This window comes from Cyprinus carpio, chromosome B15, assembly GCF_018340385.1.
Source record: "Cyprinus carpio isolate SPL01 chromosome B15, ASM1834038v1, whole genome shotgun sequence".
Taxonomy (NCBI): domain Eukaryota; kingdom Metazoa; phylum Chordata; class Actinopteri; order Cypriniformes; family Cyprinidae; genus Cyprinus; species Cyprinus carpio.
The window spans coordinates 27,653,603-28,196,102 of NC_056611.1; the positions used below are offsets into that span (position 1 = coordinate 27,653,603).

General features: G+C 35.5%; 24 protein-coding genes, 3 long non-coding RNA genes and 1 pseudogene across 47 annotated transcripts in view; 13 read left to right on the plus strand and 15 right to left on the minus strand.

The window, feature by feature from the left end:
* LOC109053863 (calpain-9-like) overlaps window positions 1-12,368 on the minus strand; it is a 15,406-nt gene extending 3,038 nt beyond the window's left edge. Inside the window, 16 exon segments of the mRNA XM_042740207.1 lie at window positions 520-584; window positions 822-882; window positions 982-1,056; window positions 1,157-1,199; window positions 2,280-2,482; window positions 3,478-3,620; window positions 3,714-3,850; window positions 3,957-4,031; window positions 4,770-4,858; window positions 6,298-6,369; window positions 7,445-7,583; window positions 7,585-7,614; window positions 8,633-8,766; window positions 8,837-8,955; window positions 10,882-10,951; window positions 12,077-12,368. Of these exon segments, the coding sequence (XP_042596141.1) occupies window positions 520-584; window positions 822-882; window positions 982-1,056; window positions 1,157-1,199; window positions 2,280-2,482; window positions 3,478-3,620; window positions 3,714-3,850; window positions 3,957-4,031; window positions 4,770-4,858; window positions 6,298-6,369; window positions 7,445-7,583; window positions 7,585-7,614; window positions 8,633-8,766; window positions 8,837-8,955; window positions 10,882-10,951; window positions 12,077-12,265 (1,644 nt within the window). The 5' untranslated portion in view covers window positions 12,266-12,368.
* Window positions 12,369-37,044: 24,676 nt separating this feature from the next.
* Window positions 37,045-61,903, plus strand: LOC109053853 (glia-derived nexin-like). 2 transcript variants are annotated; one of them, XM_042740228.1, is made up of 10 exons: window positions 37,097-37,171; window positions 40,912-41,192; window positions 41,312-41,539; window positions 42,702-42,899; window positions 43,421-43,619; window positions 45,049-45,146; window positions 47,007-47,093; window positions 47,222-47,305; window positions 47,413-47,489; window positions 61,885-61,903. In XM_042740228.1, the coding sequence occupies exons 2-9, from the start codon at window positions 40,937-40,939 to the stop codon at window positions 47,448-47,450; spliced, it is 1,188 nt and encodes a 395-aa protein (XP_042596162.1). In that variant the 5' UTR covers window positions 37,097-37,171; window positions 40,912-40,936; the 3' UTR covers window positions 47,451-47,489; window positions 61,885-61,903. The 2 variants fall into 2 exon arrangements, with proteins under 2 accessions (XP_018926698.2, XP_042596162.1); XM_019071153.2 differs by lacking the exon at window positions 61,885-61,903 and having other exon boundaries at window positions 37,045-37,171; window positions 47,413-47,859.
* On the plus strand, window positions 52,984-65,106 carry LOC109053852 (WD repeat and FYVE domain-containing protein 1-like). The gene is made up of 12 exons (XM_042740227.1): window positions 52,984-53,184; window positions 55,023-55,090; window positions 56,195-56,268; window positions 57,230-57,284; window positions 58,961-59,111; window positions 59,465-59,577; window positions 60,580-60,706; window positions 61,711-61,816; window positions 62,101-62,202; window positions 62,887-63,017; window positions 63,107-63,215; window positions 64,291-65,106. The coding sequence occupies exons 1-12, from the start codon at window positions 53,048-53,050 to the stop codon at window positions 64,348-64,350; spliced, it is 1,233 nt and encodes a 410-aa protein (XP_042596161.1). The 5' UTR covers window positions 52,984-53,047; the 3' UTR covers window positions 64,351-65,106.
* A 3,455-nt stretch (window positions 65,107-68,561) lies between these two features.
* LOC109080664 (dehydrogenase/reductase SDR family member 12-like) lies at window positions 68,562-76,157 on the minus strand. Its single transcript, XM_042740231.1, has 10 exons — window positions 76,009-76,157; window positions 74,014-74,147; window positions 73,715-73,797; window positions 73,333-73,428; window positions 72,907-72,988; window positions 72,749-72,810; window positions 72,575-72,679; window positions 71,759-71,849; window positions 71,309-71,446; window positions 68,562-68,884 (listed from the first exon to the last, which is right to left on the minus strand). The coding sequence occupies exons 1-10, from the start codon at window positions 76,062-76,064 to the stop codon at window positions 68,769-68,771; spliced, it is 963 nt and encodes a 320-aa protein (XP_042596165.1). The 5' UTR covers window positions 76,065-76,157; the 3' UTR covers window positions 68,562-68,768.
* A 932-nt stretch (window positions 76,158-77,089) lies between these two features.
* LOC109080652 (AP-1 complex subunit sigma-3-like) lies at window positions 77,090-81,064 on the plus strand. 3 transcript variants are annotated; one of them, XM_042740239.1, is made up of 5 exons: window positions 77,090-77,254; window positions 78,867-79,045; window positions 79,688-79,796; window positions 80,550-80,687; window positions 80,927-81,064. In XM_042740239.1, exons 1-5 carry the CDS (start codon window positions 77,252-77,254, stop codon window positions 80,960-80,962), a joined length of 465 nt encoding a protein of 154 aa, XP_042596173.1. In that variant the 5' UTR covers window positions 77,090-77,251; the 3' UTR covers window positions 80,963-81,064. The 3 variants fall into 3 exon arrangements, with proteins under 3 accessions (XP_042596173.1, XP_042596175.1, XP_042596174.1); XM_042740241.1 differs by lacking the exon at window positions 77,090-77,254 and adding an exon at window positions 77,582-77,604; XM_042740240.1 differs by lacking the exon at window positions 77,090-77,254 and adding an exon at window positions 78,353-78,778.
* An 891-nt stretch (window positions 81,065-81,955) lies between these two features.
* LOC109080662 (secretogranin-2-like) lies at window positions 81,956-85,717 on the minus strand. Its single transcript, XM_042740208.1, is given in 2 exon segments — window positions 81,956-84,149; window positions 85,568-85,717. A coding segment is annotated over 1 exon segment (1,836 nt). The 5' UTR covers window positions 84,143-84,149; window positions 85,568-85,717; the 3' UTR covers window positions 81,956-82,306.
* Window positions 85,718-95,850: 10,133 nt separating this feature from the next.
* Window positions 95,851-97,530, plus strand: LOC122139898. The gene is made up of 2 exons (XR_006156633.1): window positions 95,851-96,506; window positions 97,255-97,530. It is a non-coding gene; the product is annotated as an uncharacterized LOC122139898 (long non-coding RNA).
* A 3,433-nt stretch (window positions 97,531-100,963) lies between these two features.
* Window positions 100,964-103,091, minus strand: LOC109087520 (potassium voltage-gated channel subfamily E member 4-like). Its single transcript, XM_019101713.2, has 2 exons — window positions 102,767-103,091; window positions 100,964-102,160 (listed from the first exon to the last, which is right to left on the minus strand). The coding sequence occupies exon 2, from the start codon at window positions 102,137-102,139 to the stop codon at window positions 101,675-101,677; it is 465 nt and encodes a 154-aa protein (XP_018957258.1). The 5' UTR covers window positions 102,140-102,160; window positions 102,767-103,091; the 3' UTR covers window positions 100,964-101,674.
* A 1,967-nt stretch (window positions 103,092-105,058) lies between these two features.
* LOC109087519 (long-chain-fatty-acid--CoA ligase 3-like) lies at window positions 105,059-137,870 on the minus strand. 4 transcript variants are annotated; one of them, XM_042740204.1, is made up of 16 exons: window positions 137,654-137,870; window positions 135,020-135,377; window positions 132,780-132,957; window positions 125,496-125,605; window positions 124,339-124,477; window positions 122,476-122,626; window positions 121,297-121,420; window positions 119,471-119,542; window positions 118,127-118,257; window positions 117,461-117,633; window positions 116,205-116,279; window positions 116,039-116,116; window positions 113,524-113,715; window positions 113,127-113,241; window positions 108,841-108,998; window positions 105,059-107,811 (listed from the first exon to the last, which is right to left on the minus strand). In XM_042740204.1, the coding sequence occupies exons 2-16, from the start codon at window positions 135,374-135,376 to the stop codon at window positions 107,654-107,656; spliced, it is 2,211 nt and encodes a 736-aa protein (XP_042596138.1). In that variant the 5' UTR covers window position 135,377; window positions 137,654-137,870; the 3' UTR covers window positions 105,059-107,653. The 4 variants fall into 4 exon arrangements, with proteins under 4 accessions (XP_042596138.1, XP_042596136.1, XP_042596139.1 ...); XM_042740202.1 differs by having other exon boundaries at window positions 118,118-118,257; window positions 137,654-137,869; XM_042740205.1 differs by lacking the exon at window positions 116,039-116,116 and having other exon boundaries at window positions 118,118-118,257; window positions 137,654-137,868.
* A 3,375-nt stretch (window positions 137,871-141,245) lies between these two features.
* On the minus strand, window positions 141,246-228,382 carry LOC109103415 (sodium/calcium exchanger 2-like). 2 transcript variants are annotated; one of them, XM_042740187.1, is made up of 13 exons: window positions 228,177-228,382; window positions 167,337-167,797; window positions 161,835-161,972; window positions 158,357-158,584; window positions 157,388-157,732; window positions 155,969-156,424; window positions 154,117-154,493; window positions 151,116-151,219; window positions 149,625-149,642; window positions 148,991-149,115; window positions 147,105-147,204; window positions 145,482-145,760; window positions 141,246-144,540 (listed from the first exon to the last, which is right to left on the minus strand). In XM_042740187.1, exons 2-13 carry the CDS (start codon window positions 167,703-167,705, stop codon window positions 144,164-144,166), a joined length of 2,916 nt encoding a protein of 971 aa, XP_042596121.1. In that variant the 5' UTR covers window positions 167,706-167,797; window positions 228,177-228,382; the 3' UTR covers window positions 141,246-144,163. The 2 variants fall into 2 exon arrangements, with proteins under 2 accessions (XP_042596121.1, XP_042596122.1); XM_042740188.1 differs by lacking the exon at window positions 149,625-149,642.
* Window positions 228,383-232,214: 3,832 nt separating this feature from the next.
* Window positions 232,215-245,379, plus strand: LOC109103426 (NLR family CARD domain-containing protein 3-like). Of its 4 annotated transcripts, XM_042740197.1 has the most exons (9): window positions 232,215-232,331; window positions 232,694-232,807; window positions 233,124-233,237; window positions 236,045-236,158; window positions 236,285-238,042; window positions 238,463-238,636; window positions 239,219-239,397; window positions 239,664-239,691; window positions 245,086-245,379. In XM_042740197.1, coding segments are annotated over exons 1-8 (2,487 nt in total). In that variant the 5' UTR covers window positions 232,215-232,299; the 3' UTR covers window positions 239,666-239,691; window positions 245,086-245,379. The 4 variants fall into 4 exon arrangements, with proteins under 4 accessions (XP_042596131.1, XP_042596130.1, XP_042596132.1 ...); XM_042740196.1 differs by lacking the exon at window positions 245,086-245,379 and having other exon boundaries at window positions 239,664-240,937; XM_042740198.1 differs by lacking the exons at window positions 233,124-233,237; window positions 245,086-245,379 and having other exon boundaries at window positions 239,664-240,937.
* Window positions 245,380-248,456: 3,077 nt separating this feature from the next.
* Window positions 248,457-281,746, minus strand: LOC109058625 (annotated as a pseudogene).
* A 485-nt stretch (window positions 281,747-282,231) lies between these two features.
* Window positions 282,232-284,737, minus strand: cldn8.3 (claudin 8.3). Its single transcript, XM_042740229.1, has 2 exons — window positions 284,353-284,737; window positions 282,232-283,369 (listed from the first exon to the last, which is right to left on the minus strand). Exon 2 carries the CDS (start codon window positions 283,322-283,324, stop codon window positions 282,299-282,301), a length of 1,026 nt encoding a protein of 341 aa, XP_042596163.1. The 5' UTR covers window positions 283,325-283,369; window positions 284,353-284,737; the 3' UTR covers window positions 282,232-282,298.
* A 1,663-nt stretch (window positions 284,738-286,400) lies between these two features.
* On the minus strand, window positions 286,401-289,501 carry LOC109058626 (claudin-8-like). Its single transcript, XM_019075826.2, has one exon. The coding sequence runs from the start codon at window positions 288,030-288,032 to the stop codon at window positions 287,220-287,222; it is 813 nt and encodes a 270-aa protein (XP_018931371.1). The 5' UTR covers window positions 288,033-289,501; the 3' UTR covers window positions 286,401-287,219.
* A 125-nt stretch (window positions 289,502-289,626) lies between these two features.
* Window positions 289,627-291,322, minus strand: LOC109058627 (claudin-4-like). The gene has a single exon (XM_042740233.1). The coding sequence runs from the start codon at window positions 291,222-291,224 to the stop codon at window positions 290,349-290,351; it is 876 nt and encodes a 291-aa protein (XP_042596167.1). The 5' UTR covers window positions 291,225-291,322; the 3' UTR covers window positions 289,627-290,348.
* Window positions 291,323-293,425: 2,103 nt separating this feature from the next.
* LOC109058614 (claudin-8-like) lies at window positions 293,426-294,857 on the minus strand. The gene has a single exon (XM_019075813.2). It carries the CDS (start codon window positions 294,552-294,554, stop codon window positions 293,871-293,873), a length of 684 nt encoding a protein of 227 aa, XP_018931358.2. The 5' UTR covers window positions 294,555-294,857; the 3' UTR covers window positions 293,426-293,870.
* Window positions 294,858-299,389: 4,532 nt separating this feature from the next.
* Window positions 299,390-382,755, minus strand: LOC109052842 (rho guanine nucleotide exchange factor TIAM1-like). 7 transcript variants are annotated; one of them, XM_042740181.1, is made up of 30 exons: window positions 362,781-362,976; window positions 346,163-346,263; window positions 344,186-345,056; window positions 341,556-341,765; window positions 339,865-340,138; window positions 338,197-338,369; window positions 337,126-337,350; window positions 335,651-335,836; window positions 330,811-330,957; window positions 330,526-330,600; window positions 329,051-329,221; window positions 328,571-328,675; window positions 328,024-328,105; window positions 326,799-326,885; window positions 325,058-325,270; window positions 324,642-324,742; window positions 323,053-323,057; window positions 315,389-315,428; window positions 310,457-310,651; window positions 308,574-308,642; window positions 307,198-307,323; window positions 306,913-307,021; window positions 306,374-306,553; window positions 304,657-304,775; window positions 303,950-304,058; window positions 303,790-303,848; window positions 303,446-303,551; window positions 303,252-303,339; window positions 300,929-301,101; window positions 299,390-300,558 (listed from the first exon to the last, which is right to left on the minus strand). In XM_042740181.1, exons 3-30 carry the CDS (start codon window positions 345,044-345,046, stop codon window positions 300,041-300,043), a joined length of 4,806 nt encoding a protein of 1,601 aa, XP_042596115.1. In that variant the 5' UTR covers window positions 345,047-345,056; window positions 346,163-346,263; window positions 362,781-362,976; the 3' UTR covers window positions 299,390-300,040. The 7 variants fall into 7 exon arrangements, with proteins under 7 accessions (XP_042596115.1, XP_042596111.1, XP_042596110.1 ...); XM_042740177.1 differs by lacking the exons at window positions 315,389-315,428; window positions 323,053-323,057 and adding an exon at window positions 346,376-346,579 and having other exon boundaries at window positions 362,781-362,975; XM_042740176.1 differs by lacking the exons at window positions 315,389-315,428; window positions 323,053-323,057; window positions 362,781-362,976 and adding an exon at window positions 382,615-382,755.
* A 1,301-nt stretch (window positions 382,756-384,056) lies between these two features.
* LOC109103309 (SR-related and CTD-associated factor 4-like) lies at window positions 384,057-417,942 on the minus strand. Its single transcript, XM_042740200.1, has 19 exons — window positions 417,737-417,942; window positions 416,981-417,064; window positions 416,057-416,101; window positions 415,809-415,970; window positions 415,592-415,721; window positions 406,576-406,733; window positions 405,775-405,870; window positions 405,488-405,573; window positions 405,336-405,399; window positions 405,071-405,226; window positions 404,175-404,245; window positions 403,880-404,094; window positions 403,642-403,742; window positions 402,755-402,868; window positions 402,036-402,192; window positions 401,810-401,904; window positions 386,006-386,150; window positions 385,499-385,561; window positions 384,057-385,099 (listed from the first exon to the last, which is right to left on the minus strand). The coding sequence occupies exons 1-19, from the start codon at window positions 417,770-417,772 to the stop codon at window positions 384,639-384,641; spliced, it is 2,439 nt and encodes an 812-aa protein (XP_042596134.1). The 5' UTR covers window positions 417,773-417,942; the 3' UTR covers window positions 384,057-384,638.
* Window positions 417,943-418,252: 310 nt separating this feature from the next.
* On the plus strand, window positions 418,253-426,866 carry LOC109104456 (phenylalanine--tRNA ligase beta subunit-like). Its single transcript, XM_042740209.1, has 17 exons — window positions 418,253-418,395; window positions 418,926-418,981; window positions 419,907-420,061; window positions 420,140-420,215; window positions 420,382-420,497; window positions 420,577-420,727; window positions 421,629-421,737; window positions 421,917-421,987; window positions 422,922-422,983; window positions 423,071-423,122; window positions 423,548-423,609; window positions 423,721-423,928; window positions 424,025-424,105; window positions 425,039-425,131; window positions 425,256-425,373; window positions 425,448-425,600; window positions 426,436-426,866. The coding sequence occupies exons 1-17, from the start codon at window positions 418,338-418,340 to the stop codon at window positions 426,585-426,587; spliced, it is 1,773 nt and encodes a 590-aa protein (XP_042596143.1). The 5' UTR covers window positions 418,253-418,337; the 3' UTR covers window positions 426,588-426,866.
* Window positions 426,867-429,051: 2,185 nt separating this feature from the next.
* LOC109104165 (sphingosine-1-phosphate phosphatase 2-like) lies at window positions 429,052-436,022 on the minus strand. 2 transcript variants are annotated; one of them, XM_019117523.2, is made up of 5 exons: window positions 435,483-436,015; window positions 434,656-434,817; window positions 433,209-433,388; window positions 431,287-431,376; window positions 429,052-430,149 (listed from the first exon to the last, which is right to left on the minus strand). In XM_019117523.2, exons 1-5 carry the CDS (start codon window positions 435,735-435,737, stop codon window positions 429,586-429,588), a joined length of 1,251 nt encoding a protein of 416 aa, XP_018973068.2. In that variant the 5' UTR covers window positions 435,738-436,015; the 3' UTR covers window positions 429,052-429,585. The 2 variants fall into 2 exon arrangements, with proteins under 2 accessions (XP_018973068.2, XP_042596160.1); XM_042740226.1 differs by lacking the exon at window positions 433,209-433,388 and having other exon boundaries at window positions 435,483-436,022.
* Window positions 436,023-436,902: 880 nt separating this feature from the next.
* LOC109104526 (E3 ubiquitin-protein ligase RNF182-like) lies at window positions 436,903-438,403 on the plus strand. Its single transcript, XM_019117811.2, has one exon. The coding sequence runs from the start codon at window positions 437,425-437,427 to the stop codon at window positions 438,190-438,192; it is 768 nt and encodes a 255-aa protein (XP_018973356.1). The 5' UTR covers window positions 436,903-437,424; the 3' UTR covers window positions 438,193-438,403.
* Window positions 438,404-446,204: 7,801 nt separating this feature from the next.
* On the plus strand, window positions 446,205-461,915 carry pax3b (paired box 3b). 2 transcript variants are annotated; one of them, XM_042740221.1, is made up of 9 exons: window positions 446,205-446,654; window positions 447,468-447,703; window positions 447,830-447,956; window positions 448,422-448,571; window positions 455,873-456,072; window positions 456,158-456,323; window positions 456,405-456,595; window positions 459,630-459,875; window positions 461,591-461,915. In XM_042740221.1, the coding sequence occupies exons 1-9, from the start codon at window positions 446,570-446,572 to the stop codon at window positions 461,606-461,608; spliced, it is 1,419 nt and encodes a 472-aa protein (XP_042596155.1). In that variant the 5' UTR covers window positions 446,205-446,569; the 3' UTR covers window positions 461,609-461,915. The 2 variants fall into 2 exon arrangements, with proteins under 2 accessions (XP_042596155.1, XP_042596154.1); XM_042740220.1 differs by having other exon boundaries at window positions 446,206-446,654; window positions 459,630-459,870.
* A 2,893-nt stretch (window positions 461,916-464,808) lies between these two features.
* LOC109068208 lies at window positions 464,809-466,429 on the plus strand. The gene is made up of 3 exons (XM_042740234.1): window positions 464,809-464,870; window positions 464,979-465,100; window positions 465,289-466,429. Exons 2-3 carry the CDS (start codon window positions 464,985-464,987, stop codon window positions 465,896-465,898), a joined length of 726 nt encoding a protein of 241 aa, XP_042596168.1. The 5' UTR covers window positions 464,809-464,870; window positions 464,979-464,984; the 3' UTR covers window positions 465,899-466,429.
* A 25,298-nt stretch (window positions 466,430-491,727) lies between these two features.
* LOC109107063 lies at window positions 491,728-494,006 on the plus strand. The gene is made up of 3 exons (XM_042740236.1): window positions 491,728-491,908; window positions 492,113-492,234; window positions 492,571-494,006. The coding sequence occupies exons 1-3, from the start codon at window positions 491,906-491,908 to the stop codon at window positions 493,124-493,126; spliced, it is 681 nt and encodes a 226-aa protein (XP_042596170.1). The 5' UTR covers window positions 491,728-491,905; the 3' UTR covers window positions 493,127-494,006.
* An 826-nt stretch (window positions 494,007-494,832) lies between these two features.
* On the plus strand, window positions 494,833-496,394 carry LOC109107064. Its single transcript, XR_002020684.2, has 3 exons — window positions 494,833-494,895; window positions 495,229-495,347; window positions 495,609-496,394. It is a non-coding gene; the product is annotated as an uncharacterized LOC109107064 (long non-coding RNA).
* Window positions 496,395-497,003: 609 nt separating this feature from the next.
* LOC109108637 lies at window positions 497,004-498,500 on the minus strand. The gene is made up of 2 exons (XR_006156631.1): window positions 497,868-498,500; window positions 497,004-497,446 (listed from the first exon to the last, which is right to left on the minus strand). It is a non-coding gene; the product is annotated as an uncharacterized LOC109108637 (long non-coding RNA).
* A 9,611-nt stretch (window positions 498,501-508,111) lies between these two features.
* LOC109107769 lies at window positions 508,112-510,719 on the plus strand. Its single transcript, XM_019120977.2, has 3 exons — window positions 508,112-508,196; window positions 509,663-509,775; window positions 509,947-510,719. Exons 1-3 carry the CDS (start codon window positions 508,194-508,196, stop codon window positions 510,539-510,541), a joined length of 711 nt encoding a protein of 236 aa, XP_018976522.2. The 5' UTR covers window positions 508,112-508,193; the 3' UTR covers window positions 510,542-510,719.
* Window positions 510,720-515,746: 5,027 nt separating this feature from the next.
* Window positions 515,747-542,500, plus strand: part of epha4l (eph receptor A4, like) — a 37,235-nt gene continuing 10,481 nt past the window's right edge. The window contains exons 1-8 of one of the 3 annotated variants that reach the window (XM_042740185.1): window positions 515,777-515,990; window positions 516,841-516,908; window positions 520,735-521,398; window positions 534,397-534,552; window positions 536,471-536,806; window positions 541,532-541,656; window positions 541,902-542,061; window positions 542,480-542,500. The exon at window positions 542,480-542,500 is cut by the window's right edge and continues 94 nt beyond it. In XM_042740185.1, coding sequence (XP_042596119.1) covers window positions 515,777-515,990; window positions 516,841-516,908; window positions 520,735-521,398; window positions 534,397-534,552; window positions 536,471-536,806; window positions 541,532-541,656; window positions 541,902-542,061; window positions 542,480-542,500 — 1,744 coding nt within the window. Of the gene's footprint in view, window positions 515,991-516,840; window positions 516,909-520,734; window positions 521,399-524,286; window positions 524,556-534,396; window positions 534,553-536,470; window positions 536,807-541,531; window positions 541,657-541,901; window positions 542,062-542,479 lie in introns of those variants that run through there. The other 2 variants (XM_042740184.1, XM_042740186.1) reach the window with 2 other exon arrangements.

Sequence of the window (542,500 nt, forward strand, 5' to 3'; positions counted from 1 at the left end):
AGACTGGAGTAATGATGCTGAAAATTCAGCTTTTATCACAGGAATAAATTACATTTTACACTATATTACAATTGACAACAATAATAATAACATAATATAAATAATAATGTAATAATATTTCACCATTTTACTGTATTTCTGATCAGATAAATGCAGTATTGATGAGCAGATTTCAATCAAATCAAAATGAATCAAAACTGAAATCAATGCTGGAAGATTAATCACACTAGAAATTCTAGAGATTCTAGAGTTTACCACACTAGTTTTATATTGCACAATATATGTCATCTGCAAGCGGAAAATCTGCATTCTGTGCTAAGAATTCATACTGCATACAGCAGAAATTGTAAGTGAAAGTATGCAAGCATGCTATTAAAGCATAGCCATGCATTCTTAAAGATTTAGTCATTTAAATTCAATGTTTAGCAGTTTATCTAGTTCTCTTCTGGGTCCATGCACACTAACCAGTGCGTTTGTTAGGACAGTGTATATCAGAAGTGCACTAGCTATGCAGGATACATCCATGAGCACCACGAAGCTCTTGCATTGCTCCAAATTCAGCTGCTTCTCGCTACCTGCAAAGACTGACCGACCAGAAAACAGGAAACAGAAACAATATAATCCATCTCACTTCCTTACTGGTTACCACATCACTTCCTGCATGGTTTTCAACTATGCTAGCAGAACTAATGAAAAGAATTGCATTAGCATGACACAGTGATCACGACTTCTCCTGCAAACCGCTTTTACCATTAAAATGCAAATGTAGAAAAAAAGAAGTGAACAGATGAAAAACAGCTTGTGAATAAACATATTCTCACCTCCTTTGGCAATGGCTCCAGTCAGCATGTTATACAGATCCAGAGAGGTACAATAAGATTCCTATAGACAACACGTACAACACTGTTAACAGTCACACGCATATGACATTAGAGCTACATATTAGCTCTACAAATACATGCAAGTAATGTGTGTTTTTACCTTGCCACAGTGTTTCACAAAGAGCTCTCTCGCTTCATTTAAAGACGGCAGACCTACGAGACGTGGAGACATTGGCTACACACACAAACAGACAGGCAGAAACAATTAAAACCCAACAGTTAAATGGACCCAGAGCTAACAAATGATCAAAGCTACATCAACTTCTCCATTTTACCGGTGTAATCGAGTTTCCATCTACTGTTGGTGTCACGACAGCTCTGCAAACACACAAAAACAACATACGTATTGACATATGTAGCAGTTTATGATGTTAAAACAAAGAAGAAGCAACAATCCCACCAAGTTATAAAAACATAATTTCTGAATTTTCGCTGAACGTTCAAACAGTCCATGTTTTAAAACACTGAGGAAACTTTACCTTTGAATGTTCTCTGAAACAAGTAGTAACATTAAAAAATTTAAAAAGCATTTCATGATTAATATAGCCAACAAATGTTTTGTGCTGACATATGACCAATTAACTTTAACATTCTGTTAATGGTAATGGAAGAATGTTTGTTCGTAACTTTGAATGAACCTTGCCAGAACATTCTGTGTTAGCTGAGATTTGACCTCCAAAAATAAAGACAACTTTTTGAAGTTCTCAGTTTTGTTTCATTTTTTTTCCCCTAGAACTCATTATGGGGATTAAAAAGAGACACAAAGTACTTGTCATATAGTAAGAGCACAGAGGTGTAGCATTAACGTGAATAGTAGCTCAGCAGTGGTGTTACTGCTAACTAAAACTAAAAATCACTTTTGTTAATGGAAATGAAGATGACATAAAAATCAAAAAAAAAAAAAAAAAAAAAAAAAACCTTACATAACTTATACAAATATTAGAAATGCTGCATTGGCAACTAACTAAAATATAATTTGTTTATGTTGAATCACTTAAACTGAAAAAAATAAATAAATAATAATAATAATAATAATTGAAATATTAAATTTAAGAAATAATAAAGCACATAACACAATTATTAAAACTTAAAATAAAATGAAAAATGGAAATACAAAAATAAAAGCTAATTCAAAATACTAATTTTGAATAATAATAATTTTTAAAATGAATTAAATTAAAATAAAATTGAAACGACTAAATGTTATGTTAATATTCAAATATTTTAGTAACACTTAAGTAATACTAAAATAACACTGCAGCAGAAAATATTGGAAAATACTGAGAAAATATTAGTTATGTGTATTTGATTACTGGGTCTGTTTCTCAGAATAAACACCAGGAGATGTTATAGAGATCTCGTTTGTGATTTTCTAGCATGTTGGTGAGCATCACTTACATGGTTTTGTTTGCTTTCTCGGTCAGGACTCTCAGAAGGAATTCTTCCTCCCTGTTGGTATTTATGTAGGGAATGATGATGTAATGACCGAGTGGCAGGCGACCGCGATACACATGCTCCCGCCGCGGCTCACTAATGTCGCGGCGCACCGGCCTCAACTGTTCCAAGTCTTGAGAGGAGAGGAATTCATACTCGGATCGGACCTGATCCCACACGCGCACACACACACACACACACACACACACACACACACACACACACACACACACACACACACACACACACACACACACATACACACACACACACACACACACACACACACACACATCAGACAGAGACACTAACATGCTCAAATCTTCACATCATGAGCTCAGAAATTGTTCTTTTTATTTCATTTTTCCTTTTCGCATGATATATGAAATATATTTTTATTTTCTATACTGCTTCCTTCAAGCAGAACAATATATAATATAATACAGTGACTAGTTTTTCCTTTGAATCAGTATACTATATACATATATAAATATAATACATAATGAATCATATATTCTATAATACAGTTCTTTTTCTAAGCAGGGCAGTTACCTAAAACTAAAACCATAACAAAATGATGTTATTTCAAATGACAAAAATGTTAACTGAAATAAAATATAGTAAACTTATTTCTATAAATAATATTTTATTTATATATTCATATATTTTATTTAAATAATATTACATAAATATTATATACATATATACTATAGTTCTTTTTTCTAACCAGTACAATACATAGTATATAATAAATAATATATAATATGTTACAAAATACAGTGTCTAGTTCATCCTCTGAAGCAGGGTAGTTATAATTAACTTAAACTAAAACCTTAAAACATCCCTTTACTTCAAAAAAAAAAAAAGAAAAAAGAAAAGAAAAGAAAAAAATAAAAGGCCACATTCCTCATTTTCATTTAGTTTAACTTTTTTTTTTACTAAACTAACTGAAATAAAAAAATACAAATAAATAGATAAAACAACACAATAACTAAATTAAAATATTGAAACAAAAATGAATAGAAAAACTATCTCAACGATACTAAGACATCATTTCTTTGAAGTGTTCATTGTAGCCGTCTGAGAACCTGTAAACATCCAACCAATCAGATTGCAGCTTGCATATCCAATAATACACACTTAGAAAACAGAAGTGTGAAACCTTGTATATGCGCAGCTCGGTGTTGGACAGTACCCCTGTCTTATGAGTGTGTTTCTGCATGAGCGCCAGCAGGAATGAGCACATTTGTTCAGGGTCACTGGGGTCGTCCTCCTCCAGCAGGGTCAGACTGTACTGAGGAAGCCCTACAAACACATGTGAGCATAATACAGTGACAAGCTCTTCTGTTGAAGTGGTATGATATTTGTGTATGAGTGTGAACAGTGCTGCTCACGTACCTCGCTGAGGAATCCAGTGTCCGTGATGCAAAGTACATTTCCAGGGCTTTTTGACTTTGCTCTCACTCAGCGCATCTCCGCTCAGGTGACAAACCTCTACCATGTCAAAGTTCTGGCAGAAATCTTCCGGAGACATCCTGATGGGCAGAGAGAAGACGATGAAGAGGCATCGGCCATCTAAACCAATCAGAGAAGATCCTGAATATGAATCAGCCAATCAGAATAGAGAGAAACCCGTCTCACCAGAATTCCCCGTCTTCTTGCTGGATTCTTTCCACACGCTGCTGCTCTTCAGCGCTCACATTATCCCACTCGCTTCTAAACTCATCATTAAACAACAAACACACTCCTGGCTAAACATTTTCTCGGCATCTGGATCTTAACAGAGAAATGTCACAGACTTATTTTGTTTTATATTTAACAAATGTCTTTTTGCACTTTATCTAAATATAATATTTACATCATTTATGAATTTTGTAAAGGTCTGAGGACAGGTTTGTCCCCAAAATATAGTTAAATAAACCCATACATATATGTTTAATCAGCAAGGACGTGTTCAATTGATCAAAAATGAGAGTAAAGACATTTTTAATATTACAAATGGTTTCTGTTTCAAGTAAATTCTTGTGAACTTACTATGCATCAAAGAACCCTGAACAGATTACGGTTTTCACTAAAATATTCAGCAGCACGGCTGTTTTCAACATTGATCATAATCAGAAACGTTTCTTGAGTCACAAATTGGCATTATTTAAAATTGTGAAATATATGATATTCTAAATGACCAGAATGATTTCTGAAGGATCATGTGACACTGAAGACTAGAGTAATGATGCTGAAAATTCAGCTTTGATCACAGGAATAAATTCTATTTGACAAAATAGTCAAATAGAAAAGTTATCTTAAAAGGTAAAAATCTTTCAAAATATTACTGCTTTTACTGCACTTTTAATCAAATCAGGGTAGCCTTGATGAGCATAAAAGACATTATTTAAAAAAAAAAACATGTTTGTTACTTTCACTTTCACTTTCATATTTAAATAATGTGTTTTGTACCCTCCATCACTCCAAGGCCCATTCCACTCAGTGTTACCCCAAGGGTTCCTGATCCGCACCAGCTGAACCGGACTGCCCTTAGTCTTGATCTGAAACACACATAAAGCAAACTCAGTCTGAAGAACAGTGATGTTTGCAGGACTTGCTGTGTTTCTCTTTCTTCATAAGAGACTGTATTCTGGCCTTTAGACAAAAACATTTCAGCTACTTGGCTATTTATGATAACTACAGCAGCGTGTGGGACAACTCATATTTTCTTGAAAAGAAGTATGTGAAACCAAATCCAAATGCTAAATTCGAGCAACTTTGAATGATGTTCAACATAAGGGGTTTAAAAGATAATTCATCAATTTAACTGGACTGACATGTATAGTACTGACTGAGAATAAAATCTGAACTGAATAATGTGGCACTATCATCTACTGGATCTGCTTTACAGCTCAAATTGAATTTGCTTCAGAATTGATGAACTTTACAAAATGAGCATTAAATCTGCATCGTATAAAGCACTATATAAAGAATGATTATAAATAAAACAACAAAGACTCACAAACAAGTCTTTGTTGTTCATGGAACATTTATTTTCTGGAACATCTTTAAATGTTGCTACTTGTTTCAGATGATTCAGAGAACATTCAAAAGTAACATTCCCGTAATGTTTAAAAAATTATAAAATGGAACGTTCCCTTAAAATTCAAAAATTGCAAGTTTTGGAACTTTGGCTAACGTTCTGGCAAGGTTCTCTCAAAGTTATCAACCAACATTCTTCCAGTAACATTGACAGAATATTTGTTAAAAGATATCTGGTCATTTATGTTAGCATGAAAACATTTATCATATAGAAACTTTTTTCTGAAAATGTTACTACTCGGGTAACAAATTTAGAATCAAAAAACTTATTCTGAAGTTTTTCCTAAAATGCTAAATTCTTACAACATTCTACTAAATTTATTTTACCCTAAATATTTATATGAACGTTTACTTTTAATATTCTAAGAACGTTAAAATGTTTCACAAAACGTAAGTACAAATCACTTAATGAAGACGCTCAGAGAATGCTGTTCTGAGAACAAAAGAACGTAAATCAAATATTAATAAAGTTATAAGAACTTTTCATAAACACTGCTTTAAGAATATTTTGTCCTAATATTTATATGTACTGTTTAATCATTTATAACTTTAAAAAACCTCTTCATAACATTCAAAAGTAACATTCCTATAACGTTTGCAAAATTATCAAATGAAATGTTCCTCTAACTTTTACATATGCAAGAAAAAAAAACATGATAAATCTTAAAAAATCAAAAACATTAAGAAATATTTCTTACTATTTCTAATCTTGCGTACTATTTCAGTTTGAAGTATGTGAATTGGGACTCTAATACGCTACATATTCTGTTGTTATTTAAGCAGATGGTGCCCTCTGGTGGAACACGCTAATGAAACACAGATCAAGAGCTGGTTTAACAGACAAATAATAAAAAAAGCGAGTGAAAAAAACCACCCAAGGTAAAATTTCCCCTCTCACCGTCTCCAAGCCAGTCACAGAGTAGGCATGCCAGTACACTATCCCAAAATCATTTTTCTTCCCGAAGGGACCCTTCACAAAGACAGAGAGTCAAGACAATAGATTACTTTCACAAAATAACATCTGTCAAAATAAAAAACACTTTCCTGGAACTCAAGAAAAATAATTTTACCTAGAAGAACACAAACAAAGAAGAAAGAACCCTATCACCAGTAATTCTCACAACAATTTCATTTATAACATTATGGAATGTTATATTCTGGCGGTTAAAGGTCTGCGCTGCTGAATGAAAGTTTTGATCAGTGAGCTGTAACTTATATGTACCCTCTTACTGAAACCTGTAATTTAATATGCTGCTGTCACAGACACAAATTCCAGATTTCTTTTTATTAAAGAAATGAATACTTGTATCCAGCAAGGATGCATTAAATGCATCAAAGGTGACAATAAACATTTATAATGTTACAAAATATTTCTATTTCGAATAAATGCGGTTCTTTTGAAATTTCGATTCATCAAAGAATCCAGGAAAAACAGACATCACAGTTTCCACAAAAATGTATATCGATAATAATCAGAAATGTTTCCTGAGCAGCAAATCAGCATATTAGAATGATTTCTGAAGATCATGTGACACTGAAGACTGGAGGAATGATGCTGAAAATTCAGCTAGTAATAAATTACAGTTTCAAATATTTTCTAATAGAAAACAGTTATTTTAAACTGTAGTAATACTTCAAAAAATTACTGTTTAATGTATCTTTGATCAAATAAATGCAGCTTTGGTGAGCAGAAGAGATTTTTTTCAGAAACATATAAAAAAAATCTTTTGAATGGTAGTGTACATTTTGACAAGCAGTGTGGGGATTTTACATGATTAAAAACTGCACATACACTGCTTCAGAAGACTTGAAATACTACTTCGATGACACTTTATTAGAGCTTAAACATCTACAGAATTTAGAGCTTTCTATTCACTGTCACTGTATGAAAAAGAGCAGCATGAACATTCTACTAAACATCTTTATTTGTGTTCCACAGAAGTCATCATACAGGTTTGAAATGATGTGAGGGAGACTAAATGATGAGAGAATTGGAATTTTGGGGAGAATTATTCCTTTTAATAAGGCATGTGAAGAGAGCGTACCGTTGTGTTAGCACAGTTGATTAGAGCTCCTTTCTGCAGCAGCGGCTGCAGTTCATAGCCCAGTTTTCGAGGGTCAGACGGCACCCTTAGTCCCCCTGTAATCCCTGTTGTGTTTTCTGTCGTCGCATGATGGTGGTAACATGTCCAGTGCAGAATAACCACCCTTCAGCCTAAAAAAGAGATGGAGAGGATAATCTGAACAACAAGCAGTTTATGTGCATGCAGAGCACACCCTCAGACCTTCCAAGATGATTGTTTCGTGATATATGGACGAGTATGTGATTTAAGTGACGTGACATACAGCCGTATTTAACCCATCCAAAGTGCACACACACAGCAGTGAACACACACACACACTGTGAACACACACCTGGAGCAGTGGGCAGCCATTTATGCTGCAGCGCCCGGGGAGCACCACAGTTGTGGTATTGCCGGCCCGAGACTCGAACCCACAACCTTAGGGTTAGGAGTCAAACTCTCTAACCACTAGGCCACGACTTCCCCATGTAGGCAGAACAGATTTGTAGAAATATAGCATTACATCAGTCACCAATGGATGCTCTGCAGTGAATGGGTGCCACCAGAATGAAAGTCCAAACAGCTGATAAAAACATTGTGAAGCCAAAAGCTGCATGTTTGTAAGAAACTTTAAAATGTATAACTTTAAATCTTCACTTCTGGGCAAAACACGACTCCTTTATATTTAATTAGTCTTTCTCCTGTGAAAAATTGCATCCCCTATGGTCTCTCACATCAAAATCCACCAAATTGTTTGTTTAGAACTTTTTTGAACTGCTTGTGCTTGATCTGTTTTCAGCCTGAAGCTATGGTTTGCAGTTAAAAATGCCTTGATGCATTTGTTTCGTACAAACACGCAGCCTTTCATTTCACAAGATTATGCATTTTTTTCGTACAAACAGTGGATTACCGTACAAACATGCAGCCTTTCATTTCACAAGATTTCACAATGTGGATTATTGTGATGTTTTAATCAGCTGTTTGGACTCATGGACGTCATTCTGACGGCGAAATGCTACATTTCTCTAAATCTGATCTGATCTGACAAACTCATCTACATCTCGGATGGCCTGAGGGTGAGTAAATGTTCAGCAAATTTTCATTTTTGTGTTAACTGTTCCTTTAAATATGATATCCAGGCATTTTTATGCATCAAAATATTCCACTAACTTGGCATAAGCTTTCTCCAGTAGGGCGCTCCAGAATTCATCCTTGTTTGAGGAGCGCATATAGACCAATTTATCTCTTTTTGTCGGCAAGCGGTCATCAATTTGCACATCAGTCCACACACCATTCTGCCAAAACTACAGACAGAGAGACACCGTTAAAACCAACAGAACTGCTTCATTCTGTATGGTAACACACAGTACTAACCCGAAAACGAAAGCAGCCGTTGTATCCCCCCTGAAAGCCTTGGCCTGGGGGAACGACCTGATGCAGAAGAAAAGGGTTGAGAGAGAGAGACGCCACCGCAGACAAGAACCAGCAGTCATCTGAGAGAGAGAGTTCAAGCACATTAAGCCTGTTAAAACATGTTTTACGTCTAATTTGTGTTTATTAGTTATTTGATTGTTTTTATTAATGTAGGTCAAAATGTGAATTAATTATCAGCCTGTTTGTCTATAAAAGCTCAGATTGTCTTCGGGAACACAATTTAAGATATTTTGGATGAAAACCGGGAGGCTTGTGACTTACACTGTCAAGGTCCAGAAAAAGTATGAAAGACATCGTCAGAATATTCCATCTGCCATCAGTGATTCAACCGTAATGTTACGAAGTGATGAGAATACTTTTTGTACACAAAGAAAAAAAAAAAGGTGCTATGGTGATGTGGGGAGAGACAGAGGAGAGGAATTGTTGAATAAAGTTATTTTAGTTTTGTTCGCTTACAAAAAGTATTCTTGTCGCTTCATAAAGTTACGGTTGAATCACTTCTGGCAGATGGATTTTTCTGACGATGCTTTTCATACCTTTCCTGGACCTTGACACTGTTATTTATTTGGCAGTCTATGGGACAGTCTCAAGCCTGTTTGTTTTCATCCAAAATATCTTAAGTTGTGTTCCGAAGACGAACAAAGCTTTTACGGGTTTGGAACGACACGAGGGTAAGTAAAAATGACAAAAGTTTCATTTTGGGGTGGAGTATCCCTTTTAAAAAGATGATTCTAATAGACCCTTTTACTGTTTGTACACAATGATGACGTAGCAACGTATGCGAGCGCATTTTGGCAACGGAAGTATGTGAGAATCAGCAGCATGTCAAGCTACACGAGTGGATTAAGCAACACAGACAGAGAAAGTTATTAAATCGCCTGCAGCCACAGGCGCCGCCGGCTCTTCTGAAACAGTCGTGGATTGTCAGAAAATCCTATAAAACTTTAGCCCATTGGTGGAATATAATATCGATTAGTGCAACCATAAACGCAACAACCAGACATTTTGATGCTGGGAAACCGTTTTGATAATCTTTCTGAGTTGCTAACACGTTAGAACCACTGGGGAAAAACACCACTTCCGTTGCCAAAATGCTCGCGCAACTATTTGATCACGTGGGCTGTAAAATGTCTATATGTTATGTGGTGAAATAAGTTTATTCTGCTACATTGCTTGTTATTTGGTTTTACTTTAGGGTTTTCAACATTTAATATTAAATGGAGACCCAACACAAAAAATCATGAAAATCAAACATTTTAACTGCGTATTAACAGAAAATGGTCAAAAGTTTGCAATAATTATGATTTTTAATGCTTTGAACATTAAAGTCTCTTCTGCTAAACAAGGTAGCATTTATTTGATGAAAAATCCAGTAAATCCAGTGATATTGTGAAATATGATCAGTTTAAAAGGGCTGTTTTCTTTTTTAGTATTTATTTATTTTTTACTGTCGCATAATAAAAGTTTTTCTTTCTTTCTATTTTAAAATCTAACCCCAAACTTTTGTATGGTATTGTGTCACAGTTACCACAAAATGTTAGCAAAAACTGTTTTCAAAATTGATAATAGTCAGAAATGTTTTTCTGAGAAGCAAATCAGCATATTGGACTGATTTCTGAAGGATCACGTGATACTGAAGACACTGAAGAGTCATGATGCGGACAATTCAGCTATGATCACTGGAATAAATTACATTTCCAAATACATTAAAATAAAAAAACAAATATAATATAAAAATATAATAACATTTCACAATTTTTTACTGTATTTTAAACAAATATACCCAGTTTTGGTGAGCATTAGAGACTTTCTGTCATTTTTAACAGACTCTGGGTCATAATCTTGTGTAGTTTTATTTGTGTTTTTGAGGATAAGGGTATCATTCTCTAATTGATGAGCTTCTACCAAGTGACAGACCAATGTGCACCAAAATTTATGTTAATGTGAATTCTTATTGTTTAAATGATTCAAAATCAAATGCTCACTCAGTTCTCCCTGGCAGACATCCATACGTGTGGCTCCATCTGTAATAAACTGAGGAGACTTACAGATCTCCTGGAAAAGAGAGGAGAAAGTACAAAAGGTCACTTTAGGGTCAATGGATATTTAGGAATAGGAATAATAGGTCATCATTTTATCAAAAAAAAAAACAACAACAACAACAAAAAAATGTTTTATTATAATCACTGATTTAAAGGATCTATTCTGACTTAAGAACTTTGAATAGTTGAAAAAGCAACTATTGCTTTAAACCTTAAAGCAATAAGAGATGCAATAAAACAAATGCTAAATGCCATCAGAATAATGTTGCATAATGTTGTAAATGATGTTGTGAATAATGTTGTTGTGTGTTTTGTTGTTTAATTATGTTGTAATGTGTTTATTTTAACATTCCAAGCTATATTTTCTTACTTTTGGACATACAAATATTAGCATCTGCTCCATTTTCAGACTGTTATTGCATTAAATAAACAGCACATGCTTTGCTAATTTGCGTGCACTGCGATGGCATTCAAACAGTTTAAGCGTGATTATAAGTGGTGAAATACTTTTTTATTAGTGCATAACTTTAAAATACAACAAAGCATTATGTTCAAATACAATGTATAGTACTGGTCACACCCCCAAATCAACCCAGCTAACACAAAACGTTCCCACGTATTTCACTAATGTTTTAATAAGTTATACAGAAATGTTACGACAAAACGTTCTTAAAGTAATGTTTATGTAACATTATGCCTGTTTGATATGCGTTCTCATAATGTTGAGAGAAAATTTTCTCAGAACAACATTTTCAACGTCCTTATGTTATTTGTTCTTGATGAACATTCTAAGAAACGTTTTTATAACATTCTTTAAATAACATTCTAAGCACGAAAAGAAAACTGGGTATGTTCTTAGAATATTAAAAACAGACGTTCCACTAACGCTAGCCTATATTTTGTGTGGAAACAAACGTACTAGAAAGTTGTAAGAAACGTTTTTGTAACCTTGGTTTAAGGTTATAATCATGGACATTTCAATGTTAAAACATTTCAAAACAAAACGCTCCCACGTGGTTTTTAGAACCTACATTTGTTGCCCGGGAAAGAACAGCTCAGGTACAGTATGTGCATGTATGCATGTACAGTATGTGCCCTCTGGAGGTGTGTGCTGCCCTGGGCTGTCACTTTGGCTCACCTGTGGTCGTTTCCAAACAAACTCTTCCCGAATCGGCATGTGCTGCTTCGGGAAGGTGGCGTCCTCGTAAAGCCCGTCCGGCAGAGGAAACCCGGAGGTGGGAGACCTCAGCAGCGTCGGGCTGCCCAGACTCTCCCAGGGGGTCGAACCGGACGAGTCTCTGCTCAGTTGTGTCCTTATTTCGAACATACTGGAGTGCTTCTATCTTTCTGAATCTGTCAGCGTGTTTGGGAACGAGTGTATCTGAATGCACACACAGACGATTATATTTATCCCTACTGTCAAAAACGTCAACGAATCGAATATTGGTCTGCGGTATAGTGGGCGTAAACTTCAGCAGCTTACCTTTAAACAGTTCCTCCCTCCACCTGTGCGCTAACTAACACTGTCAAAACCAAACCTTTGTCATCATACACGACAACCTTAACCACAGAGGAACACATAATCTTGCAAAAAGACCTTTGCGTTGACATTTTGCAACAAAGGCAAACAATAGATGTAAACAATTGCCACGATGAAGCACAAAAGCACTGATAGAGAATACACACATTAAAGAGATGCGGAAGGTTTGGAGGTTTGCAGGTTTGGCTCTTATACTCTTTGGAATCTGATTCAATTACTGATCTATTACTGTGATAACTGAACTGTAATGTGCATGTTAGCCTGGTCTGTCTGTCTTTGGATGCCTTAAACTACAAAACACAATGTCCAGACCCATGCAGTGATAAAAAAAAGAAAAAGAAAAATAATGAACTTGGAGTAGTTGTTGTGATCAATAATATGCTGATTTGCTGCTAAAGAAACATTTTTGATTATTATCACTGTTGAAAACAGTTGAACTGCTGCATTATGTGGAAAAAGTAATACATTTTATTTTTTAGAATTCTTTGATGAATAAAAAAAGTTAAAAATGTTATTTGAAGTAGAAATCTTTTTATTTTATAATTATACTATAAATGTCACCTCTGATTAAATGAATGCATCCTTAATAAACAGAAGTATTAATTTCTTTAAAACAAATCTATTGACCTCAAAGATTTAAACAGTGGTTTGTTTATTGCATTAGGGAATAATACACTACAAAACAGTTTTATTTTGTGCAAAATATATAATAACATGTATAAGATTATGGCATGGCCAGAACATTTAAAGTTGATTAAATTTGAAATTGAATCAGCTTTTTTTCTTCCCAGATGAATTTGATGAGATGAGAAAGACTGTTATAATCAGGTAACAAAGATTTGTTTATCCAAAAAAAACTTGCAAATGAGGTAGAAAAAGCAGTTCACCCTTAGGCAACAGTAACATGAGAAGAAATACAGTACTGTTTGTAGAGAAGTGAGGCGTACAGAGACGTGGGTGTGAGTCACAGTGTATACACTGTATATAGGGTTTAGTACAGATTTAATTAGTTTGCTCAATGAGATATGTTTTTTTTTATTGCATAGTTTATGTATTGTTTTCTTTGTTTTGTTAGCCTTATATTATGTATTGTCATTCTAGTAGTTGTTTAGTGGTGGGGATTAAAACATTTCTGCGAGATCAGATGAGAAAGTATTTTGATGGTATTAAGTGTAATAATGGCATCTGCAGTGATATTTAAATGAATAAGTACAAGCTGACAAATTAGTTACCTATGGAATAAAAATAACTGATTAATGCAAACTAATTCTTTGAAATGTTACCTTTAGGTAACACTTTATATTACAACATCCTTGTTACACGTTACATGTACTTACTATTATAATAACACTTAATTATGCATAATTACATGCAAGTAAACCTAAGCTAAACCCTAGTCCTAAAAGCTAAGCATATAGTAAGTACATGTAGTTAATTTTAATTACACTGTAACATGGACACCTTAAAATAAAGTTTAAACTAAAAGGCAGTGTAGAGAAAAGAAGATCTCTGATAGCCGAGGCACTCCGTAATTAAAATGTCTTTATTGCAAAAATGACATGTCCTAAATGGACAACTTTAACATTTTAAAGTTGTCCATTTAGGACATGTCATTTTTGCAATAAAGACATTTTAATTACGGAGTGGCTCGGCTATCAGAGATCTTCTTTTCTCTACACTGCCTTTTAAGATGTTCTACCTTGGACCGAAGAGCACCCAAATCAAACTTAAAAGGGATTGAGCACGCCATTCATCTTGAATCTAAAAAGAGTTAATTTTAATTACAATGTAACATGGACACCTTAAAATAAAGTTTAAACTAACTTTAATTAGGAACACATATGTTCATATTTACCACTCACTTTCTATGTTTTAATTGTTCTGCATATTTGCATAATGGACATGGAACACTTTAGAAATGCCCCAGGAAAGATCAGAATCTGAGAAAACATTCCTGCGTCTCCTGGATAGATATCAACATCATGTCAAAACAGAAGCAAGTCCTCACATATACCGCTGGCTGTTTTGCATATAAACCAGTCCGGTGAACAAATGCAAACACATATTTTGAGCTCACAGGTTTTTGGACAAGTATACTATAATGAAGATAAAATAAGATCTTTTAAACAACACTGGTTGGAAGTTACAGCACTGTTTACCTTATCTTTTTTTAAGGGCAATAGTTTATTGTTTATTTGGATCCCCATTAGCTTCCACAAAGTGGTTGCTAGTGTTCCTGGGGTCCAGAAATCGATCCAAGATAAACAGTCTTACAAATAAATAAAAACGAACAAGAACACAATTTCACTTTTCAATTTCATCTCAGCAATTGCAGCACTTAAAATGTACATCTACAAAACTATACATCTCAGCAGTAGCAGCAGTCAAAATATACATTTACATATTTATAAGCAAATTTTTCACATTTTCTTCTAAATACATATGTACAGTTCATCTTTCGTATATTTATAGGAACCATATTTCAGGCGACAGAACCTCGATAAAGTACAGTCTTTTTCATCAGATTTGTTTGTGGACAGTAAAAAAAAGTTGAACCTTACTCACTTGATGTGTTTTATAATCATGTCTAAGTCCCAAATAAACAAGCTTTTCCAAGAAAAAACAAGGAGTTTGATACTTGATTACTTTATGAAAATATACCAACAATCGTAAATGTAATTTAACCTTCACCAGCAACAATGATAACTTTATGCATATCACTAACATTAGCCCAAAATGGATAATGAAGCACTCGTCTGGATGCTCTATTCTGAACCATCTGAAGTTATTTAGGTGTTTCTCAGATGCACTTGACCATACCATAGGGCAATACTCAAGATTCAATAAAACTAATGACTGTACCATATCTTTTAAAACTAAAGATGGGATAAATTCGGAACATTGTTTGGCCACTGCTATAACTTTTCCCATAATCTGTATGTTTGGAGCAGGACAATGTGTTGTCAAGTATCACACCCAACAACTTAACATTTGTTACTTGTTCCACTGGTTTTCTATATTTTTTGATTATGAAATTGTTTCAAATCAGCAACCTTAGTCATATTATTTTTAAAACTAAAAACAATACATTTAGTTTTTTCTATGTTTAAAATTAGTTTATTAATTTAAATCCACTTCGTAATTGTTAACAGCCCATCACTTAAATTTTCCTGAAGCTCAGTTAATGTATGTGCACTGTGCAGCAGAAAACATTGTGGAATCATCAGCATACATAACTATATTTGCCTTATCAATTCTCACACTGCTTTTCTAATGAATGAGAATCCCCAAATGCCATGTTTCTACATGTTGCCGAAGATCCATAAGAATTTAGAACAACCTGAGGGTAGACCCATTATCTCAGGCAATGGATCTTTGACTGAGCCCTGCTCCCAATTTGTGGACTTTTTTATAAAACCTCTAGTGCGGGATCTCCCTTCTTTCATTGAAGACACTACTGATGTGTTATGTAAACTTATGAATATTGCAAATGTCAAAAATTGTTATTTGGTGACTCTAGATGTAGCCTCCCTATATACCAATATTGACCACCAGGAAGGCCTATTAGCCTTATGCATTTTAAAGTTGTCCATTTAGGACATGTCATTTTTGCAATAAAGACATTTTAATTACGGAGTGCCTCGGCTATCAGAGATCTTCTTTTCTCTACACTCTTTGTTTTCTATTAGAAAGATAACTTCCAATCCAGTCAAGAGCTGTGAGTGAAAAACCATAACATTTAAGTTTAGCAATAAGAATATCATGGTCAATAACATCAAAAGCATGTTGTATAGTCTATTAAAACAGCACCAACCAATGTCTCATCATCTAGACATGCTAATCATTCATCTGTCCCGTGTCTAAGAGCGGTACTTGTGGAGTGTCCTGGTCTGTAAGCATGTTGTGCATTAGTAAGTAATCCATTATTTCTAAAATATTGTAAAATTTGCTTAAAAATAATCTTCTTCAAGAGCTTGCTCAGAATAGGAGGTAAAGTAACTGGCCTACAGTTAGGACCTGAAAAATCTGTTTTTTTCTTTATTAGTAATGGTATAATTTTAGATTCTTTCCAAAGAATTGGATATACACCACTAAGCAAACATCTATTAAATATATGAAAATTTGGTTGAGAGAGCTGATTAGCTACTATTTTCAGAAATGTACCATCCAAAAAAAATCAGCTCCACAAGATTTGTCATCTAGAATTGAAAACAACATTCAATTCAATTCAAGTTTATTTGTATAGCACTTTTTATGTTACAAATCATTGCAAAGCAACTTTACAGACAATTAAGTTTCTACATTATTTAGTAGTAGCTTATCAGTTATGACTGTCAGTTTATGTGCATACGGCAGATTTTTTCGGAAAACTCAATTAAAGACGTAAACAAACAGACGATGAACACTATTAACAGCAATTATTATATGATGCAATCAAACTTATAGCAAAATGTGGTATTTCTGTATGCTGTTTCAGGGTTAGCATCATCTGAGGTCCTCTGAGGGGTTGGCATCATCTCTTCTCAGGTGTTCTGGATCCAGACTGGAGCTTGTGTAAATCCCGTGGCAAAACAGAGAAACAAATAGAGACATCATTAGTGTAGCTGCTGTTCCAGCCAAGTAAATTAATTAGTTTAACCCAAGCTAAAGAATAATAATGCGCATTTGATCAGATGTAACTGCAGTCCAAAATTATGAGATGCATCATTTGAATGCTTGGCCAAAGAGGTGTGTTTTTAATCTAGATTTAAACAGAGGAAGTGTGTCTGAGCCCCGAACATTATCAGGAAGGCTATTCCAGAGTTTGGGAGCCAAATGTGAAAAAGCTCTACCTCCTTTAGTGGACTTTGCTATCCTAGGTACTATCAAAAGTCCAGCGTTTTGTGACATTAGGGAGCGTGATGGGTTGTAGCGTGGTAGAAGACTAGTTAGGTACGCAGGAGCTAAACCATTAAGGGCCTTATAAGTAAGTAATAATATTTTGTAACTGATACGGAACTTAATAGGTAGCCAGTGCAGAGACTGTAAAATTGGGGTAATAGGATCATGTTCTACTGTATTTTGATCAGTGGGACTAAAATTAAAACAACACATTTTATCTTTCATCATTTTAACAATAGGATTACACACTAATTGTAAATAGTTTTCCACACACCCTTGAAAATTATTTGTCTTCCTACACATTATTTCATTTAGTGTTTTCCACATTTTCTTACTATCACCAGCTGCACATCTTATTTTTTGCTTATAATATTCCCTCTTTTTGATATGATTTAATTTTGTAACCCTATTTCTTAACTTCCGACAAAATTGTTTGTTGCAATCATTTCCAAATTTCTGTGCAGCCTCCTTTGCCTTGTCCCTTTGAAGCATTAATGACCTCAATTCATCATCGAGCCAGGGCACATTTTTAGCTTTTACTGATCTTTTTCTAAGTGGAGCATATTTATCAATTATCTTATTCATTATATCCATAAAGGTATTCAAAGCTATGTTGACACCTTTTTCGTGCCTAGTGCATATTTGCATTTTATGCATCACCTGTCTTGTGTAGACAGAACTAAATGGTACATTTTTTTAGAGAAAATTTGTGCTTGCAGATGCAAATCCCACAACCACAATGCTGGAATCGTTTCGTGTGAAAGCTATACATGCAGTTGTATACATCATCTTGCACGTACATGTTTAAGTCTGACAAGTCAAATCCTGTGTTCAATAGATAGTTTGGACTAGATTGAAGTTTTCAACTCATGTGACACTGATTTTACATAACACATATTAAATACCCATTAAGTTCATGGTCTTTTCCAGGAATATCGTACATAACAGGACTTAACTCTTAAATCTTTTAAAAAATAGGCTTTTTACACAAATTTCAGTGAAATAAGGGGCTTCGTCTTCAGATGAGGTTCTTCATATTTTCTATTTATTTAATAGGATGTTTTCATTTTTTGCAACACTATTACCAAAATTTGGGACATGCAAATACATAAGATGATGAGATGTTTATAAGAATAAATATTAAACTTCAGGATTAAACAGACAACATTTATAAAATAAATACAGGTTATGGTACACAGTAAAAAATCTAAAGTTGCAAACAGCTTCAAAAGATTTTGTGTGTTTCTAAACTTGTTTGTTGTAGGAGATTTTTGAGAAAACTGGGTCACAGGGAGCACATGGGGAGCAAAACACAACAACACAGGAACACAGGGTTGACATTACCTCCTCCCGGAAGGCATGTCTACACGCCTCATAACTTCCAGCGGGCAGTTCAGGGGGCCTTGACGGAGCAGGCAGACTAGGGAGCCATGGCGGATCAGTCAGCTCGGGAATCCATGGCGGAGCAGGCAGTTTAGGGGGCCACGGTCGACGGCCTCCATGGCCTTAGCCTCTGCGTTCAGCCCAGCCTCTATGGCCTATAGCCCCCCTAGAAAAATTCCTTGGGGGAAATTTAGGGTTTTGAGGCCCTCCGTGAGCCAGGCATAGGAGCAGAGGCCCTCTCAGGGCAGGACTTGGAGCCTTCTCTGGGCTGGACATGGGAACAGGAGCCCATTCTGGGCTGAACTTGGGAACTGGAGCCCTCTCTGTGCTGAATGTGGGAACAGCAGCTCTCTCTCGACTCTGGTCAGGGGCTAGAGCTGACACTGGGATGGACTTGAGGGCTGGAGCCAACAGTATTTTTCTCCTCATATTCCTCGTTTGGTTTGAGGTTAAAGGCACAATATGTAAGGTTTCACTGCTAGAGGGTGCGTTTTCAAAACAAACAAAGAAAAAATAAGGCGTAGTTTGATGATGCCGTGACTGAGTGTGGAATCATGGGAGTTGTCGTCTTCATCCCCACAGTCGATGCAATCCGACAGGACTCGGGCAGAAATCATTTTCATGGATGAGCTAATGTTTTATTAATGTAGTAGAATGAAGTGAGGCTGAAAGCCGTCGAAGTGAAACGAGGCCACTGAACGAGAGTGACACACAGCTCGAAAGCAGCGGAGCTTTTATTATGCCACAGTCAAACCCCTTCCGCTCCTTCCAGTCATGAATATGGGGTTAATGTGTGGTGTTTTTGTTTTATCATACTAGATACTAGGGGTGGAATGGTTCAACTTACTCACGGTTGTATCACGGTTTCGGTATGGTTCAGTATGAAAATAAACAGTGATTTTCAGTTTTTTAGGTAAGTCTAACATTAGTTTTCAGGTACAGAAATTGAATAAAGTAATGAAATGTAAAACAGCATTGCATATTTGACTGAATACATTAATGATTAATCTTTATTAAATTTACAAAAGCTATTCAATCAAGAGCAGTGAGTGATTTCTTTGTTGTTGCTGTTTGAATAATATTAAGAAAGTGCTGTCACTTTAAGAGAATGCACTGATCCAGTGCTCTGATACAGATTAGCCGTCTGTGTCTGCTATAGGATACTTACCAAGACGGGAATTTTGACATAATTTTTGTGTGAATTTGTCCATCTAAACAAAATACTTCAGAGAAACCTTAATATTTGGAAGCCAGAATGTGCATCCATCAACAGAAACATATATTAGCCGAACCCTGTTTGTTTTACGTGTTATTTATAGCAAACCATATTACAGATGCGTTGTCAGATTTAAGTTAAACCGTGGTCCTAGTGCATGACGAACCGTGTGTGGAGAACTGTACGGTTTGATTTTTTTTCTGTGAACCGTTCCACCCCTACTAAAATACATTTGAAAGTTATGTTATCATAATTCTCTGTGCGGGCGTCACCTGTCTAATAAAATGCATAACATTAAAGCATCTTTGGTGTTTCCATGTTTTCTACAAAACAAAACCGGAAATTGAGGGTGTATGACGTCATTAAACATTCTTCGAAACATTTGGGATAATGTAAGTACACAAGTCAGCACTGTTCTAGTGGTTTTTGGATATTTTAATAAAAAACATTTACATATTGTGCCTTTAAGGAGCGGGCTGCTGTCATAATAGGCATTGGGTTTGAATTGGCCAAGGACTTGACCAAGGAGTGGCTAGCGGGTTTGAGACAGGAGCGGTTCTGGAATGGAGCTGGACGCTCTCCAGACCCCAGAGGATCCCTTCCCTCCAGCACAGTCCAGTGGTGTCTGGGAGGTCGATGGGGTGATGGTAGTTGGCCCCAATCCAGAACAGAGATTTCAGTGTGGCATCATCAAATCCTGTCAAAACAGCGTGCCCACTCAATTCCCAAGCGAACTCCAACAATGGGATGACCTTTTGGGCTAGGGCAGTGAAACTTGCGACGGTTTCCATTACCACGGGGAAAAAAAAACTTTCAGAAAACGGAAACCAAAATGTGGAGAAGGGGCTTTGCTTACTGTATGCTTGGTCAGGTGTTCTAACACAATGTCTACTGTGTCGGAACGAGGGACGAGGAGAACATAGGAGAATTACAACAATAACAGTCTTTATTCTTGCAAACCACTTGGAACACAGGACAGGTGAGAACTAGGGATGGCTGATGCGAAACTGACATTTCGACATGGTGTCGAGATCCCGAAGTGCAGATGTTTTGAAACACTGCTCCGAAGTGTGATTAGAAACACCCATGTCATGTGACTAAGGTGCATCAAAGCATCAGGGCGTTTCACAAGTGTTTCAAGACCTGAATCTGCTTTGATCAACAGGGTCTGGAAAAAACCACACAAACGCACATCTGTCTTAACCTAACTCCCGCAAAGTATAAAAGAGGAGTTAATGCAGCAGAACAATTAATATATTTAAATAAAATCTTTATATGTAAAAAAAAAAAAAATGCCAGGTGTTGTGGCTTGATGTCTTTTAATTAATGACCAAAATAACAGTCACAAAGAGTTCACTCAGTTGTCAACATTACAAGAACAGAACAATAAAAACACAACTTTCAAATATTTATTATGCATCATTGTTACGACGTGCATTCTTGTATTTGCTATGCGTTTGCTTGCTTGCTTCTCCCTCTCTCCGTTTTCTAATAGGTTGTCGATGGGGTGTACACTCATAATTGTCGGTTCAGACGAGGTGTGTTCATTATAAGGATGCTGCCAGCATTCAACATGGAGCTCTTTGTTGGTTCGGTCACATTTGGGTTGAGAGCTCCTGGATCCCTCCTCCAGCCGATGATCAAATTTGTTACTTTCAAGTGAACTGTAAAAATTGTTCAAAAGATTGTGCAACCTGTTGATCATGTTCAATCATTCGTGAAGTTATGTTCTAAGAATGTGGAGCATAGGGGTGTCCTGCCTGTTTATTTTGTTAACTTGGTTTGTGCTTTGTTATTTGTTAGGGAGTTAGGGAAGTTAAATGTATTGTATTTTGATATTTACTTAATCCCTTTCTCTTTTCCTTTCTAGATTTGTTTTGTTTGTTATTTTGGCTTTTGGACACCCTGAAGAGATGCTTCATGGTGTGTGTGTGTTCACTGCTGTGTGTGTGCACTTTGGATGGGTTAAATGCAGAGCATGAATTCTGAGTATGGCTTACCATACTTGGCTGTATATCACATCACTGTTATTATACCCTGTTTGGAGTTTTTCCGATTTCCCCTAGGCGGGGGGGGGGGGGGGGGGGGGGGATAATAATCATCTTGCACATACATGTTTAAGTCTGACAAGTCAAATCATGTGTTCAGTAGATAGTTTGAACTGTGTGACACTGATTTTACATAACACATATTAAATACCCATTAAGTTCATGGTCTTTTCCAGGAATATTGTACATAACAGGACTTAACCCTTAAATCTTTTAAAAATGAGGCTTTTTACACAAATATTCAGTGAAATGAGGAGCTTCGTCTTCAGATGAGGTTCTTCATATTTTCTGTTTACTTAATAGGATATTTTTATTTTTTTGCAACACTATTACCAAAATTTGGGACATGCAAATATGTATGATGATGTGATGTTGTTTATAAGAATAAACATTACACTTCAGGATTAAACAGACAACATTTATCCAATAAATATGCGTCACGGTACACTGTAAAAAATCAAAAGTTGAGAACACTTAAAAGTTTAAAGCAACCAACTTCAGGAGATTTTTGTGTTTTCTAAACTCTTTGCTGTATAAACCAAATACAAGAAGGGCAGAGCTAGTGACGTGAGGGCTACACACTGGGGGCAAAACTGAAGCTGATGCATTGACCAGTGCTGACGCAAGCCATGGGGAGTACACTACCCTTAAAAGTTGAAAAGGATATTACCACAACACTACTCAACATTAGGACATTGCAAACTTTTTTTATTTTTATGAATATGACTTAACCTGATGGAGGAGGCACTCAGTCATTCAGGCAGTCTCTCTCTCTCTCTCTCTCAAGATTCAAGATTCAAGTAGCTTTATTGGCATGGTAAAAAGTATCTTTACACTGCCAAAGCATAGAAACATTTTAAAAGACATTTAACACAAATATACTAATAGAAGTAGCATTTAGAGTCTATATATCTGCATTCAGTGAAACGTAAGTACTAATAAAAATTCCAAAAAAGAGACAGGAGAAGGACTGGATCCTGTCATGTCAGTTTATGTGTGTTGAACAGTCTTTTCATTCGGCTGTGACTTGTGGTTCTGTTCTACTGCTTTTCCTTTTATTATGGCAGGACTTGACGTACCTTGCAGGCAGGTTAGAGCTGGTTGAGATTTCTCCCAGAATGTACGGCCGTTTCTCCTTTTGTTGTATCTGGTTGAAGTCTTTGTACTGGTTTGTGAATTGGGGCAAGAATGTTTCCCTAATTTGTGTATAATTAGGGCATGTTGTTAAAAAGTGCAGTTCTGTTTCCACTTAATGTTGTGTGCAGTGTGGACACAATCTGTCTTCTTTTGGTCTCTCTCTCTCTCATGCAAACGCATGGGCTGTTAGGCATGTTAAGTGCCATTGATTGTCCTCGTCGTCATCTTCCTCAAGAAATGAAACATTTCTTCATGCTAGGGTGTCGCCGGTGTATCCAGTGGAGAGAAATCCCCTCACAACTAACTGCATTCAGATCTGCCTCCATTTTGTTAGCAACGCTCCAACTTCCAACTATCCAATCAATTCCCGAAGGACAAAATCAAGTCCCACCCTCTCATTTCAAATGGCATTTCACTTGGATAGAAAACAGAGTGTCAAGGGGTAGGGGTGAAAATATTCCCCTAAGAATTGGGACACCACTACTTTACCATTACATGTCATCACTAGTGCTGTCAAATGATTAATCACGATTAATCACATCCAAAATAAAAGTTTTTGTTTACATAATATATGCGTGTATGCTGTGTATATTTATTATGTATATATAATTACAAACACATGCATGTATACATTTAAGAAAAATATGTTATGTTTATATATTAAATATATTTATATATAATATAAAATATAAGAATATAAATATATAAATGTATATACATGTGTATGTATTTATATATACATAATAAATATACACAGTACACATACATATAGTATGTAAACAAAAACTTTTATTTTGGATGCGATTAATCGCGATTAATCATTTGACAGCACTAGTCATCACACATCGTCTAGCTCCTACAATAAACACACCTATACTAGTGTGCATTAGAGCCTTAACGTTCTATATTAATGTGCTGCTTACCTAAACACTCACACATATCAGAGATTGTGCAGCTCACACAGCAAAGAAACTTGTCAACGCTGCCCCACGACTTTTATTAATAACAGTTTAAATACTGAATAGCTACATTATATTTTTCAGCAACAAGATGATAAAATCAATTTTTTTTAAAGTAAACTCAGGCTACGTCCACATGAAGCCAGAGCTTTCCCTATCCAATCTTTTTTTTTTTTTCTTGTCTCAAGAAATATCTGCGTCCACACAAAATCACAGAACTGACACAAAGCGATGTAGTATACATGCCAGACCAGTATGTGGCGCTGTAATTCTACCACAGAGATACACTAAAAACAGAGAAGAAGACTTGGACTATGCCATAAACCTTGCAAGCGGTATACAAATGAACATGGAACAATACATTTGTTAATCTGTGTTAATGTTAGTTAATAAAAAGACAATCGTTCAGTGTTTGTTCATGTTTTTGTTGCTGTTAAGTGATGTAGCGGTGTCTGACTAGGGGCGAGACATGGGCTGATGATGTCATCGTTTCAGAAAATATACGGATTCGCTGTCCACACGAAAATGCAAGGGCCGTCTTTTCAAATTTATCCACTCTGGAACCCGGTTTAAAAAAATATTGGTTTCACTATATGTTCAGTTTCAACACTGTAAATAAATCAGCATCTTAGAATGATTTCTGAAGATCATGTGACACTGAAGACTGGAGTAATGATGCTGAATATTCAGCTGCGCATCACAGAAATAAATTACATTTTAAACTATATTAAAATAGGAAACCAATATTTAATATTTCACAGTATTAATGTTTTTTTCTGTATTTTTGATCAAATAAATACAGCCTTGATGAGCATTAGAGACTCCAGTAAAAATCATTAAAAAAGCGAACTGATTTTTAACGGCGGTGCATAAAAAGCTATATTAATGCGGCACTTGACACACACCACACACACACACACAAATCAGAGCAGAGAAACTTGTGTATGGCCTGCTGCCCTGCAACTTTTGCTTTTGATTTGGGATCGCTACATTATATAACTCAACAACACGGAGGTAAAATCGCTGTTTTTAACTAACTTAACTCATAGCTTCATTTTTGTAGAAAGATACACAAATGCAGGTAATTCACAAATGCAACTTTCATCTCTCTCTCTCTCTCTCTCTCTCTCTCTCTCAAAATGTCCATATTTTTATATATATAAAGAGTGAACTAATATTAAATGATTTGGAACTTCGACGTCTTACCTCGATGTATTGTTTCACTGTTAAACTCAGGCTTTGCACTAGAAATCGCGCTTCTGTGAATGTTAAAACCCGCCTACTTTGATTTGATTGGCCATCTCAGTTATTGTGACATTGACGAGCGCTGTTAGACCGCAGAGGCAGAGCAGGATGAAGATATAACTTTTAAAGGTTTTTGTCATCCTAACAAGAGTGCTGCGTAATGGAGTGCAGCAGATCAATGCAAGAATTACAAATACTGGGGGGGACAGTTTGGCCACTTTTAATTTTTTGGGGGGGGGGGGGGGGGCAGTTTGGCCACTTTTTAATTTCTATGGTGGTTACGGCCCTGGGATTCACTACAGGGGGCCTTTATTCACTCCCCGGAGCCGTGTCAGGCACGTTTTATGATGGATGCGCGCACTTTATTTGATGACTTGTGGACTGTTCATGATAGAGCTTCGAATAGCCAGGACAATTTTTAGTATAACTCCACTGGATTCGTCTGAAAGAATAAGGTGCCTGGAGGGTGAGTAAAACACAAGGTAATTTTTATATTTAATATCATTTTTGGGTGAACTAACCCTTTAATGACAAAATTTTCAATTTGTGTTGGAATAACCCTTTAACTGTAACTAAAATAAAAATAATTATAATAAAAATATTTAAAATATTAACACAAACTAAAAGACACACAACAAAATTACTAAAAGTCAAACTTAACTAAACAAACAAAAATAAATAAATAAATAAATAACATAAAAACAGAAAATATAAAGATAATTCAAAATATGAACAAAAATTTGTATAGTATCTCAATGGTAAAATAACCCTGATATACACTGCATATGTAATATACACAATTTCCAATTTACTATATTTATTTATTTATTGTTAAGTTTTTGAGCAAAGTCTCTAATGCTCACTAATGCACCAAGGCTGCATTTATTTGATCAAAAATAAATTAAATATATAATATATATCTTTTTTTTCACAGTCCATATTACACTAAAGGTTCAACAGCCTGTTTCTCCTTTAGAGATATTTCCGGCAAACCCTGCCTGGATACAGTACAGAACCTGGCTGCTTTAGGCACAGAAACTGGGTGCCTTGTGCTTGTTACTGGAGAACAGATTCTAGGAGAAGAGTCACTGATCGAGTGAGTGAAAGAGCACTTAACAGAACACTATATGGCACTACAAGCCAGTCACTGCCTTTCTGTTCTTTTCACATAGAGGAATCTATCTATCTATCTATCTATCTATCTATCTATCTATCTATCTATCTATCTATCTATCTATCTATCTATCTATCTATCTATCTATCTATCTATCTATCTATCTATCTATCTTAGCTCAATATATTAATTCTGTCTGAAGAACCCACACCTGGTGCAGGCCTCTGTAGCGACCAGTGCACCTGTTCATGCCACTGTCAACTTCCCAGGTGTGTCTCTTTATCAGAGTTTATCAGAAATTACAGTCGTTTAAGATGGTTAAAGACAACATGACATCATAATTGACTTGATTTACTTTCTGAGTACCGTACATGCTCCTGAGTGATTCATTATTTTTCTTTGCACTATAAGTGTAAAAAAAAGTTTGTTTTATATCTTGCTCCAGCTTCTGAAACCTTTTTCCTTTCTGGTTTTCCAACCAACCTTCAACTAGAGAAGTTTTTTTTTACCATTCAGTCAATTCTTGATGGAAAAATATCCACTCTACAGTATTGCTGGTTAAATGTTCTTTTTTTATTAAAAAAATGCATCAAATTCTGCAATTAAAATGAATCTCACACACTGTCATTTTTGTTATTTTGACTTGACTACTATTTTAGGCTTTTAACCATGAAAAACACACTGCCTTGGTTTATAAAATGGCAGAAATATGAAAAAAAATTTCACGTATGTTCAATAAGATTTTTTAATGTTTTTCACAGAAGTCTCTTCTGCTCACTAGGCTGCATTTATTTATTACACTAATATTGTGAAACATTATTAGAATTTAAAATAACTGTTTTCTATATTAATATGTTAAATGTATTTGAAAATGTATAAATGTAATTTATTTCTGTGATCAAAGCTGAATTTTCAGCATCATTACTCCAGTCTTCAATGTCACATGATCTTCAGAAATCATTCTAATATTCTGATTTGCTGCTCGAGAAACATTTCTGATTATTATCAATGTTGAAAACAGTTGTGCTGCCCAATATTTTTGAGGAAACCGTGATGCATTTTATTTTTCAGGATGCTTTGATGAATAGAAAGTTCCAAAGAACAACATTTACTTGAATTAGAAATCTTATGTAACAGAAGAAATGTCTTTATTGTCACTTTTGATCAAAATCATCACTACTTAAAAATAATCTAAACTTAGTTACAACTTACTGCTTTTTACTAAATGAACACAAAAGGAACATTAAAAATCATATTTACTAAAAAGTACCATATAAAAACATGAAATATGAAAAAAAGAAGCATTATATAAAAAGCGCAATCTTCCCACAAAAAGTTGTTGTTGTTGCAACAACAAAGAAACACATTAGATCAAGAAGAAGTGGCAGTTCTAAAGAACAGAATTAATTTAAAATATTTTGTAACATTAGAAATATCATTAGTTATTATCAAGTATATGCATCCTTGATAAATAAAAGTATTCATTTCTTTAAAAAATCTTACTGACCCCAGACTTTTGAATGATAATGTAAATATAACAAAAACATTAAGTAGTATAAATGTAGTTTTTTCTTGTCTCTGAGGTTTCTTATTTCTTGTTTCCAGTCTGCTTTTCTTGTCTTGTTTGCTCTTTCTCTGTTCCTCAACCCCCCGTCTCTCATCACAGCTGGATGTCACCATGACATCCGAACCACTTTTAAGCAAGACCTTTCTCTGACCTACAACTACACACACACACACACACACACACACACACACATTAATCACCAGTCATCGTGACCACGGTCTGCCGAAGGTGTATATTATGTCTGTTGGGTCATATTTAAAACAACGCCCCCGTACAGACATTAAAATTTAAAATAAATCGAGGGTTAATTATGGCAATGAGCAACTGTCTCTGCAGTGGAGACACAAGATACATGTGTTTTGCCGTCTCTCTCCATCTGTGTGGTTGGGTGACGGCGAATGACTCCATGTCTGTCAGTTCAGACGTCAAACTCCATGACTGTGGTCTGTTCCTGCAGTGATGTCTTGTAGCATCGCTCCTCATAGTGATGTTGCACTGACCACTTTCACAGAGCTTTTTGTTGTGAGCAGCTCTTAGATCACTGCAGTGCTAGGACAATGCAAGGCATTGTTTAGCGTGTGCTGTTTGTCCAGTCTGTTGCCTGAAACGATGCAGGATCTTCTCGGTTTCTGTGAGATGTGCATGATTATGTTTACAGCTGTTTCTGCTCTCATTTGTCATCCAACATTCATGACAGTTACATCATATGTGGGCTGCTGTTTTCATCCAGTCATCTGAGGCTTTGATAATAAGGTTTTTGGTTTGCAACATTACTATTACTTTTAGATCATGTTTAACATTAAACTTCAGATTAAACTATGATTCCTTAAAGGAATAGTTCACCCAAAAATGAAAATTTGCTGAAAATGTGCTCACCCTTATACCATCCAATATGTACATGAGTTTGTTTCTTCATCAGATGTGGAGAAATGCAGCATTCCATCACTTGCTCAGCAGTGGATACTCTGTAGTGAATGGGTGCCGTCAGAATGAGAGTCCAAACAGCTGATAAAAACATCACAATAATCCACAAGCAATCCACACCACTCCAGTCCATCAGTTAACCTCCTGTGAAGTGAAAATATGCTTGTTTGTAATGAAAAAAATCCATAATTTTAACATTTTTTTAACTTTAAAACGTTGCTTCTGGCTTAAAATATATGTCTATAATCCATACTAATGCTTACTACAGTGACAAAGTGGTCTGGACTGAATCAGGAGAGAAATATGCACAGATCAATCCCCCTTTATAAACAAAAACAGTTCTAAACAAATATGATTTTAATGTGAAAAACAGTAGTAATGTGTAAAAGATAGTAGATGGACTTTTTCTCAGGATGAAGCATTATTATGGATTATGGACTATATTTTAGGCCAAAGTGACGGTTTGAAGTTGAAAACGCCTTAATGATGGATTTGTTTCTTACAAACACGCAAATTTTGTCTTCTCCTGATGTTAACCGATGGACTGGAGTGGTCTGGATTACTTGTGGATTATTGTGATGTTTTTATCAGCTGTTTGGACTCTCATTCTGACGGCACCCATTCACTGCTGCATTGTTGTTGGCTCTTTGACGAATGCTTTAAGTCGCTGTGTGTCTGCTAAATGCATAAGTGTAATTTTGTTGTGTATTGATTCTTGTTTAATTTTTTTCTGTGGTTGCAGAATATTCAGAGGTTGTGGCAATCACTGTCGGCGGAAAACCCAGAGTGCCCTCTAGTGGTGAAGAAAGCGTCTGATAGGTTGGTAGAACGACTCAGTGACCCGAAAATCTATGACAGCATCAGAATGGACTTCAGGTAACTCATGCACACACTGGTTTTAAGAAATTAATATATTTATTCACCAAGGATGCATTAAATTGATTAAAAGACATTTATAATTCTATTTCAAATAAATGCTTTTCTTTTGATCTTTCTATTTATCAGATAATCCTGAAAAAATAAATGCCTTTATTTATTAATTTAAAATTAATTTAACAGGCAAAAAAGGCCATGGTATTCATAACCCATTTAACTTACTTAAAGTGACATTTCAAAGTAAAACAGTATTCAGCTGTTTGACAGAGCTTTATTTCATCAATCTGTTTTTCTCAGAAAGAGAAAAACATTCATCTTTGAGATGGCAATTTATTTTATGTAATTTTAATAGGTTAGAGCAATAAATTGGGTCATTTTTTAATTAATGTTGACTTTATCACTTTTGCAATGATGCATTTATTTAAACTACTTGAACTGGGGATTGTATAGGTTTTTAATGTCACAGGAACATGAGACGATGTATAATACATGTGTTTTGCAAGGACTGAAAAGGCCTTTCTGTTGCAGTTGCAGCCGCTGGACTGTGACTATCCTGGTTTCAGTGTCCTTCTTAGTTCCGTTTGACTTGGGATGTGTGTGTGTGTGTGTGTGTGTGTGTGTGTGTGTGTGTGTGTGTGTGTGTGTGTGTGTGTGTGATTCTGAGATCCTGGAATGCAGTCTGTGCTCTGTAGCTCAGTTATGGAGCAGGGTCAGTCGTCTCAGCACGACCTGCAGAAAGAAAACACTCAATCTAAAACATCCTTTCTCTTCCTTCCGGCCCACAGACATGCTGTCATGCCTCTGGCTGTGTTTGGAATGGACTACAAGGAGCTGCATACTATTTTTGTTCACTAGAATGGTACAAATAAGCAAGAAATCAGATTTTTTATGGTGCAGAGACTTTTAGAGAGAACTTAAATAAAAAGTTTTAGGAGAACTATAGCACTTTTGGCCAATATTTTATTGTATTTTTTTTTTGGGACATTTTTAATAATAATTACATGTTTCCTCCCAAAATTCTTCATTCTAATGTGATTATGTGAAAAATAAAAAATCAGAACTGTTATAAATATTAAATCTGTTTATATTTATTTATTTTGCTAAATCTGTTTTAGGAAAATAAAAGTCTTTGACCAATATTTTATCATGTATTATTTTTATAAGTTTTTCATTATAATCAAGCATTTTTTTCCCCAAAAATTCTCACTTTCATCACTGTAATGTGATTAAAAACTGAAATATAAAATATTAAATTTATAAAATCTTTTTTATATTAATTTCTCCCTCCCTCTCTCTCTCTCTCTATATACTGTATATATATATATGTATATATATATATATATATATATATACAGTGTATATATATATATATATATATATATATATATATATATATGAAGAGTTCATTTGCAAAAACAGATAACTCCATTTTTAAAAATTCTCAGAAAACATGTTTTGTCATTGTGAGAAAAAAACATGATAACATAATAAAAAACATGATTTAAAAAAGGTTATCTATTTTTGCAAATATACTCTTCATATATATATATATATTAATATAAAAAATATATTTTTATGTGCATAAATGTTTTTGTGTAAACCATGTTTTTTTTTTTTTGTCAGGATTCCTTGATTTTTAGAAAATTGAAAGGCACAGAAATTAATAGAAAGTTGAAAAGCTATTTATTTGAAATATAAATCTGTCACTTTTTATAAATTTAAAGTGTCCTTGCTGAATAAAAGTATTAAATACGATAATATATGATAATTATGATAATGATAATTTTGGGGGGAAATGTGGTTAGTGGTCCTAAAATGCCAATGTCACAATGTTAAACCGCTTCATGGTCCTAAAATAAGTATAATTTTCTTTATTTTGGGGTTGAAATGTGAGCTGAACGAGTTTTCCTGTGATTCACCCACACAATGACCTAATGCTTTCCCATTTATACAAACTGTTCCCTGTTCTGCTCGCTCGTGCGGGATGCCAGATTTGATGATGTCACTGAGTGTGTGGGCGGAGTCTCATGGTCGAGTGTTTAAAGTGGACAAGAGTGTGTGTTCCTCCACAAACTATCTGGTGTCAAAATGACGCATTTGTGTTTGAATAGTCAGCATAAGCTGTGAAATCATTTCTCTGTCTCTCAGGTGGATTCTGCGTTTCTTTTGGAGTCCTTGGCTGGGAATTTTAATGGATGTCGTGTAGTACAGCAAGGACAGCTGAGCATTTGAGGTGTGTGAGGTCACTGTGTGTGTGTTAGAGACGCACGTGTTGACCACAAGCACGGAAATTACATGATCAGAATGAAACGGTTGCAGTTCATGAAGCCTCTGTCAGTCAGGTCAGAATTAAAGTCAATGAGTCAGCAAAGCTCAAGTCAAAAACCAGATTGGTAATTTGTTGAGTGTGTGTGTGAGACAGATAAGAGACTGGATATTGTCAGGACCTCTTGGGTCAGATTACCAATAAACCGTTGCACTTCAGAACAGCAGGAGCTTTTAGAGCGGCAGGATTGAGTTACAGAGAGAGAGGAACTGAGTGAATGAGAGGAAAAAACACTCCTGGAGACAACATAACATTCATAATGGGACATTTTTGGAACAATCTAGGAAAATAAATCTTAAAGAAACAGTTCACCCAAAAATGAACATTTGTTCAAAATATACACAACCTCGGGCCATTTAAGATCTAGATTTGTAGAAATGAAGCATTACATCAGTGTTTTAGCAATGGATGCTCTGCAGTGAATGGGTGCCGTCAGAATGAGAGTCCAAACAGCTGATAAAAACATCACAATCATCCACAAGTAATCCACAGCACTCCAGTCCATCAGTTAATGTCTTGTAAAGTGAATATCTGTGTGTTTGTAAGAAAGAAATCTATTAAGAAAGATTAAGAAAGAATTAGAAAGGATTATGGACTTTTAGCCAGTAGCAACAGTTTGAAGATAAAAACATTTAAATGATGGGTTTGTTTCTTGCAAACATGCAGCTTTTGTCTTCTCAAGACATTAGTTGATGGACTGGAGTGTTGTGGATTATTTGTGGATTATTATGATGTTATTATCAGCTGTTTGGACTCTCATTCTGATGGCACCCATTCACTGCAGAGCATCCATTGCTGAGCAATGATCTGATGAAGAAACAAACTCATCTCCATCTTGGATGGCCTGACAGTGAGTAAATTTATAGTAAATTTTTATTTTTAGGTGAACTATTGCTTTAAAGCAGATGTGGTTTGTGAACACAAGCCAAGGAGCTCTCTCTCTCTCTCTCACACACACACACACACACACACAGATCTCCTGGCGTGATCCAAGCATTGATTGAGTGTGTAAGTGGAATTTGGATTAAGAGGTGTGTCTCTGTAATCAGAGTCCAATCTCAGAATGTTCTCGGAATTTTGGTTCTGGTTCTGATAGATTACGGCTCACATCCTGATTACGAGTGGCTCCGAGACTTTTGTCCTGAAATGCCTTTTCTGAATTTTTCTGAGGCTTTTAACTACAAATTCTGACAAAACTGTTTCAAGTTTTTTTTTTTTTTATATGCAATTGTTTTTTTTAACCCCCCCCCCCCCCAAAAAAAACTGCAAAAAGTTTTATTTTTTAATGTTTTTATTAAAGTGTAACAATGAGAAAGCAAACATCAACAGCAAAACAAAACAACGAAACGCAAAACAAAATCCATCATAACATTGACAAAAAATATATACATAAAAAAACAATAGATACAAAATATATTTTTCATTTTCCATAATTAAACAGATAAATATTATACACAATACAAATAATAACCAAAAAGTATGCATTAAGATAATAATTTTTAAAATTATTAAAATTAAAATTAAAATTAAAATTTGAAAGTTATGTAATTAATGAATCATTTATTCAATAAATGTATTTATTTCAGTAAAAAAAAAAAAATAACAACAAAATTTAATCAATCTAAAAACAAAAAAACAATTCCACACATTTCTTTTGAAACAAAGTTTGGGTAAGTAATAAAAATTTGCTTAATATTCTAAATATATGTATGTGTCTGTGTGTATGTGTGTGTGTGTGTGTGTGTGTGTGTGTGTGTGTGTGTGTGTGTGTGTGTGTGTGTGTGTGTGTGTCCTCTTTTATAGCAAAGTAAATGTGTGTGTTTCCAGCTGGGCGCTGTGTTGTGCTGCGTAATGCTGGACCCTTCTCTAGGTGAGCCGTACGTTCGATACGTCGCTGTGGTTTGACTGATGCAGAGCACATTCTCTCAGTCCTGTACATCCAGCAACATGAGCTGGAGCGACCCTGGGGCCAGAGGAGGTGCGTGTGTGTGTTCATGCATGCTGATTTGTGTGTGCTGTGTTTGTCACACTGATGAGTGTGTTTACATGTCTATGTGATGTTCCTCACTTGTTTTCCAGCTTGCTGCTTTATATTACAGGAAGTCTGGGCCTCTCATTCATCCTTGTCTTTATGTGCTTTTCCTCTCTGTCCTTCTGTAATTTACATCCCTGAATGAGAACCAGTATTTTGTGATTTCAACACGAAATATCCTAGAAATTAGATTTAATTTATTCTTGTGTTTTGTTGATTATTGCCGTGCAAAGAAGGGTTTTCATGTTTTATGAATCCAAATAATTTTTATGTTTATTAAAATATGTATGAATGTTTTTTTTCTTGATGTCCAAAATATCGTCTATAACATGAAAAAATGAAGTCTAATGAATTTATTTTAGTTGTATTTATTTGTTTTGCATTTATTTCATTTATTTAGTTAGTTTTATATATTTTTGTAATTTTATTTTATTTAGATATTTGATTTTATTGTATTGATTCATATTTTTTAGTTAATGGTTTTGTTTTATGTTTTATTTTATTTATTTCATTTTTTTTTGAGGATGCAATTTTATTTTATTTGTTTTGTGTTTTAGTTTTTGTTGCATATTTATTTCAGTTTATTTAGATTTGCTTTGGTTTATTTATTTATTTTTCATTTTATTTTATATTTTTGGGGATGTAATATCTTATTTAATTTATTTGTTGTATTTATTTCTGTATTGTTTATATTTTAGTTATTTACTAATTTGTTTTATTTACTGATTTGTATTTAATAATGTTTTGCTTTATTTATATTGTGTGTGTGTGTGTGTGTTTGGGGGGGCTATCAAATATTTTTTATTTATTTGCTTTGTACCTATTTTATTTAATTTTATTCATAAATTTATTTATTTATTGGATAAAATACTGCATCAGAGACTTCGCAAGATTTACCGTGCATCTTCTGATTCATGAAATATTTCATTATTCCATAATGAAGCTGGAAATGAAGCTGACTTTAGTTTTTGTGTTTAGGTCGGCAGTGGGACCTGCACTGAATTTGGTTTTTATCAGACACAGATTTACCGAACCAGACCTTCAGTGGATTTCCCTTACCGTAAGTGTTTGTTCTAGAGTCGTTCTTGTGTCTATCTGTTGTCCTGAAGTTTGTTTGTTTGCAGGTGCATTAAGGGTCTTGAGATCTTCATCCTGCTCCAGTAGTGGCTGGCCGAGTGACTGACAGGAGCAGCAGCCAATTAGGTGCACTGACGTGTGTAATGGCCAATCACGGTGTTTAATGGTACTATTGCAATGCAAAGAAGGAAATCTTGCTTTAGAAATCCATTTTGACAGTGTTTTTATAACAATCTTCTATTCTGAATCAGTTTTGTATGTAATATGTTTATGAAAGTACGAACGAATGAACGAATGAATTTTCGTGATGTAAATCACTTGTGTGTATTTTGCAGCAGAGGTTTCTCAATAAAATATTTTTTATAATGTCGAAAACCTGTATGATTGAAATGACTTTGATTTCATGTTGCATTTAGGTGTGTGTTTGAGGGGCAACTGTGTGTTTTTACTGGAAAATAAAAAAAGGTAAATGTGACTTGCAACTTTTTATCAACAATTTAGACTTTTTTCTCGCAATTCTGAGTTTATATCTTACAATTATGAACTTAAATCTCACAATTATGAATTCATTGCAATTCTATTTTTTTCTAAACTATGGTGTATAAACTTGCAATTCTGATTTTTTTTCTCACAATTCTGTTTTTTCCCCCACAACAGAATAAAATTTGAAAACAAAATAAAATATGAAAAAAATAAACATTTCTAACAATTCTGACTTTTCTTCTAAAAATTTTTAGTAGCTTGCAATTCTGAGTTTATATCGATTCTGAATTTATATCTTGCAATTTTAACTTTTTTTCTCAGAATTGCGGGGGAAAAAATCAGAATTGCGACATTTTCTTGCAATTTTGAGTTTACATCTCGCACTTCTGTTTTTCCCCGACACAGAATAAAAAAAAGAAAAGGCAATTGTGACTTTTTATTTAACAATTCTGACTTTTTCTCAAACAAGTACAAATCTCACATTTCTGATTTTATATCTTGCAATTCTAATTTCTCAGAATTGTGAGAAAATAAGCCATAATTGTAAGATAAGTAAAAAACTACTTTTACCACCACAGTATAAAAAAATCATCCATAGTTCTGTTTCCTTTATAAGAGAAATCAAAGTTGAATACAGCTGGTGTGATATGAAAGACATGCATGATACAACATCAAACAGATTGACTTAGCAACATATATGTCTTGTTTGTAAAATAAAAGGCCAGGATGAGGTTTTAAAAGAGATCAGCACAGTTTTCATAGAAAATCAACTATACACGCACCTCACAAAACACACTGTGAAGGTACCATGGTGCCATATGCACTGTATATGAGAATACTAATATATCATGTGAAAACCCTCTAAAATAACCAATACTCATTCAACATGGTATTCTGGTGGCACCCATAGATACTGCCAAGTTAATGATCGCGTGTCTCTGGTACTCTGTTAGTCACGTTTTCAGATTACAGCTGCACAACAGTTGCGTTGTGTCCTAATGCCCATGTGTTATTGTTTTGTAAAAGCATACAATTATCCGCCGCACTAATCATTATATTCTTCCGCGTGTGTCATTTCCTGTTTACATGAAGTAGAGGTTAATCAAAGTGTCGCCGAAGGTTTTTTTTTTTTTTGGCTCCCCTTCCCCGAATTCTACTACAGCGAAGGCTTGGCTCATGAATATTAATTACGTAACGGAACGTTCGGCGACCGTTAGTGTTTCATGGTTGGACGTCATCCAAACGACGTCAGACTTGCGTAATTAATATTTATAGCGTCTTTCGTATATTTATGAGGAGGCGGAGTCCGGCGCTCCGGACAGAAAGAAATAAACGGAGGCGCGGCGGCGTGAAGAAGAACACAGACGCTCGCGGAAGACACGCGTCTCTACCTGCGTATCAGAAGAATTAGAGCGGCTTGTCCAGGTTAGTGACGCATACTTCACCTCATAGACTGTCCAGGTTGGTTTACACTAAAATCAGGCATCTACTACTGCTGTTATAAAGTTAATTCCTGGATGTTATTATTGATTTATGGATAGTATAGGCTATTACTACTAACATATGAGGGATGTGGAGGTTGACTTGTTTTTGAGTTGTTGATTTCAGTTCCAGACCCCCGCCCCATTTGTGTTCAGAGTTTTAGAGCCTATAATTAAACACAGTTGCTGAAGCTGCTATAAAAAGTTCACTGCGGTCACCTGAAGACAACGCTTCACTCACACAGTTCACAGAAAACATTAGACCAGTGTATACCAGACCAGATCAGTTCAGCTGTAGAAATAGATAAGAAATAGATGACTGACTTTAAGGCTAGTCTAAGCAGTTTATGCAACTGGCACCTGTTTAACAGTGAACTGAAGTTATATTAAAGGGGTCATTGGATGCAAAATTCACTTTTGTTGCTGTTTGAACATAAATGTGTGTTGGACATGTGTGTACACATCCACCCTATAATGATAAAAATCCACCCAGTGGTTTTTTTAAAATCCCCTTTCTCAAATCAGGCTGTTCTGAGATTCCTGTCAGAATGGCATAGTTCTGCACAGGCCCCTCCCACGAGAGTTGATTGACAAGGCCGTCTTACCTCAGACCCACCCTGAGTGAGCTGAGAGTTGTCCGCTATTGTGTCTGGTGCAGGGGAAGACCAGAATGACTCCTAAGCGATTGAGATGTTTTGTTGTTGGATGTAATAATGAACATAGCAGTCGTCATTTACTCCCGACATCTGAGTCGCTGAAGACGCAGAGGATTAAGGTTTTTTTTTTTAAGGAAATGCGCTGATCTGCCTAAATGCGTTTAAGTTTGTGCGAATCATTCGTGATCCAGCTTCATCTACTGAAGAAGTGAGTATGAGGGTTTTTATGAATCTTTGCAAATCGCCTTTCCTTATATATTCTAGTTAGCAAGTTTTGCAGCTGAAGTTTACAGTCTGCTCGTCACCCTACGGAAGTGATGGGCGGGGTCAGCAGAGTTTTTAAGTATATTTGTTTTTTTATTTTTCTTTGCAAATCACCTTTCCTAATAGATTTTGACAGGGTAAAAAAGGTGTTTTTTTAGACTACCATTGAGAAATTTTAACCAATGTATGTTATAGACATTTCATTAAGAGCCTGAAGAATTATATCAACTTGTGGAAAATGTGAATGTGATGACCCCTTTAATGTAAACCTCAGTGTTTGTTCAAAGTCATTTTTGTGTCTTAATAATATTCTTAAAACATTGGGGAAGAAAACTACTTATAAAGTGTTCATGGAATGAGATATTTTAGCTAGACATTCGAATAACGTTTTTTAAATGTTACTACTTGTTTGGAATGTTTAGAGAACATTTAAAAGTAACATTCCCATAATGTTTGAAAATGATAAAATGGAATGTTTACATAACCAACCAACCAAACAACAACATTTCTTTTAAAACATTAAAAAAAAAACTGGGTGGTTTGAATGTTCAGAGAACATTCAGAAATAATGTTTTCATAACATAATGAGAATGTTAGCAAATTCTTTTGTAACTGTTTCAAGACAAACATCAGACTAAATCAGTTCTGTTTTGAAGGTTTATAAAGGGTTGTATGCTTAATATGTTTTAACGTGCTGTAAATGGTCATTATATTTGACAGGAATGATAGTTATGCTAAACACTCATAGCTGTGAAATGCACTAGTGAATGATCGATCACAACAGTCTGTTGACAGTATGTCAGTAGAATGATAGGATATTATGGCAGTCACATTTTCTGTTCCTTTCTTAATTGCATCATTAAATAATCACTGGAGATATTTTCTGCAATACTGACTGTGCTCCTCATTCACACACACACACACACACACACACACACACACACACACACACACACACACACACACACACACACACACACACACACACACACACACTGACGTTTACTTAGATATCAAAATGTGGACACTGCATTGGCTACTATAACCTAGCCAAGTCCATTTCCACCATGGAATAAAAAGGTAATTGCAACTTTTCATCTCAAAATTAAGACTTTTTATCTCACATTTCTGAGTTTATATCTTACAATTCTGACTTTTTTCTCCTTGCAGTTCTGAGAAAAGTCTAAATTGTGAAATACAAACTCAGAAATCTGAGGAAAAAAGTCAGAATTGTAAGAACAAAAAGAATAAATTAAAAATAATAGAATAAATTAAAAAGTTACAATAAGAATAAAAACAATAAAAAGTTACAATTTCCTTTTTAAATTTTATTTCATGGCGGAAGCAAAAAACAGGATTACGAGATGTAAACTCAGAATTCTGAGATTTTTTTTTTTGATGAAAATTTGAATGAAAAAAAAAACAGAGTTATGAATTTATATCTCGCAAATTAGACTTTTTTCTTTCTTTCTCAGAATTGTAATTCTAAGAAAAGGTTTTGGTAGATTTGATAAGGTTTTTATACTTCTGGGTACAAATTTGTCCCCAAAATATGGTTAAGTAGACACACACACACACACACACACACACACACACACACACACACACACACACTATCCTTAATCAAATAAATTCCTGAGCCGCAGGGCTGTGTGACGGGAAACAGAATAGCTCAGGAGTGTGTGAGTGTGTGTGCACAGATCCAATAGACCTGAGGATTGTGGAAATGTGTGTTGCTTGGAGCCGTTCTTTACTCAAGAAACTCTTGTGCAAAAAAAATAAAAAGAGTCTGTGTCCCGGAAAATCGCTGTGCTTTGGAGAATACTGATTAGATCGAGAAAATCAGAGATCTCAGAGAGTAGCAGGTATTTGTGTTGTGCTTTGTGTAAATGTTGTAAGTTATCATGTAAGAATGAGCCAGACGTCTGGACCGGTTTGAAGTGAACCTGGAATACCTTGAGACATTTTACTATGATTCCCATTGAAGGACTTCTTCGGGTCAGGAAAGACATTAAACTTAAAATCAGAGACAGAATGTGTGTTGATTATCATTTGAAGTGTGCATTTTATAGGCGTAATATTTTTTTCTTATCTTAAATATGACACCCTTTAAAGAAAACAAAGTAACCAATTGAGTAACTGTTTGCATGATGATTTTATCTATATACAGTACTGTAGTGTATATAGTGTTTTATAATCATTTTTATAATTAAAATATACAGAAATTAGTTTTTTGTTTTATAAATTATAAAAAAATACACAAATGTATTTTATTTCTTAAATATTATAAATTATAAAAATATCTCTATATTTTGTATATATAAATTTATAATATTATAAATGATAAAAATCTATATTTTTATATATATACATTTTTATACAAAAAAGTATTAAAAATATCTATCTAGACACATTTTTATGTATGTGTACAAGTAATTTCAGAGGTGAAGCACGTATGATTTTTTTTTACAATTCTTTTTTTTATTATTAAAAATGATAAGGCAAAATATTTTTCTTTGGAATAACATGCTCTGTTGAATTGTCAACAATAAGACATGTATGTATCGGAAAATAAATATACCATTTTGATTTCATTTTACTTTTAGTTCTTGAAGCAGCACACATCTTTTGTTTGTAATCCTGTTTGTAATCCATAAGCAATGAAATGCATAAAAATAGTGAAACATGTATTCATAAAAAGAATAAAAACAGTTCTTGTGAGCATTATTTTTACTTCATGACCCCGTCTCTCTCTGTTCTTCAGGTGAGCTGCCTGTGTGTCCCTCACTATGTTTGTGGCATTGCAGCTGTGTGTGTTGGTGGCGGTTTGTTCTCTGAGTGCTTCAGTGTCTCAGTCCTCGTCTTACGGAGAGCGAGGCTCTGAAATCGGCCTGCAGGTGTTTTTGCGTGTGGTCCAGGACAAACAGCAGGAGAATGTGGTCCTGTCTCCTCACGGCGTGGCCTCTGTCCTCGGCATGCTGCTCCCCGGGGCCCACGGGGACACTCGCCGCCAGCTTCTCACAGGCCTCAAATACAGGAAGACAGGTGTGTGTTTGCTCCTGTTTCATTTGCAGTACTTGTGCATTGAAATGCTCAAAAAATAGGAATCTCAAGTCTGTAAAAGACATCTACAGACTGATTTTGTGTGTTGATACTGCTCTCAGGTCCATATAAAATGTTGCGGAAGTTGCATAAGGCCTTGACGACCAAATCCAACGCTGATATTGTGACGATTGCCAATGCGCTGTTCCCCAACGAGGGTTTCAGCATGAAGGAAGACTTCCTGACAGCCAACAGGGAGAACTTCATGTGTGAGACTCAAACCATAGACTACAGTGACCCAGAGAAGGCTGCAGAAACCATCAATGAATGGGTGAAGAACAGCACCAAAGGTACAGCTGACCCCTGCATCTGATACCCTTACCTCTAACCTGCATTTAATAAACAGGATTTTCACAATACAGTATCTCATGAAATGTCATATTTATCCCTAAATAAGCTCTTAGACCTGAGAGCTTTAATTTTTTATGTTATATATATAACTTGTAGAATATTTATATAAATAGTATAATAATGTTATAGGCACTTTCCATGAATAGTCTACAAACTGGGTTACCATTATTATTTTTAAAGCATTAGAAGCACAAATCTGTTGAAATGATAATCAAATATTTGAAATCTTACATTTTTGGAATTATTAATCTTTAAAAAATTCCAATTTATTATAAGACAAAAAAATCTTCAATTTATAGTATGTTTAACAGTAACTTAAAAAACAACATTTGGCTAAAATATACAAACATTAGTTATTTGTTTTTATTTGTTTAGTTTATTAATTATTAACTTTTAATTATTAATCTTAAAAGGTTGTAAGAAAAACTATATTTTTTGTAATTATAGGCGGTAGAAGTTTTTCAGTAAAAAAGCTGTTTGTTTGTTTTATATTGATTTATTTATGAATTAATTATTAAATTAATTGTTAATCTTAAAATCATTTTCCACATTATTACAAGAAAAAATAAACTTTATTTTATTTATAAAAATTAGAGGTTTATCAATAACTAAAACAACATTTTGTTCCAGTATACAAATGTAATTTGTTTATTTATTTATTTATTTATAAAATATTTGTAATATATTTAAAATGTAATATTTTTAATATGAAAGTTATATAAGAAAACATGAATAATGTTCTTGCATTTCTTGGAAGTTTGTCAATAAATAAAAAAAAAATGACATTTGACCTATTTTAAAATGACTTATTATACAAACGATTTATTTAATTTATTATTTTATTTATTTATTGCAAAATCAATCAAATCAGGATTATAAACTGTATTCACTTTTTTTTAATGGCAAAATCTCATACAAAATGATCACAAAACAAAACGGATGATATTTATATTTAGTTTGACCTCTTGATAATGTTTTTTCATTGACAATTTGTTGGAAAAAGTGTGTTTTTTAGGCCTAATTTAGGACTCTATTTGTGTGAAGTGGCAGCTACTTATAATATTTATTTATTTATTTATTTATTTATTTTTTCTTTATCAGGCCAAATTCCCAGTCTTGTCAAGGCAGATATGTTTGATCCGGCTATGACTCGGTTGGTGGCTGTAAATTCCATTTACTTCAAAGGCCTTTGGAAGTCCCGCTTCCAAGCCCAGAACACCAAACCCAGAAGCTTTACTGCAGGAGACGGGAAGACATACAAAGTTCCCATGATGTCCCAGCTCTCTGTCTTTAGCATAGGTGAGATTTTCTCGCAGGTTGCATCAGATATTACACTCACTCACATTCAGAACTGTTGAGTAATACAAGATTTTCCCACCACGTGATTCATGACGTTGTCTGGATATATGTGGAACTGTTTTTCAGAGACGGCGATGTAATTAAAACATGGCTACTTTTTAAATAGCTGGGAACGCTGGAGTATTTTAACTTTACAATGCCTCATAACCCAGCAGATGGGAATAAAATAGTGTAAAATGTGAATTAATTGAATTCTAATGCAAACGCCAAGAGTGAAAATGCAATAAACTGCTGTTTTACTAGTTGTGATATAAGCACTTTATGAGCAGAATAAAGTGTTTTATAGACCGTACGAAAGGACTGCATTTCTAAAGTTCACAGAGGTGACTGGGATATGACCCACATACGCGTGTGTTGGTTTTTGAGGAAAATTCATGCATGATGAAATTTAGGTTAATAAAACGAATATTTAATAGTTAAGTGTACTATTTGACTCTTTATTGTTTTCGTTCTCTCTGCAGGTCAAGCAAGCACTCCAGAAGGTTTGAAGTATACAGTGATCGAGTTGCCATATCACGGCAATAGCATGAGCATGTTTATTGCGTTGCCGTCAGAAGAGACCACACCTCTGTCAGCTATTTTGCCGCACATCTCCACAGCGACCGTCCAAAGCTGGACCAAACTGCTGGTCCAGAGGAGGATGCGCCTCCTGATGCCAAAGTGAGATTCCTGTCCTTAGCGTTATCCTTTAATATTCACTTTCTTTTTTTCCCTCTAAATCAGTCTGCATCTTCTAGGTGATGCAGTGTTATTTTAGAATTAATATATAGAATGAATTAATATAGAATTATTAATAATTATTAGTATATTTAGTCAATATTAAATATTAATATTGACTAATACTAATTGTAATATGTCTATGTGTTTAGTTGAATATTAAGTCCATTATGTCAAAATTTAAAGTCAAAATGATGTAAAAATTATAAGATGCTAAGTCTTTATTACAATTATCACATTTTGTCATAAATATGACTTTTTATCTAATTTTGGTCATAACTGATTTTTATCTCATCTCATTTGACTAATTATAATTATGACTTAATTTGTGATCATTTTGACTGTCACAATTGTAACTTTTTTTCTCATAATTATAATATAGTATGTTATTATATTTGTTCTATCTTATAATTATGTATTATTATTTAATCATTTTCACTTTATGTAATAATGACTTTTGTATCGCATAATTATGACACAGTATGTCATAACTGTGGCTTTTTTATCTCATAATTATGATTTAGTATGTTATAATTATAACTGTTCTGACTTAGAATATCATCATTTGGAATTTTTATGTCATAATAACTTTATCTCATAATTATTACTTTATATCTTAGGACTTTTTAATATGACTCAGTATGTCATAATTTTGACTTTTTATGTCAGTCGCATTTGTATCTAGTAATTATGACTTTTTTGTGATAATTATGAGATAATCTTACAATTATGACTCAGTATGCCATAATTTTGACTTTGTCAGTCACATTTGTATCTCATAATTTTGACTTTTTGTGAAAATTATGAGAATCTTATAATTATGACTCAGTCTGTCATAATTTTGACTGTCATAATGACATTTGTATTGATAATTATGACTTAGTATCATAATTTTGACTTGTCAATTGTGAGATAATCTTATAATTATGACTCATGTCATAATTTTGACTTTGTATCTCATAATTATGATTTAGTATGTCATAATTAACTTTTCTGACTTAAAATATCAACATTTGAAATTTTTATTTTATAATGACTTTTGTATCTCATAATTATGACTTAGTATCTCATAATTTTATTTTTTGTCAAAATTATGAGACAATCTTATAATTATCTCAGTATGACTCAGTATGTTGTAGTTTTGACTTGTTAATCTCATTATGACGTTTAATCTAATATTTATGTTTTATTTAATTTCAGTTGTATTTCAATTACCAAAAAAATGTTTTAGGAATTTTAATAGTTTTAGTTTTAGTTTCAGTTAACAATAATGCAGTTAGTTAACAATACCACACTGCTCTGATCTCTAGTGAGTCTCATATGGATGAATTTCTCTGGTTTCTCATGGTTTCTCCTCCTCTTCTCCGAGTAGATTCACAGCAGAGGAAGAGGTGGATTTGGAGGGTCCTCTCACAGCGATGGGAATCAAAGACATCTTCAGTAAGACCAAAGCTGATTTCAGACACCTGAGTGAGTGACAGCTGTCAGTCATGCACAGCATTTTCTTCATAAGTTCATTTTATGTGCATATGTTTGTGTTTGACTGAATGATTTCGTTGGCTGTTGGCTGTGGACTGTGAACTTCAGCGTGAATTACGTCTCTCAGTGAAGTGTGAAAATGAGTCAGAGTGACTCTGTTAGTGCTCTGGTCACCATCCAGAGACACTCCCAGCTCTGCACAGCTCCACATGATCTCGAAAGAGATAATTCTCCTCAAAGCCTGTGCTTTAGTACCATAATTCATGCTGTTAAGCCACAAACTTTAACCTAAATTGCGGTAAGCAGTGAATCACTGTGCCATTTTCACTTTAAACTATAAAGAAGCTTCACAGTTCACCCAGAAATGAAATCTATCATCATTTACTCAGCCGCATGTTGTTATCTATTCAGTGGAACACAAAAAGATAATTTTTTTCTATACAAAGACTGTCTGTCAGGCTCCAAATAGGATCAAAAAGTATCATAAAAGCTCTTTTTGGAGCTTGACAGGCATGTTCAGTATGAAATGTCATTGTACAGAAAACGGAAGAAAGTCATTGGGGTTTGGAATGACAGCAGGATGAGTAAATGATGGCAGAATGTTTATTTTTTGGTGAACGATCACCTTTACAAGATTTAAAGCGCTTCACATTCTTAAATCTTTCATTCTTTCTTTCAAGAATCTCTTAAACTCTAAAAGCTGAATTCGTTTCGTAAAGGCAGAAGTGCTCTGTTATGGAAGCCCATGTCTGCCACATAAGAGAAAAAATTATGGTTTGATAAATCGTAATTATGACATAAAGTCGACATTATGAGATATGAAGTCATAATTATGTATTAGAAATATTTATTTTTTACACAGTTTTGACTGTTGTAATTAGGACATTTTAGCATAATTTTAGCATAACTTTTTTCATAATTTTGACTTTTTAATAATTATAATGTATAATTATTATAATAATTTTGACTTTGTATCATAGTCTACCTTTATCTACCTCATTATTTTGACTTCTTATGCCATAATTAGTTTTTTCTCATAATTATGGCTTTTTATAATTATACTTTTCTATCTTATAAAGTATGACTTGGTATGCTGTAAATATCATATTTATGACTTAGTATTTCATAATTACAGCTTTTTTTCGACATAATTGTGCCGTTTTATCTCATAATTATCACCTAGGTTCACAATTGTGACAAAATCAGAACTTTCATACTGTCTTATCTCATAATTTGTTTTGACTTCTGTTAATTTTAAATCTCATAACTAATGACTTGTGTATTGTAATTTAGATTTTTATCTCATAACTACGATTTAATATTTCATAATTATGACTTGGTCATTATTTTGATTTTTAGCTCATAATTATGACTTAGGACATCATTTTGATTGTCATAATTGTGACTTTTTGATATTATGATTATGATTTACCAGAGCTTTTTTTTTTCTTTTCTTATGTTCTGGGAACGAGCTTCCATACAATGTTGAGAGAATAAACCTGGAAAATCAGAAACTGCCAAAAGAATCTATCCTAGGAAAAATATGAGAAGGGCAAATATAAAGACATACCAGAGTATAGAGGGAAAATGAAAATATAAATGAAGATTCATATTAACTAGAGGAAGGAAGGAAGAGGTTTTGCAAGCAATGTAGGCCATAGCGTATGAGAAAAACCATCAGAAACCAGACCTGCGGCTCTGGAAGTCTGAAGTGTGTTGTTCTGTTTCCCTCGTGTGGCAGTCTGATGTAATGACATGCGTTTAGTGTATGAATGAAGCCCACTTTGTATACTTCTGTGTGCTAAAGCTACATTCTGTGAGTAAAGACGTGTGTGTTTGTGTGTGTAACAGGTTTAGAGTCCATCTATGTGTCCAAAGCCCTTCAGAAAGCCAAGATCGAGGTCAATGAGGATGGAACCAGAGCCTCTGCCGCCACCAGTATGTTACTGTGTCCCATGATTCCTCTGTTTTGACGTTATTAGTAACCCTCAGTCATTGGATGTCCAGCAAGACCCTTCATCTGTGCTCATGATCCGAATATGCTTGTTCTCTCTCTCTCATTTCAGCTGCGATCTTGCACGCCCGATCTTCTCCTCCGTGGATGACTGTGGACAGACCGTTCCTGTTTCTCATCAGACACAATCCCACAGGTGCACACACGTCCAGTCTATGGGCTTTTTATTGGTTTATAAAACTGTAATATTAAAATGTTTCTGATATGAAATGCATCTCAAATCAGATCTCGTTCTCTTCTCAGGAACTATTTTGTTTGCTGGCCAGATCAACAAACCTTGAGCCAGAGATCGGAGGAGATTCGATCAGCTGTCCACACACACAGACAGATAAATGTGTTAAACTTTTGTCTTGGACTGCGTGTTCTTTACACACTCTTATTTCTCAAGTGTCTTTTTACCTTCGTTTTGAAGTTCTCTTGATTATCTTTTTATTCTTGAAGAACATTTTATAAGATTTTATAAATGGTTTATAATCTGTCTAAAGCAAATCTTTCTCACAAAATGTGTGCAACTTAAAACTTTTGTTTAACTTTTATGTCTTTAATAAAATGTCGGTTTATTTGTCACATTAATGATGTATTTTCCTGCATCAAGTCTTATTTTATTAAATAAGGTACTTAAACTGGTTCACTTTGTTTTTTTCTAACTCTAAGAAAACAGTTGTTGTTTATTTAATAAAATATATTCAAGTTAGTTGCTTTGGTTATTTTCATTTTTTATGTTTGATTAATGTTATATTACATTAAGATCAATAAGACAAGAAGAAAAATGATTTAATATTAAGTGTTTCTTAAAAAAACACTGATATAGACAATTTACTTATATAGCACATTTCATTCAGTTATTAAAAAGTGATAAAAAGGTTCATAACAAATAAATACACACACACACACACACACACACACATGCTTAGCAAGTGACACACACTACCACTAATGTAGCATGTCCGCGTAGGTTATTTATTATGGCGCTACATGTTAGGTTACAATTATCCATTATTTAGAATGATCTAAGAATAAGAAAAATAATTAATCAAATATGCAATAGATGTAGTTAGGCCTACATATTGTTATGAATACATGTGATCTTAACAGGCCCATCCTTTAAATCCAATTGATTAATTATTAAAAAGTATTCAAATATAGAATGCAAAAAAGTTCATGTATTTATTTTTTATATTTTTATAATGTTCATATATATATTTTTTGTATTTTTGTATACTATAATATATATATTTTAATTTATACTACAGTATATTGTTTTTATAATTTTTTTATCATATAATGTAAATAATTTAACTTAATTTAACAATCAGTATGAAGAGCTGGGCTTCACTTTAAATGCTCTAGGAGGAGATAGAGTTGCTAATTTTTAGAATAATAATCTACAGAAGATAATAAAAATATCAGTTAGTTTTTTCAGCCCATATAATGTAAATAATTTAACTTAATTTGTGAAATTTAGATTATTTGTAAATTTTCATAGTATATTACTTTTTTTTATTTTGTTTTTGGAATTTTGTGAGCTCTTGGTGCATAAAGAAGTGGCATTTAACTGTATGTTAAACATGCCCCCATGTAAATATAACTTAATGGTCACTGCGTGGGAAGATTGCATAACACCGCCCAAAAAAGGGAAGGAGTAACTTTTTCGCATATGTAACTTCACGCCCCCATATGTCTACGTCACTGCGTGGGAAGATTTGCATAACACTGCCCGAAAGAAGGAGTAACTTTCTCGCTGTAGTATTGTTGCCGCTGCCGCTATGTAATGGAGACGCTATGTGTTTCGATGCAAAAGAAAAAGCACTTTGTTTGGCCTCCCAAAAGAGTACACAACAAGAAATATGTGGCTAAGTTTTATTTACAACACGGTTCCAGAGCAGAACAACACAAATATTCCAGTTTGTACTGCGCACTTTACGGAGGATTGTTTTCTGAACCTGGGAGAGTTCAAGACCAGCTGTGCACAAAGGCTTTTACTCAAAAGTGGGGCAACTCCAACTTTACAAGGACAGCCTGGCGCTTCTGACTCACAGCCTGTAAGTATGTTTTCATATTTAAAGAATTTGCTATTGACTATTCATACCCGAGTTTTGAGCAGTGTAGAATAGCACTTGTTTGTGGTTTCTACGATCACAATGCAGACATGGCTTTATGTTTACATAATATAGCTTTTCGAGAAGAAGGGCAGAAGCACGCGCCCATTGTCCATATGTTCAGGTGTCTGTCACCTCCTGTCCTGTGATTAATTATAGTAACATACTCAGCTGTGATTCCACCTTGTTCCTCTCTCAAAACTGTTTTGGGTATTTCTCAGCAAGCCCTAGGTTCAGAACAATTATCCACTTCATCCCAAAGTCATAACGTTTCATGTCAAATGGACAGTATAGAAACACTGCCTGCTGGATCTCCAAAAACGCGATCTATTGGCACACAGTTGTCTTTCTGTACACTAAAGGACACTCACGCACGGAACAAAGGTATTTTACACGCAGTAGCAGTGTTTATGTATTCAATTATGAATGCATTAATTATAGTTGAATGTAAGATTGTAGAAAATCCAGTGTACTTAAGTGTTGCATGTTAAACGTTAGATATTACGTTTTAGGACTTTCTTCTCAAGGTTTCTTAGGCACTGAAACTATTCTCATTTTCCCCTTAGTAGCACAGTCTTCAAATCCCATCAAAGCTCCATTCACACCACACAAAAGGCCTCGTCTTGAGTTGGATGAAGAGGACGATGACACAGACATTTCTAAAAGCATAGCTGAACCACACAACCCTGCTGCTACAGTGGAGTCTGGATTATGGTAGGTTTAGACCTCTTTATAGTCTGATCAGTTTGTTTGCAATTTGTAAAAAAGTGACTTGAAAGAGTCAAATTTCTTGTTTGTCATTTTGGGGAACAGACCTCACACAATGTGTCAAAATACATTGTTTTTGATAGCTGCCTCCGGGAGCTATTTGAAACATGTCCACTGTGCGAAACAAAGTGTGATGTCCAGTGTAAACGAATGGGCAGCTATGTGTCATTCACCCAGCACTGTCCAAAGTGCAGTTATCACAGGAAGTGGGAGAGTCAGCCAGTCGTTGGAAGTACACCTGTTGGAAACCTACTGGTGTCTGCAGCTACTTACTTCTGTGGTGCATCCTTCATTCAATTTGAAAAGGTCAACTTACTTCTGTGGTGCATTTTTCATTCAATTTGAAAATGTGGTTTTATGATGATATTATTTTTTTTTTTTTTTTGTTTAATGGTGCAGCTATACCTTGATGCACCCGGACAGCAACACTATCCTTGACATGCAGCTTGTTCAGGTAAAAGCTACACCTTGATGCACCTGGACAGCAACACTATTGTTGAGATGCAGCTTGTTCAGGTAAACTTATTTTATATCATAAACTTATTATATTGTTACATTGGGAAATATTCAATTGTAGTTTTATTACTTTTTAATTTGGTTTTTAAAGAGAGTTGTGTGGTTGAATTTTTATTTTATCTGTATGTCATTGTATTATTTCGTAGCTTACAGATTGTGATGGAGGGATTGAGAAGTTTCTCAGAGAGCGCAACATCGTACAGTTCTACGATGTGTGGCACTTCGAAAAAGGTGACTATTAAGCTTTGTGTATTTTGATCGCATTTTTTTGTATACAGTGATGTGCTTTTATGACTGGTTTATGACATCAATGAATGGTACTCATACACTACATTCAGACTTTTTTTTACAGGTTTATCTAAAAATTTGGACAAACTTTCACAAAAAAGGGGTGTGAAATACTGAAGAAGTGGTTGCGCAGCATCAAGAATCATGTATACTGGAGTGCTACATCATCTGCTTCTGGTCCCGAGAAGGTGGCCAAATGGACTTCCCTGCTCAACCACATCCAAAATAAACACATCCACGAGAACCCTGAATTCCCGAAATGTGCACATCCAGAGAAAGTGTCCAGAGATCCCAAAAAATGGTTCCAACCAGGTATGCATCAGATTTTTCGATTATTTTATAATGTGACAAAGTACAGACATAGCTTACTACTAGTAATTTATAATTTTACAATATTATGTTTCTTTTTGTCATTAGGCTCAATGCCTCTGTACAAAGTGGAAAAGATCCTGAACAATAAGCGAGTCCTGAAGGACGTGGAAAAGCTCAGTCACCATCACAAGACATGTTCGCTAGAGGCCTTTCACAGGGTGATCCTGCGTTTTGCCCCCAAGAATGTCGTTTTTTCTTTCATTGGAATGTTGTGCAGGTTTTATATATTATGACATTAAATATAGTATTTTTAAATATGTATATGCAAGATTTGCTGGAAGTGTGTAATGTTTTAACTTATATGTCACTCTTGTACTGCAGGTTGTACCTTGCAGCAATGCAATGAAAATAGCAGAAAGTGGGAAGGTGAGGAGGAATTGAGGACTTCATGTGAAGATGGTTTTTTTACATGGTTAAAGTAGAGAACGTGAGAAGGCAACGACAACTTAACGCCCCTTCATATGGTATGTTACAAAATGTTTTATTTTCATACACTTACAAATACACATAGTGATGCATTTGATATGTTACTAAGACAGTAATGTACATAATAAAATGTCCTTCTGTACCCTATATTTACAGACTATGTAGCTGACTTGATGAAGCTGGTCTTTGAAGAGGTGTTGGCAGACCCCACACCATTTGTAGAGGAGCTAAAACAAATCCCCATTCCTTCATTCTACAGACTATGTAGCTGACTTGATGAAGCTGGGAGGAACAATGTTGATTTGATTCTGAAGCACAACTGACATTCCTGTCCTAAGTAGCACCAGCTTACAAAGACTTCGATAGTCATCGCGAGAGATATATCGGTATGTAATGTATGATGTGTGATGTGGTATCTTTTTTTTTTTGATTTGAGTTGAGATGTTTATATATTTGTTGTTTTTTTATTGTCTTTTGTTTTTTTTTACAGCAAATAAATATTTTGAAGAAAAACCTTCAAGGTTTTATTTTTGTTGCTTTTCGTGTCTTGGAAAACAATATTTTATTTGTTTTGATTTACAAATGATAGAAATAAGATACAATAAAAAAAAAATACTCTTTCTTCTGTTCTTTTGCTTTGCCTTTGGGTCCCAAAATCAGACTCTTTAAATGTTCTAAGGGGTGTGTATGTTTGTTGTGTGTATTATGTATATGTATTATGTATGTGTGTGTGTATATGCAAGTTGTATGGAAGTGTGTTATATATATATCTATATGTTATTATGTCTATATATATATGTATGCATGTACTGTATGTGTGTGCCTTATACTAGCAGATATTGTATTATATATACATAGCAGAAAAGAAAAACTTGCAGAAGCATACATAACGACAAAGTTCAGGACATACCAAAAAATACCTGGTGTATTTCAAGCAGCATTCAACTTCACTAGGCATGGTGATCTAAAACAACAAAAAACTTAAGAACACACACAGTATGCCTTTTAAACTTGTCACCTACCAATATTGCTTTGGGAGCTGATATTCCACATTCCATATTCCACATTGCATTTCACCAAATACACAAAATAATGTTCTTTTTAGCAACGTCATATAACCCCTTTAATAAAATATGCAATAGACCTTGATATATTAATAGGAATATTTAATCATGATTACAATTAAATTATATATATTAAAATATTTATGCATAATTAATCATTTATTGTACACAATCATACAGCATATTTTGGTTGCAGGAGGAAACCGCGGGTCTTTACGCAATGTTTATGTTTGTGTTTTCTGACGCGCGCGTTTTCTCGCAGCGTTACGGTATCTCGCGCGGTTGCGGTTGAACTCCCGAGCGCTCAGCTGACTCGAGAGGAGGAATCGTCGCACACGGGGAATCATGGCGGCGGAGATCCACTCGAGGCCCCAGAGCTCCAGACTCGTTCTCCTCAACAAGATCGAGGGCCACAGCGACGGCGTGAACGCGGCGGTGCTGATCCCGAAGGAGGATGGCGTCATCACGGTCAGCGAGGACAGGTAACGTTACACCCGCGCCGGTGCAAACATGAACACATCACCACAATTAACGCTCTCTCAACACTTGGGCGATCAGTTAATCCGGCTGTTTATTTCTTAAGGAACGTACATGTTTATTCTCTTTCAATGGCGGTAACACGATAATATCATATTACAGTGTTAAAAGTAACGTTAGGCTACTATAGTAACGTACTAAAAGATTAGCATGTTTCTATATGGTTACGTTACTTCTATAGCACAAGTCCGAAACATCATGGTGCTGCTTGTTTTTTAATGTTTTGAACATTTTGAACGGAAGCACTTGAACTTGACCCACTTATTGTTGCTTAAAACTTTGTTTTGGTTTCAGATTTGAACTACTGAATTGAATTATTATGAATTAGCATGCTAATCATAGTAGTCTGGTAGAAAACACATGCAGTTATTGTTATCACAGCTAAACTGTGGCTGGTATTCGTCACAAGTGTCACAATATGACCACAAATCAAAATCAGACTGATTCTTACAACTTTCCACAGTTTGAATGAGATCTTGTGTTAATCTAGATCTTGATTTTACATTAACAGTAATTATAAAAGGCTATCTATGGTGGTTTGTCTCAGACTTTGGACTGTTATATCAGTTTACAGGCCAAAATACTGTATATTATTTATTACAGCTAGGGGATTATTGTAGTTATTGTTGTGAAAGCTTGATATTAAGTTAACATCAAAAATAATATTACACTATTTGAAGGAGATTCCAATGACCAATTATCATTTATTACAGAAGTTGTAGTAACTGTGGTATTTTTTTGGCCTAAAAGGTGGTTAATTGGAGATGTTTTCTTGATGTGTTTTCACAATATAATGGATATTGTGTTATTGATGATATTTGGAGCAGTTCTTTGTTGCTTGCATGGTTTTTATGTGAAAAAAACTGCTTGGGAGTGCATCTTAAACCAATCTGAGGAGGTTGAATGGTCTTTTTCATGGTTTTAGAGGGTTTTGGCTATTCATCAGCTGGTCTGGTTGAAGCAGGGGTGTTGCTTGAGTTCCTCCTCTCGGGGTGAACACATAAAGTGTTTGCTCTGTTTCTGAAATCACGTCTGATGTCGCCATGCATTTCAACGGACTCGTCTCAGTGTTTCAAAAGAATGACTTTCATTCAAGATTGGATTTAAACATCTTTTTAAATGCTAGACGGGAGAATCGAACTCAGACGGCCATTAAGTGCAGCTTAAAGATGAGCAAGAGTTCAGTTAGTTTGAGAAGCAGATATTTTGGTAAAGAGAGAGTTTGTTTTCAGAGCGGTTTATAGATCAGATCTTGTTTGTGCTGTCAGAATCATTCATATTGTAGTTGGAGTGTATGTAAATGAACAGGCTTTGCTTCGAAGGATGGGATTCTTTGGTATCTAAATGTTGTTTACATTGTGGTTTTTGCTGACTGCTGAGGCGTTTTTAACAGCTGAACTGTTTTAGTGGAGACGTATGTGTGGTGGTGTGCTGATTACCTACATGTTGGCACATGAGAGCAGATGCACGAACTTTGCAAAACATGATACGCTTGAGATTTTAGAAGGAACTGAAACTGAAGGAATTGAGATTTCGGCTGCTCTCGGACATGTGTGTTTCTGTGCATGACCATCACACCTCAGAGGGTTATTTTTGTTAGTTTTTTATATTTATTATTATTTAATTGTATTTTTATGTAACATTATTTTTATATTTTTTGTATATTTTATTAGATTATTATTTATTATATTATATTATATTAAATTCTATGTATATAAAATAAAAAATATTATATATTGATTTGCATGTTTTATGTTTTATTTTTTATTTTTTTTTCTTTCAGGACGATTCGAGTTTGGCTGAAGCGGGACAGTGGACAGTACTGGCCCAGCATCTACCACACTGTGTCCTGTGAGTATCATTTCCCCGGAAAAATTAAAATCGCATAATTTTTCATCTCAAATATAGCGAGAGCAGGTTTGACGTGAATGACTTAGTGAACGTCTCCAGTTTCAAGTAAATTACCCAAAATAAAAATAATTTATTCTTGCCACCCAGTGTTCACGTGCAGATGTATGGTCGCTATGGTAACTCTCTATATAACTCTGTTACCATAGCAACCATATCACCTCTTCCTACCTCACATATATTCCCAGGTGTCATCAGTAAGTGTGTACATTTTTAATATGCCATTGCTCTTTTTGTTTGAGTAGCTTGTCATGTGAAATTCCAACTGGAGCTGTGTTTGAGAGGAATAAATTTAGAACGTTAGGAGTGTTGGGGGAAAAATAGCTCTGAAACTGTTATTTATACAATGTAATTTGTATATATAATTTGTTTTTGTTTTTTTATTCATTTTTGTTGTAGTATTTTCAGTTATAATTTAAGTTTTAGACTTTATTTTAATTAGTTGTAATAATTAATTAGTATTAGATGCTTTTTTTAAACTTATTTTTATTTCAGCTTTAGTCATTGTAGTAATTCAATTTCAACTTATTTATTTCTGTTAGTTGTGTGGGCAACATTTCATTTTTTTCCCCAAGTTTTTAAATCTAATAATTTTTCATCTAATATTTATTATTTTATGTTAACTTTATTTCAACTAAAGAAAGATAATAGAAAAAGAAAAATATTTTTAAATATTAGTTTTTAAAACTAAAAGGGATTTTTTCCAAATGTTTAATTTTTAGTGAATTTTATTTTAGTACTATTTCAATTAAAGAAAAAAAAAAAGTTGCCGTTTTTAGTTTTTAAAAATAAAAAGGCAACAATTCTAATTTAAAAATTTTTTTAATCTAATTTAAAAAAATATATATTTTTAATCATTTAGTTTTCCAACTAAAATGAAAACAATCTGTATTTTTAATCATTTAAATGTTAATCATTTAGTAGTAGTTTTATTTTTCAGACACAGATGTTGTTTTTGCTGCCGTCAGTAGCACACATTGACACACTTCACCTTTGCGCAGCAGAAATCTGTGATGAAGTAGGTCAAGTGTTTGTGTTTGTGTCCAGCTCCGTGCTCCTGTATGTCATATCACCACGAGAGCAGGCGGATCTTCATAGGACAGGACAATGGAGCTGTTGTGGTAAGTGCCACTGTATCACCCCCCTGAGGGCCAGAATGCTTCCAAATCTTCAATGATTTGTCTCTGTCTCTTGCCTCTTCATACACTATATATTAAATAGTTCACTCAAAAATGAACATTTTCACATAATTGACTTGCCTTCATGTGATTCCCAACCTTGTTTTTTTTCTGTGAATTCCAAAATGAGATGTTTAGCAGAATGTTCATGCAGAAGTCTTTTTTTGCTCACCAAGGCCACATTTATAAGATCAAAAATACAGAAAAAACTGGAATATTGTGAAATATTATTACAATTTAATAGGAACTGTTTTCTATTGTAATAAATTGTAAAATGTAATTTATTCCTGTGATGTAAAGCTGAATTTTCAGCATCATTACTCCAGTCTTCAGTGTCACATGATCCTTCAGAAATCATTCTAATGTGCAGATTTGCTGCTCAAGAAACATTTCTGATTATTATCATGTTATTATTATTATCATGTTATCATTATTATGTTGAAAACAGTTGTGCTGCTTCATATTTTTGTGGAAACCGTGATACTGTACATTTCATAGGATTCTTTGATGAATAGAAGGTTCAAAAGAACAGCATTTATTTGAAATAGAAATCTTGTCACATTATGAATGTATTTACTGTGACTTTTGATTAATTTAATGCATCCTTGAAGAAAAAAATAGTTAATTTCTTTATTTAAAAAAATCATATTGACCCTAAACTTTTAAACAGTATTTTATTTACAGTAGAAACACAATAGAAGGTGAAATATGGTGCATAAATAGTACTTTTTTTTTTCGTGACGTGAGCACCTGATCAGTGTATAGAAAAATAGCACTGTGTGTCATTTTGTGTTTCGCAAAAGGATGAAAGTCATCTGAGTTTGTGACCACATGAGGGTGCGTAAGTGGATAAACTCAGCCATTGTGTCATTTTTCTGTAATGTTCTTTGTTTCTGTCTTTCAGGAGTTCCTCATCTCAGAAGACTTCAACAAAATGAATCATGTCAAAACATACCCAGGTAAAACCAGAGGCTTCCATTAGTGTACTAACACAGCAGGGCTGAAGTGTGTTTGCAAGACACATGTGCTCTCTGTCCCCTGGGTGTGTGTGTGTTTGTTTCCTTGAGAGAGAAACACACACACAGACACACACTCTACTTACTTTGGCCCCACCCGAACACTTGAGGATAATTTGCTCTTTCCCAGCATGCTCTGGGGCTCAGAGTCCCATGTGAGCTCTCACTGGACACACACACACAAGTTGATTACGAGTGGATGAGTCAGAGCGGCTCTGGAGAAAACAGGACAATGCCAGGAAAGTGTGTGTGAGAGAGACCGTATTCCCACCAATAACTGTAAAATATTGCATGAATTAGTGTAGTGTATGTATGTGTATGAATTAGTTTGCATTTTGAATTGCATGTGGTATTGTTTCTTTCTGATATAATGCAGTTCTATTGTTAGCCGCCCTGTTGGCACACACCATGACATCATCAGATAATGACATCGTCCCACAAACATCTCTGCCTGAGGACGTGAAGCAGATCACAAAAGCGTGTTTGTGTGCTGGATCTTAATGATGTGCAGAACAACAGAGCGCGCTCGTGTAATACTGTATCCCACAATGCAATGTGCTCGCCTGCATCTTCTATTTCCAGTGTAGCAAATCAGAAGGAAGAATTAAAAAAAAAAAAAAAAAACTATACTATATATATATATATATATATATATATATACATATACATATATATATATATATATATATATATATATATATATATATATATATATATATATATATATATATATATATATATATATAAGAAAAATATAAAGAAATATATATTCGGACTGCTGAAGGTTTAGATATTTGAGAATTAATTAAAATGCTGAATTATTTTTTTACAGTTAAGCATGCATGCAAATCATTGCTATTTTAGTATTTTTATTAATATTTCCAATTAGCTTTTATTTTTAGGGTTCTTTTAATTTTTGTTCAGTTTTTGGCCATTTTTGTTTGGTTTTGTGCTGTTTTTTAGTAACACTTTGGAATAAGTATACATTAGTTAACATGAACTAAATACTTCATACTTATAAAAATGTTTTAATCTTAGTTAATATTCATTTTAATATTTACTAATAATTATTAAAATAAAATAAAAAAAATATTGGACCTGATCTAACATGAAATTATTTTTGTTGTTGTGGTTTTGTTAACTAATATTATTGAGAATTAATAAATACTGTAACTGATGTATTTTGTCATTGTTAGTTAATGTTAATGTTAATTCTCTAATTGTTAACTAATGGGACCTTATTGTAAATGTTGTAATTTTTTTATATTGCTATTTAGTTTTGATTTATTTATATTTCAGTTTAAATTTTAGTTCAGTTTCATTTTAATTTCAGCAATTTTGGTGCTTTAATTTTATTTCAGTAAGTTGCCAAGGCTGCAATTTCTGTTTAGTTTGTTTGTTTGTTTGTTTATTATATAAAAAAATATTTTATTTTATATCAGCTTCAATTCAATTAAGTTTTTTTTTTAAATAGTTTTAATTAATGACAGTTACCCTTGTGCAAATGAGGTCATGTGACAATGTAGCACGCTTCTGTTTATAATGCATACATGCAGTATATACTTTTTTTATACATTTGAAAGTTGATCTTCAGCGTGTGTGTGTGTGTGTGTGTGCAGCTCATCAGAACCGTGTGTCGGACCTCATCTTCTCTCTGGAGAGTCAGTGGGTGATCAGCACAGGTCATGATAAAAGCATCAGCTGGATGAGCACTCAGAGCGGCTCTATGCTGGGACGACACAGCTTCGGCTCTTGGGCTTCCTGTTTACAGTATCCTTCACTTCAGTCTCTCCCTGAGAAACATTTGAAAGCATTTTTACATTTTATTTATGCTTCTGTTGCTTTGTGCAGTGTTGGAGGTAACATGCCAGTCAAATGTAATGTCTTTGCTTAATAGAAGTATTATTTCTTTCAAACTTTTGAAAGGTAGTGTAACTCTGAATATACAGTTCAGCTCATGAATATCTACTGTAGTTCTTAAACGTCTTTCAAACATTTGATACCAATAATCTTGTGAAATCTGATTAAATAGCAGATTCATTATGCATTTTATTGGACTGGCAAATAATTTAGTGTTCTAAACTGTCTTAAGGTTTTTGTTATTATTTCTTGACTACACATAGATATGATAAGGATACCCAGCATGCCTTTGTGGGAGATCATTCAGGTCAGATCACTCTTCTGAAACTGGACGAACAGACATGTTCGGTCATTACTACACTAAAGGGACATGAAGGTAAGACCGCATACACATTTACTATTTATCTGTGCTATCGTACCATTCACATTACTCTATGTACTGTACATAAAGCCTCATTGGAATGCTGAAATTGTTTTAATATACTGACATAATCTTTTTTTATTATTTTGTAAAATAGTAAAAATAACAAATAAATATAAAATTTTATAGTATTAAAGTTGAATTTCTGTAAAGCTATTTATGTATATATACATATATGTGTGTGTACGTGTAACTTTAACACATTGTTTACTTTATTTCTGAGTGATTTATAACTTTGAGGACATCCCGAAAGCTCAGGTTAATTTTATTTTTATGGCTCTTCTTACTATACACGTTGTTTTATAGCAGCTTCACAGAAATACATAATGTTAATGTTTATAATACCTTAATGCCTTATAGTCAGATTTAGCTCACTTTTGACCACTGTTTTATCTCTAAACTAGAGCTTGCTTTTATTCAACATGTACACGAATCTATATGACCCTGGAGCACAAAACCAGTCTTAAGTGTCAATTTTTCAAAATTGAGATTTATACATCATGCTGAATAAATAAGCTTTCCATTGATGAATGGTTTATTAGGATCGGACAATATTTGTCTGAGATACAACTATTTGAAAATCTGGAATCTGAGGATGCAAAAAAATCTAAATACTGAGAAAATCACCTTTAAAGTTGTTCAAATGAAGTTCTTAGCAATGCATATTACTAATCAAAAATGAAGTTTTAATATATTTACGGTAGGAAATTTACAAAAGATCTTCATGGAACATGATCTTTACTTAATATCCTAATGATTTTTGGCATAAAAGAAAAATCTGTAATTTTGGCCCATGCAATGTTTTTTTTTTTTTTGGCTATTGCTACAAATATACTCCAGTGACTTCAGACTTGTTTTGTGGTCCAGGGTCACAAATCTGAGTGTGTTTTGTGATGGTCTTTATAGTTTTATGAAAGAAAAGCAACTGATTTTGCGTCTGTCTCTGTCTGTCTGTAGGTAGTGTTGGTGTGTTATACTGGGATCCGGTTCAGAGGTGGCTGTTCTCCGGAGCGTCTGATCACAGTGTGATCATGTGGGACATTGGTGGCAGACAGGGACGCACATTACTACTGCAGGGACACCAGTGAGAACACACACACACTGCCACATGTGCTACCAGGCTGTAAATGGAATAGAAACCTAAGACAGAGAACTATTTGTCTATTTTCAGTTCCAACTCTTTTCTTTAGAAAAGTGAATGATTTTCATGACATTGTTTGATTACTGGCTGTTGAGCATGTGTGTTGTTCCAAAATATACCGGTTCTGACATGTCTCAGCCCACACAATCGATGCAATGTAAGAGATAGCACACACTCAACCAGTCCTTATCGCAAAATAAAATCACTTGATGCAAGAGATTTTGATACAAGACCCTCATGGGGTTCATTTTGCAATAATGACTGTTTAACTGCACAATTATCTTCTTATTTCATAGATGCTTACCAAATAAGTAAATAATTGAACATGAAGGATTGATTTGAGTTTGAATTATTCTATTATTTGAGATTAAAGAGACTGCAGAGTGACGTAAATGTCTGGGGTCATTTAATAATTAATACTTTCATTCAGCCAAGATGCATTCATTTGATCAAACATGACAGTAAAGATATTTCTAATGTTACAAAAGATTTCCATTTCAAATAAATGCTGTTCTTTTGAACCTTCTATTCATAAAAGAATTCTAAAAAATAAAATGCATGTCATTTTCCACAAAAATATGAAGCAGCACAACTGTTTTCAACATTGATAATAATCAGAAATGTTTCTTTAGCAGCATGTTAGAATGATTTCTGAAGATCATGTGACACTGAAGAGTGCAGTGATGATGCTGAAAATTCAGCTGTGCCTCACAGAAATAAATTATATTTTACAATATATTCAAATAAAAAAACAACTATTTAAAACGGTAATAATATTTAGCAATTTTTCTGTTTTTACTGTATTTTTTGATCAAATAAATACAGCATCAGTGAGCATAAGAGACTTCATTTAAAAACATTAAACATCTTTCGACCCCAAACTTTTGCGTATATAGGGTGTCAGTTGTCTGGGACAGTCAGTCATTCTCTCTCTGTTTGTGTCTCAGTGAGAAGGTCCAGGCGCTGCGGTATCTGCCGTTGACCCGTCAGCTGGTGTCCTGCTCTGCCGATGGAGGAATAACAGTGTGGAACATGGAGACAACACGAGAAGAGGTGCTAAATAATTCTAAATACTAATGTAGTACAAGCTCAGATAGACTTGCTGGTCAAAGAGGAAGTTGTCTCTCACACACACACACTCCGATATTAAAGTGTATGATTGAACGAGTCCATGGCCAAATTGTCTAATCATGAAGCAGTGACGAACTTTCATGCCGTCGTCATGGCAACCTCTGCGTCAGTCATCAAAGTCACATCCGTCTCTATGGTGACCAGAAAGCGACTCAAAATGTCATGGAGGCGTACGTTATCTCTCTCTCTGTATCTCTTTCTTCCAGGCTCCGCAGTGGCAGGAAAGTGATTCCTGTCAGAAATGCGAACAGCCCTTTTTTTGGAATATAAAGCAGATGTGGGACTCGAAGACCTTGGGGCTCCGACAGGTACTGAGTGCAAAAGTACAGTTAAAAATATAAAGATCTGAATCGGTTGCTCCCCCTCTGACATCATGTCTTCATAAACATTTTGATAATATTTTGGTCTTATTTTAGCCTGTTACACATCTGCACTTTTCAGTTGTCTTAAAGGAATAGTCCACCCAAAAATGAAAATTTGCTGAAAATGAACTCACCATCAAGTCATCCAAGATGTAGATTAGTTTTGTTTCTTCCTCAACATGTGTCGAGAAATGTAGCATTGCATCATTGTCTCTAAAGGTGTGTTTTTTGCAGTGAATGGGTGCCGTCAGAATGAGAGATTCGTTCTACTTTTTCACTGGAGAAAGCATTATTATGAATAGAGGACTCGTGTTAAATTAAGTTTAAGTTTGCAGTTAAAAATGTTGTCACGGTGGATTTGTTTCTTGCATGGACTGGTGTTTTGTGTTTTATTGTTATGTTTTTATCAGCTGTTTGGACTCTCATTCTGACGGCACCCATTCACTGCAGAGCATCCATTGCTGAGCAAGTGATGTGATGCTGCATTTCTCCTCATCTGATCTGATAAAGAAACAAATGCATTTACATCTAGGATGAGTACAAATTCAAAAGGTTTTTGGGTGAAATATTCTTTTAAGGAAGCATCTCAGTGCCTCATGATGTACTGCCCATGTCATTTCCTGTCCTCAGCATCACTGCAGGAAGTGTGGCAAGGCGATCTGTGGGAAGTGTAGTTCTAAACGCTCCACGTACCCCATCATGGGCTTTGAGTTCCAGGTGCGCATGTGTGACGACTGCTACGACACAATCAAAGAGGAAGAGTGAGTTCTTTTGCCTCTTCTGTTTGGTTCTGTGTTGATACATCAGATGGTTTTTCTTATTCTTGTCTATTTGCATTTGCGCGTTGCAGTCGGACTCCTCTGGCTACGTTTCATGAAGGGAAACACAACATCGGTCACATGGACATGGACCCGAGCCGAGGACTGATGGTCACCTGTGGGAGTGATCGAGTTGTTAAGGTCTTGATATCTTATATTAAGTGACTATAAATAGCATATCATCATACAGTTTGGGTTATTTCTGAGGTATGGAGTGTCTGTACTGACACAGTATGTGCAGTGTTATATGCATGGATTATTTAGATTACTTACTACGTTTTTCACACTGTTTAGTATATGAACAGATCACACTGCATGGAACATCATATCCTACATTTTGTACAATGAAACAGAAATAATATCAGCCATGATTTTTGACATCTCTCCTCCCCGACTTGATTAATTAAACAAATTTGTGACACAATTCCATTAAAAAAAATAAAAATAAAAATAATAATAAATAAAACAAGCTTTTTATTTCTAATGTGATTATAATAAAAAAAAAACATTATCGTTTTCAGTAAAAATGTGCATTCATTTTCATAAAATTCAACTCAAATTAAAAATTTTGCCATAGCAACTAACTGAAAAAAATCTCAGTTTAACTTTACTGAAATTGCTTAAAGTAAAATTGAGATATTGATTAATTTAAGGATATATATGGACGTATTTAAAAAATGACAAAAGCACAGCACAGTTAGACTAAAATGTAATTGTAAACTGAAAATTAAAAAAAATCTAATTCAAAATATTAATAAATACTATAATATATGAATAGTACTAAAATAACACTACTTGTAAGACATTATTGTGAAATATTAATATTAGACAGAAAAAGAAATTAAAATTAGAAACGTTGCCATGGCAGCCAACTGAAATAAGTTCAAGCTGAAGTACTAAAACTGAAATGAAACTGAATAAAGCTGTTTAGAAGTATTTAAAAAAATAATAATAAATATGTAATAATAAAAATGACAAAAGCACATAATAAAATTACTAAATTTATTCAAAATCGTATTAAATACTATAATCGAGTATGAATAATACTTCTAGTGTGTCATAAAGGGATACTGCCATATTCTGTAAGCTGTTCATATTACCTTTAGCATGAAACATATGCAACTCAAAATGAATTAATTTATTCATGATTTCACCTGTTCTGATTGTGATGAATGAAGTCTTCTCCCTGCTGATGGTCTGATTGGTCTGTGTGCAGATCTGGGACATGACGCAGGTGGTGGGCAGCAGTGTAGCGGCGGGATTCTCTCCTCGCTGATTGGCTGTTTCTGAAGGCACCGCCCACACTCCGCCAACAGAGATCATGGAAACGCTCACCTACCTGTCTTAACTCTCTCGTCCTTCAGCTGTGGAGTCTGTGCAAAACGGACACTTCAGCACGGTGTCTGTGAATATGTGTGTGGTTGGGATGCTCCTTGATTTTATGAATCAGTCGTTCAAGTCTCGTATGAGGTATGATGACCTGGATTTGAGTAAACATGAACTCAAGGTACTTCTGAAAACACAATATTTGTGCTCTTTCTGTGTGTGTGTGTGTGTTTGTGTGTGTATGTGGCGCTTTGTCACAGACTGAAGGTTTCTGGCATTTTGTATTTCCTCTATCCAGAAGTACCACTCGAACACAGGAAGTATTCCTTCATCACATCCTGTTTCTTCTTCAGCCATCTTTCTTGTTTATCCATTTTACTTTTTAGAATTTGAATGCTACTACTGGTCATAGTAACCAGCACTCATGTTACCATGGAAATTAGTGTTCCATAGTAACGATGGAACATTCCCGTACAAACTCTAAAATGTGACTGGAAGCCCAACAGTGAAGTGAAGATAGAGTTCAAACTAAGAGACGGACAGGTTCAGGTCAGATAGGTGAGGGACATTAAGTGTAGCATAAAATCCATGGAGCATAGTTAATACCGTAGTGTTCAATTGTAAAACACTATTTATAGCACTAATTATCGGTTCTCTGTGATTTAAGGACAAATTATAGTATGGAGGCTTGTTTCTGCCATGAGATTTTAAAAAAAGAAGTTGTTGCTTTTTTTTTATCTATTGTTTCTTTTTTTTTTCTTTTGTTTGTCTGTGTATTATTTTTTTTAATTATTGACCCAACATAAAAAATGGTAATTGTAACATTTTATCTCACAGTTCTGAATTTTTTTTCATGCAAATTCCAAGGTTTAAACATGTAATTGTTTAAAAAAAAAAAAAAAGTCAAAAAATTCTGAGTTTGCATTAATTCTAGCTTTTTTTCTGAATTCTAAATTTACATCTCATAATTCTGTTTCCCCCCCACTGAATACAAATGTTAATTGCGACTTTTTAATCTCACAATTATGTGTGTGTGTGTATATATATGTGTGTGTGTGTGTATAAATATAAGAAGAATTGCAAGAAAAAAGTCAGAGTTGTGAGAATTAAACTCAGAATTGTGCAAAAAAAAAAAAAAAAAAGTCAGAATTTGTGAGATAAAAAGTTGCAATTACCTTTTTTTATCCCATGGTTGAAACAAACTTTCATATTAGAGTGATATTTATCCCAACAATTGTCAGCATTTACAACATTTACTCATATCTTTCCAAAACTCAGATCACTTGCTTACTTCTGTGGAACAGAAAATTAGATGTTTACCAGAATGTAGATGCTGCTCTTTCCATACACTGGAAGTGAATGAGGACTGAGGCTCCAACAGAGCGTCCTAAAATTAGTCCATACAGCTTGTGTACTATATATCAACTCTTCTGAATCCATATAATAGCTTCTACAAACCAGAATTGACAAAAAATGAAGAATAAAAATAGTCTTTAAGACCTGTGTGTGATATTAATTGTGCTATATTCCAACAAATAGTTTCTTCTCATTAGCATAATCTTAACGTGCCAGTTTGCAATATGTTTTGATGATGTCAAACCTGACAAATAGACATTAGTCTGGGTAGTGCCGTATCTAATTTTCATTTTTGAGAAATGAAAATAAAGCCGTGGTTGTCCAGTGGAAGAAAGGTCTTTCCGAGAACAAAACTTTCTGAAGAAAAAACTCCATAAGCCAGTTTTTGAAAGTTGTGAAAATTACGATCTAAGAGTTTTATACAGTGCGTAAGTCTGTCCCTCACAGCCTTATTTCATTCAATATAGCACCTAAACTGACTAGGTCGGTATATGCAAATTGAAATTGACGCACTAATGTCACTTTGGCCAATGAGAAGAGAGAATTCTAACCTGTTTACAAACATTATAACTGACCAGCGCTGTTTGTTTTACTTCAGTTCTTTCTTTTCATCTTTCAGGACTTTCTCTCAGTCGTTCTCCCTCGTTCATTGTCTTTCAGAGTTCTCTGTTCCTTGCACTGAGTTGCACAGACTGTGTGTGTTCATGATCTGACATCTGTGCAAGTGTTTGCATTAAAAGGCTGGTTTGTGTCTGTGTTAAACGCTTGCTCGTTTCCATATACGTCCCATTCTGAGCTTTGTAAATAATTTACTTCCCATTCATGAGATTTTGCAGCTGATTTTCCTCATTTAATGTAAAAAATCAAACCGGGCATGAATGTAAGAAGAGCTGTTGAATGCAGTGATGTCACAGAAAGTAGGTTTTCTATGATGTCGTTGTTGTGTGACATCATTTTTGTGTCATTTAACTGGAAAGATACTGACTACAATTGTAATTTCTCATCAGGGAACTGAGGGAGTTCTGTTTTCTCTGTTTTTGTTCGTTCTTTTTCCTTCATTTACCTTAAAAACGTGCTGCGAGTCAAGGGTGAATCTCGCGAAATTTGACAAGAATATTGTGAGATTCATCCCAATTTTGTTGCGAGTTATTGCTCTTATGTGTCTTAACATCTGTTTTACTGAAACTGACACTTCAGGGAGGCCGATATCGAGGTTCAGTTTAACCTCCATGTAAAATCACACAAACTGTTCTCTTTATCTTCAGGCTTTAAAAAATTGTAAGGTTCAACACGCTTCTAATGATCAAACCCTAAAACTGTAAATAACTCTAAATGACTTGTTTTTCTATGTGCTTTTTTTCTAAAACTTACTTTACTTCAGTAGCTCAGTAATGAATTATTATTCTCTCTATGTATACAAAGTTGAGTTCAGACATCTGTATTTTTCATATAAAACTCTTCTGCCGCTAATATGAAAACTGATGACTGTAGTTTCAGTCAGATTGAACGAAATATTACAATAAAGATCTAAGCTGTATCTCATGTGAGAGATATAGTTCTTCTGGTCATTTAAATTGCATGCTGAAGTTGTTTTTTCTTTATTTTATTTTTTTTTACACTTATGGTGAATTCTAAGGGAAATGGTGATGGAAAATTGGAAGAAAACATTATATTGCAGTGCTTTTGCATTCGCTCACATATAAGTATTGCATGAGCTCGCAAAACTGATGATGGAAAACTGGTAAATATTATGAGATGGGAGGTAAAATGTGAGTTTTTGTGAGTGAATACAAAATTTCTTGGGGGAGTATAAGTTTTGCAAATGAATGCAAAAGCACACAATATAGTTTTACAGTAAGAATTAAAAGTTTTAGTAATTGCCATAAAAATATAACAATGCAAATCTTAATATATGTATATATTGTGTGTGTGTGTGTGTGTGTGTGTGTGTGTGTGTGTGTGTGTGTGTGTGTGTGTGTGTGTTTTTGCGCCACACACACACCAGTGCTATTTTAGGATGTTTGAGCTATTATTATAGTTTTATTACAATTTAGAAATTGTATTTATTTATTTATTTTGCTTTAAAGTTTTAATAATTTATTTCTGTGATTTTGCCTTTTTTTCTATATGTCTGTAGTTTTTATTTAATTTTCACTTAAAATTAAGTGAAAATTAGAAATGATTTCTTGGAAACATGGAATATGCTTTTTAAAATACTTTTTTTATTTTATTTCAGTTAATGTTTATTATATTTTCAAGTCACTATTTTTTCAAGTAAGATTTTTGTTAAATATAATAACCCTGATGTACACCAACACACCTTCAAAGACATTTATTAAAGTGACGAAGTACAGTCATAATTAATAATTAATAACCCAGTCTATATTTGTAGAAATGTTATCAAATGTTACTATCAGAACAAATACAGATTAAAAAAAAAAAAACTCCATATCACTTCCTCATTTTCTGGAACATCAGGTGACCCTATCAAATCAAAGAAACGTCCAATCACAGGCCTCCAAGAACAGGAAGTGTCCTTTTCACTCAGATTCCTGTGCTGCACCAGGTGATTGGCTGTGAGTGAGTGATTGACAGCTGGGGTGACTCCGGTCAGAACGGGTTCCCACCTGATTGACCTGATTCGCTGGAGTCACCGGCACAGTGAGAGTGAGGACGCACTGTGATTGGCTGAGATTGATCACATGGTGTCAGAACGAACTGTTGGAAAAGAGCGTTTCCTGCGTTTGATTTGACCAATGACAGGAGAGAACTGAAATGTACAAGGAAGAAGCAGGAAGTAGTCACTGAGGTAAAAGACTTAAACATATTTAAGCATTTATTGAGCATAACAGTCATTCACACCTTTCAGATTAATCTACAGCTAAAAGTCTGTTGTGAGACACTGTGAGTGAGCACATTCACACGGCTTTATGGGTGAGACTAATGTGTCTAAACTGTTCAAATATCTTGTGTATTAGTTAGTGTTCTCCATCTATTTGTGATGCCCTTTCTTTAGTGAGGCTGGAAGCTTTTGGCCAGATCCTCCATGACGCTCATGAATTTCTGATCTTCTAGCTGTGAACTGTGCGTCCAGGCCAAGGGAAGATGAGCCGACACCATCTGCCGATCTAATGCATGTAAAACACAAAGACAACAGGATGTTTAACACATGAAATCATCTGGAGTAATGATTCCTATTGCCTGAAGAATCAATAGAGAGCAGGTTGTTAATTGATGAAATATGCCTCTGTAGAAGCCATGTGTCTGATTTCCACTGCACTACCCATCATCCCCCAGCAAGACCACCAATCAGAGAGGTCACTGTTACCATGGAAATGACAATCAAGATCACAACAGTGAGTGTTTGCACTGGCCAAGTAACTTTTCATGTCTAGGTATCAGAAATCAGAACTGTACTGGTGCACAAATAGGGGTTTTGCAACAATTTATTTTTAAGTTAGTAGTTTAGTTTTGGTCTACCAGTTCTGAAAACATGGCTACATATGTGCATGAGATATTTATGTAAAATATATATAGATTATTATTATTTTGATATTAATTTGAGAAGAAAGAGAGCTTAAGGCAAGACACCACTGTTCTTTTTTCTTTTCTTTTTTCTACAGGAATTGGTTAATTTTGAGATTTTGCCTTGAATGAGTTTTCTCTTAGACTAGTAGGGGAGAAACATAAAAAAAAACTAATTTAAGTGTATTTTATTAATTTGCATCTGTAGAGCTCACCTACAATGCATATCTTTAAAGGCTATTTCCTAAAAAAAAAAATTATTTACTTCGATAGTATTTGCATACGCCAAAATATATATACTGAAGGTTTTTACAGAGGGTTTTGTTCATATAAATCATATAATTCACCTGATAACAATTTATGCCTAAAATATGATTTTTATTTTACTGCTGTTAACAGTATTTTCTAAATTAATGAGAGCTTAAGATAAATTCAAAATCCTCTGTAAAAAGCAAAAAAAAAAAAAAAAAAACTTGCTTTATTCGATGTTCATATTTCTATTCTTGAAATATATGCAAATTAGTGCATATTTAATTATCTGATTTCTCATTAGCATATTTTAATTTAAGAAAACATGAACTGTGATCCATCAGCTTGGTAAAAGTATGGTAATATCTTATTCACCAGTAGTCTAGCCTTAAAGTCAGAGTAGTGACTGTTTGGTCTGTTTGTTTTTCCTGGCCCTAGAAGGTCATAAGGTCGCTGTGAGTTCACTCCAGCCGTGTCTGGTACAGAAGCTCCCTTTCTCGATCTTTCTCGCTCTTTCCTTCTCCTTTCATCCTCCTCTTGCTATGCTCCGTTCCTCTCTTTCATCACTCATTGTATTCTCCTCATCTTCTCTCTACTGCTCATGCTTTTCATCAGCATCTTTCACCCATGGTACAGGAACACCAACTCACAATTGATTCATTTAGACTTTTGCATGTTGCTATGCTAATTCAGAAACTATGGACGCTTATTTCTGTCATAAACGAAAAATATTTTAAAAAGGTAATTGCAAATTTATATCTCACAATTCAGACTTTACATGTTATTATCTTGCATTTGCAAGTTATATTTTCATAATTGCAAGTTTACATTTTGCAAATCTGACTTTTTTTTTTTTTTTTTAGAAGTCTGAGTTTACATATTTTTTAAGAATTCTGTTTTTACATCTCTCAGTTCTTACTTTTTTTGCCTCAGAATTATGTGGACATTTTGTAATTCTGACTTTTTAATCAGACTTTTTCTGATATTTTTTATTTTTTTTTGGAATTCAAATTTTCTGTCTCACAATTCTGGCTTTTTTCTCAGAATTCAAAATTACACAATTCTGAATTTTCAGCTCAAGGGGTTGGGTCAGGAGTCTGAATTTTTTTTTTGGGGGGGGGTAGGATTTACTGAGAAAAAAGGTAAAACTGCAAGATGTAAATTCAGAATATCAGTTTAGAAATTGCAATTCCAAGAAGAAAAACAGTCTGAATTTAGATAGGTCGCAATTACATTTATATTTTTCTTCCATAGCGAAAATAAGCTTCCATAGCATACTTTAAGATACATAACATGCACAAATATTGTGTAAAATAATAATTTCTAATTACACAGATGTTTCATTCATAATTTTCAGTACTAAAAGTATATTTATATCAGAATCTTTCCAAGCAATCTTGGATTAATTGTTTCACCCAAATTATTGCAATGCATTCTGAGATTGCTGTCTTTAAGAAAGGTGCAATGCTGCCTTAATATTTAACAAAAAAGTGAACAATTTAATACCTAAAACAAATATTCAAATGTTGCTTAATCTAATATTAAAAATGCAATATTTGTGCATCATGTACTTTTATGCAAATTAGAGTAGTACTTTAGCAACATGTTAATGCAGCTCTGTTGTGGCTCCCATGTGCTTCAACATTTTTGTGGTACATGCAGTTGCTTTCTGTCACTGATGAGATTTCATTTGCCGCCTATGTGGACAGCAAGGCGGCTCACTAGGTTTTGGAGCACAGCCAGTGTGTGTGCGCTTGTGTGGGTGTGTGTTTGCTCACCCTGAAAAAACCGCCCACTGGGATTCTTGACAGCCGCCTCGGACACAGCGAGCCACACGACCGTATCGGCCCCTTGCTCGGGTGTCCGCAAACGCTCCTTCATAGAGCTGTGGAAATCAGGCATTGCATTCGCAATGGCTAAAAAATGAGATTCAAGAATCAATCCATCAAGATCAGACACATGCAAATCAGTCTGAATAAATGTTAATGAAATATTTGCATTTATGCATTTAACAGACACTTTTATCCAATGCTTTCAATGTATATGTAACATTGTTGATTTGTCAAATAACATTTCCAGTGTCAAACTTGTAGGTAAATATGTCTGACGGAAACTGCATGTTTTAGGTGATGTATTTCTTTGTTTTTACAGTTTACCATGTAGCTTTTTGAAAATGCATCTATGCTCGGTTTAAATTTATGTTATAAAAACTGTGCATTTGCAGTTACTCGGCGTGTCGACCCATCCGGGGTGCATCACAGAGAAGTGGATGTTGGGGTGAGCTTTAGCAAACTGCTCCGTCATCACCACCTGCTGCCTCTGAAACACAAAGAAAGAAGTACATACAAGTTATTTCTAAAAGCACAAGAATCACTAACGTTATATACAGCAACTGAAGTCAGTCAAACAGTAAAGTCCTGTATATTTTACACTACTGTTCAAAAGTTTGGGATCAGTAGGATTTTTTGGGGACAGAAATTAGTACTTTTATTCAGCAAGGATACATTAATTTTTTCAAAAGTGACAGTAAAGACATTTCTAATTCAATTAAATTCTGTTCTTTTCATTAAGGAATCTTGACAAAAATGTATCACTGTTTCCATAAAAATATGAAGCAGCACAACTGTTTTCAACATTGATAATAATCAGAAATGTTTCTTGAGCAGCAAATCATATTAGAATGATTTCTGAAGATCATGTAACACTGAAGACTGGAGTAATGATGGTGAAAATTCAGCTGCGCATCACAGAAATAAATGATATTTTAACATATATTCACATATAGAACAGCTATTTTAGTTCAGAAATATATTTCACAATTTTTCAGTTTTTACTGAAATTGTAACCAAATAAATGCAGCCTTGAAGAGACTTTGATCGTAAGGCTGGATCATCCTAAAAATGTTCAAACTGTAGTTACAATTCACTGAACTGTAATCTAACAATGAACTCCATAACATAAATGATTAAACTAGCATATGGCATCATAAATAGTTTTTCTGTACAGTAGGTGGACACAAGCTCTCTATGTGTGTGTATATATACCTTGTTCTGTGCGTACACCATAGTGCCGTCATATCTGCCCCTCTGAGACTGCAGGTTTCCTGTCCGCAGTTTCTGCACCAGCATCCCACCGGATGATACTGTGATCTGAAAGAGAGGAGAGAGATGGTGACCATCTGACCTCCGTCTGTCGCTCTCAGTCTCTGGTTTACTCACCACTCTGGGCTCAGGACTCTTCTCCAGCAGAGGAATGAGGCTCTTGATGAGGATGTACACGGCTGAGGAACACAACAGAGACATCAGGTCAAAACAGTCTGCTAAGGCATCTAGCCCTGAGGAGCTGGTTTTGTTTGTTTGTTTGTTTGCTTGCTTACCCAGAGAGTTGCTAGCAAAGCTTTTCTCCAAACCCTCATCATTCTCCTCCCTCTTAGTCATCATACAGCCGGCGTTATTGATCTGTCACAGTCAATCCAATCAAACAACCAAATGATCATTCCTTCAGCTGGCTGCTAATGCCATTCAAAAGTATTAAAGTTACACTAACATTCACGTCTGGGGTCAGTAAGATTATTCATGTTTTTAAAAAAAAATAATAATAATTATCTCATGCTCACCAAGGAAATAAAAATAGAAATAAATCTTTTATAACAATACAAATGTATTTACTGTCATCTTTGAGCAATATTATGTTCTTGCTGAATCAATTTCGAATGAAATATAATATAATATATCTTTCTAATATAATATATCTTTCTGACCCCAAACATTTGAACAACAGTGTATACACAATAAAGCCTTACCAGGACGTTGAGAGTTTTGTACTTTTTCTTAAAAGACTCTGCAAACTCCCACACCTTCTTGGTCTCAGTAAGATCCAAAATATGCACATAGATCTCCTGCACCAGACACAGAGGCCAAAGGTCATGTATTTTACTAGACCATCTTGCATTAGAAACAGATGTTTCCAGACAGCGTGTATAAATAAACGGGTCATTTCAATGATTCAGTGGAGTTTTGCACAAATGGAAACTTGCAAACTACTACATTATTCTTCATTAAGCAGCTGTTTTCTCATTTTTACTGCAGGTTCAGTGGTGGAAGACATCTTTGTTACCACCAGCAGCTCCTTTAACTACTAAACTGCAGGCCAACAATCCCAGTCACTCCAATATTAACTCATACTTTGTTTCCAGACTCCTTGACGATCTCTGCTCTGGCTTCTTCTGCTTTGTCCTTGTTCCTGCAGACCATGTGGATGGTACCAGCGAAGAAGAGGGACAACAGAGGTTACACTGTGACCCAAAAGTGTTTGGAGACTTCAGAAAGCGTAGAAATGTTGGAATGTCATTGCTTTAGATAAATGCATAGATGCAGACAAATAAAATTAGATAAAATGCATACATTTAGATAAATGCAGAGCACAAGTAAACAACGGTCTAGCATCATCATCACCAACCACTGCTGATTTCATCAACGCGCACCTTTCTTGGCGATGGCCATGGCAGTGGCTTTCCCGATCCCGCTGTTAGCTCCAGTGATCATGAAGGATCGGCCTGCCACTGACGTCTCCAGGTCCTTCTCAACAAAGTTTTTAGACTCTGACAGATATGCCCCCCTGAGACACACACATTTAATTAGTCTCGAGATGTCACAGGGTTACCTTTGCACACACTTCTCAAAAAACTGCTAGATAGTTCAGTTAACTAATGAGTTCACTTTTTGCATGCTTTGAACTCTGACATCAAACTATTTTAAGATGAAGGATGTGGCAATGGAAGAACCCAGCTAACAAAAATATGTTCTAAAAAACTTTTTGCTAATATTCCAATTAATTTATGAAAATATTATTTCTGAATGTTCTCTAAACATTCAAAACATCAACTTTAAATGTTTTAAAAAAGGTTTTTTTTTTTATTTCTTAGCAATGTGAACATTAAAGAAACATTCCATTTGGTCATTTTACAAATATTACTTGAATGCTACTTCTGAATGTTCTCTGAACCAAGTAGCAACACTTAAAAAAAAAGTTAGATGTGCATTCAACTAAAAAGTTTTATTTTTTTATTTTTTTTTAAAAACCGGTCCATAAAAGATGTTCAGTTAATGTTTTTGTGCTAATACTTTGAGAACATTAATAAAGAAAACATGGAAATGTTTCCAGATGTTCTGAGAATATTCAAACGTAATAAGTGACGTCATTTTAAGAAAGGTTCGATTAATGATTTTCTGAATTTCTGAGAGCATTTCCTGTTAGCTGGGAATGTGTTTCAGTGTTGATTTTTGTATGATACAAGGTTCTGTATTTGTTCGCCACTTAACGTCCTGAAGCAAAACCACTCAAGATGCCCTGTCCTAATGTGCCACTTTGCGTCATCGCTTAGCTAATGAGAGCCGACTGTCAGTGCGTCCTCTGATAGCACCGCTCCTGGTATCGGCGGCGCTCGTGCCCTTGACCCGATCTCAAAGACTGGCTTTGTCCACGCGTGCCAGGCCAGGCGGAGGGATGCGAGGAGGTGCCGGGGGAATCCAGCTTTTCTCGGTAAATGCATGCACTGTTAAGGGTGATGTGTGTTGTATGATGGGACGTGAGAGGTCGAGCCGGGTGACAGTGTATTAGTAGGAAAAAACAGATGCAGATAAACAACAGACGATTTGAGTGTTTTTCTGACTTCCAAGAATTTATAAGAATGTATATGAAATTAAATTTCTTGGAAAACAGACGATTTGAGTGTTTTTCTGACTCCCAAGAATTTATAAGAATGTATTTTAAATTTTTTTTATTTGTTAACTAAACCTTTGACCCTTACCATAATTTGTTTTCATTGTGTTTATGATGCGCAACACTTTTGTAATGCATATTTTTGAAGAAAAACTAATGATTATGCTCCTGTTTTTAAGTAAAAAAAAAAAAAAAAAAATATATATATATATATATATATATATATATATATATATATATATATATATATATATATATATATACATATATAATAATTTAATAATTCTTTAATCATATCAGGGTTAGTTACTGCATTTTAATATTTCTACATGGGATTAAAAATCCAAGTAGGCCTGCAGAGAAATGCTGGACATTTTGAATATTTTGATAAATTAAAATTTAAGGTCAGAACCATTTGTTACTTGTTTTTCAGCCCCCATCACACATAATCTTTAATCAAACTCTTATAAATGAGGACTAATAAATGTATGATTAATACTTTAAATGTACAAAAATATGCTTTAAAAATGTATAAAATAAGAGAGAAACAGATGTAGTAGAATAACTGAAATCTGACCCATGCAATATTTAACATTATAATTATTTATGTTTAATATTACGTTAAATAGGCTGTAACATGATCCTTTATGCAACATATATTATATTATTCTATATTTGAATGTGCATTATTAAGGCATTATGTTTGTTAATGCTGTAATAAGGTGTTGTGATATTTCTGAAGCAGTGCAGCTCTTACTTGGTGAATTCGGTGAGTCCTTTGAGGAACCATGCTGAGTTCCGGTACAGAGACATCCTCACACCCGCGCTGTCGCTCAGGTCGCCCGCTGTGCTCGCGGATGCTCGCAGGTGCTTTTAACCGGCACCGGGGTCACATGAGTGCGCGTAGATCCACGCCACTCACCGATGGCCAACACTGTCTGCCCTCTGCCGGTAATAATAGACAAAACACGCCCCAGACTGCCAGACCTCTGATGTTTCAAAGCAGTTAGTTTGTGTGTCTGCTTTAGCTGACAGTTTGATAATAGTTAAGAATATATACGATCGTCTAGCCTATTTAATGCAGTATGCAATATAAATAATAATAATAATAGTACAACAATGTATGCTATAGGCCTATTATTAATAGTAATTACATATTATGGCCTTTTGCGTAATCAGATTCAGTATGGCGTATTTTCAGGCTTTTGCGCATGCGTTTAAATCTTGCGCGTTATTAAACTACTAGACTGTTACAGTCTACATAAAAAAAGACAATTTAAGCTAATTTACCATCAAAATATAGGCTTTATTATTTAATAACAACGGTTATATAGCCCCACCTATTGCCCGATCTCCATCAAATTTTGCATGTAGTTCGGGTCCGGGTAGTTTGCTTAAATTGGTTGTTTAATAATCTCAAATAATTTAAAGCGATTTGATTAACAGCTGGTTCTTGAGACAAAGTTGTTCAAAATGAGGAGATCTGACGTTTGATAAATCACTAGTTATACGTAAAACGCACATGGCATTTTATGCTTGTTCAAATGTTAGTATAATAAATTATTAAACGGCAGAATAAAAATCACAGGATGCATTTAACATGTGGGTAATAAAACAAATTCCTATATAAAACATTTTTAGTGTTTAATATGTTGATTATGAATATCTTTATATTGTTTTTGTATGGTTTGGTCACAAGGGATTGAGTCATAACGAATTATTAATTATGAAATTTATGAATTGTGAATTTATTGCAGCGGAAAGAATGTTCTCGCTACACCTGACCAGGTAAAGGTGTGAGGCAGATACTGACTCGCGCGGATCTCGGCCCCGCCCCCCGCTATCCGTGCGCGCCTGTGATTGGTCCACACCTGCGCGCGAGCAGAAACACAGCAACACCGGGGCGAGGTGAGACTGTCCCGGCTGAGCTCTGGACATGACCCCGCGCGGCGCTCCACGCAGAGGCTCGTTTAGGATCTGAGGGAGTCTGGAGTCTCAGGATGGTGAGCTGAGCTCGCGAGCGTGACACTGCTGCTCGTCATGCACTGTCTTCTTGTTAATGTTGCTGCCGTTTTCTCGCGTTAACATCACCAACAGGTCAAAACTATGAAGATACGAATCCGAGTGTCAGAGGGAGGTCAGATAGAGCTTTGTTTTTTGTGTCTTCTCTTCTGTAGAGCTGTTTGTCTGGGATCTGTCCTTATATTTGACCCTTTGTTGAGTTTTATTGCACACACACACACACACACACACACACACACACACACACACACACACACACACACACACACACACACTGTTCTTTTGCTGATAAGAGGGACATTTGTATTTCCTCTTGTGTCAGAAGACAAAGGTGCGTTTGTTGCTTTCATCTCTTTTCTTGGTTAAAAACATACATTTGCATTTTCATGTTCACATTTCCAGTATAAATGCATGACTGTGTCAATGTAAACTATACTTCGTTTTAGGACGTTATTACATGTAAAATGATTCATATAATAATTTTATAGTCTAAACCAGCACAGGCTTTTATTAGTTGTTAGTAGTTGTAGTGCAGTAATAGTTTTCACTGTATGCACTGGCAGATGTATTCAAGGTAAACATTTCAGAAAAACATGAGTTTCCTCAGAATTTAACTCATGACCTTGACATGCTCAAGCTTTTTTACCTGCCTTTTTTTATATTAGAATCGAGATTTAAGGTTATAAAAATGTATAAGAATATTATTTATTATGTTTATTATTATTATTTTTAAATTATAATTGGTGACTATTTTAGTCCCCCCCCCTCTTTTTTGTTGTTCATTCCAAATGGTCCTGAAGTAAAATGATTGCTTTTAAATTAAGCAATTAGAATTATGTTCATGTCACACTGCAGTATGTGTGTGTTAGAGTTATTTAATATTGATAATTTGTTGTTAAATTAATTGTAAAATATTGTTAAATTACTGCAATTATTATCAAATTAAGTATTAAGTATTTTTTTTAAATGTTCTTACTCTTGAGTTTGGTAATTGATGCTGATATAGTGTCAAATTATATATATATGCTTTGTTATTTAACAGCAATTATTTGACAAAGGAATGACAATGTAAATATTTCATGTAGTATATTTCATATTAACAAAATTGCTTTATTTAATAGCAGTAAAGCTCTATGGCATGTCCTCATTTAACTAGGTAAGCATGTGTGTGTGTGTGTGTGTGTGTGTTTGTGTTTGGTGGCAACAGTGATGCAGGCTCTTGGCAACAGGCCTAAAATATCAAACACAGATTCCCACTGGGGTCTCGTGAGTAGTCTTATGTTCATCACGGTCTCTTTGTGGTTTTAGTGTATCTGTAAGATACTGACTGTGTGCTGCTGGAAACGTATGTGTGTGTGTGTGTGTGTGTGTGAGAGAGAGCACACAGTTTCCCCATATTATTACTCCTAGTTATACTTTAACTGCGATAGTCTTGCGTTGTTTGACATTCCGACCATGACAAAGCATGTGGTATTTTACCTGTGTGTGTTTTGTGTTGTATTCAGGTCAATACTTCACATAATTTATCACATTCCCAAAAGCAGCTTAATGAAGCTTTCAGACATTTTCAGGACATTTGTGTCTCTGCCGTAGATGCGTTTCTTGCTGCTGTTCAGTCGTCAGGGGAAACTCCGGCTGCAGAAATGGTTCACGGCTCTCAGCGATCGCGACAAGAAGAAGATCATAAGAGACGTCATGCAAATGGTGCTGGTGCGACCGCCAAAGTCCTGCAACTTCCTGCAGTGGAGGGATCTTAAGATCGTCTACAGGAGGTCAGAGGTCACCTTCTTATCGCATGTGCTTTTGTCTGCATTAGAATGCTTTCTGTAACTTTCCGACTCTGTCGCTCTCTCCCATAGAATAATTTAACTCGACCTTTGACGCAAGTTAATGATCAGCCATTAAGCCCTAAAGCATTATGGTGCATTTACAGTCTCTCTGCATGCACCTTTTTAGATCTTTGCACATTAAAGTATCCTAATTTGGCATAGTCAGAAGATACGAAAACTACTAGAACATTTGCATGTTGAACTTTGACCTGCAGAGCAATTGTATTTGAACCTGATGCATCTTGTGGCATTTCTGTTCATCTGTTGTCCTAGATTAAGGGGACTTTGCATTGTAGCAGTACACACTGAAAAATAATGGCTGGCTGCAAAAGGGCTTGATAGTCCTTTAAGTTCATATGATTCATTTTCTTAAAAAAGTTCCTTAGAAAGCTCTGCTCAACTAAATATGGTTCCTTATTTGAAGACGAAAAGCTTCGGAAAAGAACCAGTGAAAAATGTATATACTGAAAAAAAGAGTATACTGATCCTGGATCAGCCTGTGGTTGTGTGTTGTATATAAAAACATTTAGTCACTCAGAGCAGCTTGAAACCCAGTGACACTGACCTCTGACCTCTGTCCTGCAGGTATGCTAGTCTGTATTTCTGTTGTGGTTTGGAGCAAGGGGACAATGAGCTGATCACACTGGAGCTTCTGCACAGATACGTCGAGCTGCTGGATCAGTACTTTGGCAATGTAAGGTTAAAAATCTAATCTGTAGTTTATTTAGAGTTTTTAAATAAATTCATACATTTAATCAGCAAGGATGCATTAAATTGATCAAAAGTGACAGTAAAGACATTTAGAATATATTTATATTTAATATATTATTATTTAATATATATAATACATTTATTTCAAATAAATACTGTGCTGTTCTATTCACCATATTATCCTGAAAAATATAATATTTCACAGTTTACACAAAAATATGAAGTAGCACATCTGTTTTAACATTGATAGTAATAAGAAATGCTTCTTAAGCAGCAAATCAGCATATTAGAATGATTTCTGAAGGATTATGTGATGCTGAAGACTGGAGTAATGATGCTGAAAATTCAGCTTTGCATCACAAAAATAAATTGCATTTTAAAATATATTCAAATAGAAAACACTTATTTTAAATTTTAATAATATCTTACAATTTGCTGTTTTTATCGTATTTTTAGTCAAATAAATGAAGCCTTATTGAGCAAAAGAGACTTCTTTTACAATTTTAACCATTCCACCCCTAATATATATATATATATATATATATATATATATATATATATATATATATATATATATATATATATATATATAAACATATGTGGCATATATAGAGTAATATTACTCATCCTCTTGGTAAGACTTTGATGTAATCAAGAGCATGTTAATGTGTTTTCTGAATGGTGTGAGTCATGTTTATATGTTTTTGGCATCTAGATCTGTTTGCATGTGTTGCAGGTGTGTGAATTAGACATTATTTTTAACTTTGAGAAGGCATACTTTATCCTGGATGAGTTTATTATTGGTGGAGAGGTGCAGGAGACATCCAAAGCATCTGTGGCCAAATCAATGGAGGAGGCAGATTCTCTTCAGGAGGTGAAACACACACACACACACACATGCAAGCTTGCTGAGGTGGTGATTCATCATTTTCTCACAGATGTGTGTGTACTATATGTACACAACCTGATCCTGTCTGCTTGACTGTTTGATTTTCAAATAAATTATTACAGAGGCATTCATGAATGTTATAACCTCATGAATATATGTATTTAATTCTTACACTGGTCAAATATAACTCAGAGACATTGTGTTTTGTCCTCATCTTTTGACAGACGATGGAGGAGTATTTAAACAAACCCACATACTGAAGGAACATGTTCAGATCATCACAGCCATCACCTCACTCCCCAAAGACACAACAACAAGAACTTCATATGCTGAATGTATTTAATTGAGCTTCCATACAAAGTCACAACACTGAAATGGCAACACTTTGTATTAGTAAGCATTTCTAACTACTTTTGAGATAGTAAGAATACTATTATTAAGTTATAGGAGTTTAATATGTAGCACATTTGGTTTTAGACAATCAACGAGAGATACACTTATGTACACTAATGGAGTCAGTATATATATTTTTTAAATAAACATATACTTTCATTAATCAAGGATGCATTAAATTGATGAAACGTGACAGTAAAGACATTCATAATTTTAAAAATATTTCAAATAAATGCAGTTCTTGATTTCTGAAGTGTCATGTTACACTGAAGACTGGAGTAATGATGCTGAAAATTCAGAAATAAATTACTTTTTAAAATATGTTCAAATAGAAAAGTTATTTTAAATTGTAATAATATTTCACAATATTATGGTTTTATGATGTTTTTGAAGAAACGTCTTTTAAAAACCAAAGTTTTAAATCTTAACAAACTTTTGAACGGTAGTGTACATGTGGGATATTTGAATACACTCTGAAATTAGCATTCTGGTTTCTGTTGATTGTGCTGTAAATTTTATTTTGATGTTATTTTTTATTTTGTGCTGACAATCAGTCAGTTATTGACCCAAATCTGGAATGTTTTTATTATTATTATTATTATTATTAAATAATAAAATGCATTTTAATAACAGTTGAGACTTTTTTGAGAATTAATGAATTGTAGCAGCACGAATGCAGCTTATTCTATACATGCATTTAAATATATAACCAAATGTCTATGCCTCAAATGTAAATGCATTTCGGGGTTGTTATGACCCTGGTCGCACATTAAACAGAAACCAATCACCAAAAACCAAACAAAAAGATTGTATGTCATGACAAGGTTGCAGAGGTTGCAGAGAAGCATTGCACAGAGGACCATGGTGTGAACAAATGCTTTATTTACCTCTGCTACATCACACATGACCTCATCACACGCACAAGATACTGACTGACTAAAAACAGAACTATCGTCGTTAAGAGGGAGAAAATCTGTGTGTGTTCATGTATTGAAGAGGTAAAGCCGGCTACTTGTTACATTGTTCTATTCACTATCTAAAAAACAAATTCATTGGGTTTACTAAAATACTCTTTTTTTCGCTATACAGAACAAGAAATGAGAAAAGCTGGAGCACTACATTGACTAAACTCAATTAGGGGATATATTTGTTTCAAAATATTTTATTATATGACAAACTTCAAACAATGAATATAATCGTTATCTACACATCTACATTTCAGGAACTGTTTTCCCCTCAGAGTCTGTTTCGTCGGCATCAACGCTCTCTGGATCCAGAAACTGCAGGATTTGCAGCATCGTGTTGTTGTCCAATCCCGCCGCTGCATTCTCGTGATTCGCGGGTCTTTTTTCTGGCGCGCTTTTGTCGAAGTAGTCGGCACGTTCGTACACGGGCTGATCCTCGTCACTTAAGGGCGTCAGACGTGCACGTCTCTGTCCATGTGCGAACATTTCCGGCGCCAGGTAATTAGCAAGTTCATCTTCCTCGCCAGCAGTGTCGTCATAATCATCCCTGCTGGTTTCCCTCTCATAATAACTTGACGTTTTCACTTGCGCTGGTCGGTTGTTTTGTTGCACCGCGTTTACCAGCTCAAGTATGTTCATGATGTCCTCGGCGACACTGTTACCCTCCGATGCCTCGAGCGGCCGTCGGTGAGGTGATGCATTGAAGGTCTTGTGAGCAATTGCGTATGGTGTACGTGACTTTGTTGGGATTCTGAATAAATCCTTCTGCTTCTCGTTCTGGAGAAGCTCAAGAACTTCCTCCGGTGGGATTTGTAGCATCTGGGAGATTTTGATGATCTGGGACAAAGTCTCCGGGAGTGTGCTGTGCACGGGCTTAATGTCCCTCTCCTCCTTGTCGTCCTCCTCTTCGTCTTCGTCTTCATCCGCATCTTTTTTCTCCACCTCTCGGTCGCTTTCTTGCTCGCTCTTGCTGGACTCTTGTCTTTTCTGCTGCTCCTGCTCTTTCTTTTCTAGGATTTTCAGAAGATAGTAGTCCACAAGCTTTGCAATGTCCTCAGGCTCCTCCTCTTTTCCTGTCTGGAACCAGTCGGGTTGATTGGATCTCTTGACATCATCGTCTTCTTCATCCTCCTCTTGCTCATCATCCTCAAGGTTGCGATTAAACCCATGCCTTCATCGTCTTCTTTCTCTCTTTTCCCTTTTCTTCTTCCCATGCCTCTCTCTTTTTTGTTCCTCCAAAGGTGCCCATTCATCAGTTCCCATGATGTCCTCCAAGACCATCTTCCTCTGCCTGTACAAGTCATTATCATTATCGTCATCGTCTTCACCATCCTCCCGTTTGCTGTTGGGCTTAGATGCGGAGATTCCACTCAGTTCCTCAAACACAGATTGAAGGGTCGCCAGCTTCTGGGGTGTGTACTGTTCTTCTGCGTTCTCGTTGGTCCGTTTGAGAGGCTGCTCCTGATCCTCCTCCTTCTCAAACATGACTGGGAACTTTCGGTGCCACCTCTGGCTGTCTGGATTGGTCCATGAGGTCCTTCCGTAATTCTCGGACGAAGTTTCCGTTTCTAGTTGTTGTTTTGGTCTTGGGAAGGGGTGGACAGCGTATCGAGTTTGAGATGGTGCGATGACCTTCTGGGAGTTTTTTTGGGGCACCATGTGTTCCTCGGTCTGTTGTAGTGTGGTAAGAACCGCTTGCAGCAACTCTTGAGTTTTATCTTTCTCGTTTTCCTCACTTTCTTCCATGCCTCTATCCATCCGAGCAGGAGCCGCCAGTTGCAGCATGGAGCGAACGCTCTCCATCTCGTCTGAAGTGTCTTGCTGGTGCTCGTCGTCAAGAGGATCAGGTGGGGTTCTCTGGCTGAGGCTTTGGATGTAACGTAGAGCTCTGAGCATCTCTGCACTCGGAGGAGGACGGATCTGGGACGCAGGTCCGTAAGAGACAGGTTCACTTCCGGTCAGGCGATGCTCTCTTAGCGTGGCCCCTTGAACTCCACAAATGAGAGAAAGGAAAAGGGGCAGAAGAAGTAGCGAGGGGAGGACGAACACCCCTGTTGCGCAGCATCTAGATGATGACAGCATGTTTTACCTGAGAGAGGGAGGGAGGGAGGGAGGGAGGGAGGGAGAGAGGATAGATGGTGATTCAGACAGTTTTTCATGAAAATTAAGTATAAAAGCTTTCACTGGGGTGGTGCTCTTTTAAAATAGGTCCTAATATGGAGATTTTTGGTACTAATATGTACCTTTTAGGGGTAAATAAGGTACAACCCCAATGACAGCTTTTGTACATTTTTGCAACACATGCACATACACAAATATGTTTGTGCTTAATACAATTTCATGTATATTGATTATTCTGTAAAAAAATAATAAAGGTATGAAAGCTTTCATTGGGGTGGTATCCTTTCAAACTTAGTACTACATGTAAGTACCTTTAAGGTACTAATGTGCACCATTTAATGTAAATTTAGTACCACTTCCAGTTACAAAGGTGATAGCTTTCTTACATTTTGCAACACATGCACACACACAGATGTGTTTGCATTACCAATTTCATGCATATTCATTGTTCTGTCATCAGTTTGTCAACTTCATCTTATTCAAAACCTGTACAATTGTTTCAGTGTTTTTGTCCATACAATGAAAGTCAATGTGGTCCAGTGTTGTTTGGACGCCATTGACTTTAAATGTAGCCTATAGGCAAAAATACCTTGTTCAAAATACCTTCTTTTGTGTTCCACTGAAGAAAGAAAGCCATGCATGTTTGGAATTACACGAGGGTGATTAAATATTGGCATAACTATTCCTTTAACTTCTTACAAAGACCTACCATTGATTACTTTGCAGTCTTGTTTACAATGCTTAATTGACCATCGAGGGTCTCGCTCTGCTTTCTCTCTCTCTTTCTGACATCTGTTGAGAGCCTGTTGATGAGTGTTTGCGGAGCACTCAGAGAGCCTGCGCTGAAAATCTCATTAGTTTCTAAATTGCTGCCGCGGCTAAATGAGTCATACCCCGTTGCTATGGGAGACCGCGCGAGGATCCGCACTGCTGTTGAACCGCAAAGTGCCGTCAAACGGAGAGGAGGAGAAAGCCCCGGAGCACGACATCCTGCTCACTTCAATCTGTTAGCTGTTTATACGTATTTTTAAGTGGAAATGTAGTAGAAAGAACTTTAACTTGGACATTTTCCGTCAGGTTTAAACCAAGTTTGTTTTCAAATGTGCGCAGCGTTCTGAATTAACGATTTGTAGAGTTTAAAATAAACACAAATGAGCTTTAAAATAACAATTGTGCGCGAAACTGAGAATTTTTCATATAATAAGCGGTCGAACTTTTATTAATCCTTTTTGCAACTTTTAAAACGCGTGCTTTTTTTGTTTCATCTACTTGTTTCAATACATAAAGCGCTCCATACGCGTTTCTAAAGAGATAAACCACATATAAGTGATGCATTTCGTCTTAAATAGCGCACAAATGAGTGTTTAAATACAAAAACCTTCTTACCTTTGCCTTCGGTCTGTTTTAAAGGGGAGTCGTGAGTGCGTTGCACATCGCTCTCGCGCACTCGGTGTGTTTATGGCTGAGCAGCACCGTGAGCACGAGCGCGGAGTCTCTCTCTCGTCAGCACCACGGACAGCTCCGCCTGTTATAAGAGACGCCACCTGATTCGTGCGTCACTGAAACAACATACGCAAAACCGGCCACACACACACATGTCCGGCCACACACACACAAAAAAATGTCTGGCAAAAAAACACACACACTCCAGGCAATTCAATGTTATTTATTTGGCATACAAACTCAAAATGGTTTTATGCATGCATAACCTTGAATTCGTCTTATTATTCAGTTTTTCACATCAAGAAGGGTGATCCAAAAAAGGAGAGAACCTCAAATGATTGTAAAGCGCTTTGGGTGTACAGCAATACACAATAAAGCGCTATATAAATGCATCATTCATTCATTCATTCATTCAAAAAATCACTAAGTGCAATTAACTCTTCACTACTAACTTTGGCTTCACTTTCATTTCAATTTAAAACCAGCAATTACATTTTAGTTAAAGTTTAGTGAGTTGGAATTTTGTAGTATATTTTGGTGGTTACCATGGTAACTTTATGTAAAGAAGCACAAGAGCACCTCTGATTAGAGGTTTCAGTGCCAAAAGGCCCTTGGTGAAGAAGAAACCCACTCATTATGACCTTCTCTTATCATGTAAAGTGGAAGCTCTCGAGTCTGATTGTGATATTATGATAATAGTCGATCACTGAAGAGCGATGGTACTTTACTTTTGATCCGCGGGCCCAGAATGCTCTTGGGAGATCTCGTTAGCTCGTCTTTTATTTGATGATGCAGCTGCTGTTGTGCCAAAAAAGCTATTTAATCCTTAATAAGCATATTGAACATGAGGTATGGGAAGCTGAAAGCATCTCTCTCCCGTGCACACTCTTATGGCTGGCTGAGGTTCTGGTCATGTTGATTTGACTTCATCTGTAAAGCGTCTGGCGAGCGATGAGTCACAGCGGAGAGGCGTGTGAGACAGGGACTGACGGAGAGGAAGACAGGAGTGTTTTGATGGGAAGTGACATGTGTGTGTCTGGGACGGGGTTTGCCGCTGTGGGCTCTGGTTTTGTGAAGTGAGTGTGTGTTTGGCAGTGTGTCAGGAGCTGGCAGGAGGGAGATCTCGTTCATTCAGAAATCCTCTGCTCTGCTGCTGTGGGTGGCCCACTCATTCACAGTCTCTTTCAGAACAACACACACTCACACACACACAGTTCAGCTGGATGATGCTGATTGGTCCACAGCTACAGTCAGGCATTTATTCTCTTCTCATCTTTTTCGTCACATCAAGTCTCGCCTATCCTGACTTGGCTCTTTTCTCTTTCTCTTCATTTCTACTCTATTCTAATCTCTTCACTTCCCCTCTTGTCTCTCTATTTGATTTCTCCTTTTTTGTTCTCATATCATATCATCTCTTCTCTTCCATTGTTTTCTTGTTTTTCTTCTCTTCTCCTCTTCTGTCATTTCATCTTTTCTGTGTTCTAGTCTTCTTTTCTCTCTTCTAATCACCTATTTATCTTCCTATCTCTTCTGTTTTCTCTTCTCATTTCATCTCTTCTTGTCTTCTGTTTTATCTTCTCTTCTCTTCTCTTCTCTTCTCTTCTCTTCTCTTCTCTTCTCTTCTCTTCTCTTCTCTTCTCTTCTCTTCTCTTCTCTTCTCTTCTCTTCTCTTCTCTTCTCTTCTCTTCTGTCTTTTAATCTCTTTTCTCACTTCTAGTCTTTTTTTCTCTCTTCTACTTGCCTATTTCTCTTCTCATCTCTTCTGCCCTCTTCCCTTTTCTCATCTTGTTTCTTCTTGCCTCTGTTATCTTTTCATCTCATCTCTACTTTCTCTTCTTTCATCACATATCTTCTGTTCTTTGCTTGTCTTTTTTCTCATCTCATGTAATCTCTTCTCATCTCTTCTCGTATTTTTCTTATCTCATCTCTTCTCATGTCATTGTTTCCTTTTTCTCATCTCATTTAATCTCTTCTCATCTTTTTAACTTCTTTTTTATCTTCTCTCCTCTTTTCGTCTTTATCTTCTCATTGCTTTTAGTCTTCGCTTTTCTCAACTAATTTCATTTCTAATTCTCTTCTTGTCTTTTTATCTTCTCATCTCTTCTCCTTTTTTGTCTTTTCTCATCTCTTCTCATTTTCCCTTGTCATTTCATTTCTTCACTTCTCATCTGTTCTCTTCTCATCTCTTCTGTTTTCTCTTCTCTCATCTCACGTCATTGCTCTGACATCAGTGTATGAGCCTAAAGCCGATCCTGTGTGTGTGTGTGTGTGTGTGTGTGTGTGTGTGTGTGTGTGCAATTTGAGCAGGTGCACCATTGTTGTTACTGCACCTTTATTTTCATCTGTGTTCTGCACATTACAGATTCAGTTAACAATCCATGTAGACATCCTGTGTGTGTGTATATGTGCTCCATTTACCTCTTTTGTTATGTTAGTGTGTTTATGGGATAAAAACAACTTGTTCTCTGGCTGATTCTTAATATGGTGTGATGGATGCATTGAATATTTCAGAGGACAAATAATATTGACAGAGGATGGAAGAGAAACACTGAACGCACACACACTGATCAGAGGGGGATGAGGCGTGTGTGACGTGCATATGTGCAGTACGAGACAGCCTCGAGCCTCGAGCTTCCTGGATGGTGGAAGTTCAGACGACATAAAAAAGCAGTGTCTATCCCAGTACATATTACAGTCTTGCAAGACAAATTACTAATTATTGTTAAATGCTGCTCTCACAACATGTTAACATGCCCCATCCAAATATTTCATGTAATGTTATGTTTCAGAGTGCATAAAGCCTTGATTATCTTTAGATGTTTTCAAGTGTTTGAAAAATGCATTGCATTAGTTTGTATAATTTGACATGCAAACATCCATAATGCAACATGCACATTACCATAAAACAAATTATTGAATATAAAAAGGCATTCAAATCAAAATCGTCATCTGAGATATTCTGATGGTGCGCAGAAAAATTAAAATGAATCTCCAGAGATGTAAATTAGGCTATTAAAGATTGAAGCATCTTGTTGATTGCTATTGATTGCCAGTTTGTAAAAACAAACAAAACTGAGTTTAATGGACATGGATGGGGCAAAGCATTGTTCTGAAATAAATGTTCAAATACACACTGTTTTCGAAGTGTATAGCCACAAGACTGATAAAAAATCAGTAAGTTCTTGAGTTGAAATTAGTGTCTGTTTGACAGAGTTTCACTTTTTAAACCCAGAGCTTTCTTTTAAGGGAACTGTCAAAGCAATGCATCACTCCAGATTGTTCCCATATGTTTATGTTTTGTCCACGTGTCCCAGCCACCTACACACTGATCCAAACTCACACTCGCTGTCTGTTGTTGTTTAATCCTGTCATTTGTTTTCTCTGAAAGATTCTTCACAGGAGATCACACACTTGTGCATGTGCAACCCTTCAGCATCGACAGATCTCAACGTGACGCGTCTTGTTGTGTTTATTTCCCTCTGCAGTGCTTGTGGTAGGAAAATAAGCACATTTAAATTGACAAACCATGAAAGATGTTTTCCCCTACAATAAATGTCAGTTATTTATGGTTTGTGTTCCCATGAAACAATGTGAGGCATCATTCATATCATTTGTACGGTGACAAACGGAGAGATTGAGAACATGATTACTGGTAAGATTTTGTTTTCTGTATATTTAAGAGAGATTATCTTTGTTTATCTGTCTAACATCACTCCTTTCTGGCAGTCAGTTTTCCCATGGCCCCCAGCACTCAATGTTCTCCTCATTTTGACTGAATCCTCAGTTGTATCTGGGCATCAAACCGTGCCTCCCACACTGAGACACATGCAAAACATTTCCGGTCTATCAGAGCGAACAGTGTTGTTAGCCTATGAATTCAAGTAGAGATGCCAAACTGGTTCTCTTGGGTAGAACTGTGGGTATTCACAGTTGTGCTCATAATTTTATGCAAATATGTGAATTGTATTTTACTTTTTTACTTAGTACTACCCTGATTATGCATTTACACTGATACGTAAATTTTCACAAATTATCCTGTTTGTACTCTAAGTTTTTTTAAAAACTGGGTGTAGGCCTATGTAAGCATTAAATAATGTATGTATGTGTATTTATTACAAGGCTTTCTGAAATACTCAATTCTGATTGGTCAATCGAAGCAAAGGTGTAGTCATTTGTTTCGCAGACATTTATTTATATTGACATTAGGATCCATCTCCCCGTGAGCCATTATGAGCTACATACGGAGATAGATTGTGAAATAAATGTTCGCGAATGTTCTTTGTCAGTCATTTATATTTACATATGGAGATGGAACAAATGTTTTCTCTAACCTGGTATGGACTACGGTTGGTCATAAATAGCCTACTGCCGATGAACGCCGCGGTTCTACCATTGGAGAAAGCGTAACGGTCAACTTGGATCACATGTGCCTTGATAACCAATCACATTATAGCCTTGACATTTTTGAATTTCTGTCAGAGTTGCACTTTTTGCGCAATTTTCTTACTGCTCTCATTCATACAAATGCAACGGGCACCATCTTGCATTATCAGTTAGTGATTTTGACTCAAAATTTCACACCCATATTTGTTTATTCAGCGAATAAACATTTATTAAACGTAGTGTAGTGATAGTGTACAGTCAGACTGTCATCATAGCAAAATAAACACCCAAATGTTGTTTATTTTGTAATAATGTCCAGTTGACTGTATCCATTATGCAGCTTTATATATATATATATATATATATATATATATATATATATATATATATATATATATTTATAAGATTGTATATTTTATTTATTTATTTTAACTAACTGATAAAAATCTTATTCTGCAAGGAATATAAACTTATGAAACGAGAGGTATGTCAACTCAATAGACGTAATTGTGTGTCAGCAATCACCTGATACTCCAGACAGTTCTTTCTGTGTTCCTTCCTCCTGTTTGTCTCTTCCTCTCTGCCTCTGCCATCTTGTGTGTGGGTGAAGGTTGTTGGTTTCAGTGTCTTGAGGAAAGTGCTGCAGCCTGTTCAGGGTCTCTAAACAGATCAACACTCATTACAATTTAATTACTTCCCCTTCACAACACACACACAACAGCAGATCATCGCATTGATCTGAGCCAACGAGTCCTGTGTGTGTCTCTCGTTCTCTCTCCTCCCCCTTCATCTCAATTATTTAACAAGTTTCATTGTTGAAATGGACTCCATATCCCATGATGCCTCCTACGCGGTCATTAAAAGCAAAGTAGTTTCCTGTTTGAGATTAAGGAGGTTTAATCAGTTCAGATAATATCAGGAAATTGCCACATCATGAAAGAAAATAAAGAGTACATTTAATGCATTTTAAGGGATAAAAATCAGATGTGTGGAAATGCAGTCCCTTTAATTTGGCTGTACTTCTTGTCTGTTTCTCTTTATTGCTGGAGAAATAGTTCTCCCAAAATGCGAAAGAAGAGAAATGTCATCTAATTTTATTGCTTCTTTCATGTCCTGTGATCAGTTCATTTATACTGATGTCAAATCTGATGCAATGTGACTTAACTTGCCATACCTGAATGTAGATTAGTGTAAATTAAATTTAAGAGCTGCAGTAGTGTTCAATGTTATGTTTTGATACCAAAGCAGGCTTGAAATAGCACATTATAAGTGCCTTTTTTTGTCCATTTTGGAGTTTAACATCCTCTTTTGTTATGGAAAAGAGCAGCTAGGACACATCTACAAAATATCTGCCTTTGTTTTCCACAGAAGAAAGAAACTCGTACACATTTGGAATGACATGAGGGTGAGTAAATGTTTTTTATTTGTGTGTAAACTATTCCTTTATTCATTTATGCAATTTGATTTTGAAGGAAAAGGTGAATTGAAAGTCGTCTTTGCTTTGAGCCACTTGCAAGCTAACGGCATCAAGTGTACAACCTGAAGGAAAATATTATTAAGGCATCATGCGTTGGAGATCTTTCAGATAGGTTCTCTTTGTTGCCTCTCATAACAAGGTCACTTTTTTATGGCACCTCAGCAGACAAGAAAAGAGAAAGGAAGCGAGACTCTGAGAGAGATAAGCAGATGTAAGAAGACCATGTGTGGCTTCAGGGAAGCCTTTAGGGATCAGAAATGGAAAGGAAACCACTCAACAAAAGGGTAAAGAGAAAAAGAGCCATTAAACTGAGCTGTGACTAAAATATCTGTTTAACGCAGACACATTGGTCACTGAAGCAGACGCTGGTGACGCACTCCTGACCTCTGAAGACCCTGTGATTGACAGGTAATCTCAGGACGCTTGGAGGAGCCCACACAGGAGAGAAGAGAAAGAGAGGACGGAAGGACAGAAGAGTGTTTTGCAGTGCTGCCGGCAATGACTCATAGGTCAGATGTGTGTGTGTGTGTGTGTGTGGCTGAATCGAAGTCAGCTTTAATGAGGAAAAAAGAAAATGTAAAGACAAAAGGTAATAGAGAAAGAGTGCAACACAAGTGTGAAGGGACAGCAACAAAACAAATTAGATTATTGAGTAACGTTTGACCGAGCAGAACTCTCTGTCATGTTGCTTGAGTGTTGTAGATGGTTGCCAGGGTGTTGTTGTGCTGTTGCTAGGATGTACTGAGATGTTGTTACAGTTATTGCTAGGTAGTTGGTACAATGATCTTAGTGTTTTTAATGCATTGTTATGGTTGCTAAAATACACTGAAAAAAATGAATGTAGGGTTTACTTTTGTCACGGTGTTGCCTACTGTGTCGGAGCGAAGGAGGCGTAGGAGAATTCAACACGAACACTCTTTATTTACCACATAGGAACTAGGAACACACACGTAGGAATGGGGATCAATGTTTAAGACTGCACGCTAGACATGGAAACACACCTGGCTTAAATCATGGGACTAATCAAGGAACAGATGAGGGGATAAATATGACACAGGTGAAACATATAGAACTAAATGGGGACAGGAACAGGATAGACCAAATATGGGCATAGAGGAACACGGGGGGAGGAAAAGGATGGACAAAGTATGGGAATTTTGGAACTTTGGGAATTTACAAGTAATTGGAGAGAGTGGGGAAGTAAAAAATTGAATTAAACATGACATTTTGAAGTAGAAAAACCGTAATAGTATTTTCTTTAAAAAACCTGCTGTGGCCACTACTAATATAGAAAAGAAAAGAAAAAAAAAACCTTTAGGGTGGTTGCAATGAGCAAAAGTGTTCTGAGTGTGTTTAAACATATTACTAGGGTGTTTTGGGTGGTGTTACCGATGTTTGTTTCAATGTGGTCATTCAGGTATTCTGCATACATTACTATTGCTATATATTATTTCTGTAGCACGAATGCTGCACGCTGAAATTTAATATGGTAACACTTTATTTTACAGCATCTTTGTTACACGTGTTACATGTACTTACCATTATAATAACAATAAATTATGCACAATTACATGCAAGTAACCCTAAGCCAAACCCTAATCCTAACCCTGCCCATATAGTAAGTACATGTAGTTAATTAATATTTCTCAGTACTTGTATGTATAATTGCACTGTAACAAGGACACCTTAATATAAAATTAAATACTTGATTTGAACAGACTAATAATAACACATCTCTCTTTCTCTCAATTATACTTTATTGGCATGGCAGGCATTTCTAACTGTTACCATGTATTTAGAACAGATGTTAAATGAACAATATGTAAAATTATAATATACACATTATAAATTAAGTAAACACAATTCTAAACTTTCTAGAGACATTCTAAAATTCTAAACTATGTGTTTGAGAATGCATCACTGATGGGTCGGCTCGTTTCTCTTTTTGTGACAGGCATTGATACCATGCTGCTAATAAGATACAATCTCTTTTTTCACATAATAAATATTTGTTGTGTGTAAGTCAGGACAAATTAATTCAAATTTGAAACCTAATTTCCTCATAGTTAGGCACTGGTGAGTCTCCACATCTCTTTGGTTACAGTATATGGTCATATCCAGGTATCTTGCATAATCTCTGTTCAGGGCCAAATAACATTCAAGTTTACTTTGATTTTGTGTTGTTTCAGTCCAACAGGTCATTTGTTTATTCATTTAGTATGCTTGCACGAGTTCATTTGGGTTGAATTGTGACTTTTTCTCTCTCAAGTTAAACTAGGGGTGGTGTTGAAGAGATAATTTCCCCAAGGGTTTTGTTCACAGCAAAGATCTGAGGAACCACACACACAATCATACAGAGACAAAACAGCTTTAATAACTCAGTAGGTGTGTATCGATTATACAAGCACCACATATCATAGAGAAACTTCCATGTTTTGATTCAAAAATCAATAACTAACACATTTTGAACAAAGGTGGGTGGTAACATCAGTGAGGGGACACAGGTGTCAGTCAGCCAAACCCCTTAGCAACACCAGCTGTCAACATCTGTATCCATAGCAACTGTGCTTGTCTTGGCAACAGTGTTTCAGTAACAAATTCCAATCAATGAGAGCAACTAATTATTCCTCATCTGATTAACATGAACAAATTGAAATTAACATGAGCAAGTTGACATTCTCATTCTCACTTGACATTACAGTGTTCATTTTATTTAAAGAGTGAATACTGAGTCATCATAATTAACTGCATTTAATGTGTAATCTATCTATCTATCTATCTATCTATCTATCTATCTATCTATCTATCTGACAGCATTTGTTATTGTTTGTGTTAGTGTGTTTGTTCATATATGCTGAGAGAAAAAAGAGTGATTAGATTTTTTTTCTGTTTTTCTGCATACTCTGGTTAAAAGCTCCTTCTCTTTGAGTGTGTGTGTGTTTGTGTGTTGATGCTATAAATACTCCCAACCGGTGAGTCATCGGCCATTGCACCAATCGGTCTTTTCAACCGTGTCCATTCTGGCACTATCTATGCCCACATACACACTCACACAAATTAAGCTTTGTCATTTAAATCCAGCTTAACAGAATTTTGCTCATATGTTTAGAAAGCTTTTGGCTCGAAGCAAATATGGAATTAATTAGAAAAGATGTTACATGAATCACTCTAAAGTTTGGAGTTGTTTCCAAGCCTCTGACCTCTAAACTGTGTCTCTCATCTCACTGCCAGCTCCATCAGGATGATTCCAGCACAGCAGTGTGTCACTGCAAGACAATCTGTGCAGCTGGAAATCAGCCTCCAGTGTTCAGAACTTGACACACTTCATTCACCCTGTGTTCTAATCAGCGCCGTGACGTCTGCAGCAAAAGTTTCCAATGTTAAGTAATTCGTCTGTCTGTGCATTCGTCTGTCTAATTTGTGACCCTGCACAACACCAGTCTTAAGTCGCTGGGTTATATTTGTAGCAATAGCCAAAAATACATTGTATGGGTCAAAATTATTATTTTTTTAATGCCAAAAATCATTAGGATATTAAGTAAAGATCATGTTCCATGAAGACATTGTGTAAATTTGCTACTGTAAATATATTAGAACTTAATTTTTGATTAGAAATATGCATTGCTTAGAACTTCATTTGGACAACTTTAAAGGTGATTTTCTCAGTATTTTGATTTTTTTGCACCCTTGGAAATCTTGGATTCCAGATTTTCAAATATTGTATCTCAGCCAAAAATTGTCCGATCCTAACAAACCATACATCAATGGAAAGCTTTTTTTTTTTTATTCAGCTTTCAGATGATGTATACAACTCAAAAATTGACCCTTATGACTGGTTTTGTGGTCCAGGGTCACATTTCATGTTTACTATACATATTGTATAGTATACCATATTTCATGTTTACTACTATAATTGAACTGGATTTTGGACCGATGAGATTTAATTATAGACTGGGCTATAATGCTGCAGCATCCACACGTACAGTGATTAAAGCAATAGTTCACCCAAAAATGAACGTTCTTTTATCATTTACTCTCCATCGTGTCATTTCAAATCTTTTTTTTCTGCTGAACACAAGATACTGTAAAATGTTTTGAAGAATGTTTGGATCCAAAAAACATTGGACCCCATTGATTTCCAAAACCTTCACTCTCTCTGCTCCTCTCCGGTGGAAAGAGAACATAGAAAAGAAAACCCTTAGATGATTTTCTAAATATATTCTTTTGTGTTCAATAGAAGAAAGAAAATAATTTTGAAATTGCATGAGGGTAAGTAAATGATGACAGAATTTTCATTTTTCACTAAAAATTTAAGCTTATTCTATGCATTTTGTTTTGCAAACCCATAAATAAACGTATTTGTGCTTAAGTGGATCTATTTGTAGAAAATGAAAAAGTCCATTTGTTGAAGCTCTCAAACATGTTTTTAGCAAAGTGCCAACCAACTAACCCCATAATTTGTTTGATTACATTTCTTTTTCTTTCAGATCTAACATGGGGTGGTAAAATCTGATCGTTAGCAGAGATTCCCCGCTGGGATTAAAGCAGACAGCATCTAATCATCTGCTTTGCAACATGCAAGATTTTAAAGCTAGTTCTGTTTTTTTATGGCACCAGGTCAACGCAAAGTTGAAAGTAGGATCAAAGATTCTCCAGCACACATGCATTCACAAAATACACAGAGACAGCAGCTCTAACAAGCATCTATTTTCATGTTCATTAGATTTAGTTGCAGAGTGAAAATGTTGCTTATTATATTGGGATTTACAGTACATATACACACAGAGTCAAGTTTTCAGATTTTCAAAGAGTCTCTTGTTTAATTTGACCATAATATCATCATCTTTTATGTTTTGCTGGTTTACTCTCATGCATAATGTTTTCCAGCAGTCGTCTTTCTGCACGTATTCATGCTCCAGGAAATGAAGAGCTTTGGGAAAATCAGCTGGGGGTCTCTTACTAGCCTCCCGAAATCATGAAGCTTATCTTGTTTTGTTTTATGATGTCAAGTTCAGCTAATCGGTGAGTTCAAACCAGCGTCCGCTCAGACCACCAGAATGAAACACTAAAACTGAGACTGATAGCAAACTCAGATCAAAATGAAGGTTCTTCATGGTTTCTTGCCCATAGCTGTGTAATTACTCTCTCACATCTCAATTTTGTGTTCTGACTACCTATAAGCCAGCCATTGTTAGTCTGATGTACTGAAGAGTGAAAAACTCTGAGGCATTCAAAGCACTGAACTGTTTATTTGAACAAGCCAATATGACAACAACTGAGTCAACCAATGACGTAAGTTTGAGGAAGATTCCTGTTAGAGATCCTGTAATTAGAGATGGAGAGACAATTACACGTAAGCCTTTCATAGGTTGACCTCTTGACCAGCCCAACAAGCCAACATTGACTGTGAATTTGGTATGAGACAATCTATTTGTCCAACCAATTTGATGTTGTTAGTGGTGCAGACGTTACACACTTCACTTTTAATGTATCAGTTATATCTGCTACACAGCGATATAATCTGGAAAGGAACTGGAGGCTTTTCAATAGGTTTCATATGTTTTTCCAAAGAAAATGACCCTAGTAATCTCATGTCTAGTTTTAGACGAGATCTCAAGAATGCTATCAAAGGTTGTACATCTCAAATGAAAACATTTCTCATTGAATACCTAGACCTAATGATCATATTAACTACTATATCGAGATTAGACAAATATAGACTAAACATTGACTCATCTGTGTCTATTTTATCTGTCCTTGGGCATTTTAGGAGGAACATCTGAAGTTGATCCTCTACTGAAGCATAATGATGAACTCCATTAAGTCTCACAACTATGAAACATCCATTAAAGAGCCACTTAGCATGTTTTCCTCTGGGTATAGGTTCAAAGAAACTTCTTATCAACAACCGTTTTTGGCTGTTTAGGTTTCTTGAGTTGCTTTTTGCATTTTAGAAGTTCTTCATATTGTTTTTCTTGGTTTTTAAGCAACAGGGCACAGATGGTTTTCTGAAGAATTATAATAAAAATACTTTATGGAACTTCAATAGTATACATCCCTTTGTAGTTTTAATTGGAACTTGAGCAGTAATCTTTTACAGCAGAAGGCTTGAGTCTGTTCTTCAAATTCTTTAAATATTCTGGGCCAGTTTGATCTTCGCCATTGAACCATTTCATGCAAAACTGCATAAACATTTAACTTTATGTGCTTGCTTGGACTTGGCTGTTTTTTACAGGAGCACCCATCCACCCACTCGCACATCAACACGCCCCTCACATGGATGTCCTTCCGCCATCCGGATATCTGACTGCCACATGTAAATTAAGCGCTCCCTTTGGAACCTGTTGCCATAGAAACTCTCATTAAGAGCCAAGAGACATGAAACATTTGCATGTATTCAGACTCCTCTGAGGATGGTTTGGGTCAGTGTGTGTATCTTATCAATATGTTCAATATTATTGGTACTCTTGATCTTCCTAATTACATCTGACTATTCAGATTGGTACCCAATATTTAAATATGAATCAGTCAAGTTGGGTTGCCATTTAAGACATGGCAAGCCTCATACATGTTCTATTAAATGGAAAGTCATAAAGGTCAGATGAGAAAGAGAGAAATTAAAAGAGGGGTAAAGAGAATGGATTTTATTTGTTTTTCTGTGTTAGGGATTTACATGGTAAATGTTAGTCACAAATGTCAGCCTAAATCAGTGAACAGAGAAAGAGAGATATTACTTATTTTACCATTTATTTTGAGCACAAGTGCACTGCCAAAACATATCTATGGCAGTATGTGAACTAATCCAGCAATTAAACCCCAAATTAAAATTATTTCTTTGTGCCTTTTCATGGACCACAAAAAAAGATATTGGACAAAATGTTTAAATTACAAACAATTTACCAAGAAATAATGACAAGAAACGTCTTTCTTTTGAGTTGTCCTCAAAAGAAAGGCTGCACCCATTTGTTTTTGAGATCGAAAGTTCTCGAGTTTGGCCGTACAATTGATTTACTAAAAACCGTTGAACAAGCAATCCCGCCGCTTTTTTAAAATAGCTAATAGCGTTTCGTTTATAGCACAGTTACAGTTGGGACCAGAGCATAGACTGTATGAAAACATGGACGTAGTGTCCATGACGTCACCCGTAGTTTTCTGAAGAGTGTTTTTGAAGCTCAAAGTGGGCAGAGCAGGCCGTCGCCAGCGTCACTCCTGGATAATTAAAAATGCTGAAGCCACGTCCACCTACAGTCGCGCGACGGCAGTCTCAGCAGTGTAAATCCACCTGTCACTCAAGTGGCCATGCCTTTAATTATGCAGAACTTTAAGGCTTAATATAATTTAAACGGATGAGTTATAAAAATCACCTCCCTTACAGTTATCATGAAAGGAAAAATTAATGCTCGTGTTCGCAAAGCATGTTTTAGAAACCATCAGACCACCTCCGAAGATGGTCATGGTTTGCTTTGAAGGGATCTGAGATCCTTTGTAGAATTGTACTGTTAACATGTGGGCTAAACATTCATGTTAAAGTCCCTCAAACGAACCACAGTAACATACATCAGGGCTATTCAACTCGGCCTGCAGAGTTTAGTTCCAACCCTAATTAAACACACCTGGCTATAATCAAAGTATTCAGGACTATTTAAAAATGCTGAACAGGTGTGCTGGATAAGGGTCGGAAGTAAACTATGCAGATCACTGGCCCTCCAGGACTGGAGATGACTAGCCCTGACATGCATGATGGGATTTGCACACTTTCAAGTGCTCTGAAATCAAACGATAGCTTTGTGCCCAAACTCAGTCCTGGAGGGCCAATGTCCTGCAGAGTTTAGCTCCAACCCACCTCAACACACCTGCCTGGAGGTTTCTAGTATGCCTAGAAAGAGCTTGATTGGCTGGTTCAGGTGTGTCTAATTGGGGATGGAGTTTTGTCAGCCCTGTTCTAGGAACACTTATGATACTTTGGTTTTCATAGATTAATCCTCCCGTCTAATTAATTTGCATTTGCATAGCTGAGTGATCGAGAACTTTTAAAAGCTGCTTGAATGTGAATTTTCAGTAGGCTAAATAATTTTTCAGTTTGTTTCACAAAGCTTTCATGAATTCAGAAGACGTGGAAATTGGAATACAGTGCTAATTAACCACTTATGCCCTTTGCTGTGATTGACAGCTTCCTTTTAGCTACTTCACTGTATGCAGAGCCAGAACATACTGTCAGAAAAAACGCTGGATGATAAAAGTCAAATGCATCATAAAAGAGCTGTTCCCGGGTCAGTTACCGCTGTCCTGTTAACAATAAACTGATTCTGAACACTCCATTCATACCATAGATGTTACAGAGCCACAGAAGAGAAGCACAAAGAGGGAGGATGTGCCTTTCATTTCCTCTGTTGGGAGTTTTCTCTTCTGACTCCCTCGTTCTGTCTTTCACGCAGTCGCAATCATTTAATCAAAATGAATCTATCTGGGAGCATAAGGTTGGGCCATAAACAGAGACAGCTGGAAGTGACCGCGCGTGCAAGCCTGCTGTTTGTATTTTGTCTTTAGATAAAACCTGATTTTCATGACATGGTTTATTATTCATGATCTTTGATAAGGCAAAAATGATTCAGTAAATTATTCACATGCAGTGTTTTGTTCGGAAGTTTTATTCATTATGTATCATTGTGTTTTATGTAACTCAAAAAAAACAAAAACAAAATGAAATGTTTTTCAAGTTCACCACAGCTACAGTTGGGTTTCACTTTTTACTCATCGTTTTAAAAAGCAGGAAGACCAACAGGTCATCTCTCTTTTGAGGTGACATCGGTGTCAAAAGTTGAATATTTTTACTTCAAAAACTTTCCTGATACTGCGTCCAACTCACATCAGATGAACTGAGGACATTTTTATTGGAAAAGAGCCACTCAGACGGAACATGCCAGAACTTTCCACTGCACTCCCTGGGGCGGAAGACGGGTCACTGACACTTGTGCATGTCAAGTCATTTCATTAGGACAACAAAGACTGTGAGGAGGATGATTATGAAGGATTCTGGTTATAATCATGCAGATCGGCATAGAAGCAAAAAATCTTGAAATATAGAAAACCCCCTTTGTCCATGAATGAATATCTAGCCTATTCTCAAGGAGAATAATAGAATGAAACATGTTTGAGGAGTAGATGCTTGAAAGATCTTTATCCCTACAATGACGCCAAGAGCCTCTCATAATCTGCAAAGGGGTTCCGGATGTCTAATTGCATCTGCTTCAGTCCTTCAGCGCCAGTGGAAAATATCTAAAATAATTTTCTTTTAAACATTGAATTGCATTTCAGAATGCTTATGTCTTAAAATGTTAAATCAGTTTTACTTACTTTCTAGGTGTATAAAGCTTCAAAAACCCTAATTTGTGAGAGAAATTCCCCGGATGAGCCCCGGTGGTCTTTGACTCCCCCAAGTGGCCATAATCGGTAAGTGCAAAAATGACAGCCACAAAACCTTCACATTCTGAAGGAACATTTTATTTAGTTTACACATAAAATAAGGTAATATTTAAATAGACATATCCATGCATGTAGAACAATATATACACATTTTTTTCAAATTATTTACACATCTGTGTGAATGACGATATAGGCCTTTAAAGTACATGGAATTTTAAAAGTTATTTTTCAAGTGACTTCCAGGTTTATCGCAATGTTTACATCGCGTTTAAGGCCTGAAACATACTCCACACAAGTACGCGAGGAAATACACCTCTAGTAACACAATTTGAATGTATTGCGTCATTGTAGCCTGTTCCAAGACATGTCCAATCCAATTTATATCACAAGATACGTGCTTGCGTAAAAATCTGTTTCTGAGTTCATACTTTCCATCATGGCAGAACTTCCATCACGTGAACCGCAGTTCCCGCCAAGTTACTACAGTTATTTACAACAGTAAAACCTGAATAAATTAACAGGATTTTCTTAAAACAGTACAAGAAGCGTTTAGAAACTTTCTTTTTTTATTGCAACGGTGGCTAGTACCAACTTAAAACAGTTTTATTTGTAGTTACTTTAACTGTGGTAGGCTAATCACTGCTTTTCGGCGGGAACTATGGTTGCCATAGTAAACGGCATAGTGACGGTTTGCAGCGGGAACCTCAGAGCGCTTCTTTGAGGTTTTCCCGGGCTGTGAGCTCACTGTTGTGCTCTGAGGCGGTTTTCTACGGATCCTCGTGTCCGCCGCTGTCCGACTCCTCTTCAATGGTGAAGCGCACATCGGCGACGGAGGAGAGGGAGCTCACGCTGCTCTGCTCCACCGAGCACAGCGCGCACGCCAGAGGCGCGAGAACCCTGCCGCCGTCCAGCGCGCGGCCCGTGGTCAGCATGAACGGCACCGGCGTGGAGTGCAGGGCGGGAAACGCGGGGATGCTGAAGCTGTGCTTCTTCTGGCTCGCGCCCCACTCGCGCTGCTCCTCCTCGTGCAGAAGCCGCGTGAAGGCGTTCGTGCGCCTCTTCTCGCGCCGTTTGGTGCGCAGGTAACCGAGAATGATCCCAGTGAGGAAGACTCCGTAGAAAGACACCACGATGACGATGTACAAATACGCGTTACTGTCGCTTCCACCGGGAAGGGTGATTCGGTTGGTCTGCTGCGGCGAAAGCGCGGAGGCGTTGCGCGCCAGCTCCATTACAACGAACGAAACGGTTTTCTGTAAAATTACACATAGAGAGCGAGAAAGTTAAAACGTAGTCCTTTCAGTGATGTAGGCTGCAAGTAGTCGTAGTAGTAGTAGTAATGTCAATAGGCTAATAATAATAATAATAATAAATAAATAACCATAATAACAATAATGAGGTGATTCAAGAATAAAAAACAGGTCTAATATAAAAATATAATAACGAAAAAATAAAAACAAACATCTGTTAAAAAAATTAAAAAATAAAATAAAATAAAAAACTGTTGAAAAGACTAAAACTGGATCAGAAACAACCTAAATGGCGAATTAAAAAAAAAAAAAAGAAAAAAAAAAGAAAAACACTTTGACAAACATTAGTTTTGGAGAATGCATCACAACCGGGTTTAACATCTTGGAAATAAACAGAGGGACTAAACTAACAAAGTAAAAAAAAAAATAATCGCTTTATAATAACTTTATTAACATAAATAGATCGCTCCAATATTTAAATAGGATTTATAAAGACGTGGGCCTGTTTATGTTTGAAAGTGCACATTTTAAGTACTAAATGTGTTTGCAATATTGTTTTTATGTCTTTTCATGACTTTATAAGAGTTTAGGTTAAAGTTAGTTACTCACCGGGATGTTTCACCCTGGAGCGCGTCGCCCGTTCCTCGCCTTTATTCGAGTCTCTCTGGCTTGTAACGGGGTTGTCAGCTGAGTCCGGTTTAAATAGCGGATCCCATGCGTGGCCACGCGCCAGCAGGATCTGAGACAGAGGTTGAGCGAGTCGAGATCCTCACAGGATTTGAGTCCCGGCCAGAGACGCTTGAGTTCAGAGCCACATTCTTTTGACGTTTAATGGAGTCCAAGTGCGCAGTGCTGCCAAACGTGCTCATCCATCATAACATAACCTGACAGGCTTGCTTCAGGAAAGCCTCTTATTAAGCAGAAATACATCATTGCGTCTTAAAAGAATTGCTTACCCGAGAACGAAAATCTTGAATTGTCTCACCTCATGTTGCTTCAAAACCTGACCTTGAATTTATCCTAAAGCTGTCTAGTTAAAAAAGACAAAAAGCTTACAAAAAGTATATTTAAAGTAGTCCATATGATGCTATCCACTTTATTTTTAACATAGGCTAATAGGTTCAGGCTAGATGGTATACAGATTTGTCTACTGGGCATGCGCACATCAATATAGCGTAATTTTGGTCACACTGTACAACAATAATTACTGTTTTTGCACTATTTTAAGGGGTAGGTTTAGGGTTGGGGTAGGTGGAAATGTTAATAAAACACAATCTAATAGTATATAATTGAATCGTTTTGCTGTATCCCTTTTAGCCACAACCAGGCCTGTCCTCCAACAAAAAACGACCATATAGGTCGTTTGTGCAAACACCTTATTACGACCTATTTTTACGTTTTAACGTTAAGCGGCCTCTAGCGGGCGTAAAAATAATGACAGTATCGCGTTGCGTCTGTCGTCATGAAATGATGTATAACGTCATTACCAATCAAAACGCACGTTTATTTAAATGCAATGTGTGGACTTTTTACACCGATCTCACAGTAATTCGTACATATTTTACTAGGAGGCTTATTCGTTCGAATGACCACACCTAACCCCACCCCCTAAACCCAACCCTCACAGAAATCATGCTAAATTATGATTTTTTGAGCATATACATTTTACGTGCACGTCCATTCTCGGGGATCGAATCCATGATAGCATGATTGCATATCAAGGTATAACGCAATAATCTACCAACTGAGCTACACGAAACGCAAATCACGGTGCAAATAAAAGAGTACAAAACATTAATATGAACACGACCTTTTGCCGATAGGGGCGCAATTGTAGTATACGCTCTGATGGGTCGTATTTCAGGGATTTGGACAAACGACCTATACGAGCGTATTAGTTGGAGGACAGGTTGAAATTTAATGTGTGAGACTTCTGGTCTCATTTGCGTCCAGTTATTTTACCTGTACAATAACAGACCATTATGCTGTTTGATCTTGGTATTTGTTGCTATATTGTACACTGGTTTATAGCGCAACTAGTTTACAGTTTACTGCACTTTATTCTTTCTTCTAGTAATTCATATAGCAGCTATTCAATCGAAAGTCTCACACAAAGAAATAACTTACTTCAGCATTACAAATAAAGGTGATAGCTTTATGTGAGTAGCAAATCAAATTGCAACAACAACAATGAAACATCATGAGGTAAGCATTTTAAAAAATATAAACTGGAAACATTTAAAATTAAAGCTAACATTATTAATCAAATGTACAGTCAGATTAATGCCATGCCATGTGTTTGAATAAGCAAAGTTAAGCTGTACCTTACAACCCCACTGACATAGTTTTCAAGGGTCTCCTGTTCTGATTTATGTCAGCAGTGAATGCATGTTAGAATCTATGCCAACCTCATCTGTCTGGCAGTGATGCATGATGGGTAGGTATGGCATGACTGTGGAAAACTGGAGCCAAAATGTGCAAACCAATGCCGGACAACGCCTGTCAATTAGGATCGAGTAACAGAGAACTGACGCAATGCACACGAGTGACACATAATTCTTCAAATCCATAGCTAATACTTACTGACGTTTGTGCTGCTGTTTGCCAAACAAAATGATATCCTTAGGGAAACTGGCTTTTCTTTGTTAAAGGCATTTCATACAAGACCAATAAAATGGAAAGCGAAAATAAAATTGATTACCAGTTAAAATATGCACAAGTGAATATGCAATTTGATTTTTAAAAGAAAAAAAAATAAACACAAAAAATGGCAACATGCATTTAAACTAAAATAATGAATCAATTACTCTGTTTACTTAATAGTGATCTTTAAAAATGGAGTTTATTCATAAGACATAGTTAGGGTTTGGGACATGTGCTTCATAGGAATAACCCACAAAGTTGAGTTTTGCACAGGGTAGCCCTTTATTCCATTATCTCAACTTCACAGGATCAATTTTAAGGCAAATGACAAAATGAATAACTTATGGCCTAATATAGCAATGTCTGATTTAATTTTAGTTCAAAACAGACTATTATCAGGGGCACCAAACAGTGTAGGACCAAAAGGACAAAGTAATAATGTTGAGAGGAGAGAGAGCGTGAGAGAAATAAACAACGAGAACAGAGAGTTTACGATTGCCGCTTCCACAGGGATCGCAGTAAGTTCATTTAACAAACAGAGGAAAGAAAAAGAGAAGGGCAGGGAGCGCTTTTATTGATCAGAGATCAGCTATGAATAAAAAAACATCATACATCTATATTCAGCTCTATTTTTACTTCATGCACACTTTATTCTGAAGCAGTATTTTTGAGCCATAAATGTCACCTGACTGATCACTATATTAGTGCTCTCTGCAGCAGGGAGAGAGAATATATTTTTCCCCCATTGTTAAAAACCTGCCAAAAAGATACAACATCTAATACAATACACAGAATTTTTTCTTGTCAGTTTATATTCAGTTTATTTCAGAATACATGGCTGTTTTTTATGGAAGCCTGTTTCATCCACTGAATAAAAATCAAGAAGGTAATTATGACTTTTTATCTCACAATTGTGTGATATAAACTTGCAATTCTGAGAAATAAAGTCAGAATTGCAAGATATAAACTTATGAGAATTGGATCAGTTGTAGGAAAATGGTCTTTTTTTTCCTCCTCAGAATTGAACTGTATATCTTACAATTCTGACTTTATAACTTGTTAAGTCTCACAAATCTGAGAAAAGTCAGAATTGCGAGTTTGTATCACACAATTCTGTAATTGTGAACAGAATTGTGAGAAAAAAAGTTGCAATTACCTTGCTTTATTAATTTTTTTATTCAGTGGCGGAAACGGCTTCCATAGATTTGGAATAGCCTTCAATTGAGAATTTTTTTTTTGCCCATTTGACCAAAAACACAGACTAGTTAGTTAAGGTAACCAGCCAAACCTTGGGCAAACCAGCAAAATCTTAAGAATTTACAACTCAATTTGCATCAAGTCTTATCTGGTCTCTTCTTTATTTCTAAATAAAACAGTTCAACTTGCTCTGAAACAATTTAAGCACATGTCAATTTGTCTATAGACAAAGAGTGGAAAACCTCCCTGAAATGAGCAAAATCATGTCAAAAAGTTAAATGGAACTGTCTGAATGGTTATATTAGTATAATTATACTAGATCTATTATCCTGTCCAGCAGTATATACAGTCACCCAACAGGAACATTCCAGTCTTAAAACATCAATCAGAATCATCCAATGAGCAGAAACGCTTTAGGGATTTCATACTCTCCAATAAGCAAGTTATCATATTTAAATAAATCTAATTATTGTCACAATAAATTAAGCTAAAATATAAAATATTTTTCTAGATCATTGGTCTCCTTCTGACAGTATTTAATGAAGGTTACGGAAAGATTGAAAAAAGCAAATAATGGCTTTAGTATTCCAGATGTGTTTGGAGAGAAAATTGCTGATGTAAACTGAGTTTCATTAAGATATTAATGAATATTAAAGGTTTCAATGAGAACGTGAGCTTAGAAAAACATCCCATAATGCAATGTGTATGGGGAAGAACAAGAACTGGGACAGTCTAGTGCGACAAAGAGAGACTGACCTGCTGTGAAACTGACTTTTGGAATCTGAGCAACATTTTGGAGATCCAAAGCATCATGGGAAATATTTAAAGCCATGATAAAGCTTTTTTGGGGAATAACATGCATAAAATGTCCTGAGAAATCACATTAAGTATGTTTACATGCACAAATGTTTTGTCAATTGGTTTGAATCCAATCCAGCACTTTCACCTGAGCTGCTGCAAGCATAATTGCAGTTTTTGCCTCGATTTCTAAAACGAAAACTGACAGATATGTAAGAACTGATTGTTTTTTTTTTTTTTTTTTTTTTTTTAGCCAATACTGAATTTAGTACATATTCTGTCTCCTCTATTGACCAGTTAATTAAATGTGACATGTGTATAAACATACTTTGAATGATGTAAAACACTTATCTGCATTGCACAAATGTGCAAGCTATTTTTGAATATGATAATCTGAATTTTTTCCGACTGAACAGATTTTTTTTTTCAATCTCATCGAAATGTCATTTGGATCAAGCTCAGTCAGCTCAATCGAGGTGTTTACAAGAAGGTTTTCAGTCCGATTGAGCCATTATTATTGGATTATTTGAATGCATGTAACAGCACTGAAACTTTTTGCTTTTCTGATTTGTTGACATTGCAGTGTTTTGGAGAGCATGTGTGTATTTGGAAGGGATTTAACAGCTTCAATTTAGCTAAGTCTGGTAGAAGTTAGCAAGGCTAACATCACTTTTGGCACCTTTAAGTACTGCTGTTGTGAGTGTTGGTCATCATGTATGAAAACATTTCCAAACGATTATGTTCACGTCTGTAACATCCATTGGAAATCTCCATCCTGATTGGAGGTTGCTATAGTGAGATAAGTAACTTTTTCTTGTCTGTCCAGTGGTTTTGTCTGGAATCAGCAGTGGTTTGACTCTATTTGGCACCATACATCCTCTCAATGTCATTCTGGTAGTGAGATTTTAGCTCCTTTCGTTTGAGTTTAAAAGCATCTGTAACCAGGCCGTTCTCTGGGGTCCAGGGCTCAACGCTCAGGCGGATCTTCCATGGGATCTCGAATCTTTCCAACTGGGCTGTTAAACACAGAAGCAGGAAATGAATCAACTAAACTCAAGAGTGATAAAACAGGAAGCACAACAAATGTGCATGATATAAACTTTCTTCCATAGGAACACAAGTAACATTTCAAGCTTAAATGATTGCTAATATCATGGCCAATATGATATTATTGGTACATTAATAGAGAAACTTTTATGTGGTGCGCAGAATACATAGTTTCTGCAGGTTTTATGAATGTAAATTTAAGACTTATTTTAAAACTTTTCTAAGACCAAGTAAAGAAAAATAAACCAAAAGGCAAACAGTATGTCAATATGTTATCTAAATGTAAATGTCTAGGGAGCAGAAAATGAGTTGTATTAGCAAAACTTCAAAGTTAAAAAATACAACTTCTAACAAATCTTTGCTACTTTTTACTTAAAAATAAGTACAGTAGATAAATGATTATCTTAAGGCTTGAATAGCTCTGCTCCCAAACACTAAGTTATGGATATAACTTTTACTGTACTTCTGATTAAACTGCAAAAAGTGCTTGTTTTCCTGTGTAAATGTCTAAAGTTTCTTAAATTAAATTTAAATTAAATTTATGCATTTAGCAGACGCTTTTATCCAAAACGACTTACAGTGCATTCAGGCTATCAACAAGAAATCTTGTTTTCTCAGAAACTGATCAAAATGAAGTGAGTTTATGATTAGAAAGAAAATATTCATGCCAATGGGCTCAGAGATATCAACTTGATTCAAAAGGAAAATGAGTTTTCTATTTGTTGTTATTAAAGCATAAATTCACTTAATTTTGTTCAATTTCTTGAGCTGCAAAATAAATACCTCATATCTTCATTTTGCATCACACGTGAATGTATCTCGAATTAAAAGTGTTTAGACATTGAAAACAAAACAAAGATTCTGAGGAAGATATTCATTTTCTGCCATACATACAAGATTTAATGCTATGACTTTATGAACTCATATGTGTTAGGGCCTGTAAGAACCCTGTAGATACAGCAGAAATAGTCAGAGTAGTATGATCCAAACTGTTTCACCTGTCAGTGCCGTTTCTGTGATGACTCTAAGCACCTCCTCCTCGATGACGGGGTTGTTACAGAGCTCCTCCCACAAACCTCTGACACGCTTCCTCTCAGCCAGCGCCAGGAGCTGCTTCTGATTGGGCACCACAAAGCCAATCACATAAGACTCATCACTGGAAAACAGGAAGAGGTGGAACTAAAATTATTATTGTGGGTGTATTCAGCAGAGTTGTAATCATAGTTCACTAGATCATAGCAGAAATTTGTTTACAGTTTTCCACCCTAATTAAAGTACTTCACAGTTATGATGTATACTGCCGTGCAAAGGCAAAAGACCGTATCTTAAATTTTTGTCGAAAATTAGTTATTGATATTTTTGGGACATTCAAGACATCCTTTATCATGTGTATAAGTATCCTGAGACAATTTCATTGGTTTTCCAAGAAAATAATGGGTTGTCTCAACCGTAACTTCGAAAAGCCCCGGAGAAACCAAGGCAGAACACCGTATAACACCAGTTACCGCTCTTTCACTTTGTTTGGAACGCTCAAATTGAGTTACGGCGTTCTGACTTTGTTTAGCCACGTGTCAATATGAAGTTAAGGTGCTGGTTTGGAGTTATATGGTGTTCTGCCTTTGTTTTACTGTCCATTAAAGTCTGCAGCATTTTAATTACAGTGTAGACAAATGAATTAGATAGATCATGATCTAACAAACAGCTCCATATAACAAAGCACTGTAAAGACTAGATACATTGGCAGCAATACGTAATCCTGAATAACCTTTAAAGATGTTTTTTTTTTTTCTTTTTGTAATGCAGATTATTCACCAGACTTAGTTGGAAGCATGTGAACTCAAATGCCGTAGCTAGCATGATCAATCATAAAATCAGTAGCCTACTAACGGTCAGTGTTGGGGAAAGTTACTTTTAAAAGTAATGCATTACAATATTGCGTTACTCCCCAAAAAAGTAACTAATTACGTTACTTAGTTACTTTTTATGGAAAGTAATGCATTACGTTACTCTTGCGTTACTTTTTAAATATGAGCAGGGCTTGATTGTTTTTAATATAAGAAGTTCTATTTATAGCAAATGTAAAAGCCCTTTCACACCAAGAAGTGTGATGAATAAACCTCAGGCTGAAGGAGAAGTAAATTCACGTCTGTACAGTAGAACACAGGAGAAGAAGGTTCAACACTCTTCAGCAATAAAAAAAAAACAATGAAGCACAATTGTTAGTTTATCTAAAGTCATTTTTGCTCATTAGTATGGTTGAACTGGATCATCAAAGACACTAGTTAATAAAATGGGATTAGATACATTTGTGTTATTTAACATTTAATTATTTGCAGGTTTGTGTCATATTCTGAGTTTGCATTTCACTGTTTTAATTCATTTTGATGAATACTAACTCTAAATTTTTTTGTGAGTAGGATGAATTAATGCACATTCACATTTAGTCTAGAACTACAGTAACATCATGTTCACACAGCGCACACAACGCCTCTGTACTCTGATTTCTCTCAGTATGGGGACAGGAGACTTGTCAGTCAATAAATGGGAATACAAAGTAACTGGCGTTACTTTTTTGAAAAAGTAACTCAGATATTTCCTTGTAAATTAAAAAGTAATGCGTTACTTTACTAGTTACTTGAAAAAAGTAATCTGATTACGTAACTCAAGTTACTTGTAATGCGTTACCCCCAACACTGCTAACGGTTTGCAATTAAATCCATATCCTACCTTTTCTTGTAACCCAATAAAATCAATCCATGACGATGAACGTCATCGGAGATGTTTAATCAACAAGCATTCTGAGCATTATTCCTGCTTGCTGGTGTTCACATCAATCCACAAGTCGTTCTTTTAGGTTATGCTGTTTCATACGAATCAATATAAAAGCAATTATGCTATGTCTAGCATTCTTTTACGTTACTGAGCATAGCAAATTAATTTGTATGCATGGTATCCACTCATGTTTAACTTTTAGTCTGCTTGTTACTGTCAAAAAAATAAATAATAATAAAAAAAACTTAATACAGTCACATTACTATATGCAATAGCCTATATGAGACAGCCCTTGATCACTAGAATTTATACAGGTGTTACTATAACGATTTTTGTAAATTGTGATCAGCAACCAAATAGGCCTATTGATAATGTGGAAGTTACTTCCTTTTGCCTTGGTGTGACTTCTCACGTTTTGCAGACAATCCAAAGGCAGAGTACATTAACTTCAAAATAGGGGTAAAAATCAAGTTTGAGCTCACTATTTTTTAATGTAGATCATCTTTATTACTAAACATCTAAGTGTTAAATTTCCAGTGTCCTACTGTACCTAAAATTAATTTGGCTGGAGAAGTAAAAAACTTTAAAGTCATTTTTCTCAGTTTCACACTCTAGCGCAGGGGTTTTCAACCTTTTAGGACATGCGCCCCCCCAAGTTTGTCTAATTTCACTCCCGCCGAACACCGAACAATTATTCTTTTGCTCTTTTTGATTAACATTATTTACATAAGAAATGCACGGATCCATTATACTGATGTAAATTTGATATTTTCTTTACTGTTTACGTTCACTTAAAACAACCGAGCGTGCTTACAAGGATACTTGTCAAGACAACCATTGGTATTCACCTGCTGTCTGAGAAAGCTACGGCTATTTGTTTGTGCACGTCACATATTTGCGCGCGCAGTGCGCATAGAAATGCTTTATTCCAGTGCGTGAGTACCGCATTGAGATGTCTTGAGCTTAAATGGCTTAAAATTACTTTAGTGTTTAAACTGACAAGACTTAAAACACGTGAGAATGAAAAACTTTCTTGAGGAAGCAGCACTGGCCTGATTGTTAAGATTTTGTTAAGTTTTTGGGGGCTAAGGTGACAGATAGCAGGGCTGAAACCCACCTAAAAAGGGTTTAGAACCACCCCTGGTATAGCGTCCGTAATTATACTGAAACATAAATATATAACCAGTTTCAGTAACCTGATTCAATGTTATGGCTGAGCGTGTTTCTGAGATAACAACATGCCAACACGGCTAACCATAAATCATTTTACACTGTCAATAAGCGTGACTGATACTTCAGCTGAATCTGCTCTAAGGGCCGTTACATAGTCAATGCGAGCAACGCGAACAAGCAACGTGAGCGACGTGCTCCCTTTCATAATCTAGACAGTGGACGCAAGCGTCCCTGGTGATGCGTGTATGCAATACACCGCTCACGCAACAGGGGGTAGTAGAGTCAGGTGATATTCAGATCAAAATGGCAAGTGAAGAGGAGTGCATTCTATTGCTGATTTAGCTGCCCCGCACCACTTCTGCACGCCACCTTCCACTTTTTGTGCGCCCTAGTGAATTTGTCACGGGCACTTTTCCAGTCCGTTTTCACCTTATCTAAGGGTTTTCCCATCGCGGTTGCAAACTCTCTCCAGGCATTTTCCAACACTATTTTATTGGAGTGTAATTGCGATGAACTATCATATAAATGTGGATGTATACGTATGCATAATGGATGTATAAGTTTGCATAATTTTTCCTCTTCACCCGCCATTGTATTTAAACCTTCTTCTTCTGTAAACATAATATACTTGAATTAATGTACAATAAACATAATATACTTCTGTAAACATAATATACTTGAATTAATGTACAATAAACATAATATACTTCTGTAAACATAATATACTTGAATTAATGTACAATACTTCTAATGTCGCCCCCACCGACAACGCATAGTATTGCATGCATCGGCGCGACGCGTATCAAAAACTAGGTGCTACGCACCAACGCATAATGGCGGCCAAAGCGTAGCGATGCGCAGCCTTGCGGACGTGTATGCGTACCGATGCGTTGACTATGTAACGGCCCTAACTGTCTACAAGCAGTGGGAGTCAGATCGCCCCCTAGCGGATGGCTAAAGATTTGCTAACTCGTATTCATAAATTCTCAAGGGAAAGTCTCTGAATTAACTGATGTTCGCGTCCCCCTTGACAGGTACCGGCGTCCCCCTGGGTCTTTACAAGGTCTTTTGCCTTTGTAGGGCAGTATAGAAGTTAGAGGGGCAACAGATTTGGTGACCCTGGTATATATTTGCAGCTGTAGACATCCGACCAAAATGCTTTCTGGGATATAGAATAAAGAGCTTTAGATATCAACCGAGTGAATTTGGGTTATATTAAAGCTGTTGTGTGTGAAATATAGAAGGGACTTTGATAACCTGTTATGCCATTTGTTAGTACTGTAACATATGTTGAGGGTCTTTTTGTTAGTGCAGTACAGGCTGTGTTGTGTGTCGGCACCTGTTGGCATAGGCACAGATGTTGTCAACAAGTGGGCAGTTTTTCAAAACGGCCTCCACTTTTCCCAGAGACACGTATTCTCCCGCTTGAAGCTTCACCAGGTCTTTCTTACGGTCTAACATGCAAACACATACACACACACATATGTAAATATGAACCATATTTCATCAGATGTGTACGTGAGTTTGTGCTACAGGAAGTTTCTCTTTCTCTCCCTTTTGGAGTGTATCCTGCTTTCTTTGAGTTCTTATCGCTGCCCTTACGGGAATAAGTTGACAGCGAGATGTTTCATTTACAGTAAGTACATGACTAACGTGTTTTATTGCAAAGGAGAGGGGACTTCCATTCGCTTGTCCTGCCAAAACGTGCTGTTTTTACAATGGCTAATCTCTCTCACCGATAATCTTCAGACAGCCGTCTCCATGAAACTCGCCGATGTCTCCAGTGCAGAACCATCGCTGGCCTTTCTCATCCATGAAGAAGTCCTCACTGTTCTTCTGTTTGTTCTTATAGTAACCCATGGTTACGTTGGGCCCTCCGACCAGAATCTCCCCTCGCGGACAGGGCCGGTCTGTGCTGCGATATCCACCTGGATACACACGGATTTCATTATGACACAAAAAGAGAGACGGGAAATGGTTTAAACTGTATAAAGCGCAACAGTAGGGTTCCGGAAACCCAGAGGTTATTAAGCCAAGTCAGTGTTATTTTGGTCTTGTATAGTCAAACCTTTGACATTTGGTCCACATTGCAGCTTCTGGCCTGGAACTGCTTATTTAGACAGAAAGAGACCATCTGATTGACATGTAACGGGGCCAATCACAGTTTTAGGGCGGTTTCCATGAACAGTTGTGGTTGAATCACTTAAAATTAGCAGAAAATTTGTATACTACTGTGAAAGGAATGTGCTTAATTGTATTGAATGTGCACTTGTAGTGTACGTCAAATCTTAAAAGAATATAGTCTACAGTATATATATATATATATATATATATATATATATATATATATATATATATATATATATATATATATACACGCACGCACGCACACACACACACACACACACACACAGGTGCATCTCAAATTAGAATGTCGTGGAAAAGTTCATTTATTTCAGTAATTTAAAATCAAATTGTGAAACTTGTGTATTAAATAAATTCAATGCACACAGACTGAAGTAGTTTAAGTCTTTGGTTCTTTTAATTGTGATGATTTTGGCTTACATGTAACAAAAACCCACCAATTCACTTTCTCAACAAATTAGAATATGGGGACATGCCAATCAGCTAATCAACTCAAAACACCTGCAAAGGTTTCCCGAGCCTTCAAAATGGTCTCTCAGTTTGGTTCACTAGGCTACACAATCATGGAGAAGACTGCTGATCTGACAGTTGTCCAGAAGACAATCACTGACACACTTCACAAGGAGGGTAAGCCACAAACATTTGTTGCCAAAGAAGCCGGCTGTTCACAGAGTGCTGTATCCAAGCATGTTAACAGAAAGTTGAGTGGAAGGAAAAGTGTGGAAGAAAAAGATTCACAACCAACCAAGAGAACCACAGCCTTATGAGGATTGTCAAGCAAAATTGATTCAGGAATTTGAGTGAACTTCACAAGGAATGGACTGAGGCTGGAGTCAAGGCATCAAGAGCCACCACACACAGACGTGTCAAGGAATCTGGCTACAGTTGTCGAATTCCTCTTGTTAAGCCACTCCTGAACCACAGACAACATCAGAGACGTCTTATCTGGGCTAAGGAGAAGAAGAACTGGACTGTTGCCCAGTGGTCCAAAGTCCTCTTTTCAGTTGAGAGCAAGCTTTGTATTTCATTTGGAAACCAAGGTCCTAGAGTCTGGAGGAAGGGTGGAGAAGCTCATAGCCCAAATTGCTTGAAGTCTAGTGTTAAGTTTCCACAGTCTGTGATGATTTGGGGTGCAATGTCATCTGCTGGTGTTGGTCCACTGTGTTTTTTGAAAACCAAAGTCACTGCACCCGTTAACCAAGAAATTTTGGAGCACTTCATGCTTCCTTCTGCTGACCAGCTTTTTGAAAATGCTGATTTCATTTTCCAGCAGGATTTGGCACCTGCCCACACTGCCAAAAGCATCAATTGTTGTTTGAATGTTTTTCTGTTATTTGTGTGGTTGGATGGATAGATATCTATAAAGATATGTACGTCTGAGAGAATCTACGGGGTATTGTCAAGAGGAAAATGAGAAACAAGAGACCAAACAATGCAGATGAGCTGAAGGCCACTGTCAAAGAAACCTGGGCTTCCATACCACCTCAGCAGTGCCACAAACTGATATATATATATATATATATATATATATATATATATATGTTTATTTATATATATATTTAAATGTAGTAAATTGCAACCTAATCATTACAGATGTTTCATTATAAATATATTTAAATACATGACATACAAGTTTCAATATATAATTCAATATTTGATAACATACAATAGTTAACATATAATAATTCAATATATAAAATGATAATAACATACAATATATAATTCAATATATAATATTTTAGATTTTAGTATATTTTAGTATACCATAAACGTTTGCCAGTGCATCCAGCAATACACTTTAACAATATATTTAAAAAATAATGTAATTATGAAATTACATATGAATATGTATTTTAGTCCTACTTAAGTCTCCACTTGCTTACATTGATGCTTTGGAGATTACGTGACACATGGTCTCTCATTCTAATGGTTTTATAATAATACCATTATATAATGTTTGGGTCTTTTCTTTGTAATGAGAGCTGTGGACAATAATTTAATGCGTTTTCAAATAGCTGTTTAGTTACTGTGTATCATGTACAAAACAAAGCCGATCTCTCCAGAAATAGTCGCTCAAAGTGTCTTCCTTACAAGGTTGCAAACTACCTTTAATGCTTTTTCCACTTCCTTCTCTTTTGTTCTGCTGATCTTTTTCTCTGCGTAGCAAACCTCCAGACATATCGCCTGATGAATAGGTAAACGTCCATGACAGTGTTTTTATAAGAGCAGATATATATGTGTGTGTGTGTGTGTGTGTGTGTATCACACTCACCCTCTATCCAGTCCTTCAGCTGAATTTCACAGCAAACCAGTGGAGCGCCAACTCGTCCTGTACTGTAATCCCAAACTACACACACACACACACACACACGCAGACAATAAGTCTATCTATTTGCAGTAAGGGCACAGTTATATAATTATTTCCATTGCAGAAAAAAATGTGTTTCTTCATATAAAAAAAAAAAAAAGTCATATTTCAGGAGTCACCATCTGTTCGGACTGATTCACTGATTCCTCTGAGAACACAAACCTCAATCATTTTACAAGGCAGCTATCCTCCACAAATGTTCTTGCTAATGTTTCTTCTGTGGTTACTGAGGATCAGGACATTGAGTTAGTGACCTAGTTACATTTGGCTGGACATTTGTTAATATAATTTGCTGATTTACAGTTATTTTAAATATGTATAATCAGTTTACATATTAAAACGGTCATATCATGATTTGGTTGGACTATCAGGTCCACAGGTTTTTCTTTGCACCAAAAACCTAATTTAGTTTGCATGATCATTTTCCACCCAGTTTTATTGATTAGAACAGAACAATATAGTTTTGCTCGCTTGCGTTGTAAAACGTGAGCTTAATATGAACAATGGCGTAGGAGAGTGTATTTTTCATGTGTATGCATTTTAATATGATTGTGTGCTTTTAACACCTGTTCTATTTACAAACTGTTCATAGAGTGAAAATGCACCAAAAACACAATTTTTTGCAACAAACTTTAATGAAGCAACACAAAATAACAAAAACTACTTTTCCATTGTTTAAAAAAGATAAATGCCTATATCAAATTATTACCTTTACTGTTCAAAAGTTTTGTTAAGAAGCCTCTTCTGCTCACCAAGGCTGAATTTATTTGAATAAAATTAATAAAAAAAAAAATATTTTAAATTGTAATAATATTTTACTGTTTTCCATTAGAATATATTGTAAAATGTAATTTATTTATCATCACTCCAGCCTTGCTGAATTGCTGCTCAAGAAACATCTGTGATTATTATCAATGTTAAAAAAGTTGTGCTGCTTCATATTTTTGTGGAAACCTTGATACATTTTCAAAGACTCTTTGATGAATAGAAAATTCAAAATAAATCTTTTGTAATATTTTAAATGTCTTTACTGTCTCTTTTGATCAGTTTAATGCAAATATTAATTTCTTCTTACTGACCCCAAACTTTTGGATGCTAGCTTAGATTATGAAAAAGTGCATAACAATGTTTGAAATGCCGAATGAGGGATAGAATCTCACGCTGGCTGATGGTCCCAGCACCGCAGGTCTCCGTGAGGCCGTAGCCTTGACCTACAGGACAGCAGAAGCAGATGTTCATGAACCGCTGGGTCACAGCAGACAGAGGTGCTCCGCCTGACAATAACACCCGCAAACGGCCTCCTAACAACGCTCGAACCTTCTGGAAGACCAGTCTGGAGAGAGAAAGAGATTGAAGAGTTGGGACTGTGAGAACCAGTCTTGAGGAGTATCTAAAATTAGCATTGCTTTTCAATGATAATTCAATAATAATCAAATGACTTGTTCCTAGAATGTCTTCGTTTCGAGTAGCAATGAGAAGACTAAATGATTTTGGCAGGTTTTTTTTTTTTTTTTTTTTTGGATATTTCAATGTACCAGTTCAAATATTTGACTCCAAGAATAGTAAAATAAATATTTAGCTACATACTGCTGATTATCTCTAATTCAATTATACAGGGAACACGTTTTTCATTATATTAGGCTTATATAAATCTAAATCCATGTGTTCAAGTTTGAAACAATAACTTTACAGTACTTAACTTATGAGCAGCTTGTAATTGGCAAAAGAAGCTTCTCTAATACTGGAGATGGAGTGTGTTTGTGTGTATTCACGTGTGCGTGTGTGCGTGTGTGTGTGTGTGTGTGTGTGAGATGCACTTGTCACACAGCGGTGTGCTGTATCCCATCGCAAGCTGCTCCATCTTATAGTTGTAGGCCAACAGAAAGAGAGTCCTCTGAAAAACACTCATTTCCTCCACTTTCAGCATCAAATTCTTGTAGATCCGATCCATTATCTCCTACAAACAGAGACAGAGAGAAATTACGTGCATATAAAAGCTCCAGACATAACTGATGACGTCACTGAAGCATGAGTAGGATTTTTTTTTTTTTTTTTTTGGTCTCTTTGACATGGCTTTTGTTTTGAGATAAATTAATTTCTTTTCAAAACATTAAAAATGCATTTCATATATAGAATGACTGGAATTATCCTGGACTGACAACCAAGCTTAAACTTCTGAATTAAAATGGCTAGCTTCCTGACATCGTGGAGTAACAAGTCTCATTGAAACACTGACGGTGTTATGTAGTGTGGCGTAACATTTTATTTCTTAAAATTCCCTCAAAGCTGAACCAATTTTAAGGCCCTGTGACGTGTTTTATTTTTTTCTCAAATTCTGTTTTATTTTTACCAAATTGTGTGTTTTTCTGGATTCCATTTTAATGGTTTAATTCAACTGTAATAATAATTACATTTTAGATCATTTTTAATCATCTCTAAATGTTTTTATATGAATTATTTTATATATATCCACCAAATCAAAGACACTGACATATAATCAACATGCATGAGGCAAACATAAAACAGGAAATGACATCACAAAAGCGACCCCTTGACTTCACGTGGGCACAGAGAAATGGCCTCTTCTCCCAGAGAGAGAAAAAAGAAAACACAAAAAAGCACCATGAATTTGGTAATCGTTCAGCACAAAGGCACATAAAGCACCGCTGCATTACCATCTGGTATCACCACAGTATTGTTTTGCAAGGGAAGTGGACGCTGATTCTAATTGAGTTACTGCTGACATTTTTCCACTTCACATTTCATCACATCTCATGTGACATGGGAGGGTGGAGAAGCACTCCCTTATGATTCGGATGTTCTCCCACTGCTCTCAGCCGCTGTGTTTATGGAAGTTTGCTGTTCTGTGTCGTTGTCATTCCACAGGGACCCTTTTGTGCAACCACACCATGACAATGTCTGTGTGTGTGTGTGTGTGTGTGTGCATTAACAGTGTCATCCGGCAAAGAAAATCTAGAAATTAAACATTATTAATTGTGTATCTACAGTGTATGAGTCACTACTCATCTGTGTGTGTGTGTCATAAGGATATCCACACCGGGGTTTCTCACGTTCTGTTTACAGCTGTAAATCATTCCAGACAATCACATTCACTGACATTCAACCCCAAAAGCCCAGAGAGAAACAGAGAGAGAGAGATTCAGCCTTACTGGTACTGCTGCCATTAAAGTGGGCCGCAGGACGCTAATGTCTCCTTTGCTTCCCTTCTTTATCTTGGTGGACTATAAAGTAAAAATAATTAAAAGAAAAGTTTTAATTCATCTCAACACAGTTGCAAAAAAATAAGAAACTCCCACAGCACTGCACATTTTTTCCATTACGTACTGCTGTGGTTTCAGCATTTTCCACTGAAAATATTTGACATTCAATGCATGATTGTGACGTCACCGTGTTGATCATGTTGTAATTACAGAGCAGTGTCTTACTGTGACATACTGAAAAAAAAAATGTTGTAGAAACTATTTTTTAAATAATTGCTTCATTTCACAAATAACTACAAAGTAACACAATGTATTAAACATCATCACAAAGTCTCAAGTCTCATTCAAAGTTTTATTATTCCTTAAAATATATATATATATTTTAAATGTATTTATATATATATATATAGAGAGAGAGAGAGAGAGAGAGACTGATTATATATATGATAAATCTATACAATATAAAATACTCAAGATATTTGTAACTAAAATTGATTATACCAAATTATTATTTTATATTATTACTTTAAACTGTTTTAATAGCTGTATTTTATGTTTATGTTTTAGTGGTTTAGGCACGATATTTTATTATTTATTGAAATATTTAAATAAAAAAAAGATAAATATTTAGTATAATAGATAATATTTTAAACTGAAATATTTATTGTTATTAGTATATACAGTATACACACACATATATCCATATCCATATATATATATATATATATATATATATATATATATATATATATATATATATATATATATATATATTCTACCGTTTATATGTTTGGGATCAGTAAGATTTTTTCTTGTGGACATCAAGGATGTATTTATCTGTATATATAACATTGTCCGTAATTTTGACAGAAAGGGTCGTCAAAATTTCTTCATAATTTATTATTACCCGTCATTTTAATTTTCAGATTTTAATTATAAGACATTTAATTGCTTATATTTATGTTCACATTAAAAAAAAAAAAAAAAAAAAAAAAAAAAAAAAAAAAAATATATATATATATATATATATATATATATCTATATATATATATATATATATATATATATGCTAGGGCGAAAAAAAAAAAAAGATTTCTCAATTTTAATAGATTCTCATTTTTATGCACCAATATTGATTCTTAAATCCCAAGCAACTCTGTTTTCAGCTGATGAATGAACCATACATATAGTGCGCCTCCCCGCTTTGCTACTTTTGATATGAAACAGTCTCAGATTTTAAATTATGTCTATTTTATTAGGAAATTCAAGCAACATTTAATAATAATAATAATAATAATATATATATATATATATACATATATACATATACATATATATATATATATATATATATATATATATATATATATATATATATATATATATATATATATATATATATATAAATTAAACAATAATACATGAATATATAATTTGCCTGTATTATTGCTTGATTGTGACATCACTGTGATTTATGTGATTATGTTATGTGATTATGTTTTGATTACAGAGCAGTGACATTTTGCACTAAAAAAAAAAAACTGTAGAAACAATTTTCATTCAGAATTTCCAAGTAAATTTCACAAATAATTACAAGAAAATGGCAAGAAGCATTTAATTAAACATGAAATTTTTCAGATTGAAAGGGTATTTTCTTATAAAACATACTCCCAACAATCTTTGTACAACTTCGTACAATCTTTTTATACAGTTTCAGCCAATGTTTTGATTTCCAGAATGTACACAGTAAATATGAACAAAACTATGTGTTGTACCTGGTTTGTGAGTGTTTGTGGTGAAGAGTAGCCGATTCTGCAGCCGTGAGCCAAACACACCATCTCAGCGCTCAACTCCAACACGTGAGCCAGTGGAAGGTAGCCAATATATGTGTCATCCTCACTGTAAAAACACATATCAACTGTCTGTCAGGTTTTACATTTAAAACCAGAACCATTCTTGAGCATCAACTCAGCATAAAGTCAGCATGACTCAGCATGAAAATTCAGCTTTGATCACAGGAATAAATTACATTTTACAATATATTCACATAGAAAACAGCTATTTTAAATTTCACAGTATTACTGTTTTTTTTTTGTTTTTTTTTTACAGATTTTTGAGCTTTGGTGAGCAAAAAAAAACACTTCAATAAGAAATTTTTTTAAGAAAACATTAAAATATATTACCAATTGCAAACTTCATTTACAGGAAGAGCATATTTACATCCAAATTGTTAATAATTTATAGCAAAGTGTATTTTTCTAAACAATAGGAAAGTAGTTTATTATATTATGTTTTATATTTTAGTTGCATTTTCACTGTATTTTCTTGCAGAGTTCACAAGATTTGCAAAAAATCATACAAATGTCATGTATAAAATATACATGACATATATAACATACAGTGCGTGGCAAAGAAACCCCACAGACCCATAATAGTCACAGGTTTTTTTTTTTTGCTTTCCGTTTATTTTAATCATTGGGAATGACTGGTTCCCCTTCAGGAACTCGAGCTGGCCTCCAAGGCCTTCTTGTCAGGTGTGTCCATGCAGGACATCTGCAATGCAGCTGGATAGTCCACGCCCCTCACATTCGTCAGATTTTATGGTTTAGATCTGCGAGCCACTCCAGGCTCTTCTGTTCTCTTGCCTTAGCTGTGCTCCCTGTATACACAATAGGCAGGGACTTGCAAGTCTGGCGGCGTCGGCATTCTCGTTCCCATAGCGTTTTTCGGATGCAGCTCGAGTTCCTGAAGGGGAACGTCCCAGGTCCCAGGCGTTCCCATAGCGTTTTTCGAACGCAGCGTCTCGTTCCCTTCGGGGGAACCATAGTTACATACATAACCTGGGACGTTTTCTAGGAAACACTGATAAACATTCAATATCCACAAACACATTAGTGAATGACGACAGATGGCAGGATGTCAGCATGTACAGTATGTGTGGATGTGTTTTATACCCGAGGCTGGGAATCCTCTCGGCCATGCCAGTGATTCCAGCAATAATATTACTGTGAGAGATCATGACTCCTTTTGGCACGCCGGTGGAGCCGCTGGTGTACATGATCACAGCCACATCAGCCGCACACGGAGGCCGTCTCTGCCTCGACGCTGTAGACAGAAGCAGGCGGAAGTTACTAGAAACTCCTAAATTACATTATATCTAGTGAATGCTTCACTTTGATCTCCTGAATACTTATGACATCATAGATAGAGCAGTGCTTTGATCTCATAGTGCAATTTTGAAATCATAGTTTCATTGTGAGATCACAGAGCTTCTTTACTTAGCTTACCGCTAAAAACTTATAGCAAAATTAAAAATACATGAATTAAGACAAAATTGTAATTTCCCTATTTTACTCAGAATGTTCTCAGTTTTTAATATATTAATACACAGCTCCCACACCCTTTGACAAATTAATTTCCCTTTTTTTTCATTTGTGATTTAAACCTCAAAATGTATTTTATAGAGATCTCAAGCCAATTAAAATAACTAGAAATATGTAAATACACAACACATTTTTAAGATGTTATTCATTTCTATGAATTTCCCAGCCTTGGAAAAATCACAATATTCAGTCAGATTTGTTTGCGTTTTGTTTTTTACTGCCACAGCTATTCTATGGCTATTTTCAAGGTGAAAACATACAAGTCATAAAAATAAAAAATTCTATTTATAAAACAAATTATGATTTTATATTTTTATGTTTTAAATATAGAAATTAAAGGTATTTAAGACAATATTTAAGAAAATATTACGACCCAATAAAATAAGCTCTGATCTGTTTTCTTAAAGGAACAGATAATTCAAAAATAAAACTTTCAATTTTCTGTGGGGAAAAAAAATATGTTTTCTGTACAATGGAAGCATATTAAATAACAACTACTTGAACTATACTTTTATGGTGGTGTTGTTATTTCTGTTCAGTGTGCAGGAAGAGCTGCATAAACTTGTATGGCTTATGGATGAACAGTGTTATTTTAGTATTTTTTACATGTATATATGATTATATATTTTAATATTTTTACAATTAGCTTTTATTATTATATTTCTATAAAAATTGTAGTTTTAGTAATTTTGCTGTGCTTTTGTCATTTTTTTTTATTTTTAACAACATTTTAGTTTTAGCTAACAATAGCAATAATGGTTTAGTACGACAATAAATGAAGACAAATGATGCTACTTTTTGGCAAAACACCCATAACATTGAAAATGAGGGGATCGGTTGTAAGCTTTAATTTATAGTTGTTTGAATTTCATTAATAAGACTATTAAAGTAAAAATATTGTGTGTATGTGTGAATGAATAAATAAGATAAGAACAAGAAGTGGGCGCCGGATGTCAGCAACAGAGTGTTTTAGCTTTGAAAACCAAAGTGCCATTTAAGCTGTTCCAAGTTTTCAGAACCATAAATGTGGAACATGGGATTTTGGAAGAGTACATTTGTGTGTTTCGAGGCACATTGTGATTTAGCATTAGCACGCTGACACAGAACAGAGCGAATGTCATGTTGAGTCGAAGGAGGAAGATCAGCTGGATGTCATGTGAAGTCTGTGGCAGTGTGAGAAAACGTGACCCATCACACACACACACACACACACTATCCAGTGTGTAAACGACTACTACTACCAGCTGTTGAAGGTCAGCCCTGCTTCACATAGAGCTATAATGGAGGAAATAAATGGTGGAGTGAAAGAGTCAGGGACACCCTCGACCCTGGCCTTAATTTGACACAGATGGAGGATTTCTTATTCACATGACCTGAAGCGACCTCAAACACACACACACACACACACACACACACACACACACACACTAGTACCATTCTCAGGATGGGCCCCCAGCCTCGTCACAGCCACCATGCTGTGGACACTGATGCCTTGCGGGTATTCAGAGCCGCTCTTGAGTTTATCGTCCACAATGATAATGTGTTGTAATCTCGGCACCTCTAGCAAAATACTCTGTGTCAAGATACAAGCAGAAAAACATTAGTACACTGATGCATTTCAAAGCAAAATATAATATTCAGTAGGAGGGGATTATAGAAAGCAGGCTGTGAAATTAATGATTAGTATGGTTTTCCATGCCCACTGGATTCAAAGGGTCAATGTTACACCATCTCTATACTTACAAGCAATACATACAGTAAATGATATATACACTACTGGCCATATTACTAAGATTTTTTAATGTTTTTGAAAGAAGTCTATTATGCTAGAATAAATTGTGAAGGATCATGTGACACTAAAGACTGGAGTAATGATGCTGAAAATTTAACATTCCATAAAAGAAATAAATTACAATTATTTACAATATATGTGACCCTGGAGCACAAAACCAGTCTTAAGTCGCTGGAGTATATTTGTAGCAACAGCCAAAAATACATTTTATGGGTCAAAATTATAGATTTTTCTTTTATGGCAAAAATCATTAGGATATTAGTAAAAATCATGTTCCATGAAGATATTTTGTACATTTCCTACTGTAAATATAGTAAAACTTAATTTTTTATTAGTAATATGCATTGCTAAGAACTTCATTTGGACAACTTTAAAGGCGATTTTCTCAGTATTTAGATTTTTTTGCACCCTCAGATATCAGATTTTCAAATAGTTGTAGACAAATATTGTCCGATCCTAATAAACCATACATCAATTGAGAGCTTATTTATTCAGCTTTCAGATGATGTATAAATCCCAATTTCAAAAAAATGACCCTTATGACAGATTTTGTGGTCCAGGGTCACATATTACAATATAAAACAACTATTTTGAATTGTAAGCAGATGAGTCTTCTTTCAAAAACACTGGGAAAAAAAAAATCTTCATTGTTCCAAACGTAACACTTTCAGACTGTGGTGTATATTTTCAGTTATATTAGATGATAGATAGGCCTAGATCTTTTGTTAGTCATATTAAATATAATGTTTTAAAACAAGTTTGATTACTACACGAGTCTGGTGTTTGAGTGTTTGATCACCTTGAGTTTGGTTTCCAGAAGTTCTTTGCTGGTGATGATGTGAGAAACTTCAGCTTCATTTAGTCCATGAGCAATAGCAGGACCACCCAGAGTAGAGTAAAGAGTGACCACTGTAAAACACACAGATACATCCATATAGGTCTTATAAAGTTGATAATCATTAGCTTGACTTCAGAGAGTATATTTATGTGTGTATATATATATATATATATATACACACACACACACACACACACACACACACACACACACACACACACACACACACAGTATATGAGTAACAAACAACACAGTATAAGTAACACTTTATACATATATACATACATACTGTACATTATTGTTTCTCCTCTATGCCCCGCCTTTTTGAAACGCGTTGTTTTTTTTACAAAGCTCATCGTTCTGAAAAGCAAAGTGTGGTCTGATTGGCCAGCTATCCACTGCTTTGTGATTGGCCGAATGCCTCAAGCGTGTGACGGAAATGTTACGCCCCTTAACATACTGTGATGCATGTCCCGGTCAGAACACCGGCGAGACAAGACAAAGACAATAAAACCCATTACAAACGAGGCATTTGTTGCATCCAGTGGGGACATATTTACGGATTATAATGACTTGTACTGTGTTTTTACGCATTGCGTTGCATCGTGCAGCGTAAACATAAAACCATGTCTGCATTTGTGATTGAAGAAACAACAAGCGCTACTCTACAACAGCGGTTCTCAATTCCAGTCCTTGTGCCCCCCTATGCTATATGCTCTGCATATTTCGCACGTCTCTCTGTTAACACCCCTTTTTACCATTCTCTGGTAATGTTCATGTCCACCCTGGCTCTTCTTCTGATGTTCTTTCTGATGTTGTTTTTCATACGGATAGTGTGGCCTTAAATAACATATGTTTTGATGATTTTTGTATCTGCAATAATCTTGGGTTTTTGCATGTAAACGCAAGAAGCATATTACCTAAACTGGACCAGCTTTAAGTATGGGTTGAGAGTTCTAACCCTGACATTTTAGTAATCACTGAGACATGGGTATTTATATGGTTACAACCTGTTTCGGCAGGATAGGTCATCTAAGGGTGGGGGGGTGGCTATTTTCACCAAAGAATATCTTCAATGTAGTATAGCCCTGGCAAGTCTGTACCCAAACAGTATGATCTTTTTATTCTTAACATGAAATTATCAAACAGCTTTTTTTTATCTATGGCTGGCTGCTATTGCCCTCCATCTGCACCAGCATGTACCCTAGAGGCCTTAAGCAATGCTCTTGCGCCTTTCACCAGGTCCGAGTTGATCATACTTGGCGATCTAAACTGGGACATGCTTAAGCCCCCTGAGAAAGTTGTACAACAATTTGACTGCCTAAACCTTCACCAAATCATAAACCTACCTACTAGATACAACCCAAAAAAGATCTTCTTACTGCTGTGATCAACAAACATGCCCCAAACAAAAAGATACGCATAAAAAACCGCAACAGCCCATGGATTAATCATGATCTAGCTGTTCTGCTTCAGCAAAAAAATACAGCCTGGCGCAAAGCACGTAAGACACATTCTGTCAAAGACAACCTTTTATTTCGCCAAATTAGGAACAAGGCCACACAAGCAGTGAGGGAGGCTAAAGCTGGCTTCTTTAAAAAACAGTTCACACTTTGTGGTGCGGATCCTAAAGCATTTTGGAATACGGTAAAAAAACTAGAAAACAAACCCCGGACCATACCATTGTCCCTAAAAGTGGATGACATAGTTGTCACTAATAAAAACTCCATGGCTGAAGCATTCAATCATCACTTCATAAATTCTGGCTTTGTTTCCAGTGCATTAAACCCTATTGCTACAGCCCCTGCAGCCTCTAATACCTGCAGCCTTTTAGCACCTCCTCACAGTTTTTCCATCCGGCCTGTTTTAGTGGGGGAAGTCCTGAAGGAATTGACAGCTCTGAACCACAATAAAGCAGCTGGGTCAGATGATCTTGCCGCTTTTTTCATTAAAATTGCTGCCCTTGTCATTGCGGCTCCTCTCACAGCCTTTATTAATCTCTACCTCCATACAGCCGAGATTCCGCCTGCTTGGAAAGAAGCAGTTGTGCTTCCCCTGTATGAGGGTGGTGATCAGGCTGACCTAAAGAATTACAGGCCAATCTCCATCTTGCCTTGTGTGTCTAAAATTCTGGAAAAACTTGTCAACAAACAACTAATCAATCATCTTAATGTGAACGGTATCATCTCCGGGGAACAGTCTGGCTTGTGATCAGGGTGTGGTTGTGTTACAGCTACCACTAAAGTGCTCAATGACATTACATCTGCGTTACATCTTTTGACTCTGTGGACCACAATACGCTCATCCACAGACTCAGCAGCATTGGTGTCACTGATCACTCACTGGTTTGGTTTTCAAATTATCTGTCTCACCAGGTTCAACGTGTAAGAGTTGAAACCCATTTCTCCCATTCTCTCCCGGTCACCAGGGGTGTCCCCCAAGGCTCCATCCTTGGCCCTACACTTTTCTCAATTTATATTAATAATATTCCCCAGGCAGTTGGTAATTCACTCATTCACTTATATGCTGATGATACAATCCTTTATGCCACAGGTTCCTCCCCTGATGCTGTTCAAGCTACCCTGCAAGATAGCTTTTACCAACTACAGCAGTCTTTTACTCAACTCAAACTCACTCTCAATACCTCCAAAACAAAAATAATGTGGTTTTACCGTAAGGGTACTACGCCTCCTCCTCCCCTTAACATCACCACCTGCAAGGGGGCTATTCTAGAACAAGTCACTGCATATAACTACTTGGAAATCTGGTTGGAAACTTCACTTTCTTTCTCTATTCACATATCAAAGCTGCAATCAAAGGTCAAAGCCAAACTTGGTTTCCTTTACAGAAACCGCTCTTCCTTCACCACCTCTGCCAAACTTACTCTCATTCAAATGACCATTCTACCCATGTTAGACTATGGAGACACTATATACAGGGTTGCTTGCAAGTCCACTCTATCAAAACTTGATGCTCTTTATCATTCCACTATCAGGTTTGCCACAAATGCACCCTTCAATACACACCACTGTGCTCTATATTCATCTGTTAACTGGCCCTCCCTTCACAATCGCCGTAAAATTCACTGGTTCACCTTCATTTATAAGACACTTCTCGGCCACTCACCTCCTTACTTAGGTCACCTGCTGCAGCCAAAACCCGTCACATATAACACTCGGTCCTCACTTCATCTTCAACTAAGCATTCCCAAAACCAATTCTGCGTTTGGTCTTACATCTTTTCAATCTGCTGCCGCTCGTGACTGGAATGCTCTGCAAAACATTCTCAAACTGGATAAACTAATTCCAATTTCATCCTTCAAAACTAGTATATCATACTTGTTCACGGACATATGCAGTTGCTTCACTACATAATTATTTTTTTATTTTTATTTTCTTAACAGCAAATAGATTGATGATGATGTTTGATGTTTTAAATTGTATTTATGTAAATGCTAACCTGTATGTATTTCTAGTGTTCTGTATTTATTTTAGCCCTATTTCCCTTTCCCTAAGTGGTTATTCCACTTGTCAGGCCGCCATTGTAAATAAGAACCTGTTCTTAATGACTTGCCTGTAAAAAAAAACAACAACTTCGGAACATTCATTCACGGATTTGCACTGTGCAATGTCTTCACACATGGACAAGTGTGAAATCATATACCTCTGTAAATAAATACAATTTAAATTTACGTCTCTCACACTTCAATGCACTTTGAATAGAACATATACATTCGCTTCGAACTGGAATCATGGTGGAATATCCTGTGATGTCCACTTCGCAGGGCACTTACGTTTGAATAGAACAAACGTCTGAAGCCGTAAGAGAAACATACAAAATGTGCAGATTAGGGGGGCGCAAGGACTGGAATTGAGAACCGCTGCTCTACACTGCTCAGAACTGGCTTTTGAATCATCAGTGGCAATTCCTTTTGGGATCCAGTGGGGGGCGTTAGAACGAGCCGTTTTAGGAGAGCATGGTTGACTCTTAACTTTTATAAAGAATATCTCTTTGGGTTTGAGACTTTAGTCTTTGCAACTTTACAGATCTTCTTTATGCACCAAGAGCTTGTAACTCTCCAAAGAGAAGGAGCACATGAAATCACATCATATGACCCCTTTAAAGCTACAGAAAGCATGGTTTTCCTGTCACAGGCATTCACATGCTCTTTCATGGTATTCCCAGTCATCCAGAAAAATGACTCACTGATTTCTATTTAACTGCCAAGAAATAAGGAACTTTACACTGTGGCTGTGACCTTTGAGTGTTTACATACACTCATGCTGATGGAGCATTTCTCTTTGCTCTCTATAGAGATCTTTCCTTTTATTTTTCAATTTAATGTCAACAGAAAAAACACTCAAGTAAGATGTATGACATATAAAAGCCTCTTTCTGCCACATAAAAAAAAAAAAAAAAAAAAAAAAAACAGAAGGTAATACACTTTTTATCCCACATTTCCTGCCTCTTCATGCAATTGCGAGTTTATCTCTCTCGTATTTGAAATTAACTTATCACAATACTGAAAAAAAAGTCTGAATTGTGAGAAATAATTGGGAATTGTGAGGGGGGAAAAAGTCTAAATTGTGAGTTATAAATTATATATATATATATATATATATATATATATATAATTATTATTTATCCTGTGAACTTCCATAATGATGTAATCTGTCTTTATTTTAAAATAAATGCTGTTTGTTTTTATATTTTGTTATGCCATGCCTGTTTAATTTAGGTTTATAAATATATATATATATATATATATATATATATATATATATATATATATATATATATATATATATATATATATATATACACACACCATTTTTTTAATAATGTTTTTAAATTTAATTGATTTAATATTAATTAATTTACAACAAATACCGTAAATATTCACAGCAATATTGTGAAATATTCTTAAAATTTAATTCGTCACATGATCCTTCAGAAATCATTCTTATATGCTGATTTGCTGCTCAGTTATTGCCAATTATTATTTGTGTTCAATTATTAATATTAGTTCTTTTTTTTTTGTTATATTATGTTGAAAACAGTCATGTTGCTTCATGTTTTTACTGTCTTTGCTGTCACTTTTGATCAGTTTAATGCATGAATAAAAGCATTGATTTATTTAAAAAATACTTTTGATTTTTGATATACATATAAATATATTCATATAATAATATAATAAATAAATAAATAAATATATTTAGGAATAAACATGGACACATACAATTCATAATAAATGTAAAGATTTTTTCAAAGACTCAATCATTTTTATTTTATGTTCATGGAGGCTGTTGTGTAACCATGTCAGTTATCTGTAGTAACAGCACACATGGCTATGAAAAGTTCAGGACGAGGGCAAACAAGCATAAGCAAGAACACACACACACACACACACACACACACACACACACACACACACACACACACACAACACACAACTATAATCATGCACACATGAATAAACATTCATATAGATATACACGCTGCACACACAGTTTTGCATATGACTGACAAACACATATGAAACAATCCATGTGCCTTCACTTTCTCGCTCATACAAACCCAAACACACACACACACGGCTGCACTGAGAACACAAGGGATCAGCAAGCTGCAGTCTGTGACATCATCAGTCTGCGTCACTGCCTGAGGGCGCGACACTTCATCCGTGAGACACAAACAGAGAGGAGAGCGCCACGGAAACATCAACACACACACACACACGATGATAAGCTTAAATGTGTATGTATGAGAGCACACGGACACACACATCTGACATAAACATTAACATAACCATGTGGAAAAACGCATGTTTGCAACACATAACATATGAACACAGTCACTCTCTCTAACACACACACATACACTTAGGCATGATGACAACGTAGTACGTGAGCATCTGATGTTGCCAAACACCAGAGTGCAGAAGTCAGCCAAAGAGACACAGACGTCTGTGTGTGTGTGTGTGTGTGTGTGTGTGTGTGTGTGTCAGTGAATTTATGTGACAGACATGAGGAGGTGAACCTCATGAAATGTCTCAAAATAAAATAAAATAAAATAAAATAAAATAAATTAAAATATAATATAAAATAAAATAAAATAAAATAAAATAAAATAAAATAACATACATGAAACAAAATGGAAAAAGGAAAATGATTTTAACAATATTCAAAAAAATCATAAAATTATTATAATTAAAAATGATTACAAATAGATTTATAGATAGATAGACAGATAAATAGATATATAGTTATTTATTTATTTATGAATAATTGTGACGTTATTTTATATATCCTATTTTATTTTTACACTTTACTATTATATTTGTTATATAAATTGTTTACTTTTATAATTTACATATAATAGTATCATTTAATAATAATATTATAATTAATAATAATCTACTATACATACATACACACACACACACACACACACACACATATACATATATATATATATATATATATATATATATATATACAAACAGATACAATATAGCCTATATCTAGTATACTTGTGTGTACAAAAACAGATACATGCATTTAAGGTCTGCTGTATCATTCAGGAAAATGGACCAAACATTTTTTACTGTTATATTGATTTTGCGCACAGGAGCCCTAAAAAAGACTTTTATTTTCTCTATGCTAATATTCTTTTGACTCTGGGGTGAAATGTGTGTGTGTGTTCAGGGAGGACCCTGAGCTGAGAAAAATCACATCCCTATCAGACACTTCAGAGGAGGATTAGTGAATAAAAGACGAGGAGAGAGAGGATGAGGGGGAGAAGGAGGAGGAGGTGATGGGGGGGGCACTTTTATATAACAGAAGTGCAATGAGGACAATCTGACCTCCATATTGAACACACACAAACCTCTGTATTAGCCCCCTGTGTGTCATAAACACACAAATTTGGAACAAATCTGGCTGCAGTTTTGCACAAGCGTGAGGGTGAGGTTTTCCCTGTGCATGTGTGTCTGTTCAGTAACAACAGTGTCAGATCTTCTCCCTTCCACGCTGCAGTTTATACAGGCCTGTAAATGTACAAGCTTGTAAATGTAAAGCTTAGAAATATTCAAATTTTCTTTAGAAAACGACAACTTGCTTTCACAATGTTAGGGTGTTATTTTGGTTGTTAGATATCCTAAGAGGATTTAAACCTATATTCCACCTAAAAATGAAAATGTGGTCATTATCTCCCCCTCATGTCATGTGTATGTGTGTGACTCACATGGGAAGTTGTACATGAAACAGGCCTGTGCCGCTATGATCCACTCCGCTCTCGTCTCACAGAAGATGGCAATGTTTTTCAGAGGTTTCTGTCCAAGAGCAACCAAACCGCTGCCGAAAGCTCTCACTTCTTTATACACCTGATCATACGACATCCAGCGATACTCTCCCAAAATCACCTACAGAGAAACACAAAGGGTCTGAAACGGTTTGTTTTCTGTTAAGCTGCTCTTCACTCACCTGTTCAGAGCTTTCTATCAACTTTTTTCCTTTCATTGAATCAGACTTTACAATTTACATCAACAGCTCCTCCTATTGGTTCATTATATAGTCACAATTCATGGACTTACAGGAATCATTTTCTGCATTTTTGAACCCTTTGAATAATGTTTTTCCATCAACCTAGTTTGAGAGCCTGTTCTAGTACACCCCCAAAACAAAATCAAGACTTTATAAAAGAGCATAATAGGAAAACATTTTTTTTTAATATACAATTATGAAAATGAAACAATTATACTGACTTTTACAATTAAACATCTGTGTGAAGTTGCTGAATATTGGATAGTTCCTCTTCTCAAAATAGTATGAAAAATTATTTTTATGATATGAGAAAGATTAATATACTATGTAGAAATAATTTAACAAATGCAAAGTATTATTATTATTATTATTATTATTACTGAAGATAGTAATATTATTATTATTACTATTTTAATATCATTTTTCTCTCCTTTATATAAAATAAAATATTTGTACAGTTTTCTATTATATATATATCAATATATACACACACACATTTGGTTTATGTAAGTTGAATATTAGATAAATATTTTATTTATTGAATAGTTCAAACGCTTTTCAAAATAGCATCCAGGATAAAAATAAAATTGTGCAGAGATATGTGCAGTGAGTTCAGATTTGTGTTTCAGACATTGTTGTGGAGTATTCAAACACAGTAGAACCAGGATCGTGTAAGAATGAAGCAGTCTCTTAAACAACGTTAGCACAAAATCAACACAGCAAGCGGAAACAAACACCCAGCAGTTTTCTGGGATGCAAAATCAAGCCCTTCTCATGTTGCACAACAGCAGCAGCGGCACATGTTTGGCAGCTTTAGTTGAATAACAGCAGCATCACAACAGAATATTACTACTATGAGCTGCTCCAGTGCTGAACAATAGGATTACCATCAGAAGTGAGCGATCATTCACATGCTGCAGGTCAGTTTGTTACAGACCGGCTGACTTAAAGGGTCATGACATGGAAAACAAGATTTTCTCTGCCCTTTTGAGTTTGATGTATTATGTAGACAAATTCCCACAAAAATGCAAAACAAAACTCCCTTACTAGTCCACTCAGGACATTTATTAAAACTAAACTGCAAAAACAAGTCATTCACAATCACATTTACAGTATTAGCTATTTAACCTTAGGTCCAAATTTCAATCATTTAATTATGATTTGTCCAATATTTAAATATATGTTCATTGTAATTTGGTCAATATTTGAATATATGTTTCTTATAATTTGTCTAATATTGGAATATATGTTTGTTATGACATGTTTGATATTTAAATACACACTACCAGCCAAATGTTTGGAATAATTAAGATTTTTTTTTATGTTTTTGCAAGAATTTTCATTTGCTCACCAGTGTCGCATTTGCTTGGATGCCTTAAATTCACCAAAAGTGACAGTAAAGACATTTATAGTTTTTCAAAAGATTGCTAATTGATAATAATTGGGCAGCACATCAGCATATTAGGATGATTTCTGAAGGAAGACTCACATCACAGGAATAAGTTATATTTTAAAATATATTTAACTAGAAAACAGTTATTTTAAATTGTAATAATATTTCACAATATTACTGTTTTACTGTACTTTCGATCAAATAAATGCAGCCTCGGTGAGCTTAAAAAAAACGTAATTATTCCAAACTTTTGTCCAGTTGTGTTTATTTATTATACTATGCCCAAATGTAGCATAGTGCACATTTAATCTTTGTGTCTAGTTGTTTCTAAATTATTTTAGAAAGGCATTTTTGCATCTCTTTATTAATCAAGTTTTCAAGCAAGTTTTCAATGACTGAAACATGTTCATGAGAACTAAACTATAACCTTTGTTAAAGCTTCAACTAACAACATAAGTGGACATCAGGGGAAAATAAATTAAAAAAGTGCTGCTAACACACCTGAGAGATTTTTTAAGGGCTTACAAGGACTTACAGAAGATACGCACCTTCTTGAAGACTCTTCCATCCTCTGAAGTTTCATCTTCCTCACTCAGCAGATCTCTGGTTCCCAGGCAGTCGAAGTGAGGAAAGCGGCATACGGACGATTCAAACACCAGGTCGAGTGTGTTCACCCCGGGCTGTAGGCATGTGGCCAGCACCCTCAGCGCTCCGATGTCCCGGTATGGTCCCGAAGGGTGTCCGCTCACAGAACGGGCCTTCACCCTCCGTGAGCACTCGGAGAACGTCTGTGAGTCGGACGATCTCAGCAACAGGTACGGCAGGTAAGAGATGAGAGAGTACAGCCAAACCACCAGCCTGAATATGACGACCACTACTGGACTCACATCCTGCTTCAGCCTCATTCTGACTCATACCAAGACAGTCAAAGAATCACCAGGGTTTGCAAATTTGCAGTAGATAAAATATTCAGCAATCATTTCAAAGATATCATGCATACATTCACACACACAAAGCTTACTGAATAAGACATCCAGAAGCTATTCCTGCAGATGTCATTTATTATTCACACTCATCAGTTTCTGTTAGGCCAAGGAAGTTCATCTTTTCAAGCCACAAATATCACTTTAACAATATGCACTTACAAATAATTAAAACTTGACATTAGTGGCATGCATTATATGCCGTTGGATCTTCAGCTTTATAGTGTCTTTTTTTTTTTTGGCAGTTTTCAGAACTTGTATCTCCACTTTCCTTGTTTAGAAACCAAAAAGAAAAAATAAAATAATATGGGATTGTAATGAAATGAAGGCGAGTTGATGTTGAGGAAGATTTTGTGGTGATGGATTATTTTTGATCTCGGTTTATTTTTCTCATTCTGTTTCTTTTTTAGTATATTTCCCCACCCGTCTTTTTCCAAGAACTGAGTGAGTCACAGCTGTCTTCTCATTGGAAATAAAGACAGAATAATTCAACCTCAATCTAAATGCTCCTAACTAACAGGGAAACATAAGTCAGCATATAAGAGCATTGCACAACAACATAAGCTGAATGCCGTGGGTCTGAAACAACGTGTTCGGTATTTATGATGATACAGTAAATCTGAAATCGCTGCCAATTATTAGGGGGAATGTGGAGAGGCTAGATTTACTTCTTCTTTCCAATGAAAGAATCTTTGTTTGACACCACCAACACTCATATAGGACAGAAGAAGGCGTATAGCGTGAGAGAAACAGAGAGAGTGAGAAAGAGAGAGAGAGAGGTAGTGTTGCCATTATGTCATGTTCTGTAAGTAACACTGAGCATGTGTCTGCTTTACTGTGCGTCTTTGTGCCCAATATGAGCATCTGCGGCTGTGTGTTTTCTGCAGTCAGTGTCTTACAGTAAGGGGGTGAAGAAATTTTATTTCGCATTAAGAAAATAAAGCCCAATCCTGACAGAACACAATATTTGTTAAAAAAAAAATGTAATGACTGTAATGAGAATTAAACATTGAATTTTAATGAAAGATGCATTACTTGGATTACTTATGGATTATTGTGATGTTTTTATCAGCTGTTTGGACTCTCATTCTGACGGCACCCATTCACTGCAGAGGAATGATTGGTGAGCAAGTGATGCAATGCTACATTTCTCCAAAACTTTTCAATTGAAGAAACAAACTAATCTAAGTCTAAGATTGCCTGAGTAAAATATTCAGCAGCAAATTTTCATTATTGGGTGAACTGTTCCTTTAAGTGAATAAAATTAAATGTCATTCTTTATGCAAAATATTTTTTTCTTTAGATTTTGGGTTAAAATATGAGCAAGACAGTTTTCATGTCATTCACTCATCATGCAACCCCTAGTTTATGCCCATACACAAACACAATCATAAGTTGAGCGATTGCAAATTGACTGACATGGTTGTTATGATTGCAAATGCTTCATTCTTCAAAACATTAGAGCTGGAAGTGTCAGCAAACCATCTGAAACCATTTCATGGATTCAAACACTGAAAACTAAAATTTTAATGCAGTAAAGCTTAAGAAACTCAATAGGCTGGGTGTTTACAGACACTACCTGCCACAGCTCGATCTTATGACCTCTTCCTCTCCCACCCAGAAGTCCAACAGAACACATCCTGCACAAAAGCACCTCTGTGTGCCATTCCTAATCATAATTTGATTCCTTATAACAGCAGTATCCCAGACTCCCTCACTCTCACCAAATGGGAGCTTCTCTCAAGTGTCTCTTAAAGATATTCCATCTTTAAGGACATTACAGAGATCAACATTGTGTTTAGTAAAACTTTAAAAGCAATCTACAAAATTAGATATCACTGAAGGCTGGTCTAATAGATTTTGTCTGTCTTGATCAGAATTGAATAACGTTACTGTAAACGCGTTCGGATGTAACCATAGCAACAGTTCGCCGCTCGAGCGATTTCAGTTACTATCAGTATCGGACGGTACATAAACAAACTTATGTACGTTACCATAATTGTTTATCATTAGGTTTACACATAAGAAATATATCACCAAAACATTTTGGGTCCGTTTTAACCCTCTTTAATATAGCTAACTGTGCAAGAAGGATGTGAGAGAAGACCCTCAACAGTTTGCGCCTCAAAAATTCATCAAACACACACACACACACACACACACACACACACACACACACACACACACACACACTCTAACCTCAGTTCGTTGCCAACCTCTTCTTCTTTGACGGTTTATGACGTTTGGAGTTCGTTCACGTTTGTAGCGGTTCGTCGCGCTCGTGGGTGTGGAGCGCGAGCTGTGATTGGACTCTCCGCGGTGGCGCGTGCCGGGGTCCGATGCGTGATGTCACGGGGCCCGTGGCTCGGGGTCACTCGCGGTCGGCTCGTAGTGTTGCTCCATCTGCAAGATTATGACGCCATAGTGAGGTTTCAGTTCTTCACTCAAGCGCGCGCCCAAAGCTGCCTTTACGCATCGCCAAAACTTTTAACTTAAATAATTACAAGAATTTATATGGATTTTAGTGGATTCATTTTTGCGGATTAGATGTAAAAGAACAAAAAGCATGTTCATGTTTACCAACTCTGCAGTCTTAGCTCTTAATTTCAGAATAAGGCTACAGATTAGGGTCAAAGAAAGTGTCCTGTACGGTATATGGCTCAGATGGGCCCTTGCTCCAAAGAAAATTACATTTCAATCATACACCTTTTCTTTTTTATTCAAAGCAACAGGGTTTAGAACTAAGGCAGTAAAAGTTAATGTTGTATACAAAGAAAGTGTTAAGTACTTAAGTGACTTAATTTTCTTTTTTTTTTTAAGAGAATAGTGAAATTGAAAAAGACTGAGGAAGGCAAGATGTGGTTCATTTTAATATTGCAATTCAAGGTGCCATTTCTGAGATAAACCCCTCCTAGAATAGTTTTAATGGTTAACGTCAGTGAGTTTCTCGATTTTTATGATTTTTGTTGAATAAGGAAAGCTCATGAACATAACGATACCTTGATAATCGAACTACAACAACTTATCTATTTCACCAAGGCCCAGCTCTCTGAACCTGACTTCTGTGATCATAGATGGACATTTTACTGTACTTTTTTTCTGGCTTCTATTTGAATGACTGGTGGAAATGAACAGTCATAGGCCTACAGCATTCTCTACATACAGAGATCAAATACTTTTTGATGCATCGTGTGTGTGTGTGTGTGTGTGTGTGTGTTTGTTTGTTAATAAAAACCACTCAAGGACAGGAAATGTTTAAAATAAATAAACTATATTCAATAAGGTCTGCTCGAGCTCTAACAGCTACATTATTTTTTTTTCTTCTTGGGACACAGTACACATCATGCCACGTTCTTCAAAACAAATCTCCTCCGCCTTTAGTTTTGTCTTGACTTATTATGCTACTTCCATAAAAATGAACAAAAACAACAAAAAACAAACAAAAATATTAAATGTTACTTTCTAGTGAATTATTACAGTATTTTATATATATTAATGTCACATCATTTTGGACATTGTCAGTCATTATTAAAGTAATTTAACAGGCAGAAGAGAATGATCACAGATAGAAGAGCACAAAAACAAGGCAGGGAGCAAGACAGACAACATACAAAACTGTGAGGACAACAAGACATAGATTCATAACATGGAAAGTAGTAACTCTTTTAAACATTTCTCTAGACAGACGTAAACTGTTTGTCAATAGGTTATTTTTCCCACTTCCAATTCTATTCTAAATTATTTTCATAATATTTCTAATGAATTGGGTGAAAAAAAATACCTACAAGTAAAAAAAAATAAAAATGCAAAATACGAAACCAAAGATGGGATATAAATGTAAACATTGACACTGATAATAGCTCATGCGTACAACAGGTGCTTCATGCATTTTGTACATTAGAGGCACATGTACAACTTCACATTTACAGTAATGAACACAGTCCAGCCGCTGGTGGACATCAGAAATGCAACATCATCACCAGAAAACATGAAGACGTGTGTTGGAAAAAGCCAAGATGGCCTTTTACTCAATGAACATGCCCTTCACACAGTCAACAGACGAGACAGTCACAACTACAGTGTATTTCACTCTGTTATCAGGAGTTAAATTCTTTAAATGTAAATAAATTCATAAATAAAAATAGCCTTTGGCCCAGTGCACAAGAAACTGTTTTACAGAGACATATTACTTGTAATTCATTAGAAAAACAAATGATAGATAGATAGATAGATAGATAGATAGATAGATAGATAGATAGATAGATAGATAGATAGATGTGAGGATGCAGCGTAGAGATGAATTTGCTGCATTAATAAACACTGCAAACCGAGTCTGAATTATCATACAACATACGTTGATTTCTTGCAACCCAAGTAAACCTACTGAGAATATCTAAACATCTTGGAAATAGTTATCAAAAACTATTACATCAATAACTACTGAGGTTCCTATCCATTTGAGTACACTTGGAAATAGAAAAATTGCCTACTGGAAATGTCACAAAGTCATATTCCAAAAAGTTTTACAAAGTTTCGACATTAACAGAGTCGTAAAAAGAGTAAACATCTGACATTCAGGGCAATGGGTGATTTCTACCGAATATCCAGACTTGATGCCGCAGAAACATAAGATCAGCGATGATAAAACAAAACATTAACTTTCAGAAAATCTCTATGACTCTTCTTGTCATTTTTCAGATTTATTGCACTTTCTCTTTGTAGTGTTAAGAAGAAAAAGAAGAAGAAAAAACCTCGAAGCAAGCGACGGGATTGGGATAGGCACCAAGTATCACTGAAGGGTTTACTGCAATGCCGGTTGCTCAGGGTAGGTTCGCATATTGCACACTTTGTCTTAATCAATTTGGTTTCTGTGGTACTCAGAGTAAACACACACACAGTAGCGTAACACAATACAGATACAATTATGAAATGTTATTAGTTAAATATTAAATAATCATTAGTCTCTTAAGGCAATAATTGGGAACCAAACAGATTTATGATTCTGCTAATCTAGGATTGGCCCCGTCCTTCAGGGCTTCAGATATCAAATATGAAAATCTCTGTTAAAGACAAGAAACATTTTCCCCAATTTTCTACTGATGTGTTTTCTACCTAGTGATTAACAGTCTGTTTAAGCCAGTTTATGTTGATGCTGATGTTGAGCATGTATAAAACACGATTTCATGCTTTATGATTAGCACAACATCTTTGTCAGAGAGCATAGTTCTCTCTACCGAACTGTAAACAAAGACGTGAACATTGTTCAGTGTGAAAAATATGAGGCAAAGCATGAGAAAATACAGATCAATGGTGCCATTTTTTTTTTTTTTTTACCTCAAGACATTCTTGTAAAGAAGACATCTTGATCTGCTCTTAAATAAATTAAATGTTGTTTATTAAAGGAACAGTTCACCCAAAACTGAAAATTTGCTGAATGTTTTCTAAGATAATCCAATATGTAGATGAGTTTGCTTGTTCATGAGAACAGATTTGGAGTAATGTAGCATCACATCACTTGCTCACCAATGAACCCTCTGCAGTGAATGGGTGCCGTCAGAATGAGAGTCCAAACAGCTGATAAAAACATTGCAATAATCCACACCACTCCAGTACAGTGGTTAACATCTTGTGAAATGAAAACCTGAGTGTTTGTAAGAAACAAATCCATTGTTTTCACCATTGCTTTAACTGATGGACTGGAGTGGTGTGGATTACTTGTGGATTATTATGATGTTTTTATCAGCTGCTTGGATTCTCATTCTGACGGCACCCATTCACTTCAGAGGATCCATTGATGAGCAAGTGATGGAATGCTACATTTCTCCAAATCTGATGAAGAAACAACTTCATCTACATCTTGGATGGCCGGAGGGTGAGCACATTTTTTTTTTTAGAAAATTTTTATTTTTTGGTGAACAATTCTTTTAAGTACTTATCTCTCACCAAAATATTATAAAAGAGATCTGACATAGGCAGCCATCATTGTTGTCCCTTTTAGTAACAAACACTGTAAACTTCAAATTCATGCATGTCTTCAGTCAAAGCATGCCGTTATAGATCTGCCAATATGTACTCCATCATGCATTTCGATTGACAAGACCACAGACAAATCCAGCCCTAAAGTATAGCAGGAGAACACAGTACACACACCATACAGCTTTACACAAACATCTACGGACCGGACAGATGAGCTGACGACATAAAAATGCTTGGAATCCCCTTAACGTACATATACACACAATCCTGAGTGCTCTACGAGTAAACAACATTTTATTGTGAATCTGTCAGGGACCAATCAGCTTTCAGCTCCACACATAATAAGTGGACTAACCAGTTAATGAGTTTATAAATAACCAATCACTGCGCAGCTCTTAACTGTTCTAGATTAAGACGCCCCAGACAGGTTAACACAATGGAGAGAGAAACTGTACAGTGACATTTTGACTTTAGTGTTTCGTTATGAGAACTTGTAAAGTCATTGGATGCATCGAATGACAGTGAACACGCTTCAGTTTTTGCACCGTAGTAAAGTTGACACCCAAATAATTTGCTCTTCTAATAAACTTGTATTAAGAGTTACTTTGATGGTACCCATTCAGTCACTGCAAGCATCGACGGAGATGTCTTTTATTCCTAGCATACTCTGAACACTACTATGTTTTGCGTACATCCCAGTGGCTTGACGCTTGACTGTTGGAGATGACGGCGAGTGTTTTCCGGTGGAATTTTTACATTGACACTTTTAAAAGAGGAGTTCCATTGTCTCTAGGGAGCGAAAGTGTACAATGAATGTGTCAAATGAAGATTCAAATAATTATGATGTCCAGTGTTCCGTTTCAGAATGAATGTAACAACTGAAGATTCAAATCATTATGATGTCCAGTGTTCCATTTTAGAAGATCCCAGTCATTGTGATAAGATGTGTTGTTGAATTAGAGGGATTGTTGAGGTGTAGAATAGGTATTCATGTGAAAATAAATGTAAGTGTCTGGATTCAGTGTGACTCAGGTGAACACTCAATTGTTAAACCCAATCAGAGGATGAAGGTTAATCTAGCAGAATATTGAGTCTCTGAAAACTTTTCTAATAGATAACGTTCTTATTCCATCTTCAAATAATCTTCTGTCCATGAGCTACTGCTGCATTCTTCTAGTCTTAAAGGGATACAGTATTTCTGTCATCATTTACTCACCCTCCAGTTGTTCCAAACCTTATCAATTACTTTCTTTTGTTGAACACAAAAGAAAATATTTTGGAGAATGTTGAGAAACAAACATTTGCTGGTAGCTTATGACTTCCATAGTATGGAAACAAATACTATTGTATACTATGGAAGTCAATAGCTACCAACAACTGTTTGGTTACCAACATACTGTACTTCAAAATATCATACAGGTTTGGAGCAAGAGTAAATGATGACAGATTTCATTTGGGTGAACTATCCCTTTAGGCCAGACTATTTTCACGACTATTTTGCTGTGATCGTAAATTATTATTCTTATTTTTATTGTAGGGCACAATTGTGTCTGAAAAAGGGAGATTATGAGAATGTATAGACATCAGCGGTAGATTTACGTACCAACAAAGCTGATAAACTAGCCAATATTTCATATTTTCAGAATAAATGTTTTGAGTATAATATAATTATTTTTTATATTATTTTGAAACCAGATGTTTACATTAAGTATAATTATTAACCATAAATAACATTTATGCAATATATTTTTGTCATTTCAGGGCACAATTGAAAGTCTTGGATTGCTTGGTGTGTCACCTGCACTAATAAATTGTCTTAATTTGACATAATTGAGGACAATATTTTTGCGAAACAAATATTTCATTATTAAGCATTCCCTTCACATTACTATTAACTTTGTGTTTGCTCATTTCTGACATCAAGCAGGTGAAAAATTGGCAACGTTAGCGAAATGGCTTGCTTGGGTTTATATGGAACTATTCGAAGTTAGGTCCAGTCACACTAGACTGCATTATTATTTATACAAATAAGAAGCCCTAGAACATGACATCATATCCTGCTGTGCATATTCATTGCAGGATCTAATGTAATTTTACATGCTTGAAGACTATGTTACACAACTTTCAGACCGTCTTGCTTTTACTCAAGAACTCATATTGTAGTCATATTGTACAAGCAACAATCATAAATGACTGCTTTAGTACAGAATGATGCACATCGCAAGCGAAACTGCTGATCAGTTAAGCAGCCCAACTGCTGGTGCATTTTCATTAGCATCTAAAATACCGTCCCTAGAGTTCTGAAGACATCTTTTATCTTAACTCTGAGTTACTGGGCCCTTGAACCATAAAAAGACCTATTACGTGACAATGTCTGCAGTGCGAGACAACAAGATAGAAGTGTGACTATTTTACAGCATCGCTCCCTCTTTATAGTACATCGCGCTCATCTTTGCCCTCTCTGTTGCTACATGCTTTGCTTCCTTTTTTTACAAACTCCTCATCTTTCATCTCTCTCCAGCATCATCCATCTCTTTTTCTCTTTCACCTCAGATTCTCTTCTAGGTCTCATCTAAGCTGAATTATTTGCATTAGTGCATTCAGCGATTCATAAGTGTTTTGTAAGTGTGTGCGCAAACTTTTGTTGATGTATGTAGTTTATCAAGCCTGTTTGTAGATATAAGTGTGTGTCGGAACAAGTGTTTGCTCCCCGTTTCTCCTTTACAGGGCCGTTCAGAAGCCCTTGATATGGCAGTAGGCCTCAAGGCTGGAGAAGAGGATGTAGAGGAACCACAGACCCAGAAAGAGGAGCGTAGTGAGCAGGCGCGGGACCCGAGGGCCGCCCAGCTCTCCGCCGATAGACGGCCGGCGGCGGAACAGCAGCACCCCCATGCAGATGAAGGCAAAAATAGTGAAGAGGGTGACAGAGAAGGCCAGCGAGCCAGGATCCACGTAAAAGCGCTTGCCCTGGACGGCCCAGTACACGGCCGCCACGGACCAGGCCACGCCGATGCCCAGAAACACATTGACTGCGTTGCTGCCCGTGACGTTTCCCACAGAGGCGTCTGCATACTGATCCTGAGTAGCGGCAACTTTACTGGCAAATGTGTCTGAAAGAGCATGAGAAAATATAGATATTGATGGTAGACGTTCATATTGACAAAGCTGGCAGAATGGCCAATATTTCATATTTTCAAATGATCAAAATCAGCCAGTAACTTTTACAAGAATTTCTGCATCGAATCAAATCAAATTTAATTTAATGTAAAATAACAAAATTATTAATAATAACACTCTAATGCAAATAAAATTTTAATGTGAATTTTAGCAGTTTTGCATACAGGTATATGTCATTTACTTTCACTAAATTAACCGGTGATATAAAACAGTATACACTACTGTTCAGAAGTTCAGGGTTAAAAATATGTTATTTATTTATTTATTTTTTAAAAAACTAGTATCTTTTATTGATCAAGTATGCATTAAGTTGATCAAAAGTTACTGTAAAGACATTTATAATGTTACAAAAGATTTATTTTAAAATAAATGCTGTTGTTTTGAACTTTTTAATCTTAAAAAAAAATACTGGAAAAATATATATGATGGTTTCCACAAAAAATATCTATCAGCACAACTGTTTTCAACATTGATAATAATCAGAAATGTTTCTTGAGCAGCAAATCAGCATATTAGGATGATTTCTGAAGATCATGTGACACTGAAGACTGGAGCAATGATGCTGAAAATTCAGCTTTGATCACAGGAATAAATTACATTTCAAAATATATTCAAATAGAAACCAGTTATTTTAAATTGTAATAACATTTGCCTTTTTTATTTTTGTATTTTAGATCAAATAAATGCAGTCTTGGTGATCAGTGGTGGCTTATTTAAAATAAGTAACTCACTTTATCACTTAAAAAATGAACAAAATTAACTGTAAATAAATAAAATGTTCCTTTCATCAAGTGAAAAGTGTGTTTTGTGCATTTTTCGTAATCAAATGCAGTGAGAAGTGTCTAAAGCCTTCATTATATGTCCTCAAGCACACCTGGGATAGAAGTGCCCAGAGCCACGAACACCACTGCGGTGACGGTGTCCCGGAGGCCCACGGTGCAACCGAAGTGTGACGCCAGGTCTCCGATGATGGCAGTGAGGAGGCCGATTACAATGATGGACACCACGAAGCAGGCCCAGCCGTTCCAGTACTCTGTGGGCGGAACGAACGCGAACAGAACCTTCCAGAACACCGTCAGGAAGTGCATGACGTAATCGTAGCAGGACGGGAGACGCTCCTCTCGACCCTCCTCTTCATCTTCATCTCCATCACCTGAGGATGCCACATAATTAATAAATTACACAAAACTCTGGCCAATTCTACATGCACGGTTATTACCATAACTAACCACCAGATGGCAGGATCACATCACTGACACAAACAAACTAGTTAGAAATATGTATATATATTCTCATGGAATTTTAATTTTAGAAGTTACAATTGTATGCGTTCAAAAAACATAAAATAAATCCAAAAATTTGGTGTAGAAACAATTTTCACTCAGAATGGCAAGTAAATCAAATAATTGGTAAGAAACATATATTTTTTATGCATGAAAATAAAAACAATTTAAGTAGTAAAAGTGATGAAATATTTTGTTGTAGTTGATTTTTTTTCTAGCTTTATTTACAACTTAAGGATCAGTGTTGTTTTAGAATCATTGAGATACTATTATAGTTTTTATTAGTATTTTGAATCATTGTGTATTTTAAATTTTCCTTTTTAATTTTCATTTCCCAGTTTTAGTCATTTTACCGTTTTGTCATTTTAGTAGTTTATCTATTTATCTATATGGGTTTTATTGATTTTTTTATTTAAATTTGAATTTTATTTAGTACTGTACATTGAGTTTTTTTTATTTTTTTTTTAGTTTTTTTTTTTTGGCACTGTTAGCAGTTTTTATATGTTTATATATATATATATATATATATATATATATATATATATATATATATATATATATATATATATATATATATATATATATATAAATATATATATTTAATATATCTCAATTTTCAATTTTAGTTTTAGTTATCTTAGTATATCAAGTTAAACTAAATTACAATGAGTTGATTTAGTTATTTAAAATGTTGCTTTGGCAAATTGTTTTATTTTATTTCAGTTAACATTAATTATATTGCAAGTGTTTTTTTATTATTGATTTTTTTATTTTTTTTTTTTTTTTTTTTTTTTTTGTAAAGTTTTATTTTTTGTGATATATTTTTACTGGTATAGACAATTTTTATGGTACTTTTAGCAACAGTTTTAGTCATTACAGAAAATGGCATGCTGGGAATTCTACACTATTTCTTTTTTGTTTTCCATGGAAGAAATAAAGTCACAAAGGTTTGGAAAGGTGCACAAATTCTTCCAGAAACGTCATTTTTAGCTGAGCTCTTGCTTTCAGACTGTGCATTGCTGAAGCTTCTGAGACGGAGCGTTAAAAGAGCAGCTTGAGAATGTAAAAGCCTCATTATGTGTTTTATTAAGTCTGAGAATTGCTGAGGGAATGAAATTTATACGGTGTGACTCATACAGTGTATTCCTATTTCAAAAGAGACCAATTAAACATCCGACACACTCATGAGGAGCACAGAGGAGTGTGAGACGGACCTGCGCTGACGGTCACGGCCTCCACGAACTGCTCTCGCCAGGAGTGAGTGCCGATCACCAGCGCCAGGTTAGTCTTCTTGATCAGTTTATCAACGGTGCTCTGAAACACAGCACAGATCACTCAAACATTCACACCATTCAGCACACAATTCTGATTTTCTGCTCAGTTTTTTTTGATCTGAGGTTGTTCACGTGATATAAACGCGGCCCATATGATCAGGGGTAACTATATCATGCAATGGACCTCTACAGTATTTGACTTTGATGTCACAGCTCAGAATAATCACTAGTCAAAAAGGCTTGGAACTGTGCTTGTTTTCGGGACCCTATCATCAATCTAATTTTCATAATATCATTTAATATAATGCACAATTATGATGATCATTGCATTAAACAAAAATAAATGAATAAATGTTATATATTTTCAGAACTGAGAATGCGTGTCATGTGAACACACAAACACTTTAATAATCTCTTTGCATCCTCTCTTCTGAAGTGCTGGCATCAAATATTACTGTCATGACAAACCTAAAGAACCTGACAACTGTTCGTTTAGCATCGCCGAATCTAATAAATAACACTCTAAAAAAAGAAATGATATGAATGTATTTTTCCGATGAGAATTTAATCAACCATCAAAATTTGCTGTCATGAACAGAGCCGACAATCATAATGCATCATTTCTCCCTGGGTAATCATTAAGCGGGAAATGATATTTTTATAAATAGTCAAACAGTTATAATTGAAAATCACCCACTGCATATGTATAAAAAAATCTAACCATCATGTGCAGGAATATATTGGGAATCTACTGGGAGTCTTAAGCTGTGGGCCAGTATGACTGAGGGATGTACATTTTTCATGCTGTATAAGACATAATCTATATATAGAGCTCTACTGTACTGTACATGAAGATCTGTTCAGCATGCATGATTTCACCGTGTGGCCTCATGTCATGTCAGAACAGATGGAGGAAGAATAGGGCTGGGAGATATAGCTGAAATATTGCATCTTTTTTTTTTTTTTTACTAAAACAAAATAATAAAATATTTAATAAATATTTTTTAAATAAAATAAAAATATATTTTCAAATGATACCTTACAGTAAAGGACTCCTTGATAAATAAATAAACAAATAAATAAATAAATAAAATACTGAGATACTATTTTCTATATTTTCAGATGTGAAACATTACAGAAAATTCACAGGTATCCTCAAATAAATAAATAAATAAATATAAAATATGGACTGACAATTTTCTTTGTTTTCAGATGTGATACCTCATATGACTCTTTGATAAATAAACTAAACTAATAAACTAAACTAAAATAAAATTAAATTAAATTAAATATGGGCTCACTAATTTCAGTGTTTTTAGATGGGATATTGGACTCCTTGAAAAAATAAAATAAAATAATAAAATAAAATATGGTCTGACCATTTTCTATTTTTTTCAGATTTGAAACCTTACAGAAAATTCATAGGACTTTTTGAAAGTAAAGTAAAGTAAAGTAAAATAAAATAAAGTATGGTCTGAATATTTTCTATTTTTTCAGATTTGCAGCCTTGCAGAAAATACATAGGACTCTTTGAAAATAAAATATTTTTAAATATTTTAAAATATTTTAAAATTAATAGGATTCTTTGAAATTAAATTAAAATAAAATAAAATAAAATATGGTCTGACAATTTTCTATTTTTTGCAGATTTGAAACCTTACAGAAAAATTAATAGGACTCTTTGAAAATAATAATATTTTGGAACACTGTAAACACAAAATAAAATAAAATAAAATAAAATAAAATAAAATAAAATAAAATAAAATAAAATAAAATAAAATAAAATAAAATACGCACTGACTACTTTCAATGTTTCCAACTGTTACCTTAAATTCATATGACTCCTCGATCACCACCTCCAGCCGGCTATGCTCCCCCAAAACAGGTTTCCCCATCTCTGCTATCTTCCTGGCCTCCTCCTCCTCCGTACTCAACTGCCCCTCCGGATCCTCTGAACGCCACAGACGATAAAAGAAAAGAGACAGACAGAACACAGAAAAGAATAGATGAGATACAACGGACAGGAAACGGATTGCACACCCCCTTCCTGTCAATCAAAAACACAACAGCTCCACCAATCGATAAGACGCCACGTATGACAGCACGACACGCACAAGAACAAAACAACACAAGCTCTGAGAGACGTTCTGAATGCATGTGTGCCAGACTGTGAATCTACCAACCACAATGCTGTTTACAACCCATTTTACTTCTGTAAAGCAGAGTAAAAATTGAGATTGATTGTCTGCAACAGCTACTATTGAGATATTTTTTGACTTTCTGTCCAGTGTTCTGAACTCTCTCTCAACAGTCAGCGTTTGATCCCTCTTTTCACAGCGTAATCACATCCCTCATGGGTTCAGGGAAGCTTTTAGCCCCTCTCTCCTCTCTGCTGAGTGTGTAACATGAGGGTTAGTGTGGACACATGTCAGATGATCAGAGGTTGATCTGAAACCTTACCTTGGTTCAGCAGCAGGGCTGCGTGATGTAAGGAGGGACAAGAGAGATGGAGTTAGTGCTGGAGATGAGTTTACTCCATTAATAAACACACATATACACACGCGCACACACACACACACACACACACACACGTATCTCATGACTGTGGCTCTGCTCCAAACCCTAGTGAGCTGCTTCTGTGAATACTAAAACCGATCTGAAACGCTCAGACAAAGAGTGCTGTTCACATCACGCATGCAAGCAACACTGCTGCTAACAGCTGAATCCATTAGTGTCAAATAGTTGACTCCAGCAGAGCAAAGACCCTTTAAGGCGAGTCAGTGCATTTGGTCACCATCTCAGAAACACCCTCAGGCTGCTGTTTTACAGTGATGCAGGAGCATCTGCTGTCTACTGAACGAGGAACGACTGGAAAACTGTTTGTCAAGATCACATTTCAATGTCAAATCAGCAATAAAGCCTAGCAGAAATTATACTTGCATGCATATTATGTTTAAGGGGTTGCTACAGTACGTTAACAAATAATATTCTAAATCATAATTTTAATTTTTTTGTTATTGTTGTTTATGATATTATTATTATTAATACTCAATATTTGTTAATGCTTTTTATAATTTAAATAATAATAATAAAAGCATAACAAATATTATGTGAAATATTTGATTTTATACTTGATAAAAACTTCAAGCGCTATGCAAACAAAATTTCAGACGCTCTATTTTCTATTGATACTTTTTAATACTCAATAAAAATAATTTAATATATAATTAAAACTATATACAAAATAGTTTTATATAGTTTAATATTCTAGTTTTATATAGTTTTAAATAGTTTAATATATTTATACATTTATAATTGAAATATGTTTATAAAAATATACTTGTATTTCACATGTACATGTATTCAAATGTAAATATAATGTGTTTTGATTTTAATACGTTGATTTTATACATTGCAAATATTATTAAAATGCCAATTTAAAAATAATATTGTATTATTTATATATATATATATATATATATATATATATATATATATATATATATATATATATATATATATATATATATATATATATATGAGATCTAGAAAAAATATTTAAAATAATACAATATTATTTAAAAAAATTTAAATTATATTTTATTTCTTTATTGTATATAATACAATGTATATAAAATAAATATGTATGTAAGTATGTAAGCCTAATATATGTGCAATGTTGCCTTATATTTTGGTTGAAAACAAGGTATCTTATAAAAATCTCATAAAGCAGCATCCTTTTGCAGCATTCCATTTGGAAAAACCTGGAACATGCACATGAAGCCTAAAAATGCTGTCTAGGAAGGCAGCTCATTATGGCTGGGAGCAAAGCCAACTGTATTGGAAACCACTTGAACCCGAATGTCAAATGTATGCCCAAAACCACTCCAAAAATGAATAGAGTTTATCTCATAGTCCTTACAACGTGACACACACATACTGTACACACACCTGAGATTCCTCTCTTCAGCCAGCGCGGTTCCTCAAGAACGATGAAGAAATTCTCATGTTTCTCGTACTCTTCATCATCAGTGATCCTCACCTGAAGGGTCTGACTGCAGGCACACACACACAAATAGACACAAGTAATCAGACATTCAGGTGGTGGCTTTGAAGTCTCACATCGATTACTGGACAAGTGACAGAAAATTGCGGCTAAATAGAAAAATGTCAGAAGGCTGCATAATGACACACACACACACACACACACACACACACACACACACACACACACACACACACACACACACACACACACACACACACACACACACACACACACACACACAGTGCCTTATAAATACTTAATGCTGTTCCTCTGGGGTCATGAACAGCAGCGCTCCACCCTGACATGAAATCACATTAAAGGAGCTGATGAATGAACAACACACAAACACACACACACACACACACACACACACACACACACACACACACACACACACACACACACACACACACACACAAATAAAGACACAAAAACATGCTCACGCAAATCAAGGAAAATGTCAGCATTTAAATCATTTCAAAAGGTTGCATGTCAATATTTAATTACATTCATACACTCACATACGTTCCCACTCACAATAATGTGTGCAAATATAAACCTTAATGCACATAAAACTAAATCCACAATGCTTTGTAAGGGCGCTAATTTACTGAGTGGTGTTGGATTTACCTCCAGCACTGACAAAAACAGGAAAATCGTAACGTTTAGTGCTCATTCATAATGTAGGACAGTGTCACGCTCATCCGGCAAAGACAGAAAAGACTCCAAACAGACGGAAGCGTTGCATCCGCTAACGATCTTACTGACTCATACTAGCAACAATTCAGAATGCCCTAGCAACTCTATAGTAACCATTCAGAACATCCTAGCACCTGCCTAGCAACACTTTAGTAACCACTCAGAACACCCTAGCAACAACCCAGAGCACCATAATAACTGCCAAACAACTCTCAAGTAACTAGTGAAGACTAGTAACTACCTAACAACTCCTTGTTAACCACCCAGAACACCCTAGCAACTTCTTAGAAACCTTAGTAACCACCCAAGCAATTGCCTAACAAGTTATTAGTAACCACCCTGAACACACTAGTAAATGCCTAGCAACTCTCTCTAGTAACCACACAGAACACCCTAGCAACTCTCCCTAGTAACCACTCAGAACACCCTAGCAACTCTCTAGTAACCACTCAGAACACCCTAGCAACAACCCAGAGCACCACAATACCTGCCAAACAACTCTCAAGTACTGTAACCAGTGAGGACACACTAGTAACTGCCTAGCAACTCCTTAGTAAGCACCTAGAACACACTAGCAACTGCCTAACAAGTTACCAGTAACCACCCCAGATACACAAGTAACTGCCTAGCAACTCTCTAGTAACCAATCAGGACACCCTAGCAACAACCCAGAGCTCCACAATAACTGCCAAACAACTCTCAAGTACTGTAACCAGTGAGGACACACTAGTAACTGCCTAGGAACTCCTTAGTAAGCACCTAGAACACACTAGCAACTCTCTAACAAGTTACCAGTAACCACCCCAGATACAAAAGTAACTGCCTAGCAAGTCTCTCTAGTAACCACCCAGAACACACTAGCTACTCTCTAGTAACCACTCTGTACACACTAGCAACTTTGTAGCAACCACTCAGAACACCCTAGCAAGTCTCTCTAGTAACCACCCAGAACACCCTAGCAACACTCTAGTAACCACTAAGAACACACTAGCTACTCTCTAGTAACCACTCTGTACACACTAGCAACTTTGTAGCAACCACTCAGAACACCCTAGCAAGTCTCTCTAGTAACTACTCAGAACACCCTAGCAAGTCTCTCTAGTAACCACCCAGAACACCCTAGCAACGCTCTAGTAACCACCCAGAACACCCTAGCAACTCTCTCTAGTAACCACACAGAACACCTTAGCAACTCTCTAGTAACCACACAGAACACCCTAGCAACGCTCTAGTAACCACCCAGAACACCCTAGCAACGCTCTAGTAACCACTCAGAACACCCTAGCAAGTCTCTCTAGTAACCACTCAGAACACCCTAGCAACTCTCTAGTAACCACTAAGAACACACTAGCTACTCTCTAGTAACCACTAAGAACACACTAGCTACTCTCTAGTAACCACTCTGTACACACTAGCAACTTTGTAGCAACCACTCAGAACACCCTAGCAAGTCTCTCTAGTAACCACCCAGAACACCCTAGCAACTCTCTAGTAACCACACAGAACATTCTAGCAACTCTCTCTAGTAACCACACAGAACACCCTAGCAACGCTCTAGTAACCACCCAGAACACCCTAGCAACTCTCTCTAGTAACCACACAGAACACCCTAGCAACGCTCTAGTAACCACCCAGAACACCCTAGCAACGCTCTAGTAACCACCCAGAACACCCTAGCAACTCTCTCTAGTAACTACACAGAACACCTTAGCAACGCTCTAGTAACCACCCAGAACACCCTAGCAACGCTCTAGTAACCACACAGAACACCTTAGCAACTCTCTAGTAACCACACAGAACACCCAAGCAACTCTCTCTAGCAACAACCCAGAGCACCATAATAACTGCCAAACAACTCTCAAGTACTGTAACCAGTGAGGACACACTAGTAACTGCCTAGCAACTCCTTAGTAACCACCCGGAACACCCTAACAACTGCCTAACAAGTTACCAGTTACCACCCCAGATACACTAGGAACTGCCTAGCAACTATCTAGCAACCCCTCACTACACCCTAGCAACTCTCTAGTGACCACACAGAACACCCTACTAACTCTCTAGTAACCACTCAGTTTCCAATTGCTTAGAAACACCCTAACAACCACATAGCAATGCCATAGACTCAGAACACCCTTGCATTGTGGAAGGGGGTTTTTCATAGACACACACTGATTTCTTCTGTCTTTTCTAGTGTTTTTCACTCACGTTGTCTGGTCGTTGGTGAATTCCAGCTCTCCGTGCGTGTCCTCGTAGTCGACCCCTCCCCCTTGGGCCGTCCCATTCTCCGTGTGGTATGGAATAATCACGGTTCCGCGAGCGCCAGAGTTCCGGACCACCGTTACCTCCATGGTTCCCACGCTCTCGCTCACTCGCACCAGGCGGTCTGTGAAAGTGAAGATCCCTGCGTGGTCATCGTCCAGGATGGTGACCGTGGCCATCAGCGGTTCCACCAGCCGGGCCTTGGGAGCCTGATCCGCTTCTTCACTCTCAAACATACCCACCGCATCACCAACACGCAGGTTCAGCAAACGCACAAAGAAATGTTCATCTTCCTCAAAGATGTCATCATCGATGATGCCCACCTAGAAACACAGACAGACTTTCAGTAAAACAGTTTTGCTTCAGTAAAACTCAGAACATGCACATAACTAGTTCTTGGACATAGTACATCAGGGAATTCATCTCACATGGATTTGTAGAGCTATGACGTCTTTTATCAATGTGTCCATCACTCTAAATCCTTTCTCAGTCTTTTTGGCAAAGAGTTACTCATTGTCACTCAACCAATGACAGACACTACAGCACTGTTGCTGTGGATTTACAGCCCTGTCCATCTCTGTGGAGTGGACGTTTTTCTTAAAGGAAATATACTACATGTATACCAAAGTTTTTTTCTTTGGAAGCTGTTGTTAAGGTACTAAAGCATTGTCCTTGGGAGTCGCCTGTTCATAAAAGATTCCTATTAATGGACGTACAAGAATCAGTACTACTGTAGATTCAACCTTTTGATTGAAGAACTTTGCTGGACCAAACTGTATGTTTTGGACATGTTCTAAGAAAACGTACATAGAAAGCAAGTTTCATGCAAAGTTGGGATGCTTAAGACCATCCCAGTTGAGACCAGATCCACTAGCATATAGTTCAACTTATTAACCAGCTAGACCAACTTAAACCAGCCAATGACCATAAATGAACCCATGTAAAACCACCTACTCTACTGCTTTCGGTTGGACCAAACTATATGCTGTGGACATGCTGTGGAAAGTAGCTGATAATACCGAAGGACCTTATATACTGTACCTGTATGGGTGCTGAGATAGGTGTCGTATTCCTATAGGCAGACGTGGATCAGCGGAGAGGTAACTGATGCATGCGTGACTCACGTGACCTGCCAGAACTTACACTATGCTTGCGGACATGTTCTTAGAAACTCATGTAGAAATGACCATAAATGAACCCATCTAAAACCACCTACTCTACTGCTTTCGGTTGGACCAGTATATTTCTTATTTTTCTTATTTTTGATACCCTCCCCTTTCAAGAACAGATCCATTAGCAAGGTAGTTCAACTTTTTAACCAGTTTAGACTAGCTTAGACAATCTAATGACCACCTACCAGTTTCATCTGGACCAAACTGTAAGTTGTGGACATGTTATGAAAAACGAAGACAGAATGTAACTTTCATGCAAAATTTGGATACTTGAAACCATCCCAGTCGATACCAGGTCCACTAGCGCAGGGGTGTCCAAACCTGTGCCTGGAGGGCCACTGGCCTGCAGAGTTTAGCTCCAACCATAATTAAACAAACCTGAAGCTTATCAAGGTCTTCAGACTCACTAGAAACTTCCAGGGAAGTGTGTTGGAGCTAAACTCTGCAGGACGTTAGCCCTCCAGGAGCAGCACTGGACACCCCTGCACTGGTGGATAATCAAGCTTGGACCAACTAATGACCATAAATGATCCATTTGAACAAAGTAGAAAGGTTTCAACTGGTAGGTTAGGTTTTCAGATGGATTTTTCAGCCCATATTTATTCTCTCCTTTCACTCCTCCTCACCTTAATTTCTTTCCTGGTTTCTCCTGGTTTGAACACCAGAGTCCCTTCACAGTACTCATAATCTGAGCCGGCATTGGCTGTGCCATCTTCCGTACAGTAGTCAACGTAGAAAGTGCTCTCTCCCAGGCCTCCTCGACACACCACGGGTATCATGATGGTGCCGCAGTTCTCCATGCACTGACTGTGTGCTCTCTCGAAGGAGATGCGGCTGCAGACGGCCAGGTCATCCTCCTCTGAAGCCTCATCGCAGCCTGCCACAACAGCACGGCGAGTGTGATCTGCTGCATGTTTCTTCAGCACATTACCGGCCCCAATCATCATGCGCGTGGCCTGGACACGGTAAAAGGCACGACTTTTCTGCTGATGGAGGAGGGCGTAGTAGTTGGCCAATTCCACCAGCTGATCCAACTCCTTATCTGGGTATTTCTGCTTCAGGTCCTTCAGGATACGGATCACCTGCCAAGACGGTCAAGGAAAGTGCTGTGCAGTGAAAGTTCTGTCATTATTTTCTCACCTTCACATTGCTCCAAAACAGAAAATCGAAGTAGCTTTTAAATCTAAAAGCTTGTGAATATTCAAACTTGATCCCTTAAGACCCAATATGCCAAGTTTGACGTCAATGACACCAAACAGCATTGGCTCTCGCAGATAATGATTCATTGACAATTGTGAATTAGATTTGAGAACTACAATAAAAGTAAATATTTTTTTGTCCAAGCAACTTGGCCTGTTCCCCACATTAAGCTATTCATTTACTTAAGAAGACTTGGAATATAGCTCTTTAGCCATATGGACTTCTTTTATGGATATTTTTTTGCAGAGCACACTTTGGGGCATGGTAATGGAAAAATATGAGATGGAAGAAAAAAAATGCATTTCAATGCTTTTGCATTCTCTCACAGAAGTATTGCGTTCCCTTGCAAAGTTATTGCATTCACTTGCATTACTCAGAGATATTTGCATTTGAATGCAAAACTTTTCGCATTGTCTCACAAAAAGTATTGCGTTCCTCAAAGAAATTCAGAATGGAACAATTTTGCAAAAGAATGCAAAAGCATTGAAATATAGTTTCTCATATTTTTATTTTTATTATTTTTTTTTTTTTTTTTTGTTTTTATTGTTTTTATTTTTTTATTTTTAGTTTTTTATTTTTTGATATTTTGCGAGTAAATGCAAAGTTTTTCGGCTTTATAGGGATAGGCAAAGTTTTTTGTGGGAACACAAAAACTTTACAAGAGAACGTAAATGCATTGAAATAATTTTACCTCCCATCACCTCACCATACTTTTTAGTACAGTATCGGTTTGTCAGGATGAGAAACATGTGGACCAAGGTGAACTTCCTTGTATTTATGACTGTGTGTGTGAGTACTGATGTATAAATGTTTATGTTTAAATGACTGTGTTTGTCTTTTCTCACTTCTTTACGGCTCTCGTCCAGGTCCTTGGCACCATCCATGTAAACGGTCGTGCTGTTGGAGTTGGGTAGAGTTGCCATGGTGCCTGTTGTGTTGCCGGTTCCATCCTGGCAATGTTCCTGTGTCCCGATCCCTATGGCTCCGCCCCTCAGTGGAAACTTGCCATCCATCAACATCTCCATACCTTTGGGGGTCATGTCCCCCTCGGTCTCCACAACAACCCCTGTCCTTTTGTCGGCACGGTAGCGCTTGGACATGTATTTGTAGAAAAGGAGGCGCCGGTCAGCGATCCAGGCCAGAATCACACAAACGGGGAAATAGCAGAGAGTGACCAGAGCTTCCCATACCTACAATACACACGTCAAAACTAAACAGATTAGGGCTTTGAAAAGTAAAGACCACAGCAAGGCAAAAAAACAACAACAACCCAAGCAAAAAGCACTTGCTACATTAAACTTTAACAGACAGAGACAAACAGCATAGTACCAGCTTGCTTCACCATGATACAGATGACTCAATGTGGTCTTGTTGTCTGAAGGACCAGTAGATAAGCAACATTTATACTCAGGTTATGTGACTTGGTAAAGTAGAAACTGTAGCTGTTTTTAATTGTTTTGTTTTAGTTTGAATTGTTTGTTGCACATTTCACTGCCAAATTCTCATAAACATAATGTGTCCAGACAGTTTCTTTTGTTTTCCGGTAATTCTCAGTGTTCTCAATGGTGATTCTCATTACATTCTCATTACTGTATATCATTATTTTTCACATTTTAGTAATGAGAAAGCTTTTTTTGGCCATTCACTAATGAGATTTGGGATTATTTTAACTGTAATGAAAATAATGTCACAATTCTAAAACAGGGTTTATTTGTTTTCACACACACATACACACACACACACACACACACACCATGCAAACACACATCACCATATATATTTATATTTACACACACACACACACACACACACACCTCCACGACTCCAGGTGAGATGATGGACAGGATCAGGTAGAGCCAGATGTAAGCAAAGATACTCCAGAAGGCGGTGATGAAGAAGACTCTCAGATGTTTGATCTTCCTCACCTCGCCGTCAGGAATCACCCACACACAGATTCCAATAATCACAAACATATTAAAAGCAGCGCTGCCAACGATGGTGCCCGGACCCAGCTCACCGGATTTAAACCCATGACCACACACCTGAAATACACACACACACAAACATGACAAACTCAGACAATCACAACATATCTGATGCTTAACGTGGAGTTTGGACCAAAGAGATTTCACTGTGGGCAGAGCTACTCCACATGACACAACAAAAAATTGAAAGCAAGTGACTGGCAAAATTGTCCTGAAGTGTTTTACATGGCAGTTGTTTAAAACAAAATTAAATTAACATAAAAGAGAAAGAATTTATTGTTTGAATTGCAAACATAAAAGCTTTCAGCTGATTAAAACCAGTGTTATTTTAGTATTATATACTGTATCCTATAATGTTACATTTACATTTAGTCATTTAGCAGATGCTTTTATCCAAAGTGATTTACAGATGAGAAAAATAGAAGCAATCAAAACAACAAAAGAGCAATAATATGTACTGTAAGTGCTGTGACAATCTTGGTTAGTCTAATGCAGTACACGTTGCAAGGGCTTTTTGTTTGATGGTTTGTTTTTTTATAATTAATAAAAAGAAAACAAGTAGATAGAATAGAAAATGAATAGAGAAATCTAGTGTTAGAGGGTCATTTTTTAAATAACGAAAAAAAAATCCACACTAGGTTTCTAGTGTTAGAAGGTTCTTTTTTTATAAATAGAAAGAAAACAATTTGAAAAGAATAGAGAATGCTAGAAAACACGTAGTAGCATAGAAATAGAATAGAGAGCAAGTGTTTAAGGGTCAAGTTATTTATTAATATTTTAAATTAGCCTATATTTTCATGTAAAAGTTTTTACTTTTACTTAAGTTTCAGCAATTTTTTTATTTTATGTACATATGTATTAGTTTTATTTGTTTAAATATTTATATTTTTTAAATCCAGATTGAGTATTGTTTTTGTAATTAACATTACTTATTTTATTACACTTAGTTACAAATGCAACATTTCTAATTCTTGTTTTTAAGAAAAACAAAATTTTTAATACATTTCTAATTTGTTATTATTTTTAACTTTGAGTTTGAGTAATTTTAGTACTTCAAGTTAAACTTCTGGTAAACACAACAATTGTAATTTTCATTTAGAGTTTTTAAGTTTTTCATCTAATATTTGTATTTTATTACAGCTTTTCAGGTTTCAAAAAACTTTTGGATGTTGTAAGTCTGATTTTGTTGTAAATGTAGTCTTTCCAAGTTGAACGTAGTACAGTATTCAGTCTATGCAAACACATCAGTGTTTAAAGGCTTGAATTAAATGAAATAACATTCAGAACAATTAAACAACTAGCGGAAAGTATTTGTTTCTTTGGTAGGTAAATTAAGTTAGGTGGGTGTTTTTTGTATTCAGTAGTATTCAATGCTCCTGCAAGATATGTCACATTCACTGAACATCCTTGAAAACAAAGTGAATGTCCTTGGGTAAGATAAAATAGACGGAATGAAATAGGAAAAAGCATGCAGGTGTTGGTTATCAGCACGTGTGACTCTATCACTGATATCTCTCTATATCAACACCAGCACAGAGCGGCGAGCCTTTGGGATCGGTCTGTGACAAACAGATAATTCACCCCGCGCTTGCTTTCCAGCTGGGCTTGCAATCAGATTTCACACTTCTGATGCCAAAAATTCACTGACTGCTTCACCCTCACTGAAGACTGCAACATCTCAAGATGAACGATGCATTGTGATCACATTGTTTAGATGCATTAGCCGTACAACAATAATCACGCTGTGTGCGTGAAACCCTTGACGGACGTCCTAACACATTAGATCTCATGATGCAGAGTGACAAACCACATGCAGAGACAAATGTGAGGCTATAAAGCTCAGCTAGACGTGCTAAATGTTGTCTGATGCAGCGGTGCATGTCTCCTGCAGGCAGACTTACACAGATCTGAGACTGAGGATGTGCCGATTCAATGCAGTGGACGACGAGGAATGAACCAGGAGAGTTCTGTCTCATTAATAAACATGATCTGGACCCTCATTAGCAGGAGCTGCGGTCTGTAGGCCAGATCTTACACAGCATGCATCATGATAACTATCTCCATCTTGAAGGGCCAAGAAGCAAACACAATTTGTTGTCCTGTTTTTACAGGCTACTGAAACAATAAGTGCCCAGCTAAAAGGTAACAAGAAAAAGAGTGAAATCCCCTCTAAAAGTAGAAAATCAGGTCAGGATCCAGACCAGAAAACCAGATTAGGACTGACAAACCAGCATAGACTGGTTTAAGACTGGTTATTTTTGTATCAGTAATGTACTAAACTGAAGAAGAAAAAAATTGAAGAATTTAACAATTTTCACTCAGAAATTGTTAGTAAATTAAATTTTACAAAAAATTACAAAGAAACAGCAAGTCTTATTTTACTATATATATATATATATATATATTATATATATATATATATATATATATATATATATATATATAATAAATTATTTATTAATTATTTTAGTTTTTTTAGATCTAGTTTATATTTTTAAATTTTCATTTTAGTTTTTTAGATCTTTAATTCTTAGTCATCAAAAATATAATAAAATTAAATAGAATATTTTATATTAAATTTTTTCAGTTAATTTTTATTTTATTTCAAGTAGCAAAAATGTTTTTTTTTTTAAATAGTTTTACTTAACTATAAAAACCCTGAAAACAGCAAGTGAATAAAACGTTTTTGTGAATTAAACTTTTTAAAGTAGAAAAACTGAAATAGTATTTTATCGCACAAAATACTCTATTGTATTACTCTATACAATCATCTTTGTTTTATTTATCACATGAAAAAATTATTTATTAATTTTTTTAACTGAAAATTAAAAATACGGTGTATTATAGTTTTCATTCAATTTTGAATTAGTTTTAATTTTTATATTTTCTGTTTTAATTTTAATTTTAAGGTTTCTGTAATTTTGTTGTGTGTGTTTTTTATGTTATTAAGCAGTTGGAGGCAGGTAGTATAAGGACTTTCTCACTTTAGAAAGTTTATTGTATTAGAAAAAAAAAGTGTCCCTGTGAGCAAGATGAATCATGTTCTCATAGCTAAAAGCCACAAAATGTATATTTTAATTACACGAGTCTATAAATTATGGATGGATCATGCTTCAATACAAACGGAATGATCAGACAAAGCACCACTTAAATTATGAGTGGTAACGCTGCTAATGAAATAGTAAAACCTCAGGCTACACTAATGAGGGTTTATCCATCTGCTGTGAATGTAATTAGTGGTTATGCAGTTAATTGTTACAAAGGGCTTCTCAACTAGCACATTTTGTCATTTTAAAATCTCACCCACCTCAATGACTGACAGGAGGATTTCAGGGGCGGATGATCCCAGTGCCATCAGGGTCAAATTTGACACGGTTTCGTTCCAGATTCTCACGGTGGCCACGGATGTTTCTCCATTTGGCATTGTGATGGTCACCTCTTTCTCCTGAGAGATCAGAGAGGAGCTAGTTATTATTGCTAAGTAAAAGCCTAACAGGTTTTAGCAGCAGGGTCATGGACCATTCAGGACTGATTTGAATTAACATAGCAAACAGGATTCAGAATTGGCATTCAAATTTGAATGCAAGCAGAAAATGGAAACATTCATGAATTGGAAATACACAATATACATATACTGCTTCTACTATGTGAATATATAAAGGGACATTTCTGATTTCAGCATTATTTGATCTTCAGACAGTCTTCTACAAATACAGTGAGTATCAACTCTATGAAAACATTTGGTTTTTTGACCATTGAAAATACATAAAATTCAACAATCTGCACGTAGAGCTGCATTTAGATTTCCATATCTGAACAATATAGGGCCTTAAAAATAAACATACTAAAAGAAAAGTTTGTTAAAAATTAGAATCTAAAATAATATTGAGATACTTTTTATACTTATTGAGTTAACGGCATGCAAACTTTTGGAAAAACAACATTTTTGGCACCTTTTTGTTTTGATTGAGGGAAACAAGATACATTTCTAGTTTCAAATTTATTTATTCTTAAGACATTCCTTTTTAAAATAAATAATTAATAGATAAATCAGCTATATGCAGAGTGATCCATATTTAGTTGTTGACCTCTGAAATTGTGCACAATTTTACAATTTACTCATGGAGCCACGTTGCGATCCCAGTAATGAACTGTTTAGGGCCTTAAAATTTTACTCATGGAGCCACGTTGCGATCCCAGTAATGAACTGTTTAGGGCCTTAAGTTTAGGGCCTTAAAAATGAACAAGTTTGTTAAGAACCAGAATGTAAATTTCTTGAGTTGCAGTTTTGAATGTAGATTGTTTTTTTTTTTATATTTCTTTTATTATTCTTAAAAACTTCAGATATTCCTATTAAGTGTATAAAGTGTATGAAATGTGTTCTGGTTTTTGTGGTTTTTGAATGCTTAAAATGCATTGAGATCCTTGTATTTATGGATAAAGATAATTAAAAAAGAAAATACCACAAGGCAAGATTGTTAACAATTAGAATCTAAATGGATATTGAGATATCTTTAATACTTCTTGAGTTATAGACATTGAAACTTTGGTGAAAAAAAAAAACACAAAAAGTGATTTTTCCCATTTTTGAACTGTTACCACTGGCATATAAAGCAACAGAGTCAAACAACCAAAAGTCAACATATTTTACTAAAAGACTAAAATAATGCTAAAATAAAATAATGATGTTGAAAAGTAATATCCCCACACCTGTAATTTGGCTTCAATTGGTCATTTGGACCCCCTTATGGATGAAAATACTGGATTACTTAGTAAATATTCATCCACGGCAATAAATATTTTGGCTTTCACCAGAAAAATATTAACAAACCTCTAAACTTTTGAAATTTGGTTGATTTGCCATCAATTTGTTCAGTCGATTGATTGCTAATGGTTGGTTGAGTCTTATCACTAGTCCTAAAGCAGTCATTTTATGGCAGAAGGCTGCAATTTTATTTCTGTGCACTATGGCAAAGTTCTTTTTGTTTTTCCAGTCTAGTAAAACAATGCCAAACTGTATCAAAACCCTCAGGCAGAGACAACCAGCACACTCACTCTCCAGAACTCAATAACGCTCCTGAAGCACCGGTTTGCTGTCAGGGCTCGTAATTCTTGCATTGTGTTTTTATTGTTAAGACTTTCATTGCACCTAGAGTCAGACAAACTGTCATGGTTCAGTTGTTTCTTTTGAGATGGAAGAGTTCAAGTGTAGTTTTTCAGCCTGGAGGCTCTAAAGTGTGTGTGGCGCAGCCTCTGATCCAGAGATGGAAATGCTTTTCCTTTAATAATTTGCAACTGGCATATTAGAAACAGTGACTGCTGCTCACAATGATGCATCTAAAGCTGTCTGTGCATGGATAGAGGAGATGACTCAAAGTAAGAAAGGACACAGAGCACTGATGCTGGATTCTTTTATTTTCTTTATGACTCAGAGTTGCACAGTGTGCATCGTCAGTGCTAATGTGCACCAATTCTGATCTTGTTTAATGGATACAGACAGCAAAAAACACTTATGATGGTAAGTTTTGGCATGCTCAATATGTGCACATCTTAACATAATAAACAGTTCAGAGATGTTTCCAAATATTATCTGTGTGCACAAGGCCTTGCGGTGTGAACGCAGCCCCTGACAGGCCATACACACTCTCTACAACACTTCTTTGTGTCCTTTCTTCACTAACATCTCCTGACTATTTTTGTTTGCCTCTGGTGCTGTTTCACACTTGCATTCACCGCGACCCTGCAGACACATCCTTATGTTTTGACAAGGGTGTTGTTTTTGATTTTGTGTAGTGGGTTTGGTTTTTTTAATGACGGAAGGGAGAAAGAGCCACTGGCTCCTCATTAAAGATTTATGTTGGCCAACCCTGGTGTGCTAGAAATCCTTTACCTTATTTGGTGTTTGTAAATCTCTAGTTATGCTATATTATCACCAAATCTTGAATTCAATCTTTTTTTTCAACTTCATTTCTTTCAGTTAGCACAGGTTTTGTATTTTGTATTACAATAAAAAATTTTTTTTAGTCTGGTCATTTTTGACCTGTTTTTTAACAATTGTGATTTTTTTGATGAAAAAATGTTTTTGTGTTATTTTTATGTTAATTTTGTTTTTTTTATTTTTTTTTGTTTTTTTTGTTTGTTTTATCTATTGTTTTAATTAATATTTTGAATATTTGAACATTTTTAATTGTATCTAATGTTTTAGTAATTTTGTTGTATAATTGTTTTTGATTTTTTTAAATACACATGTTAATTTTTAATTTAGCTTTAATTATTTTAGTACTACTTCATATTTTATTTTATTTGTTATTCCAATCAATGTTTATTTCATTTTAAACAATGATTTATTTTATTTATTAAATGTTTTTTTTTTTTATATATCATTTTTTAAATGTTTAAGTTTTAGTTTACTAGATGTTTATTTAAATACAAATACAAAAAATAGTTAAATGCAATAATGTGTCAACACTTTGAGGATTTTTGTATATTTCCCCTGGGTTTGTGTTTATCTACACTACATTTATATCTAAGATTATAAATGTGAATGTGACATTATATATTAATTCAGATGCTCCTAAAACCCAGTGTTATACAGTTCATTATGTGATAAATTATTAGCTTAATTGGTTATAAAGAACAGGCCGATGACGATGAAGCTCAAATTCATTTGGATTTAAGCATTATTATTATTATTATTACTTTATACAGGTTTATTTTTTATTTCAGATTTAGTTAACAAATAACAACACTGACAAACTATAAAGCACATGTTGGTGACTGTGTATAAAGCCAGAGATTTGGATTTTGTTATTTACTTTCTGGCTGAGAAATTACTGACAAAATAAAAGAGCTACAGGAAACTAGGCTCCTTTCTAAAAGCGTTTCGGCTGATTTTCCTCTTTCGACAGGTTTATGGCGCATGAGTCAGCGGAGGTGATAAGAGTAGGCGATCTACCCTTGACAAGTGTTGACGAGTCAGTCGGTTTAGCAGAAAGAAAGAAAAAATATCAAGCACACTGCAAGCATTTGCATCCCATTAAACATTCAGAGGCTGCTTAAACAGTCACGATTGTTTTTATTTTAATAACAGCAATTACTAACTAAATTGAGCTCTGGTGAAGTCATAAAAAACAGTCCAGAGGGGCTATCAAGCTCCAAAAACATAAAATAAACTATAAAATAAAATGTCCATATGGCTCATGCACTATATAGCCTACTAAGTCTTCTAAAGTCATATGATTGCTTTGCATGAGGATATTATTCAGTATAATTGTATAAGTTTTTACAAACACCATGACCAAATGCACCAGTTTGAACATGCGTAATGGAGCGAACTTTCAGTGAATACCAACTTAAATTTTACATTCACATTTAGACACTTCTAAGATGCTATAAAAAGCTCATTTTGCAAAAACATGACAGCATTTGGGTTTGGAAGGACATGAGAATGCATAAAAATACCACTTTATTAACAAATGATAAATTAAACAGTTATGCGCAAAATGTTCAAAAATACTGTTCGGTTAATGAACCCAACAATAAAACATCCAAAATTATGTCAAATGATTTAGTACTGGTCAATTAACTTCTAAAGTGAGGCATAAGAACCTGTTTACCTTGGAAAATTAAACATAAATCTTAATTTTCTGCCTCATAAACCCACCATGCTTGTAGATGAAAAAAAAGGTACAAAAGCTGTGACTGGGGTGGTATCCTTTCACAAGGTACTAATGAGCATCTTTAAGGTAGGGCTGGGTGATATGGACAAAAATATTACCACAATTGTTTTCCCATATCTTCCGAAATTGATATTTATCACATTGCCATTAATGAGAAAGGACATGCTTTTCAAATGTCTTAGAGCTTAAGAATGAATGCAAAAATAAACTCCACAGAGTTAATTAGGACCCCATGAAATCTATTTTAGTTTTCTCTATATTCTGTTATTTTTTCATTATATTTTTAAGGGGAATTTGTGTTTTAGGATTAAATACAAATTTGTATAAACCATTCCAAAAACATAAATACATTTAGAAGCCTTTGTTAAAACAGGATATGTTTTCAATAACAAAACTACAGCAAAAACAGCCAGACTATTTTATATAGATTTGGTAACAGGTATATAGTTATAGGTAATAAAATAATAACAAAAACAACAACAAAAAACTAGCAAAAGCACAAATAAATACAACTGAAAGTTCAGGTTGAGAAAATGAAATCAAATGTAAGATAACACTGCATAGTTCTCTTTCTATAAATAAAATATAGAGGAATCCTTATTAAAGTTCTTCAGTCAAGATCAGCGAGTGATTTTCTCTTCCCTTTGTTCTTTGATTAATATTCATAAAACAGATGGAAACAGGAATATTAGGCTGCTGTCACTTTAAGACCCAATGCACATATCCATTATGGATTTTCATTCACATAAGAAAAAAATGACTGTCTTTATGAGGATATTTGACATAATTTTGTGTGCATTTGTCCATTCAAGTGCAAGACAACCCTCAAGAGACCTCAATTCAGCATTTCCGCACTATATGAAGGTGCCAAAGTGTTCTCTTTCACATCTGTTTATGCTTGAATGGTTTAAAATCACATAAAAAATACACACCAAGAAATCAAAATGCGCATGTCTTATAGAATCCACAGTTCTTAGAAATCTGGAACTGCTTCTTGATACCCAATCCTAGTACTAAAATGCACCTTTTAGGGGTCTTACAGCTTTTGTACCTTTTTTTCTGAAAGTTTTTGTACCTTTTTGTCTGATTCTGTGAATAAAATTAGCCAATAAGTGCAAGACAAGACCCACCTGTGACGTGATGACCTCTATAGATGCCATGAACCTATCAGCGATGATTGACACTCCCAGAAACATGTACATGAGAGAGACGAAATACACGACGGCCCGGACAATCTGCTCTCCCAGACTGGGATTGATGGGCTTCCACACGGGCAAGAGGATTCCAGGATTGCATTCCACCAGTTGGTTGCACTTTTTTTTCGGTGCGGCGCCGTCGCTGTCATCGGTCAGGTTACTGTAGAGCTCTGATGGAGCTTCTGGAGCGACGGAGGGCTGGAGAGACGGTTCTTCCCACTGGGATTCAGGAGAACAGGATGGAGGCAGAGAAAGGAAGAGGATGAGAGACAGGAGGAGGATGGGAGAGGAAAACGGTGCCATGACCTGGCTCCTCAAAGGGCTTCAGAGTTCAGAGGAGGAGAAGAAATAAAGGAGGTGAAGCAAGACGGAGAGGAACCAGCCCACCAGGGGACCTGGAAAAAAAAGAGTGAAGAAAAGAGAAGAAACTATGAAAATGCATCTGTAAATATCATCATCAGAAAAACAAATCTTACGCAGCGCTCACAATCCAACATAAATATCTCCAAGGCTGCACCTCTGTACAGCTTGCTTTTATAGCCGAGTAAATCAAGTAAAAAAAAATATGTGAGATGCAGAAACAGACCTTGGTAGAATAAAAGGCTGCGTAGGCAATGCAAATGATTGCTTTCTTGAGGTGAAACATGGTTACAAGGACAACAACTTATTGCTGATGATGATGGACGTGATGTTTTTTTTAAGGGTTTAGCAACAGAACATTGAGCCTTTGAGTCAAATAACAATGAAATAAGTGTAGAAATGCTGCCAGTATGGAGGATTATGTCCTCTGCAGGTCTTGGAGAGGGACATCTGTGTATGTGAGGCTTTTATTAGCTCAAATACTCAAAAACCTTTCTGCCCTTGCACACAGTCAGGAAGACCAGACGAAACTTTAATGCACAGATGTTGCTCTTCAACAGCTTTAGAGACTTAAAATGCAAGTTGTATTTCATTGCAAACATTAACTTTGTCTCAGATTTTTCGACGCAAGAAGAGAAAAAAAAAGCAATTGAAACAATTGTGGATGAACATAAAAAGATTAGAGTTTAAAAAATAAATGTGGATAAGAAACAATTGATTGAAATTTGATTGAAACAACTGAAACTTTGTTTCAGACTCTGGTATCTTGGCAAAAACAAGCACATTACTGAGATTTCATACATGAGATTTTTTTTTCCCTAGAAGAAAATATGTAAATTTGTTCTCATTTGAATCTTATTGTTGTCTAGGGGGAATCTGATATTTTCAAGATCTCATTTGAGAATTCCCCTCAATATGAATGATTTTGATATGAATTCAAGCATTTCTTGTCACATTCTCCCAACTATTTATAGTGTACTTTTAGTATTGTTTATACAATAGTATTAATATTATATAACAATATTTATTAATATTTTGAATTTTTTATATTATGAGGTTTTTTTTTACGTTTTAGTCATTTTATGTTTAATTGATATTTTATTTTATATAGCTTTCTTTTATTATTTCAGTTTTTGTAAGTTTAATACTTATTTTTATTTATTTACAAACCTGTTTTAGTTAGTTTCCAAAACAAAATTAAGTAATTTAAGTTTTTCATCTAATATATCTATTTTATTAGCTTTATTCAGTTACCAAAAATTCTTAATAGTTTTAGTTTTAGTTAACAATAAAACACTTCTTTTAGTGAACAATAAAACAGTTCTAGCTTTTACATTTAATTTTTTATATCTAATATATATATATATATATATATATTTTATTTTAGCTTTATTTCAATTACCAAAAATTTCTACTGCTTTATACGTTTAAGTTTAATTTCTAATATTTATGTTTTTTAACAGCTTTATTTCACTTACTGAAGATGATTTTAATACAATAAAACATTTCTAGTGCTTTATACGTTTAAGTTTAATTTCTAATGTTTATGTTTATTAATAGCTTAATTTCACTTACTGAAGATGATTTTAAAAATTATTGTTTTCGTGAACAATAAAACACTTTTTATTTAGTTTATTATCTTTATTTCAATTACCAAAAATTATTTTAATAGTTACAGCTTTAGTGAACAATAAAACATTGTTTAGTACTACTAAGAAATTTCCGGAGAAACATTAGAGACAAAGTTACAAACCACACCATTAATTCTCCTGAGCTTTAAAAGAGCAAACTTTGAGAAATCTGACAGCAGACTTTGGTATTTTGACACATCTGAGTGCTATTTTGAGACTTATAGGGTTGTTTCTCTTTCCAGCAAGCACACTCTCAGTCTAATGCTGATCTATAGCACAACAGCGAGTGAGAGTGGGCACCCTCTCGCTCTCTCTTTAAATATCATTTTACAGACACTTAAATGTTTCTAAATTCAGAGCACGCTATCCATACTCACTCGTCCTTCTTTTTCCTCCTATTGTCTCTTTCTAAATGGCCTTATTCCATCACAGAGCAGCTCTGTGTCTAAAACAAAGTTTGAGCTGCTCTCTCTGCTCTTGCTCAGAATACTAAACAGACAGACAGAGCTGCTTTGTACTCGGGTTTCATGCAGTGACAGGTTGCACGAAGGTTAGTGGGTTACCCCGTCATTTCCCCTCATTACCAGAGCATCTCTCTCCTGACGTAACACCATTCGTAAGACTGCAGGCTTGTCATTTGCAGAGAATGAATCCCCCAATATAGCAGCCTGACAAAGACTTAGTCATAATATGAGCTAAAATAACCAGCATGCAGAAGCTGTGTTTGTTTCTGTGGCAAAACCGGCTCAGGGACGAAACCTGCGCGGAACTCATGTTTCTTTTAAAATGGCCCATTAAGGGAGGTACAAAACAGATGCTCTGGTGATCTCAGATAAGTGAGCTGCATATGAGAATACTGAATGATAGACACTGAGAGAGACGCTGAAAACTGAATGTGATTGAATAGGTTTGCATATAATATATGCATATGTTTTTTGCGATGTTTAGCATGCTAATAAAGCACATTAAAAGGAGAAAGAAAGAGTTGGGCATCAGTATTGGGGTCCGGCTAATAGATATTTTCCCCACAATTTGGGACGTTTCCATAGCGACCCCGCAAAGGGCTGGTGAGGGTGATCCATCACAGAGAAATGGAGCAGAAAAACAGTCAGAAAGTCAGTTAAAAAATATTTGGAAATTGCAAATATTTGGATGAAATTTAAAATGTTTTCAACTTAAAATCATTAGGAAAAAAAGAAAAGCAAGAAATTATATTATTTTTGAAATAAAATTAAGCCAACTTTTAGTACTTAAAAAAAAAAAATTAGAAATATATATAGTATATTTTTGCAGATTTGGAGAAATGTAGCATTCCATCACTTACTCACCAATGGATGCTCTGCAGTGAATGGGTGCCGTCAGAATAAGAGTCCAAAAAGCTGATAAAAACATCACAATAATCCACAAGCAATCCATACCTCTCCAGTCCAGCAGTTAACATCTTGAGAAGTGAAAAGCTGTGTGCTTGTAAAAAAACAAATACATAAGACGTTTTAACCTCAAACCATTGTTTCTAGCTTAAATACTCATCCACAATCCATAATAACTCTTCCTCCAATGAAAAAGTCCATCCCCTGTTGTCCTCTCAAATTTAAAATCCACTCACATATTTGTTTAGAACTGTTTTTGCTTATAAACGGTGCTTGATCTGTGGAGATTTCTCTCTTGGTTCATACGAGACAACTTTTTCACTGGAGAAGGCAGTATAATATGGCAAGAGGACTCATATTTATAAAAGTCTTAATGGTGGATTTTTTTTTTTTTTTTTTTTTTACAAACACGCAGCTTTTCACTTCACAAGATGTTAACTGATGGACTGGAGTGATGTGGAATACTTGTGATGTTTTTTATTATCTGTTTGGACTCTCATTTTGACGGCACCCATTCACTGCAGAGGATCCATTGGTGAACAATGATGTAATGCTAAATTTCTCCAAATCTGTTCTGATGATAAAATAAGCTCATCCACATCTTGAATGACCTAAGGGTAAGTACATTTTCAGTAAATGTTACATTTTTTTGTTGATATTTTTTTTTGTGAAAGGCTTATATTTTTATTTTAAAATTGGGACCTGGACATGTTTTCAAGAGATTAACCATAATGCATCCTCTCTCTCTCTCTCTTCTCTGTCACACATACAAACATTCCCACGTGCGCAGTGATTCATCCATTTAGCTGTTTCAGCAAGTGCACTCACATGCCAAAGCCAGTGCACACTGACCACAGCACACATATCACACACACACACACACTGATGCAGCATTTCTTTTCAGCCTATTCTCAAACAAATTGAGAAGTTCCCTCTTACATAAGCAAGTTATGTGCAACTATTCAAACTAGCACTGATAGAGCACTTAAGCCACGGCGAGGCTAAACACAATTCTTTATTTTACCAAAATGCTTTCCGGAAACACTCAGCCATGGCTCATTTCAGCCGCTGACCTTGAGTCATCTGATAAATATGTGCAGCAATGAGAAACCTGAGGCCTTTTCCTTTCACACCCCAAAACTCACTACCCAGAGTCATTACAGACTGCACATACAGTCATTATAGACTCATCTGCTATTAAATCCAGCCTGAAAACATTCCTTTTTAGAAGAGCTTTTAGTTAACCAGTTCCCATTGTCAGTCCATTTTGTAGCTTGTACATTACTGGATCTTGTTTATGCACTGACGCATCTTCTTGTTAGTCTTCTGTGTATATTTCACTCTGTGCCTTGAGGAGGCACTCTTGTTATAATGTATTATTGTTAATTTTATTATTAAGAAAACAGAAAAACAATGCATTATGCACCAGGGTTATTATAGTTAAATAATTAGTAAGACCTTCGTTCATCTTCGGAACATAAATTAAGATTTTTTTGATAAAATCTGAGAGCTCTCTGACCCTTAGACAGCAACGCAACTGAACTGTTCCCAGACCCAGAAAGGTAGCAAGGACATCTATAGTCCATGTGTCGTTTCGCAAGTGCATGGTTCGCGATACTCTCTCCACAATGGTGGCGCACCACAGCAGATGGGATGAGAAGGAGAAGAATTGTTGAATAAAGTCGTTATTTTTGTTTTCTTTGCACACAAAAAGTATTCTTGTAGCTTTGTAAAATTGCGGTTGAACCACTGATGTCACATGGAATATTTTACCAATGTCCTTGCTACGTTTCTGGACCTGGGAACATTGCAGTTGCGTTGCTGTCTATGGAGGGTCAGAAAGCTCTCGGATTTCATCCAAAATATCTTAATTTGTGTCTTACAGGTTTGTTTATAAATTAATGACAGAATTTTCATTTTTGGGTGAACTATCCCTTTAAGCTTTGTCTACAGACTGTGTGCTTTTACATAAAATATATATATATAAAAAATGTCACATGGAATAATCCAGATGTTCCTTCATGGGAAGTCGTGGCCTGATGGTTAGAGAGTCGGACTCCCAATCGAAGGGTTGTGAGTATGAGTCTCGGGCCGGCAGGAATTGTAGGTGGGGGGAGTGAATGTGCAGCGCTCTCTCCACCTTCAATACCATGACTTAGGTGCCCTTGAGCAAGGCACCGAACCCCCAACTGCTCCCCGGGCGCCGCAGCATAAAATGGCTGCCCACTGCTCCGGGTGTGTGTTCACAGTGTGTGTGTGTTCACTGCTCTGTGTGTGTGTACTTCGGATGGGTTAAATGCAGAGCACGAACTCTGAGTATGGGTCACCATACTTGGCTGAATGTCACGTCACTTTCACTTAAAAAAAAAAAAAATGCATGCATAACCAAGGATTTTAAATATGCAACTATTCTGAACTGTTTTAAAGTATAATCAATACTAAACAATACATGTTTACATAATATGCATTTAACCAGGAAATTTCCTCTGCATGCATACACTGTGACATTTTACGTAGCTGAATTGGGACTCGTAACCTAATTTGCCTGAATTTACAGCTTTTTGTTGATAAAGACAGTAGGAAATTATGTCACGTCACTTTCACTTTGACACAATATTTGTAAAATCTGTGGTGTGGAAAGAACAACAGAGGATTTTGGCTAAAAATTAAATATGAAACAACCGCTTATTTTGGTTGTTTTGCACTACCAAGTAGTTAAGAAGAATGCAAAGTTTTAAATTAAATATTAAATTACAAAAAAAAAGAGAGAAAGCTGCATGGCAGAGACACTGAAAACTGGAGAGAATGATATATTTAACAATTGTTAATTTATGCTATTTTATTATTTATTCAAAACAGAAGCCCTGGAGCATGACATCATATCCTTTCTGTCCATATTGCAGGGAAATAATTTTGCATGCTTAAAATCTGTGTGACCGGCCCTTGAGCCTGTGCACATCAAGAAATTACAGTTATTTGTTTCTCTGAACTGTTTGGCTATTCAATCATTTTATTTGGCAGCGACTGCAATGTTTACAAAACACAGAGAATATGCAGCTAATGTCACAAGCGATGGTGTCCTGGCTTTATTTCAGGTCATTTAAATGAGAAGCTGTTTCCTCTGATTCTTCCAAGGCTTCTGGGAAAACCCAGATGTTCCTTCATGAATTCTTACAAGTTGGACACATTCAAATGGAGAGTTACCTTGCCTGCTGTTTGTAACAGCCAGCCTCACTTAATATCAATATAAAAAACACACACTCAAATTCTAACTCTTTTGCACTTATTTTTTACAAGGACTTTGAAAATGTAATTTATAATACAATCCATGAACATTCTCTTTCTGAGACCTACACACACACACACACACACACACACACACACACACACACACACACACACACACACACACACACACACGAGGTAATGTGAATTGAAAAGGCCGTAGATTCCATCTTAGAAATTAAACAGTTGCTTTATTTCTTCCACCCATAAAGCTGAAACAATCTATTTGATTAGAGCTGTATCTGATGATGGCTTTACAGACAAGAGGCTGGAAAAGTGTCTGATGCTTAAAGAGAAACTCATTATGAAGAGAGTCTGATACTTGAAGAACATCTGATGATGAAGAGCATGTGATGCTTAAAAAACATCTGATGACAGAAGAGCATCTAATACTTGAAGAACACCTAATGATGAAAGAGTGTCTAATGCTTGAAAAACTAATGGCAGAGCATCTGATGCTGGAAGAGTATCAGATGCCTGAAAAAAATTCTGATGTCAGAAAGGCATCTGATGCTTAAAGAATGTCTGATAATGGAAGAGCACCAGGTGCTTGAAAATGGAAAAGCATTCGATTCTTCAAGAAACGTGTGATAACAGATGAGTGTCTAATGATGGAAGAACACCTGATACTTGACGAGTGTGGATGCTAAAAAATGGTCTGATACTGGAAGATGTCTGAAAAAATGTCTGATGATAGAAGGACGTCTGATGATAGAAGAGATTCAGATGCTTGCAAAAATCATCTGATGACATAAGAGCATCTAATTCTTGAACAATGTCTGATGATGGAAGAGAAACAGATTCTTGAAGAAAAGCCTGATAACTGAAGAACATAAGATGATAGAAAAGTAATGGATGCTTGATGAACATCTGATGCTTGAAGAGCATCGGATGCCTGAAAACATGTCTGATGATGACAGAAGAACATCTGATGCTTGAAAATGTCTGATGATGGAAGAGCATCAGATTCTTGAAGAAACATATGATAACAAATAAGCATCCGATGATGGAAGAGCATCAGATTCTAGAAGAAACATCTGATAGCAGAAAAGCATCTGATGACAATAGAATGCCTGATGCTTGACGAGCGTCTGATGCTTGAAAAGGGTCTGATGAAGGAAAAGCATCAGATTCTTGAAGAAACTATCTGATAAAAGATAAATGTCTGATGCTGAAAGAGCGTCAGATGCTTGAAAAAACATCTTATGATGGAAGACTGTCTAATGCTTGAAGAACATCTGATGACAGAAGAGCCTTTTATGCTTGGAAAATGTCTGATGCTGGAAGAAGGACGTCTGAGAGATGGACATCTGATACTTGAAGAACCTCTGATTGTAGAAGAGCATCTAATGGAAGAAGAGATTCTGATGTTTGAAGGTCTGATTCTGAGAATGTCTCATGACAGAAGAACATCTGATCATGCAATAGCGTCTGATAATGGAAGAACATCTGACTGTAGAAGAGCATCTGACAGTTGAAGAGCGTCTGACGATTAAAGAACATCTGATTCTGGAAGAGAATCTGATGAGAAAAGAACGTCTGATAACAGAAGAGTGTCTGATGAGAGAAGAAAGTCTGAGGACAGAAGAACATCTGATGTTTAAAAAATGTTTGTTGACACAAGCGTCTGATGACAGAGTGCAAGTGTTTCAGGCAACAGTGTTTTCATTAATTCATATTGAGTTCCACTTTTGACATCAAGTAATTAAGCAGATTTTCTTAAACTGCAGGATCAAAGCAACATTATGTAGCAGTTTTTTTTTTAGATTTGCTTCATGCTCAAATATAATTTCAACAGCTGAGACCGGAAACATCACATGACAGCAGTGAGAAAAGCCAAAGGCTTCACATTAACATGCTGAGCTCTAATCACCAGGAAAATAGAATAACATTTGCATATGCTAAACATAGATCATTATTAGTAAAAGAGAGAGAGGACACTGTGAACGTACTGAACTTCAAACAGAAGAGCTGCCCTAGAATTCACAGCGACGATCTTCATGTGCCCTTCTATCACAACTACAAGTGTCAGGGTCCTGCTATATTTAGGAAACGTAAATAATGCTCATTAACAGGATTAATGCAAAGGTTGAAGTCATTACACTGTACAATTCAGCAGTAAATCTTCGCAGCCACCCCACAGATGAAACAGATGAGTAATTATTGTGTCATTGAACTGATTAAAGAGAACACAGGTCCTCGATTTCATCGCATATTAATAGAGCTTTTTAATATTTAATGCTTAATGTGAATGAATGGGACTCTGTATGAGGAAGCTGCCAGCAACATGAGAGAGAAAATGACATATATATTAGGAAGTTAAAAAAGAAACATGGAGAATATGGATTAATAAGAAAAGGATGATTATTTTAACATCTACACACACCAACACTTAAAAATTAAGATTTTAGGGTGAGGTTAGTATTAACTAAGATATAATATTTCCATCATATGTGTTATTTTGAAATATGCAATACATATGAAATTAAATATAAAATAATTATTAAAATTAAATATGAATAATACAAATCAAGTTAAAAATTATAAAACACAAAATTAATCAAATATAAACCAAGAACAACTACTGTAATTATTTTATGAAATATTGCTTTTCTACTTCCTGGGAGGAAAATATTCACAAATTATCCTATTTTAAGATTTTATTTTGAATTACTTAAAATAAAATAAAAAAACACAGCATTTGTGTATTTTAATAAGCATTAATTAGACTTAAAGGAAAAACGCCCTTGTGACAGCTAGCCCCGGTCTCCCCTACAGTACATAGTTCAGTATATCTCAGGGTTTGTTCTTAACATAAACTATTATAGACCACCCAAACCCTAGCCATGAAATAAGACAGATTTTGCTTTTATGAATCATTTTCCTTGTGGCATTGTTTCTGATTTTCTTCTGGGGGCATTTTCAAGTTTCATTCTCACCATCACAGCAAATCCTGAAACACACACACACACACACACTCATGCACGCTATCATTTCTCTAGCTGTAAGCAGAATGTAATTTATCATTTTATATACAATAAAACCTGCATTGTGATTGTGAAGTTCAGGATGGGAAGAAGGAATGAACAGATTTAATGTCACTGCTAGTCTAACAAACTCACAGGATTCATTTAACTCCTGGGAAAAACTCAATTCTGCACTCCACACAATCTGATGCCAGACACACTGTGAGGCAGAGGTGAGAACTGAATTTTTCTGCATCATCTTGATTTACTGTGTTCAAAATGAGCTCCAGACCCAACATGTGTCCATTTGTGCAGATTGCAGCAAGGTGTTCGACTTCACTCGCAGGCCCTCTAAACGACGCATCATGGATTCTGCAAATGCTGATTTAGTAGTTTTATGCTCTACAGTGAACCTGGGATCATAAAAGCTGCTTAATAGACCCTGACAGTCTAACTGAGAGGAGTAGATGTTGAGGAACGACTTCCCTTCTGCAGCGATCATCATTTTAACAGACTTTGTTATATTCAGAACATCAGAAATAGTGTAGCTGTTTAGTTCAGAAAGTTAAACTAACAATGGCTTCCCAGCTGACAGAAATATGTTCTACTGTTCCATTTTATACTTTTGAAAACATAATGGGAAAGTTAGTTTTAAATGTTCTCTGAACATTCAAGACATCCGTAAAAAAAAAAAAAAAAAAATGCAAACAAGTGAACATTCCATTTCAGAACTTTGCAAATATTACAGGAATGTTACTTTGGATTGTTCTCTGAACAAGTAGTAACATTTAAAGAATGTTTAAAATGTTCTTTTAAAATGTCCAACTAAAAGATTTCATAAATTAACATTTCATGAACAATATTGAAATAAAATTTTTGTGCTTACATTTTAAGAACATTATTAAAGACCAGAGAACTCTGAACAAACCTTTCATTAACGTTACCCATTAACCTTGAACGTTCTGGCATCATTCCTTATTAGCTGGGTTAGTGTCTCTTAATATATCAACACATTTAACTGGGATAGGAGAGTATATCTGAACACTGAAAAGCTTACACACTTGACCTTTATCCATGAAATGGTTTACTACAAAATGCATTTATATTATTATTTTAATATGACCACAACATGTCCATTGAAATGTACTTTACTTCAAAATTAATTCTGTCAGACTGATCGGTTTAATTTGTAATGCTTTGAATGTCATTACCACCTACATCTGCAGCCAAGCACAGTCAAGCTGGCCAAAGCTCACAAATGTGCAATACCACCCACCAGCTTCACTCTGAACCTCAGATCAAACACACACACACACACACACACACACACACACACACACTGCAGGCTCAGGAAAAAAGAAAGACATGAAAAATCGCAGGATTTCTAAGAATAAAGGTTGCACAACCTGCCTCATTTACACCTGAAAAGGAACCAGAAATCAGTGTGTAAACAAAGTCACATTATATGTACTATAAAAAGTCTGGATTATTGCATAATGTACAGTAGTATACTATATCCCAGCTGAAACGTTTTGAAATGTTCTGAACATTGAAAACCAGTCCAGTTTTTTTCATGGTAAAGTGAACATTCCATTTTATTATTTTTCAAACATTATGGGAATATTACTGTTAAATGTTCTTTGAACATTCTGAAACAATTTAACAAATGTTACACGAATGTCCAACTAAAACATTTCAGAAAAAAAAAAAGAATATTCCATGAATGATGTAGAAACGTTTTTGTGTTGGATACATTTCAGACAGGACCACTTTGGCAAGTTACTTGAGTTTATTGAACACAATTTATCTTTGTTCCTTATGGGGGTTCTTGCTCCCAAATTAATTGAACATACAAGAGCTTAAACATTAACCCCCCCGGAACCATCAGCTTGGAAATACATGACAATTAAGACACTTAATAATGTCTTTAAAAGCGAACAGTGGTAATCGTGTAGATGTGGCAGTGGGACGTCTATCCTGTAGCTTGGTTATGAGGATGAGTGTCTCTCAGCAGTGAGGTTCATGCCAACCTGCACTTGAAAGCCTTCGTGATCTGAAACAAAGAAGATGGCAACCAGAAGGTGCACAGTAATATGCTCATGCTTATAATGGGGAGGGAGGGAGGGTTGCGAGCCGTTTGAACATACTTACCGAGCAGTGGTGCCACGTATATATGTCCCATGTCTAATAGGAGAATGGTAGTGATTGGAGCGATTTGAGGTCTGACCGCGTCAGCTGGTCGCAGCACTATGCCTCCGTGGCCTGACTGAACTAACGCTGCGCTCGATTTGGAAGACATTGTATTAACGTTGCTGAAATAACTTTAAAAGAACATACAAGAACGTTAGCCAAAGTTCTGAGAACGTTCCTTGTCAGCTTGGATATTATTTGTAAATATATAAGTTGACGGTATGCATGATGAACATTTCAAACAGTAGTATGCATATGCAATATTATCATTGCATGACTTTCTGTGCAAGTTTATTTCAGCTTAGTAGTCAATTAATTGGAAAATAAAAGGATTATTTATTTTTACTCTAATCCAATTATGTTTAACAATGTTGTACCTTGTACCTTTTGACAGTCCAATTAAATCATGAATGAGACCGAAAATCGCAGTTGATTGGAAAGAAAGGTCAAGTACAATATACTGCATTGTGTGATACAGTATGCCTTGTGCTCTGGTTGTATTGAGGTATCAGAAAAGGTGCATAATGCATAATGTAGGAGTATTATGCTATTCTAAATATAGCCAAAGTGCTGTTGGACCAGAAAAACAAAGAAAAAAGACTGCATATCAACCAAGAAGTATTATGTGTCAGTCAAAATCACATCTGACTGTAATTAACTGATTCGAATTAGGAAAACACTGATAGTCGAGCTTTGGCGAGACAAACACAAACCCCTTCAAGCCGTGAGGCCAATGATGAGAAACAGAATCAAATTACAACGCTGCCATGGATCAGGCCTGCAACATTTGACTGGCTGACTCATTTACATCACGCATCAATTTCACAATAATGCACAATGACAAAAACAGGTCAACAGGGTGCATTAGATCATAAAATGCCATAATCAGATGGAATTATGCTGGAGAAGCATGCGTGAAAAGTTGTAATCAGGGGCTCTCAGGATATCAGTGCTGAAGATATCAAGGGTTCATTAATGAATCTGTGGAAGGGATATTGTGATAAATGATACATCATTTATGCACAATTATGAAAAGATTAGAATTCTTATCTGAAATTAACCAATAGAGCGTAAAAGTGAGTGCCTCAGCTCCCAAAAGTGCTTCCCTTTCATTTTCTCCATAGGCTTTTCAACAGAATTTGCCACTAAAAAGTCAATGAATGAAACCAACCACAAAAATTGGATTTGAAAATAGCACTGTAGTGAAAAAATACAGTTATAAATAAGTTTTATCTTGAAAGAATTAGACATCTAATACTACAATTTTAACATATTTACTAGAATAAAATACCAAATAGTTGAGGTTTGTTGCAAAATATTCAAATATGTACATATATATCAGTTGTTCGAGAGTGTAAGGAGATACACAATGCATCATGGGAGTCACTCCTGAGCAGATGTTGCATTAGGATTGTGGGTAATGTAGTAAGTTGCATGCTAATCTTATTGATTTGTGACTTGAGCAGCATATTTCATCAAATCACACTCCCAGAGCTCATGGTAAATCAGTTTTGAAGGGTTCATGCATCACTGCAAGAATCTATTTCTCTGTGGAGCAAATTATTGAGATTTTTACTTTTGGAATCCAACTGTTTTTCTCTGTGCCTGAAGGAGCCCCGAAACAAGACGATTCAGAGTGGATTCCTGGAGAGAGAATGGCTGGATATTCAGTCTGTTGGTAACAGTAGTGTCATTTGAGTGAGTCCTGTAATGAAGGTGAAGCGAGGTGAAGTTTCTCCAGCTGTATGTAGAAGCTCAGTAGCGTCAGTGAGATTGTGATTTGTGCTGGAGCGGCAGTCAAGCACAGATGCATCTGTCACAGTCAGTATACGGCTCTTCTCTTCCTCTCCAGGTCTCTCTGCTCTCGTTTGTTCTCTCACCAACTCTCCCTCTTTTCTCGCTCTGTTCATTTCCTTTCCCCCCACCCACTCCTCCTCCGTCTCGTCCATCCGCCCACTCACTCATTCTCTTCCCCTCAGCACATCTCACCCTCCCTCTCAGATCTTTCTTTTCCCTTGTTTCTGTTTGGCATTCAACATGAATGCATGTTCTGTGTGTTTATACATACCGAGGAGAGGAGAGATGAGATTACATGAGATAAGAGGAGATGAGACAAAACAAGATGAGATGAGAGGAGAAGAGATGAGAAAAGGTGAAATTAGACAAGAGATGATAAACTGAAACAAGAGGAGAGAATATGAAATGAAAGGAGAGGAGAGGAGATGAGACAAGAGAACATGAAATGAGACAATTTGAGATGAGATGAGAGGAGAGAAGAGATGAAACAAGACAGATGAGATGAGACAAGATGAAATGAACTGAGACTAGAAGAAGAGATGAGAAGAGATGAAAGGAGACATGAGACCAGAGGAGAGGAACAAGATGAGATGAAACTAAAGAGTCAAGAGAAAAAGAAATGAGAGGAGACAGAAGGAGATGACATGAGATGAATATCACACAAAAGGAGAGGCGGTGAGGATGTAAGGAGAGGCAATGAGAAGTCAGTACAAGATTAGACAAGATGAAATATGAAATATTAGAGAAGATGAAATGAAACAAGACAAGAAAATAGAAGATGATGAGAGACAAAATGAGAGGAGAGGATAAGAGAATTAGATAGGATAGATTAAATAAGAGAAAATTGGCTAAAATGAGACCAGATGAGAGGAGACAAGAGCTCCTTCAAAGTCAGATGAACAGGTAAGTGACTGCGACTGATTTTCCTCCAGCTGCCTCTCTTTTGTAAGCAGCTGTTAGTAGTCTGTTAGCTGTGTGAAAGAGTCTGTTAGTGGACAAACACACACTGACACAAATACACCAGCAGCCTTAAAGGGTGTCCATTCATCAATGTTCGGGTGCACAGCCCAGAGATGCTGTTAATGAGGCGGCCCTCTAATCTCCCAGCATGCCATGCAGCCGTACAAGCCCTTTGCTTCACTGCAGACTGCTACAGAGGTGACACACAAACCTTCAAATAATGAGCTTGACACCATCTAGAAATAACATCAGACTGGACTGTGTGTGGAGATCAGGCTGAACTACTGTTAACCAGTCAGACTTATGTCAAAGTCAATTCAAAGATTAACTCATTACAACGCAATCAACAGTATATGCACACCAGACGTTCCATGGACAACATGTTCTCACTCCCAGCTCGTCACATGTTGACGCTTTGTCAGGACCCCTTGGCATCACTTTTTGACGCTCAAGGTACGCCTTAAGCATAATTTTTTTAACGCACAGGGTACCCTTTTAGGGTCCTCCACTGATTTCACTTGTTTGCCTTAATTTAATGGTTTGCATGCATTTGTAAAAATATAAATTATTTTACATAAATTATACTTTCATTGGAGAAGGCCTACCTAACCCCACCCCTTCCCTAAACCTACCCACTTCTGAACAATATAAAACACTTAACAGGCAAATAAAAGTATAGTCACAGGTTTTTATTGCAAAAATTATGGAAGCCCGTTTCCGCCACTGAATAAAAAATAAAACAAGGTAATTGTGACTTTTTATCTCATAATTCTGAGTTTTTTTCTCACAATTGCAAGTTTATATCTCGCAATTGTGACTTTTTTTTCTCAGAACTGCAAGCTATAAATTCAGAAGTGCAGATATAAACTCACAATTCTAAAAAAAGTATTGTGAGTTTATATCACACAATTCTGAGAAAAAAAGTCAGAATTGTAAGATAAAAAGTTGCCAATTTTTTTTTTTTTTTTTATTATTGGCGGAAATGGGCTTCCTTAAAAAACTGACCATAAAAGGCAATATAAAACTATTACAAACAAGTCTTTTTGCATTCCAAGTCTTCTGAAGCCGTACGATATCTTTATGCAAAGAAGAGAGTAAAACAAGGTTTTAATCGCTGAAAATGATCCCGCTCTGTTAATGCGCTGACATCTCATTCAAAAAGATAACTCTCATACCATGACGCAGTCGTCATGAGACACACAAGAGTCAAGAACATTTCACAAACAAGGCTGACGTAAGGCTTCTTCTGGCGGCATTTTTTTTAATTTTGCGCACAGACTGCAGTACACAGGATCTTGAGCTTACGGTCGATGGAGACGGTAATCACGTCTATATTACTTTCTTACATCAATCATTTTGCATCAGAAGACTTGGAATATTAATATTTTTGAATAAATTATGACTGTAGTTGTATGTGCATGATATATCTTGTGTTTATCGACAACTGGTAGGTTTAGGGGCAGGGGTTGGGTTATGTGCTCGCAAATGTGTAAATAGTGTAATATAAATAAAACTGTTGTGTATGTTTACATTGAAAAAATCACACCCCAACATATATGCAATAATGGCAATATTATTTCCCTAATATATAATTTAATCATGATAATAAAATTCCCAATGCCTTTCGCGTCGGCATAGTGATGCCAAGGGTTTCTTATTTAAAGCAATGGAGAACCCTGTGCGTCGAAAAATGATGCTAAAGATTCCTGACCAAGTGAGTTGGGAGTGAGGATGTGTTGGGAGCACATGCATTTCCTGTCCACACTCTCTTTCCCCCTCATTCTGCATATATATTTGGGTTATTTCACATGTGCATAAGAACAAACAAGTTTGGTTGTAATTAAAGTTGTGCTCAGACTGCCTGCAGGAAGGAAAAATCACAAATGAGATCTCGCTTGTTTCACCTAGACACAAATTCAATTAAATGCAGATGAAATAGGCTAGAGACGGTTGCTGCAGTCTCCTGCTTTTCACAACTTTCTCCTGAAGTCCACAGTAATCTCAAGTGTTGCTGCTAGAGTTTCAGAAGAGATGTCAAACTGTGCTCCCAAAGTCTGCGATCTAAAGTGTAAGATTTCTCATCAAATTCTCCCGATATCAAATGATTTGAGCTGTAATCCACATTCATTTTAGCTCTCTACTCTCACTATATGACAACCATTGTCCCATTTACAGTATGTCTATTATTTCACACACACAAAAATGAGACAGAATTTACTAAATGAGAATTTGAGACAAAAAGACCTTAAAATTCTGTCATGGTTTACTTAATGTCATGTTGTTCCAAACCCACATGAAATGTTAACTTCCACAAAACACAAAAATAGTTGTAGACAATTTCCCATTATTCTTTTACATGCAATTACAATAAGCTGGATTGTAGGATGTAAATGTATTTGTAGGATGCAAAAACTCCATAAAAGCATAATTAAAGTGGTCCTCACTCCTGGCACGTTCATGAGAGTTCACGAAAGAAGTAGCAATGTTTGAATGAATCAAAATATTTAAAATTATTCAGAATCAAATCTTTTAAATGATTCAGTAGATCCAGTTCACAAAACAGGATGTGTTTCTCAACAGCACTGAGATAAGTTGATCATGGAGACTATTGGTGGCAAAAGATTCTACTTCTACTTAGATCTACTTCAGCTTACGATGCCTTTGGGAAACGCAGTCAGAATATTTCTTTCATGAATCACGACATAACTTAATGAACCAGTGATTAGCCATTATCAAGAATAATGACTTTCTTTTCGGTATTTGAATCAATCATATTACTTCAGGGTATATGAATATACAGTAGCACATCATATAGATTACTTTTATGATACTTTAATTGTGATTTTGTGTTCTTTTTTAAGCTTGAAAGCTCTACTCCTGAATTATTGTAATTGCACAGAGAAGAGCAACCAGAAGAACATCTTCAGAACTGGCCTTTTTATGTTCTGTTGAAGAAAAAGTCATTTTTAATCAAATGAGGGTGAGTAAATGACAGACATTTAAATTTTGTATCGGATGAACTACCTGAACATTCCATTAAGACTCCTAAGATATGAAAGATTAAGCAAAAAGCATTAAAAAAATCCTCTGGGCAGGTTAGACACCTTTAAAATTGATTAAAGAAACATCATTACTTTCTATACTTAACATCATTAACTACAGAGAGAAGGAGAGGGAGAGATGTACGAATTACAGCTGGAATAAGTGCTTGAGCCACTCGCTGTCAAGTTCTTTTGCAAGCAGAGAAACAAAGATGCACGAGACAGAGAGGAGAGCGATTCACGAATCTGAGCGCTGGATCAGTCACAGCTCCAGCCATTTCTGCCACCGTAAATTGGCCAATTCGATTTCTGAGTGTTAATTCTGAGCCGATATTTCTCCATTTGTGAGTGTTTTGATTCTGGAGCCTCGTTTGAAGCTCAATCAATCCCAGTATGTGATTGGTGAGCGAAAGCCTCGATGAGGAAGAGCACGTCCTGACAGCTTCCATTAACAGACACACACAAATAAAGCGCATGCAGTTAGGCCTCTCTACTCTTAGCCAGGGATCAGGAGAGATCGATATATCCCTCTCTGCTCAGGTAATGACTATTGACTTATCGAGCTCCGCATCTCCAGCAAACAGAGCTTCAACCCTCGAGTCCAGAGCAGACGGAGTGGCTACATTCAGAGAAAAGAGCAACAGGAAGCCCCTACGGTCAGATCTACAGGGTCATGTGACCTTCCGCTCTTCATCTCATCTTGATTGTTTGAGTATTTAGATAACACCGCCCTGCATCGTATATGCTGAATGAAATGCAACAGTTGTTTCTGACTTATATTTGGGTGCTGATTCCAATAATAGAGGCAGTTTTGCTTGTGCATGTCACACTTTCTCACAAAATATGTGCACTTTGTAGTATTTTTGCTTTCGATGACCATTTTTAGTTCTTGTATTATCCCTTAATCAGCAGAAAAACCACCACAAAGGCTTGATTCTTTTTACTCTGAGCCAGATTACAACTATTTGTTCAGTTCTTGGCCCATTTTCACATATGAATGATTCTAAAGACATAATTTTATGCTTAATCCTGAATTCAGGGTTGGAATTATAGCCAGATGTTTTCTGCTACATCTGTGGGTGTTTTATTACATTCAAAAAAGCTTATTTATTAAAACACTTATACAATGTTTTCTTGCTTTACATTAAATACAGAATTTGAAACATTGTTTCACTCCTTTACAGATTACAAGCTAAATGATACATTTAAATGCTTTTTTTTTTTGTCATTAAAACCAAAACACAATTTTGACATTTGACTGCTTTTGTTTTGGTGCATTAAATAAGTGTGTTAAAGCTATACATGTATAATTTTTTTATTTGTATTTTTCAACTCAGCATCGTCAAATTAATAATAGGCCTTTTTTGCAGTTATGCAGAACTACAATATAATCTTCTTCTCTAAAGCAGTTTCTTTCACTCTGACCCCAGTTTTAGGACACGCCATGATGAGTATTCAGACTTAAAAACAAGTCACAAGCAATATTTCACATCTTCAAAGAGCTCAAGTTGGGCCAGAGTTACAGTACATCTACTGTCACAAAACACTGATTCAAAGGCAAGTCCATTTCCAAAGTAAGTTAAAACTACAGCACATAACATCTTATCACAATTCACGTTGTTGAGAGAAAATCAGTATGCAGTAAAAACTGGTTACAAAAGCATGTTTGTGCTCCTTGTACTAGAGTAATGTTGAAGTTTAACTCCTCTTCTGTTCATTTAACAGACTTTTAATAATTTGCCCTAGTCCTTGATGATACTAAATTAGTGAGCTAGCATTCAGAGTAAATGCATTTGCCTTGTTCCAGTTGTCTGCAGTAAATCTTTAATTTGAAACTGTGCCGTAAAGCAGCTTTCCACTGAATTTGTGAAAATAACCAATCATAATTAATCCAGTGAATAAGGGATCCATTACTCCCAGCTGCTAAATAATTCATGTCCTGCTCTCTGATCCTAGCTTTTGTAGTTTGTATTGCATAAAACTACGTTTTTACCTGGTTTTTACACTATTAAAGACACAGAGTAAACAAATAGAGCTGTTACATTAGAATAATTAACAATTATAAAATTAAAAACATACATTATAAATTGAACAATTGTCATATAAGCCATCCATCCACAGTTTTTTTTTTTCAAATAAAGTCATTTCTGTGCACTACAATTATTTATTAAAATAAAATAAAATAAAATATGAAATAAAATAATATAAATAAAAATGAATGTATTTTATTTCATTTTAATTATTTTAATATTTGTTATATTTATTATATTTTATTTTGTTTATTAAATAAATGAGATACAAATAATATAATATAAATTAAACATAAATTTGCCCTGCAAAGATAGGGAAAAGCTGACAAGCCATGCTTTTAAGAGGTTCCAAAAAGAAATGTTTACTATAATATGATTAAATATTTACTATTAGCATATTGCATGCAAAAGCATTTATTCAGAATAAACACAGATTATTTTGAATGTTCTTCAAAGCAAAGAGATGCTTCATGGCTTACATAACGTTATCACTGCTCTTTAAACTGGGAAAGGAGTAAATATTTTAACATCGAAAAATTACACACTCCATCTAAGTGGCTAACCAACTCCAACTTAAGCACTTCAGCAGTCCCTCAGCAAGCTCACATTAACTTCTACAGCCTCGATCCATCATTAGATTTACTCAAGAATTATGATTCTGTTCAGGTATGGAATGAAGTAAGTCAGGGTTCAGACAGCCGTATCATTGAAGCGCGGCACTAAACGTAATCAGTATTGAGCGGCTGAAGCTGCAGCCTTTCTCAGAGAGCCATCACTGGCCACATCAGCAGATTCCTGCAGCAAGACATCCAGAACATCACATGCAAAATGACAAATGCTGATGCATTAAGTGTGCGGTAATAACAGCTGAGAGACTAAAAGCACTCAACAAGCCTCTAAATTCATTGTAACACACTGCATGCTTAGAAGCGTATGTTAGAGTATGTGTGCACATGTTTGACTTCCAAAACTGAAAGCCTCTCACACAGTTTAACCTCTGCCTGATCTGCAAACTGGTTAGTGCTGTTAAGCATCACTATTACTAGCACTTAAACCCTTAAACATAAGCACTTAAACTCAGCAATGTTCTAAAAACCTAACAGAACGCCATAAAAAAACCACACAGCAATATCTACTAATTTATAAAGAAGACAGAAAAATAAATAAAAACAATAAAATAAATAATGAAAAAATAATACAAAAATAAATAAATAAAATACATGTAAAAAAATAGATGTGAAGAAATGGCTCGTCTGTTTGAAAAGGGTTGTGAACAACAGATGGGGAAAAGCAATGCTAATTGCAAATAATAAAATGCAACTAACCATAAAATTTTGTCAAAAACACCATATGTTTTGTTAACATGTTTATTTGTTTGATGTTACTTCAGCTCAGATTCATTCATTAATTAACCCTGTAAATCCCAACATAATAAAGTAACAGAACTTTTGGACAATACTTTTTTTTTTTAAGTTGATCCAGGCTTTTATGTCCCATATAGTATGATATAGTGAGAATATGGAGAGAGAGAAACACCTCAGTTTTATTCAAATTGCCTTGAAATATCACTGCTAATATAAAAGTTATTCTTATGTTTTCTTTATAAAAGTCAGTAAAGATGTTATTAATAATAATATTGAAGTTATTGTTTTGTTTTGTTTTTTGAAGTTGGTGATTTTTCAGTAAATGGGTTGATCCTTTAGATCCCTTAGAAATTAGTGTATCAATTAGGCAAATCAAATAGTATCAAATAACAGAAGCTCATGTGACTTTTAAGGCCCTCATCTTGCAAAAAAAATATATATATATCAACAAAGCTACACAAGGTTAAAGAAATGGCACTTCCAACATTAAAAACTTAAACATTGATTGTGTGTGTGTAAAGTCTGCCAGGTGTATGAAATAATCATAAGTCAAGTATATTGTTGGTGTAAGCAGGTCCTGGCAACAAACACAAACTGTAATGTTAATTTTTTGCAGGATGAACAGTTGAGTCTCCACTTGATGCTCAAATGTAAAATGTGTGTCCTGAAGCGAAACCAGATGAGAGCCACTGATCCAATCGGAGCCGGCTTTAACAGTCATTAAGGTTTTACTGTGTGAAAGCTGAGAAACAACTGGACAGAAGTGAATTTTTGCAGGTGTGGGAGGATGGGGCTGACACCCCTTCGATGTGCCGCACAGAAGCTTGAATTTAGTAATCCATAACTGTGCCAAGAGCATTTACTGCGTAATAAATTCAGATGAGAGCCTTTGGCTTTAGAGATTCTGCCAGCGTTTTCAATTTTCCTTCTGTACCCGCTTCAAACAGACATCCTTTCCTCTCTGTCTCATATCTGGTCTATATCTGCCCTGGTGAGAAACGGGAGATTGGTTCCGTTGTCCCACTTTAAGAATGGAGTGCTTTCACACATTAGATTGGTCTAAACATGACTCTGAAATCTCCCCGGTAACAACTCTCTCTCTCCTTCCATCTTTTCTCCGCTGGGATGAAAAAAAGGACCACTGGAAAGCTTTGTTTTAAACCTAGAGAGCTGACTTCTGTCTACATGAGCTGTCGCTTTATAAGGAAACATCCTAACCCAGCTTGAACCTAACTTGGAGTTTTCAAAAGCACTGTAGCAAATGGCACACTCATACATTATTAATAAAATCCAAAAAAAAAAAAAAAAAAAAATATGCATAGCACAGACAAATGAGTGAAATAACCTTTTTAATGAAAAGTAATATATAGCCATACATAAAAATTATATTATGTTATAATTATAGTATTATTTTAGAATATAATAGTATTTATTCATATTTTTAATTAGCTAATTAAGTTCTCATTTTAATTTTAGTTTAAGTTGTAGTAAATTTGTTCAGTGCCTGTCAATTTTATTCATTTCTGTTTTGCATTTTGAGTTTTTAATTTTTTTTTAGTGTAGTTTAGTTTTGTAATTTCATTTATTTATATTAAAACTTGGCAACTAACTGAAAATAAGTTATAATTACTATTATATTATGTAATAATATTTTTAAAAAACTTTTATCTTTTCTGTATTTTTTTAGTTAAAGTTTAATATAATTTTGTCATGTTTTGTTATTTTTATTATTTTTATTTTTTATGTCTATTAATTTTATTGCAACAGATCAATTTGAGGAGTTTTAGTACTTCAACTTGAAACCAATTTATTTCCGTTAGTTGCAAAAGTTTCTTTTAAGTTAAAGTTCTTAATTTAATATTCATATTTTATTCCATATATTTATTTCAGCTTTATTTCAAGTCACAAAAATAATTATTAATACAGGTAAATATTATTTATTAATAAAATAAAATAAAATAAATAAAATAAAATAAAATAAAATAAAATAAAATATGGATGATGGTTAGTGCTGGTTTGGTGATGGTTGTCTCGTTGCAGTGCATTCTGGGATTGTCTTCACTGAAAGTAATTCACTCAGAATTGGTCCAAAATTAGGCATCTTCAGTTTTCTATGTACCTTTTGAAACAGCTGTCGCATATGTAGCATATATATTATAGCCTATAATGTCATCTAGGTAGGCAGCTCACTAGGGTTTGGGATAGAGGTGGAGTGCTGATGGAGTGCTTAGTGTCCTCTGAAAACCTCAAATACTGCTTCCACCTCTGGAGCGACAGTCAGGGAGCCACCTTAATGAAAAATAGATCTTCTGTCACCCATCCTAATAATCATTACAGTGATGTGGCTAACGTCCGCCGATCCTTCACTACACAGATGTGTCATGAGGCAGAGCACAGAATTACTGTTTGTCAGATGACATGTTTTAATTGGTCGAACCCCTGAAGAGAGCGAAATGAGTGGCTCTTACCATCTTACCCAGAGCACAGCTTCACGTCTTTACAGGAACATCATTTTCACACCACATCTCTCACAAATACAGATTCACACGCTGTAATTTCTTCACAGGGACAGGGATGTTTTGCATGGTGTAGAAATGAACTAATTAACTAATCAACATTTCATTTATCAGAGTTGTGACATTGCTCTGTTTCTTCTGGAAATGTTCTAATGCACAAAAACTGGTATAGAAACAGACTGCAAAATCATATTAATAGGAAAAGTGACAACTTAAAATATCATATAAAATGTCACCCTATATATCAATATAAGAACTATATGTGACCCTGGACCACAAAACCAGTCTTAAGTGTCAATTTTACGAAATTGAGATTTATACATCATCTGAAAGCTGTATAAATAATCTTTCCATTGATGTATGGTTTGTTAGGAGGACAATATTTGGCCGAGATACAACTATTTGAAAATCTGGAATCTGAGGGTGCAAAAAAATCTAAATATTGAGAAAATCACCTTTAAAGTTGTCCAAATGAATTCTTAGCAATGCATATTACTAATCAATAATACATTTACAGTGGGAAATTTACAAAATATCTTCATGGAACATGATCTTTACTTAATATCCTAATGATTTTTGGCAAAAAAAGAAAAAAAAATCGATAATTTTCACCCATACAATGTTTTTTTGGCTATTGCTACAAATATACCCTCAGCTCCAGGGTCACATATGAGAATTCACAAATATATAGATACAGGGGAAACTATTATGTGTGTTATACAGTATGTGTATGTTTACTGAGACATAAATGTGGCATAATTTGTAAGAAGGCGTTTTTATCCAAAAATACCTTTCTTCATCCGTCATCCATTCTTTACTTAATTTGTAATTTAATTAAATTAAATTAAATTAAATGTATTATTTTATATTAAATGTAATTATAATAGCAAAAGAAAATGTTGATTATATTCATTTACATGTTTTTTAGGTACAGGGTTAGGGTTTAGTGTATAGTTATAAATATTAGAATGATTTCTGAAGGATCATGTGACACAAAAGATTGCAATAATGATGCTGAACATTCAGCTTTGCATCACAGGAATAAACTGCATTTTAAAAGATATTCAAACAGAATACAGTTATTTTAAATTGAAATAATATTTCACAATATTTCTGTTTTTACTGAATTTTTGACCAAATAAATGCAACCTTAGTGAGCAAAAGAGACTTAAAACAAACAAACAAACACACAAACACACAAACACACACACACACACACACACACACAAAATCATGCAATTGAATTATGGGTAATTGAGGTGTCAAGCAAGCAGTTCGAAACATGAATGTGCCATGTGAAATGCTAAAATATTGATATAATGTTCTGTTGTAACCAGTATGAGAATTATGACAGTCTGACCACCTTATTAAGGTTTAAAAGTCATTTTTTCATTCGCACACTGACCACAGAATCTCTCTTCACAACCCTGAGCCATAGCTGTTGTGCTGTAATGATAAGCCAACATATTTCTTTTGTTCGTAATAATGTTCTAAGATCAATAAAATAATATTCTATTTCACTTCTCATACAAAAGCCTCAAATATCATTATACATAATTCATTGTCTCTTCCTGGCAAGAGTGCTAATAAAGCGGGTCAGTCAGTGCTGCAGACTTCGCTCATAATGCCTCTCAACCGAACGGCTCCTCGCAGGGCTTCTTAAAATCTGGAGTCGTGACTGTAGTATTCAGATTCACTCCCCGGAGCTTGTGAGGTTTCACAGCCCAGCCGCAGTACAAGCGAAACACCTCGAAAACTAAAGCCTCTAAATGACTCACATGAGGACAGATGATACCGCCAGCAAGATCATCATACTGTAAACATGTGTGACTGAAAAAAAAAAAAAAAAATCACCATATGTTTGAGATGATAACCAGAAAATGAGGTCAAAGGAAGAGTTTTATCATTTAAGACTCTTGCATACTCCAAAGTGGTTATATTACGGGTTCATGAGAACAGATCTGGAGAAATGTAGCATTGCATCACTTGCTCAGCAATGGATGCTCTGCAGTGAATGGTTGTGTTCTGATTTGGAGTCCAAACAGCTGATAAAAACATCACAATAATCCACAAGCAATCCACACCTCTCCAGTCCATCTGTTAACATCTTGTGAAGAAAAAAAATGCGTGTTTGTAAAAAAAAAACAAAAAAAATCCATCATCAAGACATTTTTAGCTTCCATAATATTGTTTCTCCAATGTGAAAGTAGTTTTTCTGAATCAGGGGGGGAATTTTGAAAGGTTAAGGAAAAAAAGTTATAAAGTTCTAAACCAATATGGCTGGATTTTGATGCAAGAGGACAACAGGGGATGAACTTGTGTTAATATATTATTTATAATAATAATAATTATTAGTGTTATTATGGATTATGGATTCATATTTTGGCCAGAACTGACAGATTAAAGGTACAACATCTTAATGACGGATTTTTTTTTTTTTGGTACAAATTTTTTCACTTCACTTCACAAGATGTTAACTGATGGACTGGAGTGATGTGGATTATTGTGATGTTTTTATCAGCTGTTTGGACTCTCATTCTGATGGCACCCATTCACTGCAGAGGATCCATTGGTGAACAAGTGATGGAATGCTGCATTTCTCCAAATCTGATGAATAAACAAACTCATCTACAACTTGGATGACCTGAGGGTGAGCACATTTTCATTTTTGGGTGAACTATTCTCTTTTTCTCTTAATTAACGGAAATTAGAAAAGAACGTTTCTTTTGTAGTAATATTGAAGAGTCTTTATTTCTTTTTATTTCTGATTGTGAAATTGTACAGATATTTTGTAATACACAATTCATAACATTTAGGAATAATATTTTATTTAAAATTAATATAACTGAAATAATTTTTATATAATTTAAGATAAAGTGGAATACGAAACAAAGTATCTGTTATTATGAGCATGAAGTAAAAAGTATCAACAATTTTGTAAACTTTATACTGAACAGCATATTCTTTATTCGCAAAAGACTTATAGCGCTGAAAATTTTAAATACTATGAATCTGTATTTGGTGTCTTGTGAACGTCTATTTTGACGTTTGGTGTCTGTTTTTACATAATGTTGTTTACTGGTGTGTTTAAATAACGCTATTTACATGTAAATCAGGTTGGGCTCGGGCTGTCAGGCGCTGGTGAAGGTCAGCCCTGATGACTATCCAATAATAAACCTCCCCAGGGCTCTTGGGTTCCGCCTCACTGATTGATAACCAATCACAGCGTCCGTTCGGCCTCAGAGCGATGGTGTCCAGAGGCCAGACTATATATCAACTCTCTCTCACAGAGAGAAGGCAAAAGAGAGAGTGTCTAAATTATTCACACAGTCAGCTCATTCACACCAACATCTCTGCATGTAGATCTACAGTGTGTGAGACTAACACAACTGGGTATTATTGAGCGACATAAGGCTAAAAATGTAAATGACTGAAACATATTTAGCAGCACCAAATCTCACTCAGGCAAATGAATCCATTAGTGAATAACTGACATTATGACTCTCACAGGGGCCTTGGGCCAAAACTAGATTCATGAGCCATTCAATATATGCAAGTTAGCAACTATGAAACTGCACATCAAGGACTTTTGCGGTATGTAGATATTGACTGTCACTGTAACATGTTAAGTGAGTATGAGAATAATTCAAAAAATGTATGCAATTAATCAATTACCTCTGACACATTTATTATACTGTGGATTCTCGATTGCTGTGAACTGTAAAAAAAAAAAAAAAACTGAATAAGTTCAACAATATTTGCATATTTATAATATATACTTTATGTAAAGTATGAACATCATTAAATTAACTGCATACTTCATATTATATTATATATTATCAATACATACATACATATGCAGTACATTATAATAGAGCATAGTTTTAATAATAATTTAAAAAAATGCTTTTTAAGCTTTCAATTAGTCTACAGTAGTAAAAATGTGTTGTATGAGATGATAATTAGTTATACATAATATATTAGTCAGTTGGTTAGTAAGTCTTCAAAACTATGCTCTATGCCCTGAGATCCCCAGAAGCCGACAGGTGACAGGGACTGTATTATTTACATGTATCTTTGATTTAGGAGAACTACAACAAAAGGGTTTCAGGTAATTATGTCCTGTGCATTTTAATGTGTCTCTGCGGTGACATCAGAGGAGCCCATGAGCCATAAACACACTGAACCTGATCTAGCTTTATGTGTTATCCTGAAGAAAACCATATGATCGATGGCAAAATAAACTCAGAATAACCAAAATCAGTAAATGCATAGACATTCACATATACATAGAGAGAGTGAGCAGCACAATATTTATTGTCTTTTGCCTTAGTTTTATTGCAAACCGAATGGATGCTTGTGGAAAAATAAAAGACACTGCATGCCATCCTGAATGAGCATGTGGCAAATAAACTTTCAACAAAACAACATGAAATAAAATACACCCCATTTCTTAATAAATGTCTCTGGTTTTATTGTGCTCAATTCATCAGTGCTGGTTATTCAAAATAAAATAAACATCTTCATAATCTTTCATCGGTACGTTTAACGTTTCCACATCTGAAACCACTTAGCTGATGTAAACAAGGCCACATTGATGGATAAAACAATATTAACCAATTATTTTAATCGAATAGTTCACCTAAAAATGTAAATTTGCTGAAAATGTACTCCAAGATGTAGATGAGTTTGTTTCTTCATCAGATTTGGAGAAATGCAACATTGCATTATTTGCTCACCAAAGGATGCTCTGTAGTGAATGGGTGCCGTCAGAGTCAGAGTCCAAACAGCTGATAAAAACCACAGGGTTCCTCCAGTGAAAAAGTCCATCTCCTGTAGTCCTCTAACGCCAAAATCCACCCACATATTTGTTTAGAGCTATTTTGGACATTTGTTTTGACACAGTTTTCGCTCCATTCTGACGGCACCCATTCACTGCAAAGGATCCATTGGTGAGCAAGTGATGTAATGCTAAATTTATCTAATGAATGAAGAAACAAACTCATCTACATCTTGGATGGCCTGAGGGTGAATACATTTCCTGCAAACTTTCATTTTTGGGTGAACTATTCCTTAAAGGTTTATTGTTCACAAAGACGTTCTGCCTTATATCTTACTCTCTTTAATTCTAAACATTTCAGATGTTTAAAATGCTATGCAAAGTGAATTCAATGCAAATGTCCTTTGATCTTTACTGATGCACACCATGTACACAGTCTCTGTCCTTAAACATCAGTCATTATGACAGGTGACTCTGACAGGAAGGTGACTAACAAACACCTTCAGCTATGTGTTCTGTCACTATGTGTAACGCCACATCACTACGACGATGCATTCGACAGCCCATAATTCCCAGAAGGAAATGCCAAGCAGTCTGGGAACAGTCCAATCTGTGCCGCTAATTTGTTATTTCTTAAGACCTCCAGACATCTAAATGTTTCCTCTCCAGATTCTTGGTAATACAGTGTTTTAAGAGTGATGATAATTATTGAAATTCTTTAACTGAACTGCACTGCAATGGGGCGGATAATAATAAGCAAGGTAATGAATGACAAAAATAAACCAGTTCTTCTCTGCTTGTGTTTGTCAGTATGGTTATATTGGGATCCAGAGTCTTTGAGCCAATCACATCCCATTTAACAACCCACACCGTCATGCAGCGCCTGCTAAAGCAACACGATTTTCATCAGCATAAAAGAAGCAAGGCTTTACTAACACTTACAGCTATAAAAGGACTAGAATGAAGACTCATTTTATATTCATGTTTTTCATTTTATATTAAATTTTATATTTACTTTTACAAGAATCACTATAACTATATGGCTCACACTGAGAGCTTCATGTTAAACTTCATTCATTATTGTGTTACAGACATGAATGATGCATTGTGAAAACAACTTTTGCTTAGGCTTTTTTCCCCCAGAAAAAAAAGTAAGTTTATTTATTTATTTATTTATTTTTTTTGGTTTACATAGGTAGGTAAATAGGTTGTTTATTGTTGTTATTATATGTTTATATCCATATTCTGTAACAAGTTACATGAATAATATGTTCAGCAGGCATATGAAGGAAACCCAATCGCCACCTTGAATAATAAATTTTGTTAATGTAAGTAGTTACAATGGGACAGTGAGCCTGCATTTCCATACTTGTAAACAGCCTAAAAGGTTAAAACAGGCCCTGATAGCAGTTTATGACAGTAAAGGTGGAGTAAACGAGCTTCTCTGACATCAAGTGCCATTAGGAAAGGATAAAGCAGAATATCTCCTCCTCCGAGGCCAATCATTTGTTTCTTTTCAGCAAGTACAAGTGAGGAACGGAGAGCAGAAATGGAATAAGAGGAAATAAAATAATGAGTGGACCGGCAAGTACGGCAAAGCCAAAGACGGATGGAGAATTGAGGGACATTAGGATGCTAAAGCACATCTGCAGCCGCTGGAGTTTATCATCTACTGGAGAGGGTTTCTCTGGGGAGAGAGCGTGTCATTCCTCTGCACACTGGAGTCATAAATAAGAGTGGCCCAGGACGGTGTGCTGTCAGTCCAAACACATCATTTATTTACTGTACCGGTGTGAACGCAGCACTGAAATGGTCTTTGACTTCACTGTCACAGCCAGGGATCATGAGACTCCCTCAATGAACTAACAAGAACCTGAGCAAACTGAACAAAAAACACCACAAACTGCTGAAGTGGAAAGAAAACATGCAAACTTTCAGTGGAGCAAATACTTAAGCCACTTTGATACTGACCACAAACCAGCTGTAATTACTTTGCCTTCGTTCCAGCTGTCAGACAAAACTCTCTCTGGAGAACAAACGAGTCTAATATAATTAGCTCTGAAGAGTATTAGAAATCATCTTCAAAACACAACACACTTTAATGTCTGTCTAAATTATGTAAATACAATATATAATGTGTAAACACAGTTGTGTGTGTGTGTGTGTGTGTGTGTGTACCTGGTATTCATCACGTTATGGGGACCAAGTGTCCCCACAAGTATAGTAATACCAGTAAATTTTGACCTTTTAGGGACATTTTTTTGGTCCCCATGAGGAAACAAGCTTATAAATCACACAGAATGGAGTGTATTGAAAATCTGAAATAGCAGAATGTTTTCTGTAAGGGGTAGGTTTAGGTGTAGGGCCATTACGCCTATGGAGAGTCCCCAAAAAATGGAAACCAGTGTGTGTATGTGTGTGTGTGTTCATACATAATATTATGAATGACATAAAACTGAAGTCTTCATATACAGTTGTCGATGTTGTTTATTAGTGAGGTATGTTTTTCAAGAAAATACTACTTTATTGCTTCTGCATCAAAATTTTACATTTAATTCAATGTGCTACTTGCTTTCTTTGTAACAGTTGTAAAATTTACTAGTTTCTCTAATAAATTTACATTTTCTACATATTTTTTTTCTGTTTATCTGACTAGCCTATTCTTTTTAAGATGTTTGTGTATTTAGAATATACTTCCAATATACAAAAATCTAATAATAAATATATCGGCATACATAAAACTAATATAGATAGATAGATAGATTAAAATATAAGACATTTTAAAATAAATTATATATAAGATTTTATTTATTTATTTATTTTTGGTACTTTATATTGTTTAAATTGAATATTGACTTCTTTGGAACCTCAGTAACTCAAACCAAAATATCCTGATTATTCATAAATCAATGACTCAGTGTATCTTATGTTTTTTTAGACACTTAACAAATGTTTCAATCTGGAAATTTAAATTTAAATATAAGGTAGTACAACAAAAATGAACTGAAATTGAAAGAACGTCGTCTGACTGCAATTTTAAACTAAGCAATCTAAACTGTAAAAGTTCAAAAAGTAAGAAGGTTTAAAAGCTGTAGGGACTTATAAATAATGAGAGCAGTGTGACCTGGAAGCCACACACACATTTCTGTCCTCTCTCCTCTTGAGCAGGACTGATGCTCTTCTGCGGACGCTGAGACTCAAGATGAGAGGATAATTGCTTTGAAATGAAGATTAAACACTGAGAGAGAGTTGACAGTTCACTGAACTCCTGGACACCATCACAAACCATCTGCTGCATTACCACGCCAAACTCACATCAAAACCTGACTGCAAATCAGCTGGAACGGCAGCTGTAGCACTGAGGAAGAGAGAAAACCCTGAAAGCCCACGATCACCGAACCCTCAACCGGTCTGACAGAACACAACAGCACAATAGATGTGATTGGTCAAGATGTAACAGAAGTTTTTGTTATATGTTGTTCACCAAGACTGCCTTTATTTGATTAAAAGTAAAACCGTAATATTGTGAAATACTATTACAATTTAAAATAATAGTTTTCTATTTGAATATATGTTAAAAAGTAAATTATTCCTGTGAATTTTCAGCATCATTCCTCCAGTCTTCAATGTCTCATGATCCTTCAGAAATCATTTTAATATGCTGATTTGCTGCTCAGGAAACATTTCTGATTATTATCAATGTTGAAAACAGCTGTGCTGCTCAATATATTTGTGGACATACATTTACAGATACATTTGTTTCAGGATCTTTGATGAACAGAAAGATTAAAACAGCATTTATTTATCTGTCAATTTAATGTATATACTGTATGCTGAGTAAAAAATATTAATTTCATAAAAATAAATAAATTTTACTGACCCTACACTTTTAAGTGCATTGGTTTGCTGTTAAAAATCAAAACAATGCATTTCTACTGACATATTCATACCAGGCGCACAAAATTGACAAAATGTGTCATTTATTTGACAAACAATAATAACAAATAATAACCAAGATATAATCATTAGAGTACTGTGACATCAGAACAATGAATAGGCCTTGGAATAGCAAGATTTGGTTCTTGGTGGGCCAACCATTCATAAAACAACAGAAATGCTGTTGAAATGTACTTCAAACTGGTTGTAGAGTGCATTTTATAAAACATACTTAGTGTAGTTCTTTACAAGTATAGTGCACTACAATGCATCCCTGCTCATTTGCATAAAGTAGACTGAACTTCCAGTGTTGAAACACACACACACACACACACACACACACACACACACACACAACCTACTGTATGTTGTCTTCAAGGAGAAAATAAATATGACCTCTCTAATGATTTTCTCACTGGTGAGAATCTCAGAGTGACCTGTGTGTGAAGATAACAGCGTCCTCCGTCTTCAGGCAGAATCACACCGACAAATTAAGAGCACTGAATAAATGAAGGAGCCTTTATCTGTTTGTGTGACCTGCTGAGTCTGAGAATCCGAGTCTGGCGGTCAGTTATCAGATGATTGGAGCACAGCTGCGGGTGAGATGCTCTACAGGCGATTTACAAATGACATTTTTGCACCCTTAAAAAGCACAGCGGGAAATTAAAGCCGACTACTTAATTCCTATCACAAAGATTGTGAAGGGTTCAAACTGCGCTCGCTTTGAGGAGGAAATGTAGCTGTTTATGACACTCAAGACCTCAGTGTAAAATATTCCTTGTGAATTTATATTTTATATACTAGTATGGAACGTATACAACACATCATTTTAAATTAAAAATTTAAAAATTAAAAATTCCTGTTCATAGTTTTTTGCATTAAATTACCATTTTTATCAGTTTTATCTGTTTCATAGATATGTTTTAGAGATATTTATTACAAATGATTGATTCACTATGTATCTTTTGTTTGAAACACTTTCATTTCCTGAAGATTCAAACATGAGGTATGTTGCAATTCAAATTTAAACATAAGAAAGTAGAACAAAAATGAGTTGAAATTCATAGAATGTTGTATGAGGGCAATTTGCATAACAATCAAAAATAAAAATAAAAATTGCACAAAACTAAAAAAAAAATAGTATGGAACTCAAAATGCATAAAAATGGCAATTTGATGCAAAAAATGTCCCACAACAATCCATGATGAATTTTGCAGCTGCATCATTAACACATTTGGATTCAGAATAAAATGACAATGATTTGTTTCTTATAAAAAACAGTGCTGGCTTTTAGTTAAAACATGATATCATGTACTACAGAACATACCAAACATGCACACATGAGCCAGTAATGTCCTGCATCACTTACATTACAAAAGAAACTGCCCTCTAATGAGCCTTATTGTGAGCATAACAATCTCTCTATCTCTCTCTCTCACACACACACACACACACACACACACACACACACACACACACACACTAATGTAATGCTGTCATGTGATCATTCCTGATGGAGGCATCCAGGATGTGTTTTACAGAAACACCTGTGTGTGTTTATATGTGTAAATGTGTGAATGTGTTTGCTGATGGTGATACTCGCTGTTCATAACCCTTACTCAGTCTCGACACCATTTCACAACATAAAGTCAGCATCCATCATGTGACTTATTTTCAAATTACTCAGGATATATTTATATTCAACAAGAAAAATAATTTAAGGTGAGATTTTGACCATCAGGAATTCAATCAATCATAAAAAGTAGGCTATGATAGCTATGATAGCATTAAAACTCTTCTATACAGCTTTGGTTACCTAAACAGAAACATTTCAGTGTTAGAAAAAGTTATTACATTTGGAGTTTTACATTACTTATTGTGTTTATATTGTGTTCTATACTGATACATAGACCTGGGACAGCAGGAAGTATATGGGGTGAATTTCATGATGTTTTTAGAGTTTATTTGTCACATACTGAGATATAAAATCATGCACTGTGCAACAACAATGAATGCAGAATAAATATAGATATATATGAGAATAAATATGAGAATTTCTAATTATTTATTGATTTTGGTGATTCTGTGTTTATTTTGCCAACAGTCATATGGTTTTCTACAGGATAACACATAAAGCTAGATCAGGTTCAGTGAGTTTAGGGCTCATGGGCTCCTCTAATGTCACCGAAGAGACACATTAAAATGCATGAGACATGATTAACTAAAACCCTTTTGTTGTAGTGCTAGATTTATACTGTATGTTTGCTAGAAAAAGGGGAGTAATATAAATTAAGACTCACAGAAACATGCAAAAACGTGCTTTACTGAATGCTGTGAACTAGATTGTGTGTTTGTGTGTGTGTGTGTGTGTGTGTGTGTGTGTGTGTGTGTGTGTGTGTGTGTGTGTGTGTGTGCATAACTGTGTAAATGCTTGTTGATACTACAGCATGCAAGTGATATCTGCTGTTAACAATCAAACAGTCTCCATATCACTTAAAGTGTTCACCTAAAGTCAGCATAAATTAGCATCACAACCCATTTAACTTATTGTACAATATGATGTATTTCCAACAATATATTGCTGGAAAAAAATATTATATTATAAATACATTATATATATTTCTGTGTGTGTGTGTGTGTGTGTGTGTGTGTGTGTGTGTGTGTGTGTGTGTTTAAAATATTAAATATTATTAAATTAAATAAAAATTAAAATATTAAGTATACTTAAAAAAGAAGACAGTGGTGAAGCCAGCTATAAAGAAAAGCCTTTTCAGAGGGACAGCAGTTATTACTTTGTATGTATGTGTATGAGCCAGTTCAACACAGACACACGCACACACACACACTTTTATTCTTTCAGTGCTTGTTTTAACTGCAGCAGCCTCAGAACCTGCACTGAATACTGATTTCATCTATTTGTCTCTCTGCCATCTTTGACAGATTTATGGCTTCATTTTTACGGTGACATGAAAAACAACATGAATTTTCAAAGACTACAACCCCATCTTACAGATAAACAAACACAAGCAATGACTACAGTAATGAGATTTTAACTTTTTATGAAGAAACGCCACAAGTGGTTACCAGTCTAGTGCTAAGCTCTCTGATTCTGATCTCAGGTCCCTCAATGTAAGTTCTCACTTTCACTCTCTCCCTCCATCCATCTCTCCCTCCCGATGGGGTGTTTTGTAATTAAAACCCGTTCCGGATACACCCCCGCTTGGCAGTTCGTGCGTCTCTTCCACCCTCGTGTCTCATTAAACCTGTGGATCAGAGCACAGCCTTCACTCCTCTGTCCAACGCCTCATTCAGACATATAAAACCCACGAAGGCGATGGAAACACAATAAAAAACAGCATTTACAAATGAAAATCTATTTGTCTGAGCTGCATCCAAATCTACAACACCAAACAGACCAGAAATAATTAACTTTCAACTAGAGCAGCCTTAATGACAGCTGACGAAGCAATGTGGGTGTGAACAGCAATGCGGCAAAGTTCAAGCTACTTTATGCAAATGAGCAATGATGCGAGCTGATGCATTGTAGTGCACTATCCTTGTAAAGCTGTACACTAAGTATATACTATGTATTATAAAATGTGCTATACAAACAATTGTATTTGAATTTAATATTTCTATTGCTTTATTCATGGTAAGCCCACCAACAACAAAACTGTGCTATTTTAAAGCATATTGAACCAAATAAAGGATACATTTGGTCTTTGATGCGAATATGTCCATAGTTTTGATTTTTAACAACAAAATTTGTGGTAAAATTCAAAATTAGTATTTAATCTCTTATCTGCCTAAGTTATGTTCCAAATTTGAAGTTGATATCACAAAAATTGAGGTTCCTGCTACACCAAAAATAGCCACCAGGTGACACCCAAACTTCATTGCCTTTTTAAAGTTTGTACATTTCCGGGATCAATATTTTTTCTATAGCAAAATAATCACCAAATATTGACCTTGAGGCTCAGACAATATGTTTCCAACAATATGCTTGGCCAAGATTAGAAAACTTTTTGATTATAAAATGTTGCAGTAAATTTTTTAATATGACACTTGACACCACCCACTATGAGGAGGAGCCTGCTAAAATTTCCACGGTAACGCAATAATATCTGATTTCAAAAGGGTTTCACAGGATGAACTTTAAGTGTTTAAGCTTTCAAATGATAGCCAATGCTGTTCTTTTGAACTTTCTATTCATCAAAGAATCTTGAAAAATGCATCCACAAAAATATGAAACAGCACAACTGTTTTCAACATTGATAATAATCAGATATGTTTCTTGAGCAGCAAATCAGCATAATAGAATGATTTCTGAATTATTATGTGACAGTGAAGACTGTAGTGAAGACTGACAGTAATGATGCTGAAAATTCAGTTTTGCATCACAGGAATAAATTACATTTTAAAATATATTCAAATAGAAAACAGTTATTCTAAATTGTAATAATATTTCATAATATTACTGTTTTACTGTATTTTTAATCAAATAAACACAGCCCTGGTGAGTAGAAGAGACTTAATTCAAAATCTTACCGATCCCAAAGGTTTTAATGATAGTGCATATGGTTTTGTTGCTTTATGCTGCATTTTTGTCTCGGTGTGGACAGAAAAATTAGGCTACGTGATGCTGGACACTTGTCACCGCTTGTACTGTAAAATGCAAGCGAGTGGCTCAATAAAACAAAAGCAGAGCGCTGCACGCTCACATTGTAGAATGCCTCTAGGAGGTGTTCTAGTTTTGTTGTGTTGCATTGGGCTTCTCAGCCCAAATGGCTCGATATTTGCTCAAAAATGAATGAGGTAAACACTGCATGTTCAGTGTGAATTGGGTTTAGTGAGGTTTAAAAACAGCATGTGCCTCTGAAAGAAAAGCAGGGGGTGACAGCGAGTGTGGATGAATGTATTTCACTAACTGTGAAGAGCTGGAGAGAGGATTAGATGTGAACGGAGCTTCAGTGTGTGTGTGTGTGTGTGTGTGTGTGAGCAGCAGATGATGAGTTTAATGTATTTATGTGTGCGGTGTGTCATGTAATCTTGATGGAACTGAAGCACTATGAATAGTATTTACATAATGAAATGCGTGTATGTGTATGTGCAAATGCTCATCCAACCATCGAACTTAAATGTGTTCCTTAACCCTGTAAAGCCTGACATGAAATAATACTTCTTTTTTTGTTTTTAGTTGAGCAGTTTATTAGGCTACACAAAATATGAAAAGAAAAAAAATCGTAAAAAAGTGTTTGTTTGTTTGTTTGTTTTTTTTTGTTTTTTTTTTTTGGTTTTATATATAGTGTATTTTGTTATAGGGAAAATATGATTGGATTTTATTCATCAATTTAAAATGAGCAAAATTTTGCAATTTGGTGCAGATGCTGATATTGATATATGGACAACAATGATGTTTGTGATGTAAATCAATGAGATCTTTGTAACAGTATAGCATATACTTACATAAAACGATATGAATTGTTGTCACTCTATATCTTCAATAATATGTCTTGGTAAGATGATATTTAAATGCTTAGTTTTATGATTATAACATATATGCAATGCAATACAATGATGATTGAGAGATGAACAAATAAACATTCCTCAGAAGCCTGACGATCATTTTTGGGACTCGTTGATTTTTCTAAAAAATGATAATGGATAATCAAGTAAAGAAAAGTTGTTTCAGTCCAGTAAGTGTTTATCTTGAAATATTACAGCAATAAAAACATTATTTATTACGTTTACTTCATAAAAATCAGTAAAGATTTCACAGCAGAACCTCGAGCTTGAGGTGGACGTTTTGTACAATTACACTAAAAGGCCTTTTACTTGCTAAAAACAAAAGTATAAGCTATCAATCAGCCAACAGAAAGCAAGTATTAGAGTGTGTTTAACAGCAAAGGTTTGATCATGTTGATCATTTTGAAGCCTTAAAAATGTGTGTATCAAATATGACACAGTACAGTCTCAGGCAAAAAGGTACAAAAGCTGTCACTGGGACGGTACCCCTTTCAAAAGATACTAAATTGCACCTTTTAAGTACTAAAATGTATTATTTTGGTACTAATACGTACCTTCAAGGTATTAATATGCACCGTGTAGGGATTAATAAGGAACAGGTGTACCTTTTAAAAAGGTACAAGCCCAGTAATAACTTTTGTACTTTTTCTGAGAGTGTACTGTAGGTTGAAAAAATAAAGAACTGCCATAAAGTCAATATACCCATAACATTTTTAAAAGCCAATTGGTGATTCAAAAGAGTCCCCAGTTCGTGCATGTTCCATAACACTCAGAACAGGCCTTAAAGATGGACAACTGCACAGTGCCAATTGTGTTTATCACAGATTTTGGGGCCAGTTTGCTCTTTTATTTGATTTGCATGCTGTAATTTCTTTAGTGAACCAACGAGTAATCAACAGTGGCAGTGCACAGACCCCCCCTGTGTGTTGAGAAATGAGATCAGGAAAGTCACCGGCTGACGTTTAATGTTGTGTGTGACAGCATGATAGCGGATGATTGATGCTTTTCTGCTTCAGCTGCTCATGATGAGTGTGTTTTGCAGGAGAAGCTGGGAATAATTCATGCTCAAGGTTACTCGGTTGGATGTTAAATGATAGACTGATGCATTAGAAATATCAGAGGTTTGTGTTACTCTGTGCACTATTCACTAGTAGGTCAGTTATAATTATCTACAGGTACATGTATGTCAAGGAGAGAGCTGTCCGTTAGCGTTCTAGCAATCACCTCAGAATATACAGTTTCCACATGCCTGTTTCTGAGCAGATTTAGCTTTTTTATAATGATTTAATTTTCTTTCCATGTCAGGTGCAATGCCAGCAGAACTTAAAAAAACCCAACTGTTATTTTACCCTGAAAGTTGGCAGAAAGTCTAAATCCATAATGAGCGCTGTTCAGTGTTCACCAGGCAGCACACCCAGAAAATTAGGTCTAGTTACGGTTTTCAGTGAAGGTCAAAATAAATGGAGGAGAAGCCTTGTTACCGCAATCTCTAATAGAGCACAATCACACACAATCCTTCATTTCTCAGAGGAAGCTCTCCGTTAACCGAAAAAATGCTTATAAGCCTAAGGTTATCTGCAAGTTTTACAGAGTCAAGCAAATTATATTATATTATATTATATTATATTATATTATATTATATTATATTATATTATATATATTATATTATATTATATTATATTATATTATATTATATTATATTATATTATATTATAACCTGTCCATAATTCAAATATCATAATTATTGAAACAACAATTAATTTATCAACATTTATATATATATGTATATATTATTTTCTTTTATTTACTAATTTTACTTATATTAGACAAACACATTTATACTTACACTTAATCTGTATTCACAATATATATATATATATATATATATTTTCTAATGAGAATTTTTGCCTTTAAAACCAGGCCTAAAATGTCATGTATTGTACATTTATATATTTAAAATTTAACAATGTGCTCTGTAATTAACCGATTTAAGAAAATGATTATTTTATATTATATTGTATTATATTATTATAAATGTCTGTATGCATGACTATTTTGTGCTGTTTACAAGCGCAGTTTTTTTAATGATTTTTTTTTGTTTTAAAGACCTTGCATATAAAAACATACTTTTTTATTAAAAAATTAAAATATTATATTAAAATATAAAAAATGTAATATTATAAATATATATAATATAATAGCCTAATGTGCTCTGTATTTTCAAATGCAAATGTACCTCCTCAGAGAGAACTATAGTCTTGTCCAAATAGGGTTCATGGATGTGTTTATTTTCAGAAAGAAAGAAAACAGACCTAAATAATGGAAGGTTAAAATGGACTCAAAAGTGTTCACTTAAAGAAGAGGGAGAGACTGCTGAAGGGAGCGAGAGAGATCATGACAGAAAAAAGGTTAGATGACAGGACAGAGACGAGCAAACGACTACTGAGTGTGTGTGTGTGAGTGTGTGTGTGTGTGTGTGTGTGTGTGTGTGTGTGTGTGTGTGTGTGTGTGTGTGTGTCTGTGTGTGTGTGTGTGTGTGTGTGTGTGTGTGTGTGTGTGTGTGTGTGTGTCTGTGTGTGTGTGTGTGTGTGTGTGTGTGTGTGTGTGTTTCCTTATTAGGAAGTGAAGAGTGACAAACACAGTCAGAGTGCAGCCGTATATCACTGCAGAAAAAGAGAAGAAGGGAAAAAATGAAGGAAAGCAAGAAAGAAATATTAAAAAATATAATAAGAATAATCTGAAAATACCCACCCACACAGTGAGAAGGTTAAGATTTTTCAATGCTTGCACCAAATCCACATAATAATGCTCAAGAAGAGGCAGCTGATAATAAATTAATGGAACAGATTTATTGTCCCAAATTAAACATTTTCCTGCCTACCAGCCCTAAATGTCACCCACACAGATGAGTGACTAGACCAGGTGATATCAAAATAAAAGTCTATAAAAAAATAAATAAACAAATACTTCATACATATCAAGTCAATCAAAAGAAATTATAATATAATATAATATAATATACTATAATATAATAGAATATAATATATAATATAATATAATATAATATAATATAATATAATATAATATAATATAATATTTTATATAAAATGAAAACTTTGTGGTGTGCTTTTTTTTATTAGATTTTTATGTCTATTTTTACTAGTTTTTAGTTTTAGATTATTTAGTTTTAGTCATTTTAGTACTCCAACATTTTAGTACTTTTAGTCATTTTAGTACTCAAAAAAAAAAAAAAAAAATAATCTTTGGGTGGTTTTTTTTATAAATGTTAGTTTTAGTTAATTAAATAAAGTTAAGTTAATTTCATTTAATTTAAATAAAAATGTAATTTATTAAATATTTAACTTCAGTTAATGGTTTTATAGTTTTAGTTAACAATTTTAGTTCAGATTACAAAACATTTTGGAGAGGAATTTTGTCTTTAAAGCCACAACTCTAATTAAAGAAATATGGTGGTTTTTAATTAAATATTAAATGTATAGTTAAGTATTATATATGTTTATATATAACACTTTAAAATTAACCCCCACACACACCCACACACCCAAACACTACTGCCAATGCTGTCACTACCGGAGACGACAGCCACATCACAAGCAGATTATCTCCTTTATGAGTGAATCTGACCCTGCACCAACCAGACAGCCAATCACAATCCAGCTCCGCTTCCTCACTTAGCCAGCAGCTGACCGATGTGGACACAACACATCAACTCATTACTGTCTACAGAAACAAACAACCACAGAAAGAGAGAGAAAGAAAAAAGATAAAAGAAAAGAAAGAAAAGGGAAAAAGAAGAAAAGAAAGAAGGAGGAGAGAGGGAGAGTGATGGAGGGTCTGTCTGTGATGATCACACCAGGGAAACAGCTGCTACCAGGGGTCTCAGATAGCAAATGAAACATTTAAGTGTGTGTGTGTGTGTGTGTGTGTGTATGTGTGTGTGTGTGTGTTTGACGGACGCCTCTGGGCCCAAGCAAGCAGAGCAAGCTGCCAGTATCGATCAAGCTCACAAACCAGACCAGAAGGAATAATTAGATGAACGGTGTGTGTGCAGATGTATGTGTTTATGTGCTCTGAAAGCATCACAAGCGTGGCTTCACGCTGCTCTGTCCCTGGATCTGATCATCAGTGAGATTCCCCGTGTTTACTGTTTATTCAGACCGGTCCCTGTACGGCAGCGGTGCTCGGATCACTGCTGGTGCGTGAAGCCATCCACATGCTCTTCATATCGTCTGGCTGATTTAAAAACAGACCCAAATAAATAAAATAGTTGACAAGCCATTAACCAGTAACAATGAATAAACTGCTTCAGTTTATGATCAAATATCCAAATACAAATCCTGTCTTTAATTCATTTTCATGTAGATTATTGCCAGTCTATCCTAGCATACGTGCTTTATGCAATAAGTAATAAGTAAATATTACTGCACAGATACTGTTCAAAAGTTTTTTTTAATAAGTCTCTTCTGCTCACCAAGGCTGCATTTATTAGACTAAAAATACAGTAAAAACTGTAAAATATTATTGCAATTTAAAAGAACTGTTTTCTATTTGAATATAGTGTAAAATGTAATTTATTCCTGTGATCAAAGCTGAATTTTCAGCATCATTACTCCAGTCTTTAGTGTCACATGATCTTCAGAAATCATTCTAATATGCTGATTTGTGCTGAGATGCAGTAAACAGCAGCACTATGTGATGTAGATGTCAGGGCTGTTGTGTGCTGATAATGAACATCTGAGACGCAGGCCTGTCCTTTTCAGTGTTGTTTTCCTGCCAGTTTGTGTTTATTAATATCATTACACAGCACACGACTCTCTCTCGAGCACAGGTGAGTCGCGGGTCCGTCCGATCGACACAGAGACATGCTGAAAAATGCTGTTAGTAGCAACCAAGAAACATAACCAATAATTCAATATTAAATATTCAATAATTCGTATTTATAAAGTATAAAATTGCAGAAAAATCCACATTGACTGACCAGCTATCTGGAGTTATACAGTCCAACTACAAAGAAATCATTTTTATATTAATTTATTACTATTTTCTATTTCTTTTCAATTATATTTATTTCTAAATAAATACGTTAATATATACTAAATCATCATCACTACCACCATCAACAAATCACAATACTTCAAATAATGTTTTACTATGCTATTAACTATATTGTTTGTACATCAGCCAGTTAACACAGCCTCTATTAATTAGGTGTGTATTCGCTCAAGCCGATGAAAGCCGCTTCCTCTTGAGGTTTGGAGGGCGGTGTATTGATTTGTGATTGATGAGAGTGGAATGAGGGATTCCCTTTGATTAATCTCTCTAGCCACTTCACTTTTTAATTTGCTAATTCCTCCTTTCAGCTTGACCGGCTGGACAGACTGAAGGAATGAAATGAGGACATGTTGGGTCAATCGGTCTAACAGCAAGACGTATCTCTCTCTCTTTGACAGTTTTCCTCCTCTTTTCAGACTGACTGAATGCTCATATTTTGGTGAAAATACATTCATTATTTCAGGATCTTTGATGAATAGAATGTTCAAAAGAACAGCATTTATTTGAAACAGAAATCTTTTATAACATTATAAATGTCTTAAATAGTCAATTTAATGCATGCCTGGTGAATAAAAGTATTCATTTCTGTCCTCATGCTTTTGAAAGGTGTAATTGTGAAAGTTAACAAAGCTATTTAGTATGCATTTCGTGTAATGTCACAGCAATAGCTTGCCAGAACATGAACTGAAAAAGCTTCAATTAAACATCTTAAGCATTCTGTGTTCTTTGCTAAAATGCTTCATGCTTTGTCAGGAGATGAAAAAGACAGAAAGAAATATTTTATAGTGACCAAAATCACTTAAACCAGCTTCCAAACTCATCAGCAGGAAGTCTTGAAGACAATATATGGCTCTTCTGAAATGAATCTCATGCATTCAAGCAGGACTGAATGCACAGTGCATGAGGGAGTTACAGAATGATGTTCAGTGACACTTCTGTCTCACGCTGAGGATGCAAACATAAGCAAAAACATTATGCATTACCTGTTGCTGCTATTATAAAGTCCCATTTTAGCAGTTTCCCCAATTGTTTTTCATTTTCTTCATTTTCAGCAGTAAATCTGGTGTAATTTTATTCATATAGCATCACTTCAATATGTACCGAGAAACAAGCTTCCATTGTGCCAAATCCACAAATTCCCACTAAAGTGTGAAACAACCTACGGCTGTGGTCAAACAAGGATTCAACACAATTTTTGGGCCAATTAATGAAACTAAATTCTATAAATGATGTCCTGATGAAAAACAATTACCATCTAAATAGGACTGGAGACTGACACTGACACTGAAATGAGGTCATTGATGAAACTCTGACATTGTGTTTCTCTTTCTATTGATTTCTCCTTCTCTCCTGCTGTCTAGACCCAGTGGTAACTTCATTTAACCAGAAATCTCCCGGGGAACAGAAGAAACCCACGACCTGTATCCATAAGCAGCCCACAGAGCGCATCCTTTCAGACAATTGATTTCAGAAAACACCACAAATGTTTTCTTCATCAAAAGCGCAAACCAGAGCAAACCAGACACATATCTGTACATCAGCTCGGCTTGAGAAGAATGGTTTTGTACTTGTTTAGTTCCCTGGAGATCCAGAGGGCTAAAGACAATCTGAGTCTGGGCTCCGTAGAGTCCTGTTCGCTCATCGCTCCGTCCCGCTGGGACACGGAGATACATGACTTCAGTGATGCTGGTGATATTACACTGATGTTCAACCAGCTAAGCAAGCAAAAAGCAAAAGAATTGAATTTGAAATCCACTTGAGATTTGAAAAACGTGAAAAATACTTACGTGCAAGAATTTAATTCTGGGTGAATCCAATAGATGCCAAGAAATGTACAGGTCAGGGTTATTATTATCAACTAAAACTAAAATTAAAACTAAAAAATGATCATAAAATAAAAAAAATAAATAAAAATAAATATTTTTATTTTAGCTATAGTTGCCAAGGCGATATTTAAAATTTTTGATTAGTTTAACTTAAAATACTAAAATAAATAAAGCGAAATAAATAATCCTATTAAATGAAAAAAAAAAACTATATTCCAATTTACTATATATATATATATATATATACACACTCTATAAAATTACTAAAAATAAAATTTCATTCAAAATATTAACAAATAAAAAACTATAGTAATAATAATATATATCAGTAACACTAAAATAACACTATTTCAAGTCATATTTTACCCCAGCATCAAAAGAAAATATGTATTTATTTATAAAGAAATAAAATTATTACCATATATACTGCATAAAGAAAATAAAGCATGTTTTAAGGAATATCAGTTGTTTTTTTACTATATCATGACACAAAATAAGTACATTCCCCAATTCATGCAGTCATTCTACTGTAATGCAAAAATCTGTAATATCAAATATATATTTAAATCACAAAACACATACCTGAACATAAATTTATATAGTATATTTATTAGTTTAAATGGAAGTGTTTGTTGTTCTGAATTTAATTTCTAATTGTTTTCAATCAAAAATATTTTTTGTCTCCATTACAGTAATGAACACCTGAGGATGTAAATGTATTTTATGCAAAATATAATTTCTCATTTTTTTTTAAGGTGAAATATGAAATAATTGTTTGTGAGATTTACCCGTTATAATATTTACCCATTGTATAATATTTACATTTAGCCAAAATTTGAACTAACATAATAATTTGCATAACTATAAGCCAGTGTGGTGCCAGTCTAATAATATTTCACATTTTTACACATTTTTACACATTTTTACACATTTCCCATAAGCTTCTCTGGCTTGACACATCACAGTATATTTTCAATTATTTTTGTTTCTATGGCAAAATATATTTCGCATAAAAATCCTGAATATTATTCAGAAATAGGGCTGTTAATTAAATCAGAATTATAAAAAATGAAAATAAACTCAACAGTGCTAATATTAATATTAATAGTTTATCTTAAACTACTTTAAAAAAAGGCAAATCCAAGGCCAAAATAATCCATTCTAACTGAAAATGCAAAGGTATATCCAGCATCACTACAACACTGCAATAATACAAAACAGATTTTTTTCAACAGCAATCTACTGACATAAAATCTCACTAATGCCTAATAAAGATGTGTCTGGATGAGCCAAACTTAAAAAGGAAAAGGCAGCATGTGAAATCTGATTCATACCTCAGAGAGTCTTCATCTGTGACAGGATGACGTCTTCACTAAATCTGAATCAGTGCAGTTAAACCTCCACCACGGCAAACAGAGAGCAACCTCGCCCTACTTAAGCACCTTAATGAAATAGAGAACCGTCTCCCATCATCAGCTTCTCCATCCACATGATCTCAGAGAAGGGCAGACACCTGACGCTGCACTCACTTTCAATCTGGCTTGATTGGCAAATGGACGAGGAAGAGGAGGACGAGAGAGGAACAGGGCAGCATCTCATCCATCATCTATCATGAGGTGCCCTGCTCTCATACATGATATTACAGATATCATACGCTAATGCACTTCCACAACAAAAGCAGGCACAGAGGACCTGATCTAAACCCTTCTAAAGCAGCATCTTAACTCAATAGATCTTCATTAGAGAACGATTTGAAACACAAGGTGAGTCACACAGATAGCACATCTCTTGAAACACGCAAGACTTGATTAGAGTCTTGAGTTTGATGTTAACATACACAATGTGAACATTAACCAACACAAAAATGCATTTTATGTGGCTTTTGTAAAAGATTTCATCCAGCCCGTTTTCCACAGAAGCACCAGCTGAGGGAAATATTGAGCTGCTTTCAATCTGTTAACATCCTAATCACATCTAGATGAAGTCACCCCAATCAATCAGTGTCTTTAATCAGGAGCTATTGCTTGAACACAATAATGATAATGAACAATAATGGACACTGAATGAATACGTTTTAATTATTACTGTGACTGTCCAACTATTCTGTTCTATTCTATTCTATTCTATTCTATTCTATTCTATTCTATTCTATTCTATTCTATTTAATATTATTTTTATTTTTACAGTTTCCTAATCAAATAACCATACAGAACAACATAATACACACCAGATGAATCACAAAAAACAGACCATAAATAAAGAATAAAATAAAAATAATTATTTCTAAATTATAAAACAAATTTATAAAAATGTATACAATTATTAAAACATTTATATAAAAACATAAAAAATATATATTTTAATAAATAAATATTCTAAATAAGTTGATATTTATTCTTAAATATGTAAACATTCTTAATACATAAATCAATAAATAGTTAAAATATATAATAATTTATTATTTAAAAATGAATTATTAATACATAGAATGATAGATAGAATGATAAAAATATAGAGCGATAAATAAAATGATAAAACAATAGATAGAACAATAAAATTCTAGTGATAGAATGATAAAAAGATAGATAGATAGATAGATAGATAGATAGATAGATAGATAGATAGATAGATAGATAGATAGATAGATAGATAGATAGATATCACATTAAATCTAATTCTCTATTCTATTCTATTCTATTCTATTCTATTCTATTCTATTCTATTCTATTCATTGCCCAGGTTGTTCACAGAGACAGCAGAGACATGAATGCAGAATGAAGCCACACCTAAATACCTGTGCACACTTTCTGTACTTCAGTCCTGCATTATTTATTCATGTATTAATACACAGCATTCATGAAATCTATTCATTATTCATGTCATTTCCAATAAGGTAATTCCAGAAATGTAAAGCTGGAGAGGCTCAGTGTTTGTGTTTCTCTGTAGCAGAGCAGGCTCACTCAGCAGTCGGTGAGTCTGTGGACTGATTACACTATCAATCTGCATTCAGACTGCGGTTTGGCAAACACTGACCGACTTTACATGCCCTCGTCCTCCAGAGCAACAGAGCGCTGAGTCTGTATGACAAACACTACTGACCTACTGAATCCACACTGGCACTGACCTACTGCAACATCATCATCATCATCATCATCTGACAGATGCTTTCACACTCACTCTCTGAAAGAAATATACACTTTCATTTAACAAGGATGCATTAAATTGATTAGAACTAAGAGTCAAGACATTTATAATGTTACAGCAGATTTCTATTTCAAATAAATGCTGTTGAACTTTTTATTCATCTTAGAATCCTAAAAAAAAATGTGTCACAGATTCCACAAAAACATGAAGCAGCACAACTGTTCTCAACATTGATAATAATCAGATTTAAAATACAGTTTAAATTAATTTCAAATAGAAAAGCAATTTGTAATAACATTTACTGTATTTTTATCAAATAAATGCAGCCTTGGTGAGCAGAAGAGACTACTTTCAAAAACACTGAGTGAAGTACTAAATGAAGTACTGACTTAACTATGCAATAAACCTCAGCCTACAACAGACGTAAAATCAAGACTAAAGATCTGCATTGGTAATAAACATATTGACTTCTTTACTCAGTTGACACTGAGAGTGTGAAACAAGTTTCCTAACTAATGAAGGAAGAAAACATAACATTCATCCTAATCACTGCACCAGGAAAGCTTTACGGTTTTATCTCTAATACTGGTTTAAAAACTCGGTTGAGATGTTTTGCAGGATTTCTATAAAAGCAGAAAAGAATTCACCCAAAAATGAACATTTACTCATCTTCAGGCCATCCTTTTTGTGTATTTGTTTGTTTGTTTTTCTGTTTTTGTGAGAAATTTAGCATTCCATCACTTGCTCAGCAATGGATTGCTCTGCAGTGAATGGGTGGCGTCAGAATGAGAGTGCAAACAGATGATAAAAACATCACAATAATCCACAAGTAATCCACACCACTCCAGTCCATCAGTTAACATCCGATGAAGCCAAAAACTGTGTGTTTGTTTCAGACTGTTTTTGCTTGTAAACAGTGTTTGATTTGTACATATTTTCTCCTGATTCAGAGTTGACTACTTTTTCACTGGAGAAAGCAATATTATGGATAATAGACTAAAGGGTTTCTTTAAAACATGCAGCTTTTGGCTTCTCCAGATGTTAATTGATGGACTGGACTGGTGTGGATTGCTTGTGGATTACTGTGATGTTTTTATCAGCTGTTTAGACTCTCATTCTGACGGCACCCATTCACTGCAGAGCATCCATTGCTGAACAAGTGATGGAATTCTACATTTCTCCAAATCTGATGAAGAAACAAACTCATCTACATCTGGGATAGCCTGAGAGTATATTAAAATAAATTAAAGTTTCATTCTGTAGTTGTAATGAAAGTATCTCCATGCACATGTCTGTAGTATCACCCTGAGATTCTTTCAAGAAACTCTAGCATATGGGAGAACTTACTGCTTTAATACATACAGTATTAAAGATTCATTATGGATCTATTCAAGTCTTGTAATTAATTCCATACTCAGAGACAGCAGATCGTCAAGAGTCCCATAATTATTTGTTTTCCTCGTCTGTCCGTTGTCAGTAGGGTCCAAAACTCTAGTAAGCAATACACACAGCGTTAATTACTCCCACCTGGTGAAAACACTATATCTCCAAAAACTTTTCCTATTGGCTATGAGGCCCATCGGCTCCCAGGTGGGGCATTAAAGATCAGGCTGAGATTAGAGAGAGAGAACCAGCAGAGCAGGATTAAGAAACACAGGCGGGGGGTTCGTAGACTGACGAAGGGTTCACGAACGTGCAATAATGCTCGGCCAATCAGGACGCAGAGCTCAAGAAAGACCACATTTCACAGCACTGCTGACTCGACAGCAGATCTCTCTCGCTCTCCGTTCTCTCTGTCTGAGATCTCAGTGCTGGACTTGCAGAAAAGAGAGCTCATTCGATTTCACTGATTAATTGGCCCATTTTTCTTTCCTAATGTCTTTATGCATATTTTAAATGGACCTTCTGTCCAGACGCAGTACTGGGATCAGAGACGAAACAGAGTTTGGGGCAAAACATTTTCAAGAAATGGCTCCCAAAAAAATAAAAAAAAAAAATAAAAAAAAAATTTAAGTAACTAAGTAAGTAAATAAATAAAATACTTTAATATAATAATACATAATCATATTATATATAGAATTAATAAAATTTATTAATTAAATTATAATTTATATTATATATAAAATTACTTTATTATTTTATTATTACATAATACATTAGTATAATTAATAATAATATATAATTTTTTTTACTCTTTTATGTTTTTTTAATGTATTAATAACAGGAAATAATCAAATATATAAATATAATATAAAAATATATGTTGGGAGATTTTATATATTTATATACAAACACACACACACGTGTGTTATATATCATATTTTATACATCCATAATAATCATATTTTTTAATCATTTTTGAAATTTTCAGTATGTGTTTATAAAGTGTTTCAATGGGTTGACACAATGCAAATGTATAATAAGTGTCTTGTCAACATTTATATTACATATTTACCATTATTTTATTTTTGCATAATTTCCATAAAATTATGTCTAAATCTAGCTCAGCACAAAGATTCTCCATAGACTTTAAATAAAAATAAGCAAAGCTTGTCTAAGAAAACAACAATTGCTAAAGTGCAATTGGTCAGAATTGGTTTAAGGTGGGGCTTTTTTTTTTATTTTTTAAATAATCAGCTCTGAAAATAAGAAAAGAAAAACTCTCCCAACAAATGAAAAAAGTGATACATCAAATCTGAAGGTAAACAATAGATTGCTGCATAATCTTATATGAAAACCAGCTTGTGAAAATGTATGAAATGTATTCTAGCCAAAGTTTATTCAGTTATGATATGTTAATTTTATAGGCAACAGCCAGAATTGTTCAGATTAAATTTACAGTGACATATTTGACACAAATGAACAGCATGATGTGTGTTTTTACATGCTTAGGGAAAAAAAATGCTTTTATAAAGGTATAAAATGCTCCTGAAATCAGTTCCTGGGGGCAAATATTGGCCTTTATTAAAAAAGTAAATTTCTGACACTGTACTGAACGCATCGATCTACTCCGTAAATCTCTTAATGGGGACACAGTAGACGGATGGAGGAGTGAGTGACACGCAGAAAGATGGAGGGATGATATAAAGGGCAGACCAGGTGAGGGAGAACAGAGAGAATGAAATATGAGGAATATAAAGAAATGACATTACCGTTCATCTCCACAGAGAGACTTTCTGGAGAAAAACAGAAGACGGACGCTTTCTCATCCAGACAAAATAAAAATTGATGGACACAGTCAGGTAGAGAGAAGGAAAGACTGAATAATCCTGCACAAACACTGATGAAGTCAAATGCAAACATGTAAAACTGAGAATATCTCAAGACTGTAAAAGATAATGAGCTAACTGTAGTCCAGCCGCGAAAAAAACAGACACAAAATCCAAGATTCAGTGAGACTGTACAACAGATGAGGCACAAACAGAAATGAAAAACACCCTCCTAAAATTGAAAAAAAAAAAAAAAAACAATTCAAAGCATCAGACAGAAATAAATTGCATTTCCAAAGATTGCTTCCACATCGATGGATGATGGGGAAAAAATAGCAAAGGCCTCCTGGGAGAGAAACACAGGCTCTAGTACACACTTGTATTGCTAAATTAATTCCCATTGTACTTTTGTTTTATATTATTACTCACGGTCCCTGTTTTTATATCCTTTACATTTTATTTACTTGATTAATATGAATGCATTACAGTAATTGTTACATTTAATGAAGTAATTGTTATTGACATAATGCCACAATTAAGAATATAAATATATAAAAAATTATATATATGTGTGTACACACACACACACACATATACACTGTATATATACACACAAACTCACATGCACACACACCCATATAACTTCTATATAACTCGTATATGCATTTACATATATATTTTTTCAAGAAAAATAATATCCTATTTTGAAAGAACAGATCAACATTTCAAAAAAGCATCTACTAATTACATTTCTTCGTGAGATATGTGCATAAAACAATGGGAGAAAAAAATCAATAAATGGAAAACATTTACTTCATAGCAGTTTCTCAGGTTGCTTTAAGATTATATAGATGTCTTCCTAGAAATCAAAATGGATAAGGCAGAAAAATTGCCTTTTTCCCACAGCAAATCAATGAATGATCAATAATGAGTCAATATGTTAAGCTTCAATAATCTTCCTGATGCCTGTGTTAAACAGTGTTTGCAGTAATTGCTCTCTTGAGTATGATGTCTGTGAAGGATCACACCTGGGAATCCCAGCGGATCAGAAACAAACACACAACCTCCGAGAGCAGCGATGGGTTCAAAGAAATCACTGGAGCTTCTTCTCTACTCGGAATGTGTCTGAGACCTGTCCTGGAAAAACACAATGCAACTTGTACTGTAGTTCTTGTATTTACAAGTACTTTGCAAACACACATTTTTGATGTGACGTTTTTGAGGGATCACTCTGATGTGTGTGTGTGTGTGTGTGTGTGTGTGTGTGTGTGTGTGTGTGTGTGTGTGTGTGTGTGTGTGTGTGTGTGTGTGTGTGTGTGTGTGTGTGTGTGTGTGTGTGTGTGTGTGTGTGTGTGTGTGTGTGTGAGAGAGAGAGAGAGAGAGAGACCCCTGAGCTCTGATTTGTAACGGGAGCTCAGCTGAAGGCCATGTTTGACAATTCAGCTGAAATTCTGTCTTTTCTTTCCCTGTCACAAGCTGTCAGACCCGGAGAACATCAGCACACCTCTGAACCTCTGCTCTCACAGACAGAAAACCACAGACAGCCCTCACCAGGGATCTGTGTGTGTGTGTGTGAGAGAGCCCAAATCATGACTGAGCTACTTAAGTTTGCACAAGAAAGTTGAGAATCATGCACACACACAACAAAACTCCATGCATTTCACTCTAAATTCAAGAAATAAACACAAAATTATATTTTGTTTAAAGACAATTAAGGGATTTTAGGACCATTAGGATGGTTTTACATTATTTTCCATTTCAATTATTATTCAGTACTTGGTTAACTTTAGTTTTAGTGTTTAAAACTAAACGTATTTATATATATATATATATATATATATATATATATATATATATATATATATATATATATATATATATATATAAACACTTTCATTACTTCTAAATTTAAAGTAATCTAATATAAAATAAAATATAAAAACTTGTTTTATTTTCTTATATCTCAGTGTAGTTTAACTTGGAGAACTACAATAAGTAAAATATATAAAAATATAATAAAAACTATATATATATATATATATATATATATATATATATATATATATATATATATATATATATATATATATATACATAAATATTTTAGAAAATAACTCAATTTGAAGAGGAAACAGAAACATGGAAATCTAATCTAATTTAAAATATCAAAGGGTTCATAATGATTTGTCATTATTTTTTATTTTAAAGTTTTACATCCAAAAAACAAAACAAAAAACAAATATAAATGTAGAAAAAATGTCATTTTCCACCCTCATTCTGATCTGTCTGAAATGCTGCTTCTTAAAGGACAAAAATATAAAAAGAATACATAAAAATTTGGGGGTGAATCCTGGCTTGGGCGTTTTTGTAAGTTACCATCGAAGACATGTACATCCACTTCTACATTTCTATACATTTTCACCATTGAAAACCTGCTTATTTCCATGTACAACGTTCTATCATATTGGAAAAACACACACAAACATGATGGGGTTATTTTCATTTCCCCTTTTTAAACTCACAGCAGTGACTCTGTCTGTCCTTCTGACACACTTACAGTTCAGCCGCAAGATGAGGTCATAACCTTGATAGAGAGAAAGAGAGAGAGAGCAGGCCGAGTCTTCAGCTTCATCCCTGCAGAATGCGCTTCTCTCTGCTCTGTGTCCCTCATCTGCACTTCCTCCGTCTGACATTGCCTTTGGTGCTATAATAACCCATTTTTATTCTCCATTTTTTACTCTGGATTGCATGGTGTCCTTCTCCTCCTCCTCCCCTCTCTCTCTCTCTCTCTCTCTCTCTCTCTCTCTCTCTCTCTCTCTCTTTACCTGTCAACACACCTCACAGCGAGTCTGCCATTACAGAGCGAAAGTAAATGAAAGATGGGTGGTTGGAACAGGTTCAGTGTGGCCTTTACACTCTGCCAGAGTGTGAGACACGTTTCCATCACAATCACAAATGCTGCTACATCACTGTTCCAGGACGTTCGGTTATTCTGACATGTCAGGAACACGCTGTTTTTATCTGCTCTGTAGGTGGCTGTGCTTCAAACTCTGGAAATGTTGGGGTCTGATGTGTGTAAATATAAATGAATTCATCCCTAGGGCTACATAGTGTCTTTTTCAGGGGAATGTTAATTTTAAAATAAAATGTAAAATATTTTGTTACATTGTTGCATTACACTAATGAAAGTAACTTGCATGGCTATTTTTTTGGAATACCAAAAAAAAAGCTCATCTATTCTGCATTTATTGATAAAAATACAGTAAAATCAGTAATATTGTGAAATATTATTTAAAATAACAGTTTTCTATTTGAATATATGTTAAAATGTAATTTATCCCTGTGATGTAAAGCTGAATTTTCAGGATCATTTCTCCAGACCTCAGTGTCACATGATCCTTTCAGAAATCATTCGAAGATGCTGATTTGATGCTCTAGAAACATTTCTGATTATTATCAATGCTGAAAACTCTTGTGCTGCTCAATATTTTTGTGAAAACATGGATTTTTAACTGTCTTTACTGTCACTTTTGATCAATTTAATGCATCCTCGTTGAATAAAAATGAAAACATATTGTACTGACCCCAATAATAGTAGTATAAAGTAACATATTAATACATTTTGCATAATCAGTGTTTTTTATTATTCAAAACAATCATTTTTTGTACATTTTCTCCCTTTACAAGATATGCATATAACAATTAAACCCTTGAACTTTCCTAAATACATGAAATTAGATTATAAGGTTTATTAAATGTTGAATAAAAATTTGATATTTGATTATTCACATAATCATAAAAAGGTAAAACTACATTCTCTAGAGCATTTGTGCTGAGCTAAAAGAGTCTCAAATTCTTCAACCCATAAAAGAGCGAGAGAGAAAAACAGCATGAGGTTCAAGTATTCAAGACATCTTCAAGGTGAACGAACACGTCATTTCTCCATCGCAGTCAGTCAGACTGGAACGACCAAGGCTAATGGATCCATAACCGTGTACTTTCTTTCTTTCTACATCTAACTCACTCCAAAAAGAGAAAGGAGAGAGCGAGAGGGCAGAGGAGAGACAGGTCAGGCTCTTTGACTGGCGTCAGTCTGATGGACTGTAAAGAGTTAAGCGCACAGAGAGCTTCACAACACAACAGAAGCACCGTATGCATTACTCTCGGTGAGGAGAGAACAAAACAAGAGAGAAAACATGTGTGGCATGCAGTTTGAGCACGTGTCCAGGTCTTGCTCTGTCATAGTGACCATATGAAAGCCTGCAGGCTTTATTTTCTGACCAGCATGATGAACAATGTGAGAATGAGAATGAGAGAGAGAAATCATCACTCTGTCCAACCTCCTGATGACCCCTGCAGCGTGTGCTTTATATCTTAATGGGACTTCCCATTGACACCTATTGATTTTTTTTTAACCAAATATGTTTGCTGTAGCCTAAAACTAAAAGCTATCTTTTATGTAAAACTGAATTTCTTTATTGTTTATTAATTTATAAGTTGTATGAGTAGTCCTTGATCATACGAAACCCACCGTCATGACGGCAAGTGCTCCATATGGTTTGCTATACCATTGCCAGGGTGTTGATTATGATGGATGATAAATGTCATGCAAAATTCTGAGACGACAACTGGAAGCTACACACTAAATAATAAAAATTTTTTTATTATAATTATTTTTTATTTTTTTTTTTTATATAGTATTATTTATTATTATTATTTTTTTTTTTTATATATATATTTTAAAGGGCATGGATGTATGGAATGACATGGATGGATGGATGGATGGATGGATGGATGGATGGAAAGATAGATAGAACAAAGGATGGATGATGGAGTGATGGACATAATGACAGAATGATACATAGAACGATGGATGGATGACAGATAATAGAACAAAGGATGAATGGATAGATGGACAGACATAATGACAGAATGATACATAGAACGATGGATGGATGGATGACAGATGGATAGAACAAAGGATGGATGGATGGATGGATGGAATGGCAGTTGGATGGATGGATGGATGGATGGATGGAAAGATAGAACAAAGGATGGTTGGATGGAGTGATGGACATAATTACAGAATGATACATAGAAAGATAGATGAATGGATGACAGATGGATAGAACAAAGGATGGATGGATGGATGGATGGATGGATGGATGGATGGATGGACAGACATAATGACAGAATGATACATAGAACGATGGATGGATGGATGACAGATGGATAGAACAAAGGGTGGATGGATGGATGGATGGAAGGATGGAATGGCAGTTGGATGGATGGAATGATGGATGGATGGATGGATGGATGGATGATGGATGGATGGATGGATGGATGGATGGATGGATGGAATGGCAGTTGGATGGATGGAATGATGGATGGATGGATGGATGGATGGATGGATGGATGGATGGATGATGGATGGATGGATGGATGAATAGATGAATGAATGGATGGATGGATGTGTGTGGATATAGTACAAAGGATGGTTGGATGGAGTGTTGGACATAATTACAGAATGATACATAGAACGATAGATGAATGGATGACAGATGGATAGAACAAAGGATGTATGGATGGATAGATGGATGGACAGACATTATGACAGATTGATGAATGATGGATGAACGGATGGACTAATAGATAGAACAAAGAATGGATGGATAGATAGAACTAATGCATTTGAACAGGCTGAATGTTATTTCGTCTGAGGGGAAAACTGCAGAAAAAAATGCAATTTGGCTAGTTTGGACAAGTTTTAAATAGTAATTGGGCTGGTTTTGATCCGCAGACCTGACAACCCTGATTTCAAATAGTTTGCTGTGCAGTTGCTTGGTGGTTGCTTATTGGCCTAATTCAGAAGAGTCCATGCCCAGCTCTAAATATGGACCACTTATCATTTATTGGTAATCTATTGGACTTTCTTTCATTTAAGTCCAGCATGCCACAAAAAAAAATGACAGCAAAACACACAGGATTGTGCCCACCCACTATACACAATACACTTGGCAGGAATCAGCTGGTGTTGATGCAGGTATCTTGCATCCTCTGTGGGAGTCCAGCCCAAATTTGAATCACTAATCTCAAAAAAACCTTGCTGGCATCTTTTGGCCTGAAGCAGCATCCGTTCTGTCAAAGTTAAACATGTTTATCAGCAAGTTTTCTTCACGATCTGGAATGGCTCAGCTTTTGCCTCCTGGACTCTAATTTCGCAGGTCACTGCTCTTGATTATTAGCCTTCCGGACGCTTCTATCGTCCCTGAACCAGCAAATCTGTTGAGTTTGGTTGAGAGATGAGAGGAGTGGAAGGGGGACACAATGATCTCAGAAGAAGAGAGAGAGGAGCCCCCGTCATGACGACAGATGAATCTGCCAACTGCACGACACCTGCTCCCACAGCGATGGGCTGGTGGCCAATGAGAGCGAGTGGGTGGGCACAGCGGGGTCCTTGCTGACTGTACGCATGCATATGTATGAGTGTGTATAGTGCCTGCCGTCCCAGCAGGCCATAAGTCTGTTCCTGTTCTTCATTCTGGTGCTGCACAGAATTACCAAGCACATGCCAGGTAATAAGGTAAAGGGATGGACTGTTGTGGTGAAGAGTAGAGACTTCACAGGCATTTCTATATGCTTCTTTCTAGCACGACATAATTCTATTTTCTGAGGCAGCTGTGATCTGACAATTTAATGTTCATAAATATCTAAAGAGTTTAAAACAGGAGGAGGAAATATTGGCCTAAATTGGTGGAAGGATTGAAAAATAAAATAAGATTCAAGAGCATTCCTAGACTGTAAAAAAAAAAAAAAAAAAAAAAAAAAAGAAAATTTTAAAGAAAAAACTATACTAAATTTTTTTTTTGTATATTATTCATATTTTTCACCAAAGGATTAATGGATGATTAACACAATTAATGCACAATACTGGATTATAAATGAAATATATAACGACAGAACAACAGACGAGCGGACGGAAAGATAGACAGACAGGCAGACAGATAGATGTATAGATGGATAGATAGATGTATAGATGGATAAACAGGCGGATAGATAGATAGATAGATAGATAGATAGATAGATAGATAGATAAATAGGCGGATAGATAGTATAGATAGATAGTCAGGCGATAGATAGATAGATAGATAGATAGATAGATAGATAGATAGATAGATAGATAGATAGATAGGTGGATAGATAGATAGATAGATAGATAGATAGATAGATAGATAGATAGATAGATAGATAGATAGATAGAAAGTGTTAGAATGACAGATAGAATGACAGAATGATAAATAGATTGCCAGACAGATAGAACGCAAGGTAGATCATTTCATATATGTTAAAATTATTTGAACAATCATTTGTACATTCATTAGGGAAATAAATATGAGGAGCGTCAGAGCAGTGGAGCTTGAAAATTTTACACTGAGCATTTGCTTTGCTTTCATCCAGTAGGAATTGCTCCAGGGTGTGTTGTCCACACACACACACACACACACACACACACACACACACACACACACACACACACTCAGAGTGTGCAGAAGAGGAATTCCTCTGTGTTTGTGTGAACACTGCAGCAGTTACTGACTTAAACTCTCACTCACGTCTCAATGCTGAACGCACACACAGAGCATTAACTAGCAGCCAGCCATCGCAGTCCCGCATCCCGCCTCACAGTCCTGGGACAAATTCATTTGCAATAGTGCAGTCAAGCAGGAAAACAAGAGAATGAAGAAATCAGAGGAGAGGAGAGGAGAGGAGAGGAGAGGAGAGGAGAGGAGAGGAGAGGAGAGGAAATGAGAGGAGAGGAGATGAGAGGAGAGGAAATGGGAGGAGAGGAGAGGAGAGGAGAGGAGAGGAGAGGAGAGGAGAGGCTGCTCTATTCTCAAAATGAGGATAACTGATGTGTGAATACGATAAGAATGTCAAACAGCTCAGGCACACACATGTTCTACCTCCATGTCTTCAGAGGAATCAAACACTGATGTACAGGAGAAGCTCTTGGCTTGCCCTCTACCTTCTTCTAACATATTGTCTGTGCACGCTTGCATGGCATGTTTTCTGAAGCACTGTAGCGATTGCATATTCAATTACTCTAGAGATGCCTCAAGATTTTCCACAGTGCCGTGTGACTCTGTCATATTAATCTATAAATCAAGAGGCAAGCTGGCACATATGCATGACAAGCTGTTGATTAATTAGAGGAATTTGAGGCTATGTTTGGAACATTATACCATTTCACTCCTTTTTTACTAATTGATTTCAATAGCTTGAGGGTAATTTCTAGCTGATAAAATACTGTAGTTAAGAATAACTAGAAAAATGCATATTTGCTATAGAAATTAACATTTATATTTAAAATTTCCCATTATATTTTCCAGGCTCTGGGTTCACAGATGTTCCCATGGTTTGCCGTGATTGTGGAAGCCTTAAATACTGTAATATGCATAACATTCCTAAATTAAATAATTTGGTAAACATTGGGGTGACCAGGTAAATTGGGGCATTTTTGCCATTGAGATAACTGAGAAATGGATGTTCCAGCTATCCTAAATTAACCCATGATTAATGAACTAGAACTAGATCTAATATCAACTTGGTGTCTTGCATTTTTTGACTCAATATTTCAGACTGTCCAAGACATTTCCACACAATATTAAGAAGATATTCGAATGCCACTTGCTAAATTAAATTTAAAAAAAAAATGCATAGTGAGTTACCAAAAAAAGTGTCATTCCACTGCTTTAAACAGTCCAGTACTGTCTGTCAAAGAGACAGGTGTGATTTCTTATAACGCAGAGTAAATGAATGTCTGTCAGGTATTCTTATGCGTGCATTTAAAATAAATCGCGCTCTAAAAAAAAAAAAAAAATCGGTAGGCTGTATATACTAGTATTCCATTCTGAACAAACCCTGAATGCTCGTTTCAAAGGGGAGGGGAGGAGAAGGGAACCTCCATCTGCAGAAAAACCGAGGAAACCCCGCCTGCACGGAGCAACCCCGTCAGTCCCGAGCAATAAAGTGCCCGTTATCACATCGCTGACATTTAGACCGTTACACTGTTTCATAATATCAGATTCAACAATTGAAACAAAGACATATGAATACCACACAGTAAGCGTTCTCTATATGCAACCAAATATTTACATCCATCAAAATGCATTATAATAACGGGTTTTGTCATGCATTTAAGACTGCGATCCCTCTATGCGAACTGCTTTCATTTAAAGCGATCACACTGACAGAGAAATAAACAAGAGCCTATATATATGCAAGACATAACCCACAAACGACTAGAACTTATGTTTATATGCATGCACACATTAAAAATAAAGGCTGTATCCTAAAATCCTGTATAACAGTGTGTACATCACATCATCCGCAACTACGAGAATCTACACACACACACACACACACACACACACACACACAAATACGCACTAACAATACTTTAAGAACTCAAAAATAATAGCAATAATTTTGCATGTTATCTGCACCAGAAGGACCAATAAAGAACGTGCTCTAACATTTAAAAGCAAAATAAGTTGAAGGCGTCGTTTTATTCCATTACACCTGTTCTTTATCTCGTGCTCGTTTACTTTTCAGTCCCAATCAGAAGCAAGCATCATCATACTGAGATCTGAAGGTTGAAAACGCATCTCAAATGAAGCCGCACGTCACGTTTTGCGCGACCAAACAGTTTGTTCATGGGATAAGTTGTGGATGAGCGTTTATAAACCGAGTTTGATGTGCTGTAATACCTTGTATCCTAGTTTGCGGTGTTGTTCAGGGCAGGCGTGGCTGAGAAGCGCATGCTGCTGCTGCTGCTGCTGCTGCTGATGATGATGATGATGATGGGTCATTCATTGAAAAACTGCTCCGCTTGTGCTCATATGTGCGTCTCTCTCTGCGGTTTGACTCTGGTGTATTTCACTCTCTCTCTCTCGTGCTGTGGAAATACTCTGGTGCGCTCACTCCTGGGTGGGGAGGGAGGTACGCGAACGCGCAGACAACTGAATGCGAGAGCGCGCATTGTTTCATCTGAAAGGTGACAGACATGAAGGAAAAGAATGAAGTCAACTCACATGTATTAAAGCAAATTTTTCTATCTATCTATCTATCTATCTATCTATCTATCTATCTATCTATCTATCTATCTATCTATCTATCTATCTATCTATCTGCAGTATGTGCTTCCTCAAGCACTCAAACAACCCTTTGAAATGTAACATTATGAAATGTTTTGATATTAGAGACCATACTTTTCTTAACTGTATATTCAGTAATGAAAATGAAAAAGAAATTCTGATGTCTGCTTTCTTAGGATTCTGGTTAAGGATTATGCTTAAAGCCAGAACAATCTTTGCTGTATGTAAAAGCCATAAATTCTGACTGTTATAAATGACACAAGTAAGATATAGTAGATACAGGTCGTGGTATTTCTTTTCACAGTTGCTACTGTACAGTGACTTATACAGTTGCACATGTGATTTGTGTTCCAAACCTGTATGTGTTTTTATCTTATGTGAGACACAAGGCAATATTTTGAAATATGTGTCAGTGGAGTCCAGTGTTCTTCGAAATATCTTATTTTGTGTTCTGCAGAAAAAAAGAGACGTCACGTGACATTTAAGGTTAGAATTATTAGAATTAGAATTTTCATTTTAGGGTTAAATATTCATTTAACGTGCTCTGGAAGAAAAAAAAAGGTAATTGAAATGTCATTGAGAAAGCATGTAAAACTAATGTGTAATCGTTTAGCAAAAACCTAATTGATTTTTATTTAATTAAACTCCTGGTGCATCAATACTAATATTTCCAGCTCCCACCACATTCTGTAAATTTCTGTTCAATTATTTGAAAAGTCATTAACGCCCTCTGCTGGTTATTATGAGAATATGCAGTCTAGTGACGTATTGCAGGACAAAAAAAAAAAAAAAACATACACAAAAACGAATAAAGGATCATTCCTTTATTCGTTTTTGATTTCGAAACGGAAAAACAATTAAACCGTTAGTTTGTGTATCTGTATTGTTCTTCCCCAAATGGTCTCTTTTTTGTTAAGATGGAAATTATAATTCTTTAGTCTTGAAGGCTGCTCGTTTCAGTGATAGAAGAGTTATTAAAAGTCAGAAGTCAGATCAGAAATGTCATTAATCATGAGATTTATTAGGTATCTTTACAAAACCAGATAGTGTTTGAGAATTTTTTATTAAGAAAAAATATATATTTTATAAAATATATTTTACAAAGTTAATAATATAAGTGTTTGTTATTATATTGTGTACATATTATAAGTTGTTTACTTTTTCCTAAGATATTTATTATATTGGGTAGATTAGGTACATCACACACAGTCTCTAACACAAACAACAACAGACATTAGCCTACACCAAAAGGCCACAATCAAATCTCTGTGACAAAAAAAATAACAGACGAAACATTGTTTAATGAAGTGTCAAGTCCCACAGGTGGTCACCTAAACATTCGTGTAAAATACACACTGATTAGATCGTGTTATGTGCTGAAGTACACAATCCTGCGACTGAGGAGCCTCTTTTCTTCAGATTTCACCAGCGAATCTTGCAAATACAAAGATGCCAGATCCATGGATTATAGGTGTTTTTGGACTTGTCTTTTCCACTTAATTTGACACTTTAGAAAGTTAATAGAGTGGGAAGATGCAATTTAGGGTAGTAGTGGGAAGCCATTTTTTGCTGCGGCGCCCACGGAGCAGTTGGGGTTCGGTGCCTTGCTCAAGGGCACCTCAATTGCGATATTGAGGGGGGAGAGAGAGTGCTGTACATTCACTTCTCTAACCTACAATCCCTACCGGTACGAGACTCGAACCCCCAACCTTAGAGTTACGAGACCGGCTCTCTAACCATTAGGCCATGACTTCCCCCAGATTTTATTCAGTAGTCGTTACATTTTCACAAAAAAAGCCACCCAGTAAAAACGCTCAAATCTGCAAAGCAAGCCACATCACAGAAAAGGAAAAGGAAAGGTTGTAAATTAACTACATGCATAAGAGTTGCATTACCATTTATTTTAGCTATTTAAGACGGAAAACAAAATATTAAAGTAATGAATGTATGTATGTATGTGTGTACTGTAAATAATTTAAATATGTGCTTAAAAGTGTTCTATTAATTAAGTTTACTTAATCAAACGTGTCATAGGACCTTGGGAGGCTTGGGGGGTACTACCTCCCTGAAATGAGTTTTTGCAGGGTGGGATGTCTGGATATGATAACTGCTTAAGGCTAGAAGGGATACAGCAAAACTACTGGGCATGCACACATCAATATAGCTTAATTGTTCTCACACTGTACAACAATAATTACTATTTTTGCATTATTGTAAGGGTTAGGTTTAGGGTTGGGGTAGGTGTAGACGTTAATAAAATAATATAGTAGGTAGAAAATTCTATTTATTGTTAGCTTCCGGTTTTTTCTGTATCTCTTCTAGATTAACAGCCAAACCCCATTTACTTACAGCCAATCAGATACGTCTACCGGGCACGTTACGTAATTAATATCCATAAGTCAAGTGTCGGCTACTACAGTATAGGGTTTGTATTTTCGCTGTTTGAAGCCTAGATCTATCTTACGTTGTCCTCGCCGTCGGTGTGTTTATGATACCGCTTCTCATCCAAAACATCCTATACACGTTGACTAAAGAAAAAAGCCCCTCTAAGACTAAAAATGGTTTGTTCCATGTTTGTTTTCTGTACAAGCCAAAAGTGAAAGTAACAGTTACAGAGAGCCATTTTCCTCCAAATAACCGCGTCACGTTATAATTGCACAAAAAGTGAGTATCAAATTTATTTTTGGATACACAGAACATGCGCGATGGCAATATTTGGCAGATATGGCAATATTTGGCAAACAATTTGTAAAATGGTGTAACGTTAAGCCCGTGTCGAATAAAATCGACGCGAAAGCAGCCGAAGGTCGAAAGCCGTTTCGACGTCGCAGGGTTCTATATTAACCTGATATTAACGCGCCTTAATATAATCACTAAAACTACGAACTATCTTCAGTTATTGTTGTACTGCATCGTTAAACCATTATTCTGACTTATAAACCTTTAATGTTTTGTTTTTGTTGTTTTTCGTGTTGCTGACACCACATATCCTAAAGTAGCCTATATCCTCACCCACCTGAAATTTAATAATCGAATATATCGAACATAGAATATAACCCAATTTTAACAATGCATAAAAATAGTACACAACACTCATTGGTTAAAAAAAAAAAATGTAGGCGTGATGATAATGGATCATACCAAACCGTGGTGGGGGGGGGACAAAAGGAGTCCAAAACAGGAAATGGTAGAAACTACTTGTAAGCGTCTTTGCTCAAACCAGTTAATCATAAGCGAACTTGACTTGTTCAAGAACATATTTTAATAGCCTTAATCCATGCCTTCTGTCAGTGTGGTGTGTTCTGACTGAATTTGGTTTACTTAACAGCAGTATTTATAAATACATTCAGGTTCATAACCATTCCATGTAGCTAAATTTCTAGCCTTATTACTGTGATAGTGTTTAATATAATCAGTGTTTCTGTTATTCCAGTCAGAGTCAGGAAGATCAGACTTATCAGATGCTCCAGAGCAGCTTCTTGAGGACAGAATGAGTCAAGCACAAAAAAATAAAGATGAAGATTTTTCTCTGTTTAAAGACACCATGACATCAAAAGTTACCATTTTTACTTTGCTACACTTTTTCTGGTTTTATTACGAAAGACACACATCAGTTGAGGTCACCAAGATCTCTTGTTTGCTCTATTACTGTTCAGTCCTGCAGGAGGGATCAGATTCACAAGAGTCCAGCTGTGTGTCCAAGAAGAGTGACTGGTCTAGAGATCCTCCACCAGACATGAAGGCTGGAGACAAACCGCAAAGTGTCAGGTACACAGTTGCTCATGGTTTTACCATGACCTCTTTTGGTCTCTCCCAGTCTCTTAATGGTTTTATAAAATAGCAGCAGTATTATGAAAAACCCCAGCAACATTCATTAAATATTTGGAATTTTGGATATAGGATTAAATCTGTTGTGTTAAATAGAAACCTGATTTGTAATTGAACATATCAAATTAGCCACAATAAGTAGTAAACAAACATGTGAATGAATGAATAATGTTGTGGGGATAATATCTGTAACTTCCAGTTCTGTAGTTCTGCAATCGCAGGCTCTTGCTCATGGATTCACATCATAAAGGATAAATATATGATAACTTAAAAAGTTAAACGTAACCTCTGTTCTGTTTTAGGTCAGTTCAGCGGAAAAGATCAGACAGAGAGTCCAGCTGTGTGTCCATGAAGAGTGACTGGTCTATAGATCCTCCACCATACTTGAAGGCTGGAGACAAACGGCAAAGTGTCAGGTACACAGTTGCTCATGGTTTTAACATGACCTCTTTTGGTCTCTCACAGTCTCTTAATGGTTTTATAAAATAGCAGCAGTAATATAAAAAACCCCACCAACATTTGTTAAATATTTGGAATTTTGGAAATCTGTTGTGTTAAACAGAAACCTGATTTGAAATTGAACATATCAAATTAGCCCCAATAAGTAGTAAACAAACATGTGAATGAATGAATAATGTTGTTGTGGGGATAAAATCTAACTTCCGGTTATGTAGTTCTGCATTCGCAGGCTCTTGCTCATGGATTCACATTGTAACCTCTGTTCTGTTTTAGGTCAGTTCAGCAGAAAAGTTCAGACAGAGAGTCCAGCTGTGTGTCCATGAAGAGTGACTGGTCTATAGATCCTCCACCACACTTGAATGATGGAGACAAACCACAAAGTGTCAGGTACACAGTTGCTTATTGTATTGACCAGTTTCTTAATGGTTTAATAAAATGGCAGCCAAAAAACATCAATATTTGATAAATAGTTACATTTATTTATCATAATAACTATAAACGGGTGCACATTAAGTTTATCACCATGGTTCTCATAAGAGAACCTGGAGATCTGGGGCCAGTTGTATAAACTTAGCTACCATGTTAAGACTGTCTCTTAAGAACTAGTTTGACCAACTAGCAGTTGCCAAGGAGTAATCAGTCTTACTTTTAGTATTCAGTCTTGATCAATCTACGCTTTAACCAGTCTTGAAGAAAAAAAATAGATTACTAACTTTAGGGCTCGGCAAAAAAAATAGAATTTTTCGATTAATCGTTTTTTAAATGACGTCGATTTGATATCGATTCTCAAAAGCCGTGAATCAATCTTTTCCGATATTTATTTCAGCAAACATTTAAAAGAAGATTTGATTAATGTGAATCTTTTCATTAGTCTTCTCCACTAGGTGTGTCACCCTCTTATTTACCTTGCAATGTCACAACAGAAAGCCTGTCACTCATTAAGTGCTTATCATGGCGGAGATACTGTTGACAAGAACAAAGCATCATTTGCAATGCTCAGGTAGAATACTATAGTAATACTACAAATCTGTGGAAGCAGTTGACATCACGCGTAAAGGTGCCATAATTTCTGCAATGAATGAATGGTTTTGTTTACACAAGCGCAGATGACGCTTGCGGTGTTTTCAGCCTCTGTCGTCTCACTATGATGATATGAATACACGAATTTCATCCCCAGCTGCTATGAGAGTCACTTCATTAGCATTTTATTGTTTAACTCGACAAAACTGCTGTCATATCATATACACAGCGGCTGCAAGGTCCTCATGGCAAACTGTCAAAATAAAAGTTTATTTAAACAAGAAACTGTCAAAAATATATTACTATTTAGCAGTCTTAAGACTCAATGTGACAACAATGCTACTACTACTAATAAATATTAATAATTTTTTATTTTTAAAGGAATAATCACATTTGTTTTCTTTTTCATTTTAACCGTAAACCTCTGTTGTGCAGCACTTTGTTTGCCAAAAAATAAGTTTTTTTTTCGTTTGATTAGGATAAATTAAACTGTTTTATGCCTTCATCTGGTTACCAGAAACATTAAGAAGAACATTTTATATGGCCCTATTATTGTTTAAAAAAAGGACCCTATACAAAAAAAAAAAGGTTTAAAATACAGGCCTGTGGCTCTTAATTTCTTTTTATAAATTCAGCATTTGTAAACTGATGTTTACTGTTCATTTTTTTATTATATTTTTTGAAATTTTAATAGCATTTGTATAAAAACTACATTCACTGAATGAAAAAAAAAAACTATATATATATATATATATATAAAATCGAGAAAAGAATCGAATCGAGAGCTTGTACTGTAAATCGAAATCGAATCAAATCGGGACATCTGAATCGATACCCAGCCCTACTAACTTTTTAAGACCAGTCTAAACAGTTTATGCAACCGGCCCTTGGTCTGATCCTCAAACTGCACATATGGCAATTTTCCACTGCCTGGTACAACTCGGCTCAGCACGGTTTGCGTTTCCACTGCAGTTTAATCTTTAACGCTCATATGTGACGTGACATACAGCAAAGTATGGTGACCCATACTCAGAATTCGTGCTCTGCATTTAAACCATCCAAAGTGCACACACACACAGCAGTGAACACACACACTGTGAACACACACCTGGAGCAGTGGGCAGCCATTTATGCTGCGGCACCCGGGGAGCAGTTGGGGGTTCGGTGCCTTGCTCAAGGGCACCTCAGTCATGGTATTGCCGGCCCGAGACTCGAGCCCACAACCTTAGGGTTAGGAGTGAAACTCTCTAACCATTAGGCCACGACTTCCCCCAAATATAATACGGCTTTAAGTGGGCGGGATTATACACATGTCGTGGCCAAGAGCTGAGCGACCTCCTAAAAAACTTTTTCATTGTGCATCGCCCAATCAAGCTCTCGCTGGATCTGCATCTCCGCTATCAACTTTAGCAGTGGTTCCCAATCCTGGTCCTGGAGAACCCCCGACACTGCACATTTTAGATGTCTCCCTATTCAAACACATCTGATTCAACTCATCAGCTCATTAGTGAAGACTCCAAGACCTCAAATGTGTGTGTCTGATAAGAGAGACAGCAAAAATGTGCAGTGTTGGGGGTTCTCCAGTACCAGGATTGGGAACCACTGCACTAGAGGAACATCTGTACTTCCTCAACAGACCACGAAACAGTCATTTTTTGGTTGTTAAAAACGGTGTTGCAAGTTTAATGGCGCAGGTAGTGGCGATTCTCTCCAGCCAATCAGCAGGGTTTACGTCACATTTTGGTAACAGTACGGCTCGCTTGGATCCTCAGCCGAGGTGGTACTGAAAAAAGTGGCAGGTACTGTACCCAGTGGAAAACCCCCCAAAAGTGAGCCGTACCGAACTGAACCGAGTCGTAACATGCAGTGGTAAATCGCCAATAGTGTGACCCATTAAATATAACTATAAATTATAAATTAATAATACTGATTAATTTAATTATTTTTTAAATAAAATAAAAGTGTGATAATAATACTATATTTAGAAATAAAAAGGGAGTATTAAATGAAAATGCAATTATTTTATAGTAAACAAATGTAAAACGCTAATATTTACTTTTTTTAAATATACATTTTTATAATTTTCAAACTTTGGAAAGCTTTTATTTTGGCAGGTTGCCAGCAAGTATAGCTTCAAATTATCTGATTGTTTATTTTCTTTATGCTGTTTTAAGGCGAACCCAGCGATCCAGACCAGCTGTAACAGAACCCGTCTGTAAGAAAATGAAATATGATGAGTCTGTGAATCAACCACAAGACTTTAATGAAAGCATGTATCCTGGTGTCAGGTAAAATACTGCAAAGATTCATCGTATAGTTTATAATCAATGACATGATTATTAATTGTAAGGTTTCCCTTCATTAGACTTCTGCAGTTTTATACATATAATGTGGTTAAATCTTTAATTTTACAGCCATGAAGTCCTCAACACATTTAGATCCAATCTGAAGAAAAGGTTTCAGTGTCTTTATGAGGGAACAGCAAAGCAAGGAATCCCAACACTCCTGAATGAGATCTACACAGAGCTGTACATCACAGAGAGTGAGAGTGGAGAGATCAGTAATGAGCACGAGGTGAGACAGATTGAGACACAATCCAGGAGAGCAGCAACAGAGGACACACCGATCAAATGCAGTGACATCTTTAAACCTTTAACTGGACAAGACAAACCCATCAGAACTGTGCTGACAAAAGGAGTCGCTGGCATTGGAAAAACAGTCTCTGTGCAGAAGTTCATCCTGGACTGGGCTGAAGGGAAAGAGAATCAGGACGTCCAGCTCATATTTCCACTTCCTTTCAGAGAGCTCAATCTGATGAAGCACGAAACACTCAGTCTTTCAGATCTTCTTCATGTATTTTTCCCTGAAACAAAAGAAATGGAAATATCCAGTGACAAATATAAAGTGTTGTTCATCTTTGATGGGCTGGACGAGTGTCGTCTGTCTCTGGATTTTCAGAGCGATGTGAGGTTGTGTGATGTTAGTGAATCAGCCTCAGTGGACGTGCTGCTGATGAACCTCATTGTAGGGAATCTGCTTCCCTCTGCTCTCATCTGGATCACCTCCAGACCAGCAGCAGCTGATCTTGTCCCCTCTGAGTGTGTCCATCGAGTGACAGAGGTACGAGGCTTCAATGATCCACAGAAGAAGGAATACTTCAGGAAGAGAATCAGAGATCAGAGTCTGGCCAATAGGATCATCTCACACCTGAAGTCATCAAGGAGCCTCTTCATCATGTGCCACATCCCAGTCTTCTGCTGGATCTCAGCCGCTGTTCTGGAGAAGATGTTGAGTCAAGCAGAGAGTGGAGAGATTCCCAAGACTCTCACTCAGATGTACACACACTTCCTGATGGCACAGATTAACATCAAAGACACAAAGTACAAGAAGAAGGAGGACACAGACAAAAAGATGATTTTCAAACTAGGAAAACTTGCATATGAGCATCTGGAAAAAGGCAACCTGATCTTCTATGAGGAAGACCTGAGAGAGTGTGGCATTGATGTGACAGAAGCATCAGTGTACTCAGGATTGTGCACTCAGATCTTCAGAGAGGAGTTTGTCTTGTATCAGGGGAAAGTCTTCTGCTTTGTTCATCTGAGCGTTCAGGAACATCTAGCAGCTCTATATGTGCACCTCTCCTGTACAAACCACAACATAAATGTGTTTGATGACATCACCAGTGTGTCAAAGATTTCATTATCTGAGCTGCATCAGAGAGCTGTAGATAAGGCTCTACAGAGTAAAAATGGACATCTGGATCTTCTCCTGCGGTTTCTTCTGGGTTTGTCGGTGGAGTCTAATCAGGGTCTTCTAAAAGGACTAATTGCACTGAAAATAAGCAGCTCTGACAGCAATGAGGAAACAGTAGAGTACATCAAAAAGAAGATCAGGAGCAGTCGCACTCCAAAAAAATCCATCAATCTGTTCCACTGTCTGAATGAGCTGGGTGACCATTCAATAGTGAAGGAAATACAACAGTACCTGAACTCTGGAACATTAGCTGAAGCCAAACTCACTCCTTTGCAGTGGTCAGCTTTAGTGTTTTTCTTGTTGACAGTAGAGCAAATGATGGATGTGTTTGAGCTGAATAAATTTGTTGGAAGAGAAAATGCATCAGATAAAGTCGTTCGGAAGCTGCTTCCTGTGATTAAAGAATCCAGAACAGCACAGTAAGTAACACTGATGACCGCTACACTATCAAAACATTTTACTGAAAGTGTGCTGGCGCATGTGCTGTGGGATCTGTGAACCTCTGTTAGTACTGACCCAAGTTTCCAATGAGAGGTTAATCAAAGCCTTTGCTTGTAAGCCGTTCTTCTAGATTTGATATCATATTTTGATATTTGATGCCATGATACTGTTGTTTAACGTATAAAAGCACAAATTAAAACAACCATGAATATCATTTATTAAATACAATTATTATTATTACTCAGCTTTTTTCACCCCTGATGAGTTTGCCTCCCTGAAGAAGTAACTTGCTAAAGTTAAAAAAAAAAAAAAGTGAAAAAGCATAATAGGACTCATTAAGTTTTTTTTACTGTTACTGTGTTGAATTTATTGTACTTAAATGTTCAATCTCTCTACAGTTTGGATGACTGTAATATCACAGCTAAAGGTTGTGCTGCTCTGGCTTCAGTTCTGAAATCAAACCCCTCAAACCTGAGAGAACTGGATCTGTCTGGAAATAAACTACTAGATTTGGGAATCAAACATCTCTCTGATGGACTTAAGGATCCTCACTGTAAACTGGAGAAACTAAAGTAAGATCATCTCTTTGATGCTTTTTATTCCTGTTTGAGATATGACGTGCATTAATTGATCAAAAGAGACAGTAAATACATGTGTAATATTACAAATGATTCCTGTTTCAAAAAAAATGCTGTTCTTTTGAGTTTATTTCTTTCTCAAAGAATCCCAGAAAATTATTTCACAGTTTCCAAAAAAAAAATGAAGCAGCACTGTTTTCAACATTGATAATAATCAGAAATGTTTCTTGATCAGCAAATCAGCAGATTAGAATGATCATGTGACACTGAAGACTGGAGTCATGATGCTGAAAATTCAGCTTTGATCACAAAAATAAAGGACTATTTTTACTGTATTTTTGTAGTTGTAATTTTCTTTCAAAAATGTAAACCCCAAACTTTAAAAAAAAAAAAAGGTAATGTTGTGATATAAAAGTGCCAAAGATAGACCTACTGTAACAGTAGTAGTAAATTTATCAGTACTAAACTATTGATTGTAAAAAAAATTGAAATGAACAAACATTGTCTTGGTATCTTTGTGAAAATTCTTGTGACAAAAAAGTTTGAGAGAGTGAAGAGTGTCATTGTTCTCTTCAGGTTGAGAGATTGTGGTGTCACAGGTGTAGGTTGTGCTGATCTGGCTTCAGCTCTGAGATCAAACCCTGAACACCTGACAGAACTGGATCTGACTGACAATAAACTAGGATCTTCTGAAGTGCAGTTACTTTCTGAACTAAAAGATGATTCCACATATAAACTGTCACAACTATACTATTGTGAGTATATTTTTTTTATTGTAAGCTTTTAAATAGACTAACAGGCCGTGCATGTAAGTGGAAAATATAAGATACTAATTCAGCTCCACTTTAGTCTTTGTACTCTAACCCGTTTAATTCTGTGATGTGTTTTCATTCATATCTCCGACTGTAATGTGAATATACTAATAACTCTGGCTGTGTTTTTTCTGAAATGATCCGCTGATGTGATGTGACAGCAGTAATGTCTCATACTCATATGTGACTGTCTGTGTGTTTTATTGTAGGACTCTCAGTATTTAGACGTCAGTCCAGTTTCCCCAGGATCAGCTGATCCTGAATAAGGAACTGTTACAGAGACACACAATCAACAGATACTCAAGACACTGAAGAACTATGATTTGTGACTTTGTAACCAAATTATTTTACTGTATTTTATTCTGATCTTTTTAATTTATTGTTTTGAGACCACAAAACTAAATTATATCAGCATTTTTTTTCTTCATATTTAAAAATTTTGTGTAATGATGGATCATTTAATAAAAAGACCACAAAACATTTATTATTTTGCCACTGCAGTGCAGGAATGTAAATATAACTGAATAAAAACCTTCCATATACAATTTAAATGTGTGATAATAGTCTTAGGACTTCATTGTTTTACATGTGGATAATAGCCACTTTCGCCACCTTGGATGGTTGCCAAATGAGAAGAGTGGCATTACTGAAACTCGAATACGGTGTATAAAATAATCAATTATTATATACACAGAGCACCTTTGTATTTTACTTTATATTTCTCATAGATTAATGCAAGACATGGACATTTTACTACATAGAGTACTATGGATATTAAGTTATGTTCAGTATGGGTAGGACTTTGTATGGGCAGAGGTCGTTTGTTCATGCAGGTGTACAGAAGTAGAATAAGGTGCCGCTGGACGGTTTCCTCAGATAGTGTTGGCTGTAATATAAAAGTGAAGAGACCGTTTTAGGCTGTCTTAGTAGAATTGGTTTGCATTTTTATTGTATCTGTTGTTTCATCTTGTGTGTTTAAAGCCTTTGTTGTGTTTGCTGCTGTGTCTCGAGTATGTTTGGGTCCAGGAGGGATGTGCCCTGCAATCAATGGAGATCCAACCAATCCAGTTTTGTCTCCTATTCTAGATATAAGGACCATCCCATACACTAGTTTTCCCCAATGTGTGCCATTTTGTACTGCTCTGCCTTGTTCCTTTGTGTTTTTTTGTGATATTCTACTATGTAATAATCCTACTGTATGATTCTTAAGATTGCTGATTTGTATTTGTAATATACAGTATATATAAGTTGACGTGATGTGGCATTTTCACTCACATAAGATAAAAATAGAAATAATGTATTTTGTCATTATTTAAAACCTAATACAGTAAATGGTTAAACATGTCTTTGTCCTACATGTACCCGTTGTTATAAAAGCTGCAGTGTTATTAGTTTTTTTTTTTTTTTTTGACCCAAATCTCAAAATTGTTCTATGGTGTGACTGTCTCAAGCATGGTTCAATAAAGAGAAAAGCATAGAAATATTAATAAATAGCATTAATAATAAATGTAAAAAATAAATAAATACCTACTTCCGGCATAATTCTACAAATGTCTATTTTAATAAATGGCAATCTTTTTTTTTCATTCATATATTTCTGAAAGTGTAGGAACTTCATACATCTTGCACTGAAAACCATGTCCTCTGGTGTGACACCAAAACCTGATTTTAAATTCGCCAATTCCAAAGAAAACTTAGTTGAAAGATCCAATTCAATGTCATGTTACTGAAGCCCCATCAAGCCCATGACATGTAAACATGGTAAATTTTTGTCTCAGAATTGTTCAAATATTTAGCTTTTTTGGAACCACTATAAAAGTGTTAAGTTTTGTTGTTCTTTGGTGCGACACCCCTAAATTATATATTTTAATTTAAAACTATGTTAAATTACTTAATCATGAAAATTATGCAAATGTGTCTTGCTAACCTCTAATGGCAGGTTGGCTCGCAATAGCAAGGTCACTAACCCTAACTGACACAAAAGGCTGAAACCTCCTTTGGTGTGACAGATAATGTCCAGCGGTGTGACACCTGTGCTGTCAAACATACAATTTATTACATTGCGGAGTTCATTTGTACAACAAATACTGAGTTCCTATATTAAGATTAAAATGTGTCTTATGCGTAAAATCAAGGTTTTTTTTTTTTTATTTATTCATTTTTGCATAGATTTGACAGTTCAGATGTATCATTTAATTATAAAATAATATAGAGTCAACACTTTTGTTTTTGCCCCCTTTTTTCATGAGCTGAAATCAAAGATCTAAGACTTTTTCTATGTACACAAAAGGCCTATTTCTCTCAAATATTGTTCACAAATCTGTGTTAGTGAGCACTTCTTCTTTGCCGAGATAATGAATTTTACAAAAAAAATGGCTTAATTCTAAAAATGACCATGAAAGGTAGAAATCTATTTAAACTTACTGAAAAAAATTATTTCTATCACTGCTGTGAACTGACCACCAGAATATCAAAGTCAGCTGTCCATGGTAGTCCTTAAAGGGATACTTCACCCCAAAATGAAAATTTTGTCATTAATCACTTACCCCCATGTCGTTCCAACCCCATAAAAGCGTTATTCGTCTTCGGAACACAATATAAGATATTTTGGATGAAAACCAGGAGGCCTGTGACTATCCCATAGACTGCCAAATAAATAACAGTGTCAAGCTCCATAAAAGGTATGAAAGACATAGTCAGAATAGTCCATCTGCCATCCGTGGTTCAACCATAACGTTATGAAGCGACGCGAATACTTTTTGTAAGCGAAGAAAACAAAAATAACAACTTTATTCAACAATTCCTTTGTCAACAGTCTCCTCTGTGTCTCTCCATATCACCGTATGCTGCATATGCTCTTCTGTATCAGCCACGGCACAAGGATGTGCGGTTTCTAGGTGTATTTAGCTATGATTTGAAAGAAAACAGCGCATCCTTGTGGCGCGGCTGATGCAGAAGAGCATGCGGTGATATGGAGAGACACAGAGGAGACTGTTGACAAAGGAATTGTTGAATTAAGTCGTTATTTTTGTTTTATTCGCTTACAAAAAGTATTCTCATTTAAGGGTTTGGAACGACATGGGGGTAAGTGATTAATGACAAAATTTTCATTTTGGGGTGGAGTATCCCTTTAAGACTACCAGCACAATAACACAAGATCAGCACAATAACACAAGATCAGCACAATACCACACACTCAGCAAAATATCGTCTAATTATCATTAAAGATAAAATCCTAGAAAGTATCGAGACATAATTTTGTCAATATCACACACCCCTTTTTGCCAGCCATTCTCCGCAATTGGCAGAGCTGAGCTGAATATAAAATTTAACACTGCATGCACCATCCTAACCCTCGCCAAAGAGGAGCTTTCTCTCTCTCTGTTTAATCAAACTCTTTTAACTTAAGTGGTTTACTGTGTCAGTGTTCTGTTCATCTTCTCTCTTCTTCAGCCCTTTGCATTCCCCACGGTAGTTATCTCCCTGTCACCTAACAGCAGAAAGCAGTGACTGAGTGATTGACAGATAATATTAACCAATCTAAAATCTGCATTAAAGTTAAGAATGTAAATTTGAAATCTTTTAATATATAATTTGTAGTTGTGATGCTCATTAATCTTTGGTGGGTGCTCCTAAATTTTTGCTGGTGCTCCTAACTTTTTAAAGTTGGGAGCACCAGTGCTACCAAGTAAATCTGTTAATTTCGAGTCCTGGGGTCCCTAAAGGTAGTAGTGGGAACCTTAGGCACATATCCTGGTCGGGTCTTAGGACAACGTAAGAGTCTGCTGGCCCAAATTCTAGGCACATTTCATTGATAGAGAGGGTTTATCTGCCAGGAAGGGGTTGATGCCATGAGCTTCGAGAACCAGGTCTTGTTGGAACAATATGGCGCCGCCCATCAGGACCTGTTCCATATCCCCCCTGACTTTGAGTCTGTGCGATGAGGCTCACTTGGAGGAATGCATATTTCCGTAGGCCCCTGGGCCAGCTGTGCACCTGTGTGTCTGTGCCGAGGGGAACCTCGGTCAGGGAATACCACTGTGGGCATTGGGAGGATTTTTGTGAGGCAAACTGATCTATCAGATCTATCTGGAGCGGAGCGTGGCTGAGTGCCATGCTTGGACCCCAAGAACCAAACATCTAGCCGAAAGCGCTCAGGGCAGGGTGAGGGAGTCCACTAAAGCCCAATGCTTTAAACTGCCTGGGTAAGCATGGTTGCCATCTGAACGTCAGCTTCAGACTGAAACGTGGCACTCGGAAGAGCAGTTCCAGTCAAGTCATCTGCTTCCAGTGGTTACAGCCTGCTCTCCCAATGCTCTGATCGGCAGCTCATGTAGACATTGGTTGGTTTTAAGTGGGTTCTGTCGCTCATGGTAACTCACGCTACATGGCTACCCTATTCTAGAGCTGGATTTATTCTGGAATTTGAAAGAATTTGAAACCAAAATTGTCAGTGTTTTACCTACTAATTATTTATTACACTTGTATGAATTATAGTTATTTATAATTTTCCACCATGCACTAATCTGAACTGAGAGAGTGAAGAGTACGTCATTGGTTGTGGGAATGTGGTGTCACAGCTGAAGGTTGTGCTGCTCTGGCTTCAGTTCTGAAATCAAACCCTTCACACCTGAAAGAACTGATTCTGTCTTGGAATAATCTACGAGATTTGGGTGTGAGGCTTCTTTGTACTGGACTTAAAGATCCTCACTGTAAACTGGAGAAACTGTGGTAAGATCATTTGTAACATTCTGTAACATTCACATTTTTGTCCTCAGTAAGACATGTCCTTTAAGGTAAACTCTAAAATCAGCCAAGAAAATAATTGTTCAGTACTACATACTAAATCTCAGCACAAATGATCTCATTACTCCTTGAATGTCTTTATTCAGTTCACCATAATACTGTTCAGTTTATAATCTGCCAAAGACCAAACATGACACAGTTCCTTATCTTATTTAACTGTTCAGTTCTGAATCACATAACAGTTTCAAACAGCACCATTGAGTATCTACATGCATAAATCTCAATCATTTAGCAGCAGTATGTGGCAATGCTTGTCCTTATACCTCCTCCCTGCTGTAAGACCAGAGTAAATGAACTACAGACATTTCGACTACAGTTCACGTTTTGTCATTCTCTTCAGGCTAAGAGAATGTGGTGTCACAGATGAGGGTTGTGCTGCTCTGGCTTCAGCTCTAAGGTCAAATCCCCTCACACCTGAGACATCTTAGTTTGTCTGAGAATAACCTAGGATGTTCTGAAGTGCAGTTACTTTCTGATCTAAAGGATGATCCACGTTATAAACTGGTGGAACTATACTATTGTGAGTATATTTTTATTTAAAGCTTTTAAATAGACATGCTAACAGACTAGCATATGTGTTTAACTGGAGTGTGTACTAATTAAGCTCCACTTTAGTCTATGTACTTTAAATTGTATTTAATAAAAGTGCAATTCTGTGATGTGTCTGAATATGAATATTTTCCTCTCTTACATTGTCTCTCTGTGTAAGTGATAAAGAGAAAGTTGTTGGTCATTTAACATTATTAATCTATGAGTGATCTTTCATTATGTCTCATACTGTCTGTGTGTTTTATTGTAGGACTCAGTATTTTGACGTCAGTCCAGTTTCCTCAGGATCAGCTGATGGTGAATAAGAGACACAGAGACACAGTCACACAATCAACAGAGACTCAAGACAGAGACACACAGAGATCACTGTAATTTGTGACTTTGTAATGTAATTTTTTCTCTTTTTGCAGGTATTCATTTTTGTTATAAAATAACTTTTATAATGGTCTTACACTTTTGCTAAAATAAGATTGTACTTCTGCCTTACCAGCAGAGGGCGGCAAACACTACAAATTATTTCTGTATTTGTTTCACTGTCAATTTATGAAAAAAATAAACTTTATTATTGCCATTAGAGTGTATGCATTTAAAGAATTAGCAAAGCTATTCAAATTTGATTTGATATTATTAACGATTTAGGTAAATAGAAACGTTACAGATGAAAGTTTGATCTCTTTTCTGGGTTTCAATGACTTTTGACATTTTGTAATATTTTACATACTTTACGACTTCTATTAGTTAATGAACAATGTACATCTTAGAGCTACAGCTGAATATATTTCACAAATTAATCTCCATTGCGACTCTCCAGTTATGCAAAGCAATCTGTTAAGGTATAATATTGTAAGTATGGTGGGTTTTGTTGTCATAGTTTTTTAGGAAAAAAATACTTTCAAAGGGCCTTATTGTTTCCTATCATAGAGAACCATTTAAAGCTTTTAAACGGGCAGAGAGAAGATGGGCAGACGCACTGATAGCATTCAAGTAAAAACATATAAGAAAAAAAAAACACATCACACATGCAGAGAAAGATATGAAGAGTCTGAATATTCTGCTCTGAGGAGGAAACAGCTGTGCTGAAGCACAAGGTCATAGATCCATAATCCTGCACTGCGCAACGCTAGATTAAAAACTCCCAATTTCAGATTAAGAAAGCAGGGTTAGAGGATTACGGTCCAGTGAACAAAAATGAAAGCAGTTTTAAACTCAATCCCAGAGTTCATCAAAAATACAAACCTCAGACTGTCATCTCAACCGCAGATTAATGCTAAAGCTCCTTTCAAGCTTCTGTGCAGCTCATACTGTCATTCAGCAGAAGAGATGCTCTGTGACAGTGTCTTACTACAAAAAAGTCAGAATTATGAGATAAAAAGGCATTATGACATGAAGTCAAATTTCAACATCTTATCTCACAAATTAATGTCATAATGTCTTAATTCAGAATTTTTGTCACCAGTAGTATTTTTATTTCATAATTATGACAATTTTCAAAATAAAAAGACTACATAATTGTCATAATTTCAATTTATGTCAGTTATGACTTATCTCAATTATTTTTTTAAACTCGCAATTACAACAGTATGTCATCATTTTGATTTTATTTAAATTAGGCTGTCTTGCGTGTAGTAGTAATTTTGACTGACTATAGTAATTATGACTTTTTATCTCATAATTATGATTTTCCAAAGCAATACTATACTATTGCCTTATTCAGTAACTACACAAAAAATGTGTGAAAATGAGCTTATATTGTTTATGATGAAAAAAGTGATTTTTAAAAGGTTTCAAAAGGTTACTTATAGCAAATAAAAATGTTTGAACATTTGTGCATTAGATCAAGCATCTATATTTGCAAGCAATCTTTTACTCAATTTATTTTTTTTTTCGTCCCTAAAGAAATAAATTTTTAAAAATCTGTGTAAAAAGCATGTACATTTTACCCAGATCTGTGGAGATTGACATGTTTGTTTTCACCTTAAGTTTCATCTCATGGACAGATTCAAGGTTTATGAAGGGTGGAAGAAATGAGACTGCAAGACTTTTTCCATTTGGTCTTCTCTGACTTAAAATCCCATTTGATGGGAGGCAGAAATCACACACACTGCACATGAGACATCTGATCTGATCTTCATTTGCATGGAATCATTTCACAGGCATCTTATGAACTCAGAAATGATTCTTTTGATGGGCCGAGCCCTGAAGCCAGCGATCATAATCATATGGAAATTGTGAGACATGAGAAGTGAAAAACTGACAAAAACTGGCACATTCACTGCAGATATCAGAGGGTTCAAGGAGGACTTTACCAAACCAGCGGAGGGATGTCAAGCACTCAAAGAAGCTCCATAGTACCTCCATATGGTCACCTGTTCTTCAATTATTCAAAAAAAAAAAAAAAAGAAGCTTGTAAAGGTTTACAAGAAAGCAATAGTTCACCTAAAAATGAAAACAGCACTGGTTCACGTGTGTAATGCGTGCTGAAGCATTTGGGACATTGAGTCTGTTACTCAAAAAAAAAAAAAAAAAAAAAAAAAAAAAAAAAAAAACACCTTGTATGACTTGTATGAAATATCGCCCTCTCTGTTTGAAACATAAAAACGCAAGTAACTTGCGGAGTTATTTTTTACGAGGGTTGTGCTTCGGCACTGCTCCTGTGCGCGGATGAATCTGATCGCCTCATCAGAGCGCATCTGTTACTGTACATCCACATAAATTCCTTATATTCTACAAAAATGTCGCCTGAACAAGTAAGTAACATAACTGCTGCTTTGTTACGATCAAGTAAAAACGTAAACGTTTTAAAATAAATCACGTCACTGACGTTTAGTTCTAATGATTGCTCAGTCAGTTTAAGCTCTCATACATTGCTAGCAGAAAGTAAATGCTGTTTACCTCAGTGATCACAGCAAAACGACAAAACAACAACAGCAACAAAGGATGCTAGATATCTGAATCAAACAATCAAGTGTTCTTATGTTAGCTATATGCCCACAGAGCCACTAAAATCAAATGTTTTACCTGTTTATGAGTCAATTCGGATCTTGGAGCTGTCGCCACTTCTCAAAACACGCGCCGATATTTCCTCTCGTTTTAGCACAGGCTTCTGCGCTTTCTCTTTACGGCCGATGCAAAGTTTGAGGTTTCTTAGATTTCACACAGGTTCCCCAGATGTTAATGATAATTGTTGTGAAGAACTTTACCAATTTAAATCAGCCATCGAGATGACGCTTAAATTCTAAGCAGCCGTTGTAAAAAGGCTACAGACTTTTGTGTTTACTGATGTGTCGTAAAAACGCGAAGACGCCAATTTCCCGCGAAATTGGACCCGACACCGTTGCAAATCGAGGTAACTGTATTTGCTCAGTAACTGATTTTTGTTCATTTTTAAGCAAAATAGTTACATACTGCAACTTTAATCAAAGAAGGAAAAGAAATCCTAATGCTGTTTCAAAGAGGTTCAATAATAAAATACTTGAATTCAATTAACACATTTTCAGACGCAGAAAACTGGACATCCATTCCTGAAAGAAACTCTGTGTGCCAAAACTCTTTAAAGCACTTATCAAACTACAAGAAGCAAATGATTAAAAAAAAGTAAATTAATCAAGAAACCAAGGAATATATATATTGTGCTCATGAAGAAATAATTTCAAAGTGATAAAATATTTATATGCATTTTCGTAAGTGTCAAACAATACAAAAGCAGAAATGATGAAAAAATGAACTTGCACCTGTAGACTGAATAAAATGTAACCAGCCCGTTAATCGGAGGTTTTGTCGTAACCAGCTTCAACCACAAAAAGAGCCATGACAAACATTTAGTTGTGTTGCGCAGATTCAAAATCCACATCACACTGCATATGAAACATTGCTCTGTTCAGTTATGATTTTGTCACTTCGCTCAACATTTTCAATTTCATGGAGAACTCTTGTAATGCTGGTTATGCATGTTAAATCTGCATTGTAGACATGTTTGCTCACTATTAAAAAAGGGTTCATATAACAGTTTTAAGACAAATGTTACCCACAGTCATTGAATAAAATAAGTCATTTCATAAGAGAAAGGCTAAGACAGTCAGAATGAGTCTTGAGAAAGTGAAGTAGGCCTATGTAATTCCTACATCATCAAATGTAAATGCAAAAATGGTTTTCAAACAGGTTTCCCATCTAATATTTGACATTTCATGCATGCTAAAACAGAGTAACATTGCATAAAATAACACATTAATCATCATTACTATGCAATGAGAAACTGCTCTAAGCTCCATTTTGAGAAACTGATCATATTTTAATGCTATACTCTCCGTCTCAGTTAATATGCTCTTGATAAAAGTAGCCAGAAGTAAACGTAAATTAATGTGAAGACTTTACTATAAAAATGCTTTTACTAAAAAAGACATAAAACTAACCCATTTTTCCAAATAAATGTATCCTTTTTTCTTTCTTTTTTTTTTTTTTAAACACCGACTTCCCCATTATTGCAATAAATTGTAATGTTTAAAACAATATAAAACAGAATAATGTTGTTTTGCACTCTTCGGGAAAATCAACCTATGAATGAATGATGTATAATTAACTCATTTTAACATTGAAAAATTACACACATCACCTATAATAAAACTCACAGACATGTCTTGTCATAAATTAAGGAGGAATATGTCTGTAAAGAATAAAACGTTCAAGTCTTTAAATCTAAATAGACACTACATGGATGTGAACTACTCTACATTACAGTAACTGGTGTAGTAGTTGAACTGCAAACTTACATTCCTGTCTTATTGTTTGTCCTTCTGAAAATGAAAAATGTTTAAAAAAAGTTGACTCAGCGTCCAATGTCGCCACCAATTCTCACACGGCTGAAATCATTTAAGTGTTGTTTAGTCAGAGTATATCTGGTTTTAAGAAGGTCGAGGAGCAAAAGTACATTATAAAACTCCCACTGACGTCCTCTGAAGTCCTGTGATGTCCATCAGCTCCATCAGTATTTATTGTGCCATTCACACTGTCCCACACTCACCTCCTCGATGTCCAGGTTCTTCCTGGATTTATAGATAAACTCGCCGATGGCCACGAACACTGACAGAACGAGTCCGGCCGCCAGCACGATGAAGATTCCTCCGATGTTCTCCACTCCCAGAGCACTGGCCTCTTTACTGTCCTCCTCAGGACAGCCGTTCCCTCGCCACCACTTCTCCTTCATCATGTGCAGCTTCCCCTCTTCCTGTAACTGCAGGATGGCGATGGTCACCTTGTCACGATACGGGGAACCTGAGAGAAACCTAGCGCTATTAATGTTAACTAAAACTATAAAAGAAAACATTTTGCTTAAAATAAAATAAACATTAATTTATTTCAGCGTGTTGCTAAGGTTTGTAATGTTTGTTTAGTTCAATTCAGGGTTATTATGGTTAACTAAAACTGAAACTCAAACTAAAATCAAAAATGTAATATAAAATATAAAAACTTTTCATTTTAGTTAGTTGCAACATTTCTAATTTTAATTTAGTTAAACTTGATGTACTAAAGTGACCAAAATGGAAATAAAAATGAATAAAAACTATACAGACATATATAAAAAACAAAAACTACTAAAAATGACAAAAAACACACAACAAAATTATGAATAAAAATACAAATGAATATAAAACATTGCAAAATATCACTGGTCCAAATTATGGTTCCTTCAACTAAAAGATAAAAATCAAAAACTAACTAACTTAATAAATAAATAACATTATTAACTAATAATATTTATTAATGATTTATTGGTAATATTTTACAATAAATGTTCCATTATTAGCATCTACCTTATTGTTTTTATTGCTTAACATGAACTAACAATAAAAAAAAAAAACTTTTTAGCATTTAATAGTCTTTGTTAATGTTAATTTTACATTTAATAATAATAAAAGCTGTATCATTACTTGAACATTCTTGATAAATTTTGACAGTTTTATGTGAGAGTACCAATAGGAGTGCCGACTCCGTAGCCCTTTGAGTCGATGAGTCCTCCGATCTGCGTGAGGTTGCAGTTTCTCTGGCTGATGTACTCGATGCTGGTGGACTCCATCAGAAGAGCGTAATCTGTGGTCAAAACACGCTGGATTCCCTCTCTGTTATTCTTCACCAGCGCCGTGTTCTTCCGGCTGCTCATGAACGCCCACATCTTCTCGTAGGTGGAGATCTTTGATTTCTGTGAAAGATATATGATGGGATTATAGTAGAGCCCATGGGTTCAATTTCCAAAGATATATATATATATATATATATATATATATATATATATATATATATATATATATATATATATATAGTATATAATGAAAATGTTTATATTAATGCAAGGAGCTGCTTAAAGGTCTGTGACGGTCTTTACTGAAGTTAAAAATAAATTAAAATAATAAAATAACTTACAATACAATAAAATAATACAATATAACATTGCACAACATGAAATAAAATAAAAAAATACATTAATAAAATACAATATCACATTAAATAAAATCAAAATAAATTACATAAATTAAAATAACATAAAATAATAAAATAAAATTTAATAATAAAATATAAAATATATCACTGGCCATCAGGATCCTCTTAAGTTTTTATAAAATTTCAGTAACACTAATATGATAAAAGACAACAATTGTTAATCATTAAAGAATTAGTATTTATTTGGAAATTAGCCTAGTTCATTAACCTTTTTTTGTTTTTATGATTATGATTTTTTTTTTTTTTTTTTTTTACAGTTTTGAATCATCTAATTAAGAACTAAGATAAGGTTGTATTATATATTTAAGTATTTTTAAAATGTTATTTTATTAATCAAATTCATAAAGATTCATAAGTAGATCTATAGATGACATGTAAACTAAGCTGTTTATTATATGGTTGATATACACATTAACAGAGGTGGGTAGAGTACCCAAAAATTGTACTCAAGTAAAAGTAAAAGTACTTATAGAGATATTTCCTCAAGTAAAAGTACTAGTCTGAATAGTTACTTGAGTAAGAGTAAAAAAGTATCGGATAAAAAAACTACTCAAGTAGTTAGTTAGTAGTTACTTTGGGTCATATACTGAATATCTATAGTCTATTCTTATTTGGATATATAGATAAAATTCGATTCTCACCTTCATAGATTATGTTAGATAATATGCGATGGTCAAAGTAGCCTTATAATGTAATCTATTAAATATGCATTTAATTATACTTAAGTATGTTTACTTAAGTAACAGATATGGGTGTCATGCCATAACATATTTTTATATTTCATATCTTTATATTAAATGTAAATATAACATTGAAAGTTAATGTGATATAAAAAACGTTGTAAGTTAGGCTACTAATCTTTCAATGTACAGAAAGAGAGCAAAGAACATTTACATTATCAAAGAACATTTTCACTGACAGTCTAGAGTGCCATCACTCTCAAAAACTCCCATTAAAATCACTGAAACTGTTAACACTGTGATATCAAGATCTTATTTACAGATTCGTACACACATCTGCACTTTGTTGTTTCTTATGAGAGAATTCGCCAGAAAGAGATATTCAGTCAGCGAGCGAGTGAAGGAAGCACCAGCATTTTAGCGATGACTCATCGGTACACCTTTGATTGCCCATTGCATTCATAAGCTCAACAGAATCTTGTGTGATTGGTTATAATGTGCAGCGCTGTAAAAACGCGTCTGTCTCTGGCTCAGCGCCAGCCAGCGAACGCAGATCTGATATTAATCAGCCAATATTATTATTATTATTATTTTTTTTTTTTTTTCTTTTGGAAGCTGCATTCAAAATCCACTTGGCTCAAAAATCTGAGGGGGCACGTGAATGGGCATGACGCCTCTATTATAAGTTACACCTAGGCCTACAACAAACTAATGTCATAGTGGTATCGTGTACTGTAATCGAGTGTAGCCTAAGTTATACCTGTTGAACCGTAGACAGCACACGAGGTGTTCGTCTAATAAAGATCTTCATCGCAAGCAAACAATAGCCTTTGCAGATTTGCTTTCAATTCAGTGCAGATCCAAAGCCACGTTAACTCTGAGTGAACCGCTTCAGACGCTCAGTGCGTGCGCGCAGCGGGAACTAAACGAATCATTCAAAGTGATTCACGAACCAATTCACTGGTAAGCCAACTGGTTTGATCAAGCCTTTGAACAGAATTGACTCAAAAGAATGAATCATTCGCGAAAGAGCATCGCACATTGCCCAGAGAAAAGTAGACGGCGTTTATAAGCATTTATAATTTATATTGCATTAAGATAAAGTAACGAGAGGAGCATCACAGCAACGAAGTAAAAGTACAGATTTTCCCCCCAAAATTTACTCAAGTAAAAGTAAAAGTACCCATCTTTAAATATACTCCAAAAGTATTAGTTACCCAAAAAAATTACTCAAGTAAATGTAACGAAGTAAATGTAACTCGTTACTACCCACCTATGCACATTAAGCACAATTAAAGCAATGTATTGATCACCAGTCAGCACCAGGACCATAACTATCATTTCATAATCAGAATTAAAAGCCAAAACTATTGTTTTCTGTAAGAGAATATTCATAATCTCCACTCCTAAAACCATATGAAATTATTTACAGCCATAGTGCAAATTTCAAGGTTTTTTTTAGAGGATGAACAGTATTTCTTCTGCCAAAATTCATGTTATAGCTGTGAATAAATTTACAGTACGCTGATCTAACTACTGGATTTTCTGTGCTTATGTCTTATTTCTGCCATGAAATCCTTCTTTGCTGTGCTGGTTTAGATCAGTGTTGTGACAGATGTCCTCATAATGCTCTCTTTCTCTATAAGCTGCTTTAATTCGCTCTGTACATGTATTTCCTGCTGGCTGAGGTCCGTGTCCCGCCAATCTGTGCATGTAAAATCACAGGTTTTGTGTCTGAAGGTGTAAATGCTGTTTGCCCATCAAACCTCAAACCACCTGTCTAAATTCAGTGCCAAATGAATGTATCACAAACCACCCACATATTGCATGAAATGTTAAACAGACTGATTTTTTGCTTGTAGAGACTAATAATAATACAATATCAAAGCGAGTTGCCTAACCTTAAAGAAAGTCATGGTGGACCCATCCCTCACAGCACCATACTCAATCTTGGTCTGTTTGGCCAGATCATCGGCCGAGTCTATGGGAGAATCCATTCGCTCCACGGTGAGGAAGGCAGCCAGGTTAGCCGTGTAGGACGAGATGATAATGAGGGTGAAGAACCACCAGATACCTCCAACAATCCTGGTGGACAAAGCCTTGGGCATCAACTCCGATCCTGACCATGACAAATGTTCAACCAGTTAACAGATGAATGGTTAAAATGCTGTAAAAATCCAGAATGTTTTTTTTTTTGTTTGTTTACAATATATAATATAATATAAAATGCATGAAGATAACATAATGAAATTGAGAGCACACATTGACACTATTTTCAGAGTTTAATTGAGACATTTTCATAGATTTCAACACATTTGGCCACCCTAAAGTAGGAAACCATGTGTGTTTAATCTCATACCTTGCTGCATAAGCGCTCCAAAAACAAAAAAAAAGATGTTGTTTATTGTGGTGTTGTTGTTATCAACATCTTATTAATGGTTGCAGGGATGAGGGTTGTACCATTCATACGGGGTGAACCTGCAGAACAGCACCAACACACCAACATACTGTAAATGGACACAAATAAGCACTGTGGCTGATGCATTTAAAAAACAAATTCAGGGCATCTGTTTAAACAAGCTAAATAAATACATGCTTGCAAGCTGACAATTCTAAATTATAAGTTTAAAATTGTAAAAGTCTTATTGTTTTACTTAAATCTTTTAAGTTGCCAATATTATTTGATGAGTTCTAACGGACGACATAATGTTGATCATTACATCAACATACATTGTGTGTAATTTAAACTAAAATTTCTGCATTAATTTAATTTTTAAAATAACTTAAGTTGTCCTGATAACTTGAAAATTGGCCATTAGATTTCTAGTTCTCAGTATGCTTTACATAAGACTGAATAAAGAGAATAGATGTGGAAATGAGGTGTTATACTGAAATAATGGTAACCTAAAATGGTAAATCTAAATTATTAAACATCACTGAATCGACCTGAAGATACAAATTTATGCAAACAAATCAGGTAGAAGTAACGGTTTATATAGCTAGCCTATTTTTTAATACCTGTTTATTATTTAGTTGGAATGGTAACCAATTCAAACAATTGTGTTCATGCTACAAATTAAACTCTACTAACTCAATGTAATTTATTAATTTCAAGTTAAAAAGATGGATGCAAACTGTTGTTATTATTATTTTATTTAAATTTTTTAGCCAAAACATGTTTTTAGGGTGTAAGCCAAAAAAGGTAACGTCACTAAAAATTATATTTTAACTGCAAATGTTCAAATAGAAGTATGATTGAAATTTGCAAAATAAAGACTTTTAGAAAATTAGCTGGCCATTTGCTGGGCAGTAAAACCAGAGCTAATTAACCACAATCCAACAAGACATCAAAAGCATGAAACCGGTCCAATGATATGGATTTTACCTGGCAATGACAAACAGCACACAGCTGACCCCGAGGCAGGCCAGCAGCACATACATCCAGATGTCCGGAGAGAGCGGGTTCAGGAAGGAGAAGACGCCTGGATTGGTGCCATTGGGTTTGTGGTAGAGGATCGAGATTCCCAGAGTCATGAAGGGCTTGGAAAAATCAATGACTTTCTCTCGCACGTAAGTGATGGTGAGTGGCGCCACAGCCAAATCTGCCACCTGAAATGAAGCCAGTGAGAATTAATTCATGGGAACCCTCTTGACTCTTTAAATCCATTTGAAATGATTGACAGATGACCCACAAAACTCTTAATCATTAGACTTACATGATCGATCAGCTCTCTGACCATGCCATTCCACTCTCCTTTGTCATTCTGAGCTCCGTATTTCCCATCGGACACCAGTTTGACTTCATAGGAGAAGCCCAGGATGTTGGACAACTCCTTCAGGAGATCCAAACAGTAGCCTTCAAACCGGTCGTTCCCATACAGAGGCTTATCTGACTTCTTGTACATCACATATGGGTTTTCCTGCAGGGGCAAAAGTACTGTTAGTTACAGGCGGATGGTCTTGTTGATGCACTGCATTGGTTGATTCCTACCAGAATCGTGGTGACGATGAGCGTGCGGTTGGCCATGGAGTCGGTGACGTTGGTGTTTTTGTCCTTGTTGCTGTCTGTCAGGTTAAGGCCGGTGTTTGAGTTCCACACACCGATCTAAACAGATGCAGAACCACATGAGCAAATAGTTGAATTGTTCTAATGCCGAATAGGGTTTATTCTACAAGACAGATTAAGGGAATAATACACCCAAAAATTAAAAAAATCTGTCATTTACTCATCCTCATGTTTTCATGAGTTAAATGACCTGAGAATGAGTAAAAGATGACGCACTTTTTCTTTAAATATTTACTAGAGAGAATGTGTGTACAATTTTCACATGTCTGTGATTTAAAACAGTATTGTTGGTAACTAAAGAGATAGAACAATAGATAGATAGAACAACAGACAGACAGACAGACAGAGAGAGAGGGAGAGAGAGAGATAGATAGATAGGTAGATAGATAGATAGATAGATAGATAGATAGATAGATAGATAGATAGATAGATAGATAGAACGACAGACAGAGAGAGAGGGAGAGAGAGAGATAGATAGATAGATAGATAGATAGATAGATAGATAGATAGATAGATAGATAGATAGATAGATAGATAGATAGCACAAAATTACACACTTCATCTTTGGCAATTTAGGTCTAATAGGGTCATTAAAAAAGACAATAAAAGGATTAAGGGAAAAATGGGAATAAATGTATACAGCACAACTGCATTACTTAGTGGAGCAAAACACATAGAAACACAGAGAAAACATATCTAGAAAGCCTTAAAACTGCTGAGAACTGACTGTATTTTGAGTAATCTACCACATATATTAATGTACAAACCAAGTGCTCTATCATTGCCTTTTTTACATGAACAATTAATGTAAATCCACAACGCAAGCAGTCACTCCTCTGAGATGGTCTGTGTGTTTCTGTGCAGCGCAGTAGCTTCATTCTCTACGCTACGTCACCTCTGTCTGATAGCTGTTGTCACGGGGAGCGTTGTAAAATGTGCTTTAAGAGAGAGTCCTCAAATTGAGCACTTGCCGTGTGATTAGTGCTCATAAACAGATGTTTAATAAAATGAGCTCTCTGCATTGTTGACTCTATGAGTGATGGGATATTTCATAAATGGATGCAGAGCTTTTAGCTGCTTTATGTAGCATTTGGTTTAGAGCCACCCACTGAGAGTTTGACAGCGTTAGAAAAGGAAATAAATTAAGTTTATTAAGTGCAATTATAAATAAGTGGTAAAACTAAGTATAATCCATAACTGAGCCATGAGCTTGCCAACATGAGAGTATATAAGACACCAATAACATCTAGAAACCAGCACAAGAGGTATTAGCAGGTTGAGGGTCATAAATGGAAAAAGTACCATGGTAATACTATGGTTTTTAGGAAATATCATGATATGTTTTGTAAGGAGAAAAGGGACTCAAATGTCACATTTCTGACGTTCAATACAAACCTTCTTCCACACTTTGTTAAAATGACCACTTTCCATAAACTGCTTGTGAAAAGAAAAGAAAAATTTGACATTTATGACAGATATCAGTTTAGACAGATACTGCTCATGCAAACGGGATTATTTTCTGCTTTTACCTTTTCCATGCCGTCCTCTTTCAGACTGATGATGTCGAGGTCGAAGTCTTTCCTCAAGCCGTCTGTCTTGTTTATGATGATCTGTCCAGTCAGTCCGTTCAACTGAGCCTACAAGAAGAGAAGAGATCTGCTTTCATTCAGTTTAGATTAAAAATGAGGGTGTCGTAATAAAGACAGAGATGATATAATCTTATTGCTCATTTGCTTTTATTTTAAATCTCACTTTAGAGGCCAGATGCAGCATTATCATCATCATCATCATCATTAGTTGAGAATGTGTTTTTGGCTCGTGCTTAGCCCAGTGTTTCCAACTTTTCCTTGATGCATTAGCTTACACACACATTGTTATGTGTTTTGGAAGGCTTTCTGCCATTATTTTAATAATACAGTGAAGTGCAGACAGGAAAGAAAGAGTGAGAGGGAATGAGGCTGTGACATAACCCAGATCAGACTCAAACCTGGGAACCCATGAACCAACAACACTTATGTTATCACAGTCCCACAGTATTACAAAAATGTAAAAAAAAATATTTATTTGTTTATATTTTATTTTATTTTTAAAGGTATGTATATAAGGATGGTGTTTCATTATTGTATCATAAAAAAGATTACATTATTCTTTTCTATTCTGTTATAATTCTATTTTTATTAACTGGATTAATTATTTCTAAATAAATTAATTAATTAGCTAATTAAATACATTAATTCGTAAAAAAATATGATTCAATGAACTTAATTTAATGCACTGCATTTAATAATAGAAATACATTATATTTTTTTCTAACAAGCACCTTGTATTTATGTTAAATACATTTATTTATTAAATACAATTATTAATGTGATGATTTTTTTTAATAAAAAAAAAATATTTTTTATTTATTTTTCTAACAAGCACTTTTTAGTGTCAGGACCTTGAGCATAAGCCTTTTATGTGTAATGTCAAATTGAGCTGTAAACTGTCCTTGTAACTTTCCCAAATACATTATTGGAGGTAATATATCTAGCTTTCAGGTTGAGAATACACGCTACTAATATACAAAAAAATATATATTGATTATTATTGTTGTTATTATTATTAATTTTAATTTTAATTTTAATTTTTAATTATTATTATTATTGCTATTACTATTACTCTATATACTCTAATTTCACCCTCAAATTAACAGCTAATCCTAGAGATTTACAAAGCTTTTGCCGCTCACAGATATGTAATATTGGGTCATTTTCCTGAATAAATAAATGACAAAGTATATTTTTTCATCTCATTTGTTTGATTGGGTTGTCTTTGACAACTTTCAGGACTTGCATGAGAATCTCATGATTTTTTGGATTATATTTATGCAGAAATATAGACAATTCTAAAGGGTTCACAAACTTTCAAGCAGCACCGTATACTGTATTTATACATATACATACAGTGTATATATATATATATATATACACACACACACACACACACACAGCCCCATTCATGTAGTGACAGATAGCTAAGAGAAATAATAAATAAATAGTAACATAAACAACAGAAGTGCCCAGAGCAATAGATCAGCTCAGATCTGCAAGGAGTTGTTAGTAAATGGACTCTATAATCAAGCTCATGGAGTGAATATGTGAGGTCTGAAGCCAAATGGAGCGACTGATCTATCCAACACATGATTCAGTGGATCTTTTATCCAGAACATGTTTATTTATGAGGATGTGGTGCTCATATAGTCAACAGACGTTCAAGCCTCGTGTGCAAATCCAATGGATTATTTCTTTAATTTGCTGTTCGTTAAGAATTAAAATGGGGTGGATAGCATTCATAATCTTCATATACAGTAGTGGAGCTCAGACTGACTTCATATACTCACACTGAGGTCACATGATCTTTGTCCAGATTTGTTCTAGTCATTATTCTCTAGTATAAATCTCACTTGATCCTTCCTTTTCTATCACGTCCTGCTCAGATCACATGTACAGTGAGCTAAAATCACCAAAAGCATACACGATTAAACATGCCAGAACCAACAATGCTTAATGTAGACTGCATTAACGGTCCCATTAATGCTCACTAAGATCAAGGTCATCATCATCATCATCATCATCATCATCATCACCACCGCCAGCAAGGGCGTAGGTTTGATTTTGGCACTGGTGGTGACACAACAGCAGGCAACAGCCATTTAACTGTTTGATCAAAATTGCTGCTAGGGACAATTATTTTGGTTAAACTGGAGATCTCTCCTTAAATATGAAGAGGTCAAACAACAGATTAATGATTAAATTCAAATTTCACAAAAATTTTGTGGACGTAATTATAATATAAATTAGACATTGAAGTGATATTCTGATCACTTTTCTGAGGAAGATTCATTCTAATGTGTTGGCAATGTACCCATACAGAGAAATTATAGTCAGATTTTTAAAATGTTCATCCAATCTCATTTTGAAGACGTTTTCTTTCGATAGTTTGAGTACTCAAAAGAAAATATAGGAAAAGTCATTTAATTTGTGTTTCTTGCAAGTCAAATTTCACATACATAAAAATTCACTGGCTCTAAACCTCTCTTTTCTTTATTCAAAGTTGATCTAGACAAGTAAATGGAAACTATCTAATGTTCTGTTAATCCTAAAGCAGTCCAAACTGTATTACTTTTTAATTTTTATATTTGTTTTAATTATAAAAAATAAATAAATCCATAATTAAATAATGGTAGCTATAAATTAACTATGGTTATGCTACACTAACCATAGTTTAACCATGGTGTTCCTAGTAAAACTGTGTAAAAAAAAAAACAAAAAAAAAAACCCTTGGTTAATTTTCTTAAAAGATTTGTATACATTAGAAAAAAACAAAGAAAGTATACACATCGTATGTGCATACTTTCTTTGTTTTTTCTTTTTGTTTTTATGAGTGTACTGCCTTAATAATTTGATGTTTTGTACTGCTCGATAAAAAAAGAAATAAAAAAAAGATACTCAATGTGTGCTCCGAAACCCCAGTCTGAATCAAATGATTCACGTTCTGAAGTTCTGATGTAAATCAAATGATTCACGAACACACTCTGAAGTCCAGACTTAAATCAAATAATTCACGATACGTGATCCGCATAGAAACAGCGAATCTGACCTTTTACACATTTCTGGGTTTCTCAGCAGCGGAAATCAGGTTAACGTTCTCATGTCGGTTCATTTGGTAACAATTCCGTTCAGCATCACTAGTAGAGCAGAAATGACATGCTTCACCTTTAAATGAACACAGCTTCACTATAATGTGTTCAGCCACACAGCATCACTAATTCAGCTAGAGCCATTACGCTCTCATCCAACACACATTCATCCTCAGACTGCGATGCCAACATGCTGACTCAACAATACCTCTTCCAACACAGCAAGCTCTGACAAGAACACTTGGAAGTTATCATTGGGAGAGAGAGACTGTCCGCACATAAATCATCTGCAGTTGTTTAGAAGTGGCTCGAAACACTCTCCAGAGAAGTGAGTAATGATGCATTTAGACTAAACAGACTGAACTCTCTATCAGAGTTCAGAAGCGTCTGACACAGTTTAAAAGATTATAAATGATAATTCGGCCATCATTCCAAACATACATGATGAGTAAATGATGATCTGTGGGTGAACTGTTCTTTTGGTTTTGGACGAGGGTTTAAACAGGTGCATTTACCTCTTTAAACATGCTGATGAATTGCGAGCCGAAGCGCCAGGGTTTGTGTCGGTGACACTGCAGTGAGCTGACGGTGACCTGAGACGCTCGCTGGGACGCAGCAGCGACCATATACACAGCGTCATACATCAGCGCTGCTTCAGTCTGCGGCACACACAGAAATGAGCCATTACTCATGAAACTAGACCACAGGAATCTGTTCACATAACGACACGACTCGCTTGATTCTGAATCAAATAGTGGGTTCAGAAGAACTTAATATTCAGTAATATTATCAATTTGACTGTATTGATGATCAGTTAAGAACAAAACTGTACAGTCGTGGCCAAAAGTTTTGAGAATTACATAAATATTAGTTTTCAAAAAGTTTGCTGCTAAACTGCTTTTAGATCTTTGTTTCAGTTGTTTCTGTGATGTACTGAAATATAATTACAAGCACTTCATACGTTTCAAAGGCTTTTATCGACAATTACATGACATTTATGCAAAGAGTCAGTATTTGCAGTGTTGGCCCTTCTTTTTCAGGACCTCTGCAATTCGACTGGGCATGCTCTCAATCAACTTCTGGGCCAAATCCTGACTGATAGCAACCCATTCTTTCATAATAACTTCTTGGAGTTTGTCAGAATTAGTGGGTTTTTGTTTGTCCACCCGCCTCTTGAGGATTGACAACAAGTTCTCAATGGGATTAAGATCTGGGGAGTTTCCAGGCCATGGACCCAAAATTTCAACATTCTGGTCCCCGAGCCACTTAGTTATCACTTTTGCCTTATGGCACGGTGCTCCATCGTGCTGGAAAATGCATTGTTCTTCACCAAACTGGTTGTTGGGTTGTTGGAAGAAGTTGCTGTTGGAGGGTGTTTTGGTACCATTCTTTATTCATGGCTGTGTTTTTGGGCAGAATTGTGAGTGAGCCCACTCCGTTGGATGAGAAGCAACCCCACACATAAATGGTGTCAGGATGCTTTACTGTTGGCATGACACAGGACTGATGGTAGCGCTCACCTTTTCTTCTCCGGACACGCCTTTTTTTCCAGATGCCCCAAACAATCGGAAAGGGGCTTCATCGGAGAATATGACTTTGCCCCAGTCCTCAGCAGTCCATTCCCTATACTTTCTGCAGAAGATCAATCTGTCCCTGATGTTTTGTTTTTGGAGAGAAGTGGCTTCTTTGCTGCCCTTCTTGACACCAGGCCATCTTCCAAAAGTCTATTCTTCGCCTCACTGTGCGTGCAGATGCGCTCACACCTGCCTGCTGCCATTCCTGAGCAAGCTCTGCACTGGTGGCACTCCGATCCCGCAGCTGAATCCTCTTTAGGAGATGATCCTGGCGCTTGCTGGACTTTCTTGGACGCCCTGAAGCCTTCTTTACAAGAATTGAACCTCTTTCCTTGAAGTTCTTGATGAACCTATAAATTGTTGATTTAGGTGCAATCTTAGTAGCCACAATATCCTTGCCTGTGAAGCCATTTTTATGCAACGCAATGATGGCTGCACGCGTTTCTTATGCAGGTCACCATGGTTAACAATGGAAGAACAATGATTTCAAGCATCACCCTCCTTTTAACATGTCAAGTCTGCCATTCTAACCCAATCAGCCTGACATAATGATCTCCAGCCTTGTGCTCGTCAACATTCTCACCTGAGTTAACAAGATGATTACTGAAATGATCTCAGCATGTCCTTTAATGACAGCAATGAAATGCAGTGGAAAGGTTTTTTTGGGATTAAGTTGATTTTCATGGCAAAGAAGGACTATGCAATTCATCTGATCACTCTGGAGTATATGCAAATTGCTATTATAAAAACTTAAACAGCAACTTTTCCAATTTCCAATATTTATGTAATTCTCAAAACTTTTGGCCACGACTGTAATTACAATATAGTCTTCTGTAGAGCTGCCTTATAGCTTAATCAAATTTGTTTCAAAATACATGAACTTTGCAGTTATTGAACTGAACTGAATCAACACTGATCTGTAGACTGTAAACTGTAGAGCTGCTTTATAACTGAATTGAACTTGTTTCATAATTGAACGTTGCATCATTGATAGATTTTCAACTATGTTGAATCAACACTGAACTTAATTGAATCAAGTTAATTTTATAACTGATGAACTGACATTAGTTGAATAATAACAATGTTTTCTAAACCACCTGCTCTACAGTTGAATTTAACTTGTTTTATAATTGATGAACTTTGCAGTTAATGAACTGGACTGAATCAACACTCAACGGATTCAGCTGAATAATGACACTATTTTTTTTCCATAGAGCTGCTTTACATCTGAATCCAGTTTCATAACTTTCTGACTTTTACACTGTTATTGAACTAAACTGAATTAACACTGAACTAAACTGAGCTTAATAATGACACTATTGTATCCTGTACAACAGCTGAAATTGAAATTGTTTCATAATTGATGACTTTTGCAACATTAATGCTGTTTGCTGTTTTTAATCTGTTCTGTATAAAATACTATTTTAATAAAGCTGATGACTTGATCAATGCTCAATAAGACAGCAGATAAGAATAGTTTTGTCTTTTGGTCAAGTACTATGGCATAACTATGTTTTTTAGACCATGGTAAAATCATGCTATCCACCAAAATACCTTGGAGTACTATCATATCTTCATATATATAAATCATTCAGTATCATCATATATTTACTGTATACTGTACTGTACTGTACTATATATATATATATATATATATATATATATATATATATATATATATATATATATAAACCTTTAACATACATATAACCTTTGCATTCCACAAAAGGTAATTTATATTCTTTAGATTATAAAAATCTTCTTCACACTAAGAAAAAAATGCTTCTTTTAAGAACTGTTCACTGAAAGGTTCTTTGGGGAACCAAAAATGGTTCTTCTATGGCATCTCTGTAAAAACTCCCTTTGGAACATTTATTTTTAAGAAAATACATAGACAGAGAGAGTGGACAGACTGTCATCATTCCATCCAGCAGGCCTGTCTCGGGTTTGGGTGGAGCCTGCAGTCGCTCCATGGACCATTTCTCCACCACTGACGCCACATGAGGATTGTCGATGTTGAGCAGACGGAAACCCGTCATGTTCACGCCACTGTATCGGTACGGCTCCAGGTCCAACGCAAACAGATCCTGAAGTGTGTCATACAGTTACATCAATACATGAAGTTTAACAATAGATTCCTTTTCTGAAAATGCTGCTTGATTTCTAGCTGTAGAGCACGGTATGGATGACCTATTTTTGTAGACCTAAACCCAGAAACGAGATTTTAGGAGTTATGCTTTTAACATCCTGAAGTCAATGAATGAGATTTTGGAAAATGCCTAAAATACAGTTTGTGGTGAACACAAGCTCAAGATATTTTCAAGTTTTATTCTATAACATAAAATACCTCAGCAAATAGGTATTTAAAAAGAACCTTTTATTTGTCTTGTGAAAGGTAAACTCATCTATCTATAGTCACTTTCACAGCCTCGTGTTTATAATTGCGCTCTTGCCAAATATACTAATTCAATTTTTTAGTGAAACCATGTGTGACCGTGGTGTAGTTTGTTTATAGTCTACATTTAGCTTTTTACTTGTGGCAGTTGCATTTAGGCTTCAGGATTCATAATAGTTGTGAAGATTATCATGATGAACAAAACATGTAAGAATCTTAAACTTTCGTTGGTCCTAGAGCTTATTTTCTGCAATAATCTGAAAGGCAATGGAAAAAATCATATTGGGTTTTTGTCGAGGAAACCAGAGTGATGCGAATTTCCAGATTGGCCTACAAAAATATGTCATTCCTGCAGCACTTTATTGACTAAAAACAAAATGCACATCAGCAGAACCAGCCTTGTTGCAATTTCAAATCAAAACAATGACAGAACCAAAGAAAAACTCCATATATGAAACTCACCAGAGTGGTAAAGAAGAAATGGTAATATTCAGTCATCATGCCCATAGACAAGAGCTACAGCAGAAAGAGAGAGAGAGAGAAGTTAAACCTCCATCTACACCAGCATCCTCCATTCAAACAGATATTACATCACTCATATTATGAACAAATAACCCACAGATTTCACATAATTTGTGATTATTCTTTTCCTCATTCCCATTGTTAGGTTGAGTAAAGGATCTGCTGTAACAGGAAGCATGCGTTAGATATCTAGAGCATATCTGTATCTTTTAGAAAATAGGTCAAGAAATGTTTTTAAAAACAAAATGGGACAATCAAATGCATCACAACTGATAGGGATTTAGTTTAGGGATTAGTAGTATTTTTTATTGCTGTAACACAATAAATAGGATTTGAGGAAGTCAGTGCATGGCATCAGACATCACTGAATAATGTAACAATATCTCACAATATCAGAATCAACACAGGTGTTGTGCCTATAAAATTTTACTTTAAACTTTTTTCAGAACTTTCTTTACAATCTTTGCTTTTCCAGTCCAAAATGAGTCGTATTCAAAATTCAAGATGCGTTCAAACATTCTAATTTGAAATGCAAATCTTCGTCCTGTTTGGTACCTCAATTTAAATTCAAAACTAAATTGGAATTTAAAAGGGAATCTCAATTAAGTTCGGTCCTGGTGTATTACCTGTTTGAGGACGTCCGCTGCAGTCTGGTACGAGCAGTCAAAGATGACACAAAACTCTTTCCCCTTCTTCATCTCTTTAAGAAGTGGTCGAGCATCTTTACTTCCCATCGGTAACTGTCGGATTTTGATCTTGATGCTGTAGCGTGACGGAGCCTTGATCAACTCCTGAAGACGAATTAGCCCTAAAAATATTACATAGACAAAATCAACAAAGATTATAGAAACAAAAAATTAATACTTTTATTTAGCAAATGTGAAAGTTAAGACGTATAATCTTAGAAATGTTTCAAAGAAGTATGGTTCTTTTGAACTTTCTAGTCATTAAATAGTCCTGAAATAAAATGTATCATGGTTTCCACAAAAATATGAAGCAGCACAACTGTTTTCAACACTGAAATTATAAGAAATCAGCATATTAGAATGATTTCTGAATGGAATAATAATTCTTAAATTCAGCTTTGATCACAGGAATAAACATTTTAAAACACATTCAAACAGAAAACAGTTATATTATTTTAATAATATTTCACAATATTACTGATTTTACTGCATTTTTAATCAAATAAATGTAGCCTTGGTAAAAAAAAAATATTATGTTTTAAAAAAATATTACAGTAGTGTAGAGTGTTAATTGAGTTAATCAAGTTCTGCTTTGACTCAGATTTAGCACATAACATTTTAAAGCTGATTTTCAGCTTTAATTCAAATATTCATCATCTCAAATTAAACAGGAAAAATATTTTTAAGCCCTTACAAATTACACACAGTTAATCATATCCAAATCTTTTTTAATAATGAAGAAAAGTCATTTCAGCAAACAAATTATTCCAGATATGATCTCGAGGTAAATATTTATCACACCAGTTTCTGCAAAAATGTCAAATTCAGAGCCAAAATGTGAATTATGAAAATTTTTCATAAAGCATTGAGATCTTAGCAACCATCAGTCACTCACAGGATGGTTGATAATTATGGTATATACACATTAATATGATTCCTGCACACATGGAAAAGTTCAATATAATTCTATTTAATTATATCACTGCTGTATGAGGCCATTACATATGTGTGTGTGTTTCCTGTGTTCCATCTCATGCAAATAACTGTCTCATCTGTGTCTGTTTTATATCACACATTTATTTTTTTAGAAGAAGCATACACGCCAAAGTTGATATTTGTGTTATATCTGAGAACGCCACGTTCCTAAGCAATGAATGAGAAATTTCTGAGTAATAAAAATCAGCCGTCGCACCTGTTGCGTCCTCGTACACCACCGTCACTGCTTTCCATTTGTAGAACTGCACGATGTCGAGCACGGCGCGGCTGATGGAGGCGTAATCTGGGTACAGGTTGATGTAGAAACTGTCCTTGTTGTCCACAGATGGGTGTTTCCAGCGGGTCTGGATGTGGGGAACCTCCAGAGCGTTGCAGATGGACTGGACCGCACTCACTGAAGAACTGTGGGACGGCCCGAACACGGCGGCCACACCGAGAGCCAGCTGATCACAGGCTGCCATTGAGAAAAGAACATCACTCACTTTATTAACAAACTTTTATGTCAAAATAAAGTCTCTTAAGTATGCCATTCATGGGTTTGTTTCTCCCAAAGTGTAAACACTGAGCCTCCCAGGCACCATAAAATACCACCATCATTTATCCTTTATTTTTCTACGAAGGTCCCATTGTGATTGAATGAAATCTCTTCTTCCAGGAAGTCCTGGCCAAGATGACCATACAGAAGTTTCACATAAATTAAAAAAAGTAACTTATACAAGACACAAAACAAAATTATATATGACCAAAGCAAAACAGTATTCATAAATCAACAGCTTAATTAAAACAAGGTTGATTCATTACATGCTACAATTAATTATTAAAAAATATTCAAAGAAGGAATTGCTTCTAAAAGAGTAATAATTTGAAAATCGTTCCACATCTAAGGAGCATAGTAAGAGAAAGCTGATTTTCCATGTTCTGAATACACCCCAGGTACTTCTTATTGAATCCCAATTGATGATCTGGTGGAGTGCTTCTTTCTACTTAAGTATAAAAGACTTGTAATATACTTTGGAAGCAAAGTATAGTTTAGCCTTGCTACCTTAAATTTTTAAATACAATAAAATTGGCTGTACAAGTTATTTCAACTTATTTTGAAAATCTTGCCTAGTTGGATCTTGTTGAAATTTACAAATGTTGCCATGACTTACTGATCATCAATTTTTTTTACAGTGTATTACAGTGCAATTTATAGAAGCTCGTTTCTGCCACAAGATTAAAAAAAAAAGGTAATTGCAACTTTTTATCTTTTTTATTCAGTGGCAAAATACAAAATAATAGAATTTCAAGATGTAAATTCAGTATTCAGAGAAAGAAAAAAAAGTGAGATATAAACTTGGAAATATGAGAAAAAAGTTAGCAATTCTGAGTTTATATCTCATAATTCTGACATTTTCTAAAAAAAAAGAAAAGTCTAAATCGTGAGATAAAACGTCACAATTAAATGTTTTATTCCGTGGTGAAAACAGGCTCCCATAGCAATTATATAAAAACAAAGTAATGGGACACTAAAACAAATTTGCTGTAAATTCTTCAAAGATTTGCAAAAAAAAAAAAAAATGCAACACATTCAATTAAACATTAAATTTTAAAACAGAAAAACTGAAAATGGTATTTTCTTTTAAAACATATTCCAATAATATTTGTTTTATTTACAACTTCTTAAAATATTTTTACAGTGTATACAATCATGTATGTTTTGGTACTGAGCTCTTTTTGCTATCATTCCTGTAGCTTAAATGGTAAAGCGTGGCGCTAGAAATTTTAGAGTCCTTGGAAAGTTTTATATGGAATGAATGTTATGATGTGTGTTTGTGATGGTTTTTTGTTTCTGTAGGTGTGTACATTTGATAATGATGTTTGGTCTGGAGGCCTCGAAGCTGTCGAACAGGTTGATTCTCTGGATGTCGTAGGTGAGGGTGGTGTTGGGCATTAAAGTCCTGTTTCTGTTAATGTTGGTTACAGCGAATTTGAAGGCGAGTTCTTCCACGCTAATCGGTTCATTCTCAAGTGTCTCGAAAATCCCACCTGCACAGACAAAAAGAGGAAGTTAAAAACAAAATTTCCCAAGAGTCTGAAGCTGATGTGCTGCTCAAAGAGAACAGTATTTGATAGCATCACAGTGTTTACTACAGAAGCTTGTTTTCACCACAAAATAAAATCAATAATTGTGACTTTTTGAGACTTTTTTTTTCTCACAATTCAGATTTTGTAAATTATAAATCTCAATCTTAAAGTTGTAGAGTTATATACTCAATTTTTTTTTTCCAGAACTGTGAGCTCATCTCTTAAAAATCTAAACTTAGAATTGTGTGAAAAAAAGTCAGAATTGCAAGATATTAACTAATAGTTTATCTCACAATACTGATTTATATGCAAACTTTTTTCCTCAGAAATGCACGTTTATGTCTCGACATCATCAATTGCAAAATGTAAATACAGCATTCTGAGGAAAACAAAGTCTGAGTTGAAAGTTTATAAGTAAATATTGCAAGATAAACAACACAATTCTGAGTTGACACTTTTTAGTGAGCCTAAGTAAGCCCAAATTTTTAAGATCTGAACAATGACACAAATAGCTCTAGACATTTAATGCATGTCAACTGCAGCCCAAGAGACTTTCTCTGAATTTTCAGTCATGCTTTTTTTCGAGAAAAGATGTTTCTCATAAAATGTGCTTTGAAGTCACAAGAGAAACAATTAAGAAAATGAAAAAAAAGTCCTCTATTAACACATCTGACTCTTATGTGTAAAATGAAGGTTAAAATGCTGCAATTTAAACACTTTCTAAGACACAGGCTATCTTTGCTGTGTCACAGTTGGAGTGAATGTTGCTGTTGTTTTCTCAAGCTGTGGCAGCACAAAACAGTTGATGGATTTTCAGTCATGACGTCTCTAATCCTTAAATGACCTTTAATCTACATGACAACTACAGCCAAAATATGACAAAACAAATAAATAACACAAAATCTGCTTTACTGCAGAGCAGGCACGCATATCTGCACATGAATACAAATGGAGTAAAATGAATTAAAGTTTGTATAATTACAGTCCTTAATCTTACGAACTAAAACAAGTACATCTATGTCAATATACATCTGCTCACATTATTTAAAATAAAAAAATAACCTGCTGATAAAGACATAAAAATTAATTGTGCCTATGTGACAATACATTTTACCTAATATATATATATATTGTTATATAATGGGATATTCTAGTGGTAGTTTGTGTTTAGTTAATAGTTTGAGTTTGCGTTTCATGTATACATATTATTATGATGAGTAAAATCTTTTGTTTAACATTTATGATGTTTGATCAAAATAGTTGTTGTTTTGTTCCCCTTTCTTGTTCCCTACAAATTACATCAAATCAGCACATCGTTCTTTTTTATAAATGACAACACTGGAACAATCAGCGATTGGCTGCTAGCACCTGGAAAAACAATTCCAACTGGATTTTTTGAGAGATTGTGATTGATGTTGTAAGAGAGGAGAGGTAAAGAACGAGAGGGCAAGGCCTCCCCTCTGGGCTCTGATTGTGAATGACCTTTTTCTTCCAGCGGCGTTGTGGCACCTTTCATGCTCACACTGAGAGAGCCTTGTGTGGGCGCCACACGCTCAAATCCAGCCCTATAAACACCAGGGTTAATTACGGTTATAAAACCACACCACACCGGAGCCGCTCTGTTCCGTGGGAATATTTCATTCTCACAGGACGGATAAAAATACAGACTTTCTCGTTGGTAACTCACGGTAATGACATTTCACTGCGGCTGCTCAAGCAGAACCACTTATGTGAAAAGGGCATGAAAATTAAATATGTACTAAAGCTTCAGATGTTTAAATCATTCCTGTGGAACCGCTCAAATTCATTTCATCTGTTTTGACAGCTTCATCGTTCCACTTGTGTCTCTGTTCAGCTGCCATGTTTGCTTTAATGATGCTTTCTGTCTTACGATATGCTGCATAAACTAATTGCAGTATATATTTGTTTATATAGCTATTAATGTCTTGTAAAAGCATGCATATTATCTTTCTCAGCATATAAAAAAAACTGACATAGCTGAACATCTTTGCATATCAAACAATATTCTTCTAACATTATTATCAATGCTCTTCTGTTCCAAAACCTAGTGAGCTGCCTACCTAGACAACATTTTAAAAGGGTCATATGATGTTGCTAAAAAGAACATTATTTTGTGTATTTGGTGTAATGAAATGTGTTTATGTGGTTTAAGGTTAAAAAACACAATATTTTCCACATACTGTACATTATTGTTTCTCCTCTTTGCCCCGTCTTTCTGAAACGCGTCGATTTTTACAAAGCTCATCGGTCTAAAAAGCGAGGTGTGCTCTGATTGGCCAGCTATCCAGTGCTTTGTGATTGGCTGAAAACATCAAGCGTGTGACGGAAATGTTATGCCCCTTAACACTGTGATGCCGTGTGTCCCGGCGTGATGAGACAAAACCGATAAAACCCATTACAAAAGAGACATTTGCTGCATCCAGTGGGGACATGATTACAGATTATAATGACTTATACTGTCTTTTTACGTGTTGCGTTGTATATCACGCTGCGTAAACATAAAACCATGTCTGCATTTGTTTTCGGAGAAACAACAAACAACAAGCTCTAACAGTTACTCTACACTGCTCGAAACTCTTATTTGAATCATCAGTGGCAAATCCTTTACATATAAAAACGTACTTACAGACTGTGAGTCAGAAGTGCTAGACTGTCCTTGCAAAGTTGGAATTGCCACTTTATAGAAACAGACACCGACATTCTAGTCTACTCTTACAGGAAACAGTCCTCATCCTCTACAAAATGCGCTGCACACATCTGAATATTTGGGTCGGACTGTTCTGGAACAGTGTTGTAAATACAACTTAACCACTGATTTCTAGTTGTGTCCTCTTTTGGAAGACCAAACAAAGTATTTTGGCTTTCACAACGTAACACACAGCGACTCCACAACATGGCTGCGGTGGCATCAGCAAAAATAAAAGTTACGCCTTCTTTCTTTGCGTTTTAGGTAGGAGTGCTTGACTCTTAACTTTTATAAAGAATATCTTTTTGGATTTGAGACTTTAGTCTTTGCTTTAACTTTACAGATCTTCTTTATGCACCAAGAGCTTTTAACACTCCAAAGAGAAAGGAAAACTTGAAATCACATCATATGACCCCTTTAAAGCATCACAGTTTGTTCCAAAAAGTAGACAGCAAAATTACACTGCCTTATAAGATACATTGTTTTGGCAGCATCACCTAACAAACACCCAATCCAACCATACATTGGAATGAAATCACTCAATACCAAAAAAGTAAATATGGAAAATATGGAAGTCCGTTTCCGCCACTGAGAAAAAAAAAGAAAAAGAAAAAAAACTTTTTTTTTTTCTCTGAATTCTGAGTTTAGATCTCACAAGTAAAAATAAAATAAAACATACAAAAGGTAATTGCTACTTTGTATTTCACAATTCCAACTTTTTTTCACATTACAAAATTACTTCCTGCAATTCTGAAACAAAAAGTCACCTTTTACCTTTTTATATTTTTTATCCTGTGGTGGAAACAAGTTTCAGTAGTAAAATATTCCATAGTAAAATACATTTAATATTATATTATATCTTTAAAATTTTTTTATCATAATTTAAAATAAAAAAATATATAACATTTATTTTTAATAATAACAAGAAGAACAAATAATTTATTTTGTATTATTATTATTAATAACTAATATTAATATAAATAAAAATAGCCTTTTATTATTTTACACCCTTTTTTATTCTTAGTAGAGTTGCCTCAATACCTGCCAATCTCTGCTGAAATCAATTGAGAAGTGCTGTTTATGACATACAGAGTTTCTCTCTATTTAGTGTGTTCCAAATAAGTCACTTATGATGTTCCATTTCAGTTAGGATGCTGACTTAGAAGTCTGCTGCTTATTTAGGCAGTATACAGCAAGCAAGTTTTTGAACAAAGCCATAAAGTACATAGCAGATATTTAGCTTAAGCTGAATATATAACATTTAAAATATATGATACAAGGTGAGAAATACATAACTATGAGCCCTTAACAGAAGAGAAAATAAAGGACAGCAACCACAAACTCTCCTATTTATTTTTCACCAACCAGATTATATTAGAATATCAATGCAGAGCAGCTCTGCAACAATAACATTCCTTTTTTCATTCCTTTAAATGCTATTTAAATTTCTGGCTTAAATAAGAGCTGTTTCTTTCTCAGGCAGCGAGGAAGTCAACCATGACGGGGTCCTGATCTGCTTGTTGCCAGGTTACTGGTTAAGGCACCTGGTTTTCACAGATGTGTGTATAGTCACTGATGTCATCAGAAACAAATGCAGTGTCAAGGTTCGCAGTGCTGGAGGGTCAATGCCTCACACGGCGTTTGAAAAATTGCTTTTTTGCCTTGCTGAAATAAACGGTATACTGTACATACAATGATATATGAATATAGTAATTATTCACTACTTAAGTACACCATTATACTTTACAGTACTGGATCCATAGCATTCTGCAACCATGAGTACAGCCTAAAGTTGACATTCGTTTATCTTTGAAATTAAAAGGTAAAATCAAAACTCAATGGCCAAGCACTAAATCAAGCCATTACCGGCTTAATTAGCAGAAGCTCCACAAACTCAAAGTCAACTTGTGCACATTCTAACCGACATCTGTAAACAGACCACATGCTCCATTTTGAGATTAACTACCTAACACTGTGGTGAATAGAGCATCTGCTGGTAAGTGACCAGTTTCCACGAGCCTCTCCATGTAAAGCTCTCTGTTTGGGTTTACCAGCATGGAGTCGCTGCTGACATGAGCTTCCTGCTGACTCTCCCAAATAATCAAGAAACCCCACCGGTCCAACAAACTCCTGACAATCAACCTGGAATCATCATCAGCAAAATAGCATGTGCTAACTCATTTATAGACTCAAATATTTAAGCCTAAATTTAAGATTTATGTATTTGAATAAAAAATGTCCATCTATTTGGATTACACAGTTTTAACATAAACTAATAAACTTAATGTGATGCTTCTTTGTCAGTCATTCATACGCTTAATGAAACAGGTAAGATTTTTGCACTCAAAAAAATTATGCCATTTTTTATTATTAACTACTTGCATTTATTCAATTTTATTTAAATAATCATATTTTCAAAATGCATTTATTCAGATTTCTTACAATCAGTTAGTTAATATGTATGAGAATAAAATAAATTGTATTTGTTTTTGAATACCTGGTTATTGTACTGGTATTTGTTACAAATATTTTAAGTCCATTTTTTCCTATATTAATCCTCAAAATTGAAATTAAATTAAATGTAATTAAATTTCAATAACATTTATTTTTAATTACATTGAATTAATTATTTTATAATAATCCGTTTTAATTACATTTTATTTTTCAGTTTCATTTGGTAATATTTCCAGTAAAACAAGTCTTTTCTTTCTCTAACTCCTGTTTATTTCTTTATATTTGGTAAAAAACTTAAAAAAAAAAAAAACCTCAAAACTGTATTTTATATGTTAAGCTGAAACACCTTTGTAATCACTTGAAATCTGCTAAATTAAATTAAACTCAATTCTGTTTGAATTACATTAAATTAATTGCTTTATTTATTTTTTCATTCAGCTTCCCTTTCTCAAACTCTCCTGTTCGTGTGTGGCTCTTGTTTATTTACAAATACCAGACGGAGGTCATCTCAAGGATCTTATTCAAATCCTGATCTGACATTTGCGTATAGGGCAAATATCACCTCAAAAGCAGCAGTGCATTACAGGAGCGAAACACAGCTCTGATGAAAATAAGGCTGAGCAGCGGAGCAAGAAACATTGAACATGCCAGATTCCTCCAGCATCCTCACCTTCATGTGACTTCCAGCAGAGATGTAGCAGCACAAATGAGGACTGCTTTTCATTAGAGAAGCGTTCCACTATTCTGATCTGCTGAGTTTTGCTGTTTTTAAGTTCAGAGAGCAGACGCATATGAACCTGAATAGAGTTTTTATCATTCAAAAACTGAGCTTCGTGCAGAGAGAAATGATATGATGGGCTGACCTGTTGACCTATTATATAATCATCCAATCACAGACCAACATGCAAATTAGAATTTGAGAAACAACTGGGCTCAATTTCAGAGAAAGAAACACTTGATGAACCTTAAACACTCAAATCAGCATCGTGCATGAAGTTCACAACCGGTTTGCACCTCATCGGCAGACGTGTCTCCAGCTCTGACATCATTGCAGGGGCTTTTGGGTAATGAAATGCTAATCAAATGAAGGCATCAGTTAAAAGTGTGACTTTGACAAATTGCACAATTTGCCATGAAGCAGAATAAATCGGAATTAATTGATTTCAGGCTCTGGGTTTTTTGTTTTAATGTTTGCGTGTCACACGGAAGACCTTGGTTTGTCTTTGAGACTGCTGATTTGAAACAAAGCAGTATTTCACTGACTGACTGAAACTCCATTAAGACCAACAAAAACATGCAATGTTCTACTTAAAGCTACATTTAACAAATTATGAATCTCGTATTACAAATAATGTGAATGCATCTTCGAAAACGGAACAGTCCTGATAGCAATATCAGTCCTTCAAACCCATTAGCACCACCGACTGGTCAAAAGTTTGGCATGATAAAGATTTTTAATGTTTTTAAAAGTCTCTTAAGCACACTAAGGCCCTATTTATTTGAAGAAAAATACAGTAAGAATGGTAATAATGTGAAATATTACAATTTAAAATTAAAATGTAATTTATTTCTGTGATCAAAGCTGAATTTTCAGCATCATTACTCCAGTCTTCAGTGTCACATGATCCTTCAGAAATCATTCTAATATGCTGATTTTCTGCTCAAGAAACATTTCTGATTATTATCAATGTTGAAAACAGTTGTGCTGCTTGGTATTTTTGTGGAAACGGTGATACACTACCAGAGAGAGAAAAGAAATGAATACTTTTATTCAGTAAGGATGCAATAAATTGATCAAAAGTGACAATTAAGACATTTATAATGTTACATCTATTTCAAATAAATGCATCTCTTTTCAAAATTCCTCAAAAAATCCTGAAAAATAAAATGATTCAGTTTCCACAAAAATATTAAGCAGCACAACTGTTTTCAACACTGATAATAATAAAAACTTGATAATAATAAATTAAAAACTTAGCAACCATACTATCTGGCAACAATTAAGGAGCAAATCAGCATATTATTTAAGGATCATGTGACACTGAAGACTGGAGTAATGATGCTGAAAATTCAGCCATGCATCACAGGAATAAATCACATTTTACAATATATTCAAGTAAAAAACAATTATTTTAAATTGTAATATTATTTCATAATATTACTGTTTTTATTGTGTTTCTAATCAGTAAATGCAGCCTTGGTGAGCGTAAGAGACTTTTATTAGCCTGAAACATAAAAAAAGAACCCTTGAAAAACACTTTTGACCACCAGGGTAGGTTTTAACTAATACATTTTGAATCAAATATCCTAAGAAGCAAAATTCTGTCGAAACCAATCCTGATTGTCCTCAAATCTGTGTCATATAATCGTGACACTGTGCCAGTTACTGTGCTGTTTTGTTGTTGTGAGTGTTGTGTTGGAGAGATGGAGCTCACTGCGATGTGAGTGAACCGCTAAAGGATCTGAGGACAAAGATGCAGTTGTTTCCTCCATTCATTCAACATCCCACTATCCCACATCACTGAAATACAGCCAGTGTGTGTGTGTGTGTGTGTGTGTGTGTGTGTGTGTGTTTGATGAGTATGAGACTGAGATGTCTCTGTCTCTGTTCTGGGTACATGATCGCTCTAGAACTGGCCAATAAAATGCTTTGTTTTTATGCTTAAATTCATTTAAAAAAAAAAATCTTATTTATCACTGTTTTGAGTGAAATTACAGCATCTGATTAATCTGATCATGAACATCATGGTGATGCTTTACATAAAGTACTTTATAGGTGAAAAAAAAAAAAAAAACATTTTGTCAAGAATATGTCAAGTATAAATAAATAAGTAATTATATTTATATTTAATTATAAGAAAATTGCGCCTATATTTTAAGACCATAAAATGGGGCACTTTGCGTTTTGACAGAATTTTCATGACAATTAAGTCATGAAACACACATATTATAATATTTTATATTTATTATTATAAGACATAAAAAAAAAAAGAACAAGATAAAAAATGTAAACTATATATATAGATATATATATATATATATATATATATATATATATATATATATATATATATATGGATAACCCCATTTAACCCCCCAGTATTTATTATAATAATGCAAATAAATGAATATATTATAATATATACTATATAAACAAATGTATTATATTTTTATTAATGTATAATATATATATATATATTTACATAAGAAAATATTTAATGTAAAACAATTGAAACAAAACAATTAAATCCTTAAGAAAATAAATAAATATTTGATTTTGAGTGTTTTGATTTTAAGGTGAAATGTGACCTGGTCATCTCTTTTCTAGCTTCCAAAACTAGTCTGTTTAAATAAAATTTAAAACATACTGAAATTCATCTTTTCACACCATAAATTGTAGACAGCATCTCATTACCAAACTGTTAATACTCTACATTTCTCAAGCTCATGCATCCTCGCAGTGTTGTGTTGTGAAGGGTTTTTCTGGATGCCGGGCATCAGTCCTCACTCTGAGGGTCTCTGAGCAGAAAGCAGATTAGCCCTGCACTCGTTTAACATGCTTAACGGGGACGATTTTCCAGTATCACCCAGCTACTGGGTTTCTAACCAGCAAAAGCTGAGAGGACTAATTGAAACATCAGCCATATGGAGCAGATTAAAGGTTTGCAGAGAAACAAAGATTAGATTCGACCTCAAACCAGAAGAAATTATACAGACGGATTAAACACACAAAGAACATTATGAAAAGACCTCAAAGAGAATTATTAACCACCTCTAAAGCCAATCATTCTAATTGTTAAATAACATGACTTCACTGTTAACACCCAAACTATGTTGTGAACAATAACACACAATCTTTACATGAGTTATGCATCATTCACAAACGTATGACATTCATGGCTGAAATGCATTGAATTACAAATCTCAATAAACCCAGACCATAAACAGATCATAAGCAACTGTTAACAGAAGTTTGACTTCTGCATTTTTAGCATATCCGTCCATGCTTTATCTCAAAAGACCTCAAGACTGACAAATCAGGATTAGAAGAAATTGACATCAATGTTACCTCATGCAAAACCATTTTCAAAGACATACAAACACAAACTAAAGACTTAGGTTGAGAACTCAGGTTGAATGATGTTCTGTTAAATAGATAGGATTGGTGGCCAAGTTCAAATTGGGCCGATGTAAGCATAAGACTCAACTATGATTCCAAGTAGATAAATCTATCCAACAAGCACTCACCAGTGTTAGCCACATGCTTTACATAACAAAAGATTGTTAAAATTATTTTCTAATAAGAAAAGCCAAATGCAATTCAAAAGTTAACCAAAAGGCACCAAAATTAATTCAGTTTTGTCAAGAAAAACTAACTCAAGTTGCACCAAATGTCTGAATGTCATTACATTTGATAAGAGAACATCAAACTGCATCTGCAGAAAACGAACCAAAATCTTCTTCATCAATGTTACTCAGTTACTGTCAATCAACTGGTGCTTTGATGATTTTAAGTGGATTTCTCAAGATTTATCAATTCATATTTACACAGGTGTCGTTATAGCCATTGTTTTATTAAAAATATACTAAAAACATTTAGTATATGATTTGCTTTTTTAATCTTCACTCATAGTAAATTTCACAAATTATTACAAAGAAACGACAACAACACATTCAATTTAATGACAATTTTAAGCAGAAAGACTGAAATAGTATTTTCTTGCAAAGCGTACTCCAATAATCTTTGTTTTATTTACAAAACAAAAATAAATTTGACAGATTACTTCTTTTTTTTTTCTTTTTTTTTTTTTTAAATGTGCTTGTGCTAGCATACTTCTTTAAAATAAATGTAACTTATTTTGATATTAAATCTAATAAAATGACATCCAGACATTTTTAAGTGACTAAGAGTCCAACTACTTCTCTAAAATTATACTTTTATGGAACAGAAGTGAGCATATTTCAGGTACAAAACCTAAAGAAGTTGATTTCTAGTTTGTTATCTAATGCAGTGACATTCAGACTCACAGCCACCGAATAAGGCGAAATAAACAACAAAAGCATCTAGAAATGTAAATGCACAGATAAAAGCACACAGCTGTTTTCCTTCTCACCGATTCTCAAGACCTGCTGCGCGCTGAGACTGACTTCTGCCATCAGACACAGCAGGATGAAGCTCACACCTGTCCCCTTCAGCATGCTGCACCTGCAGGAGGAACATTCAACATCCATCTCCTTCTTCTTTTTGTATCCATACAGGAATAATTTCCATCCGAGCAGCGTCTTTCCACTCACTCGTAGGCTACTGCTGGGAGTCACCCATCCTCACATCCATAGGTGCTAACTGGGCATCACTTTCCAGAATAAGTCACCGTGAATGCGCATCCCTCCCGCGGTGCTCTCAGGACATAACGGTGCCGAGAGACCGAGAGCGCACGGGCTCAACTGAGCGCAAACATGGGTCCGCTGTGAAGATTAACTTCAAATCTGGCAGCAGTCGACCTCGACAACGTCTTTGCTCTTTGGTACACCGAGGAAATGATTAAATCTTGTGCCGGAGCTCTGATGGAAACGCACATCTGCCAGCGGATTAAATACCCGCTTATCCGTCACTCCCTGTCTGTGATTTCACCAAACTGGAAAACACCTTACTCAACAGCAGTTTGACCTACTTTAAATAAAAAATAATTCTTATCATATTTTAAAAAGTCGAAGAAAACGTACAGGTCAGGAGAGAAGCGCGCGGAGGCATGAGTGAGAAGTTTGTGTGTGAGTCAATGGAGGAGGTTTGATTCATTCCAATGACTCGAATCTTATAAACTAGTTCTGTTAAAAATGATTCGATCAGATCGTTTTGGAATAGCGTACTATGCTTTTTATTTCTGCTAAATAAAGAAAAATATGGCAGTACGAGTAGTTTTATGATTTATTTATAGTGCGCTTTTTCGAATCTAGCGTCTTGTGTGTTATAGTTGAGTCACTGAGTCTTCATTCAACCGATTCGTTTGAACGAGTCGATAGCGTAAGAATCGATTCGTATTATTTTTAATTCAAACGTACCTGCCTACTTCGAGAAGTAGCCTATCATTGAGTTTTTCCCCCACAAATATCAACAAGTCAAATAGCCTGATTTTCCATACTCAAATCAAAATTGTTTCAACATAGTGTGAGAGTTTTCAAAACTCTGGATCTGGTTTAGAAGGTGATTACTCATCTCCTTCAGGTCATTGTGACAGTGGGTTTATACAGCATTAGAGGGATTACAGAGACAGGATCTGGATCACAGATCATTTAGAAAGAAATGATACAGTTCAGCCCCAGTAAACAAAGCCAGTTCATGTTTTTCTACAGGAGGTTTTATATGGTGTCTTCTTTGACAACATACTTGTCTATGAATTGCAATATTTTTTTGTTGTCTATATGAAATCTGTATGAAATAATTCCGGTGCAATTTACAATTTATAAAATGTCAACAACAAAAAAAGATTCAATTCCCATACGCTACACTTGTAATTTAAAGGGACAGCTCACCTTTAGTTGCTGTCCCCATTGACTTCCATAGTATGGAGAAGAAGAAAAAAACACTTTACAAGTCAATGAGGACCAACTGAAGGTGAGCCATCCCTTTAAGATCATCTCCAGGTTAATCATCTAATAAGTAGAGGAGGTCTGGGCAAGTGTAACATTGTATTTGAAAGTCAATAAGAGCCTATTTCAGGAAAATGAAACATAGAAACAACAATTAAACACACCAAAAAATCACATTCAAAACTGAAATATCCCTTGAGACAACTAACCCCGACCTTCTCTATTTAATACATATTCTCTCTCAAAGCCACATTTGATAGAAACAGCAAAGACTTGGATAACAGTGCATTATTTACACATTTGTAAGGGGCGATACAAAAAGTACATAATGATGCAGTATGATTTTAGTCCTCTGTTTGCCAAAAACAGAGAATGATGGGAGATTCACATGACATCTCTTCAAATACTGTCATGTTCTCAGCTCCAGGACAAACTCACAGCTGTTTATTTTGAGAATAACACACCGCTTCTTAACAGCCAGCAAATATACTCCACCAGTTTGATGTGCCGTATGCTGAATCAGTGTTTGCTGTACACATGCCCCAATGTGAAACAGAGGTTGTTTATGGGGGCTGAATGTGGCTGGCAAAACAAACAACTGTAGCATTGAGTTCACAACTCCAACTCGGCATCCGTTAACAGTTTTACCTGGAGTATGAACGGTTTACGTTAGTATTGACATTCAGTGCAGCTGCTCATCCGGTGAGGGACGCCCTGTATTCCACCTGCATGCTGCCATTTTAGCACATAGGACAAACACGGAGACTGGAGTGAAATGAACAATTTGTGATTTAGATGTTGCATGCATTGCATACTGTATATTGCTTTTGGTCTCTCTTTCAAAATAATTAATAAAAAGTTTGTGTGATACTTGCTACAAAATTAAACTAGACTTCCAAGCAGGGCACAAGATATCTTAAAATAAAACAATCTAAAAACAAACTGCAACAGCTTAAAAAAATCAAGATGTAAGCTTTCTTTTTAATCTGTCATTTTTATTTAAGATCCAAGCCTTGGGTATGAAAGAATTCAGGGAAAACCTGGATATGGTGAAAAAAAAAAAAAGGATTTCTAGACATGGAAAAGTAATGAAAATTAGGCTAATAAAATCTTAAACAAAAAAAAAAAAAACATTGACATTTTTTAAATTAATATAAATATTTTTTGTAGTTATATCAAGCTCTAAAACATTTTATTGGGTAGAAGTTGCTGAGAAATTACTGGAAAAAAATTAATTAAACAATCACAATAAAAAGTCATTAATTTGTAATAAAAAAAGTCTAAAACAAGTTTTTAAATTTTTATTTGTGTAGAATTTTTTTAGATTTGGTGTTGTGTATAATATTTATTTATAATTATTTAATTTAATTATTTTGATATACTACCACTCTCTTTGGCTGAAAAAAAAATCAAAATAAAAGAAGAGGAGAATATTATTTATTTTTTTTTTGTTTTTTTTGTTTGTGGATGGTGAACAATGAACAATGGTGAAGAAGTTGAGAATCACTGCCTTGAAGAGCTTCATATGCCCACAAGATTTGTGAGCATATTTGTTTTTTAATTAAAATTAATCAAAAACACTTATATACACAATGCAGAGCTACTGTCCGAGCTGTACGGCTGCATCTTGGAGTAGTTGTACCCTACGAAGAGCGGATTCTGTGGCACAGGATGAAACGTGGATCCGGTGGCGTGTGAAGAGTACGGATCGCTGCTGTTGCTTCCTTTAAAGTGTGTGGAAAGCTGACGCGGGTAATGTGTGTTCCTGGGTACGTACTGCATCACATTTTGGCCATAATAGTTCAGATTCTGACCGTTCTGACTGTACACTAAAGACCCCGTGGCCATGGCCTGCATACTGTAGGGTGAATGTTGACCAGTGGAGGGTGTTATGGCGTAGCTGAACACGGACGGCGAAGGCTGTTGAATGGAAAGACTGTTGCTCTGGACCAAAGGCTGGTGTCTTATAGAGTTAAAGGTCTGGACGCGGTTTAAAATGGGTTTGTGAGCTGGTGGACGAGCATGAAATGAAACTGGTTTTGGATCAACACGACGACAGAGAAATATAATTCCAGACACCAACAGAAAAGCACTAGTTACCCAACCGATATACAGCGCCTCTCCTAGCTCCCTGCGCTGGGCGTCAATCAGTAGAGGGTTGTAGAAGTCTCTAATGATGTTGTGGGCCGTCCAAGAGACCGGGATGATTATGCAAACGGATGCTAAAATCTGCATTACCCCTGCGGCCATTGCAATGAGGCTTTTTGCCCGTGGTTGATCCCTGAGACACAACATGCAACGGAGGCCTACGAGAGACACAAGCAACCCGACTCCAGACAGCGCCATAGCGCAACACGTCAACCCACGGGCCGCCTGCAGGTCCGGCGGCAGGAACAGCAGAGAGTCGTAGGCTTTGCACTGCATGTGGATGTTGGCCTGTCTGTAGCACGTCATCCACAGACCCTCCCAGCGCGTCTCCATCACGATGATGTTCTCACCGATGAACGCCGTCACTTTCCACATGGGAAGAGCCGTGACAGCCACCGCGCCGATCAGACCGATGATGCCCAGACACAGAGCGATGAGTTCACACTTGCCCTGAACCATCACTGACCTCAGACGCACACGCTTTTGACTATGTCATCAGTTTTCCTAAAAGTAGAGGAACAGACATAATTGGTTTCGAAATTTACATGAGAGGCCTTTGGCACAGGATGCTTCTTGCATTTAATCGGTCAAGTTTTTAACAGCACCAGACTAATGCTTTTAAATGCAAACAGCATTAAGGCAATTTTTCACTTTTAAGAGCCACTGCCAAAATATCTACTATAATAGCCTTTATAAACTATTTGGGATTTACAGTACTGTGCAATACTCACAACATTTGCTCTAAGATGCATGGTTTTGTATCTTTTGCTTGCTCTTTTTTGCTTTAGTGTTCCAGTATCAATTTTAGAAACATTCCATTGCATTGCAAATTTTGTAATGATTTTTAGTAGCCTAAATTAATGTTTTTATTTACCATGGATGCATTAAATTGATCAAAAGTTACAGTAAAGACTTTAATCATGTCGCAAAATATTTGTTTTTAAATGTTTTGTTTCTTTGAAAATGTATAATAATTCCCATACAAATCTGAAGCAGCACAACTATTTTCAACATTGACACTGACACTGAAGACACTCAAGAGTGATGATGCTGAAAATTCAGCTGTGCATCACAGGATTAAATTACATTTTACAATAAATGTAATATAGACAATGGTTATTTTTTGATTTTAATAATATTTCACAATGTTACCATTGTTAATTGCGATTGGTATGGCTACTTTTGAACAGATAAAGATGCTTTCAGCCTCATGATGGTGTAGTTATTGCCTCTACCAACAGGGTCTCTGGACCGATAAAAGCAGCAAACCTTGACCTCTCGACCTATTAAACAGAATTCACCTTTTCCTTTGACAGACTCACTTTCATTTGCATCACCTTATGCTTAATTTGGTTCTTAATCAAATGTTTAATTCAGTTGTACAATACCAAAGTGTTTTTTTTTTCTTCTGTAGAAGAACATGTCCTGAATGAACGTCTCCTCAGATGACAGCAAACTACCCTGAACAAATGAATGAATCCACTCACCCTGTTCTGAACAAAGATAATCCTGTTGGGCAGTGATTTAATGTCCAAATCCAGAGGTCTCGAGTCTGTCAGCCAAACACAGGTGTGATAGATGTAGTAAATGTTGTTTCCAGATTAAACAGGACAGTGTGATATTATATGCTTCAACAGCTTAAGGATAATGTTAAACTTACTCTCTTTGTTATGGGAAAGTGGCATAGCCGTATTCTGATTGGTTGAGGATGATGAGGGTAAGTGGAGATGCTGGTGGTGTGTTTAATGACCAGTGGTCATATATGCTGTCAACAAAGTCTCTCTCACATAAATAAACACACACTCAAATGAACAGATGACCTTGACTCACAAACTTATAAAATTCTCACACTTCAACACTAGAGAGAGCCGCTGCGCCAATCTGGTTACAGGTAAGTTAGTTCTGTTTTTGGAAGCTGAAACGAGTGTCCTTTATTGACCTTGTTAGGCAACAAAGAAATAATCTATTTTATGTGAAGACCTCCGATTCATTAGGCACTATAGATAACTTGAAGAATAACAAAGTGCAGTAAATGGTAAAACTTGGCTATTTGTGCTGCAAACCAGTGTGTTTATAATTACAGTGATAAATTAAAACCATATGATAAGAAATACCAGTTTACAATATCAAGCCGCACGAATAAATGGAAGAGAATGACACCGGAAGTCTCGAACAAATATGGCCGGGTCCTCTCTTACCTTAAAAATAAAGTGGATAGTCTGTGACTGACTAGGCAGCAACATACAGTTTTGTTAACTAAAGTATGTTTGGTTGCTGCTAAAAGCATCATCTGTTTTTACTGTCATTATTGTCATTTATCATGCATACGTTTTATCCACGGTGATGGTGATGACCCACATTTTTTGCATTAGTAACCTGAACTGAGGCCATCAGAGTGCATACGTAATACCTCTGTTTTAAAACCTAGTGAGCTGTCTTGTTGTTTACTACCCTCTCAGGTAGCTAACTTTTAAAAAAGAAGCATCCTCGCTGAAATTGAGCCACATAAGTGAGTGATTTAGAACACTCAGCAACTTTTTGCTTCACATAAACAGTAATAAAATAGGACACTAAGGTAATAATGCAAGACCCTAATAATCATAAAAATACAGTGTGCATATAACTCGGTATTTGCTTGAAAATTACATTTTTAATGTTGTTTGACCAATATTGTTTGGTATTAAATCAAATGCAAATTAATTTTATATATTTTTTCTTCAATGAGCTCATCACAGTGCATTCTGGGATTGCATTCTTCTTGAACCAAGGCAACAAAAGAATCTCATCAGACAAGTTGCTGCCTACATTTGTTTACATTTAAGCCTATGTTGTTGTTATTGTTGTTGTTAACCAAAACCATTAAAATATTGGCCTACGATTCCTTAAAATGCCTCACAGCAAAATTCACCAATTTTGCACTTGCTACGTAAGGCAAAGATTTATTTATATAATTATTTTATTCAATATGCTGTGTTTCATCTGATAGAAAAAAGAAAAGAAAAAAAAACTGATTTACTCTGTATAACAGTTCCCAGTGAAACAGGTCTCACACCTTGCGTCTGTCCAAAAGTATGCAGTTAAAACTTTAAAGCTGCTTGTTCAGTTTTCATGTGTGGGTGTGTATTTCTCAGGTTTCACAGATAGTTCTGATCCGTTTCCTGGTTCTGCTGTAGCACTACTATACTAACAAGCAGCTCATGTGTGACTCATTCTCTGGGTGTGTCTGTGTCAAGACAATAGTCTTCTTACGTTTCACTGCGGCTTTGTGTATTTGAAGCTGCAGGGCATAAAGATCTTGAACGCACTGAGCTGAACTAAATCACCAAATTCAGCACCTACCTGTAACTCAGCCCCCGTGACTTTTTTGAGAAAACATGTCCTCTGAAGCATATAGATGAAGAGATTTCTTCTGAGAACTATTACTGTGCAAATACTCAGCAGAAACCAGAACACAATCTTTGAAAATCACCTGTAAATGCAGATTGATAGGAGGAGGAATAGCAAATATCTTATCATTAAGGATATGTTTTACTGCTTTATTGAGTTAAATCATTGCATTGTGCTTTGATATTTACATAAAAAACATAATATCTGAATATTAAACGTATTTCCTTGTTTCTATTTTAGACAGCTTTCAGATAATACAAAAATACCTCAAATAACATTCTTTACAACATCCTGAGGTATGATCTGTACTTTACAATGAATCATATAAAACAAAACCATTTTTTTTTAAACAATTCTTCATCTCAGTCAGTTCTCTTACTTGCATATTTAAAAAATGCCATTGAAACTATATTTAAATTCTGTCAAAAACATTCTCAAGAAATTAAAAGGAAAATATTAAATGTAGGACTAAATTTGTTACATTTACAACATTTTTTTTCCCTTCAAATTTTATTTTCGTAACACCTCTAGTTAGAAGTCCATCCTTTCCATCTCATTTGCACCTACTTAGACATTTAAAAAGCCAAAGTATTCAAAAACATTCCTAAGGATGAAACTGGAAAAAAATAAATGTAGGCCCAAGTTTGTTACATTTAAAACTGTTTAAATATTTCCAAATAGTATTTTTTACCTTGTGTAATAAAAAAATAAAAAACAGCTTTGGTTAGAAGTCCTTTCCATCTGTCATCTGCTCCTGCAGAGATATGAGTAGAAATAACATCTAAATGTAGCCAAAAACATTCCCAAGTATGAAACAAGGAAAAAAATGAAATACTGTATACAACTAACTTATGTATATATAAAAAATCCAAATATTTTGTTTTTAAAACTTTGGTCGTCCTTTCCATCTCTCTCTAACACACACACAAACACAAACACTCAAGCCTGTGAAACGTCCAGCTGGATTTCAGAGATAAGCCACGGCACTGCGGGCGGACGGATGTCGGGACGGTTGTATGAACGACTGCTGTCTGGAAGGCTGAATGAATGACTGCTGTCTGGACGGTTGGTATGACTGCTCAATGAACGAAGGTGGCCCGGACGGGTGACTGTACACCGAGCGCGGCTGAGGGTGGTAGGCCACGGGTTGCGGCTGATAGGCCACAAATGGCGCGTTCCTGTTGTACATGTACCTCGGATCCGGGCCCTTGTCCAGGGGGCCGCTGCAGCAGGTGAATATGCACCCACCGGCGAATAAGAAGGCGGAAGACACCCAACCGATGTACAACGCTTCTCCTAGTTCCCTACGCTGGGCGTCGATGAGCAAGGGGTTGTAGAAGTCCTGGATGATGGCATGTCCGGTCCAGGAGACAGGGATGAGGCAGCAGAAGCAGCCCGCTAGGATCATGCAGCCAGCGATGATCAGAACCATCCGCTTGGCACGGTCGTTCCCTTGGATGCATGCCGTGCACCTCATCCCGGCAATGGAGATTAGTAAACCCAGCCCGGTCAATGCCACGGAGCAGCACATGAGCCCCCGAGCGGCCTGGAGGTCCGGAGACAGCGCCAGCAAAGAGTCGTACACCTTACACTGCATCCGAATGTTGGCCTGCCGGAAGCAGTTCATCCACAAGCCCTCATACCGGGTCTCCATCACGATGATGTTCTCCCCGATGAAGGCCGTCACCCGCCACATTGGCATCCCGGTGCTGGCCGCCACCCCGATGAGGCCGATCAGGCTCACGCACATTCCCACGATCTCCAGGGCGCTGTTCGCCATGATTCCAGGAGCCTGAAGAGTGAAGAATGGTTTTGACTGTGAGGTTTTGCATCCCGCTGGAATGGGAGCTGATAGGTGTTCACCTGTTCCCAGCCTCCGCCCTCTCGCTCAGGGGAGGGAGGGAACGCCGGAGCTGGTTGCTATGAAATCAAATCCCCCCTGCGAGTGTTTGTGTCTGGTTTTGTGTCACTGGGGGAGGAGGAGGAGGAGCTCGTAGCCATGTTGATGTTTGCTCAGCAGGCACCATTTTCTGGCAGAGATCCTGTTAAGTGAGGAAATGTAGCTGGAGGGGTTACTGAACAGCCAGATACAGCCAAACACACAACAGCTCTGGACTGCTGTCAATGTTTAACACCACTGGTGTTGCGGCTCATTAAATTGCTGTCTGATATGTCCAGAAGAACATTTGTGAAGTCAGCTGATGGCTTAATGTTGATGTTTTACCTTTAGTTAAAGGTGAAAAGTTTGTCATTTCTGTGGAATTTCATTACTTTTAAAATTCTGTTTGATGCTGAGTGGTTTCTAGCATGTTGCTACACGGATGCTAGGGTGTTCTGAGGGAACAAAAGAAAGAAACCCCATAGTAACATTCTAAAAAAACTTTTAGACCTCCTTAGCAGCTGCATTGCAACACCTAACAACCTTTATACCGTCAACCATTTTTGTAGTTCCATTTGATGCTGAGTGCTTTTTTTAGCATGCTATTAAGTGGTTGCTTGGGTGTTACTATGCAGCTGCTTAGGGGTTGTAAGTGGTTTATAGAATGTTGCTGTGTAGCTGCAAAGGGGTTCTAAATTGTTTTTTTTTTAGATTGTTGCTATGAGGTTGCTATGCAGCTGCTTAGGGGTTGTAAGCACTTTATAGAATGTTACTATGCAGTTACTAGGGGGTTCTGAGTAGTTTTTAGAATGTTGCTGTGCAGTTGCAAAGGGGTTCTAAATGTTTATTTTTTCAGATTGTTACTTTGAGGTTGCTAAGGTGTTGCTATGCAACTGCTTAGGAGTTCTGAGTAGTTTTTAGAATGTTGGTGTGCAGCTGCAAAGGGGTTCTTCAATTTTTTTAGAATGTGACTGAGCTTGGGATTTTACTTATTTTACTTGGGAGGGATTTTGAGTGCTTTATAGAATGTTACTATGTGGTTACTAGGGTGTTGCTGTGTAGCTGCTAAGGGGTTTAAAATTTATTTAGAATGTCACTATTAGGTTGCTACAGTGTTGCTATGCAGCTGCAAAGGGGTTCTACTTTTTTAGAATGTTACTGTGCGGTTGCTAGGGTGTTGCTATATAGTTGCTAAGGGGTTCTGAGCAGTTTTTAGCATGCTCCTATGAGGTTTCTAGTGTCTTAACAGCTACATAGTAACTGCTCAAAACACCTTAGAATCTGCATAGCAACATCTTAGCAACCTTTGCCTATTTTTGTAATTCCATTTATTGCCAAATGTGTTTTTAGAATGTTGCTATGCAGAACACCCTAGCAATAACATAATAACATGATAAAAAACACTCAGGACATCTAGCAACAACCTAGCAAACTTTGCACTATTAAGCATTTTCTTCAGACAGTATACAAAATCAAGTTTCTGTGGTCTATAAGATGACTGACAGTAACTGATACTTTATTCAATTTCATCAGCAAGTGCAGATAAGAATTTGGATCATAACACTGTTTTGCTGCGTTGACTTTTTCCAGTTACATCTTAGATCACATACACATGTCTTTTGGTCTCACAAACACACAGTCAGTGCTGGTGAATTTGCATTAGGGGCGTGATGCTTTGAGCTTATGAAGCAACAGAAGACAAACATACACTGGAAAACCACCTCGACTGGTTCGACCAGTTCCGCCAACACTGGGCTAAGAAAAAACAACAAAATGATGTCATCAAGTGTCCAGACCAGGAACTAGTACATCCACATTTCTTTTCACACATTTATTTAGTACAATTAAAATCAAACTAGTGCTTTGAAAATGGAAAAACAAAGTGGAAAACAAACACAATCATATGACAGAGTCAACATTAAGTCACGGATACACAGTTAAATGCTGTGTGAAAATATCCCACATGTTGGTGTTCTTAATTTTAGCACATATTGCATATTATTTCTGTGCAAATTACAGTCTTTTAGACAAGAAGGAAATGCGTTCAAATCAAGTATGTAAAAACTAATATTCACATAAACAGTCACATTTAATCAAATGAGGCTCCATCAGTCCTGCTTTCTTCTGAATCCTAATGCAGATTGTTCCCAACTCAACTTCCTTTTTGGAGTCTCTATAGAAGATTTTACTGGTAAAGCACAGCACTCACTGTGTGTCTCAGTACCTAGGGTTATAAACTGTGGGGACAGGAGAATAGGCTGGTTGATAGTTATACCCGGGCTGGTATCCGTATGCAGGCTGGTATCCATATCCGGGCCTGTAGGAGTAGTTATATGGAGCCGATCCGGCCCGATAAAGAACAGATGCCATGTTCTCTTTATCCTGGGTCCGTGGTGCATGTCGACAGAGCAGAATCACCCCGGCACTGAAAAGCAAAGCCGAAGTGACCCATCCGATGTACAAAGCCTCTCCAAGCTCTCTACGTTGGGCGTCGATTAACAACGGGTTGTAGAAGTCCTGTATTATCACATGAGCTGTCCACGACACGGGAATGATGGTGGTCAAGCAGCCAGCCAAAAACAAACACCCTCCGCTCACCAAAACAATGTGCTTGGTTTTGGGACGGGAGTCTACCAGACGGGTGCAGCGCATGCCTACGGACGACACGATGCAAGCGAAGGCAGTCAAAGCCACGGAGGAGCACATGAGACCCCTGGCAGCCTGGAGGTCGGCCGGGAGGAACAGCAGAGAATCGTAGACTTTGCATTGCATTCGGATGTTGGCTTGCCGGTAGCAGTTCATCCACAATCCCTCCCAACGCGTCTCCATCACGATGATGTTCTCCTGGATGAACGCCGTGACCTTCCACATCGGGAGTCCTGTGACGGAGGCGACGCCGATCAGGCCGATGAAGCCGATGATCAGCGCAACCACCTCGCAGCACATAGATTCCTGTCTCTTTCTCTTCTCACGCTTCACCTGCTCATCATACACCTCTTTCTCCGACTTCTCATCCGGATATCCCGTGTACACAGTGTCCCCGTAGGTTTTGTCCGCGTAGGATTTGGCCACGTAAGACCCGGCGTAAGACATGATGGTCGAGTGCCAGGACAAAACAACGAAGGATCAGACACAGATGTAACGCTGCTCTCCTTCACTGCAGTATTTCTCAACTGAGCCCGGAAGATCCAGATGACAGGTATTTACAGACAAGAAAAATGTTAATGATGTAATGTGAACAGACTGGTTCACCTGCTCCTGGAGAACCTGATAAACAGCTCGAAGGAAACTGGTGATACTTGAACTGTTTAACCTTTTCAGACATGAATTATGTTTCAAGTTTTTGAAAAATATAAAATTACATTTTCCCAGCTCATGAGGCTTCGATAAATGAGACCGAATACGAATATTACAAATCTCAATACTCTTTAATTGTAATTTTTTTTGTCCATTTCAATGGACGTCAGGTCAAAACAGTTTGTTGGTAACAAACTAAATATCTTAGAATCAATCAATATGGTCATTTTAAAGTCATTTTCTGTGTGTATCTTTCTTTTTTTTATCATAAACTTGAACATTATAACATTTCAACTTTAATTGTAAGGTTTTTGCTTTACAGATTGCTCATTTGTTTATTCATAACAAAATTAACCTAGGAATAAATCAAGTCACGTTAGAGTCATTTCCTGTGTGCATCTTTGAAACAATTTCTCTGTGACACAAAGCAGTAGTGCACCTTGCACTTACCACAGAAGACGTGCGTTTTCCCAGAACAACCTTCCAATTTGCATCTTGTTGCTTCTTTTTAAGTTTCTGCTTCGTTTCTGTTTTTTTTCCTAAAATTCCTGGGGAAAAACAAACAAATCAAATAGGTCACATATAAAATGAATGTGTTTAAAAGCTCAGATCATTTAATGGTTCATCTCTTGGAAGAATTTAAAGGAAAATGTTTGAGTTCATATAAAGATCTCTGACACTGATTGCATGCTTCAATATCTTGGCAAATCCAAGCACAGTTTGAGATATTGTACCTTCTGAAAGAGATCTTAAAAGAAATCTGAGAAGCAGAAGACAAAAGCAAAAGTCTATTTGCTTTCCATGTGTTTCACTGCTATCTAACAGAATCAATCAAGATATTGAACATACATCAAATTTGTGATTTTCCTGTTTCTATTTTTACTGTCAAAAGAAACTCTTTATTTATTTTACATTTTTTTGTCAAGACGTTCCTGAACTTGAATTCCCCATGAAGCCCTGATCTACTGCATTTTCCTTCAGCTGCTGTATGTCAGTGAGAGGGCAGGTGAGTTACAGGCAGCACAGCGTTTCCAGGTAAGACACGAAACTAGAACCTGACAAATGATGGAGGTGGAACCTGAGAGGCTTTAGTGTCAAAACACACACACACACACGCGCACACAACCACACACACTCACACATTATAAAGTATTTTATTACTTATATTTATAAATTAATATTGTACTGTTAAATATTATGGGAAATGATTTGCTGTATCTCTGTGTTTGTAGGAAAATGATAACATTAACTTGTGCATCTGCTAACATATGATTTACCCAGCTATTTCTATACATGTGTGAATTATGAAATTGGGAATGAGAGTAAAAAAGCTGTCAGGGTAATCTAAAACATGCCTAAAAATACTGACATGCTGTCTGTATTTGCTGATTTGCATCTGCCACTCCCAAAGCCATGTACTGTAAGTGAAACTAAATGTAAACCACACTGACGCTGGTCTTCTGTTAGATGGATGAGATATCTACAGATGGAGACTGTGTGTGTGTGTGTGTGTGTGTGTGTGTGTGTGTTGTTTTTTTTTTTTGTGTGTGTGTGTGTCTTTGTTTTTGTGACATATCAGGACACAACTTTGTATAATGACATGGGTATCACACAGGTATTACAAGGAGAGGGTGACTTATGAGGACATAACCCATGTCCCCATTTTTCAAACCGCTTATAAACCATACAGTATTAGTTTTTTTTGAGAAAGTAAAAATGCACAAAGTTTCCTGTAAGGGGTAGGGTTAGGTGTAGGGTTGGTGTAGGGCGATAGAATATACAGTTCGTACAGTATAAAAACCATTACGTCTATGGGATGTCCCCACTTTTCACAAAAACAAACATGTGTGTGTGTGTATGTGTGTGTGTATATATTACAGTTACATTTAGTCATTTAGCAGATGCTTTTATCCAAACTAACAAAAGAGCAACTATATGTAAGTGCAAATTACAAGTCTCGGTGTGTATATTTATATATATATACACGCACACACACACAAAATAAATCAGTTACTAAAATATATAATAATAATAATATATTTCATTATAAGTAAATAAATAATACAACATTTGTACTTTTTTTTTGCAAATAATGCACATATTTTTAAGATAACTATGACAGCTTGTTTAGTCTAATTCTTCATTTACTAATCCCTACTAAAATTCTAAACACAGTAAGTAAATCATATGTTTGTGCATGCACAAGTACATTTCAGTTTTACCTTACAAGAACAGAACTACAACACAAAATGCTTGAAAATATAATCTACAATCACATCATCAGACACTAATGTGTTTAGTTAGTTAATGAGGAACATTTAATCTAATTAACCAGGATTCAGTTCACTGATTCATATGGCCAAGAAACATAAATGCAGATCAAAATTTGCAAAGAAATAAAAGTGATAAGTAAACTGAAGTGAAGTGAGTGAGTTCTGTCTGTCAGACGTACTGACTCTTCGGGTACGTGTCAGAAGAGGGTGTCCGTCCCAGCATGCTCATCCCGGCCTTGTCCTTTTCCACTGTGATGTATGGCTTCTTCTCCTCCTCGTCCTTCCTGTGACGGGGGCCGTAACGGCACAGCAGTATCACCCCCGCGATCAGGAGGAGCAAGAACGTGGCGAAGCCCACATACAGCGCCTGTCCGATCTCCCGCTTCTGCGCCTCCACCACCATCGGGTTGTAAAAGTCTCTGATGATGGAGTGAGTGGACCAGCTGACCGGAAGAAGAGTGGCGAGGCTAGCGACGACGAACAGACACCCGCCCACCAGCAGGATCACATTCTTGCCCCTGGTGTCATCATGGCAACAGTCTGTTCCCCTCATCCCACAGACGGACACCAGGACAGCCAGGACGGCGAGAGTGATGGAGGCGCACATGAGCCCGCGGGCCGCCTGGATGTCCGCCGGAAGGATGAGCAGAGAGTCGTAGACTTTGCACTGCATGTTGATGTCCGCCTGCCGTATGCAGGCCATCCATAACCCCTCCCACAGCGTCTCCATCACGATGAGGTTGGACCCGATGTAGGCCGTCACCTTCCACATGGGCATGGAGGTCACCGCGATGGTCCCGACCAGACCGACGGCACCCAGAACCAGAGCCAGGATCTCCAGCTTAGCCCTCATGACGGCAGAAGTGAGGTGAAACACAGCGTGTTTGATTAAATGTACACGGGTTATCTGACAGGAATCAGATAGGAGGGGCTTGGTCCATCAGTGCTATGCGGTAACGCTGGTTTCTGGCCGCTGATGACAAATTTACTTTTTGAGTTTTGTTTTTAAAGCAAGTCCATAAGTTCAAGCATCTGTTGATGTAGCAGTAACTGATCTCGCTGGTTAAACACATAACCTTGAGCTAAAGCAGTGGCTGCAGTATGACTATAAATAATTCAAAATTAAATCACTTAAAATTAAAAATGTAAATAAAATAGTTTAAAATAAAAATAGAACTATTTACAATTTTTTTTAAAATTAAATATAAAATAGTAAAAATAAAGTTAAACAATTAAAAAATAAATAAATAAAACAATAATTTAAAATAACATAAATCAAGCTTTAAAACAAGCTAAAACAGAAAATATTAAGAACAATATTTTAATTCGTTCTCTCAACCATTTTTTCATGGAAAACAGTTAAAGGTTTCTTTGAAAATGTGGATATATGAGGGAATTGTGATTTCTAGACTTCAATTAATAAAAATCATTGGTAACATTTTCTAGAGGTTTTGATATATAATTCAGTATAAAATGTTAATGCATTAATTATTTCTGGTAATTTCACTTGCATTGAATAATCACAGGAATAATTGTAATCACATTTATAATACTTATCCAGTTATAATTATACCTTTAGAAAGTATATTTCATTAAAACACATGACAAACAACCGATTTTAGATGTTTTATATTATATATATATATATATATATATATATATATATATATATATATATATATATATATATATATATATATATATATATATATATATACACACACACACACACACACACACACATATCTATATACTATATATATATATATATATATATATATATATATATATATATATTTTTTTTTTTTTTAAGAAAATTTCATTAAATCATAAAATCTATTAAATCACACACACACACACACACACACACACACACACACACACACACACACACACACACACACACACACACACACCTGATATTTTCCAAAAGAAATATATAATATTACATGAAGGGCCCTTGAATCTTTTAGTAAATAACTGGGGGTCAAAAGGTCAAATAGGTTGAGAACCACTGGGTTAAAGGGTTAGTTTCCAAAAGTGACTATTTTCTTATTATTTACTCACCCTCATTCTGATCCAGACCTTGCTGTCGAAAAGAAGCTGCAAAATGTGAAAATACATACATAAATATATTAAAAGAAGTGCACATATGACTTTAACCATTCATTTGAGAAACTAGTAAGGGTGAGATGCTTATTATTCGAGAGAGTAGAACTACAGCTAATGGCAACATTCACCAGTCGTCACTTGCAAGTGAAAACTAACTTTTGTGAGTAATTAAAACCATTATCAGTAACACTGCTAAGACATAGCAACATAATACACTGAATAAATCAAACTGTAAGAATGCTAATCTGAATCTTGTCCTTCTAAGTGATTCAATCAAATCAGAGACTCTTCTAATAGATTTGACCTCAATTTAATCAAGATTACATTGAGGATGACCAGTTTTTTAAAAAAAATTCTCGAAACTGTTTCAACACATCAAATAATCCATGCATTAAGCCGCCAAAATTAAAATATGAGGAACAAAATTATTTTGTGACAGGTGCCTTTCATCCGACAGCTGATGCTGTGTCACTGTTTTGCATATATTGCATAATCCCTTTTCAGAAACAAAAGTGTATTCACACTTCAGTGTGTTGAAGAGGGGAAATGAAATATGTGACATTTACAAACAAAAGCAACTAAAGAATAGCCTATAATTAGTTTCATACCTATGATCTGGTATTTTATTTAATGTAAATATATTTTACTGCATTTTTAATGATGCTTAATTTAGCCTCCTTGGCCTGGAGGATTCAGATAAAAACCCTGGCTGAGCATCAGATCATGTTGAGTATGTTAACAAGAGCTCACAGAGCAGAAGCGTGTCTCACCTGAGCTAAAATGTCTCTAATGTTCATGTAAAACACAGTGAACTATAAGCGGTTAGAGGTGCTTTGTAAAGTCAACAGAAACTTTAAAACCTGTCTGACGGGTCAGACTGCTGAGACTGAGTTTCATGTGTCAACTCCATAGACTATAAAAACAGGTCAACTCACACATCCAGCCTCAGACAGAGAACAAGAGTGGCATTTAACATCACGTGACTTCACCTTTACTTTCCTTTAACCTCACAGCAGAAATCTTTTCACTTCTCGCGTTCATACATGACCAGAAAAATACATATATGCTGCATTTAAGTAGAGTTTTGTAAAAAAAAACAAAAAAACAAATTGCATATTTACACGAAATGTTTGTGCGCCATCTAGCGCATCTGTTTAAAACTGCGCCTTAAACATCTATATATATATATATATATATATATATATATATATATATTTTGTAGTAAAACCATGATTAATTTTTTTTACAGTACTTTTAGAAACTCTGTAAATTAGGCTAATATTTAGCCCAAATTGTTGGTTCATTTAGTAAAAAAAAATAAATAGCTTGATTAACTTACCTTGTTTTCTCAACAGAAGCCCTCTAGTAAATCCTGAATCCTTCAAGTCAAAGATTAAATGTGGAAGTATTCATTATTTATCTTCTCAACATCTGTCAAAACTGTAGTAGCCAACAGACAGAAAGAACAACAACAAAAACCCTTACTTTTAACATAGTAATTGAAATGTAAGCAACACAGTAATGTGTAATTTTCACATATTCTGCTGTAACAAAAACATGCATTTTCTATGCACAGTATATTTTCTATATTTCTATGCACTAAGAACAGCAGGCCTGCAAAAAATATTTTGCACAAAAGTATGGTACCAACTTCCATCATTGGGAGGCAGATCGATCTTATTATTAAAGATACAAATATATAATTAATGTTATAATTACAAATTATGCTATAATTAAACAAATCTATAAATATATAATCTAATATAAGCGATACATTTCCAGCTGTATAACAATTATGAAAATTCATGAAAACAGCAAAAAATTAAAAAAGTAAATGTTAACACCAAGACAATGTAAAAATTCTCAAATTAAACATGCAAAACAGCTAAAAATCAGTGACAATTTGCCCTGACGTGACATGAAAAACATTCATAAATGTTGAAAGAATTACAGGTCATGAAGATGCTGCTGCGTGTGTGGTCTGCTGATGTCAGTCTGGCCTGAGGAGAAGAACTCTATCAGCTCGTCTATCTCAGATTCATCTGAGCACTGAGAGATTGATAGCTTCACTCGTCTTGTATTTCACTCTTGACTCCAGAGTTTCTGCTCAAACATTCAGCCCGAAGCCATCCTGGTACTTCCATCTGCCAGCAATGCAGAGCACTGTACAGCTGAAACTCCACTATCATTGACTTCTACACATGAAGGGCAAGATGACACAAGCAGAAGTGCTTCTTATTAACAACACTGGTGTAAATGTGTGAAGACACACTGGAAATGCAGAAGCATCCACGAATCACAGGGAACCGGCTTTTGATATGTACGAAACCAATTTATTTGATATAATATCAATCCACAGCTCTATATACAAAATAAAAATGCATTTCTATAGCTCAATGGGAACGTTTTCGATTAGGGTTGGGTTGGTCAGTATCATCTAAAATATTTTCCAGTGGCTTCTCTTGATTGCATTCAGCAAATTTTGGAATTTAAAAACATGAACCCAAAGTTTATATGTGAGATACTCACATTTAAACATAAATAAAATAAAAAAAAATTACACTGTATGCATTGTCCGTGTAAGGGCTCGGATCGTCTTCTATAAACAATCGTGAGTGTAAGCATCAAATCGGTCATTATGTGTCATTCATGTAGAGCTGAACCACAACAAACCATTTAAACAGGAACAGAACAGTCCATCAGCTATAAATCATATTGCATTTATCAACAAAATTCAAGTAAAACAGGACATAGTGACCTAGAATGAGCTGTAAAAAAATCCTCCGCTCTGAGAAAGGAATCATAAAAATTCATTCAGCATTATTTTGACCTGAGATGTGCACATCTAAGTCAATATTCAACACAATTACTCGGTGAATATTTCAAATTACATGTATATTTCAGGTCAGAATAGTGCACATATATATGTACATTTCGGATAAATCGTAAAGGAATAAACACGAATATTAAAATGCCGTTTACAGCTTCTCTGTACAAATATGAGACAATGCTGAACAAATAATGAAAAAGTGAGATATTTCACCAGGCTGTCGTTCTTCTTACTTCTGAAGGACATCATAAATAAATCCCAGCCCTTATTTTGCAAATAACGACATCAAGAACGAAACAGAAATGTTTGGCAGACGTTGGCGGTCCAACGGCGAATGTGCAATTGTAATTCTATTGATTGTACCACCACATTTCCTGCGGTTTCTGATTGGCCACAGCGCACATGTAGAGCTCATCTAATGTGTTTAAAGCGTCATATCTTACAGCTACTTGGAAAGGAATGTCTACCATTCGGAGTATTAGCACAGAGAAACTGTTGTCATGCATCGGCTGATGGATTTGACTGGCGAGCTTTAAAGGAATAGTTCACCCAACAATTAAAATTTGCTGAAAATGTAATCACTTTCAGGTCATCCGAGATGTAGATGAGTTTGTTTCTTCATCAGATTTGGAGAAATGTAGCATTCCATCAGTTGATGACCAGTGGATCCTCTGCAGTGAATGGGTGCCGTCAGAATAAGAGTCCAAACAGCTGATAAAAACATCACAATAATCCACACCACTCCAGTTCATCAGTTAATGTCTTGTATGTCACAAACTGTGTGTTTGTAAGAAACAAAGCTGTCATTATATCTGGCTAAAATACCAGTCCATAATTAAAAAAACAACAACTTTGTTTTCTCTTTTCTTTAATCTTTCCATCTAGTTTGCACTTAACTGAACAGTGCTTGAAACTTCCTGTGTCTACTGAACTCTTCAAGATTAATCGCTTGATGTATTCCGCAAAAGTCGCTTTGGATAAAAGCGTCTGATAAATGAATAAATGTAATCCATAATAATCTCCAGTTGTCTTTTCACATCAAAATCCACCCACATATTTAGAGCTGTTTTGGTTTCTGATTTGTGCAGATTTCTCTCCTGATTCAGATTATGGACTCATATATTAGTCAGAAACAACATTAACTGATGGACTGGAGTGGTGTGGATTACTTGTGGATTATTGTGATGTTTTTATCAGCTGTTTGGACTCATTCTGACGGCACCCATTCACTGCAGAGCATCCATTGCTGAGCAAGTGATGCAATGCTACATTTCTCCAAATCTGATGAAGAAACAAACCCATCTACATCTCGGAACGCCTGTGGGTGAGTAAACTTTCAGCAGATTGTAATTTTCGAGTGAATTATTTCTTTAATCGAGTCTGTCTCCCGATGTGTTTCAGCTCTGGGTTCCGTCCTGTGTTTCGTTCTCTGTGCTGCTGTCCCGCCGCACCCAGATGTCCTCGCCGGGCACCTGCTCATCCACACTGGCCACCGACATGGCACACTGCTTCCCTAAATGAGACAGCTTGGCATGCTGGGATTTGTAGTCCTTCTTGCTGCCCTCTTCCTCCTCTTCCTCCTCCTCAGCCGTGTCTCCCTCCAGCGAGAGGGCGGAAAGTGGACCCTCCACGTCCGGGTCGGTGGAAGGGCTCAGAGCGGACTGGCAGAACTCGTCGTCGTCGCTCAGGATGTCTGTTTCCTTCACGTCCTGCTCCTGCTCCTCGTAGCGCTGAAGGTCGAACTGCTCCTCCACCCAGCGGTCGGTGTCGCCCGCCGGAACAATGCCCTGCTGCTGAGCATGCTGGGAATCTGGCGAGTCGCTGTCGGGCTCGGTGTCGAAAACAATGTCCGTGTCGATGGTGAAGCGGTTCCGCACCAGTTTCCTGCGGCCCAGAGTGCGAGTCGGGGCAGAGACTGAGAACATACAAATACATGAGCATCACTAACATGCTTTACACAGAGATCTGACATTACTTATAATAATACTTATAACTATATATATATATATAAATCAAAGCTGTATTTTCAGCATCATTACTGCAGTCTTCAGTGTCACATGATCTTCAGAAATCATTCTAATATGCTGATTTGCTGCTCAAGAAACATTTTTAATTATCATCAGTATTGAAAACAGTTGTGCTGCTTTATATTTTTATGGAAACCATGATAAATAGATTCAAAAGAACAGCATTTATTTGAAATAGAAACATTATAAATGTCTTCACTGTCACTTTTTATCATTTTAATGTATCTTTGATGAAAAAGAGTATTTCTTTGTGTGTACCTGCTCTGTTCATGGCTGGTCGGGCTCCTTTAAGGGCACACAAGCGTTTTCCTCCGAAAGGAACGTACTGCTGACTGAGAGGAAGACTCTCCGTCTTCAACAGCTGACGGCGCTGTTTATCTCTCAGGATGGAGTGAACTGTCTTCAAGAAGTCTTTCTTACTCTCTGGAGAGCTGCAGACACAATTTAAGATACAAATTTGCTCAACAATGTCAGTTTATTATTAATACTGACTTTAAACATACTTTCAAAATCCAATGCTCTAAAAATGGCTCAGATAAATATGGTTGATATTTGTAGTTCACATAACAGTAACAAATGTGGATTGAGGCTGTACAAGGTTCCTCCACCAGATGGTGACAGCTTTCTTTTTTATAACTATTTGGTAAAATATATTTATACATTATTTTTTATTAGTGCTGTCAAATGATTAATCACGATTAATCACATCCAAAATAAAAGTTTTTGTTTACATAATATATGCGTGTATGCTGTGTATATTTATTATGTATATATAATTACAAACACATGCATGTATACATTTAAGAAAAATATGTTATGTTTATATATTAAATATATTTATATATAATATAAGATATAAGAATATAAATATATAAATGTATATACATGTAAATATTTTCAAAATATTTACTGTATGTGTATGTATTTATATATACATAATAAATATACACAGTACACATACATATAGTATGTAAACAAAAACTTTTATTTTGGATGTGATTAATCGCGATTAATCATTTGACAGCACTATTTTTTATATATATTTTTTAAATATATTAAAAATATATCATAAATAGATTTTAATACATATTACTTTTTAAAAACTTTTGAATATGCATGAAAATGAATTATTATATATTAATGTTAATAATACACATTAATGTTATTAATATTAATATATAATATAATTAATGTTTCTTTTTTATTTTATAATGCATATAAAATATTTTTTTATTTACAAACCTGATTCCAAAAAAGTTGGGACACTGTACAAATTGTGAATAAAAACAGAATGCAATGATGTGTATTTTATTCAGAATACAACATAGATGACATATCAAATGTTTAAACTGAGAAAATGTATCATTTTAAGAGAGAAATAAGTTGATTTTAAATTTCATGTCATCAACACATCTCAAAAAAGTTGGGACAAGGCCATGTTTACCACTGTGTGGCATCCCCTCTTCTTTTTATAACAGTCTGCAGCCTTTCCAGATGTGTAAGCTGCCCATGCCACACGCACTCATGCAACCCCATACCATCAGAGATGCAGACTTCTGAACTGAGCGCTGATAACAACTTGGGTTGTCCTTGTCCTCTTTAGTCCGGATGACATGGTGTCCCAGTTTTCCAAAAACAACTTAAAATTTTGATTCGTCTGACCACAGAACAGTTTTCCACTTTGCCACAGTCCATTTTAAATGAGCCTTGGCTCAGAGAAAACGCCTGCGCTTCTCGATCATGTTTAGATATGGCTTCTTTTTTGACCTATAGAGTTTTAGCCGGCAACGGCGAATGGCACGGTGGATTGTGTTCACCGACAATGTTTTCTGGAAGTATTCCTGAGCCCATGTTGTGATTTCCATTACAGTAGCATTCCTGTATGTAATGCAGTGCCGTCTAAGAGCCCGAAGATCACGGGCATCCAGTATGGTTTTCCGGCCTTGACCATTACACACAGAGATTATTCCAGATTCTCTGAATCTTTGAATGATATTATGCACTGTAAATGATGATAACTTCAAACTCGTTGCAATTTTTTTCTGAGAAACTCCTTTCTGATATCGCTCCACTATTTTTCGCTGCAGCATTGGGGGAATTGGTGATCCTCTGCCCAGCTTGACTTCTGAGAGACACTGCCACTCGGAGAGGCTCTTTTTATACCCAATCATGTTGCCAGTTGACCTAATAAGTTGCATATTGGTCCTCCAGCTGTTCCTTATATGTACATTTAACTTTTCCGGCCTCTTATTTCTACCTGTCCCAACTTTTTTGGAATGTGTAGCTCTCATGAAATCCAAAATAAGCCAATATTTGGCATGACATTTCAAAATGTCTCACTTTCAACATTTGATATGTTATCTGTATTCTATTGTGAATAAAATATACGTTTATGAGATTTGAAAATTATTCCATTCCTTTTTTACTCACAATTTGTACAGTGTCCCAACTTTTTTGGAATCAGGTTTGTACATTTATTTAAAAAAATAGAGAAAGAGGTAGAAAGAGAGAGAGAGAGAGAGAGAGAGAGAGAGAGAGAGAGATTTTGTCCCCTCATTGTTTTAGTGCCAGAGACACTGACCTGCAGCAGAGTTGAAACACTCTCTCTGGTCTTCCCTCTGATTCAGACTTCACATGGATGATCTCACACACAGCTGCACTCTCTCCATCTGAAACCACACACACTGTGTTCAGCTCCCTGTTTGCCTCTATAGGGTCTGACTTCATCATTCACTGGTTTGTTGTGTGTGTTGACGGGGTCACAGGTGAGCTTACCTGTGTTGGACAGTGTGCGCACCTGAAGCGCATCAGTGGGGATCATGTGACGGAAACGGAACGGATCTTTCTCTTCACCTGAGACCGATGCTCTGTGAGAACCACCCTGAGAAACAGTGACAGATGTGTGAGAAAAATGTCATTATTCATCTCTTTGACTGGGATCAGGGTGTGAACGCTGTACGATACTGCACCAAACAAGAGCATGAATACAACACCCAGTTAACTGCTGAATACCTCTGTAAGCCCATGAAAAGAGGGAGCGAGAGAGAGGGTTGTGTTTGGGCGTAACATCCACAGCCGAAATATTCAACTGCTCTGATAGTGGAGATCACAACACTCACCATTTTCTTCTTCTGCTTGGAGTAATCCTTACAGATGAACACTACGGCCATTTTAAACACTGGAGGAGAAACATATAACATTACACTTCAGAAACAAAATTACATATCTGTCTGTCTGTCTATCTATCATGAGTTGAGCCAGTGTGGGAACAGAACGTACCGAATGTGGCCAGCTGTGGCTCTTTCTTGCACTTTCCCAGTGAGGAGGACGGGTTGATCCATGTCACGCTGGTGTGGAGGAGTAAATCTCCCATAGACAAGTCAGCAACCTGTAATCATAGAAGACGCCACTGTTAGAGCTCGCACAAACACACACACACACACACACACACACACACACGGAGCTCGCAATCTGTAATCCAAAAGGGATCTCGTCTGTCCCTGGCTTCATCGTTCAGAGATACAGCCACATTATGCAACTAAAGTTTCACTGCATTCACATAATAAGATTTAAATGTGCAGACAGATGACAGTAAATCCAGGAATAAATGAGAAAATATGTTCTGACAGTTTTACATTTTTAGCAGCTGCATGTGGTTGAAAATTTGAGACCCATGTTCTGTATTATCCCAAGCTACACTCGCATGCAAAAATAAAGAGTGAACTGACACCATATTTTACAATATTAGTTTGATATTGTTTTATATAATAGTTGCATAAACATAAGTTAATACTGAGCAACTCACATTTTAGAAAAAAGATCATTTAAAATCATAAATAATCAATGGATGGACCCAAAAGACCACAGTTAGTATTGATGCCAAATGAGGAATTGGGATTGGACATGTGGAGCGATGCAAACAGTAAAACGTTGCTTGTCCAGTGAAATGAGTCGCCTGGATTTAAACTGATGTACAGTTCACAAACCTCTTTCTTGTCTCCAGTCTGTTCAGAGATGAGGAGGTCAAAGACGGCTCCGAACTCCTCGTGGATCTTCTGCATCTCGTTGATGTGACTGGCAACTGTGTTCATGGCTTTCATTGCAACTACAACAGCAGAGAAAATTAATTATATATCAGTTCTATGTCAATTATATAGCAGTGAATTCAGAGAGTTGGTTGAAACGTAAGACTTCAGATTGATGGCTTTAAAACAGATCTCCAGTTATAACATCTTATTTGGACATTACACTACACTTTATTAAAGAAATTACTAGTTCAAATTAATACATTTAACAAAGACGCATTAAACTGATGACAGTAAAGACATTTACAGTACAGGTCAAAAGTTTGGAAACATTACTATTTTTAATGTTTTTGAAAGAAGTCTCTTCTGCTCATCAAGCCTGCATTTATTTGATCAAAAATATACAGAAAAAACAGTAATATTGTGAAATATTATTACAACTTAAAATAATAGTTTTCTATTTGAATATACTTTTAAAAAAATAATTTATTCCTGTGATGCAAAGCTGAATTTTCAGCATCATTACTCCAGCCTTCAGTGTCACATGTAACATCCAGTCTATCACATGATCATTTAGAAATCATTCTAATATTCTGATTTATTATGAGTGTTGGAAACAGTTCTGCTGTCTAATATATTTGATGAATAAAAGGTTTAAAAAGAACTGCATTTATTCCAAAAAAAAAAAAAAAAAATTCTAATAATATATATTCTAATAATATATTTTTGTTTGTTTTCTCTTTTTATCCATTTAACACATCCTTGCTGAACAAAAGTATTGATTTTATGTAAAAAAAAGAAAGAAAAAAAATTACTGACCCCAAATTACTGACCAGTAGTGTATATTGTTATTACAAAATATTTATATTTTTAAAAACATAGCTTCTTCTTTTTTTTTTTTTTTTTACTTTTTATTCAACAAAGTATCCCAAAAAAGTATCACATGTTCTGAAAAAATATTAAGCAGCAGAACTGTTTCCAACTTTGATAATGAATCATCATATTAGAATGATTTCTAAAGGATCATGTGATAATGATCCTAAAAATTCAGCTTCACATGCATCACAGAAATAAATGATAATTTAAAGTATATTAAATTTAAAAACAATTATTTTAAATTGTAATAATATATCACAATATTACATTTTTTTTTCTGTATTTTTGATCAAATAAATGCAGGCTTGATGAGCAGAAGAAACTTCTTTCAAAAACATTAAAAATAGTAATGTTTCCAAACTTTTGACCTGTACTGTATAATGTTGCAAAAGATTTCTATTTCAAATAAATGCTGTTCTTTTGACTTTTCTGCTCGTCAACGAATCCTGAAAAAGCACATTTATCATGGTTTCCGTAGAAAAAGTGAAGCAGCACAACGGTTTCCAACATTGATAATAATCAGAAATGTTTCTTAAGCACTAAATCAGCATATTAGAATGATTTCTGAAGATCATGTGACACTGAAGACTGGAGGAATTGTGCTGAAAATTCAGCTTTGAACACAGGAATAAATTACATTTTACAATATATTCAGATAGAAAACAGCTATTTTAAATTTTAATAATATTTCACAATATTAAAATTTTTACTGTATTTTTAATCAAATAAATGCAGTCTTGGGAAGCATAAAAGACTTCTTTCAAAAACATTAAACGCAGCCACATGAACCGGAGTCTCTCACCGTTCAGATGGTAGTGCTCCTCGCTGTCGGGGTCTGTGAGCGAGTGCAGCTCTCTCAGGAGCAGAGGGTACTTCAGCACTCTCTGGATGGGTTTGATCAGGTATGACTCCAGCGTGGACGAATGCTGCTGTTTGGGGTTGCGCTCATCCAGAAACGCCTTAAAGGCCACGTCTGTTTTTGCTGGAGAGGACACAAACACAGGAAGATGTGATTATGCTGTCACAGGACTGATAGCGATAGAGAGTTTTGAAGATGGGTAGCATTTGTTATGCTTTGCACAATACAGCGCCAAATGTTTTCAAGCACATTACACTGTTACATAAGTTACATAACCAAAATCTGCAGGATCGACGTTAAATAATAAAAATAGCCAGCGAGAAGAAGCAGACCAACCTCACAGACACCCACACACCGCGGCAGGATTGTAATTACACACCGGAGCCGCTCACATGAGATTTACAGACCCCCAGGTGCTGGGCTCTGTGAAAATCCCAGAACTGACAGGCAGCAAGGTCGCCTTTGAGCTGAGATTTACATACCTTTGACCAGCACTTTGGGCACTTTGGTGTGGCTGGCACAGAAAGCGCTGTAGATCTTGAAGCGGTCGGCGTAATACAGGAATGAGCCGCCCAGAGAAAAGAGGATTTTCTGTAAGACGAGAGGGATTTTGAGGGGAATACATCATGTATCATGGTTTGCGTTGGATAAATCTTGTTATGAAGGCCTGTGAGTGATGCACTGCAACCGTGGTGTCTCAGAAAGCATGGTATTATAATAACACACGTACAAAATAACATGGCATATGCCCCAAAAGAGCCACAAACCTTGAACTCTTCCACTCGCTCCAGTTTCTCCAGGTCCGGCACCAGTCGGGTTCCGTCTTCCAGAGTCTTCAGAAACTCCACCTGAAACTCCAGCATCTCCGGGAGGTTTCCGAACAGCACGTCCAGCTATCACATACACATGCAGGATTGAATTGAACGTGGTCAAATGTAAGTTAAAACAAAGAGTTATACATTTAAATAGTTATACAAATAACTGTTCACTTCAGCAGCTTCATGTAATTTAATGTTATTGAATTCTTTAATCTGTGTACTTAATTAGTTTTTCTTTTTTTTTCATTTAAATTTTTGTTAAAGTTTTAATAATGTTGTGTTTTTTTATTTTTATTTCAGTTTTAAGCTTAGTTATATACACACACACACACACACACACACAAATAATATAAAATATAAACAAATATATATAATATATAAAAATCTCCATATTTACAAGGTTATGATAGAACTAATATATGACCCTGAACTTAAGTGTCAATATTTAGAAATTGAGATTTATACATCATCTGAATAAATAAGCTTTCCATTGATTTATGGTTTATTAGGATCGGACAATATTTGGCTGAGATACAACTATTTGAAAATCTGGAATCTGAGGGTGCAAAAAAATCTAAATACTGATAAAATCATCTTTAAAGATGTCCAAATGAATTCTTAACAATCCATATTACTAATCAAAAATAAAGTTTTGATATATTTACGGTAGGAAATTTACAAAATATCTTCATGGAACATGATCTTTACTTAATATCCTAATGATTTTTGCCATAAAAGAATTATCTTTATTTTTGATGACATACAGTGTTTTTTTGGCTATTGCTACAAATATACCCCAGCGACTTAAGACTGCTTTTGTGCTCCAGCTTCACATATATACATGCTTATTATTACTTGAATATCAAATGTAAGTTCAATTGTGAACATTTTTAGCTTAATGTGTGTACCTAAAACAGCATATAATATGACATAAAATAAGCATTTTTAAATATATGCATCAACAATATACACTGCTCTCCAGATACTGTATTTGTATCAAGCCTTTAAGAGACTCCATATTGCTCAAACTGCATCTCTGTAGTGTCTGCACTGCTGCATAATGAGCTCAGCTCCCATAAGTAGGGCATTAAAGGAGCAGAGACATGGACAGAAGACTGAGAACTTCCTCTCTTCTGTCTGATTTAAGTTTTCCTCATTTTGTGTCTCCCTCCCACTCTCTTTCTTGTGTGTGTGTGTTTGTCTCTGTCTCTGTGTCCTCCTACACTCTCCTCTCTATCAGGATAATTATGAAATATCATCCTGTGTTCTGGAGGTGTGTTCCAGCACTATGATAACATGAAACCATCAGCAGCGCTTCGACTCACCTCATCCTGAGTGAGGAAAGACTCCTTCTGCAGCGGGGTTAAATATCGCCCGATCAGATAGTTCAGATCCTGAAAAAGTGAGAGAACACACACAATAATATTAAAGAGCAGCCTATGAACAACATGCAGAACATTAACAATATATTTGACCAGTTTCATGGCTGTTTAATGACTCTTACATTTAAAAGAACTGGTTCCAATTTTTACAAATATTTTACCATTATAGTTTTTTTTTAAATTAATAATTTGAATTTGTTTTTATTAGTTAATATCATACTTTCTCTTTTCATTTTAGTTAAATTATAATTTTTTTAATAATTGTAGTTAAGGTTTTTGTAATTTTGTTGTTTTTGTCCTTTTTATAATTAATTATTTTTTTTTAAATGCATTTTTATTTAAGCAATTTTAGTGCATAAAGTTAAACTAAATGAAAATTAGAAATGTTTGAAACTACCTAAAATGATTTTTTCTATATATTTTATTTTATTTCAGCTGAAGTTTATTTAAAGTAACTTAAATAGTAATTTAATTTAATTTAATTAAAAAGTAATTAATTTTTTTTTTTAGTTAACTATAATAACTTGATTGGTTCATATAATCCTGAATCATTTCTCATTAAACTGTTTTAGTAAAAAGATACATGTATCACATGTTGCTGTTTATGAGGATGCATATAAAAACTGATCCATATCCAAAAATATTAAATATCAGGCTTCAATGTTAGAACAGAAATAAATTATCTTGAACAGAACAAAATTTTTACTGTATTTTACATGCAGTATTTAAAAAGGTACTTGGTAGACAGTGGCTGCTTAATCAAAATTATATATGTATATTCCAGGGTTTTCCATATCAGGACATAATAAAAAAAAACATTTGGTCCTTGGTATATAACACACACACACACACACACACACACACACACACACACACACACACACACACACACACACACACACACGCGCGCGCATACATATAAATAATTTCTTCAGCTATATTGCTCAGCCTCATCACACACTCATGTCAGGTTTCATTTCTGCTGGGGTGCTACATTCAGACTGTTGATTTAGTTCTTTGCTCAAACAGGCAGAGGAATCCGAACACATCGCAAATATTCCCAGCGCTGGGCAGGATGTTGGTGAAGGTGTAACTGTAATCTCAGCTGTCCTCAGAGAGACGGGGAAATACTGTCACGGCTCTGCCGTTAATCTCAACACAGCGAGCAAACATGAGCTACATAGAGAGAATCTAGCAAGATCTGGCAACACCGAGTCAAAACGTACCCTGTGATTTCTTGCACTGCACATACAGAAACAAAACTCTGAGACGCGTTTAAATACCTCATTAACAGCTAGTTTTTTAATTCAGTTTTATATTCACTGTATAGAATTTCTGTAAATTCTGTTGCCACTACCCGCATTTTTAATAAATTAATTCAGTTGTAGAATGCAGTTGTCATTCCCATACATTACTGAAATGTGTGTGTGCAAAACAGCATTAAGCACTAAAAGGGAAATTGGCAACCAAATTTAGCTGCAGTGTGTACATGACTAATATCTTGTGTTCCATAGAAGCCAAAAATATGCAATGACAGAATTGTCTTTTTTAGGGGAACTATCCCTTTAAATGCATAGAATTCTGTGAGGTCATGTGACAAACTGCTGTTTTAAATCACTGCATTCTGTTTTAAATGCTATTTTTGTACTATGCGGTATGCTAGTATTCCATTTCAAACACTGCCAAACAGTGGGTGCAAAAAAAGGCAAGCCAAGGGCACAATTTCTCTCCCTCCAGACCTTGACTCGGTGAAGGGCACAAACTTATGTAAGCCTAATACACAGACGAGCATGTCTGACTAAACACACACAAACACTGGTACTGACTTTGACGTAGGTGCGCTCCGTCTCCACCAGTTCACAGATGACTTTGCGGAGTTTGTCGGCGTCGGAGAGCTGGCGTGGAGTGGCGTTGCTCGGAGGGAGCGAGGAAGACTCCGGGCCGGACGAGGAAGAGACGACCTCGGATGAAGGATTCATCTCGTGCAGACTGCGGCAGAAAGCTGCGACCTGCTCCGTACTCTACAGAGAGAAAAAGACAGTGATGAAGAGTGAGACATCTGACAGTCCTGCGCTGTTATTACCACACACACACACACACACACACACACACACACTCGCTGCACCTGCAGCTGGATCCCGCCGCTCAGATGCCTGTCAGAATGAAGAACGCTATATAAATCATAAGCACTCATTTGCTCTATTTTCAGCCTCTCCTCTCCTCCATCACTCCATCTTTTTGGGTCTCTCTCTCTCTCCATCCCTCCCTCCCTGCTTTTCTGAAATGTCTTCATTTCTTCTGAACGGCAACCAAAACATAAGCACCTGTCCATGGATGCGGTTGCTATGGGAACGGCTGGGATGGCACATGGACTGTCATTCTCGAAGTAACACTGACAGACTGAGAGAAAGTACCATCCATCTATTTATCCGGTGTCAACCGGTAGATATTTTGCTACAGTGTTTATACTCTGGTAGATAAATATGCATGGATGTCGACAGGCAGGACAGCTTTATGATATTTACACACAAGAAACGTGGAGTAATGTGAAAATGAAGAGCCCGATGTGTCCCGAACAAATCAAGATTGTGAAGAATGTTTTAAAAGGTTGCAACTTGCCATGTTCGACTGATATATGAAATATATCTCCCTACTCTGCAGTGCAAATTAGTCATTTTGTAATATTGGTGTTCACTGTTTTGAGTCTTTTGTTTTTAATTCAAGTGCTTCATAATGTGAAGTTGTTTTGCACTGATGCCAGACTCATTCATTCATTATGAATAATCTGATCTGATCTTTTGCTTTGAGTCCTTGAAGTTTCAAATAAAAAGAGAAAATAATCAAATTACATGAAGTGCCTTTCATTTGTAAAATATTTCACTCACTGCATTATATAACAACAGGCATTACAGCATTATTATTAAATATATACACCAAGATATTTTTACAATTTCCAGAAAAATGTAAAATATATAATATATATATATATATATATATATATATATATATATATATGTATATATAAATTCAGATGAGCTTTACTGTCTTGACTGTGCAGAGTAGCACAATGTTGCCAAATCAATAAATAAAAAAAGATTACCTAATTAAAAATAGTTTCATACAAATTTAGATAAAAACTAAATGAGTAAATAAATAAAAATAAATAAATATATAAATATATAAGAGGCATTATGACATTATTACACATATAAATAAATACATTAATTAATTAACACATAAATAAAAAAAACAATTAAGAAAATAAATAAATAAATAAAAATATTGAACTAATTACAATTAATTAATCATATCGCTTATCCATCCATACAACATCTTTGATTCTCTCATTCTCTTTCACTTTTTCTTTTGAGGCTGGAGAGTTTTATTCTAAATCACCAACCTTTTGCTGCTTTTTAAAAATAACTTCTAGGGGCAAGTACATATATGAACTTGACCAAAACTGAGAGGACAGCTGAATTACTATTACTTTCATTACTAAGTGTATGAAACTTTGACCCAAACTTTGTAAAGTTTATTGAATCATCCCTGAAAGTGCTCATTGAAGACTGCAACCAAGTTGAGTAGAGATGAACTACATGCAAATTAGCAGCAACTCAATGCACCGACGGCCAATTGGATGGCAGACAGTAAATTAAGGCTCACTTAATTGCTGTAAAGGTCCTAGAAGTGATTTCTGCTGCTACTAACTTTCACACAACTCCGTTAGATCACATCTTCAACTACATGTTCTCTATCCTAAACTCAGCCTCTCCATCAGGTAACCAGATATCAGTAAACCTCAATGCATGTAAATAAAGCATTTCTGATTGACCATGGGCTGTTTATGCGTCTCACAAAGCCTACATCAGGTGTGATTTCTCAGGGCAACAATTTTAGTGACATCTGTCAGGTAGTAGGAACAATATGTGTGTTATTAAAGAAGAATTGCTTCAAAATAAATCCTCAGGAGCATCAGGGAATATTGGCTTCACATTGTGTCTCTGTCTGTGTGTAAACAAATAAATCAGGTCCTAATGCAGAATTTCATCTCCGAGGGGCGTCAGGCTTCACCTGTCACTTTAGTCATTAGCTAAAACATCATCAGCTGCCACAAGCAGGGAGAGAACTGTCAAGATGTTTGTGATCCCGTTATCACAGAGACACGTTCACATGCTTTCAGATACAGCAGCTGTCAAGATTTCCACAGAATTCTCCATCATTCTCTGAAACGGCACATTCAGAGACAAGTACATTAAGAAACACGGGGTACGCCACACATACACCAACAGTCACATCGGAGGCTTTTTAACACAGAGACATAAAAGATTATTTGAAGAGGAAGATCAAAGCTACTGCACACAGAAAACCTCTCGTACAAAACCCAGTGATTGAAAAACAGTCCAAAGGTCAGCTACTAAAACTGTTTTTGTTTTTTTTCTGAGGAGAGACAAAAAGTTGTACTGCAGAAGCAAAGCATGATGACACCGGCAGGACTCCCAGAATGCACTCTTAAAAGTAAATATGCTTTATTTTTTATGTCTCTTGCACCAGTGTTAATTTAGTATAATTTAGGTCATTTTGTAGTTTTTGTTATTATTTTAAATTTGTTTTTATTTTTCATATTTTCAAGTTTTAGTATTTTTTGTGTTTTTTTATTATTATTATTATTTTTTTTTTTTAATTTAATGTCTATTTGGTGCTCAGTTCATTCATTTTAGTTTCAGTTTTATTTGTAGTTATTTTATTACATCAAGTTAAAAATAATAAAATTTAAAAACTTTGGCAATTACCTGTAATAAAATAAGTTTACTTTTTATATTTTATTTTATTTCACTTAACGTTTTTTTTTTTTCAAGTAACATACGTTTAGTTTTAGCATTTTATTAAGTATTTTATTTCAAGTAAAATGATTAACTGTAACAATAATTAAAAAACAGCATGCAAAAGCACAGAATAATTGCAGTCGCATTGGTCTATTAAAAGTAATCAAAGACTAGTGAGTAAAACTTTACCAAAACATATTGTGGTGGTAAAATTATAGGATTAGATAGTAACACCATGGTACTTTGACACATGGCAATACGCATGATATTTACATGGTACTCTAAGGTATTTCATGGTATCAATTATTAACACAGTAAAATGTTCCATGTACAAATTACTTACACTACATAAAAATGGCACTTTTTACTAGAAAACCCAAACATCTAACATTCTGAGAGCAACCATCCACAAAACACCAACAAAACCAGCACAGAAACCCAAAGCATCAATAGGCCCAAGCTCAGGACAAGAAAAAACAACCGATTCATATGTAACCAGCTACTCATTAAAACCATCCTTGTGATTTGCATTTTGCCAAGAAAAAAAGAGCCAATATTGACTTTCATCCACTTTTATTTACTTAGCAGACAGGTGCTTATTTTGTCTGACACAGTTTTTTTTCTTTCCCTGTTCATTAGCGGCAAGTGTCTTAGCGGTCCTCGAATGCCCACGTAAGGACACACAAAGGATGGATTACAGTGATTCTCCCAGCGACCTTGAGTCTCAGAAGAGCATAACATCAGAGAGAAAATACAACACCCTGCACGGCCAGCGCACAACACAATAAAACACATTAACTGCTGGGAAAATGCCAATGTCACATCTGTGAAGGGAAAACACACTTGTTATTGGTGTTTGCTGAGGTGTAGAGCTCACAAACGCCTGTCTGAACAAACTCCTAACCCTAAAGATGTGTCACATTAGTGAAAATTTGCAGGGAAAAAAGTACAGTCTATTGTTAATGTTCTCACAAAGACGCCATTTTCAAATCAAGCAGCTTTCTGCCAGTCAACGTGACGAATCTACATGAACAACTTTATGCGGTAAATCTTTCGCCCTCGTGCAAAATTCCCAAACGCATGGATTCCTTTTAAAATTTTGATGAAAACTTGCCAAATAAATGTCAACTGACTTTAAGGTAACTCATTTAAAGTATGAAATCTTGCAGCATAACTTCACAGATAAGGGTGTTCATATTCCTGACTTTGTATGAACTTAGTGTTACAATGGAATTATGGATCTTTTTATTGATCTTATGAGTATAAAAGGTTGCACACTGTGAAGAAACAAAACATGCGTTGTGCACTTAAACAAAGGGAAATCCACACTTCCAGTGAACTCTCCTCCATGAAATCCCAACAAGATCACCACACCCTGCTTAAAATAACAACTTAAACCAGCCTTAGGTGGTTTGATGGTCTTAACATATATATGCTGGTTTATGAGCAAGGATAGACTGGTTTATAACTGTTCAGAAGTGTCCATAATCCTTCTAAAATCATCAAAAAGCACAAATCTGCTCACAATCACGATCTGACTTGTCTATAAAAGACTAAAACCCTACAAAAAAAAATAAAAATCACATGGTGCAATCATAGTATTAGATGGTAACAACATGGTATTCTGATATATGATGATATGCATGATATTTACATGGTACTCTAAGGTATTTCAAAGAACACCATGGTACTATCATGCAAAAAACAACATGGTATTCCCCGAGTAAAATTCAATATATTAACAATTTTGTCTCTCTTGACTAAAAAACCCAAACATCTGAGATTCTGACAGCAACAATTTACAAAACGCCAACAAAAACCAGCACAGAAACCCAAAGCATCAATAAGCCCCAGCTCAGGATCAGAAAAGACTATCCAGCTGATCAAGAAAAGACGGTGATTAAAGAAAAACGGCAGTCATAAAACGCTTCTCACCAGGTGCAGCAGGTCATAGATTGAGTCCGATGAGCGTTTGCTGTGTCTGTTCCGTTTGAGCACAGACATGACTGACTCAGGATCAGCAGAAACAGCCCCGGAGAGAAACGCGCCGGCCCACCTTCACTGACGCTGGATCAGTTACAGGAAATGCCTCAGAAATCACAGATTCACTGCTGCAGCGCCTGACAACATCCCTCCGCTTATGACAAATAGAACAAATGACAGAGGAGAGAGAGAGAGAGTGAGAGAGAGAGAGAACCAGTCACTCTTCTCTCTCTCTCTCTCTCTCTCTCTCTCTCTCTCTCGTTCGCCCACCTCATCTCTGCTCGTCCAACTCTGTATTCACCCGCCCATTCTGATGCGACACCACCTTATTTATCTTCTCTCTCTCTTCCTGGCACGCTGAGCAAATACTGAGCTACATAAGTTAAGATACTCAACTCACAAGTACAAACAATCAAGGGTGAATGGAGAGCGGAAGAGGAAGAGGAAGAGGAAAAGGAAGTGGAGGTTGTTTTTATTGTTTATAATGGGCTGGGCAAGATTAACCGCACAAGAATATCAGTGCAGTGAGAATGTGAGAGATCTGTAGTTACAGATATGCAAAACTACTAAAATACAATGTACTAGTTGGCTGTTAATTACACCAGCCTGCATCATATTTGCTGAATGAAATCTATGCACGTTTCTTACTCATTTTTGGGTGCCGATTCCCAAAATAGTGCTTATTTTGCTTTAGAACGTCACAACTTTCCACAAAGTAACATTTCATCTTTGCATTTGACAACTATTTGTAAGGCGAAGAAGTCTTGTTTTATCCCTTAATCAACAGTTTTTAACTTGACAAGCCATCTTAAAATGCAATGCTTATGGTGTAGGACTATGAGTCATGACACAAAGGCCAAAAATGTCTGTCTGCATGTGTATGTCTATAGCAGTGGTGCTTAAAACGGGATGAAGGGCTTTAACAAGCAAACTGTCTAACACGTCATCATGCTAATTAAAGCATCAACGCTAAAAATATCAAACTAAAGATGATGAACAACTAGTCTACTAGCAGTAAAGTAAAAACTGGAGGCTTTTCTCACAAATAGAAATTGAATGATTCATTTTGAAGACCACCACAGAAGCTGTGCATTCAGATGAGCAGATCAATTTAACAGCAAGCTTCATGATTAATAATATAGGACTGGAGCGAGTGTCTGTTTCATAAAGATTGATCATCTGAACTGCCATGTGGAGGGAGAGAGACAGCCAGCGGGGGAAAATAAACCGAATGAATGCACTAGGACTTAAAAGAGCACGGAGAGAAATGCACTGTCAGATCCTGTGATTCAGGCTTCACTGCGGTTCGTGAACACATGCTGCGATGGTGGAGCGCAGGAGCACGATCGTTAAACACGGCCAACGAGATGCGCCACAGAACAATGATACGACAGAATCACTTCAGCTCTACAGACTCATGCTGCCTTCCAGTCAAGTCAGAATCATCCAATTTACTTTATTTTTGGCATACTATCGTTAAAAAACTTCCTCTCTTTGTCAGTGTTTGAAAAATTTAAATGGACTATTTTCATTTAAAATGTAAAAACTCCCATTTAATTTTGAATGGAGTTTGGGGTCTGTAAGAAATTTTCTTTGAAAGCAGGGCTGTCAAATCAATTCATTAATATCCATATTTATATATGATTTATATTACATATACATATAAAATGTAGACACAAACTTTTATTTTGCATGTAATTAAATTCATTAATTTCATATTTAAATAGGATTTATATTATATATACTTATAAAATGTAGACACAAACTTTTATTTTGCATGTAATTAAATTCATTAATTTCATATTTAAATAGGATTTATATTATATATAAATATAAAATGTAGACAAACTTTTATTTTGCATGTGATTAAAATGATTTAATTGATTTGAAAAGACTATTGGAAAGGAATCAATATTTTTAATCAGCAAGAATACATTAAATTGATCTAAAGTGACAGTAAATTCATTTACAGAGGTTAAATAAAAAAAAAAAAAAAAAAAATCCTGAGCCTTAACCAACTTAAAGGGATACTCCACCCCAAAATGAAAATTTTGTCATTAATCACTTATCCCCATGTCGTTTCAACACCAGTAAAAGCTTTGTTCGTCTTTGGAACACAATTTAGGATATTTTGGATGAAAACTGGTAGGTTTGTTAATTTCCAAGTTAAATACACTGTCGATACACTGTCGAGGTCCAGAAAAGTATTAAAGACATCGTCAGAATAGTCCATCTACCATCAGTGGTTCAACCGTAACGTTATGAAGCGACGAAAATACTTTTTGTCCGCGAATAAAATAAAAATAACGACTTTATTCAACAATTTGTCTCCTCTGTGCCTCTCCACATCACCATTGTGCATAAAGTTGTTATTTTTGTTTTATTTGCGTACAAAAAGTATTTTCGTCGCTTCATAACGTTACGGTTGAACCACTGATGGTAGATATGGACGAAAATACTTTTTCTATTCTGATGATGCTTTTCATACTTTTCTGGACCTCGACAGTGTAATTTACTTGGCAGTTAATGGGACAGTCACAAGCCTCCCGGTTTTCATCCAGAATATCTTAAATTGTGTTCCAAAGACGAACAAAGCTTTTACGGGTTTGGAACGACATGGGGGTAAGTGATTAATGACAAAATTTTCATTTTGGGGTGGAGTATCCCTTTATGTACATTATGTATTATAACAAATACCTGCAGAAGGCGCCAACGGCCTGGGACATTTCACTGATTCAACAACGTTTAAATCCATTTAATTTTAATATTTGGCCACATGCAAACTCAGAAACTTTTATTTTGAAATTGTGATGTACAATAAATGGCATTTTTAGAAAAGAGTTGATGTATTCTCCTGTGTTGGCAAAGGTTTATAAATGATTTACGTTACAAATCTAGTGAGATAATGCACACTGTTTTCCCAGATGAACTTTAAGCAATTCAAATTCACGGCATATACAGAGGAAGAGTTTAGCCCCTTTCACACATACAGTCTTTAGTGGTAAATTACCGGTACGTTTCTTTTAAGAGATCATGTGTGAACAGGACCTTTTCAAAAATCCCGGTAAATTTGTTCTGGCAATCATATGGTTCTTATGGAGATGACATCTTTGACCACTGGGCCTCGCACCTTTTTCAACGTGTCACGGTTCTCCATTCATCAGGGATGCGACTCTTATAAGAGCAAAAAATTTGATTGGCTAGTAATGTTAGTTTTTTTTTTTTTTATATAGGCCTGCGTCCCAATGTGCATACTATCCACCCTATCTGCCCTAAATAGCACTGAAAATTACTACTATCACATGAAAATTACACACTATCACAGCACACCGGAGATCCGGTGAAGTGCCGAATTCGGACCCACGGCAGATTATTACCTCCTAGTATTGGTAGGTTTAGGGGAGGGGGCAGGATTAGGCAAGTCGGGTAGCGATTTCAACGAGGGGGGTAATAATTTGGCAGGGAGTCGAAAATGGGCACAACACTGGCACAGTGCTGGAGAACTTTAAGCCCTGCATTTATAATGTTGCTAAATAAATGCTGTACTTTTAGAATTTCTATTAATCAAAGAATCCATTAGAATCTATTAATCAAATAATCATGGTTTCCACAAAAATACGAAGCAGCGCAACAAATTTCAACACTGATAATAATAAGAAATTTTCTTGAGCAGCAAATCAACATATTAGAAGGATCATGTGACACTGAAGACTTGCATCACAGGAATAAATTACAATTTAAAATATATTACACAAAACAGCTCTTTTACATTGTAATAATTTTTCACTATATTACTGATTTAACAGTATTTCTGATTAAACAAATGCAACCTTGGTGATCAGAAGCAACTTCTTTCAAGAACATTAAGAGAAAAACAAGTCTTTTTTTATGTGGATGTGCAAAAAAAGAGAGTATTATGTTTTAGAGAAAAATATAGGAGACATGTGAAAGAGAATGAGAAATGCTTGCAGAAGAAGACCAGCGCTGAAGACTGAACTTGCCAAATCCTCTACTGAACACTTTTAGCATCAAAGACGTCTCCTGATATAATAAATCACACACACCGCAAGCCCAACGGCCTCTTAATGTGGAGATCAGCAAGCAAAGAACAACAAATCACACCGAAAAATGTTTCAAATGATCCATGAGAACAAATCCCTCTCTAGTCCATCTTCAGAATAATATCCCAGCAGACAGCGAAGCACTGCTAATGTACCATTATTCACACCTGAGCTCAGGAAGTGAAAATGTTGAAAGCCGTTTTAAAAATGGATACGTTACAAGTTTCCACATTTAAACCGAATCTTTAGGAGGGAAACAATTAAGAACAATGAACTGAGACTTGGCGCAGTGGTTAGTGGCTGATACATTAAGCTTTGGTGCTCATCTAGAAAATGTTATGAACAATGAACTGAGTCTTGGCGCAGTGGTTAGTGGAAATAGTTTTCACAATGCCAGGTCATTACATACAAAATATAATGGCTCCAAAAAGCTTTGGTGCTCATCTAGCAAAGATGAGTATTTGGACACTTGCAATAGCCACAATTGGTTATCAAACTAAGTGGCATTTGAAAGTAAAACCTTTTAAACTTTTCGGAGTCATTTTTGCAATGACTTTTAGCCTCACTAATTTGTTTTCTGAAATGTTTTGCTTGAAGAGTGAGATTGCACCATGTTTTTTAAAGAAATAATCGCAAATAAATGCATCTTCTTTAATATTATGTTGCACTGACATTTATATTAAGTTTTGCTTAAGTATCTAAATACCTTTTTGGGGACATACTTTGACGAACTGCTGTGATGAATATTGCAACTTCAAAACAAATAAATGGAACGTCTTTGATATTTTGTTTCTAATGCATTGATATTCACATTAAGTGTGACTTAAGTGTCCAAATACTTTTTGGGGGGACACATAATGGCAGAGAAGATAAACAAACAAAGCCAAATCACTGAGGGAGATTATATTTAGTTGTGTCTCACGGCTTCAAATTGTAAGAGCACATTCAGACTAAACCTGAAATACATTACATTACATTCAGCAGGGCTCCAGACTAACATTTGAGGGATCACTATTTAGTTGATTAGCATGCTCCTGTTATCATTCTGTTACCAAAAAGCTAGTCTCAGCCTCAGATGTCACGCCCACTTCAAAATTAAAGATCATAAGATGCATAAAATTACTATTGTTTTGCATTAATAAGTCCAGTTACTAAATTACATTTCATGTTCATTTCTTATTTATTGTTTATACAGATTTGACAGTAAAGCACTAAGCTTGAGTTAAGATGCATACAAAATTAACTTTTATTAACAACGGTAACAGGTGCAAAATCTACTTTTTATATACAGAAAATGTATATATTCCACTCTTATTAAATGTACCATTATTCTTTTAGCATATGGAACTGACCAAGTTCAGCGATTATGTGTGATGTAGTAGCAAACTGAAGAAAAGTTTGTGACTTTTCTTACTTTATACACAAAAAAGTGTAAAATTTTGACAAAATCTGATATCTTGATGATTTGATATTTTATAATAGTGATTTTATCATTTCAAAATATAGAGAAAAATGAATGACTAATAAGCCAGTAAGTGCTCCTCTGCAGCTGTCTACCAGTTATAATTGTGATTTGATGTATTTTTTTAATTTTACATAAATGTTTGTTTACCACAAAGTATATTTTGTTCATCCCATTAAAAATAACATTCAAGCGGGATCATTTTAGAGTTTCAAAGTGCTGGAAAGAGTTGTGTGAAATGCTTGAAAGTCACTGAAAAGTGCTTGAATTTCTCTCTCAAAAGGTTGTACAAACACTGAAATGAATTATGTAATACATTCGACTATTTCTACCACCGCACCATGGTTACAGTTTACGTTACCGCTTCTGGTTTCCTGACGTATGTCAGCGCTGTTCATGACAGATTTCTGTGCAGAATTTGAATGCTTCTCAGTAAATCTCGCAAGAACCTTATCATTGCGCGGCGAATCCAAACGCTTCTCACTGGATCTCGCAGCACTGTCGCATCTGTGTAGTAACAGTGTCGAGAAATCAACCTTGGCTCCTGAGTAAAGCTGTTCTGAGCTCGGACAAGTTTCTTTGTGTCACGATATGAGCTGAGAAACGGTCTTTTGCATCTGAGAGACATCAAACGGCAAACGAAATGAAAGCAAAACTAAACCGCGCTACATTTCAGCTGTGGTTTAGGTTTGCTTTCGTATATGTATATATATATATATATATATATATATATATATATATATATATATATATATATATATACGTGTGTGCACTAAAGCTGATTATAGATTCCTTTGCATTCCCCGTCTGCCCTCTATGCTACTTTCTGATTTTAATAAAGGCCAGAGAGATGGTGCTATGCAAAGAAACAGACACATGTCTATGCATGCCAAAAGCAATCTTCTCCAAGCTCCCAGCGAGACCCAGAGTCCCCCTTTCTCTCTGCTGACCCAAAGTGCATCTCTCTGCCTGGACCTGACAGCCAACCAACAGCAACACACCCTTCAGATCCAGAACCAACTCATTCTGCACTGCAGAGACACTCAAAGACTGGGCTTATAATGTGAGAGATCTAGTTTTATCATGCTGCGGTACTTGCTTGCAGATCAGACAGGGTGCAAAACTTATTTTTATATTGCATTTAATTGGTGGAGCTAGCAGATTAATCTAAAAATGTTTTGCAAGTCGTATTTCTGCATGAATAGAGAAGTGAAACATCAGGATATGCAAATAGTCACTGATTGGTGCAACAGCTTGGAGTATATTTAAACTGTGTGAATTGCACTTACCAACAAAAAAAGTAACAAATGTGGAAAACTTGACAGTGAAAATTCTAAACAACTGCATCCAATTATTATGAAAAATAATTGTTATTGATTTTACACATGAATAATAAGTATATAAATTTGCATGTGATGTAGTTGAAAAGTCAACATATTGGAAACATTCATAAATATTTTGAATGGTATTCATAAACATCACAAATGCATTGACTACACTGGTCCGGAAAATGACAAATATAGCATACATTATAAAACAGCTACATATTTTAAAACCAATTCAAATCAGGTACAATTTCACCTCATTTTCTAAAAGTGGCCCCTGAGAAATTTGAGTATCCCTGCAGTACATTATTCCTCTCACGGATAGAGACACGCATGTAAGATGTTTATGGACTGAGACAGAACCAGTCTAAACCTGCGGTGGAGAAGACCATCACAGCTGGACAAGGAACAAAGACTGGGATTTTTTCTCAACTCAGCAGTGCTCTAGTGACATAAAGATGAACAAGTTTCTGAAAATAGCTTGTCTATGTAAATATGGAAGGATCGTGTGGAATCTGATTGGTTCCATCATCTCAACACATCCATCAACATGTTCGTCCAATAAAACAAATGTGACTGTATCCTGCAGCTTGGAGATGTGGAAAAATAACTAGACACACTCTCACGACGTCTAAATGTGAAACTGTTATGTCTGTCTGACACTTCTCAACTAGAGACCATCTTCTGAGACCGTCTTCATTGCCGCCTCAAAGATTCGGTTAATTGCGCCTCATAATAAAGCAATTAAGATGCAAAAGTGAACCAAACGACCTCTGTTTTACCCGTCTTAATGCAAACTAATTATCTCCACAAACAGCAGAAGCTTCCGGCACAAGATACACTGCAGGCAGTTCATTATTACAGACAGACGACAAAGAGACAGACAGATAGAACGAAAGATTGATAGAATGGTGAAACGATAAAACAATATAATGATAGATAGATAGATAGATAGATAGAACCAAAGATAGATAGATAGATAGATAGATAGAGAGATAGATAGATAGATGGATGGATAGATGGATAGATAGATAGATGGATAGATGGATAGATAGATAGATAGATAGATAGATGGATAGTTGGATGGATAGTTGGATAGATGGATAGATAGATAGATAGATAGATAGATAGATAGATAGATGGATAGATGGATGGATAGATGGATAGATGGATAGATAGATAGATATATAGATAGAACCAAAGATAGATAGAACCAAAGATAGATAGATAGATAGATAGAACCAAAGATAGATAGATAGATAGATAGATAGATAGAACCAAAGATAGATAGATAGATAGAACCAAAGATAGATAGATAGATAGATAGATAGATAGATAGATAGATAGATAGATAGATAGATAGATAGATAGAACAGACAGATGGATAGACAGTAAGGCTATGTTTACACGACAACGATGTAGTCAAAAATGGAAAAGTTTTTCCCTTGCGTTTTCAAAATGATTCGCGTTTACACATATCTGTGAAAACGCCCAAAAGTGCTGTCACCTTGTTAGTAAACAGTACGAGTAGGGAAGTGACGATTATATGATGTATATGATGTGTCTCCCCTGTTGTTTTAATATCGAAGTAAATCCACACTTTGCTGAAGAAGCGTTAGCAAACTCTTGAGCAGCAACAATAGTAGCATATACTCCGCCATTGTTGTGTATGTTCGTTCGCACTTGCCTTTAAAATCGGCACGTACTGCGCATGTCTACATATCTAAGACATACTACGCACACGCATGACGTCACCCTCTTGGGTGTTTACACGGAAACAATAACGGTTCCGTTTTCAAAAACTTGCACTTTGAAACCCGTTTTCAAAAATATGTGTTTTCAGTCACCAAAACGCTGTTATCGTGTAAACGAACAGTCAAAACACATAAAAAGTTTCTTGTTTTTGGCTGAAAATGGTGTCGTGCGAACGTCCCCTAAGACAGACAGATGGATAGATAGATGGAAGGATGGACAGACAAACAGACAAAAAAAATAGTTAGAAAGATAGAAAGACAGATGGTTAGATATACAGACAGACAGACAGAAAGATAAAACAATTAACAGACAGACAGGGTCAAATTTATCAGTGTGACACGACAAATTACAGAAACCGACTGAACTGTAAGCGTCCCTCCGTTTAAAAACAGCACAGATGACAGATGGTGGAGCGTTTCTGCAGTGTGATTCTTCTCGCTCAGAGTTCAGAGTTTCGAAGGCCTGCAGTTCTAGATTTGGTGAGCGTGAACGAAACCCACGCACAGACAGGAAAAGTGTCCCGTCGTTATGGGTGGAGCCACACAAGATCCAGGCTAATATCTTAAAAGAAAAACCTTGATCAGGTAAGCAGAGCTTTTTACCTTTCCATAGTCATCAAACTCAGTGAAGAGCTCCGAGTCGTCGTCTAAACTGTCTCCTGAAGTCTCCACAATCAGACCCACTCCATCATCAAGAATCTCCTCTGTGGAAACACAAATCAGTTTTTAATTTTTTATATAACTGCACTGAACATTGCAATGTTTCTGGATGATATATTAAATATGCATTTCTTTTCGTATTTAGGCTATTTAATAATGTGTTCAGCTATTAATAAGAGTGTTTTTCTAAAATCTCCCTTAGAAAGAAAGAGCATGAACTCTTGTTTATATTGTATAAAAGTGTTGCATTTTTCATACTCCAGTTAGCAGTTATTTTGAAGCATTATCTCATCTTCATTCAAATCAAAACACAAAAACAGTCAAATAAATGGGTCAGCAGATCTCTGGCCTCCGCTCACCCTGACTCTGAGAGAAGATATCCGTGTAGAGGTTGTCCACAGCATCCGAGCGTCTCGGTGGCAGGAAGCAGAGCTGCCGGCGGTCAACAGGGGGCAGCGTGTTGACGGTGAGAGAGAGAGAGACCTGAGCGAACGCCACCTTCATGTCAGCGAAGGTCAGAGTGCGGGCGTCCTTCCCGTTCAGCTGCAGAATCTCATCTCCCGCATTCAGCCCTGCAATCATTTCAATATGGTAATATTTCATGAATAATTAAGTAGCAGAATATTGCAATCATAGACATCTTGAGATATGCAAAACGGATGAAATGGTTAAATGCATAGTGAGCTTCAAGGAATTAATAAAAAAAAAGATATAAAAAACTGAAGATCGTGAGTTTTTGGTCCTAAATACATCATGACATAAAAAACAGACCCATATTTAATTTCTTAAGACATGATTATGGTCTTATTTCCCGTGATTTATTAATGCAAAAATAAATAAATTGTGTTTCTCCTCCTTGACCCATAATGAATACAATTAAAAACAAAAACTGCAAAAATAATATTAAATACAAAATAATAAATACAAAAACAGAACTACTGAAAACTGAAATAAAATGAAAGCTACTTTAAAATAAAATAAATTTTAAGTTAAAAACATGCTAATACTAAACGTAGAAATGTTGCATTGCCAATCAACTGAAAAAAATAAGCTTAAATAAGTAACTAAATTGAATAAGATGAATTACTAAAATTCCATTCTGATATGGGAAGCCCACCTTGTACAATCCAATAAGAACGCAAAACATAAAATTAAGTACTTCCCTACATTTTTTTCTACTTAAATAATCTGTTTCAATTTGAAATATGTCTTAAAAGTAATACAATGTCCTGTCCTCACTGATGTGAAGGCCAGCAGCAAAATAAATAGATGCAATAAAAAAGAGATTGTCTCTAGTTTTTCCATTAGGCCCTACAGCTTGCGGGTTTGACCCAGTTCTCTGGGAGATGTGAAATGTCAGCAATAAGCCAGTCGGACCTGATCCTGCCACACTGATCACACAGACATCACTCAGAGAGACGAGTCTTATTCGGCATGTAGACAGTGTCTGGATGTCAAGATAAGCTTGCTCTGATGGTCATTTAAAGGGGCCATATTCTATATTTTGCCCTGAAATCCACTTATAATATTAGCTAATGTCCAGTGAAGAAAGTAAGAAAATTGCTGAATATAAATTTACTTAAAATTCATTCACTACTGTAAAATAGTTCAGTGCAACATGTTGTTGATGTAGAGCACTTTAATCGCCAATGTTATAATTAAATGGGCCAATTCTGCTACTGTACCTTTAAGGTTTCTGTGTGCAAAACGCCTGTAAATGTCTTCAAAAATGAGCAAGGAAAATAATTTTGCATGATCCGTTCCATTTAATGCATCACGTTCTTCGTGCAGGTGCATTACAAGTACGGCACATCAGTGAATCCGACTTTAATCGGCTCTCTGGTTCCTTCTATCGTTTGTCATTATTCAGAGTTTAGAGGGGCTGAGAACAAATCTGCAATCTTTGGCTCTCCCCATAGAGCTGACAGCATGTTACATAACACCAGGAGCACAGCACAGATATCACAGCAATTAATTATCCAGCTTGATTCCTAAGCAGATGCTCAGCAGACAGAGAGAGAGAGAGAAAAAGAACAAACCAAGAGACAGGGGTGAAAAGAGAAAGAGAATGTAATTAGGAGGTGAAACGAGCTAATGAACCTTTAGCGAACGCTAATCCTCCAGCTCTCACATCAGTGATATAGAGCTGCTGAACGCTGTCCTCCTCCACCACTGAAATGGAAAAACCTGCGAGAGACGGAGAGATGAAGAGATAGACATCATAATCAAGTATAACCATTAAGGCAAACCTCGTAGGGTTTGAACCTGCAACCTTTCATTTACAAGGTCAGATTTTTAAAAGGATAGTTCACCCAAAACTAATTTTAATTTTGCTGTCATTTACTCTCCATCATGTCATTATAAACACATTTGAATTCTTTGTTCTTACATGGACTATAAAATAAATTATTGTAGAATGATTCATTTTTCCCAGCACTGTCCCTTTAACTACTACCACCATATATAGACAAATTAGCATAATCTCTTCAGGATTTCCCAAATGCAGTAATAAAACGCAATACAAAAATGCAATAAATAAATAACATTAATAATAATAATAAATAAAATTGCTAAAAATTATAAATAAATAATTGAATAAAAGTAACAAATATAATCTTCTACGACTGCTGTTATTATTAACTAAAAGTATTAAAATTTGTTTTTAGTAATTGAAATAAAACTGAAATAAAATATTAAATTTTTTTTTTTTATTTAGCCTTTTATACATGAATTAAAGTACTAAACTGAAACTAAAATAAAAATATATAAATATAAAAATGACAAAAGCACAACAAAATTACTAAAACTTGAACTAAAATAAATGTGAAAATTGAAAAATAAAAGCAAATTCAAATCATTAATAAATACTATAATAGTATATAAATAATACTAGAATAACATTGCTATGACTTATATTGACATTTTGTGATGTGGATGTAGAATCACGGTAAAAGTAACCGTTTTCAGTAATGAAATTTAATATATTCTGTCGAGTCCAAAATCAAGCAGTTTACTGAGATAAAACCAGCAGGATTCAGCTGGTCATGTGATCTCATCAGTCGTCCCCCATGAGATGACAATATAACATACTCATATATGTGAACTTTTCACACACACACACACACACACACACACACACACACACACACACACACACACACACACACACACACACACACACACACACACAAAAAACAATTAAACCCTACTGGGAACACTTGTCATTTCCATTACTTTTCCAGGTACCGTTGTAAAATTCCCAGAATAAATAGGTGGATGTAAACCAGACATGATTTGATGAACATAACACATTTTTGGCTCTCACCGTAGCCGATCATGCAGGACTCATCCCGATCAAACTGAATGACCTTCCTGATCTTACAGCACAGCTCGATTTCCTTATACAGCTGAGAAGAAGAGCACAGGACGTTATTCATTAATATTCCACGACTGTTTAACACCATAAACAACACACACGTGTGACGACATGAAAGGGCGAGAGTGACAGAATACAGACAGAAATTTATGTTCCCTCTTGATCGAATGTGTCTGACCTGGACACTCAAAACATAATAAATGAAGACGTTGAGCAGAAGTTAAAGGATGATGGCCGTAGAGAAGTGAAGCTTTGAAAGAATGAAGCAATTCCATAGCTTAAAATTGTAATTTTTTAGGAGAGATGGAGGGAAACGGGATGAGCAAAACATCTCCTTTTGTGTTCCACAGAAAAAAAATAAAGATTTTGTTATTAAAGCATGAAGGAGGGAGGAAGAGAAAGGGTGTTTGGATGAAGTGTGATGTCCCAGCAGGATGAAAGTAATGAGACAGCATATAAGCAGCGGGTGGGAGAGCGAGTTTAACTCATAACCTACCAGATCGTAAATATCCTCCTCCGGTTTGGGGATATAAAACTGCACTTGGTTCTCAATGAGGAACTTAAGCCGCACGTAGTGTTTAGTGGGGTCCAGTTGGTGAGCCTGGAGAGAACCCAGGAGAGATGAAAGCAGACACACATTTATTGGATGAAGAGCGACGCCAAGACATGTTACTGGGCTGTATCTTCTTCTCAGTGGGCCAGATGGACAGGAATCACACGCTAAAAAGCCTAAACGCTCATATCAGAGAGGATGCAGCACATTTCATTCGGCATGCAGCAATAGGAAAGTGTATACATTTCTTTATACAGGGTGGACACATGCTTGAGACTTCTGAGTTTACTACACCAGTGACCTTCAAACTGACATTCAATCCCCACAAAGACTGGAGCGGCTCTGTGAATGTAAAAACCTGGCACCAGAAGAGAACGATGAATGTTTCTTGCACTGGAAAGATCTTGGGTTTCTTGGCGTTACCTTACAGATCGTTTCCAGCATGTCAAGGGCCGACTCTCCGGGTTGGATGATGGCTAACACAGGCTGGTCGTTTGGCAGCAGCACCCATGATGGAGTGAGGTGGTCTCTGGACCAGATGTCATGATCTGTGCTGGGTCTTGGCAGACCTTTCACTGGGGTCTTGGTGTCTTTCTGTAGTGTGATAAATGAAAGCACGGTGAAGCCGCAGCTGTGAACGAGGCCTTTAGAGATGCTATCAATCATGTGAAATGATGATCGTCCTCATCTCATCATTTCTAAAAACTCATCGCCTATCTGAGGTGCACTGTGTGCTAATAACTTCTAGCATTTAATGAGATTTAATGGAAAATCATACTAGCCCACTTCTTTTTTTTTTTGCATAGTATGCACAAAACACATTTTCATACATGTAAGAAAATGTACAGCATATTGTTCTGTGTACCGTTTCCCACTTGATAGACAAATTCCATTGTGATCATTGAACTGGAAGGAATATTAGGATTAGATTTTTAAACATTTGAATGGACTGCTAATAGTTACACTTATACAAAAAAATCGTATTGTAGTATACGTTATGCTACTATTCAAAAGTTTGGGGTCAGTAAGAATTGTATTTATTATTTTTTAAGAAATTGATGCTTTTATAAATATAGTAAATATGTTTAGAATGTAATATATATATATATATATATATATATATATATATATATATATATATATATATATATATATATATATATATATATATATATATATATATTTCAAGTAAATGCTGATCTTTTGAACCTTTTCAAAGAATCCTGAAAAAAATGCATCATGGTTTAAACAAAAATATGCAGCAGCACAACACTGATAATAATAAGACATGTTTGTTGTGCAGTAAATCGGCATATAAGAATGATTTCTGAAGAATCATGTTATACTGAAAACTGGAGTAATGATGCTGAAAATTCAGCTTTACATCACAGGAATAAATTATATTTTAAAATACATTCAAATAGAAAACTGTAATAATATTTCACAATATTACTGTACTTTTGATCAAATGAATAATAATGCAGCCTTCGTGAGCAGAAGAGACTTTTCAGAAACATTAAATCTTATTGACCCAAAACTTTTAAACATCTGAACACAGCCATTAAACGTGGATAATAATGCACTGTAATCTCATCTTTCTTTCTCTGCTTATGATTTAGTGACTGAATCAGAACATCAACACTTTTATCTGCGCCCCAGGTCAGTGTATTATAGCACAACCATCTCTACCATTCCTACACCACGAATGCCCACACCTCCGCCAACGCCAGTGAAAAATATACGCCCACATCTCTGCCAACCCACTCCAGAGATCCGCTCAGAGAGCGCATCTCTCTGAACACGGCAGCTTTGATTTGGTGCAGTGGTCTCGTATAGAATTTTGTGTGTTTTTGACACTTTTACAGATAGTGTAGTATTGAGAGATGCATGTTTCTTACCGTCGTCTCACTAGAAGAACCCTCAAACATGCCTTCTAGAGGACTTTTAACTGGATCACCTCCTTCTGCAAAAACCTGTTTAAAAATAACATCTAACATTCAGCAGTCGCCCACCAAAACACGAAAACCAACTGTATGTGTTTTATGTAGTATGCATTTCATCTGCTTGTTGAAAATTTTGCATTTAGTTTTTTAAGCAGAGCCGCTTGATCTCTGCATATGCATGTTTATGTGTTCTGGAAGAAATAACTAAGTGTGAATTAGGTGTGTTTGTGTGTAGTATACCTGGTTAATGCTGGGATGACCTTTACTCTTTCTCTTGGAGTGGGTGTCCAGACCCCACAGTGAGGAGAAGCGACTCTTGCGTTTGCTGGTGGAGCGCGACATCGCCTGTGTCCGACGCCTCACGCCGCTCTCAGTGCGAGCTGCCACCTACAGACACAAAACAGCTGCATGAGGTACAGGGACAACATTCATGCTGTGTCCCAGCGATCAAACTCTGAGAGTCTGAGATATGAACACAGCTGCTCGGTGAAAACTCATTCTCATCGATTCGCTCACACTGATGTTCAGTCATCAGCTTCAATCACAAGTTGTTCAAGAATCTGGGTATAAATGGGTCATTTGTTGGTCAAAACTGGTCATTTGCTGGTCTAAGTTGGTCATTAGCTAGCCTAAACTGGTCTAAATGGGTCATTACGTGGTCTGAACTAGATGTTAGTTAGTTTCAATTGGTCTCGAACTGGTCACTAGCTGGTCTAAATCATTCATTAGCTACTCTAAATTGGTCAGTAGCTAGTCTAAACAGGTCAAAAGTTGGTCTAAACAGGTCTTTCGCTGGTTTAAACATGAGCAGGTCTAAATGCTTCATTAGCTAGTCTAAATTGGTCATGATCTAATCTAAACTGGTCACTGGCTGTTCTAAAAGAGATATTAGCTGGTCTAAACTGGTCTTTAGCTGGTTTAAACTGGCCGTGAGCTCTGGTCTAAATGGTTCATTAGATAGTCTAAGTTGGTCATTAGCTGCTGGTCTAAATGGGTCATTACATGGTCTGAACTGGTTGTTAGTTAGTTTTAAATTGTTCATGAACTGGTCTAAATTGGTCACTAGCTGGTCTTAATGGTTCATTAGCTAGTCTAAACTGGTCATGATCTAGTCTAAATTGGTCGCTAAGTGGTCTAACTGGTCATTAGCTGGTCTAACTGGTCATAAGCTGGTCTAACTGGTCAAGAGCTGGTCTAAACTGGTCATTAGCTGATCTAAACTGGTCATTAGCTGGTCTAACTGGTCAAGAGCTGGTCTAAATTGGCCATTAGCTAGTCTAAACTGGTCATGATCTAGTCTAAATTGGTCGCTAAGTGGTCTAACTGGTCATGAGCTGATCTAAACTGGTCATTAGCTTGTCTAACTGGTCAAGAGCTGGTCTAAATTGGCCATTAGCAGTCTAACTGGTCATGAGCTGATCTAAACTGGTCATTAGCTGGTCTATCTGGTCAAGAGCTGGTCTAAATTGGCCATTAGCTGGTCTAAATTGGTCATGATCTAGTCTAAATTGGTCGCTAAGTGGTCTAACTGGTCATGAGCTGATCTAAACTGGTCATAAGCTGGTCTAACTGGTCAAGAGCTGGTCTAAATTGGCCATTAGCTGGTCTAACTGGTCATGAGCTGATCTAAACTGGTCATTAGCTTGTCTAACTGGTCAAGAGCTGGTCTAAATTGGCCATTAGCTGGTCTAAATTGGTCATGATCTAGTCTAAATTGGTCGCTAACTGGTCTAACTGGTCATGAGCTGATCTAAACTGGTCATAAGCTGGTCTAACTGGTCAAGAGCTGGTCTAAACTGGTCATTAGCTGATCTAAACTGGTCATAAGCTGGTCTAACTGGTCAAGAGCTGGTCTAAACTGGTCATTAGCTGGTCTAAACTGGTCATTAGCTGGTCTAACTGGTCAAGAGCTGGTCTAAATTGGCCATTAGATGGTCTAAATGCATGCTTAGCTGGTCTGAACTAGTCATTAGCAGAGCAAGCTAGATGTAGGCTAGTCTAAACTGGTCATCAGCTGGTCTAAAGTAATTGTTACTATACTGGTCATTAGCTGGGCTAAACTAGTCATCCAAAATACAACAGCTTTTCCTGATTTTTGGTAGGAAAGCCATTGTCCTGATCGGATCTGCTTGAGATTTTTTCCCTCAGCAAACACAAGGCTCACAAACACTGATTGTTATTAATGGTGACTGTGTAATCAATGTGTTTTCTGCAGTTCTAATGCATTTAAATCACTAATCAAATAAGAAAGCAGAAGCATGTGCGTTTGCTGAATACAAAGATACAAGACAAATCCCCATCACACCATTTTCAGGATAAAGTTTCTCCACAAACTGCATTCAGTCAGTCTACAATTGTTCTTGCTCTTATGTTCTCAAAAGAAATGTCAAGAGGATGGATTTCATCCATCAGCGTTCTTTCATTCTTTTTCAGCAAAAACATTTTAATAGATGCGACTTCCTCTACCAAAATCGGACATCACATTTAGAAATAAACAAACACACATATTCATTCATAAATAAGCAGCAAACACACAAAAACAACTTGCTTCCTGTGGTCACTCGGGTCCGGATGAATTTTAAAGGTTAGTGAAGTGTTTGGCGAGTTCTTTTCAGTGTCATTCAAAAATTATACACGCTCGCTGTGTTGTACGAGCTGTGGCATTTCTGGGTCTCCTGATGGAGAAAAGCACTCCGGTTGCATCAAAAACCCTCTCCACTGCTCTGAACCGAGCTATTATTCGTGAAGAACAGCACACGGGCCAACAGCACTTCATCTGGACTCAACACTTATCCTCTCTCTCCATCCTCTCAGAATGTTAATGCTGAAGAACATCCCCACCCCCTCCACCCCAAAAAATCATCCAAGCTGCATAGACAAAAATAAAATCTCCCTGTATCCCAGTGTCCTCTAGCTCCTGCACAGAACGCCAGAGCTGGAGGCGAATCTGAGGATGGATGGTATTGATCAGCCGGAGCCGTGGCCCACATCCAAGAGAAAATACACCGACCAACCCTTCAACTACTGTTTCTTTTTATGCCAAAATCCATTACCCACATACACCAACACTGAAGGGTGGGAAGGAAGCAGGTTAATACATGCATTCTGGGTAAAAATAGAGCGATACTGATGCTCTTGATGTGGGTTTCTAAGCCGTGCTTCTGTTTGAAATACACTAGATACCAAGCGTTTAAAAACATATCAGTCAAAGTAAGTTCCCTTTAAGCCACCATAGAGCTGTTTTCAATGTCTACTTGAAAGGAGAAAGATTGAAATCTCTAAAACTGTTATTTTATTATATTTCACTAAATTCTGACAAGAATGGTAAAATAACTTGTGTTTCTTTTGCACAATCATGCAAATCATTTTAACTTTTCTCTATATGTTAACTTTTTTTATTATTAGAGAATAATATATAAATACAATTTAATTTAATACATTTTAAGTAGGGCTGGGAAAGTTAATGTGTTATTATAGCCTTGTAGGGTATTATAGAGGTGTTGTTGGTGCTGTCTTCCTTGATTTTAAAAAGGCTTTTGATACCGTTAATCATAATGTTCTTTTATCTCAATTATCAAGGTTTAATTTTTCTACTAATACATTAACATGGAGTCATACGTAAATTTAAGAAAACAATGTACACGAATTAATGATGCATGCTCACCATTCCTTGACTGTAATATTGGAGTCCCACAGGGGTCAATTCTTGGACCAATTTTGTTCAGTTTATACATTAATGATCTGCCGACAGTTTGTCCAGAGGTCCAGGTTCAGATGTATGCAGATGATACAGTTGTTTACACTTATGCTAAGACCCTTATTCTCCCACATCCCGCAGACCCGCACATATGAGTCTCTATCAAGTGTTGTCCCGCACCAGACTCTGCTGTATTGGGTCCTGCGATAGTTCAAGTTTTTACTCTGAAGATGCCTGTTGTAATGTTATGACCAAGGCTCTGGACTCTGAGCATAACTTGTTTTTCTGTAACAAACTATAAAATATTTTCTATAAAAATTCCCTGGCAGTGGCAAATAGCTTTGGTTTTACAATTAATGTGATTACATTAATGTTATAAGTTGAGATTTACGAGAAATATTTTAACTGCTACTATGTAAAAGGAACACTGCTGTAAAAAAAAAAAACACCTTATTTGTTTAAAGTGTTTGCAAACCAAATTGCACTTTTGTTCATATAGCAGTGCTTTTAAATGAAAAAAGTGCACAATATATACAAACAAACAAAATCTAACCTATTTTAATATAATAAATAATAACTAAAGTTTTTTTTTATAAAATAACTATAGGTTTTAATATATATTTTAATGTTAAATAAAAAATATATTTGAAATACATAAAATGTCATATTTATCAAGAAATATATATAACATACACACACACACACACACAAACGAAATCTAATATATATATGTGACCCTGGACCACAAAACCAGTTTTTATGTTTTTAGCAATAGCCAAAAAAACATTGTATGGATAAAAATGATAAATTTTTCTTTTATACCAAAAATCATTAGGATATTAAGTAAAGATCATGTTAAATGAAGATATTTTGTCAATTTCCTACCATAAATATATCAAAACTTAATTTTTGATTAGTAATATGCATTGCTAAGAACTTCATTTGGACAACTATAAAGGCGATTTTCTCTGTATTTCGATTTTTTTGCACCCTCAGATTCCAGATTTTTAAATAGTTGTATCTCAGACAAATATTGTCCTCCTAACAAACCATACATCAATGGAAAGATTATTTATTCAGGGGGGTCACACACACACACACACACACACACACACATATATATTTGTATATACATGATGAAAATATATAATATAATAACTATATATACAAGAAATAGAATATATATATATATATATATATATATATATATATATATATATATATATATATATATATATATATATATATATTCTATTTATTATATATACACATACAAAAGACAAGAAATAAAGCATTTGCAAAAAATAGGAACAAAATGGTGGAATAAATTATGGAAAATAATAATAATAATAATAATAATAATAATAAAATTAAAATAATTACCAGTGCGTGGAAGGAAGAGACTGAAAAAATGCCCAGTCGGCCCATGGCCAGTTTGGTGGGACGAGAGGCGAAGGCCAGCAGGCGTTTGGGGTTGGGAAGCTCTCCGCCCTGCAGGCTGGACAGGTAACAGCGGAAGCGGAACAGATCCATGTGGAACTGCTCTAAATTCTGCTCCCACAGGAAAATCTGTGAGGAAAAGAAGAGAAAAAGTTATTGGTTAGAACACGGTTTACAGCAGGCCAGCGGTATGTGAGAGTTGCCAAAATGATCATTTCATTCTCTCAAAAACAAGGTCAAAACATTACATTTAGCCTTAAAGGACCATCTCTAGATATCTAGAAGCTTCCGTGCCTTGTGTTTGGTCTGGTTGAGGAAAAGAAGAGAAAAAGTTATTGGTTAGAACACGGTTTACAGCAGTTTGGTCAACTCCTCCCAGCCTCTCTGGGATGGATGTTTTTTTGGAAGACGCAGCAAAGGGGGCAGCGGTCCAGACAACACACAAAGTAGCAAACAACAGCGCCACACATTCCACTGGCAGCGAGGTCTGGGACTCCCTAGGAACTCGACCCTGCTGCTATTCACCAGGGCACAATGCGTAACCCCACGCTGCCAAAATGAAAAACCCACACAAACACACAGGCACCCGCTAACCCTCCTCCTGACGGGCCGCGGGCCATTTCTTGCATAAACATCCATTGAGTGGAACGTGAACTTTTGCAGCAAGTGTGTGGAGTGAATCAATGTTCTGTCAACATTGTGACAGCATCAGAATTACAGTGATGAAAATCTGCAGTAATACAGCAGAGGACGTTGCGATATTGATACAATAATTATGGAAAACAAAGCACTGACAGACTCTTCAACAGCAAAACTAATGCTTTTTGTCCTAACCATATGCAACCAACATTTAGCCCCACACTTGTTTCTCTTTTCTTCATTTTGAGCTGGGAAGATGTGCATTTGTCCAAAACATCACTCCATATTATCGTATATTAAAGGTGCGCTCATTATTTTTTAGTCTACCCAACACTGTTTGGGGTCATTTGAAAGAAATTACTTCTTTTTTCAGCAAAGATGTATTTAATTGATCAAAAGTGACTGTAAATACATGTATAATGTTTTATATAGATTTATATTTCAAAATAAATGCTATTATTATATAAGAATAAATACATTTTAAAATGTAATCAAATAGAAAACAGTTATTTTAAGTTGCAATAATATCTCACAATTTTGCTGATTTTACTGTATTTTTGATCAAATAGATGCAGCCTTGGTGAGCAGAAGAGACTACTTTCAAAAACCTTTTTTACTTAAACATTATATTATTATATAAAAAATCACCCCAACATCAAATATGTTCTGACTAGATGTGATTTTGCCGCTTGGTTAAACTTTGAGTGGATGTTTTGACTCTAAACATGTTGGATTGTGGGTAATTCAGGCCCAAACATGGTAAATAACCAATCACTAGCCTGCTCCAGAATGGTCTTCCTCTTCTTGGCGTCGGTGACAGCGGAGAGCTGCATGTCTCCCATTTTCTTCATCTTCTCATCCATGTCGATCTTCTGCTCTAGCTTTCGGATCTCGGCCCGCAGCAGACGCACCGTGTCTTCACGGTGGTGCTGTCGAGCGACGGCCGCAGCGCAGGCCGAGTGAATGGCTGTGATCCAGTTCTCAAGCTCAGTTTGGCTGCAGGTCTACAGAAAGAGGTCAAGGGTCAAAGATTAAATAGCATATTAACACATAACTCTTCCCTTTCTGGCAGTTTATAGTATGTATACTATGCATGATATATGCATGAAATATGTGGTATTTCAGCTGGTATAATAACTAGGGAGACCATATGCCCTCTTTTTTACGGACATGTCCTGGCGGGGATTTCTAAATTGCCTAAAATGTCTTGTTTTTGGCTTTGTTTCCTATTGTTTTCATACTTTCTGATGGTACTGACTGAAAATGAATTGGACCAATAGCATGCAGGCATTGTACATTATTGACCAATAGTGGCATACTAAGAGGTATAGAGGTATCTATAGAAATGGTCAAAGCAATGCAAATATGCATGCATGCATGCAATGTATGAGGACTGTAGAAAAACAAAGCCAAAACCAGGACATTATAGGCAACTTAGAAATGGATGCCATGTCCAGAAAAAAGAGGACATATGATCACCCTAAAATAAAGTTATAAGTAACTACAGCGGTCAGTTTTGACTTTCTGTTCTGCTTAAAAGGTAGCAAAGTAAAAACTTTTATTATTAATAAATAAATGGACCACATGATATGTTGGCCCTTGACAAACAAAGTAGCACACTAATGTTTATTGTGACATAACACATACTGTAAAAAATTACATATACATTTATGCATTTATCCAAAGCAGCAAACAAATAAGGAACAGGGACAATTTGTCCTGGCTGCAAACAGTGTTTATGGTATTATTGTATTATAGTGAGTCAAATGTTCATACATGAAACTCAGTCTGTTACATTAGCTCTTCAGTTTTAGTATATGAGAAGAGTTTTGCATGGGATGTTCAGTTACCTGGAAAAGGAAGGAGTCTCCGAGTGAGTTACTCAGGCAGAAGACGAAATCTTTTTTGGGGTGTTCTGGGACGGCCTGGACGATGCTGTTCTCGGCCCACACGGCATGTTTAGGGACGCTGTTGTGATCAATGCCCGACCGGCCGTCCGTCTCATAGAAAAACAGAGTGCATCCTGGGAGGACAAATTAGAACATTCACTCAAGCATCAGAAATTCAAAATTGTTCACGTGAGTTCAATTAACACTACAGATCGTCTCTCAGCCACTGTTTCCAGGCGAGCAGGAGAAGGATATCCAATAGATTGGAGTTTAAGGCTTTATTGATTGAACTCTGCTCTCCAGTGGCCAAAATAAGAAATGCAACACTGCTTTCTTAAATAGAATCCAATATAATGCGCACACATTTACAGGATTGTTTTTTCAGCTTTGGTTTTGTTCTGTTTTCACACTGTTGGCAAAGATACAGAGCTTTCACTGTCTGTATTCAGTTATGAGGAACTTACTACATGTGTCTTAAGTCGCTGGGGTATATTTGTAGCAATAGTCACAAAAAGACATTGTATGGTTCAAAATTATTTATTTTTCTTTTATGCCAAAAATCATTAGGATATTAAGTAAAGATCATGTTCCATGAAGATATTTTGTAAATTTCCTAGCGTAAATGTATCAAAACTAAATTTTTGATTAGTAATATGCATTGCTAAGAATTCATTTGGACAACTTTAAAGGCGATTTTCTTAATATTTAGATTTTCTTGCACCCTCAGATTCCAGATTTTCAAATAGTTGTATCTCAGCCAAATATTGTCCTCCTAACAAACCATACATCAATGGAAAGCTTATTTATTCAGCTTTCAGATGATGAATAAATCTCAATTTTAAAAATTGAACCTTATGACTGCTTTCGTGCTCCAGGGTCACATATACTATCGTTTGAGGCAGGTAAGAGTATTTCTTGAAAGAAATTAATACTTTTATTCAATAAGGACACATTAAGTTGACAGTAAAGACTTTCATAATGTTACAAAAGATTTCTATCTCAAACAAATGCTGCTCATATAAACTTTCTATGCATTAATGTATCCTATAATATGGTTTCCACAAATGTATTGAGCAGCACAATAATCAGAAATGTTTCTTGAGCAGCAAATCAGCATATTAGAATGATTTCTGAAGATCATGAGACACTGAAGACAGGAGCAATGATGATGAAAATTCAGCTTTGATCACAGGAATAAATTACATTTTACAATATTCAAATAGAAAAGTTATTTTAAATCGTAATAATATTTTGCAATATTACTATTTTTTACTGTATTTTTTATTTAAAAAAATGTAGCTTTGGTGAGTGAGGAAAGATACTTTTTTAAAACTTTTTTTTTTTAGCACTTTTGCACTAATTTTTAGAGAATGGTTAAAAAATAAGGAAAAATAATTATGGGACATTTCTTAAGCAAGATTATTTAACAAACAAGTGTGTTAAAGGTAAAATAGTGAATGTTGGGCGTTCAATTCTGAAGAGTCTTTTCTGGACCTACCCATATAACACAACACAACTAACATAATCCTCTTCTTCTCTTTCAAACGTTTTCACAGGAAGCTGTAAAACCTGTTTACGGTGTCAGGTAACCGCTCACATCTCTTTCAGAAACACCACACACACACACACCTTTGAGGGACACCCAGTAGCTCTTCCACTTGCGGCGAGGGGCGGGCTCCACCTTCTTGTTTTTTTTATGCACCAGGAAGTTTTTGACAGCGAGGCGTCCAGCTTTGCGTACGGTTCCCTGCACGGCGGCCACGTTCAGCAGAGGGTCGGTGTGGTAAGCGGAGCTCAGGGTCACGCTGCTCTGCTCGTCGCTGAACGCTGAGCTTCTCTCCTCGGGAACCTCCAGCGGACTCACGTTCTGCTCCAGCTCCTGACGGAAGTTCTCATAGACCCCCTGACCAGACACACACAGGTCCAGCACGACTGTTATCACGAAACTACATCACAAACTTACAAATAACATACACAACTCCTGTCTACCCCTTGTCTCATGGAAATAAAGTGCATTTGGTCATAGTTTGCTCTCTGGTCTCTTTTTCTACATAATTTACCATTCATCATTTAGAAGAAATAAAATAAAGAAATTAACTGTTACAGTGTTTGGTGCCTCTTGCATTTTATGAACAAAGATACTGTAAACTAAATATGTGACCCTGGACCACAAAACAAGTCTTAAGTGTCAATTTTTCGAAATAAATAAGAATGAATAAATAAGCTTTCCATTGATGAATGGTTTATTAGGATCGGACAATATTTGGCCGAGATACAACTATTTGAAAATCTGGAATCTGAGGGTGCAAAAAAATCAAAATACTGAGAAAATCATCTTTGAATTTGTCCAAATTAATTCTTAGCAATGCATATTACTAATCAAAAATTAAGTTTTGATATATTTACAGTAGGAAATTTCCAAAATATCTTCATGGAACATGATCTTTACTTAATATCCTAATGATTTTTGGCATAAAAGAAAAATCAATAGTTTTTTAGGCTATTGCTACAAATAAACCCCAGTGATTTAAGACTGGTTTTGTGCTCCAGGGTCACATATGGTAAAATAAACAAACAAAAAAAACAAACAAACAAGGGTAAGGTGTTAATTTTTTTTTTTTTTTTTTTTTAATTTTCTGCATTTTATTTGAGAGGGGTGGGGGGGTTATTGTATAGGTATGGTAAAATAAATATGAGAAATGTATTTATCAATCAATCAATAAAACAGTATTTTTATTTTTTATTTGCATATATTTAATTTTAATGAACATAATGTTGACATAATGTTGGCTATAATGGCATATTAAAATAAAACATTAAAATAAAATCATATAAAAAATTTATTAGATACAATATTTTTCAAAATATTGTTTTATTTTTTACACTTTATATTTTTTCTTTTATATTATCTATTTATTTACCCCATCAAGAAATACAAAAAAAGGAAGGATTTATCAAAAGAAAAACACTGCAGGTTGCTGTTTTTATAACATCATGCCATTTCTTAAAAACCATCAACTCTTTTTCTTTTCATTTTTGCATTTTTCCTTTTTTAGATAACATTAATATTCTGACATGCCATACTTCATTATTTATTCCATGTATAAATATTTTAAGTTTTCATTTGCATATATTTTATTTTAATGAGCATTACTCAGAATGTTTCCCACTGATGTTGTGGCATGAAGTTCACTTGGCCAGAATGTTCATGCACTGATGTGTTCATATATCTGATTTGACTGTATGTCTACTGATGTCTGAATGGAACATATTATAAACTAGGAACTGAAGAAACAGCAGGAATAAATCACCCTGCCCACCTGTGTGCCATCTGAGGGTCCCGCTCCAGCCCCGCTGCTGCTCCCACTGTCGCTCCCTGCGAAGGCGCCCCCTGCTGACGTGGAGTAAGCGGAGAAAGACACAGACATGGTCTTATAGCGTCGAGCGTGGTGCTGAGACGCCTCGCTGTCCCCCGTCAGCCCATCAATACCGCTGTCCTCATAATCACTGCCGTCTCCCGCTGTGACATCCTGAACATGAAATAAATACATAAAAAAATAAACATTTACCATGATAACTTGTGATAATGGGATAATGATTTCATTTACATCATTTTATAGGTATAAATGTAAATTTAAGTTACAGTAAATTAGAGTAATTTCTAGCCACAGAAACAGAAGTCTGACTCTAGGATCTGGATCATCCGAGAGAGAGCTGGAAAATACAGCCACCACATATGGACTTGGACAGTGTGACAGACCACTACCCACAATGCACTATGACTGTCAACACACGTCACAGAGATTGACAGCTACTGTGGTGGTACTATAGTATGGTAATATTAGTACCATGGTACTTTGATATAGCATAGCATTTACAAATTACTTAATAAAATATCCTTAAATTAAAATTCTAGCACCTTGGTGCATGTTCTTCTAACCATGGTAGTATAATAATTTTAACAAATTATTTTATCTACCAAAACACCATTATATTTCTATAATTTTAAATATTTTTATACTGTATATGTACAAAATAGAAATGCCATCACATTTTTAAATAAATGATTGGGAATTTTTATGTTATCTATATAAAAACAAATAAAATACCATACCAATGCTATAAAAATATATAAAATAAATGTCATTTTGTACATTTTTTGTTTATTTTATCTGCTGAAAAAGAAAATATAAATGGCATTCTATTTTTATACTTTATAATGTTTATAACAGAATAATTTTATATTATTTGATTTTTACATATATATAAATATAAATAAATATCATTACATTTTTTATATAATTTTTGGCATTTTTTTATCGTATCTATAAAAAATGTAAAATATAAATACCATTATATTTTATAACTATTTGGTTTTTTTTATATATATATTTTATTTATAAAAATATAAAATACCATTATATTTTATAACTATTTGGTTTTTTTAATATACGTTTTATTTATAAAAATATAAAATACCATTATATTTTTTTAGTTAACACCAACAGCTGACTGGGATGAGTGTCTTGTGTAATCATATTACTGTCTGGTGGGAAACAACAGTGGAGTCTGTGTGAACTCGCACACAAATGACTCATTCATATGTACAGTCTCTCTACAGGAGGAGATTCAGAGGATTCTGGGGGATTAACCGCAGTCAACATTCATAGCAAGACTAAAATTCCCTGGTCTACACCTACACTAACACAACATTACACTCACATTCTTACTGCACACCTACGGGCGTTTACACTGACACTCAATGACTCCAGTCATTCAAACAAAGCCATTCACTTTCAACGAGAGCCGCTGATCACAAGAGTGAGTAGCCTCAAAGTTCACTTCCAACAGTGCAGATATTCAAACTCATGTTTATCAAGCAGAAAAGGCTACTAGCATTTTTAACCGCTGACTGTGTGAACAGAATATTTTTACACTATTTTATTTTGAAGTAGTTCAATTACAAGGACCCTACCATTTCAAAAGTACTTAGCTACACTACACTTTACTGACACCTGAAACCTTTTCCAGTTTGTGTTTTGATTCATTTAACTACACTGAATATCCCAGACAGCTGGTCTAACAAAAATATTAATAATATTTCATATTTTTAAAGATAGAATATATAATAATAAAAATAATAATATTATAAATTTTTTAATATATATTTTTTAGATATTATATAGATAATATATATAAAGATAATATTATGATTTTTATTTTTTTATTTTTTAGATTTTATAGATAGTATATAGAAAAACATATATATATATATATATATATGTATGTTTTCATAGATATAAAAATATATATGAAAAAAAAAAAAATATATATATAATGGTAGTTATATTGTATATTTTTTATAGTTATATTTGTTTATTTTTTTAGATTTGTATATTATTATGCCGGAAACATTTTGCACTTGCATATTCTTTTAACTTTTGCATTTTTTCTTGTGGCCTCGACTAAATGAAACTACACCAGCTTTTGCCTACATTTTTGTGTGCAGATCCTTTTTTCCTGTTTTGCATTTGGTTTGGATCTAAGGAAAAATATATATATATATATATATATAGCCTGAATGCACTGTAAGTCACTTTGGATAAAAGCATCTGCTAAATGCATAAAATGTAAAATGTAAATCTACACACCTGGACAATCCGTCTACATTTTTGCATGGACTGTATTCGGTGCTACTTTATTCATCACACATTATTAATATTTTTTAACAAATATAAAAATGCAAATGCAAAATAAATATAAAAAAATATAATGCCATTTTAAATTAATTTTTTTAGATTAAATATTAAAAAATACAAAAATATAATGATATTTATAAATGTTGTGAAATATAACAGTATTACAGCTAACCAGAATGTATTTGTTGTTTGATATTGGAGTAGTGACCAATAAGATTAACCGTGGGTGGGGCTACCCAATCCAAACTCACCTGTATGGTTTGTGCCCGCCTCCCTTGCATAACTCCTTGATGATTGGTCGGTCCCTCCGACAGACAGTGAGATCGGCGGCAGGGCAGTGTATACGCGCTGTATGCGGCTCCGTCATCCTCACAGGGCGAGATCATCTTATCCTCGTCACCTTCTCTGCTTGTGCCGCCGCCCTTGTGCCATTTGGCATAGCGTCCGTGTGTGGGCCTGCAGGCGGGGCTCTTCGGTCCGTAGAGTTCGTCTAAAGAATTGGCTCGGTTTGAGTCCAGCAGCTCCTGAGCGGGCGACTGTAAACGGGTTTCACAGTCGTCCGGCGTGTCTCCGATCTCCTCCGTGCTGGTCAGGTGCTCCTGGCTCAGGTCGGATAAGGACACCTCCAGCGAGTCTTCCCTCCACATGTCCGCAGACTTAGAGCGCTTCTTTTTAAAGCTGGATGCCTCTTGGGAACTGTCCCGCGTGCATTGGACGAGTGTCGTGTCCTCTGGTGGCTCGATGTCGTCCTGCGTGGCTTGTTTGGCGGTGGCGGCGGGCGAATGGGCCGGATGGTTGTGGAAGGACATGGGTCGGAGATTCATGGCCACACGGTCCACCCAAATGGGGCCGCTGAAGTTGGGCAGCATGTCCGAGTCGTTGAAGGGCTCCAGGCCGTGGTCGGCCAGCGACTGCGGGATGCTGGGAGTGCTGCTGGAGCGCGTGCTGGTCTCAGAGTTGCGATGCTCCGGTTTTCCGGACGGTGTTCGGCGGGAACAGTACGTCTGCTTGCTGGACAGGCGGAGCGAGCGGGACATGTGCTTACGGGAGAGGTGGCGCTGGCCGTCTCCATAGTAACCATGGCCGCCACTATGACTTTCTGTGTTACCCATGGCTCAGTATCTGCAGCAGACAGAGAAAACACAGAGGTCATGCAACTAAATATAACTGACCCATTAAGATTTTTTGCACTGTGTTATTATTTGAATGACAACTATTTATGCATTTATTTATTATTTTTTAACACCATGTCATACAATTAAAGATCAAAAACAAAATGACAATTAAAGATAATTTGCACAGTAGAGTCTGATTAAGGAACGGATGACTCATAAGCTCACTGGTTTATTTTAGTGCATCATTAAATGGCAATGTGCAGTTAAAGATAAAGATTATCAAGTCTGAAAGTATTATTTATAATACTTTATAAATTATAAATTTATAATTTATGATACTTATATGAAAATATGAATTAAATATGTAACAAAAAATTTTAAGTATATAATTAAGGTCAGTTATTTGACTGCATTTATGCTGCAAAAATTTAGTTTTGCATGAACTGTTTACATGTATTAATTATTAAAATTATTACTTAAAGTGTACTATATTATTTAATATCATATATATTATATAAAAATACATATTATTTATTCAAATTTATTAAAAGTATTTAAATATTAAAAATCTATACTAAATTTATACTAAAAACAAATTACTTTTATATTAAAAATATACATTTCACATACAAAATAAATTTTCATATAAAATAATAAATTTATATAATAAATGTTTACACACACACACACACACACACATACATAGATAGATAGATAGATAGATAGATAGATAGATAGATAGATAGATAGATAGATAGATAGATAGATAGATAGATTGATAGATAGATTGATAGAAAGCACACCCAGGTGGTGATGCATATAATGGTGATGAGTATAAAACAATAATAATAATAAAAATAATAATAAATAAATTAAAAAAAATTAAGCAAAATGTTTTATATATATAAATATAAATATTTATTTAAGTTTACTCTTAGAATTATCCAGTAAGCTTCGACATAATACAACACATTTCCAAAAATATATATATATATTTTTTTTTTAATTCATTCTTAGTGAGATCATATTCACTCCAAATGAGTTTCACACATGAATTGGCATAACACCATCAATTAAGTCTGACAGGTACAGCATGACTGTTTCTGACATTACCTGCGGTGTGCCAATGACATCACAGTCATGATAGATTTCACTCTGCATACATCAGCACCTACCACCATACCGTTCGTGGCGTTACGGGTGACGTCCAAAATCTAAAAAAGAGAACGCAAGAGAGTTATAAATTACTAGTCCAAAGAATCCAAACACAGCAGTTTCTGAGGCAGTATGAGGGGTCGAGCTGTTGTGGGATAAAATTAGACTAACCCCGGAGAAATACGACAGAATTAGAACTGAAAGAGGGATTGAAGAGATTCGCCGCTGTGGTTGGAGACCACACATGTTCAGGCGCTCTGGACGGCTTCAACAAACGCAAGATGACGGACTTCACTCTGAGCCGCAACATGAGAGGCTGTGCGTGTGTGGTCGCAGATATATCAACCCGCGGTTACTGCTGCTTCCAATAAACGCCTGCATGAATGGAAATATATACACAATGAAATCCAAAAGACACATTTTTCATACGATACGAGAGAGAGGTCGGTTGGCACACGCTGTAGAGTTTACTTATGAATAGCATACTCGCTAGCAAAATGATTCAACTACAAACAAACACCCCAAACATTTACATGCTGAAGATAAACTTGCACTAATTTTCCTGACACATACTGATCCGGTGGCATTAGATTCGTATTGAACACAAAGAACTCACTCCACTGAGATTAGTTTCATGATTATTCTGAAGTTACAAACCTATTCATGCAGGATTTTCCCAATGGACCCCCTCATAGCAAGAGTGAAAATTCACCCAGTGATGACTAAGCATTATTGCACACGTTGATTTGGCAAAAAAACAAAACCCACCAGAAGCAACGTGAACCACCAACAAAAATGAATAATATCACCAGCTCAAGGTCAATGTGGAATTGCAGTTCCAGTCACATGATTTAAAGGAATTGTTCACCTAAAAATAAGCATTTGCTGAAACTGTATTCACGCCCAGCAGGCCATCCAAGATGAAAACAGATTTGGAGAAATGTAGCATTACGTCACTTGCTCACAAAAGAATCCTCTGCAGTGAATGGGTGCCGTCAGAATGAGAGTCCAAACAGCTGATAAAAACATCACAATAATCCACACCACTCCAGTCCATCTTGTGAAGTGAAATGCTGTGTGTTTGTATGAAACAAATCCATTATTAGATCGTTTTTAACTTTAAACCATTGCTTTGGGCTAAAATATGAGTTGTATATACATAATATTAACTTCTCTAGGGAAAAGTTGTCTCATCTGAATCAGGAGAGAAATATGCACAGATCAAGCCCTGTTTACAAGCCTAAATAGTCCAAAACAGCTCTAAACAAATATGTTGGTGGATTTTGATGTGAGAGGACAACAGGGGATGGACTTTTTCACTTTAAGAAATATTATTATGATTATGATTATTATTGATAATTCACAATTTGGCCAGAAGTGATGTTTGAAAGTTGAGAAGCCCTAATGATGGATTTGTTTTTTCACAAACACACAGCTTTTAGCTTCACAAGATGTTAATTGATAGACTGGAGTGGTGTGGATTACTTGTGGATTATTATGATGCATTTATTTGGACTCTCATTCTGACGGCACCCATTCACTGCAGAGGATACATCAGTAAGCAATTGACGGAATGCTACATTTCTCCAAATCTGATAAAGAAACAAGCTCATCTACATCTTGGATTGCCTGATGGTGAGTAAATCTTCAGCAAATTTTCATGTTTGGATTAATCAAAATATATCTTATTCTGTATTGCATAGAAGAAAGAAAGTCATTCAGAATTGGAGCAGGAACCAGAGGCATCATCTTGGAGCCGTTTCACATTCTTCATTCTCTCAGAGTGGGATCTCTGTCTGTCCTGAGTAAAGCAACCGGAGCAGATCTGAGGTCAGTGTGTAGCGGAGCTGAGAGATGGTAGTAAAGGCTCATGACAGGGCTGATAACTCAACCGCAAACAGCAGCAAAACATCAGGACCGGGACGCTGAGTTCTTGTTTGGCACATAAAGTGCAGAGAAGCTGACAAGACATCTGAGCAAGGCGGAAACAAAACAGGACAACAAGTATTTGATTCGCATGTGTGCTTCTGTGTCTCATTTCTCTCACTCTCAGCCAGTCTGTGTTAAAAAACTGAACATAACAATAATATAGGTAAATTTATATGAAAAGTAACACAAATATGCTACATGTATACTCTTAAAACAATCTTTAATATATTGTAAAATAATCATTTTCAGGAAAATTATTCTCATTTTATGGATGTTTATATATGAAAGCATATAGCCTCCTACCTATTTACCATTCTCACAGACCTTAGGTCTTGTTTGTACACTGACCTTTTGTGTGGCGAGTCAAGAAATATGTCAGAAAAATTCCATCCTGCTGCACGATGGCGCAAAACTCCATGAAACGCAAACACAAAAATTCTCCCGTGTCTCCGTGGAAACCAGGCCAGCTCTTCACAGATGGAGCGGGGTCTACACACTAGCGTAAACCATCAGGATAACACCAAAATAGAAAGCACTTCAGCACAGGGCCAGCAACATCCCCAATGCTCGATCAAAGTTCTCACACTACAGCAGCTAAGAGCAAGTGCTCATGGGTAAAAGCATGTGAGTTCAGGACATCAGCTCGATGTGCCCACAGGCCTCAGGCTGTGTTCTAAAGAGCTGTCGACATAATCTGCCCCATATAGTAATAAACAAATCTGAAAAGGTTACAAAATGATCTTCCACCATCATGAAATCTACTTTGCTTGAAAAAAAGAAGAAGAAAAGACTCTGCATGCATAAAATATAGTTAAATATGACTAGAACAAAAGAACGATAGAACGATAGAACGATAGATAGATAGATAGATAGATAGATAGATAGATAGATAGAACGATAGAACGATAGATAGAAAGAGATAGAACGACAGAACGAAAGATAGATGGACAGACAGATAGATAGAACCAAAGAATGACAGATAGATAGATAGATAGATAGATAGATAGATAGAACGATAGATAGATAGAACGATAGATAGATAGATAGATAGATAGAACGACAGATGATAGAACCGATAGATAGATAGATAGATAGATAGATAGATAGATAGATAGATAGATAGATAGATAGATAGATAGATAGATAGATGCAGGTAGAATGATAGATAAATAGATAGATAGATAGATAGATAGACCAAAGAATGAAAGATAGATAGAACAGAACCAAATAGATAGATAGATAGATAGAATAGATACAATAGATAGATAGATAGAATAAAAGAATTAAAGATAGATAGATACAACAGAACCCAATAGATAGAACGAAAGATAGATAGATGATAGATAGATACAATAGATAGATACGAGATAGATAGATAGATAGATAGATAGATTGATAGACAGACAGATAGATATATAGATAGATAGATAGATAGATAGATAGATAGATAGATAGAACCAAAGAATTAAAGATAGATAGAACAACAGAACAATAGATAGAACGAAAGATAGATAGATAGATAGATAGATAGATAGATAGATAGATAGATAGATAGATAGATAGATAGATAGATAGATAGATAGATAGATAGATAGATAGATAGATAGATAGAGATAGAACGACAGAACGAAAGATAGATGGACAGACATAGATAGATAGAACCAAAGAATGATAGATAGATAGATAGATAGATAGATAGATAGATAGATAGATAGATAGATAGATAGATAGATAGATAGATAGATAGATAGAACCAAAGAATGACAGATAGATAGATAGATAGATAGATAGAGATAGATAGATAGATAGATAGATAGATAGATAGATAGATAGAACAGTAGTTGATAGATAGATAGATAGATAGATAGATAGATAGATAGATAGATAGATAGATAGATAGATAGATAGATGGATAGATGGATAGATGGATAGATAGATGAAATGAAAGAATGACAGATAGATAGATAGATAGATAGATAGATAGATAGATAGATAGATAGATAGATAGATAGATAGATAGATAGATAGATAGATAGATAGATAGATTCAGACTCTTCTCTAAGTGAAGACATAAAGCATCCCATAAGCCTGTTTAGCTGTAACTAATGGTGTGTCGTGTCAAAGCACAAATCAAAACACAGAAGCTCCTCCGACTGGGAAAATAACCACTCTATATCACGAGGCCATCAGGACACGTCACATTCACCCTCTCTCCAGCGGGAACGGTCCGGCACGAGCCGCTCACAGAAGAGCTGATGGATGCTGAAGAAGAGAGGAGGAACAGCTCTATATCTGTCATTCTGCCTGATGTTTATCAGCTTCAATTCTCAACCAATCTCATTTCTGCTTGTTTAATTTATCAGCAGTATTTGCTAAGTCAAGCACTACTATTACTCGTGCATACACCCACTACAGGGTTAGTGATTTGAACAGAGACTCTAGAAACTTCAAAACAACATTCAGAACAACCTGAACATCCATGCATTGTGTTGTCAACTCTTGCATGAGCAAACAGCACTAGTGTTTCATAAAATATAAATGTTTTTAACTGGCCTCAGGCTAACTTCTGGCCTTCTCATTTATCTGCCACCAAACAAAGGTTAAAGAGAGCAGCAAACTCAAACCACACTCATTTAAATTCAAAGCATGCTTGTTTTATCAGTTTCTATGTGTTATTGAGATGAGCGCCGGTGTGAATATCCTCTCAGTGAATAAAGGCCTGCTTTAGCTGATATGATCTCTGGCAGAGAGCAAAAACAGTGTGGCGTCAGACAGAGTTGTTTATCAAATCCAGTGATGACGTCAGGCAAATACCCGACAGCTGTAAACATCCCGTCAGCCCAAATCGCCATTCATGGAGGTGTGCAAACAAACACACCCAGGGGCTCCATCACGCGATCCAGAAACCCACTTCACAGCTCTGCGTGTTTACCTGCAAGTCTCCCAAAAATGTGACAGGTGCCTTTGCAGTCCTTTGTTATTAGTGTCCCCTGATCGCACATACCATGACCTGTCGAGACAGGAGAAGAGCGGTCTGAGAGCTGCCCACCGATGGCTGAAAGTCAAGATGCGAAGGGGTGTAAACAGCACTTTTTGCCCCAAAGCTCAACCTGTAGTGCATTTCTCAGCATGAGAGCTTGGGAACGCTCAGAGGCAGCTGGAAACAAAACCTAAAATTCATCAACAGCTGCAGGCTGGAAAAGAAGGAACGTTTCCTGCCAAGAAAATCAGCGAGGGCCCATTTGTGATGTTCATGCTGGGTAATTAATTCACAGCACTTTATCGAAGTACAACAATCACTAGCATTCTGGACTATACAAGACAGCAACTCCACAACTAAATAATGTATAAACCACACGAAATTAATCTAAATGCAAGTCTGACTAGTCTGACTGAAGTCTGAATGAAAATTGTCATTATTTACTCATCCCCAAGTTATTTAGCTGAAAGCATGTATTTGTTCTGCAAAACACAAAAATATATATTTTGAAGAATAAAGGTAACTAAGCAGTTCCAATGTATTTTTGGCCATATACTGGAAGTGAATGGGAACCCAAAGTTTCTGTCTTCTGTGGAACATAAAAGAAGATATTATGAATAATATTGGCAACTAAACAGTTTGGGTTCCCATTGACTTCAGCTGCATATTTGTCCATATAATAGAAGTCAATGGGAAACCCAATCTTTCTTTGTTCTGTGGAACATAAAAGAAGATAAGTAGCAGAAATTAATGCAAACCCAAACTTTCTTCTGTGGAATATTTTGAAGAATGTTGGCAAACAAACTTTTGGGTTCCCAATGACTTCCATTATATGGACAAAAAATAAATAAAAATCAGTGGAAGTCAATGGGAACCCAAACTGTTTGGTTACCAACATTCTTCAAAATATTCCACAGAGGAAAGTTTGGGTTCCCATTGATTTCCATTTTATGGACAAAAAATACAATGGAAATGAATGGGAACTGAAACTGTTTACTGTTTGGTTACCAACATCTTCAAATATTTTTCATATTCCACATAATACATACAGGTTTGGAACTACACGAGAGAAAACAATGACACAATTTTCATTATTGGATGGACTGTATCTTTAAGATTGCTGTTGCTCAACAAAATTTCACGTCATTTCAAAAGGAATCCACATGATCTGAAGTTCCATATGAATTTCATTGAATTTGCGCATGTTAAAGCTGGTCATGTAAATCTGCCACTTTGACCAAATTAAAGCTGTTTGGTGGCACTTTATCCATCGCTAAACTATTAAAAATGGACCTTTTTTGCAGGCAAAACTTTGCTGCAATTTCACTAATGTGACCGTTCCCTGAAAAAACCTTAAATGGAATCGCCTGTTATTTAGTTATTTAAGTACCAGGATAGGCATGACGTTTTTGTGACATGCTCCAGGGGTGATCCTCTTTTATGAGATGTTTTTAAGAGCGTGATATTGGACATGGTCTGAAAACAAGCCACTCTGGTAATACCCACAATGCATCTGGAGAACAGAATGAGCAATACGTGTGTACATTCACCATTTGAGCTCTGCCAATCATATTTCTATTACACTGGACAAACAAGTTTCTATGTCTTCAGCCACTGATGTTATTTCCAAATTTCCCATGACTATTTTGTATCACAAACAATCAAAACACTAAACATCTTTGGGCATTTCTATAATTTTCTATCGTTCTTATTCAGGATTACCCATCGTGTTTCCATTGCAGTGCTGTTTTAGTGTTTGTTTTTCTCATTTAGGGACCGTAGAAACGTTTAATTGAGAAACGCTGCGAGGGGCATTCAGCGCTAATGAAAACAGCACAAATTTACCATCTGTCTGAAAGAGACTCCGAATGCAACATAAAACACAGCCGGCGTAATGAGGTTCAGAAATATAAGAACATTTTATGATTTTAAAGTATGTGCCTTTGGCAAAACTGTGCAGGGAGGTCACTGTGGTGTGATGAATGATTGACAGGTCTTTCAGTGGATACCCTCGAGTGACAGGTCGACTCAATATCGAGACAAACAGAAAACCTGAGAGACAACCAAATGAGCTCTTTCTGTTCTAGCAATTATGCCTGCGTTTCTGCTCAGAACAAACAAACTGCAAAGCAGAAAAAAACATAGAAAGGATTCAACAAAATAGTGTCAAACAGACCTCAAATTAAATGTTTTTTGGTATCAAAAATGCCATAAACAGCTTTATATCAGTGTTTTTTAAAAGTACAGGCACATCTCTGTGCCACCAAATTAAATTTCAAATAAGTTCTTCCATTCAGTGTTATTGTTAACTAAAATTCTAAATAAAACTGCACTGTAAAAAATTAAATAAAAAAGGAAACTGTACTGTAATTTTCTGCTAGGACATTTTTCATTCATTTTACAGACATTTCCGTTAACTCTAAAACAATGCAATGCAGTCCAACATTCAAAATATAGATAAAACACCTGTTAAAAAAAACTAAATAAATAATAAACAATCAATGTGGAAATTTATTAATGCAGTACATTGTGCCCTGTTTTTACAGATTTCAGAATGTGAAAAAATATGTAAACATTAGATGAAAAATTTAAAAATGAAAAAACTTAGAAATGCTGCATGTTTTTAGTAAAACTTCAAAAAACAGAAATACTGCCTTAGCAAGTTGAAGTTGCTAAACTAAAATAAAAATAAACTATAACTAAACAGACAAAGAACTAACAAAAATGTATAAGCAATTTAAGTAACAAAATTACTAAAACAAACTAAAATTAAAATTGAAAATTAAATAATTAAGAAATAAATAAATGCCAGTTAAAAAATATTAATAAATACTATAATACTACATAATACTAAAATAACACAGCTTTCTATTGGTGGTGGGGGGGGGGGGGGCATGCCCCCAAACGCACACCATTTGCTAAGTAATGGCAAACATTAAAGGGGTCATATGATGCGATGTCAAATTTTCCTTTCTCTTCGGAGTGTTACAAGCTCTTGGTGAAGAAGATCTGTGAAGCTGCAAAGACTAAAGTCTCAAATCCAAAGAGATATCCTTTATAAAAGTTAAGAGTCAAGCACTCCTACCTAAACGGCTCATTCTGACACGCCCCCACATCTCTATGTCACTATGTGGGAAGATTTGCATAATGCCTTGCATATGTTGATGTTAAAGAAGGAGGTGTGGTTTTTATTTTTTTTTTGTTTTTGCTGTTTTGGTGTTGGCGGCGATGTCGTGTATTGTATCTGTGTGTTTCACTGTGAAATCAAAACTACTTTGTTTGGCCTTCCAAAAGAGGATGATATCCGCTCACTCAAGGCTGCGGTGTGTGACGCTGTTTCATTTGAGAAAGTGAAACTACTTTGTTTTTGCCTTCCAAAAGAAAACACGACTAGAAATCATGTTTATGTCACGTTTATAATGGGTTTTATGTTTATGTCTCGTCGCTCCGGCCGGACAAGGCATCACAATATGTTAAGAGGCGTAACATTTCCATCACGCGCTTGAGGTATTCGGCCAATCACAATGCGCTGGATAACTGGCCAATCACAGCACACCTCGCTTTTCAGAAGGCGGGGCATAAAGGAGAAACAATAATGTACAGTATGTGGAATATAATGTGTTTTTTTTAACCTTAAACCGCATAAACACATTTCATTACACCAAATACACCAAATAATGTTCTTTTAGCAGCATCATATGACCCCTTTAAAAACATAATTGACATTAACAAAAACAACTGCTATAAAATTAAATGATAATAAACATATCAAAGTGAACGCTAATTTGACACTAATCTTTACTGCGTAACCACAGTAACTGGTCGTATATTTCACTATCCACTAAATCTTTTGATGCTCCTAAAATTGCCCCCGAATTTCCTGAGTTCCTCTCGGTTAGAGAGAATGCAGCATCCTGCCCTAATCTAGCGGCTTTGAAGCCCCTGAACGACGTGCTGATAGGAGGTGCAGGCATTCCTCGGCACCTCCTCAGGGACATTTGCTGATGATCCCCTGCCCCCGGGCTTCAATAGGTGGAAGGGCTGTACGGATGGGGGATGGGAGGTGGAGGAGTCGTACCTGACACCCCGACAACACCCACCCGAGCATGAAAGAAAGAACTTCAGAATACAACACTACTCTTTGCTTACTTGCAAACACAGTTTTTGCTTGAGGAAATGATAATCTAGTTTACTTTGACAATACTTTTTAGGGACACTTAAAAATACTAGACCAAATCTGAAAAAAAAAAAGCTGAAATGAAAGTTTACATTAAAAAATATAAATGTTGCCTTGGGAGCTAACTCTAAAATCACTTAAAACAACAATGTTGCCTTGGCAAAAACTAAAATAAAAATAATAATGCTTAACTAAATAAAAAAAAAAAAAAAAATGCAAATACTTAAAAAAGGGTACACTTAAAATACACATTATACATAACAGCAAATCTGAAAAGTGCTGCTTGAAATGAAATCTAAATATTAACTGAAAAACTTAAAAAAGGAAAATGTTGCCTTGGCAACTAAACAAAAATATTTATTTATTTAAAAAAAAAAAACCTAACAAAATGACAAAAGCACAAGAAAATTACTTAAACTGCAGTTAAAATGACAACTTAAAATATATACAAATCTAGTTCACTTTGACTTTACCTTTTAGGGACACTTACATAACCAACTAAACCAAATATGAAAAAAAAAAATATAAATATATTTTTCTTTTTGACTAGCTAAAATTATGAAAAATATAAATTTTAGATGTTAGATTTGAAAAAAAAAAATTTTAAAATGTTTTAAGTTGGAAATAAATGTAAAATCAAGAAAAAAAAATTATATATATATAAAACTTTGTTAATTTTTAGGGACACAAAAATACTATATAATTAGCTAAAGCGAAGCTAAAATGTTAATATTGATGTTTTATGATTGCCATCATTACTAATAAGGCTAAAAAGATAAGAAATAATCAAAAAAACAAGTCTCTTATATTTAGTAAAGCACACAAGACTTAACAACATCTATGTTCCAGGATGCTAGAGGGTCAACCAACCAGTCCACGTTGTTCACTTGTGCCTTTAGGAAGCAAACGAAAGAAGATTCTCAAGCACAGAGGAAGAGTGAGGTCACATGACCTTTAAGACAATCTGCATGTAAAAACATCGCTCTGTGTCTATTAGCATTAGCAATAATTACTGTAAGGACTTAACGGCTCTGTGCTACATGTTTGCACATGAAATGGGCCACAGTGTGATGATTTTGACTTGTCAGTGGCTAATACCAAAGGGGGAGGGGCAAGCTACTAGACTAACAGTATGGCATCACCATGATACTTTGATATTTTCAATATTAAATATTGGTATCAAATCCTTATTATAACTATAGTGGTGAAACTAAATGCTAAACACAAATAGGTTTTTTGAGTTTTGACAAAATTTCAGTGGACTCTATAATACTGATTTTACTTATAAGCAGCTGGGAAAACCTATTTTAATTGATACACATGTTCCTGGCAAAAGTGACGTCATTTACAAATGCAAACTTCTCTGCTGTTTGTGTTGGTTCAGATGTTTTCTGCACTTCCACCTGTTGTTTCTGGAGAGCGTGTGAAGCGTAAACACCTCTGGAGAGCCGTCAGATGAGCACGTCTGCATCAGTTCACACCAGACTGAACGTGTCAAGCATAAACAATGGCTCGGTTTGCTACAATGGTTTGAAGTGCTACAAGCTTGCTTAAGATAACAATGTGTACAATGTGCAGTGCTTTTTTAAACATTATGGATTGAGTTGAAGTTTCTATGAGTTAACTACTGTGTTTATTATGGCTGTTGATTTAACATTGATTAACTGTGGAAAAAATAGGACGTTAAATGATTAATGCATTTAAAGCATATTATAGTCACAATACAGTATTGTTTCAATTTCGCAAACAAAAATAGTTCCAAACAAAGTCACAGCAGTGTTTCTTTACTGAATAAATCCACGTTTTTTGAACAAATCAAGTGAGCCAATTATTCAATGCCACAGACACCTATTTATAAAGACACATGCTTCGTTTCTTAATGAATGAACTGTTTGAACAAATCAGTTGAATGAATGAGTCAATGACTTGCTCATTAAAAAAAGACTTGCTGCCACCTACTGGTGGTTTTAGTTTCATATTCTGAGCATCATTTCATTTTTTAATCATATTTAAAAATCCTATTTAAAAAAATAAATAAAACCTATTACTGTCATAGCATTATTTATGCAATTCTAATTGCACTGTAAATGCAATGCCACCTGTGTAAATATAACTAAATGCCACTTCATGCGCAGACTCTGAAAACAAAATGGCCACACTGTAAGTTTAAAAGGTAATAAATTATATGTTGAGTCAAAATAATTCTTTCTAAAGCTACTCTTTTGTCTCGTCTATTCAATGCTTTACTCATTTAACACAATGACTATAAAATTATCTTTTGGGGGCTAATTTCTCAACCCAAATTAATGTGTTATTTCGTTTTTTATCTAATTAATTAAATTATGTGCCAATCAATTTAAATAAATTAATCAGCACATCATTTAACTAATTAGATTAATTCATTTTAATCACTCGGCAGCCCTAGTTTTTATATTGTAATTCTTTTTTTTTTTCAGTAATAAATTAGCACATATACACACTAAATCCAAACCAACAAACAGTATTTTCTCAATCACACTGAGGACGATTAAAGCACATCGGAGGACAGACCAACAAACTTTTCCGGCTCAGAGAAGTATTTTCTGAAGGACAAGTGATGGCATGTGTTGCTCTGATTAGCCCCAGTGTGATACGCCGAGAACAGATTAACCAAATCCAGTTTCCAGAAAATCTCTCCTGCACATTATCTGAGTTTTTCCCCTGTGGAAGCCTCTGCCGAACCCTGGGGTCTCTCCTCCCACCCCTCGTCCCCGTGCCGTGCAGCCGAGCGTAGCCAGACGGGATTCAGACACACATGACTACACAAAGCCGCGTTGAAATGAGTTTACTCGCTCTGAGCTCCGATCACAGGCCTTTAATTTCCACCCGGCTCCAGTACAATAACGCCCCTGTTTCCCTCTCTGTGCCACGATGGAGCTGGAAGATCAAGAACAAACTAACCGTGTGCACAGGTCTGTCGACCTAAACCACCTGTCTTAGGGTTTGACATCATAGATAACCACTTTAAAACAGCTGCCCTCAACCACAGAAATAACAACCCTACAATTAAATCACTCATCAAAACGCAGGGCGGAACCGGTAAGATTGGTGTTTTTGATGCATTCTGGGTAAACGGAATTATAGGCCACATTAAGAGGAACAGGAAGCCAATGAGACAAAACCAAGTGAGCTGCTTACCTAGACAGTATCTCTAAGGCATTTTACGTTAGTATACACCATCAAAATAAAAGATATAGCCAGATCATCATATGCATGCTTCGTGGAGAAGGCAATCCCATAATGCAGTACACAGAGAAAACAAATTTTTCCAATATAATATCGGAGTAAGAGAAATGTTAACTATAAAAATACTTATTTCATTAAGTACTGCAGAGTATTAATATAAAAGTTCAATAACAAATTGATTTCATATTTATTTCTTAAATTAAAATTTACTTGTAATTTGTAATTATCTGTAGTCAGGTCACTAGTGTGGAAAACTTGTGACTAATAAGTTAATTTCATATTTGTATTCTAATATGTGTATTAAAAATAATACATTTATAAAGAAATATATAAAATATTACATGCAATTATAAATAATAATAAAAAAAAACTACTGGAATAAATTGTAGTCAAGTCTCTATTGTAGTCACAAACCAGTGACAAATAAATGAATTTAATATTTTTATTCATAATAAAAAACAATAAGTTAATATAAAAGCATATATAAAAATTCTTAAATTAAATTATAAATAATAAAACTATTGGAATCTCTAGTGTAGTTATAAAAAAATAATATAATTATAATTATAATACATTTATTTCAAATTGCTATTTATAATAATAATATTGCATTTACAAAATATATACATATTAAAATATATAAATGATAAAAACTATTAAACACGTCTCTAGTGTAGTTATAAAAATGGACTAATGAATTAATTTCAAACTGCTATTCATAATAATAACGACACGTTTACAAAAATATTATTAAAATATTAAATTAAATTCTAAATAATAAAACAATGGAATAAACTACTTGAGTCTCTAGTATATAAAAAATGAATACATTTCATATAATAATATATTTTAGATTTCTATTTATAATAAAAACAATACATTTATAGAAAAGTATATAAATACTACTAAATAAAATAATAACCAACTTTTGAAATCAGTCACTTACAGTATGTTTTCATTTGCATTAAGATGCTCTCAAGATGCTAAGATCTGGTTTATGAAACAAAACTAGACCACGGCATCTTGACATGAAAGTTGAGAAGCATACAGATAAAAGGGATTCCCCGTGTTTAAACACTACTATCACTCACCATACAATCACAGCAGCTAGTGTGAACACAGCACTCTATCCTGTTGACAGGGAAGTATTCCTGCTATGGATCAAAAGTCATAAAACTCTGAAGGATCTGTTTGGAAAACAATGCATAAGTGCAAGACGAGATACTATCTCATGCTTACGACATGTTTGATTCCCTCTAACCCTCCCAAAACCAATCCAGGAGAGTTAATTAACAACGCTGATACAGGAAACACAACCCAGAGGCAATGACCACATCAAAGCACAATGAAAGTGATCTGTATTTATGAAAATCACGTTCTAGCCTCATTTTTAATTATCAAAGTCAGTGTGTCCCCCGAGTAAAGAAGGAAACTATTTCAATCAATTACTTTCAAGGGAAGAAAAGGCTTGGGTCGGTATTAAACCTGTTTAGTTCTTCACTCGTGCAGAACTAAATAACAATTAAACCTTTGTTGGCTTGATTGCTGGTTCCCGTATGGAGATTATGAAAACTGAACTGCACTATGGTCAAAACAAAGTATTGGTGCCTCAAGGCTGATATTGTTTCTGCATTTTTTCAGAAATGAGCCTATTAAGTGCAAATATTTGCCCCAGGAACTGGTATTTAGGGGCATTTTTACCTTCAAAAGGTCATGTTGAATAACAACACACTAATAATTTTTGTAAAACACTTTAACTGAATAAATAAACGGACATTAATCTTCAATTTAAACACTTATGGCTTAAATGTGAAATCAAATCAACACGAAAAGTAGCTTATTACATACAACATTTCATGGCAGGTTCCCATTGTGATGCTATTGGGGCATGTTGTCACAGACATTCATTGTGTTTTCAATAACTGTGAATCTAAACTTCTGATCAATAACAGTGAAACTGTCTCTCAGAAACAGATTTTTGGGAATAAAATCTATAAACTAGAGTAAAAAAGTGTGACTAGCCAAGGTTTTCTCCATATGAAATGTTAAACAACAAGAATTGGCCAAACAGATTCTATTGGGGCATGTTGTCACAAAGGGTCACTGAGTTTTCATTCTATTGTGAATATAAACTGCTGATCAATAATGGTGAATAGTGTCTATCAGAATCAGATTTTTAAAAATAAACCAAGAAACTAAAGTAAAAAGTGTGACAACTAGCCCCGGTCTTCTGTACATTAAACATTAGACAAGAAGAATTGGCTATTGGGGCATGTTGTCACAAAGGGTCAACTTATTTTGAATGAACTGTGAATCTATACTCCTGATCAATAATAGTGAAACGGGGTTTTAAAACAAACCAAGAAACTAACGTAAAAATGAGACAACTAGCACCGGTCTTCTCTTTACGAAATGTTAGACTGCAAGAATTTGCAAAAGAGACCTTTTTGACACCACATTTTAGTCCCTTCTGGCCCAAATCTGACCTTGCTTGTGACTCAAAACTAGCTTTAAGTTTTTTCACACTCCATATGTGTTCTCTACTGGCTCTCGTATGATGCAATGCACTTCGCAGCTGCGTCCACCAGCTCTGACCTCCTGTCCTGCCTGACTGCGGATGGCTGATTCATTTCCATCTGTATACCAGCAGATGAGAGATTCCTTCTGTCTTTCAGCCTTTCCTTTTCTCAGGCCATTCAGAGTGAATGAATTCAGCCCGTCTAAAGTCCTTCACACCAGGACATGCTCAGAGGGGATTCTCCTTGACTCTGACTTACTCACACATTTGCAATTCATCATCTTCCTCACACGGCTACACAATAGCAGCAGCACAGGAGCTTTGTCATTCTAACGACACACGCATGGACTGTTTACGGCGTCTGACACCCGCAGAAAGCCTGGGTTTGCATGTCATTAACTACCAGTTCAATTAGCATTTAAGACCACGGGTGGAAGACAATAACAATGTTTTAAATGAGCTTTGTTCGTTCGGGATGTACCTTTTGATATGCAACAGGCAATTGGAAAAGCAGCATTATTAAGACATTCAGCTTTGCTAAAGGCAAAATAAAACTTATTTTGCAAACCACAATCCAAACATCACACATGCAAACTCATATCCCCAGCCAAACAAACTTCATTGGAATTTTTGTCATCATTTAGATCCAAATTGGAATTCCAACGTAGAATTCCAGCAACCAACAAGTATATCTTAAGAACAGATAGTTCACAAAAGGACTATTAGGTTCCCAATGGGATCCAATGTCAATGTAGAACATCACAAGGACTTTAAAGCAAATCTTTCAGGGTTTTAAAACTTCTACATCTTTCTTTATACTCTATTAGAAAGACATTATTAACATAATATACCAGCAAAGTTCTGATAAAGACTACACAATATGCAATATGACTCAACGGGGCTCAACTTACTTTTATGGTTATTCCCAAATACTGGATGAGGAAATTAAAATATATTTTATAGAGATAATTTGCACTGAATTTCTTTCTGAAATTATTTAAAATACAAGAATATTTGGGAAAAATGAACTAAACATATAAAAAAGAATGAACATTTTAAAATACATATTTTTTTAATATTAACACAATACATTTAAAAATATAATCAATTAAAAAAAAAACTCAAAAATGTTTAAAAAAATAATACATGAATATAATTCCCTTATATTGGCAGGCTGTGACTGTGGGGGACCCTGACACTAAAAAGAATTTAACAATAATGAAGGGAACATTTTTCTCAAACACAATCTTATGCAATTCTTTTATGATTTATTGCAAATGATGACTCATATTCCAACAGGAGTATCTGTATGACTACAGATATATCAGCTGTACATGAAACCTCAGTAACAACAAACCTAAAGTAGAGATGTATAAACTTATTAAACCATTGAAAGTGAACAAAACCACAAAAAAGACGTTAAGATCTGTGTTCAGTATACAATAACCAACAATAAGCATGTAAACATGTAATGGTTATTAATGTTTTGCCGATGCAAACCCTTGTTTACCCTGTCAATAAGCTTCTTTGAATATTCAGATAGAGCAAGTCAAAGAGAGACAGACAAAGTCAGACGTACGGACTGCGCTGTTCAGATGTGGGAAATCCTTTTTATCTGCTTTCTCTGCCTCTCGACAGATATCCAGAGTCTTTGAAGCCGTGAAACTGCAGCGCGTCTTCTACCGAAAAGCATCAACACAAACCCAAAGCCTGCCGCCACACATCAACAACCGCACAAACGTCTTACCTTCCCAGGGGGCGATCCTGTGACCCAATGACACGCGTCCTTTCTAAAATCTCATGTTTCCTGCAGCGCCGTCCACATTCCGTCTCCAACTCCACAACATACTGACGCCCACGTGAGTGGACGAGAACTGAAACAGCTTGGGATGGGGGCTGTGTCCATTCAGCGATCTCCCCCCTCTTCTCCTCCCTTCTCCCTTCTCCCACACTCTTTTTACCTCCTTCCCCTTCCCCCTTTCCTTCTGTCTCGGAATGACTTAGATTGGGAGCAGGAATGCGTGTGGTTCTGCTCCTTTTGGTCTGTCTGAACAATCTGGTATGACCCTGCGGAGAAACCCACCTCTCACAAGCACAGACTCCGCCCACTTCTCACACCTTTCCCACAGAGCTCCGCCCACCTCAGGGCAAATTCTCCCTCTGAAATAAAGTCTGCAAAATAAAGAGCGCATCCCACAAAAAAACATGTCTAGGGCACATTTAACCACAAAATCAAAAGAAAAATTTATTATATTTTTTATAAGCTTATTTTATGACCATGGTGCTTTTTTCCCATTACAATATTATTTTTTATATTTTTTGACTATTTAGCACATTTTCCTGCTCTCTTTTCAATCACCTGTCTCAACAGCTCTGGCATGACCCTGCAGAGAGCCTAAAAATTTACGAAAGTTTTCAGACCCACCACTCACAAGCACTGACTCCTCCCACTTTTCCACACCTTTATCACACAGCTCCGCCTACCTCAGGCAAGTTGTGCAAAATTCTCTAGCTGAAATAGTTTGCAAACTAAAGAGCGCATCCCACCAAAAAAAAAGTATATATAAAATAAATAAAATCTAGGGCACATTTAACCAAAAAACTATATATATATATTATATATAAAGCTTATTTTAAAACTATAAAGCTTATTTTAGGATCCTCCTCCCCCAGTTTTTTTTTTTCATTCATTTTTTTTTTCATTGCAATATAATTTTTTCTGACAATTAATCACATCTCCTTCCTATTCTTATTATTATCATGTGTCAGGACATGTTATTTATTTTCCCCCCCATTAATCTCAGTAGGGTACTATATTACTGAAATATATTTTTTATTATTTTTAAAATCAATATTATTTAAAGGTTTAATAAATGCTACAACAAATTTTATCATGATGCATAAATATTTTAAATAATATATTTTTTCTTTCACATAAAAGCAATGAAAATGTCATTTTATTGCATTGTGGCAAAGAGGATATGAGGGGAAAAATGTGCTTAATTGTCATTCAGATATTGTCACAATGCAGTAAATCTATTTTATCATGCAAAATATAATTTAGCATTTTTTCTTTTGATTTTGAGGTAAAAATATGACCTTAATATCCTTAATTTTACCTAAAATAAAGCCACAATGCAATAAACATATAAATGTGCTCCATTTTGCCATGCAAAATATTATTTAGTGCTTTTATCTTTTGTTTTTAAGGTAAAACAATGTCCCAGGCATGACGTCTACAAAAAACATCTATCAAATGCCACAATACTCGCTTGAAGAGGTTAAATCTTAAATATTTGGACAGAACAGCATGCATATGTGTCTGTGGAGATAGAGGTGTGATTGGTGGGAAGGCAGCAGCGTTGTTGTCATAGCACCAGAGCTGTAGGAGGAGAGAGACACAGACGTCAATGATGACGACCCGAGCTGAATTCATTTTCACCACGCACACACACCTCGTGTAGGTATTCTGGGACGCCAGGCAGTGGCCACAGTGTTTGGAAGCAGGAAGCTATTCCGTCACTCTGATCATGTGATCTGCCAGCTGCTTTGCATACATAGCAGCGCAGACGCCCGGGGCCAGATTGAGATCAGTGTTGGCTGGCTGATATAACCCAGCGACGGCGCGCTGCGGAGGGGGCAAGACGCTCAGACAGATGAACTGGACTGTACGCAGCTCAGAAGCACAACCTCCTGTCTAGACGATTGTGATTAAACTGTCTAAAATAAGAACCTCAACACTGCGGTTAGTCTGATGGCGTTTACAAGTGACTAACTTTGCCAGCCAAGGTTATGACCCCTAATCTGTACAAACTCCACAGCTGGATACTTTCTCCCAAATAAAACACAGAGAGAGACAGAGAGAGAGAGACAGCAAAAGAAGCAGAGTGAGAAAGAAGCAAGAGAGAAAGAAATGTCTTAAGAGTCCTTACTGTAACATTTAAAAACAATATTAAATATTTGATTTAAATAATTAATATTAAATAAAATACATACTAATAATCTCATAATAAATATTAAAAAATAAGAATAAAATTTTGAATAATTCCATAATATATATATATATAAAAAAAAAATCAACAATCCCATAATAACTGACAATAAATCTGGTTAATAATCCCATAATAGTTCATAAAAAGCTGGTTACTTTCTCCCAATAAAACACAGAGTGAGAAACAGAAAGAGAAACAGAGATTTATTAAAAATAAAAATAAACATTTTAATAATGCCATATAATAATATGAAATAAAATATAACAGTAAATGTAAAAACCTTGATAATTCAATTATATTAATAAAGAACAAAAATAAAAATCTTAAAAACAGTATCATTTATATTTAAATAATTCCAAGAATTAAAAAACATATTATAATTTTAATTTCAGAATAATTAACATTAAATACATAACTGCTTTAAATACATAACTTTGCTTTTGTTTATTAATATTTTTTTTTCAGAATAATTAACATTAAATACATAACTGCTCTGAAAACATAACTTTGCTAAATCCTGAAATGGATATGGATAAAATCAAGTCCTGCCCTACGTTATTTCCAATTACTCAGTTTCATATGACGTATTATGAAAGTTAGCGATGATGTGTGCAGAAATGACACGCATCAGCTTTAACGAGACGAGTCGGTGTTGTTCTTGTGAGGAGAGAGACAGACGTGACATGACAGTCTCCCAGCGCTGTGAGGAGGAACAGGGTAAACGCAGGTCTGTCTGAGCCCACAGGAACGCCAGACCGACCACCACGTCTGCTCCGCATGATAAACTATCAGCTGTTTGCTTCCTAAGAACCTCTCATATTCTGCATCGAATGATTCATTACGGTAGGGACTGATCTATTATAAAGCAGTTTAGTATTCATGATGCTTCAGATCCTCAGGCCATTTTAATATGGTAATTTTGGGCTATATGTGAAATAATAATTACATAGTATCAGAATTGGAAATGACCTCTGTGACCCCAATTCCAGACAGAAAGTCCTTTTGCTGAAGGAGATATTCTTCTAAATAATTCAGTCACACCAAAACTGAAGTGATTAGCATGCTACAACCATAAATAAAGCAATATCTGACACAATATATAATTCAGAAACAATTAAATGAATACTTTTATTCATGAAAAATGCATCAAAATATTTCTACACAAATGCAAATTCTTGAGCAGCTAATCGGGATATTAGAATGATTTCTGAAGGATCATGTGACACTGAAGACTGGAGTAAGCATCACATAAATTAATTACATTTTAAAATATATTCACATAGAAAACAGTTATTTTAAATGGCAATAATAATTAAAAATATTCCTGTTTTTACTGTATTTTAAATCAAATAAATGCAGGCTTGGTAAGCATTAGAAACTTCATATAAAAGCATTAAAAAGTCTTTTGTCTTTGCACAGTCCTTACAAATGAACTAATGAAATAATTTGCTAAACTGAACATTTCATGTCCATATATGAATTTCTTTGTTAAGTAGCTGCGTAATAATTGGGATAATGTTTAGTTAGATGACCATTATTGTAAAATAAAGGCTCAACAACAAACCACAGTAAAAAGGAGGAGGCTGAACTCAGTGTTCCTGAATTTCTTCTCATATTTGGGTTTATTTTGCGATAATGACTCACTCACTGTAAATTATTCTTGATGTATTTAACTAAATATCTATTTCATTACAAACAAGCATAAAAAGAGAGTGAGAAAGTTTGCTAATCTGTCTGTCAATAGACGGCTGTGCAATTAATTTTCGATTTAGGCCTCCAACGATTATGAAAACACAAAAATTTAGATAAAATAATTATTATTGCATCCCCATTCCGCCCCCTAGTGGTGTGCTTAAGCTCCTCCAGAAAAGCCCAATTTCATGTGCAGATCAGTAAAATAATGTAAAGTGACTTGCAAAATGAGAAGAGCTTGATTTATTTAAGTTGATTAGAATCATTCATGTTTTTAAAAAGAACTTGCTCTGTTCCTCGAGAGGATTTGCACTCGAACATAAGACGGAACAGAACACGAACATTAAAATCATCTTTTAACTAGGTGCATGCCTACACGGTCAGATACACACAAAAAATGAGTCAAATGTGTTGGTTATTCACATAAACCCTCATCGGTTATGTAATAAATGAATGCAAACACTTGAGAATGAAAATGTGTAACAGTGAATTTGATCCGTGCGGCTCTTAAAGTGACGACTGTGTGCTTAATATTAAACACACAACAAAAGAAAGACAAAATCACTCACTACTCTTGACTGAAGGACTTTTTGTAGCTTTAATAATTAACAAATTAAGTTTAATGCTTACAGTTAAGACTATTTTTTTTTATTTTAGATTATTCATATATATCGATCGCCATCTTTAAATAAATCTTTTTGGTCATATGGCCCACTCATAATCGTGTTAAATAATCGTGATTACAACATTGACTAAAATAATCATGATTATGATTTTTGTCATAATCGAGCAGCCCTATATCAATACGTTTATAGCAATTACACGCCTGGTTTAATGGCAAAAAACGGATAGTATCTCTATCGCCCCTACAGTACAGAAACACAAAAGGCCATGAACAGCGAGTAGCACAAATTACTGCATCCATTATCTGTAAAACAGTAAACTGACTGCTTGAGCGTTCAAATTCAGTATAAAAAATTATTAAACTGCATTTGTGAACAATTTACACTGACAAATGCTTAATAATATTTGATCGTTGTGTGCAAAACTGAGCTAAACTTCAGCATTATGCCTTAAAACAAACCAAACAGCCCTAAAACCAGTTTCCTCAATCAGCTAATGTAGAAAATCAACCCTAAGCCCAGCAAACGATGATAATAAAGGACAAGCAAACGCAATATCCTTCTTCAAACAGAGGCGACATGTGTCACTTTCAGTTATGGTCAGGGACTTTACCTTCGCGGTCTGCCGTGTTTGCATTAGCCTTTCTGATGTCAGTCACTGAGGAATTCAATAAAGCATCCCCAACTGAGACAAAAAACATCAGTGTTCCCACAGAGAAGCTGTATACTGTTCCTGAATTCACAATATTTCAATGACCCAGGAGAGAGGCTTGCACCAAACGCTAAAGCTAGCAGCCCAACTGGGATTTCCATTTTTAGTCATCGACGTGCCAGCTGCATGGAAAAGCACTCCAAATTTGCTCACAGCTATTTGGAATAACGTACATATTCATAACACTGGAAACAAAACCCTGGCTTAGCAAAAAGATACAGAAACATGATGCGACTTGGGAATCACATTCTTGTCTGATTATAAAACATGACAGGGATGAGAAACACTGCACCTCTCATGTGACCGCAAGCGTTTGTTTGCTTTGCATGATTTATATGTTTTGTCTTATCAAGACAGTCAGACCGTCCTGTAATAATTTTCAATTTTCAATCATTCAGTGAAGAAACTTTTTCCACCCAATTTTTTATCAAGCAGCAGATGAAAACTACCTAGAAAATCTTAATTTGCTGCTGTCATCAATGCCTGTTGCATAAATGGTGCAGAAAAGACTAAAATTAATACTTAGCTTAACACCAAGTCTAAGTATCAACAATAGCAATAGTTGTAATGATGCAGCATTTAATAGTGTATGTGGCACAGGTTTGAGTCTGGCTTGTGATTCTCTTCCAATATTTTCTCATCACTTTCTGCGATATCAATTAAAAAGTTGTCAAAGATTAAAAAAGTAAACATTGAAGTATCTGTGATCAAAAGTCAACCATAATACAGCCGACTCAAGTGAAAACTACAGGGGTCTGTGTGATAAACATACAAATTTCTTTAAAAATAAAACTATTTCAAAATCTATTTCTAAATGTGGCTATTTTTTTTATAGCTTTATACATAATGGACCATTCAAAAGTTTGTGGTCAGTTCAAGTGACAGCAAAGATACGTATAATGTTTAAAATATAAACATTTTTTAAAGTTAAAATAAAGAACAAATGCTATTTTTATTCAAATAAAAATGTAAAAGTATTTCAAATGAATAAATGCAAATAAATGCCATTCAACTTTTTATTCATCAAAGAATCATGAAAAAAACAGCACAACTGCTTTCAACATTGATGATAATCATAAATGTATCTTAAGCACAAAATCAGCATATCAGAATGATTTCTGAAGATCATGTGACACTGAAGACTGGAGGAATGATGCTGAAAATACAGCTTTGATCACAGGAATAAATTACATTTAAAACATCACAATAGAAAACGGTTATTTTAAATTTTATATTAAATTAACGTTTAAGAATATTACATTTCTTTTGTATTTTTTTGATTAAATAAATGCCTCCTGGTGAGCAGAAGAGCAACACAAAAACATGAAAAACATTATAAAAATCTTAAACCCCAAACATCTGAAAAGTAATGTATTTAAAATTAATCAATGTTTACTCATTTAAAATAATGCTTGTTACAATTATACACTAAATATGAAGAAAAAACTACAACAATTTTATATATTCTGAGAGTCTGAAAGGGTTGAGAAGATGACTCAGATGTTCCAGAAACCCTGGACTGAACTTGTAAGATTCTCGTTAGGAAGCAACAGCTGAAAATATACAGGAACATTCAATATCTGAGATTCTGCTTCAAATCCCTATTAAATACCAGGCATGTTGGCTTACTAGGATCTGATCTTCACTCTTTCCCTCTCTGGTACATCTACATGTAGAATAAGCATGGAGTAGAGGCCGCTTATCGGTCATACCTCACTTCAATTAGGGCTTAAGAAGAAAAAGAAATATTTATTACAGTCCTGCTAGGCTCGATCTGAAACAACAAAGAGTCAGCCTTAGTATTAGGGACCAGATGAAAGGGATTGGCCAGAACATACTGGAGATCATTAGTGAAGATCCCCAGCAGACTCCATCTCATCTCCTTCTATCCAACATACATCAAAGCAGTCTGTTGCTGTGAATGCAAACCAGCCAGAACATGTCATGTAAACGCTCAGGCAACCGATGATATGTTGGCATGAGGTGGGCTGATCTTCTTCCACAATCATGATTGCACACACAGCACCAGGGGAAGGGGGTGTTTCTGGAGAGTCACGTGACTTTAGGCTGCATGGCTGCATGACTGCATGCTGATTACTGCACAGTGCGGCGGGACAAAGGTAAGCTGTTCTGGTGAGCAATTTTGAGGTCAGAAATTTTTGTGTCTTAAAGGAAAAGGTCACCAAAAAATGAAAATTGGCTAATTTTTAGGATACAGATGCAGATGAGTTTAGTTCTTCACAGGAATAGATTTGGAGATAAGTAGCATTACTTGCTCACCAATGGATCCTCTGCAGTGAATGGGTGCCGTCAGAATGAGAGTCCAAAAACATCACAATAATCCACAAGTAATCCACACCACTCCAGTCTATCAGTTAACATCTTGTGAAATGAAAAGCTGTGTGTTTGTAAGAAACAAATTCAAAAGAATCCTTAATCCATAATATTGCTTTTCCAGTGAAAAAGTCGTCTTGTCTGAATCAGGAGAGAAATTTGCACAGATCAAGCACCATTTACAAGCAAAAACAGGCCTAAACAAATATGGGTGGATTTTGATGTGAGAGGAGAACAGGAGATGGAGTTTTCCATGGGAGGAAATGTTATTATAGACTCCTATTTTTGATCAGAAGTGACAGTTTAAAGCAAAAAAAAAAAAAAAAAAAGCTGATTGATGGAAAAAAAGACAGTTTAAAGCAAAAAAAAAAAAAAAAGCCTGATTGATGGATTTGTTTATTTAGTGGTGTGGTTAATTTGTGGATTATTGTGATGTTTTTATCAGCTGTTTGGGCTCTCATTCTGACGGCACCCATTCACTGCAGAGGATCCATTTGTGAGCAAGTGATGGAATGCTGCTTTTCTCCAAATCTGATGAAGAAACAAACTCATCTACATCTTGGATTGCCTGAAGGTGGAAAAAAAAAAATCACCATATTTTCATTTTTGGGTGAACCATTCCTTAAAATGAAAACTGTTATATCAAACCTGTATATATTTTTTAAGATTTTTGAAAGACATTGACAGTATAAACTGTCCTTTTATAAAAATAAATAAATAAAAAGTCCTCAGAATTCGTCACTTTGTCTTGCACGGAAAGTTAACAAGAAACAGTTTTGAATGACATGAGGGTGAGAAAAAAAATTAGAAATGTAATTTTTGGGTGAATTATTCCTTTAACATAACGTAAAATAAACAAGCATCCTTGTTCTGCAAATACAGGGCAAATCAAACTGCCCCACATAAGCAATGATGCATTTCCATATTTGCGCCAAATGCCTCTGTGCCATCACAATCCCACTGACAATCTGCGTCCTTAATAAAAATAAATCGTGAACATAGGCAGAGTTGAACTGAGGGACAGTCAATGTCCTTCCGTTCAGATCATCCAGAAAACCTCCCAGCCACATGCAAAACAATACTTGATATAGCAGAAACACCCATTCCCTCAATAGAAAAATACACAATGTGCTGATTTCAGAGGAAAAATCTCTGCAGTGGATAAAAGTGATAAAACTATGTGAAAGAATCAGGGCCATTCACAGGAAACTGCCTTTTGTGTGCCTTTTATGTGTCCCTTGTGACTTACTTCTGATATTCTAATATTAGACATCACTGCACAGATTTAACGGTTTATTTTTTAAAGCAAATTTTTATGCATAAAAAACAAATCTTGTTAATATTCCATAAATTTGACAGTTTAATATGAAATTTGAAAAAGTATTTTTCACCCTCCGTGGTTTTTTTTTTTTTTTTTTTAAATAAAATAATTAGATCTATGCTAAAAGGTAGGGGTCATACCATTTTTCAATGTTTCTGAAAGAAGTCTCTTCTGCTCAGAAAGGCTGCATTTATTTGATCAAATAGGCTTATACGGTAAAAACGTTAATATTGTGAAATATTATTACAATTTTAAATAGCTGTTTTCTTTTTGAACACATTTTAAAATGTTTATTATTTTAAAATCATTATTATTTTAAAATGTAATTTATAAGTCACAGGACCCTTCAGACATAATTCTAATATGCTAAAACATTTCATATTATTATTAATGTTAAAAAACAGTTGTGTTGCTTCATATTTTTGTGAAAACTGTGATACCTTTTTTGATGAATAGAAAATTCAAAATGTCAGCATTTATTTAAGATGTATTTTGTAACATCATAATTTTACTCTCACTTTTGAGCAATCTAATGCCTCCTTGAATAAAAGTATGAATTTATTGAAAAAACACTAAATAGTTTTTAACCCAATGGCAAACAGAGATACATTTCTTTTTACCAATAATTTACATTTCTACAAATTTAACATTGTACCTCTATGGTGGTCCTCGATGTTTATGGCACTTCAGGTCTAGGGTGGGAAAATGATTTCCTGAAAGCTCAGCAGCACAACATCCTGGCACTTTTCCCTTGCAATGACCAAATTAGTGTTAAACAGACTCCTGCGGGGTGGGAGACGTTCCAGTTATATATCATTCCAGCTAGAAGCCAGTTCTCATCAACAACAATGAAATAGGAGTTTCATTTCAATGGGAGCATCTGTCTACTTTCATAAACGGGGCTCTGAAACACAATCACATCAGGCTGACAATAACATGTGCTGGTGTATTTACCCGTGTATCAGATCTCGGATAAGGCTGGATATGCTAAATACGGAATAGCTACACTGTGACATTTCTCCTCAGCATCTGTCCTCCGTCATGCTAAAGTTACAAGGATCATTTATCTCCTGCATAACTAACAGCATTGATGGATGGCCCTGGTTTATACGTCTGGGCTAACAGACCCACTTTCAGTTTCCCCACAATCCTCTGCAGGTTCATCGGCCGTAGTGGTGTTATAATGGAGGCAGAGGATGCTGAGTCATTCCCGGTGTCAGAGCCATGAGTTGGAGTCGCCCCTCCAGACAATTCATCCTTCATATTTATCAGGATTAGAGATCATCCATGTGAATCCGAGACCCTGCATGTGCAGGCGTGCGTGTCTTTTATCGGCCACGCTGGCTCAGCAGCCGCCCTCTCCTTCCCAGCATCCATTACTGGCAAAAATAAAGATGCATGGTCAATTATGCAAAGCCCTCACATCTGTCCTCTCCCGGACTAGAGTGAGAGGAGATGGATGATTTAAAACATTAATCAAACCAATTACAGATTTAAAACAGATCAGATCCAATCAGGCGGCGTTTCATATGCACTGTACTTTAAAGTCTGCATAGTGAAATATGAGCGCAGGTGTATTGTAATACATATTTCACATGTTGAAACACACTGAGTAAAAGCATCTAAGTGGGTCATCTTAAGCCCCAAGTATCTGGGACAAACATCGAGCCATGAGGACTGGTGAGAGTCCAACTCCACACTTGGGTTGGGAATCGTTAGAAACTTTCCGGTTCTGGTTCCGGTTCCGGTTCCTCCTAACGGTTCCGGTTCCGATACTAATAAAATCATTAAACAACTATTTAAAAATAATGGTAAGGAAAATTGCTCAAATATTCAATACTGTTTATTACTTACTGTCAACTTAATTTAAAGGTTGGAAATGTCAAAATGCAACATATATCACAGTATACAGATCTTCATAAGTAGGGTTGGATATTGTTAGAAATTGTCCAGTTCCGGTACCATTTAAATGAACTATTATTATGTTTTTTACTATTTTATCTTCAATGAATGTAGCTGCTGGAAGGTAGTAAGTAATGTTGAGTAATGCTAGTCCATCAATCAGCATGTGCTTCAAAGTTGATGTTTTTTACACTATCAATAACATTTTGCTTTTCAAGCAGGAATAAGGTTGGCCAAATAGTCCCTTGAGGGCTGAGACACTTGTTCATTTCCCTAAATTAATGAAATATAAACTGTTATACTTATAACCATGTATACACACACTCCATAAAGCCCCTATTTTAAAAATAACAATGCAGTCAGGAGATGCTGTGATGCAATGAGTGGTTTCCACATTTTTAAACATTTAAAATGCATGAAAACAAATATTTTCTATCACTTTGTTTATCACTCTTGAAATCACCTGTACAGTAAATAATCTAACCCTCATACTTGCATAACAATAGCAGTCTATTTGTTTAGTGGTCCAAGTTGGAAGTCAGTATGTATATTAATGACAACATGGGACAAATATAATGTAATTTAGTGGCGGCAGGTGCTGCGTGCTGCCGGTACATGTGCAGTAGGCCTGCACGATAAATAGTTATAAAATCGCGATCTCGATTCACCCTGTTCACGATTTAATTTTTAAATGACTTCGATTTAATTTAAAATTTAAAAAAAAAAAAAAAATTTTAAATTTATTTTGAAAGGACCGCTCTCACAGGGCTTCACCCTCAGCCAACGACAAAACGCCTTTTAGTCTCGTGTTTCACTCGTCGAGCGAGCGCGGTAGTTCGGAAATAAACAAAAATGGATATTGATGAAAACCCAGGTCCTTGTGACGAGAATCAGCCAACCACTCAGTCTCAACTTGTTCCGAAAAAAAGGCTCACATTCAGTGGTGTGGAAGTATTTTGGATTCAAGAAAGAAGACGAGGGTCAATTTGGTGTGATTTGTGAGTTTTGATTCAACTTTACCCAAGTACCGCAAGGTAACACCACAAACCTTTACCAGCACCTCAAACGTCACCACAAAGTGCAATATGATGAAGCAGCCGTACAAGGCAAGAGATCCGAAAGTCGTCCAAAAATGCAGACATCTATTACAGACACCTTGCACAATGCGACGCCATACCCACATAACTCCAGTAGGAGTAAGGAAATAACAGAAGCCATTGCTTACCATCTAGCAAAAGATATGGTTCCAATATACAACGTAGAACGTGACGGGATTTCAAAAGATGATCCATACATTGGACAAACGCTACTCAATACCATCCCGCAACTATTTTTCATACGTTGCACTGCCAGCTATGTACAAGAAAGTGCGGACTGTAGTCGAGGCAGAAGTGCAGCAAGCGGATTATTTTTCAGCAACGACGGATTTTATGGTCCAGCCGAAACAATGGGAACCGTACATGAGCCTAACTGTCTACTTCATAGCGATTGATTCCACCATGAAGAGCAAGTGCCTACAGACTTCTTTTTTTCCCCGACGACCACAAAGGTGAGATCTTGGCACAGGGACTGAAGGATGCCCTAGCATCTTGGAGTTTGGAAGAGGAGAAAATGGCATGTATAACAACAGACAATGGATCAAACATAGTGAAGGCAATCTCCATAAACAACTGGACCAGGCTCCAATGTTTTGGCCATAGGCTACATCTGGCAATTGGTGAGTTGGTGTGTGTGCGCGTGTAAGTTAACTGACTCTGTGTGTGTGTGTGTGTGTGTGTGTGTGTGTCTGTCTGACTGACTGTGTGTGTTTAACTGTGACTGTGTGTTTAACTGTGACTGTGTGTCTGTCTGACTAACTGTGTGTGTGTGTGTGTGTGTGTGTGTGTGTGTGTGTGTATGTGTGTTTTTATTTATTGTTTACTCTGTGTGGGTGTTTAACTGTGTGTGTGTGTGTGTGTGTGTGTGTGTGTGTGTGTGTGTGTGTGTGTATGTGTTCACACTGTTGTGTGTGTGTGACTGTCTGTCTGTCTGTCTGTCTGTCTGTCTGTGTGTTTAACTATGTCTGTGACTGTGTGTGTGTGTGTGTGTGTGTGTGTGTGTGTGTGTGTGTGTGTGTGTGTTTTAACTGTGACTGTCTGTCTGTGTGTCTGTCTGTCTGTCTGTCTGTCTGTCTGTCTGTGTGTTTAACTATGTCTGTGACTGTGTGTGTGTGTGTGTGTGTGTGTGTGAGAGAGTGAGTGTGTGACTGTCTGTCTACTAAAAAGGCCAGCATTTTAAAGACAAGGTGCCGCTATATATACAAAATAAATTATTAGTTTTTGATACTGCAACTGCACTTCAGTGGCCAATTGCTCCTTTTCTTTAGACACTGAACCCTCAGAATGTTGAATGACGTTTCAATTAGCCTATTTTAGAGCCATGTTCAGGCCATATTCAGCGCAGTGCGTAAAACTTCTATTTTTGGTAACCTACTTGAATGGCCAGTTGAATGTTAATTGTACAAAAGGCAAGCAGTTAAAGAGTGTTTCTTCTTTATTCATTGAAGCCTCTATGTTTACAGGCTTGTGGTGATGTGCAATGTTCTATAGGTGCCAAAACAAATATTTTTTTGGTACTTCCAATTTGTTTTGTTTTGTCATGGTTTCATGTGTGCAATAAACATTACATTTCATGAGAAAAAAAATCGTTGTAGAGAATCGTGATATCAATTCTAAGCTAAAAAATCGTGATTCATATTTTTCCCCAGAATCGTGCAGGCCTATTTAGTGGCGGCAGGTGCTGCGTGCTGCCGGTATCAAAGACGCGAGTGCATGTACAGTCGAGGGAAACAATGTGTTCGTTAGTTAAAGACATGACGCGGCACAGCACGTCTGTGGAGTGCGCGTCATTGGAATCAATGTGCTCAGTAATTAAAGAGGCAGAGCAGCATTTCTGTTATGTGCTTTGTGACACCCTTTACGGGAAACGCCGAATCGTCAGAACACCGGCGCAAGGATGCTCACAGCGCTTGGTCACGTGTCGCACCAGAACCATTTTCGGAACCGAAACTTAGAAATTGCTCACGGTTCCGGTTCTTTTCAAAGAACAACGTCCAGAACAACAGCTCACAAATGAGAAAATCAGACTAAATATGGTTCATGACAACACTAACTTTTCAAAGAACAACGTCCAGAACAACAGCTCATATTTGTTAAAATCAGACTAAATATTTTTCATGACAACACATATTTATTTTAAGATTTAATAACTCATAAAAAATTAAAAAATATTCATATTTAATTTTTATAATAATAAATTAATATATTGAACATAATATAAATACAATAAATATTTTATGCACTATACATATATTATATTGTAATATACTGTAATTATATTCACAGCATTATATATTTATATATATATATATATATATATATTATATTATATAATATATATATAAATATTCACAGCATTAGGGATATGCCTGTATCAAATTTTCATGTTGAGATTAATTGTTAATGCTTTTATCATGGTGTACGGTATTATCACGATATTGAAATTTTGTTGCAAAAAAGTGTTGTCATAATACAGTAAAACAGGTTTAAAGGATTAGTTCACTTTCGAATCAAAATTTCCTGCTAATTTACTAACCCCCATGTCATCCGAGATGTTTACTTCTTTCTTTCTTCAGTCGAAAAGAAACTAAGGTTTTTGCTGAAAATATTCCAGGATTATTCTCCTTATAGTGAACTTCAACGGCTACTAAACGGATGAAGGTCAAAGCTTCAGTGCAGCTTCAAAGGGCTCTACACGATACCAGACAAGGAATAAGGGTCTTATCTAGCGAAACGATCGCCCATTTTCTAAAAAAATGAATGTATATGCTTTGTAAACAGAAATGCTCGCCTTGCAATGCTCTGTGATGCGCGTCCATGACTTCACGTAATACGTAATCACTCTAAAAAGGTCACACGTGACGTAGACAGAGGTACCATGACATGATATGTCTTAGTAACAGCATTGATATTCTTTCACAAATCCTGGGAATCTCGTAATACCCCGTCCACGGAAAAAATTCAAAACAAATAACCCAAGACACGGCCACATGTCCAAACATGGGAAGCCCAACATGTCCTGAACACAAATAATCTGATTTCACAACACAGATTTAGTTAAAACAGCCCAGCAAGATCAAACATGCAAATAAGTTGCTGCAAAGCACAGACGTGATATGTACTCAAGTTGTATGAGGGTGTAAGGAGTAATTAGTTTTTTTTTATAGAAGGTGAATATAACACTCACAAGACAATTCTGGCCATAAGCCCGTGATTAAGGCAATGGAGATGAGTTACGCACAAAGAGGGCCATTTAAAGCAACAAGAAACATTCTTAAGCAGTTTGTTTATCTCACTCAAGTGGGCATGTTGTCTGGACTCCCTCCATTCAAAGTATATCAAATTAATTTAAGCCTGGACTCAAGCCAGTGTTTAACCTCAGAAATTATTGCTTCATTTCCTGAGCAAACACAACTGCACTACTGCACAAATGAGGCACTGGCAACAATGACTGATGAAGATCAAGTTAAATCAAAACTAGATTTTTCACAATTTCTCAAGCAAATGTTCACCAATGGATCCTCTGTAGTGAATGGGTGCCGTCAGAATCAGAGTCCAAACAGCTGATAAAAACATCACAATAATCCACAAGCAATCCACACCACTCCAGTCCAACATTTAACATCTTGTGAAGCAAAAAGCTGCGTGTTTGTAAGAAACAAATCCATCATTAAGGCATTTGAATTTTTTAACTTGTTGCTTTGAAGTCCAATAGTCAACACTTCCTCCAGTAAAAAAGTGAATTCGCTGTTGTCCTCTCACATCAACTGTTGGATTGTTTGGACTGTTTGTGTTGGCTTGTAAACACTGCTTGATCTGGGCATATTTCACGAGACAACTTCTTCACTGGAGAAAGCAATATTATGAATAGAGGACTCACATTTTAGCTGAAGGCAAACGTTTGAACTTAAGAACTTAAGTCTTGATGGATTTGTTTCTTACAAAACACAACTTTTCACTTACTAGATGTTAATTGGACTTGAGTGGTGTGGATTATTGTGATGTTTTTATCAGCTGTTTGGACTCTCATTCTGACGGCACCCATTCACTGCAGAGGATCCTTTGCTGAGCAAATGATGGAATGCTAAATTTCTCCAAATCTGTTTCTATTAAGAAATAAACTAATCTACATGTTGGATGGCCTGAAGATGAGTACATTTTCACCAAATTTTGGGTGAACTACTTCTGCAATGCAAATCTACTGTATTCTTCTGCTGTCTTCTTCTCTGCCAGAAGAAAAATAATTTCAGGATAGCACACCAATCAATAACTTTAAAAAATATAATAACTATTCTAGCCTTAGCAAACATCACAAACTAAGACAACTTAGTACCCATATAGAGATTTAATAATTCAAGACTTTGTTGAATTTAACCAATCATGGCTTAAACATCTAAAAAGGACCAACAATGCGCTTAAACCAGCATTGTAAATAGTACAAAGACAAAAGTGTGATTAAACTCAATATAATTCATGTTACACCCTCAGAATTTTTTTGCTGACGGGAAGTCAATGAAGAACGTTTGCGGTCGGTGAATCCCGCTGCCTTTATTATAAACAAACACAAAACCAACTGTCTCAGCAAAAACAGTGCTCCATTTATTCTGGGCCTTTTCTGGAGTGAATGAACAATTCTGTGGACGTGGGTATGATATGAATAATTCACGTCGGGAAGATTTAAAATATGCATATTTGGAGCCTTTACACTTGGCATGTTTTATCACAGCACAAAACAAACGTCAAGATCTGTACAAACACCCCTGCTATTAATATACAAATCACACAAAAGGCCCACACAAACATTATGATAAAGAAGATCCACGACAGCTGGAATAGCAAGGGTTACGGGGCATCATTTTTTAACAAGTAGACTGCATTATGAAACACAGGTCAAAAACTTAAATGGCATTTTGCATTTCAAATAAAATATGCATGAGTTCTAAATGAGTGGCGATTATACAGCTGATTATTTTAGCATATGGCTGATTGGTGCATATCAATGCATTCCAACGCCTCTCATCTCTCTTTTTCAGTCTTCTCAGAGCATCGGAGATCATATCTGCTCTCTGATAAAGCTTTCATATCTATTTTTGATTTTTTTGTGTTCGTAGGAGATTTTATGTTATCTCTGATAAAGGAGCAGAGCAGCGCCTGTGTCCCATAAACTGCCAAGTACAATAACAGTGTCAAGATCCAGAAAAGGTATGAAAGTCGTCGTCAGAATACTCCATCTGCCATCAGACGTGCAATCTGGGTTATATGAAGCGACGGGAACACTTTTTTGTAAGTAAAGAAAACAAAATAAACAACTTTATTCAATAATTCCTTTGTCAGTAGTCTCCTCTGTGTCTCTCCATATCACCGTATGCTCTTCTGTATCATCCGCACACACAATGATGTGCTGTTTTACCTTTCAAAATCAAAGCTAAATACATGTAGAAACTGCGCATCCTTGTGGTGCGGATGACACAGAAGAGCATACGGTGATATGGAGAGAGACAGAGGAGACTGTTGACAATGGAACTGTTGAATAAAGTCGTTATTTTTGTTTTCCTTCTTCGTTTACAAAAAGTGTTCCCGTCGCTTCATTTAACCCAGATTGCACGTCTGATGGCAGATGGAGTATTTCTGACGACAACTTTCATACCTTTTATGGACCACTGTTATTTACTTGGCAGTCTATGGGACAGTCACAAGTCTCCTGGTTTTCATCCAAAATATCTTAAATTGTGTTCCGAAGACGAACAAAGCTTTTACGGGTTTGGAACGACATGGGGGTAAGTGATTAATGACACCAATTTTCATTTTGGGGTGGAGTATCCCTTTAAGCTTTCAATACTTTTGGGAAACGCCTGAACATTTTGGTTAATCGTTACACAATAAAGTGCAACAGTCGGGTTCCGGAAATAATAATTCCATTCATTTTCTCGATGGAAAATTTACTTTTAATGATAACTGATAAACCATTAAATACAGACCTACTGTGAGCTTTAAGGATGTTAAATGATGGTATTCTTTCGTTGAAGCCACCTGTACACATTATTTCAACTTATTTTTAAAATATATTTTTTAAAAGATTAATTTCTGGTGGAAAACTACATTATACCCATGATGCTGTACAGAAAAATCACACAGTACAGTACAGTTGTGTGTTCACCTTGTAGCTGGTTGGTTTGGTTTTATACATCCTTTAAAAAAATCTACACATTATTTCAACTTATTTTTAAAATAAAAGACTTTTTTAAAATCCGTATGGGAAAAATGAATGGAAAAAATACTTCCAGAGGAGTGGGTGAGCACTAATGCACCCTACGGGAACATAAATTTCACTAATCTCAAAAATAGCCAATCTATATTATTATCATTGACCTATCAGTGAAAAATTACTTAATGCAAGCATTACTATTTTAATCAAATAAAACATTTTTAAATCTGCATTTTTTTTATATTGATTAGTGTTATTTTGGTCATGTATTGATTTTGAGTAATATCTTTGTTTTGTTATTTTTTGGTTTGTCTTTTATATAACAGCAACTAAATAGCAATGCCATAACAATCTCCCACAACACATCATGGGATTGAAGCCTTAAATGTATCACTAAAATAATGTTATGCATTGTTTATGCATTTAATCAATTAAGGTAAATGCACCAAAACATCAATTTTTAATCAGGAAGGATCTAATGCATGTCACCATGTGGCACATATTCTGAGCATCAATGCACCAGATGCGAGACAGCAGGGGTCAGACCATCACACACATCAAGAGAAGCCAATCTCGCCACATTTATTCAAGAGGAAAACCACAAATGACACGAGCTGTGATGGATTGTCACGGCCGTGTTTTAAAATCAGCAGCACAGTGAGCTCTTAGCCGTAAGGACAGGGTCGCCGGGGAGCTCGTGCCCTTGGCATTGACTGAGCATCCTGCAGATGAATTCATAACACACGCACGGACGCGCTCAAACATCTGATGCATCTCGAACGCATCTGTGTGACTTTAACTGCTGAAAATAAAACACCATCCATAATTACCAGCAGAACTCCGAGACAAACATAGGACAGAACTTCTCAATGTTACCATATGGTACACGTTTGGTTATTTTTGGGAACCAACTCCTAACATTTTAGGAACAATGCTTTGTTTTTAATAAACATAAACTAACATTGCCAGAACGCTGAAAGAAGGTTTTTATGTTATAACCTTATAAGAACGTCTATTTTTAGGCGTTATTTTTCAGAACCAAAAACTAGTGTTGTCTGAATGTTGAAGGAAGGTTTTTGTTTGACAACCGAATAAAAACTTATAACGTTACAGAGCATTCAGTAAAGGTTACTTTAATGTTTATTTGATTCAAAACCACACATTAATGTTTCCAGAACATACAGCTCTGGCGAAAACCAACGTGTACAGTATTCATATTGGGATTTCTTTCATAATATGGAATCATAATGGTGAAAAAATGAATCCGTAAATAATCAAATAACATGCTACTGGATAAAGTTTTCAGATTTTAAATTTGTTTTATTTTATATGGGCATCTAGTTAACTATGTCCTTAAACATCTTGGTTATTTATTGTAGTAGTTATGTTGTAAATTCCCATTATGCTTTCTAATTCTGACAGAATTTCCGTTAGAAATTTCTGATGAGGGCGGGAACCGAAAGCGGTTAACGTTAGCTGAGGACCACTAACGTTAATCTAAACGCAGCCGTTATTTGTTTTGGAAAAACACGCAGTCTAGATAAACAAACACAATTACAGCGAATCAATTAACATTTCGCGGCCAGCACGTGCGCTCTCCAGTGATGCCGCAGTCACGCGCTTCAGCATTTGTGCCGCCTCATCGCAATTCCACACAAAATAATGCCGTTCATCTATAAATGTGTATTATTATGTGCACATACCTGTCATAATTCCGCGCGGTGTCCTGCGTGTGAGGTGACTGTGAAACATCATGGCATCCACCGCGTCTCTGCTGTCAGACGCGGAGCTCCGCGCGCGCACGAGCGCTTCCAGGGTTTAGCTCGCGGCTGAAGGGAGGAGCGCGCGCTGTAACCGTGGTGCGCGCGCACACACTTTTTTTGAACCATGCTGATCCCTTGAGTAAAAATTATTTTTTTAAACAGTGTTAGAATTGTAATTATTACTAGAATTATTATAACTATTTTTTAAATTTTCACTATAATCTTTTTTTTATTGTTTATTAATTATGATTTTCTACTTTTATGGTGGTTATTATTATTATTACACTACATACACATGCAAATAATCATCACAACATAATGAAATAGCATATAATAATAAATAATTATATAATATAATTATATATCCTATTAATATTATATTATTACTTTTTTTTAATTATCACTAGAATTATAGTACTAGAATTATTCATTTTTTTATTATTACTAGAATAATAATTGTAATCAAGTGATGTGCATGTCTACATTTTTATTATTTAATAATGATTTTATTTTTTAATTATTACACTACACAAGTCATCACAAAATAATGAAATAATAATAAAACGGTATCTAATAAATTATATAAATACACAAACCATTATTAAAAGTAATATATTAGTATAGTATAGTATGATCTTATAGTAGTAATAGTAATACATCAATAATATATTACTACATATAATCTTAAATTTATTATGTGTTGTTTTTGCAAATATAATACACATTTATAATGTTAAAAAAAATCCTGGCTCTATGTGCATTAACAGCACTAGAGTGAAATATCTATTCATAACACACACAAAATTAATCACATCTACAAAACTCATGAATATTAAATGTATGCCATGGATTGTTCACTCATGGATTATGCTGGAACCTTCTGGAACAATTCACAAATTAACATTCAAATTATTAATTGAAATGTAGTTAATATTTAATTTTGACTGACGTGTGTTGAAAACAGTGTTATTTTAGTATAATTATAGCCTAATTTTATAATTTAGCTCAAGTACACTTTTAATTTAGTTCAAGTTATAGTAATTTTTTAAATTTTTTAAAATATCTGTTATTTATTTTTATTTCAGTTTTACTTTTAGTTATTCAAGTTAAACTACACTAAAATAAAAAATGTTACCAGCTGAAATTAAAAGAAAAAAAAGGTTTAAATATTTTATTTTAGTTAACATTTATTTTATTGCAAGTAACGATTTTTTAAAAATGTTTTTAGTTTTAGTTAACTATAATAATCCTGGTTAAGAAATACATTTTTCATTATTTTTCCAGACTGTCATTGTTCAGGTCTGAGTCTAGACGAATAGCGCCCTCTACTGAGACAACCGCAATACTGCATTCTCATACACTTACAAAAGAAAACAAGTCAGTTTGAGTAGCCACAACATTTACTTGTGTTTGTTTTAACATGTTAATATAAACCATTAAGACAGAAAAAGAAAACAAGTAAAAAATAGCTTCGTAAAAATAACCGGCCGAAGATGACGGTCTACCGCTGAAAGGCGTTTCACTTTTCTTCCTTCCTGAAAGCCTACAGAAGCTTTTATGTAAATACTACCTCCAAATATACAGAACGGAAGATGGGCTGAACAGTTTCTACAGGTTTTTTCTTTATAGTAAAACAATTGTGCAAACCGGGACTATTTACATTGAACATGTTACACTAGACCTCTAATATTAGTCTGTGGTAGTGAGTGTACCGTCCAAAAACAACAGACCTCCAAGATTTCACATGGAGCGAGACGGGGATTTCATAATATATGATCCCTGGTTGTGTCTCGCCTATTCAAACGAACATGACGACATGTAGAAAGGTGAGCACCATCACTCATATTCGGAGATGTGGACTTTTAGAAACAGTGTCTATTAATTTCATATGGACTCTGTATATAATACGTAGAATATGTTCTCCGTATTCCCGTTTCACGCAGAGTACTTCCAGTCACAGCAACTCAGTTCCCAAACCGACTTCGTCCGCGAGGGCCGCCCCTTCCCCATCCACCCCGATGAAACGGTGGCTCGTTTCCAAATCTGTCCGGGCCCCTTTCAGGACCTTGATCTCGCCAGTGCGGTTCCTCTCCTCTAGGATGCACTGGGAGCCTGTGACGGGGGAAATCGTGTCTTGGAGGACCCATCATGCGCATCCGGAATCGGCCCACAGGGGGTTCTCCGAACATGGGGTTGGGGCCCCTAGGGGGCATCATTTGAGGGGGCATATTGGGAGGGGGCAGGATGGGACGGGGCCCGTTATTAGCGAAAGGGGGCATGAAGGGTGGGCGGAGTCCCACAGGGGCGTGTGGCGGTAGGGGCCCCGGTCTGGGCCCCAGAATCCCCCCAATAGGAGGCGAACTGAGTGCTTGAGCTCCTGTCAGGTCCTCGTGGGATTCATCCGAAGGTTCTTCGATTAGGGTTTCTGATATTGCAAAAGACAAAAACATCACGGTTAGCTACAGACAGACTTCCAACATCATTTCTATACGTGTCAACCAAGTCCAGTTTCCAAATACTGATTTTATGCATCTGGAGCTGACTTGGTGGCAGAAAGTGACTGTTTTGTATCAAGAGTTTGATTGCACTGAAAATTGTTAAACATTAGCAGTTTTGAGTACATTTTGAAAGATTTTAAAAACCAGTATCAAGAGTTTGATTGCACTGAAAAGGTTTCTTTGGAGTTATGCGCACTGATAAATCATTTACAAGACAATTTGAATCATTAATTATTTACAATGGGACCAGGAACATGTATGTTTTTTTAGTCAATTTTGATTTCATGTTGAATTTAACTGCAGATTGAGTTAGAGTTGACTGATACCTGTGACGGATGGAGGAGGACCTGCGGGGTTCAGAGAGGCCACCGGGACGGCAGGAGCAAATCCTGTTTAAAACAAAGTAACAATTCATGATAAAGTGTATTTGTGTTATTATTTCATCCTAGGTCTATCTATTCATCTAAACACAGAAAAAAAGGTTTGGGGTCAGTATGAATTTTTTTCAGTTGTTCACTGCTCACCAAGACTATATTTATTTGATGAAAAAAAAACTTTTAAATTATGAAATATTATTGCAATTTAAACTAAGGGTTTTCTGACAATTCTGATTATTATCAATGTTTAAAACTGTTGTGCTGCTCAATATATTTGTGGAAACCAAGATGTTTTTTAAGGATTCTTTAATAAATTAAATTTTCAAAAGAACATGATTTATTTGAAATAGAATGATTTGTATCATTATGTCAGTATGTCATTATGTCTGTCACGGTTGACCAATTTAATGCATCCTTCCTGAATAACAGTATTCATTTCTTTCAGAAAGGAAGTACCTGCAGACATCTGTGGGGGGTTAAATCCAAGAGGAGCGAATGATGGAGGGGAAGCCCCTGTGATCATGGCTGGAGGTGGAAGTCTCATGTTAAGAGGGGGTCCTGGGACGACATTCATTGCAGCAACAGGTTGAACTGAGTGGCTCTATAATGTAGTGAAGAAAAGGATGAGGAACAGCTGCGTGAAAGGACATTTCTAACATCAATGAGACTTGTGAAATCATGAGGGACATGAGGAAGCAAAGAGTGTTCTGCTGTGTTCTTTATTGCACACAAAGCACTTGGATACAACCTTTTAAACTATACCTGAACGTTTTAAAATCAAAAGTGGGGACCAATGCTGGAAGTAGAGGTAAAGAATAATGTCACATCTGCAGGGTATTACTATTTTGATTTTTCAATTGAAAAACACTTTTAAAATTGATTTGATGACATCTGAAGTCATATTTTCAAAACTAAAGATCTTACAGCTACTGTACAATATTCAGAGCTCAAAACGCTGGTGTTTCTTCTTCCATCCCCTTTTTTACACCTGTGTGAATAAAAAATAACTACTGTTTAACATTATATGACACAGCAAGATCCATCACCTGACCCTGGCATCACATGCGCTCTGAAATGTCAGCACCAACTTTGAAAAGACTTTGGAAGTTGGTATAAAATAAATGGCTGCCCACTGCTCCGGGTGTGTGTTCACGGTGTGTGTGTGTTCACTGCTGTGTGTGTGCACTTTGGATGGGTTAAATGCAGAGCACAAATTCTTAGTATGGGTCACCATACTTGGCTGTATGTCACATCAAATGCTGTGGAGAACATCCTCAATGCAAGGTGAAGACATGTTTGGCGAACTTGTTTTCATCTCAGTGCATGATCATTTAGAAATAACAGAGTTTTGTCCATGAGCGAGTGTGGATCTGTGGCAACAGATCTCCATGATGGTGTAAAATTGTGGATGATGTTAAATATACAAGTGTAGAAGGAAGCAGCATCATCTTTAGCCAGCTCTTCTGAAAAAGCATCAGTCAAGCTATTTATAGGAATAGTTCACTCACAAGTAATCCACATGACTACCATCCAACAATTAATGTCTCATGAAATGAATAGCTGTGTGTTCGTCATAATTCCATCAATTAGACATTATTGCGTTCAGCTAAAATCTGAGTCCTCCATAATATTGCTTTCTCTGGTGGAAAAGTGGTCCTGCCTGAATCAGGAGAGAGATGTTTACAAATTAAAACCATCCAAAACAGATCTATGGATTTTGACTGGAGGCTGGGCTTTTTCAATGGAGGAAGCATTATTATTATGGATTGTGGACTTTGGATTTATTTCTCACAAACATGAAAGTTTTGGCTTCTCCAGATGTTAACTGATGGTTCTGGAGTGGTGTGTATTATTGTGATGTTTTTATCAGCTGTTTGGACTCTCATTCTGACGGCACCCATTCACTGCAGAGCATCCATTGGTGAACAAGTGATGCAATGCTACATTTCTCCAGATCTGAAGTAGTAGTAAACTCATCTCCATCTTTCATGGTCTGATGGTGAGTACATTTTCAGCAAATTTTCTTTTTTGAGTGAACTATTCTTTTAATCACACAGCCAGTCTTCTGACTTCCAGCATAAAGTCTGGTCCACTTTGCAACATTTTTCTAGGCCACCCACTGAATACTTCATACAAATTTTGCCCTAGTTTACAGTCTGGACAAGATGACAACGTTGCTGAAAGTCAAAGCCAGTCTGCTGATTGTAGATGACTCATTTCACCAAAAATCACCTACTGTATCATGGACACAGAATCTGCCAATTTTTTTTTTTTTTAGCTGCAGACTGCAAATCTGTCCAGCAGGAGGATATCAAACATGTTTTGAGAACACATTGTTTTCAGTTGCCATGTGCCTCCTAGAGCGTGTTTCTGTGTGAGTGTATTGTGTGTGTGATCCCAAGCATTTAATACATGAACACCAGTTTTAAACCGTAACCATTTTAAAAGTCAGCAAGGGAGTGATACCTAATCTTGTAAAATCTGTTCAGATTCGAACATTTGTGTAGTGTATTCCAGTCTTTAGGCAGTGACCTGTTCATTTAGTTTTTACTTGTAGTTTTTTGGTGCAGGGGTTATCTGAAATATTACCACCTAGTATTAAATATAATGTATTCAAATAACATGTTTTTTTATATATTTGTGTGTGTTATTAAATTTTGTGTATGTATATTATGATATACAATATATATATATATATATGTATTTATGTATATATATATATTATATATATATATATATATATATATATATATATATATATATATATATATACAGCTTTACTGACACTGTACGTTACAGTACAGACCAAAAGTTTGGAAACATTACTATTTTTAATGTTTTTGAAAGAAGTCTCTTCTGCTCATTAAGCCTGCATTATTTGATCAAAAATACAGAAAAAAAATGTAATATTGTGATATATTATTAGAATTTAAAATAATTGTTTTTAAATTGTTATTATACTTTAAAATTATCATTTATTTCTGTGATGCAAAGCTGAATTTTTAGGATCATTATCACATGATCCTTTAGAAATCATTCTAATATGATGATTCATTATCAAAGTTGGAAACAGTTCTGCTGCTTAATATTTTTTCAGAACATGTGATACTTTTTTAGGATACTTTGATGAATAAAAAGTAAAAAAAAAAAAAAAAAAAAAAAAAAAAAAAAGCTATGTTTTAAAATATAATATATTTTGTAATAACAATATACACTACTGGTCAGTAATTTGGGGTCAGTAAGTAATTTTTTTTCTTTCTATTTTTTTAAATAAAATCAATACTTTTATTCAGCAAGGATGTGTTAAATTGATTAAAAAGTGATAGCAAAGAAAAATATATTATTAGAATATATATTATTAGAATTTCTTTTTTTTATTTTGAATAAATGCAGTTCTTTTTAACCTTTTATTCATCAAATATATTAGACAGCAGAACTGTTTCCAACACTCTTAATAAATCTAAATATTAGAATGATTTCTAAATGATCATGTGATAGACTGGATGTTACATGTGACACTGAAGACTGGAGTAATGATGCTGAAAATTCAGCTTTGCATCACAGGAATAAATTTTTTTTTTAAAGTATATTCAAATAGAAAACTATTATTTTTGTTGTAATAATATTTCACAATATTACTGTTTTTTCTGTATTTTTGATCAAATAAATGCAGGCTTGATGAGCAGAAGAAACTTCTTTCAAAAACATTAAATATAGTAATGTTTCCAAACTTTTTGGTCTGTACTGTATATATATATATCTATATATATATATATATATATATATATATATAAAAAACTTGACTGCATCGAGGCTAAGATTGCCAAGGAGAGAATTTAGAGGGAACTTTTTAGGTTTTGCTCCAGTAGTACTTCTATATTCACTTATTAGCAATTATTTCTTATAATTTTTAATTGTTTCAAAGTTTGGTCACAGATGAATGGACTGAATCCCAGATATCCACTGACTCTAGACACACAATCCTCTCAAACACTTCTAATGTGCATGCAGAATGACGGCAGAACAATGACATCTAGAGGCATGTTTTGCATGTTGTGGCTGCTTGTACTGGTCAGAAACTGAAGAAAATATTAATGCAATAGGTTCTAACTAACTTTTGGGGATTTACATTATTATGTTCAGTTATTTATATACCGTTTTAGAATAATCCATATTCAGATCACATTAAACACCACTAATTTACTAATTACATTAAACTGAAACAAATTACTGTTTACATGTGCATATTTAAATGTCATTTAAAAATACATTTATATTAACACTTATTTTATAACACTTAAGGTTCAGTTTGCAAACACCAGTTGGGCCTCAGGAACATGTATTAATTTAGGTTTGTTTAATTATTACAAATAATATTTTTGTTCATAATACATTAGCTATAGTTAATTTATATACCTTGAAAATGGTTAAAGATATATAGTATGTGTAGCAATGAACATTAACTTAAATGTTGAAGTTTTGTTCATTGTTAGATTATAATACCTAATGAAATAACTAATGAATACAGCATAATTGTGAAGTGTTACCAAAAATATTTAACATATTTCAATTTAAGTTATACATTGTAAACAATAACTATTTAGAAACTTAAAATCACAACTAAACTGTCTAAAAGCCATTTTATTAGGTATCAAGTTAGCCATCAAGCGAAAAGTACAATACTTTTTTTTTTTTCATTTTAACCAGTATTTGCTTTAGAATTTAAAACACATCAAAATTATTTTAGTGCTATTATTCTTTAAAATATAAAAAATATATTTTGTCATCCAAAGATTGAAATAAAATACACTACTTTTGTACAGATTTTGTACATATGGACGACCGAACGCTATTGTTAAAAGTCAGAACGAGTCTGCAGATGTTAAGAATTCAGAGTTGACAGATTTCAAAGAAAATCATTCAGTCATCAGAGATCAAATGTCTGATATTTTGAGCTGATTTTAGAACACATTGTTTTCATTTGTCATGCAAAGGAACATTAAATAATAGAAGAAAAACCTAAATAACACCTCTTTATGTCTGGTGTCCATATTCTTGCTTACATAACAGGAAAGTTATATGCACACTACTAATGTTTATTAATAATAAAGAGGAGAATCGGTATATCCTCTGCACTTACAGGAGCACTTCCTGATGCTGGCTTGAGATCTCAGTAACTCTCCAGGTCCTGGATCAGACCTTCTTGAGACTGAACCTTCAACCTTTGAGTTAATGATCTGGGTCATGAAACATTAGGCTGTGTTTGCATCCATGGTTTTAAAAAAAACTGAATTCCACAGTACACTGGAGCAAACTGAAAATGAAACTACTCTATGAATTTGTGCTCAAGTTAATTAAACACAAATTTTAGAATTTGATGTCACAGTTGCTATTGGGTGAAATTGCTAATGCACTGGTGAGGTGAAAGTATCAAAATGTGTTTTGAAACAATATTCCTTAAAAGTAATTATAGTGTTGCTAAAGGGGACATCAGATGCCCATTTTTCATAAGTTGGTATGACTCTTTAGGGTCTTCATGAAATGTCTGCAACATACTTTGGCTAAAATTCCTGAATGGTCATGTAAAACAACACCCTTTTTATCTCATCAAAAACAGCTCTGTTCACAGCGAGCCATTTCGGTGCATGTCTCACTAAAGGATGAGCTACTGCTCACCCCACCCCTCTCTTTTGTTTATGTGCATTCGGTGGCATGTTACCATCAAAAACAAAACTAATCCATTGTGTCCTCAGTGGCTCCAATGTCCCTTTCAAGGAAAGTCTGTTCACTCGGCGGCCATATTTGCAACGCCTCCAGGCAGCTCCAACAAGACCAAGTCCTATCTAAATGAATGAGGGAACCCTGAAATCTCAAAAACTGCCGTATGAACTCACAATTAAGTTACATATTTCAAAGCAGCACCAAATCTGAAATGTACTGCCCCACAAATGTTGTTTCTTATGCTTAGATGGTGTTTAAAAAGCTTATTTTTCAGGCTAGACCAGCCAATGCACATGTGCAGTTTTAACATGCTTATGACTGCGCATGTGCATTAGCTGGTTTAGCCTCAGGTTACTATGGGAACCGGAGCTTATAACGGCCGCTGCAGTGATGCAATGACTTTACTCAGCGGATCAATCAGCAACTGGCTCTTTCATTTAGAAGGCAGGACCATTCTGCCATATTGCGCATTGTAGTTTCTCCGATTTATAATTATAGGAGTGAACCATTTTTGTATTTCTATAGTCTTTGGTGGCTGTCATGTCTGGAGAATATGAAGACTCATGTTCACTTTTATATCCAACTACAAAACTACAGCAACAGAAATTTGCTTGATGGCATCCAAGATGGTGCCAGTGTGTGTGGCTCACCGTCTGGTTCTACTAACACTGTGTGGTTTTGTGCTGTTTGTGCCACTTGCTGTTCAAAATGTTGAGTCTCTATTGGAGTATGATCGTTAAACACTACTGGATCTTTGACATTATGCCAAAGACTTGATTATGGTGGACAAAAGACACTGCCCCCACTCCTATTGGGCATTCCAGCTTATCTCTGCCGCCTCCCATCTTTACACCCCTGGAACAAGTGCCACCATCACAAGGGAAAAAGTCGCAGTGGTCTGCTGGTGAGGGTGAAGGCTTGCCTGGAGCACATTTTTCTATCGATTCCTGGACTGAGTATTGAGTGGTTCCCAACCTCTTTATTTCTCTGCGATTGCTGGACCCTATTGACACCTGGCTGGTACCTGTAGTCGGCATAGATGAGGTTTTCCAGCCCCGCGCCCCCTGCTCTCCTGACCACCGCTGGCGCGGGGTAAATCTGCAGGACCTGCAGCCTCTGTGTCAGGTTCCTCTGAAAGTCAGCACCACAGACCCGCCGATGGCCAGGAATGGGTTGGTGAATGCTAGATCGCTAGCGATTAAAACTTTTATCCTAAAGGATTTATTTACGTCCAAGGGTTTGGATTTTCTCTGTGTAACTGAGACGTGGCTGAGTGTTGGTGAGTCCAGTGTTCTGTCTGAACCCTTACCAAATGATTGCTGCCATTTAAATTCCCTTCCCCGAGAACGTCGGGATGAGGAGGATGAATAGCAATCGTTTATAAGAATCTCTACAAAAATGTAAACAACTATTGCTACCATCATCATTCAACAGCTTTGAACTGAAATTGAGCTGGGTCCCTCTCACAAAATGCTGTGTGCAGTGCTCTATCGGCCTTCCAGATACAATAAGGACTTTATAAATAACTTTTCTGTTTTTCTGTCTGAGATTATGCCTAAATACGATCATGTCCTTATTGTTGGGGACTTTAATGTCCATGTCTGTTGTCTTGAAAACCAAATGGCAAAGGACTTTTTATATCTCATTGACTCTTTTAATCTTGTGCAGTCTGTGTCTTGATCTTGTCTTATCCTTTGGTTTGCCTGTTCGAAATCTGCGACGCAGTGTTTTCTGACCATGTCTGTATTGTTTGATATTGCTCCTGCCTGTAATACAGTTGAACCTCACGCTGCTGCTCAGCGCTGTCGCATCAACTCTTCCACTGCTGTTCAGTTTGCATCTGTTTTCAGTCAGAATTATGCTATAACAGAGTCTATATGTAATGATTCAGAGGAGCTTAGCTCATGGTTGCACTCTACCTGCCAAATTGTTATGGATACTGTGGCTCCTTTGAAAATCAGACAGCCAAAAACTAAATTTGAGCCATGGCTAAATGACATGGTTCGTACTGTCAGACATGAGTGCCGTAGAGCTGAGCGCAAATGGGAAAAGGATAAATTGCACTTCAAATACTAAGGGACTGCTGGCGTCATTATCAGAAAACCGTGAAAGATGCTAAAAGAAATTATATCTCTGAAATTATTCTGTCAGACTGTAACAAGCCTTGTGTTTTAAGATTACCGATTTAGTTCTTCATGTCCCGCAAATGGTCTGTATTGATGCCTCCTCAGCTGTTTGTGAAAATGTTCTTCAATTTTTATTGATAAGGTTATTTCCACCAGCGTATGATCCTTCAGTCTCTGTCCTCTTCTCTGCTGTCTTTGACAAGTTTGAGCCTGTGACTTTGTCTGTATTACAGAAGATTATCGGTCATCTGAAGCCCTCAGGTTCTCCATATGATGCAGTCCCTTCTCGACTTAAAGAGGTTTTTCCCACTGTAGGGCCATCTGTTCTTGCAGTTGTAAATAGCAGTCTGTCCTCATTTGTGGTCCCTGAAAATTTTAAACGTGCAGTAATGCAACCTCCGATTAAAAAAAACAAACAAAAAAACTGGTCTAGAGATCCTACAGATCTTGCAAATTTCAGACCTATTTCCAGACTACCTTTCCTCTCAAAAATCCTCTAAAAAGATAATCTGTAGTCAATTAATGGCCTATCTGAAAGATCAAAATATTCTTGATGTTTTCCAGTCGTTTTAAAACCCTACACAGCACAGAATCTGCACTTCTAAAAGTTTTTAATGATACCCTTTTAATGACACTGGTGATTGTGTTATTCTTGTGCTTCTTGATTTAACTGCTGCATTTGACACTGTGGACCATGAAATCTTAAATTTCTAGTTTGGAACCGTGGGTGGCATCAACGGCATAGCGCTTAAATGGTTCAGGTTCTATTTAGAAGGCTTGACTTTCTGTGTCAGCTGTGGTGACTGTGTCCTCCTCTCTCTTGTGGGGTACCATAGGGCTCAGTTTTAGGCCCTCTCCTTTTCTCTCTTTATTTGCTCCCCCTTGGTTCAATAATCAGGAATCTTAAACTTGACAGTCAGATCAGGGCAGTAGTTAAATCAAGTTTTTTCCAATTGAGGCAGCTGGCCAAAATTAAGCCATATCTTTCAAGGCAACACTTTGAGACAGTAATCCATGCCTTTGTTATCACTCGGCTGAATTACTGTAATGCACTGTACGTGGGGGTTAGTGGGTCTTTTGCTCATTTGCAGCTGGTGCAGAATGCTGCAGCGCGTCTTTTAACTGGAACACGTAAATATGAGCTCATTTACCCTGTTTTAGCTTCACTTCACTGGCTGGCCATACATTTTAGGATTCAATTTAAAATTCTTCTATTTGTTTTTTAAATGCCTAAATGGTCTTGCTCCACCCTACATTTCTGAGCTGCTACACCCTCACATGCCCACCTGTTCTCAGGTCAGCTGATCATTAATGTGCCCAAAACAAAGCGTAAGCTTACAGGGGACCATGCCTTTGCTATGGCAGCTCCTAAATTGTGGAATGATTTGCCTCTGCCCATTAGACAGTTTTCTTCATCGTCTTTATTTAAATCGTCTCTTAAAACACCTCTCTTCTCCTTGGCTTTTGACACCTGATGTTGATATTTGGTTATTTATTTAAGCTTTCTATGCTATTTTAATGTGTTTTAGTTCTTGTATGAGTTTTATTTTTCTGTACAGCACTTTGGTCCACTTCTGTGTTTTTAAAGTGCTTTATAAATAAACTTTGTTTGTTTGATTGATTGATAGATACAGCAGCTCTAGTGCAGAGAAAATGCCAGACAGCATACAACTGATACGGGACAGCCCTGGGCGGGGCTTGAGCAATATGACATCATACTGCTCAGAAATGGTGTGTTAATTGAGACTTTTGTTTTTTTTTGGTAAAAAAAAAAAATAAAAAAAAGTGATTTTTTTATAGGGTAGTTGTGTCCACACACTGCTAAGAAGCATTTAAATGCAAACACCATGTAAAAGTGAATTTTGCATCTGATGTCTCCTCTAACTATTTTTGAAGTTTGATAAATAACTGCATTTCTTATATTACATTATACATGATTTAAATATATTAACATTACCTGTTAAATACACACACACACACATATATATAATATATTCCAGAACTCGGGTGCTGAACAGGCAAAAAAATACCGCAACGACACCCTTTTGGAGCATTAGAATACAGTATGTTGAAGTAAAAAATGTTCTTTATGCTCTGCAAATTATAAGAAAGCACATTTATTAGCGTTCCACAACAGAGGCCAACACACAGAGGAATAGTGTCTTGCCATCGTTCCCAGCACTTAAGCGGCAGTCGTGGCCTAATGGTTAGTGAGTCGGACTTGTTACCCGAAGGTTGTGGGTTCGAGTCTCAGGTCCGGAAGGGATTGTCGGTGGGGGGAGTGAATAACCAGCACTCTCTTCCACCCTCAGTACCATGACTGAGATGAGACCCTTGAGCAAGGCACTGAACCGAACCCTCAACTGCTTCCTGGGTGCCGGGAATAATATATATAGATACATAATATATATATGTATATACACACATACACAATAAGCCGGAGTTATGCACTATATTCAAGAAATTTTTCAATATATTCTCCCAAAAAAAAAGGGCTATATTCAATATGCCAAAAAGAAAAATATCTGCGAAAGAAAAAAAAAAAAAAAACGTTTTTTAGTTCTGAAAATTACCAGAAGACTTAAAACCAATGCAGTATTTGAACAGGTAAAATATCACTCAGTTTGCCATTAAAGTTTGAGAGTCTGATTTCCTGTAGGCGAGTTTAAAGCATGCCCTGCTTTAGACTCACAAACACTGGATTCGGCACAGAGTTAAGCATATCAATTTGCAATGAGTACTAAGTAGAAAATATTCCTGTGACTAAACTGCTTAAAGAGAAAGAAAAGAAAAAAAAAGTTACATTTTAATGTCTACACAGGATTCTAACGAGCCATGCTTTAAACCTTATAAAGGCCATTTTGAATCAGTGGTGGTCCTGAGCAAATCAAAAGTTCACTAACATAGAGCTCTGTCCCTGACTCATGGCCAGATCTCACTGACAGTATCATCACATTACAACAGGACAACAGCCTTTCACGTGTGGAGACATCAGGGCTGATGAACTGCAGTCATTTAGGACAAAATATGAGAAACTAGCGACCCGTAAGTCGTAATAAAATTAATGAGTGTCATTCTGTGAATGCTGTCCCTTCCAAAGCAGATAAAAGATCATTTACATTTGAAATGGTCATTTGCATCAAAACATTTTTCATTAAAATATTTAACAGTGGACTTAAAATATTAAAAGTGCCATTTCTATCAAGTTTAGTCTCAGATGCATTAATTAAGATCCCCGTATCATGTCTATTTCATTCGTAGGAGATAAAGTGGCCACAAAAGTGTTCAGACACTTGTAACAATTGTATATACAAATGTATTTTATCATATAACAGTAATTATTTCTCAATAAATAATCTCTGAGTGAAAATTGTTTCAAGGTAAATGCTACCTCGATTTTTTTTTTTTTTTTTTTTTGTAATGTTGTTGTAGTAAAGGCAAGGGATATGAATTTGAAGTTACAGATAAAACAAAAGACAAAATAACTAAGGTAAAAGGCTCAGAAAAGTAAGAAAAGCTCTAGCATAATTTGTGTACAGATGACATCAGATTTGATATTTTACATCTAATGCAATGAAATTCAGAAATTAAGTGTGACTGAAGCGTCAAAATCCTTTTTGGGGCACAGAACAGAAGAATCAGACCACAATGAACCTGCTGTCAAATTAGATTGTGTTAAGTGCATTAAAAATGTTTAGTAGTTTTAATAATTTGATTAGATGCCTTTTATAAAAATGCTTTACCCATGGTAAGAATCTCTGTAACAAAAGGTCTCGTGACTTCTTTATCCAAGCCAAGTTATGTAACTATGATTGTATTTGCGGGATGTACATTATGCAGATTTCCTAAATGAATATAATACCTGGCTCTCATGCTAAATTTGTCAACCTGCAGTTTACAAACAATCCATGCGGTATGGACAGCAGAGCGATGAATGCAGCATCAATGGTGACCAACCATCTTTTTCTTGAATCCTAATTCAATTGGGCTGCCAAAGTCAAGATATTTAAAGATAATCAAAGCATATTACTTACTGGTTCACATACTACAAAATGTATCTGCAGTTCTACTAGAACAGTATTCTGAACCTATATAGTGTTTTTGTAGTGATGCCATTGAATAACCATTCTTGGTTCGCCAAAGAACCTTTCACTGAACCGTTCATAAAAAAAAACTTTTTTGTGTGCGTGAAAAACATTTGAAAGGTTCTATGGAATGGAATGGAAGGGTTCCATTGATGTTAAAGGTTCTTAAGGAAACACTGATGCCAGTTAAGAACCATTGTTTTAGCCTAGACTTAGAAAACGCTATTAAGATAACACTTGCAAAAAAGAATGACACTTTAAAAAAGTCAAGACTGAACTCTTCGAATACATCGGCACAAAAGATGTTTTCTGTAATTTTACAGAAACCATTTGAAAAATATCAGCTGAAAGTCATATTTTGTGTTAAAGCATGGCCTAAAACCAGTGGTTGAACCGAAGTAAGAGAATTTCACCTTACCAAATCTCTGGTTCCTTCGAGGAAAAGAGCAGACGCTCCAGAATATCAGACATCCTGGTTGCCCGATCAAAATGATTCCAGCCGATTCCAACCAATCACCATTTGGTGAAGCTGTATCAAAGACTCAATCCACAGGTACACAGGCCATCGCTGCGGTAGATCAGCGGAGATAACGCTCCATCGCTCCAATCTACGTGTCATTGCTGCCGTTTCGACAACGAGGTGTACGCATTTCATACTCTGATTTGAATCCAACTGGCTGAACAACGAAAATGTCATTTAAAACTTTGCAATGCATGCATTGCTTTGCCATTTACGTGAAAAAAATCAAAACATTTCACTAAACTAGATTAGAACTGTGAAACTTCATTCATCTGGCATTGAGCTGTTACCTTTCCATGTGTATGAGGCTCAGTGAAGCTCAGCTAACATCGATTGATCGTTTACCTTCCCAGCACTGGAGTTCTTCATAGAACCGCAAAGCAGATGGACATCCAAAATCTAGCACCACCTTTGTGAGTCCACTGGAGAATATTGATGATTTCATTCCATTCAAAAGGAGCAGAAGCACAGAAGAGCTCTCAAAACGAATTCACCGACGTGTCATTTCAAATGCTTCATCATTAGTTTGAACAAAGCGCTTCTGGGCTGTCCGACGAGTTTATTGAAATTAGGTTATTTAAGGAATAGCCTAAACATTTGGTATGTCTACTTTATTTCCAACAACAGATTCAGTGATATAAAATAAGGCAGACATACAAAACGCGTTGTTCTGTAGTACTGGAATTAAGAGCCACTGGTTTAAATGAAGGTTTAACTTAGTGTGAAGAACATTTTAATAATCTAAAGAACATTTTTCCACTATAAAGAACCTTTTGCACAATGGAAAGATGTTAAAGGTTCTTCATGGAACCCTAGTTGCCAATAAAGAACTGCTATTTTTGAGAGTGTAGCTTGAAGAAAGTTTTATTTTTACGAACTAACTTCATATATCATGATTTTTATTATCTTGATTTTTTTAAATTGTTTAGAATGAAGTTATCAGTTGAAGAAATTAGGGATTTTTTTAACTGTTGGGTGGCAACATTGCTATTATTTGCTATTATTTATTCTCAGTAGCAAGGTGGCAGAGATCATGAAGCTTTGCAGTACTGAGGACTCTTAACCGATTAAGGCAAGACACTACATGCAAAATATCTAAAATGCACTTTATTCACTTGAGCCTGCAGGTTTCTATTACAATACATACCATTTTTTCAAAATGAGTTTCTCACGTACTGAGTCAGAAATCTCCACTTCAGTAGCACATACATACACCAAACTTCGCAGTTTTATTCCGATCTATATTCTGAAGGTGTCTGACTTTAGACAATATTTGTTTCATATTCTTACCATATACACATCTAGTGTCTTGCCTTAAGTCGTCGTCGATTTAAGATTCATACAGTTTAAGAAGTTCTTTCCAAATGCAGTTTTTGTCTAAAAATTATTTCTTGGTTTTCTGGAAATACCAGCACTAGCAAATAATACATCTGTGAACTAATAATTTTTATAGGTCAGTTCAATGTATGTCAAATCAGTCAGTATCAGTATGTTTGTGAATCACTGAACCTGGCAGACAATTCACTGATTGAACTCGTCAGAGTGATTCAGGAGATAATGAAACAATGAGAAGATAACTTAAGAGCACAGAGAACAAAAACAGCACTGGGTGATACGCAAAAATAACAAGTTAAACCAATCCCACAAATGCATTCTAACATTTGCCAACAACTAAGGTTTTCATTAGGTTCAGTGTATGAAAGCTTGTGATATTATTCGCTACTAACTGTGATTTTAAAGTTTTACCCTTTTGAGAGATGTTTTTGACATTATATACACGTTCCGTCTTGATTTTCTCAAGAATCATACACAGACGTGTAAAAAAAGTTTAACATATACCTTTCTTGGAGATGTTCTGTCTCCAAACACACTTTTTAAAAAAATTACAGATTTACATATTTCACATTATTAAAAAAAGCAAGTATGAAGTAGCTTTAGTGTAGTAACATGTTACCATGCAGCTTGTAGTGAAACTAGAAAGTTTATCATCACTAGAAAATTGTATTTAAAATTGTGCATTTGAGTAGGCTGCCACCTTTTACCAATTCACCAGCTGCAAACATTTTATTCTACATGCAAAAGTCTTAATCTGACATAAGCTAAAGTGTTTTTTAACAATAAATAAATCTCAAATATTTCCTCAACCCACCTTTTGTCCTTTTTTGCGTTTTCCCAGCAACTGTTCTTCCGCCTTCTGCCTAAATGAGCCAGTGATGCACCACAAGTCTGGTCTCCCTCTAAAAGTGAATCCTAAACCTTTGGTTCCTGGCCACGTCTATAAGCTTCAGTATTTTATGGAGTGCACGCATGTGAGGTGCACGTGAAAGTCTTTGTAGATACAGCATAGATCAATTTCTAATGGTCAGACACTGTCATCTGAAGAGAAACAGCCCATGTGCCAACCCGTGTTGTGTTCACTGCGCACATTCTCTTTGAAAGAGATTAAAATTTTAATCCATCTAATTAAAGTTCATTTATTTATAAGGCACTCTCTTTGTGTGTTCCATTTGATACAATAACTAAACAATGAAATTATACTATTTTAGGCTAATTATATGAGAATGACGGGCATTTAATATTGATAAGTTATCAGGAGGCAGTTCATTACTGCTATATTTAATACTTTTTGTCAAGAAAATGTGTCTTTGTGTCAAGATCATAAGAAACAAGTTGAGATTGAGAAAACAAGACAATTAATATTGCATATTCTCTCTTTGGGCTTCTTGTCATTTCCGTTTAGCGCTTGTGGTACTGTACTGCTCACTCATGCTGTTCTCGTTTAGTCAAATTTGGGTCAAATCTGTAGTCAGTAAATTCCATTTACTAAAAATTGAGTATAATAATTTGCATGTTCATCTTTAAAGGGATAGTTCACCCAAAAATGAAAATTTGCTGAGAATTCTCTCACTCACAGGCAATCCAAGAATACATGAATTTGCTTCTTAATTGGAAGAGATTTGTAGAAATTTAGCATCACATCACTTGCTGACCAGTGTATCCTTTGCAGTGAATGGGTGCCGTCAGAATGAGTGTCTAAACAGCTGATAACAACTAATTTGCTTCTTAGACTTACAAACAAGCAGCTTTTAATTTCCCAAGATGTTAACTGATGGACTGGACTGGAGTGGTGTGGATTATTGTAATGTTTTTATCAGCTGTTTGGACTCTCACTCTGACGGCACCCATTCACAGCAGAGAATACACTGGTAAGCAAGTGATGTAATGCTACATTTCTTCAAATTCTCCCAGTTCAGATGAAAAAATAATCTTGCATGGCCTGAAGGCGAGTAAAGTTTAAGCATATGTTCTTTTTTGGGTGATATATTGCTTTAATCAGCAATTTATATAACAAAACATTTGTAAGTTATCAAAAACTTCAATGAAGTATCAAAAGTTTCTTAAAAAGCAACCTAACACACGACTGATTTAGAAGAGTTTTTGAGATTGTGTGCAACAAGTCAACCTTCATGAATTGGCTCAATACAGACACACATTTATGCAAAAACAGCTCTACCAGAACAGCAGTGACCGTGTCGTGACAAATACAGTCACAGAAAGCGATGCCACTGAAACACGGAAAAAAACTAGACAGTCATGACACTAACCTTGTTTTATTTTGTACTCTATGGCTCTTCATTTGCCAAAAATGATGGCAACCATGCACCAGTAAACCGTCAGTGCAAAGCAAAGAACACAGAAACACTGTTTGCCTCCCATATGCCGAAGACGTGACAAAACGAGAGCAGAAAGTTTGACCGAGACACTGAACACCTTTGAGGAGTTCTGTAGGAAACCCCTCGTATTTTACCTGTGATACCGCTGGTAGTGCAGCTCCCTCTTCCTGTTTTCCTTCAGGTCCTTCTGTTACTGGCACAGCCGGATTGGCCATAACACTTTTCCACTCTAAAGATCAAATTACAAAAATATTTAAAAAACAAATGTCACATACAATCATGTTAAGTCCTTCAAAATTACATAAAACATTATTAAAGAATGAACTAGAAGCTAAAGAAAAGCAATATGTGGGAGGTTACCTGGTTTGAGTGTTTCAGCGTCAAGCAAGCCTCCTTCTTGAAGACTTCGAATATCATCGGCTTTCACTTTATCCCATGGGATATACGTGACACCCCGCTCCACATCCCAAAACTTCTTCAAGTCCGTCTTTATGCCCTTATTCAACGCCCATGCGATCTGATCAAGGACATCAAGTCAAAAAACTGCCCACACATAGATTCAAAACGAGCCACTACACATGCAAACATAAGATCTGGAACAAAAGTAACCAGATCTGGACAGCAAACACAACACTTGAAACTGTCTGGAAGTTTATTCACAGAAATAAACTGATAAAAACAATGATTAGCCAAATTAACTTCTTACCCATTAAAATAATTACATGAAGAAATGTGCAGAGTGAAGTAAGAGACATAAAACTAGCACAGCTAGGTAGTAAACTGACTTCTAAGGCAACGGTCAATTATACAAATTATTATTATACAAATATATTCATCCACAGAATGCTATGACTGAGCATTTAGAATCACGCATAATTTCCTAATCTAGCTTTTTAATAAACTTAGCATTGTATACTATCAATATTGTAGGTTCTGTAACAAATTGCTTATGTTCTTGGTTTGAATAAAAGTGTATGCTAAATGTATTCAAGAGAGTCATGTAATAAACAATAATAACTCTGACCAGGCATCTTCACCCATAAAAACTGCCGACATGAAGAAAAGGTTGGTTAGGGTACCTTAATGGTTTTCTGGTTGACTTTAACAACCCCTCTGCTGAGTTTATTCAGGGCTGTGTAGGCATCTTGTCTGTGCACCATGACAATGTAGGCACAACCTCTGGGAGGAATCATCTACACGGAAACATATTTAATAAAAAAAACAGTTCAACTTTAGTTAAAGAGTTAATACAAGCCAAAACAAATCCGCCAATGCAGAATTCATCAAAATAGATCATACTGGTTTTACATTTATTCCTGTGAGCCAAATTTTCAATGCGGAAGTGATGCAAATTTTACCAGCAGGCTTTACATACAGGCTCCATTCCAAAATCTAGGGAGCAGCCTTGCTTGCTGTCTACATAGACAGCTGCATCCTAACTGAAATGTAACTATGTAAGAGACCCATCCAAGTCTCATATACAACATTTAACAATAATACGTGGATAAGCGAACAAACCCATATTGTACATACATACACATACAATCCAATGCATTCTGGGACAGTCTCCTCTACATGTGATGCCTGTAATGCTCATTCAAACGTTTAGGGTCAGAAGGGTTTTGGCTTAGAAGATATATTTGAAAATGTAATTTATTCCTGTGATCAAAGCCAAATTTGCAGCATCATTACTCCAGTCTTCAGTGTCACATGATCCTTCAGAAATCATTTTAATATGATGATTTGCTGCTCAAGAAATCATTATTCATTTTAAAAACAGTTGTGCTGCTTTATATTTTTATAGAAACTGTGATGCACTCTCTTTCAGGACTCTTTGATGAATAAAAAAGATTTTTTTTTAACAATATAAATTACTGTTACTTTACACATCCTTTATAAAAAAAAAAATCAGTGAGCCCAAAATTTTGAACAGTGATATACAGTGATATAATTGATCTATACTCACGTTGATGGACTCGATCTGCCCAAACTCCTCCATCAGACTCATGATGTCCTGCTGCTGAGTCTTTTTGTCCAGCTGTCCGATCCATAATGTAGTACTGCACACTAAAACAATAAAAACAAAAAGCATATCAGAAAATTAAGTTGACACTTAACATTTATATTCAGTGCTAAAAAACCACAGCTATAAATCCTCCTTCATGTTTAAGGCAGAATTATATAAGATGAGTTTGTGTTCTCACCACTGAGAGTTTCTTTCTTGATGGGCGGAAGTCCTTTCTGTCGTCGCTCTCGCTCTTTCTCCCTGTCTCTCCTCTCCTCTGATCGCGCCTGTGGGGAACGGCCTCGCCGCTCTCTGGATCGAGAACGCGTGCGGTGATACCGCGACCGTTCTCGGCGGGAACGTGAACCGGACCGTGATCTTCCCGAGCGTGATGACGACAGTCTCTGTGGAGACCTAGAGAGACACAACATTTGAAAATTAAACCACAATCTTTTTAAGAGACTTCATGTTCAAGAGCATTCATTCAAACATACCTTGATCTCGTCCGCCTGCTGTGTCTTCGATCTCTCCCATCATGCACCGAGCGTTCATTCTCAGCTGAAGCCTGGAATGATGAGTCAAAGACATAATGTATGCATTTTATTTATTGCCTCACTGATGTTGGCGGTCCAACGTCAGAAAGTTCAGAATGATTTCAGCATTAAGTATGGCCCTATGAATTTCATGATGCAGACAACAATCAAGGAACACAATCATAAAAATGGAATTTACAGTATAACACGGAATGTCACAGAATTCCAAAAATTTTGGATGAATAAATCAAAAGTAGGGCAGTACTCCTAATCAAATAGTGATGTGTATTTTATTACATTTTTAAAAATCAAGTTGTTAATGTTTTATGGCTTCATTTGATTACCACCGTTTTGATAGTAAAAAAAAATAAACAAAAAAATTCAAACTGACAACACAATTTCTGAAAAAATAAAACACTGCATTCTTGTAAAAATGTTGAAGTTTCATAAATTTATTTGATTATTTAGTTGATTAGGCATGCTTTTTGATAAAATGTATATAAAAAAAATTATTAAACCATTAAAATGGAAAAAAATTATAATGGAAAAAAATAAAACGTTTTTTATTGGGGCCTTAAAAAGGTATTTTTTTTGATAAAATGTTTAAATTTGTAATTAATTGTTGTTAAATTGTAGAAGTTTCAGGAGTTTCATTAGATACGTTTTTCATTATTAAAATGTAACCAAAGAGCAGAATCAAGAGAAATTAAACTTAATTGGAATTTAGGAAAAAACATCATTCATTTCAAAGGTGCCCTATTTAAGTTTCAATAAGAGCTCTACTTAGACTGGTGAGGACACTTTGAGTTACGGGAGATATTAATATCTGGTAAAGGTGCAGAGAGGATGCTCTATACCTGCTGGTTTGTACCGGGCTGTATGACACTCTCATCAAAGACTTGAGGAGTATTATCTGGTATTTGGGTCTGAACCATCGCTGGGAACTCCTGAGGTGCCATCTGATCCTGGGACGGCACTTGACCCTGTGACATCATCTGACCCTGCATCTGCGTCTGGACATGAAGAAACACTTTTTTTTATTATTAATTATAATTAATGTATTACATACATCATTTTTGACATGTCCTTATTCTTTAAAGCTCTGTGGGTCTAAGTAAATACCTGGTTAACAATTTGGCTTAGAAGATGAGCTTGCAGGGCTTGCTGTAATTCTGGTGGGAGGTTTCTGTAAAGAATGACAGTATTAACTCAATACTAGAAAAACGATTTAACTGTATGTGAACAGGGAGGAATGAGAGTTTATTATGTCCTACATGGTAATGGGAGCAGCAGGGGCTGGTTCAGTCTTTTCCTCCACAGGTTCAGGGTCATCATCATAATCAAATCGATCCAGCAGAGACTGAGTCGAACCAGAAACAAAATGTCGCAGGTAGTGAATTAATAGCTCTAAACCATGCGTTCACTCTGTGGTTTCTATATAGCATAAGACAAGGCTGATATCTTCCAGATTCCACTATTCATTCCCTAACTAGATATACAAGGATGTGTGGGTTATGTCAAAAGTTGTAAAGCATCAAATTGAAACGTTCAGACTGCTTACCTTAGCTAATGATGGTTTCTGCTCAGGGGGCGGGGCAGTGGACTGAGCAAGCCCCGCCCCTCCAGCCTGCTGGAGAGTTTGGATCAGCTGCTGTAACTGACACAAACATATCAGATTAAATATCAAAATAAATATTTCAGTGATTGCACAAGCAGTGTCATGTTAATATTATGTAAATTTTATATTCTCATTAAAAAAAATTATGATTTGTCTTTTTATATTTCGGTATAGCTTTAATTTATTTGGTCTTCGGTTTTAGTTCTAGTAATTTTTATATTTCAGCTTAAATTAAATTTAGAAGTGTTAACTGTGATAAAGTTTTTTATCTTACATTTATATTTGATCACTTTAAAATATTAACACTGCACAAGTGAAATTTCAGCCTGCTAATGCAAATTTTAGCATAATTCTAACACAATTTAACACAATGGAGAAAGTCAAGCATCTCTAACGGCTAGACGAGAAAAACAGAGCAAATGTGCAACCTATAGTATGTATTTTGAAAGTTTTTACTCAGAAACAGCTAGTAAATTTCAAAAAGAAACAACAATCCTTTGAATTAAAAAGGACATTTTGAAGTAGAAAGACTGAAATGGTATTTTCTACAACATACTCCAATAATCTTTGTTTTATTTGGAATTTCTAAAAAGTAATATCTTTTGCAGTGTGCCAGGTTGCTCCTTTGTACTCCTTCAAAATCTTATGCTCAATAATCTGTTACGAGAATAATACAGGAAAAACTGTTTTTCATAAAGAATGCGTTCATAAAGAAGTGTTTGAGTGCAGTGATTGTTGGATTACCTCGATGCCCCCTGTGCCCTGGAGGAGCTGGGCGACCGCAGCAAGGGCCACTGGGTTCTGAAACGAGGGCGGGACTGCTGCCGTCTCAACCGCTGGTGCTGGTGCCGGTGCCGGCTCTGGCACTGCCATTTCCACTGGCACTGGTACGACTGGAGGCGCTACGAAAAGACATGAAAACTGCAGTTTAACAGGCAGCTAGTTTGAATAGGATACAAGTTCCAGTCCAAGTATATGCACTTCTATTCAAAAGTTTAGGATCATTAAGATTTTTGTTGTTGTTGAAAGAAATGCAATGAAATTCAGCAATGACATTAAATTGTTAAAAATTGACAGTAAAGACATTTATAATGTTACAAAAAATTCTTTCAAATAAATGGCATAATAAATGAGACGCAGACGCTGAAGACACAGCGAGTCATGTGCATTTTGTTTTTTGTATAGTTTGTGTATGATATTTGAATTCTCAAGGAATTAAAGAAGATGCAGAATTTTTAGAGTTATTATTGGATTGGTTTGTGTGGTTTTTATTTCTGTTGTGTGATAGGATGTTAGATGAATCCATATTGAGTAAAAATGTCCAGAGCTTATCAACATTATTAACATAAATTTAACCTTATTTTACATTTGATATCATTTTGATATCATTTGCATACACTAGGTGTGTAGATTTTTATTTGCATCGATTTGTATCGATGCATGGCGTTGAGGATTTTGCATGGTTCTGCATCGATGCAGTAATAGACCATAGTGGTCTCCTTTAGAAGGCTGCGCCCTCCGAAGGTCAAATCCTCTGTAGGATGCGTATACGGAGTGTCCTCAACCTAGAATTAAATGAGATGGCCTTCGTAGGATGGGAAGCTTCTCTGTTTGTAAAATTTATATAATATGTTTGATGGGTTTAGCTTTTTACCTTATCAGATTTTGATTTGTTGATTTCTGGGGCGAATAGGAGGTTAGTAGGTTAGTATGTTAGAAAGCAGTGCTGAATCTGCGTGCTTACGAATCCTCTCATTTTAACACACGACGTATAGACACTGTGAAAGATTCATTGTGCATATATTTGTGTTATAACAGAGCTTTATGAGATCACGATTAACTGCGATGTCAGCTTTTAGTGATAATAAAGGAAGTGCGCTGCTTGCATTCTGCCATGCTAAGCCATGCACGCAGCAACCCATGCTTGCTTTTCTGTTAAAAATAACAGTGGTTTGTGAATGTTGATGCTTAGCCTAAATAACAAATATTTTCTCAGGAGTGTTTATGCTGGGATGTTGTGGAGTTTAGGAGATGTTACAGAACCATTTAAATGTCAATTTCTTTGATTTACTGAAAAAAATCTATATTGCTGAATTTTATGTTGGTTTTATGTGGGAGTTTTTTGGGTGGGATTGGATTTATTTTTTATGTGGTTCTTTGGTATGGGACAGAATCTTTTGGGAGCGGGACTGAAAAATCCATCCCGCGCAGGTCTCTGACTAAGACTGCAGAATGTCCCCAATGCACAAAAAAAAATTTACATACCCACACTCCCATTGAAACACATTATAGCATGCCATGTATGATGTTTCTGCTGGGATATGACTGTCATTTTGTTTTGTTAAAATCTTTTTTTTTTAATATATATATATTTTATTGTTTTGATATATACCTGAAAGCTTCATGAAGCCTCAATTTGGTTGGTGCAGGTTTAAAGATTTCACTTGTTGGGCTCATTTAAGAATCTTCATAGGATTCTATAGGCCCCTCTATTGGCTTTAATCATAAAATACAATTTATGTCATTTCTCCCCACCAGATGGAATCAGAGATGCTCAGTGACCTAGGCCCTAATGCAGGGGTCAGCAACTTTTTCGGCACATGACTTGCCCATTTTAAAGGGGTCATATGATTGCGAATTCAATTTTTCCTTTTTCTTTGTAGTGTTACAAGCTCTTGGTGCATAAAGAAGATCTGTAAAGTTGCAAAGACTAAAGTCTCAAATCCAAAGAGATATTCTTTATAAAAGTTAAGAGTCATTACCACACACCCCTAAAACGGCTCGTTCTAACATGCCCACACGTCTATGTCACGACATGTGGGAAGATTTGCATAACGCTGCCCAAATGTTCACACAAAGAAAAAAGGCGTAACTTTTATTCTCGCTGTTGCCACCGGCACCATGTTGTTTCGTTGCACCATGTTGTAGAGACCCTGTGTTTCCTTCCAAAGGAGGACACAACTAGAAATCAGTGGTTAAGTTGTATTTACAACACTGTTGTATTCAACCCAAATATTCAGATTGTCTGTTTCGATAAACTTTGCAAGGACAGTCTGGCGCTTCTGACTCACAGCCTGTAAGTATGAAGTATGTTTACATATTTAAAAAATGTGCCACTGATGATTCATGAGTGTAGAGTAGCGTTGGTTGTTTGTCGTTTCTCCGATCACAAATGCCCCACTGGATGCAACAAATGCCTCATTTATAATGGGTTTTATTGTTTTTGTCTTGTCACGCTGGGACATGGCATCACAGCATGGTAAGGCAGCGTTTCCCAATCCCAGTCCTCTTTTCACGTACAACGCTTGTTCTATTCAACTGTAAGTGCCCTGTGGAGTGGACATCACTGGATATTTCATCATGATTCCAGTTCGAAATGAGTGCATATGTTTCATTCAAAGGGAATTAAAGTGTACGAGACGTGAATTTATATTGTATTTATTTACAGAGGTATAGGAAGTCACACTTGTCCGTGTGTGAAGACATTGCAGGCAGCAGCGCAGTGCAAATCCATAAATGAATGTTCGGAAGTTAAGTAAACTTCAACAGATTTCCCCTACTCAGGGAGTAGGGTGAATTGATTTTTGTTGATGGGTCATATCAATCGGAACGCAGTAGCACGTAGCTCTCTTCTAACGAGCTGGTAATATGAATCAGGTGTGTTAACAAAGAGAGACATGCAAAATATGCAGAGTGAGGACTGGGATTGGGAACCGCTGTGGCAAGGCGTGTAACATTTCCGTCACACGCTTGAGGCATTCAGCCAATCACAACACACTGGATAGCTGGCCAATCAGCGTACACCTCACTTTTCAGACCGATGAGCTTTGTAAAAAACAATGCGTTTCAGAAGGCGGGGCATAGAGGAGAAACAATAATGTACAGTATGTGGAAAATAATGTTTTTTTTTTATCCTTGAACTGGATAAACACATTGCATTACACCAAATACACAAAATAATGTTCTTTTTAGCAACGTCGTATGACCCCTTTCATTTTTCTGGTTAACCTCTGTGCCATTTTTTTGTTTTAAAGGTGACATATCATGAAAATCTGACTTTCCCAGGTTTTAAGTGCTATAATCAGGTCCCCAGTGCATTTACCAACCAAGAAAACATGGAAAATATTAACCCAGTAACTTTGTTTTGGTAAGCCTTTTTCTGCAAGCGTCTAAGAATATGAGCGCGTCAGATTTCGCTCCCTTGGTGACGTAACAAAGGGATATGTCATTATAATATTACCGCCCCTTAAACTGTAAGTTTACACCCATGGCGCTGTCATTTTGATTTTGCAAGCGTCAACGGTGTACCAGTTCTAATGCCATGGAGAAATTTTGAGCAAAACATACTAACTGTTCTGTCTTTGGCTGCACAGACGAGCACTGAACACTATTTAGAGTCCCAGCCTCAGAGGAGACAACAAAGCAGTGGATTTATTGATTTATTTAATGTATATTGCTGCTGCCACACAGATCGTAAATAAACATGCAAATTTACCTTAGACATAACCAACTGTTTTTGTAACTCGTGTGTTTTTAACAAACTTCTGTGTGAAAAAGAACTTAGTTTAGTACTCAATCAAATGCTGTGACAGCTTCGGACGTGTGCTCTCAGAAAACCATATATCAGAAGTGTAAACTCTATGGTTTAAAATTGCATGATTTCAGTGCTATAAACATGATAATCAGAACCAAAACAGATGTTTTTAGCAGGTCAGAGCTGTAATGACTTCTTGAAAAGAAGGGCGGAGAGCAGCAGCTCATTTGCATTTAAAGACACAGGCCCAAAAACAGCGTGTTTCTGCTTCCACTCAAAATAGGCATTTTCAAAATGATATAACAAATGATCTGTGGAGTATTTTGAGCTGAAACCTCACAGACACATTCTGGGACAACACAGACTTACATTACATATTGTAAAAAGGGCCATAATATGTCTCCTTTAAGGAGAGATCGCCACAGAATACAAAGCTGTGATATTGGATCTAATGATTTGTCTGATCCTGCACCTCTCTCTTTTGCACTATACATAGAGATAACCCGGGAAGAACACTTTGGAGGTTAAATACAAGCATTCTAAATAACCAACAATTTCAAACTCAAATTAAGGACGAAATAAGAATTTTTCTTGAAAAAAAATGATAACGGGGAATTTAACTCAGCCACAGTATGGGATATCTCAGTAATGAACTAAAAGATCTTGAAACACAACACCAAAAAGATTAAAATAAAAAATAAAAAAAATTAGAAATGAAATAAATAATGTATTCACAAGAAATTAAATATTTACGAAATATTTACAAAATACGTTTAAAAAACAGTATTTACAAAACAGAAATACTACAAATCAGGCTCTAAATCAACTAAACTTTTGGCAAGGAAGCTACAAAAACAACAAACGGATAATACAATATATAAAATAAGGGATCTGAGTTCTATTACAATATAAACATACAATACAAACAAAATGAAATACAAAAAAACATTTAAAAAATACTACACATTACAGCATACACAACCACGCCTAGAGGACAGTTCCTTGACTCCCTCAACTTACCAGTTATAACAGAGGAACAAAATCAAACATTAACAGCTGCGATAACTGAGACAGAACTAAATAATGCCATTTCCAGGCTCAAGGCGAATAAGTGTCCCGGCCCTTGTGGCTTTTCATCAGAGTGGTATAAGACTTTCCGATCTAAATTAATACAGAGTCTTCTTCGGGCTTGCAATACATCTTTAATGGAGGCCAAAATGCCTCCATCATGGAGTGAGGCAGTGATCTCAGTTATACCAAAAGAGGGAAAAGAGAAATTACAATGCAGGTCATACGGACCAATTTCGATCCTGAACGTTGATTAGGGGTGGGTGCTATACCGGTATGATAGTGACTAACGTTACCGGTATTATGTTGTTCCACGATAATGGAATTTGTGATACCATGGATACCGTTATATATTCATGAATTCAAATTCTGCATTTATATAGTTTTGTTCAATTTGGTATGCTTTGCAAATTTTAACACAAATAACGATAAAGAGTCGAGGCTGAACGTTTTTGTCCTCTGTGTGCAATGTCGTACTACAGAGGTGTTAGTCATCAAACACAGGGCATCGTAACAGACCAAATTAATAGAGCTCAAATAGCATGCTCCAGTGGTTCCCAAACTGAGAGATCGTGTAAAGTCAGCAGATTATTTTGCAAAAAAAAAAAAAAAGAATAAAGACTACACTGCATAACTGTCCCGCTTATCATGCAGCCACATGCCTCATAAGTAAATAATTGAACACAAAATATTAATTTGACATATTTTAATTACCTCAACATGACTCGCAATACCTGCTTGAGCTCTCTGTTATCAGTTGTAGCAGTTGTGGTTATATCAACAGACCACTAGATGGAGCGATTGATGAATCAGAGTTATATTGAGTTAAATAACTGACACAAAGGAACATTTCAAATATTCATAAGAGAATCCTGAAAAAATAGTTTGCTCAAAAATATCAAGCAGCACAACTGTTTACAACACTGATGATAAACAGAAATGGTTACTGAGCAGCAAATCATATTAGAATGATTTCTGAAGGATCGTGTGACACTGAAGACTGGAGTAATGATGCTGAAAATACAGCTTTGATCACAGGAATACAGTAGCTTGTGTGTTTAAAACATTCAAATAGATAATTTAAATGGACAATATTTCACAATATACAGTGTTTACTTTATTTTTAATAAATAAATGTAGCCTGAATCGATTTTTTCAACACAGCCCTCTGACAACTGCACAATAGCCAAAAAACAAAGGCACAATAAAAAACGACTTTTCAGGTCTATGTCCAATTCCTTACTTTTTCTAGTTATATATAGTTAAAATATTTAGACTGTAATTTTTTTTTCTTATGTCACAATATAATATCGATATCGCCTGGACAGTGTAAAATATGGTGAGATATATATAAGCTCATATCGTCCACCCCTAAAGTCGATTACAAATTATACACAAGCATCGTTGCCAAAAGACTGGAAAAGATTCTCCCGCAGCTAATACATAACGATCAGACTGGGTTTATCTCTCAAAGACAAACTCATGATAACATTAGACGATCTAGTATCCAACAGGACAAACTTGAAGCTCTTTTAATTAATTTAGATGACTGGAAAAGATTTTGAAGCTCTTTTAATTAATTTTGAAGCTCTTTTAATTAATTTAGTTTCTGTAAGTTGGTTTTTGTTAGGGGCATCGTTACGCTATATAATCGTTACGCTATATCTGCTCAGATAAAAATAAATGGGTACCTTACAGATACCATTATATTAGAATGTGGATAAATTCAGGGGTGTCCAATTTCACCACTGCTTTTTGCGCTCTTTATATAGTCTCTTGCTCAGTGGATAAGGCATGAAAACATCAAGGGCATCTGTATAAATAGAGAAGACCACAAATTCTTCCTTAACCCCGCTAACTCATTTCCTGAATTAATGAATCTTCTAGAAAAATTTGTTAGGTATCCAGGATACTAATTATATAAACAAAAAAACACAAACTTTGACTTTTAATTAAATGCCTCCAAAGCATATTCAGAATTTGCTGAAATTTTTAGGAATATACTTAATGAAAGAAATTTCAACACTAGCAGAGGTAAATTTTGACCCACTTTTAACAAAAGTCAAAGATGATATACATAGATGGAATGCCATCTCTTTCTTTGGCCTTAGTCATAGAATTTACTCGATAAAAATGAACATCCTTCCATGATATCTCTATTAATTTCAAGCACTTACTGTAGAAATTCCCTTAAAACATTGGTCTGAATTAAATAAGATCATTTCCAGATTTAATTGGCAAAGGAAAAAACCCAGGATTAAATTCAAGACATTACAGCTCCCAACGGAGGAAGGAGGTATGGCATTAACCCATTTTAGGGATTATTTTTATGCGGCCCAGACTAAATCTTTTAATCCAACATACCAAGCTAGGTGGAAAGATATCAAACTTTCCATAATGAATGATCCCCCAATTTAAGCAGTATTGGCACATAAAATGTTGGGAAGATTTATAGATAAGGTGCAAAACCCATGGATTAAAGCCCAACAAAAACCTGGAACACAATAAAAGAATATAAACTAGATCGTAAATTACTAATAATTCAATGGTGTGCCTATAACCCTGAATTTAATTCAAACAGAATGGATTATAGATTCAAATCTTTGGTCTCAAAAGCAAAAACAACGTTCTATTCTCTTACGGAAAATGGAGATTTGAAAGACTTTGAAAGTTTGAAGAAAGAATACTGGCTTGAGAAATCTGATTTTTATAGATATTTCCAGCTACGCAATCATTTTGAAAACAACATCAAAAATAAAACAGACTTTGATGACCCAATATTGAAGATATTTACAGGTGCTTACCAAGATGATTTAAATAAGGGTGTCATTTCTAAATTTTATTAAGGTCTTAGGGGAAAAAAACTCACTCTACAGAATACATTAAAGAAAAATGGGAAAAAGAAAGGTAATTTTTTGATATCGATATGATATCGAGTGGCTTGATGTATGTAAATTCCCATGGAAGTGTACTAACTCTCATATATGGTGGGAGTTTGGGTGGAAGTGCCTTATCAGATTTTTTATTACACCGAAACAGAAAGCACATATTGAGGGAGGGGACACCAAATGTTAGAGACAGTGTGGGTTTCGAGAAGCCAATCACTGGCATACATTTTGGGAGTGCTCAGTGATAAAAACCTTTCTGGGCAGAGCTTCATAAAGCAGTGGAAAGCATTTTTAACACTACACTGCCTTTGGATTTTTCCACATTATATTTAGGAAATGCTGATTTCCAGACAATATGGCCTGAAAGATGCCTATTTGGCATTTTATCATCTGCTGGTAAAAAAATAACTTACAAGGTGTTGGTTGCTTCCTGAACCCCCCACAATACAATAATTGATGGATATAGTAAATTATATTTATGTTATGGAAAAGATTACTTTTTCCCTTTGTCTTCAGAAGAATGTGTTCAGAAAAGTCTGGTCCAAGTGGGTTGAATATGTAAGGCCTTTATGGCCAGACTTTGTGGAGGTAAAAAACAAATTACCCTTCCCTTCTGAATGAAAAATTCTATTGTAATCTTCCTTACATACCTTTTCCACATCGGAAACCAGCTGACTTTTTCCCCACAGTCTCCATCATAGACCAAGGACAAACACTTAACATTATTTAGTATGGAGTTTCATTATTAAGTATATACCTGACCTCCCATGAATTGTAAAAATGATTATTGTTATTAATATAATACATTTTTATTTTGTTTTGTATTAAGAAAAAAAAAGAAAAAAAAAACTGAATAGCAGAGAAGAATGTAACTACATCTGTTTCGAAATAATGTACTGTTGCTTACGCTGCTACATCAAAATAAAACACTTTCAAAAAAAAAAAAAAAAAGACCTTTGGCAATTAGAATTAAAACTTGGTAACCGTGTATGAATGCATAGACATTTTAACTGAATTTAGGACTGGTGGTGGTGCTTTTTTTGGTCATTCAGTATTTACTTGCCCAGAGTGAAGATTTACTCGCAATGTACATGGATGGTTTAACAGCATTTTTGATCACATAAATGCAGCCTTGAAGAGAAATCTCACCTACACCAAACTTTTGAACGGTAGTTTAAATATAAAGACCTTGACTCAAAAGGCCTGATATAAAACCTAAAGAGTAAAGCATAATGACATAAGCACAAGAATTAAATGTTGGCTTATTTACCGGCGGCTGTGATTCCATTCTCCACTAGAGGTAGTTCATGAGCTGTGGCCATGTCTAACAGCGGCTGAATGATGTCCATGCTGAACACGTCATTCTTCTCCCACAGATTCAGCACACGCAATATCTTCCCCTACATTTAAAAAAAAAAATGCACCAATAAAATCCACCAGCACAGTAACACGTCACTGTCATTTCACTGGATGTAATTATTCAGTACCTTATCATCAGCTGGGCACTGGAAGAGGTTCTGAAATGTAACAGTGAAGTTTTTCAAAAACCTCGGGCCAAACAAATCTTTGTCCGTGCCAAACTGATGGCGTGACTGTCGGATAATTGAGTCGACCACATAGAGACCCGCAACCTTTAGGTCTGGTTTACACTGATGGAAAAAAGAAACACATTCAATCTTTACCTTCCCATACCAGCAATCATCAGTACAAGAACGTCAGTATATTTATTACATACCCTCTTGATGAACTTCTCCACGATCTGAACAACGTGCTTGTAAAGCTAACAAAGCAAATAAATCATAAAAACTCAGTCACAAAAGAAAGATTCAACAAATGTTAACAAAAATGTAAGTGCTGTGTATTTAAAGTGTGGTCACAAAGAATGTCAAAACACCAATAGGTATGAGAAATAAAAAGGAAAAAAAAATCAACTATCAAAATCAATAAACAGACAACACATGAAAACTGGGCTTAAATGAGAATTTTAATTCATTTCTCTTCTACCGTTCAAAAATGAATGGGTGCCATCAGAGTCCAAACAGCTGGTTTAGTCACTTCTGGCAAAAATACAAGACCATAACCCATAACGCTTCCTCCAGTGAAAAAGTCCATCATCTGTTCTCCCCTTACATCAAAACCCACTGACGTATTTGTTTTGACTTGTATACAGTGCTTAATTCTCTCCTGATCTAAATGAGATGAGTTTGCCTCGGGAGAAAGCAATATTATGGATAGAGGTCTTGCATTTTAGCCAGAAAACACTGATTTTAAGTAAAAACATCTTAATGATGGATTTGTTTCTTACAAACATGCAACTTTTGGCTTCACAAGATGTTTATTGATGGACTGGAGTCATGTGGATTACTTGTGATGTTTTTATAAACTGCTTGGACTCTCATTCAGACGGCACTCATTCACTGCAGAGCATCCACGAGGTTGATTTAATTCTCAGAAAATTTTCAATGTGAACTATTATTTTAAACACAATCGGTATATGATTGTGCTTGTAAAACATTCTTTAAACCCATTTTTAGATAAAAGAATCACCGCAAACTCAAAATAACAGGAACATAATTAAAAAAAATTCTTTAAATAATATTCAAATAATTCATCAATTAATTAAGACCCCTTCCCTTTCCTATTTTCCGTCCTGGCTCACCTTGATAGCTTTGATTCCCGCTTTGGTGACAGACATCATTTTGGCTCGAGAGATCGGGGGAGTCATGTCCATCATGGACAGCATCTACAGGGTAGAAAGCAGGAAGAAGAAATGTCAAATTTACCCTCATAAGAAACGTAGACCAAGAACCGAGACCAAAACATCCGAAATGCTCAGTTACTGGCCAACTCAACCTCAAAAACCTCTGAGAACACAAATAATGTCAAAATGAATAAAACATGCATTTAACCTCATAAAAAAAACTCAATGACAACGACAGATCTCTGTTTTTTGCTCATAAACACCTTTATAAGACTTGATTAAATCATCAATAAGGTTGATCAGGTATCTAACTCTATAGGGGGCGCCACTGAAATTTCCTCCACATTCAATTCTAATACAACGAACATGTCAAAACTAGATTAAATCACTTAAAATATTATGTATCCATTGAATAATCTCTCTATAAACCTCTATACGTGCTCCAAGCACTCAAACTAATTGTAATGAAGCGCAGTTTGACAACACGAACAGGTGGAAGGTCACTAAACAAACTAACTTCATTCGAACTAAAACCGCATCTGTTTATCTATACCCCGGGTTTTATTTGACTTCAGAATATTAAGCTGCAAAAAACTATGATATTTACCCATCAGTGAACAACAAACAAACATAAACACGGATTGTTTTGGAGTCGCTAAGCGCGCGCTCGGCTAATGCTAAAGGGTAAACGGCAAATAAAACGCAAATTCTCACCTCCCCGTTAAAGGCGTTCACCGCTTCCATGTCCATGAGCGTTATTAACTCAATATGTCTTTGGGTATATTATCCTGGACCCGAATAAACATGTGTAAAAAGGATTTTCGAATTGAAGGCCGCATGAGATCGACGCTCAGAAACTCAACACAACCCTCTGCGAACGTTGACGCGTGACGAGCGCGCGCGGGGAGAGCGCGCCACACCGCGCACCGGAGAACAACTGTAGAGACATTGGTCACTGACACACGATATTATATATTTGTTTATTTATTTCAGCAATATTTTAACAAAGAAATCCGGCAATATCCCCATCACGAATATTTTTGTTTAAAATAAATGTATGAATGATTGAATGAATTAATGAATGAATGAATAAATAAATAAATAAATAAAGATCCCCCCAAATCTACCAACACACGAATTAAAAATGATTAAAAGAAAGGTTTTCATGCCAACGGGAATTTTCAAGTGTCCAGTTGGGACTTTTATTATTTTAAATCTAGACCGTTTCGTGTTGTTCCATGTGGTCTTTTATTTTGAAATATAACGTTAGCGTTCTTGTGACGGATTTATCAGACCCCGGTGACCAGCTGCGACCATGCCGACAGTCAGCGTGAAGAGAGATCTGCTCTTTGAAGCTCTGGGACAGAAATACAGTAAGTGTTTAACATGTATGTGTTTGAAGGGGTGAGCGCGTTCTCGAGTGTGTTGTTTGCATGGAGACTGTGCTCAATGCGCGCGACTGTGATTGGGTGATTGTGTCTGCATCTGGCGAAGCGATAATAAAACTGATTACATTTTATAGATCACTTATTCTACTGGTATCATCATCTCGTCATTCCTCAACGAATTCATTTTGAAACGCTAAACGAATTTAAAATACATTTCTCCTGTGTGTCGCGGCGATTGCATCAGATTCAAATCATTCCGAGATTTCACCGAATTCAGTGAAGATTTTGTTTTATATTTAATATGTAATTTTATAGTCTGCCGCTGCTTGAATACTGTAACGCTTTATGTCTTGTAATGTAGTTTTTATGCCTCATTCATTTGAAGAGCTGAGATGTCAAACTTGGAAGCCCATTGATGACGCAATCATAATGCGACGCAGAATTTCAGGCTTTAAGTAATTCTTTGTTTTAAATGTACTTAAATAATAACATTTTATTTTGTATTCACATTTTAGCTGATGAAGAATTCGATGAACTATGTTTCGAGTTTGGCCTCGAGCTGGACGAAATCGTAAGTCATGTGAAACTATTTGTTTACAAACTGTCTTCGTTATTAAAGTTTTAAGATCTATTTAATTTTATACACACGTGTGTGTTTGTGTTATGTAAAAATAAAATGTAAAAAATTAGAAAGGTATATATTTATAACTAGAAATTTTTATATTATCATAGAAAAAAAAATCAACACCCTGACAAAGGACTGTTTGGACTTTTGTCAAGTAAATACAACGTGTGTGTCACATATATATATTATTATTATTATTATTATTATTATTATTATTATTTATGTAATATTTTTTTTTTTTTTTTTTTATTATTATTATTTCTGGTATATATATATATATATATATATATATATATATATATATATATATATATATATATATATATATATAAATAATGGAAACAATACACATTATTATATTACATAAATAATAATAATAATAATAATAATTCTTATTATTATATATATATAACTGGTATTATTAGATGTATATATAAAAATATATATATATATATATATATATATATATATATTTATATAATGTAGTAAATACATATAAATAATTTATATTATTTATGTAATATAATAATGTGTGTTTTTTCCATTTATTTATATATATATATATATATATATATATATATATATATATATATATATATATATATATATATATATATATATAATAATTTATATTATTTATATAATATAGTAAATACATATAAATAATTTATATTATTTATGTAATATAATAATGTGTATTTTTTTATATATATATGATTTATATAAAATTAATTAAATATTTAGAATATCATTACAGAAACGTGTTATTTTCCATAACTGATGTTAGAGCTACTGATTAATTTGAATTTAAAATGTAAACATTTAATTTTAATTAAAAATCTGATTATTTTGTCTGTCTCTCAATGTTTAGACATCAGAGAAGGAAATCTTAATCCGTGAGCAGGGAGGTGAGAAGGCAGAAGGAGCGTCTGATGTGGTGCTGTATAAGATCGACGTGCCAGCGAACCGCTATGATCTCCTGTGTCTGGAGGGTCTCGTCAGGGGTCTGCAGGTCTTCAAGGAGAAGTGAGACTCCGTGTTTGTGGTTCTGCTGTCTGACTGAGTGTTATTGTCTTTATATGACTGGTTTTGTTGGGTTTGTAGGTTGGAAGCTCCCCGGTACAAGCGCGTGAGTCCGGCAGACGGAGGAGAGCCTCAGCGGCTGGTCATAACCGAGGAGGTTCATATCAGTGTCGTATTGTGGCATAGAGATTTGATTATATTGATTTCTTAAGAGCTCAAGTAGAGTGAGAAACCATCAGCCGTAGTGAAGAATGGAGGGAGATCGTTTGAATTAATATAACGGTTGTGGTGCTGATATCAGATAATATTTCGTGTTTATCTAGACGGCGTCTGTGCGGCCGCACGCTGTAGCAGCTGTACTGCGCAACATCACCTTCACTCAGGAGCGATACGAGAGCTTCATAGAGCTGCAGGAGAAGCTGCACCAGAACATCTGCAGGTGACTCATCAGATCACTCGCTGGTTTATTATGAGAAGCTGCACTGCTGAGCTTTAACACTCTGCTCTTCTCTCATCAGGAAACGGACCCTGGTTGCCATAGGAACTCATGATTTAGACACCATCTCTGGTCCATTCACCTACACAGCCAAACCTCCCGGCGAGATCCGCTTCAGACCGCTCAGTCAGAGCAGAGAGTACACCGCCGCTGAGCTCATGAGTCTCTATAAGGTGAGATTTGATTGGCTGTTCTGGCCAGATCAGGGTTATTACCATTTAAATCAGCATTTTAATTACTTCAAATAAAATCACATATATATATAAAAAAAAAAAAAAAATTTTAATTACAGTTGCCATGGCAACGTTTCTCATTTTCGTTTATATAAAAAAAAAAAAAAAAAATAACTCAAATTAAAAACTAAAACTTAATAATAAAAAAACACTATATAGACATAAAGTAAAATAATAATAAAAATGACAAAAACAACAAAGTTACCAAAAGTTTAAGATAATTGTAAATGAAACAATGTATAAAGTCTTACTCAAAATATTAACAAAAACTATAACCGAGCAACATTTCCTATTTTCAGTTGAAGTATTAAAATAACTACAAAACCTTAAGACTGTAGAGACATATTTAATAAAGATGACACAAACATGCAATAACTAAAACTTTCAAATTAAAATGAAAACTATTGAAAATATTCAAAATATTAACTGCAATATAATATAATAGGGCAACACTTCCAATTGTCGTTTAGTTTAAGCTAAAGTACTAACTAAAACTAAAAACTATAAAGGGTAATCAAATAAGAACAAATAAAAACAAAACAACTAAACTTTTAAATTAAAACGAAAATCTAAAAATAAAAACAAATTCAACATATTAACAATAACTATAACAGTACATCAGTGATACTCAAATAATGCTGGGCCAGATGGATTCTGATTGGCCACTCAATCAAGTCTCCTGTGAAGTGAAATCTGATTGGTTAGTATATTAGTAGCTTATTTGCCAATATATTTGTCTATTCTTGTATGTTTGAGTTTTTTCCCCAGAATGCATCATTTAACAAGTTGAAAAAAAAATCATCAATCTTACTGTTAATGTGAAGTTTTTTGTCATCTGTAGACTGACAGTCATCTGAGGCACTACCTGCACATCATCGAGAATGAACCTCTGTACCCCGTCATATACGACAGTAATGGAATCGTCCTGTCTATGCCTCCAATCATCAACGGTGAGTTAAATACACACATACAGTACATATACAGTATGCATTCACAGGAGCATGGATAGATGTGCACACACACACTCCACTTTTTCTGTTTAACATTTAGGCTTTGTGTTTTTGTTTTTGTCCAGTTTTTTGCATTCAAACACTGTTAGTCTAAAGTTTTATATTTCTCTCTCTCTCAGGGGACCACAGCAAAATCTCATTAAACACAAAGAACATTTTCATTGAGTGCACGGCCACAGACCTCACAAAGGTAAACTGTGTTACTCTTATAATGCTTTTATTACTATTTTATTTTGTAATAATACAATATACATAGTCTGTAAGATTTTTTTTATTTTTAATAAAATTAATACTTTTAATCAGAAATGATGCATTAAATGGATCAAAAGTGACAGTAAAGACATGTATAGTGTTACAAATGACTGCTGTTCTTTTGAACTTTTTTAATTCATCAAATAATCCTTTTAGTTTTATGAATAATTACTGTTTAGGAGTTTGTAGTGTTTTTATTGTGTGTTTTTATCTCTCAACAGTGTAAGTAAGTATGTGCTTTCGTACATAGCTCAACGTAATTTTGTGGCAAAAAGACAGTCTCAGTTAACCTAAACACAGTATACGTAGCAAGGGCTTTTAAATAATATAATAAATAAAAAGAAAACAGATAGAATAGAAAAAGAATAGAGCAAGTTAGTGTTAGAGGTCTTTTTTATAATTGTATAATAAATGAAAAGAAAATAGATAGAATACAAAAAGATTAGAAAGGTAGTTAGATTTTTTTTTATTTATTTTTTTTATAAATAGAATTAGAATAGTGAGTGAAAAAGTTAGAGGGTCAAATAAAGATGGAAGAGATGTGTTTTAAGCCGATTCTTGAAGATGGCTAAGGACTCAGCTGCTCGGATTGAGTTGGGCAGGTCATTCCACCAGGAGGGAACATTTAATTTAAAAGTCCGTAAAAGTGACTTTGTGCTTCTTTTGGATGGCACAATCAAGCGATGTTCACTTGCAGAACGTAAGCTTCTTGAAGCACATAAGTCTGAAGTAATGAATTTAGGTAAAGGGGTGCAGAGCCAGTGGTGGTTTTGTATGCAAACATCAATGCCTTGAATTTTTAATCCTGAAAATTAGCTAAGAACTACAGCATGCTTTTAAACATGAGAAACGTTTTCTGTGTGTGTTTGCAGGCAAAGATCACGCTGGATATGGTAGTGACCATGTTTAGTGAATACTGCGATGAACCATTCACGTGAGTTTCTAGCATCTCCAGTTTGGATTCAGCCAGTGTTCAGTACTGTGTGTTTGTTTGTTTTAACATGTTTTTCATTTTATTCAGGGTTGAGGAGGCAGAGGTTGTTTATCCCGATGGCAGATTGTCTGTGTATCCTGTATGTATTCAGTTTTTAACTTGATAGTAATTACACTAACTAACCACACAACTACACTGGCATTAAAGGGACTTTTTTACTCATCCTTTCTTTCTTCTGTGGAACACAAAAGATCTTTTTAAGAACGTTGGTAACAAAGCAGTTTTGTTTCCCATTGACTTCCATTGAATGGTCAAAAATATAATGTTAACCGAAACCGTTACCAGAAGCGCTCCTAGACAAGCAGAGTCTCATTAAATTTAAAACAAATCTCTTTTTTTGCTTCAAATGCTGTTGATAGAGCTTAACTTGTGTGAACAAAAATTAAATCCAGATTAAAGCAAAATTAGTTTGGCTTTAAAGAAAAAATATGACATTGTTAGTAATAAATTCTGCCTTATTTGAAAGTCATTTTGTTATGTGCTGACTGTCGACTTTGACTTCAGGAGCTGGCGTACAGGACAGAGACACTGTCTGGGGACTTCATCAACAAAAGAGTTGGCATCAAGTGAGCACATTATAAATCTTTTATTTGAGCTCATTAGAGATCACAGATTTCTTTCTCCGCTTCGGTCACTCGATTGAACCCTGATTGATCACACTGTGTGTTGTTTCTCAGTGAATCAGCGGAAAGCATCGCTCAGCTGCTGACCCGGATGTGTTTGAGGTCAGAGGTCAGCGGAGAGGGAGATCTGATCCAGGTTGAGATCCCGCCCACGCGCGCTGATGTCATCCACGCCTGTGACATCATGGAGGACGCCGCCATAGCGTACGGCTTCAACAACATCGTCAGGAGCACGCCGCGCACGTACACCGTAGCCAATCAGGTTTGAGAGTAACATTCATTCTGACCGATTAAACTTGAGATCAGGTTCAGTGCTGCTGACTTTATGGCTCTTACACGTGTGTTTTTATATTTGCAGCTTCCTGTAAATAAGTTGACAGAGTTACTGAGGCAAGATCTCGCAGCCGCTGGGTTTACTGAAGCGCTGACATTCGCTCTGGTTAGAAATCACTCCTTTCTCTTAGATTCTGGATGGTTTCCTTATTGAAGTCCATTTCTTTGAAGAATCTATTTGTCATTTAGTTTTCATGGCTAACTTTCTCTCTCTCTGACCATTAGAATAAAATGATCATTGTTATTAGGGCTTGGTAGATATTTCAAAAATCAAATCTTTTCCCATTCGCAAGCCCTTGATTTCGTTAAAATTCAATATCGATTTGTTTGGATGAATATCAGGTCATGTACACGTCAAATTTTCTGAAGAAATACAATATCTCAACTAATGCAGTAAACTACACAGGGATCCCTCTCAGATGGTGCATTCAATATAATATTATATTAAAGATTAAATTAACAAAGCCCATTGCTTTTTTATTTTTTAGACATGATAATCAACACTCAATTAAAAACTTGTATACAAACATTTAACATCAGTTTTTATGCTTATACTTTTAAATTATAGAAATACATTTCCAATTCGTTGTTGAAATATAAACATTTAAAAGGTGACTGTCATAACCAGATTAACCAGGACTGATTCATCAAGTAATTTTTCAAACTGATTCAAACTAATAAATCTTTTAAAGCACATTCATTAATTTTCTTCTGTATTGTGACGAACATCCAAGTATAATGGATTATTGAACAATTTTTAATTAAATGTTATCCAGAAACCTAGTGATGACAATTAGTTTAAAAAAAGTCGGATGAATCAGTAAAAAATTACATATAACATGCCCTTAAAAATAGAAATGTTCATTTCATGCCAGCTTTAAAGAACCGCTCATTAAAGTCTGATTTGAAAACAAATGATAAGATTGGTTGTGCTGTATTTTTGTTTTTGTAAACCGCCACAAGAACAATATAACAAATGTTTTATCTATTATTTGTGTTATCTTTTCCATGACTTGACAGTCTTTTCCTCTCTCTGCAGTGCTCAGAAGAAGATATCGCAGATAAACTCAGGAAAAACATCACCGAAACCAGAGCCGTCCACATCTCCAACCCAAAGACCGCAGATTTTCAGGTACCCACGAAAATACAGACACCTCCAATTGGCATTTCTCACATTTGTCCACTAGTGGGTGCTTTCACAAGTTTAAATCAGTTAGTAGTTAGGGTTCGAGTAACTAAATCGTACTTTCCTGTAGGTGGCTCGTACCTCTCTTCTTCCTGGACTCCTGAAGACGATCGCTGCCAACAGGAAGATGCCCCTTCCTCTCAAACTGTTCGAGATTTCAGACGTCGTCCTGAAGGATGAAACTAAAGGTGTGTTTGATGTCCTCATATCACGCAATGCATGCTAAGAAGTATGCAGTCACTGAACCTAATGTGTCTGGCAGACGTAGGAGCCCGTAACAACAGGCGTCTCTGTGCCGTTTACTACAACAAGAGCCCGGGATTTGAGGTCATCCATGGACTTCTGGACCGGGTCATGCAGCTGCTGGACGTCAAACCGGGCCGTAACCAAGGATACCACATCCAGGCGGCAGAGGGTGAGTCATAAATGTTAAAAGTCGACATGGTGTCCTTCCTGTGATCCGTTTGTGCACCTGAGTCATATTTAAAGATTTATTTTAATGGTTAATATTTAACAGCGTTTATGTGCTGGCAGTAGGTCAGCAAAAATCAAATCAAAATAGGAAGTGTTAGTTCTTTTGGTGGGATTTTTTATTACTGGATTATTATTTTATTACTGTTTTCCTCATTTTATTTCCAACTGATGGATGGAAGAATCTATATGAAGTCTAATAAAATAAAAAATTACCCTATATTTAATGACTTGATTCATGCTCCTGGTTTTATTGTGAATGATTCATCAGTGCATTTTCAGTGTTGTTAATTCTAACTAAAACTATTAAAAATAACTTTAATTAAAAAATAGTGAAAGAATAATATAAAATATTAGATAAGTTTATTTATATATATAAATTATAAATAAATATATATATATATATATATATATATATATATATATATATAAATCAGAGAAAAAAAAAAAAAATATATATATATATATATATATATATATATATATATATATATATATATATATATATTAAAAAACTTGAGATTCTGAAAAAGCTGAAATTTTAAGTACTAAAATTACTCAAAAGTAAATGAAAGCTACATATTAAAATAAAGCAGAATGCAGAAGTGCAAAAAACAAAATTACTAAAACTTAAACATTAAAATAAAAACTGAAAATATACAATTAAAAGCTGATTCAAAATCTTAATAAATACTGTAATAGCATATAATACATACTGAAATAACTCTGTGCATATTATTCATATTTAATCAGTTTCATTTCCATCATCTTTCTTACAGACTCCACCTTCTTTCCTGGCCGCTGTGCTGAGATCTTTTCATGTGGCAAAAGCATCGGACACCTCGGGGTCCTTCACCCTGATGTCATCAGTCGTTTTGAGCTGACCATGCCCTGCTCTGCCATCGATATCGACATCGAGCCCTTCCTGTGATGTCATAATGCAAACAACCTCAGCCACACCCCTTTGCTTTTGGCTCCTCCCTCAGAAGCTACAGCCACACTTTACCATCACATCTATCTCTGAGTTCTAGTCACAACAGCACGTGTTACTGTATGTTCATGGTATAAATCAGTGTTTTAATAAAACTCAGCTTGTCCACTGCTAGTATGTTATTCATATATTAAACATCACGGCTGTATGTTTGTGTCCAGCACATTTTACAACATAGAAACAAAGAAATATGGATTAATAAACCAGAAATGTCTACAACTGTTGGTTTTTGCATGTATTTGATGCATATCAAGCAAAGTCATCTAATGTGACAATGTACTTTATCTAAAGAGAATGTAAACAATATTGTATCTATACATTTTTTTAAAAAATCAAAGTGAAGTTTTAAAAGCTGTTAAGAGATAAGCCATGCAGTAAATCAGATTCGTATCATGGCTTGATGTTGAAGGAAGGTGTGTTTGTGTATTATACATACACAGCCATATTGAAAGTGGTTTGTGTATGTGAGTATTTCAGCCGTAACTTGTTAAACGGGACTCCTAATCACTGATTAACAAGACCAGATCTGTGTGTTTGGTTTGAGATGATAGTGAAGAAGTGTCTGGTTTAACAGGTTATTGGTGAGGTCAGGGCAAGAGTCAGGCTCTACCTGATTTCCAGCAGATAACAGACTTGTTTACATGCATTTGCCTGAATTTCAGTTTTTCATGATCTTAAGAATCCAAAGGCCTCAGTTTATATGCCTAAAATGAGCTAAATAGCTTTCCATACATCCATTTCTGTTATTTCATAGTAGCTATTTAATGCCTTTGACATTATTATAAGTTGAGTAAGTGTCTAAATGTGTACCTCTCTAGTGTCTGAACTACACATTTAAGAGGATAAGTGATCAGAGGCTGTTATGCACTGTCTTAAATTTGTGTGTGTGAAAGGATGGTCTGTGTGTACATTGCGTTTGTGAGGGGTTGTGTGTGAAAGGATGGTCTGTGTGTACATTCTTCTGTGTGTACATTGCGTTTGTGAGGCCCTCTACACTCCTCAGCGGACCAACACCATTAAAAACACAAAACAGAGAGAAGACATTATTTATTTATTTTACCACATCTGTAAAAGCTCACAAACACACATCCTGAGTGTCATACCACTCAATATATAAAATGTATTTATTATTTTTAATAAATATCAAATTCATATGTGGTAAAAAAAAAAAAAGCAGTAACCGTAGGACAAATTCTTAGATTTTATGCAGTCAAAGCACTGTGTTAAGTAAAAATGATCATTAAATATCATCTGTGATCATGATAACATCAGCTTGTCATTGTGACGTCACAAAACTGAACTTTTACCTCAAGGATCAGACTTAACATGCAGTCACATATGCAAAATTTTGCTGGCAAAAAAGCCCATTGTCAGTAGTGTAGCACAACTCACGCAGAAATCACTTTCAAATCAAGCAGCTTTCCGTTGGTCAACCCTGGAAAATTCACGGCATAGATATACGTATTAATAATTTATGCACCATCTTGAACCAGTCACGAAATCTGTGTGGGGAAAATTTAACATAAAACGTAATTCCAGATTACATGGATTCCTATGGAAACAATGAATTTTCACAGTTGAAATCCACTCAACAGCGGTAAAAGTGACCGCATCTTTAATCTGTGGCTTTCACGGCAAAATTAAACTTTTAAGGCAACCTTTAGGAAATTATCAAAAGAAATATTCAAGTTAGTGGTTACTACAGAAAACAATAATGTCAACTTGGCCGACAGTTAACCCTGATAAAAATGCTTTTACAATAGAAGTCTATGGGGCAACAGCCATATTTGCACTATAAACTTATATGTAGGTTATGACTGAAATAAATCAACAGTTTGCTGTCGATACTGTCAATAGAGCATAAAGGTGCCATGTGTAATGTTAAAGAACTGACTGAACCAGTAGTGTTTATGGCAGGACTGTCTGAGCAACAGAGTACTGCAGAGTAGGCTGAAACAGGAAGTTAGCCTCACCCTGGAAAGATGATAAAAACCCAGTAAAGTTTTTCCATTAGCTTTCTGGATTATTGCAGAAAATAAGCTCCGGGACCAATAAAAGTTTATGATTCTTACACTTTTTGTTCAACATGGTAACCTCCACAAATGAAAAAGCATAAATTCAACTGACAGAAGTAAAAAGCTAAACGTGGGCTATAAACGAACTTGTCCACAATCATATGAATTCAGTAAGCTTCTGACAACTCTTTCAATCCTTAGTTGGAAAGTTTGAGTTAGAATAGTTTGCAAGAGTGTGATTCTGAACATAGTGAGGCTGTGAAAGCGACTCATAAGTAGACGAGTTTACCCGCTCAGTGTGAACATTAACATCCCAGAATACATCTCTAGCCTCATTTAGACAATTTTTAGCAACCAGTGTGATTCTGAACATAGTGAGGTGCAAAATCAGTGGGGTATTACTGATGTATTTTATGTTGTAGAATAAAACGTGAAAATATCTTGAGCTTGAGTAAACAGTAAACAGACATTAAACCAAATACTTATTCACAAAAAAAAAAAAAAACATTACATTTAGTAAGACGCAACTGGAAGTGCAAAAACAGTGCATAAAAATAATAAAAATACACTAATTTTTGCACAAAAATGCTAACTAACTATTAAAGGAAATTATTCATTAGTCATTTGTGTGTGTTTCTGATTTCTTTTGTTGAGCTTGTGGCACAGAAATTACACACTTCACATTTGGCTTGTGTTAACCCTGAATAATCCCTTAAAACCCAGCAAAACTGCTCAAACATCCACGAACTGTGTTTCAGTTTTTGAAATCTAACAAAATGCAGCTAGGAGGTTTAACAATTCTGTTCAATGTGAGAATTTAAATGTGCCAGCTATTCCTAAACAAAGACTTATGTGAAGTTCTCCCTGAGAATGAGTTATAGATACTGGGATACTCTTGAAACTTGTCTGTAAACACCGAGAAATTATACAGAATTTCCCAAATCCCAGAGTCCCATCATCACAAACACTCTGTTCACTAAGATACTGTTGACCAGTCCGATGGAAACATATGTGCTGAACTTATACGGCACCTCGATCTCTTTCCTTCTGCGTGCATCGACATCACTCACAGAGGCTCCAGAAATTCGACAGAGCACCCGCAGACTCGCCCAGCGCACCGTCTGCCGGGTCAGAACCAGCATCCCTAACCCGACCAGGAACCGCGCCACACCGAGACCCAAGGCCACGAGGGTCAGCGGTGGAAGGGTCACTGGAAAAGGCCCAGCAAGGTCAAATGTCAAGCCCAATCGCTCATTCACCCAGTATCCGACTGAACATCCCGAACAGCATGCTAAAATAATGGTGGTGTCCCCCCGTGTGGTGCTGTAATGGTCCAGCTCGGGGTACTTATAGGACAGGAAGAGGGGCAGAACCACCCCCACTATGGGGGAGAGAGGGTTGTGCAGCTGAAGGTAGTCAATGGTTCCCCAGTACGGGTACGACAGAGCTATGATGATGGCTGAAATTACAACGCCACAGATCACATCCTGAGAGGAAACATAAAGGAGAATGATTTCAGTCATTAGTATCAGACTCTGTAATTCTAGCTTTATTTCTATTTTGTATCTAGTTTTATGCACGGTCTTAATGACACAATAATGCCGTTTTTATGCCATTATTATGAAATATGTACACATTTTCTATGCATGGTAACCGCGTTGCCATGCAGTTGCTAGGGTGTTCTGAGTGGTAAATGTATTGCTATGCAAATTCAGGGGTGTTCTGAGGGGTTCTAGATTGTTGCAAGGATGTTTCTAGTGGTTTATGTGTTGTGCAGTTGCTAGGGTGTTCTTAATGGTTAACGTGTAGTTATGGTGTTACTATTCAGTTGCTAAGGTGTTTTGAGCGGTTGTTAATTTGTTGCTATGGTGTTCTGAGTGGTTATCATGTTGCTATGGTGTTCTGAGTGGTTGTTAATTTGTTGCCATGCAGTTGCTACATTGTTCTGATTTGTTGTTAGTATGTTGCTATGCGGTTGCTACAATGTTCTGAGTGGTTGTTAATTTGTTGCCATGCCAATGCTAGTGTTCTGAGTGGTTGTTAATACTGTTGTTAATGTGTTGCATGGTTGTTACGAGTGATTAGAATATTTCTAGCTGGTTTCAGGGGTGTTCTAATTGGGTGTTAACATGTTGCTGTGTGGTTGCTAGGGTGTTATGCATGGTTATTAGGATGTTGTAAGCTGTTCGCAGGGTGTTCTAAATCAAAATTTTTCTATATGGTCAATTTTACTACAATGTGACATGTAAAGCTGCATTTAGATCAACAGGTTTACAGCTAGATTTAATGCTAAACTACTAAATGTACTACTACTACACTACCAAGTTTTTGAATAATACTATATCAAAATATTTACTAATACAAATCTTGTAATATATTAAAATATTAATGTTTTTAAATATTCATATTAATATTATTTTTATTATATTGATATCTCCAAGCATGAGCAATAGACCAAATGTTTGCCTCAGCATGATGCACCACTACTGCTGTGCTATATTAAAGGAACTAGAGGTAAAAATCTATGGAGACCAGCCAGACAATATGAATTATACAGGATTATAAATGTTTCATATCAGACGCAAAAGCATATGTGCATTTTAAAGTCTCTCTTCCAGACTTACCAGAGCAGAGTGCATGCCGGTGTAAAGACGACTCAGACACACCAGCGCAGACAGAACCACGGCCACAATCAGTCCCAGTTCAAACGGGAACTAACATGCAAAGACAGAATAACCAACAGTTCAATCAAAAATGAGCATTTTAGCAACAGTCACTTTGATGTACCTTGTGTCAAAAGTGGCCATGTTTGAATGTAAACAAATACAAATTCGATTTGAAAGCTATGGCAGAGGATAAGATTTCTATAAATAATGTGCTACATTTGATCCACTCTACACAAAAAGCTATCTTTTAGCTCTAAGGCACATGAACTACTTCTATGGTGTTTTTCGACTTAACGTGTCTTTCTAACTGAAAATTTATAGTCTTAATCAAAACATCCTCTCATCCATCTTTCCTTGTCGTCTTTTCCTTTCTCTCTCTCTGTCTCTTCTCCTAATAACATCTCTTTTCTCCTGACATGTGCTCTTCCCTCTGGTTTTAATTCAGGACTCTGTTAATCACTGACAACACTGGAAGAGGCTTCACATATTCATGAAGTTGCTCCGCCCCCTCTGTTCTGTCTTACTCCATCCGTCTCCTTGTCTCTCCATCTGTCTATCTCTCCTTTCCTTTCTTTCTTCCTCTGTCAGCTGGGGGTCTTTCACAGGAAGTTAATGAAGAATGTTTCCTGAATGGGCACAAAGGACTGTGGGACAGTAGAGCTCATGTATAATTGACTGGAATGGCTTTTTTTTACTCTTAAATCATACACATACAGATCTCTGGATTCCTTTACGCACAAAAAAAGTTTTTTTCAAATCAGTTAATAAGCTAGTAATTTAACCAGCTTTAAGTAAGGCAACAATGTTTTTCAAAACTGAATGTCTGGACTAGTAACTAATTACTTTTTCTCTAATGCTCACTAGGGCTGCATTTATTTGATCAGAAATACAGTAAATATATATAATATATAATATTAAAAATAATATATATATATTTTTACTATTTAAAATAACTATTTTCCATGTAATATATTGTAAAATGTCATTTGTTCACGACACAAAGCTGAATTTTCAGCATCATTACTCCAGTCTTCAGTGCCACATGATCCTTCAGAAATCATTCTAATGTGCTGCTCAAGAACCATTTTTGATTATTATCAATGTTGAAAAGAGTTGTGCTGCTTCATATTTTTGTAGAGCCTGTGATACGGTTTGTTAGGATTAATTATAAATAGAAAGTTCAAAAGAACAGCATTTATTTGGAATAGAAATTGTATAACATGTCACTTTTTATCAATTTAAGGCATATTTGCTGATTGAAAGCATTACATTCTTTTAAAAAAACAACAACAACAACAACATTATTACTGGCCCCAAACATTTGACATCAGTGTAAATTTTGCTCCAATTTCATTATTTTTCATCATTATATCTCTTCGTAAATTTAACTTGATATCTTGACTACAGTTTCAAATTAGCTTCAACACATACTTAATTTTCTTTGCAAAATTTTTTTTTTTAAATTAACATGTAAAAATTGCTGCCTATATCAACAAATAAGCCTACAGACAAAACAGCAAAACAACACTCTTAAAGAAAGGAATGCAACTTTACAATCCACTAATAAAGTTTTACAATGCTTATATGAGTGTGCTACTGTGCGGCCCTCTATAAAAGGAGCACAGATGTTTATCGGTTTACACTTACAATTGAACCAATATTTGAAAACACTCAAGAGTCAAAGGTTTGAAAGCTGATGGATGGCACCGTCTATACCTGACACTGATTGACAGTCATTTACTGAGAGTTCATTATAGTGGCACACAGCAGATGTGTGGGCGGGACTTGGGCTGACTGATGGTGACAGATGGCTCCGCCCCTTCAGTGAACTATGCAAAAACAAACCACATTCAAAACATTCTCGATCTAGCATGCCTGACCTTCACTCTCTCCTGAGCACTTAGAAGCAGTGTAAATGAGATGGCTGTCGCTGCCATGGCGTGTGTGGATGGCATCCCGTACTCTGCGTCCACACGCGTCTCCAGTTTGACCACAGGGGGAGATGGTGGACGCGGAAGCTTTAAAATATCCTTCATCACTTGTCCTATATACATCACCACCTGCAGAGAGAGAGAGAGAGAGAGAGAGAGAGTGTGATATATACATCACCACCTGGAGGGGGGAGAGATGGGGTGTGAGTGGGAGAGTGCAAAATAAGTACTCTCTCTGAAAAAAAAAAGGGTACAAATATGTACCGTTAAGGTAGCTACTAACATTTACATACCTTTATGGTACTAATATGTACCATTTTGGGGTAAATAAGGTACAAATGTATACCTATTGGAAATGTAGTGACCAGTGACAGCTTTTGTACTTTCTGAGAGTGTAGTATAAGATTATAATGCAACTAAATATCCAAAAATTGTACTTTTTTGTTAGCATTTACAACATATTGCCAGATTTAGGCAACTATTTCCAGTTCAGTGTTATTTTAGTATCATTAATATATTATTATAGTTTTTATTTATATTTATTAATACATTTATACATTCAGATTTTATTAATAGGCCTACATTTATTAACGTCTATGCATATGTCAATTTTTTATTTCAGTTTCAGTTTTTGTTATTTTAGTGGACTACTTCAAGATAAACAAAAATTAGAGATGTTGTTTTTCTGTTAGAGTTTATCGCATTTCAAGCAACAAAATGTTTTAATGGTTTCAGTTTTAGGGTTTGTTTACAAGACAAGGATTGCACTAAAAAGCAGAAGTTTTTCTTTTGTTTTTACAAAGTTTTGCGTTACAGATGACAACTTTGTCAAAAATTTTACAAAGTTTTGCGTTACAGATGACAACTTACTAAAAATTCTATACTTTGCATGCCATGACATCAGTTGATGATTTCACTTAGAAAACACTAATGTAAAGAAACATTATGGGCCTGCACAGTTACAGATGACAACTTTGTCAAAAACATCCCTGGTGTCAAACTCGGTTCCTGGATGGCAAATGTTATTTAAAAATGGTCATGTAACACCCCCTTAGCTGACGATAATAACCTTGGTTAAGTCATGACAAGATATAGCAAAAATTCAAAATGATTACTCACTGAATGTTTGAGCAAATGAATAACTTCTCTCGTGTTACATTTAGTTCATTATAAATAGCGACGCTGATTCCAGAGGTTAACCAATCAAATGCAGTTTGTCTAATGCTGTTGCTGTGGAAACTATATGTAACCTTGTGGAAACAGCATTAAGTGAACCAAGATATAATAGAAACACTTTCTGTCAATTCTAATCCATTTCTCCTCCTTGCAGAAAAACAAAGACCCTACAGTATGATGATTTTATCACAGGGTGTGTGTGATTTTCTCAGCCACTCACGGCCCACATGTTGACGAGCCGCCTGCACAGAAACGGGTCGAGGTTCCAGTGGATGCAGGGCAGGAAGGTGATGTAAAAGACCTCATGGCCCAGAGCAGCTGAAGTCACAAACAGGAAGTAGAAGAGCCAGTTCCTCACCTCATATCGAGGCCTGGGATGCTCCTGAACAGAGAAATTCATCTCACTGAATAAACTGCTTCACCACATCACAACAAATCACAATCACACTTAGTTAGATAAATAATATACCAGTACCAATACACACACACACATATATACACATACATACACACATATGTATATATATATACACATACATATATATATGTAGGCTATATATATGTAACACCATGAAAGACAAATTTTTATCTGTGCACCATAAAAGCCTATATCAAACAAATTTTACTTTTACGCATTTCATTTACGAAACTATATTAAAGCTTAATGACATTCGTAACTAAACGAATTATTACTAAAAACTATTTTTTTTTATTATTAGTAGTAGTAGTATTAAAGTATATTATTAATGCAAGATATGAAAGCAAGATTTATGTTCAGGTTGGTGACCTGCCTTTCAGTTTAAAGCTTATTGTATATATTAAAATTAAATGAATTTTGAAAAGTTTTTTTATTATTATTATTATTTATCTACAAGATGAGACATCAAAAATTGCTTTATAAACATCTGACTGTCTAATCCAACCAGAGAAACAGGAAAATCTTGTAGTTGGGTATTTCTGTTTTTAAAAGCACAGCCTTTGCATTTGGGAAGCTCTCGATTTTAATTCGCCTGAATGAAGAGTCTGATTTAAATCTGATTTACTTACTTCGCCTTTGGTTTCACACGGTGAACTGGCGGGTTTATAGTTGGAGTTACTGTCTTGTGCGCGTGACGTCCCGTTCGCCACCTGCTCCGCTCCTCGCCGGTGGATCGTGACCGGACCATTCTTACCGGATCCATTGGCGTGAACGAGTCCGTTCTGACTAACACGCGAGCACGTCTCTCTCGGAACCAGCCCGCAGCACCGCTGGAAAGCGGCCACCAGCTCGGGGCTGTTCAGGTACGAGATGAGCCCCCACATAACCGCGCGGAGTTTAAGCTTCCGCAACCAGCCCGCGTGCACAGGTGTGTTGTACAGCTGCAGGTGACAGAGCGTGAAAGTGTGCTGACGTAGAAGCTCATGGCTGTTTTGAATGGCTGACACGTTTACGCACGGAAAATTACCTGCTTATCATATACAGGGGGGTGATTCCTGCCTTGCAGAACCTTTGACTCCGTGACTTTAAATGAATATTCTATTGTTATTCTAGTCATTTAGTGACGTATATTTCTGTATCTGAAAGTAATTTTCAGAAATAATCAAGTGATCAAGCTCAATCTCTTCGATCTTATTTATAGCAAAAAAAAAAAAAAAAAAAAAAACAATTCGATGATGTTGTCAACTTTGTGTTCATTTTGATTTCATATTAATAAAAATAAATAAATAAATAAAAGTCTGAAATGTCATAATCAATGTAATGTTGATAATGATATTTTATTTACTAAAAGAGAACATATTCTCCTCTAAAATAAATTACAAACTAAATGATTGAAGTATCAGCGCTATATCTAAGTATATTGGCTTTCAAAAAGAACTTACTGTACTTTTGAATCTGTGGTATCAGATTGTAAAATAAATAATTATTGAATAAATTATGAATTGAGTTTAGTCTAGTATAGTATGATATTATATTTTTTTTTTTTATTTTTTTTTATTTATTTATTTATTTGTGAGTAAAATGAATCTAAATCCATTTGAACAAACTATTTCCAAGATTTAATCCATTCTCATATAGCCTAAAGCCCAATTATATTTCTTTTGAACTGGGCTCTGGTGTCTATGCTGATGTTTTCCCACCAAAAATGCACTTCCTGGTCCTGGAAGATGATGTCATTTAGCAAATGGCTTTTGTTCGTTTTTGTTTTTTGTTAGTTTCAACAAAAAAAGACTATCAGGAAACTGAAATTAAGGAAAGACCTGCTAATTTAAATGTTTTGTTTGATTAGTAAAAAAAAATAATTAAGAAACATTTAAAAGATTTCTTAAAAAACTGACAGCTTTTCATGTCAGAAGTTATGGGAAATTTCCTTTTTTGGTAAATTGTGAATGTAATATTGTATCCAACAACACAAAAGGACCCCGGGGCTAGATGTCACAAAAAATGTGAACATAATAAACATGTTTATTTATGTGAATGGAGGGTGTCTGGGAAGTCTGTGAATGAAGCTAAAAAATCAGGCAAGCCTTTTCTGGATTATTAGTTTCCATGACAACAACGTGAGCCAGTTGAAATGTCAGACAGGTAGATGACTCACAATGGGGCATGAACGCGGTTAAATGATGCATGGAAGAAAACACAGAGAGGTTTGGACAGCCAAAAAGGAGTTAAATCTACTGACGTAAACAACATGGTTTAGCCGAAGGCTCGTGCTGTTTGACCAGGACGCGTGTCTGATGCTTTGATTGAGGTGTGATTCCCGCCGCGTCCCGCATCTTTCCGGATCGGTTCTGGAGGAGAGCAATTAAAGCATTACATCACCGGAACAACTCGGTTAATTATTTACTCAACGTGCACGGAGAATACAATAAGCGATTTAAAAAAAAAAAGGCCTGACACAAAAATGTCAGGGTTTACCGGCGTACGCTGACGGGATAAAGAGAAGAAAAGGCTGCTCGCGTGACTGGCTCGCGTTCTTTGTGTGGAGGATGTGAGGCAGCGCGAGATGCCATGGCAGCGGCGGATGCAGCAGCAGCAGCTAACGGGCCGGAGCCTCCCGGTGTTCCGGTACCCAATGCGTTTCCCTATGAGGAATACGAGTGCAAAATCTGCTACAACTTTTTCGACCTCGACCGTCGGGCGCCCAAGATCTTGGAGTGTCTGCACACGTTCTGCGAGGAGTGTCTCCACGCGCTGCAGCTGTGCGAGGAGCGGCCGTGGCGCATCAGCTGCCCCGTGTGCCGCCACCGCACGCCGGTCCCGGACTACCGGATCCAGAACCTGCCTAACAACACAAAGGCGACGGAGGACTTCCCTCTGTACATCGACTCGGACCCCGTGCCTCAGGATGCTCTGCCGCCTCACCGGCCTCCGCTGCACCCGGCGCTCGTGGCGCTCAGGCGCGAGGAGGACGCGTCCATGGCTGGTCACGCGACGCCGTCCACCACGACGGTGTCCACCGCGACCACGCTGTCCCAGGACTCGGTCTCGCGCTATGAGAGCTGCCAAAACTGCAGGCGTCTCGCGCTGACCACCGGATGCGTGTGCGTCATCTTCTCGTTATTGTCCATGCTAGTGCTGCTCTTCATGGGCCTCATTTTCGTGCACAGCCACGGCGGGCCGCCCTCGCCCGCGGGACCCCTCTGCCTGTCGGTGGCCAGCATCCTCGCCATGGTGTCTGCGATGGTAACGTGGCTCCTCTACTGGCTCAAAGACCGCCCGGAGCACGAGACGGGCCGCTCCTCGGCCACCACTAACGCGAGCCGGAGAAACGCGTGACAGGAGATGAGCACCGTATGACAAGCGTTTATTAATACCAGTTAGTTTCTCTTCATGTTACTAGTACTTTCAGTAGGCTATCTTTGGTTAAACTTTATTTTAAGGTGTCCTTGTTACAGTGTAATTATACATATAAGTACTAAGTAATAGGATATTTACTATATGTGACCCTGGACCACAAAACTAGTCATAAGGGTACATTTTTCTGAAACTGAGATTTATAGCTGCATCATCTGAAAGCTGAATATAAGCTTTCCATTGATGTATGGTTTGTTAGGATAGGACAATATTTGACCGAGATAACTGGAATCTGAGGCTGCAAAAAAAAAAAAAAATTTAAAAAAAAAATTTGAGAAATATTGAGAAAATCACCTTTAAAGTTGTCCAAATGAAGTTCTTAGCAATGCATATTACTAATCAGATATTAGGTTTTGATATATTTATGGTAGAAAATTCACAAAATATCTTCATGGAACATGATCTTCACTTAATATCTGAATGATTTTTGGCATAAACAAAAAATATACAATTTTGACCCATACAATGTGTTGTTGGCTATTGCAACAAATATATCTGTGCGATTTATGACTGGTTTTGTGGTCCAGGGTCACATATGATTAGGGTTAGACTTAGGGTTACTTGCATGTAATTATGCATAATTAATTGTTATAATAATAGTAAGTGCATGTAACAAGGACACCTTAAAATAAAGTGTTACCGTATCTTTTATATAGTTGAACTAGTACTTATTTATTAGGTTAATCAGATGTGCCTACTTCTATCAATCCCAGTATACTGGAAAAAAACAAGGCTACTTTGAAACAATTTTCACTCTAGTAAAATTCACAAATAATTAAGAAGAAACCTCAAGTAACACATTGGATTCAATTATGTGAAATTCTGGAAGTATTTTCTTGCAAAACACAGGCCAACTTCTCCGTGTTATTTACAAACATATTTTTTACAGTATAATCACTAGAAACATTTTGTTACGATTGCTTATATTTGTGTTATGATTACTTATTACTTATTTGTTAGTTTCTGCATTAGGGTAGCTTACAGTGAGCAATGCATTTATTAAAGTCAGTTAATAAAAATACAACTTTTCAGTGTTACTTCTGGTTAGCTTAGGTCCATTAGGCTAATATTAACAAATACATCTTTTGATTGTAATAGTGTATTCATAAATGTTGAAATTAACATTAATTAAGATTAATAAACGCTTCATAAGTATTTTTCATTGTTTAACTAATGCTAACAAATGGAACGTTATTGTAAAGTGTTACCAATGTTACTTGGAATTCACACTAGTGTCTGATTAGTATAGGGAAACTGGAAAAATACAAGGAAATCCTTAAAAAGCAATTTCAAAAACTAAAGAAGGACTAGTACTTATAGAAGTACTAATGAGTCTTTATCAGATCACTTAATAGGACAGGCTGGTGTTTCCCGACAAGGAGTATGGGTGCAAAATCTGCCACTTTTTCAACTATTTCAGCCCAAAATCTTGGAGTGCCTGCACACCTTAAGCAAGAAGAGTCTGCGTATGTTGCTTGTGTGCAAGGAGAAGCCGTGGTGCATCAGATGCCCCCTATGCCACACAAACCAGACTATCAGATACAGAACCTGCCCCACAGCATCCACCGCAACCGGATACGTGTGCGCCATCTTCTCCTTCCTGTCCATTTTTGTGCTGCTCTTCATGGGCCTCATATTTGTGCATGGCCACCTGAGGTTCTTGTGAGCTTGAGAAGACTTCATACATCCTCTAAAAATCACCAAAACATCTGATGGTTAAGCGTTGCAAATATAGTGCTGGGAAAAACCCACAGCTGCCATTTGGTGTGATATTTAGCTCCTAATGCAATGATATTCGGATGCTGGTTGAGAGGCCACTATACAGAGTGGGGTCCAAAAGTCAAACCACTAGTGAAAATGCATCTATTTTGTATTGTTTTATCATTTAACCCAACATTTTTATTAATTACATTACACTTTTATCCAAAACAACTTAAACTGCATTCAAATAGTTCATGCATTCATTTCCAGAGAATACATACATGACCTTAGCATTATTAGCACTGTGCAAAGTTTAATTACAAAAACCGGTCACAAATCTGCATACTAGCCTAGAATTAGTACTTCTTTTCTATTTTATGTCAAAACCTTCCTATATTCTTTCAGGTTTAAATACTAAAATGTGGTCTCAGGCTTCTGGACCCCACTTTACATAATACAGTTTTATCATAGCAAATGAGATCTGCACTTATTTGGCATTTACTGGAAATTCACTAATAAAGTCTGGTAGCTAGGTAAACACTCGGCCGAGCAAACGTGATTATTGGATGATGTTCTCAAACTGGCTGCTGGGTGTTGTCATCCTCTTGCTGTATCATATACTATTCGGTCTTTGAAAAGAAGACCTCTTTGTTCTTATGGATTGATAGCTTTACTATAGAAATTGCGAATTTTATACCACCTCTTTGTTCTCCACTTCACCTATGCATCTATCACGGTGAAACCGTGTCGTTTGACAACTAACTGACAATCTCTTTTTGCTATCGTCTGTGTGTGCTTTTAATGTGCGTAGCATCACAATGCATTGACCTTAGTATTCACTCCTTCATCAGATTTTGGTACCACGCAAACCTGTGATGAGCAGTATCTGATGCACCTAGTTTAGAAGAAAACCTGCATGTTGTTAAACAAAAACTAGATACTGAACTGTGCTTGGAAACGAAGGTCTGCCTTCATTACTTGAGGAAAGCCTCATTGTTTATCGAATCAGTGCAGCTGATTTGTCATTTCTAGAATAAGCTGACAAGTCAGTCATTTATAAAGGGTATTTGATATGATGATATTCCATTTAAGAAGTGTACAAATCGTAGCAGTTCTCTGTTAAGGTGCAGTCACATTAACCGTTTCTCAACTAAATTTCAAAGGTAAATTCAAGTCATTCAAATAGGAATTACTTTTTTCGCCTGAAAAAAAGTTGGCTACACAGATTTTGCTCGCATTGACAAACAGAAAGCTACTTGGTATGAAAGTGACTTTTGTGCGAGCCTGTGATTTATAAAACTGACAATGGCGTTTTTTTTACTTGCAAAATTTCGCTAATGTGACTGCACATTTAAAAAAAGATGCGAGTGAAGCAAGCAGGAATCTGACACCTGAGGAGCAGCTAGAGTTTGGCTGTGTCCTTGCAGTGACAGGATGCAGCCATAGAGAAATCAATGATTAAGACTCGCACACTGGGACAGCAGCCAAGAAGTGCTTTCGAGTGTTTACTGACCCACTTATGAAACTCTGCATTTCTCCTATAGGTAATTTGTCCTGGTGTCACAAACTGATATATTCATCTAACTTAACTGTGGCTTGTTAACTTGAGTGCAAAACACAACTAGCCCGCTTTGGCATTATACTGAATATATCATCCAGATTGTTTAGACTTAATGGTTTTATGATGATGATTAAGGACACTTGATGGCCTAAATTTACTTCAATTAGGGTAAAAGCCATTTTCTTTAGAATGGTAAACATACTTGATCAAATCCTCTTAAAGGGATAGTTCATCCAAAAAAATACAATTCTGTAATTTACCCACCCTCATGTCATTCCTGAATCCTCTCGCTTTATCTGTGGAACACAAAAGGAGAAATATGAAAAACATCATGTTCCAAACAGGACAAGAGCAAAACATGAGGGTGTGTAAATCATTTTCAATCACTACTTCTTTAAATTAGCTCTTATGTGCCTTTACGTTTTATTTATTGGTTTATTTATTGAATGAATTGAACATTTTAATAGGAATTATCTAGTGAATTTTCTATAAGCTTACCGTTTGATATGTATAAGTTGTGCTGTTGTTGTAGGCAGATGCGATTGATCAAACCATGTCTGCCCTCTGTTGGTAGACAAGTGTAGTGACGCAGTCATTTGTGTATAGGTTTTGCTTAGATTTTTGTATAAGAAAGGTTTTATAAAGTGAATGTGAGGGTATTTGAATTATTGCAGCAGTGATTTAGACAAGCAAAGGTTTTTTTCCCTGAGTGTTAAGGGAGTAAACAGCCATTATCCGCTGTTATCCGTGCTGTACAAAGCAACACTTGTAGAGAAAGTAGTATAATGTGCAGTAGTGTTATGTAGTCACCAGCTTCACAGCTCCTCCTGCCATTCTGCTGGGCAATATATATGTCATTTTACTTCACACAATGACCTCGGTTTACTGCCTTCTTGATCCCTGCTGAAAAGACCAACAACAAAGTTTGGGGTCAGTAAGATTTTTTTTTTCTTTTTTAAAATAAAGGACATTAAATCATATTAAATTAAGCAGCACAACTGCACATTGATGATAATCAGAAAGAAGAAAATCTGAATGTTTTTGTTTTTTGTATTGTGGTGTTGAATTGTGGAGTGATGTTGTTATAAATTCAGCTTTGCATCACGGGAATAAATGACATTTTAAATATATATTACACTAGAAAATAGTTATTTGTAATGATATTTCACAATTTTTACTGTGCTTTTGATCAAATAAATAGTGAACTTAACATAATTGTTTCAAAAACATTGAAAAATCTTACCGACTCCAAACTTTGAACAGTAGTGTAAACTGCTGGTCTTGCTGGAAAATCTTGCTTGTCAAGAGACCTGGAAGGCACACCAGCATTCAAAGCTCAATATATGCTGGTCTTTTCAACAGTGATGAGGATGAGGAGAAGAGAGAAGATGCTCTTGTCCTCTGTCCTGCTCATAGATGTGAGCCTGAAAGGAAAGTCTGTTGTAAACTCAGTCAACTTGGTCTTGCTGACTCACAGAAACAAGGACCAAACTGTATAGAAGGAAACTGACGATCAAAATGAAACTGATATTTCTGTATCATTCAGTGTGACCTTCCCTTGTTCTCATGGTACCGCTATGGCTGTGACTGTCTGGACCATCAGGCCCGATGTGCACACATCTGTTTATATGTCTGTTTCTCCCGCACACACTGGCCCAGTGACTGCACGGCACTTACCTGAACCCAGTGTTACTGCCTGGGATGACTATACTTCCCTTAATGCACTCCAGCCCTTTTAGTAACACTATGTAGGGTCATGGGCTTTGTACACAGCCCTTATATACTCTGTAATATGTTTATTAGAATTAGGAAATGTGTGTTTTTACTATTATGCCTAAATAATTGTTGTGAAACCTGTTTGAATTGTATTTGCACATTGAAATTGTTCTGTTTACATACAAGAACACACCTCTCGGTTGGCAAATAAATGAGAAAAATGAAGAAAAAGGCTGTTTTCGAGTAATATATATACATAAAATATGAAATCACTGCATGTGTGTGCGCACATGTATCCACCTTATTTATAAACGCGGTAGTTTCCAGTTTTAACGTTTAATAACTAAGATTAACAAATACAGTACGTTATATGGTAAAAATATTCGCGCTATAAACAAATGTGTTCATGATTACGAAAATACATTTAAAAAGTATGATAACAGTTTGCAATATCAACGGATTGTTTTTGAACAGATAAAATAACAGGAAGTGAATTACACCGGAAGCCTCAATTCCTCTAACATTCTGGGAACAAATAAAAACGTTAAAAAATAAGGTGGAATAAAAATTTAATATTTTATTTCCAATAACATTTACGTGTTACTGTGAACACATTAATGTTTTCAGACAGCTTTTCGTTTAAACGTGAGAAGCAAGTTTGACATGGCACAGTAATTTATTCAGTTAGCCTACAATGACGTGTTATGATCTTCCAATTCTGAATAATAAATGTTTCCAGCTGAGTGTCTCAGGATATCTCAACGATGTTGTCCTCCATCCGCACCATGCGTTCTCTGTAGCCTGGAGCTCAGGGATGCTTGTGCCAGTAAATGCATGGTTTTATCCTAAAGTTGTCTTTGGGGAGGATTTACGTTTTCTCTGAGTGAACCCCATCTAATTGAGGTTAAAGTGGTGGTGACCTTCCCCAGGCTGGACAAGACAGATCACAAGACAAATGACACAACAACATATGCACGGTTCAAGAAGTTCATTAAATGGTGTTTGTGTTGGTGAATTCTTGCTACATTGCTGTACAGGTTTATACGCTTTTCTTTCCAACACTGGCAAACCTAGTCTAATTTTAATGACAGTTTTGACCAACATATTCAATATCAGGTTATTTTGTAAGGTGATCACAGTTACAAAAAGCTATTCAGATTTCTTTGTCTTGGGCTAAAAGCATGTATTTCAAAACTTTTTAATAACTTTCATATACATATTGTAAAGCCGATTCAAATTATTTTGACACTGTTTGCTTAGAGAGTATGGATATTTGACCCTTGATAATAAAACTAATTAAGCTCACATGAGAGCCATAGACTGTAGAAAAGAAAGAAAAAAAGAAAAAACAGGATCAGTGCACCTCTGCTCGAGATCTGTTCTCCAAAAATGGATTCGACACGCGGATCTGGTGTTTCAAAGACTTGAACATGCATCATACCGAAGCCTGTTCTCTCCTTTTCAAACCACAATCTGTTTTTTTTTTAAAATGCTGAACAAACGGTATGAACCCAGAAAAACGTTTTATTTTTAATAAGATAGTAGTATATACCATATGCCAATATATTAGGCTTTTATTAGATTAGATTCAACTTTATTGTCATTGCACATGTAAGGTACAAGGCAACGAAATGCAGTTAGCATCTAACCAGAAGTGCAATAAGCAGTAAGTACAGTATATACAGTGTCTACAATATGTTACAAATGTACAATAAATATACAGATAAGGCAGTATTATGGAAATAATTTACAGATTTTAAATAGGCTACTATCAGCATGATATACAGATAGGTGTGCTATGAACATACTATACAGATGGAGTATGTAAAAGTGTATGTACACTATAAGCAGAAACTATGAACATAGTTTACACTAGTGCAATGGACAGTAAAAGTGCTTAGAAAATATTTCAGTGTGCAAATGGATTACTCAGTATTCTGGATGAACAGACAGTAGTGCAAGTAATAACAGGTTTACTGTTTTTTGCTTGTTTGTAAATCAGATGTAGTGATGAGGAGGGGTGAGAAGTTTAAAATAGGAAATAAATGCATAATAATCCGTTTGTTTCAAACATACGTTCTCCTATCCGTTTGATTCTATTTAGAACCTTATTTTTCAGTTAAAGGAACTTCAGATGTTCTGCGAATTCTCTACATTTACTTCCTATTCATCCTCTGTAGGCTAAAGGTACAAATATAAGATGACTTACAGCAAATATAAACAGATAATTATGTAATAAAAATATATATTTACCTGATAGGACAATAATGAATATTGCAATTAATGCATCGAATAGAAACTCGTTAACAAACACGCACACACATTCATTGTTAACCATTAAATAGCTGTCTCGGTGTCTCCAGGGTCCGGCCTCTTTGGCGTTGATTTAACTTTTTAAGTAAGAGAGAATAATCTAGCCTAGTGTTTTGCACGTGAAAGGACCCCCGTTTCCCCCGCGTGTTTCCCTCCCGCGTGCGCCCCATTGTTCCCGCGCGCAGGCAGAAAGAAAACATTTGAAGTTTCATTTTAGTCCAACAAAAGAGCCACATGTCATTGAAGTCACTCTGTGTGTGTGTGTGTGTGTGTGTGTGTGTGTGTGAAGAAAACATTTGGAGTTTTATTTTACAGAGTCAATCTTTTTAAGTGAATACATTTTTCTTCATTTAAATTGATTCATTCTGTCTTTCCTGTCTTTGATTTGTTATAGCCTACTATTACATTATTGTTGCACCGTCACTAGGCCTAAATAGTCTACGTTATATTTAAACATGTTTCGATATTATAATTTGCTATTTTATTATATTTAGCAGCGTTTGAATATCTGTCTTATGTCTGTATATTTTAAGTATAATTTAATTACATCATTATCAGTCGCTGAAATATTTTCAATGTTCACTTTGGAACGCTTTGGGAGCAAAGTGTACTTCGTCGACCAATCAGCTCTCGGTTACGCGATCCTGTGGACCAATCAGAACGCGCTGTTCGAGTAATAGACAAGGGGGGGTCTCTGCAAACTCAGAAATGTCTCAGTAGTTTGAGAACTCGCGCTCGTTTGTTAATAACAATAACGCTGCGATTATAATTCTCGTCACATAATGAAAACAACGACCAAGGACCACAAACGAGAAGAGACATCTGGTTAATAACATTTCATTTCATCAGTCATAACATTTCATTTCAGTAGCCTACTTACTTTTATGCTTTTCCTGGAGGGATACAAAAAAAGATCATCGGAGCTTATGCTTTTTGTTTTTGATTGTGGAATATTTACATGCATTTTTAAGCCTGCTGAAGTGCTCATTTAGTCGCTGCTCTGGAGCAATGAGCGGCTTGCCAGGGACCGTTCCCAGGATGCTGCGTCCATCTCTCTCTCAAAACTATCCCCGCAGTGGCTTCCCAATGGAGGGTAAATACATTACATTAAATATGCACATTAAAACGGTTTAATTTAATAGTGGAAGCCCGAGTGTAAACCATTTTGGTATTTGTGTTGCACGAGTATACTAACTTGACTAAAAACGGTGAAGTTACTTTTCCAAATGTTTTTTTTTTTTTTGGTTGTTTGTTTGAAACTTTTGCTGACTTTTAAATATTTTAATAGTAAAAGTTATGTGTTGCTAATATTGTATATTGTATTATGTCGCTTTTCTGAATTCTTCATTCTTAAATATATATATATTTTTTTCAGTGATTCGTTTTATTAGCAAAGTACCTTTCATATATGAAGAACTAATAACTATTTCACTGTACGCTGTCACTTCAGGGTTTTAGATTCTTGATGTAAAAAAGTTAAAAAGTGTAAGCTGTACGGCTGTTTTAATCTGAATCATTATTTCTATATTTTCATCATTAACAATAGACTATTTGTTTAAATGCATTTATTTATCTGTCGCGATAGCCTACTCAGTTGCATGAGTTCAGAGTTTCTAAATACATTTAAATAGGCTGGAAAAAAGATTGTAACTTTAGCACCACTTTTAGTTTACCTAAAATTTAAAGCAGCGATTATACTGACGTTTTACTGGGTTGCCTTTTACCATGTGTTTATAAAAACATGAAATATGTCAGAGAATTAAATACACATGGAGCCAGGCCACTTGAACTGTCTTACCCCTTCCTTGGAAGCACTTCAGTTATGCCTATTTAGCAATGCAGAATGATTTTTTTCTGCAATTATGTTATCTCTCCACTGTCATAATTGGGGTTGGCTTCGATGCAGTTTCAACTCCGATGGGTCAGGGTCGAGTCAACCAGCTTGGAGGAGTTTTCATCAACGGCCGGCCTTTACCAAACCACATTCGGCATAAGATAGTGGAGATGGCCCATCACGGGATCCGGCCCTGCATGATATCCCGCCAGCTCAGAGTCTCTCACGGCTGCGTCTCCAAAATCCTGTGCCGCTATCAGGAGACTGGGTCCATCCGGCCCGGAGCCATCGGCGGCACTAAATCCAAGGTGAGGCCCTATAACTGAAAACGACGACTTTTGACATAATGACCCTGAATTTGAAATAAGAGTCTTTGTATTGAATCAGGCACCTTTCTGACTGTTTTTATTTTATTTTATATTATTTTTTAACAGACTTTATCTCTAGATGTGGAGAAGCGCGTTGAGGAATATAAACGGGAAAATCCCGGAATATTCAGTTGGGAAATTCGGGATAAATTGCTCAAAGAAGGAATTTGTGACCGGAACAACGTGCCTTCAGGTAGGCTATGCGTAAAACATAACGAAAAAATACACGAACTGCAATGTGCAAATTATTAAAAAACAAACAAACAAACAAACAAACAAACCTTTTTAATATGCATTTCGCTCACAGTTAACCATTCAACTGTCTTAAAGACGTAACAAAACATTTATTTATTTATTTAGGCTATTTGTGATGTATAAAAAAATGTAGCCTAAATAGCGCATGTTTTGTCGACATCTACCATGGTTACCTGGCAAACGCGATTTCTTTTGGCTAGCTCTAAAAGTGAGGCACCTACAGCAAGTGTCTAGTTTTAGTAACCACAAAACGTAAACGACACACTCAGACTAAAGGCTACTTGTCATCTAAGCTTTGCAGTCACTGAAACGTTTAAAAAATGAAATGTATATTAGCATACTAATGTATTAAGCTAGAAAACATATTAAGAGCGCTTATGCATTCGGTTGAACTCTTGTCCAGTGAGTGCAATAAGCCGCATCATGAGAGGGCGATATGGCGCAAGAGGTGACGAGGAGGAGGAGGAGGATGAAGAGGGCATCGAGAAGCGCGAGCACGAAGAACACGCCCGCAGGAGCGGACAGAGCATCGAGGGGATTCTCGCAGACAGATGTGAGTGGATCCTGCTAACTCTTGGGGTCTATAATATAATAGTGATACAAACTCATAAAGGTTTCTATCATTTTAGCCAGTAACAAAAGAAAAAAAATTAGCCCACACTACTAGCAATTTTTTGGAAATTTTGCTTGAAAATGCTTGAAAAGCTTTGCACATTAATATACATTGTTCCCAAGTATGAATTTCTCAGCAAAACATTTTTTAAATGGACAGACTGGATAATGAAGGAAAGCCGGCAACAAGTGTCCAGAATGCATGCTTTTCAGTAGTGTTCAAAACCATCCCAGGGTGCACTTCATGAAATTGTCTGAGAGAATTTCTAGAATGTGTAGAACTGGAATCTAGACAGTTTCATTTGTTTAACATTTCTTGGTCAATGCATAATTGTCATACTTCTATTTGTGTTATTTCATAGTTTTGATGACTTTATTATGACTATTTTACATGTGAGGATAATGGTAAACTGTGAGGTGCCCAAACCTTTGACTGGTGGTTTATAAAGCAGAAATATAAACAAAAATGTGGTGTATTAACTTGTAATATTTCTAATATATTAATTAATTACATTGCATTAATGATGAGTTAGATTTACTGATGATCAATAACCAATAAATCCCAAGAATATTAATAAATATTATGTAACAGGCATGAGGGAAGTAGAAGAAAAAAGTTACAAAATATGGAAAAAGTGGGTTATGTGGCCACAATGACATTTTCATCCTGCAACAGCGTTCTGCATTTCACTTAAAATAGTACAAAATTAAGGAAGAATATAAGTTACTAGAACAAATCGGATAATCCATTTAAAAAGAAGACATACTTTACTCTCTCTCCTGTCATTCCAATGACTTTCTTTATGTGAAACTCTGAAGGAGAAATGCTCATAAATATTAAAATATGACAACACAATAAATTGTTAAGAAAGTAGCATTTCTGTGCAAAGAGGCCTCAGAGGAATCAAAAGGGAAAAAAGTTGATAAAAACAGTGGAGAGTCTATTTTTGCCTTCTTACTGCCTTACTGGCCGACAGCTGAAGTGACTGAAGTTTTGCTGTTCTGTAATGATATTTAATGAGCTAACAGTCTGTCCCTGCGTGACTAATTAAGGTGAACGTTATTGACTGCCTCTGATGCCCTGCTAACACCACTTCAGCTTCTTAAATAATACTGATCGGGATGCAGTGTCACTCTTAATGGCGATGGGAGTTTATTAAAGGCTATTTCCGTCAATAGGGACCAGTGTTCTCCTCGGCTGTTCCTTCATGGCCTGGAGCGGCGGTCACAATGGGGGCGAGCCTCTCGTCATGCGCGCTGCCACAAAGCCCGTCCGTCACGCTCTGCCCGTTTCGCGATCCAAGAAAGACGAGTTGCCCAAGCCGATTAAATCAGGCTCTTTATTTGAACTTCGCTTTCATCTGGCCAATGAGTCCAACACGCCTTGCTCTTTTTCTCCTCCACTCTCCTCATGCCCTGTTCTACCTCTCTTGGCCTGCGGCACATTTTCGGTTAATATCTGTGGGCCGTTGTCAGTCCCTTCCATTCCCACCGCCCCTCCTTAACTGGGAGACACAGACAGGCAAGTTGAGTTCAGTATTTACACCCTTCTTTTGAATAGGCAACAGCTTGATTCCTGAACCCCATACTGTCTCCATATATCATCTTAATGTTACTGGAAGACTCTGTTCATAACTTTGAGAGAACCTTGCCAGAATGCAGAACACAAAGTTCTGAGAATGTTCCCTGTTCGCCTCCTGGCATGCATCGTTTTATATTGGAACAAATATAGTATGCACAAATCAGAAAAGTCTACTTAGAAGTATATTTAGGAAAGTGCAAAATGATTGACACTCCTATAATATGCACATATGCACATGCCGCTAAACATATGCACACGATGCCAAACATGCAAACACATGCATGGATGCACACACGTACACATGCATACACAAACAGTGGCAACTGGCCCAATGCGGGATGGTTTGTGTGGCACCATGGAGTGTGCAGTCAGCGGGTCGTAATTCACTCTGAAAGACAAAACCAACACAAACACATGCACACAAACACAAAAACACAAATGAACCACCAAGAAGACCTTAAAAAGGAAACTTCATCAAGACAAACTTGGCTAAACCTTAACATCTCTAGGTGAAAAATTCAGTCTATCTTGGGAGTATTTTTATCGTATGTGAAATATTAAAGCATGCATTGCTCTCTTTTATGACACAGAGTGAGGCAGACAGTGAGAGGAGTTCAGTTGGATGGACAATGCGGGGAAACCCCCCAAACAAAACTGTCTCCATTGTGTCCAGCGTGCAGTGTCAGGGTCAGCAGACTTAGGAATCCGTGTCTGCTTGAGTTCAGGCCCTGAAGGCAAAACTACAGTATGTGTGTGTCAGTTATCACAAAGAGAGCATGAAAAAAACACAGAGTTCAGGGCGGCTGCTTTTTATTGGATAGCTGATAAGTGTGTATAGGACTTACTGTATATATGAAGATATGAATCAACTCACTTAATCACAACCACATAGTGCAGTTTCTTGCTTAGTTTGTGTTAAAAAAAGGTGTTACATTGGTTTAGCTGATGGCCAACAAACACTTGTTAAAGTTGTTAAACAGAGCAGTCTGAGGTCACTGGCGTTTGACCTCCAGTGATCAAAGGTCACATGGGTGTATGTTTAGAGTGACAGGTGACCACTTCCTGTTTTAACTCTTATTCCCTTCAGCATAAATGCACTAACTATATTTGAAATAGCACTTAACTTACTATGTCAACTTACGCACCACAATTGTGAAAATGTGCAATATGCTGATTTGGTTTTTATGGAAACTTATTGGATTATTTGATGAATAGATAGTTAAAAAAGAACAGCATTTATTTACAACTGAAATTCTTTACTTTGACTATTGATCAATTTAATGCATCCTTAGTTGCTGCATAAACATTTTCATTTCATTTAACTTTTGAATGGAAGTGTAAGCTAGCGCATTCCTACAGAAACTTGGATTAAAAATGCAAAATAATCATCTCTAATGATTACATGATGCCAAGTGTGATGAAGCCATATCGTGCACTGTACTACTTTGAAATGTTCATAGTTGCATACTGCATGCTGTTTCACACACTAGCTTCTTTTACAAAAGCCACACAAGCAAAAAACGTATCAAAAGTGTCTTCGAGAGCAAAGCAAAAGAGGCTAAACAGACCAAGAGCACATTTGGTTCAGAGCTGAAACGTGTGGTTGTTTGAGGGCAGCTGCGAGGGTCACAGTTGCTCTTTAGCAAGTCAAGTCCTCCCTCTGTTTCTCTCTGTTCCTAAACGCTGGGGGGCAGATGGGCCCACGAGCTGTCACTCATCCTTTCTGTCTCCGGCATCTGTTAGTTCTCTATGTACTGCTTAATGTAGTCGGGCAGTCACTCAGCCAGCCTCGCTGAAAAGGACCCGCCTCGCTTTCCCCTCTCCGAGACGCTGCATTTGTTCCCAAGCTTTCTTTTGTGCATGTCTTTGTCTTTCTTTTTTGGCCATTTTTGATGGCGAGGGGGCATGTCATTGGCTCAATTAGCTCTCTTCATTACCTGCCCCCAAGAGAATCGCTTACACACACACACACACACACACACACACACACACACACACACACACACACACACACACACACACACACACACACACACACACACACACACACACACACAGACACACGCACATATGGTTTTATCTTGGACCTCTGCCGCTTGCCCCCGACCAAAACTAAGTGCAAAAGCCTGCTGGATATGCGCTCGCCATCCCGCAGTATTAATGAAACTCCTTAGGTGGATTTTGTGTACATGAACACATGAGGTAAATGGACTCGGGGTGATATTTCGCCTCCGAATATTGAATTTAAGCGACGAGGGCCCAGAGCTGAAGAGAAACGGCGGATGGAGATGCTTTTAGTGACCGCACCGTTTACATAGCAGAGGGCTAAAATATCTTAAAACACATACTCATGCACACTACACGCTAACTTTACATGCCAAAGACCTAAAAGCACACACACATACGCACTCTGTGTATTTACACAAGGCAGAATATCTCTAGATTCTCCAGCGGTTCCATTTCCATGACATTTGGGTTTTGGTTGTGTGTGTTTAGAAGCCTGTGGTCTGTATTCTCTTGCCCGAATTAAACCCGTGTTTACCGTTTGCTCTTTGGTTCTTTTTATTCACTTGCATTGATTCTCATTCAGTCAGCAAAAATATAAAGATGCAAGCACTTACTTGTTTGCTACCTGATGATTAGATGTCAAAAATGAACATTGTTCCAATCCTCTATTTGCTTTCCTTTCAAAAAACACCATGAAAGTATCATAGAAGTAGTCCATGCAACTTGTGTACTATATTTCAAGTCTTCTGAAGATATACGGTAGATTTTTGTAAAGATCTGATCAGAATTTAAGTGTGTCTAAAGTAGTATATATATGGTAGATTTTTGTTGTGTACTGTTTTTAATTTCGTGAGAACCAAACTGTTTGATGCAATAAATGTCTAGAGCATATTTACAATACTAGACAAACATAGTAAAAATTAAACTAAAGAAATAGCACAGAAGGATGCAGCCTGTTTAATCACCACCTAGAGGTGCTTTACATTAATTTATTATAATGTATTAATATAATATAATTTATAAAATCACTGAATCACTCTAAATACATTAGAGTGCACCAACAAAACGTAAATGTAATGGTATTTGCGATTAGATCATCAGATGTCAAAATGAACATTTTAACGCCATTTACTCACCCTTGTGTTTTGATCCTGTATTTTCTTTCTTGTGAAAATTTTGGTCTTTTTTTATGTGCTCCTAAATAACAAAAAAAAAAAAAAAACACCATGAAAGGATTATTAAAGAAACCTGTGCAATATGTTTTATTCTTCAGTCAGATTTGGGTGAAAAACTGATCCTGTATTCTAATCCTGTATTTTCTATCTTGCGAAAACACTTTTTTTTTCATACAACGACAAAAAATTGCATCTGTTAAATGCCTAAAATGTCAAAAAACACCTCAAAAGTATAATAAAAGTAGTCCATAAAACATGTGCACTATATTTCATACAATAGATTTATGCCAAAATTCAGTCATTTTTCACTTATAATGATCTCTTCTGGTATCTAGTCTCATTTTTTCATTTTTCAAACTTGCCACATCACAATTACTTTTCGTGATGTGAAAACCAAAGCTGTTTGATATCACTGATGTATAAAGCATATTTACATAGACCAACATAGTAAAAAATTTATTTAAAAAACAGCACAGAAGAACACAGCCACTTAGTGGAGCTTGGTAGTTTCAACCTAAAACATGGTTAAAAATTACAATTAAATAGATTTTTTAAATTAAAGTCAAAGATATAATTAATATAATATAATAACTTAATATAATGTATAAATTTTTAAGTCACCAAATGACCGTAAATACATTGTTACACTAATAAATCTAAATTTAAGGGTTAGATCATATAGAAATAACTTCTAAATTTAATAAGTAAATATGTAATGACAAAAAATGACGGAACGAAAAGAAAACCCATAGATGACTCATTATCTAGCTCTCATTCCTTCAATAGAGCAGACTTTTTTGATAGTTGTCCAAGTCTCAGGTGCTTTTTCTCAATGGGTTTTTGAAGAGATTGAGCACTTGAACTACCGAGCCCACCCCTTTCCCTTTCTGCCCTGCCACCCACCCACCTTTGGCCTTCTTTCTGCCCCTTCCACCCCCTCCAGGGCAGATGACGGCCTCCACTGAGAGCCCCGGCCGTCGTGACGGATTCCACAGATGGAGCGTGCAAATCGATCCAACAAAGACAGAATGAGAGAGAGATGCACAAATAGCTTAATGTCTGTACAATCAAAATTCACTAAATAGGAATTTCCATTAATTCCAACACCATGAATATGTAATTAAAAGCTTTTCCGTTTGGAATGTGTTGTTGTGAGTCTGATGAACAGTTTTCCACACACTTCAGTGTTCCTTCAACCAAATCCCTGTGAAATTGTAGGAATTTCCCATAGTTCTCATTTGAGTCCACATTGAGTACATTTCTGTTTGAAACAAGAAAAACAAAAGCCCTTTATTAGGAAATAGGTCATGTTTTATTAAATCAATGATTTGGGTTTTATTTATTTATTTGTGTGTGTGTTTCTTATTTTTTTCCATGTAATTTTACAGTCATCCAGCACATTGCTTCTTTCTTTTCTCCTCCGCTGCATTTCTCTTTCATCCTCTTTTTAACAGTTTGTTCTTAAGCTTTTTAAATTCCCTCCTGCAGCTCTCTCTGTTTGTGTTTTATTCTTTGACTGTTGCTCTGTGGTCTTTTTAGTTACTGAGGGGAAAAAAAAATCAGACAAGGAATTACTGTGTGGCACACAAAAATAAGCCTGGCTCTTAAGCCTTTCAAGAAAAGATGTGAAGAAGCTCATATAATTCTCCCTCACGAAAACACTACATCATTTAAGATGAGTAAAAGCTGCTAAAGCATGTTTGTTTGGTACTTTTGCCAATTAAGGAGCATCTTTTGTGTTCATATTTGTGTGGATTTTCTAGGTTTATGACAAACACGATTGTTTATGTGGGGATTTGCCAACAACTAGTTTTTCAAAAATACTATACAAAACCTATTTCAATTTAAAAACAAATAAATACACATTTTTAAACAAACACAAATTTTTTTCAATATTTTAATTTTTTTTTAATTGTTTGCTGAGATTTAAGATTTTGGGTACTTTTGAAAAGACTGAGCACTTTAATTTTTATTCTATACAAAATTATATACATATATAAACTTCATATTATATATAACAATATTTCTTACATTATATTTATTATAAAAAATGTAAAATATACCTTATAAATTCAAATTTAAATATGATATATTTTTGGATATTTTGTTTTCTTACATTATATATAGTACATATTTAGAAAAATTATATAATAATATCTAAATACAGATTATACCATTTTGTAAATAACATAAAAACTACATTTTTATATCTTAATTATATAATTTGAAAAAATTGTATAGTGTGTAAAAAAAATACTAGAAAAAAATACTAAAATGCTAAAAATTCTAAAAATCCAAAATACTAGAAAAAAATACTAAAATACTAAAAATCCAAAATACTAGAAAAAAATGTAAAAAACAAAACAAAAAATAAATAAATATTCTTTATATATATAAACAATAAAATTATATAATAAAATACCCTATTATGTATAAAAAAAATTCTAATGATATTCTTTGCATTTGTGTGAGTTTCAGTGAGTCCATCTGATGAAGGTTCAGATGTGGAATCGGAGCCCGATCTGCCGCTGAAACGGAAACAGCGTCGCAGTCGGACGACATTTACGGCCGAACAGCTGGAGGAGCTGGAGAGAGCTTTCGAACGCACGCATTACCCCGATATCTACACCAGAGAAGAGCTCGCTCAGAGAGCCAAAATCACAGAGGCACGAGTGCAGGTACAAATACACCCCATACGCCTGGAAAAAAGAACTGACACAATCAAAAACTGTTTATTACACTCCTACACTTGTCTTTTCTCAGGTGTGGTTCAGTAACAGACGAGCACGATGGAGGAAGCAGGCGGGAGCCAATCAGCTCATGGCGTTCAATCACCTGATCCCTGGTGGTTTTTCACATCCGGCGATGTCCAGTCTCTCCCCGTATCAGCTGTCAGAAAGCCCGTACCCTCCCGCTGGCCTTTCTCAAGGTAAACATGTTGTATTTAAATCCACTTTGACATATAAAATGTTTCCGGATGTATTCTATTAATGACTGTATGTGTTCTCAGATTCGAGTGCTGTACACAGACCTCAGCCGCTCCCGCCGCACTCAGCCCATCAGAGTGCTGGAGGGGCGGGGCCAGAGGGCGGGGCTTCCTACTGTCTCTCCAGTCGCCATGGCTACGCAGGATATTCAGATACATTTGGACCTCATAACAGTCACGCCAACTCTGCCATCAACAATGGACTGTCTTCTCAGGTAATAAAGGCATTGTGTAAAACTGTTACTAAATATAATTTCTAATAATCCTCAGTTATTAGTTTGTCTTTGTTTGTCACATGACTGGCTTAAACAAATGACTAAGTCTGTACATTAAACTGGATAAAGCATCAATGGCCTGATATTGATTACCACAGAAAATAATGTTAACTTGTCCCTCATTTTGCAAACTGTAACACACTTTTATCATGGAAGTCTAGAAGGCAGCGATATTTAAAATAAAATCATATTCAGAACATCTCCAAAACACTTAACTACTGTATGCGTGTATGATAAAACCACTTAAAACAACTTTCCCTTTCCTGTAATGAAAATCTTCTGATTCTGGTTGAAAAGGATACCTGATAAAGTTATAAAATTGCAATATATTATATTATAATATTTATGAATATTTACTTTTAGCATATTTGATATAATATTTATTTAAAATACTTAAAATCTAGTCATTTTCTGGTGGAAAAATTCTGGTGGAAAAATTATTTATTTCATGATTTAATTACTGATATATATATACAGTATATATATATATATATATATACTTAAAGTCTGTTAATGAAAGATTTATTTATTGAAGGATTTACTGAAGGATGAGTCTTGTTTAAATTATTTTGTGTGGTAATTAGGAGCATGACAGATCCTAAACCTAAAATAATTTTTTTGATAAAAAAAAAAACAGCATAAAATAGCGATAAAAAGTAATGTATTTTTTAGTTAAGCCTTCAAATGTTGAAAACATGCAGTTGAAAGTGACTCCCACCTGTTGACCCACAGCTGAGTGTGAGTTTAATGGGCTCTTCTGGCTGCTGTAGAAACTATTACACACTTCAAGACAACGCATTACGCAGATGAATTCCTCCATCATAGATCATCCACGGGCCATTTTTCACTCAGTTATCTTTAGCTTTCCACTGGACCGTGCAAACGCAGCACTGAACACAGAAACACAGATCCCCTCTGTGTGAGAGATAGACGACTGACCTCCACATGCTTCTCATTTGTTAAAGGAGCGCACCGAAGCCTCAACAGGGGGTGTTTGTCAGGAACACTGACAGGCCGCTATGAATCACAGGTCTGGAGGGTGTGAATGTAGTGTGGAGTGAGTCTGGTTCAGTCTCACATTCTCACTGTCATCGTCCACAGCGCTAATACATGAAAAATGCTGTTAAGATTCAAAGCATCCCAGTGTAGTATTGAGATGGATCTTTCAATCTTCATAGTGTTACATATAGATATTTCATTCAAAATTTGGGGTCAGTAAGATTTTTTACATTTTTAAAAAGAAATTAATACTTTTATTCAGCAAGGATGCATTAAATTGATAAAAAGGGACAGTAAAGACATTTATTAGCTTACAAAAGATTTCTGTTTCAAATAAATGCTGTTCTTTTGAACGTTTTATTCATCAAAGAATCCTGAAAAATACATTTATCACAGTTTTCACAAAAATATGAACCAGCACAATGTTTCTTGAGCAGCAAATCAGTATATTAGAATGATTTCTGAAGATCATGTGACACTGAAGACTGGAGTAATGATGCTGAAAATTCAGCTTCGATCACAGGAATAAATTACATTTTACAATATATTAAAATAGAAAATAGTTATTTAAAATTTTATGAATATTTTAAAATATTACTGATATTAATATATTTTTGATCAAATAAATGCTGCCTTGGTGATTAGAACAGACTTCTTAAAAAAAAAAAAATCTTACAGATCCCAAACTTCTCTCTCTCTCACACTATATATATATATATATATATATAAATAACAGCACCTTAGCAAATCTATATATTTCTAAAACAATTTTCATATTTTACAGCATGTTAGCAGCTGCAATCAACAGTTTGCACTGTGATGCCAACTCAGATTTTCTGTTAAATATAAAAATCTAGATAAAATGTATCCAGAAAGTATGTACATTTAATGTGAAGTTGTTGGTTTTTGATTATGTTGAGTGCTAAATTTTCCCAAACTCATGGAGAAAATCTTCCAGAGCTTTGGAAACAGAATTCCATCGTGAATTCGGGACACGTCACTCCCTGCTTCACTATGGGAAATGGTTTAAGTGAGACCATGTGCGTGACCATGTGAGTGTGTGTGTGTTGCAGTGCTTTGACTGTATGCACTGATGTAATAGGATCCTGTAGCCTGGGAGACATGCTTTTCTCTCTCTGTTTCTATGTAAAGGTGCTTATTTGGTGCAGCAACTGGAGTATGTGTTTATTTTGGCCATAATTCAATTATGCTTCAGGAACTTTTATTCCCCAGAGCACACATGCAACATTCCTCAAATGCAGCACAGTGTTTTCTAGAGTAAATAGTAATGAGTACACACACCTGAATGCAGACACACACACACACACACACACACACACACACACACACACACACACACACACACACATACATACTACGCTGCCCTCTGGCTCAGTTCTAGTCCAAGAATCAGATTAAACAATCCCCAAATTCAATTATTTTTTTGCCTGATCAATTGCAGGTCACAGGATCCAGATATGCATCTGTATGTATGTGTGTGTGTTATTTAAGCAATACAGTCACAGCTAAAGAACAACTTCGCAGCATATCAAGTCTCTTATTGCTTTTACAAAATAAAAACTATAAAAGCTTACAAAAATTATATTCACCAAAAGTTTGGAATGCTCCAAAAAATCAACCACTGATTAAAATTATACAGGGGAAAAAATAAAAAAGGGCATTAATATTATGATGATAATAATATGAAGCATGTTGAATTTAATTATGAATAAGATGCAATATACTATATTTAGCTATTATATAAATATGAAATGGGAAAAAAATATATATATATATAGTGCTTTTGATCAGTATTAGGATCATATCAGCAGAAAAAATCCTGATAGGAGCATGTTGGTAGATTATTTTCATTGCACTATGATTTTAGACGCACTAATCCATCACACTATTTAGAAGACAGTTGTGAATTTGTTTTGAGCCAGGCTGATGATAACTCTGATCTGTTTCTCTGTAGGTTATGGGACTCATAAGCCCAGCTGGAGTTTCTCATCAGTCTCAGGCTGAGTTTTCTCTGTCGTCTCTCAGCGGTGCTCTGGATTCGGGTGGATCGGTCAGCAGCAGCTGCTCTCAGCGCATGGAGCCGCTGTCCAGTCTACCTGCCCTCTCCAACCTGCCCAGCCCACAGACCTACAGCTCGGCCTCCTTCTACGGCATGGAGCACAGCGCCCCCTACCAGTACAGCCAGTACGGACAAAGTAAGGTCATTATACTGTCAGACTACTCCATCCTTCTTATTTGCTTCACTTGCTACTAGTTTGTGTCTTAGCGGTTACTGCATGCTTTTATATTGAGAGTGTGTGTGTGTGTGTGTGTGTGTGTGTGTTTGATTCTGGCTTGCATCATTTGCTGACTGTATACTGTACCTCTCTTTTCCACACATCATTTTCTATTCACTCTTTACCCTTTTTCCTCAATAAACATTGTAAAAAAGGCCAAAAATACATTTTTATAATTGTAAAAAATTGCTGACACCAATCATACACTGTGTAGTTGACAAACCATAAATTATTATATAACTGTAATTGTTAAATTTTGTGCATACTGTACCAAATTAACACACATAATATATATATATATATATATATATATATGTGTATGTGTATGTGTATGACTTATTATTATTAATTACACACCCCACCACATATACTGTATATTAAAATATTTATATATTTTATACAATTGTATTTATACATTTAGATATTGCAATATACAATATGAAATATTCTATAATAAAACTATATATCAATAATTTTTTTTACTGTATTTAAAATATAATACCTTTATTTTGCTTACCAGCAGATCTTAAGAACAACTTTGAGCAGCATTATTAAAAGTTGTGCATACTATCAAATTTATTAATATGTATATATATACACATTTGTATATAGTTGCATATGTATGTATTTTAATAAATCTATTATCATACAATTGTATTTATGTAATGTATTTATTTATGACAATATATAAAATCGAAACATGTAATGAAAATTATATATTTTTAACTATATAAAAATGCCGTAATATCTTTTTTTTTTATAATAGTCATACATGAACAATCTCAAAAATAGCCTCTAAATATTGCATTCAATTAAACTGATATTAAATGAAATAACATTTATAAAAAAATATCCGTCAGGAGAAGCAACAACTACAGTTTGCTCTCTGATCGCTAGTATTTCATTAGTCAAAAATAACAATCAGGTTATATATTTTGTATCTGTATTTCCTATTTACGTCTGTAAGGCACACAAACAAAAATGTTGCAAAAATGTTGCTACATTTATTGCTGTTATTATGTCAATCATTACAATCTTGATAGTGACTGGCATCGATACACAAACAATATGACAATTTAGATGATTCCACTCCAAAATGAAAAAACAGTCACTCATAAAACCTTCAGTTTGTTTGTGACCTGAACAAATAATAGAAGGGTAAAAGGCTTCACACACACACATCAGAGGCTGGTATATAGTTTTACAGATATATGTGATTCACAGAGGTCTGATCCTGTAATATCTGGAGTGTGTGTGTGTGTGTGTGTGTGTGTGTGTGTGTGTGTGTGTGTGTGTGTGTGTGTGTGTGTGAATGTCATGGTTGGATGCTAATCTCCTGTGGCAGGATCATGATGAGAAGCAGCTGCGCTTGTCTAACTCACTATCCACGCTCGTACAGTTACGCTCTGATGAAATGGACACAGCACAAATATGGCAGCTCTTTAATGAGTCCTTCTCAAAGAGGAGGCTCGGCGTTCGCCAGCCTGATTGCTGTGTCAAATGGACGACATATGCTTTCTTTGGAGTTCAAGTCATGCAAACATTAGCAGAACAAATATTACTATTAAGATGCATATTAAATGTGAAATCATTTAACATTATTAATAAATTATGCTCTTTACATTTTCATGTCTTCCAGATTCCTTTCATTATCTGAGGCCTGAAATCGCCTGAATGGGTCGTGCGGCTCAACTGTCCCGAAGCGGGGATGGCATAAAATCCCAAAGTCCTGGAATGAAGGTTTTCTGCAGACGGAGATACAAAACTCTTGGCAATAAAAATACGACATCTTTAACACTGGATGGCACAGCCGGCAGATCAAAAGATCTCAAACATTCCCTTGAACTCTTCTTCAAAAGCCCTTCCAGCAGAATTATCCACAATCACCAGAAAACACAACGAGACAAGCTGAATCAAAACAAAAAGAGACGTTTTTCACTGAGAAACATGTTGAAGTGCAATATGAGAAATGGTCATATTCATACGAGACATTCGCAGCCACTCAGAGCCGCTCTTATGAGGCCAGACGAGAGCGCTGGGCTGGATACGTGTTGGAAATAAAAGACAAATGTTTTATAGCGGACAGTGAACTTCTTCTCATGCATTCCTTGAAATCTGAATGATGCGTTTGTTTTTTTACATGAGGGACGACTGGAAAATGATACAGTATTCTGGAACTTGAAAGTTCAAAATCATACTTGTTTGAAATAATTCATATAGCGGTGCCGTAGTGTTAAAAGGTGCACTGTGAAAATGACTTTGAAGTTTATTTAGCTGATTTAGTATAATCTGATATGCTTAAAACTGCAATATAAATTTGGTCATCCCCAATAAAACTTAAAACCTTTCTTATGTTGTTTATCTTCTTGTCATAAGATGGTAAAATACTGAAAGCTCTAAAAAATACTGATATTACAGCCACAACAACTGAATGTTTTTTAAATTAATTTATTTTGTATGTGTGTGAGTGTGTATCTGTATCCTCCAGATATTTTGCATAATTAAATCATTCATTGTATGATAATAAACCCTGTTTGTGTGTGTGTGTACTTTGCTATATACATTTGGAAACAAATCCTTCATTTGGAAGCTTTTGCAGATGTTGACAATTGCAACATTTATTTATGAGCTAATATGTCTTTTTAAAAAAATTAAAAATTTTAAAATGTTAATCCTAAATGTTTTTAGAATTTGGGTTTAGGATAAAGTTTAGGAATTGAATTAGTCTGCATCAGGGTTATTATAGTTAATTAAAACTTAAAATTAATAAAATAGCCTTTTCAATATTAATTTAGTTTAACTTGATACTAAAATGGTACTAACATAACTAAAAAAACTGAAATAAAAATTCATTAAAACTACTGACTTTTTAAAAATAATGATGATGATGATGATACAAACATGCAACACTTCACTTAAAAAAACAACAACAACATAATATTAATCAAATCGATAATTGTATCTCGATACTAAAATATCACTGGTCTGCAGTCATTATAATTCATTTTACATAAAAACAACAGAATTTAGCACATGTGTGTGATCTCTCACACATCTGTCTGCAGTCATAGCTGACACTTTCCAGGATGATTCACGTCTCTGTTCTTCCACAGCTGATCAAACGCTTCACCTGTGGCCTAGAAAACACTGAAAACCTCCTCAAACACCTCAAGAACAACGGACAGGGAGACAGATGCTATTTTATGTCAAACCCTTTCTTTCTTTCGCTCTCAGAAGCTTCTTTTGACCTCTGTCTTCCCCTGTAAATGCCAGCCTTCAAACAGCGTCCTCTCCTTCACCCTGCTCTGTCATCTGAGGGGTCAAAGTTCAAAGTTCACAGGTCTGGCACATGTTCATCACACAGAGAGACAGATGAAAATAAAACTACAGACTGATCTTTTTTTCATCTGATCCTCAAACATGTGTCTTGACTGGATTACACTCAAGTAAAAGAAAAAGAAAAAACATTTTTTTTTCAGTAATAATGAGCAAGAAAGTTATTTCATATGTTTTACAATTTTTTGTGCATCAGTTTACTGTAACATTTTCAAAATGATGACACATGAATTTTTTTTTTTCATTTAAATAAGCAACATCACACAGTCAAGAGTCACAGCTGTGATTTTGAGTGAGATATTGTTTTCATATAAAAGTTAATATCATGTAGCTTATGTTGTAAACAAAATATGACCAGGTAATTGTTAGTGTCTTCTCCGCCAACAGAAAATAGATTTAAATCAAATCTCAATTGGCTCTGCAATATTTAGTATAGCTTAAGACTACTTTAAACTGTAGATATATACATATACACCGATCTAAATTTATTATAATCTATTTTATATTCATGCACAGAACTGCATTGCATCCTTGGATATCCGCTAATGTATTTTCATCTCAATTCTGCCATCTACTGGTGTGTAATTACACCTGCAACTCTACCTCTAAAACATCATAAAAACCATAAATAAAGTCCATATTGAAATTTTATATTTGGGTTTGTGTGAGCGTGTGTAAATATATTATATATATATGGGGTGAACGTAAGATTTTCAATCTGGTTCTCATGATAGCAACTGGAGAATTGGTTTGGTGCTTAGGTTTGGTTTGGTGAGTGTGAGCCATTAAATATAACTATAAATATAACTATAAAAACAAAATAATTAATAGTAGTAATAATAGCTTTATTGCACTTCAAAATATTAACAAAATAAAGTTTTATATTTTAAAATAAAAGAGTGTTAAATAAAAATACAGTTGTTTTATAGTACGCTTAAAAAATACAATGTTAATATTTATTTATTTATTTTTTGAATTTTCAACAATTTCAAACCTAAAATCTGCGAACTTCTATTTTGGCGGGTTGCCGAGTGAAGCACGTCACTGAATGTAATAATGTAGTAACTGATTCTTTTTAAGAGATTCCCCTGTAAAATGTATTACTTTGCATTGTATTTTTCTGTTTGTTTACTTATTCATATATATTCATATAATTCTCTTTATTCAGAAGCTAATTAGATTTTCTCTCCCCTGGCTGTTCTCGGTGTTCCCTTTATTTCTAGTTTCATTTTATTGTTGTTGTGATATATTGTAACGTGTTATTTGAGTGTTAAATAGTTAATAAAAAAAAAAAAGAAAAAAGAAAAAAGAAAAAAAAAAGAAAAAAAAAAGATTATTTTTAAGATCTGAACAAACCACTGGTCTATATATAATGTTCTCTATTATGGATCAGTGGTACACACATAAAATGTCAGTTGTTTTATTATTGGATAATTCAGGGATTCTACAGTCTTTTTAAGAAGAGGGCTGGTGCAGACTAAAATAAATCTACTTTCTCTTTCACTTTTATCATTCATCACCTGGAACAAGACACAGCATAGTCAATCACAATCAAGACTCATATCACACAAGTGATTTTGGGAGTAGGTTTGTTTAACTTTGAATGGGCTTGCAGGAGTGTTTCTGATGAACTACTTTGTATTTACAAATTTATTTTTTCTCTGTGTGTGTGTGTTTTGGGATTTTTGAAGCCCACTATGTTTCTAAGCGGACTCCTGCTGCTCTTTCTGCTTCCTGATTGGACAGAAGGCATTGGAGGTGACACTGTGGACATCAATACTCTCGCACGTATTATTGATTTTGTCGAGCAAAAGTAAGTCTCCAGTTTCTATAAAATATTAAAAAGCCCAAAGTTCCTGTTTACATTAAAAGTTAACAACAAAGTTAGCAACAAGGAAGTCACAACAGTAACAGGAAGCTGTCTGTCAAATGGTCATAAATTAAAACATGGGAGTGTCATTAGTCACCTAAAACTACCTGATCCTGTTTACTGTGTTCCAGCTACAAGAGAGTTGATAAAGATGGACATCCTCGTCAGTATGCTGTAGCCATTAATGTGCCAAAGGATCAGTGTCAACAGAACTTCAATCCTGCACAGAACAACTTTCTGAGAATTTCTCAAGAGAATGCCATGAATGTGAAAAATGCTATTACTGATGAAACAAACGCACTTTACCAAGGTACAGAACTCATCGCTGCGGGAACTAGAAAAAAGAAGAAATACAACATGCATTCAGAGTCTTTGCTGCTGAATCCTGCTGACAACTCACCCATGACCAAACTTTTGAATAGAAGAAGAGACGGCTGCTCTGTTTTCTACACATTTGAATCTCCCTGCGTCAATACATGTCTGGATGAGACAGGCAGACACAGCATTTTAAAGGGCCTGGAGAACTGGAAAGAACACAGTGGAATCAAAGCTTTTGTCTTCAAGAATTTCTGGAAGTATGACACTGAAAAAGATCCTCAAACTGAATTCAAGCAGATCGTGGCTCATGTTCCTCTCTACCGCTGTGAGAGTGAGACTCAGTGTTACGCTTGTAAAGGAGAAGGAAACACTCCCATCGACGCCCAATGTCTTCCTCAAAAAAAGATCAAAGATGAATTTTAACAGTTCTGTGAGTCTTAATTAGGATCTGCTATATTTTGTTTTTAAATTCAATATGCATAGATGAACAACTAAAATGCATTTAAAAATTAATCTTGATTCTTATTCAAACAAATAAAATACTTCCACTTGGTAAACATTTGCTTTACATTTACATTTATTCATTTATCCAAACTTACAAAGGATGATTTTTAAGATCGGAGTAGGCTATGGGCTGCAGTAATGCACATAAACACACCCACAGTTCTCATAAAAATATCAAAGAGAAGGATTTTGGAAAGCATGAGGTGTAACCTAGACGTCATGCTACACTCTTGCTAAATGACATCAGGGTCTTCAGCCAGCTGCCGCAAACGCCTGAAGACTTTACAGGGGGTTCTTACCTTAAGTGGATTGTTGCAACCAGGCCCTGGACAATACTGTTGATTATTACGACTGGAAGACAGTTATACCATAGACACCACTCCTGTAAAGTTTCAGGAGTGACAACCACATTTAAATGCTGCATAAAATAAAAATGAACTCATTCTCGAACTCGAGTTGTTATTGGTAATGTACCCATAAAAAGAAATTTTGGTTAGATTTTTTTTTAACTTTCATTCAATCTCATAAGTGACTTTTCTTTCTGTTTTGAAGATGTTTTCTTTGGATTGTTTGACTACTCGAAAGAGAAGGTAAATAGTCTATAACTTAATTAATTTGTTTTCTGCTAGCTAAATTACATATGTAAAAACAACAACAACAACAAAAACAATGTTACTACTCTTTTAGTAAAACCATGATTCATTTTCTTAAGGGATTTGTATTTGTGTATTTTTTTCTTTCTTTTCCTTTTGTTTTGGTTTTATAACTATACTACCTTAATGGTTTGATGTTTTGTAGTGTTTAGTAAAAAAATAAATAAAAATCTGAAAAAAAAAAAGGTTTCTGATACGTGCTCTGAAGTCCCGATCTGAATCAAATGATTCGCGATCCACGCTGTGAATTTCTGATCTGAATCAAAAGATTCACGAACCGTTTCCAAAGTATACCTATCTGAATCAAATAATTCGCAATACGCGCTACGAAGTACGCGAAGTTCCTGTCTAAATCAAATGGTTTGTGCTCCGAAGTCCTGATCTGAATAATGATTCGTGAACCATAATTTCAGATCAGGACTTTGGAGTGTGGTTTGTGAATCATTCAATTCGCAAAAAGAATTGCGAATTTCTGATCTGAATCAAAAGATTCACGAACCCGCTCCTAAGTTCCGCTCTAAATCAGATAATTAGGTTTATCTGTTCTGCTGCTTTCCCCAACTTTAGCCATCTTTACAACAGTACTACTACTGGCTTAGCTCACTAATGTTTTGACATGAACTGATATTAGCGAAAATGATGTTTACAAATAAAATATCCATATTTTCATTCCAAAGATCTAACACAAATCTACTTACATATTCAGGTTACTGCTAACTAGTGAAGTTCCAATAATATGACGAGCTGCACCTCAAAATACATGTCAGATGGAAACATGCATTATGATTGAGTTTATAGCTTAATTCACTATATTAGAAATAGCTGGACCACTGCAGTTCAGTTGGTGACAGTTAAATAGGAAATCAGCTGAAAGCATCCAGTCATCCTCATACCATTGAAGTATGTTAAGCAAAAAACAAAAAAGAACATCACCGTGAGTATATAATCGGAGCACTGAATCATGTTCAATCTCCTGCATGAGTGCGAGCACCAGCAAATAGGTTAACAGCTACCAGTGTCACTAATAACAATAGTTTCTGAATTCTACAAAACAGATTAATTAGATTGTATTAACATAACCAAATAATATGTTTTATCTTATCCATAATAATTGTCTCTTTCTAAAAGCAAACACAAAATATTGAAGACATTATTTTATGGCACTATCATTACAAGAAAAGTGCAACACTCACTCTACAAACACTGGCTTGTGACATTTTAACCAACTTCAAGGTCTTAATCAGACATTTGGATCTGTGAACTATAGAGTGAGTTTTGCACTTTTGCGGATTTTTGGGGCGGTTTTGAGTCCCTGCTTATTATTTTCATCCTTTATTTAGATTAGGAAAGTGAGTGATGATTACAAAATGTTTTTTTTTTTTTTTTTTTTTTTTTTTAAGAAGGGGGCTGGTCCAGTCTCAGAATAAATCTGATTAATTTTCTCCTCACTCTTATCACTCCTTCTTCTGTGGAGACTCACACAGCATCTCTGGACTTAAAAATTTGGAACAGCAAACATGGTTAGTCACATTCGAGACTCATTCGAGTAATATAGTTTATGTTTTATATATATATATATATATATATATATATATATATATGACAACTATGCACGTGGTATCGATGAATTTATTTTGTTTTTCTGCATGGGCTGTGTTTTATGATTTTAGAAGTTCACAGTATTTCTGAGTGGATTCCTGCTGCTCCTGGTTCCTAATTGGATAGAAAGCGTTGAAGGTGACAATGTGGACATCAGTACTCTCGCCAGTATTATAAACTTCTTTGAAAACAAGTAAGTCTTTCTTCTATTAAATCTAATAAAAAAAATAAGAGTTTAAAGAGTTTCTTAAAGTAAGAAATGAGGATGTAGAGCAACAAAGAGGAAGCAGAGAAATTAGAAGACATGATGGGTGTGTGTCTTTAGCAATACTGATCCTGTTTACTGTGTTCCAGCTACAAGAGAGTTGATAATAAAGATGGACATCCTCGTCAGTACGCTGTAGCCATCAACGTGCCAAAGGATCAGTGTCAACAGAACTTCAATCCTTCACAGAACAACTTCCTGACTCAAGAGGATGCCATGAATGTGAAAAATGCTATTACTGATGAAACAAACGCACTTTACCATCGCTGCGGGAACTAGAAAAAAGAAGAAATACAACATCCATTCAGAGTCTCTCTTGCTGAATCCTGCTGACAACTCACCCATGACCAATCTTTTGAATAAAAGAAAAGACAGCTGCTCTGTTTTCTACACATTTGAGTCTCCCTGCGTCAATACATGTCTGGATGAGAATGGCAGCCACAGCATTTTGAATGCCCTGGAGAACTGGAAAGAACACAGTGGAATTAAAGCTTTTGTCTTCAAGAATTTCTGGAAGTTTGATACTAAAAAAGATCTTCAGACCAAATTTAAGCAGATTGTGGCTCATGTTCCTCTCTACCTCTGTGAGAGTGAGACTCAGTGTTACGCTTGTAAAGGAGAAGGAAACACTGCCATCAATGCCCAATGTCTGCCTCCACCAGAAAACTAAGATTTATACATTAACATTCATTTCTTGCATGATTCTGTACTGAGATGTACTGTCTATTGTTTTGAAATTCAGTATGCTTAGATGAACTAGTGAAATGCATTTTTAAAATAATCTTGCTCCTGCTTAAACAAATAAAATATTTCTGTCTGTTTAGCAAACTTTGTGTGAATTTCATTTGAAGATGAGAGCACATTAATGCTCATAAACACACCCATGTGTCTCAAGAGGTCAAAGAGGAGAACATAGCAAGACCTTGCAGATATAATGCAAAATGTGCAGATGTAAGTGTGTTTGTATTTACAGTGAAAATAAAAATACTTAAAACAGCATGACATCCTCGGGCGCTGGATATACAGTATAGCTGCCCAATGCTCTGGGTGTGTGTTCACTTCTCACTGCTGTGTGTGTGCACTTGGATGGGTTAAATGCAGAGCACCAATTCCGAGTATGGATCACCATACTTGGCAAATGTCACGACTTTCACTTTTTTTTTTTTTTTTTTTTTTTTTTTTTTTTTTTTTTCACAAGGTCATTCACAAAGCTTGATGTCAAACAGACCACAAGGTGCCGCAACACATTGCAATATTAATCACAATTGCACAAGGCTAAACAGATCAAGCTGATAAATAGTTTCTCAAATGGCGAATTTGAATGCATCTGTTTGTAAATACTGTAATGTGAACGTGTGGAGAATGAAGCAATACAATAACTGACACACACACACACACACACACACACACACACACACACACACACACACACACACACACACACACACACACACACACACACACACACAACTGCTAGATCCTTACACCCACCAAACCAACTGACAAACTGACCACAAGGCATTGCACCACAATGTAACAGAAAATAACAGAAATGTTTTGGAAATGCAGTTTGCGCAATACCCACAGCAACATTTTAAATCATATTTCATTAATTATAGTAAACATCATATAAAGTGGGTATTCTTTTTGTTTTCCCCATGGTAAGTATACCAAGTATACTTACAGCCAGACTAATTGTCAGTATACTTGAAGTGTGTTAATGATTATTTAACTTGAAGTGTGCTATTTTGGAACAACTATTTTTTGTACTAAGTGTATTTTAGTGGTAATTAAATTATGCTAAAGTATAACTTTAAGTGTATTTAGTGTACTTTTTGTGCTAAATTGGAACAACTTCAAGTATACTTAGTACACTTTAAGCATATACCTACACTGAACAAAATTATAAACCCAACACTTTTGTTTTTGCCCCCATTTTTCATGAGCTGAACTCAAAGATCTAAGACTTTTTCTCTGTACACAAAAGGCCTATTTCTCTCAAATATTGTTCACAAATCTGTGTTAGTGAGCACTTCTCCTTTGCCAAGATAATCCATCCACCTCACAGGTGTGGCATATCAAGATGCTGATTAGACAGCATGATTATTGCACAGGTGTGCCTTAGGCTGGTCACAATAAAACATTTTTTTTTTTTTCAAAACATTTGCCAAGTATGGTTACCTTACAATTGGTGCTCTGCATTTAACCCATCCAAGTGCACACATACAGCAGTGAACACACACACACACTGTGAACACACACCCGGAGCAATGGGCAGCTATATCCAGCACCCGGGGAGCAGTTGGGGGTTCAGTGCCTTGCTCAAGGGCACTTCAGCCATGGGTATTGAGGGTGGAAGAGAGTGCTGTTCATTCACTTCCCCCACCTACAACTCGAACCTGCGACCTTCCGGTTACAAGTCAGACACTCTAACCATTAGGCCACAGCTGCTGATTGAGTTAGGCCACAGCTGAATAAACTTTTATTCAGAAAATTTTGAAGAACAGAAACTGTAAATCATAACTTGAAAATGAAACACTTAATTTTAATAATCACCTTTGAAGTCAGAAAATACAAATCAACTGTTAGGATAGTTTTAGTAACAATCCATTTATGACGGATTGAACACCATCTACAATTAATAAAAACAATATGTGATGAATAATTATCCCACCTGAATTGAATAAAAACCTTCTTAAAGTTTTGAGTCTGAGTCTTTAAGGTTTAAGGTGCACCCCAAATAGTCTAGAGAGTGAAGCCGAAAAAGGGGAAGTTTCACGAGAGTGAAGAGAGGAGAAGTAAGTAAAGAGGGGTGCGAGACATAACCTTTTTATTCCCTGCAGATACAAAGAACATTGTGTTCAACAAAAAAGTTGTCATTGCATCAAGGAACAGAAGGGCTATTTCTAAATCAAACATAACAAGTTCAGTATTAACCAAGCATATCATGACCCCCCCCCCCAGGAACCAAGATAATATCTATTATTGAAACATTGACAGTTGTTTTGACAAATAGTATAAAAGGGCTAAGCTCATTGTATAAAACAGACTCAACTTAATACCCAGTTATATAAAATTGTTAATAACATTGTTAATATTGAAATAACATATTAAAATAATTCATAAAACATTTAATAATACAGAAGATACATCTGAATATGCAAATTCTCAAAGGTTGATACACCAATTACCCCACTTGAGTCTTAATAAGACTCGCCACCATAACTTTCTTTCCTTAATCAAAGAAAAATACATCATCAATATATGTAAAAGATAACTCCAAAAAGAAAAAGATGAATGATTATATGTATAAATGTATATACTTAAAGGATACAGAAGAGTAAATGAAAAAAATTCAGGTAGGACTGCAGATACCTCTCTAAACCCAGCCACTTAAAAGAAATTGACAGGAAATCTTCAACCGGATTGTCAGACGAGGACCACTGAAAGAATCCGACCACTATCTTCCCCTGGACTTTTGCTGGGTTGAGGACTGACTACAGCTTACCATCTCCTTCAGTTTTAAACTACATCACAACTTTTTCTCTTTCTAGGCACAGCATACATGTGGGAATTATGCTTTTTAATCAATAACCTTACAAAGCATCATAATCATACGTACACAAACATACACCAGGAGGAGGACGGTAACAATTATAGCAAAACAAGTACCAAAATCATTGAGAAGCCCCCAAAAATATCCTCCAAGGGCATTTTTAATCCATGAAAAGGCATTAGTTCCATCAGAAACAGTACTACTCTTCTCTATCTCCTCTCGTAGCTGTTTCATGTGTTGAATCACATCAGTCATATTGTTTTGTATATCAGGAATATACGTACAACATTGATCTCCAATTACAGCACAAACTCCACCCTCTCGCGCAAGAATATAATCAAGAGCTGCACGATTTTGTAAAGCAACCAATTTAAGATTTTTCATCTCATCTGTTAATAAATGGAATCCTTCAATAGCATAATTAGCAAATGATTCCAGTTCTAGACTAATATTATCGATTAGATATGCATTATGTACAGAACCATACCATGGGACAAATCCCTCCAGGATTTTAGTGCCCAAAGAAACACGTTGATGGGGTCTGTATTCTGGATGTGAACGCTTAGTTCGACGGCTAATTAGTGGTGCTCCTGTTTTAGACAAGAAGGTCAGGTGAGTGTTAAGCAAGCCAATATAACAACATCCTGACCATTGCTTAGGCAGCCACCGATAAGCATTATTACCGCAAATCCAATATCTTTCTTTTAACGGTAAATACACAGTTTCAGAGGTTGGGATTACAGAATCAGGATAAACTTGAAGTATTTGTAGTCCATTATTAGTCATTAGTTGGTATGGAGTAGTATTTGCCATGGACCACAGATTCCCAGAAGACATGGAAGGCCCCCAAAACAGTCCTATATTTACATATCTACGAGAACAGTCAGAATATCCTAACCATCTATCTCCGAGTCCAGCATTCTGACATATGCACATAGGTGCTACGTCTCCTATTTTACCTTGTACCTGTAGGGAAGCAGGCATAGAGTCTGTCGGGATCTCGTTGGAGGGTCTCGTATGGAGTATTAAAGGAATCGAGTCTTGAGCATGCATATAGGTGCACACAGATGCACATTCATCAGCTAACCTAACATCTATTCCCATCCGAGAAAAGTGGAGGCTCAACACAGACAACCAAACAGTACAAGAGGATTCAGGTGAACCCACAATCATGGCTTGTAACCATATCAAACATTTTGTTTTGATTTCAGGAAGAGGTACAGGCTGTAATCGAAAAGGCTTATCTGTTGAATGCGGAGCATTAGCACACACATAACAATCAGAGAATCCCTCAGTTTGAGCTGTATAATTAAGAAGCCTCCACCATAGATTATCCTGATGGGGAGGGCGATCGACCAGCATCGGATGTGAGTGTTCGAACAATTGCTTCAGTCCCGGATCTGTTGTTTCTCCCACGGCGATAAAGAGCCAGACGAAGAGTATGACAGTGGTGATGTAATAACTCATATTCCTAGCTGATTGGAAAGAAATACATAAAAGAATATCTGAAAGCGTCACCTTCACAGTCACAGGAACACTGTGGAAAGCTATCACAGAACCTATATCGACTGAAAGGCTTTAGCATAGGGCTCACAGTCAGTAAAGCATTTAGGAGTAATGTGATGATGGTGTATCCGATCCCTGGGACGAAGCACTTATGTTTGAAGTACCAGAGTCCTATAGTAGCGGATGATGAACCCGGTTCAATGTCTGTCAATGATGGAGTCACGATGGACTGGATTGTTCACACCAGCTACACCAGAAGCCACTCCAAGGAGTCACCCTCAGAACCAGTCGTCTTGCTCCAAGAACACATTAATATGCAGATTAGAGACAGTGTATAGATACATTGCATTGAATGGGAATATTAATTTATGGCCATTTTACCCACATACTGCATAAACTAAAATGGTGTATCAATTCATTCCATTATATCTTTCATAACATAGTTGAGAATCATCTTTATATAAATTTTGGTTTAAAAAAATCCTGAAACCCAAAAAGTTATTGGAAAAAAATCGAATTGTTTTTGTCTAATTCTCTTAAGTGCCCTATTCTCTTAAGTGTGTTTTTCAAATGTTCTAATGAAGGATTTGTGCAATTGAGAAATATAATTTTCTCTTTCACTTTTGTTGTTATAATAAAATATCACTGTTTGTGCAGATTTTAGTTTTTTTTTTTTTTTTTGGGGGGGGTGGGGGGGGTCTGGATCAGGCTGTAATTCTATGTAGAACTGCCACTGGTTTGGTGTCATGTTATATTTATAAAGGTTATAGTTTATAAAGGTTAAGGATGAGTCATTTTGGAGCAGGACAGACACTGACTTACTTTTACAATTTTCTGATTCTTTGCAATTACAAAGAGAAGATCCTGCAGCCATGAGGTCATCATCACCCTTGTAAAACTGATTTTCTGATTTAAAAATGGCATGTTGCATTCTACAGAGTCAAGAAGTGCTCATTTAAAGGATCAAAGTTCCCTTGACATAGATTCCTGATGGCTTACGGTGACGCTTTGGTGTCTTTATAGCTATAAAACATTAAATAAAGCAAGATAAAAACAGTTTTGTGATCACCAGCAGACCAAACACGGTTTATTAATGACATTAATTTCTCTACTTCCTCTTTGTGCTATATCATATAGTAAAAAGTTCTTTTTAAAATCTTGATTTTATGCACTATACTCACAGAAGTCTATTATTCAGGCAAGAATTGTAAGGTTCATCTTCTGTTCTTCCACACTTTCTGTCCAGCGCTGAAGCAGAAAGAGCAGCAGGAGTCCATTCAGAAACACAATGATCTTCTAAAGAGATAAAACATGTGCACACACTATACTTAATAACTATATGTGACATTTGACACTGACATTTCCTTCCTTTTATCTTAGTGTAAAGAACATTTTAATAACCTAAAGAACTTTTCTTCGCTATAAAGAGCCTTTTGTGGAATAGAAATATCTACATGGAACCATCAATGCCAATAAAGAAAATTCATGATTAAGAGTAAATGACTACCTCTAACAAACTGAATGAAAAACAGTGTATAAAACATTACCTACCATTAATGCTGAAGATTCAGAGATGATGTGTGAGTCTTCTTCAGAGGCAAGAGTGAAGGAGAGGCTATTTATGTTCCTGGACCCCTGACTGGCCCTCTTCATCAGCATCACTACAAGATCAATAGAAGATGCCAAAAGCTACATGATTACTCACTCTTTCACCTACGTCTTTGGCAGGGTTTAAACATCTCCAGTAAAGATTACCTTACACACCCAAATGTCAAATGGCAAAAAACACAAACACAAACATATACTTTTGAAGGGCACATCTGTTAAATTTGCCACCTTCATACTAAAGAATGTTTTCACTTACTTTGTAAACCAATTGTAAAATGTTTGTGTATCATTTATTTTCCAAAATTCCAAAGTTCCCTCGAAAACATGGAACTTCTGGATTGTTTTTGTCTTGAGGAAACCAGTGATTTCAAACTGTCTAAAAATGTAAAGACCCAAACGTCTGTGTTCAGTGTCTATGTATGCAACGTAAATAAAAGCAAATCTGCACCTTCACAAATAAGCAAATGATGAAAACTTAACTTGTGCCAACATTTAAAACTGAGTAATACACATTTGTATGCCACATTAATCAAAGCATAGAGACTGAGAAACACAGCCCTGGGGCCCGTTCTCCATACGTTGCTAACTCAGTTAGCTGGATTTGATTGTTGACGATTTGGCATGATCTTGGATTATTTGGTTCTTCGAAGCTCATCCCGGAGTTGCTGTCATAGCAACAGGTCCGTAAATTTAAACCTGCTCGGGAGCAGACTTATTTCATGTAAACAGGATTAGATCGCATCTTTCTAACCAGAACTGATCCTTAGAATCTGTCTGCTACCACCGCTACTTTATTACAAGATCCTACTGATCCTATCCTACTGATCCATACAATAATTTAAAATAATAATAATTTGAAAATTTATTCAAAGATAGTTTAATAATGTCGTGTAGTCCCATAATTAAAAAAACAACAAGTGAAAGTGACGTGACATACAGCCAAGTATGGTGACCCATACTCAGAATCGTGCTCTGCATTTAACCCATCCAAAGTGCACACACACACACACACACACACACCGTGAACACACACCCGGAGCAGTGGGCAGCCATTTATGCTGCGGCGTCCGGGGAGCAGTTGGGGGTTCAGTGCCTTGCTCAAGAGCACCTCAGTCTTGGTATTGCGTGATATATATATATAGTAGTCAACATTTGAAGTGGATCAAAAAAGTTAATCAAAGTTGTCCTAAGATTTGATCCACTTCAAATGTTGACTACTCTACACACACACACAAAGATAACAAGTAGATAGAATATAGAAAGTAGTGGTCGACCGATATATTGCCAAGGCCGATATATATATCGACATGGACGGTATATCAGCCGATATTTGGCATTTTTCAAATATCGGCATTGGCCGATATGTTTTTCTGCTTGGCCGATGTGTTAGAGGCGGGACTTTTATTTTGACGGGGCGCCGGACTTTTATTTTGACAGCGCCGAGAGCGGCAGTGTCTGAGCGCACACAGTGCTCACAATCTCTCTCTTGTTTGTCGTCGTTGTTAACAGCTCTGTCTAATACGAACAGAAGTCTGTCTAATAATCAGAGGTTAAACAGAGGAATTAATGTATACAGAAAGTATTATAGCGATTGCTTTTATATTAGGCCTATTAGCAATAGAAAGGCAAACTTTATAATACGTTCTCGTTTGCCGTCAACATTAAGCAAATACGCATTTATATATAGTTTAAACAAATCTTTGAATGACTAATGAACATTTAATTTCACAAACCTTGCAAACTCATTCGAATCTAGCTGTGAGATCTTGTGAAGAGTGTATGTGTATCCAGCATGATCACGTGTTCTCTGTGTAAAGGTCGGCCCATGTTAATTGAATGCTTTAAACTATAAACTCGTGATTTCAAATTATGCTGCGCTTTATGCATTTGCCCACCGTCATATTCATGTAATTTTCACTGTGTGTTGTATGTAAAATTAGGGTTACCCTGGCTTTGTTTGAAAAATATGATTCCCAGTGCACACAAACTTCCCAGAATACTGAGTGCCCTGTTGGTTACAGTGTTTACTTCCTTTTTAATTCTATTTTTAAAATATCTATTTATTTGTGAAAAATACCTTGTCATCTAAAGTATAAGTTTGTTTATTTTACACATTTATATTATATACACATTATATATATATATACTTTAACTTTGAAATGTTTTAACTGTTGCCCCGCCTTCTACTTCTTAATTATCTTACTCTCTATAGTGTCATGCTGGGAAAAAAACGAAGGAACATTGTGCTTTGCCAGTTACTCATCGCGTGTTGGAAGTGGCGTGTACCACAGTTTGCTTTGCCGACTGCGAAATGTGATTGGTAAACAGTTTGACAGAATACACCCTGACCCTGCAGTAAACTGAATTTGTGGAGTGGAAGGTGTTTTCATGGCCTTTCAAACTGATTCTGAGGCCAAAAACAACAAAAACAAAACGTAAACATTTGATAAAGTAAACGAGGATGCTGATGTGTAATATTTCTCCTACATTTACACTTACTAAGGCATTCCTTAGCAGCTGTGTAAACAGCATCACCAGATGGAATATCAACATTTGGATTCATTAGGTAGAATATTTTTAGTAGCTAGTAATGCCTGTGTCGAAGTGCAGTCACTCCACCTATTTAACCAAAGTCTTTGATTTAACTCTACCCACAGATCATCGTCACATGGGGTGAGCTCTCGGAACTGGGCTGCTTTTACACTGTTGCCGCGGGTTGTTGTTATTGTTTTTTTTTTTTATGTCGCTGGTTAAAGCGATGTCTCCCCTACCCCCAGAAAGCGATTTCAATGGAGGGGAAAACTGCGGAAAAGCTTGATTGGGCTAGTTTTAAATAGCAGTTGGGCTGGTTTTGATTCACTGACCTGCAAAACAGCTTATCGTGTTTAGGAAAGTGGAATGAAACTCATGTTAATTCATGCTTTAAGTGGAGGCAGTGTGCATATGGGAGGGTTTCCTTTACCTTTATAACCATACAATCTTAATAAAAATAAAAATATAATAAATTTACAGATTAATAGATTATTGATTAATATGCAAAATAATTTAAAATGTTTATAAATAAATAACAGCACCACCTCTCTTGTAGCCTACATATTCTGTATTTCGGAGCAGTTCAAGCTGTTTCTCATCACACTGTGTGAAATACCAGCCTGATCTCATGGCAATTCTTACATATTTACCAAGGTGGCTAATTTGTACGAATTTTGTCAAATTATTTTACGAGCTGCACAATTCGTAAGAATTTTTACGAATGACATACACCTAACCCCGCCCCTTAACCTACCTGAAACTGGGGTTTGGACAAAACCGCTGTAAGAGATACGCAAACTATAGCTCTCGGTTGGGTCAAAGAAGCCAGTGTTGCACTAGTAAAGCTTTAATGGATGACGACTGTAATCAAGGTAAAGACAATTAGAGTGGCATACAGGAGTAGTAACATTGAAGGCACAATATATAAGATTTTTTAATGAAAATATCCAAAAACCACTAGGACACTGTTATACATTTTAATGACTTGTGTACTTGCATTACTCCCAAATGTTTAGAAGAATGTTTAAATCCAGAGAAATAGCTATTTCAACTAGTGTAGTGGACTGTGTCATTGCATCACCTGCCAATGAGTCATAAACCCCCGATTTCCAGTTTTTTCTGTAGAAAACATGAAAACACCAAAGACGCTATAATATTTTATTAGACAGGTATCGACTGCATAGAGTAGCATTATAACAGAACTTTAAAATACAGTATGATAAAACAGCGCTGCTTTTCCCCACATACTCATGACCGGAAGGAGCCGAAGCAGTCTACTGTGGCATAATAAAAGCTCCGCTGCGAAGCGAGGTGGCTGAAGCGATTGCTAGTGAGAGCCAGGCGTGACGCGGTTGTGGCTAGAAGGGATACAGCTAAAACCGAGAGCAAACAATAAATTGAATTTTCTACCTATAAGATTGTGTTTTATTAACGGCTACACATACCCCAACCTTACTCCTTACAATAATGGAAAAATAGTAATAATTGTTGTACAGTGTGACAAAAATGACACTGTATTGACATGCGCGTGCCCAGTTGCTCTGCATGGATCTCTTCTAGCCTTAACCGTGTCACGCTCAGCTCTCATTAGCAATCGCTTCAGCCACCTCGCTTCGCTTCAACGGGTTTCTGCCTCACCCTGCTTCATACTATGATGTTAATAAATCTTTAATACATTAGCTCATCCATGAACATGATTTCTGCCTGAGTCCTGTCCGATTGCATCGGCTTTGGGGATGAAGATGACAACTCCAATGATTCCACACTCAGTCATGGTGTCATCAAACTACACCTTTGTTTCTCTGTTTGTTTTGAATACGCGCCCTCCAGCAGCGAAAACTTACAGATTGTGCCTTCAAAGCACGTGTGTGTCCGTTATTATTGATGCACAAACGAATGTGTGCTCTTGGCGCACCGATCACAAAAAAACATATTTCTGCTTGAACACAGTTCAGTATATTCACGTATTTGTCAAAATTAATGTACAGCTAGTGTTTTATTACGGATGCTCGCGTGTTTTGGAGAAGTTTGTGAGGATCAGTGATGTTTATTCTTTTAATCTGCCAAGATTAGGCTACGCAAAACTGCCCAATTTCATTCAGTGCAAGTCATCAGAATACATTGGTAAACACCCTGGCTTTTGTAACCTACTGTATCTATTGTTCTGTGATTGTTTTCAATGTAATATTGAAAATTAAACTTTTTTTATAAGAAAAAAAAACATTTATAATTAAATGAATGCAATATAAAGATGCATGCACTGGTCCCAACAAGTTTTTTTTTATTTTTTTTATGTATTGTATTATTTATTTATTTTTCAGTTGGTAGATCTCGTTGAGTTTCTCATTTGAAAAGTAGATCCCTTCATGGATTTGAAGTGTGAACAGAGCTGCGTTCAGCCCCTGACAAAAACGGTGCAAAACGTTTTTTAAACTGAAATGGTGGTGCGTTGAACACCGTTCTGATGACGCAAGAGTTGCAACCATGGCAGCTGAGAAGGCCATTCTTTGTGTTATTTCTGAAGAATTTTCGGAGCCTGATGAAATTCGTATAAATTATGTGTTTAATACTGCAAAATACGCTCAATGTTACAGTCCCTGCCCTGCCGTCCAGAATGAAAGAGAACATCCCAATCGAGTGAAGAGATTTGTGGAAACTGTGGTTTCTATTGTGATCCAACATTTGCTCCGCATTTCAGGATGAAAAAGCCACCCAACTTCTTGTCAAAGCTCTTGTTCTCTCCAGACTGGACTATTGTAATGCTCTCTTGGCAGGCCTTCCTGCATGTACTATCAAGCCTCTGCAACTGATCCAGAATGCAGCAGCGAGGGTTGTCTTCAATGAGCCAAAAAAAGCTCACGTTACTCCTCTCCTCATTAGGTTACACTGGCTATGAGTACGAGGCTGTGAGTAGCCGCTCACATCAAATTCAAGGTACTGATGCTTTCCTACAAGACGACCACTGGCACAGCGCCAACATACCTAAATTCACTAGTTCAAACTTATGCGTCCTCCAGAAGCTTGCGTTCCTCAAGTGAACGATGCCTTGTGGTGCCATCCCAAAGGGGTTCAAAATCACTCTCACGGACCTTTTCCTGGACTGTGCCCGGCTGGTGGAATGACCTCCCGATCTCAATTCGAACAGCTGAGTCTTTACTCATTTTCAAAAAACATCTAAAGACTCGCCAGCACTTGACCAACTAATACTGGTACTTTAATTTTTTTTTTTTTTTTTTTCTTGTCTTTTCTATTCTTTTAAAAAAAAAAAAAAACCTTGCTACGAGTTCTGTGCTAACTGAGACTTGTCATGGCACTTGTATACTGTTGTTGTTCTTTCATTGGTCTGAATGCTTCTGTTGTTCTCATTTGTAAGTCGCTTTGGATAAAAGTGTCTGCTAAATGATTAAATGTAAATGTAATATAAATGTAATTTCAGGTGAAGGATAATCCACTTCTTACTTCAGCGATTGTGTTATGATCTATACCTTTTTATTTTTATCTTATCATTATTGCTGATCACTGTTGTTGTGCTATGATATTGTAATATTTAGTATTAAATAATCAGAGGAGTATAGAAAAGTTCATGAAAGTGTCACTCTACAATACAATAGCAAAATATATAGTATTTTTATGTTACATTAAGGTCTAGCACACCTTCCTAATGAAAGGATATGGACCAGAAGACATTGCAATTACTAAATTATATTTAGCAAGACTTAAAGAAGTTCCAGATCTATACTTGTGCTAATGTAAATAAACATGTGCAAACAGTATTCTTGCTCTTGTGAATCTATTTGGATTTTAATTGCATTGTGCGAGCTGTCTCTTTAATACCGCGTGGTTTATATAGCCTACATGTTGCTGCTGATTGGGTTGACATTTTTGACACACTTATCAAACAAGAGAAAATCTCAAACCCCGTTTCACACTGTTTCCAGGAAACATGTCGTTCAAACCAGAAACCTTAGTAAAACGTTGCGCAGTGGTTTGAGCTTAAAATTGCCCCTGTTTTAGTAGAGTCCCGGGTCATACTCACTCATGATGTTTATTTATTTGTTTGTTTGCTTTATATATATATATATATATATATATATATATATATATATATATATATATATATATATATATATATATATATATATACGGAAAGTATTCAGACCCCCCTTAAATTTTTGACTCTTTGTTATATTGAAGCCATTTGCTAAAATCATTTGTTCATTTTTTTCCCTCATTAATGTACACACAGCATCCCATACTAACAGAAAAACAAAGAGTTGTTGACATTTTTTGCACATTTACTAAAAAAGAAAAACTGAAATATCACATGGTCATAAGTATTCAGACCCTTTGCTCAGTATTTAGTAGAAGCACCCTTTTGATCTTATACAGCCATGAGGCTTTTTGGGAAAGATGCAACAAGTTTTTCACACCTGGATTTGGGGATCCTCTGCCATTCCTCCTTGCAGATCCTGTCCAGTTCTGTCAGGTTGGATGGTAAACGTTGGTAGACAGCCATTTTCAGGTCTCTCCAGAGATGCTCAATTGGGTTTAAGTCAGGGCTCTGGCTGGGCCATTCAAGAACAGTCTCGGAGTTGTTGTGAAGCCACTCCTTGGTTATTTTAGCTGTGTGCTTTGGGTCATTGTCTTTCCAGAGCTGCTCAATTGGGTTTAAGGCGAGGTCCTGAGCACTCTGGAGAAGGTTTTCATCCAGGATATCCCTGTACTTGGCCGCATTCATCTTTCCCTCGATTGCATCCAGTCGTTCTGTCCCTGCAGCAGAAAAACAACCACAGAATGTCGCTGCCACCACCATGCGTCACTGTTGGAACTATTGGACAGGTGATGAGCAGTGCCTGGTTTTCTCCACACATACCGCTTAGAATTAAGGCCAAAAAGTTCATCTTTCCCTCGATTGCATATTAGAATCTTATTTCTCTGTTTTTTTAACAAACTCCATGAGGGCTTTCATGTGTCTTGCACTGAGGAGAGGCTTCCGTCGGGCCACTCTGCCATAAAGGCCCGACTGGTGGAGGGCTGCAGTGATGGTAGACTTTCTACAACTTTCTCTCATCTCCCGACTGCATCTCTGGAGCTCAGCCACAGTGATCTTTGGGTTCTTCTTTACTTCTCTCACCAAGGCTCTTCTCCCCCGATAGCTCAGTTTGGCTGGATGGCCAGCTCTAGGAAGGGTTCTGGTCATCCCAAATGTCTTCCATTTAAGGATTATGGAGGTCACTGTGCTCTTAGGAACCTTAAGTGCAGCAGAATTTTTTTTGTAACCTTGGCCAGATCTGTCTCTGAGCTCTTCAGGCAGTTCCTTTGACCTCATGATTCTCATTTGCTCTGACATGCACTGTGAGCTGTAAGGTCTTATATAGACAGGTGTGTGGCTTTCCTAATCAAGTCCAATCAGTATAATCAAACACAGCTGGACTCAAATGAAGGTGTAGAACCATCTCAAGGATGATCAGAAGAAATGGACAGCACCTGAGTTAAATATATGAGTGTCACAGCAAAGGGTCTGAATACTTAAGACCATGTGATATTTCAGTTTTTCTTTTTTAATAAATCTGCAAAAATGTCAACAATTCTTTGTTTTTCTGTCAATATGGGGTTCTGTGTGTACATTAATGAGGAAAAAAAATGAACTTAAATGATTTTAGCAAATGGCTGCAATATAACAGAGTGAAAAATTTAAGGGGGTCATATATATATATATATATATATATATATATATATATATATATATATATATATATATATATAAATAATTAAAAAAAAAATTTTTTTTTAAAGGTCTTTTGTGCTATTATGCAAAGTTGGTGCCACCTATTGACTCGTACGCTATATGTAGGCCTACAATATAACCAGAGCTTTGTGCGCGGGGCAGGGTTGACAGGACTTAAAAATCAAAACCAGTCCAAATTGCTATTTAAAACAGCCCAATCGTGTTTTTTTCCCCGCAGTTTTCCGCGGTGTGGGCTTGATCCGTGTGTGTGGTTACTTAGTGACGTCTGTTAGATCCTGCCTCTGTCTGACGTAGCAAATAAGGGCTCACCCATAGACTGTATAAAAAACATGGACGTAGTGTCCATGACGTTACCCGTAGATTCCTGAAGAGCGTTTTTGAAGCTCAAAGTGGGCGGAGCAGGTCGTCGCCATCTTGGTAGCGCGTCACCGCGCGTCACTCCCGGATAATCGAAGATGGGCAAAAAGGTGGGAGCTGGTTGCTGAAACCACGCCCACCTAGCTCGATGGCAGTCAGCAGCGGCAATCCACCTGTCACTCAAGAGGCCACGCCCTTAATTATACAGAAACTATAAGGCTTAATATAATTTAAACGGATGAGTTATAAAATAAATTACCCCCCTCACAGTTCACATGAAGAGCAAAATTAGCGATATAGATCAAAATCATTTTTTGAAACAGGCTGTAAACATTTTTTTTTTCTGCTGTAAATTTGGGCATTTTAACATGGGGTGTCTATGGGACTGACTCCCTTTTGCAGCCAGTCTCTTGCGGCCAGTTGACGAATTATAGTTTAAGTCACTTCCTTGTTGGCTTCAGGAGAGCCTGATCTGTGGGTAGAGTTAAGACTTTGGTTAAGTAGGTGGAGAGTGTCTGCATTTCCACACAGACATTACTAGCTACTAAAAAATATCCTACCTAATGAATCTTAATATTGATATTCCATCTGGTGGTGCTGTTTACACAACTGCTAAGGAGTGTAGCCATAAATGTATAATTCAGGCTTCATTCAGAGAAGACGATTCTAGAATTTACCTCATATTAAATATTAAAAAAACTAAAAGGCCATGGCAGACCATTTCCTTCTGTGGACTTAATTTACTCTGACCACCCTGCAAGAAAGACCCAAAGAAAAGACCTGTGTTTCTTGAAAGCATCTCTGTCTTAATAAATGTAGGCTCACAAATGGTAGTTTACACAGCTTGAAATCACTGCTTTCCTCAAGACAACAACATTTTAACAAAAATTACACAATTTAATGACAATTATTGGCATTAAAGAGAAAATGAATAATCTCTAACAATCCAGCCAGCAACTAATACATTTTGTCCCCACAGAAGTTCCACAATTTTTGTGGAACCTTTGGAATTTTGAAAAATGAATGAGAGAAACATTTTATTAAAAACAACAACAAACACTGAGACTGACAAAAGTGATAAGAAATGACAGAAAATATTTCTGTTTATTTCTGCAGATAGTGTCAGTAGAACAAGTTTTTTCCCCCAAAGTGCCAGATGAGCTTTTGTAGAGATTAGAATGAATGCACATGAATACAATAGACATGCACATTCACAAAAAACAACAAATGAAACATGCTACATAATGCCTCTGACAGAAACCGTGCAATTGTTTGTTGTCTAAACTGAACACAACAGCAGGTTACACGGAAGACAATTTCAGTAAACGATAAAAAATATTGTTGTTTACAAAGTAAGTGGAAACATTTAGTATGAAGGTAAAAAATTTGTATGATGAGCACTCAAAAGTATGTTTGTGTTTGTGTTTTTGACCATTTGACATTTGGGTGGTGGATGATTGCTCACCTGGAGATGCTTAAACCCTGCCAAAGACTTCAGTGAAAGAGAGAGTGATCATGTAGCCTCCCTTGGTCTTGTGATGATGCTGATGAAGAGGGCCAGGATCATATATATAGCTTCTTCATCACTTCACATGCATCTTCACTCTTGCCTCTGAAGAAGACTCACACATCATCCCTAAACCTTCAGCATCAATGGTCAGTAATGTTCATATGTTTATATGTTTTTCATTCAATTTGTTAGAAGTAGTAATTTACTCTTAATTATTAAGGTTCTTTATTGGCATGGATGGTTCCATATGAATCTTTCTATTCCACAAAAGGATCTTTATAGCAAAAAAAGGTTAGGTTAGGTTATTAAAATGTTCTTTACACTAAGAAATTTAACTGTCAGTGTCAAATGTTATTAATAGTGTGTGTGTGTGGATTTTTTTTTTATCTCTTTAGAAGTTCATTGTGTTTCTGAGTGGACTCCTGCTGCTCTTTCTGCTTCATCATTGGACAGAAAGTATGGAAGAACCGAAGATGAACCTTACATCTCTTGCACAAATAATTGACTTCTTTGAGCAGAAGTGAGTAAAGTGCATAAAATCAAGGTTTTAAAAAGAATATTTTACTATATGCTGTAGCACAAAGAAGAAGTAAAGAAATAAGATGTCATTAGTAAACTGTGTTTATGCTGGTAATCACAAAACTCTTCTTATCTTGCTCTATTTGATGTTTTACAGCTATAATGACAAAGAGGATTCATATGCTGTTGCCATCAATGTACCGATGAATCATTGTCAAGGGAACTTTGATCCTTTAAATGAGAACTTCCTGACTCAGGATAAGAATGCAAAACGTGTGAGAAATGCCATTTTTAAATCAGAAAACCAGTTTTACAAGGGTGAAGACCTCATGGCAGCAGGAAAATGTAATTGCAAAATATCAGTAAATTGCACAAGTAAGTCAGTGTATGTCCTGCTCCAAAATGACTCATGCTTAACCTTTAAAAACTTCTTACAACGTAGAAAAAATGACAGCTGTGTTGTCATCTACACCGTCTACTCTCCCTGTCAAAATATATTAGATAATAGATATGACATTTTACCAAACCTTGAAATCTTGAAAAATCATGCTGGAATTAAAGCCTTTGTCTTTAAAAAAAGTCTCGCTGAAAACTTTACAGAGATTGTGCGTCGTGTTCCCTTCTATCGCTTTGTGAATAAAACTGTTATGCCTATAACAAATTAATGTTAACATGCACCATGTAAGAAAAACATTGTCAAGACTTCATGCTCCTGTCCCCATCAAGTACTGTAAAATGGTCAAGTTCTCAAACACTTAATCAATTACTGTACTCTAAGTAAATGAAATGCAGCTCATTTTGGTGACTGTAGTGTCTAACCTAGCTGAAGTCTGTACTAGTGTTACAGGATGCAGAAATGAAGAAAAGAGAGAGGGTAAAATATTTAGAAAAGGTCTTGAAAGTCATTGTGTTTATACTGTATTTAGATGGCAGCTGTCTTGTAATAATTACTGATATATAATGGCTTATTGCATGATGAAAAATAAACATTTGTTCAGCAATTCTTGTATGGTGGTTTAATTTCAGAATAACATATGCACAAATGCAAACACAAACCTTGAAGCAGGTAAATGCATTAAGTGTTAACTAAACAAACCCTCTGAGTTTTATTTCTTTTTCTGTTCATTGTGGATAACTAACTTTTTCCACATATCACATATTCCACCTTTGAACACAAAGTGACAAAAGAGCAGCAAAACATGCATATAAGTTGGATTTTCAGTGCTGCAAAGTCAAATGAAAATATGTTAAATCATGCAATAATTTGACATTGCTGAAAATGTAATTGTCTGTATTATTATTGTATAAAAGTATTTACAGTGAATAATGTCTTATATTTCAGTCTCATGACAAAGAAGCCAATCACTGCTATCATTATGTAATTTTGTGCAGCTCTAGCATGATTCCTTTCTGTACCTTTTATAACAAAATCGAAAAAAGAGGTAGCAGTTCGTTAAAGTAAGTCTCAGAGAAAGTACAGTTATTTACTCACAATAGTCCACCTGAAGGGAAAATTGTTGCATGTGGTTTTGTTGCTTGATGCACAAGTATATGTAAATGGAGGATTATTCTCTCTCAAACATTAATTTTTAAAAGCTCTTTTCAGAAAACAGAGTGTTAAGCAGAGAGAGCCAGCTGAGAGCTAGTCAGACTGTTAAGAAAGGACATTCATGTTATATAATATTTCAGTCTTACTATATAGTTTATCATAACTGAAATGAATTAAATTATTTGCAAAATGTCAAACAGTTTGTCAAACAGCCTTCTTTGTTAAAGATTACAAGTAATTTTTAAATTTATTTATTTATATCAAGTGGATCTGAAACCTCATCTCTGAGGAGCTCAGAACTTCACAAGTGTTTCTGTTCATCATGGGTTCTGTCTTGTTCTATTTTTTATCCGGTTAGTAATTTAGGTGTCTGTGGCACTAAGGCTGTTCATCTTCTGCCCGTTTCATCTGTATATTCAAGGTCATTAGGAGACAGTGAATTTCTGATGATAAGTAAGTCAATATTTGCACAGTTTACAATAGGCTAAGTAAGTACAATCCTGAAATGTTAATTCTAATAATATACAAAAGTGAGGGAAAAAAGGTAGTAACTGTGTGATTTGTCTTCTAGGTTAAAACCAACCAGACATGATGAACCTAATCAGAATTCTGTACTCATCAGGGTCCCATATCAACATTGCACAGATGAATTTACACTTGATTTGGTCTTTAACACAGACAAAGTATAAAATATATTTACAAATAATATATCTGCAAATAATATTTTAAAATACAGTTTGCACACATTCATTTGTATGCCCATTATTGTATGATTCAGATTTAACCTTGATGCTGCTTATACAGTATCAACCAAAAGTAAAAAGAAAACATCTCCAGTGAATGTTGTTATGTCTTCTTAATAATTCAAGCAGTCACAATAGTAAGTTTGAGTCAACTTTCTTTTCTGTTTTGTTTTCAAACACTCTTGTCTTGTCCCTGATATTATCCCCTGCATGAATGTAACTCAAGTTTTCTGCTGAAATGAATGATGTTTGCACTTTAGGCTTCACTGAAGTGTCTCAAAACATTCAGGGGCAGGTGAACCCTGCTGTCCTAACTAAAATGATCCAATATTTTGATGAAAAGTAAGTCATTTTGTACAGATTTTAGTGAAATGAATTAATAATTCAGTTATAAATTAGAAAAATAAATGTAAATGTACATGCAGTTTGAATGTAAAAATGAACAAGGAATGTTTCTTAAGAATTGTTATAACCGTATACATATTTTATGTCTTCGAGTGTCCAGCCAAATTATTTATCTAATTATTAATCTGTTATTGCCTCTTTATCGTTGTACAAGCAGAAATGTGATGGAATGTCAGAATTGTTTGAAAGACGATGCTGTGAATCCTTTTTGTCTGCCTGGAAAGAAATCAATACTTTTGTATTTCCAAGAACTGCTTTTGTCAATAATTGAATTTTTTTTCCCCTTTTTTTCACATACACTGTGAAAAAAAGTTGTTTGACCAAAGGCTATATTTTGCATAGTAGGCTTTTGTAAACATCATGACATAAAAGAGGTAGCTAAAAGTGTTGATTAATAGATTTATAGTGCATTTCGACTATAATTTTTAGCTATTAGCATGCAACATGAGACCAAAACACAGTGCATGAAAGATGTGTGAAAGACTTTATACATCACCAACTATTTAGTAGGAGATAAAGATAAATGCATTTTTTTTAGACATTTGATCTTAAACAGAAGTTTAGTCTGACTAAATATGTGCATCAGTGCTCTAATTTTCACCTGCTTTCTAATTTTATTGAGTGTGTCTAGCATTCATGTAGGCTACTCATTACATACTTTTAGTGTAAGACTCTTCAGACCAAACGATCAGTCTCTAGACATGTTTTAAAACACAAAAATTTATAAATGCAACAGAATAGTCAAAGGCACACAACTGAAAAATTGTGGGAATGGCAGATTAATCATACTGTCTGTTTTACTGACTGAGAGGTGAGAACCTGTAGCCTCAAATGACTGTAAGGACTTGTTAAAACTGCCTGATCATTCAGTGTCCTCTAGATGGTGTCTTCTAGATAAGAGCAGTCTATAATTCATCAGCCTGGCGAATGAACATCTCCACTTCAGTGATTAAAATGATATTATATATACAGTGGTGTTATGCACAAGACCTAAAGCACCATTTTAAATAACATTTTAGTTATTTTGAGTATATGTTTCTCTTATGCTGTTACTGCTGGAACCCATGAGAGTCTTTGCAGGAAGTTACAGGTTCTTGACCATTCTGAGAAAGTACAACATGGCAAGATAAATAATCGTACAATGGTATTATTAATCCTATAAAGCTGTATCATATTTGACATTTATTTTTTTCTGTATCATATATGATATTGACACAAATTTCTAAAGCCTATAAAATATAACATGATCAAAATTTTAAAAAGCTAAAAAAAGGCCTGTAGAAACATCCACCATTAGGTTGTGGGTCTCGTGTCTTTTTGCTGTGAAATCTGTATTAATTTATATAAAGTAAACATAATAAGAGTAATACTTCAAGATGAACACTCATTTAAACTATCCATTTAAATATAATCTTATTAAGGCATATTATTGGGAGGTATAGAGTGATGACTGATATTTATATCATTGTATGTAAGTGATGCTATACTAATTAATTAATTTACATTACAGTCATCAGAGTTTCATGTTTTTGATATGGTCAACAGCAGAATCTGCACAAATTGTATATTTTTGCTCAGTTTGGGCCTCTGAATAAAATTGAGCTGTTTTCTTTCTTGAGTTTAAGCTCCATATTCTTACTATATGATAATATATGAGCCATACAAAAGCCTGGTGTATCAAATAAGATATTCAAAACAAGCAAACCTTTTAATTTCTTTATACATGTTTTGTCGAAAAAAAAATCAATTAATTGCTCTATTAAAAGATAGATGTTTCTGACTATTATTTCATATGTCAGTCTTTACAGAGTTAAAGGAGTCAGTAATTAAATGTGAACTAAGTGTGAAGGTGCTGAAGAAGAAAGCTGGTCAAGTTTGTGAAGCATCATGACATTAAAGAGTGTGCTAAAAGTGTGTTGATAAATAGGTTCGAAGTGCGTTCCAAACCTAATTTGAAATGCACTTCAACCTAAACAGATGTGTGAAATAGATTAAACACATCACCAACAATTTAGTAGGCACATTTATAAAGATATATAAACCATAAAGCTTAATGTATAAAGATTAAAAGCCTGCAGTGCATTGCATACTGGTCTTGTTGTTTGGAAAATTGGTCTTGTTGAAAAAAGGTCTTAAAAAGTCTTCTTTTTTTAACAGACAAAATGAATGTGTACTGTGTATACTTTGTATATGAGTGTTTGTTTTTGTGTGTGTTTGCTTTAGGCTTTTACTGTACCGCAGAAGATGGGCCTGCTTCATTTTTGCACTTGTGCAGTCGGTCAGACTGTGGACCTAAAAACTCATGAGTATTGAGAATGTTCAGTAAGTGATTCAGCATTAAAAGCAATCTTGAAATGTTGAAAGAATATGAAGGAATTTATGCCTTTACATTCAGAATAATCTGGAGAGAGAATGAAAAGCTGGCAATGACAAACAGACTGAAGACAACTGCACTTGCTTTGCCATATTATCAGTGTGAAGAGAACAAAGCTGAATGTGATAGCCTGTAAGAAAAGTAATGCTTTAACGCTTATGCTTTTTTAAATTTGGTATATTTTCTTCTGTTTTAAATGCAGTAAACATTGAAATTTGCAAATGAAATATGCATAAAATTTAATATTGCATGCTTGATAACAGCAATTTTTGCTAGAGTAAACCAATAACAGATTTATAGCTACTGTATTTTTTCTTAAAAACCCTTGCAACACAGCAAATAGTGGCTGCTTCTGCAACCTTGCTCACACATTCTGACAACCTTGCTTCTGCAACCTTGCTCACACATTCAGTGAAAGAAACATTTTTTTTTTTTTTTCACACATTTGACCCTTTGACACAGAAGCGGAATGTGACTGAACACTTGCACTGCGATTCTCTGTGATCACACATGACTCTAATAACTGGTTAAAAAAACCTGCCAGGTCATTTGAATAAACAGAGCTAAATGTCAAACAGCCCGCAAGGTGCTGCAACACATTGCAAAATTGATCACAATTGCTGCAATGCACGAGGCCAAACAGATCATGCTGAATTATCAGTTAACTGTTTGTAAATACAGATAGAGTAGTAGATGTTGAAGGATGTTCCTACTAATTGATTCTTTGTAATCTAAGAGAAACCCATGAGAGTGTTGACACAAAAACCATTTGAGAGAGAATAAGTTGCTTTATTTCTAACCTGAAAATGGGATATTAAAGTCATCAGGGTGGGTATGCTGGATGGGTACGCTGAAATGGTCACTAGATGGCCATAGAAGGGCAGAATAAATGTGATGCGTTTGCTTCACCAGTTCACAACTCTCACACCCGAGCAGACTTCACACATCAACTCTGAGCAGCTCAGTGCACTGCATCTTCTCTAGAATCTACGACAGTCATCATGGTAAGCAGCATTACAATTAATTGTTAGTCCACTTAAAATTTTCATTTTACTCTCTTCTTGTAATTTTAGTGATAGCAATTGACAGGGCAGTAGAAGTGACAGAGAGGAGAATGGGAACGACACATGATTCAGATCGTGACTATGCAGCTAATACATGGAGGAAAATTATGACTGTTGATCATTTTATGTTTTTGCTCATTTAAGGTTTTCACTGTGTGTATGAGGGTCCTTCTCGGGATTATTCTGCTTTCTTGTATTCAAAGTGTGGTGAATGAAAATGTGGACACTAACACCCTTTCCAGGATTCAAATTTTTTTTCATCGAAGGTATGTTTTCATAATGCTGAATAAAATGAGGGGGTAACACTGTTACAATAAGACTGTATTTGTCAACATTAGTATACGCATTATGTAGCCACAAATGATAATATCATCTCACTAGTATTCATAGGTGTTCATTCTTAACATGTGTTCCTAGCACAAATACATTTTTGTACGCTTGCTTTATAGACAGATAAAATGTACATTTTATCACAATGACCCACAATGAATTTTTCCTACCATTAAAGTTTGCACGGTTGCACACAGACCCAGCATGCATGTTTGATTTCTCAATAATTTTGCTTTTGTAAATGTTGATAATTCTTTTCTTTTTTCAACCAGTTATGGAAGCAGTAGTGGCCAGTATGCAGTAGCCATAAATGTCCCAAAGGAGCAGTGTCAAAGTGGTTTCTATCCATCACGACACAACTTTCTGAAGAATGATAAATCAGAAAAAGTTAAACCTTACATAAAACGTGACAGCAAGGATGTCTACAGAGGCACTGAACTCATCGCTGCAGGAGTTCATAAAGATGCACATTCAGAGTATTTACTGATGTATCCTCCAAAGGGTTCTCCTTTGACATACTTAATGAATAAAAAAAAGGATGGATGTGTGGTTTTCTACACCTTAATATCTCCCTGTATAGACAGATGTCTTAATAAGAAGCATAAAGATAATATTATACCAGGTCTTAATGAATTAAAGGAATACCAGGGAATTAAAGCCTTTGTTTACACATATATCTATAATAAAGACCAAAGCAAAGAAAATCTGCGTGAGGAACTACAGAAGATTGCTGATCGTGTGCCACTTTACCGCTGTGACCAACTAGGTTGTATCCTTTGTGGAGAACCAGGTTCAAATAAAAAAGAGATAGACCAATGTTTAAATTAACAATTAGGTCTCACTTACTCACTTGAGTTTCTTGTGTGAGAGAGATGCTTTAGATATCTAATGTGCTAATATACTGCTAAGTCTTTTGAAGTTATGCTTCATTTCTCAATTGGAGTCTTTCATATGCTGCCTTTTGCTTTTTCTTTCACAAAGTTGGCCTATAATTCTTACACATGAGTAAATTCTGACAGGGGAGCGTAAATGTTCATTCGAAATTGCTGTTTTATGAGTGATTCTAATCATGAATAGGAACTTGGAGAATCGGGGAAAAAGGTACCAGTAAATTAAAGCTTTTGTTTTAAGAAACATCTGCCATTATGACCATATGGGTTGGACCACAATGTTTTTCAATAATGTTTTTATTAAATGGCTCATTAGTTTATGCTTGGGTGACAATATTTGTAATGCTTCCATAAACACTGCTTGGAAAAATAAATGCATTTGTATGCACCATCTGTTTTATTTATTTTTATTTTTACGTAATGCTTATGTCAGTGCATGTTCTTGTTTATTTTTAATACATTTCAAGTTTAATCCTTTTTATATAAAGCTCTTTGAATTACCATTGTGAATGAAATGTGGTAATGTGGTATAAATGAACTTGCTTTACCTCACTTCAGTGATTAAACATGTGACGGTTATTGAATGACTTGCACCTCATAACTTTCATAAAACAGTTTTTGCCCAGCATACATTGGATTATGAAATTAATTACTTAATTATTAATTAGAATTCTTACTCTCCAGAGACACTTCTTTAAGGCATTATCTTTGAAAACCTGTTCAGTGCCTAAAAAAGTGATTTCAATAATTTGTCCTCTGTATACTGTCATATTATTTATTATAAATGTGCGTTATATTAATATTTATATAAATGTGACTTTGCAGACAAAACAAAAAATTCTTAAAATAAATGTACTTGAAATGTACTTTAAACAAATCTCTGATGTGATGGTTTCTCAATGAATAAGTATACTTCAAGTTAAATTTATTAAGAATACTTAAGTTAATTTAAGTATATTTTAAGCATACTTTGGCCCGGTTTCACAGGATTAGGCCATAGCTAAATTAAGAAATTTAAGTAATTTTTATAAATGTGCTTAAAAAAAAATACTGGTATGCATCTTGAGAAATGCTTATTAGCATGCCTATTATTAACATAATGGCTTTTTAATAGTAATTACAAAGCACATATTCTGCATGACAATGTTCTACATCACTAATCCGACCCAAAAGCTAAACTTAACAACTATTGCTATTACTAACTATTAACAAGCAGAAAATTTGTGATTTGTGAATTTATTGAGGCAAAAGTCATAGTCAACTTTGACATTATTTGCCAAATTTAAGTCTTTTGAGTGAACACTGTCCAGCCGTAAAAGTGAAAAGACACCCGATGCACCATTTGGTTCATTTCTTTAGGTCTTAGCAGAACATGTTGCCTAAAATATGTTTTACTGTGTACTCTATACGTCAGTATTTCAAGGGCCTTTCTTTTTATATGTGGAGTTATACTGGAGGATCCTATGAGTGTTTTTAATGGGTTTTTATGGGTTATTGACAATTTCTAAGCTCAATGACATTATTAAAGGAGTCAATAATTCAAGTGTGATCAGTAAGTCAAGTGTGTCCTTGTCATGATGTTTGAAGAAGAGGGCTGGGTGAGTCTCAGAATAAATACCATCTGCTTCCTCTTTCTCATCACTCCTGCTTTATTACTGACTCGCACAACATCTCTGAACCCTCTGATTTTGGACAACAGATAAAATGGTAAGTTATACTTAATATCATCGTTAGTGGAGATAAAGCAACATCACTGTTGCTCATGTTGTAAAATACAGTGTGAAAGGTGAACTCTATCTTGCATTGTTTATTCTAATTGGATTAATTTTGTACTAAGAGTTTTGAAAATATACACCTTACTTGTGAAAATATATACCAAAGTGAATAAAAAAAACTGTAAAGGCTCCTAAAATGTGTACATGCAATAAGACTTCAAAGAATTTTTTTTTGACAGACAGAATGCATGCTATTTTACAATTCTGTGCTTTCTTGTGCACATATTTTGTAAATGAATGTTTGTTTGTGTGTGTGTTATTTCAGGGTTTCACTGTACCACAGATGATCCTCCTGATATATCTGCTTCATTTTTGCACTTGTGCAGTCGGTCAGACTGTGAACCAAACCACTCTTATGAATATTGTAAAAAACTTTGAGAATCAGTATGTTGCTTTGATAAAACACATACAATTACAAATAATAAAAACAAACACAATCAAAATCATGAAATGGCAAGAAATATACTAAGAAAATCTAATAATATTGTTTTAAATCAAAATGATTTATCCTTTATAATTACATCATCATACAATAATTTTGACATTAAACTATTTTAGTTTTTGTTATTAGTTTTTTTTTTTCTAATATTTGTTCATTTAAAAAAATAGGCTCTTACAAAATATTACATTTCCACTGCTTTCCAGGTTGTCTGGCATGGGACAATATGCTGCCGCCTTCAGAGTCGAGAAACACAAATGTCAAGATTCTAACTACGATGGTCAGGACTTAATAACTCAAGAAGTGAAAGACACACTTCAGCGCAATGAGGTTTATAACAGCGATAACCTTATTGCTGCATAGGCTGATAAAAATATAAACCGTCATTCAGAGTATCGCCTGAAGAATTATCTAAAGAAAGTTTTGAGTAAAGCAAATGAATGTGTGGTTTATTTCACTGTAAATTCACCCTGTTTGAAGAAATGCCTATCAGATAAATGTAAATTCAGCATTAAAAACAATCTTAAAGACTTTGAAAAATATGTGGGAATTAAAGCCTTTGCATTCAAAAAAATTTGGAAAAATGACAAAAGGGAGAAGGTGATAAGGAGACTGAAGGAAATTGCATCTGATTTGCCATATTATCAGTGTGAGATAAACAAAACTGAATGTGATCGCCTGTAAGAAGAGCAATGCTTGACAGCTGCTTTCCTCACATATAGAAAGTTTCATTTAGCTGAGGATTTTGATTTCTCTTTTAATTGCAGTAAACATTAAAATTGGCAAACAAAATCAATTATCTGTAATAATTGATACTGCATGCTTGATTAGATGACAGTTATTGTTAAAGTAAATGATAGCATGTCTGCTTACTGCTGGAGCAAATAAAGATACATTTTATTGAGTATCATTTCTGGTTTAACCTGCGCCCCTATTTTTGAGCATTTTCTGAAAAACGACATACCCAAATAAAAATGTCTGTAGCTCTTGAACCCTATGGTCTAAATTTATAAATCTGGTATTGTCTGAAACTAGACACTTAAACCTTTATTACTCTGGAGTCATAATAACTCAAAACTAGTATAGCAACAGAGTAAAACAAGGTAAAACTTACATGAAAGTGACTCATGATATCTTTGAATGAAATTCACTAAGGGAAAAATGATAGTGACTTATTTGCCAAAGGCCTTAAAATGCCATAATCATTAACCTGAATGTCTGAACATATTTTGATTCAAATTTGAAGGTGATACTCCCAAAAATGTAGTTTCTGTCAGCTTTTATTTTTAAAAAAGTCTAGGCGTGATTTGTAAAAAGCCATTTGGAGACTCCAAATGTACACCTGGTAACCAAATGACCAAATGAGGCAAAACTGCATAATACATATATGTATATCAGTTCAGAACTGCTCTGCCAACCCTAATACACAAGAAAAAAACTATTCCTGACTCATTTGGTCATTTTTGGGCAAAAATTTGGGCATTTTTGAAAGGACGCCTTAACTTTTCCTGATATAAAAGCTGAAATAAAACATTTTTTAGGTAAAAACTTGCAGAAAGTACATCTTTATGGTATTTTATTTAAAGAGAAGCTTTGGAAAAGTCATTTAGATCTTTTATTTCAAGAAAAGTCTAGGAATACTTTCAAAAAGGCTATTTAGAGACTCCATATGACACTGCATACTACATACACTACATATGTATATCAACTCAGAACTCTACCCATGAAACCACAAACAAACACAAAACTATTTCAGAACAACATTTAAACATTTTAACTAAACTATTTCTTTTGAACAATTCTAATAATGAAAACAGATTTGATCAGTGATCATTTTAGAGTGAATGAACACAAAACATGCAAAATACAATTTATTTATTTATTTTACATTTTGTAATTGTACATTTTTTTTCTCTGCTAATTATTATGAATATCAAGTTACTGAAAAACTAAAAGCAACTATTTACAGTATTTACAGTGTAGGAAGACACTCAAGGCAGTCACTAAAAAGGTTTGTTCTTTGACCAACTGCACACCAAAGTCACTGAAACACAGGAAAGGGAGAAAGAGTGTGTAAACAAAACAAATCAAACTTGCAAAACTGTGTTTACATGTTGTATACACACACATAAATATACATACTCAATGCTCGTACACATAAACATACATACACACACATACACACACATATACACACATATACACACACACACACACACACACACACACACACACACACACACACACACACACACACACACACACAATACTCATGCATACGCACAAACACAAACATACTCAATATACATACACACGCACAAACATGCATAAATAAATCATGTAGCCCCCTCATATTTTCCCTCTCCGTTGTCATTTTTATAATCTAACACAGCTAACATGAATCAAAAGCTGCAAACACATGATAAACATATATAAACATTCAAGAGAACAGCGTTGAAACTCACGTGCTAATGCTATCCCTGGCTGCATGCATCTCTCCGGGTCTTTCTGCTGCTCTTCGCCGCTGCTTCTCATCACGGCCTCCAAAACACGATCAAACACCACAAAAACTCTTCTTAAGTCGACGTTCTTTGCTGGAGAGATTCAGATGTAAGCTTTGGAGATATTCCTCTCGCTGATAAATACCTGTGTAGCGCTGCGGCGCCGTTCTGAGCGCCCCGCCGGCGTAAAGACGAGAGAGCGCACGAACACACGCTAACTTTTGCGCTCGCTGAATCTTCAAACTGATTACGAAACGGTGCAAACTGTGAATCTCTGTAAACGTCCTTGTGATTGGCTAACACTTCCATCCATCAAAACATTGCTGGCTAGGCATTGGCTAGCTTACAACAGCCAAAACTGAGGTGCGGTGATTGGCACCTCGCTAAACCAGTCAGTGACTCCTGGCCTGTTCTGGGTTATAACATCGCCTGTGATTGAAGGAGAGAGACGAGGGAGGGCTCATTTTGCTCGGAATAGACCATTCTATAGGAAACAAAAGCTGGAATACGAATTAGAATCGATATTTCTTTGAAAATGGACGCTATCGACAACTATAACTCGAATCGCTCATGTAAACAAAGGAGGATCTTTCTTTTTTTCCCAATTTTTTCATTGTTTTTGGATTAAAAAGTGGGATGCATCTTGAAGAGTAGACCCTTACCTTGAAATGTGTGCTGGTGTTTCTTGGAATAGTCCGAGCAGACTAGAACTATAGGCGATGAAACGTAAGTACTGCCGTGCACTTTGTACATGTTTAAATGACCGGTCCTTCAGCATTTATGTTAACCCTTTCCTCTCTGGTGTATTGATTTAAAAAACAACCTCAGAACATGGATATTGAGTGTTTTAGCTTTAAAAAGATATATAGTTTATGATAGTTAATTGAATATTTTTATAAAACAACGGTTATAAAATTCACAGCCGCGCCTAGACGCGCCCTTCCGGCCCGTGGTGCGGGTTAAGAGGTTTTAAACACGTTATTCAAATATATGGAGTGGCCATGTCTATTTCTACTATGATATCCTTCCATTGTTTTATACCTTAATGCTGTGGCATGATTATAGGTTAAATGCTGGCACAGATTTAGATGATTCATAAATACATAATTTTGGGACTAGTGATTTATTGTTACCTCACACAACTGTAAGTATCAAAGAGATAATAAAATAAATTTTTGCACAAATGCTGTTAACTTAAAAATCTATTTCCACAGGACACACAGCAAATTTTGAAATCATATTTCAATAATTACAAGACAATCAACATCAGGTTTATTATAGACATAGTGGAACTGTCCATTTAGTGCTGATACTACTACTTTTTACACTAATAATAATAATAATAATAATACATTTACCAAAATATTAATTAATTTTAATAACAGTATTTTTATTATTATTATTATTATTATTATTATTACAAATTTTAAACATCACAATAAATACAATTATAAAATATAAAATTATATAATCACTTTTAATAAAATAAAATAAAATTTTAAAATAAAATTTTTATTATTTTTCTTTTATGCCAAAAATCATTGGGAGATTAAGTAAAGATCATGTTCAATGAAGATATTTTGTAAATTTTGTAAATTTTGTAAATAAATGATTATGTTCCATGAAGATATTTTGTAAATTTCCTACCATAAATATATCAAAACTTTATTTTTGATTAGTACTTTTTTTTTGATTAGTAGAACTTTTAAAAATCTTAATTTCAAAAAATGGTCCCTTATTACTGATTTTGTAGTCCAGGGTGACATATTTTGTGAATATTTCACTCTGAAATTGCTAGTAAATTTCACAAACAGTTACAAACAAACTGCAAGTAACTACTGCTGTCAAACGATTAATAGCATCCAAAATAAAAGTTTTTATGTAAATACACATACCGTATATATTTTGAAAATACTTACATGTATATATTTATATTAATTTATGTTACATAAAAATATATTTTATATATAAGCATAACATATTTTTCTTAAATATATTCATGCATGTGTGTATATTTATATATACAACAATAAATATATACACAGTACACATTATATGAACAAAAACTTTTATTTTGGATGCAATTAATCGCTTAACAGCACTAAGTAACACAATAAATTAAATACATAGAAAAACGTACATAATATTTTCTTGTAAAACCTACTCCAATCTTTGTTTTATTTACAAGTTTGAAAAGTTATTTTTTACAGTGTTGAGAAGAATAATTGTCTTGCAGACCACTCTAATAAAATATTTTCACTTCTCAGTGTGCTGTTGAACTGTCAGTCCGGTGATGTTAAATGCATTTCATCCAGGACGAGTCTGTCAATCAAACCTGAATACACACCGTGAGTCTGTGGTGAAGGTACAGCTGGTGCTCATCCACACCCACAGGCTCCCTGGGGCCCCGGGGCCCCGTCACCTCTCTCTGCCCACAGACCCGCTGTAGGCTGACCCTCTCAATGGAGGTCATGACTGCACTCATGGTGCATAAATACTATAATAATAATAACAACAATAATAATAGTATATTTGAATTAATATCATTTTATTTTCCGTTTATTGTTTGTTTTGTTCATGTTATTTATTGTTTAATTCTTCAGGACTATTGTAACATTTTAATCACCACTTTAAACATTTAGTAATTTAATTCATGTTTAAAAATATCAAACAAATTATTAAAACAGTACAGAGTACATTCGATAAATATTTTAAACAATATAGTAATTTAATACTTTGTAAGTATTTTTAAACAATAGACCCAATTAAAATGGTAATTTAAATTATACCTATTACATAACAAAGTACAAAAAAATACAAAATAGTACACACACACACACACACACACACACACACACACACACACACACACACACACACACACACACACACACACACATACATATATATATAGATTAATATTATTCTAATATTAAATATACACATATAGTCTATTCATTATATTATTATTATTATTATTATTATTATTATTACAAATAAATAAAATAAAACTTTAAACTTAAATATTTTTCTTCATAATAATATTATTATTTTAAATGACATTTTTTATAGATATTTCATATATTTAAAAAAATATTAAAACATTTAAAATAAAGATTAAAATTATATAATCATTATGATAAAACATTATATATATATATACATGTATGCAATTATATACATAAATATAAATATCTATCTATCTATCTATCTGTCTAATGTAATTCATCATAAATTATGATCACTGTTTGAAGAATGAAATAAAAAAATGAAATGCTGTAGTAATTATATTATATCATTATAATTATATTTTGAATCATATGATTATAGTATATGATCGTATTATATAGTTGTATCCTTATAATTATATTTATATATAATTAAATGTTTTTTAAATAATAAATAATTTCAGTTTGCGTCCAACACTTATATTAATAACTACAAATTTGTGTGCAGACATATTCTGCTCATGGCTATCTAGTTTACTTTTTATCCAGTGTTTCAAACTCTTAACAAAACAGTTTGTTCCTGATCATTTTAATGTGTTATTCCTTAAAAACAACTGATTTAATCTCTAGCAAAAGTTGTTTGACCAAAGCCTATATTTTGCTCAGTAGGATTTTGTAAAGCATCATGACAGAAAAGAGGGAGCTAAAAGTGTGTTGTAATGCATTTTGACTATATTTTTAGCTATTAGCATGCAACAGACCAAAACACAGTGCATGAAAGATGTGTGAAAGACTTTATACATCACCAACTATTTAGTAGGAGATAAAGATAAATGCATTTTTTTAGACATTTGATCTTAAACAGAAGTTTAGTCTGACTAAATGTGCATCAGCACTCTAATTTTCATCTGCTTTCTAATGTTATTGAGTGTGTCTAGCATTCATGTAGGCTACTCATTGCCTGATCATTCAGTGTCCTCTAGATGGTGTCACCAAAAATAAATTAATAAATAAATGCACAAATGCTGAAATGAAAGTGATACCGTTGTTTCTTGTGAGTATATGTTTCTCTTATGCTGTTACTGGTGGAGCCCATGAGAGTTTTTGCAGGAAGTTATTGGTTCTTGACCATTTTAAGAAAGTACAACATGGCAAGATAAATAATGGTACAATGGTATTATTAATCCTATAAAGCTGTATCATATTTGATATTTATTTTTTCTTTATCATATGTGATATTGATGCAAATTTCTAAAGCCTATAAAATATAACATGATCAAAACTTTAAAAAGCACTACATGCCTTATGTCATCTGATTGATAGTTCTGTTTGAGCAATAAAAGTCCTTCTGATATAAGTGTAAAAACATCCACCATTAGGTTTTGGTTCTCGTGTCTTTTTGCTATGAAATTTGTAGGGCTGTCCTCAACTAAAGATTTTTCTGATCGTTTGTACAAGATGCACAGCAAATTTAGAAACCATGTTTCAGTAATTATAATACAATCAGCATCAGGTTTATTATAGACATGCTTTGTAGAATAAATTATATTGTGGAACTGTCTAACAACAACACTAATAGTAATACAATAATACTCATAATAATAACAATTTAGAATTTAAAAACATAAATTCAAAATGTATTAAATAAATAATATTAATTATATTTTTACTTATTATTTTTGTTGATGTTAATATGTAGCTATAAAATACTATTTCAATAATATTTTAAACATTTAAACAAATATTTTATTCAAATTATACAATCACTTTTAACTAAATAAAAATATTATATAGCATATACACAAAACATTGTTAATAATATGTGTAATTAAAATATGCAATTTTACTACCTACACACACACAAATAACAAAATATTTATTATTAATTCCCATAAGCTTCATGTTTGCCAGTTTGCGTGACACTGAAAAAAAATTTGGAGTAGAAAAAAAAATCTCACAAATTGCTAGTAAATTTCCCAATCAATTACAAAGAAACAACAACAAGTAATATTGAATTAAATGTGACATTTTGAAATAGAAAATGTAATTTTTTCTTAAAAAACATGATACATTTTTCTTTCATTTACAATTTTGAAGAATCGTTTTTACAGTGTTGAGAGTTAAATGTATTTCCAGGTATTGGAAAGGGAAAGTATTATGGTTTTTATTAAACCTGTTTGGTCGGGAAATGGACGCTAGATGGCGATACAAGATCAGTGCACAATTCATCTGCAGGAAGACTGAGAATCCGCTCGCGCTTTTCATAATGTTGTAGCTAGCACTACTGCTTTATTCTTTAAATATTTAAAATAATATACATTTAATTAGTTGTTTATACATTTTTTTTAAATAAAAATGATTAAATGTTTACATTTAAGATAAAAAAAAATATAATTAAAAATATAATATATTGTCAAAATATTGGATGGTAATTAAACTGTTATTTTAAAATAAATAAATGTGTCATTTGCATCCAACATCATGCTATTAATTTTTATAATAATAATAATAATTGCTGCTTCTTTCCTTGATTGATTGATTGATTGATTGGTACATCAGAGAATGCCAAGCCTCCTTTATGGGGTCACCTCACTTTCCTGGGGATTTGTGCAGATCTGTGCAATTATCCAGCGAATGAAGGTATACTGAAGACCTTGATTAGCTTGTTCAGGTGTGTTTGATTAGGGTTGGAGCTAAACTCTGCAGGGCAGTGGCCCTCCAGGATCAGCGTTCCCCACTCCTGATTTAAAACATGGAATAAAAAAGAATCTGTGGGATATTTTGAGCTGAAACTTTACATTCTGGGGACACCTGAGACTTAGATTACATTTTAAAAAGGGGCATAACAATACAATAAAAGGGCATAAAGGGTCCCCTTTAAGAAAGATTTATTATTAGATTATTAGATGAGTTATTAAAACCAAATAATGTTTTTTTTTTTCTTATACATTAAAATGGATTATTTCTAAGAGCCATACAAACACAAAATGCCAATGACATTATCTTAGATTAATTTAAGAAGAAAAGTGCAACACTCACTCGGCAAACAAAAGAAACAAAAGAAAACTTTATTTCTTTACGAACAATAACATTTTGGCCAACTTCAAGCCCTTAATCACCCGGATCTGTGATGGAGACCTTAAAGTCTATCTTTTAAGAAGAGGGCTGGTCCAGACTCAGAATAAATACCATCCACTTCCTCCTCACTCATTTCATATCTCATATACGACATATCCTACTCTTCCTTCTGTGGAGACTCACGTAGCATCTCTGGACTTACAGATTTGAAACTATAAACACGGTCAGTCACAATTAAGACTTTAAAAGAATTGGTGTTGGTGAGAGTCAGTTTTTTGTTTTGTTTTTTGTCGTCAAGGAGCTTGGAGGAATTTTGATGAGTTGGAATGAACTATGCACATGATTTATTTAGCTTTTCTGTGTGTGTGTGTGTGTGTGTGTGTGTGTGTGTGTGTGTGTGTGTGTGTGTTTGTTTTGTGATTTTAGAAGCTCACTGTGTTTCTGAGTGGACTCCTGCTGGTTTTTCTGCTTCCTGGTTGGACAGAAAGTGTTGAAAACAACACTGTGGACATCAATACTCTCACCCCTGTTATAAAGTTCTGTGAGCAGATCTTCAGTGTCTATTAAAAGTTAAAAAATTCAGGTTAACTATAAAGGTTTACATTGAAGGTTTAAGTTAAATCAGCTAAGAAAAAGCAGAGGGATGAGAAGCCATTGGTTAACTAATCATCAATAAAACATTAATCATTCGTCACCTTAAACAATTCATATTTAATGCTGTTTATAGCTATAAGAGAGTTGATAATAAAGATGGACATCCTCGTCAGTATGCTGTAGCCATCAACATGCAAAAGCATTACTGTCAACAGAACTTCAATCCTGCACAGAACAACTTCCTGACTCAAGAGAATGCAGAGAATGTGAAAAATGCTATTACTGATGAAACAAACGCACTTTACCAAGGTGCAGAACTCATCGCTGCGGGAACTAGAAAAAAGAAGAGATACAAAAGCCATTAAGAGTCTTTGCTGCTGAATCCTGCTGACAACTTGCCAATGACCAAACTTTTGAATAAAAGTAAAAATGGCTGCTCTGTTTTCTACACATTTGATTCTCCCTGTGTTAACACATGTCTGAATGCAACAGGCAATCACAGCATCATAAAGGCCCTGGAGAATTGGAAAAAACATGATGGAATTAAAGCTTTTGTCTTCAAGAATTTCTGGAAGTATGACACACACACACAAAAAAGATCTTCAGACTGAATTCAAGCAGATTGTGGCTCGTTCCTCTCTTCCACTGTGTAAATGAGACTCAGTGCTATGCTTGTAGAGGAGAAGGAAACAGTCCCATAGATTAACAATGTCTGCCTCAAAATCAGAACTAAAAATTATGCAGTAAATTTATTTCCTATGTGACACTGAATTAACATCTTCTGAAGAACTTATTTTGAAATTCAGTTTAATTAGATTAACTTGTAACATACATTTTAAAAATAATCTTGCTTCTCGCTACAAATAAAATACTAATGCTTGGCAAACTTTGTGTTTGGATTTATTTTTCAATATGAAATTTCATTAGATTAGATTAGATTAGATTAGATTCATTAGATTAATGCATATAAACACACACTGATGTGTTTCATAAAAAAGGTCAAAAACGGTGGCTATAAGGAGGCCTTAAGTATAATGGTTTATTGTGAATGGGGCATATGCAGGGGTTCATGTTCTGCAAACGTGATAAAAAAACAGATAAAAACAGTCTGCTGTAGAGTTAACTACTGACTACTGCAAGAAAAAACCAGACATACAACACTGATGTCAATTATAACAACTCTGAGTGTGTTTGAGTTTCAATTTTAGAGTGAATAAAATGTGTGTGTGTCTCTTTTATTGTGAATAAAACTGTTATGCCTATAACAAATGAATGTCAACATGCACCATGGATGAACAAGCTTGTCAGGGAATGAGACTTCACACTCCTGTCCCCATCAAGTATAATGGTCAAGTTCTCAAACACTTAGCTAATTACTGTGCTTTAAGAAACTGAAATGCAGGTAATTCTGATGATGGTAGTGTCTTAAGTTTTACTAGTGTTACAGGATGCAGAAAGGAAGAAAAGAGAGAGGGTAAAATATTTATAAACTTTTTGAAAGTCATTGTGCTTATACTGTATTTAGATGGCAGCTGTCTCTTAATACTGATATATACTAGCTTACTGCATAATGAAAAATAAATATTTGCTCAGCAATTGTTGTATGGTGGTTTAATTTCAGAATAATTTACGCATAAATGCAAATACACAACCCTTGAAGCAGGTAAGTATATAAAGTATTAAGTGAAGCCTTGTGAATTACAAACTTTTTCACAAATTATTGTGCACCTTTGAACAATGAGAACAGATCAGCAAAACAAAAGCATTTAAGATGTCATTTCTGTGCTGCAAATGCAAATGAAAGTATGTTAAATGCAATAATTTGATATGGCTGTAGATTAACTGTATTATTGTCTAAAAGTCACGAGTGATCACACTAAATAAATGAATGGCGTACATCTAATTATTTTTTATAGTTATGACAATATTTACTTGAACAGTTCTTTTTATCAGTCCTGCAAGTAATCCAAAGTCAGGATCAAGGTTTTTAAGAAATAGTTCAACCAAAAATAAACTTTCTGTCATAATTGTTGTAAAACATAACATGCTTTTACTACTTTTGCATTTACTGTAACATGCTTATTAATATGAGAGATTTACAGTGAATAATGTCTTATATTTCAGTCTTATAATAAGCCAATCACTGCTGTCAATTTACTATATGTGGATCTAGCATGATTCTTTTCTATATCTTCTATAACAGAATCTTAAAGAGTTATCAGTTTGGTCATAACAAATAATTCTCAGAGAAATGATATACTCACAATAGTCCACCTGAAGTGAAACCTGTTGCATGCGGTTTGTTGCTTAATGCACAAGTATATGTTAATAAAAGGTTATTTAGTCTTTCCCAAACACTCATTTCCAAACGCACTATTCAGAAGAGATGACAGCCAGAGAGCAATAATATGAGCGGTTAAAAGCAATTCAGATAGTCATGCAAGATTTATCTAGCTCTCCTCAAATAGGACACACTCACATTAGATGGTTCAATGCAAAATGACATTTACATATACTATTTATTTAGTTAAATGCATTTTCCTATCTGAGGAGAGTCTGTTAAATCAAATTTACATGCAGGCAGGCTGATTTACAGTCAACCACTCTCTGTTAAACACTGTCATCCTCCTATGCTCCATCTTTTTGGAAACAGAGCTCTTTGAAACAAGAGTCACATCGGAATGAAATGAAAGGGGTCATGACATGAGAAATCAAATTTGCCTTGATCTTTTGGCATATAAGGTCTTTGTACCATTAAAAAATCCAGCAAGTTTCATAGCTTAAAACGTAATCCTCATTACAAACAAAGACTCATTTTAGACAAGTAATTGCACCGTTGCTATGCAGTTATTGAAAATATATAGCAGAAGAGAGAGCATGTGAATAGATTTTCCATTGTGTAAACACCCTAGTAAAAAAAGCAATGTATTAAAAATGCTTTTATTTCATACTAAATATAGTTCAAATCTGTATTAACATATTCACGGATAGATCACTGATATAAAAATTATAATTAAACTTTATTTGGAGAACTACTTGTGCACAATGCATATTTCTTATTATTAAGCCTAAAATGTGTTTTAATATCATTATTGATGAGGGTTGTATAATCTTTATATAATATCAGTCTTAAAATGCAACTTTTCAGTCTTAAAATGTACTTTTAGTATACTAAACTGGTATATTTCAAGTCTACTAAACTGGAACAACTAATTTTGTACTTAATGTACTTTAATTGTGTGGAACTAGTACTTAAGTTCAACTTAAGATATATTTAAATATATTTATTTCATACTAAGTATACTATAAATACATTTCATATACATTTTAGTATATTTCTTTTTTTACTAGTACAATGATTTAAAAAAAAAACAATAATTTAACAGGAATCCCTGTGAATCCCTGAAACCCTGAAACTGAGTTCCCCTGAAGAAAGGTCCACATTATTTGCAAAATATCAAACATGTTAACAAAGGGATATTGATAGATCTTCCCCTGCTGAAGACAAGTAGTTTATCTATCTCTTTTTTTGCATGAGATTTGACACAAGAGCAGAATAAATGTGACGTTTGCTTCTCCAGTTCACTACTCTCACACCAGAGCAGATTTCACACTTCATCTTTGAGGAGCTCAGTTCACTGCATTTTCTCTAAAATCTAGGACAGTCATCATGGTAAGTTGCATCATTTGTTGACTGAAATTTTCATTTTACTCTCTTTTTACAATATTATACCATATAATTTCAGGCATACCAGGTTTACTCAAATATCTATACAAAAGATAAAAGAAAATCTATGTAAGGAACTACAGAAGACTGGTGATCCTGTACCACTGTAAACATGAATTTTATATCCTTTGTGGAGACCCAGGTTCAGATAAAGAAGTGATAGACAAATGTTTAGAACTGTAGGTCTCAAATTTGAGTTAAAGTTTTAACTGGTGTGCTATTTAGCTGCAGAGTGTTTTGAAGATACACTTCAATGCTCAAATGGAGGCTTTCATATGCTGCCTTTTTTTCTTTCAAGGAAAGAAAAAAGGAATAAAGGAAAAGTAGCCAACACACACAAAAAAATGTTGTTCTTCAGGAGTTCTTTGGGGTGGTTATGGTGATATATACTGTAGCACCACTGCCATACAAAGAACCTGTTAAGCCCCTGTATAGTTCTTTCAATGATCTTAGTCTCTTAGTTTAGTTGGGAAAAACTAGTTAATGACATTAAAATACAGTGTATTTCCTCAGTGTCATCTGCTTCCAACTATTTAGCTGTACAAAACAGCTTGTTTTGCAATACTCGTGTTCGTGTGGACAGGGCCTGATACCTGATACTATTGTATTATCTTAATAATGAACAAACTGTTTTTTAGTGCAAACAGTCGTTTATACAGGACTGTTTACTGCACTTTGTTATTCTTCTCGTTATTTCACTACAGCAACTAATGAACCGGAAATCTCGCACATTCACAGAAAACGGCTTACTTCCGCATTGAAAAATAAGGTGGATAGCACCTTAAAAGATAGGTGCTATAAACACTTAAAGTGGTTCCCCTGTGATTTAAATTATTGAAGCCAATAAACCACTTTTAGTTCTATTTAGCACCATTTTTTGTTTAGAGTGTAGTAATTTATACAGCTTTTGTTTTCAGAAAAATCTGCCAGTATCACCAGATGTTTTTTTTTTTTTTTTTTTTTTTTGATAATTTGTGATTTAAATGCTCATTTGTTTACACTTGGTGACAATATTATTAATGGTTTCATAAATTTTTTTTTTTTTTTTTTTTATAGTGTACACATACTGGCATTTCCAGCAAGATATTCACACTAGGCACTGTGGGGAGGTGGAACTTGTATTTGTCTCATAGGTTGTTTTTTAAAAGGGATATTTCACTCAAAAACCAAAATGTATTACTATGTCATTATTTAATCACCTTGGTGTTTTTCTAAAGCCATATGACCTTTTTTTCTCTAAACACAAAAGTCTGTTATTAAGTATATTTTTAGAGTGTTCTGAAGGCATGATAGGGTTTGATGAAAACAATGGAAATGTACTGTATTATTTAGTATTGGCTGTTGCTCTTGGTGGTTTATAGCTGTTTCAGACCATCCATTTTGTGATGAAATGAATAATGTTTTCCCTTCAGGCATCACTGAGGGGTCCCATCATCCTCTGCCTGCTTCATCTGTGTGTTCAAAGCATTCAGGGTGAAGTGAACCCTGCTGCCCTTGCTAAAATGATCCAGTATTTTGATGACCAGTAAGTTAGTTTATACAGTTGATAGTCAACTGAATTAAAATAAACATATTTAGTTTTAAATTCAAATGCATGTAAAAATTGTTGAGTTGATTAATATAAAAAGGTAAAAGGAACATGGTAAAAACACTTCTTGAAAATTGTGATAATCATATGCTATTGAATGTCTTCCAGTGTCCAGCCAACCAGCCACCCTGATGTTCAGTATGTAATGGCGATTACTGTTCCAAAGGCTCAGTGTACAGAAGAACAATCTGATATCCAGACTGTGTTCAGCAAAAAGGATGCAGAAAATGTGAGAAATCTTCTCAATAAAGGAGACAAATGTGTACTCTGCACATCATCAAAAAATATCATTGCTGCACGGCCAACTCAAAAACCAAAGGAACATGCTGAACACGTTCTGCTCTATCCACTCAGTAATTCTCCCATGGATAAACTTCTAGCAGAGACAGATGAGAAAAGCTGTGTAGTTTTCTATTCGCACAACTCACCTTGTGTGACGAGGTGCATTGAGGGTCAAGAAAATATTTTGGAAGGCCTTTCAAACTGGAAAAATATCAGAAAAGAGGCAATGAATGTTTTTGTCTTTAATAAGATCTGGCAGAAGGACGCGTGGAGGAAGGATATGGCTAAAGATCTCCTAAAAATTCATGAGCAAGTGCCTCTTTATCGGTGTACGAGAACAAATGTGATGGAATGTCAGAATTGTGTGGAAAGAAACAATGAGGATGTGATTGCTTTCTGTCTCCCTGAAAAGAAAGTTTAGGAAAATGCTTATGCCACTGCATGTTCTTATTCATTTTTAATACGTTTCTTTTAGCAAATTTTTATTTCTTATGCATCTTTTATGATTACAGTTTAATCCTTTTTATTTAGCTATTTGAATTACCATTGAGTGAAATGTGCTAACATGTTATAAATAAACTAGCTTTACCTTACTTCAATGATCAAGTGCTGGAATGTTATTGAATCACTTCAGCTCATAAGTTTCATAAAACTCTTTTTGCCCAGCATATATTGGATTATGAAATTAATTACTTACTCTCCAAACACACTTCTTTGAAGTATTATTCTTGAACACCCGTTCAGTGCCTATTAAGTGATTTCAATCATTTATTCTCTGTAGAATGTAATATTATTTTGTATAAATGTTTTTTTTTTTATATTAGTTATATACATTTGACTTATAGCAATAATCAAACATTTGACTTTGCAGACATAGAAATAAATTCTTATAGATAAATGTACTTGAAATTAAGTGCTTTAAACAAAACTCTTGTGACAAAACAAAGTTTTTCAAAGATGTGGTGCTACAAACCTGATAATCCAGTGATTAGTTCACACTCAAAAATATAATTGTATTAATCGCCAACATAAATAGAGTAGTTCTCTTCATGATGTTATGATGGTTTCTCAAAAAATAGGTATACTTCAAGTTTGATTAATTAAGTATATTTTAAGCATACTTTATGTAGTAAGTATATAAATGTACTAGTAGTATACTTGTAAATGTACAATTTCAACTCTACTTGGCACTAAATTGGCCCACTTTTTAGTTTCTAAAAGTATGCTTTTAAGTACACTTTAAGTGTAACAGTAGAAAACTCTGAGTACACAACCATTTTACAATAACATTTATCATTTGCACTGCAACTACCTCAAGTCAACTTATATATACTGATTGTTCACTAGTTAAAAACTAGAATAGAATAATTTTAGTTCATGAAGTAAACTACAAGTTCAGTAGTTTTTATACTGCAAGAAGTGAACTTAACCTCATACTTGTAATTTACTAGTTCTATTTTTTTTATACTATTTATATAATTTTATCTGTTTCTGTGTGGATTATTATTCAACAAAGACAAATTCTACCAAATAAATAAATAAATATTTTTTTTCACTATTTTGACATAGTAAATAAATGTGACTGAATACTTGCAGTGCGTCTCACCCTATGGCCTCACACAAGGTCATTCACATACAAAAAGCTTGGCGTGGCAAGGCGCGGCAACACATTGAAATATTAATCACAATTGCACAAGGCCAAATAGATCATGCTGATAATTGGTGCCTTGAGGGTGAATTTTAATGCATCTGTCTGTAAATACAGTAGCGTGAATATGTGGAGATTATATAATGCAATGACTGACACACACACATGCACACGCGTGCGCGCACACACACACACACACACACACACACACACACACACACACACACACACACACACACACACACACACATAGACACGAAAACTGCCAGATCATTTACAACCAAACCAACTGTAAAACAAAACAAACAAACAAAAAAAACAGACCACAAGGCCTTGCACCAAACTGTAAAACAGAAAATAACAGAAATGGGTAACACTTTAGTATATTCTCACTATTAACTAATTGCTTAACCATGACCATATTCTATTTCCCTAATCCGACCCAATACCTAAACTTTACAACTACCTTACTAACTATTAATAAGTAACAAATTAGGAGTTTACTGAGGCAAAAGTCATAGTTCATTGGTTTGTTAATAGCCATAGTTGGACCTTAAAATAAAGTGTGACCCAGAAAGGTTTTGGAAATGCAGTTTGCACAAGACCCACAGCAATATTTTAAATCATATTTCATTAATTATAGTCAGCATCATGTGTTATTGCCATTTAATTAAAATAAATTAATATTCAAAATAAATAAAACAAATGGGAAAGGGATTGTTACTTTGGTGTGTATTTCTTACAGCTTTGACATTATTTGCCAGATTTTATTGTTTTGAGCGAACACTCTCAGCTGTAAAAATGAAAAGATACTCGATGCACAATTTAGGTTCATTTCCTAGTAGAACATTTTGGAGAACCTTTTAGTGTGCCTCAAATATATATGTTATTACTGTGTACTATATTTGTCAGTATTTCAAGGGCCTTTCTTTGTATACTGTATGTTGAGGTTACTGGAGGAACCCATGAGAGTCTTAGGAGTTCTTGCAGGGATCTATGGGTTGTGTTTCTTATTGACAGTTTACAGGAAGTCCAACAACATTCACAAAGAAGTCAAGTGTGTTTTTGTCATGATGTTTGAAGGAGAGAGCTGGGTGAGTGTCAGAATAAACACCATCTACTTCCTCTTTCTCACCACTCCTGCTTCTTTACAGACTCACACAGCATCTCTGAACCGTCTTATTTTGGGCAACAGATAAAATGGTAAGTTATATTTCTATTACTTAATATCATTGCTAGTGGAGGCTGGAACTAAAGCACCTTCACTATTGCTCATGTTGGGAAATAAAAGCTCTTAAAATGTGTACACACAATAAGACTTAAAAGAATATTTTATTTTTAATAGATAGAATGCTACGTTAAAATTCTGTGCTTTATTGTGCACATATTTTTTGTATATATTATAAGTTTGTATTTGTGTGTGTTTTCTTCAGGTTTTTGCTGTACCACAGAGGATCCTCCTGATCTGCCTGCTTTATTTTTGCATTTGTGCAGTCGGTGAGACTGTGGACCCCAAAACTCTCATGAGTATTGTAAACAACTTCGAGAATTGGTATGTTGTTTTGATTGAACATATAAGTAGAATTTACAAAAAAAAAAAAAAAAAAAACTGCACATACACATTAAAATCATGAAATGAATGAACAAATATAATAAATATATAAAAAGTATAAAAAATTATAAGAAATTAAGAAATATATTAAGAAAAACTAACAATAGTACAACAGATTGTTCTGCTATTTTTTTTTTTGCCCTTTATTAAATTTGTTGTCCTTTATAATTACACCATCATGCAATAATTTTAACATTAAACTATTTTATCATTTTATTTTATTACATATAATACATATTCTTCATTTAATATTTGTTTTAGAATTTGAGAAATAAACTCTTACAAAATATTAAATTCCCACTGCTTTGTAATTTTCAGGTTGGGTAACACGGGACAATATGCTGTCGCATTCAGAGTCGAGAAGGACAAATGTCTTGAAGGTTCTGACTATCCAAGCAAGGAGTTGCTAACTAAAGTGAAAGAAAAACTTCAGCGCAATGAGGTTTACGTGAGCGATGACCTTATTGCTGCAAAGCCAAATGGAGTGGAACATTCAGAGTTTCGCCTAAAAAAAGATTTGGATACGATCTTGAAGGTTAAAGATAAGTGTGTGGGATTTTTCACTGTAAACTCACCCTGTCTGAAAACCTGCCTAGCAGATGGGCCATACAGCGTTAAAGACAGTCTTGTACAGTTACAAAAATATATGGGAATTAAAGCCTTTGCATTCAAAAAAATTTGGGAACATGATAAAAAGGCGGATGTGAAAAATAGATTAAAGGAAATTGCACGTGATTTGCCATATTATCTGTGTGAAAGAAACAAAGCTAAATGTGATCTCCTGAAATTAGAGTAATGCTTGACAGCTGCTTTCCTAACACAGATATAGTTTTATTTAGCTGAGGATTTTTTTTTTTAAATGCAACATTAAAATTGTCAAATAATCATCTATAAAAAGCATACATTTTTATATTGCATGCTTGATAGATGACAGTTATTGTTAAAGTAAACGAATGATAGTGTGTCTTCTTACTGCTGGAGCAAATAAAGATACATTTTATTGAGCATCATTTGTGGTTCAGGTATTATCTCTTTCGAACACATGCTATTCAAACATTGCTATGTGGCTATGTCTTTTTCTATATTGATATCCTTCCATTGTTTTATACCTTGCTGCATGTGGCATGATTATTAAATGCTAGTGCAGATTTAGATGATATAAATACATAAGTGAATATATAAAATATATTCACTGGGTGGAACTGCTTCACATAATAATAATAATAACAATAATAATAATAATAAAATTAAAAAATAATAATTCATTTTTTTATAATAATTAATTTTAATAACATTATTATTATTATTACAATTTTTAAATATTACTATAAATATAACTATAAAATTATATTCACTTCTAATAAAATAAAAATATATACACATTATTAAACCAATGTTATTTAAAATAATACATTACAATTAAAATTACCTACAAACACAAAAGCTTCATTCACACTTTAAAATGCTTCATGTTGTCCATTTTGGTGATATTCACTAAAAATGGTGTTGGAACAATTTTTTTGCTAGTAAGTTTCAAAAACAATTACAAACAAACCGCAAGTAACACATTGAATTGAATACGTAGAAAAACATTAATGTTCTTGTAAAACAGGTACAGCTGGTGCTCATCCACACAGGCTCCCCGGGGCCCGTATATTACCCTGAAGAACATGGGAAAGACACTATGCTGTTAATTTTGCCAGTTGTGTCGTGAAATGAACGCTAGATGGCGATACAAGATCACTCCATATACCACAACCACTACTACTACTACTACTACTATTACTACTACTACTATTAATAATAATAATACATTTTAATTATGTCTTTTAAAAAAATTACATTTTAATTGATATAATTTTATTCTTCGTTTTTTTTTGTTTATTTTGTTCATGTTATTTACTTTATCCTTTATGACTATTATAACATTTTATTCGTCATTTTAAACATGTAGTCATTTTAATTAATGTTTAAAAGTATCAAAATAAATAAATAAATAAAAATTAAATAGTACATAGTATATTTGAGAAATTTTAAACAATATACTATTTTGAATACTTTTTAAATATTTTAAACAAAACAAAATGTGTATATATATTAATTTGCAGAATAATAATAATAATAATAATAATAATAATAATAATAGTAGTAGTAATAACACAAGTAAAATATTTATCGTATTTTTCTTTAGAATATTATAAGATTATCACGTTTAAACAAATTATTAAAAATATTTAATATATTTAAACAACAATTAAAACGTTTAAAATGAATATTCAAATTATATTTAATATATTTATCATTACTACTAATGTACTAATGACAATTTTAATCAATATATAATTTAAATAAGCAATCGCTGATCTCTTTTTGATTGACAGCTACGTCACAAGAGAATGCCACGCCCCCTCCAGCAGAGCTCGCGGAGTGCGCGTCTCGTGCGCGGTGCAGATCAGTCGCGCGGAGCTGCACGAGGAATAAACAGGAATAACAGAGAGAGAGTAACGGGACGAATGGCGCTCATGGCCGGGATTATTTACGCGCTCGCCTCGCTCTTCCTGGGGATTTGTGCAGGTCTGTCCGCTCCGAGGAATCTTCCGGCGAATGAAGGTGAGAGGGGTTGAATAAAGAGGAAAAGTTTAGGGCGCCAGTTCCCGCAAACCTATTTATCACTTTTACTACATTATTTATCACTACGGCTTTTTTGTAACATTAGAAGTTTTTGTTGCAACTGATGTCTGGAAATATAAATAAACTGCACACTATTTATGTATGCAAACAGCGGGGCAGTAAAAAACTAACTTACATACTATACATACTAGAGATATGCCTCATATGCATTATTCACATTTAACATTTTCGATATATAATTATCCATTATTCTATGTATCCTTCCTCTATTTAGTTTTTATAATGTTTTAAATCTTTAGCATTAACTTTAAAGTGATTAGGGCGTTTTTTAGCAAAAGAATGGCAATAGTCTAGTAATAATTTGTTATCTGGATATATAAATAATAGCCTACATATGATGTCAAACATCATAATACAGGCTGTATATGACTTTATAATTAACTTGAAGATGATTTGCTGGCCTTATGGTCAGAATAAGTTTTCTTGTGAAGACTGGAGGGCTTTTTTTTTTTTAAAGCAGTCGTTACTGTAAAGCAGTGTTTGGCTATTTTTTAAGAAAACAACAACACGCCTTTCTTTATCTTTTGATAAAATACTTTGCAATTTATTATTTGTAGTAATTATCAGCCATAATTGTCTGCTAAGTTCAGTGCTTGGTCAAACCTCTGTGCACTTGTCTGTCACTTTTCAGCGGCTTTTGCAGCTGTTGTCATTATGTATCAGAGATTCATGGCTTCCAGCTTCATCATAGCATCAGTTTTGTCACTGTGGGTAAGAAGCACAGGCTCTGGTGATCTCCTTCTCAAGTCTCTGTGTTTTTCTCCTTCAGTCACGCTGCTGGATTCCAGATCAGTGCAGGGAGATCTGGCATGGGTCGCCAGCCCGACGGAAGGAGGGGTGAGTCCCTCTTCTCCAACTTCACCTCATTAGTATTCATACGTATAGTTCGAGCACCATTTCAAACGTTTAGATCTAAAAGCATCTAAAACCTAAAGCCTTGAAGGATGTACAAATGTTTACAAATCAACTGAGGTCGATATAATATTACATTCGTAGGTTAATTGCATTGCATTTCAAATAAATGAGAGGATTTAAAGATGTTTAACACCATCACATTAATTTAACGCAGATGTAAATTTAACTAATTCTACATTGTAACAGTTTCATTCTGTTCTGCTTTGATGTTCCTTTAATTTATTTTTTGATTTTGTGCAGGTTTTTTTATTTTTTTTAGTATTTTATGGTTTTAATTTATAAATAATTTTGTCATTAATATTGTCTTTTTAGACTTTTATATACTGAGAAGTGCCAGGAATTGTCTTTAAGTATTAAACTTTGGTGGTACACTTTTAAAAATCAAGGTCCTTTATTGACATCAAACGTTTTCATTGCACAAAAGTTCTTGTTCTGATTTTTTTTTTTTTTATTTCACACTTTTTTTTAAAGAAGTATTAAATAAAAAGCATGGACTTTCTGCCACAGGATAAAAATATAAATGGTAATTGTGACTTTTTATCTTACAATTCAGATTTTTCTTCTCAATTCTGAGTTTATAGTTCACAATTCAGACTTCCCTCTCACATTTCTAAGATTTCAGAAGATAAAAATCATAATTTTGAGATTAATCTCAGAATTGAAAGATACAAACTTTCTGAAGAGGAAAAGTTGGAATTGTGAGAAATAAACTTGCAATTGCAAGAAAAAAGTCAGAATTATGAGAAGTTGCAGTGAACAAAAAAAGTGTGGGAGTCTTTCCTCAGAATTGTGAGGAAAAAATTCAGATTTTTGAGTTTTTTCTCAGAATTGAGAGTAAAAAAAATGAATTGTAAGATAAAAACATGCAGTTACCTTTTTATTTTTCATCCCTTGGGAGGAACCCAAAATGGTTCTTCTATAGCATCACCATCTTTTTATTTTTCATCCCTATAGAATAAAAATTTAAGAACCTTTATTTTCCTCATTGTTCCCTCACAGTTTTGGTTCCAGTCTTCAGAGAGCCTCAAGGTTGTTTACATCTCTTATATAAAAGCATTTACATTTTAGACGCTGTCAGCGTGTTGATATTGTTTGATTCAGCATCCAAAAATGTTCATGTCACATATGAATACCTGCGAATACAAGTGAGATCAGCCTGCCCTCTCCACTTCTCTGGGATGTAAATTTGGAAAGCTAGGTTACAGCGACGGGTGTCAGATTTCCTAAATAGTTGAGGGAGACAGAAATGCCCTTTGTTAGGAAACTCTATCCCTTTTCTCTCAAAAGAGGTAGGGGGGAGAGTCTTGGCAACACGGAGGCAGAGAAAAGGTCTGTTTGAGTGTGTGTGTGTGTGTGAGATTTTAGATCGAGGGGGTCAGCGGGTTCTGTACGGTAATGTATGCTTCTGCACTGTTCGGAGCCCCTCATCACCAATTAGCCGTTTAACATCTTCAGATCAGGTGCATCTAAATTAGCACATCAGAGATTCAATAAAATACACAGAATTCCCTTTCATTCCGGAGCAGCTCGGCTTCCTTTCGCATCGATCCAAGTCTCATTGAGCTCCTGAGTTCCTCTCCCTCTGTGATCTTCTCCGTGATGGACAGGCCTTTGGCACGGACCGTGGGCGGATATTCAGGCTTTAATACGGCCAATTAGCTCCTTTCTCCTCTCGTCCCACTATCAGCAGCTCCAGGTTCTTATCTCTGTGCTGCTCCTCTGGGCCTCCGTAGTTACACAGATGAAGGGACGAGCCGAACGGAGACAATCACGCTCCCTGACGGACTCCAGATTGCTGTCAGTCTTATTATCTCACAAGTGCTCAATTAGTTTTAGCGCACGGTAAATAATTCCTGGAGATTATTCAAGACATGATCTTAATAGGATCGTGGCTGCTGTTTTTACACACAATAGTTTTTCAACAGATTTTTTTTTTTTTTTTTTTGCTTTCTAAAAATTGCAGATTAATAACTTATTAATATACAACTTATTATTTAATAAAATTAATAAAAGCGTCTGCTAAATGAATAAATGTAGTTAAAGGTCAAAGGGCAAATTGTTAATGCACATGCATTATCGGTCAAAAGTTTGGAATAATTTACGATTTTTTATGCATTTCAGTCTCATGCTCAACAAGGTTACATTTATTTGAACAAAAATAAAGTAAAAGTGTAATACTGCCAGATATTATTTCAATTTAAAAGAAGTGAATCATATTCCTGAAAGATCATGTGACACTGAAAAGTGATGCTGAAAATTCAGCTCTGCATCACAGAAATGAATTACATTTTAAAATATATTCACATAGAAAACAGTTCTTTTAAATTTTTAATAATATTTCACAAAATTGCTAATTTTAATGCATTTTTGCTCAAATAAATGCAAAAAAAACAACAACAATTTTTATTTTTATTTTTATTTTAATCTGAATTATTCCAAACTTTTGACTGTTAGTGTAAGTAAATACGTGATATTTCCCGTTTAGACTCTTGGATATCAGCAGTTAAATTTGCACGTGTTTATATGGTGGTCATTTGCTTTAGTACAAGTCATTAGTGCTGATTAGATGATGAAAACTCAGCGAGTCCAATCAGACGCTGTAATGCTGGTTTAGCAGACGTCGAGAAGTGTTGTAGGCTGTGAAACATTAATGGCTGTTTAGAGTTGTTATTGTATCTGAGGCTAGTAGAAGAAGAGTAATGGTGATTTTCTGAGGTTAGTTCAGGCAAACGTATTCTCAAGCCTGTAAGCGGGAAACAGATGTTATGTTTTAGATCTACATTTACTCTACAGATTCCCAAGGTTCAGTTCTGTTTTCACTCTGGATGACCTCATGTTTGTTTAGTTGAATGATCGGTTGTTTTCTGTTTTTTGGGGGGGTCTTATGAGCCTCATGCTTTATGCTGTCATCAGTTTTTAATAGAGATGCTCTGATGAAGATTTTTCCAGCCGATTACTGTTTTCACATCATCTGAATCAGCCGAATCTGATTATTTACATTTTCATTGGGAGTTCTGTCATAACTGATTGACTAATACTGAACTGTGATGCATGGATAATCAAACAAATAAGCACAAAAAACAAAAAATTTCAATACTATTCTTGCACAAAATGTTATCTATTATAGGACATATGATGCCACAGCATACAATGCTTAAAGTCAAAGTTATGTTAAAAACTCACAGGTGAAATTAAATTATTGTCATGATCATTTGGCACATTTTATTTATGCTATTTAACAATAATAAATAAACAAATATAAAGTCATAACTTTGTGAGTGATCTGATTAAAATTAATTTGAGTCAGTTGTTCATTAACTCCTGCGAAGTTTCTGATTCACTAAAAAGAACCTGTTCAGTAAAGAAAGAGTCATTTGTTTGTGAATCGTACACAGCCATATCAATGGATACACAATTATCACACAATTATCATACATTACAAGACATGTCTAAAAAATAACTGATAGATAGTTAGGAAAGAGAAATGCAGATTTGGAGGGAAAAAAAACTCTCACTTGCATGTTTAGGTAACATGGTTTTCAAAAAGCAAGATTATTGGCCAGATACATATTTTAACAGAATAAACTTGTGAAGTTTACCACAGAATGTACATAATTTTAGTCAGAAAAATGATCATAATTCATATATATATATTTTTTTTTTTGCATTTTAAAAAGATTTAAATTTGACCTTGAGACGGTCTAGATTTTCCTCATTTCTAACATTGTGTTTGTGCTGTCTGGTGCAGTGGGAAGAGGTGAGCATCATGGACGAGAAGAACAGCCCCATCAGAACATACCAGGTGTGTAACGTGATGGAGCCCAATCAGAACAACTGGCTCAGGACTCACTGGATCCGGCGCGGCGCGGCCCAGCGCATCTACATCGAGATTAAATTCACCCTGCGTGACTGTAACAGCCTGCCCGGCGTCATCGGCACCTGCAAAGAGACGTTCAACCTCTACTACCTCGAGTCCGACTCCGATAACGAGCGCTACACTCACGAGAGCCGCTTTACCAAGATCGACACGGTGGCGGCGGACGAGAGCTTCACGCAGGTGGATATTGGTGATCGGATCATGAAGCTGAACACTGAGATTCGGGACGTCGGCGTTCTGAGCCGTGCAGGGTTTTATCTGGCCTTCCAGGACGTAGGAGCCTGCATCGCGCTGGTTTCCGTTCACGTGTTTTACAAGAAGTGTCCATTAGCCGTGAGGAACCTAGCACAGTTTCCTGACACGGTAACCGGAGCGGACATGTCGTCACTGGTGGAGGTGCGCGGCTCCTGCGTGAATCAGTCGGAGGAGCAGGAGGTTCCCAAAATGTACTGCGGTGCAGATGGAGAGTGGCTGGTGCCCATTGGGAATTGCCTGTGCAATCCTGGATACGAGGAACGGAATGAGCAATGTCAGGGTAAGACACTTCTAATGTTACACCGAAACTAGCACAAGTGATCCTAGCCACATTTTAGACACATTTGTCTGCATTTCATGAGTTGGAATTTGAAATCGAATTTGTCACACCCACAGGAAGTTGTCACTGTCTCTGTTTTTAACCTTCAAGTCTTTTTTAACTCTTAAAGACCAAAGCATCGATATTCGCAATGTATTATTTCTTGTCGTCACCTTTACCAGTTAGTTTAGCTAAAACTTGCATTTGGGGTATAAATTGGACAAGAATTGCAAAATTGCAGTTGCAACACCAGTAAAGATACAATTATGAAAAGTTAATGTCATTGTTTGGCTACACTTAATTTACAAAAATAAATGTGTCAGTAATGACAAAATTGTGAATTGTGAATAATGACAAAATTGCTAATTTGTATCCTTCAGTTCTAACATTTTTCTTGCAATTGCGAAAAACAAACTTACAACTGCGAGTCATAAAGTCAAGTTCTGTGGAAAAAAGAAGTCGGCTCACAATTCTGATGTTTTCTTTCATTTGCAAGTTTATAGCTCACAATTCTAACTTTATAAATCGCAAAAGTCTGAACTGCAAGATGTAAACTCGCAATTGCAAAATTTTGAGATAAAAAAAATAACTTCATTATAATCATACTAGTTGGGCTCTGGACTTTGTAATTAACAGATTTTTGGCGACTTCATGCCACATAATAGGATGTGACTCACTGTGGATGTGTGTGAGAGAGAAAGAGAGCGATCGCGAGAGAGAGAGATGGAATGAGTCGAGGCATGTTATCAAGAGTCTAAAAATGGCAGAGGGCCGTGAGTGTGATGAATGGATCCGTTGGAGGAGAAAAAAATGTAATTATCTTTAAAACTGACATTTCATTCTGCCGTAGATCAAGCCAAATAAGAGCCTGTGACAATAATAAATACACATCACACAGAAGTGTTGACAGAGAAAAGAAAAAGTCGGACTTCTCTTGTGCTTAATGGCTTCTAGACATGTGCTGCTATTTGTAGAAGAGCCGCAAAGACGCACTGCAAACACTTTGCGTGGTTTCCATAGCGAAGATGAGGGAAAGCCTGCACCACTCTTGACCTTTGCCCCGAGAGGTCACGGATCAAAGGTTACGTTCTCGCTCAGGACTCAAGTGCAGTCATCTGGGGCTGTTTCAGGTTTCCTTATGTGTGTAGAATTTTCTGTGAGTTTCTGAAGGGGAATTATGTTACAGACAGATTATTAGCGGAGACTTCATGAATATTGATGGTATTTGAGTCTGCATTAATTATTCAGAAAATTGAAAACTATGAATAGCAACACTTTGTGGACGTTCTTTTTTTAACACTTTGCATAGAGACATTTTCATGACATTTTGAGCATTTGAACAGACATACATGCACACATATATGTTAGATCATTTTATATATATATATATATATATATATATGTGTGTGTGTGTGTGTGTGTGTGTGTTTGTGTATGAAAATAATATATAATTAAATTTGATTTATTTTATTTTTATTTTTATTTTTAAATATAATATTATTAAAAATATTGTAAATGTTACTTAAATATAAAATATACTTTTACATTTATATAATAAATGTTATATTTCCATTTTTATTTTTAAATAAATATAATATTATTAAAAATATTTATATAATATTGTAAATGTTACTTAAATATAAAATATACTTTTACATTTATATAATAAATGTTATATTTTCATATAAAATATAAATTATGTATATATTTTATATATTTATTTTAATTTAAAGTTATATTATTATATGTACACTATAAATATTAAAATAAATAATTGTATCTGCCTGTCTATCTGTCTGTCTATCTATCTATCTATCTATCTATCTATTTATCTATCTATCTATCTATCTATCTATCTATCTATCTATCTATCTATCTATCTATCTATCTATCTATCTATCTATCTATCTATCTATCTATTTTTTTATCTATCTATCTATCTATCTATCTATCTATCTATCTCTCTGCCTATCTATCTATCTATCTCTCTGCCTATCTATCTCTCTGTCTATCTGTCTATCTATCTATCTGCCTATCTATCTATCTATCTCTCTGCCTATCTATCTATCTCTGCCTATCTATCTATCTATCTCTCTGCCTATCTATCTATCTATCTATCTATCTATCTATCTATCTATCTATCTATCTATCTATCTATCTATCTATCTATCTATCTGTCTGTTTCTATCTATCTATTTATCTATCTATCTATCTATCTGTCTATCTATCTATCTATCTATCTATCTATCTTTCTACCTATCTATCTATCTATCTATCTATCTATCTATGTATCTATCTATCTATCTGTCTATCTATCTATCTATCTCTCTGTCTATCTATCTATCTATCTATCTATCTATCTATCTATCTATCTATCTATCTATCTATCTATCTATCTATCTATCTATCTCTCTGTCTATCTTTTTTCAAAACAGAAATGCATTGCTTGACTTGTTTGTATTTAATTCTATAGTTTAATTATAGTTTTTTTGTTTCACAGTGGACAAAGTTTTTGTTTTCTAGTGTAAAGTTTTATTTTGTTTAATTAAAAATTAACCCAAACAAATGTTGAAACACAAGAATTTTTGCACATTATATAGCCATGTCTAACTAGAGAGCTTGTGATTTCTGTCTACTTGACTATTTTATGAGGAAATATGTTGCTAAATACAATAAATACAAAATCAATGCATGGTATTTCATTGAAAAGTTACCTTGGTAGATATAGTGTGGAAAGAAAGTAATGCATTACTTATTTCTTCTGAGGAGTTGCATGTGAAAGTATCTGTGAGATGCAGCCGATGCTATTGTTGAGCTGACGCTGTGCTGAAAGGAATCTGTCGTTGCAGTCGAGACTCTGGGCTCTGTGAGAGTTTTGGGGGTTCACCGGTGGGAGCTGAAGAAGAGGTCCGGGGCAGGTCAAAGGTCACTGACTCTTTCATCCATCTCTGACGCTTGGCTGACAGCTGGAGAGGAGAAATTTATTAAGACATCAAAACTCTTGACAGCTGGGCTTCCACAGGATGCCATGGAGACACAGGGGCCGTGATCGCGGCTCCTGCTCTCTATATGGGCCCGATGGGGGACGCTGCTGTTTGTTCTGTGTGGTTTAGAGTCGCCTGTTGCATGATCACCCACAGGATAGACAGATCTTTACAATCTTGTGTTTTCTGAACAGAAATAATATTAAATGGAGAACTAATTGAGATTTTTTCTTATTTCTACTGATTAATCTCATATGCCTCCTTTAGAGTTTTTTAAAAGCAGACTGCATATTAGATTTTTAAATGGTCCTAAGTTGCAAGGATAAATAATAATAAAATAAAATATATTTTTTAAAGATACATTATGCAGTATTTTTGGCTCAGAGATGTACAGATGGCCTGCAAATTTGATCTCTTTAATATATCAGTTGTTTCTCAAAACGAAACTATAAAGAGCAAACTGAGATTTTATTTAATTTTAAATATATATATTTTTTTTAAATAAATATTATTTTGTTTTATTTTAAAAGTACCATAATAGTATTATAACATAATTAAATTTAGCTATTGTCTTTTGTATCCTTTTACATTTGTTTGATCTCATCTCCTGAGTTACGAATAAGCAATCTCCGAGCCATAAAATGTCCTGTGTGTAATAAAGGAAAGGACAGGAGAGGAAGGAATCAATCTCCCTCACCTTTTCTTCATCACTTTCCTGCTTTTTTCTCCTCATGCCTTTTATTTGAGCTGAAGGGGAAGTCTGTGTTGAACAGTGTTGCGTGTTCCAGCTTTTTGTGGCCTCGTTTTCTCCGACACGCCTGAATGGTTTAAACACACAGCAGGATAAAAGGAACAGATCAGAGTTTAAACCTCAGCCTGAAGAGCTCGGGACGACCAGCCCGGTTCCTGCGCAGAGGAAGCGCAGGCAGAAAGAGTCCTGTGTGTGCGAGTCGAACATCATTACGGAGGTGTTGAGAGCTGTTTCTGGTCTGGATGGTGTTCTGTTCCCTCAGTTCTTTATCTCCGACTGTCTCTCTCAACGCCGGCTCTCCCCTCTCTAAAAGGAGCGTGACAGAAGCGCGAGGGACGGCACCGCCGTAACATTGATATAATGTTGCAGCTCGCTGACAGTCCCTTATATTAACCAGACTTAATGGACTCTCTGGAAGTCTTATAAGGGAAGGACAGGAGACGTGTGGCCTCGGCTGACCTGAATTTCCCTCTCTCTCGTTTCAGTCAAATTCAGCGCTGATTCAGCCATCTTAAAGGGACAGTTCACACACAAATCACCAACTCATCCTATTGTTTCTCAAAATAGGAAATATTTAGCAAGTTTCACATTTCTAAACAATTTAAAGGACAAAAAAGCAGCATAAATGCATCCATATGAAATGTGTATTTCAAGTGTTTAAAAGTCATGCAGTAGATCTATGCATTTTTCCTAAGATCCCGTATTTAAACCTGGCGGTGAATAATTAATTCACACTTAGGGCATGTATTTTCTGTCGACAATCTCCTGCACCAAAAGGCACCAATACACCAATAAAGGTGAGAGATACAAGTTTTAAGTCAAACATTTCTCTTCAAATTCATATAAATATTCCCTTCAAATTTCTTGTAATCTGATAACTCAGAAAATTCTTTAAAAATGTTATATAAAATTATAATAAATTAATACAAATTTGTAATAAAATTATTATAAAATGATATACTCTCTCTCTCTCTCTCTCTATATATATATATATATACTCTATATACACACATACTCACTAATCTTAATCTATTTATTTATTTATAAACATTCTATAATAGTATTATAGTATATTAGTTTTAAAGTAGCTCATATGACTAATGTATTTTGCATCTTTTGTTCTATTCAATATTAATACACTTTTAAATATAAAGGCGCTTCACGACTTCATAGAAGAACCTTTCTGTCGAAATGGTTCCATAAAGAACCGCTAACATCTGAAGAACCTTTCTTTTTCACAAAAGGTTCTTTGTGGTGAAAGAAGGTTATTCAGATTATGAAAAGTTAAGAAAGAGATGGTTCTTTAAAGAACCTTTGACTGAATGGTTCTTTGTGGAACCAAAAATGGTTCTTCTATGGCATCACACCTTCTTTGAAGCTTGAAACTTTTTAGTCCAAACTCATTGTAACTTCTCTATTGTTTTCTCTCGAGCGCTCACTTTCCTTCTGCCTTTGAATTCGTCTTTTATTTTCCGTCAAGAGGGGGTTAAAAAAGACAGAGAGAGAGATAGACGTGCGGTAAGAGTAAGGGGGAACAACAAAAGACAGAAAGACAGCGAGAATAAAGGAGGTGATCGCAGAGAAAAACAGATTTGTCAGCACACAGGGAAGGTCAGCGCCCTCCTCTCAGACAGGAAAAGACGAGAGAATGAAAAGGAGCTGATGTCTAGAGAAAGAGAGAGGTTTTTAGGTGGTCTTTGATTTCTTTTCCTCATCAGTGACTTCACGTTCTCTTTAAACATCCCTTTGATGTGATGACAGACGCTGTCTCTTTCTCCCCCTCTGTTTCCGTCGATCTCCTGTAACAATGGACTGTGATTGCGAGGTTTTGAGTTGAAATCTTAAGCTCGTCAGACTGTAGGAGGTGTGTAGGTGGTCTTTACTCAGTTTTGTGATGGAATGATGGATGTAAAGAGGTGTAAAAAATGAATGCGTTCTGAAACTTCAATACAGTGAGTGTGTTTCTAATGAACTCCCTCGCTCTTCTTTTAAGACCATTTGAAACTGGAAGAGTACCAATGTAATACTCTTAATAAGCATGGTAGTACTCACAAATATTATATAAAAAATAGTCAGTCGTTATTAGATTAGATCTTACTATTTGTAGTTTTCAGTATGTAATAAGAGCATGGATATTGCACATATATATTTGAATGTGTGTGTTGGTGTATATGTATATATGCACAAACATACATATGCATGCACACACAATTATATATAACTTTGGTTAGTATTTTTAAGGTGTGAAGCATAAAAGTAATTGATATCGAATTTGAAATAGTTTATTGAAATGAACACTTTTGAACTGATTCACTCAAACGAATCAAACTTTCCAATTCAATGCCCAGCTCTAATGCACGTGCATTACTGAAACATTTTAATGTATTTATGAATCATTTTTACCTTTGAGGGCAACCACAAAGAAAACACACACACACACACACACACACACACACACACACACACACACACACACACAGAAATATTGATTGAGAAAACCCATCATGTGTCTGTGACTGATTTCTAAAGGTCAAGTGAAAGTAGCAAAGGTTAAAGGTCAAAATAAGAGAGTTTGTCTTGTTAGTGCTGCCGTATTTATCATGTTGCACCGCCACAACATCATTATGTTCATGTGTACGTGTTTGTACCATATGTGTGTGCATTTGTTTTCCCAACAAACCAATGGAAACATATCTAATCCCCTGCTGTTCACCAATTTCCCATAATACACACACACATGCACAATGGAAGGTGTTGCAGCTCCAGACAGTCTGACGTCCCACATTTCCGGTGGTTTAGATTAATGAACTAAAAATACACACACTTATTTTTTCACCCTGACCCTGTAAGTCACAGTATCAAATCAGTGAACTCATCCCATGATGCATCATGTTGTAAACTTGTGTTTGTGTGATGTGTGTGATGTTTCTTTTGTAGTGTGTGTCAGAAAGGGTTTTGCATGAAGAGTTGTTTTTATAGATTCACCTGGAAACTCTGTGTGTGAGTGTGTGTGTGTGTGTGTGTGTGTGTGTGTGTGTGTGTCACTATATGAACTCGACAAATGTGTGTGGAACTCATTTGCATATCCTCCTGTGCCAAAACGTCCTGTACTAGAAAATAGTGCCGCAACTTTTCATGTATAACAATACCTGCAGACCTTGCCAGACACACACTTATCTTTCTAATCTCTCCATTCTTTTATTTTCATGGTAGTTGCTATTAAATTGGGTACGGATTTTAAAGACCCCTGCAGCCCAAAAGGGTGTACGCGATCCTTTACCCGATAAACGCACCGTAAATTTGGGGAAATTCCTCTCTTCGAAGGGAGGAAGTTGGTGTACGTGTTCAGGGCAGCATGAAGTCCAGGTCATTTCAGGAAGTCTTGCATCAATACCTTCAAAAACCTGCCAAATCTGTTATATTAAAACAACACACTTTGACAGAATAATACCAACAACGTTGTGGTTTCATAACATATATTCATAAATAATTCAACCGCAGAAGTGAATGATGTGTTCATGTTGGTTATTGCTGAGGAGAGGTCAAGCTCAGGTGACTTTGGTAATAATTCACCCAAAACATATACAATACATTAACTTTGTTTAGGCCAAAATGCAGTGATTCACTGAAAATTGTGCTGTTTTATATTATATATTATACACATTTATTATTTATCATATAGCTATTATTTATTATATTATTGTATTTTCAGTTTTTATTTTAATTAACATTTTAGTCATTTTGTTATGTGTATTTGTCATTTTAATGTTTTATATTTCTATTTAGTTTGTAAGTTTTTCATCTAATATTTGCATTTAATTTTCTCAGCTATTTATGTTTTTTTTAACATTTTTTTTACTTTTAGTTTGTTAACAATACTGTTCTGAAATAATGCCCATATTCTGTTCATTTTAATTAGACATTCATTAGATTTTGTTTGTGGTGAAAAAAATTATTTATAGAGATGATTTCTATGTCATTAAACCTGCTTAAAAAGACTAGCTAAGGGCAAACTTAATAGAGCTTCTAATTATGTGTAACTGAAGTACCAACTTTATCTCTGTTTCTCCTCGGAAGAAAAAAAATAGAAACACGAGTCAAAAGTTGACATATAGAAGGAGTTCAGAGTTATAAAATGAATGTGAAACTGAGATCACTGGGGTCTTTATTTGCTCTCTATTTAATCTCATTGCTTCTAGGAGCAACAAGTGAGATATTAAGAAGGTCTCATTTGATATTTTTCTTTTCTTTGGGTAGTTAAGATACTATACAAGCACCAGCATCCGAATCACAACATGCCCATCGATATCTACTCAGTAGCTAAATGAGATTTGCTTTTGTTCAGGTTAATATTATTACTAGAGCTCGTCGGATGCGCTGCGGCAGGCATCGGGAGATGGACGACTTCCTCTGGAATGAGAATAGAGTTTGTTAAGGTGAAGCGGGGCTTGTACGAATCGGTTAGTGTTGTAGGCCTCAGGGTGGGGTCAAGGTCAGCATGTGGAGCGAGTGAGTCATCAGTCAATGTGATCCGCCGCCCTCCGCATGTTTGTCATCAATCACACTGATGGAGCCGTCCCTGCGTTTGGAGGGGGGTCAGAGGTAATTGTTAATTAGTGACTAAACCCTGTAGAACAACAGATGCCAGACCGTGAGACAAGAAGCCAATTGATGTTTCTTTCACGTATATGTGTGTGTGTGTGTGTGTGTGTGTGTGTGTGTGTGTGTGTGTGTGTGTGTGTGTGTGTGTGGGTGTGTGTGTGTGTGTGTGTGTATGTGTGTGTGTGTGGGTGTGTGTGGGTGTGTGTGTGTGTGTGTGTGTGTTAGAGAGATCTTCCATGCCCTCAGGAGAGGAAACTGATCTTGATGTTTTTGTCTGAAAAAATCCTGGTGCTCTGCAAACTGTCATTAACACACACACACACACACACACACACACACACACACACGTTTATCTAGCTATCTAAATGGAGACTTCCCATTGACTTCTGTTATTCTTAAAGGCATAGACACCTAAAAATGATCTGCTCGTCATTATATCACACACTTTGTGAAATAAAAAAATTTATTGCACTTTTCCATGCCTCAATGTCTTTTGTTTAATTATTGGTTTGTTCCCCACAAAAATGTATTGAATGGCTTCTGAAGACATTGAATATAGTGCACAGGTTGCATGGACTACCTTTATGATGCTTTTTTGGGGAGAAAAATACTATTATTCAGCTTAGATTAATGAAAACGTTTGGGAAAAAGTCATTTTTTAATATAAATAAATACTCTTGTTCAGCAAGGATGCATTAAATTGATCGAAAGTGACATTAAATACATTTAAAATGTTACGAAATTTAGCTATTTTAAATGTTGTTCTTTTGAACTATCTATACATCAAAAAAACCTATTACGAAAAATTAAACATATTACGGTTTCCACAAAAATATGAAGCAGCACATCTTTTTTCCACATTGACAATTATAATAAATGCCCATATTATTATTATTATAAATAAAATTTTCTAAATTGATCAGAAAATCAGCATATTAGAATGATTTCTGAAGGATCATGTGAAACTGAAGACTGGAGTAATGATGCTGAAAATTCAGCTTTGCATCACAGAAATTAATTTCATTTTAAATTATATTGAAATAGAAACCAGTGTGCATTACAGTTAAAAATTTTGGGGTATGTAGTTTTTTTTACTGTTTTTTTGTTTGGGTTAATTGAGTTTTTTTAAGCAGAAGTGATTTATTTCAAAAACATTAAAAGTCATACCAACCCTAAGTCATAAAGCAAATAATGACATAATTTTCATCTCATATTCCTGAAGAGTGAGTAGTATCGAATGAAGAAATGAGTGACAACAAGGTTTAATCAGAGTAGATTCAAGCAGATAATGAGAGAAGAGAAAAGACAGAGACGTACAGAATGAGACTTTAGAGATGTTGTTTAATAAAAGTACAAGATGCTCTTGAGCAGCCTGTCAGTGTGTGTGTGTGTGTGTGTGTGTGTGTGCGTGTGTGTTTGAGGATTTTGCGGCGCAATCCGGCCACCCACCGATGCATTCATCTCTCAGAGTCTCGCTAATGGAAAAACGTTGATTTGAGGGGTCAGAAATGTGACTGATATATCTGCTCTCCATCCTGTATAGATATCAGGGAGCGCTGGAATACGTTTTGGAAACCAGAAGACACTTTTCTTTGTCTCTTTATCTGAGAGGGTCATGTCATATAGCCAGTGTTTGGATGTCTGGAGGGTTTTTGTCCTTACAGAAAAGCTCTTTCAGTTCGGTGAAGATTAAGTCCAGTGCAAAGAGTGAATGAGAGCGGCTTTCCTCTTCCTCTGGTGTCTCCAGCACCTCTGGATCAATCTTAAACAGAGATTACAGTCCCAGGACCCTGGTGATAATCTGTTGGGAGGTCTGTTCGCTTCTTTAGGATTAGCAGAGGAACATCTAAGAGCCTAATGGCAGAAAGCGCATCTCGTGGTGGCTTATTTTTCCTTCCAGTTTCTGGTTTTTTTTTTTTTACCCTATGAAAACTACTGTATCATCAAAACATGTTGCACACAATCTACTACATGCCTTTTGTCATCTGATTGATAATTTAGACTTTTTAGCAACTAAAACCCCTTTTAGTGTGGTTGTACAAATATCCACCTTCAACTCGTGCATCATGTGTCTTTCTGCTGTCATCTGATTGATAATTTAAAACCTTTACTGTGAAACCTTGACTGATTTTTATTAAGTAGTTGTAACAACAACTTAAATTGCAATATTTCAAAGTGAACACATACTTGGCTGAAGCAACTTAGCTTGGTTACCCAGACGTTTTTTTTTTTAGGAAAATCGTGTTCAAATGTGAGTATCAAATATGACCATCAGGCTACTGAGGAATGTTTATGTTTATCTCTATTGCATTGCATATGTTTTGAAACTACTGAGTTTTGATCATAAAACTAAGCATATCTTACCAATATATGTTACTGAGAGATATAGAGTGACAAATTATATTAATATATGTAATTTTATTTAAGTAGTCAGATATACTGTTATAAAGATCTCACTGATTTACATTACAGGCAATATCAGAATTTCATCTTCATCACTTTTCGGCAATGTAAATATCAGCATCTGCACCAAATTGGATATTTTTGCTCAGTTTTCGGTCTAAAACTAAGCATAACTTGGCAATGTAAGGTGTTTTACCTCCTCCATATTTTCACTCTGAGCCAAAAAAATCATGATGTGTATCAGATATGATTCTCAACAAAAACACTTTTGCTAATTTTTTATTTAGATTAAAAAAAAAATATTCAAATATTTTTTAAAAGTTTAATAAACCAATCCATTTAAAAAAATACATACAGTACAGGTCAAAAGTTTGGAAACATTACTATTTTTAATGTTTTTGAAAGAAGTCTCTTCTGGTCATCAAGCCTGCATTTATTTGATCAAAAATACAGAAAAAAACAGTAATATTGTGAAATATTATTACAACTTAAAATAATAGTTTTCTATAGTGTCACATGTAACATCCAGTCTATCACATGATCATTTAGAAATCATTCTAATATTCTGATTTATTATGAGTGTTGGAAACAGTTCTGCTGTCTAATATATTTGATGAATAAAAGGTTAAAAAGAACTGCATTTATTCAAATTAAAAAATATATCTAATAATATATATTCTAATAATATATTTTCTTTACTATCACTTTTTATCAATTTAACACATCCTTGCTGAATAAAAGTATTGATTTTATTTAAAAAAAAAAAAGAAAGAAAAAAAATTACTGACCCCAAATTACTGACCAGTAGTGTATATTGTTATTACAAAATATTTATATTTTAAAAACATAGCTTCTTTTTTTTTCTTTTTTTTTTTTTTTACTTTTTATTCATCAAAGTATCCTAAAAAAGTATCACATGTTCTGAAAAAATATTAAGCAGCAGAACTGTTCCCACTTTGATAATGAATCATCATATTAGAATGATTTCTAAAGGATCATGTGATAATGATCCTAAAAATTCAGATTTGCATCACAGAAATAAATGATAATTTAAAGTATAATACATTTAAAAACAATTATTTTAAATTGTAATAATATATCACAATATTACATTTTTTTTCTGTATTTTTGATCAAATAAATGCAGGCTTGATGAGCAGAAGAAACTTCTTTCAAAAACATTAAAAATAGTAATGTTTCCAAACTCTTGACCTGTACTGTATATATATATATATATATATATAATATATATATATATATATATATATATATATATATATATATATATATATATTTCTGACTGTTATTTCATATGTCAAGCTTTGCATGGTTAAGAATGCATGAATGATTATTATTATTATTATTGTTAAATGGGATTAAAAAAAACATTTGCATTAATGACTTAAAGTTGTTAAGGGTGGTTGAAAGTGTTACTTTATTTGGACTTTTATGGAAGTAATTTAACTGTTTGCATTATGGTTTATTAATGCAGAGATGCTTTGCCATCATATATTGATTATAGTTGCAACATCTACCAGCAGGAGATAACAGGGTCACACTAACCACCTAAACCTCAACCCCATGTTCCCATCGTTTCTGTTTGGTCTCTGGAGTCTGATAGAAGTTTATAGTAGTGTGCTGGAGTCTAAGGCATCTTTCATCCTCCTCGTTTTCATCCATACGCATACAGACGTCCAAACACAGAGAGAGGTTTCCGTGCGCGCTTGTGTTTGCACGTAAATGAGTGATAAGGATGATGAAAAACAGTGGAGTAGGAGGACGCCACACGCTAGATTATTTAAACATCGTGCATTCTTTATTTATGATGTCAAAACATGTTTTACTCAGATATGCGAGGCAGATTCTTGAGACGTATGGAAGGGAGAATTAAAGGTGACTGGTGCATGCTGGGAAAACTCCCAGAATTCCTCATTCATCATCGTCTGGTCTGTCTCTTGCAGTCTCTTGACTTCACCTCCCTTTCCTGGCTTCTCTCTCCATCATAAATGCATCACCATTTTGTATACGGAAAGCTGGCAGGTTTTCATGTTCCTTCTTTGTCTGCTTATATACTTTATTATCATTTCATAATTGAGGTGTTTAATAATGTCTTATAATAGTTTGAGTCATACCCCAGGTATTTTGTTATCTGGGTAACATATTCGATGCCTTGTTTTATGCTGAATTAACGGCGTCCTGCATCTTTCTCTTCTCTCGTAGTGTGTAAGGTGGGCTTCTACAGGTCTCTTTCTTCGGACGGTGGCTGTCGTAAATGTCCACTACACAGTTACTCCATGAAAGAAGGAGCTACTTCCTGTGATTGTGACAAAGGATATTACAGATCGGAGACGGATCCCGCAGCCATGCCTTGCACACGTGAGTTAAACATAAACATTCGCACCAGTTTAAAGTGGGTGCACCATGTTTTTTGGACACTGTGGTGGTGATTTACATGGGACTTTTTCAAGATTTTACTGTATTTTAATGTATATGAATATTTTTTATATCACAGCTTCCATCTAATAAGCATTTTAACCCTGTAAAGCCAGACATATGAAAATATAGTCTGAAAAATCTGGTTTTATTTAAATGGAACAGTTTATTGAACCATTGAGCAGAATCTAAAAATGCTATGCAATGATGACTGACAGATGAACAAATAAACGTTCATAAAAAGAACAACTGGTGATCATATTTGATACTCACATTTTAGCATGATTTTAGAATAAAAATGATGTATGGTTAATCAGGTAAGTTGCTTTAGTCCAATAAAAGTTCATCTTGAAATATTAGTATCAATATAAAAGTTTGTTTACTCTGAAAAAAATAAGTAAAGATTCAACGTAAAAAGATGCATGAAACATGAGCTGAAAGTGGCTTTTTTTTTTTTTTTTTTTTTGCAATTATACTAAAAGGCCTTTTACTTTCAAAAAAGTATAAACTAGCACTCAGACATCAGTTTTAGTCATGTTGATAATTAAGAGGAAATTTACACATCAAATACGATGAAGTATTGGATATAAGCCATATGTTCCCCTTTTTGACTCTTGAAAAATCTACAGTATAGCTTCGTAATTTTTAATTGTTTCCCTAGATTAAAATTTTTATTAATTACAAAATACCTTTAAAATATGAAAAATGAGCAGAATAGTATTCTGTTTGAAAGTATTCTAGTATATTGCCTGAAAAAAAACTAAATATATAGAACTAACTAATTGAAAGCAAAAATTCTAATAGAATGTTGTGCATGGGCATGTGATTATTTCTGTTTACATCCTTTTATGCGCAGCAGATGTTCCTCACATCAAGTAAATGAATTTAAATGAGACAGTATCAGTCTCACTCTACCAGCTGTCTGTCTGTCCTCTCTCTCTCTCTCTCTCTCTCTCTCTTCCATACTAATGACCAGCTCTATCTCTTTGTAGAACAGACGCTGTTTGTCTTCTCCTTCTGTTCTTGTTCTTTCTCTCATTTCTTCTGTCTCTCTTCCTTCATCCTACTGTTCAGAGAGGATGGAAAGTTTTAGAATACACAAAACGGTACTTGCATAAATACACACACACACACACACACACACACACACACACACACACACACACACACACACACACACACACACACAAAATAAACAGTAACAAAATAGAACCGTGGAAATGTAGTTCATTCAATCAAATCATTTCAATTGAAATAATTCTGATTTACAATAAATTATATAAAGAGAGAGAGAGAAAATTATATGTAATGTATTGTAAATATTTATTCTAATATTTATTGTATTATATATGTTGTATATATGTCATTTATGCTCACCAAGTCTGCATTTATTTAATCAAAAATACAGTAAAAACAGTAATATTTTGAAATATTATTAAATTTTAAAAACTGTTTTCTATTTTAATATATTATAATAGTATGTATATAATAATAATAATAATAATAATAATCTATAATAACCTATAATCTATAATTATATATTATTGGTTATCTATTATCTATAATCTATAATATAATACAATATAATATAAAAATACACACACACACACACACATATATATATATGCTTTTTTAGCCTTTTGTTTTGTGGCCATAAAAATTCATAATAAAATGAGGAGATAATATTATTAATAATAATATAAAAATAATTAATATTAGCATTAAAATGTAATTCAATTTCCCCTCATTGCAACATTGTTATTTAGATATAATCACATTTTCCGTTAAGAATTAGCAGGCTGTTTTTCTGTAAGGGTTATGCACTTAAAGTTCTTGCTCTCTTTCTCTCTGTTTATCGCAGGTCCTCCGTCCGCTCCTCACAATCTGATATCTAATGTCAATGAAACGTCGGTGCTGCTGGAATGGAGTCCGCCTCTCTCCTCCGGAGGCCGGCAGGATCTCACCTACAACGTTGTGTGTAAGCAGTGTGTGCGAGACACGCAAAGATGCATGCCGTGTGGAGACGACGTGCGATACTCTCCACAGCGGCTGAGTCTGCGCTCCACGCGGGTGTCCGTTCACCAGCTGCAGGCGCACACCAACTACACCTTCCAGATCTGGGCCATCAACGGGGTGTCCAAACACAACCCCAGTCTGGAGCAGGCCGTGTCCGTCACGCTCACCACCAACCAGGCCGGTGAGAATGTGTGTGTGTGTCCAAACATGCTCAAATTGAATCAAGCATCATGTTTGCATGTAATCAGACAAGTGAAACTGATCCTCACTAAATGTTTTCACGGAGGATTAGATGAGAGATATAGCATGCTACAGTCAAAAGTTTTTAAATGTTTGTGAAAGAAGTCTCATATGCTCCCCAAGGCTGCATTTATTTGGTTAAAAATACAGCAAAAACTGTAATATTGTGAAATATTAATACAATTTAAAATAACTGTGTTTTATTGTAATATGTATTTTAAAATGTTATTTATTCCAGTGATGCAGAGCTGAATTTTCAGCATCATTACTCCAGTCTTCAGTGTCACATGATCCTTCAGAAATCATTTTTTATGCTGATTTGCTGCTCAAGGAACATTTCTTATTATTACTTATTATCATAAACAGCAGGAAATTGAAATTTTAAATATTAAAAAAAGAGATTAATGTTTTTATTCAGCAATGAAATAAATTGAGCACAAGTGACAGTAAAGACATTTAAAATGTTTATAATGTTTATACATTTTTTATTTCCAATAAATGAGGTACTTATGAATGTTCAGAGAATCCTGAAAAAAATATCCGTTTCCACAAAAATATTAAGCAGCAAAAATGTTTTTAACATTGATAATTAAGCACCTGTAAAAAATTGATAATTGATCAGCAAATCAGCATATTAGATTGATTTAAAAATACAAAAATTAAAAAAATTAAAATTCAGCTTTAATCACAGAAATAAATAATATTTTAAAATTTAATTAGAAAACAGTTATTTAAATTATAATAATATTTCACCATATTATTGTTTTTACTGTATTTTTGATCAAATAAATGCAGCCTTGGTGAGCATAGGAGACTTCAAAATCATAAAAAAGTCTTAATTAATCTGAACTTTTGACTGGTAGCGTACTATATTTCTCACTTAATCCTCAATGAAAACATTTCACGAGGTTCAATTTCACTCACATAATCACGTACAGAGAACTTCTGTATGACCTTTCTGCTCCATTACAAACACAGTCACACACATGTAGCGCGTCAAAACACTATTTTGATTCATGGCGGTGTGTGTGTGTAATTACGGACGTGTGATACGCGGTCTGTGCTCTTGATGGTGTCTTGGGTTTCCGTCAGAATGGAGCGTTAGCTGGAGATCCGGAACTTTCTGTGACAAGCCAAGCCCGTAAATCAGCCTGAGGGTGAAGGGTGGAGGGTGGTGTTTTACCATGCATTGACGTGCCTTTGGCTATAGAACAGAGAACCGGAATACATGTGTCATACTTAGTCATGTGCTGGGCGGTCATGAGTGTATATTTAAAATAATTAACATGTACGTCTTAATGTAGATGCTGCTGACACAATGTTTAGTACTCAAAGACAAAACACAATATACGCATGCTGTCAAAGTTAAACTGAAATTCAGATAAAGGCATCTTAAAAGTTTCAGTGCTTGTGGAGCATATAAAACCTCCTGAACCATGGTAAAAATTAATTGTAACACACTGTTGCTTTTTATTAATCATTAGGAACAGAAATATGATAAAAGACACCAACGTTTATCTTTAAAATCATGCATACGCCTCTAATAATAAAAGCAAACAATTCTTATGTATTATAGATGATGGTTTTCTAACAGATGCAGCATTATAATGAGACTTTTTGAAAGAATATGCAAATAAAAAAGAACATACATTTTTGCATTTATTTTAAATTAACCTTTGCTATCAAAACACCTGTTTTTAAGTCTAATCAATATAAATTATTATTAATTTAATTGATCAAATATGTATTTGAGCAATAAATCCATGTAATGCTTGTCTGCTGAGTATTTGAACTTTTATATACCACATAAAACAATATTATTAAAATCATTTATTAAACATACATTATATATATATATATTATATATTTTAACTTGTATATTTAATTATATATTTTAGCTAAATATATTATACTTTAATTTTATTATCTATATTATTATATATATATATATATATATATATATATATATATATATATATATATATATAAATTAAAAGTATAATATATATATTTTTTAAATATATCATATTAAATATAATGCATTTAATATAGTAAAATATATTTAAATATTAATATAATTTTAAAATATATATTTATATAATATATTTATTTATTTTTATAGAAATCAGAATAAAATAATGAGAAGTCCTTTATGCTCAGCAAGGCTGCATTTATTTGATGAAAAATACAGTAAAAAAAAATTATGTTGTGAAATATTCTTAAAACTTTAATTCAATGTTTTCTGCTTTAATATATTTTAAAATGTCCTTTATCCCAGTGATGGCAAAGCTGTATTTGTAGAAGCCATTAGTAATAAATATCCGTTTTATGGATTTTGAATATTCTTAGAATTCGGTTTGTAATATTTATTATCATTTTTCACATAAGAAGTCATAGTTCACAGGGATGCCGCAAAACTTTACGCCACATGTGAAGTGCAGCATATCCCAGCATGCACTAAAGGTGTTAAATGAACCATATAACATGACGTTCCTAAATCAGTTTTACAAAATCTTAACATGCCTGAGTGTTTAAGATGAACGAGCGCAGATTCTCATCTTTCCTTTAAGTTATCTCAGCCAGACACGCACACACCCGCAACTCCATTACAGCCCATATCTGTCAGAGCAGACGGCATGATGGATGTGCATTAGAGATGAGTGTGTTAGGTGGATGAGGGGGGGCCGGTGACCCCTGTGTTTTTGGCTGGAGGGGGTCGTCTCAGAGTCCCCCGAGGGACAACCCTAAATCACGTTTAGTCTGTCTGGCCTGGCAGAGGAAGACTGATCTGTGAGATAGAAGCGGGCCGCTGTCGAGCTGCTGCTACAGCTGGCGGGGGATCGAATTGTTTAACAGAATCACACACACACTCGCTAATGCACAGAGATGAAACTCTAGCTTATGCATCTGAATTTGGGATGCTTGTAGGTAGGCCAACAGTAAATGTTTTCTGTGCTGATTATGGGGAAGAATTGATCTATATATAAATATTGCTTCACAGTTAATCTAAATAAAACCTGAAATTGCAAAATGGCTTATTGCAAAGGTGGTGATTTAATTAATTATATGCACTGCATGTTTCAAAGTGAAGCACTGTGTTCATTTACACATGAGCAGCTCATGATCCAGGGTTTTCAGCATCTCAAAGCGGCTCAATTCACAATAGCTGCTCTGCTCCACATCTGCTCTAGTTTGGGTCTCTTATAACGTGCATTTGTAAATGCAACATGCACCAACCTCTTCCCAAACTTGTAATGAGAATCAGCTTTAAGGGTTCCATGTGGTTTTCTTTCCAAATAAAAGCTCAGTAATTTAATGTTTGTAAATTAAGAAATGAAGACGGCCATAAATATTAGTAAAAGTTATTCTTTAAAAAATATATTATTTTTTAATGAAGTGTCTGTTGTCAACAAAAGAGATACATTATGGGTTTCCTGCAGTTTTGTGTCAAAATAAAAGCTCAATAGTTTAATGTTTGAAAATGAAGAAATTAAAACAGACATTAATATTAATATAATTTTTTACTTTAATTTTAAAATAAAATTTATTTGATTATATTATTATTTTTCTTTGATAATTAAAATACTTTTTCTTTTTTTTTTCTTTTTTTTTTTACAGTGAAATAATAGTAATATTTCTTGCTATTGATTAATATTTTAGTTCATCTTCTTGATATTAATATTTTATAGTCATATTGATATATAATCACATAATATTTGGCCAAATTTTGCAACCCTACTAACAAAACTTTGTAACATATTTTAAATTATAATCAGTTTTTTTATTTTATTTTTCTCGTGCAGCCCTACTAGGTATGGTAAAATATGTTAAATAGAGCTAATAGTTAACTTTTTTGCTAGCTGAAAGTATCCTCATGCAAGTTTGTTTACATTTTTTGAAGAAAATATGAGTGACCATTTGAAACTCACCGCTATTATGTCAGCTTGTTGTTAGTGGTTGTTAGGGTATTGTGCACAATATTTTTTATTTGTTTGTTTGACACTTTGATTTTTCAGTTTTCAGTCACCTAAAACACCATAAGCATGTGAAAATGATGCCAAAACTCTATGTTTTCTGAAACATTGTGGCCTTAGAATTTGACGTTTGTCCAATGTCAAGTATGAGCAATTGTAATAGTGATTATTTAACTAATTAGCCAAAATACAAAAGACAATGTGTAAGACTTTGCCAAAAACAATGTTTGAATTCTGTGGAAATATGCGGCGCTTTCTGAAGTTTTGATATGTAGAGTTGTTCTGTTTGGTAGAGGAAGCTAATCCATAAAGATCTTTGCCATCTTCCAGATCTGTTTTTACCTTCTTTTGCTGTTTTTGTCTTTTTGTTTATTGTGTTTGCGATGTGTCTTTGGAAAAGCGGAGAAGCCCATGCAGATGCAGTCTCTGAATCTGAGTCTGTTTGACTTTCTCACCCTAAACACAAACAGCTTCGGGGGACAAAAAACAAACAGACAATAGCGGTCTTAACTCCAAATCCACAGTTTAGAAGAAGAAAAAGCTCTGCTTGTCCTCCGGGTTTATCCTTTCCCTCTGTGTTTGTCTGTGATGTGATAAAACAAAAACAGGTGTGTCAGGAAAACCTGACAAAAGTACAATTTAGAAAGCATAAACCTTTAATAAATATATTAACTCTTTCTGTCTGTCCTCAGCTCCCTCCACGGTCATGATGGTTCAGAGTAAGGACATCACGCGCCACACACTCTCTCTGTTCTGGGACAAACCCGAGAAACCCAACGGAGTCATACTGGAGTATGAGGTCAAATACTACGAGAAGGTGAATCTTCTTGTTTTTTTTTGTCTTATTTGAAAGGCAATTTTGTGTGCACTGTACCTTTAAGAAGCTATTGTTCAAACACAGTGAATCTACACGCTACAGCAATCCTTGTGGACTTTCGCTGTCTGGATAAACAGGAAGTGAGGTTTTTATTAGAGTTAAAATAGCCCCCTAATGTGCCCTTTGACTTCTTACCTTCCTCTTATCTTCCGTTCTCTGTCTCTCTCTTTATTTATGAATCTCAGGATCAGAACGAGAGGAGTTATCGCATCGTAAAGACGACGTCTCGTAGCACTGATATTACAGACCTGACTCCGCTGACCTCCTACGTGTTTCACGTGCGCGCTCGCACTGCCGCAGGATACGGAGAGTTCAGTGCCCCATTTGAGTTCAGCACCAACACCGGTGAGTGTAGAGTTCAGGATGATCTAGAATCAGCTTCATATACTCAAAAAATATAAAGAATACCTAATATAAAAAAACAGTGCAATACAATGTACACTTATGCACTATGTACTAAGTGTATGAATTATATAAGGTTATTTTGTCATTCAACTTTAGAGTCTGATAGCTCCTCCACTATGTAATTAAATCATGAATGCATGAAGTGTCCAACCTTTTACACTTTGTTTTTTCGATTATTTAAATGCATCATCCGGGTGTTTAAAGTGCACCTTTTCTTTTAGAATTTTCAGTGTGAGCGAACTACTCACACTATTTATACTACAAAACAGCATAGGATAGTGCATAAGTGCACAAATTGGGATGCACAATATGCTCTAAAAATACGCTGCATGAATAAGAATGTAACTGTCTCTCTCAGTCGCAGCTCCTGTTGTTGGAG

What these genes read in the sequence shown, in the direction of transcription:
- pax3b (XM_042740220.1), top strand. Translation starts at nt 446,570, where the DNA reads ATGAGCGGCTTGCCAGGGACCGTTCCCAGGATGCTGCGTCCATCTCTC. An exon ending in CCGGAACAACGTGCCTTCAG is followed by an intron (nt 447,957 to 448,421) that starts GTAGGCTATGCG and finishes ACTCTTGTCCAG; the next exon opens with TGAGTGCAATAAGCCGCATC. An exon ending in ACAATGGACTGTCTTCTCAG is followed by an intron (nt 456,596 to 459,629) that starts GTAATAAAGGCA and finishes GTTTCTCTGTAG; the next exon opens with GTTATGGGACTCATAAGCCC.
- LOC109058627 (XM_042740233.1), bottom strand. Translation starts at nt 291,224, where the DNA reads ATGTCTTACGCCGGGTCTTACGTGGCCAAATCCTACGCGGACAAAACC.
- LOC109087519 (XM_042740202.1), bottom strand. Translation starts at nt 135,376, where the DNA reads ATGAGGCTGAAGCAGGATGTGAGTCCAGTAGTGGTCGTCATATTCAGG. An exon ending in TGCTGGGACCATCAGCCAGC is followed by an intron (nt 116,280 to 117,460) that starts GTGAGATTCTAT and finishes GTGTGTGTGTAG; the next exon opens with TTTGGGATTACAGTACAGGA. An exon ending in ATCTGTGCCTATGCCAACAG is followed by an intron (nt 108,999 to 113,126) that starts GTGCCGACACAC and finishes CCTGTTTTCCAG; the next exon opens with TGATGAGTCTTATGTGATTG.
- LOC109068208 (XM_042740234.1), top strand. Translation starts at nt 464,985, where the DNA reads ATGTTTCTAAGCGGACTCCTGCTGCTCTTTCTGCTTCCTGATTGGACA. An exon ending in ATTGATTTTGTCGAGCAAAA is followed by an intron (nt 465,101 to 465,288) that starts GTAAGTCTCCAG and finishes ACTGTGTTCCAG; the next exon opens with CTACAAGAGAGTTGATAAAG.
- LOC109104526 (XM_019117811.2), top strand. Translation starts at nt 437,425, where the DNA reads ATGGCAGCGGCGGATGCAGCAGCAGCAGCTAACGGGCCGGAGCCTCCC.
- LOC109087520 (XM_019101713.2), bottom strand. Translation starts at nt 102,139, where the DNA reads ATGGAGCTGGCGCGCAACGCCTCCGCGCTTTCGCCGCAGCAGACCAAC.
- LOC109104165 (XM_019117523.2), bottom strand. Translation starts at nt 435,737, where the DNA reads ATGTGGGGGCTCATCTCGTACCTGAACAGCCCCGAGCTGGTGGCCGCT. An exon ending in GGCTCGTCAACATGTGGGCC is followed by an intron (nt 433,389 to 434,655) that starts GTGAGTGGCTGA and finishes CTCTCTCTGCAG; the next exon opens with GTGGTGATGTATATAGGACA. An exon ending in CCGGCATGCACTCTGCTCTG is followed by an intron (nt 430,150 to 431,286) that starts GTAAGTCTGGAA and finishes GTTTCCTCTCAG; the next exon opens with GATGTGATCTGTGGCGTTGT.
- LOC109080664 (XM_042740231.1), bottom strand. Translation starts at nt 76,064, where the DNA reads ATGTCTCTGTACCGGAACTCAGCATGGTTCCTCAAAGGACTCACCGAA. An exon ending in CATGGCCATCGCCAAGAAAG is followed by an intron (nt 73,798 to 74,013) that starts GTGCGCGTTGAT and finishes CCCTCTTCTTCG; the next exon opens with CTGGTACCATCCACATGGTC. An exon ending in AGAGTCCTGAGCCCAGAGTG is followed by an intron (nt 72,680 to 72,748) that starts GTGAGTAAACCA and finishes CCTCTCTTTCAG; the next exon opens with ATCACAGTATCATCCGGTGG.
- cldn8.3 (XM_042740229.1), bottom strand. Translation starts at nt 283,324, where the DNA reads ATGGTTCAGGGCAAGTGTGAACTCATCGCTCTGTGTCTGGGCATCATC.
- LOC109103415 (XM_042740187.1), bottom strand. Translation starts at nt 167,705, where the DNA reads ATGGCACCGTTTTCCTCTCCCATCCTCCTCCTGTCTCTCATCCTCTTC. An exon ending in TAGAGGTCATCACGTCACAG is followed by an intron (nt 161,973 to 167,336) that starts GTGGGTCTTGTC and finishes CTGATCTCTCAG; the next exon opens with GAGAAAGAGGTGACCATCAC. An exon ending in TTCACCAACGACCAGACAAC is followed by an intron (nt 151,220 to 154,116) that starts GTGAGTGAAAAA and finishes GTGTGCCTGCAG; the next exon opens with TCAGACCCTTCAGGTGAGGA.
- LOC109058614 (XM_019075813.2), bottom strand. Translation starts at nt 294,554, where the DNA reads ATGAGGGCTAAGCTGGAGATCCTGGCTCTGGTTCTGGGTGCCGTCGGT.
- LOC109107063 (XM_042740236.1), top strand. An exon ending in CAAATTTTTTTTCATCGAAG is followed by an intron (nt 492,235 to 492,570) that starts GTATGTTTTCAT and finishes TTTTTCAACCAG; the next exon opens with TTATGGAAGCAGTAGTGGCC.
- LOC109053852 (XM_042740227.1), top strand. Translation starts at nt 53,048, where the DNA reads ATGGCGGCGGAGATCCACTCGAGGCCCCAGAGCTCCAGACTCGTTCTC. An exon ending in TACACTAAAGGGACATGAAG is followed by an intron (nt 59,578 to 60,579) that starts GTAAGACCGCAT and finishes GTCTGTCTGTAG; the next exon opens with GTAGTGTTGGTGTGTTATAC. An exon ending in TTACTACTGCAGGGACACCA is followed by an intron (nt 60,707 to 61,710) that starts GTGAGAACACAC and finishes TTTGTGTCTCAG; the next exon opens with TGAGAAGGTCCAGGCGCTGC.
- LOC109103309 (XM_042740200.1), bottom strand. Translation starts at nt 417,772, where the DNA reads ATGGACATGGAAGCGGTGAACGCCTTTAACGGGGAG. An exon ending in TAAGCCAAATTGTTAACCAG is followed by an intron (nt 405,227 to 405,335) that starts GTATTTACTTAG and finishes CTTCATGTCCAG; the next exon opens with ACGCAGATGCAGGGTCAGAT. An exon ending in AGCCCGGTACAAACCAGCAG is followed by an intron (nt 404,246 to 405,070) that starts GTATAGAGCATC and finishes TCATCATTCCAG; the next exon opens with GCTTCAGCTGAGAATGAACG.
- LOC109104456 (XM_042740209.1), top strand. Translation starts at nt 418,338, where the DNA reads ATGCCGACAGTCAGCGTGAAGAGAGATCTGCTCTTTGAAGCTCTGGGA. An exon ending in GCAGATTGTCTGTGTATCCT is followed by an intron (nt 423,123 to 423,547) that starts GTATGTATTCAG and finishes CTTTGACTTCAG; the next exon opens with GAGCTGGCGTACAGGACAGA. An exon ending in AAGCGCTGACATTCGCTCTG is followed by an intron (nt 424,106 to 425,038) that starts GTTAGAAATCAC and finishes CTCTCTCTGCAG; the next exon opens with TGCTCAGAAGAAGATATCGC.
- LOC109080652 (XM_042740239.1), top strand. An exon ending in CTTAAGATCGTCTACAGGAG is followed by an intron (nt 79,046 to 79,687) that starts GTCAGAGGTCAC and finishes TCTGTCCTGCAG; the next exon opens with GTATGCTAGTCTGTATTTCT. An exon ending in TGGATCAGTACTTTGGCAAT is followed by an intron (nt 79,797 to 80,549) that starts GTAAGGTTAAAA and finishes CATGTGTTGCAG; the next exon opens with GTGTGTGAATTAGACATTAT.
- LOC109103426 (XM_042740197.1), top strand. Translation starts at nt 232,300, where the DNA reads ATGAAGGCTGGAGACAAACCGCAAAGTGTCAG. An exon ending in GACAAACGGCAAAGTGTCAG is followed by an intron (nt 232,808 to 233,123) that starts GTACACAGTTGC and finishes GTTCTGTTTTAG; the next exon opens with GTCAGTTCAGCAGAAAAGTT. An exon ending in TGTAAACTGGAGAAACTAAA is followed by an intron (nt 238,637 to 239,218) that starts GTAAGATCATCT and finishes TGTTCTCTTCAG; the next exon opens with GTTGAGAGATTGTGGTGTCA.
- LOC109052842 (XM_042740181.1), bottom strand. Translation starts at nt 345,046, where the DNA reads ATGGGTAACACAGAAAGTCATAGTGGCGGCCATGGTTACTATGGAGAC. An exon ending in GTCATCCCAGCATTAACCAG is followed by an intron (nt 330,601 to 330,810) that starts GTATACTACACA and finishes ATTTTTAAACAG; the next exon opens with GTTTTTGCAGAAGGAGGTGA. An exon ending in AGACTGGAGACAAGAAAGAG is followed by an intron (nt 304,059 to 304,656) that starts GTTTGTGAACTG and finishes CTATGATTACAG; the next exon opens with GTTGCTGACTTGTCTATGGG.
- LOC109058626 (XM_019075826.2), bottom strand. Translation starts at nt 288,032, where the DNA reads ATGGCGAACAGCGCCCTGGAGATCGTGGGAATGTGCGTGAGCCTGATC.
- LOC109107769 (XM_019120977.2), top strand. An exon ending in ATCCAGTATTTTGATGACCA is followed by an intron (nt 509,776 to 509,946) that starts GTAAGTTAGTTT and finishes AATGTCTTCCAG; the next exon opens with TGTCCAGCCAACCAGCCACC.
- LOC109053853 (XM_019071153.2), top strand. Translation starts at nt 40,937, where the DNA reads ATGTTTGTGGCATTGCAGCTGTGTGTGTTGGTGGCGGTTTGTTCTCTG. An exon ending in GCTCTCTGTCTTTAGCATAG is followed by an intron (nt 42,900 to 43,420) that starts GTGAGATTTTCT and finishes TTCTCTCTGCAG; the next exon opens with GTCAAGCAAGCACTCCAGAA. An exon ending in AGCTGATTTCAGACACCTGA is followed by an intron (nt 45,147 to 47,006) that starts GTGAGTGACAGC and finishes TGTGTGTAACAG; the next exon opens with GTTTAGAGTCCATCTATGTG.